Source organism: Dendrobates tinctorius, unplaced genomic scaffold, assembly GCF_039654945.1.
Source record: "Dendrobates tinctorius isolate UK_male_01 unplaced genomic scaffold, ASM3965494v1 ptg000031l, whole genome shotgun sequence".
Classification (NCBI taxonomy): Eukaryota; Metazoa; Chordata; class Amphibia; order Anura; family Dendrobatidae; genus Dendrobates; species Dendrobates tinctorius.
In genome coordinates this window covers 9674931-10251646 of record NW_027361699.1, presented here as the reverse complement: position 1 = coordinate 10251646, position 576716 = coordinate 9674931, and the positions used below count along the sequence as shown (strand labels likewise).

General features: G+C 44.1%; 1 protein-coding gene, 1 long non-coding RNA gene and 1 pseudogene across 10 annotated transcripts; 2 read left to right on the top strand and 1 right to left on the bottom strand.

Moving 5' to 3' along the window:
- The first annotated feature begins 19403 nt into the window (after positions 1-19403).
- On the top strand, positions 19404-145447 carry LOC141086307 (zinc finger protein 592-like; annotated as a pseudogene).
- A 34741-nt stretch (positions 145448-180188) lies between these two features.
- MPDZ (multiple PDZ domain crumbs cell polarity complex component) lies at positions 180189-430071 on the bottom strand. Of its 9 annotated transcripts, XM_073572172.1 has the most exons (51): positions 429835-430071; positions 416088-416121; positions 396309-396475; positions 390285-390503; positions 385945-386084; positions 385532-385745; positions 373633-373761; positions 372446-372655; positions 368579-368693; positions 368343-368431; positions 366387-366576; positions 361462-361548; positions 357106-357191; positions 352163-352309; positions 332875-333045; positions 327089-327175; positions 325124-325312; positions 322241-322450; positions 320907-321023; positions 313898-314053; positions 313198-313524; positions 310422-310542; positions 283154-283352; positions 280411-280452; positions 269657-269761; positions 267097-267189; positions 266779-266956; positions 264749-264859; positions 263658-263738; positions 262958-263053; positions 260584-260655; positions 258067-258223; positions 256135-256331; positions 254757-254848; positions 249853-249943; positions 246222-246302; positions 243607-243699; positions 243427-243501; positions 242914-243094; positions 238731-238876; positions 233309-233392; positions 230773-230966; positions 229708-229855; positions 225527-225613; positions 221689-221785; positions 220940-220980; positions 216322-216444; positions 206521-206625; positions 204377-204489; positions 186116-186239; positions 180189-180892 (listed from the first exon to the last, which is right to left on the bottom strand). In XM_073572172.1, exons 2-51 carry the CDS (start codon positions 416101-416103, stop codon positions 180746-180748), a joined length of 6540 nt encoding a protein of 2179 aa, XP_073428273.1. In that variant the 5' UTR covers positions 416104-416121; positions 429835-430071; the 3' UTR covers positions 180189-180745. The 9 variants fall into 9 exon arrangements, with proteins under 9 accessions (XP_073428273.1, XP_073428275.1, XP_073428274.1 ...); XM_073572174.1 differs by lacking the exon at positions 260584-260655; XM_073572173.1 differs by lacking the exon at positions 280411-280452.
- Positions 340787-341821, top strand: LOC141086280 (uncharacterized). The gene is made up of 2 exons (XR_012231569.1): positions 340787-340887; positions 340960-341821. It is a non-coding gene; the product is annotated as an uncharacterized lncRNA (long non-coding RNA).
- Positions 430072-576716: the final 146645 nt, after the last annotated feature.

Here is a 576716-nt window from a genome sequence, read left to right as displayed (position 1 = left end):
CTGGCTGGGGCAGGATGTTAGTTGTCATGTACAGCCTTCAGTCACCTGATAGAGTTTCTCTTACTCCCAATCACCATTGTAACATGGCGATAAGATCATAAGGTCCCTTAATGGCCGCCGTTTTAACGCGCATCAGAATGTGCACACTGTAGATTCAGTTTGAAGGCAGCAAAACCATGAAGGAATACAATTGGAAACAAGGTGTGAAGAAACACATGTAAAATAAACCAGAATATGAGATAAACCATAGATTCTGTAAAGTACCCCCATTTTATTCTGATGACAGCATTAAACATCCTTGGCCTTCTTTCAAGACGCTTCAACAGATAGTCACCTGGAATGGCTTCCAATCAACAGATATGCCTCATCAAGAGTTCATTTGGGAAAGCAGCCAAGTTGTCAGCACCTCTGGGAACTCTTTCAAGACTGTTGGAAACATGACTTGATGAACCTGCTTGAGAGATTCATCAGTGTAAAAAGGGTGTCATCTAAAGTTTTACCCATATTATGGTTTATTTCCCACAAATTTCGTTTCTACTTGTTTCCATGTTTGTTCATTCATGGTGTTGCAGCCTTCAATCTGAATCTACAGTAGAAAAGAAAACCAATATTGTAAGAATCACCAGTCAATTCATGTGAACATATAATCCCTTTAAAAAGCTATTTTATTCAATGATATTAAAAAACACCATTTTCCCCGTGAAAAAAAGCGGCAAAATGCCACAAATTAGAACAAAAGACCTAATCTGAGATGCTGCACGGCCCTGAATTAGGCCCATCTGATACCTGTCTGTGGAGGTTGGCACCCTAAAATAACGATTTTTTGGCGCACCCACTCAGCGAGGACTGTCCCTCGCTCCCCTACCAGTCCCTGATATCACAGGTGGGAAAACAATATCTGAAATGAATCATCAGAATGCCCTGGGTATAATGCAAACAATCTCAGAAAAATATATAAACACCAATAAAAACAGATTACCACCTCATGATAATCAAAGGTCCACCATGTATCTGCATTAAGTTAAACATGCCCTAATAATGGAGCAGAGATAGACAACAACGATTAAGAAAGTGGCCACTTATCATGTATGATGTCACCCCAATGCGTTTCCCCGTGACAGTGGTTCATCAGGAGGTATAGAAGATAGAAATGATGTCCGTCATGCCAGATACCATGATGCTGAGTGATGGCACCGGCGGTCAAAAGAGGCCAGACTTATAAAGCCCCCAGATGCTTATTACAATGAGCCCCGCCTACCTTATCGCAGGCGGTTTGATCACAGAGAAAAATATGGCAAGTTCCACACATGCCAGAATGATGTCTCCAAATTGCGATCACTCACGTGGGTGCACCCGGATGTTCCATATCGTCAGGACCCGGCGTGCGCTCCACTGAGCAACGTAAAGAAAGATGACCGCGGAACTTCCGGTCTAGGGTACACGTCACCTCCAGATCGCGCATGCCCAATATGAATCTACAATGTGCATATTCCAATAAGAACAAAGAAAATCATTACATGATCTTTTGACTGGTACTAGATGCTCAGAGAGTAGTTACAGAGACTATCTAATACTGATGATGTATAATTTTGATAATCAGGATCATTATATCTTTTTAATAAATTCTAATTTATCCTTCAGGTTACTGCTTACAATAAAGGAGAACCTTATACAGAAGAGTAGACATATTGTTGGAAAGATTCCATCTTGTTATGGGTCAGCACGTAGCTTTCTCACAAAAAACTTTGGATAGAGAATACACAAATCCATCAAAATGAGGATATCTGATGCTGAAACTTTTAATCCATTGCTAAGATAAAAGAAAGCATTTCACTGTTTTTTTGTGTTGCTTATTGGATGGAATATAGTTTCTAGATTCTCTGGGGAAAAAACTTACAAATATTGGCCCACAACAAGGTCAAAAGAATACAGTACAGAGAAATATTGAGTTACTGCCTTATGTCTTGAATGTCCTACATTATACGGAAGAAATACGGTAGCTAGCTGTGAGAAAACTTGTATGGATGATGTAGAAGGGAGGAACAGAGTGAAAGAGAGAGGCATAAAGGTACACATAGAGAGTGCTGTTGCTTCCTAATAAGTTACTGCAGATAATATATACACTGGCGCTCCTAAAAAAGAAAGAATATGTCCAAAGAGCTGCTGATATCGAGACAGAGTCTGTACCAGCTCTGTCTATACTGGGGTATGAAGATGAGTAAAAACAAGAAGACACCTGCGCTTGGACTGAAGTCAGCTCGTAAAAAAAAGGGTTATACGGGTAGGTATATTTATGTACTGGATGAGCATTGGCAACAAGCCCGATTTAGTAGGAAGAGATCCCTGGAACCTGTCCCACATGCAGTTAATAGAGTAATATAATAAACAATGGATTTTTGTTTTTGCTCTGAATTCCATTCTTGTGTTCTGCATTAGGTACAGATGAACTTAAGCTCCATAGTCTTAAAATGGGTTCTGTCAGGTTTTCATCATGGTGTCCATCATTTTAACAAAAAAGTAGCACACCATGATACACTTTTTGTTCAGATGCTGATATCTGCGACAGTGCCTGCTAACAGAGCCTTAGGGCAGATATAAATCATCAAGCCAAACTTTTTATAGGATCCAGTCCATCGGCCATGTCAGGAATCTGTGGTCACTGGACAGGTGGCTTTCGAACCGCCTCCTACCTCCCAGAATCTGTGGTTCAGTTGATTAGCCAGACTGGCAAAATGCAATCAATATGGCATGTGACATTGAGCCAGGCCGGCTATTCAAAAGAAGAGCCACGGATGCGTGGAAGTAGGAGGCAGTTCTTGGGGCTCCTGTCCAGAGACCACATATTAGTGATGTGGCCAATGGACTAGGTCCTGTGAATCGATTCACAAAAGATCTACGACATCTATGAGTAAGTCAGAATTTATGTAACAGTATAATCTAATTAATATGAAACCATTATTTAGTGGACTTTTAAAAGTGTGAAAAAAATGTTTTTAAAGAAATCAGAAAATATTGGTGTGGGACAGAAAGATCTGTTTCCCTATAACTGATATTGTGCACAGTCAACAAAAAAGAATGATGGTGTGGGGAATCAAGGTTTATGGCAGCTGGGATCACACCAGCTGCCTGACTACACCAGCTGTCTGAATTATATGGGTGTATCTCCAAATCCAAACAGGAGGAAGCATACATCATTCTGGAGTAAGTAAAGTTAGGCCACAAGCTGGGGTTATACAGGAGAAGCTACCTCTATTCACCAATCCTCTCTACTCACAAATAATTATGTATTCAGCAATAAGTGAGGCTTATTAAGCTAAAATATATCTTTTAATATACTATTAATAAAATGAAACAATTATAAAACATTACCTAATAAGGTAATAGGACATCACAAAAACACACAACCACTTGGACAAGTGTAGTCAAATTCTTGACCGTGGTCATTTCTTAAACCGGAGTGTTGTAGACCACGCTTATATTTACCGCAGTCCCACCTGGAATGCTTTAGAACAACGAGATGCTGACTATAGTTCAGCTTAGCCTATATATGGTGTGCATCCGACTCGCGGTAATCAGATTCAAGACATATAGTTCTGGTCCAAATGACCATGATCAAAAATTCACATACCCTGGTGATTTTGGCCTGATAACATGAATAGAAGTTGACACAAATGGGTTTGAATGGCTACTAAAGGTAACATCTTCACCTGTGACCTGTTTGTATGTAATTAGTGTGTGCATAAAAGCTGAGTGAGTTTCTGGGATAAAGACAGACTCTTGAATCTTTCATCCAGTCACTGACATTTCTGGATTGTGAGTCATGGGGAAAGCAAAAGAATTGTCAACGGATCTAGGGGAAAAGGTAGTTGAACTGTATAAAACAGGAAAGGGATACAAAAAGATATCCAAGGAATTGATAATGCCAGTCAGCATGTTCAAACTGTGATTAACAAATGGAAAATCAGTCGCTCTATAAAAACAAAACCACAGTCAGGTAGACCAACAATTGCCAGGAAAATTGTTCTGGATGCAAAGATAAACCCACAAATAACAACAGCTGAAAAATTGGAATCTCTGAAAACTAGCGGTGTGACTGTTTCAAGATGCACAATAAAGAGGTATTTGAAGAAAAATGGGCTACTTGGTTGAGTCGCCAGAAGAAAGCCATTACTCCGCAAATGCCACAAAGTATCTCACCTACAATACACAAAACAGCACAGAAACAAGCTTCAAAACTTCTGTAACAAGGTAATTTGGAGTGTTGAGACCAAGATTGAACTTTTTGGCCACAACCATAAATGATATGGAGCGCCCTCACTCACCAGGGCCGTGGGGTACATTTGGAGAGAGGTCAACAAGGCCTATGATGAAAGGAACACCATTTGTTCTGTAAAGCACAGAGGTGGATCGCTAATGTTTTGAGGATGTTTGAGCTACAAAGGCACAGGATACTTAGTCAAAGTTGAAGAAAAGAAGATGAATGCAGCACGTTATCAGCAAATACTGGAGGCAAATTTGCAGTCATCAGCCTGGAAGCTGCGCATGGGACGTACTTGGACGTTCCAACATGACAACAATCCAAAACACAAGGCCATGTTGACCTGTGATTGGCTACAGCAGAACAAAGTGAAGGTTCTGGAGTGGCCATCTCAATCTCCTGACCTCAATGTCATTGAGCCACTCTGAGGAGATCTCAAGCGCGCTGTTCATGCTAGACAGACCAGGTATTTACAGGAACTGGAGACTTTTTGCCAAGAAGAGTGGGCAGCTTTACCATCTGAGAAAATAAAGAACCTCATCCACAACTACCACAAAAGACTTTAAGCTATCATTGATGTTAGAGGGGGCAATAAGCGGTATTAAGAAATAGGGTATGTGAACTTTTGATCAGGGTCATTTGGAGGTTTCATTGTCATTATGATTTAATAAGAGATAACACAGTAGTTTGTGAATAAATGGCTTCAGCCAACCACCCAACCACTAAACATGAGTGGAGAAAAAGTTTTGGTGTTATAGAATCAGAGAATCGTAGAGTTGGAAGTGACCCCCTGGGCCATCTGGTCCAACCCCCTGCTCAAAGCAGGATTCGCTAAATCATCCCAGACAGATGTCTGTCCAGCCTCTGTTTGAAGACTTCCATTGAAGGAGAACTCACCACTTCTTTTGGCAGCCTGTTCCACTCATTGATCACTCTAACTGTCAAAAAGTTTTTTCTAATATCTAATCTGTCTCTCCTCCCATTCAGTTTCATCCCATTGCTTCTAGTCTTTCATTGTGCAAATGAGAATAAAGATGATCCTTCTACAATGTGACAGCCCTTGAGATATTTGTAGACCGCTATTAAGTCTCCTCTCAGTCTTCTCTTCTGCAAGCTAAACATTTCCAAAGCTTGCAACCTTTCCTCATAAGACAGGGTTTGCAGACCGGTCACCATTCTGGTCGCTCTTTTCTGAACTTGCTCCAGTTTGTTGATGTCTTTTTTAAAATGTGGCGCCCAAAACTGGACACAGTATTCCAGATGAGGTCTGACCAAAGAGGAGTAGAGGGCAATAATGACTTCACGTGATCTAGACTGTATGCTTCTGTTAATACATCCTAGAATTGCATTTGCCTTTTTTGCTGCTGCATCACACTGTTGACTCATATTCAGTCTGTGATCTATTAGTATACCCAAGTCTTTTTCACATGTGCTGTTGCTTAGCCCTATTCCGCCCATTCTGTATATTCTCCTAAAAAAGGCCAAAAAAAACAAAAATTCTGCCAGTGTATGTAATCTTTTGAGCACAACTGTATATAGTGATGCTGCTATTTTTTCAGCATACACCAATAATATGTAGATTAAGGTAAGGCTCTATAGTTAATATACACTGTACGGCTCATCTATAAAGTAATCTGGAGTATGTCTTGTAGTAACCTATGAAAATCACTGGTTCTATTGCCACTGTAATTAGTATACTAAAGACATATAATCATGCATCACCGCATTCACTCAGTCATGGATTGCACAAAGCTCATGCGTATCACACTGAATAATTGCGCTTTTCTCATGTCTATTTTCACATGTATGTGGGGTGCCCTTTATAGTCTGCAGTATACCTACAGTCGTAAACCTTAGTGTATTTAGTTAACTTACAGTGAGATTGTTAGAAATTAGCTTACTTGCTCATGTATTATTAGTTTACTTGCTCATGTATTATTGATACTAGTTCAGCTCACATACATACATACAGCCTAGATATAACTGTCCAGTGAATATTTCATTAGCCATAACAAAAAATTAAGAATGGTCCCACCCATACGTTGATCCCTAGGGAATATTCCTGACACCAAAAAATTCGTCTTGTACGTTACTTAATCAGGTAGAGCTTATGTAGAAACTGGTGTGTAAGCATCTCCCCTGAAGAACCCAAAAGGGAGAAACGTTTCGGGAGGTCAGTTTATGCTGTATAAAAAATGCACAGAGGGCTGTCATGTCGGACGCTATTCACACCACAGCGTCCGGCAGGCAGCGGTAGTTCCATCTCCGTCCACTATAGCCTCAGTGGCGCCGGCTTGATTTTACTCAGGTTATTGGGGGTTAATCTAGCTGGAAATCAGGTGGGATTTTTGGTCATGCCCACGGTCTTTAAATAGTCGTGCTGGCCTATGGGCGTCGCCGATTATAGCTTGTGTTCTATGCCAAGTGGTTCCGGTCTGGAGAGGAGGTGTTGGAAAGAGAAATTCGTAGCTGGTGGCGTATGATCCGTTGTTACCTTTTCGCCTTCCTATATTTGTGTTTTGTTTTGCCCTGTTCACATTAGGGCTGAGCAGGAGATAAGGAAAGGTTGGAGGCTCAGGCATTTGCACCATTAGCAAAAACCCTGAGTTGAGGGTCAGACAGGGTTTTCCCTAGTTGGAGGGACTCCGCAGGGGCCCCGGGTATTTCAGCCTTCTTTGACCTAAGCCCCGCGTAACATTATAATCGGCCTACAATATTTTGGTAGTCCATGGATTCCATGACTTCCATAAACCACCAGTTGGCGGCGCTGTCCTTACAGGTCACCGAGTTGAAGGGGGCAGTTCAGCAGCAGGGCCTGGTTGTAGCTAATGTGCAAGCGGCTTCTGCAGGTGCAGGTGCAGAGCCGAAGATTCCGCTGCCTGAACGATTTGCTGGGGAACGCAGCAAATTTGTCATCTTTCGGGAGGCCTGCAAGTTATACTTTCACATGCGCCCTGTCTCCTCAGGTAATGAGGCTCAGCGGGTGGGTCTGGTGTTATCCTTACTGAGTGGGGACCCCCAAGCATGGGCGTTTTCCTTACCAGCTGACTCTGCTTCGTTTCATTCGGTTAAGAATGTTTTTTCAGCACTCGGGCTCATTTCAATCAATCAATCAAATTTATTATCGCCAAGTACATATTACATATATACAAGGAATTCTTTGTGGCAAAGAGGCAACATAATATATAACAACAGATACAACAAGTAACATCTAACAAGACAGATACAGTATATAGTCTACACATGATGATTTAATTGTTGAACAGAGAGTGGATAGAAGCTGTTCATATGGCGGTTAGTGCTGCATTTGTCCTTTGTAAGCGGAGTTTGTCATGCGCAGTGGCTCCCCCATACCAGACTATCAGAGAGGAACAAATCACAGATCTGATGACAGCATTAAAGAATAAGATCAGCAGATTCTTAGACAAACCATATCTTTTCAGCTGACGCAGGAAGAACATCCTCTGGTGTGCTTTTCTTATATACAGTTTTTCCCCCATTTAAGATCATGAGAGATGATAACACCAAGGAATTTGGTCTCTGTGACCCTAAGAACCACTTCGTCATGGATGTAGATTGGAAGTATCTCATGTTGATCTTTCCTAAAATCCACAACCATCTCAGCAGTTTTTTTAGTGTTGAGTACAAGATTATTGGCTTTACACCAGTCACATATTCTTTCCACCTCACTCCGATACAAGTCTTCCTTTTGAATAAATTATTTAGGCTTACTTGTGCGCTGCTGAGACCAGGATAAAGTCACCACATGAGAAACGTTTTAACTCTTTATTACCAACGCGTTTCGAAGTGGAAAATCACTTCTTCATCAGGGGATGACATAGAGTCTCTATGACTCTATGTCATCCCCTGATGAAGAAGTGATTTTCCACTTCGAAACGCGTTGGGAATAAAGAGTTAAAAAGTTTCTCATGTGGTGACTTTATCCTGGTCTCAGCAGCGCACAAGTAAGCCTAAATAATTTATCCAAAAGGATTTCTTTCTGTGGTCACGGACGTGAACCTCGGGCGTGCAGCAGGCTGACTTTGACCTACATGCTTTTATCCTTCTTGGAAAAGGTGAGTAGATTCCTTTGAATTTATTTCATCTGTTACCCAGATAAGACCCTATTGCGCTCTTTCTTTCCCCAGTTTTATCTCGATACAAGTCTTCAGCATTTACCCTGATGAGACCAATCAGTGTCATATCATCGGCAAATTTCAAGATTTTTACTGAGTCTGCTGAAGAGATGCAATCATTCGTATAGAGACAAAACACACCCCTGAGGTGCCCCGATGTTTGTGACCAAGGTGTCCGAAGTGAATGGTCCAACTTTTACACTCTGTATCCTGGCTGTCAGGAAGTTATAAATCCACAAGCATAAGTTGAGAGGGACTCCAAGAGCTACCATTTTCTTGTGAAGTAAATTCGGATCAATGGTATTGAACGCTGAGCTAAAGTCCATGAAAAGAATCCGGACATATGAGTGCAGTTCATCTGTATGATCCAAAATGTACTTCAGTGCCAGATTGACAGTGTTGTTTGCCGAACGATTCTCCTTATAGGCAAACTGAAGCGGGTCCCATAGCTTCTGCGTGAATTTTATCAGGTGGGACATCATAATTTTTTCGAAGACTTTCATAGCTACAGATGTGAGTGCTACTGGTCTATAGTCGTTCAACTCAGAGGATCCCACTTTCTTGGGGACAGGGATAATTGTGGAATTTTTCAAACACTGAGGTACAACGCACTCTTTCAGTGACACATTGTATATATTTGTCAGTATAGGGGCAAGCTGGGTAGCACATACTTTCAGACACATTGGAGATACACCATCAGGGCCAGGTGCCTTTTTGACCTTAAGTCCCTTCAGGATGCGTATCACCTCTGCCTCGGAGATCACTACTTGGGTGTTGCACAATGAATGATCTTTATATGAACAGACTTAGGAGCTTAGAGATGAATAGCCACTGTGTGTAAAGCTTGCCTCAAATCTGCAGTAGAATTCATTAAACTCTGCTGCCAGACTTCTGCTGGGGTTCACTATAGTGGGGTGGCTTTTATAATTGGTGACCTCTCTTAATCCTCTCCATGCAGATCTAGTATCTTTTGATGTTAACCTTTCCTCCAGAATCTTTATGATGATCCCGACAGATTGGCTCTAGCGGAATCTAAAATCCGCGCCCTCCGTCAGGGGGAACGTATGGCGGAAGACTATTGTTCAGAATTTCGCCGTTGGGCAGTAGACACACAATGGAACGACCCAGCGCTGCGGAGTCAGTTTATTCATGGGGTTTCAGGAAGAGTTAAACAGGCCCTCCTGATGTATGAGACTCCTGCATCGTTAGAGTCTGCCATGAGTTTGGTTATTCGTATTGATCGCCGTTTGTGTCAGGGGACGCAGGAGACGCTACCCCTGGGGGAAAGCAGAGGTGCAACTGTGGTTGCTGCAGGTGGGCCCACGGAACCTATGCAAATCGCTGGGGTATCACATGTTAAGCGTCTCGTTCCTGGGTTCAGGAAGCAAGGAGCATGTTTTTACTGTGGTAAAAGAGATCATTATGTAAATGCTTGTCCTGTGCTACCTAAGAAAGTCACACCGGCGGAAAACTGGTAAGCTCAGAGGGTATGGAGGAGGCCCAACTGAGAGTATGCATATCCTCCATGATGGTATCTCAATGTATGCTCCCTGCCTGGGTTATTATTGCGGGCAGAGAGCTACCAATATCAGTGTTTGTGGATAGCGGTTCCACCACCAATCTCATGGATGAGGAGTTTGCACGCACGGCCGGTTTTAAGATCGAAAAACTCCCTCATCCTATTCGGTGGTTACCATTAATGCCACTCCCCTCCCACAGGGGGAGATTACTGAGTTTGTAGCTGAGGTTAAACTCCACATTGGGGTCCTACATTCTGAGTGGGTTACATGTAGGGTATTCAATAATCTCCCAGCACAAATGGTCCTGGGTTTCCCATGGTTGTCCAAGCACAACCCAGTGATTGACTGGAGAACCCAGGACATAGTCCAGTGGAGTGGTTTCTGCCAGGAAAATTGCTTGGCCACATGTGTGTCCGCCGTGAAGTCCAGCCTTCCGGAGGCATCGCTGGATTTTGCGGACGTATTCTCTGAGAGGGTTTGCTCAGAACTACCTCCACATCGAACCTATGACTGTGTGATTAGGTTAAAACCCGGGGCCAAATTGCCAAAGGCTAGGATGTTTAGTATTTCTGGTCCGGAGAGACAAGCTCTTAAAGACTACATCGCGGAGAGTCTAAGTAAAGGGCACATCCGGCCTTCATCCTCGCCTGTAGCAGCGGGGTTTTTCTTCATTAAGAAGAAAGATAGGGGGTTATGCCCGCGTCTGGATTTCCGGGAGTTAAACCAGATTACGGTCCGTGATCCCTTCCCGATGCCTCTGATCCCTGATTTGTTCAACTAGGTGGCTGGTGCGAAGTGGTTTTCCAAACTTGACCTCAGGGGGGCGTACAACCTCATAAGGGTCCGTCAGGGGGATGAGTGGAAGACGGCGTTTAATACCCCTGAGGGTCTTTTTGAAAGCCTAGTTATGCCATTTGGGTTGACAACCGCGCCTGCTGTTTTCCAACATTTCATAAATGATGTATTCGCTCATGTGCTGGGGAAATTTGTGATTGTGTACCTGAATGATATCCTCATTTATTCGAGCGACCGGGACACTAATTTAGAGCATGTCAGGCAGGTGTTACAGTTGCTCCATGAGAATAAGCTCTATGCTAAGCTTGAAAAATGCGTATTTTTTGTTCAGGAGTTGCCTTTTTTGGGATATATTGTGTCCGCCGCAGGGTTTAAAATGGACGCCGCGAAGGTGCAAGCGGTGCTGCGATGGGAACGGCCTGATAATCTAAAAGCGCTCCAGCGGTTCTTTGGGTTTGCCAACTATTATAGGAAGTTTATTAAGAATTTTTCTACTATAGCCAAACCGCTCACGGACATGACGAGAAAAGGTACCAATCTCGCTATCTGGTCTGAGGTGGTGGTGCGTGCATTTGAGCTTCTGAAAAACCGTTTTGCTTCAGCCCCCATTCTGGTGCAACCGGATGTATCTAAACCTTTTACTGTGGAGGTCGAAGCGTCTGAGGTGGGAGTGGGGACAGTACTGTCACAGGGCTCGTCCTTGAGCAATATGCGTCCATGCACCTACCTCTCCAAGAAGCTGTCGCCTGCCGAATGGAATTACGATATCGGCAACAGGGAGTTGTTGGTCATCAAATTGGCTTTTGAGGAATGGCGACACTTCTTGGATGGGGCGGTCCACCAGGTCACAGTCATCACCGACCATAAAAACCTGCTCTATCTGGAGTCGGCCAAGCGTCTGTCTCCCAGGCAGGCTCGCTGGGCATTGTTTTTTACTCGATTTAACTTTCCGGTGACTTACCGTCCTGGGGCTAAAAACACCAAGGCGGATGCCTTGTCCAGGTGTTTTCTGGGGGGAGAACCTCGGGAAGATCCGGTACCCATCCTCCAGGAAGGTGTAGTGGTTTCGGCTCTCACGACTGAGATAGAGGCGGAGATTGCCGAGGCCCAGGAGGAGGTACCGCCAGGACTTCCTGCTAACAAGTCTTTCGTACCCCTTCATCTTCGTCTTAAGGTGTTGGGGGAACACCACGACTCTGTCCTGGCCGGTCATCCAGGGGTTAGGGGCACCTTGGAGCTGGTATCGCGCCGCTTCTGGTGGCCAAAGATCCGGCAGGACGTGGTCTCGTACGTGGCAGCTTGCATCATGTGCGCCAGGGCCAAGTCGCCCAGATCCCATCCTGCTGGCACTCTACAGCCTCTGGAGGTACCTAGTAGGCCATGGACAGAAATCTCCATGGACTTTATCACAGACTTGCCTGCCTCGGCGGGGAACACGGTCATCCTGGTGGTGGTTGATCGATTTTCGAAGATGGCGCATTTTGTGTCGTTGCCTTCCTTGCCCAACGCGAAGACGTTGGCTCAGGTTTTTGTGCAGGAGGTGGTCAGACTACACGGAGTTCCGTCGGACATAGTGTCTGATAGGGGTACCCAGTTTGTGGCGAAGTTTTGGAAAGCTTTTTGCTCACGATTGGGGATCAAGTTGTCTCATTCGTCGGTGTTTCATCCGCAGTCAAATGGTCAAACTGAGCGCATGAACCAAAATCTGGAGCAGTATTTGCGATGTTTTGTGTCTGACAACCAAGAGGAGTGGTCGACATTCCTTCCCTTGGCAGAGTTCGCGTTAAATAATCACCGCCAAGAATCATCGGGAGAATCTCCGTTCTTTTGTGTTTATGGGCACCATCCTCAATTTTGTACCTTGCGTCAGGGTGGCTCTGGGGGCGTCCCGGAGGAGGACCAGCTAGGAGTTCAACTATCATCGGTCTGGAGGAGTGTGAAACAACGTTTGCTGAGCATGAGTGCAAGGTACAAACGAGTGGCTGGCGCTAGACGCGTGCCAGGTCCGGACATGTGTGTGGGTGATTGGGTGTGGTTAGCTACTAAAAACATAAAACTCAAAATTCCATCATTGAAATTGGGTCCAAGGTTTATTGGCCCTTTTAAGATTGCTGCCATCATTAACTCGGTTGCTTATCGGTTGGAACTTCCTGCGGTATACAAGATACACAACGTGTTTCACAGGGCTTTATTGAAAAAGGTGGTAGGCTCTGTGGACACGACGCCGATGCCACCTCCAGTCATGGTGGATGGCGATTTAGAGTTTGAAGTCTCCAAGGTGGTGGACTCTCGAGTACTGCACCGTACTCTTCAGTATTTGGTACACTGGCGGGGGTATGGTCCGGAGGAGAGGTCTTGGGTACCAGCCACGGACATACATGCGGATCGGCTGTCAGTTCGTTTCACCGCCGTCATCCGGACAAGCCGGGTCCTATGAGTCTTGAGGGCCCTGGGGTCCCTCGTAGAAGACGGGGTACTGTCATGTCGGACGCTATTCACACCACAGCGTCCGGCAGGCAGCGGTAGTTCCATCTCCGTCCACTATAGCCTCAGTGGCGCCGGCTTGATTTTACTCAGGTTATTGGGGGTTAATCTAGCTGGAAATTAGGTGGGATTTTTGGTCACGCCCACGGTCTTTAATTAGTCGTGCTGGCCTATGGGCATCGCCGATTATAGCTTGTGTTCTATGCCAAGTGGTTCCGGTCTGGAGAGGAGGTGTTGGAGAGAGAAATTCGTAGCTGGTGGCGTATGATCCGTTGTTACCTTTTCGCCTTCCTATATTTGTGTTTTGTTTTGCCCTGTTCACATTACGGTATTGTCCTGTGTGTATGCGGTGCAGTGCAGTTTAAGTTCTCCCTGTCTGTCATTACTGTGTGGGCTTTGGTGGTTTGACGACTCACTGGGTGGAGGGTGGAGGGTTCAGCTTAGGGCTGAGCAGGAGATAAGGAAAGGTTGGAGGCTCAGGCATTTGCACCATTAGCAAAAACCCTGAGTTGAGGGTCAGACAGGGTTTTCCCTATTTGGAGGGACTCTGCAGGGGCCCCGGGTATTTCAGCCTTCTTTGACCTAAGCCCCGCGTAACAAGGGCATGAGATTCTATAAATCCCATCTACTTTACAAGAACTGTAAGACGTTGCATTTTTGGTGCAACCAAAATAAGCAAAATGAAAAAAGATCATTGTAGGAACTTAACCTTATTTAGTTTAATTAAGTTGAATAGTAATTTATAAGTCAAAATTAACTTTTCTATCTACTTCTAGAACACTACAATGAGTTAGGTTGGTAGTTTCCATCTTGCAGCCAGGCAGTCCTAATATTTTCTTGTAGTCATCTATAATTAACTGTCTCAAATGATTAATTTAGCGTAGCTACTAAGATCTGGTTTCCTTTGAATAGACAATTCACAATGATGTGTAGAAAAGTCATTTAATGGATTGGTTTAGTGTATATAGAATTTCAGTTAAGTATTTAATCCCTCTATTTAAAGATTAAAAAAGACAATTATAGCAATCTCTACTGACACAAGAAAATGTATCACATAATTCTTGTTTGGAACATCAGAATTTTTTTTCCCAGATTTAAAATAAATGTTATATTTAGGAATTATAGGGAATGTGTCAGTAGGGTCATCCCTCCGAAGCCATCTATATGGGCACGAAAAGTCATAGGAATCTGAATAAAGTGATACTTTGATATATGCAATCTGATGTCTTATTCCAAAGAAAACGTCTTTCTTATACATGTAGATGAGCTGTTAAGATCTATTGGTGGACACTGATCTGCATTAGAGATGAGAGAATATTTCAATGTTCGGTTCGGATTATGATCTCTGAATTTGCAATATTCGCCGATTAATTCGTTGAATATTCGCCGAACATAGCCGAATGGCCATTCAGCTCAATGGGAGGCAAAAATAAACGCATGCACAACACCTTATAATGGCCCCAAATGCTGCCAAAACACATCAGATGAGGGACAGACACCAGGAAAGTGGCCTCAATTTACCCACAGTACAAATTTTAGCATGGAACTGCAGCAATCAGTCAGGCATGAGGTATCGGGTTCTGGGACAGCATTTACAGCTTTCAATTTAATGTCACAGTAAGACAAGGTGGGTGAGGGATCATTGTAAGCCCCCTTTACTGGGAGCCCTGATACCACATGCAACACCTCTACCTGCTTTCATGCTGAGCCACACTCAGGTGGCTCAGATATCAGTTTTGTAGACTACCATTGTCAGAAAATTTTAAGGATAGTAACATGGGTAGTTGAGTCCAAGGAAGTGGAGGCCTGACGGTGTCGGAGGCCTACTGCTACAGGCAACACGCAAGAAGGAGACCCAACCAGGAGTGTTCACATTTCCAAAAATTATTGGCAGACACCAACAAAAGTGGCAACAATTTCACCACAGTAGAAATAGTATAATAGGGACCAACAGGTCTGCCACTACACCCAATCGAGCAGATGTACACCCAGCCAGGAGTGTTCACATTTAAACAATTGAGGGCCTTACACCTCAGAAGTGGCATCAATTTCACCACAGTAGAAATAGTATAATAGGGGTCTTTCACTACACCCAATCCAGCAGATGGACAATCAACCAGGTGTGTTTGTGGCGCCCCTGAGGGTTCAGTCGCCACAGAGGTACTGCACCTCCTCCTGAGGTGTGGTACCCCACCATCCAGGTAAGGTGGAGACACCTGACCACACTCCAACACCTGCATCCCACACAATACAGTAGTGTAGCAAAGCACCCTTTGGTGGCTCCCTGCTTGGAACACGAAACGTGCTGGGAGGCGGGTGGAGTTTATTTGGCACCAAAAGAGCGGGAAGAGTTTAGGATTTAGTCAGTCTGACAGAGTCAGTGGAAGAGTGAAGATCCCCTGAGTGGGATGGATGAAGGAAGTGCTGCAGCCGACCTCAGTGACCTGGGTCCGCTGGCACAGGAAAGAGACATTGATGGAAATCCTGACTCTCTCCATAAGAAGGAAGGATTAGTATGGAACATAAGGAGAATAGGACTAAGGATTAGGGTTAGAGCAGAACCCTTCCCAAGTTCACAGCGCAAGGCCGGGGTCCGGTCCCCGAGGTTGTATGGATACTAATGGTCCTGCAGCAGACACCGGAGGAATAGAAGTTGTCACCACTTTATTCCCACACAAGACTTGGGGGCACAAAAGCAATGATAGTGAGCCGGGACTTGGTAGCAAGGAGTCCCCGAAGCCGACTACAGCTGTCTGCCGTGCAAGTAGAGTTCATAGGAACATCTGACAGGAGGAACTCCAGTGTAACTCAGTACTGAGAGTACTTCACTATAGGCGCAAAAGGGAGACGTTCAGAAAAGGCACATATATTGGCGGAGCGTTGGAAGGGAGTACTTCCTCTTGCCTGGAAATTGGCTGAGCCCCTGACCTGGAGGACACGGCACCGAGACGGGCAACAGTATGCTCAACAGACAGTGAGTAAAGCTTTGGAAGTACATGCCCTGGTGTCCTCCGCTTATTACTGCGCCAACCTACTCAGCACTGCTATATCTCGGTGCCGGACACTACACTCTCTCCCTTAACACCTATCTTCTTCATCTACTCTGCCCTGGGACTACAGCTCTACCTGTGGAGGGCTACACCATCATTGCTGCACCACACCATCTGTCCCAGAGGATCTGTCTGCAGCGTCGGCTTAACATCTTCATTGCCAAATACCACAGGTGGCGTCACGAATCATTCACTCATAAACTTTATTCCATCACCCTTAATCCCCCTTTTATAATGGATGCCCAGGGCCACGGACCAGGTCACAGCTACCATGACATCTCCCATTGAAATCCACCGGGCCCGGCTCCGAGTACCCCACGGCCCTGGCATGGGGCGATCCATGTTCACATTTAAACAATTGTGGGCCTTACACCACAGAAGTGACATCAATTTCACAAGAGTAATAATAGTATAATAGGGACCGATAGGTTTTCCACTCCACTCAATCCAGTAGATGGACACCCAACCAGGAGTGTTCACATTTCCAAAAATTATTGGCAGACAATACCAAAGTGGTATCAATTATTTCACAGTAGAAATAGTATAATAGGGACTGACAGGTCTTCCACTATGCCCAATCTAGCATATGAATACCCAACCTGGACTTTTCACATTTAAAAAAAATGAGGGCCTGACCCCACCAAAGTGGAATAAATGTTACGAGAATTGAAATAGAATAATTGGGACCGACACGTTTTCTGCTACAGTCAACCCAGCAGATATAGACCAACCATGACTGTTCACATTTCCACAAATTTGTGTTAACATCATCAGCAGCAACCACAGCAGGCACAGAAGCCACACTAAAGATATCACAGAGTGCAGGTACGTGACTTTAATGCATCGCACCAAAACATGCAATATCACCTAGTCTGTACATTCTCCGGTTGGGGTGCAAAATTCCTTGGAGATCCATCACTTGTTCATATTGATGACAGTTAGGTGTTCTACACTTTCAGGGGCCAGCCGGCTGCACTTATCCATCAGAATACCACCAGCAGCACTGAAGACATGTTCTGAGAGAACACTGGCTGCCGGGCACGGTAAAACCTGCATGGCTTCAGTTCTATATACTCTGCATCATCCTCTCCATTTGTTCACCCCGTGTAAGATTTGGACTCTATTGTGCTGGTACATGAACGGGTCTAAAAAAAAGTGTCAAAGGACTCTCAGAAATTGCTTCTTCCACTTAAACTACTCCTGCTGCTGCTGCTAATGTTTTGGCATTGGGGAACTTACGTGTCGGATATTGGACGTCTAGAGCTGAGATGCGAACTCTGTGCTTCACTGCTGTCTTGGGGAAAAGCTCTCTTAAGGTTGTGTAAAAGCGTGTTTTGATACTCAAACAACATGGGTCCCTTCCCAGGGCGGGAAGCATCTGGCAAAATTTTGTTTTATAACGTGGATCTAACAGAGTGGCAACCAAGTAGTCACCATTAGTCCTAGTCTTAACTTTTCAGGGATAATGTTGCAGATAGTGCAGCAAGAAGGTACTAATGTGTCGGACTCTACTATGAGGTCCAAGCCCAAGCTGTGTTGGTGGCTGGGTAACACTGATGCTTGTTTTCCCAATTCCTTCCCACCAACCATGAATGACAGAGAGGGGAAGATTATCATCTTCATCTGACAGTTGCTCGCACATCACCTCTTCCGCCTCCATGTGTTCCTCGGATCTTGCACCTTCAATAACAGTTTGTCTGTTATCACCAACCCCTCTTGATCACAGTAATCACCCTCTCTGGGCATCCACCTGTGTGATGACAGTCTGGAACTTAGGGACAATGCTATCCCTTCTGCATTCTCCTCTGCTTCCTCCTCTTCTTCTGGGACCACCATCTCCTCCCGCAGGCTATTCAAAGTCTGCTCCAGCATATAGATGCCCAGAATAGTGATGTTGAGGATGGCGTTGTGAGCACTAACCATCTTAGTAGCCATTTTGAAACTGTGCAGAAGGGTGCAGAGGTCCTTAATCTGTGCCCACTTCACAAACGTGATATGCACCATGTCCGTACTGCGTTGGCCCAGGCTATATGACATGACATACTGCTTCAGAGCTCGTTGCTGCTGCCACAGTTGGAATGATGGAATTCCACCATGTCGACACATCGCATATCAACCTGTTAAGTGGCATGGACAAAGACTTCTATATCGATGCAAGTCAACAACCTGAGGGGTGTGAACTTCAGAAATTAGCACACAGCTTCCGAGCTTTCTGGAGCATCACCCCCAAGCCAGGTTAGTGGGGGAGAAATAACCGTACCATAATGATGAGGATGCGACCCATGCAAGGCATGTGTGCGAGGTTTCCCTGGCATAGAGCCGACACCAGGTTTGCACCTTTATCACACACAGACTTCCTGGCTCAGTAGAGAGTAGAGAAAGTCAGTAGAGAAAGTCAATGCTCTAACTCGGCCTGGATAGCTCTCCACAACTCTTGAGTGTGTGAATGTGATCTCCAAGTCATATTAATTTGAACACGGCCTGATTACGTTGAACCATGGATGCGCAATATGTAGGTGGGGTTGCCAGGATTCGAACCCAGTGGCTCTTGTGCAACAGTTGGCAGTTCTTCCCTCTGAGCTATTAAGCTCTCTGGACATTTCCCTCCTAACCCATATCCAAGAACCTGTGTTGTTTCTGATTGTCTCCCCTGAGTTCCTGATTGGCTCCACACAGATTGCACACATAACTTAAATATGGCATTGTGCTTCCTTCGTTGCGAGATTATTGAGCTACCAGCCTTTAGTCAAGCTTCCTTTCTTATGCTGATCCTGCAAACTACATTGTTGCTCCTGTGTACTGACCCCTGGCTATTCCTGACTATGTTCCCTGCCCCTGGGCAGCACACACACATGCTCAGTAGCTCCCTGCTCCAGCTGTGATACAGCTGGTGTTCCCTCCTCCATTAGTAGGACTCGTCTAACCCCCTCCCTTCACTAGTTAGTCCCCTCCTCTTTCCCAGGCCCAGTCATTCTCGACCATGTTAGTTTCTCCAGTTCCCAGCCTACTGATCTGGTCAATATGATTGTGTGGCTGTGGACTTGGCTAGACCCAGGTGGCTGTAGCTGTGATCAGAATACACAGGGTGGGGTTTGAGTGCGGCATCTACACTAAGTGGAGCTGTGCATTAGCACTACCAGATACCGTCACCTTTTCAGTCATGGGGGACATGAAGACTCTAGACTTTGACGATCTTCTTGCTGCTTTTAATATCTCTGATGCTTCAAGTTTGGATGCCAAAAAGGCTATCCAAACAGTAAGTGATGAAGAGGAAAACCATCTCAAACCATCAGAAATGTGTTGGAGAATCTGTCTTTGGCCCAATCGGTTTCTGTCCCTGATGTTCCAGCAGATAGTGTTATTGTGAAAAACACCAGCCGACAGGAGTCATTTGAGGCATCTGAAAAGAACGAAAATCTTGATGGTCCAATTGTACTGCTGAATGGTTTTCATGGCCCTGAAGTGGTCCCTGATCCCCATGCTATTGGACCAGGCTATGGAAAATTTGAACCAGGATTCATCAACGGGGTCAACTCACTGAGCTACACAGAAAAAATAGAATCGCACAATGCAGAACTTTTGCCAGCTTTTACCCAGTTTAGCACTATTTCTAGCCCTGAGCCAGAAGAATCAAAAGATATTGTTCTTAACAAGCAGAAGATGGCAGAGTCTCCGTACTTTCCACAACCTTCCAAATACAATCCTGTAGAAGAATGCATGGTTGATTCTCTTAGAAAGCCCTCAGAACCAGAGCTGAGTATGCTTGATGAATACTGTAATTAAGTCTGGAGTCACACACAACGTATAAAAATACGGTCCGTATTTTACGGCCGTAATAAGCAGAAATGGTCTCTAAATAGTGATCCGTATGTCATCTGTTGTCAGGGTGTGGACGCGTATTTTGCACATGTAAGCATCCGTAAGTAATCCGTATGGCATCCGTATGCCGAGAATTTATCACCGGTTTGCAAAATGGACATATAATGGAGCCCTATGACAGGTTTTCAAACACAAACGAAAGAACAGATATATACACATAGAATGAATATACATATATATATATACATCTTACAGAGACACACTCATTATATATATATATATATAGTGGTGTAGTAACTAACCACTGTGTCTGCTAGGGGGCGCTGTGTGGATGTCGAAGGGGAAAGGATGAATGGCAGAATACTGAATGGCCATTATGTATCTCAAAGTGGGTGACTTTGAGATGGAGACTTATGTGTTCATCAGCAGTGATACTGCTGAGGTGCTGCTTTAATGTGACAGGGAGAAGTCTCCAGGTAACTAGGGAGATGGGCGGGCCAGTTACCTACAAACCCACCCAGGGGGTGTGTTTAAAGAACACTGTTGTAAAGAGTGTGAGTGGTTGAAGGACCTGTGATGAGGTCATAGTCATGTGACCCGGTGGGAGTGGCTATGGACCATATAATGTGGCCAGGGTAGGTCACATGAAGTGAATGCAAGGACCCGATTGGTCCATTTGGAAGGTCTCGTGTGGCTACCTTCCTGACAGGATGTGGACGCTGTGTTTAGTGCCTGAGAGTTCCCTGGAGGGAATGAATGTCTGCAGTATGGAGAAGCAGCCATGAGAGAACCCTGACAGGGTGAGATATAACTGTGAGGCTGAAAAGCCTGCATATTGGACATTGCTAACAGAGTGAAGCTCTGTCATGGATCCTATGCCATTTATATAATCTTTATGTTGCTGGTCATGGTTTATGATGCCTAATAAACTGCATGGACTGTTATGATTTGATGGAAAATCTGTGCCGGATCTGATTTTGTGGCTACTGAGCAAGTATCCCCTACTTGAATGACAGCGATACCTCACAATATATATATATATATATATATATATATATATATATATATATAAATATAGTTCTACATAGCAGAATAGCCGCTGACACATTTGCCGGCTTCATTAAAATCCTTCCAAAACCCGACATGAAATGACACATGGTTTACATACAGTAAACTATTTCATTTCATGTTTTTTTATATGTCTTTCACTAGTAATTAGATGAGGGTTTGTGTGTAAAATTGGGAGGTGTAGGTGTTAATTTAAGGGGTTAATTCGTTGCAAAAAAATTGTTTCGGCTCCCGCGGTAATTTGTCAACCAGAGAGGTAAAGAGGTAAAGTGAGTGAGGGCAGATTTTAATAGCCTTGAGAAGGACCATGGTTTTTGCCCCGCCCCGGGCTACAAAAATCTGCCCCTAGACACCCCAGAAAAGGCGCATATATAAGATGTGCCTTTCCCGGCACTTGTCCTCTCTATTCCCATTGCCCTGTAGCGTTGACTGATGGGTTAATAACAAAGGGTTAATGTTACCTTCCAATTGCAAGATGACATTAAGCCATTAATGTTAACCCATTAGCCACCGCTACAGGGCAATGGGAATAGAGAGGATAAGTGCCAGAAAAAGCGCATCTTATAGATGCCCCTTTTCTGGGTTGTCTGGGGGCAGATTTTTATAGCAAAAACAATGGTCTCTCTCAAGGCTATGAAAATCTGCCCTCACTAACCTGCTTTACCTCTCTTGTTGTGATTTTGCCGCGGGAGCCCACGCAATCTTTGCCAACGAATTAACCCCTTAATTTTACACCTAGCCATCTCAAATTTTACTCACAAACCCTAATTTAATTATTAGTCAAGGACATATAAAAAATACATGAAATAGTTTACTGTATGTAAACCATGTGTCATTTCATGTCGGGTTTGGGAATGATTTTACAGAAGCCAGCAATTGATTTTGCGTCTATTCTACTATGTAGAACTCTATGAAATATAAATATATATATATATATGTCTCAATGACATGTGTGTATATATATATATATATATATATATATATAATATAACGGGCTAAGCGTCACTCTGTCCGAAGCCTTTATAGACTGTGCAAGTGCGACACGCCTGCGCAGTCTGGCTCCAGACAGATTGAGGCATCCCGCGGTGAGGAGTGTGTATGGCGCCAGAGATGGCGGTACCGTACACACTGCATACCGCCATCTCTGATGCCATACTTACATACTTACCTGCCCGGGAGGAGCGTTGCCACTGCGCTTCTCTTCGGCCAGAGACTGGGGCAGGAGTGCGGCCGGAATCGCGTATTCGCATAGCGGGATCTGGCGCCATTTGCAGTGTGTCTTCAGCAATATGGCCCCGGACAGCGCTGTGAGCATGCGCGATTCCTGCCGCACTCCTGCCCCGGGCTCCAGCAGAACGACGGTGACAGCGCTGGAGCACAGGAAAGAAGGGTGTGCATAAATGTTTTTTTTTTGTGTGTGTAGTTTAATAGGGTTGAGGGGACCATGCATACCAGGAAAGGGGGTGAGAGGACTATGCATACCACAAAAAGGGGGGTGAGGGGACCATGCATACCATGAAAGGGGTGTGAGGGGGCCATGCATACCACGAAACAGGGGTGAGGGGACCATGCATACCACGAAAGGGGGGGTGAGGGGACCATGTATACTATGAAAGGGGGGTGAGGGGACCATGCATACCAGGATTGGGGGGTGAGGGGGCCATGCATACCACGAAAGAGGGGTGAAGGGACCATGCATACCATGAAAGGGGGGTGGGAGGACCATGCATGCCACAAAAAGGGTGGTGAGGGGACCATGCACACCAGGATATGGGGGTGAGAGGGCCATGCATACCAAGAAAGGAGGGTGAGGGGACCATGCATACCAGGATAGGGGGGTGAGAGGACCATGCATACCAGGATAGGGGGGTGAGGGGACCATACATACCAGGATTGGGGGGTGAGAGGACTATGCATACCAAGAAAGGAGGGTGAGGGGACCATGCATACCAGGATTCGAGGGTGAGGGGACCATGCATACCAGGATTGAGGGGACCATGCATACCAGGATTGGGGGGTGAGGGGACCATGCATACCAGGATTGGGGGTGAGGGGACCATGCATACCAGGATTGGGGGGTGAGGGGACCATGCATACCATGATAGGGGGGTGAAGGGACCATGCATACCAGGATAGGTGAGTGAGGGGACCATGCATTCCAGGAAAGGGGGGTGAGGAGACTATGCATACCAGGAAAGGGGGGTGAGGGGGACCATGTATACCAGGATTGGGGGTGAGGGGTAGCATGTATACCAGGATAGGGGGGTGAGAGCACCATGCATGCCAGGATAAAGGGGTGAGGGGACCATGCAAACCAGGAAAAGGGGGGTGAGAGGACCATGCATACCAGGAATGGGGGTGAGGGGACGGACCACACATACCAGGATAGGGGGGTGAGAGGACCATGCATACATACCAGGATAGGGGGGTGAGAGGACCATGCATACCAGGATAGGGGGGTGAGGGGTCCATGCATACCAGGATTGGGGGGGTGAGAGGACCATACATACCAAGATTGGGGGATGAGGGGGCCATGCATACTAGGATAGGGATGAGGGAGTACCATGCATACCAGGATTGGGGGTGAGGGGTACCATGCATACCAGGATAGGGGGTGAGGGGACCATGCATATCAGGATAGGGATGAGGGAGTACCATGCATACCAGGATTGGGGGGGTGAGGGGACCATGCATACCAGGATGAAGAATGGGGTGCCATGCATACCAGGATTGGGGGGATGAGGGGACCATGGATACCAGGATAGGAATGAGGGGTGCCATGCGTACCAGGATAGGAGGGTGGCAGCACATACCAGGATGGGAGACCATATACCAATAAAAATGCTCGCCACCCGGGCGTAGAACGGGTTCATAGCTAGTGTGTATATATATATATATATAGATATATGTATTCTATGTGTATATATCTATTCTTTCGTTTCTTTATTAAACCTGTCAGCGTGATTTTACTGTATCGTGCACTGAATTGCCGACTTTTGTTAAGGCCTCTTTCACACATCAGGTTTTCGCCGTCAGGCGCGATCCGGCGCTTTTGACAGAAACCGGATCCGGCGAAATGCAATGCCGGATCCGGTTTCTCCCCCATTGACTTGCATTTGCGCCGGATCGCGCCGGATGGCCATGCGTTTCATCCGGTTTTCGCCGGATCCGGCAATGTGTCGCGATCCGGCGTCTGGAAAAAACGGCTACTGTAACGTTTTTTGTCTCCGGCGAAAAAGCCGGACACGCCGGATCCGGCGCGTCCGGCTTTTTCACACAATGAAAGCCTATGAGCGCCGCAATGCGCCGGATCCGGCGAAAGCTGGATCCGGCGGCCGGATCCGGTTTTTTGGTCTGAGCATGCTCAGTAGCTCTGCCCACAAGACATATATAAAAGCAAGACAGTGGGACCCACAGCCACACCCAACATGCCACCCAAGAAAGCAACCAAGCAAAGCAGGAGAAGGCAGGAGACCACTGCAGCACCATCAGCACCACCACCACCCCAAATGGAGCAGCAAATGGAACATGCTGAGGAGAGGAGGCCAGCAGCAGATGAGAGACGGTAATTATCAAATCCCCCATTCCTCCAAACTAGGGCTATTGAATATCAAGATATTCATTGGCCCTTTGTTTCTCTTTATTCAACAGCCGCCCAATAGATGCAGCAGCAGCAGCAGCAATGGCAGCAGCTGGAACACCACCCACAGGCATGGAGTGTGGCCACCAGGAAGACAGCACATCATCTTCTGGGAGCCCTCCCTCGCATCGTCAGCGTTTGACGGTAAGTTTTTATTTCCAAAATCCATCTTCTCTGTAATATATGTCTATTCATTGCCTTTTATTTCAAAACAGGATTCACAAGATGAAGAGGAGCTCCCAGAAGAAGAAGGAAGGGGTGGACAGACGCTTGGAGTGGGCTCACAATTGGTAAGTTTTTTGCATCAAACGCAGAAACACAACATCACACTACACACAACACATAGAAAACAATGTTCTGCAGACCACACACAGCAAACAAATGCCTACATCCAAAGACATAACATTTTTTGTTTTCTTCTCTAGTCTTCCCAATCTGGTGCTCGGCCAAGAGGTCCTCGCAGTGCCTCCCAGGGTCGTCGGCGACAGCAACGCGGCGGTCACCAGCGTGTAAGTATAAATATTTTTGCTTTGTTTTTTTGCACTTTTTATTTCATTTCTTATGTGGAGGCTAATTATGTTATTTTTGTCTTTTTCTTTAACAGCCTTCACAGCGTGCTCCCGACTCTGACGGTGAGGATGGAGGACTCGATGTGGACCACCTCATCGATCTCGTCCGAGAAAGGGAGCCGCTCTGGAATATGGCTGACCGCCGCCACGCTGACCTTATCGTTACCCGACGACTCTGGGAGGAAATCTGTTCGCTCCTTGTGGGCCGCTGGGAGGACCTCGATGTTCGGGCCCAGATTACAGAGCGTAAGTATATACAGTACCGGTTGCTTGATGTAAACCAGTGTTTCCCGAACTCCAGTCCTCGTGGTCCCCACGGATCATGTGTTCAGGATTTCTATTTACTATGGAAATCCTGAAAACATGACCCCTGGGGACCATGAGGACTGGAGTTTGGGAAACACTGATGTTGTATACTAACCACTCCTTTCTCATTTCAGGGAACAGAATTGTGAATCGGTGGCGGTCTGTGAGGGATCGTTTCAAGAAGGAGTTCAATAAAGAGATGCGGGCCCCGAGTGGATCTGGAGGACGCAGGAGCAAGTACAAGTACGCAGAAGCCCTGTCGTTCCTCCGGGAAACAATGGTCACCAGAAGGTAAATATTACACACCACATGTGAAAACAAATGTTAGATGTAAATTTTTTTTTCAGCCAGGGCCATACCATGTCAGTATTTTAATTGTTTTTTTTTCTCTTTATTCCACAGCACGGTGAGCAGCACTCGGGAGCCTGCACGATTGGACCCTTCTGAGGCGATCAGTGAGGAGACCGGCACCGAGGGACACTTCGACCGCCCCGGTACATCTGCACCTTCCCAGCCTTCCCACACATTCGACCCATCTGTCCCATCCACCAGCACAGGAGCATCGTGGCCGCCTACATTACATGAAGCTGCTGGTGAGGAGATCGCTTTCCCTTTACCCCACCCTTCTGCCCCTGCCACCTCTAGTACACCTGCGGGTACTGGGCGGCAGTGGCAGAGGGGTCAGGAAAAGACTTATGCGCCAGAGTTCTTGCATCTGAATGCATCTTTCCAGAACTGTCTAAAAGTCTTGTCAGAGCAAATCTCCGCAGGCTATCAGCAGATCAACTCCAGCATTCTGGAGGTGAAGACACTTCTGCAAACCATGCATTCCGAAGCAAGATCTTCGCCAAACCACACCTTTTTCAGGTCTGTTGTGGAGCGCATGGAAACGCTCTCTCCTGCCCAGCAGATGCATGTAATGCATTCAGGCCACGCTGCTCTCCAGCAAGTTACCTCCCAACCTCCTCCTCCCACCACAGTAGTTCCTCCACCTGCACCCCCTCCAGCCACTTTCCATCCTCCCCCTCCTATTACATCTACACCCCCTCCAGCCACTTTCCATCCTCCCCCTCCTATTACATCTACACCCCCTCCAGCCACTTTCCATCCTCCCCCTCCTATTACATACCATCCACCTCCCCAGCACCATCCACCTCCCCAGCACCATCCACCTCCCCAGCACCATCAACCTCCCCAGCACCAGCAACCTCCCCAGCACCAGCAACCTCCCCAGTACCAGCAACCTCCCCAGTACCAGCAACCTCCCCAGTACCAGCAACCTCCCCAGTACCTGCAAACTCCCCAGTACCAGCAACCTCACCAGTACCAGACATCTCCCCACTTCCAGCAACTTGCCCCGTACCAGACATCTCCCCACTTCCAGCAACCTGCCCCGTACCAGACATCTCCCCACTTCCAGCAACCTGCCCCGTACCAGACATCTCCCCACTTCCAGCAACCTGCCCCGTACCAAACTCCTTCCCCATACAACTTGCCATCAACATCATCTGCTCCTACAGTCCCTACCCAACCCTCCAATCCACCACCCACCACCTCTTCTGCTTCCCACATGTCCACCCATTCTGTAGTTTTTTCCACACCTTCACCTCTAACTGTTCCTTTCCCACCACGATCCCAGTCCTCTCTCCACACTCCCAGTGTCGAAGTGTCCCGCAGCCCCTACAGCAGTATTTCCACCACACACTACACAGATTTATAATGTGTGTATTTAAATAAAAATGACCAGTTTTATGGTTTCAGTTTTATAGTTTCAAAGTTTTATTAAACAAGTTTATTAAAATTTTAAAAAAGTTTACTAAAAAAAACATTTTTCAATAAAAGTTAAATTATTTTACACTGGTTGTCTGTCATTTCTTTCTGCGGCGAAAAAGGTTAAATACAGGGTATTTAAAAGGTGAAATGGTATTCAAAACTAGGTATATAACTGTGGGTAAATTTTAGCTTTTTGCCACAGTTGTGTTCCTGGTTGTGTTTGAAGCAAAGTATTTCACCTAAAAAGTTGTGTTTATTGTTGGTGATTTCCTAACAATGTACACAACTTTTGTTAAAAGGTGAAATACTTTGCATAAAACACAACCAGGTACACACCTGTGGCCTAAAGCTAAAAATAGAGACCATGACAAGATAGCCAACTTTGGTTGGCAAAGGTATATACTGATGGTACAGAAGGTACACAAGTTTGGTTGGGCACAAATCTTTCACACTCTGTCATCCTGCCAGTGTACTCTGGACTGAGGTGACATAAAGTATAGTGCAAAATTGTCCCTCATTACTGAAACCGTCACAGAACTTCTAGTGGTAATGTCATGGTAATCTTGCAAGGTGGTTTCTTCAGAGGTGTCCTCAATGGAAATGGGTTCCTTGCAGATAACAAAATTGTGGAGTACCACGCACGCTTTGATCACCTCGTCCACAGTTTCTGTCTTGAGGTTGATCGCAGTCAATAGGACCCGCCATTTGGCTGTCAGAATACCAAAGGTACATTCAACCATTCTTCTTGCTCTTGTGAGGCGGTAATTAAAAATGCGTTTTGGTCTTGTCAATCCTCTGCTAGAGTACGGTTTCAAAAGGTGTTCTGACAGCTGGAAGGCTTCATCCCCTACACAGACAAATGGCATAGGTGGACCAGATGTTTGCGGCAGCGGTCTAGGTGGTGGGAACTGGAAGGTGTTTCCATACAGTTTACGCCCCATGGCAGACAGTTTGAAAACTTGAGAGTCATTGGAGCGGCCATAGGCCCCAATATCAACCGCAATAAATTTGTATTCCGCGTCAGCGATGGCCATGAGGACAATTGAAAAATATTTCTTGTAATTGAAATATTCCGATCCCGATCCAGCTGGCTTTACAATGCGGATATGTTTCCCGTCCACAGCGCCCAAGCAGTTTGGAAACTGACATATCTGTTGAAACTTGTCAGCAATTTCAATCCACCTCTCTGTTGTGGGCTCTGGTAAAAACTCTTCAGCTAAGGAGTCCCACAGTGCACGGCATGTGTACTTCACAATTCCAGATATGGTGGAAATCCCGAGTCTGTACTGGAAATGCAGTGACGAAAGGGATTCTCCAGTTGCAAGAAATCTGTGGGGAATTAAAAAACAATAAATTAGTTTTAAATCACAGCATTACATACCAAAACTGACCTATAACACTTGGAGATACAAACTACCACCAACAAGATTGCAGTGAAAGTGTGCTCTGATGCGAGCATATCCAATAAATGTGGCTTACCTTAAAGTCACCATCAGACGCTCTGCGGGTGAAACAGAGAAGCGGCAATAGGTGTCCGCTTTTCTTATGAGGTGTGCAATGCGCTCCACCAAGTAATCAAAATTCTCCATTTTCATCCTAACATATCCAAAAAATTTATCCGGGTTTCGTCGAAGGTCCATGCATAGTGTAGAATAGACCCCACGCGTCATTCTCTTGGCTGTGATGGGGTGGATCCACAAACGTCGTCTACGATGCCTGATGCGCTGCTGTCTCGCTCTCTCCTTCTCCAGAACAATCACCCTCCAACGATTTGCCTCCGCTATAAAATCCGCCAAATTCTTCAAAATATTTCCAATGACAACATCCATCTTCGCCAGTAACTTGCTCTTCTCTCCAACCTGCACTTTCTCCTCTACAACCTGTCAAAGAAGGGCTGTAGGAACATGCTATATATAGTTTTCCAGTAGCCAATCCCGTTCGGAAGGCCACAAGGGTCAATTTTAAAAACCGGATCCGGCGTAATCCGTCGAAAAACGGATAGAAAAACGGATGAACCGGATGAGACGGATCCGGTTTTGTCTGTCAAGAAAAAGACGGATCCGGCAGAAAACCGGATCCGTCACATCCGGTTTTACGAAACATTTGCCGGATCCAGCGTTCCGGCACGACGCCGGATCGCGCCTGACGCCGAAAACCTGATGTGTGAAAGTAGCCTTAAGGACAGCGGTGCGCATTTCTCGCAAGTCACACATGTGGTCCGTGTGTAATGCATTTCTTGGCGCACCCATAGACTTGCATTGGCCTACTACGGGCGTAGTACGCTGACAATCGCAGTATGCTGCGATTGGCACGGACCGTAAAATATACGCGAGAAATATACGGCTGATGGGAGCTACCTCATAGAGAATCATTGGTCCGTGTGCAATGTGTGTTTTTAACACCTCTCACTCGTCCATATTTCTCTCCAGTGTGACGCCGGCCTAAGAGAGTAATCTGATTGCATGGAAGCAGAAAAGGCTAGATCTGAGCAAACCCAAGGTATCGACAAAAACAGCAGCTTGCTTGGTTCATCTATGCCAATTAGGGATGCTCAAGAGAGCAGAAATTCTCAGGATAAAGTATTTTCCGGTACAGGGGACACTTTCAGTGATGTAGCAGGTACATCAACTCTGTCTTCATCTGTGCCACCTTGGCAGAGGATTAAACCTGTTCATTCTAAATTATCATCTTGTCTATCTGCTTTGGTGGCCTTGCAGACTAAAAAAGTTGCGGTGGTCCCTAAGGTGGAATCTTTAAAACCTTCTAAAAACTTTGATCTTTCTTTTAAGGAGGGGTTTGGGACACAGAACCACCAAATGTGTGTCCCAGAATCTACTCGACTTGAAGTCCTCAAACTTGTCCATTATTCTAAACTTGTAGGGCACACTGGAGTCATGCAAACACAAGAACTACTGTTTTGTTCTTTCTAATGGCCTAATTGTAGGGAGGATATGATAAAATATGTTTCCTCCTGTTTAACATGTGCACAGAGCAAGATGCCACAATCTTGTTCTCTAGCACTCCTTCAACCTCTTCCAGTTCCATCCAGGGTTTGAGGAACAATTTCAATTACTGATTGTTATCCTTATTGTGGTAGGCCATTTTATTCCAACTAAAGGGATAACTACCACTGAACAAGCCACAGAATAAAAAGTCAAACAGATATTTAGGCTGCATGGAATCCCTGACAATGTAATTTCTGATAGAGGTGTTCAGTTTACATCAATATTTTGGAAAAGCTTCTGTACAGCTTTAGGAGTTACTGTCAATTTGACTACTGCCTTCCACCCACAATCCAATGGCCAGACTGAAAGAACTAACCAAACTCTAGAACAATACCTGCACTGCTTTATTTCTTACCTTCAGGATGACTGGGTGGACTATTTTCCAACAGTAGAATTTACCAATAATTCAGTGGGTACGGAAAGTATTCAGACCCCTTTAAATTTTTCACTCTTTGTTTCATTGCAGTCATTTGGTAAATTCAAAAAATTTCATTTTTTTTTCTCATTAATGTACACTCTACACCCCATCTTGACAGAAAAATACAGAAATGTAGAAATTTTTGCAAATTTATTAAAAAGAAAAACTGAAATATCACATGGTCATAAGTATTCAGACCCTTTGCTCAGTATTAAGTAGAATCAGCCCTTTGAGCTAGTACAGCCATTAGTCTTCTTGGGAATGATGCAACAAGTTTTTCACACCTGGATTTGGGGATCCTCTGCCATTCTTCCTTGCAGATCCTCTCCAGTTACGTCAGGTTGGATGGTGAATGTTGGTGGACAGCCATTTTCAGGTCTCTCCAGAGATGCTCAATGGGGTTTAGGTCAGGGCTCTGGCTGGGCCAGTCTAGAATGGTTACAGAGTTGTTCTGAAGCCACGCCTTTGCTATTTTAGCAGTGTGCTTAGGGTCATTGTCTTGCTGGAAGGTGAACCTTCGGCCAAGTCTGAGGTCCAGAGCACTCTGTAAGAGGTTTTCATCCAGGATATCTCTGTATTTGGCCGCATTAATGTTTCCTTCAATTGCAACCAGTCGTCCTGTCCCTGCAGCTGAAAAAACAACCCCATAGCATGATGCTGCCACTACCATGTTTTACTGTTGGGATTGTATTGGGCAGGTGATGAGCAGTGCCTGGTTTTCTCCCAGAACAAGGAAAAAGAAGACCACTATGATGAATGCACACCACAATTGTAATTTGTGGATAGAAAAAGCTTTATTGACAACACCACATAAAAACGTCTAAAAACAGTGGTAAGGAACAAACCGCATGTGCCCTGCTCCTATATGCAATAGATAATATACAAAATATGCAGCAGCCCTGTATGGACCAGCAACCTGCAAGAAAACAACATGTGCTAGAAGTTCATATTATATACCCAGAATAGGAAGAGAGTCTAAACCAGAGAAACCATGTGATAACCTGGATATACAAAAAATTGTATATATAAGTACAATAGTCAAGCAAATTTAATTACATTGCAGTAGACCCAAGAATACAATATACTTCACATGCTGTCTGCAGTAATTGAGCGCTCCTGGAAGAACCAACACAGCCTCATAGTGTGGCAAGAAGTGCCATGTATACAGAAAATATGCGCACTAAATAGTGCCAATAATACCCATGTAATACCATGTCAAGAGTTTACTAACATGGTGACAACAACAGCACAAAGAAAAAAAAAGCAAAAAAAAAACTGCTGAACTTGTAAGACATGACACAACCCACATGCATAAAGGGTAATATGGTAGACAAAGATGGAAAGTAAAAGCACAGCAGTGCTTATGGAGATGATGCGAGGTAGTCTGTGGGGCTCATGAGGAATGCACCCTCACATGTAAAGGAGCGAGTCACCAAGGTTCCATGCTGGAGGGCCCAGATGAAGGAGACAGAGCACAAGGGTGGAAGGACCCAACGCGTGTCACCGTTACACGGACGGCTTCGTCAGGGGAAGTGTCTGGTTTTCTCCACACATACAGCTTTGAATTATCACCAAAAAAGTTCTATCTTCGTCTCATCAGACTGGAGAATCTTATTTCTCATAGTCGTGGAGTCCTTCATGTGTTTTTTAGCAAACTCTAAGCAGGCTTTAATATGTCTGGCACTGAGGATAGGCTTCCATTGGGCCACTCTGCCATAAAGGCCCGACTCGTGGAGGGCTGCAGTGAAAGTTGACTTTCTTCCATCTCCCTACTGCATCTGTGGAGCTCAGCCACAGTGATCTTGGGGTTCTTCTTTAACTCTCTCACCAAGGCTCTTCTTCCACAATTGCTCAGATTGGCTGGACGGCCAGGTCTAGGAAGACTTCTGGAGGTCCCAAACTTCTTCCATTTGAGGATTATGGAGGCCACTGTGCTCTTAGGAGCTTTGAGTACTGCAGAAATTCTTTTGTAACCTTGGGAAGATCTGTAACTTGCATCAATTATGTCTCTGTGCTCCTTGGCCTGTTCCTTTGACCTCATGATTCTCATTTAGTCTGACATGCACTGTGAGCTGTGAGGTCTTATATAGACAGATGTGTGTCTTTCCAAATCAAGTCCTATCAGTTTAATTTATCACAGCTGGACTTCAATGAAGGAGTAGAACCATCTCAAGGAGGATCACAAGGAAATGGACAGCATGCAACTTAAATATGAGTGTCTGAGCAAAGAGTCTGAATACTTATGACCATGTGATATTTTAGTTTTTTCCTTTTTAATACATTTGCAAAAATTTCTACATTTCTGTTTTTTTTCAGTCAAGATGGGGTGCAGAGTGTACATTAACGAGAAAAAAGAACCTTTTTGAATTTACCAAATGGCTGCAATGAAACAAAGAGTGAAAAATTTAAAGGGGTCTGAATACTTTCCGTACCCATTGTATGTGTACTTTTTATGCTTTGCTGCTTTTACACAATAAAATAAAAAAAAATAAACAATTGTTTTTGTCTCTCTACAATGGCTTGCAAAAGTATTCACCCCCTCACAACCTGGAATTTCAATTTTTTTTATGATTAGCATCAGTTCATGTAAAGAACATTCCTACAACTGTGAACATTTGGTTTTCTTTTTATTGTAAAGCAAGCAACAAATAGGCTAAAATAACTTAAAACTTCAGTGTGAATAACTATTCAACTCCCAAAAGTCAATACTTTGTAGAGCCCCCTTTCACAGCTGCAAGTCGCATTGGATAGTCTCTATGTGTTTTCCATATCTTGCCGCTGGGATTATTTCCCACTTCTCAAGGCATAACTGCTCCAACTCCTTCAAGTTAGATAGTTTCCTCAGGTGAACAGCAATCTTCAAGTCTGACCACAGATTCTCAATTTGATTAAGATCGTGGTCTTTGGCTAGGCCACTCCAAAACATTTCCAGGTTTTCCCTTAAATCAATTGAGCGTTGCTTCATCTTTATGCTCTGTCTCAGTCTCAAATCATTAACCCCTTCCTGACATCAGACGTACTATCCCGTCCACGGGACCCGGGACCCTATGCCCATGGACGGGATAGTACGTCTACCGCGATCAGCGGCGCCCACGTGGTGAGCGCCGCTGATCACGGCCGGGTGTCAGCTGATTATCACAGCTGACACCAGGCACAATGTGTCAGGGGCGGTCACGGACCGCCCCCGACACGTTAACCCCTTGCACACCGCGATCAAACATGATCGCGGTGTACCGGGGGTTAAAGGGAAGCATCGGCAGGGAGGGGGCTCCCTCTGTGCTTCCCTGAGCCCCCCCCCCCACAGCAGCGCAACGTGCAGCGCTGCTGCGGGGGGCTCCTTTCCTGCAAAGCGCAGGCATGAGGAAGCCTTCGGCACTGCCTGTGACAGATTGCTGATCTGTCACAGTGATCTGTCACAGGACAGTGATGTCCCACCTGGGACTATTTAATAAAGTTAAAAAAAAAATAAAAAAAAGTGTTAAAATAATTAAAAAAAAAATCGCCAAATAAATTAGAAAAAAAAAATTATTCCCCCAAATAAATACATTTTTTGGAAATAAAAAAAAAAAAAACAATAAAAGTACACATATTAGGTATTGCCACGTCCGTAACGACCCGCCCTATAAAACTGTCCCATGAGTTAACCCCTTTAGCGAACCCCTTAAAAAATAAAAATAAAAACGAAGCAAAAAATAATGATTTATTATCATACCGCCAAACAAAAAGTGTAATAACGCGCGATCAAAAAGACGCATAATAAATATCCATGGTACCGCTGAAAACGTCATCTTGTCCCGCAAAAAACGAGCCGCCATACAGCATCATCAGCGAAAAAATAAAAAAGTTATAGCTTGCAGAATAAAGCGATGCAAAAATAATTATTTTTATATAAAATAGTTTTCATTGCATAAAACCGACAAAACATAAAAAAACGACCTAAATGAGGTATCGCTGTAACCGTACTGACCCGAAGAATAAAACCGCTTTATCAATTTTACCGCACGCAGAACGGTGTAAACGCACTCCCCCAAAAGAAATTCATGAAACGCTGGTTTTTATTCATTCTGCGTCACAAAAATCGGAATAAAAAGCGATCAAAAAATGTCACGTGCCCGAAAATGGTACCAATAAAAACGTCAACTCGTCCCGCAAAAAATAAGACCTCACATGACTCGGTGGGTCAAAATACGGAAAAATTATAGCTCTCAATATGTGGTGATGCAAAAACTATTTTTACAATAAAAAGCGTCTTTTAGCGTGCGACAGCTGCCAAACATAAAAACCGCCATAAATAGTAAATCAAACCCCCCGTTATCACCCCCTTAGTTAGGGAAAAATAATAAAATAAAAAAATGTATTTATTTCCATTTTTCCATTAGGGTTAGGGCTAGGGTTAGGGCTAGGGTTAGGGTTAGGGCTAGGGTTAGGGTTAGGGTTGGGGCTAGGGTTAGGGTTAGGGTTAGGGTTAGGGCTGAGATTAGGGTTAGGGGTGTGTTGGGGTTCGGGTTGGAGTTAGAATTGGGGGTTTCCACTGTTTGGGCACAACAGGGGCTCTCCAAATGTAACATGGCGTCTGATCTCAATTCCAGCCAATTCTGAATTGAAAAAGTCAAATGGTGCTCCTTCCCTTCCAAGCTCTGTCATGCGCCCAAACAGTGTTTTACCCCCACATGTAGGGTATCAGCCTACTCAGGACAAATTGCAAAACAATTTTTTGGGTCCAATTTCTCCTGTTACCCTTAGGAAAATAAAAAATTGGGGGCAAAAATATAATTTTTGTGGAAAAAAATGATTTTTTTATTTTCAAGTCCGAGCGTTATAAACTTCTGTGAAGCACTTGGGGGTTCAAAGTGCTCACCACACATCTAGATAAGTTCCGTGGGGGGTCTAGTGTCCAAAATGGGGTCACTTGTGGGGAGTTTCAATAGTTTAGGTACATCAGGGGCTCTCCAAACGCACATGACACCCGCAGACCATTCCATCAAAGTCTGCATTCCAAAACGTCACTGCTTCCCTTCCGAGCCCCGACGTGTGTCCATACAGTAGTTTTCTCCCACATATGAGGTATCAGCGTACTCATGACAAATTGGACAACAACTTTTGGGGTTCAATTTCTCCTGTTACCCTTCGAAAAATAAAAAAATTGGGGACTAATTGATCATGTTTGTGGAAAAAATATGATTTTTTTATTTTCATGCCCTGGCATTATAAACTTCTGTGAAGCCCTTGGGGGTTCAAAGTGCTCACCACACATCTAGATAAGTTCCTTAGGGGGTCTCGTTTCCAAAATGGGGTCATTTGTGGGAGGTTTCCACTGTTTAGGTCCATTAGGGGCTCTCCAAAGGCAACATGACACCCGCAGACCATTCCATCAATGTCTGCATTCCAAAACGTCACTACTTCCCTTCCGAGCCCTGACGTGTGTCCATACAGTAGTTTTCTCCCACATATGGGGTGTCAGAGTACTCAGGACAAATTGGACAACAACTTTTGGGGTTCAATTTCTCCTGTTACCCTTCGAAAAATAAAAAAATTGGGGACTAATTGATCATGTTTGTGGAAAAAATATGATTTTTTTATTTTCATGCCCTGGCATTATAAACTTCTGTGAAGCCCTTGGGGGTTCAAAGTGCTCACCTCACATCTAGATAAGTTCCTTAGGGGGTCTAGTTTACAAAATGGTGTCATTTGTGGGGGGTTTCTACTGTTTAGGTACATTAGGGGTTTTCCAATCGCGACATGGTGTCCGATCTCAATTCCAGCCAAAAACGTCAAATAGTGCTGCTTCCTTTCCGAGCTCTGCCATGCGCCCAAATAGTGGTTTACTCCCACATGTGGGGTATCAGCGTACTCAGGACAAATTGCACAATTACTTTTAGGGTGCTGTTACCCTTGGAAAAATAAGAATTGAGGGTGAAAAGATCATTTTTGTGGAAAAAATATGATTTTTTAATTGTACGGCTTTATGTTATAAACTTCTGTGAAGCCCTTGGGGGTTCAAAATTCTCACCACACATCTAGATAAGTTCCTTAGGGGGTCTAGTTTCCAAAATGGTGTCATTTGTGGGGGGTTTCCACTGTTTTGGTACATCAGGGGTTTTCCAATCGCGACATAGTGTCTGATCTCAATTCCAGCCAAAAACGTCAAATGGCGCTGCTTCCCTTCCGAGCTCTGCCATGCGCCCAAATAGTGGTTTACTCCCACATGTGGGGTATCAGCATACTCAGGACAAATTTCACAATAACTTTTAGGGTCCTGTTACCCTTGGGAAAATAAAAATTGGGGTGAAAAGATCATTTTTGTGGAAAAAATATGATTTTTTAATTGTGCCGCTGTACGTTATAAACTTCTGTAAAGCCCTTGTGGGTTCAAAGTTCTCACCACATATCTAGATAAGTTCCTTGGGGGGTCTAGTTTCCAAAATGGGGTCACTTGTAGGGGGTTTCCACTGTTTAGGTACATCAGGGACTCTCCAAACGTGACATGGCGTCCGATCTGAATTCCAGCCAATTTTGCATTGAAAAAGTCAAACGGCGCTCCTTCCATTCTGAGCTCTGCCATGCGCCGAAACAGTCGTTCCCCCCCACAAATCAGGTATCAGCGTACTCAGGACAAATTGCACAATAACTTTTGCAGTCCAATTTCTCCTGTTACCCTTGGTAAAATAAAAAAAATTGAACCTGAAGTATTTTTTTTGTGAAAGTTAGATGTTCATTTTTTTTTAAATATTCAAAAAAATTCCTGTGACGCACCTAAAGGGTTAATAAACTTCTTGAATGTGGTTTTGAGCACCTTAAGGGGTGCAGTTTTTAGAATGGTGTCGCTTTTGGGTATTTTCTATTATATAGACCTCTCAAAGTGGCTTCAAATGTGATGTGGTCCTAAAAATAAAATGGTGTTGTAAAAATGAGAAATCGCTGGTCAACTTTTAACCCTTATAACTTCCTAACAAAAAAAAATTTTGGTTCCAAAATTGTGCTGATGTAAAGTAAACATGTGGGAAATGTTAGTTATCAAGTTTTTTGTGTGCCGTATCTCTGTGATTTAAGGGCATAAAAATTCAAAGTTGGAAAATTGCGAAATTTTCAAAATTTTTGCCAAATTTCCATTTTTCTCACAATTAAACGCAAGTTATTTGAATGAAATTTTACCACTATCATAAAGTACAATATGTCACGAGAAAACATTGTCAGAATCACCGGGATCCATGGAAGCGTTCCACAGTTATGACCTCATAAAGGTACAGTGGTCAGAATTGTAAAAATTGGCTTAGTCATGAACGTGCAAACCACCCTTGGGGGTGAAAGGGTTAAACGACTGAAAAAGGTTTTGCTCAATAATATCCCTGTATTTTGAATTATCCATCTTCCCTTCAACTCAGACTATTTTGCCTATCCCTGCTGCTGAAAAACATACCCACAGTATGATTCTTCCACCACCATGTTTCACTATGGGGATGGTGTTCTTGGGGGTGTGAGCTTTGTTTGCATGGCACCAGACAGCGTTTACCTTGGTGTCCAAAAAATTCAAATTTGGACTCATCACACATCTTCCTCCATACATTTGGGGAGTCTCTTACATATCTTTTGGCAAACTCAAAAAGAGCCTTACAGTTTTTGTGTGTAAGTAAAGGCGCTTTTTTTGCAACCCTTCCTTTAAGGCCACCTCTATGCAGTGTATGGCTTATTGTGGTCATATGGACAGATATTTCAGTCTATGCTTGTGAACTCCACAGCTCCTTCAGGGTTAACTTTGGTCTCTGTGCTGCCTCTCTGATTAATTCCCCCCATGCCCAGGTTGAGTATTGGTGGGCGGACCTCTCTTGGCAGGTTTGTTGTGGTACCATGTTCTTTGATGATAATGGATTTGATGGTGCTCTGGGGGATCATCAGAGATTAGGATATTTTTTATAACCCAACCCTGACTTGTACTACTCAACAACTTTGTTCCCAACTTGTTTGAAGATCTCCTTGGTCTTCATGGTGTTGTTTGGTTAGTGGTGCCTCTTACTGACAGACCATGTGATGCTTAGATTGCGCACAGGTGGACTTTCACTAAGCATTTGACTTATGAAGGTAATGTTTGTACCAGAACATTTTAAGGGGTTTCATATCGAAATGAGTGAAAACATATGCACATGGCAATTTTTAGTTACGGTATTTGATCCCAGAAATTTAATTTATGCATATATTTTTCTCACTTCACTTCACCAACTTACACTACTGGTTGCAGGTGCAGGTTGTAATGTAACAAAATGGGTAAAAAGCCAAAGTGGAGGGATACTTTTACAACCACTGTATATTCTGAGAGCTAACATTTTTTATTTCTCTGCTGAAAAAGCTGTATGGTTGCTTGTTTTTTGAAGGACAATATGACATTTTCAGCAATACCATTCAACTTTTTGATTGTGTTTTATTACACTTTTTGTTCAGCGGTAAGATGAAAAAGCATTGTTTAAACTACGTTTGTCTTTTTTACGGTGTTCACTAAAGGAGTTAACTAGTGTGACAGTTTTATAAATCTAGTTATCCTGGATACAGTGATACCAAGTATGTGTACTTTATTTTTTTACTTTAATATATACCTTATTTTATGGATCATAAGACTTTTTTTCCCCAAAATTTGGGGGGGAAATGGGGGTGCGTCTTATAATGCGTATACACCATACCGGGACCATTGCTGCAGGCCACAAGCTGTGATTAAGGGGTTGTCCGGCGGTGCTGCGGGTGCCAGGCAGTGCTGCGGGGGCGTCCGGTGCTGCCACGGGGGCTCTGCCTACATTTTGTGAAAGGCCTGGGCCCCCGCAGTTCCATGGTTTCCTGTGCAGTGGACTCCGGGAAAATGGCGGCCGGAGGGCGGCACATGCGTAGATGGAGATCTCGGCATCAAGATCTCGGGAGATGAGATTTCAGCGCTGAAAACCAGAAGCAGCACTTGACATCCGCAGCAACACTGGACATCCGCAGCAGCACCGGAGAATGCAGCGGTGGGCTACACATTGGAACACCCCCTCATTCCAGCTTGCGCCCCGCAGAATCATCTCACTCCTGCCTCCACATACAATAAGAAACAGCAAAACGGCACTAAGCAGGGTCTACTCACTGGTGGAGATTTCCAAACCAGTTGCTCTGGTGCTTGCATGAAACCACACGTAGTATCAAAACAAAAATCCAGAAGGAGAAAAAATGCAGCACTCTTTAACTCCATTAAAAAAACAAAGTCCTTTATTGGATCAGTTGGACAAGGTTAACATAGGGCTAGGTACGTTAACAAAATGCAGAGAAAGAACAAGACTACAGCTGTTTCGCGTTATACACTCTTCAACAGGTCCAGATCATCCCACTCCTGCCTCCGCCAGCAGCGATCCTGGCACCCCGCTTCACCGCATCCACAACCCCCGGTAAGTAATAAGACGAATGGATTATACAGTGCCTTGCGAAAGTATTCGGCCCCCTGGAACTTTTCAACCTTTTCCCACATATCATGCTTCAAACATAAAGATAACAAATGTAAATTTTTGGTGAAGAATCAACAACAAGTGGAACACAATTGTGAAGTTGAACGAAATTTATTGGTTATTTTAAATTTTTGTGGAAATTCAAAAACTGAAAAGTGGGGCGTGCAATATTATTCGGCCCCTTTAACTTAATACTTTGTTGCGCCACCTTTTGCTGCGATTACAGCTGCAAGTCGCTTGGGGTATGTCTCTATCAGTTTTGTACATCGAGAGACTGAAATTCTTGCCCATTCTTCCTTGGCAAACAACTCGAGCTCAGTGAGATTTGATGGAGATCGTTTGTGAACAGCAGTTTTCAGCTCTTTCCACAGATTCTCGATTGGATTCAGGTCTGGACTTTGACTTAGCCATTCTAACACCTGGATATGTTTATTTGTAAACCATTCCATTGTAGATTTTGATTTATGTTTGGGATCATTGTCTTGTTGGGAGACAAATCTCCGTCCCAGTCTCAGGATTTCTTCAAGAATGGCTCCATTTGGCTCCATTCATCTTCCCATCAATTTTAACCATCTTCCCTGAACCTGCTGAAGAAAAGCAGGCCCAAACCTTGATGCTGCCACCACCATGCTTGACAGTGGGGATGGTGTGTTCAGGGTGATGAGCTGTGTTGCCTTTACGCCAAACATATCGTTTAACATTGTGGCCAAAAAGTTCTATTTTGGTTTTATCTGACCAGAGCACCTTCTTCCACATGTTTGGTGTGTCTCCCAGGTGGCTTGTTGCAAACTTTAAACAACACTATTTATGGATATCTTTGAGAAATGGCTTTCTTCTTGCCACTCTTCCATAAAGGCCAGATTTGTGCAGTGTACAACTGATTGTTGTCCTATGGACAGACTGTCCCACCTCAGCTGTAGATCTCTGCAGTTCATCCAGAGTGATCATGGGCCTTTTGGCTGCATCTCTGATCAGTCTTCTCCTTGTTTAAGATGAAAGTTTAGAGGGACAGCCGGATCTTGGTAGATTTGCAGGTATGATACTCCTTCCATTTCAATATGATCGCTTGCACAGTGTTCCTTGGGATGTTTCAAGATTTGGAAATCATTTTGTATCCAAATCTGACTTTAAACTTCTCCACAACAGTATCACAGACCTGCCTGTTGTGTTCATTGGTCTTCATGATGCTCTCTGTGCATCAAACAGAACCCTGAGACTATCACAGAGCAGGTGCATTTATACGGAGACTTGATTACACACAGGTGGATTATATTTATCATCATTAGTCATTTGGGACAACATTGGGTCATTCAGATATCCACAATGAACTTATGGAGTGAGTTTGCTGCACTGAAAGTAAAGGGGCCAAATAATATTGCACGCTCCACTTTTCAGTTTTTGAATTTCCACAGAAAGTTAAAATAACCAATAAATTTCGTTCAACTTCACAATTGTGTCCCACTTGTTGTTGATTCTTCACCAAAAATTTACATTTGGTACCTTTATGTCTGAAGCATGATAAGTGGGAAAAGGTTGAAAAGTTCCATGGGGCCGAATACTTTCGCAAGGCACTGTAAGAAACAAAACCATTTTATAAAAAAAAAATTTTTCCTATTTTTCTCCTCAAAATCTGGGGTGCGATTTATAATCCAGAGCGTCTTATAATCTGAAAAATACGGTATATTTACTGGTATAATATTTTTTACATTTTTTTTTGTTCATTAGTTTGTGATTTTTTTAAAAAACTTTTTTTTACATTTTTTAAAAACTTTTTTTTATTTACTTTTTTAAATTGTCCCTCAAGGAAATGGTAGTAAATATTTTTAAAACTTTTTTTCTTTAATTTTTACTCCCCTTATTGGAATTTAGCCTGTGAAAATCTTGGTCCCAGCTGACAACTAGGCTTCACAGGAGGACTTCAGCAGTCTCAAGGCTGTGATAGTAATCCAATAGTCACCCGCAATAGCATCAAGTGTGCACGAGCATTGGCGCATATTCCATTTAAGTGCCGCTGCCAAAAATGTAAATGTTTAACATCCGCTGCTAGAATTTGGGGCCGTTAGAGACAGATGCCAGCTACATAATATTGCCGGTATCTGCAGCGTATGGAAGGAGCTCAGCTGCTGAGCCACCTTCGCAAGTGAGGACCTGCGGGTGTGAAGTCAACATCCTTTTGCAGGAAGGGATTGCAATAAGTAGGAACAGCTTTGCAGTCTTTCTCGAAAAGCTTCTTCAGGGCATTGTCAATAGACATAACTTCTTTGAATAGCTTAATCCTGATGAATCTAAAGTTAAGGGACATCCATATTCATTCCCAATGGTGCACTGCGATGCCATGTTCATGCAGTCCAGTATGTAGTCACAGAGTATCTAGCAGGGGTCTGAGTGGCTTATACACTGCACATTATATGTTTAGCCATTCAGCTGTGCACATATGTCTATTGATCAGGAGCGCAGAGTTGGTCTAGCTGAGATTTTGGCTTGTGTTGGATATTTCTCCTTCATAGTCATTGATCTGTTAGCTAGTTACTGAGAGGTCTCTTCACTGTTAAATACTGTCTGCCCTTTAAGGATTTGCCACCTGTTTTGGAGCATAATAACATTGTTTCATTGGTTGTTGTTTCCTTCTAAGTGAAGACAGTGCTTTCATTGTTGTCCTGCGCAGATTTTGCCACCTGTTTACCAGACCTCTGTGCTCTGCTGTGATGAAATGACAATATTTTATGTTGTTATCCTTATATCTTTGCCAAGCTTTTATAGCACAGCTGAAATGATAATAAGGGATCAGTATTAATGCATGGGTCTTTGACTCTAGACAGGATTAGCCTAAAATTGTTTTTTATTAGATTTGAGGAGGGACGGCATAAGGGTTATATTCTGTCATGCAAGACAATTTGTTCTTTGGCTTGACTGTCACTTAAATCTCTTAGGCCCTGGTGTAAATCTGTACCTAGGCCCCTCCATTTTTAATACACATGTATCTGGACTCTCTAAGGCTCCAGGTTTTGGTTACCAATGCGACCTCTTCATCCATAAAGCTTTGGCTCTCCAAGTTATATTGCAGTTGGCCCTGCAATATTATTTCCCACATTCTGAACTGGAACAAAAATGCAGCCCTGGCACACAACCCTCACAACCCTCACCAGTCCACCATTCTGTACATATTGTAATGTATTATGTTCTGCATACAAATGCATAGACAAGAGCAATCTGTTGCATCCTTCGGATTCAATAGTGGAGGGCACTATTAGTATAAAGTTCATAGAAATGGGTAAGTGTAGTTCTATTGCGGGCCACTAGATGGAGGTATATTAGTGGGCCTTGTTAGATATAGCTGATAGGAAGTTCACATAGGGTTAATTATAGGAGGAGCTGCTATGGGTTAAGAAAGTGTAAGCTGTAGGAACTAGTCAGAAGGGTAAGCACGCCCGATGAGTCCACAAGGGCTCTAAGCCCAAGATGCCATAGCAGTTACGCAATAAGAGAGGCACGGGTACAGTCAGATGGTTGCTGGATAGGACCAGAGCACCCGGGAAATTGCAGTTTATGACAGCAGCAGGAACGGAAAGGAATACGTGATCCAAAAGTCATGCAGGGTGCAGAATATTCACCATGTGGTAGATCTTAAATAGGGCTGAAGCTTGCAAATCCGGGGCAAAACGGATGAACGGGATCCCCTATGTCTTGAGGTCCTACAGGAGTGATGCTGGAGTACTGCCAAGGGTGCTACTACCCCGTAATGTGCGTGAGGATACAGAAAGCAAGAAAGGGAAAGTGCAGGAGGAATGCTGTGTGCACTGTAATGTAACTGATGTGTTCGGGACCATTGAAGAGAAAAGTAAAATCATTGAGTTGGCTTCAGAACTGGTATCTGTGTCTGCTATTTCAGCCCTAAACACTGGAACCAAATGTGCAGGAGCTGGGTCGCACTTCAGTGGAATCCCTGTCCATGGACCAGCAACCCAAACAGGTACGCAGGTAGAAGCTGATAGTTTTTCTGTAAGAGGAGACCAGGACACCAGATCCCCAGTGTCCTCAGCTACTACTACCATCCTGGCTCACTCTTACAAATGTCCACTAAAACCAGGCATAATGTTACTTTCATTAAACTGTCCCAACACTTAGTGTGCTGAAGGAAACTATTCTGGTTTTACATCACTGACACCAGAATGTGTTGTGGCACGTTTCTCCCCTCCATCACTTCACCAGTGAGTCTGTCACATATTCCCCTCCCTCTGCCCAAAGCCGGGGGTTTTGCCACCTTCAGTGGCTAAGCAAGGGACTCTGGACAGGGCATCAGTGTTCCCATGCAACCGCCCTGGCCTGTGCTTCACATGGAAAGTGAAATCCTGGAGCGCCAGAAACCACCTGGTTATCCATGCATTCTTCCCCTTCTTTTCCCTCATCCATCTCCGGGATGCATGATCAGATATTAGCCTGAACCTTCTGCCTAACAGGTAATATTTCTGGGTGTCGATCGCTCACTTGATGGCCAAGCACTCTTTCTCTATGATGGCATAGTTCTTCTTGCAAGAAGCGAGAGGTATAGATTGGGTGTTAGTCGCCATCTATTTCCTGGGACAGCACAACTCCTAAACTGACTTCAGAGGCATTTGTCTGGAGAATAAACTCCTTCGTGAAGTCTGGTGCGACCAAGACTGTGTCGGCACAGGACGAGCTTCAACCCCTGTAACGCCATCTCCTCTTCAGAGGACCATTTAACCATTGTCCACTTTGTGCCTGTGAGAAGATGAGTCAGGGGGGCAGCTATCATGGTGAAGTTCAGAATAAATCGCTGATAATATCCTACAATTCCCAGAAATGCCCTAACCTGCTTTTTATAGACTAGCTGTGGTCACTTTTGGATTGACTCCACTTTGTCCATTTGCTGCTATATTTCGCCCCTTCCAACGATGTAGCCCAAGTACTTCGCCTCCTCTTTCCTGAGAGTGCACTTCTTTGGGTTTATGGTAAATCCCACTTTCCTTAGTGCATCGAGTACCACCTGGACCTTCTGCAGGTGACTTCTCCAATCTGGGCTGAAGATCACGATGTCATCCAAGTAAGTGGTGGCATACTTCTTGTGTGGGACCAGTATCCTGTCCATAGCCCTTTGAAGGGTAGCTGGGGCTCCTTGTAGGCTGAGTGGCATCCGGGTATATTGAAAGCACCGTCAGGTATAGAGAAGGCCGTCTTCTCCTTGGCACTTGGAGACAGGAGAATTTGCCAGCAACCCTTTGTTAGGTCCAAGGTGGTGATGTTCCCAGCTGATCCTAGCCTCTCAATAAGCTCATCGACCCAGGGCATTGGATATGTGTCGAACTTGGACACCTCATTGAGCTTTCTGTATTCATCGCAGAAGTATCCCTCTCCTTTTGGCTTCAGCACCAGGACAACAGGACTGGACTAGCCGCTCTTTGACTCCTCAACTACACACAGGCTCAACATTCACTTCACCTCCCAGGAGATCACCTCGCAGAAAGCTTTAAGAATCCTATACGGCCTTTGGATCTCCCTCACACGTTGTTCAGTCAGGATTTCGTGCTCCACCACCTGAGTACATCCTGGTAACTCCAAAAACAGGTCTCAGTTCCGCTGAAGCAGCACACGGCACTGTTGTTTTAGGGCCAGCGACAGTGTCTCTGCCACTGTGACATCCTTGACCTTGGCTTCAGGATGGGCCAATAGGCATGTTGCTTCTAACGGATCCCTGTCTCCTCACGGTTTCAGCAGGTTTATGTGGTACACTTGGTGCGCCTTCCTTCTCCCTGGTTGGTGGACCTTGACATCACTCAACTTCTCGACCACCTCGTATGGCCCTTGCCACTTGGTCAGAAATTTGCTTTCCACGGAGGGGATCAACACGAGCACCCGGTCCCCAGGGCTAAACTATCTCTGCTTCGCGGCTCGGTTGTAGACCCTTGCCTGGGCTTCTTGTGCTTGAAGGAGACTCTCCTACACAATCGGCATCACCCTTGCGATTCGATCATGCATTTGGATGAAACGCTTGATGACACTTCGGTGTCTGCTTCCCAAGTCTCCTTTGCAACATCTAGAAGTCCCGGGGGTGTCGTCCATATAACAGTTTGAATGGTGAGAACCCCATAGAGGCCTGTGGGACTTCCCTGATGGAGAATAATAGGTATAGTAGGAGTCAATTCCAACCCCAGCTATCTTTCCCACGACCACCTTCAGCATAGACTTCAAAGTCTTATTGAACCTCTCCATTAGGCCGTCTGTCTGCGGATGGTACACTGACATCCTAAGTTGGGTAATCTGGAGGGCCTTGCATAACTCCCTCATTACCTTGGACATAAACTGTGTCTCCAGTGACTCTGTCACAGCAAAATCTTCCTACTCATCCCCCCGCATGGGGGTGGTCTTTTTTGTTCTTTTTCATTCTCTGTGTCAGAGACACCACACTACACTTGCTCATAGAGCCAGTGCACGTGTCCTGAGTACAGAAGCAGTGCTAAGAGTTACCTGGGGAGCAGGGCAGCAGAGGTGAAAAAGCGTGCTTCAACTAATAGTGTCAGAGAAGCCAGAGAACTCAGATTATGGCAAAGCAGAAGTCATGCACGGTACAGACCAGCGAGGTACAGGAGGGATAAACAGATGGGAGGTCAGACAAAGCAAAAGGTCATACACAGATATCAGTACAGTACCAGGGAGGAGACAGAGCGGATAATCAGGGCCAAGCAGAGATCAAAACCAAACAGACATAGGAGGTACCAGGCAGAATCCAAAGCGATATCCAGGGAACAGACCGAGTCATACACAGAGAATCAAGCAACCAGAACACAGCACTAACACACTCAGGGGTCACAACACAATGCCAAGGGCAAGAGTATAACTGACAGGGATGGGAGCGTCCTGAGGCTATAAGAAGCCTCCCCCAGAACCAGGGAGAGGCCACAATCATAGCCCCAGGTGTGCAGGTAAGCCTGCATCGGGATCACAACCTTTAACCCCAGAAATGCCAGTCATCAGCACTGGTTCCAAACATTAACCCCACGTGTGCGAGTCAAACCCGCACTGAGATCATGACAGTACCCCCCTCTCAACGGGGGGCCTCTGGACCCCCAGGCTTGCCCGGGTACTTAGCATGGAAAGCCCGTACCAGGCGATCAGCATGCATCAACCAGGCCGGTACCCAGGACCTGTCCTCCAGTCCATACCCCTTCCAATGAACCAGGTACTGTACCGACCGCCTTACCAACCTGGAATCTACGATATGACCAACCTCGTACTCCACCTGCCCCTCGACCAAAACAGGAGAAGCAGCAGACTCGGAGTCTCCCCGGACTGCTTCAAAAGGTTTCAGTAGAGATTTGTGGAAGACGTTAGGGATCTTGAAAGAGGGTGGAAGGCACAGCCTATACGTCACTGGATTGATTTTTTCCACAATCTTGTACGGGCCAATGAATTTGGGTCCTAACTTGGCTGACGGAATCTTTAACTTAATGTTTCGCGTGGAGAGCCAAACTTTCTCTCCCACCCGAAACATGGGACCAGGTGTTCGTTTCCTGTCCGCGAAAAACTTATACCTGCCTTGAGACCTGGATATACGCCACTGGACTTCTGCCCATGTATCTTTTAACCGCTGAACAGAGTCCTCAGCCCCCGGGCACCCCGAATCCAGACGAGAAAACTCACCAAAATGAGGACTGAACCCATAGTTAATCAAGAAAGGGGACCTACCAGTGGATTGACTCACCTGACTATTGAAGGCAAATTCAGCCAACGGCAGTGCATCGCACCAGTCACTCTGTCTAGCAGAGGTTAGACACCTGAGGATCTGTTCCAGGGACTGGTTAGTGCGCTCCATCTGCCCATTGCTCTCAGGATGGTATGCAGACGAAAAGGACAGAGACATACCTAATTTTTTGCAAAAAGCACGCCAAAACTTAGCCACAAACTGCACACCACGATCAGACACCACATTCAGGGGTACCCCATGCAACCGGATCACATGCTGCACAAACAGCCTGGACAACGTCTCAGCTGACGGTAGTGCGGACAGGGGTACGAAATGAGCCTGCTTAGAAAACCTGTCCACCACTACCCATACCACTGTATTACCCTTAGATGGAGGGAGATTGGTAACAAAATCCATGGATAAGTGAGTCCATGGCCTTTCGGGCACTGCCAAGGGTATCAGCTCCCCTGCCGGCCGGCTATGAGAGCTTTTAGAACGAGCGCAGACCCCACAACCAGCAATGAATTTTTTTATGTCCGAACCAAGGGTAGGCCACCAAAAGATCCTAGCCACCGCCAGACGTGTGGCTGAAATACCAGGGTGAGCACTCAGCTTGGATTTATGGAACTCCTGCAAGAGTTTCAGGCGAAGTTGCTCTGGGACAAACAACTTCCCCTCCGGCTTGGCCGCCGAGGCCTGCGACTGGGCCCCCTGAATCTCCCGTTCCAATTCAGATGAGACCTCTGCTATCACAACCCCAGGGTGAAGAATGGAGGACGGTGGCTCAGGGGGTGACACCGGCTGAAAACTGCGTGATAAGGCGTCAGCCTTGACATTCTTAGACCCTGGACGAAATGTAATTGTAAACTGAAAATGGGAAAAAAAAAGTGACCAACGGGCTTGTCTGGGCGTTAGTCTTTTAGCAGACTCAATGTACGACAAATTTTTGTGATCCGTGATCACCGTAACCGGGTGACTGGCCCCCTCCAAAAAGTGCCTCCATTCTTCAAACGCCAATTTGACCGCAAGAAGCTCTCTATTGCCTACATCGTAATTTCTTTCCGCAGCAGAGAACTTCTTGGAAAAGAAAGCACATGGCCTGAGGTTGGTTAGAGTGGCAGGCCCTTGGGACAACACCGCCCCCACCCCCACCTCAGAGGCGTCCACTTCCACGACGAATGGTTTGGACGGATCTGGCTGCACTAACACAGGAGCAGACATAAAACATTTTTTCAGCGTCGCAAAGGCCTCTTTTGCGAGCGAGGACCAATTTCTCACATCCGCACCTTTGCATGTTAGATCCGTGAGAGGTTTGACCACTTGTGAAAACCCCCGGATAAATTTGCGGTAATAATTGGCGAACCCCAAGAAGCGCTGAAGACCCTTAAGATCTCGGGGTTACACCCAATCCACAATGGCCTGCACCTTCTTGGGGTTCATGCGAAAACCCTCACCGGATACAATTAACCCCAAAAAGGACAACTCTTGTACACAGAATACACATTTTTCCAATTTAGCATACAAATGATTTTCTCTCAGCCTTTGGAGCACAGTTCGTACATGTTCCAAATGAGAATACTTGTCGGGGGAATATATCAAAATATCATCTAAGTAGATAACGACAAAACGACCAATGAGATCCGAGAATACCACGTTGATGAAATTCTGAAATATGGCAGGGGCGTTGGTAAGACCAAACGGCATGACTAAATTTTCAAATAGTCCCTCGGTCGTGAGGAACGCGGTTTTCCATTCATCCCCCTCTCAGACCCTTATCAAATTATATGCCCCCCGAAGGTCCAGTTTAGAAAACCACTTTGCCCCTGATAGTTGGTTACATAAATCGGGAATCAACGGAAGGGGGTACGTATTCCGTACAGTAATTTGATTAAGCTCCCGGAAGTCGAGACAGGGACGTAACCCGCCATCTTTTTTCTTTACAAAAAAGAAACCTGCCGCCACAGGTGAGACTGAAGGACGTATGTGTCCTTTGCGCAGACTTTCAGTAATGTACTCCTTCATAGCCAAGCGCTCAGGACCGGACAAATTAAACAGACGGGCTTTGGGTAATTTAGCCCCCGGGACCAGCTCAATAGCGCAGTCAAAGGGTCTATGTGGCGGTAACGTCTCGGCCTCGCTTTCGGAGAATACATCTTCGAAGTCCTTCAGGCATTCCGGAATACCTTCCAGCTCGACAGATGATACAGACACAGATTTAACAGGTTCAACCAGCAGTGCGGATTTATCATACAACTCAAAATCATTAAACCCCCATTGTACAATCTCCCCCGTTTTCCAGTTAATAACTGGGTTATGGTGTTGTAACCAGGGCATGCCCAACACCAACCCTGCAGGTAGATTGTCCAGCACAAAACAACTTATGTTTTTCACATGAGTAGCGCCCACTCTGAGCGAAAACACATCAGACATAAAGCGAATTCCCTCCTTAGTGAGGGGAGATGAGTCAATGGCCATCACCTTGATCGGAACCTTGAGCCTAACTGTCCCTATCTTGCAGTGTGTGACCAATTGGGAGTCAATAAGATTAATAGATGATCCGCAGTCCACGAAGGCTGTAGAGGAAAAAGAACTACCATCCACAAACAGTTCCACAGGCAGTACTACTTTAGAAAACGAGGAAAATGGTACCTGAGGGTCTGAGCAGCCTCCCCGTTGACTACCCAGACCTAGTCGTTTCCCGCCGACCGGGTTTGAAGACGGGCAATTCGGGCACTCCCTTTTCCAATGTCCCGTTTTACCGCAGTAAAAGCATAACTGCTTGTCCTTCCGGCGTTTCCTCTCCGTATCCTTCAGGGAGAGGGCGCCTACATCCATGGGCTCAGGGGCAGTCTCTTTTCCACTGGGGAATAATGGAGTATCCACCTGCATCACCCCTCTGGCCCGCAGCCTGCGGTCCATCCGGACGGCCTGGGTCATGGCGTCCTCGAGAGAGTTAGGTGGGGGATGTAACACCAAGGCATCCTGCAGCCGCTCGGACAAGCCTCTGCGAAAGAGTCCTCGGAGTGCAGCGTCGCTCCAAGAGACCTCTGCCACCCAGCGGCGGAACTCAGAACAAAACCACTCAGCTGAGTGTTTCCCCTGACAGACACTCATCACCATGTCCTCTGCCAATCGCACTCGGTCAGGTTCATCATAAATGTGCCCAAGGGCCTCAAAGAATGCGTTCACTGACATACGTTCAGGAGCAGAGGAAGACAGTGAGAAAGCCCATGCTTGCGGAGCCCCCCGAAGTAGGGAAATAATGACCCCCACCCTCTGGAACTCATCCCTGGAGGAGCGGGGCCTTAGAGAAAAAAAAAGCTTGCATCCTTCTCTGAAAGACCTGAACTCCTTTTTATCCCCGGAGAAAAGGTCTGGTAATTTGACCGGAGATTCAGGGGATGCTAATGACACATCCCTACCCCCAGAACCAGAAGCCCCTGCATCGACAGCCCCCTGCACAGTAACCACCAACTGTTGCTGGGTCTGGGCCATCGTGCGTTGTTCCACATTGAGCTTATGGAAGATTTGGGTCAGGTGCTTGACCTGATCAGCCAAGGCTTGTATGGGATCCATGAGGATAACACACACTTTTTTTTTTCTTCAGAAAAAAAAAAATAAAAACTGAATTGGTCAGTTATAATGTCAGAGACAGCGCACTGCACTTGCTCATAGAGCCAGTGCACGTGTCCTGAGTACAGAAGCAGTGCTAAGAGTTACCTGGGGAGCAGGGCAGCAGAGGTGACAAAGCGTGCTTCAACTAATAGTGTCAGAGAAGCCAGAGAACTCAGATTATGGCAAAGCAGAAGTCATGCACGGTACAGACCAGCGAGGTACAGGAGGGATAAACAGATGGGAGGTCAGACAAAGCAAAAGGTCATACACAGATATCAGTACAGTACCAGGGAGGAGACAGAGCGGATAATCAGGGCCAAGCAGAGATCAAAACCAAACAGACATAGGAGGTACCAGGCAGAATCCAAAGCGATATCCAGGGAACAGACCGAGTCATACACAGAGAATCAAGCAACCAGAACACAGCACTAACACACTCAGGGGTCACCACACAATGCCAAGGGCAAGAGTATAACTGACAGGGATGGGAGCGTCCTGAGGCTATAAGAAGCCTCCCCCAGAACCAGGGAGAGGCCACAATCATAGCCCCAGGTGTGCAGGTAAGCCTGCATCGGGATCACAACCTTTAACCCCAGAAATGCCAGTCATCAGCACTGGTTCCAAACATTAACCCCACGTGTGCGAGTCAAACCCGCACTGAGATCATGACACTCTGGTCCTCTACCAGAGGCTTGGGAGTTTGAGGGTTCTGCACAGGATTTTAGTTGTTCCCAGCATTGCACTTTTCTGGACAGAGAGTTCAGATGATGCTCCTCGGATCTGTTATAGCCATTTTCCTAACTTAGGGGTCACTACTCCAAGTGCTTCTATCACCACTGGAATCACTGTTGTCTTCACCTTCCATATCTTCTCTAGTTCTCCTTTGAGGTCCTGGTTTTTCTCCAGCTTCTCATATTCCCTCTTTCTGACGTTGCTGTCACTGGCACTCCCACATATATTATCATTGCTGTCTTCTTATCCTTGTCTACTATCACAATGTCTCATTGGTTAGCCAACACCTGCTTATCCATCATGATCTTGAAGTCCCTTTCATTCTCCACCACTTTTTCTGGGGTCTTCCACCTGGACTTAGGGGAACTTATCCCATATGCTGTGCAGATGTTCCTGTAAACAATTCCCGCTACTTGGTTGTGGCATTCGATATATGCTTTTCCTGCTTGCATTTTGCATCCTGTCACTGTGTATTGGACTGTTTCTGAGGTTTCTTTGCATAGTCTGTACCTTGGGTCTTATCTTGAGTGGTAGATTCCTGCTTCTATGGATCTGGTACTTAGTGCTTGCTCTTCTGCCGCTATGATTAGTGCCTCTGTGCTGTCTCGGAGTCCAGCTTTCTCCAGACATTGGTAGGATTTCTCCATGCCAACCAACTCCATTATCTGTCGATGGTGCATTCCATGCAGCGGCTTGTCTTGCCATCGCACTTCATGTTCCTGTTCTTCCTTCCAGATCAGTTGTTGCTGCCTTAGGCTTTCTCTCAGCATCTCATCCTTTGGTGCCATTTTTCTGATGTATTCCTGGATACTCCTTGTTTCATATGTGATGGTGGCTTGGATGTTTATCAAGCCTCTGTAACAAGGGCCACTGGGGTGGTAGTACAGACCGAGCTCACCCACTAATCACAGTCTGTAGACATGCAATCTGGGATGGATTCAGTCTTTCCCCCAAACAGAGTTACCTGTTCTCCTCGGGCAACTGCAGTCTGGGCAATTTGGAGTCCAGAGATGCAGCTGTATTCCAACAGGAAAAATGTAACTTTTATTGAACAGAGGATAAAGGATGGACATAAAAGGCAATTTCCAACTCTGGATTTCCTTCTCTCGCCCTGACATTTGCTGCAGTCTTACCCACAACGGCCACAGCAGCCAAGGATCACAGTCTTCCAACTGCTGGAATCTGGGCCCCTGAGACCCCTTCAGCATAGGCCCCTCCAGAGTCCAGAGGGCCTGTGTTGCAGTCCTTTTAATCCTTGGTGCTTAGCCCTCAGTCCTCTGTAGTATCTGGGACCACTCTTGAATCCTTTCAGGTTGCTCTGAGTCCTTAAAGTCTTTAGTTCCTAGTCATTAGCCCAGGGCAACAGACCTCTTTCATCTGGAGGGTCTGGCAGTGCCCCATCTGTAAATCTCATCTGCCCTGGTCAAAGACCCCAGTATTTCTGAGGTAGCTGCAGCTTCCTTTCTCCTTGTGGCTGCAAACTCAACCCACAACTGTTAACTATTGCTGTCCCTGAGCTAGCAACAGTACACAACAACATATATACATATACAAATGGCAGATTACAGCAGATTAAAGGAGAACACATAACAACATATATACAGTGGGGCAAAAAAGTATTTAGTCAGTCAGCAATAGTGCAAGTTCCACCACTTAAAAAGATGAGAGGCGTCTGTAATTTACATCATAGGTAGACCTCAACTATGGGAGACAAACTGAGAAAAAAAAAATCCAGAAAATCACATTGTCTGTTTTTTTTTCATTTTATTTGCATATTATGGTGGAAAATAAGTGTTTGGTCAGAAACAAAATTTAATCTCAATACTTTGTGATATATCCTTTGTTGGCAATGACAGAGGTCAAACGTTTTCTGTAAGTCTTCACAAGGTTGCCACACACAGTTGTTGGTATGTTGGCCCATTCCTCCATGCAGATCTCCTCTAGAGCAGTGATGTTTTTGGCTTTTCGCTTGGCAACACGGACTTTCAACTCCCTCCAAAGGTTTTCTATAGGGTTGAGATCTGGAGACTGGCTAGGCCACTCCAGGACCTTGAAATGCTTCTTACGAAGCCACTCCTTCATTGCCCTGGTGGTGTGCTTTGGATCATTGTCATGTTGAAAGACCCAGCCACGTTTCATCTTCAATGCCCTTGCTGATGGAAGGAGGTTTGCACTCAAAATCTCACGATACATGGCCCCATTCATTCTTTCATGTACCCGGATCAGTCGTCCTGGCCCCTTTGCAGAGAAACAGCCCCAAAGCATGATGTTTCCACCACCATGCTTTACAGTAGGTATGGTGTTTGATGGATGCAACTCAGTATTCTTTTTCCTCCAAACACGACAAGTTGTGTTTCTACCAAACAGTTCCAGTTTGGTTTCATCAGACCATAGGACATTCTCCCAAAACTCCTCTGGATCATCCAAATGCTCTCTAGCAAACTTCAGACGGGCCCGGACATGTACAGGCTTAAGCAGTGGGACACGTCTGGCACTGCAGGATCTGAGTCCATGGTGGCGTAGTGTGTTACTTATGGTAGGCCTTGTTACATTGGTCCCAGCTCTCTGCAGTTCATTCACTAGGTCCCCCCGCGTGGTTCTGGGATTTTTGCTCACCATTCTTGTGATCATTCTGACCCCACGGGGTGGGATTTTGCGTGGAGCACCAGATCGAGGGAGGTTATCAGTGGTCTTGTATGTCTTCCATTTCCTAATTATTGCTCCCACAGTTGATTTCTTCACTCCAAGCTGGTTGGCTATTGCAGATTCAGTCTTCCCAGCCTGGTGCAGGGCTACAATTTTGTTTCCTTTGACAGCTCTTTGGTCTTCACCATAGTGGAGTTTGGAGTCAGACTGTTTGAGGGTGTGCACAGGTGTCTTTTTATACTGATAACAAGTTTAAACAGGTGCCATTACTACAGGTAATGAGTGGAGGAAAGAGGAGACTCTTAAAGAAGAAGTTACAGGTCTGTGAGAGCCAGAAATCTTGATTGCTTGTTTCTGACCAAATACTTATTTTCCACCATAATATGCAAATAAAATGAAAAAAAAACAGACAATGTGATTTTCTGGATTTTTTTTTCTCAGTTTGTCTCCCATAGTTGAGGTCTACCTATGATGTAAATTACAGACGCCTCTCATCTTTTTAAGTGGTGGAACTTGCACTATTGCTGACTGACTAAATACTTTTTTGCCCCACTGTACATAGGTACAGAAACACCTTCATTACTTAAAGTGCACAGTGTTCATATGGCAGAAGGAGGGGGTCCAACTGAGGGGACCGGCCTTCCCCTGACACCTCGACCACCCTCATTTCTGTTGGTATACAATCATTGGGAGCTAGACTTAGGGTGGAGACCTCCATGCATTGTGAGGAGCTTTCGTGTCTTCACATCTGCAGCTTAAATCTCTTTTTTGGCCAGCACACTATGCAACAGGGTATCTGATAACTGGCAGGGCATATGTAATGATGGCACAGATTTTATTCTATTCATTGAACTGGCTCTTCAGGACTTGTCTTACCCTTTGATGGTATTTGGATGTTGCTGCCTTCCTTGCCTCCTCATCATGGTTACCATATCCCTGTCGGATGCCGAGGTACTTGTAGCATGTCTGTACATCTGCTATGTATCCTGCTGGTAATTCCACTCCATCAGTCTTGACTACCTTGCCTCTCTTTATTACCAATCGGCTGCACTTCTCCAGTCCAAAGGCCATCCCGTTGGTTTCGCTGTAGGTGGATCAATGAATCAATGTCGTTTGTTTTTCACACACAGCTTGATGTCATCCATGTAGAGGAGGTGGCTGATGGTGCTTCCACTCTTGAACTTGTATCCATAGCCAAACTCTGTAATTATCTGACTGAGGGGGTTCAAGCCTTTGAAGAACAGCAATGGGGACAGTGCATCACCTTGGTATATGCCGCCTTTGTTGGTCACTTGTGCTAGTTGTCTTGAGTTCACTTCCAAAGTTATTCTCCATAGCCCCATTGAATTTCTGCGGAAGGTACTTAATTTCCTGATGACATGTAGAGAGCCAAGCATTCACAGATCCATGTGTGTCATAGGCTTTCCTGTAGTCAATCCAGGCTGTGCTGAGATTGGTCTGTCTGGATCTTGAGTCTACTAGGAGCTGGTGCTTAGAGCATTTGTTGCTGGTCCCAATGCCTTTCTGAGCTGAATTTGTGTACTGGTTCATATGGTTCTGTAGCTTGGTGGCTAAAATACCTGACAGGAGTTTCCATGTTGTTGTAAGGCAGGTTTTTGGGCGGTAGTTGGATGGAACTGTTCCTTTGTGAGGATACTTCATGATCAGCACTGTTCTTCCTTGTGTTAGCCAAGCTGGGTGGTGGCCTGCTTCTAGCAGTTGGTTCATCTTCTTTGCCATGCGAACGCATGTACCGCTTTTAATTTCTTTAGCCAGTAGGTGTGGTTCATGTCTGGGCCAGGTGCTGTTCAGCTCTTCATGTTCTTGACACGCTGTTGGATGTCTCCTTCTGTAATGGTAACTTGTTCTTGCTCTAGGTGGTTGCTGTGTTTCATTCTCAGATCTTGCAGCCACATTGCACTGGTGTTGTGATATATATATATTGATCACATATAGAAGTCCTAAATATGAAATGCCCCTAATATTTTGAGGCATATCCCCACCCAAAGACAATATAATTCACAAACATGACCCCGAATAGGAGACAACAACAAGGGATATTGTAAAAATAGTGCTTTATTGAAAAATTCATAAAAAATTGGTAATAAAAGAGAATGACTCGAAATATACAAGACTCAGGGACATACTACCATAGAATACCAAAAAATGCAATGCTGCTATAAATATATGCACATGCCAATCAATAAATGTAATTGTCTCAAAGTTAATATATCACACATGTAAGATGTAAAAATCAGCACACAAAATTTGGGATATGTAACAAATGCCCACCATATAAAGTGCATAAGTGCTTATAATATAAATCGTGGTAACACCTAGACCTAACGCTAATGAACCTGTAATGGATACATAGTACTAAAGCTACAATGAGACCCAAATGACAACAAAGTTGCTGAGAGCAAAATACCAATACCTAAAATTAAAGTACAAACTGCACCAGTGCAGTCTCTAAACAAAAAATGGAATGGTGTAACAAATAACAAAGTGTGGCATACATATATAAACAAAAAACGGCATATACCTGCAATTGCACAATGGACTCCTGGCGCCCCTGCTGCCCCGACGGGCGTTTCGCAATCCTTCTTCTGGAGGCGTGTCAGAGCAGGGGGCACGTCAGGTTTAAATATACCACAAGCCCGTTCTAATTGGACACCGCACTCTGATGAACACATCACGTCTGCCGTCTGAAAATACATGGCCGCGTGAAGCAATCGTCCTCCGCAACCGGAAGGGGCCTATGGTACTACAGAGGATGTGACATAGAACACTATCTCACTCAGAGTGTATCGATACCAGGCTTCTTGCATAGCGGGGCAGACCGGATGTGACATAGAATGCAGTGGCCATAACATACTGTGGTGTCCTGCGACCGGATATGACATGCAGTACTCATTCAACTAGCTAAACGGCATTACCAATATCCTATCGAAACATGGCATAAATCATCCGATATGATATAAATAATCCAAAATAACGCAACACGCTATTTCAATATGTGCAATGTTATACAATACACAGAAGCAAATTCAATATATCATGTAATAACAGGGCGCGTGTGCGCCAACTAAACTATAATACTAAACCATTTCAATTTGCATAATATTATAATGCAAGTAGATTGAATACATAGAAGCTGATTTAAACTGCCATGTAGTGAAACGGCGCATGCTCCAGCTAAACAGAACCATATTGCTAAAGGAGAGTAAATATTGCGGTCACGTGAATAAGAATGGGACGGCATAAAATGATGTAACCATATATCACACTAAAGACAGCACATATCACTCCTAATGGTTCCAAAGCAGGCTAATGCGCACCACAAACAAAGGCCAAGAAAAACCAGCATAGAAAATAAATATGTTCATACTGAATAATAGTCATACCAAATATTATAAGACTATATACAATTCTTATATAATTTTTATCCCACATAACACTCAACCCAAAGACAGCATTATATATGATATGTTAACATGAAATATGGCTGGATTTTTCTTCGGTACAGGAATTTTTTGACATCGCATGAATATACTGAAGATGGATTTTCGAAAATTCAAGCTTCTATGTAAATCCAGACGAACACAGGAACCAAAATCCACAGCCGCAAAATGGTCATATTAAATACAAAGGAAGTTCCCAAACCTAATGTGAAAACTGAAAATAACAAACAAAGTTAAAAAATGTCCCAAACATAAAAATTTGTTAAAATCCTAAGCCCACAAACCCCCCACTCTAATTACTGGAATGCTCAATTTAACATCATTTTATAGGAGTTGTTACTAACATTAATATAGAAACTTTAAAAAGACACCTTAACAAATGACCAGTACAGACTATATTAAAGTGGGCACAGAAAGGCCCCAAACCTAAAGCTTTCATTTAATCCCTGAGGTGCAAGGGTACCCAATCTATAAATCCACTGACACTCCTTTTTGGCCAATCTCCTATTCATATCACCACCCCTGATCCCCAATTCCACTATATCAATTCCCCTAACAACAAGAAGATGTGGATTGCAATGGTGAAACATCCTAAAATGACGTGGCAACGTCTTTAAGGAAGTGATGTCCTATACAGTTCTGGCCTTCTCAATATCCAAACAATGCTCCCGAACCCTAATTTTGAGTTCTCTACTAGTTAATCCTATATAGATTTTCCTACAGAGGCATTCAGCAAAGTAGATTACTCCCTTACTAGAACAGGTAATGTGAGCTCTAATCTCGAAATTTCTAGAATTATCGAAATTATTAAAAGTATGACATTTTCTCATGTTGGCACAACCCTTGCATAAGCCACATGGGAAGAACCCCTTCTTACCATGAGTTCTTTGTTGATCTTTATTTCTTCTCGGTTCGTACGTACTATGTGTGAGAATATCACGAAGGTTGGGAGCCCGCCTTGCCACCATAGAGGGTTGAGATGGCAAGATCTTTCTCAAAGAATGATCCGTAAAGAATATCTGCCAATGTTTTTGAATGATGGCCTTAAGATAATACCAATTGTTAGAAAATTCCGTGATGAATCTTAACTGATTTTTCTCCAAGATACTTGGCTTAATTGATTCATTCTTATTCAAAAGTTGATCTCGGGATGTATACTTGGCTTGAATATATCCTTTATTGATACTCCTCCGGCTATAGCCTCTTTCTCTAAATCTCTCTTTTAACTCTTTGGACTGAATTTCAAAATGATGGTCATCAGAGAAGATCCTCTTGATTCACAGGAACTGGCCAATTGGTATGCCATTAATTGTAGACTTGAGATGGGAAGAAGACGCATGTAGCAATGAATTTGTCACAGTGGGTTTACGATAAACAGATGTACTTAAATGTCCAATAGGTGATACTGCAATTGATAAATCGAGAAATTCAATATTTCTACCTGACTTATATGACAAAACGATGTTTTGATTATTGTCATTAAGTCTTGTCATGAACTGCTCTAGATCTTCCACTGTTCCTTCCCAAATAAACATAATGTCATCTATAAATCTCATCCAATTGTGCAATACTCAATGCCTGGAATTTCTCTTTCCTGGAAAATGGCCCATTTCCAAGCCCCCATAAAAAGGTTGGCATATGAGGGCGCACGTACAGCCCCCATGGCCGTACCTTGTAGTTGAAGATAAACTTTCCCATTAAAGGTAAACGCATTATGGGTCAGGACGAATTCCAAAAGGGTGATGATGAATTCAAAGATATCTTTACTGAGATTACTAGATGATAAATACCGGGATACAGCCCTCAGACCATCCGTATGTCTGATAGATGAGTACAACAATGAAATAAGTCTCCTCACTAGGGACTCCCTGTACTAGTCTGGACTCCTCGTCGTCCCCATCTTCCATCTCACTGAACTTGGACTGTTTAGACAGAGGGCGTACAGACGTGATGTCATCGCACTCTCTAACCAGAATGTCACTGTCAGGAAACGCGGAAGACGTCACGGCGGTGGAGCAGGGAGAGGTATTTCAACTTTGCAAGTGCTGTGATCCTGAGCAAGCAGGGGGGACCCACTCGTTGGCGACGACACTGGCACAGGGCCCCTCATAGTACGCCGGTGTGTCTGACGGCGGGTGTGCACCCCCACCATCAGAGACACTTGATTGTACTATGAGGGACCCCGTGCCAGTGCCGTTGCCCAAGACTGGGCCCATCCACCTGTCCAGGGCAACGGCACTCGCACGGGTGCATGCGCCAGGTGGTGACCCTGGCCTTGTGGGGGGAGGCAGCCCAGTTAGGGAGGTGGAAAAAATGGCATATGTTGATGTTGGACATTCAGCAGCTGCAAATGGAGTTATTGGAGAAGTCCGCGGAAGAGAAGGACAAAAGCGAGCCATTTTTCTGGCAGCCTACGTGTCAGTGGGGGAGGGTGGGACAAAATCCTTTGAAACCCATGCATGGTTCATTTTAATGAAGGTTAGATCATCAACATTTTGGGTCGACGGACAGGTCCTTTTTTCGGTCAGGATTTATCCAGCAGCACTGAAGACTTTTTCAGATAACACACTAGCAGCAGGGCAAGCGAGCTCCTGTAAGGCATATTGTGCCAATTCAGGCCAGGTGTCAAGTTTACTGGCCCAATAGTCAAAGGGGAATGACCGGTGAGGGAGAACATCGATATGGGAGGAGTAGTTTGTTACCATAGTTGACAACTGCTGTCTCCTGTCACTTTCAATCGATGAAGTATTACTAGAGTTGAGTGAAACGGGTCGAAAAAATTCAAAAGTCGCCGACTTTCGCCAAAGTCGGGTTTCATGAAACGAAACCCGACCTTAGCGTGAGGTCGGCCACGCGGTCGGCGACTTTAGCGCCAAAGTCGCGTTTCAAAAGATGCTTTAGCGTCCTTTTTCAGCCAATCAGGAAGAACGGACACTGTGGGCAACGTGATGACATAGGCAGCGGTCACCACCATCTTGGAGAAGGGCATGCAAGTGATTGGCTTGCTTTGTGTCGCGTCACAGGGGGTATAAAAGGGCGGGGACGCCGACCGCCATGTTACTCATGCTGATCTTAGAATAGGGAGAGCTGCTGCAGCTGCTGATTCTGTAGGGAGAGCGTTAGGAAGGCAAAAAGAAAAAAAAAGCTTCTGCTGCTAGCGCTTTTCACTGTAGTTACTGTGCAGTGAAAGGTGAAGATTTTTGCTTTTGTGCAGCAGCGCTGGTGGTGATTAGCCTGCCTTTTAAGGCTAGCTGCATTGCTGTGTGCACACTGGTGTTCAAACTGCTTTTTTAAAAGCAATCCAAATTGTATTGTTTTGTCCTGGTGAGGTAGTGAGCGTTCATTTATACACACCGTACAGTGGTGTACGCTCCTCACACAGTACCGTGTAACGGCTGTTATCACGGCCAAATTGAAGCTATCTACGTGTGTGACTCTGTAAGGAAAAGTCGAGGAGTTTGTCCGTTCTTACAGACCTATACCTTATAGTTTTGTCCATTTTTCAAACAGTTTAGTATATTTGCTGTTTGATTACATTCAAAACTATAGAGAGATACAGCGTGTGTCAGTCCATGTAGAAAAACACGGAGCTTGACAATTTTACATACACCGTACAGTGGTGTATGTGCACGCTCCTCTCTCAGTACCGTGTAACGGCTGTTATCATGGCCAAATTGAAGCTATCTACGTGTGTGAGTCTGTAAGGAAAAGTCGAGGAGTTTGTCAGTTCTTACAGACCTACACCTTATAATTTTGTCCGTTTTTCAAACAGTTTAGTATATTTGCTGTTTAATTACATTCAAAACTAGAGAGAGACAGCGTGTGTGAGTCCGTATACAAAAACACAGAGCTTGACAATTTTACATACACCATACAGCGGTGTACGTGCATGCTCCTCTCTCAGTACCGTGTAACGGCTGTTATCACGGCCAAATTGAAGCTATCTAAGTGTGTGACTCTGTAAGGAAAAGCCGAGGAGTTTGTCCGTTCTTACAGACCTACACTCTAGGGAGATTCCAATTCTGCCCAATTCTATATACACCTTGTAGTTTGTCATACACTAGGCAATTTCTGCCTGTCACATTGCGGTGTAATATAAACAGGGCCTGACAGAATCCAACTGTGTCCTGAAGTCTAGAGAGATTCCAATTCTCCACAGTCCTCTATACACCTTTCTTACACCATCCAGAATCTGCCTGTCACATTGCGATGTAATATAAACAGGGCCTGACAGAATCCAACTGTGTCCTGAAGTCTAGAGAGATTCAAATTCTCCTCACTACTATATACACCTTGTACCTTGTTTTACAGTACCATATAGTTGGTGGTTTTTTGGGTACATTTTCCCCAAAAATGAGGAAGTGTGGTGGAAGAGTCCGTGGAAGTGGGCGGGGTTTGGCAGCTGGTAATGATGCTGTTGGTGTTGGTGGTGGATCTGCTGGTAGTGCCAAAAGCAAAATAGCACCTAATGCAGGAGGTGTTGAGCCTGCGTCATTGTCTGGCTCCACAAGGCCTCGAAGGCTCCCTTTTGTGGGAGTAGGTAAACCGCTTTTAAAGCCGGAGCTTCAAGAGCAAGTTTTGGCTTACATTGCTGACTCAGCTTCCAGCTCTATCGCCTCCTCTTCTGAAGTTTTAAAAAATAAAAGCACTGAGTCGTCATTGGAGGCTCATGGTCATGGACCACACTTTTCCTTGTGTCCTTCACCCCAACCAAAATTGAAGGATGCGGCAGGCCACACTACAGATTACTCCATGGAGCTGTTTTCACATACCATGCCTGGGTTATCAAGTCAAATCGTGAATTAACCAGGCCAAGATGAATCTGACATGGAGTGCACTGATGCACAGCCACTGATAGATGATTCTGCTGGTACATTCACTCAGAGCACTACATTGTCCTCGCAGTGTATTGAGGCAGAATCTGACCCTGAAGAAACTCAGGTGCCTCTTCCCGCATACTATACCACCATACACGGTGACACAGAGGAAGGTGCACATGACATTGAAGAGGAGGTGATGGATGACCCTTGTTGTTGACCCAGATTGTCATCCATTGGGGGAAGAGGGTACCGCTGCCAATAGCTCAGAAGAGGAGGAGGAGCATCCGCAGCGGGCATCGACAACACAACAGCTGTTATCTGGCAGGCCCGGTGCAGTCCAAAAACAGGTTACAAAAACCAAAAGAGTTGTAGGACAGCTTGGCCAGATGGTCAAAATAGCACAGCGTGCAAGGCCTCAAAATGTCTTCCATAGTAGGAAGAGTGCAGTGTGGCACTTTTTTGAACAAAATCCTAATGATCAGACAAAGGTTATATGTAAGAAGACCTTTAGCCGAGGGAAAAATCTGAGAAATTTGAATACCAGTTGAATGCTTAGACATTTAACCACCATGCACTTGCAAGCGTGGACGGACTACCAAAACTCATGTACCACATGTGAAACTGCTCCCAAAGAAGGTAGTCAGCAACACTACATTGTTTCCCCCACTGTAAGCCCACCGGTTAGCACACCACCAACAGCAAATGTTGAGTTGTCGTCGCAAGGGCAAATCAGTCATGGAATCACACTGTTATTGCAACGAAAGACTGAATCTAGGCCATCAGAAAGAACACCAACTCCATCACCATCATCAACCCTCTCTCAGTCTGCCATGTCCACCGCTAGTTCCACCATATGCAGCTCTCAAGTCCAGCTCACCCTACCAGAGACTATGAGTAGGACAAGAAAGTACTCATCCTCTCATCTGCGTACACTGGGTTTGAACGCCCACATTGCCAAACTAATCTCGTTAGAGATGATGCCCTATCGGTTGGTTGAAAGCGCAGCTTTCGGCGAACTCATGGCCTACGCAGTACCACGCTATGACCTACCCAGTCGCCACTTCTTTTCTCGCAAAGCCATCCCAGCCCTCCACCTTCATGTGAAAGACCGCATTGTACATGCACACAAGCAATCAGTGAGTGGAAAGGTGCACCTCACAACAGATGCATGGTCCAGTAGGCATGGCCAGGGCCGTTACGTGTCCATCACTGCGCACTGGGTTAATGTGGTGGATGCAGGGTTCACAGGGGACAGCGGTGGTGGGACAGTGCTACCTAGCCCACGGTATAGGAAACAGATGGCTGTAGGCGTTCGACCCTCCTCCTCCAGAAGCGAAAGCTCGCCCACAGAACTCAGTCGCACGAGCACTCCATCCGCAGCTGCCAGTGTTGCACATCAATCAGCTAGTGGAAAGCGTCAGCAGGCTGTGTTGAAGATGATGTGTTTGGGCGCCAGACACACGGCGGAGGTACTGGCCGACTACTTTCAGTGAAAAACTGAGTCATGGCTGGGCAGTCTACATCTTGAGGCAGGCAAGGTAGTTAGTGATAACGGCCGGAATTTTGTGGCAGCCATAGCCCTTTCAAAACTCAGACACATACCTTGCTTGGCTCACACCTTGAACCTGGTGGTGCAGTGATTCCTCAATAATTATCTGGAGTTAACAGGCCTGCTCCAGAAGGTCCGAAGACTGTGCTCGCACATCCGCCGGTCGCCGGTACACTCCAGTCGTATGCAGAAGCTGCAGCGATTGCTCCACCTTCCCAAGCACCGCCTAATTATCGACGTTGCAACAAGGTGGAACTCCACCCTGTACATGGTTGAGCGGCTGTGCGAACAGAGGCAGGCCGTAATGCATTTGCGGGAGGATACACGGGCAGGCACTTAGAGGGCAGACATGGAGTTGACAAGTGTGCAGTGGTCGAAGCTGAAAGACCTCTGTAAAGTCCTTCAGTGTTCTGAGGAATGCACACGGCTGGTAAGCGCAGACGACGCCATCATAAGCATGAGCATCCCACTTATGCATCTGCTCATGCAAACTTTGACGCACCTTAAGGAGCAGGCGTCTGCAGCCGAGGATGATGAGGAAGAGGAGGAGGGAAGCCTTGATGACAGTCAGCCATTGTCTGCTCCAGGAACTTTCCTGGACGAGGTAGAGGAAGAAGAGGAAGAGGAGGAGGAGGATGATGATGGGGATGATTATTTAGGGGAGGAGGATGCTTCTCGTGGGGCAAGAGAAAATGTTGGCGTGGCAAGGTCTGGTACAGGGTTTGTGCGTGACTGGAGGGATGTGGATTTGCCAGAAAGTGCTCCTCCACCCAGCACGCGCAGTGCATCATTGACCCCGAGAACATTGGCCCACATGTCAGATTATGCCTTGCAGATCCTAAAAAGGGACCCCTGCACTGCCAAAATGATGAACGATGACGGCTACTGGTTGTCCAGCATCCTGGATCCACGCTATAAAGGCAAATTCCAAAACATCATGCCACAGGAGAACATTGACCTAATATTGGCTAACAAACCAGCACCTCTAGTAAACCGGTTGGTTGAGGCATTCCCAGCACACAGCAGCGGTGATGGTTCTCACACGAGCCCTAGGAGCCGGGGCAGCTTGGAAGAGGTGTTGGTGGTGCACACATCAGAAGTGGCGTTGGAGACAGGGGTTTCATGACCATGTTGTGGACTGATTTTTCAAGTCCTGCTCACACGACAGGTAATACTGCATCGATTGAAAGTGACAGGAGACAGCACTTGTCAACTATGGTTACAAACTACTTCTCGTCTCATATCGATGTTCTCCCTCACAGGTCATTCCCATTTGACTATTGGGCCGCTAAACTGGACACCTGGCCTGAATTGGCACAATATGTCTTACAGGAGCTTGCTTGCCTAGCTGCAAGTGTGCTATCGGAAAGAGTCTTCAGTGCTGCTGGATCAATCCTGACAGAAAAAAGGACCTGTCTCTCGACCCAAGATGTGGATGATCTATCCTTCATTAAAATGAACCATGCATGGGTTTCCAAGGATTTTGTCACACCTTACCCTGATGACACATAGGTTGCCAGAAAAATGGCTTTCTTTGGTCCTCCTCTTCCTGGGACTTGACCAATTTCACCTTTAGCAGCAGGTGAATGTCCCACATCAACATATGCCATTTTGTAAACCTCCCTAACTGGGATGCCTCCTCCCCCCATGGCCGGGGTCACCACCAAGCACTCGCAACCGTGTGAGTGCCGTTGCCCTGGACAGGTGGGTGGGCCGACTCTTGGGCGCGGGCACTGGCACAGGGTCCCTCATAGTGCAATCAAGTGTCTCTGATGGAGGGGGAGCACACCCGCCATCAGACACACCGCCATACTATGAGGGGCCCTGCGCCAGTGCCGTCGCCAACGAGTGGGCCCCCCCTGCTTGCTCAGGATCACAGCACTTGCAAAGTTGAAATACTTACCTCTCCCTGCTCCACTGCCATGACGTCTTCCGCGTTTCCTGACAGTGATATTCTGATCAGAGAGCGCAATGACATCACGTCTGTACGTCCAGACTAGTACAGGGATTCCCTAGCGAGGAGACTTATTTGAGGAGACTTATTTAATTGTTTTCAATGTTGGGACAGCAATTTTTGGAGAGCACTATACTCTCGAGAATGATATATGGGGCCCACCATACACTGGAGCATTCCAAAGGTGGACATCAGACACTGGAGCAGCATTTACAGGGCGCATTATACACTAGAGCATTAGAAATGGGGCCCATTATATATGGAGCATTATTTGGGCCCATAAGACAGTGCAGCTTCATCCATGGGGACCAACATATACTGTATCATTATGTAGAGCTCATCATATACTGTTTCAAACATTATATGGGACCAATGATTCTTTATGAAGAAATATATGGGCCTCATTACTCTGTATAGTGCACTATGCGGTGCCTATAATACTGTATGGAGTAATATACTGTCCGTTTTTGGAGCTATTGGAGAATTTAAAATGGATATCAGTCATGAGAAGTAAAAAGTGAAGTATTTTTCATTGTACTATACCGCTATTTCTCTGCCGTATCGGAGCACCATGAGTTGTGCTATGTGTTAAAGGGGCGCTCTTTGGCCCAGGGCACATGAAAACCTGGAGCCAGCCCTACCCCCACAAATTTAGCCAAATAACCCCCATTTTTCAGTGCGTAACTAGTATTATGAAGTAAATTAAGGTTGAAATGCTTCAGTAATATGTCTTTGGCATTCAAAGGGGCACTGCAGGTGTGTTTCCTGTCCTCCACTCCCTGCTGACTTTGCTTCCCCATTGACTTGCATTGGGTTTCGTGTTTCAGTCGGCCTTCGACTTTTCACGATAATCGGCCGATTTCGTTCGACCCGACTTTTGCGAAAGTCGGGTTTCACGAAACCCGACTCGACCCGAAAAAAGGCAAAGTCGCTCATCTCTAAGTATTACCAGTCGTGTGAGCGGTACTTGAAAAATCAGTCCACAACATGGTCATGAAACCCCTGTGTCCAACGCCACTTCGGCTGTGTGCACCACGAGCACCTCTTCCATGTTGCCCCCTACAGCTCGTGGGAGAAACATCACCGCTGCTGTGTGCTGGGAATGCCTCAACCAACCGGTTTACCAGAGTTGCTTGTTTGTTAGCCAATATTATCTCTAGGTTCTCCTGTGGCCTGTTTTGGAATTTGCCTTTATAGCGTGGATCCAGGATGCTGGCCAACCAGTAGTCGTCATCGTTCATCATTTTGGCAATGCGGAGGTCCCTTTTTAGGATCTGCAAGGCATAATCACACATGTGGGCCAATGTTCTAGGTATCAATGATGCACTGCGAGTGCTGGGTGGAGGAGCACTTTCTGGCAAATCAACATCCGTCCAGTCATGCACAAACCCTGTACCTGACCTTGCCGAGCTAACATTTTGTCTTGCCCCCTGAGAAGCATCCTCCTCCCCTAAATAATCATCCCCAACATCCTTCTCCTCCTCCTCTGCTTCCTCTTCTTCCTCCACCTCGTTCACGAGACCTCCCTGAGCAGACAATGGCTGACTGTCATCAAGTCTTCCCTCCTCCTCTTCCTCCTCGGCTGCAGACGCCTGCTCCTTAATGTGCATCAAAGTTTGCATGAGCAGACGCTTAAGTGGGATGCTCATGCTTATAATGGCTTTGTCTGCGCTTACCAGCCGTGTGCATTCCTCAAAACACTGAAGGACTTTACAGAGGTCTTTCAGCTTCGACCACTGCACACCAGACAACTCCATGTCTGCCCGCAAACCGCCTGACCGTGTATCCTCCCACAAATAAATTACAGCCTGCCTCTGTTCACACAGCCTCTGAACCATTTGCAGAGTGGAGTTCCACCTTGTTGCAATGTCGATAATTAGGCCGTGCTTGGGAAAGTGGAGCAATCGCTGCAGCTTCTGCATACGACTGGAGTGTACGGGCGACCGGCAGATGTGCGAGCACAGTCTTCGCACCTTATGGAGCAGGGCTGTTAACTCCAGATAATTATTGAGGAAGCACTGCACCACCAGGTTCAAGGTGTGAGCCAGGCAAGGTATGTGTCTGAGTTTTGAAAGGGCTATGGCTGCCACAAAATTCCGGCCATTATCACTAACTACCTTGCCTGCCTCAAGATGTAGACTGCCCAGCCATGACTCAGTTTGTCGCTGCAAGTAGTCGGCCAGTACCTCCGCGGTGTGTCTGTTGTCGCCCAAACACATCATCTTCAACACAGCCTGCTGATGCTTACCACTAACTGTTCGATAGTGGGACACCTCGTGTGCAACACTGGCAGCTGCGGATGGAGTGCTCATACGACTGTGCTCTGTGGACAAGCTTTTGCTTCTGGAGGAGGAGGAGGAGGGTCGAATGCCTACAGCCAACTGTTTCCTATACCATGGGCTAGGCAGCACTGTCCCACCGCCGCTGTCCCCTGTGGACCCTGCATCCACCACATTAACCCAGTGCGCAGTGATGGACACGTAACGGCCCTGGCCATGCCTACTGGACCATGCATCTGTTGTGAGGTGCAGCTTTCCACTCACTGATTGCTTGAGTGCATGGACAATGCGGTCTTTCACATGCACGTTGAGGGCTGGGATGGCTTTTCGTGAAAAGAAGTGGCGACTGGGTAGGTCATAGCGTGGTACTGCGTAGGCCATGAGCTCGCGGAAAGCTTTGCTTTCAACCAACCGGTAGGGCATCATCTCTAATGAGATTAGTTTGGCAATATGGGCGTTCAAAGACAGTGTACGCGGATGAGAGGATGAGTACTTTCTTGTCCTACTCATAGTCTCTGGTAGGGTGAGCTGGACTTGAGAGCTGCATATGGTGGAACTAGCGGTGGACATGGCGGACTGAGAGAGGGTTGGTGATGGTGATGGTGATGGTGTTGCTGATGGCCTAGATTCAGTCTTTCATAGCAATAACATTGTGATTCCATGACTGATTTGCCCTTGCGACGAAACCTCAACATTTGCTGCTGGTGGCGTGCTAACCGGTGGGCTTACAGTGGGGGAAGCGATGTAGCGTTGCTGACTACCTTCATTCGAAGCAGGTGCACATGTGGTACGTGAGGTTTGGTAGTCCGTCCACGCTTGCAAGTGCATGGTGGTTAAATGTCTAAGCATGCAACTGGTATTCAAATTTCTCAGATTTTTCCCTCGGCTAAAGGTCTTTGCGCACTTCTTACAGATAACTTTTGCCTGATCATTAGGATTTTGTTCAAAAAAGTGCCACACTGCACTCTTCCTACTATGGAAGACATTTTGAGGCCTTGCACGCTGTGCTAATTTGACCGTCTGGCCAAGCTGTCCTGCAACTCTTTTGGTTTTTGTAACCCATTTTTGGACTGCTACGGTCCTGCCAGATAACAGCTGTTGTGATGTCGTTGTCTGCTGATCCTCCTCCTCCTCTTCTGAGCTATCGGCAGCGGCACCCTCTTCCCCCAATGGATGCCAATATGGGTCAACAACTGGGTCATCCATCACCTCCTTTTCAATTTCATGTGCACCATCCTCTGTGTCACCGTGTAAGGTGGTATAGTATGCGGGAAGGGGCACCTGAGTTTCATCAGTGTCTGATTCTGCCTCAGTACACTGCGAGGACAATGTAGTGCTTTGAGTGAATGTACCAGCAGAAAACTCTAGCAGTGGCTGTGCATTAGTGCACTCCATGTCAGATTCATCTTGGACTGGGGAATTCATGATTTGACTTAACCCCTTCGCACCCGAGCCTGTTTTTGCCTTCGTGACCGGGCCAATTTTTTCAATTCTGACCAGTGTCACTTTATGAGGTCATAACTCTAGAACGCTTCAACGGATCCTACTGATTCTGACATTGTTTTCTCATGACATATTGTACTTCATGATGGTGGTAAAAATTTTTAGATATGATCTGCACTTATTTGTTAAAAAAATCAAAATTTGGCAAAAATTTAGAAAATTTTGCAATTTTCAAACTTTTAATTTTTATGCCCTTAAATCAGAGAGTGATATCGCACAAAATAGTTAATAAATAACATTTCCCACATGTCTACTTTACATCTGCACAATTTTGGAAACATAATTTTTTTTTTTTAGGAAGTTATAAGGGTTAAAAGTTGACCAGCGATTTCTCATTTTTACAACAAAATTTGCAACACCATTTTTTTAGGGACCACCTCACATTTGAAGTGAGTTTGGGGGGTCAATATGACAGAAAATACCCAAAATTGACACCATTCTAAAAACTGCACCTCTCAATGTACTCAAAACCACATTCAAGAAGTTTATTAACCCTTCAGGTGCTTCACATGAATGAATGGAATATGGAAGGAAAAAATAAACATTTAACTTTTTTCACAAACATTTTACTTCAAAACCATTTTTTTTTTATTTTCACAAGTGTAAAAAGAGAAAATGAACCACTAAATTTTTTGTGCAATTTCTCCCGAATACGCCAATACCCCGTATGTGGGGCTAAACCACTGTTTGAGCACACGGCAGAGCTCAGAACAGAAGGAGTGCCGTTTGACTTTTTCAATGCAGAATTGGCTGGAATTGAGATCGGATGCCATGTCGCATTTGGAGAGCCCCTGATGTACCTAAACAGTGGAAACCCCCCACAAGTGACCCCATTTTGGAAATTAGACCCCCCCAGGGACTTATCTAGATGTGTGGTGAGCACTTTGAACCCCCAAGTGTTTCACTAAAGTTTATAATGTAGAGCCGTGAAAATAAAAAAAATCATTTTTTTTCCACAAAAATGATCTTTTAGCCCCCAATTTTTATTTTCACAAGGGTAACAGGAGAAATTGGACCCTAAGAGTTGTTGTCCAATTTGTCCTGAGTACGCTGGTACGCCATATGTGGGAGAAAACTACTGTTTGGGCACACGGTGGGGCTCGGAAGGGAAGTAGTGACGTTCTGAAATGCAGACTTTGATGGAATGGTCTGTGGGTGTCATGTCGCGTTTGCAGAGCCCCTGATGTACCTAAACAGTGGAAACCCCCCACAAGTGACCCCATTTTGGAAACTAGACCCCCCAAGGAACTTATCTAGATGTGTGGTGAGCACTTTGAACCCCCAAGTGTTTCAGTAAAGTTTATAATGTAGAGGCGTGAAAATAAAAAAATCATTTTTTTTTCCACAAAAATGATCTTTTAGCCCCCAATTTTTATTTTCACAAGGGTAACGGGAGAAATTGGACCCTAAGAGTTGTTGTCCAATTTGTCCTGAGTCCTGAGTACACTGGTACCCCATAAGTGGGAGAAAACTACTGTTTGGGCACACGGTGGGGCTCGGAAGGGAAGTAGTGACGTTCTGAAATGCAGACTTTGATGGAATGGTCTGCGGGCGTCATATTGCATTTACAGAGCCCCTGATGTACCTAAACAGTGGAAACCCCCAATTCTAATTCTAACCCTAACCCCAACACACCCCTAACCCTAATCTCAGCCCTAACCATAACCCTAACCACAAACCTAACACGAACACACCCATAACCTTAATCCCAGCCCTAGCCCTAGCCCTAGCCCTAACCCTAGCCCTAGCCCTAACCCTAGCCCTAGCCCTAACCCTAACCCTAACCCTAGCCCTAGCCCTAGCCCTAGCCCTAGCCCTAACCCTATCCCTAGCCCTAGCCCCTGCATTTTTTTTTTTTTACTTTTTTTTTTACTTTTTTTTTATTTTTATCACAAGATCGCTGCCCTGCGATCTGACTCATAGTAACGCCACTTCACCTCTGATCATCTGTCAGTGTGAGATCAGAGGAGAAGCAGCGTTACTATGTGACAAGATCGCTGCCTGGCACATAATAACGCGACTTCTCCTCTGATCTCACAATGACAGATGATCAGAGGTGAAGCAGCGTTACTGTGTGACAAGATCGCTGCCTGGCACAGCTGTGCCAGGCAGCGATCAGCTGTGCCAGGCAGCGATCTAGTCACACAATAACGCTGCTTCACCTCTGATCAGCTGTCAGTGTTAGATCAGAGGGAGAAGCCGCGTTACAATGAGGGAGATCGCCGGGAAACAAGCAGCTTTCCCAGCGATCGCTCCCATTGGCTGCTGTGACGCTGACGTCATCGGGACCTGAACCAATCAGGTCTCGATGACGTCGGGGGTCCCAGCATGCATTGCGCACCGGGATCCCCGCGTTGGAAGGTATGTGGGGGTCCCGGGGGGCACAAAACCGCCGACAGTAGATAAACGTCGGGGCTGCACAAAGCCCAGCAAGCGCCAACGTTTATCTACTGTGGGCGGTCGTGAAGAGGTTAATAACCCAGGCATAGTATGTGAAAAGAGCTTCATGGAGTAATCTGTAGTGTGGCCTGCCGCATCCTTCACTTTTGGTAGGGGTGAAGGACACAAGGAAAGGTGTTGCTCCTGTCCAGGAGCCTCCATTGACGACTCAGTGCTTTTATTTTTTGAAACTTCAGAAGAGGAGGCAAGAGAGCTGGAGGCTGTGTCAGCAATGTAAGCCAAAACTTGTTCCTGAAGCTCCGGCTTTAAAAGCAGTTTACCTACTCCCAGAAAAGGGAGCCTTCGAGGCCTTGTGGAGCCAGATGATGATGCAGGCTCAACACCTCCTGCCTTTTAGGTGCTATTGTGCTTTTGCCACTACCAACAGATGCACCACCAACACCACCATCAGGACCAGCTTGCAACACCCGCCCACTTCCATGGCCTCTTCCACCATACTTCCTCAATTTTGTGAAAATGTACCCAAAATACCACCAGCTGTATGGTACTGTAAAACAAGGTAGAAGGTGTATATAGTATTGGTGAGAATTTGAATCTCACTAGAGATTTGAGGATGCTGAACTATTGTCTCAGGCCCAGTAGAGATTACACCTCAATGTAACAGGCTGAAATTGGATGGTGTATGACAAGGTGGAGGGTGTATGTAGTATTGGTGAGAATTTGAATCTCACTAGAGATTTGAGGACGCTGAACTATTGTCTCAGGCCCAGTAGAGATTACACCTCAATGAAACAGGCTGAAATTGGATGGTGTATGACAAGGTGGAGGGTGTATGTAGTATTGGTGAGAATTTGAATCTCACTAGAGATTTGAGGACGCTGAACTTTTGTCTCAGGCCCAGTAGAGATTACACCTCAATGTAACAGGCTGAAATTGGATGGTGTATGACAAGGTGGAGGGTGTATATAGTATTGGTGAGAATTTGGATCTCACTAGAGATTTTAAGAGGCTGACAATGATGCTCTCAGTCCAAGTATGGACGCAGGCAGCCTAATAAGCAGGACTGCTGCACACAAAAGGGTGGAAAAATGAACGCTTGGTAACTGTGCAGAAAAGAGGAAGAAAAGTATTTTTGCTTTTAAAAAAGCAGTTTGCACAGCAGTGTGCAAACAGCAGTGCAGCTATCAGGGAGCCTTATAAGGCAGCCTAATAACCAACAGAGCTGATGCACAAAAATAGAGCCTCCCCTGTCACTGCACGCAAACTGTTGTGTTGTTAGTGGAAATCGCTAACAGCAGAAGCAGTTTTTTGGTTCTTATTCCCTGCCTAATGCTCTCCCTTATTCAGAATCAGCAGCTGCAACCTCTCCCTAATGCTAAGATCGGCAGAAGTAAGATGGCGGTCGGTGTACACGCCCTTTTATAGCCCCTGTGACGCCACACATGCCCTTGCATGCCCTTCTCAAAGATGGTGGTGACCGATGCCTATGTCATCGCGTTGCCCACAGTGTGCGTCCTCCATCATTGGCTGAAAAAGGGCGCTGGAAGCATCATTTGAAACGCGACTCGGGTCGCCGACCTCATGGCCGACCTCACACTATGGTCGGGTTTCGTTTTATGAAACCCGACTTTAGCGAAAGTCGCCGACTTTTGAATTTGACCGACCCGTTTCGCTCAACTCTAGTAGCATCTATTCTTTCAATAAAGAGCAGTAAATTTGTGAATTCATCTAGCATCAATAAAATGTAGCTCTCAACACCAGTAGCACTCAAGCAGATGCACATAAGGTCACTGCCACAACCTTGTTTTGAAAAAATAAATTTGGAAAAATGCATGGTGCTTTCAGTGAAACATGGTGATCGCAGTGTCCTTATGTTTGGCTGCAGGATGTTGCTAGTGTAAGGGAGCTACATTTCATTGATGGTGCCATCTCTGCAACCAGGGCCAGTTTTAGACAAAGTGGGGCCCTAAGCAAAAGTTTAAAATGAGTCTCTAAAAGCTCACGTATTGCACATTACATTCAAACATTTCGGTTGCATTTACATGCACTGAGTTGAGGCCGCTCAATGAGTGCGATCGACAATATTGAAGTTGTTTGGCACTTTTTTTCTGGCCCCTTTACATTAGCTGAGGAAGAATGATTGGGACAGAACAATCACTAATAGATCATTCTATACATACTGTATCTTGTTATTAGCAGCAGGGCTGTGCAGTTGTGGAGTCAGAGTCCATTTTGATGGAGTCGATATAAAATGGACAGACATCAAATCCATAAATGCAGTCTATAATATATTGGGTACAAGGATGTGCTGTAATTTTTTTCATAAGAATTTGGAAAAGTTATGAAATGTCCAACAAATGTCTGTTCTGTTCCTGATCTAAGGATTTCGGCTTTTAGCGGAGATGCATCTGTGCTGCACTTTATGTACATGCTCAGTAGGGGACAGTGCTGTGGAGTCGGAGTCAGGGAAATTGAGGAGTTGCAGTCGGTGGTTTGGCTTACCGACTCCACATCCCTGATCAGCAGCATTGGGCAATGTGCTGCCGAGAACAATGATTCTTGTTCTGCCATAAACAATCCATTCACCCAATGAATGAGCAGCATTTTGCTCGTTCGATGGACGATTGTATTAAGGGTCTGGTCAGGTGAGAAAAGTCTCCAGGTGTGGACCCTCTGGATCGTGGCACCGAGGACCCGCCAGGTGGAGCCGACCCCTATACAGGGATCGTTAGGAGCAGGCCCAGGGGTTCGGGTATCACTATAGCCGGTACCGAGAGGGGCGGCTCAGAATGGACTGGAGTAAGACCACGGGAGTACAGAAGGATAGGAGGACTAGACCACGGGCAGCAGGACGAAGCACAAACATGGAAGACAGGACCGCAGTAGGACTGTGGGTCTGAACCACGGACAGCAGGGCACATCAAGGACACGAAAGACAGGACCAGAGTAGGACTGCAGGACTGGACCACAGACAGCAGGACGGAGCAGGGACACAGAAGACAAGACCAGAGTAGGACTGCAGGACTGGACCATGGACAGCAGGATGGAACAGGGACACAGAGGACAGGACCGGAGTAGGACTGTGGGAGACAAGTGTAGCAAGGTAAGAAGCAGTGGTAGCGGGAGATGGGCCTAGTGTGCTATATGACATGACGATCAGGCGCCTCCATTACGGGAGGGCGGCCTGATATGTCCCGGCCTAGTCTCCCATTGGTTCGGTGCTGCTTCCGGGTCAGGGCACCGCCGGAGCACAAGAGACGAGGAGGAGGCGTGGCCTACAGCGCATGTGCATAGCATGCCGAGACACCATCGGCCGCAGACCCGGAGAGACCGCCGCGGCTGCCGGGCGGCGAGAGGCTCCTATGCGGGAGCGGCGGCAGGGCGAGTATACGGCGGCGTGACAGTACCCCTTCCCTTAAGCCGCCCTCCCCTGAGACTTGCAAAAAATCTCCTGAGAATGCGGGGGGCATTGATGTTCTCCCAAGGTTCCCAGGACCTCTCCTCAGGACCAAAGCCCCCCAATCAATATGAAAAAGGGTCCTACCTCTAACTTTTTTCATGGCAAGGATATCCTCCACCTCAAAGATTTGCAAATGTGCATGACACACACACACACACACACACACTGTGTGTGTTCCATACTGCCACTGTTTGTCCATACTCGGCCATCTACATATACTATTAACACACTTACACATACATAGCACACACTTATACATGCATGTACATGGCACACACACATAAACACACATGTACATGGTACACACCTATACGTACACACACATGTACACAGCACACACATGCTGCATAATAAATGCTCAGTCGATAAACACATTACACACAGACAGCATACACTACACACATCTCAAATACCTGTGGGGAGGTTGAGCTGGTGGACAGCTCTGTCTGTAGTAAGAGACAGAGAGATAGGAAAAGAGGGTGTCATTGGCAGTCTGTCCATTAGAGGTCAGTGGAGAGCACCGACGATAGTGGTTATGTAACTGTCAAGAGAGTGTTACATAACTGCCAGAGGTCAAGGTGACTCTGATTGGGCAAAGGTGACTGTCAGGTGACAGTGGGCAGGGCTATCCAGGCTGACAGTACAAATACTGAGGTAAGCTTCTAGAAGCGTCAGTCAGCCTGGGGAGCTCACAAGGAAGGAGGGTCTGTTGTACTGGGGAGAGCCGGCCTGTGAGTGCCTAGTGTTTGGTGAACTTTGTCGGGTGAAACGCTGTGATGGATTGGCCTAGGGCAGCCATGGTGGGAAGAGCCACGAAGTACACCACGACGGTGACAATCAATAAGTGAAGGTACTCGGGCCTGTGTACGAGAGAGAACAGTGTGATACTCCTGTCCTGCATTGTGCTGGTCGTCACAAGGGCGGCTAATAAAAGCAGAACCTGTTGAATACTACTCTTGTCTCTGTCTCGTGCCTGCCGACGTCAAGAAGGGTCACCCCCCATTCCTTTGAGTACAGCACACCTTTGCCGCCTATCTGCGGCACCACCAAATCATCGCCTCAGCCCAGCCCGGCCCTCGACCCTACATACCCACACTGCATACACCTTAGATACACACACCTCCGATACACACACTGCACACACTACACACACCTCATATACACACACTGCACACACCTCAGATACACATGCTGCACACACCTCCGATACACACACTGCACACACCTCCGATACACACACTGCACACACCTCCGATACACACACTGCACACACTACACACACCTCCGATACACACACTGCACACACCTCCGATACACACACTGCACACACTACACACACCTCATATACATACACTGCACACACCTCAGATACATATGCTGCACACACCTCCGATACACACACTGCACACACTACACACACCTCAGATACACACACTGCACACACCTCAGATACACACACTGCACAAACTACACACACCTCATATACACACACTGCACACACCTCAGATACACACAGTGCACACACCTCCGATACACACACTGCACACACCTCCGATACACACACTGCACAAACCTCCGATACACACACTGCACACACTACACACACCTCATATACACACACTGCACACACCTCAGATACACACGGTGCACACACCTCCGATACACACACCTCCGATACACACACTACACACACCTCATATACACACACTGCACACACCTCAGATACACATGCTGCACACACCTCCAATACACACACTGCACACACTACACACACCTCAGATACACACACTGCACACACCTCCGATACACACACTGCACACACTACACACACCTGCACACACTGCACGCACTGCATACACCTCCGATACACACACTACACACACCTCCGATACACACACTGCACACACTACACACACCTCATATACACACACTGCACACACCTCAGATACACATGCTGCACACACCTCCGATATACACACTGCACACACTGCACACACCTCTGATACACACACTGCACACACTACACACACCTTATATACACACACTGCACACACCTCAGATACACACACTGCACACACCTCAGATACACATGCTGCACACACCTCCAATACACACACTGCACACACTACATACACCTCAGATACACACACTGCACACACCTCCGATACACACACTGCACACACTACACACACCTCATATACACACACTGCACACACCTCAGATACACATGCTGCACACACCTCCTATACACACACTGCACACAATGCACACACCTCCGATACACACACTGCATACACTGCACACACCTCCGATACACACTGCACGCGCTGCATACACCTCCGATACACACACTACACACACCTCATATACACACACTGCACACACCTCAGATACACATGCAGCACACACCTCCGATACACACACTGCACACACTACACACACCTCCGATACACGCACTGCACACACCTCCGATACACATGCTGCACACACCTCCGATACACACACTGCACACACTACACACACCTCATATACACACACTGCACACACCTCAGATACACATGCTGCACACACCTCCGATACACACACTGCACACACCTCCGATACACACACTACACACACCTCATATACACACACTGCACACACCTCAGATACACACACTACACACACCTCATATACACACACTGCACAAACCTCCGATACACACACTGCACACACTGCACACACCTCAGCTACACATGCTGCACACAGCTTAGATACACACACTGCACACACCTCCGATACACACACTACACACACCTCATATACACACACTGCACACACCTCAGATACACACACTACACACACCTCATATACACACACTGCACAAACCTCCGATACACACACTGCACACACTGCACACACCTCAGCTACACATGCTGCACACAGCTTAGATACACACACTGCACACACCTCCGATACACACACTACACACACCTCATATACACACACTGCACACACCTCAGATACACACACTACACACACCTCATATACACACACTGCACACACCTCAGATACACATGCTGCACACACCTCCGATACACACACTGCACACACTACACACACCTCAGATACACACACTGCACACACCTCAGATACACATGCTGCACACACCTCCAATACACACACTGCACACACTACACACACCTCAGATACACACACTGCACACACCTCCGATACACACACTGCACACACTACACACACCTGCACACACTGCACGCACTGCATACACCTCCGATACACACACTACACACACCTCCGATACACACACTGCACACACTACACACACCTCATATACACACACTGCACACACCTCAGATACACATGCTGCACACACCTCCGATATACACACTGCACACACTGCACACACCTCTGATACACACACTGCACACACTACACACACCTTATATACACACACTGCACACACCTCAGATACACACACTGCACACACCTCAGATACACATGCTGCACACACCTCCAATACACACACTGCACACACTACATACACCTCAGATACACACACTGCACACACCTCCGATACACACACTGCACACACTACACACACCTCATATACACACACTGCACACACCTCAGATACACATGCTGCACACACCTCCTATACACACACTGCACACAATGCACACACCTCCGATACACACACTGCATACACTGCACACACCTCCGATACACACACTGCACGCGCTGCATACACCTCCGATACACACACTACACACACCTCATATACACACACTGCACACACCTCAGATACACATGCAGCACACACCTCCGATACACACACTGCACACACTACACACACCTCCGATACACGCACTGCACACACCTCCGATACACATGCTGCACACACCTCCGATACACACACTGCACACACTACACACACCTCATATACACACACTGCACACACCTCAGATACACATGCTGCACACACCTCCGATACACACACTGCACACACCTCCGATACACACACTACACACACCTCATATACACACACTGCACACACCTCAGATACACACACTACACACACCTCATATACACACACTGCACAAACCTCCGATACACACACTGCACACACTGCACACACCTCAGCTACACATGCTGCACACAGCTTAGATACACACACTGCACACACCTCCGATACACACACTACACACACCTCATATACACACACTGCACACACCTCAGATACACACACTACACACACCTCATATACACACACTGCACAAACCTCCGATACACACACTGCACACACTGCACACACCTCAGCTACACATGCTGCACACAGCTTAGATACACACACTGCACACACCTCCGATACACACACTACACACACCTCATATACACACACTGCACACACCTCAGATACACACACTACACACACCTCATATACACACACTGCACACACCTCAGATACACATGCTGCACACACCTCCGATACACACACTGCACACACTACACACACCTCAGATACACACACTGCACACACCTCAGATACACATGCTGCACACACCTCCAATACACACACTGCACACACTACACACACCTCAGATACACACACTGCACACACCTCCGATACACACACTGCACACACTACACACACCTGCACACACTACACACTGCACGCACTGCATACACCTCCGATACACACACTACACACACCTCCGATACACACACTGCACACACTACACACACCTCATATACACACACTGCACACACCTCAGATACACATGCTGCACACACCTCCTATACACACACTGCACACAATGCACACACCTCCGATACACACACTGCATACACTGCACACACCTCCGATACACACACTGCACGCGCTGCATACACCTCCGATACACACACTACACACACCTCATATACACACACTGCACACACCTCAGATACACATGCAGCACACACCTCCGATACACACACTGCACACACTACACACACCTCCGATATACACACTGCACACACTGCACACACCTCTGATACACACACTGCACACACTACACACACCTTATATACACACACTGCACACACCTCAGATACACACACTGCACACACCTCAGATACACATGCTGCACACACCTCCAATACACACACTGCACACACTACATACACCTCAGATACACACACTGCACACACCTCCGATACACACACTGCACACACTACACACACCTCATATACACACACTGCACACACCTCAGATACACATGCTGCACACACCTCCTATACACACACTGCACACAATGCACACACCTCCGATACACACACTGCATACACTGCACACACCTCCGATACACACACTGCACGCGCTGCATACACCTCCGATACACACACTACACACACCTCATATACACACACTGCACACACCTCAGATACACATGCAGCACACACCTCCGATACACACACTGCACACACTACACACACCTCCGATACACGCACTGCACACACCTCCGATACACATGCTGCACACACCTCCGATACACACACTGCACACACTACACACACCTCATATACACACACTGCACACACCTCAGATACACATGCTGCACACACCTCCGATACACACACTGCACACACCTCCGATACACACACTACACACACCTCATATACACACACTGCACACACCTCAGATACACACACTACACACACCTCATATACACACACTGCACAAACCTCCGATACACACACTGCACACACCTCAGCTACACATGCTGCACACAGCTTAGATACACACACTGCACACACCTCCGATACACACACTACACACACCTCATATACACACACTGCACACACCTCAGATACACACACTACACACACCTCATATACACACACTGCACAAACCTCCGATACACACACTGCACACACTGCACACACCTCAGCTACACATGCTGCACACAGCTTAGATACACACACTGCACACACCTCCGATACACACACTACACACACCTCATATACACACACTGCACACACCTCAGATACACACACTACACACACCTCATATACACACACTGCACACACCTCAGATACACATGCTGCACACACCTCCGATACACACACTGCACACACTACACACACCTCAGATACACACACTGCACACACCTCAGCTACACATGCTGCACACAGCTTAGATACACACACTGCACACACCTTAGATACACATATTGAACACACCTCAGATACACACTGCACACACCTCAAATACATACACTGCACACATTACACACACCTCAGATACAAACACCTCAGATCAGGTATGGACTGGGGCTGAAATTCAGCCCTGGCATTTGAAATCACACAAGCCCATGCTGTCCCCGCACCTGAGCACCAGATGGGATATATTACTAATATTACCCTGCATAGAGGAAAGCAAGATTTACTACAAGACCAATATTTCTAATGATACCCGTGGCATACTGGGGTAAGTGACAAAGTCAGCGACTTTGTGCTCTGTCACAACTCTTAATAGTGTTGGTGTCTTGAGAACACTAATTCTGTTAACAATGTAGCAGACAAGGCAGCCCTGACCAGACAGGCCCTTCTGGCATTTACCAAAATTGCCAGATGGCCAGTCCGGCCCTGCATCAGATACATACACTACACACACCTCAGATACACACACCTCAGATACATTCACTACACATACCTCAGATACACACATTGCACACACCTTAGATACACACCTTGCACACATCTTAAATGCATACACACCTCACATACACACCTCAGATACACACATTGCACACACCTCACATACACAGAGTACCCACACACCTTACATACACACACTGCTTTATGCTGGAGGGAATGAGATGAACTGCAGCTTCTCCTGCTCACAGCAGCACTGTCTCAGCAGACACCTCCCTGACCAATCCTCTGCTGGGACTGCTGACAAGAGCAGGAGGAAGCTGATAGGATAGGGGCCGCTTCTACCAACACCAGGAGGTCAACATACACAAGTGAATACAGGACAACTTATCTCACAGCTCAGGTTGGTAGGTGGCGGGTCTGTGGCTCTCCCTCCCCCTCAGAGATGCTGTGCAGGAGGACAGGAACACTGGCCAATGAGTGCTTCTATCACTCTGATGGGGGAGTTTCAGTGGCTGGTGCTCTTGTCCTTCATTCCTTTTTCAATGCCAGGCCCTTACAAAAAGTACTGATGTTCCCAGAGTGAAAGGCCTGTGCTGACAACATGGTCACATAACAGGTCACATGATAGGGATGTCACTACAGATCCTTAACCAGTCTCTACATCAGAAGCTTCACTGATAATACTATTACCTGTAAAGCCTCTGCTGTAGATGCTGGGGGCCCCCATGAGAGTGAGGGCCCTAGGCAGCTGCCTAGTCTGTCCTGTCCTAATGCTGGCCCTGTCTGCAGCCTGTGGACAATCACTGGAAGCCAATGCTGAAGCAAGGTAAGATTTTGTTAATCTTACACAGGTCAAGGTAAGGGTAGTGTAAAAATTTGATTTTAAAAATCATTATTAATGTTTATTTATATGAACGAGAGATATCACGGTGCTTTGAACCTCTGTAATAGTTCATTGAGGATGTACAGTTCCACAAAGTATGGAATTACACAATGTTCATATGCTGCTACATAGACTCCGTCTTGTTCCATGTGTTCCTATTATGGGGGCTTAGTATGAAACATGTAGTCAGCATAACACATATTGCCATCTTGTAGTATTTATAAGCTTCATCATTTCAGCTCACATCCCCCAAGCCTGTAATTCTCAGCTGTACCATGGCATAAACGAATATTAGTATAATATATACAACATTTAGTCTGTCAGTAAACCATGGAAGCTAATTTGCATTTTTTGATTCTGAACTTTTCTTCAACTGCATACCATATGATGTTAAACTGTCTCATAAACTCTGAATGTTTTGAATTCTCTGAGTTCTTGTAAAGTAAACTAGCTAAAGAGCCCGGCGTTGCCTGGGCATAGTAACCAACTGTGGTTAGTTATAACAAATTATAATGATTATATTGCACATAAAAACCGTGCATCTCATCCTATTCTGTGTGATACTTACTGCTGAGCCGTGTATCTAATCCTATTCTGTGTGATACTGTCTGCTGAGCCGTGTATCATCCTATCCTGTGTGATACTGTCTGCTGAGCTGTGTATCTAATCCTATCCTGTGTGATACTGACTGCTGAGCTGTGTATCTAATCCTATCCTGTGTGATACTGTCTGCTGAGCCATGTATCTAATCCTATCCTGTGTGATACTGATGGCTCAGCTGTGTATCTAATCCTATCCTGTGTGATACTGACTGCTGAGCCATGTATCTAATCCTATCCTGTGTGATACTGACTGCTGAGCTGTGTAGCTACTACGGTGCAGATGCCAATACATACATACACTTTTTCCCCATTATGTAGATAGGGGTAAAATTGTTTGGTGAATTGGAATGCACGGGGTTAAAATTTAGCCTCACAACATAGCCTATGACGCTCTTGGGGTCCAGACGTGTGACTGTGCCAAATTTTGTGGCTGTAGCTGCGACGGTGCGGATGCCAATCCCGGACATACACACACACATACATACACACATACATACACACATACATACATACATACACACCCACATTGAGCTTTATATATTAGATACACCATTTGGACAAAAGTATTGGGACTCAAGTCTTATTCATTGTAGGCAGGTTTTTTCACTAAGTCCCATTGTCACATGAGTATGAAACCCAGCCACTTGCCATACAGTCTGCTTTTATGAACATTTGTGAAAAAATAGGTCATTTTAAGGGGCCCACTGAATTGAAACATGGTACTATTGGGTCGCCCTCCCAGGGCTGTGGGGTACTCGGTACCGGGCCGGTGTCAGGGGAATGTGTCACAGCAGCGGTGACCCGGTCCGTGGCCCTGGGCGCCCAATATCAATGGCGGTGGTGTTTGTTTGTAATGTAAAGTTCGTGACGCCACCCGTGGTATTTGGCAAGTGAGATGTTAGCCAACGCTGCGTGCAGATCCTCTGGGGCTGATGGTGTGTTGCAGCTTAGATGGTGTAGCTCCCCAAAGGTGAAGCTGTAACCCCAGGGCAGTGTATAAGTGATGGGCACGGTGATGTAGCAGTGCCGACAGGTTAGGAAGCAGACACAACACAGCGGGGTGCAATTTCAGTACCTTTACTTGGTAACTGCAGTCCAGGGTTCTGATTACAAATGGTGTTGGAGCAGGCTAGCCTGGAAGCAACTCAGGATTTCTCTCTCACAGATGGGCTGTGCAGTCTCCTTAATAGCGCTGTGTGTGAAGTACTCCAGTCCTTAGTTACTCTGAAGTTCCTCCTATCAGATGTTCCTAGAACTCTCCTTGCATGGCAGACAGCTGTAGCCTCTCTCTCTGGGACTCCTCTCACTCTCTGAATCCCTGGCTCTCTATCCGTTTCGCTGTTATGCCTCAAGTCTTTGGTGGTAGCAGGGCATCTACAGCCTCCTACTCCACTCCTCGGGTATCTGTGGCAGGGCCGTTAGTACCCATACCACCGTGGAGACCCGACTCCAGTTCTGTGCGCTCTCAAGTTGAGGGAGCTCGCCTGGTGCAGCTCAACCTCCAGCTTCGTATTCTCCCGTCTGCACACTTCACCCTCCGCAGACTAACTAACTCTACTTCCTCCTGGCTCTCAGGAATCACCCTTCCCCTCAAACCTGGGTCAGAGCTTCCCCTGCTGGTCAGGAGTGAAACTGTGTTGGATGCATGGATTGACTGTGAGAGAGTCCCATCATTGCCTCCAAGCCTGGCATTACCCTCCCCTGGAGGAAGGCAAAGCCAGTGTGGCGACCGTACTCCTGGGGGCGCCACACTATAATAGGAAACCACCATTGCAATAAGTCTGAAATTTCTTCTCTCCTAAGTAACCAATCATCAAATATGAGTGGTATTATTGAAAAGTGGAAATGATTAGGAACTACAGCAACTAAGCCACAAAGTGGTAGACCGCGATAAGCAACATAGCAGGGTCCCAGTGTGCTAAAGCGCACCGTGCATAAAAGTCACCAAACCTCTGCTAGCTCTATAACTACAGAGCCCAAATCTCCCTTGGTAATACCATCAGCATAAAAACTGTGCCTTTCAAGACATAGGTTTCCATGGAATTAGATTCTGGAGAGATGTAAAAAATGTCGCCACTGGACCCTAAAGCAGTGGAAACATGCTGTGTTTAGTAATGAATAACATTTCTTTATCGGTCAGTCTGATATCAGACAAGTCTAGCTTTGGTGAATGTCAGAAGAACGTTACCTGCCTGACTGCATTGTGCCAACTGTAAAGTTGGTGTATAATTGACAATGTTATGGGTTTTCTTTTTAGAGTTTGGCCTCAGCCTCTTAGCTCTAGGAATGGAAAATCTAAATGCTTCATATTACCTAGACATTAGGGACAATTGTATTCTTCTACGTTTATGAGAACAGGTTGGGGAAGCTCCAGGATGAGTGTGGCATTTGCACAAAGCAAGTCCATAACAGGATGATCGGGTGAGTTTGGTGTGGATGAACTCGACAGGCTCTGCACAGAGCCCTGATCTCAACTTCGTCAATGGGATGAACTAGAATGGAGATTGTAAGCCAGGCCCTATGATCATTAACACATTGATAATCCTTCATTTGGATTATTTATAATGAATTATAAATAACTTTTATGAATTATTTATTATTATCCATCTTCTTGATTATGGTTTTCACACCTTCATTATTTTCACATTATATTTTTCTCATCATTTCTTCACATGCATTCACATCACACTTCACGTATTATTATATTGACATACTTTTCGTTATACGTGTCAATAGATACTCCAGGTGCAGTGCAGCCGATGCAGCTACACCGGGGCTAGAGGGCACAATGAAATCACTACAGCATGCCCTCTGTCCTGAGCACTGCATAGAGACAGAAGTCGCTGAGGAGACCGGACCTGCGGTGGGAAGAGGGAGAGGTAAGTATTTGATTCTTTTATGCATCGAGCATTATATAGGTCTCATTCTGTATTGAGCATTCTATGGGGTCCATTCTGTATGGAGCGTTATATGGGGCCCATTCTGTATGGAGCATTATATGGGGCCCATTCTGTCTGCAGCATTATATGGGGTCATTATTCTATATGAAGCATTATATGGGTCCATTATTCTATATGGAGCATTATATGAGGCCCATTCTGTATGGAACATTAGATGGAGCCCATTCGGTATGGAGGATTATATGGGGTCATTATTCTATATGGAGCATTATTTAGGTCCATTATTCTGAATGGAGCACAATATGGGGCCAGTATACTGTATGGAGCTCATTCTGTATGGAAAATTATATGGGGCCCATTCTGTATGAAGTACTAAAACCCTGAAATCTGTGGCTCCTCAATCACCTAAAACCTCTCTGCTGTATGGTATTTTAGAATTTACTATAGATATCACTCATGTAACGTAAGACGTACCGTAAGTGAAATCTTTGGCATTGTACTTTACCTATATTTCTTATCTGTGCATCATGAATTGTGGTATGTATAAAAGCAGCCCACTAAGACTCTTTCTCCCAAGGCCCACAAAAACCTTGAATCGGTCCTGTGTGTCTGTCTGTGCATGTATGTATGTGTGTGTTTGTGCTTATGTATGTGTGTGTATGTATCTGTTTATGCATGTGTATGTCTATGTGTGTAAGTATGTATGTGTTTATGCATGTGTGTGTTTATGCATGTGTGTATGCGTTTATGCATGTGTGTGTATGTGTGCATCTGTGTGTATGAATGTGTGTGTGCCGCACCATTGTCTTTTGGCCCTATTAACAAGGTAACATTTGGTCGTTTCCTATTATGGAGTCCCCACTTCAACTACAACAGTGCAATTGCACATAGCACCTTTTACCTTATATTAAGGTCATTATTTTTCTAGCAGCACATCATTTTGCTTTCTTGCAAGTTTATAGAGTATTTGGTGCTTTTCTTAATATTAACTAGGAGTCCATTGCACATAGCTCTTTGTATTTTGTACTAAGGGCACCTTTCTACTATAGCAGTGCAATATTACTTTCTTTATTATCTCACTTGTTTAAATATATAAGAATGTGGTATTTTGTAGATTGTTATTTGTGAGCTTTTTGGCACTACGCACTTAATATTTTGCCCTATTAATATCACAATTTCTTTTGTGCATACTATATGCACTTTTGTGTATTGGCACTAATTATTATCTGTCACTGATTTTGTATGATTCTTGTTACACTTTCTGCTTGGGACTCATTTAATTTAGTTCTGTACATTGAAAAATATTGATATTGTGGATTGTATATTGATTGGGTACACAGGAAATATGTATTTTAAATCCTTGTTATCTTTGGGTCAATTTTAATATATTTGGACATAGGTATAGTATTATTTTATTTTGATGCGGTCACTTGTGCATGCGGTGTAATTTTCTACCCATTTATTAATAAAGGTATTTTAACCTTACAATTATTCTGGTTGTCCCAGGGGCGTACACAGACTGTAGAGGCCCCCTGTGCAAGAAATCTTCCCGGGCCCCCCCCAATACTGCAACAAATATGAGTAAACATATAGGTTGTATGAGCACGGGACTATGGGATGGAGGGTAATCATTATAATTTGTTATAACTAACCACAGTTAGTTACTATCCCCGGGCAGCGCCGGGCTCTTCAGTTAGTATATTTATAAACAGCATAGAATGAATTGAATTACAATGCAAAGAAGCAGTGTTATCAATCACCAGCAAATGTTGGCTGTAATCCTGCTGTATGGAGGCAGAATGGGGTATATATATATATATATATATATATATACATATATATAGTAAGTAAGAGTCTTCACCATAGCGTATAGCATCAAGAACACAATCTGTCAAAGGACACGTTCGGACATCTGTACAAATCGATCCAAGATCAGATGGCAATGCATGGACTGGCCAAGGTTCTCGTGATCTGAGCATAAGGCCGGCGTCACACTAGCGATGAATACAGACGAGTGCTATGTGATAAAACATCGCATAGCACTCGGACCAGTATTCATCTATGGGGCAGCTCACATCACCGTTTTTTTCCTCGGCCATATTGTACATGCAAGTGAAATTGGAGCACGCTGCGATTGTCACCGACACTCGGCCGAAACTCGGCGAACTCGCATCCATATATGTCTATAAGTGATGCACACATCACTCTGATATCATCCAAGTGCTGGGCAATATACGCCAACGCTGGCAATGGAGGAGATGGAGAAATTAGCTTCTCTGCTTCCTCTGCAGCTGTGCTCCAATCCGCTCAAACACAAGGATGTCATCGCCATCACATGCACATACAAGAACAACACAGAAGTATCCAGGACAAGGGTCATTAATGGCAATGGTAGGCCTGGCACAGGGCCGGACTGGGACAAAAATGCAGCCCTGCCACACAAATCCCACCAGCCCACAAACTATAACACTCATCAGCCACGATCAGTGAATTTTTTTTATACTTTTTCATCCCCTCATCACTCTCTTATAGGAGTTATTTGAAGAGCCACATGTGAATGGCACCACAGTGCGTATGATCGACCACAGCTCCATTTACATGGGCCCCTTCTCTTCAAAGCTACGTTTCCCAGGATCATGGGGGTCCCAGCGGTCAGATCCACAACAAACAGAAAGTCATCCCCTATCCCCACATAATGCGCCATACAGTATTATGGGCCCCATATATTACTGCATACAGTATTATGGGCCCCATATAATGCTCCATACAGTATAATGGGCTCCATATATTACTTCATACAGTATAATGGGCCCCATAAATTACTTCATACAGTATATTGGGCCCCATATATTACTTCATACAGCATAATGGGCCCCATATATTACTTCATACAGTATAATGGGCCCCATATATTACTTCATACAGTATAATGGACCCCATATATTACTTCATACAGTATAATGGGCACCATATATTACTTCATACAGTATAATGGGCCCCATATATTACTTCATACAGTATAATGGGGCCATGGGCGGACATACCGCCGGTTCAGCCGGTGCAATGCACTGGGGCCCAGAGGTGGAAGGGGGCCCCTGAGTGTACTGCCCATAGCGGCAGAGTATGCAGCCGCTATGGGGCCAGAGTTCAGACTGTGGGTGGCGGGAGTGTAAGGGGCCCAGTATTTTGCAGTATCGGCCCCTCTCACTTCTTGCTGTAATCACCTGAACACCAGAGCAGGGGAGAGAGCGGCCCGGGAGAGCAGGAGTTCAAAAAGGGGGTGTGTCATGCATGGGGGGACGCTGGCCAATGAATGCTTTCCTCACCAGACTGAGGAGAGCACTCACTGGCTCTTGTGTCATCTGTCCTCCTGCATGGCATGTCCCAATGGTGAGTACTCACTGGTTGTCAGGGGATCGGGCTGCACAGCACACAGAGACTGCAGTGGCGGAAGAGCAGGACTTACAGTGTGTACTGTATTCTGCTTCCTCCACTGTGCCATTTCAGGCAGGTTGCAGCATCTAGGAGCACAGGTGAAGAGGCTCACTGCATGGGGCATCTCACAGAGGAGGTCGGGGGAGGGAAAGAGGCTCGGGGCACCTCACAGAGGAGGTCGGGGAGGGGAAGAGGCTCACTGCACCTGGAACCTCACAGAGGAGGTCTGGGGAGGGGAAGAGGCTCACTATACCGAGTCCAAGGCGATCCTGCTGTCCGCGTTGTTGGAGGAGGACACGTTGATGGATCTGAAGCATTCCCTGAAGTGCCTCCATGGTTCCGTTACAATCTCCTACCGAAATTACCTCATTCTCCATCAGCTTCTAGCATGTCACTTCCGGTGGAACGTCACGTGCGAATTTTAAAGTGCTCCTCAGGGCTCCACCGTGTACTCATGTGTCCGTGGGAAAAGTAAGCTCCCAGCCGGGGCAGCAGGGTAAACTCTCTCTCATAATCAGGACTGTCCCGCTGGGAGGTATGAATGCTCCCCACCATATACCTTGTACACGTATGGCTCCACACACCACATACACACATGGTTCCGCTTTTAATGCCTCCAACACACATGACTCCGCTCTGTACACCTCGCACACACACGGCTCCACTCAGTACACACATGGCTCCACTCCGTAAACCTCGTGTACATGCAGCTCTGCTCCACACACCTTGTACACACGTGGCCACACTCCGTAAACCTTGTACACACATGGCTCCACTCCACAAACCTTGTACACTTGCGGCTTTGCTCCATACACCTTGTACACACACGGTTCCGCTCCGTACACCTTGCACACAGACGGCTCCACTCCGTACACACACGGCTCCGCTCTGTACACCTCGTACACACACACAGCTCCACTCCGTACACATCTCCGCTCCGTACACCTCGTGCACGTGCAGCTCTGCTCCGTACACCTCATACATGTGCGGATCTGCTCCGTACACCTCGTACACGTGCGGCTCTGCTCCGTACACCTCGTACACATGTGACTCTGCTCCATACACCTCGTACATGTGCAGCTCTGCTCTGCTCCGTACACACACACTGCTCCGCTCCGTACTCATCTCTGCTTCGTACACAGCGTACACGTGCGGCTCCGCTCTGTACACCTCGTACATGCGCTGCTCTGCTCTGTACACCTCGCACACGTTCGGCTCTGCTCCATACACACACGGCTCCGCTTCACACACATCTCTGCTCCGCACAAGTCATACACATGCGGCTCCGCTCTGTGCACCTTGTACACGCACACTCCGCTCTGTACACCTTGCACACGCGCGGCTCCGCTCAGTACACCTCGCACACGTGCAGCTCCGCTCCGTACACCTCGTACACATATGCAGCTCTGCTCCTTACACCTCGTACACAAACACGGCTCCGCTCCGTACACCTCACACACACACACGGCTCTGCTCCATACACCTTGCACACACACACAGCTGTGCTACATCCACCCTGTAAACTTCCTTCATACAGCACAATGACAACCAGCACAGAGTCCTGCATAAAACAAGGGCTAGGGCTGTGCACGCAGGACATGTGATGAGGTCACAGGAGGAGAGGAGTCAGGGGTCACATGATCAGGGGGCCCTGACTCCTTTCCTCCTGAGACTTCATCAATTACAAGCCTCTTGCAGGACCACAGCACCAGCATGCAGAAGAGGCTAAATTGTAGGTGCTGCAGGTAGAGGAGCGCATAATGCCGCCCCCTGCTGCCTGCCGCTTGACAAGCTGGCTCAACTTGCCTCATTATAGCTGCACCCCTGCATGTGGTGCTCGAGGCTGGAGCGGCCCCCTCTCCCCACGGGACCCCGATCAATGAACGGGCTGCACGGGCGGTATATCCGCCCCTGGGTTGTCCTACTTTATATATTTTATATATCTCTTTTTTTGATCATTGATCCAGTACTTTTTCTTACATGTATGTGTATATGTATATCTGTGTGTGTCTATCAATGTGTTTGTATGTGTATCTATGTTCTTATGAGTGTATGTATGTTTATATGTTCATATACATGTGTGTGTATGTACTGTATTTTTTGGATTATAAGACGCAACCCAAATTTTGAGGAGAAAAATAGGAAAAAAATTTATTTTTGAATAAAATGGTGGTGCATCTTATAATCCATGTGTCTTATTGCTTAACGGGGTGGTGGCCGTGATGAAGGGGGGTCCCAGGGTCTCTGCTGCAGGAGGCAAGAGTGGAGTGTTGCTGCAGACTGGGATGAGGGGGTGTTCCGATGTGCGGCGCACCGCTGCGGGTGTCCAGTGCTGCTGCTGCGCTTTGTCCGGTGCTGCTGCTGCACTGTGTCCGGTGCTGATGCTGCTGCGCTGTGTGTGGTGATGCTGCTGCTGTGCTGTGTCTGATGCTACTGCGTTGTGTTCGGCGGTGCTGCGTGGGGCTCTGCCGACATTTTGTGAAAGGCTAGAGCCCCCCGTAGTTCCGTGGTTTTCTGGACTCTGGAAAAATGGCTGCCGGGGGGGCGGCACATGTGTAAGCAGGTTATGGGTTGCAGTTGTAAGAGGAGGCAGAGTCAGCGGTGTCCGGTGCCCTGTAAGGCTGGAACTATCGGGACTGTTACCACTGTTGTGTAGGGATGATTCTTCTGGGAGGGAAGGACCTTCATGCTGGACAGCAGGGGGCGTGGGGATTATAAAGAGGACTGAGCGTGGGAAAATGAGAGACTTGGCGGGAAAGCAACAGGAGAAGGTTGACTCCCTCTCTGCTGCTCCAGCAGACAACTCCACGCCACATTACCCACAGAGTGCTGACCCCACAGTTGACTTTGACACTATTGAGTTACCGTCTGACCCCGTTCCTGTGGACAGTCCCCTCCAGCGTGTAGTGGTTGATAAGTTGACTTGTTGCATTCCTAGAGACTATCACAGAGGACTGCCCACTACCGAGGTCTGTGAGCAGACACACAGCTTGTGTTCAGTGCCATCACTGAGGGATCCACACAAAGGACTGTTTCTACAACCCAGCGTACTCAAGCCAGCCAGGACTGGATCCATCAGCATCGTTGGAAGACAGTGCTTCTCGTTCCTCCATAATAGAGACAGAGACTTTATTCACGATTTGCGATGCCATCGGGAGATTTTCCAGCCTTTCCCCTGCTAGGACTGCAAGCGATACTTTACTCCGTTTTTGCATATCTTTCTATTGCGCATGGTGGTTGTGCTTAATAACCGTAGTTGATTTTTGACTAATCTTGTCTCCCTACGTAGAGTGGTTCCCTGAAAAATGCCCACAGGAAAATTGCCCACAGGAAAATTGCCCACAGGAAAATTGCCCACACAGAAAATTGCCCACAGGAAAATTGCCCACGCAGAAAATTGCCCACACGGAAAATTGCCCACATGGAAAAAAATTGCCCACAGGAAAATTGCCCACATGGAAAAAAATTGCCCACAGGAAAATTGCCCACGCGGAAAATTGCCCACACGGAAAATTGCCCACACGGAAAATTGCCCACACGGAAAATTGCCCACACGGAAAATTGCCCACATGGAAAATTGCCCACACGGAAAATTGCCCACATAGAAAATTGCCCACAAGGAAAATTGCCCACACGGAAAATTGCCCACATGGAAAACTGCCCACACGGAAAATTGCCCACATGGAAAACTGCCCACACGGAAAATTGCCCACATGGAAAATTGCCCACACAGAAAATTGCCAATTGCATCATCACAAAGTTTCAGATCTATGATATTTGAGGTGCAAGGTGAGGATGTTCACATGATATGTGAAAAATGCCCACAGAAAATTGCCCACAGACATGAATACCCAGAGGAAAACAGTAGCGAGTTATAGGTGAGAAGCTCCGCAGGACAGGGGGATAGTATGCAAGTATACGTGAGATGCTCTGCAGGGCAGAAGAATAATCTAGAATTATAGGTGAGATGCTCTGCAGGACAGAGAATAGTATAGAATTATAGGTTAAATGCTCTGCAGGACAGGGGGATAGTACACAGGTATAGGTGAGATGCTCTGCAGGGCAGGAGAATAATATAGAATTCTAGGTGAGATGCTCTGCAGCACAGAAGCACAAGTGCTTCTGCTTTTTGAGGGCAGGAGTCATGATAATGTTCTGTTGGTTCTTGAACTATGTTGTCATCTTTTGTTTTGAGAATTGAATGGCACTTTGAAGAGCGATGCAGTCGGCATTTCCAAGTAACCACTGCGTTGATAGTATGAAGTGCAAAATATTCAAACCCCAAGTAAATCATAACTTTGTTGTTCCTCTGGCTAGAATACTTTAGATGAACTCAAAATACACTTTTATTAAAAAGAAATTAAAAAATATGGGGATAGAGCTACATGATTCAGAAAAATAAATCAGATTTCCCATTTATTTCTCTCTCCTCTGATATGATCTGGCACATCAGAGGAGAGAGAAATGGGGTCCTCCGAGCCCCACTGGTATCTCTGGTGTCCCCCGGTCTCTCTGGCTCTGTCCCCTGGCCCTCAGCGTCTTCTTCCGTTAGGAAAATGGTGGGCGCATGCGCAGTGCACCCGCCGAGATATACCGGTCAGCACCCGACAACAATAGGAGATTTTTCCTATTGGTTCATTTTGATTACTGTGATAGACCCTATCACAGTGATCAAAATAAAAAAAATAGTAACTCAAATCCCCTTTATCACCCCCTTAGTTAGGTAAAAATAATAAAATACAAAAAATGTATTTATTTCCATTTTTCCATTAAGGTTAGTGTTGGGGTTAGAGCTAGGGTTAGGGCTGGGCCTAGGGTTAGGGTTGGGGAAGAGCTAGAGTTAGGGTTGGCTAGGGTTAGGGTTGGGGTTAGGGCTAGGGTTAGGGTTGGGGCTAAGGTTAGGCTTGGGGCTAGGGTTAGAGTTGTGTTTTGGTTACGGTTGTGGTGTTGGGGTTACAGTTGTGGTGTGGGGATTATGGTTGTGATGTTGGGGTTAGGGTTGTGTTGGGGTGTTGGGTTTACGGTTGGGGTGTTCGGGTTAGGGTCGTGTTGGAGTTGGGGTTAGGGTTGTGGTTGGGATTAGGGTTAGGGTTGGGCTTAGGATCAGGGGTAGGGCTGTGTTAGGGTTGGAGTTAGAATTGGGAAGTCTCTACTGTTTAGGTACACCAGGGGGTCTCCAAACACGACATGGCGCCCTCAATTGATTCCAACCAATTTTGGGTTCAAAATGTCAAACAGTGCTCCCTCTTTTCTGAGCCCTGCCATGTGCCCAAACAGTGGCTTTGCCCAACATGCGGGATATCATTTTACTCAGGAGAAATTGCACAACAAATTTTGTGGTACGTTTTCTCTTGTTACCCTTGTGAAAATAAAATGGGTCTAAAGTAAATTTTTTGTGAAAAAAGTAAAAAGTTCATTTTTTCCTTCCACATTGCTTTAATCCTCGTGAAGCAACTGAAGAGTTAATAAACTTAATGGATGTTGTTTTGAACACCTTAAGGCGTGCAGTTTTTAGAATCGTGTCACTTTTGGGCATTTTCTGCCATGTAGACCCTCCAAACTCACTTCAAATGTGAGGTGGTCCTTAAAAAAATGGTTTTGTACATTTTATCGGAAATATTAGAAATTTTTTAACCCTTATAACTTCCTAACAATGAAAAATTATTATTTATTAACTATTTTGTGCGATATGACTCTCTGATTTAAGGGCACAAAAATTAAAAGTTTGGAAATTGCCAAAGTTTCAGAATTTTTGCCAAATTTTCATTTTTCATAAATAAACGCAAATCCTATCGAAGAAATTTTACCACTGTCATGAAGTACAATATGTCACCAAAAAAAATCTCAGAATCAGTGGGATATGTTGAAGCGTTCCACAGCTATATCTTCATAAAGTGACAGTGGTCAGAACTGTAAATATTGGCTTGGTCATTAAGTACACAATTGGCTCGGTCACTAAGGGGTTAATCACTGTATACCTATCTAATGTTTGGTAATTATTAGATATTTATGAAATACATAGACATGTCAAGCTTTATATATAATGTACATTATTACATAACTATATGTGTTATCACTAGCTGAAGTTATTCTCGATTCTCCATTCATAATGCTTTGTGACATTATTCACATTTTAAATGTTTTGATCTGTAATATCGTGATACTCTCTGGTCAGTGATGTGCATGTGTGCTCTCCTCCCCCTCCACTTGCATCCTCGGTTGTGTCTCTCTCCATGGGGATGCTGTGCTGGCTTGATCTGACGCCTGCTCACATCATCATGTGGGCGTGGCTCCGGGTCACGTGATTACATTGTCCCAGTGATTCTTCTGATTATGCAATCGGTGGGCTGGTGTGGACAGTCACGTGCTCCAAGTGAACCAATTTTTGGCTAGTTTGGTATGTATATTTCTTTATGATTCATTTAATAAAATTTATTTTTATTCTAAAGATGATGTGGTTACCTACACATTCCTTTCTATATGATCTCACACATAAAGTTGTTGGATGTCATTGGGCTCTTTAATAAATTAAAAGAGTGCTTTATGTCCGCTCCAGTTTTGATTCCACCCGATCTTCAGAAACCATTCATCGTAGAGGTGGATGCCTTAGAGCAGTGGTCCCCAACCTTTTTTGCACCAGGGACCGGTTTCAAGCAAGACCATTCTTCCATGGCCCGGCAGGGCGGGGATGGAGGTGTGGCAGGGGCGGGGCTTTGGCCATAAGGGGGCGGGGCTATGGACACGGTTGTAGTGTAGCAGTGCATACTTATAATTAAATAACATTTATAATGTGACTCAACTCACCATAGGTTTTGAATGAGTGCTCCATCACCCCCTTCTCCCCATCATTGCCTTCACCCCATCACTCCCCTCTCCCCATCATTGCCTTCACCCCATCACTCCCCTCTCCCCATCATTGCCTTCACCCCATCACCCCCTTCTCCCCATCATTGCCTTCACCCCATCACTCCCTTCTCCCCATCATTGCCTTCACCCCATCACTCCCTTCTCCCCATCATTGCCTTCACCCCATCACTCCCTTCTCCCCATCATTGCCTTCACCCCATCACTCCCCTCTCCCCATCACTGCCTTCACCCCATCACTGCTGTCTCCCCATCATTGCCTTCACCCCATCACTCCCCTCTCCCCATCACTGCCTTCACCCCATCACTGCTGTCTCCCCATCATTGCCTTCACCCCATCACTCCCTTCTCCCCATCACTCCCCTCTCCCCATCATTACCTTCACCCCATCACTCCCTTCTCCCCATCATTGCCTTCACCCTATCACTCCCTTCTCCCCATCATTGTCTTCAGCCCATCACTCCCTTCTCCCCATCACTGCCTTCACCCCATCACTGCCGTCTCCCCATCACTGCCTTCACCCCATCACTGCTGTCTCCCCATCACTGCCTTCACCCCATCACCCCCTTCTCCCCATCACTCCCTTCTCCCCATCACTCCCCTCTCCCCATCATTACCTTCACCCCATCACTCCCTTCTCTCCATCATTGTCTTCACCCCATCACTCCCTTCACCCCATCACTCCCCTCTCCCCATCACTGCCTTCACCCCATCACTGCTGTCTCCCCATCATTGCCTTCACCCCATCACTCCCTTCACCCCATCACTCCCTTCTCCCCATCACTCCTCTCTCCCCATCATTACCTTCACCCCATCACTCCCTTCTCCCCATCATTACCTTCACCCCATCACTCCCTTCTCCCCATCATTGTCTTCAGCCCATCACTCCCCTCTCCCCATCATTGCCTTCACCCCATCACTCCCCTCTCCCCATCATTGCCTTCACCCCATCACTGCTGTCTCTCCATCACTCCCTCATGGCCTTCTCCTCATGTCCCCATCTCCTCCAGGGCCAGGCTACACAAACACAGACCAACACACACACACATACACACACACATACATATACATACACACACACACACACACATACATATTATACGTACACACACACAGACACCACCTCTCTCCTCTCACCTGCCCGCCGCCCGCGCTTCCTTGCTCTGACACAGCAGCGGCCGCGCTCTCCTCTCTGTGTCAGTCAGAGACAGGAAGCGCGGGCGGCGGGCAGGAAGCTGGACGCAGTGGACGGGTTCTTGCTGCTCCGCTCCTGCTATTCCCTCTTGCAGGCAGCGGAGCTGCTTGGATCGCTCCCTGCCGCCGCGACACACGCCGCCCCAGCCCCCGCTACGCCACTGACTGCCCCTGGCTCCCCTTGTGTCCGCGGACCGGCAAGGGCACTGCAGCGGCCCGGTGCTGGGCCGCGGACCGGCGGTTGGGGACCCCTGCCTTAGAGGTTGGGATAGGGGCTGTTTTGTCTCAAGGTCCCAAAACTCTAACTAACATATGGCCATGTGTATTTTTTTCTAGGAAACTTTCGTCTGCTGAGAGAAATTATGATGCTGGAAATCATGAACTGATCACTGTCAAGGTAGCTTTTGAAGAATGGAGGCAATTTTTTGAGGGAGCTAATAATCACATCAAGCTTGGGGCGAGAGGACATCCAGCCTGCAGTGCAACACGAGGGGAACACCAGGGAAGATGAACAAGGAAGACACTGGCGATAGGTCACCTAATAACATAAACCTGAGTCTGATCCCTGCACTTCCTATCACCCCTAGATGGATCCTTCCCCCAGTGTGTGATCACATTCATAGGCCCTCGCTAGCCCTGAACTTACCCTGTCTAGTGAGTAGGCCAGCGAAACACTAGTCCCACTACTTAAAAAGACAAGGAAGGTAAGACAAACAATGGGAAAAGACGCAACAAATAGCACTCCTCTACTTCACCAAAAAGAAACTTCACTGCTGCAACAGGAATAAACACCACGGTTTCTCCAGAGACAGGCTTCATCAAATAAGTCAGCATAGATGAACTATAATCGGCAAGGAATGAAGCTAGCAGTAGGTTTATATAGTGGTAGGGAGTGGTCACAAGGTTCTGCAGCTGAGAACTCAAGCTCCAAGTTCACAGCCAGAAAAGAAAGGGTCTTTAACCCTTTCAGCATCTAATTCAAGGTAAATAATTGATGGATCCTAAAGAGGACCTGCGATCTATTAAATGTTGAGACCTTCTGATCCCAGATCCTCAAAGAGTCACATCAGTACGTGACACAATCATGTGATGAGATTGCATGGTATTTCATTTCTTTGAACACTGTATCTGATAGGGGGGTGCAATTTGTTCCAAAATTATGGAGAGTGTTTTGTGAGAAATTAAGCATTGACATGTCGTTTTCCTCTGCTTACCACCCTGAAACCAACAGACAGACAGGACAAATCAATCATTGGAACAAATTCTAAGATGTTTTGTTGCCGCTCAGCAGGAGGACTGGTCTTCATTCTTACTTCTTGCTGGGTTGGCTTTTAACAGTCGGGTTAACCAGTCTACTGGAACCTTGTCATTTTTTGTATTTATGGTTTTCATCCCCATTTCCCCATTTCATCCCCAAGGATGAGTTCTGGTAGTCCTGGTGTAGAGGTTACATACAAAAACTTTGGGGTGTCTGGAGGGAGGTTCAGAAGAATATTGGGGTAGCTCAGCGTCTCCAGAAATGTAAGGTCAATAGGAAACATCCAATATTCAAAGTTGGTGATAAGGTCTCGGTATCTTCCAAAAATATTAGATTGTAAGTGTCATCAGCGAAGTTGGGTCCTAAGTTTATTGGTACTTATGAGATTTTGGAGGTAGTTAACCCTGTGGATTTCAGATTAAAACTCCCTCCATCTTTTAGCATTCCAAATATATTCCATAAATCACAGCTAAAAGAGTTTGTCTTCTTTGGTTTTGTCTCCTTTATCTCCACCCCAGCCAGTTTCTGTCAATAAGAGTATTGAGTTTGAAGTGCAAAATATTGTTGATTACCAGAAAATCCATAATTGCCTCCAGTACCTCATTCATTGGAGAGGTTACGGACCGGAAGAGAGATCCTGAGTCCCTGATGGAGCCATAAATGCCAATTGTCTGGTCAGGGCCTTCCATTGCATAAATCTTGAGAAACCTGGGGGTCCCGTGCTCACAAAGAAGAGGTGTTACTGTCATGATTCCTCTGCTCAGTGAGTGACTGTTTTGCTGCTCTATGGAATTTGGGTCACACTGAGTTGTTGGTGTTTTCATTGACAGCTCAGCCATCCAGTCTTGTGATGGACATGCTGAGCTGTCAGTTTGACGTTCTCCAGGTGTTATCTGTTCTGGAGATTGTCCAGCTACTTAACTGAGGTGTCTGCCTCTGATCCCTGCCAGACGTAGTTTGTGCTTCCTTGTGAGTAGTTGCCTGATTCTGTTGTGTTGAGCTCTGACTATCCCTTCACCTTATCCTTTTGCTTTGATCTGCTATCTCCTGGTATTTTGACCCTGGACAGTGACCTGACTGAAGACTTTGTCTTTTCCCTTGGTTTTTTACGTGCTTTCTTGGTACTGACCACGGAAAGTCTAACTTCTCTGCCTCATTCTCTGTCCATGAGCCATGACTAGCGTCACAAGTAGTTTATTTTCTCTATTAACAAAATGGAATCTTAATGAACAAGAGAGAAATCTAAATCAAATCAATATTTTGTGCGGCCACCCTGTGCCTTCAAAACAACTGAAATTCTTCTAGGCATATGGTTACAAAGTCAGGTGTATAAGTACGGTAGCAAATTATATCAAACAGGTAATAATGATCATCTCTTTCAGATATAGGTTGAAACAGACACATTGGTGTATGTGGGTTAAACTGTTTGGAGAACAGGCAAACTCTCCTACAAAAGTGAGGTTATGGAAGATAGTTTCATATTGCAGGTCATACAGAAAGTTAAGACTGAGCACAGCAACAGGACATAATGTAGTTATACTGCATCAGCAAGGACACAAAGTTTCAAAACATACTGTGGTTTTAGAATGTGCTATTCAAGTTCTTTAGAAGAATCACAAAGGAATTGTAGATACAGTGGTAGATCAAGTAAACTTGCAAAACTTGAAAGACATATCATGCTTACTTCACTTCAAAATCAGATGTATATCAGTGCCATCAGCTCAGCCTGGGGGACCCAGCTACACCAATTTGGGTTCCCCTGGTTATAAATCTGCACATTTGCCACCTCCAACAGTCATTTTCCTAAAGCCCGCTGGGAGAGCAATGTATAAAGTGGGGACTCAGCACCAGAACACCCCATGCTCCCAGCTCAGGGCCCTCAGCATCACCCCACTCCTGCCATCGCTGACCTCCTGTGACCCCACTCCACCATAAGCCAAATTTGAATTATAAGATGTTCTCCCATTTGCCACATTAACATTTTTTTCCCTATTTTCCTCCTCAAACTTTGTGGTGCATCTTATGGTCCGCAAAATACAGTATATACAGTACATTTATATTGATGGATGGGAACAATCAATGGTGTCAACTGGAATTGAGAATATTCACCCAGTATTATGTCTAAATAAGTTCTCTAAATAAGATAACAAAAATTCTGGGACACAGCTGCATTGTTCCTAAGCCAATGGTTCCATGTTCCATGTTTAAAAACTTGTCTCACATATGCCAGGAGACATTGTAGTTTATGTAAATGTAGATTGTTGGTAAGCTAAATCTATGGAGTTTAACATAGGACCTTTGGAAGTAGGGGCTTACTGCTCAATAGTAGCTTATTTTGAATAAACTAATAACAAATGTTGTTTTATTAGGGGCCTTTTACTAAACCATAGATATTTCTATATTTCTGAGCAATCAAAGTTTGGACTTAGAGAATAATCCCCCAGTCTCTTAAAAACTTACAGCTCTCCTTTCACCTGACTGTCTATTAAGGGTTTCCATAAATGTGGGTGCAATAGATGCAGTGTCTGCAAATATGCTCTGAATAGAACAAAATTTTTCTCTAATTCATCCAAAAATAATCACACTATTATGTATTTTATTAATTGTGACACTAATCATGTAGTATACTATATTAGATGTCTGCACTGCCAAGTTAATTCTATTGGATGTACAACCTGCAAGCTCAAAAAAGGAATTGTGAAGCATATGTCCAATTTAACATGCAATAATTGGTCCTATTCTGGAGCAACCAAACATTTTGTTTGCAACCACAATGCGACCTTTCACATTTTGCAATTTTCGGAGTGGTAAAGGTTGACTCTCTGGTCAGAGGAGGGGATTAGAAATGGACTTTACTGATGAGGGAAGCATACTGCATTCTGCATTTCAACACCAAGTTCCCCAATGGAAGGAATTTCAAGAACAATTTGTTCTATATACGGTATACTAATAGCTTGTTACTCCTGTGGTTTCTTCTCACCTGCTTTTCTCACCTTATGTATTTGATATGTAATCAGTGTTTGTACTGTGATTGGATATTCCGTTCTATAAAAGCCTTTTTGTATTTCTCTTCTGATATACTATGACAAAGGGTGCACACTGCAACGCGTCAGGTTGTTTATGGGTTTTTTTTTCTTCTTTCCTTTTTATTATCGACTAAATAAATTTATGTGAATTTTACCTGGATGTGGTGCTCTCTACTATCTTTTTTCTACTGCAGTGCTATAGACAATGAATGGAGAGTTGGTTGAATATACATACCTCTGCTACATTGAAAATGTGGCTCTGCAGTGTTAGTTTAAAATGTCTCCTACTCGGACTTACATCAGTGATCAGTAAGTTATACCCTATCAAAGGGATAAAGGATAACTTACAGTTTTCAATATTATACTTTAAAGGCTTTAAAGGGGTTGTGTAACGTAGCCTATCTGATCCCTACCTTGGTAAAGCATGTAGTGCAATGAAATGAGTCATGTTGCTGAATCGGTCCTCCACCTCCAATATTACAGTGTTACCAGCTGAAATGGGAAGATCAGTGATAAAATCTACAGATAAATGAGTCCATGGTCTGCAAGGAATCGCCAAAAGTTGAAGAGCCCCGGATGGACATGTACAGTGGGTACGGAAAGTATTCAGACCCCTTTAAATTTTTCACTCTATGTTTCATTGTAGTCATTTGGTAAATTCAAAAAAGTTCATTTTTTTCTCATTAGTTTACACTCTGCACCCCATCTTGACTGAAAAAAACAAAATCTAGAAACTTTTGCAAATTTATTAAAAAAGAAAAACTGAAATATCACATGGTCATAAGTATTCAGACCCTTTGCTCAGACACTCATAATTAAGTCACAAGCTGTCCATTTCCTTGTGATCCTCATTGAGATTGTTTTACTCCTTCATTGGAGTCCAGCTGTGGACTTGATTTGTAAAGGCACACACCTGTCTATATAAAACCTCACAGCTCACAGTGCATGTCAGATCAAATGAGAATCGTGAGGCCAAAGGAACTGGCCAAGGAGCTCAGAGACAGAATATGGCAAGGCACAGATCTGGCCAAGGATACAAAAGAATTTCTGCAGTACTCAAGGTTCCTAAGAGCACAGTAGCCTCCATAATCCTTAAATTTAAGATGTTTGGGGCCACCAGAAGTCTTCCTAGACCTGTCCAGCCAAACTGAGCAATTGTGGGAGAAGAGCCTTGGTGAGAGAGGCAAAGAAGAACCCCAAGATCACAGTGGCTGAACTCCACAGATACAGTAGGGAGATGGGAGAAAGTTCCACAAAGTCAACTATCACTGCAGCCCTCCCCTAGTTGGGCCTTTATGGCAGAGTGGCCCAACGGAAGCATGTCCTCAATGCCAGACATATGAAAGCCCGCATAGAGTTTGCTAAAAAACATGAAAGACTCCCAGACTATGAGAAATAAGATTCTCTGGTCTGATAGGATGAAGATAGAACTTTTAGGGGATAATTCTAAGTGGAATGTGTGAAGAAAACCAGGCACTGCTCATCACCTGTCCAATACAATCCCAACAGTGAAATATGGTGGTGGCAGCATCATGCTGTGGGGGTGCTGTTCAGCTGCAGGGACAGGACGACTGGTTGCCATTGAAGGAAACATGAATGTGGCCAAGTACAGAGATATTCAGGATGAAAACCTCTTCCAGAGTGCTCTTGACCTCAGACTTGGCAGAAGGTTCACTTTCAACAAGACAATGACCCTAAGCACACAGCTAAAATAACAAAGGAGTGGCTTCAGAACAACTCTATGACCATTCATGACTGGCCCAGCCAGAGCCCTGACCTAAACCCAAATAAGCATCTCTGGAGAGACCTGAAAATGGCTGTCCACCAACGTTCACCATCCAACCTGACGGAACTGGAGAGTATCTGCAAGGAAGAATGGCAGAGGATCCCCAAATCCATGTGTGAAAAACTTGCTGAATCATTCCCAAGAAGACTCATGGCTGTACTAGCTCAAAAGGGTGCTTCTACTCAATACTGAGCAAAGAGTCTGAATACTTATGACCATGTGATAGTTCAGTTTTTCTTTTTTTAACAAATTTGCAAAAATTCCTACATTTCTGTTTTTTTCTGTCAAGTTGGGGTGCAGAGTGTACATTAACGAGAAAAAAATGAACTTTTTTGAATTTACCAAATGGCTGCAATGAAACAAAGAGTGGAAAAATTTAAAGGGTCTGAATACTTTCCGTACCCACTGTACGTGCGGTCTTGGAACGTGCATAAGTTCTGCAGGCAACTATGTACTCAGGAACAACGTGGTGCACCCCAGACCACCAAAAACTACTCAAAATTTGAAGAAAGAGGAACACAAGAACAAACAGTTTACCTGAAGGATAGGCAGCAGGAGCGTTCTCCTGAGCCTCTACGACCTCCTTCTCCACATATAGGAACCGGCTCACAATTATCTCCTCCCAGTGATGGATTGGGACAAAAAGCAGCCCTGTCACACAAATTCCACCAGCCCACAAACTATAACACTCCTCACCTGGATCAGTGAATTTCGCTTTACTTTGTCATGCCCCTCACTCTCCAAAAAGGAGATATTTGAAGAGCCACATGTGAATGCCGCCACAGTGTGTATGATCGACCACAGCTGGATTTACATGGTGCTCTACAGAGCTCAGATTTTCAGGATCATAGGGGTTCCAGCAGTTGGACCTCCAGCAATTGGTAGGTTATCCACTTGGGATAATTCATTTAAACAGCTTTTCCAATATTTTATTTTTATTTGGCAATAGTATCATTGAAAATACTAAACCAATATTGACCCTCTCAAAGTCCAATGTCTCCTCTTCGAAAACAGGACAGGAGAAGTGGTACTGTGCTAGTCATACAGGGCCTCCTTCAGGTTCATAATGTGCAGACACAGCAGAAAAATATAAGTATACAATGCCAAAGATTTCACTTCAAACATTACATGAGTGATAACTATCGTACATTCTACAATAGGTCATAAATCAGACAGTATAGTCCTCCATTCAGTATTATGAGCACCATATAGCACTCCATGCAGTATTCTGAGCACAACAAAGTGCTCCATACAGAATAGTATGCCCCATATATTGCTCCATACAGTATAATGAGCCCCATATATTTCTCCATATGGTATAATGAGCCCCATATATTGCTCCACACAGAATTATGGGTACCACATAGGGCTCCATACAGTATAATGAGCCCCATGTATTGTTCCAAACTGAATAATGAGCCCCATATAATACTCCATACAGTATAATGGGCCCCATGTATTGCTCCAAACTGAATAATGAGCCCCATATAATACTCCATACTGTATAATGAGCCCCATACCTTGGTTCATACAGAATGGGCCCCATATAATGCTCCATCCAGATTATGATGGGGCCCATATAATGCTCCAAACTCCAAACAGAATGGACCCCATAAAGTGCTCCATATATAATGGTCCCCATATAGTGCTCCATATATAATGAGCCCCATATGAGGCTCCATATATAATGGGCACCATATGATACTCCATATATAATGGGCCCCATATGATGCTCCAGATATAATGGGCCACATATGATGCTCCATATATAATGGACCCCATATAATGCTCCAGTGTATGATAGGCCCCATATGATGCTCCAGTGTAAGATGAGCCCCAAATATTGCTCAAAACATTAAAAAAAATGAAATCCTCACCTCTCCTCGCTGGCCGCTGCTCTGCTCCGGACTCCTCAACGTCAGCGTCTTCCAGCTCTTTGCACTGTGACTGTTCAGGCAGAGGGTGCACAGACTTGACGTCACTGCACCCTCTGACTTGAAATGTCACAGTCAGAAGACGTCGCAGCAGAGGAGCGGGAAGAGATAAGTATCCCAAGTGTCCGGGCCCTGAGCAAGTGGGGAGGGCTGGACTCTTTATTAGCCCATGTGGCAAAAGTTCAGCTCCACAGCAGGGAAAAGTTATGTTATGGATGTGAAACTTTGCCACATGGAACAATAAAAAGTCCGCCACTTTTTTCACAACTTATCGGAGTGATATATATATATATATATATATATATATATATAATGTGGTGTAGTGACCACTGTGTCCGCTAGGGGGCGCTGTGTGGGTATCCCAGGACAGGTGTATAAGCATTTCCAGCGTCCTGATAGGAGTAGGATGCTGAATGATCGTAATGTATCTCAAGGTGGGTGGCCTTGAGATGAAGGCTTGCTCATGTGCTGATCAGCAGAGCTGATCTTTCGTTCCAGTGTGTCAGGGGTGTGTTTAAGAATGCCATAGTAAAGTGTATATGAGTGTGTGAACGACCTGTGATGAGGTCATAGCCCGGTGGTCGTGGCTACGGACCATATAAGGTGGCCAGGGTAGGTCACATGGGAGTGAATGCTTGGACCCGGTTGGTCCGTTTTGGAAGGTCCCGCTGGGAGATGGAGCTTCCTGCCTGACAGCATGTGAATGCTGTGAGTAAAGGCTGCAAGCATCTGACAGTTCCCAAGGAGAGGGATTGAACGTCTGCAGTGAGCTGAAGCAGCCATGAGGTAACCCTGACGGGGTGAGATATCTGTGAGGCTGAAGAGCCTGAGTACTGGACATTGCATAACCTGTGTGACCACAGGCTTAACAGAGCGAAGCTCTGTCAGGAACGTTATGCTATGGATATGAACTTTATGTTGCTGCTGTGGGTTTATGATGTCTGAATAAACCGCACGGATTGTTATTGTTTTATGGAAAACCCGTGCCAGACGTGATTATTTGACTGCCAAGCAAGTGTCCCCAACCTTGAATGACAGCGCTACCTTACAATATAACACACACGCACACATAATAAGCATACATGGCTCCACATTATATACTGTGGTAAGTAGTGTTGAGCATTCCGATACCGCAAGTATCGGGTATCGGCCGATACTTGCTGTATCGGAATTCCGATACCGACTTCCGATATTTTTTCAATATCGGAAGTCGGCATCGGAATCGGAAGTTCAAAGTTGATTGACAGCCTGACGTCATCATGATGCGCGGTGTGTGCGCATCATGATGCGCCGTCATTTCGGGCCTTCCGGGGGTCTCTGCCGGCCTGCCGGGGGGCTGTGTGGACTGCCCGGGGTCTGTACCGGCCTGCCGGTGGTCTGTGCACCCTGTGGGGGTCTGTACCGGCCTGCCGGGGGGCTGTGCCGGCCTGCCGGTGGTCTGTGCACCCTGTGGGGGTCTGTACCGGCCTGCCGGGGGGCTGTGCCGGCCTGCCGGGGGGCTGTGCTGATGTCCGGGGGTCTGTGCAAGCATCGTCCGATGGGACTACAAGTCCCATCTGGCGATGCCTGCTACCATGACAGTGATTGACACATTAGCCAATGATGGGACAGTAGTAGTCCCATCATCCGGCTAATGTGTTAAATGTTAAAAAAAAAAAAAAAAATACTACATACATACTACATGCATGCTACATACATACTACATGCTACATACATACTACATACATACTACATACATACTACATGCATGCTACATACATACTACATGCTACATACATACTACATATATACTACATACATACTACATACATACTACATACATACCACATACATACCACATATATACATACATACTACATACATAACACATATATACTACATGCATGCTACATACATACTACATGCTACATATATACTACATACATACTACATACATACATACTACATATATACTACATGCATGCTACATACATACTACATGCTACATACATACCACATACATACTACATACATACTACATACATGCTACATACATACTACATGCTACATGCATACTACATATATACTACATGCATTCTACATACATACTACATGCTACATACATACTACATACATACTACATGCATGCTACATACATACTACATGCTACATACATACTACATATATACTACATGCATGCTACATACATACTGCATGCTACATACATACTACATACATACTACATGCTACATACATACAGTCATGGCCAAAAGTATTGACACCCCTGCAATTCTGTCAGATAATTCTCAGTTTCTTCCTGAAAATGATTGCAAACACAAATTCTTTGGTATTATTATCTTCATTTAATTTGTCTTAAATGAAAAAACACAAAAAGAATTGTCCTAAAGCCAAATTGGATATAATTCCACACCAAACATAACAAAGAGGGTGGACAAAAGTATTGGCACTGTTCGAAAAATCATGTGATGCTTCTCTAATTTGTGTAATTAACAGCACCTGTAACTTACCTGTGGCACCTAACAGGTGTTGGCAATAACTAAATCACACTTGCAGCCAGTTGACATGGATTAAAGTTGACTCAACCTCTGTCCTGTGCCCTTGTGTGTACCACATTGAGCATGGAGAAAAGAAAGAAGACCAAAGAACTGTCTGAGGACTTGAGAAACCAAATTGTGAGGAAGCATGAGCAATCTCAAGGCTACAAGTCCATCTCCAAAGACCTGAATGTTCCTGTGTCTACCGTGCGCAGTGTCATCAAGAAGTTTAAAGCCCATGGCACTGTGGCTAACCTCCCTAGATGTGGACGGAAAAGAAAAATTGATAAGATATTTCAACGCAAGATTGTGCGGATGTTGGATAAAGAACCTCCACTAACATCCAAACAAGTTCAAGCTGCCCTGCAGTCCGAGGGTCCAACAGTGTCAACCCGTACTATCCGTCGGCATCTGAATGAAAAGGGATTGTATGGTAGGAGACCCAGGAAGACCCCACTTCTTACCCTGAGACATAAAAAAGCCAGGCTGGAGTTTGCAAAAACTTACCTGAAAAAGCCTAAAACATTTTGGAAGAATGTTCTCTGGTCAGATGAGACAAAAGCATCAACATAGAGTTTACAGGAGAAAAAAGAGGTATTCAAAGAAAAGTACACGGTCCCTACAGTCAAACATGGTGGAGGTTCCCTGATGTTTTGGGGTTGCTTTGCTGCTTCTGGCACTGGACTGCTTGACCGTGTGCATGGCATATGAAGTCAGAAGACTACCAACAAATTTTGCAGCTTAATTTAGGGCTCAGTGTGAGAAAGCTGGGTCTACCTCAGAGGTCATGGGTCTTCCAGCAGGACAATAACCCAAAACACACTTCAAAAAGCACTAGAAAATGGTTTGAGAGAAAGCACTGGAGACTTCTAAGGTGGCCAGCAATGAGTCCAGACCGGAATCCCATAGAACACCTGTGGAGAGATCTAAAAATGGCAGTTTGGAGAAGGCACCCTTCAAATATCAGGGACCTGGAGTAGTTTGCCAAAGAAGAATGGTCTAAAATTCCAGCAGAGCATTGTAAGAAACTCATTGATGGTTACCGGAAGCGGTTGGTCGCAGTTATTTTGGCTAAAGGTTGTGCAACCAAGTATTAGGCTGAGGGTGCCAATACTTTTGTCCGGCCCATTTTTGGAGTTTTGTGTGAAATGATCAATGTTTTGCTTTTTGCTTCATTCTCTTTTGTGTTTTTTCATTTAAGACAAATTAAATGAAGATAATAATACCAAAGAATTTGTGTTTGCAATTATTTTCAGGAAGAAACTGAATATTATCTGACAGAATTGCAGGGGTGTCAATACTTTTGGCCATGACTGTACCACATATATACTACATACATACTACATACAATACATTCATACAATACATACATAGACATACAGTACATATAACATAGAGTAACATACTTACCAATACTTGTCACATTGTTCCCCGAAGCCATTGTCTTTTACGGAATAAATATTAACATAACAAACCACAAAAATACTCACCCACGATCCGAAGCAGTCCACGAGTGTGTCCCACGACGATCTTGGGTAGAGAACTGCAGCATCAGCTGTTGCTGCCGTTCTCTACGGGCTGCAGGAATCCAATGACGGAAGGTAGGTATCCTTCCGCACTGTATTCCTCCGCCACTTAAAAAAAAAAAAGTCCCTAGTCTCACTTTATGCCATTGCTGCGTGGGAAATTCCACGTAGAGAACGGCAGCAACAGCTGATGCTGCAGTTCTCTACCCAAGATCGTCGTGGGACACACTCGTGGACTGCTTCGGATCGTGGGTGAGTATTTTTGTGGTTTGTTATGTTAATATTTATTCCGTAAAAGACAATGGCTTCGGGGAACAATGTGACAAGTATTGGTAAGTATGTTACTCTATGTTATATGTACTGTATGTCTATGTATGTATTGTATGAATGTATTGTATGTAGTATGTATGTAGTATATATGTGGTATGTATGTAGCATGTAGTATGTATGTAGTATGTATGTAGCATGCATGTAGCATGCAGTATGTATGTAGCATGCATGTAGTATATATGTAGTATGTATGTAGCATGTAGTATGTATGTAGCATGCATGTAGTATGTATGTAGTATATATGTAGTATGTATGTAGCATGTAGTATGTATGTAGTATGTATGTAGCATATATGTAGTATGTATGTAGCATGTAGTATATATGTAGTATATATGTAGCATGTAGTATGTATGTAGTATGTATGTGGTATGTATGTAGCATGTAGTATGTATGTAGCATGCAGTATGTATGTAGTATATATGTAGTATGTATGTAGCATGTAGTATATATGTAGTATGCATGTTGCATGCATGTAGTATATATGTAGTATGTATGTTGCATGTAGTATATATGTAGTATGTATGTTGCATGTAGTATATATGTAGTATGCATGTTGCATGCATGTAGTATATATGTAGTATGTATGTTGCATGTAGTATATATGTAGTATGAATGTAGCATGTATGTAGTATGTAGTATGAATGTAGTATATATGTAGTATGCATGTTGTATGTATGTAGCATGTATGTAGCATGTAATTTTTTTTTTTTTTTTTACATTCAACACATTAGCCGGATGATGGGACTACTACTGTCCCATCATTGGCTAATGTGTCAATCACTGTCATGGTAGCAGGCATCGCCCGATGGGACTTGTAGTCCCATCGGACGATGCCTGCACAGACCCCCGAAGCCTGCACAGCCCCCCGGCAGGCCGGCACAGCCCCCCGGAGCCTGCACAGCCCCCCGGCAGGCCGGCACAGCCCCCCGGCAGGCCGGCACAGCCCACCGGAGCCTGCACAGCCCCCCGGCAGGCCGGCACAGCCCCCCGGCAGGCCGGCACAGCCCACCGGCAGGCCGGCACAGCCCCCCGGCAGGCCGGCACAGCCCACTGGAGCCTGCACAGCCCCCCGGCAGGCCGGCACAGACCACCGGAGCCTGCACAGACCCCCTGGCAGGCCGGCACAGCCCCCCGAAAGGCCCGTACAGACCCCAGAGAGGCTGTACAAGGGAAAAACAGGATTTTTCTTATTCCGATACCGGAAGTCCCATAGACTTGAATGGGACTTCCGGTATCGGAATCGGCGATACCGATACTTTTTTTTAAGATCGGCCGATCCATTCCGATCCGATACTTTGAAGTATCGGACGGTATCGCTCAACTCTAGTGGTAAGGAATGTAGAATGGAGCTGTGTATATAGTATATAGTATAGAGATGGATTCCACACTATACTACTATATACACAGCAACATATTATATAAACATCTGTACATTTTTTATATATGGTGTATGTGTATATACAGTATATATATATATATATATATATGCACAACTCTACATTATACACTATATTTAGACAGCATTATACTATATTACGTTACATACATCATGTAGGTGACTGCTGTATATACATTACATAGATGATACTGTGACTGTTGTGTATAGTTGCAGTATCACCTATGTAACATACAGTATATACAGCAGTATCACCCATATATTGTATTTATAAGGCCAGTTTCACACAAGCATGTGTGATGTGAGAAACTCGCACAAATCTCTTGCATCAATACTCGGCACTGCAGCCGGCACTCGGAACGTAGGGTGTGGCTGCATGTATTTCTATGTATTTCTATGCAGCCGCACGCTCTGGTCCAAGTGCCGACGGCAGCACTGGGTGTTGATGCGAGAGACTCGTGAGAGTTTCTCGCATCACACACGCTGCAGCCAGAGACCGGCCGGGGGACCTGGAGGTTCCTCACCCCTGTTTTAAAGAGCCGGCAGTGGTGGCCCACTTTGTATCACAGAGCCACCAGCCCACCGGGCATCTGCCCGGCTGGGCAGATTAGCAATCCGGGCCTGCCTCCTTCCCTGGGAAAACAACGATATAAAGCATATGCCTTATTGTTCTTATTACCCACTCTACAAGTCACAAAAAATTTGAATCTGATAAAGAATAATGATCATCTTGCCTGTCTAAGTGTCAGACTTTTGCAGATTCCAAACACAAAACATTTTTATGATCGGTGATTACCATGGCCGGATGAACTGCCACCTTCAAAAAATGACACCACTGCTCCCCTATTACCAATGACATAGTTTGTCTTGGTGGACAACAGTTTTTTGGAAAAATATGAACACGTATTCCATTTACTTGGAGATGAACCTTGCGACAATACAGCCCCAAGCCCCATCTCTGACTGGTCAACATTTACAATAAATGGCTGAGGGATACCAGGCTGTAAAAAAAAAATCAACACAGAAGAAAAACATCTCTTTAAAGTAGCAAATGCCTCAAAGACTGAACTGGACCATTGAGAAAAGTCCATTCCTTTCCTGGTCATAAACGACAATGGTTTGGCCAATACCAAAAAGTACTTGATGAACTTACAGTAGTAATTGGCAAACCCTAAAAACCTTTGTAGAGCCTTTCTTTTAAGTCTTCAGGACGATCCAAATCCAGTACCGCCTTGACTCTTGCCGGATCCATGCAAAAATGGGTGGACAATAAAAAGTCACTTATAAAACAGGCATCTTCTGAACCGAAGACATACATTTCTCTGGTTTGATAATTTATTGTCCCTGAGTATTTGTAAGACCTGTCTGACATGCACTTATTCTAGCGAATAAATCAATATGTCATCCAGATAGACTACTATAAATCTACCTGCTAGATGACAAAAAATTTTTCCCCGATGATTTGTTTAAAAAGGTTCAGGATGAGAGGGAAAGGATATGGATCCCAAACCATGATCCGATTTAGCTCATGGAAATCTACACAAGGGCATAACCACAAAGAAAAACCCTAGTCCTTCATGTCCTGCCTCTCAGGACCTGAAACATCCTGCTCTTAGGCAATTTGGCCCCAGCAATTAAATTAATGACATGATGAGGAGGAAGTTCTTAACACCCCTGTTCCGAGAACACATCCTTAAAATCAGACAGGTATTCCGGCAGTTACTGGGTATCAACCCTGGCTACACGGGTGCCCAAGCAGTCTGTTTGACAGTACTCTCTCCACCTTACTACCTCCCAAGTCTGCGAGTCCACCACGGGATTGTGAAATGAAGGCCATAGTAGTCCCAGAACCACAGAAGAGGGCAAGCCCTATAGCACATAACAATCGATTGATTCCAAGTGCATGGTCCCTACCTGCTGATGTACAGTTAAAAACAAAAGGGTAACAATGTTTTGAACTTTTGACTTTCAGGCTCCATATATCACCATCCACTTACTGCTATTGATGAGCTGCATGATACTGTTCGTACTAATCCGTACCTCCCACTCCTGACTCCAATACTTTTCCCGCACAACGCCAATCCTCTAGAAAGCTCTACCCCGAGAAATTAGGACTATCCACAATTTGGATAGTTTTAGGCGCACCCTCAATGCACATTTCTTCAGAGCGGCCATTCACGTTCACTAATCAAAGTCATTTTATGTGAAAGTGTCCGTGTGTAGCCCATTCACTATCCCCATCTATCCCCCACTCCCTCAAGATGTCTGGACCATCATTGTAAATACACACCTGTACTTTGTATCTCCCCCACCTCATTGTAGATTGTAAGCTCTCACAAGCAGAGTTGTCTAATTTTGCTTTAATTATTGTATTGTTAATGTTGTTACTTATGACTTATGTTTTGAAACTGTTAAACTGTAAAGTGCTGCGGAATATGTTGACGCTATATGAATAAAGATTATTATTATTATTATTATTATTATTACTGTTTCTCTTTGTTTCTTGGGAAATTGTCTTCATGGCTGCTCCTCGATTTGAACTAATGACCTTTCACTTGGGAATCAACCTAATAATACACTGAGGTATTAGGGAATGTGAGAACAGGTTGTATTTTGTAGTATTCAGGAAGAAAATATTTTTCCACCACCAGGAGGAAAACAGTAACAATGCAGTGACATATCAAGAATCTGCATAACTAATCATATGCTAAATACTTCCAAGTCAAATTTATGTATGAGATAGCCAAGTTGATTGTCTATAAAATGACGGCAGTCTCAAGATCAAAGCTGTAGTGGATGGTGAGATATGGAGCCTGAAAGTCAAAAGTTCAAAACATTGTCACCCTTTTACTCTTCACTTTACAACTGCATTGTATGAACCGACAATCCCTCCTTAACAATGGTAAGGACATATTGGGAGTGATTAATGCCAGCCATCTTCAGACTACAGACCATACGGGAAACACAGTACTGATGCAGGCAGTATCACAAATAAACTTTTACATCCAGGTACCTTATTAGTGACATCTTCTCTGATTGGTGTTGTTATCTTTCTTTTCTTCTTCATCTTGTTCTGGCACTGTCAGGGATAGGGATTGTATGACCTTTGGCCGCACACGGCTATCACATGTGCAGAGGGGCTTATCTAAGTTATCCCACCGCTGCCAACAATGTGATGAAAACAGCAAGCTAGTCTTGCCCTAACAATTTATCGCAGGGGCTTATTGTAGGTATACCACTGCTGCCACAATATGTCACAAACTGCAGGGATTTATGTATATCCCACTTTCGGTTCTGCTTTGGAACTTGCAGCTCTCTGGTGCCCCCTTTACCCTCAGGTCAGTCAGGGAACTGCACCTAGGATAGTTAGTTGCCGGACGGGTCACTTGTTGAGCACTGGCTATTAGGCACGCTTCAGCGAGGGAATTATAAAGGCTCTGGCCGCAGCCAGACAATCAGCTTATAGAACCCGCTCTGTCACTGCCAGCGCTACCCACCAAGCCAAAACACACTTCGCTGCCACCAGCTTCCGATTTCTATATTAATATTTTAAAATAATACAGGGGTTCCGAAGCCAACCCAAATTAGTAGCGTAATCAACTTCAGGCATGTGTAAATTCGTCATAGAACATAGAGAACGACTAGTAATAATTTTATATTTTACTTCAAAAGGTAAGGCAGTGTTTACAAAAGGTATAAAAAGATTTTACAATATGAGACAATTAAAATATGTACACAGCAATTACAAATAAAAAAAAAGAGAGGATTAAGACAGAAACATTCACATGTTAGTTCATCTCAGGCAAAACCATGCTGGGAGGAGCCAGACGTCCCAATGCATTGAGGGGTCTTGGAGCAACAGCGTCCAGACAGCAACTACAAGGGGGGGCTTAGTTGCTGACTTATACCCCTGGGCTTGAGACATTACTAAAGAGGCTGGCTTGTGGCAGTCCTCCCCCTGCTTTCAGAGTTACAATCTGGCTAAGAAAACTATAATGATCATATCTCGCAGAGGGTATCTCGTATAGAAACGCACATAGTATCATCTTATTCAGCTTGTCGCTGGCATTCATTCAAAACCAAACATGAAGCATCGGGCTGCCCCAGCTGTGCAGGAATTGACTTCTTGGATTCTGTTGAAGTTAGAACTGGGAAAAACACAGGCTAAATAGTCCTATCGAAGAACATTGCAAATATGTAATTTCATATTTCTGTCACTGATTGGGTCCGAGTTATGGCCTCTTTAAAACTTCCTGCACATATATCCAAGCACATGGGCTTAGACAAAGAACATTCCTGGCTAATTAGCATTCCTTTGGGAGGGGAGGGAAGAAGAGCAGGAAGGAGTAACAGGGAGAGAGAGCTGAAGGGTCGTGTTACAGAGCTAAGGAGAAATAGGTCCGCAGCTGTGACAGGCAAAGGGCAAAGAACAGGGGGGTCAAACCCTCACCACTGGCATCGCAGAGTTCAGCATGTGAATAGAAGATTCTGGAAATAGGGAAAATACATGATACTTTACATTATCGTTACAGGCACCATGATGACATTCATATCCACAGCTTGCATCTGCAGACGTAAATCTTCTCTGGTGTTCTGCAGCACACCCCAACACAGATCTCTTAAAAATAACAGTGTAAACATAATGCTCCTGAATGAAAATTTCTGCCCTACTCTGTACCCCTGAATAATTGCCCATCACTGTGCTCCCTAAGCAAAACATGACTCACACAATGTCCGTTGTTAATGTACATGGCCTACACACTGTCATCTCCTCTCCATACTGAGACTACCAAACTACCCAGTCTCTATATTGTGTCCCATCACGATCAGGGATGTGACCTTTGGCCGTACACGGCTATCACATGTGCAGGGGGGCTTATCTTAGCTATCCCACCGCTGCCAACAATGTGATGAAAACAGCAAGCTAGTCTTGCCCTAACAATTTACCGCAGGGGGGCTTATTTTGGTCATCCCATCGCTGCGACACTGTATCACAAGCTGCTGAGATTTATGTATATCTCACTTTCAGTTCCACTTTGGAACTCGCAGCTCACTGGCGCCCCCTTGCCCTCAGGTCAGTCAGAGAACTGCACCTAGGATAATTAGTCGCCGGATGAGCTACTTGTTGTGCAATGGCTATTAGGCCCGCTTTCAGTGCGGGAGTTATGAATGCTTTGGCTGCAGCCACACAATCAGCTTATAAAACCCGCTCATTCACTGCCAGCGCTACCCACCTAGCCAGAACACACTTCGCTGCCACCAGCTTCAGATTTCTCTTATTAATATTAATATTTAAAATTAATAGAGGGATTCAAAGCAAACCCAAATTAGTGGCATAATTAGCTTATAGGTACGTGAATTCATCACAAAGCAAGGAGACGGAACTAATAAATTTTATATTTACTCCAAAAGGTAGGCAGTGTTTACAGAAGATAGAAAAGGTTTACAATGTGAGACACTAGCAGTATGTATGAAGCAAAAACAAATAAAAGGGATTTAAAAAGCAGAAATAAAACTTACATGTTGCTTAGATCATTTCAGGCAGAACCATGCTGGGGGAGGATCCAGACGTCACTATGCATTTGAGATCCTATTGCCACGGCACCCCAAGCTAGAATGAATGTGGGGTAGGGGGAAAACACCTTATACCTTTGGGCTTGTGACATCACTAAAGGGGCTGAGATACTACTGTTGTGAATTCGCTTTCCAGCCTACCTCTGGTTACTAGTGAAGGTAGTGGAGCTGGTTATGTTGACAGAGGGGTCGCGAGTTCTCTTTCCGGGCTCCCTCTGGTGGTTACTGGAGGTAATGGAGCTGATTTATTTAACAGAGGCGTGCCACCTGATAATGAGGAGGATGACTGGAGATCTGGAGTTTCTGACTGGATTTAAGACAGCCGTCTATTCCAGTTTTGTTTGTATAGGCAGCTCCTGCTGGGGCTGTGCTGAATTTCCATCCTTATGTTACTGCTTGTGCCAGTTTGTTTATGCCCTTTATTAGATTGGCCTCTTTTTGCTCTGCTTTCAGAATATACCAGAGTGCTGATATAGTGGGTGAAGTCTAGTGACTTCAGTATTTTTCTATCAGACGTGTTGGGCATTTTTTGCAGGGTTTTTTGCATGATTGCAGACAGAGTCTTTCCTTTCCTGTCCTGTCTAGTTAGTGTGGGCCCCATCGTTTGCTCAGTCTATTTTCCTACCTGCGTTTGTGTTTTCATCTTGTCTCACCGACAATATGTGTTTGGGGGCTATCTATTCCTTTGGGGTCTGCTGTGGGGCAGTTTAGATTTCCCCTTTCTTGCTTTAGGCTTATTTAGTTCTCCGGCTGTGTCGAGGCATCTAGGATCATTGTAGGTACGCTCCACGGCTACTGCTAGTTGTGTGGATAGGATCAGGGATCTGCAATCCACTTAGTTACCAACCTCTCTTGTTTTCTTCTGGCTTAGCTTGGTCTTGCTTTCCTCCTCGGTGACCCAATCACAACATACTACCACCCTCCCCTTTCTCAAAGTAAAGATTTGGGTTCTGAAAACTTATAACCATCATATCTGGGCTTGAGAACCTAGCAGAATATCGGCAGAACCATCATTCATCTTATATTGAAATTAGCTTTCTGATGACATCAAACACTAGCTGTTTATTCCGCTCTGTTCAGGAGAAATCCATTTCTCTGGTTCTGTTGGTGCTATAAATTAGCAAGAACCACTGTAGTGAAGCCTGATCAGAGCACGTCCCAATATGTCATTTTCATATTTCAATCATAATCTGGCAGCATTCTATAACCAAGTGTTTAGATTCTCATTTTTGTCTATGAGAGTAGCTGCACATTTTGGAGACAAATAGACCCCCTGCTGTGAGGTGGGAAGCCAGTCACTGGTAATTCAGATTAGACTGAATGTGTGTGTGCAGGCTGAGGGGGGAGGGGGGAAGGAGCTCACACTGGGGTTTCACATTACAGTCAGGCAGAGGGAGAAAAAGTTGCAGCTGTGACAGGCTAAGGAAAGGAAGGGGGGGTCAAGCCCTCACCACTGGCATAGCAAAGTTCAGTATGTGAATAGAAGATTCTGCAATGTGATAATCAGGGGAACCTTACGTCATATTTTACATTGTTACATGCCCTTTCACAGTTTTCTCCCCCTCTGACCCCTCAGACATACTGTCTCCTCAGACATTGCCCTTCCCCTTCCCATACTGTTTGGAAGACCTTAGTAAGAAACATCTACAGGGAACAAGATAGCACATCCATCCAGGGTAAACCATGTCACTAGTGCCTAGAGTTGCAGCACAATACCTGGGCCCACTGGCGTAACTACCGGGGTAGCAGCCGAAGCGGTTGCTTTGGGGCCCGGCCTATATAGGGGCCCGGGTCCCCGGCTCCGATCGGCGCTACCCGGGTAGTGCAATTAAGTGCATATTCACCTCTCCTGCATGTCTCTTGCAGCCCCCCTGCTTATTCCATCTTCTCAGCACTGTTCGTCCTGCTTTCAGCGGCCGCTCATTACATATGCACATATGTAATGAGTGGCTCATTACATATGCGCATATGTAATGAGCGGCACCACGTGGACACTGAAAGCAGGAAGAACAGCGCTGAGATGGAATAAGCACAGGGGGAGGTTGCAAGAGACATGCAGGAGAGGTGAGTATAACGAAGGGAGCCATATTCACCTGTCCCCCGTTCCACCGCTGCGCATCGCTCTGCTGTCTTGCTTCCTCTGGCAGTGACGTTCAGGTCAGAGGGCGCCATGATGTTGTTAGCAGGCGCCCTCTGCCTGAACAGTCACTGTGCAGGGCCAGCAACGCTGAGGAGCAGCAGCTGCTGCAGCAAAGACGAGGTTAGTATATAGGTTTTTCTTTCTTTAATTGAGACAGCGGCAGCAGCATTGTAAGGGGCCACTAATGACCGTGCAGCATTACAAGGGGCCAGTAATCACTGTGCAGCATTACAAGGGGCCACTAATCACTGTGCAGCATTACAAGGGGCCACTAATCACTGTGCAGCATTACAAGGGGCCACTAATCACTGCAGCATTACAAGGGGCCACCAATCACTGTGCAGCATTACAAGGGGCCACTAATCACTGCAGCATTACAAGGGGCCAATAATCACTGTGCAGCATTACAAGGGGCCACTAATCACTGCAGCATTGTAAGGGGCCACTAATCACTGCAGCATTACAAGGGGCCAGTAATCACTGTGCAGCATTACAAGGGGCCACTAATCACTGCAGCATTACAAGGGGCCACCAATCACTGTGCAGCATTACAAGGGGCGAATAATCACTGTGCAGCATTACAAGGGGCCACCAATCACTGCAGCATTACAAGGGGCCACTAATCACTGTGCAGCATTACAAGGGGCCAATAATCACTGTGCAGCATTACAAGGGGCCACCAATCACTGTGCAGCTTTAAAAGGGGCCACCAATCACTGCAGCATTATATGGGGCATATGTTATTATGGAGCATGTTATAGGGCCACCATTATTCACTGTGCAGCATTATTAGGCATATTTTTGTATGGAGCATCTTATGAAACCCATCATGAACTTTATGGAGCATCTTATGGGACCCATTTTATTTTTGAAATTTACCAGTAGCTTCGGCATTTTCCACCCTAGGCTTATACCGAGTCAGTAAGTTTTCCCAGTTTTTTGTGACAAAATTAGGGGGGTCGGCTTATACAAGGGTCGGCTTATACATGAGTATATACGGTATATTACTGTGGCGCTCCGGCGGGTGCTGTGGCCAACGCTGTCTTGGGGGCGCGCCGGCCCGGTGTGTGTAGTGTAGGGGATCCGGGGCCCCGGTGGAAAAAAATGTACACTATGATTTCGCAGCCTACGCTGCATTTCTGTGCCTGCTGTGCGGAGCGAAGCACATATTGGGTCCGCCTCCTTGCCTGCAGCCAGTCTATTGCTTCAGACTAGTTCAGTCCCGCCCCTTCCCTGAGCCCTCGCTGTCTATTAGCTCTTTGCAGAGCTGCCTGCCGCATGGACCTCTGGTTTGCGCGGAGGAAGGCAGGCAGCCCTCACTGTCTCAGCTTAATTAATGACAGGCTAGCCACTCAGCCAACTCTAGTATGCATTATCGGTAAGAGGGTGCATCTAGAAGGGGGTGCGTCTAGAAGGGGGGTGTCTTGAAGGGGGTGTGTCTTTGAGGGGGTGTGTCTTTGAGGGGGCCCCGTATAAAAGTTTGCTATGGGGCCCAATTAGTTCTAGTTACGCCCCTGCCTGGGCCCTTTGATCCTTACATGCTGAAATTTGTGTTTAATAATATGATATTTGTATCTGTGCATCCCAAGAACTCGCACATGAGTGTATGATGCACAATTTCTGAGTTGTTTGCAAATGTAATGCAGAACATATTGAAACCTATAAGCCCATACTACAGCACCAGATAACACTACTTTCTTACAAACGTATACAGAAGTTTCTTTTTTCACAAATCCTATAGGATTGTGCCTTTGTTCTATTGGATACTATATTATGTAGGTATTCTCCCCTTGAAGCAAATCCTCTGTAGACATAACATAAATGACCATCTTGTCACATAGGAAGACACTGATATGACAGGTGAGCGGCTTTTTCAGAGATTCTACATTGGTACCCCAGAATATCAAGTTACATCTATACTTAGAACTGGAGATTTTTACTTTTATTTCTTCAATGAATGACTTGTAAGTGCTACTGAACTGTGACTCCATCATTATTGCAACTGTGATCATCTCTGTATGAAAACGGCCCATTAAATGTAGAATTTTCCCATTTTTATCGAGCAGTATATGAATATATGTAGTTTAATAATAATTTAACAGCCTACAAGCAATTTTCTCTCTCCAGTATATTTATGAATTCCAAGCTGTTATCAGCTGGAGGATAGCTATTAATGGGTAATACTTGTTTATTGCTTTTCATTCTCATAGGCTTTTCTTTTATTATTGACACAGCTGGAGTAAGGCCAGTCTAATAAAATGAGCTCCGCTCATATACACAACTGCCTGCAATGTGGCCCTTCTTTTCGTTGGTTCAGCTGTGGTAAACAATTACAGGATTAGTTTTACTTTAATCTATGATGATTGACAGATATTGTTGATAAACTGTGATATTATATCTGCTTATTGAGATTCGACAAGTTCTCATCCTTTACTGTTCTATTATTACTTCTCTTCTTCTATATAAGTCTGACATGGAAAAAGAGGTATGGGCATAATACAGTCGTTAAAATGGAAAGCACATCACTATGGTACTGCTTCACTTTTGGTTGGGATCTGACCACTAGAATCTTTGCCAATCCCAGTAACAAACTGAACGTATGGACATGGCCTTAAGATGCTAATCAATTTTTTTTTTTTTTTATAAAGTGTCCCTTTTAAAAGAAAAAAAAAACAGTATTATAATAAACTTTAAGTTTTCACTTAAAATTTTCTAAAACTAGGGTTAGGACTGAGACTAGGGTAAGGACCAAGATTAGGGCCAGGACTAGGATTAGGGTTAGGATTACTGCTATGGACAGAGAGTGGGGCTGGTGCAATTAAATAAAAAAGGGAAAATATATAACAATGTATAACTTTGTTTTAAAATTTGTGTCAAATGTCTGCAAAAGCAAATTGATGCTCAAAGGGATAGCTGTAATTACATCAGTATGTTCTTAAAATATAACATGTGTTTGGAAGACAAATGGTTCAATACTAGACTGAGGGAAGGGACTCAGAGCGTGCTAATGGTTCAGGTAATAGACAAATGCAACATGTCCCTTGCTCTAGGAGCTGTCAACTCACTCTATGCCACTGATTCCTGGTCCTCAATCAATGTGCAGGGAATTACCTATAACACTACTTCATTAAAGTGAATAGGATTGTGCTGCTTTCATTTCATGCTGTTTGGACAGGAGTGCTCATCTAATTCAGTTCTGCACCTTTTATGAAGACATACCCTAACTTGCTTGCACTAACTACTCCACTTAAAAGGGTAGTCCTGAACTCTAAGGCTGAGTTCACACGTAGCGTTTTTTTCGCGTTTCCGCGGCGGTTTTAACCGCGCGATTTTGCCGCGAAAACGCGAAAAATAAGCTTCCCATGCATTCCTATGGGATTCCGCAAAGCTGTGCTAATGCTGCGGTTTTTACCGTGGCGGAATCGCTTCGCGGTAAAAAAACGCAGCATGCTCATTAATTTGCGGAATCGCGGCGATCCCCCACCCATAGGAATGCATTGTTCCGCTTACTTCCCGCATGTGGCTGTGCACACCATGCGGAAAGTAAGCAGAACAATTGCGGATGGTACCCACGGTCCGGAGGAGAGGAGACTGTCCTCCGGGCTTTGGGTACCATATCCCTGTAAAAAATAGAATTTAAAATAAAAAATATTGTTATTCTTACCTTCCGGCGTCCCGTGGCAGCATTCCCACCTCTCTCCACGCATCCGTTCCCAGTAATCCTTTGCGAAAATGCCCGCGATGACGTCCATTCTCGCGGGATCGCGAATTACTGCGAGACATCGCGATCCCGCGAGAACGGACACCATCGCGGGCATTTTCGCAAAGGATTACTGGGAACGGATGCGCAGGACGTCGGAAGGTGAGAATAATACTATTTTTTATTTTTTTTTACATTCTATCTTTTACTACTGATGCTGCATAGGCGGCCTCAGTAGTAAAAAGTTGGTCACACTCGTCAAACACTATGTTTGACGAGTGTGACCAACCTGTCAATCAGTTCTCCAAGCGATGCTACAGATCGCTTGGAAAACGCTAGCATTCTGAAAGCTAATTACGCTTGCAAAATGCTAGTTTTTCCGCGGGAAAATCGCGGGAATTTAAAATGCGATTTTCCCGAGGAATGGAATTCCGGAACTCTCGCGGTAATTTCCGCGAGAGTTCCGGTACGTGTGCACTTAGCCTTAACAATCACTTGCATTCTTTGCAGTTTGGTGGGGAGTCCACGTTCTGAGAACCCCACCATTCAAGCAGTAGACCATCATGTTAAGGCTGTGCTTTCGACTATGTGTGTGCATGCTCCTGTCTCCTGAGCTGCACATTTCTCTAGGGTCTATTGCACCATTGGTAAAAGTCTTAGGCAATTTAATTGGCTGCTAAATATGAAAAACGAAGATGAAAATATAGTTATTCTTTAAGCTATGCCATCGATGTTTGATCTGTGGGAATTTAACAACCAAAACACAATCAGTGTTCTGGTGAGTCCTTTTATCCAAACTTACTTTTATTGTGGCTTGCAACCACAGTTATATCTGTGACTGCAATGCACTTCAGCAGCCTTAATACACCTCTATACACATGCTGGGGGATACATACCATCCCTCACATATGACACTCCTCACTACCTCACATACCCCCCTGTTCAAACTTATGGGGTTGAACATTTGTCACCATACAGGGGGCCCGTGACAGGGCATCAACATTTCCCTGCGACTTCCCCGCCCAATGTTCCACGGTGAAATTAAAATTCTGCAGAGAGAGAAACCATCTGGTGACCCGAGCATTCCTCTCCTTGGCATTTTTCATCCATACCAAGGGTGAATGATCCTTCTCCACTACGCTATAATTTTTCTCAGCCGGGGTGAGTTTCCTACTTAGGTAGGCGACTAGATATTCCCCTACGTTCACCTGCTGTGACAAGACTGTTCCCAGGCCCATGTTAGAGGCATCCATCTGCATGATGAAGCATTTCTGGAAGTTGGGGCTAATTAGAATGGGCTGTCCGCACAGCACCACCTTCATGGATTGGTACCCTTATTCCACCTCGGGGTTCCACCGAACCATGACCGACTTCTTTCGCTTGAGGAGATCGGTTAGGGGTGAAACCTCCGGTAATACCCGATGATTCTGAGAAACACTCTCACCTGTTTGGTGGTAACAGGTTGGGGCCAGTTCTGAATGGCCTCGATATTATTTATTTGGGGTTTGATAACCCCACGGCCGATCACGTATCTTCATTACTGGGCTTCCCCGAGCCCTATCGCACGCTTCTTGGGATTCACCATCAAGCCCATGGCTCTGAGTGAAACTGCTACCGCTTGTGCCCGGGACAATGGGGTATGCCACTCAGTACTAAAGATGATGATGTAATCCAAGTACGCTGACGCATACAGTACTTCCGATGGGATTCTAGCACTATGTCCATCAACCTCTGGAACGTGCCTGGGGCCCCATGTAGTCCAAAGGGCAAGACGACATAGTGGTATAGACCCTTCGGTGGTATGAAGGTCGTCTTTTCCTTTGCCGACTCCGTAAGAGGTACCTGCCAATAACTCTTGGTCAGATTGAGTGAGGTATAGTACTGGGCCTGACCCAGTTGTTCGATCAGCTTGTCTACCCGGGACATTGGCTAAAGGTCAAACTACGACACCGCATTAAGTTTTCGGAAGTCATTACAGAACTGTAATGATATGCACGGCTTTGGGATTAGCACAAATGGGCTAGCATAGTCACTCCAGGATTCATCAATTACTCCAAGCAGGAGCATTTGTCTTACCTCACTCACGATGGTTTGTCTCTGGACCTCAGGTACCTGGTATGGTTTCATTCGCACCCTTACGTGAGGCTCAGTGACAATGTAATGCTGGATGACAGAGGTAGGAACGGGTAGAATACAACTGCATTCTCTTGGACTAATTTCAGAACCTCTCGATGCTGCTGTTACGAGAGCGTGTCTCCTATTTTTACCTATCTCCCAGCCTCACCCTTGGCTGGTGACAGAGGGTTCCCTGTTAGTATGACCAGGGTCACCTCTGTGACCAAACATTCCCGATCCTTCCAGGCTTTTGGTAGGTTCACATGATATAATTGTTTCCTTCTCCCGGGCTGGTAAACTTGGTAGTTCACTTCCCCCACTTTTTCCCAAACCTCATATGGACCTTGCCACTTGGCCATAAATTTACTCTCCACGGTGTGCACTAGCACTAACATCCGATCCTTCTCTTTAAAGGATCTGACCGTGGCTCTTTTATTATATGTGTGGCTCTGTGCATCTATCAGATGCTCCTTTACTATGGGCCTGACTGACGCAATCCGGTCCTGCATATTTGCCACGTGCTCGATTACACTCCTATGCATTGTCGGCTCCTGTTCCCACGTCTCCTTAGCTACATTCAGCAACACCCTCGGATACCTGCCATACAACAGATCAAAAGAAGAGAAACCCATGGAAGCCTGTGGTAACTCGTGGATAGCAAACATCAGATAGGGCAGTAACATGACCGAATCTCTCCCGTCGTTGGAGACCACCTTTTTTTGAATGGACTTGAGGGTTTTATTGAAGCATTCAACTAATCCTTCGGTCTGGGGGTGATACACTCTGACGTGCGCAACTGCTTTATCTTGAGGAGCTTGCACAGTTTATTCATCACCTTAGACATAAAAGGAGTCCCCTGATGAGTAAGGATCTCCTTTGGTAGCCCAAGGCGACAGAACATTTTAAACAAATCCCGGGCTATAAACTTAGTGCAGAAGCTGTATGGCCTCTGGGTACCGGATGGCGTAGTCTATGACCACTAGTATCGTGGGTGGATTTTTCTACTGGCCCTACCAGATCCATCACAATCCGCTCAAAAGGTACCTCTATAATGGGCAGAGGTACTAATGGACTCCAGTAGTTTGCGATGGCTGAGGTTAGCTGGCACTCCGGACATGTTTCACATTACCTCTAGACTTCAGCATAAACCTCAGTCCAAAAAAAAATGCTGCAGTATGCGCTCCTGTGTCTTTTTGGCCCCCATGTGCCCTTCCAGCATGTGGGTGTGAGCCATTTTGAGCACTGGGGCACTACCAGTTGTCCTACCAGCTCATCCCAGATTTTATCCACCTTGTATAACAAATCCTGGTGGATAGCCATTCGGGGAAAAACTGCCCCAACACCCCATTGTTAAGCCACTCGTGCCCGGGCCAGAGTGGGATCCTTGAGCTGAGCTGTCCCTAATGTACCAGGGCATACCGTAAGCTCGGGGATCGGTCCTACCAATACCTCTAGGGGAAATTTATTGGAGTTACACTCTGTCCCTAGGTTGGCGACCCCTACAGCAGGTATCCCTGACTCAGGATCTTTGGATTCCACGCCCGGAATGACCTTTACCCTGGGAGAGTTAACCCTGGTCTCCCACAGGGTCCAGAACAGGGGCAAGACTCTTCTCAACACAGTCCCATATGGAAGGGTCTTCACCATTCCCACTACATGTTTTATTTCTCCACATGGTGTGGAAAAAGTAACCTCTGCGGTCGGGTACTCTCGGAGTTCCCCTTGTATACATATCACCACCACTTTCTGACCATTGGTGTTGTCCCCGGCAACCAGTGACCCATGGACCAGAATCACTAAGCTCCCCGATTCCAAGAGAACCTCCGTTTGGTACCCGTTAACGAGTACCTGGCACAGTTGATGTTCGCTGCCTGCAGTGCCAGTAGTTGCGGTGCAGACTGGCTGGGCATACATAGAGACTCTGCGCATAAACCCGCAGTCCATAGGTTCATCCAACAGGGGGCAGTTGGCAGCCACATGTACAGGCCCTTGGCACCGCCAACACCTAATAGTACAACCAGATCTTGGGACCAATTTAGGGGAAATGGGACTTTTGTCACTCTCACTTAGGCCTGTTTCACACTTCCGTTTTTTCAAATCCGTCAAAATCCGTTGTTTTCCGTAAAAAAACGGATCCGCCATTTTTTGCAGGATCCGTTTTTTTTGTCCCATAGACTTCCATTACGGTTACCGCGGATCCGTCAAAAAAACGGATCCGTTTTTAAAAAAACGGATCCGTTTGCATCAGTTTCCGTCAAAAAAACGGAAACGGATCCGTTTGGCGGACACAAAAACGGAAGTGTGAAACAGGCCTTAAGGGCTCAGTTCTGATTGGTCCCAACAGAGGGTCGCAGACTTTTCCCAGGCTACAGGGCTGGTGGTGCCCGACATGACAGCCGAAGTGAAGCAGTGTCCCGTATAAAGTTCTGAGTGGCCATATTCCTCTCATCCAGTCCACCTACCTGGTCCAGAGTCCCTGGGTCCCCTTGCCCCACCAAATGCTGTATGGCTGTGAGCAGAGCCCTCACCAACTGGTAGACCACCACCCTCTCTACCATCTGGAATGGGGTTAAGGTCTCTGGCTGGAGCCATTTTTTTACCAGCCACAGTAAGTCATATGCCTGAGACCTGGCAGGGTGAAACTCCGCAAAGGATCACTGGTATACTAGCTGAGCCAGCACATATGGATTAACCCCTAGTTGGGCAAGGATCTCACTTCTCAGCTTCTCATAGTCCAGTGCATCATCCTGACTGAGGTCCAGGTAGTCCTTCTGGGCATCTTCCGTCAGCCCAATGAGACATCAGCAAGCTCTCCCGCTCTGCTGTGTGCTCAAACATGGTGAGGAAAACCTCCAAATCTTCCTCAGGACTCATCTTCCTCAGCGTTGACCACACTTTTTACCGAGCCTCAGAATGGATCAGGATCACTGGTGAGAGCAGCAATCTGTTGCAGGGCTCATTAGTGTTCTGCTGCAGATACAGCAGCAGCTGCTGGTGATTGTGCTGCTGTAATTGGTGCTGCTCCTGCTGCCGTTGCTGCTGCAGGCTTGAGCTGTAGCTTTGCAGGCTTAATTACTTATATGCAGGCTTTGTGTATGCCTCCTTTTACACTGCCCATATTCTCCAACCATATGTAGTGCAGCGGGGTTGGTGCAGTGCAACAGATTGGCAGGGACCACATAAAAGTTCAAAGCAAACGTCTTTAATGTCCAAAGAAACCCACAAATAGAAAATAAATGGTATCCTCCAAATCGGAGCCGGGGCGTCAAGACAGTCCGTTTTCGAGACCGGTTGCCGTGGGCGACAGCATCTCCGTGTAATGCTGAGAGGGTGCCAGGTGTTCGCTTATTTTGGCTCTGTGTTACTGCACACCTAAGCCAGATGTTGTAGAGCCACTTGCTCTGCAGTTTGTAAACCAAAACTGACACACCCAACCCTTTGCTGCAGGGTTTTTAAATGGAACCTGTGGCCATGGGCCAGTTGTGAGACCCAGCCTGGATGGAGAAAACCTCCCCACTACCATCCTGTAGTTTGCTCCAAAAGTAAAAGCCCATGCAGAGTTTTTTAAAATCTGCCTTGGGCAAATAGCTTGTCCAAGACCAAACTTACTTTTATTCTGCATTGCAACCACAGATATATCTATGCCTTCAATGCACTCCAGCGGACTTAATACGCCTCCATACTAGTGTTGAGCGATACCATCCGATATTGAGAAATATCGGATCGGATTGGATCGGCCGATACCCAAAAAGTATCGGGTATCGCCGATTCCGATACTGGAAGTCCCATTCAAGTCAATGGGACAGAAATATCGGAATTAAAAAAACCCTTTCTTTACTTGTACATCCAGTTTGGAAGGGGGGAAGAGTGTGGGTGGTGCGTGGGCGGACACTGTGCGTGTCTGTGTGTGTGGGCGGGGTCTGTACGGGCCTCTCGGGGGTCTGTGCGGGCCTGCCGGGGGTCTGTGTGGGCCTGCCGGGGGTCTGTGCGGGCTGCCGGGGGTCTGTGCGGGCTGTCGGGGGCCTGTGTGGGCCTGCCGGGGGTCTGTGCGGGCTGCCGGGGGTCTGTGCGGGCTGTCGGGGGTCTGTGCGGGCTGTCGGGGGTCTGTGCGGGCTGTCGGGGGTCTGTACGGGCCTGCCGGGGGTCTGTGCGGACTGCTGGGGGTCTGTGCGGGCCTGCCGGGGGTCTGTACGGGCCTGCCGGGGGTCTGTGCAGGCTGCCGGAGGTCTGTGCGGGCCTGCCGGGGGTCTGTGCAGGCTGCCGGAGGTCTGTGCGGGCCTGCCGGGGGTTGTGTGTGTGCCTGCTACAATGACAGTGATTGACACATTAGCCATTGATGGGACAGTAGTAGTCCCATCATCCGGCTAATGTGTTGAATGTAAAAAAAAAAAAAAAACATACTACATACATACTACATATATACTACATTCATACAACATACATACATACTACATACATACTACATATATACTACATTCATACAACATACATACATACTACATACATACTTCATATATACTACATTCATACAACATACATACATACAGTACTACATACATACTTCATATATACTACATTCATACAACATACATACATACTACATACATACTTCATATATACTACATTCATACAACATACATACATACTACATACTACATACATACTTCATATATACTACATTCATACAACATACATACATACTACATACATACTTCATATATACTTCATTCATACAACATACATACATACTACATACATACTTCATATATACTACATTCATACAACATACATACTACGTACATACTACATATATACTACATTCATACAACATACATACATACTACATACATACTTCATATATACTACATTCATACAACATACATACTACATACATACTACATATATACTACATTCATACAACATACATACATACTACATATATACTACATTCATACAACATACATACTACATATATACTACATTCATACAACATACATGCATAGTACATACTACATACATACTATATACATACAACATACATAAAACATGCTACAGACATACAACATACATACTACATACATACTACATACAATACATTCATACATTCATACAATACATACATATAGACATACAGTACATATAACATAGAGTACATACTCACCATCACCTGTCACTTTGATCCCTGAAGCTAGTGTCATCTTTAAAAAATATTAAAATAACAAACAACCGATATACTCCCTGATCCGCAGAAATCCACGAGTGTCCCACGACGATCTCCCTGTGGAGAACAGCAGCATGAGCTGATGCCACCGCTCTCTAGGGGCTCCAGGAATGCAATGACGGGAGGTAGGTATCCTTCCGCACTGTATTCCTCCGCCACTGTAAAAAAATAGTCCCTAGTCTCACTTTTTGCATTGCTGTGTGAGAAAGTTCCCACGCAGCTTTTGCAATAAAGTGAGACCAGTGAACTATAGTAACCTCTCAGTGATGCAGTGCAGGAGATCGTCGTGGGACACTCGTGGATTTCTGTGGATCAGGGAGTATATCGCTTGTTTGTTATTTTAATATTTTTTAAAGATGACACTGGCTTCGGGGATCAAAGTGACAAGTGATGGTGAGTATGTACTCTATTTTATATGTACTGTATGTCTATATATATGTATTGTATGAATGTAGGAATGCATTGTATGTAGTAGGTATGTAGTATGTATGTAGTATGTATGCTGTATGAATGTAGTATGTTGTATGAATGTAGTATACTGTATATGTAGTATGTATGAATGTAGTATATATGTAGTATGTATGTATGCATGTATGTTGTATGAATGTAGTATATATGTAGTATGTATGTATGTTGCATGAATGTAGTATATATGTAGTATGTATGTATGTTATATGAACGTAGTATATATGTATTATGTATGTATGTTGTATGAATGTAGTATGTAGTATGTATGTATGTATGTTGTATGAATGTAGTATATATGTAGTATGTAGTAGGTATGTATGTTGTATGAATGTAGTATATATGTAGTATGTATGTATGTATGAATGTAGTATATATGTAGTATGTGTGTATGTATGTTGTATGAATGTAGTATATATGTAGTATGTAGTATGTATGTATGTTATATGAATGTAGCATATACAGTATGTAGTATGTATGTATGTATGTATGTATGTATGTATGAATGTAGTATATATGTAGTATGTATGTTGTATGAATGTTGTATATATGTAGCATGTATGCAGTATGTACTGTATGTAGTATGTATGGGTTTTTTTTTTTTTTTACATTCAACACATTAGCCGGATGATGGGACTACTACTGTCCCATCATTGGCTAATGTGTCAATCACTGTCATTGTAGCAGGCATAGCCCGATGGGACTTGTAGTCCCATCGGACTATGCCTGCACACACACGCAACCCCCGGCAGGCCCGCACAGACCCCCGGCAGTCTGCACAGACCCCCGGCAGGCCCGTACAGACCCCCGGCAGGCCCGTACAGACCACCTGCAGGCCCGCACTGACCCCTGGCAGCCCGCACAGACCCCCGGCAGCCCGCACAGACCCCCAGCAGCCCGCACAGACCCCCGGCAGGCCCGCACAGACCCCTGGCAGGCCCGCACAGACCGCGCATCATGATGCGCACAGACCGCGCATCATGATGACATCATTTCAGCAGCCAATCACAGCCACAACACTGGCTCTTTGCATTATGGGAACTTCTGATTCCGGTATCCGATATTATAAAAATATCGGTACTCGTTATCGGAATTCCGATACAGCGAATATCGGCCGATACCCGATATTTGCAGTATCGGAATGCTCAACACTACTCCATACGCATCCTGGGGGATACATACCATCCCTCACATATTATACCCATCACTGCCTCACGGGTGGGAGGTGGGGGTATATAAACCATATGGTTCAGAGATATTGGCCTTTTTATTTAATGTTAATTTCTATGGTCTTTACCATTTGGGCAGGGCTAACAGTATTCTTTGGGGGGTGTCTTTAGGTGGTTCTGTATTATTACCTTGTGATCCAGATCCTCTTGGTAAAAATCATAACAATTTGTACTAAGTAAAAAGGCGAATAGCTCTGTAACCATATGACAGATTTAAAGGAAACAAAAACTGAAATACTTTAAAAAAAAAACCCGTGGGAATAAAATAAGCACTAAATCTGGTCATATTTGACCTCCTGGCTTATCTTTAAACAAATTTTGAGAGACTTCACTGTGCCTTAAGCCCCCGTTACACACTGCGATATCGCTAGCAATATTGCTGTAAAGTCACCGATTTTGTGACGTTGCAGCGATATTGCTGGCGATATCGCTGCATGTGATACTTACCTCCGACCGACTCCCCCACTGGTAATCGCTGATCGCGCGAGAAGCTCCTGGACCATTCCTCGTCGGCCACTTCCTGCTGGGCTTCCTGTGGCGCCGACGAGCGCCGCGTGGACGCGGGCGGGAGGACGTCAGGATCGCCGCGTCTGACTGGTAAGTAGCGACCCCCGTCCCCAGCTATGTTGCTGGTGAGATCTGCCTGTGTGGCAGTTCACTAGCGACCACCTAGCGATGCACCAGCGATCCTGACCGCGTCATATCGCTGGTCGGGATCGCTGGTGCATCGCTAGGTGTAACGGTACCCTTATGCTTCAATTTCTTATCTTCGATCTATGCTTGCTGCTACAGAATGAAATCACTATCATTTATGTCTAGAGTCTGAAAACCTGTTAGTTCTTGTCAATTTGTGCTTTCTCTTATTTTTCAGAATCTTTCACTTACTGCCAGTCTATAATGTTTAGCAAGTTTGTCATATGTCCCAAGACCATCAATTGGTGTTAAAATTACTGAAGCAAAAAGATTTGGGTGCCACGGAGCTTTTGGCTCTGTCATATTATTTTTCACTTATTGGTTGTTTTTTGGTAATTTAATGAACATCATTCTTCATTGCACATTTGTCTCATCAATAAATTTATGACAACTTCATTGTAGTAATGATAGTTGAAGAAAATGTCCACCTATACTCAGTCTGTATGCATACAGCTAATTCGTGCTTGAGCCCAAAAAATGCATTATATAACCGTGGTTATGAACATTTTTGGAGCCAGAGATCCATTGATCACAGATGAGTAATTTTTTTTTTTTATAAACATTTAGCTGTAACAGGAGAACTATTTTTCAGACAATGACATTTGGTAAGTTTTAAATATCATAAAATCAAATAAAAAACGTACATCTAGTGAAAAAATCTCCCGTTTCACAAGCAGACTGGGCTGACATAATGACATTGGCACACACATGGCACACAAATGAAATTGTAGCAGAACGGTGATGAAATGGAATAAAGTCATAAAATGATAGGAAATGGAAAGAATTAACTAATATAAGGAATCAATTTTCTACTGAATTTGAAAATTTGGCACATATTTCCTTACACTTTCCAAAATGTATAGCAAACTTTTGGCAGAGCATTTAATTATGCACATTTTCCTACTTCACAACTATGTAAAAGCTGCTATTTTTAAGATAAAAAAAAAAACATATAAAAATACATTGAGAAGTGTGGCTTGCATCACATGATCATTTAGTTGTATTTGCAGGATGCTTTATAGATGTGTTACAACTTTGCATGGTACATATACTTTATTACTGTTTGATATGTACTGAATATGCCATAGAAGCTATAGTACAGAGAAAAACTATACTGTCCAGATGTCCCAAGTTATAGCATGTTTTTCACATTATCATCATCCTTGGTGGCAGTTAACATTTTATCTGACGCACTTTGTCAAAATTTAGCAGAGTACCATAACCACGTATACAATAAAGCGCAATGTGTGGTTTTACTCCTGTTATGCCGTGTGTATAAGTTACCAGGACATAGTGAAAAAGTTTTTAGTTTTAAAATTTGCCTATTTTAACATTATAGTTTTAATATTAAATAATAAACTGACTCCAATTATTGGGATCTTATAACCAGAAAAAACATTTTTGGATGTGCCAGGTTCCAACAGGTCCAAGAAGTTGCAACCTGTTTCTTGGAAATATTTAGTCATTTCATAGGTGTCAAATGAGAGGATAATCCAGCTCCATGATAAAGTGAAAATCCAATTCTTTATTCACTCAAAAAATTTGCAAAATAGAGGATAAAAATATCAGCACAGGTAGCACCAAGTAATGCGTTATCAACGCGTTTCAGGTGTCACAGCACTCTTAGTCATGACTTAGGGTGTTGTGACACTGACGTTGATAACGCATTACTTGGTGCTACCTGTGCTGATATTTTTATCCTCTATTTTGCAAATTTATTGAGTGAATAAAGAATTGGATTTTCACTTTATCGTGGAGCTGGATTATCCTCTTATTTGAAACTTTTTATGCCATGACTGTGCTCCGATCTCTATGATGTCTTAACCGGTGAGCTGGACTTTATTTAATTTTATTTCATAGGTGTGCAAATATTTTTGCATTCCTAATGACAACTTTAGTTCAGACACATTTTGACTAGACTTGTTTAAAATCATCCCATGGTTTTGTTTCTACAGCACCCATATAGAAGTAATAGTCTCCGTGGTGAAAGTGGTGTCAGTTAACAAACATTTTTCATCATGTTAATTTGCAAATTTGTTCTATTTTTCATTTTCGAAGGGTTTTCCACTTTTAGAAAATTGATTCCTATAATGTGAAATAACATAATCATATAGTACTCACCCTCCCCGGGTCCAATGTCTGCTTTCTGTCGCTAGTTCAGTCTTATTGTTTTAGTTGCACCACCCAAGATGCTGAGAATAATGATTGTCTGCAGCATTGATGTGAACTGTCAATAGGACATCACCACTGAAGTCAAAACAATGAACATTACCGGACAGCAGGTGCTGGAGAGAGGTAGAGTGATTTTAGATTACATTTAGGGTTCACTTTTAAAAAAGTGGAAAACACCTTTAAAAATTAAGGTGAAAGTGGCCATAGCTATAAATGCTTGAACTGTTCTTGGTTCAGGTAATTGACTAGTAAGTGTTTTTCCTTGGCCATTGTCAGCATCTTCCCAGAAAAAAATGATCTGGATTCTGTAGTGGCCAGAATTGAGCATTCTTACCAACAAGCATTCAATGCAATAGATGAAGAAATGGTGATATTTGAGAATAGAATTACTGCATCTGAACTGAGACTTGAGATCTTTGCAAAAAGAGTTTTTACCCTTGAAAAAGACTTTGAGAAGTCTCGCACACAGCTGCAAGCTTTCTTTACTTCTTGATGACCAAGAACATAGAGGCCGCAATAATCATGTGGAGACTGAAAGGCATTCTTGAAACCTGGCCTCAAGTGTCATTGCATGAAAAGGTGCTGGCCATTTTCAACACAGTGACTGGCAAACCTTTAGAGGCAACATATGTGATCCACAAAGTCCACAGGGTAACCAGTCCAACTTAGGGTGAGGTTGCTGCAGCAGAGAAGAGCCAGAAGACCCAACGTCTGATTTCTCTTACTCCTGCACTGACTAGAAGCACTTCACCTTCATATTAAACAGTGCAGGTTTCTTCTAGCAGTGCATTAGTTAATCTACTCAGCTGAGAGTTCCTGGAAGCTTACCAGCTGGTCACTGTTTGCCACTCCCCTCTTCAATATAAACTGGACTCTGGCAACTAAGCATTGACAGTGTTAGCTTCATACAGCATGGTTCAAGAGTTGGTGGTGTGTTATTTGAGAAGGCATTTGATAGGTTCTGGTTGTTTGCAAATCCTCTCCTCCTACTTTGATTTTTCCCATCCTTCACTACCCTGTCTCCCTCTGTTGTTTGTGAGTGCATGTTGTGAGTGCATGTTGTGTATGATTGATATTTTCCTTTATCCCTGTTTGTATTACCTTGTTAGTCTGGTTTGTGTATAGCCATACACTACTACTTTGCACTGGGTCATATATACAACGACCCCGAGCGCGTCTCACTGGCTGAGTCCACGCTTTGTCAGCTGCAGCAGGAAGACCAACTAGCAGAGGAGACTTGCTCTAAGTTTCAGAGGTGGTCCACTGATACTAATTGGAATGACCCCACAGTCCATAGCCAGTTCCGTCAAGGGCTATCTGCAGCAGGAAGACCAACTAGCAGAGGAGACTTGCTCTAAGTTTCAGAGGTGGTCCACTGATACTAATTGGAATGACCCCACAGTCCATAGCCAGTTCTGTCAAGGGCTATCTGTAAGGGTGAAGGATGCTTTTGTCTTGTATGAGACTTTGTTTTCTCTTGAAGCGGCCATGTCTCTGACTATCCAGGTGGAATGCTGTCTTCGCCAGAGACATAAAGAGACACTCCAATTTGCAGTGGTTCTGGAGTCAAGGGAGCTTGGGTCTGAGTCGTCTGACGAACCTATGCAGTTGGGTGGGGCGACTTGTTTAGTTGATCAAACTGTAGTTTGGTGTAAAAGGGGAGTATGTTTTTACTGTGGTGTGAAGGGTCATTTCATGGATGCTTGCCCTTCCCTACCTCACCGTAAACAGCCTCTGGAAAATGAAGGAGCCTGGGGAGGCGGAGGCAGAAACGTTAGCAATTTTTCCTACCAGCTGAGATTCTTCTAACAAAAAAATAAGGTGTATATTTGTGCCTTTCTGGATAGTGGAGCAGGGTTTAATATGATCGACACTAGATTTATCCAGGTCCAGGGCCTCAAACCCCATACACTGTCTAGACATATACCCATAGTTGCAATTGATGCCGCAACTTTGAGCCAGGTGTATTTTACTCAAGTCGTCCGAGGGATACGTTTCAAGGTAGGGGCCATGCACTCAGAATGTATAGACTGCTGTGGTTCTTGGACTACCTTGGCTCATGCTGCACAACCCTGTGGTTAATTAGCAAAGTCGGAAGGTGAAATTGTGGAACGAACTTTGTCTAGGACACTGTTTAGGATCCCGGCTAGCCAGGGTGGATACCCACTCTGTACCTAAATACCTAAATGACTATGTAAATGTGTTTTTGGAGCAGGGGTGCCAAGACCTTCCTCCCCACCGTCCTTATAACTGCACCATTAATCTCATTCCTGGGGCCAAGTTTCCAAAGAGCAGACTATATAGTATTTCTGGACCAGAGAGGCAGGAAGGGTCATATCATACCATCCTCATCCCTCATTGCTGCGAGGTTTTTCTTCATGAAGAAAAAAGATGGGATGTTACTCCCTTTCTAGATTTTCACAAACTCAGTCAGATCACGGTTTGAGATCTGTATCTTCTCACTCTCATCCATGACTTCTTTAACCAGATTGTAGGTGAAAAATGGTTTTCTACACTGGATCTCAGAGCGGTGTATAATCTTATTCATATTAACGAGGGGTATGAGTGGAAGACAGCCTTCAATATGCCTGAGGGACACAATGAGAACCTTGTGATGCCATTTAGAATGACTAATGCTCCTGCCGTCTTTCAGCACTTTGTAAATTACATTTTTAGTCACCTGGCAGGTATATTTGATGTGAGCATTCTTGATGACATAATACTTTATTCCCCGGACCTTGTGTCACATCAGATATGAGGGGCGTTCATTAAAGATTTCCCCTGACCCACTTCCTGTGGACTGCGAGCAATGAAACTTGTCACAGTTATTATTCCTTCTCTACATAGGAACCACCTAGGAATACACACTTCTCTCATCTCTTTAAGCAACTGTAAACACCTCGCTTGCAAAAGTCGACAGGTTGTTCCAAAAGCCACGTTGTGACTTTCGAAATCAGAGTCTCATCATCTGGAAAATGCTAGCCCTTCAAAAATAACTTAATTGTTGGAAAGAGGTAGAAGTCTGATGATGTGAGGTAGGGTGAATAATGGGGATGCAGTAGAATTTCAAAGCTACAGGAGCATGCTTCCATTTGGGCAACATGTGAGTTGTGAACTGGTGCATTGTCTTGCAGAAAGCGGACACCTTTGGTAAACATGCCATGGCTCTTGGTTTTGATGGCCTTCCGCAATTTCCGCAGCAGTGAAGAATAGTATGTCCCAGGGATCATGGTACCCTTTGCTAGTAAATCTATCAATACTACTCCGTGCTGGTCCCAAAATACTGTGAGCATGACCTTGCCTGCCAAGGGTTGGGCACGTGCCTTCCTTGGAGGCCGTGAGTCATGATATTTTCATTGCATCGACTGGACTTTAGTCATAGGATCATAGTGATGGACCCAGCTTTCATCCTGTGTGATCAGTCTGCCAAATAAGTCCTCCTGGTTTCCATGGCACATCGTGAATAGAGCCTGAGAGCATTCAACTGTTTCCTGCTTCTGGAAAGGTGTGAGTAGCCGGGGAACCTAGCGAGTGGATACTTTATGCTTGTGAAGATGGTTTTGGATAATTTTTTTCCATGGACCCCCCACACTGATCTTGACATTTTGGGCTAGTTGGCTAATGGATTCATGGCAATTTTCCAAAATGGCGACCTCCACTTACTGGATGTTGTGTTCATCAATAGCAGAGGTCGCACTGGAATTGGAGCTTTTTGCACTGAAGTCTGACCACATATGAATTGATGTTGCCAGTTCTTGACTACATCATATGATGGGGAATGATGGAGAATCCTCACCATAAACCTCTTTCATCTCATCAAACATTATCAGTTCTGAGTTGCGAATTGGCACGCAATCTGTAGAGACTTATATCATTACACATGTGCAGTTTCAGCATCATGTGATAAATAAAAGTGGGTCAGGGGAAATCTTTAATGAACATGGAATATCAGACAGGTCTTACAGATACTCAGAGATAAAAAATTATTTGTCAAACCAGAGAAATGAATGTTCTCGATTGAGGAGATCCCTTTTCTGGATTATGTTTTATCATCCATCGATTTTTGCATGGATCCGGCAAAAGTTCGAGCAGTACTGGATTGGATCATCCTGAGGACTTACAGGCATTACAAAGGTTTTTGAGGTTCACCAACTACTAGCGTAAGTTCATCAAAAACTTTTCAGTAGTGGCCAAACCACTGACAGATATGACCAGGAAAGGGACAGACTTTTCCAAACGGTCCAGTCCGGCCAGGGAGGCAATTGCATCTCTGCCGATTCTCATACAGCCTGACGTCACTCAGCCATTTATTGTAGAAATTGACACGTCTGAAGTGAGGGTTTGGTCCACTGGAGCTGATGGTGATGCAGCAAAGATTTTACTTGAAAGTATATGCAATCTGGGGTACCAATTACAAGTGACGGATTGGGTCCGGCGTGCTTGGAGACATTCAGGAGATCCACCCTGCCAGGTGGTGCTGGGGTCCTTCCTTCTGCGCTCTCTTTTTGGATCCCTGCTGCTTGTAGCTAAGCTGCGGCCCTCTCCTGCATGATGGTTTCTAACCTGTATGGCAGACAGTGTGAGCCTATATCACGGGCCCTGTCCTTTTCACTGTCAGCCCCGGGCTCTTGGGTCCGGCGTGCCTTCAGGTGTTCGGTGTGGCCTGGGAGCTTGCAGTCCCCTGCCCTCCAGATTCGGCTGTCAGGGCGTACAGCAGCCGCCCAGCCAAGGACTCTGGCATCCCTTTTTGTCAGTGTTCCGCTCTGGGATCAGCTATACGCAATTTTAATTCCCCAGAGCCCTTGTCTCTGCTCCTGTCCCTTCCCTCTCCACAGACCAACTGTCATTTCCATGACAACTCTCCTGTTTACTCTCTCAGCTGACTTCTTTCTGACTTACTAACCCTACCTGCTGGCCAGAATATATAAGGAATCTCCCCTTTCTGGCCTGGAGCAGGAATTGACATGTACACTGTGTTACCTGGCATGGGGAACCCCCCTGCCTCCAGGCATGACATCACCCCTTAGAGGGAGGCAATGTCACCGTGGCAACTGGACTCTGGGGTGCCACAGATACACGGAGCAGCAGCTGCAGCTTGGAGCCTGCACCAGCTGCACGCAGGCGGGGTGGTAGAAGGTTGCTGGCAGGCGGCCAGGAGCTCTGAGGTGCACTGAAGACAGCATAACAAGACCTCTGAGGAGGAAGTGGTGACTACCGAGGCCAAGAAGAGCAGCAAGTGCATTCTGCAGCAACCTGACCTGATCTGCACTGGGGATCCCACTACAGCCCCTCTCCCTGCCTGACACTTGGTTCTGCCTGTTACCACTCTGCTCTTCTCTATCTCTGCTCTTCCATCCTCTCCAAATTCTCTACTTTGCGTTCTGCTATCTCTGTTCTTTCTTGATTCTGCAATTTACCACTGTCTCTCCTCTGCCTGCAGTCTGGTGCCTGTACTTTATTTCTGCTTTATATCTGCAGTCTGTTACCCCTGCTCCTGTCTATTGCTGTACTTTGTTGCCCCTGCCTCCCATCTGTTGCTTCTGCCAGCTCTAATACCCCTATGGCTCTCTGTTGCCCCTGTTGGTTCTCTGTTGCCCCTGCCTCCTCTCTTTTGCCTCATCCTGTTCTCTGATATCCCTGCCTGCTCTCTGTTCCCTCTGCCTGCTTTGATACCCCTGCCTGCTCTCTGATACCCCTGCCTGTTCTCTGATACCCCTGCCTGCTCTGTGTTGTCCCTGACTGCTCAGATACCCCTGCCTCTTCTCTGATATCCCTGCCTGATCTCTGTTGCCTCTGCCTGCTCTCTGTTGCCCCAACTGTTCTTTATTGCCACTATCTGGTCTCTGTTGCCCCTGCCTCCTCTGAGATACTCGTGCTTGCTCTCTGTTGCCCCTGCCTGCTCTTTTTCCCCTACATGCTCTATGTTGCCCTTGCCTGTTCTCTGTTGCCCCCGTTTGTTCTCTGATGACTCCGTCTGCTCTCTGATGCCCCTGTCTGCTCTGTTGCCTTTGCCTGCTCTGATATGCCTGCTTGCTCTCATTTGCTCCTGCCTGATCTGTTTCCCCTGCCTGCTCTGTGTTGCCCCTGCCTGCTCTCTTACAGGCCTGCTTACACTCTGTTACTTGCTCTATCTTCCCCTGCCTGCTCTCTGATATGCCTGCTTACTCTCTGTTACCTGCCCTCTCTTACACCTGCCTGCTCTGTTGCCCCTGCCTGCTCTCTGATATGCCTGCTTACTCTCTGTAACCTGCTCTCTCTTACCCCTCCCTGCTCTCTGGGTGAGCTGTTTTTTTCTACAGTAAAACTTCAGTATTTGGGTTAAACTGCTGTGTTGGCACTTTGCAATAAGTGGGTTTTCGGGTTGCATTTTGGGCACTTGGTCGCTAAAAAGTTTGCCATCACTGATCTAGAGTCTGCGAACAGTCTAATGCCTAGACAGACAAGATGAGCCTTATTCTACACCAAATTTTACTTTTTTGTTACATATAGGCAGGGGAACATTAAGGTGGATCCCTTATCTCAGGGTTTACTGGGGGTGGTTATTGCGTCTAAGTGCTCTGATCTTGAGAAGGTTGTAGAGGCTCAGGGTGATGCCCCTGCTGCCTCTCGATTAGGTAAACTGTTTGTACTTGTGAATCTCCGCCTTAGAGTTCATAGTGAATATCATGATTCGGTCTTGGCCAAACATCCTGGTAGTAAAGCTACCACAGATCTTCTTACTCTGCGTTTTTGGGGGTCAGGGTTGCATCAGGATGTTTAGGAGTATGTAGCTGCCTCCAGTGTATGTGCACGTTCTAAGACCTCTCATACTCGTCCTTCTGGGTCTCTCCAACCATTTGCGATTCCCAGTTGACCTTGGACTTATTTATTGGTAGATATCACCTCAGCCCAAATTTTCATCAGAGAGATTGTAAAATTACATGGGATTCCTACCGATATATTTTCTAATCGAGAGGTGCCATCTATTTTCAAATTTTGGAAGGCGTTTTGCGCTCATTTGGGGATCCATCTGTCGTTTTCTTCAGCGTTTCATCCACAGTCTAATGAGCAAACTGAACCCAGACTCTTCAGACCTATCTTAGATGTTTTGTGTCTGTCTTAGAATCAGGAGCATTGGGTTACTTACCTCTAGAGGAATTCGGGGTGAATAACTGTTGTCATGAGTCTACTGGTAAGTCCCCGTTCTTCAGGGCATTCAGGTTTCATCCTCAGTTCAGCTAATTTAATAGGAATCGTTCTTCTGAAATACCTGAAGAAGAACAATTTTCATCATCAATTATGTCTTATGGGTTCTTGATTATTTGAGGAAGATGGGGTCCAAATATAAGAGTGTGGCTGATCGGAGACATTTGGTGGGTCCGGACCTATGTGTTGGTGATTTGGTTTGGTTGTCATCAGGGAACATGAAGTTGAAAGTTCCCTTTTGGAAACTGGGTCCCAGGTTCATCAGTCCTTATAACATTGTGGCCATCATCTATCCTGCAGTATTCCGCTTTGCTTTGCCGTCCACCTTTTAAGATTCACCGATCTCTACTCAAAAAATGTGTTGCATACTCTTGTTGATGGAAATTTGGAAGTTAGCTAGCTAAGATCGTTGATTCTTGCTTGGTTCATTGGTCGCTTCAGTATCTGGCACACTGGAAGGGTTACGGTCCTGAGGAGAGGATGTGGGTACCAGCATCTGACGTTCACGCGGTCAGATTGATCCGGACTTTTCACGCAGCACACTCTGATAAACCTGGCCCTGAGGTTCCGGAGGTCCCTCAGAGGGGGGGTACTGTCACGGGGTTGCCACAACAGAGTGGAGCCAGAAGACCTGTCTGATTTCTCTTACTCCTGCACTGACTAGAAGCACTTCACCTTCATATTAAACAGTGCAGGTTTCTAGCAGTGCATTGGTAATTTTACTCAGTTGAGAGCTCCTGTAAGCTTACCTGCCTTAAAGCTCTCAGCTGTTTACTGTTTGCCACTCCCCTGTCTCCTATATAAACTGGACTCAGGAAGCTAAGCTTTGCAAGAGTTAAGGCCTCGTCTCACATAGCAAGATCGCTGAAACATCACAGATTTTGTGACGCAACAGCGACCTCGCCAGCGATCTCGCTTCGTGTGACACACAGCGGCGACCGGCCCACCCCGCTGCGATCTCGCTGATCATGCTCGAATGTCCTAGGCCATTTTTTCATCGTTGGTGTCCCGCTGCCCGGCATGCATCGCTGTGTTTGATGCCAAAGAGCAACTTCGTTGGCGACTTAGAACTCATGGATGCAGGTGTGAGTTGTCAGAATAGCTGCTGTGTGACAAGGTGCCAACGACCGCCGAGGTCTTTATATGGATCGCTGCTGCGTCGTTGAGTAGATCGACCTGTTTGACATCTTACTAGCGATCATGTAGCGACGTACCAGCGATCCTTACCAGGTCGCATCGTTGTTGGGATCGCTGGAGCGTTGCCATGTGTAACGGTACCCTTAGCTTCATGTTGCATTGTTCAGGAGTTGGTGATGTATTGTATGAGAATGCGTTTGGTGGATTAGTCTAAGACTGTTACTAGGTTCTGGTTCTGTGCAAATCCTTTCCTTCTCCTACTTTGGTTTTTCAAAACCTTCTCTCCCTGGTGTCTCCGTTTTTTGCAATTTTTGTATGATTGATATTTTCCTTTATCATTGTTTGCATTAACTTGTTAGTATGGTTGGTGTATAGCCATACACTTCTACTCCGCTCTTCCCTGTCTGGGGGAAGGGAACAAACTGAGGGTGGATTCAAGAGCTCAGCAAGATATGTGGCTCTGGCATCTTCACTATTAGCAGGAATCCAGGGATCAGGTATAGCTAGGGTGCCCCATACATTAGGGAAAAAGAAGGCGTCCCTGGCCCGAGGATACCCTACAACAGTCGTGACACCTCCAGTCCAAGAGATGTTTTGTGCCACCTGCAACAGTATGCTGATAAGGAGCAAAAGGCCTTTGTCGTATGGGCCTATAAGCCTAGATGGAGCTGAAATAAAACTGTTCCTCAATATCTCCAGTCATACCCTGTTTGTGTGACAACAGCCTATTACTGCAAAAATGAAAGAGACTCATGCCTCGTACAGAGGGGGACATCTCTTCCATGTTATTGTACACAAAGTGACTCCATCTTCCTCCTGAAAAAGCATGAAGATCTTTCTGGACTGTTCGACATCTTGGGTCCTGACCATTTTTTTGTTCCAGATTGTCTCTTTCTAGATACCTCGGATGCCCTTCCTCAGAAGATAAACGCAGATGTACCACCTTCACAATGCCAAAACAAGTCTTCCTCCATTGCTCAATTTGCCTGCAGGTTCATTGGACTTCCTGATGGAGACTTGACTATTTTATATGGCCCCATGAGAGATCTGGGTTGTCTACTTGGGGTTGATGTTCCAGAGGGTCTCCCCTAGCTCACGGATTTCCTCCATATCATTATTTGAGGTTTATCTGGGTTGTTTACTTTTTAGGGATGAGCGTACCATGCTTGGTGTTACTCAGATATCACTCGACTATTTGGGTGCTTGAATGTGCTCGGTCCTCAACGAGCATTGACTGGTGCTTGGATTTGAAGCTCAAATCCCCGCCACTCATGTTTGGTGCCTGTTACACGTCCAATAAATGTGCGGGGATTGCCTGCAAGGCACTGTAATGCCGTAACTATCTTGGTAGCGGCATTCCTGTGATTGGTTGGCCACATTACCTCATCAGAGGTTATAAAAAGAAAGACTAGCCATGCTCGACCCACTAACACCATTGCACAGTTTAGGGACAGTTGTGACTGTAGGGAGAGAGCAGTTATCCAGGCCTGTCTGTGCACAGTTTAGCTAATCAGAGTACTCTAGTGTCAGTATGATGATTCAGGAATAGTATTAACAGTCCTTTTAAGGGCTAATTGTGCAGCATGCCACTTACCATAGCAGAAGCCTAATAAACTCCCTTAGGGTTCACTCACACTCCCGTATATTCTCTCATGCGAGATAATTGGGACGATTTATCCTAATGACACTCAGCTCAAACTATGTCAGAGTTTGAGTCGTGTCATCTGAGTGTGAATCACAGCATAGGTACGGAGAAGATGGAGAACTTAATTTCTCCATCTTCTCCATTGTCTCTGTATGCATACATCAGACTGTACATCCGAATGCAGTCCGATGTGTCACATGCACCCATAGACTTACTGCTGAATCGGCATGAGAAAAAAAATTGCAGATCTGCACTGCCCCATAGTATAACATTGCGCTGAGTGCTATCCAATAAAACATCAGATAGCACTCGACCGTGTTGAACGCCAGTGTGTGTGAGCCCTAATAGTCACTCTGGTCTATTGGCCACCACTGCGTTTCACCATGTGATGTGACAAATCTGCCACACCTACTGTATGCCACAATATGACAATGGAAGTAAATATTGCAGGTGTGAACCTTGTGTAACCCTAATACGTATTAGATAGGTGAAGTACTCTGGTGAATGACTAATCACATACTGTAAGTCATCAGCTTCTGTAAGGCAAATTTAAAACAGATGACAATGTGGAAAACTCTACCATATATTAAAGAATTACTTTTGTCAAATAGCAATTGAGATTCCAGATTGTAGTTTTTACTTCTGCTCCAACAGAAGTTGATCTCTTTCCAGAAATATTTCAGAGCTATTATTTGAAGTTTATTTTTTTTCACTGGGCTTCAAAAACGCTGGCAAATACGCCTGAAATGTTTTCTAATCTTCGGAATGAATCAGCCGAGTTCATGGACTATTCTTTATTAATTGATGATTAGACGGGCATAATAATGTAGGAATTCTAAAAGGACACAGTGATCTCATAACAAATTACTGTAGATAGAAGCAAAATCTGTTTCCATTTAAGAGAACACTTTTGCTCAAAAATTAACCCTTAGCTGTTCTTATATTTCTTCCATCATTGCATGGTTTACTTATTTTTTTGGCATCTAGTTATGCTCCCGAGCTCTTCTTCATCCTTTTGTCGCTGAGTACAATATGTTAACTGTGGACACCATTTTATCAGTTATTGAGTCGTTTTGTTATCAGAGGGTTGGGGTAGTCATAGAAATACTGTATATAATAATAATAATAATCTCTTTATTTATATAGCGCCAACATATTCCACAGCACTTTACAGTTTTGCACAAATTATCATCACTGTCCCCGATGGCGGTCACAATCTAAATTTGCCCTTGATATTTCTTTTATTCCGCCTCTTAGGCTCATACTTTTACATTAAAGTCTGTACAGTGACTTCAATATGGAGCCATGGGAGTAAGAAAAACAGACAAAGAAAATCAGTTAAAATATTACTTTTTACAACAAACCATGTTTTTTTTATTAGTACTTTTATTAATATTTTATTATTTAAAATGGGGAACTCCACAACATGAAAACCTTTTCTAACCACTGTATTCGTTTATTACGGGGGATAAAATCTCTTCATGGCCAAGCAGGACCATTTGAGGGAGCAATTTCAAAGGAATCAAACCTCTGCCATTTATTAGAAGGTGACAGTGTACCGTAATCTGGTAAAGGAACACAGATATTTTAGACTTTTTTTTTAATTATTACTGTAGTTTTGTTTTTATATATCTGGAGTAACAGATTGATCAAAGTAATATGAACACAACCTCAATCAATTAGTTTTTCTGTATTTGTGTTCCCAAAACAGTACCGTAATATAGCAGTTACAAACGCGTATTGATGTCCTCTGATAGTCTTGGATTGCCTCTCAGAATGCCAAAATAATGTGGCATTTTGCCAGTGGTCGCACATGCTCAGAATCAATGCCTAGATTCTCTTCTAATAAGGCAGCAGAGTAATTCCTGAGAGTCTGCAGGCCAGCGAATAAGTATCTGTGAAATAGGAGAGGTTTCATTTCAACAGAATCGTTTCTAAGAACCAAAGAACCCAGGTGTAGTAGCAATATGAAGACGCATAAGGATTGTTTTTTTCATTCAAATAGGATTTATTTTATTTTTTTGGGTGAGAACTTACATCGTAATGGACATCTTCCTTAAGAATATAGATGGATAAGGACTAAGAAACCCGACAAGTTTGTTAGAAATCAGTTTATTAAAGGGAATCTATCACCCCTTTTTTGAGATATCATATAATGATATCATTCAATTGTGTGTCACATAAGGATTCTCTTAGTACTTTTGCTTCCCGCTGACCCCGCACCTTTCATGCATAAATACCTTTTTTATATCGGTTCAGATGTATGTAAACTGCCGCTGTCCGGTCCGATGGGCGGGGCTTATTCACCTGCTACCCCCCATCCCTGTTTTGCTCTACACAAGAAGAAATGCGTAGAGCAAGACAGGGAGGGGGGAGCAGGTGAATAAGCCCCGCCCAGCGGACCGGACAGCGGCAGTTTACATACATCTGAACCGATATAAAAAAGGTATTTATGCATGAAAGGTGCGGGGTCAGGGGGAAGCAAAAGTACTAAGAGAATCCTTATGTGACACACAATTGAATGATATCATTATATGATATCTCAAAAAAGGGGTGATAGATTCCCTTTAAAAGAAAAAAAAAAAGACATAACTTTAATGAAAACTTCAGCATATTTTTTTTGCATTGTATTACGTTGGCTGTGTGTAGATCAGAGGGTGATAATCTCATACAGGGAGGGGACAAGCTTGTTGGCATTTGTGGAGACTGGAGAACTGGAACACCATTTTTTTAACAACTTCCCTGACCAGATACATCGCTTCGAAGGCAGAAGTGAGTGCCACAACTGAAGGCAGATTATTTTTATCAAAAACCAAAGAAGAAAATCCGGCACCGTTACTGGAAAGAAATCACACGCATAATATCTGAATTACCGCAATTGATGTAACATCTAAAACCCACACTGAACGGGTGCTCAATCCCATGTAGAAAAAACATGACATATCATTATGGAAAAAGAAGAAAGTAGGATGGCACTCACCATTCTCATAAAGCAGTTCACTTTATTTCATTTAAACAAGGCATAGGCATGTATATTGGCACGGGAGAAATGTTTTATTTAATACACTTCTTTCATGTGAAATACATTGTTCTTTCTCAAGAGCATGAGTCAAAGGAGAAAAGGAAATCGAGGAGCTTTAAAAGGAGTCTGCTGGCCCAAAATGATTGTTCAAACCAAGCACATGAGTGTACCTTTTAGGTGGATGCCAAGTTCAATGCACCTTCCTCCCACCTTATACTACCTGGATCCTATAAAGTCAGGGCTATCAATCAAGAATGAGGGGAGTAGAGTTAAATGGAAACTAGTAGGTGGAACTATCTAGCCATGCGATGGGTGTGCCAAGTGCCTTTGCTTGATTTGAAAAGTTATTTTGTGCTGACATACTACAAGAAAACCACCTCAAGACTTCATAGCTATTCTAAGTCTACAGCAGGCGTCCCAGTGTTTTATTTTACTGTATAATGTCTGCAATTCCCAGCCTGACTGGGTCTTGTTACCTGAATTAACAGCATTTAGGCATATAGTTTGCTGTTATGTCCTGGTCAGAAAAAACGCAGTTGCGACGGGCATTGCGGTTGTATTAGATGCGAGAAAATGAGTGCACAGTGTGACCTCTGAACCTTCTCTAAATGATGTTAAAAAACATAAGTTTGATCCCTAAAAGAGATACCAGCTATAATAGTTCTGCAGAATTCATGCAATGAATATTAGTTTTTACAAACGGGCTTGTGCTTTATTATCCCAGGCATGGATTAACCCTGAGAATATGAGATGCTCAGTGGATCTATATGGTTAGTCATGAATAAAATTCTTTCTGTGATGCAATGCTCCTCTTTTTAGAAAATTTTCAGATGACTGGTATGGAAAAAATCTGGGGTCACTTTCCCCTGCCTCTGTCACTGTGATTGATTCTGGATGTCAATAGGGGACAGTGGTGAAAGACTGAGTTAGTTACTTGGTAACTGGATTCTCCAGCTCCAATTAAAGCACCACATGAGAGGGGATCTGCCCCACAAGGACAGAAAACCTACTGAATAAAAGGACGACAACTCCCCTGCATCAGTTGGGTTACAGCGCATGAGACAACCTCCAAAGAGTTATATGTACATGCCGTCACCAATCAATAACCAAAACACCTTCTGGACTGCACACACAAACTTAATTAGTGCACATAAACACAGTGATGGGGGGATATTAAGGTGCTGTAATGGGCTCTGGAAAATTCCCTTACCGGTAAGTAACTCAGTCTTTTTCTTTTCCCCATGACAGCACCACATGAATGATTTACAGAGAAACCAAATCCACCTTAGAGAGGGACCACCACCTGTAGAACCCTCCTCCCAAAGACTAGATCAGCATAGGAAGGCAGATCAAGTCTATAGTGTTTGTAGAAGGTCGAAGGAGAGGACAATGTTGCTGCCTTACAAATCTGGTTGATGGATACCTCAGTCTTCTCTGCTCAAAATGTTGCGACAGCCCTAGTAGAATGAGCTTTTATATTTTCTGAGACTGACACTAGAAGAATAGGCTAATCAAATGCTTCCTTAATCCACCTAGCTAGGGTATCCTTTCACACTTTGAGGCCTTTCCTAAAACCTTGGAAAGAAATAAACAAGGTCTAACTCATCCTCTACTGTTTTGTCACTGACATGTACTTAACTAAAGTCCTTATACCATCTGACAAGGCCTGTATATCACTAACTCTACGAGCGGAAGTCAAAGCTACTAGAATTATCCTCTTGAAAGTGAGATTTTTGATGGACAATGCTTCCAATAGTTCAAAGGGGAAACAAATTTTTTTTGCTAGGAAGTTATAAGGGTTAAAAGTTGACCAGCGATTTCTCATTTTTACAAATAATTTACAAAACCATTTTTTTAGGGATCACCTCACATTTGAAGTCACTTTGAGGGGTCTATATGGCAGAAAATACCCAAAAGTGACACCATTCTAAAAACTGTACCCCTCAAGCTACTCAAAACTACATTCAAGAAGATTATTAACCTTTCACGTGCTTCACAGGAACAAAAGCAATGTGGAAGGAAAAAATGGACATTTTAATTTTTCCAACAAAAATTTTATTTTAGCATCAATTTTTTCATTTTCACATGGGTAACAGGATAAAATGGATACTAAAATTTGTTGGGCAATTTCTCCTGAGTACATCGATACCTCATATGTGGTCATAAACCACTATTTGGATGCACGGCAGGGCCCGGAAGGGAAGGAGCGCCATTTGAGTTTTTGAATGAAAAATTAGCTCCAATCATTAGCAGACACCATTTCGCGTTTGGAGAGCCCCTGTGTGCCTTTACATTGGAGCTCCCCCACAAGTGACCCCATTTTGGAAACTAGACCCCCGAAGGAACTTATCTAGATGTGTGGTGAGCACTTTGAACCCCCAAGTGCTTCACAGACGTTTATAATGCAGAGCAGTGAAAATAAAAAATCATTTTTTTCCTCAAAATGATTTTTTAGCCTGCTATTTTTTATTTTCACAAGGCTAACAGGAGAAATTGGACCACAAAAGTTGTTGTGCAATTTGTCATGCAGCTGCATCGACAGAAACTAAATCTCCAAGCACGCTAAAATACTCGGAGGCCACTCGAGAATGCTCGGGAAAACCCGAGCAACGAGTATCTCATCACTAGTTATGACCATCCAGATTAGGGTCACCGTGACATGGTGGGATGGCTTTTGCATTTTTTTTTTTCAAAATTTTGTTAACTAAGTACCCTATATTATTTTCATGCACCATTGCTATTTGTTCATTTACTGCAGAATATTATGTTTCTATTTTGGGTTATGTCTTTTGCTATAAGTGGAATGCAATTGGGCCCACAGGACTGCTGGGATACATGAAGACAGGGTCCCTAACAATGACATTGCCTTCCTGAGTGAGGTAGTTTTGGTAACTGTCAATGATACTAAGGTCATAGCTTTATGCATTTTCTCTTCCAGTAGGAGACAGGTCTGATTTACTGACTCTAAAATGAGTCCTAAAAAGGACTGAACTCTAGCTGGCGTTAGCTTTGACATCCTTAGGTTTAGTAGCCAACCTAATTCCTCAGTTGTCTCTGACCCTTGCAAGCTGACAGTTGCAGTGTTCTACTGATCTGCCTACCACCAGGAAATCATCCAAGTAGGGAATTATTAATGTATTCTGTTCCCAAACACTGCTATTTCCACTATGATCTTTGTAAATACTCTCTAAGTCATAGACAGACCAAAGGGCAGGGTTCTGAACTAAAAATGTCTGATTCTATTATTTATGAATAAGGACACTCTCGGGCATTTTTGATTTTCTGCATGGATTGGAACATGGTAATATGCATCTTTCATCCAGCATACTCATGTAGTAACCTGGAAACAGAAGTTTTATAACAGATTTTATTGACTCCATCTTGAAGAGTTGATATACCAAAAATCTGTTCCGATCTCTCAAATTTACTATAGTTCTGAAGGTGCCATCCAGCATCTTTAGCAAGAAAAAGGGGCAGGAATAGAATAACTTTCTTGTTCTTCTATTGGTATCTCCATGAGGACTTTTTTCTTAATTAAATCTCAAACCTCTGCCTCAAGGGCTAACAGTTCCACGGAAGACTTTCAGAGAGATGTCACCGCGAAGGTTTGTGGGGGATAGTCTGGAATTCCAATCTCAGGCCTGCTTCCACTATCCCTAGAATCCAGGAACTGGATTTCCCATGCAGGGAAGAAGAGGGAAAGTCTACCTCCTAACTGGGGAATGGTGTCACTGTGAAGACTTCTTTTCCCATGAGGAGGGACCCCAAACATGAAACTTTTATTTTTTGGTCTTTTGTCTTCTCATTTTTTTCTGATGCCTAGGAGGTCTTTTCCGGCCATATCTTCTCTTCTGAAAGGACCTCATGTATTCTGGGGAATCCTTCCTTTTTATCTCCAGCTTTGTCCAAGATGTCATCCAGAACATGACCTAAAAGAAACACCACATCATACGGGATTGAAAACTGTTTGGTCTTAGACTGGACATCCCTGGCCAGAGTTTTAGCCATAGCGCCCAATAAGCAGTATTAGAGAGGCCTGCAGACCTGGCTGCCAGCCTCCCTGAGTCTGATGAGGCATCTGCAAGAAAATCTGCTGCTCCATGCAGCAATGGGAGATTAGCTAGGGGGATCTTTTCTCTTGGGATATTATCCTTCAGTAGATCTTCTAGTTTTTACAACCAGATCATCATAGATCTGGCTGTACAGGTAGAGACTGCTGGCATTAGGGCATCCTTTGGGGACTCCCAGGTGTGTCTTAAGTAACAGTCTGCCTTTCTATCCAGAGGGTCTTTCAGATTACCCATATCCTAAAAAGCCAAGGTAGATTTTCTGGACAACTTGGCCACTGCTATGTCTATCTTTGGAATTTTATCTTAGCAGATGATGGTAATGAACCCTTTTTCTCCGCTTTTTTACATTTCCTCTTAATGACAGCTTGAATCTTCTCATTAATTAGAAATGTGTGCCTCTTTTTTCCCTCTAATCCACCAAACATACATTGTATTGATTTGTGGATCTTAGCATCCAAGATGCCCATGGTAGCTCTCACAGTATTAACCAACCTATCTGTGTCTTCCTTAGAAAAGCTTGACCTACCCCCTGTATAGCCACCAGAGGATGAAGAGGAAGAATAATCCGATCCACATTCACCTTCCAACTTCATAGATTCATCTGAATCAGTTAATCTCTTGAACCTTTTCCTTCTCTTTCGATCACATTTTAAGGGAATCCTTAACTTCTCCCCTAATCATGGATTTTTTTTGTATACAATCTGAACAGTTTTTTTCTGCCATGAGACAGGTAACATATCTGTGCAAAGCGCACACTCATTATCAGACTTTGTGCTACATTTCTTAGGCCTTTCCTAGTAATTAAAGAAAGAAAAAAAGGACCTATTTACCATGATGAACTTTCAGGAAGATCACTCACCATCCTGATGTTTAATAAGGTTACTGGATTTGAAGACTGGATCAAATCACATGATTGTTCTCCTCTGGAGGTGGTTGATTCACAACTCACTCTGCTTTTCTGACTGGTCTTGGTGTCGCTTCTCTCACTGCTGTGTCAACTCTAACTCTGGCGCTGCCATAGCTTCTGTTCCTCCATATCACCAGGGGAGGGTGAGCCAGAGGCAACTCGAACTTTTGAGGGTCAGATGTAATTTTAAATGAGTGATGCCACAGCAACTAATCCCCAGTGCATCCCTCCTATGGACCCACCGTAAGTGCAATTCAAAACTTCTGTGACAGAAGTCTCCGGTGCACTTACCAGAGTGTGCCAATTCTAGCGGGCCCTGCACAGACCCAGTACATTGTGGCGGCTGGCAGACATTCAAAAGGTCTCTGCTGCTCGTGTCAGCATGAACCCCCACTAGATCAGCAGGGGTGCTTCCAGGACCAGACACTGGAGCTACAGGCAAAGAGCCGTTCTTCCACACAACCGGGCTGGGAAAGTTTCTTCTTTGACTTTCAGCTCTTTATAATCAGCTTCTGGTTTCCTCAAGGACAGGAAACCAACTAATGCGGGGGAGAGGTTCTGCCCTTTTTTTCACGTTTTCTGGCCTTGTGGGGCAGATTCCCTCTCTCGTTCATGTAAAAAACATGCCTACAACTGTGAACATTTGTTTTTCTTTTTATTGTGAAGCAAACAAATAGGACAAAAAAAATGAAAACTTCAGTGTGCATAACTATTCAACCCCTTAAAGTCAGTACTTTGTAAAGCCTCCTTTTGTGGCAATTACAGTCGCTTTGGATAAGTCTCCATGAGCTTTACACATGTTGCCACAGGGATTTTTGCTTATTCCTCAAGGTACAACTGCTCCAGTTCCTTCAAGTTAGATGGCTTCTTCTGGTCAACAGCAATCTTCATGTCTGACCACAGATTCTCAAATGGATGAAGGTCTGGTCTTTACTGTAACTAGGTTACTCCACAACATTTACACATTTACCCTTAAACCACAAGTTTTGCTTTGGGTCATTATCTTGCTGGAAGTACCAGTCTCAAATGACTGAAAAACAAGTTCTGCTCAAGAATATTCCTGTATCTCACACCATCCATCTTTACCTGGTCACAGATCATTTTCCCAGTCCTTGCTGGCAAAAAACATCCCCACAGCATGATGCTGCCACCATTATGTTTTACTATGGAGATGGTGTTCTTGAGGTGATGAGCTGTTGGTTTGGTGCCAGACATAGCGTTTACCTTGGTGGCCAAAAAATTGAATTTTGGCATCATCGGACCACAGCACCTTCTTCCATACAGTTGGGGAGTCTCCAACATGGCTTTTGGCAAACTCAAAACAAGCCTTACAATTTTTTATATGTAAAGGCTTTTTTCTGCCCACTCTTCCATAAAGGCCACCTGAATGCAGTGTACGGCTTATTTGGTGATATAGACAGATCCTCCAGTCTCTGCTTGGGAACTCTGCAGCTCCAATCGTTACCTTTGGTCTCTGTGCTGCCTGTCAGGTTACTGCCCTCCTTGCCCAGACTGAGTGTTTTGGTGGGTGGCCATTTTATGGCAGGTTTGTTGTGGTACCATGTTCTTTCCATTTAATAATTAGAGATGGGCAAACCTGCACAGTAATGTTCGGCATCCGTACTGAACACCTACACCAAACATGGACTTCACCAGGATGTCTGTGTTACTATTTGTGTTCAGCCCCCCTGAACAATGGGTGTTTGTCGCACTTTCATATGCATGACAGCACAGCAAACACTTCTGATCAGCGGTAAAATCATTACCCCAGGCAGAGAGCTGCGGTTCCCATGCTGTCAAATGACAGCATGAGCTCGCAGCTCTGATCAGAGGTATAAAGCTTACCTCCTGTCATTGGTGTCAGCTGATGGGACTACTGCTCCCATCAGTCAATGCCTGCTGTCACTAATAACAGTGAGAGCCTGAGCGGTCTATGGGAGTATTCATCAGCTGGTGTCTGCTCTGTAAAGAAATAATAAAAAAAACAGCGTTGGTTCCCCTGTATTTTTGATAACCAGCCAGTTAAAACTCACACCTGGGGGCTGTAAACCTCAGCTGTCCGCTTTAGCAAGCTTGGATATTGAGAATAGAGGGGTCCCCACTCTGATTTTTTAAATTATTTAAATAAATAATTTTAAAAAACCGCCGTGGGGTCCTCCCCATTTTTGCCAACCAGCCAAGCTAAAGCAGAGAGACAGCTGGGGGCTGGTAAGGAGCCATGGATATTGGCCCCCCAGCCTAAAAATAGCAGCCCACAGCCACCCACAAAAGCGCATCTGGATGCAACAATACTGGCGCTTTTCCTGGCTCTTCCCATTTGCCCTGTAGCATTGGCAATACACCTGACAATACAAAGGTGACATCAACTCCACAAATATGAACCCCACTTGCCATCGCTACAGTACAAGTGGGAAGAGTCTGGCAAAGTGCCAAAATTGGCACATCTAATAGATGTTCCTTTTTGGGACGACTGCAGGATGCTATTTTTAGGCTGGGGGGCAATATCCATGGCCCTGTCATGATCCAGGTTGGATTATGACAGATTTTGCACAAGTAACCTTTTTTTCCTTTAAGCTGTTTGCTTAAAGTTAGTTTTGCCCCCGGTGGCCATTAGGGTCATTACACTGTGGCTGTTTCAGTTCTAGTTTTGCCCCCGGTGGCCGGTAGGGTCATTACACTCTGGTTGCTTTAGTTGCCCCCGGTGGCTGCTAGTGTTTTTGCACGTGATTATGAAGCAGGTGTGATTCCCTGGCTCCTACCTATAAAGGAGTTGCAGGTGGTCTCACTCACATTTGGTGATATTGCTCATTTCCAACCAAGTCTGGTGAAGGAAGGAACTACAGAGAGGAGTTTCTGGCAGCTCAGGGGAGCGCTGGTGTAATAGCTTCAGGCGGAAGCTGAATTCAGGTGTCGAGCTTCAGGGGTGAAGCTGAAGTTTGGTGTTGTACTCTGTTGCTGGGAGCAATAGCAACAGAGCAAAGCTAAGTGGTGTTATTCCCTGTTTGTTACTTTCCTTGTGTGTGTATTAGTGCAGTGGTGGGATTAGTTTCTGTACCATCCAATTCACTAGAAAGGGATAGGTGCAGGGCGAGCTAGGGATTTGAGGTATCCAGCTCGTCACCAGGTGCGGAACCTGCCTGGGGATCATCAGGAGTGTAGGGACACTGACTCAGGGGAGTGCAATAGTTCTCCACGTCCCCGTTCCTTATTGCAGGGCCCTCCATTGTAACAGTTTCCCCGGTGTTTCCCTTAACTCTGTTTAAATTCGCCCTGCTGGAGGCGGTATATCCAGGTTCACGGGTGTTATAGAAATTCGCCCTGCTGGAGGCAGTGTATCCAGTCACACGTGACATTACGTTATCACCAACCTTAACATTTTTCTCTGGTGAGCCATGGGCCAAGTTCAGACCGGTGAGCAGTTGCTGCTGGTCCTCACTGAGATGAGGAGCTGAATGTGTTTAAGCAGCACCTGCAGCGGAATTATGGGTCTGGGGCCTACCCTCTGGCTCCACTAGAGGGTCCATTTGCGGCTTTGGCGAAGATGCACCTTGGAGTCCCTGCTGTGGAGCAGGACTTGCTTATATATGCGGATGTACCCAGGCAGGTGGGAGGAGTTGGAGTCCCCATGGTGCTGCCTGGTGTTCCCCAAGGTGAAGGGGTACGTCCCTGTAGTGAGCAGACTAATGATTTAGTCCTTGGTGCTCACGCCGAAACTTCTGTACTGTCAGAGAAGCCGTGTCCCCCTGGTCATGTGGAGGAAGACGACCTGGGAGTGTATATTTCCTCCTCGCCCTCAGAAGGTACTATGTCAGCAGAGGTGATGGTTGGCGAGGTACCTGAGGGCATTTTAGTGCTTGTTAACAGTGGAGCAGAAGTCAGTCCGGTGGATGCTCAGTTTGTCCAGACTCATGGTCTGAAGTGTGAGGCGCCGGACAAACCCATTAGCGTCCAGGCCATTGACTCGGTCCCACTGAGCTAGGGGGGGTTAAACCAAGTCGTAGAAAACATTGAGCTGCACAGTGGACATCATGATGAGTCCCAGTCATACTACGTCTTGGAGGGAAAGCCAGCACCTATCGTTGTGGTCCCCCCTTGGTCTAAAAAACACAACCTGGTCTGGGATTGGCAGACTAGGGAAGTAGTCAGCAGGGAGCAGTCGTGTGAGGGCTGCTGCCTAGGGGCTACTGTCTCTGCCATCTCTCTACAAGCGTCCCCTTTCTCTCCAGTGGGAGCAGCTGAGGTGCTGCAGGAGAGTAGGGGCAAGGCTCAACACTTGCCATTAGCCAACCCTGAGAGGCGCAGACCTCGTAGTAGGAGGGGTTGGAGGGTGGTGTTTCCCTTGGTGAATTGTGGGGGTGTGAGTGTGGTGACACAGGGGGACGCCTCTGTTGTCAGTTCCAGAAAGAGTTCATCATATTGTGACAAACGAATGTGTGGCAATAAACGTTCAGGTCCGGACCTGTGTGAACGAGCATGTATGGGTGGACAACAAAAACATCCAGTGGAAGTGTGTTGTGGGGGTCTGGAATTCTCAGGTGATTGGGCCGTATTTGGTGTCGGCCATCATCGGCCCGGAGACTTACCAGCTGGAGATACCCACAAACTTGCCCATACACCACTCGTTCCCCAGATTGGCGCTTTGGAGATGGGTGGTGCCTCCGGAACATACATTGCCAATACCAGCGGTGCTCGTTTGTCATAAACCTGAAGTTCAGGTAGTTGTTGGGGTGAACTCTGGATCTGGGCGTCCCCACTGTAGGTGTTTGTTTTTGGTGAAGAGCGGTCTTGAGGGTCCAGAGGCCCTTCATCGAGGGAGGGTACTGTCATGATCCAGGTTAGATTATGACAGATTTTGCACAAGTAACCTTTTTTTTTCCTTTAAGCTGTTTGCTTAAAGTTAGTTTTGCCCCCGGTGGCCATTAGGGTCATTACACTGTGGTTGCTTCAGTTCTAGTTTTGGCCTCTGTGGCCGTTAGGGTCATTACACTCTGGTTAATTTAGTTTAGTTGCCCCCGGTGGCCAATAGTGTTATTGCACGTGATTATGAAGCAGGTGTGGTTCCCTGGCTCCTACCTATAAAGAAGTTGCAGGTGGTCTCACTCATGTTTGGTGATATTACTCATTTCCAACCAAGTCTGGTGAAGGAAGGAACTACAGAGAGGAGTTCCTGTTAGGAGTGGCGGAAGGCACTAAATAAAAAATAAATAAAGTGCCTTCGCCACTCGGGGTCCACCGTGCGGTGGATGGAAAAACCGCTGCTAAAGAGGCAGAGCACTGTGGCGGTAATGTGCACAGGGTTTAACTGCATCCAGTGCACTAAAGCAAGCTCTGTTAAAGTCACAGAACTGTAAGCCTAAAGCATACATAACTGCTGAGTCTGTTCTAGGTCACAGACTCCAGCGGAGCAGACACGGTATTAAAAGTCACAGGAGTAGCCTTAGACGTCAGGACTACTCCGTCTAGACCTACCGTGAAGTAAGTTGCGTGGCGTCGCAACTGCGAATGCCCGGAAGGACTGCTACCGCAGTGCAGCGTGAACTAAGCTGCAAGGAAAGCACCGCTAACGCGCAAACGCGATGCAGGACGCTAGCTGCTGGAACAGATGGAGCTAGAGCGCGCTGGCGCTAGCGCTGCTACTGACTAAATCCCACACACTCACACAGACGTATTATCAGAGGGAAGGGGTTTCTTAATAAGTCAGTCACCAGTCCAAGCATCCATCACCATACACACAGCAGCAGTATGAAAATACTAGCGCATGGCGGAACGGCCATGCGCACTTTTTATAGCGTACGGGACCTGCTGGAAATCTCCAGGTCTCCAAAAGGAGCCAATAGAATCCGGAGCGGGACCTGAGCACCTGACTCCCGAACTCCAATGGGTGCTCGTCCCGTGAGCATGCTCAGATGACGGAACAAAGGACTTAGCCTCTGGAGATAAATGTGAGAATCTGGATTCCTGCCTAGGCATGGTAGAAACCAGATTCCTAACAGTTCCTGGCAGCTCAGGGGAGCTCTGATGTAATAGCTTCAGGCAGAATCTGAATTCAGGTGTCGAGCTTCAGGGGTGAAGCTGAAGTTTGGTGTTGTACTCTGTTGCTGGGAGCAATAGCAACAGAGGAAAGCTAAGTGGTGTTTTTCCCTGTGTGTTACTTTCCTTGTGTGTGTATTAGTGCAGTGGCAGGATTAGTTTCTGCACCGTCCAATTCACTAGAAAGGGATAGGTGCAGGGCGAACTAGGGATTTGAGGTATCCAGCTCGTCGCCAGGTGCGGAACCTGCCTAGGGATCATCAGGAGTGTAGGGACACTGACTCAGGGGAGTGCAGGAGGTCTCAACATCTCCATTCCCTATTGCAGGGCCCTCCATTGTAACGGTTTCCCCAGTGTTTCCCTTAACTCTGTTTAAATTCGCCCTGCTGGAGGCGGTATATCCAGGTTCACGGGTGTTATGTAGAAATTCGCCTTGCTAGAGGCGGTGTATCCAGTCACACGTGACATTACAGGCCCCTTACCAGACTGAGAATACCAGCCCAAAGCCGTCTGCTTTAGCTTGGCTAGTTGTCAAAAATGGGTGGGGGACCGCATGCCGTTTTTTTAAAATCAATTACTTAAATAATTAAAAAAATCAGAGTGGGGACTCCTTTATTCTTGATAACCAGCTTTTCTGATGCTGAGAGTTGCATCCCCCAGTTGTGAGATTTGCCTGGCTAGTTATCATAAATATAGGGTAACCAACACCATTTTTTTAAAATTATTTATTTACAGTGCCGGCGCCTGCTGATGAATACTCCCATCAGCTGCTCCTGCTCTCACTGTTATTAGCGGCAGCAGGTGTCGGCAGATGGGAGCAGTAGTCCCATCAGCTGATACCAGTGACCAGAGGTAAACTTTATACCTCCGATCACAGCTGCGCCCTCACGTTGTCTTTGGGAACAGCAGCTGTCTGACCAAAGGTGATGATTTTACCGCTGATCAGAAGCGGTGTTTGCTGCACTGTCATGCGCATGACAGCGAGGCACACACTGGATGGTTGGCCCCCCATTCAAGTGAACAGGGTCCAGGTTCGGGTACTGTTCTGTACCCGAACTTTTTGAGCTGGGCCTGAACATCCAGGTTTCGCTAATAATAATGGATTTGCCGGCGCTCCAGGGGATGATCAGAGAGTGGGATATTTTTTTTCTTAACCTAACCCTGACTTGTACTTCTCAACAACTTTGTCCTTGGCTTGTTTGGAGAGCTCCTTGTGCTGTTTGGTTTGTGGGGTCTCTTGCTTGGTGTTGCAGCCTCTGTGGCTTTTCAGAAAAGATGTATATATAATAACAGACCTTGTGAAACTTACATTACATACAGACGGACTACCTTTCACTATCCATGTGATTTATGAAAGTAACTGCTTGCACCAGAAATTCTTACAGATTTCATAGCGAAAGGGGTGAATACATCTGCACATGACAATTTTTAGTTATTTGATCCCATAAATTTATATTTTCTCACTTCACCAACTTAGACTATATATTTATATAACCACAGGTTGTAATGTAGCCATATAGGTAGAAAGCCAAGGGGCTGAATACTTTTGCAAACAACTCTAAGTGACCACAGCAAAGCCTCCTGATAATGTCCTGCTCGGAGGGTGGGGGTAGGGGAATGAGTGTAATCGAAACTAGAGAGAAGTGATCACAGGGCTATCATCCTGAAGATGTCCGGTTCCAGGGGTAGGGATCAAAGTTGCAGAGAAATGACTGCAGGGCTATCCTCCTGAAGACTCCCTGTTTGTGAATCTCAACAAGTTAAAAAAATAAATAAAAATGTAGGCAATAGTTGTATACAGTAATTGATAGGGAATTTTAAAAATAAAGGATCCGCCGGACGAGACACAAAGGGTTGGAGGGAGGCGGGCATGACTGTTATGAATGGGTCACTGAGGAGGATGGCAGGAACAGGCTAAGCCACCAGAAGACCAGAGAGGTTGGTAACTAAGCAGATTGCACACCCCTGATCCTATCCGCACAACTAGCAGTAGCCGTGGAGCGTTCCTATGATGCCCTAGACGCTTCGTCACAGCTGGAGGACTAATTAAGCCTAAAGACTGAAAGATGAAATCTAAACTGCCCCGGAGCAGATCCCCAAAGGAACAGACAGCCCCCAAACATATACTGTCGGTGAGACAAGATGAGACACAAACACAGGCAGAGAACAGACTGAGCAAACGGTGGGGCCCAAGCTGTCTAGACAGGACTGGACAGAAAAAGATACTGTCTGCAATCACGCACAAAACCCTGAAAAAGTTCAACACTTCTGATATACAAAAAACCTGAGATCACACGATCTCACCCCCGCTAGATCAGCAGGGACGTAGCATCAGTCATTCCCCCCAGGACAGCCGGGGACAGAGAGGCGACAGCAGGTTGCTTCCTTAGGAATCACAGACCACTAAGCGACGGTAGCACAGAAGATGCACACCATTGGCAGGAACCAGCAGCGCCCCTAACCAGGCTGAGGATGATGACGATGTGGAGGATTCCAGAACAACAGCAGCAGGGGGGAGGATGACTCCCAGGTGGCCTGGTAATGATGACTCCATGTTTTGTCTGTCCTTTTATGCAATCACAGTACAAAAGGAAGGGGGGAATCAGGGAACAGCGGGGGATAGCTTAGTTCCCAACAGTGTCTTCAGAGTCCAACACCAGCAAAATTAAGGCATTGTTAACCAGCTTGAAAAGGAGAATGAACCGGTTAGAAGGGCACGGGCCAGCACACCTATCTGCCTGGACGAGTCTATATGCTCACTCAGGAGGCGCGAGTGGTAGGGAAGAAACCATAGGCGGGTCAGAAACAATGTCAACGGGGGAAGGAGATAATTTTCAGTTAGATGACAGGGCGCGGGGGGAGGTGTATATTTCTCGGGCCCACTAGGGGCCCATCTTAAAAAAAAAAGAAGAGGTCAGGGAAAAAATCTCAAAAGATGAGTATGTGGATATTTTTTCACTGCTGCCAATGGATAGGTTGAACTCTGAGAAGGCAGGAAAGGAAGGGGGAAAAAAGTATGAAGATGAAAGGCGACGGAGTCAAATGATACCACAAACCTTCTCAAATTGGTTCCAAGCCTTTGCGATCTTAGCTAGTGTCTTAGGGGAGAAAGCTCCAGAAAACTGCTCACAACTGTTTTGTTACATGGACTCCATTGGCGAGGCTTACAGAGCGTATGGGCCACAAGCGTGGTTGCGACATGATGAGCAATTTTGTCAGTGGAAGGCCGTTCGCCCACGCATTAGATGGGACCAGAAAAATATTGGCCTATGGCTTAAGAGTATGGCCCCCAACAACAGATGTGGGAATCCCTTTAAAGAGTGGGCCGGTAATTACGGCCAAACAGGGTACAGAGCAGGAGGTCAGGCGTCGGGAACACTTCTAGGCCGGGGCAACATGCAGAAACACAGCCTGTGTTGGCTATTTAATGAGGGCCAATGTAGATTTGGCACAGGTTGTAAATTCAGACACCTGTGTTCCACCTGCAATGGAACGTCACATGGGGCCAATAGATGTCCCAGAAAGTACGGTGGTAGAGTGGGTGGAGCTGGTTATGGTCAAGAGCCAAACACCAGTCAGGCTACATGCGATGCTCCCCTACCTAAATAGATATGGAGAAACAAGAGACCCAGCCGGGGCTTATTGTCGATGTATCATGGGAAATCAATGTATCATGGGGAATCGACCACAGACGATTCCCCATGATACATTGATAAGTCCCAGCTGGGTCTCTTGTTTCTCTTATATACCCTAATCCACTTATGACACTCCTAAGTGAGGCTTGATAAAGACCTTGATCTAGGTCAAAATCTTACCTCGGTATCTCCCATTTTTCTCCTTTCATCCATGTGGTGTTTCCAAATATGTACTAAATTTTTTTTGCACAATATACTTTGTCCTTTTTGAGTGCGGCTGTTTCTCCATATCTATTATCTCGGACTTTATCCTTGTCCAGATTGCACCTAGCTATTTTCCCCTTTAAATTATTCCCCTACCTAAATAGGTACCCGGATAGGAAAAAAGAGGACTTATTATCTAGAGGCTTCAGAGACGGTTTCATTATCCCCTCCCTGACGTTCCAAACACCACGAAATTAAAAAATCTAAGTTCGGCCTATCAGCACCCGGAGTGGTAGAAGAAAAACTAAGAAAGGAAGTGCTGATGGGCCAAATGGCAGGTCCATTTAAATTCCCACCCGTCCCAGACTTGGTGGTTTCTCCTTTGGGCATCGTTCCAAAGAAGGAACCAAACAAGTACCGAATGATCCATCACCTGTCCTACCCACGGGGTAAGTCTGTCAATGACGGCATTGATCCTGACTTATGTTCGGTCCTATACGCATCATCTGAGGAGGCAGTGGAGTGGGTGAGAAAATGTGGGAAGTTTGCACTGATGGCAAAAGCCGACGTGGAGTCCATGTTTTGGTTACTGCCCGTACATCCTAATAGTAAGCGGTTGTTGGTTGCTACTGGGAGGAGGAATTGTGAATTCGCTTTCTGGCCTACCTCTGGTTACTACTGAAGGTAGTGGAGCTGGTCAAATTGACAGAGGGGTTGCAAGTTCTCTTTCTGGGCTCCCTCTTGTGGTTACTGGAGGTAATGGAGCTGATCTGATTAACAGAGGCTTGCCACCTGATAATGAGGACAACGATTAGAGATCTGGGGTTTCTGACTGGGATTTAAGACAGCCGACTCCCTCTATCCCTGCTGATTTTCTTCCTGCCTCCTGAGGTCTTGGATTCCAGCTCAGTCCCTGCATGTTCAGCTAAATGTTCATTTGCTATTCTGTTTACATTTGATCTGGCTTTGTCTATTTCAGTTTTGTGTGGGTCAGCGAGATCCGGCTGGGGTTGTGCTGAATCGCCATCCATATGTTACTGCTTGTGCCAGTTTGTTTTTGTCCCTTATTAGATTGGCCTCTTTTTGCTCTCCTTTCAGAATATACCAGCGTGCTGATATAGTGGGCGACTTCAGTATTTTTTGCATCAGATGTGTTGGACTTTTTTGCAGGGTTTTTTGCGTGATTGCAGACAGTGTCTTTCCTTTCCTGTCCTGTCAAGTCAGTGTGGGGCCCATCGTTTGCTCAGTCTATTTAACTATCTGCGTTTGTGTTTTCATCTTGTCTCACCGACAATATATGTTTGGGGGCTATCTATTCCTTTGGGGTCTGCTGTGGGGCAGTTTAGATTTCCCCTTTCTTGCTTTAGGCTTAGTTAGCTCTCCAGCTGTGCCGAGGCATCTAGGATCATCGTAGGCACGCTCCATGGCTACTGCTAGTTGTGTGGATAGCATCAGGGGTCCGCAATCTGCTTAGTTACCAACCTCTCTGGTTTTCTGTGGCTTAGTTGGGCTTGCTCTCCTCCTCGGTTACCCAATCATAACAGAATCACCAGCCTAACCGCAGACTCTAGGGTACTCAAAAAAAGTGTCAGAATTTTGTATATATTTTTTTTCCTCTTTTTCTCTTAAGCAATTGCCCGATCGGGTTGAGCAGCTCGCTGCTGAAGTGCGGGGAATTTCTGCCTTTCTCGCTCAATCATCTGCTGTTGAACCAAAAATTTCTACTCCTGATGTGTTTTCTGGGGATCGGTCTAAATTTTTGAATTTTAAGAATAATTGTAAACGATTTCTTGCCTTGAAGTCTAACTAATCGGGGAGCTCTGTGCAGCAGGTTAAAATTGTCATCTCCCTGCTGCGCGACGGTCCCCACGATTGGGCTTTTTCTCTGACAACTGGACTAATGTGGACGCATTTTTTCAAGCTTTGGGGCTGTTGAATGATGAACCTAATGCTATTGATCAAGCTGAGAAAACCCTATTGGCATTGAACCAGGGTCAGGATTCTGCAGAGTTATATTGTCAAAAATTCAGAAAGTGGGCGGTCCTTACTAAATGGAATGGCGATGCCTTATCAGCTCTCTTTCGGAAGGGTTTGGCAGAAACCGTTGTTGACTCGGATGAACTTATCCTCCGCAGCAGAGGTGACTCTTGGTCTTCCTTTCCTGGGGCGGTCCTCATGCGAGCCAGTTTCTTTGTAGCGCTTGAGGGTTTTTGCCACTGCACTTGGGGACACTTTCAAAGTTTTCCCAATTTTTTGGACTGACTGACCTTCATTTCTTAAAGTAATGATGGCCACTCGGTTTTCTTTACTTAGAATTTGTATTATGGCAAGAAAAAAGCAGCTAACAGTCTATTCAGTAGGACTCTCAGCTGTGTATCCAACAGACTGCTGCACAACACAACTGATGCTCCCAACCTCATTTAGAAGGCAAGAAAATTCACTTATTAAACCTGACAGGGCACACCTGTGAAGTGAAAACCATTTCCGGTGACTACCTCTTGAAGCTCATCAAGAGAATGCCAAGAGTGTGCAAAGCAGTAATCAAAGCAAAAGGTGGCTACTTTGAAGAACCTAGAATATAAGACATATTTATAGTGGTTTCACACTTTTTTTGTTAATTATATAATTCCACATGTATTAATTCATAGTTTTGATGCCTTCAGAGTGAATCTACAATTTTCATAGTCCTGAAAATAAAGAAAACTCTTTAAATGAGAAGGTGTGTCCAAACTTTTGGTCTGTACTGTATTTAGTGAGAGTAAGTCTGCGTCTTTGCCTCCTCATAGGAGTTATGACTGTGCAATTGAGTTAATGCCCAGGTGTAAATTTCCCAAGGGTCGGCTTTTCAACTTAACGGTACCCAAACATGATGCTATTCGATCTTATATCAAGGAGTCGTTGGAGAAGGGTCATATTAGACCATCCTCTTCACCTTTAGGTGCTGGGTTTTTTATGTGGCCAAGAAAGATGGTTCATTAAGGCCTTGTATTGACTATCGTTCCCTTAACAAAATCACTGTTAAATATCAGTACCCGTTACCCCTGATTTCTGATTTATTTTCCAGAGTTAAAAGTGCCTGTTTGTTTACCAAGCTTGACCTCATGGGGCGTATAATCTTATTCGCATCAAGCACGGGGATGAATGGAAGACGGCGTTTAATACTCCGGAGGGACATTTTGAGTACCTGGTGATGCCTTTTGGGCTCACTAATGCCCCTTCTGTCTTCCAGTCTTTTATGAACGATATTTTCCGGGACTTTGTGGATAAGTTTTTGATTATTTATCTGGATATTTTGATTTTTTCCAGTGATTGGGATTCTCATGTGGAACATGTCCGGACTGTGTTCCGGATTTTGAGGGAAAATTCCCTATATGTTAAGGGATCGAAGTGCCTCTTTGGTGCACAGAGGATTTCATTTTTGAGATTCATTTTGTCCCCGTCGGCTATTGAAATGGACCCGGCCAAGGTACAGGCCATTTATGATTGGGTTCAGCCCACTTCTTTGAAGGCTCTCCAGAATTTTTTGGGTTTTGTTTATTTCTACCATAAATTTATAAGTAATTTTTCTGGTATTGTCAAACCACTGACTGATCTGACCAAAAAGGGTGCTGATGTGGTGAATTGGTCTCCAGAGGCAGTCTCGGCATTTCAGGAGCTTAAGCGGAGATTCACTTCTGCTCCGGTTCTACGGCAACCTGATGTCGCACTCCCATTTCAGGTGGAGGTAGATGCTTCTGAGATTGGTGCAGGAGCCGTTTTGTCCCAAAAAGATCCGGTAACTTCTAAAATAAATCCCTGTGCCTTTTCTCGAAAAATCTCCCCATCTGAACGTAACTATGACGTGGGGAATCGGGAATTGTTGGCCATGAAATGGGCATTTGAAGAGTGGAGACATTGGTTGGCGGGAGCTAGACATCAAGTTGTGGTCCTCACCGACCACAAGAATTTGATTTATCTTGAATCAGCCAAACGCTTGAATCCTACACAGGCTAAGTGGGCCTTGTTTTTCATGTGTTTTAATTTTGTGGTTTCTTTTCTTCCGGGCACTAAGAATGTTAAGGCGGACACCCTTTCTAGGAGTTTCTTTGTGGATTCTCTTATTGTGACAGAGCCTACTACCATTCTAAATGAGGGTGTAGTTCTTTATTGATAGGTGTTTTCCTATGGGATGCTCTTTGTCATGTTCATTGTTTGAGGCCTTTAGCACCTTCCTGTAGTGGATAGTATAAGATATCAAGGGGCTGGGCTCGTTGGTCCACTACTTAAGCTGGAGTCACACATAGCGACTTACCAGCGATCCCGACAACGATATCAACGTGTCAGGATCGCAGGTAAGTCGCTATGTGATCGCTGGTGAGCTGTCAGACAGTTTCTTTCACCAGCGATTAGCACATCGACGCCGCGTGCGCGGTATCGCTGTGTTCATGTCAAAAATAGAAATAAAATAAAAATTATTGTTATTCTCACCTTCCGACATCCCGCACAGCATTACCCTCTCTCCACACTCCGTTCCCAGTAATCCTTTGCGAGAATTACCACGATGACGTTCCTTCTCGCGGGATCGCGAAGTCTCGAGGTCAATCTTGCAAAGGATTACTGGGACCGGGAGCGTGGAGAGGTGGGAATGCTGCGCGGGATGTCGGAAGGTGAGAATAACAATATTTTTCATTTTTTTTATTATTTTACAGCTGATCGCTGGTCTTCCGCCTGTCACACGCAGCGATGCGAGCTGGCCAGCGGGAGATCAGCGACGAAAAAAATGTCCAGAGGTTTCTTGCAGCGATCAGCGATACCGGCAGGGAGGCCGGTCGCTGATCGCTGTCACACACAGCGATCTCGCTGGTGAGATCGCTGTTGTGTCACAAAAGTTGTGACTCAGCAGCGATCTCGCTAGCGAGATTGCTATGTGTGACTCCAGCTTTAGATGATTTTTGGTGTGTAGGCCAAACACAATCGCAGGTGTGTGATTCCATTCTAAGGAGCCTGGAGTGGGTCGCTAAGGAGTTTGGGGTCCCGTTAGCTCCCGAAAAAGGTCGGGCCAACGACGTGTATTTCCTTTCTGGGTATTGTGATCGATACAATTCGATGGGAATGTCGTCTTCCGGAAGATAATTTGTCATCCCTAAAAGCAGAAATTGGCAGGGCATTGAGACTTAAAAACTGATGCTGCGAGAGGTGCAGTCTTTGCTTGGCAGTTTAAATTTTGCATGCCGGGTCATGCCTGTAGGCAGGGTTTTCTCAAGGAGACTAGCAAGTGCAACAGCGGGTATAAAGTCACCCCATCATTATGTGTGATTATCGGCAGATAATTAAGCGGACCTGGCAGTTTGGGAAACATTCTTGGATAAGTATAATGGGCGATCCTTGATGATGTAAGGAGTATGTCGTAATTCGGACATTGACTTATACACGGATACAGCTGGTAGTTCTGGTTTTGGAGCTTATTTTCAAGGACAAGAATAATGGTTGTGGCTTGTCCTTTATTCGGGAGAGAGAACGCCGGGTAGAGGTGATGGGTGTGGGGTGGAGAAGTCACGGGAAGTCAACCTTTCCAGAGTCAAGGATCCGCCGGATGAGACACAAAGGGTAGGAGGGAGGCGGGCATGACACTGGCAGGGAGGGAGTGACTAAATGGGGAAATGGGAAATAAAAATAAGGGGGAGGACAAGGGGGGGTTGGGTAGGAAGTGACATAGGCAGGGGTGGGGGTTTGAGGACAAAAGGATGCAGCAAGGGCGATTGCCCTCTTTGACTGAAGGACGTCCGGACAGCAAGGAAGTCGGGGTCACACTAGTATGAGATGCGGGGGCACCCGACGATGAAAGTCGGCTGTACGGTAACGGTGTTTGGTTCGATTCACGGTGCTTCCGAGACCGGTACCATGGTAGCTTCGAGGGCCCCACGGAGTGTCTAAAATTAGTAATAAAATTGGCTGCTATGGCCATTCTTATCCAAAGAATAATGGTTGTGGCTTGTCCTTTATTCGGGAGAGAGGGGGACAGAACGTTGGGTAGAGGTGATGGCTGTGGGGTGGAGAAGTCACGGGAAGTCGACCTTTCCAGAGTCAAGTAAATTCTAAAAAGTGGTTAGGGGATAACAGACATTTATACGTGCAGGGCATTTTATGTATCAGATAATCCCATTAAGAACATTTTGCACGGCTGATGATCATTTAAAACAATGATCATTCCAGATTATGGCACATAGACAGAAGACAATCAAGCAAATAATTTCTTGCTAACTGATGACATCTTTTATATAGCCGTTCGTCCGTGGAAATAGGGATCTGCTCTCGACAATAATGCACATGCTGTGAGAATGATGCAAATATGAACAATCGTTCAGACAACCATTTGCCCCATTCAGTTTGCACTTTCACAATCATTGCTGCATGTGAAATGAGTATTGGTCAATTTCCCATATCGATCAATTCCCCCTTTGTGGTGAGCCTTTACTTTTGATACACTTGTAAGAAATCTCTAAAATGTGGTCATGTACCATTATAAACAGAAAACAATAGTTTTTTTTGTCAATGTAATACCATCATCCTTTTCTACGCACTAAAAGCATTCTATAAAGCAAAGTCCCACATTTCTTCCAGAGCCCTGAAATGAACTGATTTTTTTTTCGCTTGAACAGAACATAATAGACCAAGCTTTTATCAGAAATCACAGAAACTTCATGTCTAAGTGTATCTTTATTGTTATGTATATAAAGCAGTGGTCTGAACATGTGTTTAACTTGATAGTAGTAAGAAAATATCTTTACGATCATTTTTCATTTCTACAAATACTTAAAGTGACAACTAAAGAATGTGTGTGACGTTATACAGAATAAACAAGACAGATAAATGTGAGCTATTAAAATAACTTTCTGCAGGGAAAAAACATGACACGGGTATTACAACGTCAAATGGAAAATCTCCACATTCACTAGGGAGACAAAGTCCTTGCTGGTTTCCCCAATGGCCCCTCTGGAAAAAAGATTCATTTTTGAGCTGCCATCCTTCTGTCCCTGGCTGGCAGTGTGTATAAATACGTTTCTCAGATTCTTTGTAACATGCCAATGCTGTATCTCCCAAGTCGGGAGATCTGGCGTTGTCTACCACTGGCCAAGTATGCGGTTATTGAGCAAGGTATAAATAAAAAGTAATATTCATCTGGGAGGCGGAAAGGAAGGATTTAAAGGGAAAAATACTATAAGCTCAACCTTCTTTTAAATTTCAGATGCATAATGGAAGAATTATTAAAACTGTGGGATTGTTTGGAACCCACATAAAATTTTGGACCTAAAATTACATAATCAAAAATTAACACTCATACAGTATTTTTACTCTAAATCCATCTTAATAACCTAACAGACTTTCTAAAAACACTTGGTATTGTAGGGCAGAACATTTGTATCGTAGATCTCTCTCTCCATATTATATATATATATATATATATATATATATATACACATATACACACGATTAAAGACCAACATAGAATCCAATTTAAACACTGACCAGACTTGTAAGATATGGCTTAGGCAGTTAATAGTGGTATGTATAGAACATTTTTTTAGGCAAATGGAGGCGCACCGACTGCGCTGCAGGCTCACAGTATGGATACACTCCATGTGCCAAAGAATGGAGCATGAGGCCCTTCAAGATGATTATGTGGATTTAATGTTGGAAATATCTGTGTGTACATATTTCCCAGAGCTGCTTTATGGTAAAAGCAAGAGAAAAACAGTTGAAATTGGCCTCAAATACTAAGTTTAAAGGAAGATATGTAGCTAAATTCTAAATTTTGAGGGCTACATGTGCTTATTAGGCTGAAAGAGTTTTTTGAGCCTTTATTATTTATGATATAATAGGTCATTAATGTCAAATCAGTGGGGTATGACCCCCATCACCCCTATGATTTGTTGATTGAAGGAGCTAAGCTCCTTACATTATATACAGTTAGGTCCATATATATTTGGACAGAGACAACATTTTTCTAATTTTGGTTCTAGACATTACCACAATGAATTTTAAACAAAACAATTCAGATGCAGTTGAAGTTCAGACTTTCAGCTTTCATTTGAGGGTATCCACATTAAAATTGGACAAAGGGTTTAGGAGTTTCAGCTCCTTAACATGTGCCACCCTGTTTTTAAAGGGACCAAAAGTAATTGGACAGATTAAATAATTGTAAATAAAATGTTCATTCCTAGTACTTGGTTGAAAACCCTTTGTTGGCAATGACTGCTTGAAGTCTTTAACTCATGGACATCACCAGACGCTGTGTTTCCTCCTTTTTGATGCTCTGCCAGGCCTTCACTGTGGTGGTTTTCAGTTGCTGTTTGTTTGTGGGCCTTTCTGACTGAAGTTTAGTCTTTAACAAGTGAAATGCATGCTCAATTGGGTTGAAATCAGGTGACTGACTGGGCCATTCAAGAATATTCCACTTATTTGCTTTAATAAACTCCTGGGTTGCTTTGGCTTTATGTTTTGGGTCATTGTCCATCTGCAGTATGAAACAACGACCAATCAGTTTGGCTGCATTTGGCTGGATCTGAGCACACAGTATGGCTCTGAATACCTCAGAATTCATTTGGCTGCTTCTGTCCTGTGTCACATCATCAATAAACACTAGTGACCCAGTGCCAGTGGTATGCTTTGGATCATGAGCTGTACCACACCTTCACCATACTTTTCTCTTTCCATCATTCTGGTAGAGATTGATCTTGGTTTCATCTGTCCAAAGAATGTTCTTCCAGAACTGTGCTGGCTTTTTTTAGATGTTTTTTAGCAAAGTCCAGTCTAGCCTTTTGATTCTGATGCTTATGAGTGGCTTGCACCGTGCAGTGAACCCTCTGTATTTACTTTCATGCAGTCTTCTCTTTATGGTAGATTTGGATATTGATACGCCTACCTCCTGGAGAGTGTTGTTCACTTGGTTGGCTGTTGGGAAGGGGTTTCTCTTCACCATGGAAACTATTCTGCGATCATCCACCACTGCTGTCTTCCATGGGCGCCCAGGTCTTTTTGCATTGATGAGTTCACAAGTGCTTTCGTTCTTTCTCAGGATGTACCAAACTGTAGATTTTGCCACTCCTAATGTTGTAGCAATTTCTCGGATGAGGTTTTTCTGTTTTTGCAGCTTAAGGATGGCTTGCTTCACCTGCATGGAGAGCTCCTTTGACCACTTATTTCCTTCACAGCAAAACCTTCCAAATGCAAGCACCACACCTCAAATCAACTCCAGGCCTTTTATCTGCTTAAGGCCTCTTTCACACTTCCGTTTTTTACAATCAGTCACAATCCGCCAGGTTTTGAAAAAAAACGGATCCTCAATTTTTTTTGAGCATCCGTTTTTTTCCCCATTGACTTGCATTAATGGCGGATTGTGACGGATTGCTGTCCGTTGCATCCGTTTTTTTTGAGGATCCGCCAAAAGTTGCTGTCCGTCACCATCCTCAAAGATTTCAAAACGGAGCTTGTAACGTTTTTTTCTGTGGCGGATCCTCCAGACACTGATTTAACCCGAAATTCTTTCTGGGTGCCGGACAAAAAAAAAAAATTCTCTCTCTCTCTCTCTCCTTCCTAGCCAGCGATTCCTTTAAATTTCGTCATTTTCAGGATCCGTCTCAAAACGGATCCTGTGCCATCCGTTCACATCAGTTGACAACGGATCCGCTTGTCCGCCTTTTTGGCGGATTATAACTGATGCAAAAAACTGAAGTGTGAAAGAGGCCTAATTGAGAATGACATAACGAAGGGATTGCCGTCCCCCCTTGTCCATGAAATCGCCTTGGAGTCAATTGTCCAATTACTTTTGGTCCCTTTAAAAACAGGGTGGCACATGTTATTTTAATGTGGATACCCTCAAATGAAAACTGAAAGTCTGAACTTCAACTGCATCTGAATTGTTTTGTTTAAAATTCATTGTGGTAATGTCTAGAACCAAAATTAGAAAAATGTTGTCTCTGTCCAAATATATACGGACCTAACTGTAGTAGCTGTGAAGGCTTCTTCAAGCTCAACCCCCAAACATGTGAATGGCAGATTGCTCGCCGTACCATCGATGGCAACTACATAATGCATAGCACTGTGCCATCCAGGGTTGAGGACTCAGAGTCGGTGTCCATTTCAGTAAAAAATGGCCTGACTCCAACAGTATATAATAAATTGGGTACAGTAGTTCAATGCAGGATGTGCTGTAAATGTTTTCATAAGAATTATGAAATGTCCTACAAATGTCTGCTCTGTTCCTGATCTAAGGATCTCGTCTTTTAGTGGAGATGAATCTATGCTGCACTTTCTGTATGTGCTCAGTAGTAGGCAGTGCTGTGGAGTCTGAGTCTGGGAAATTCTGGGAAATTGCTGCCATCAATGGTAAACCATGGTCCCACTCAATTAGCTGATCAGTCGATAGGTTCTTAAATCCCAGAAACCCATTTAATATAGTAAATACTAAAAAAGAAAAATCTACATACCGTATGTACTTATGATTTCACATTCAACATTTCAACAATCACTTAGAATAATCCTTAGATTTTCTAGAAAATTCTAGTTATATTTCTTTAGCTTTTCCATATTCGATAATACTTGACAGGTTTCAGTTACAGTTATATAGCAGAAATCAACATACACTAAATGAAGTACGGTATGTAAATATTGCACTGAAAGCGACAAGAAGCCTCTAGTTCTTTGTGACTAGTTCTAAGCAAAGTAAATACAGTTTTCCGACTATTAAGGAGCCAGGCTAATCCATCAGTAATCAGTCTATAACCCTAACAATTAGGTTAATATTACTTTCAGTGTGGATTGGCCCGATACTAAAGTTTAGCTTAATCCTCAATGTCTATCTATTTAATGGAATAATTCAATCATTTTTCTAATATACTTTACTTAAATAGTCTCTACTGTTCCCTCCCTACACTATTCAACTGCTTTATTTTTTACTTCCGTTTTGATGACACTTCATTTGACTAGCTCCCGTACATAATGGAATACTTAAACACGATGTCATCAGGGGGGTCTGGACTGCAGTCACTGCCGCAGCGGCTTTCCTTGCCATGAACTGAAGAGTCATCAGTGACATCCTTTTTAGGGGCTGTACTTGTCCCCGTTCTATTGAGTATGTGTCAGTTGTCAATTTCAACACAGGCTCAGTATCTTTTCTTGGGCTATATGCCTTTCCAATGGGCAGCCACAGTGCTCTCCCTCGCCGGCTCTAATGGGAAGTGACGAGCTAGCAAAAGACAGTGACATGTTTTGAGGACTGTGCTGGTCTCTACTCACCACATTCTCTCCTTTTCAGTGTGTACTGATGGTGCACTTACTTGCCAGTTTGTCATTTCTCTGGCAAGGGAGCGCACTGTCACTGCGCACTGAAAAAGAATATCACACAGTGAGCTCATACTGAACATGTATTGTAGTTGACAACACACACATATGTTCAATAGAGCAACGGACAACACCAATGAAGTTCATTTTATGGTCTGGTAAAGCAGCTGTGGCAGCCCTCTGATGACATCCCATTTGAGTATTCCAGCATGCACTGGGGATTCTCAACCAAAAAACATCTTCAAAATGGAACTAAGAAAAAAAAAGCAGGAATGGCGTGGACTTTTTAATGAAATATTAGAAAAGCAATTAGAGCATTATATTAAGACATTTAGGATTAAAATCAACTTTAATTTTGGATCACCCTTTTAAAATACAGTCATGGTTGAAAGTGTTAGCACCCTCAAAATTGTTCCAATTATACGTTTTTATTTCAATAGATTTTTTATTTATTTTAATGACACGTTTTGTTATACACGTTTTTCTTTTGTGTACTGGAACACACAAAAAGAAAAAGCACAGGAAATAATTCATTTTCTGGAACAATTTCAAGAGTGCCAACACTTTCAGCCAAGATTGTATATATATGTAACAATAAATCTAACCTAATGTTTCACTTGAAAACAATCTTCTGCCCGTAGTATACAATGCAGCCCATTCACCATATGTGATCAGCTCAAGGACAGCTGACCAAAAACTGAAAATGACCATGCTTTCTGCAACTGTAAAAATCTCAAGACATAACTTATTCTGCATGATGGAGGTTATGATATCAAGGAGTCTCACAACCACGTAATTTAGACCTGTGATATCGATAAGTACTGTATGTGTCAAATGGATTGTTTACGTTAGCTACGTCCGTCTATACGGACGAAAACTGTGGTAAATATATGAAATGTCCGAGAGATAAAACTGTACCTACATATTGAGGCAGAGAGGATATTGCACTAGTTCTCTAATCAGGATGTATCCTGGGCTGATCAAATGGGAGCTCTTTAAATGGACAAGAGGCACATCATCAGAAACAGCCAACTTTACTCTACCTGTGTATATCAGTTTCCTTTATGCCATAAGATTCTTTAAGGGGGCTGTACACATAGCGATATCGCTAGCAATATCGCTAAAGCATCACCGATTTTGTGACGCAGCAGCGATATTGCTAGCGATATCGCTACATGTGACACTTACCTCCGACCGGCTCCCCCGCTGGCTATCGCTGATCGCGCGAGAACGTCCTGGGCCGTTTCTCGTTGGCGGCTTCCTGCTGGCGCCGACGAGCGACGCGTGGACGCGGGCGGAGGACGTCATCAACACCGCGTCTGACAGGTAAGTAATGACCGCTGCTGCGTCGCTAGTGAGATCTGCCTGTGTGGCAGCTCACTAGCGACCATTTAGCGATGCACCAGCGATCCTGACCAGGTCATATCGTTGTCACAATCGCTGGTGCATCGCTAAATGTAACGGGGCCCTTAGAATGAATGTCCAACTTCAAACTCAATCATTTATTGTTAAATTTAAATAGATCCAAAATGGTGTCCAATTTTTTTGCTTATCATCTGCATAGATATATAGCAATAATCCTAAAGTTTGGACTACCTAGATCCAACACTAGGTATACATATATTTCATATATAAAACTATATGCAGGGTAATTGAAGCTCTGGGAAAAGGAGCTCTAACCTCTCTGAAGATAAATTCAGAAAATGATTGTCAGGAAACCTTAGCTCTAAAGAAGGTTAAATGCTAAAAGGTAAAGAATGAATGGAAAAGGATTCCAGTGTGCTAAAATTTGTGACTTATTTAATACAGTGCTGTATATTTTGGGAGGGGGTAATATCTTACTTTTTTATGATTGCTTTACACGCTTATAATAAAAACTATAAGGTACACAAAGGCATATTTATAATGTGTATATATTTAGACTATGTTTCAGGATAGTGTGGGTTATATTATAAAGCTAAAGAAAAAGAGAACATATTGCTGAGATCCCGCAGGCTGAGATATTCGGGGAATGAAGATTAGTGTTAGGCGTTTCCGATTAGATATGTATAAATCCTTGACATTCCCTAACGTACAGTACAAACAAAGACGGCAATTGTTCCCCAGAGAAATCAGACTCCGTTAACAAATGACACTGGTGATCTGACATTGCCAGGCAGACCGGCTCGAAATGTTGTCTACCGCATAACTACATTGTGTGTAGGTGCTGACATTCTTCTGTCGTCTTAAACTGACTTTCATTATTAATACTGAAAAGCTTTTTGTTTTGTTTTTTGGCTCTAAACACGTTCTCAACCACATTTTTAACAATGGAACATTTCCTTCACATAGGCACATTATGACCGGAGTGGCAAATATTGTCAAACTCATTTATATATATTTTCCTTTGTATAACATTCTACCAGTGTGGCTTTTTGTTTTGCAGTGACAAACAAAATTGACTGCAGGTTATTTTTCATGAAATAATTGTTGAATTTTTTACATACAAGCCTGTTTGACAAATTTGACCAGATTTTGTTTCACTTTTTTTTTTTTTTTTTATTTCTGGTGCATCTGCCCCATTTTTCTGTATGTCTGATTAAAAAAATATCATATTATAGACCACGGTTTCCCAAACCAGCTTAGGCTAGGTTCACATTAGCGTAACGAGGCTCTGCAGAGGGCTGCGTATTTCCTCCCTGAAGCTCCGCCCACTTCCGCACTTCTTCCGTTTAGGTCTGCCTACTTCAGCATACGTCCTGCGTACCTATCTTTAACATTGAGTACGCAGGACATGCGGATGCGTTGTTTTGACGTGCCGGCCGACTGCACTGGAACTCATGTTGTGTTTTGCGCAGACGGGGGGCGCGTCAAAACGACGCTTCTGCATACATCCGCATGTCCTGCGTACCCAATGTTAAAGATAGGTACGCAGGACGCATGGAGAAGTAGGCGGATCTAAACGGAAGAAGTGCAAACGTGGGCGGAGCCTCAGGGAGGAAGTACGCAGCCCTCCGCAGAGCCCCGATACGCTAATGTGAAACCAGCCTTACCTAGGAACCAAGTTAAGTGTTTCACAGAACATAGCAAAGATGAGAGCTATTGTACAAGCAATGGCAAATGGATCTTAGCCTGTTCAAAGAAACTTGTGGCATGGGGGACAAAAGATGCAGACATGAAATATCATCTAGTATACAGTATGCCTACACCACCACTAGACTAAGCTTTATGAGGTTAGAATAGTATTAAGAGGCTCCATATGAGTTTTAGGGTCTAAGGGGCAAGGTTTCTCCTTATGGAGACTGACATGCCAGTGTAAGGAGACTTATAGGCCATCAAGATAAGAAAGGGGATTATGTTAGCTCACCCATAGCAGAGTCCGGAGCAAGGAAAATCCAGCAGTGCAGCAGGAAGATCAATCTATAGCCGAAAAAGGTAAATCCAGCTTCAGGAATCCAATGTATTTAAAAGTAACAAATTTATTAGGTAAATTAAAAATAAAACAACAGCATGGTAGTCACAGCCCCGGCTTGGGGAGATGATGGGCAGACGCGGTTCAGACCCTCAGGTCATTAATCATTGCAATTCCTGAAGCTGGATTTACCTTTTTTGGCTATTGACTTATAGGCCATGCAACGTTCCTCTGGGAAAGTAAATAACCTGGCATGTCACTCTCAACAAGGAGAATCCCCCAGTCAGAGGCTTTTCATACTGTCAATCTCATGATTTGCACTGAGGAGGGGCAACACCCAGAAACACGTGTCTACAAATTGAGATTCTAATAATAAAATCAATATAGAACCAACGGCACTAAGCGTGGTACACAAAATACAACAGCAGCAAGTTTTAAGGGCAAAACCACTTACTTTGTCCAATAAAAATTAAAATATATAACAAAACTGTAAAAATTCGCGCTAAAGTAAGTACCTAGACAATAACAATTAATAACATATAGCAGGATAGATTATTGTGTGTCTCTATGCAGAACTGAGCCAAGGGTAAGTTGCCTCTCTGTGGTGAATAGTGACATATGAAGGAATCCGAGATTCCGAAACGCGTAGGAAAATCTTCTTGGTCCCCTGAGCGCTCCATAGCGCTCCTTAGCCTGTCACGTGATCGATCACGTGACTGTGACGTCACGCAAGGTCCTGCAGCGTCTCTGCACCTTGCAGGCTTTCTCCCTAGCGCGGGGTCTGTACCTTATACAGGCGGCCGTCACAGAGCCACAGACAGGCGTTAGTCACCGGCTGGGACTACGTCTTCCATTAGAATCCTGGTCATTTTGATCCACGATATCAGGTACCGCTCTACATGGACTATTCATGTGAAGGACCTTAAAGTTACCTGCCTGCAAAGTAATATCCCTGCGATTCCAGCGCTCATATGTCACTATTCACCACAGAGAGGCAACTTACCCTTGGCTCAGTTCTGCATAGAGGCACACACTTATCATTCCTGCTATATATTATTAATTGTTATTGTCTAGGTACTTACTTTAGCGCGAGTTTTCACAGTTTTGTTATAAATTGAGATTCTAGTTTGGCTTCTTATCCTAAGTAATGTGGCAAGGCTTGATAAAGGGTCGATTTTGAATTTTAGGATTGCTACTTTCAATAGGTGGCACTAGAATTTGAGTCCTCCTCATGGAAGAGGCAATTTGCAAATATGCATTTTAGAGTTTCCAAATAGCAAATACGTTCAGAAATCACTATTGTAGATAATTAAATGACCAAAATATAATAAATTAAAAATGATAATGCACAACTTCCTTCTGAGGAATCTTACCACGACGACCAGCTAGGATTGAGTGAGGCCACTGGATTCTGTTTGCCTTACATTACCGACATGAGCACCATAGACTGCTAGTGCAGGAGAAATATTAGAGATTTATCTGTGTTGGAGAAGATATAACCATTACATCCTAAAGAAAAATATAAACTATAGAAAATATATGTACCTACCATAGTCTTCAAATAAAATACAATTTTTTTAACCAAAATAATACAAAGTTGAGCAAAAACATTTGCTTTTAACTACGTAAAAACGTGTTTCATAAGTATGCTAAAATAAATCTTAATTTGTCCAGTGTACTTGTAAAGACAGACACAATAGCAGAACATTCATTTGTTCATAGGCTAAGTAGCAGCAAAGCAGTCATACAAAAGACATGGAAGCATAGTAAAAATACAGCAACAATAAAAATAGAAGTGGCCTACAAAATGTTTGTTTTTCAAGACAAAGACATTATCTCGTGTTGCCAAGATCCCTGCTCTTCACACATTTGTGCTAAGTATAGTAGATCTACACCATTAAAATACTCCCATTGTGGCTAAAGAAAGAGCTATTGGAACCTGGCCTCCAGGAACCATGCACACAAGTCATCTGAATAAGCTGTAACATATTCCGCTGTCCTTACAATGTACATCCGCGGGTGTTAAATGACAGCGGCTAGGTAAACATTCTCCCAGACACACAGCTGACCTATAGTAAGAGCTGGACTGATTTATGTACTTTCACAGGGGAAAGTGCTGGTGCACCTCAAATGGACCCTGGAAGCTGGTGGTGAAGATGTCATGAGGTCAGGACAGCACTGTAAGCGTAACAGTTCCCTTTGTCCGCTTCAGAATCGCGACTGCTTCCTCGTGAGTCACACCTTCCAAACTCTGTCCATTCACAGCAATGATCTGGTCCCCTCTGTTTAAGCGACCATCTTCAGATGCTGCCCCCTGCAACAAAAAGTGGCAAAAAAATGGATATCGTTATAAAAAAAAAAAAACAGGGGTCAAGCTCCACAACTTGTCAATCAAAAGCTAAAATGTTCCATCACAGATACCCTGAAATTGTTATTATAATGCGGCTACTTGTCGCTACTTCATCTTTCACCCAACTTCCATAATATTTTCTTGTTTTATTTAAGAATACACAGTATTTCAGTGATTAAATCATTTGGTCTGACATGCACTGTGAGGTCTTATACAGACAGGTGTATAAAAATCAAGTACTATCAGTTTAATTAAACACAGCTGGACTCCAATGAATGAGTAGAACCATCTCAAGGAGGATCACAAGGAAATGGACAGCATGGGACCTAAATATGAGTGAGTTTCTGAGCAAAGGGGCTGAATACTTATGACCATGTAATATTTCAGTTTTTCTTTTTTAATAAATTTGCAAAAATGTCTACATTTCTGCTTCTTTTCAGTCAAGATGGGGTGCAGAGTGTACGTTAATGAGGAAAAAAAAGGAGTCTGAATACTTTCCGTACCCACTGAATATAGGGTATTACCGTACTCAGCAGAAATTGGGTGAAAAATTCTGTACTGATATTTTACTATTTGCTGCCGGGGAGACTAGTGTTGAACCGCCCCATATACATTAGATTTTGCACAAGAGATCATAATTCTTGACTCATGCTGCAAAGAATAATGGCAGCCCATGAACAGTTAACTATTTCAGATCGTTTAGGAGCAATTTGCTTGTGTAAACAGGCTACTAAATGACAGACAATAGGTAAAAATTTATTGAGCAGCGGTCATTTAATGCCGTCAGTCAGTTTGTGCAGACGAACCTTATAATTGTGGGATGCTGGGTTTTAAATACCCTTATCAAAAGGCATGATAATATATACTTTCTGTATACGTGAGTGAATCGAATGGTGACTGCATGTTGTAGATATAAATAGTAGCTCTGGGATTCAAATATAAAATTGTGACCTTATTATAGAACTTAGATCCAAATCCAAATTTAACTAAAAGCTTATTCCCAAAATCTCAATGTACTGATATTTTGATTAATTTGTGCCAATATAACATAGGTTTAAATCTGTCCCATTTTGCACATATCCCCTCCACCCAAAAAAATATGCTCCTTTTAGCTCAAATTACGCTCTCTGTCGTGCTGTAGTTCCAGCGCTTCTAGTGATCATGCACATTGCAGTCTCTGTCAGCTGGCTGCCTGCCAGCATAGCTCTGCTCTGGATCATGGCTACAATGGAGCTGCTACTGTACAATAAGATGTCAAGGGAGGGGGCAAAGTCTTCTTCATTAAAGTCCAAAAAGCTGCAATGTACATGTGTGCTGGCAACAAAGAGGAGGGATGTACTACAGGATGGGGAGGTATATAAAAAGGAGTGATATACTGCAAAATATGGCTGTGTACAGAGGGGGCTGAGGAGTAATATACTGCAGAATACCGCTCTGAATAGAGGGGCTGAAAGGAGTGACAGTATAGTATGGAGCTATGTACAGACTGGGCTGAGAGGTGTGATATATTGCAGGATGGTGCTGTGTACAGTGAGGGCTGAGAGGAGTGATATACTGAAGGATAGGGCATTGAATAGATTGAAGGATAGGGCTTTGAATAGATTGAAGGATAGGGCTTTGAATAGATTGAAGGATAGGGCTCAGAACAGAGGGGCTGAGAAGAGTGACAGTGTAGTATGGAGCGATGTACAGACGGGGCTCAGAGGTGTGATATAATGCAGGATGGTGCTGTGTACAGTGAGGGCCAAGAGAAATTATATTCCACAAATAATATTATACAAGCTCCTTCATCCCTACATGATGCAACACTAGGGTTATATAGGGATGGACAGACTGAGTTGGTCTTAGAAACCTCTAACAGAATGTAATCCGCTACTAGGATCTTACCAACAGCCATAGCCATTATTGCTTCTGATAACTCACCCTGGGTTAACTATTTATCCAGGCTTTTTGAACCTTAAAAGAGAGCTAAGGGAAATCAATACAAAAGCTCCTCATCCAATCAGTGCAAATGGGTTTTACACATGCCTGCACAGTTTTCTTAACTATATCAGTTGAAACCAAAAAACAATCCCATATGCTGAATTAAAACCAAGAATACCTGGAGAGGCCTGTTCCTGTTTAATTATGTGGTTAAGGGACTTGGTAATTTGGTTTCCTAGCTCAAACTGTATAGGTTTTGTGAAGAATAGACGTCTCTTGGCTTTTTCTTCTATTTTTTGCCAACTCACAAAGAAGCTTGCTATAATGTGTCTTTAGGGCTTGTAAGGTAGCGCTCACTGAGTGTATTGGGGGACACTCGCTTGGCAGCCGATTAACCAGTTCCGGCAGGGGTTTTTCACATACTGTAAATCAGTCTATGTGGTTTATTAATCAGCATAAACCATATACGGCAACAGTCTTATATCCAACAACAGAAAGTTCATGACAGAGCTCCGCTCTCTCAGCTCTGTGGTCACACAGGCTGTACTTTCTCCAGCAACCAGGCTCTATAGCCTCACAGTTATTTCCCCCTGTCCGGGGTTACCTCTTAGTTGCTTCTCACTCCGGACGTCCATTCCCTCCTGGGAACTGTCACACACACACACAGGCCATTATACACAGGTCTCCCAGGTCAGCGGCCTCAGCACGTGCTCTTCAGGAAGGCAGCACCCCTTCCAGCACATCGGCCTTCCGGGACCTTCCATACGGACCAATCAGATCCAGGCACTCACTCATGTGACCTACCCTGGTCACCTTATATGGTCCATAGTCACGCCCACCGGATCACATGGCTGTGACCTCATCGCAGGTGCTATTTCAGACACCCAGCCATACACACACATATACAGGATTACTATGGGCGTTTAGACACACGCCCCTGGGTGGGTTTGTAGGTGACTGGTTCCACCCATCTCATCAAGCCACCTGGAAGCTTTCCCTGGTACACTGTACCAAAAACCTCAGCAGTACCTCTGCTGATTAACACACGTTCAAGCTTCCATCCCAGGGCCACCCACCCTGGGATACATAACGGTCATTTACCATCCTGCCGTTCATCCTATCTCCATTACCACAATGGATATGCCTGTGTGCATGACCCATACAGCGCCCCCTAGCTGTCACAGCAGTCACTGCACCACAGGCTCCAAACAAACTTTCACGAGACTGTTACAAAAGAAAGATACCGTAAGTCTAGTCTAGTGTTGAAAAGAAGAGAAAAGATAGAGTAGATTTAAAACATCCCCTTAAAAACACCTTAAGCGCAATTCTAGTTTACCGCCCAAAGCATCATGATCTTCTAAGAAGGATTCCAATTGGTCATGGATGTGATCTTGTTTCCTTAGTAAAAACAGCTAAAAGCGATGAATATACATATTTGTAACTGGAAAGGGCTTTGCATGTATTATTTCAATGATTAATGCTGAGTCATCCGAAATACCCCTTTGGCCATAATGTAAATCATCCAATATGGAGGAGTTCCCAAAAGCATACCAGACATGCATCTCCTTGTAGATGGAAAACATGAGCACTCCTTAATAATCTGATGACGTTGGTACCACGTATCTAGTCACCCTAATTCTGGGGTAAAATTTCTGAAATAAGTTGTGCCAAGAGAGTTTCCCAACTCACAAGCTGAGGCCTGAAGTCAATCTAATAAATTTCAAAGATCATTCTGAAGTCTCCAGTGCATACTAATTTAGCATTAGGGTACTGTGCCATAAAAAATATAACCTGATGAAGAACATGAAAAGAAGCTGAGAGTGAGGGGAAATGTATACCAAGAATTAAATATAAAATTTAATCAATGAAGGAGTGAACAAAGACATAATGTCCTTCTGGGCCACACAATACTTGAGTAGCAGCGCATCTAACTGACCCGTGCACCAAAAGTGATACACCTATAGAATATGAGGTGTGCCTAGCATGTTTATCCCACTGTACCGTGGATAACAGACCATTTAAATTGAATCAGATATTAAATGTGTCTCCAGAAGACAAATTATGCAGACTTACAGGCACACTGATAAGAAATACCACACTAGGTTTCCTCGAACTATAGAGTCCTCTGGTGTTCCAAGAGATTATCTTAAAATCAGCCATTTTTATATTGGATAATTATCACTTCTAGGCTAGTTTGTGCACAAGCTGGTTTTCCCATATCTCAGCAAATTATGACTAAAGTACAACTGTGTACTTAACCTGTGCATTAACCTTCAATGGATATCGGCCCTTCAGTAAAGACGGTGAACTTAAAGGGAATCTAAACAGCTGATACATACTGCTCGATCCACAGGCAACATGTATCAGGCACTTGCTTCACAATTTCAGCCTTATATGTTCAACTCTGAAGCGCTGCGGCTTTCCAGAGCAAACATAGTTTACAGTAGTAACTTCTGGGGAACAAGCAGCAGGGGAGACTAGTCAAACAGGCGGATCACTGGCAACTTCTCCTTGCCCGCTAGCCTGAAGGGACAGGTCTCTCGCCACACACATGGAGGGAAAGACCTGTTAGGGTTCTTTTACACTTTCCGTGTTTTTGCAGGCCGTTTTTGCGGCCCCAATAGATTTCTATGGGGCCACAAAAACGGTTCACAAAAATTCATCAGAGTGCCGTATGGCCGTATATACGACCGTGAAAAAATATCGAGGTTGCTCGATATTTTTCAAGGCTTACGGACAGGGCCGCAATAGATTTCAATGGTGCCGCAAAGACAACGGTAGCTTGTTTTTGCGCTACACTGTATTTGCGTAACACCGTATTTTTCCCCCCAATTGTGAAAACAGGGAAAAACAGCGATCCGAGGTTTTTTGAGGCAATACGTCCCGCAAAAAAAATGGGAAGTGTAAAAGAACCCTTAGTCAAAGGGAGCAGGTTGGAAGCAGCCAGCATGGACCCACCTATTCAACTAGTCTCCCTTGTGGCTCAGACATCAGCGGCTTTAAACTGTTTTCTCTGAAATGTGCAGATCATACAGCTGGCATCTGACACATGCTGCCTGTGGATGGGGCAGCACGTATCAACTGTCAAGTTCCCTTTAACCACCGTGTAGCCCAATATCCATATTTGATATTCAGGTTATTTAAATGATTATTATTCACTTATACAGTCTCTAGTAGTTTTCTCTCAGGTTACAGATTTGTTAACAAATCAGACATGAAAACCAAGGATCTATTCACATTAGCACCAATCAGTTTTCTGTTTACCTTGCTAAAAACAGTCTTCACATAGATGGGGAGATCACCATGTGGACTCCCACAACCTCCAACAATACTAAAGCCAAGGCCATCTGGTCCTCTGTCAAGAATAATTGTTTTGTATTGAGGCGGTCTAAAATAAATATACAAACCAGAATTAGAACATTTAGGGTCAACACATATCCTATTCATGTACAGGATGTACAGATAACATTTACATAGCAAGATTCCTTTTTCAAATTCGTAATGAAGAAGTAGAAAGGAATCAGTCATGTTGCATATACAGTCCAATCTGTTGACAGCATGGTATAGAGAAGAAGATGAACAGAAGGACATATAAGTTTGTTGAAAAATCCTTTTTTTAATTTATTGAAATACCTGCTGTTTGTAAGCATATGAGTCCAGTTGGTGGTCCTACTCATTGATTGACAATCATCTCTGCAAGCAGTCAAAGAGGAAATACTGCCAACCACTGAGTAGGACCAACCACTAGACTCAAACACTGGGAATTTCAATGAATAACAAGTTATACTGAAAGTTTTCCTACAAAAAAAATGTATGGGCATGTTTCCACGGTTAGGAAACATTCAGGAATTGCTGTGGATTGAACGCTGCGGATTGAACGCCGTGTCCTGCCGCAGAGTTTAATCCGCAGTGGCCAGATGTTCCTGCATAGTGGAGGGGATTTTATGAAATCCTGTCTCCACTATGCGTCCGATTACGCGGGTGACACATCCGCTAAACCGGACATGGTGCCAATCAGTTGCCAAGATAGCTTGGGTTCTGCTGAAGAGCCCTGTGCTTGTCATGACAGTATTCCTGTGACATAGACAGTAAGGTATGCAAGGAAGTCACCTCGGATTCAAGTATAACTAAGCCATCTAAACAGAATGTCATGTTAAAGGAGCTGTCCAGTCAAAACCGATAAGTCTGAAGTCACTCTGTGTGACTGCAGATTTGTGAATCCTCCTGAAACCGGGATTTGCTGGTTTCAGACCTGGGAACGGAAGGTATGTATGAGTTATATATACACCGTAGGCTGTGAGCCCGTCTAGTGATGCAGCCGGTCAGTGAGCATGTCCGACTAGACGGTGCGGTCTCACGCCATACAAGGGTGTGGAGAGAGGCCACATCCACTGGCAGGGAGTATGTATAACTCATGCATACCCTCCGTTCCTGGGGATGAAACCAGTGAATCCTGGTTTCAGGAGGATTCACAAGTCTGCAGTCACACAGAGTGACTTCAGACTTAGGCCTTTTTCACATTTCCATTTTTTGATGTGAGTCAAAATCTGCTAGTTTGTGAAAAAAATGCATCCGCCCCTTTTTTGGCGGATCCGCTTTTTCCCCCCATAGACTTGCATTAGTGGTGGATTTTGACTGATGGCCGTGCGTTGGATCCGTTTTTTTTTTTTTCTCTCTCTCTCTCTCTCTCCATCTTCCACGGATCCGTCGTAAAAAAATTGTCCGCTGACATCCGTATATCACTAAACGGAGAGGCGGATCCGTTGTTTGTTTTTTTTGGCGGATTTAAGCTGTCCGCCGACAACGCAAATGTGAAACAGGCCTTATCGGTTTTGACTGGACAGCCCCTTTAACATTACATTCTGTTTATGGTTCCGGTGTGAGTACCTGTTCAAAGCAGATAAAACTGGTTTTAATCACTGACTGGTAACCAACTTACGATTTTACTTAAAAAAATGCTTTGTCCCAATTAATTTGCACAGCACTGTATATATATACACACACACACACTGCACATATATATATATAATATATATATAATATATAAAGCTATGTGGGTGTGTATGTATGTATGTATGTCCAGGATTGGCATCCGCACCGTCGCAGCTACAGCCACAAAATTTGGCAAAGTCACACGTCTGGACCCCGAGAGCGTCATAGGCTATGTTGTGAGGCGAAATTTTAACCCTGCGCGTTCCAATTCACCAAACAATTTTGCCCCTATCTACATAATGGGGAAAAGTGAAAGGAAAAGTGTTGGAGGCAAATTGACTGCTGCCAGATGTGAACAAGGGGGACTTAAAGAATGAGAGCGATGGCGCCAAAGAGTATACACCGTACAGTTGCTAAGGTGGGGCCCTGACATGGGATACTCACCACACACGGGGATATGAACACACACACAAAATGTGCCACACACTACCACGTGCTTCAACACATATACCACCCTCAGCACACATTTCACCACACATACACCAACCTCGCCACATAAAAGTCGAAACACAAAAGTCGCCACTCAAAACTCACCACGCTGTCCCAGAGCTGTTTAAAAGATGAAAAATGAGCTGTGATTGGTTGCTATCAGCAACAGTTTTCTTTGTAGACAGTTGTGGTAACTGAGGCCTATTATTCTTATCATTTCTATGGTGTTATCGTCCTTCTGTAAAGCTGGAAATAACACAATTTATTACCATGCCAACACAGACCACCCTCTGACACAGACTGCATCCTTTGGTCGAAGTTGCTGGAACACCTCCGGAGTATTACAGCTCAGCAGTCAGTATCACACAGGAGAGGATTAAGGTACCGTCACATTTAGCGATGCACCAGCGATCCCGACAATGATACAACCCGGTCAGGATCGCTGGTGCATCGCTAAATGGTCACTAGTGAGCTGCCAAACAGGCAGATCTCACCAGCGACATAGCAGCGGTCGTTACTTACCTGTCAGACGCGGCGATGAAGACGTCCTCCCGCCCGCGTCCACGCGTCGCTCGTCGGCGCCAGCAGGAAGCCCAGCAGGAAGTGGCTGACGAGAAACGGCCCAGGACATTCTCGAGCGATCAGAGATAACCAGCGGGGGAGCCGGTCGGAAGTAAATATCACACATAGCGATATCGCTAGCAATATCGCTGCTGCGTCACAAAATCGGTAACGCTTTAGCGATATCGCTAGCGATTTCGCTTAGTGTGACGGGCCCTTTAGACGCATGGCTCAGCAGGCAGTATCACACATGATAGGATTAGATACACAGCTCAGCAGTCAGTATCACACAGGATAGGATTAGATACACAGCTCAGCAGTCAGTATCACACAGGATAGGAATAGATACACGGCTCAGCACACATTATTATACAAAATAGTATTAGATACACGGCTCAGCAGACAGTATCACACAGAATGGGATTAGATACACGGCTCAGCAGTCAGTATCACATAGTATAGGATTAGATGCACGGTTTTTATGTGCAATATAATCATTATAATTTGTTATAACTAACCACAGTTGGTTACTATGCCCAGGCAACGCCAGGCTCTTCAGCTAGTATATATATATATATATATACACACACACATACACACTGCACATACACATGTATATACACACACACACTGCACATACAGATGTATATAATAATACATTTTATTTCTATAGCGCCAACAGTCTAGCCTTTTTATTCTTGATGCTTATGAGTGGCTTGCACCGTGCAGTGAACCCTCTGTATTTACTTTCATGCAGTCTTCTCTTTATGGTAGATTTGGATATTAAGGCTATGTGCACACGTAGTTTTTAGTCTCTGCGGATTTTGTAGAGAAAACCGCAGGAAATCCGCAGGACAAAGTGCTGCGGTTTTTCTGCGGATTATCTGCGTTTTTTCCGCGGTTTTGCCCTGCGGTTTTACACCTCATAATGGATGAGGTGTAAAACCGCAGCGTTTTTGCATCAAACAATTGACATGCTGCGGATTGTAAACCGCAGCAAAACCGCGCGGAAAAATCCGCAGCATGTGCACAGCTTTTTTTTATTTCCATAGGAAATAAAGGTACTGTACAACGCAGCAGAATCCGCAGCGTTTCTGCAGAGCCAAAAACGCTGCGGAAACGCAGCAGAATCCGCAGCGTGTGCACATACCCTTAGGCTATGTGCACACGTAGCGTTTTAAAACGCTTACTAAAAACCGGACTCCTTCCCAGAAATCGAGTGGTTTTTTCCGCGCGATTTCACCGCGATTATGATCGCGATTTTGCCGCGATTTTCGCGTGCGATATTCAAGCACTTTCCAAGCGATTTGAAGCATCGCTTGGAAAGTGATTGACAGGTTGGTCACACTTGTCAAACACAGTGTTTGACAAGTGTGAGCAGGTTTTTACTATTGAGGCCGCCTATGCGGCATCAATAGTAAAAGATAGAATGTTAAAATGCTAAAAAAAAATAAAAAAAATCGGGGTATATTTACCTTCCGGCGTCCCGCGATGCATTCCCGGGCCTCAGCGTTCCCAGTAATGCCTTGCGAGACCTGTGATGAGGTAGTCTCGCGTTGCTATAGCGATCTCGCGAGACCGCTAGAGTCACGCGAGACTACGTCATCACAGGACCTTGCCGCAAGGCATTACTGGGAACGCTTAGGCCGGGAATGCATCGCGGGACGCCGGAAGGTAAATATACCCCGATTTTTTATTTTTTATTCTTTTTTTACAGGGGTATGATACCCAGGGCCTGGAGGACAGTCTCCTCTCCTCCACACCGTGGGTACCAACCGCACATGAGACGCTTAACTTCCCGCATGGTGGGCATAGCCACATGCGGGAAGTAAGCGATCCTCATGCATTCCTATGGGTGCGGAATCGCGGCAATTCTTTGCGATTCCGCACAAAGAATGAGCATGCTGCGATTTTTTCCGCGATGCGATTCCGCCGCGGAAAAAAGCGCAGCATTAGCACAGCATGTGCGGAATGCCATAGGAATGCATGGGGGGCGTTCTGTACACGATTTTTAAGCGTTTTCGCGCCGAAAATCGCGGCAAAAACGCTTAAAAATCGCTACATGTGCACACAGCCTAATACGTCTACCTCCTGCAGAGTGTTGTTCACTTGGTTGGCTGTTGTGAAGGGGTTTCTCTTCACCATGGAGATTATTCTGTGATCATCCACCACTGTTGTCTTGCGTGGGCGCCCAGGTCTTTTTGCATTGATGAGTTCACCAGTGCTTTCTTTCTCAGGATGTACCAAACTGTAGATTTTGCCACTCCTAATGTTGTAGCAATTTCTCAGATGGTTTTTTTCTGTTTTTGCAGCTTAAGGATGGCTTGTTTCACCTGCATGGAGAGCTCCTCTGACCGCATATTTCCTTCACAGCAAAACCTTCCAAATGCAAGCACCACACCTCAAATCAACTCCAGGCCTTTTATCTGCTTAATTGAGAATGACATAACGAAGGGATTGCCCACACCTGTCCATGAAATAGCCTTGGAGTCAATTGTCCAATTACTTTTGGTCCCTTTAAAAACAGGGTGGCACATGTTAAGGAGCTGAAACTCCTAAACCCTTCATCCAATTTTAATGTGGATACCCTCAAATGAAAGCTGAAAGTCAGAACTTCAACTGCATCTGAATTGTTTTGTTTAAAATTCATTGTGGTAATGTCTAGAATCAAAATTAGAAAAATGTTGTCTCTGTCCAAATATATATTGACCTAACTGTATACATACACTGCACATACACATGTATACACACTGCACATACACATGTGTATGTGCAGTGTGTGCGTATATAAATGTGTTTGTGCAGTGTGTGTGTGTGTATATATACATGTGTATGTACAGTGTGTGTGTATATACATGTCTATGTGCAGTGTGTGTGTATACAGGTATATATACACACACTGAACATACACATGTATATATACACACACACTGCACATACACATGTATATATACACACACGCACATACAGTGCCTACAAGTAGTATTCAACCCCCTGCAGATTTAGCAGGTTTACACATTCGGAATTAACTTGGCATTGTGACATTTGGACTGTAGATCAGCCTGGAAGTGTGAAATGCACTGCAGCAAAAAATAATGTTATTTCTTTGTTTAATTTTTTTTTTAAATTGTGAAAAGTTTATTCAGAGGGTCATTTATTATTCAACCCCTCAAACCACCAGAATTCTGTTTGGATCCCCTAAAGTATTAAGAAGTATTTCAGGCACAAAGAACAATGAGCTTCACATGTTTGGATTAATTATCTCTTTTTCCAGCCTTTTCTGACTATTTAAGACCCTCCCCAAACTTGTGAACAGCACTCATACATGGTCAACATGGGAAAGACAAAGGAGCATTCCAAGGCCATCAGAGACAAGATCGTGGAGGGTCACAAGGCTGGCAAGGGGTACAAAACCCTTTCCAAGGAGTTGGGCCTACCTGTCTCCACTGTTGGGAGCATCATCCGGAAGTGGAAGGCTTATGGAACTACTGTTAGCCTTCCACGGCCTGGACAGCCTTTGAAAGTTTCCCCCCGTGCCGAGGCCAGGCTTGTCCGAAGAGTCAAGGCTAACCCAAGGACAACAAGGAAGGAGCTCCGGGAAGATCTCATGGCAGTGGGGACATTGGTTTCAGTCAATACCATAAGTAACGTACTCCACCGCAATGGTCTCCGTTCCAGACGAGCCCGTAAGGTACCTTTACTTTCAAAGCGTCATGTCAAGGCTCGTCTACAGTTTGCTCATGATCACTTGGAGGACTCTGAGACTGACTGGTTCAAGGTTCTCTGGTCTGATGAGACCAAGATCGAGATCTTTGGTGCCAACCACACACGTGACGTTTGGAGACTGGATGGCACTGCATACGACCCCAAGAATACCATCCCTACAGTCAAGCATGGTGGTGGCAGCATCATGCTGTGGGGCTGTTTCTCAGCCAAGGGGCCTGGCCATCTGGTCCGCATCCATGGGAAGATGGATAGCACGGCCTACCTGGAGATTTTGGCCAAGAACCTCCGCTCCTCCATCAAGGATCTTAAGATGGGTCGTCATTTCATCTTCCAACAAGACAACGACCCAAAGCACACAGCCAAGAAAACCAAGGCCTGGTTCAAGAGGCAAAAAATCAAGGTGTTGGAGTGGCCTAGTCAGTCTCCTGACCTTAACCCAATTGAAAACTTGTGGAAGGAGCTCAAGATTAAAGTCCACATGAGACACTCAAAGAACCTAGATAACTTGGAGAAGATCTGCATGGAGGAGTGGGCCAAGATAACTCCAGAGACCTGTGCCGGCCTGATCAGGTCTTATAAAAGACGATTATTAGCTGTAATTGCAAACAAGGGTTATTCCACAAAATATTAAACCTAGGGGTTGAATAATAATTGACCCACACTTTTATGTTTAAAATTTATTAAAATTTAACTGAGCAACATAACTTTTTGGTTTGTAAGATTTATGCATCTGTTAATAAATCCTGCTCTTGTGTGAAGTTTGAAGGCTCTAACTTATTTGCATCTTATCAAACTTGCTAAATCTGCAGGGGGTTGAATACTACTTGTAGGCACTGTACATATGTATATATACACACACACTGCACATACACATGTATATACACACACTGCACACACACATGTACATATACACACACTGCATATACACATGCACATAAACACACACTGCACACACATGTACATATACACACACTGCACATACACATACACACACTGCACATACACATATATATATATACACACACACGCATACACATTGTGGTGTAGTGACCACTGTGTCCGCTAGGGGGCGCTGTGTGGATGTCCCAGGAGAGAGGATGAGTGGCAGAATACTGAATGACCGTTATGTATCTCAAGGTGGATGGCCTTGGGATGGAGACTTGTGTGTGTGTTGATCAGCAGTGATACTGCTGAAGTGCTGTTTCAATGTGTTTGGGAAGTCTCCAGGTAACTGGTGAGACGGGCTGGACCAGTTACCTACAAACCTACCCAGGGGGTGTGTTTAAGAACGCTATTGTAAAATGTGTATGAGTGGTTGAAGGACCTGTGATGAGGTCATAGCCATGTGACCCGGTGGGCATGGCTACGGACCATATAAGGTGGCCAGGGTAGGTCACATGAAGTGAATGCAGGAACCCGGTTGGTTCGTTTTGGAAGGTCCCGTCTGAGAGAAATGGGGCTGTCTTCCTGACAGCAAGTGAACGCTGTGATTAATGGCAGCAGGTGCCTGATAGTTCCCTGGAGGGAATGGACGTCTGCAGCGTGATGAAGCAGCCATGAGGCAAACCCAGAGAGGGGATATAACTGTAAGGCTAAGAGAGCCTGTGTGCTGGACATGGCACAACCTGTGTGACCACAGGATAAGCAGAGTGAAGCTCTGTCATGGACGCTATGCTGTTTATATGAACTTTCTGTTGCTGTTCCTGGTTTATGATGCCTAATAAACCGCATGGACTGTGATTGTTTTATGGGAAACCTGTGCCGGATCTGGTTATTTGGCTGCCAAGTGAGTGTCCCCAACCTTGAATGACAGCGCTACCTTAAAATTGGTGGAGAATGCTAAGGGCAGTGTTGTAGCCTTGTTGCTAGGAGCAACGGAAGAGGACTGCAAAATTCGGTTGCTAAGGGCAACGGTTTCCAAAAGCACATGGTGTAGTGCTGGCAACGCTGAGCCAGGAGGGCTGACGGTTGTGAAAGCCATGTGACATACAGACAGCAGGTGAGTGGAAGAGAATTATAGGACACCTCTGCGGTAGAGGGGTCAGAGAACCTGCGCGGCCAGCAGGTGACGGTTGTGAAAGCCGTGTTGTACTGACCGGGGTCAGAGAAAGAGACTGGTGATTGCTAGGGTGCCTCTGTGGATATGAGGTACCCGAGTACCTGTGTGGCCGACACAGGAAACGGACAGGTGTTCGTGTTGTACTGACCTGGGTCAGTGGGAAAGACTGTACCTGGAGGGTTCAGTGAGAGAGGTCCTGGAGGGTCAGTGTTAGGAGGTTCTGGGAGATGAATCGGATCCCTGGAGCACGTCATATGACCTTGGACCTGGTGAGGCGTGAGTGTTGGGCAGTCTCAGGAGGAGATGGATGTCCTGAAGAGCACCCGCTGAGCCCCTGGACCTGGTGAGGCCGGTGTGTTGGGAAACCCTGGGAGGAGGGTCGGCTCCCTGAATAGCACCCGGTGCGCCCTGTGTATTGGACGGTCTCAGGCGGAGACGGACCGTCCTGAATAGCACACAGACATGACACGTGAGTTTTGTGTGGTGTGTTTTTTTTCTCTTTTCTCAACTCAGCCTGCGGTGGCTCAGTGGGTGTCAAGAAGGTGACAAGCGGCTTCCTGTAACTCGGCGGGGTTACGAAGGGGACAAGCGGCTTCTGGTAACTCGGCGGGGTTACGAAGACGACAAGCGGCTTCCTGTAACTCGGCGGGGTTACGAAGAGGACACCAGTTGCTGTGTGTGAACAGCAACCGGTGGTGCCGGTGATTTGTGACAGCAGGAGCTGTGGCAGCGCCAGAAGGAACAGGTGTGGTGCCGTGCTAAAAGGGCCAGTACCAGCCCAAAAAGACATAAACTGTACTGTGTGAACTGTGGCATAAGAAGTTCTGCAGAACGGACATGGGGAAATCCCGAAAGGGGGCGGTGGCCCAAATCGGGGTGGTGGCCCAGAAAGAGGTGGAGTCCCAGAAGGGGGAGGTGACCCAAGTCGGGTGGTAGCCCAAAAGGGGGTGGAGTCCCAGAAGGGGGCGGTGACCCAAATTGGGGTGGTAACCCAAAAGGGGGTGGTGACCCAAATTGGGGTGGTAGCCCAAAAGGGGGCGGTGACCCAAAGTGGGGTGGTAACCCAAAAAGGGGTGGAGTGCCAGGAGGGGCGGCGACCTAAATTGGGGTGGTTCAGGAAATGGCAGCACTGTTTGCCTCAGTGGGTATGTCTGGGGAACCGCAGTGTGTGTGTATGAGTTTTGAGGACTGCGGCATGTATTTTCCTGATAACGACGGGCCACAGGTGTGTACCATGATGCTGCACCGGGAAGGAGTCCTTGGTAGGCTGGACTCAAAGAGTCAGGTGACTCTGACAGGAACTCCTCTCATTTTATCTCTGACCGAGAAAAACGTCAGGGTTCGCTGTGACCATGGGGTCATTGTGAATTATACGGTGGACAGAGTTATGATTGAGATGACAAAGGGGAAGTGTCAAGGTGGTATTATGCCACCAAACTTAGTGCATACCTTTGAGAGGGGTCGAGACTTTGTCGTGTTTGATGACGTATGGTCGGACGGTGAAGACGTTTCGACTGTGGGGCCAGCGGACACTGAGACGGTGACGCCTCCTGACATGGACAGGTCAGAGGTAGAACTGACCGGAAGAAAAGGTACATCTGCCCAACTTACGGACCTGTCGTCTTGTGACATGACGGATGGTGGGCTGGGAGATGAGACTGATGGGACTGACCCAGTGGTACCCTTTGAAGATATAATTAAAGAGGTAGTGGTGAGACACATGCTGGCCAAAAGAGAACAGGATCGTGAGATACAGCTGTTAAAGGAGACAGTGGAAGGACATCTCGAACGGGAAAGAGTCCTAAGGCAAGCAGCTGAGCACAGAGTAGATGAGCTGGAGAAGGAAGTCTCTGAGTTCAGAGGTCACCTCTCAGTGTGTCAAACTATGAACAAAGCTATAGTGAAGGATATGGAGGTGCTCAGAGTGGCCCAAGAGAAGCATCAACAGGAGATTCTCCGGAGAGAGGATGAGCGTCGCTGCCTGGCAGAGGAGTGGGATAAAGTTCTCCAAGAACTCAGAGGAGTAGTAAAAGGTCTTCTGCGGGAGAAGAGCTGGGACGAAGAAGTACAGCGGCCGGGCACAAGTGATAATAAGGCAGAACTGCCAAAGCCCATCTTGGAAAAGGGACCTGAAGACTGTAATCTCATGAAGATGGTGAGCCAAGAGCTGCAAAAGACAGTCACCCAGTCGTGGCAGATATCTTGAGGGAAGTGTCTGGAGCTTGCGAGGGAGGCTCAAAGTCGAATGGGCTTTGTGGAAGGCATAATTCCGGTACCCAGAAATCTGGTGGGGAAAGTCGTTGGCAGACTTGGAAAGGTGATGCAGGAGATGGTAAATCGATCCAGTATGAAGAGAGTGAGGATCCCACCTGCTGGGGAAATCAAAGTTGTTGTTGAAGATGACATGGCTCCAGTCATTGTGGTTGGCTCGGTGGAAAGCATTGGGAAACTTCGCATGCTCCTGTAATATCGGGTAGTGTACCTGAAGGAGATAGAGCAGCTAAGACCGGACTGACTGCAAATGAATAAGCAGATACAGAATGTCAGGTGGCATCCACCTCCAACCCAAGGTGTAAGGGCCCGAAGGGATCCTCCAAATAATGAAAGGACAGGTAGTCTAAGACAAGAACGTCGAGAGTCCGCAAGTGGCAGTTCTAATCTTAGTAGCATAGGCAGGAGACCCGGTGGTGGACTTAGCAACAAAGGGTCAGACTCAGACCAGCCAGTTGGCTCGACTGGACGTGGGACTCATGACCGTACAAACCGGGAGAGCCGGCCAGTGAGAGAAAGGTCGGGTGACGGAGCGCATCGCAGACAGGTGGAGACTCATGAATGTCTGGTCACGCTGACGGACGTTGACGGAAAGGCCAAAGCCCAAGGACGAGATACTGACCGCTGGGGGCGGCCTAACGTAAATATGATGCAGTATGACTGTCGAAACAGATGGAGATGGTCCTCTCGTCTAGTAAGGCAAGGTGACATGGGTGCCCAGTCTCGAGATCCCTGGGTGATGTCATGTGTTCAACCCCACAAGTTTGAACAGAGGGGGGAGGTATGTGGTGCAGTGACCACTATGTCCGCTAGGAGGCGCTATGTGGGTGTCCCAGGACGGGCCTACAGTCATATCCATTGTGGTAATGGGTACAGGAGGCTGAAGGATCGTTATGTATCTCAAGCTAGGTGGCCTTGAGATGAAGGCTTGCTTATGTGCTGATCAGCAGAGGCACTGCTGAGCTGTTGCTACACTGTGTCAGCGAGAGCTATCTACAAATCCACCCAGGGGTGTGTTTAATAGTGTCATAATAAAGTATATGTGTATGAATGCTTGAAGGACCTGTGATGAGGTCATAGCCATGTGACCCGCTGGGTGTGGCTACAGACCATATAAGGTAACCAGAGTAGGTCACACGAGAGAGAGAGCGCATGGATCTGATTGAGCCATGTGGAAGGTCCCGATAGGCCTAGGTGGAAGAAGGTGTGCTACCTTCCTGAAGACCACGTGCTGAGGCTGCTGACCCGGGGAGGACTATGTATATTGGCTGTATGTGAGGAAGGATAAGCCTCCTGTGTTTGCTGAGGCTCCAGGACTGAGCCTGAAATCATGGACACTTATACTTGCTTTCGCCTGAGCTAAAGGCTATTCCTTATGTTATGTGCTGGTTTATGGGTTATGAAGCAAAAAACCCTGTGAACTTTTAAAAGCAACGTGCCTCCTGGTTGTCTCCCGTCGCACCGAAGCGAGTTGAATCCCTACAATACACACACACTGCACACACACGTATATATACACACACAATGCATATACACAAGTATATACACACACTGCACACATGTACATATACACACACTGCACATACACATGTACATATACACACACGCACATACACATGTACATATACATACACACTGCACATACACATTTATATATATATATGTATACACACACATATACACACACACATACACATGTATATATACACACACACACACACACTGTATATACACATGTATATACACACACATTGTACATACACATGTAAATATATACACTCTATACATACGGTACATACCAGCCAGTCTGCTCTTCAGTTCCTCTAGAGTCCTGCAGTTAACCCCTTAGTGACAGAGCCATTTTGCAGCTTAATGACCAGGCCAATTTTTGATACAGGAAAGATGTATATCTTTGTACCGTGTTAGCCAGTGGATAGAAAAATATTCAGGATTGAGAGTCCTCAGTGGTTGATACCTTTTAATGGCTAACTGAAAAGATGGTAATACATTGCAAGCTTTCGAGACTACTCAGGTCTCTTCATCAGGCTAGACTAATACAAAATCTGAAGTCACATATTTATGCACAATACAGCCTAGAAAAAATGCAATAGATAAGACAAGTGACGTGAAGCAGAACTATCAATATGGGAGAGGGAGAAACATAAATATAAACATTGGACCAGTTCATAGATAAGGAGTCCGGATGTTTTATGGTCACAGAACTGGACCCCAATCAGAGGACCTTAAAACATCCAGACTCCTTATCTATGAACTGGTCCAATGTTTATATTTATGTTTCTCCCTCTCCCATATTGATAGTTCTGCTTCACGTCACTTGTCTTATCTATTGCATTTTTTCTAGGCTGTATTGTGCATAAATATGTGACTTCAGATTTTGTATTAGTCTAGCCTGATGAAGAGACCTGAGTAGTCTCGAAAGCTTGCAATGTATTACCATCTTTTCAGTTAGCCATTAAAAGGTATCAACCACTGAGGACTCTCAATCCTGAATATTTGTCAGGCCAATTTTTACAATTCTGACCACTGTTACTTTATGTGGTTATAACTCTGGAACACTTTAAAGGATCCCGCTGATTCTGAGAATGTTTTTTCTTGATATATTGTACTTCATGTTGGTGGTAAAAAATTCTTCTATAAGACTTGTGTTTATTTATGAAAAAAACAGAAATATGGCAAAAATTTTGCAATTTTCAAACTTTAAATTTTTATGCCGTTAAATCAGAGAGATATGCCACACAAATTTCTTAATAACTAACATTTCCCACATGTCTACTTTACATCAGCACAATTTTGGAAACAATTTTTTTTTGCTAGGAAGATATAAGGGTTAAAAGTTAACCAGCGATTTCTCATTTTTACAACAAAATTTACAAAACCATTTTTTTAGGGACCACATCATATTTAAAGTCATTTTGAGGGGTGTAGATGACAGAAAATACCCAAAAGTGACACCTTTCTAAAAACTGCACCCCTCAAGGTGCTCAAAACCACAGTCAAGAAGTTTATTAACCCTTTCTGTGCTTCACAGGAACTGAAGCAATGTTGAAGGAAAAAAATTAACATTTAACTTTTTTTTTTGCACAAAATTTATTTCAGAACCAATTTTTTTTATTTTCACAAGTGTTGAAAGAGAAAAAGAACCACAAAATTTGTTGTGCAAATTCTCATGAATAAGCCGATACCCCATATGTGGGGGTCAACCACTTTTTGGGCGCACGGCAGAGCTCGCAAGGGAAGGAGCGCCGTTTGACTTTTTCAACGCAGAATTGGCTGGAATTGAGATCGGATGCCATGTTGCGTTTGGAGAGCCCCTGATGTGCCTAAACAGTGGAAACCCCCAACAAATGACACCATTTTGGAAACTAGACCCCATAAGGAACTTATCTAGATGTGTGGTGAGCACTTTGAACCCCCAAGTGCTTCACAGAAGTTTATAACGCAGAGCAGTGAAAATAAAAAATCATTTGTTTTTCCTTAAAAATTATTTTTAGCCCACTATTTTTATTTTCCCAAGGGTAATAGGAGAAATTGGACCACAAAAGTTGTTGTGCAATTCGTCCTGAGTACGCTGATACCCCATATGTGGGGGGGGAACCACTGTTTGGGCAGATGGGAGAGCTCGGAAGGGAAGGCGCGCCATTTTGGAATGCAGACTTTGATGGAATGTTCTGCGGGCATCATGTTGCGTTTGCAGAGCCCCTGATGTGCCTAAAAAGTAGAAACCACCACAAGTGACCCCATTTTGAAAACTAGACCCCCCCCCAGGAGCTTATCTAGATGTGTGGTGATCAATTTGAACCCCCAAGTGCTTCACAGAAGTTTATAATGCAGAGCCGTGAAAATAAAAAATCTTTTTTCCACAAAAATGATTTTTTAGCCCCCAATTTTTTTTATTTTCCCAAGCGTAATGGGAGAAATTAGAACCCCAAAGTTGGTACATAGTGGAATCCCTCAATTCTAGCTCCAACCCTAACCCCAACACACCCCTAACCCTAATCCCAACCCTAACCCTAATTCTAATCCCTAACTCTAATCTTAACCCTAATCCCAACCCTAACCCTAATTTCAACCCTAACCCTAATTCTAACCCTAACCGAAAAATGAAAACAAATATATTTTCTTTATTTCATTACATTTCACTAAGGGGGTGATAAAGGGTGGGTTTATTTACTATTTTTTTTGTTTTCATCACTGTGATATAGTTTATCACAGTGATCAAAATAAATGAATGAATGGAATCTGCCGGCCGGCTAATTCGGTGGGCGCAGTGCGCATGCGCCCGCCATTTGCTGCTGGGACCAAGATGACGGCGCCCACCGGATGAGGCAGGAGGGCCCGGGGACTACGAAGACCACAGGGAGGTATCAGGGACCTTATTTCTCTCTCCTCTGATGTGCGATCACAATGCAAAATTGCAGCTTTTTTTGCGGTCGCCGTTATACGGTTAATAACGGCGGTCGCAAAAGCGGGGTCGATAAAAACCGACCCGAATCATGTTCTCTGGAGTTTCGGCTACCCCCGGAAGCCAAGACCCCAGAGAAAATCCGACTCTGGGGAGCGCTATTTACTTTATTCACAGCGCCGTTAATTAACAGCACTGTGGTGTAAGTACCCTTAACTACCGCCGTTGAAAGGTGTATCGGCAGTCATTAAAGGGTTAAAGGACCTTTGGTGATGTCATGGTCACATGACTGATGTCACCAAAAGTTCTTAAAGGGAAGGTGCCATCCAAAAATTTTTTTTCAGCAATTGAAAAAATGTGAAGAATCAATGTTTACATTTTCTTAAAAAATATTATCATTTCGTTTTAATTTTGTAAAATATGAAAAATAATTTTAAAAAGTTTGGCATTTCCACTTTTTAACACTAGGGGGAGCAGCTACTGAAATTTGGCACAAAAACCTAGTGTACAACTTGCTCACATTACTGCCCTGCAGTAATTATGGGCGGAATCTGCTGACATGGGTGTGAAGTCACTCCTCTCCTCCCCTTCTGGGTGTTTGCTAAGGGAAAAGAGAGGATGACATTTAGGTACACAGTGAGCAGCCATTTTGATGGGGCCTGCAAAGTTACTGACTGTCTTTGCATGCAAAGTCTGGATCAGAACAGGCCATCAATCAGCACAAATGTTTCTGTGGAGCAGACAAGCAGACGGTCCATCCATGTGTATATAACACAGCACTTTATGTACAATCCCTGGCACTGAACAGGGTGCCCCCCATAGACCAGCACACTGCTCTCCTGAAATACTCTGTGCTGCTGTCACTCTGCTCTTTCCACCATATATCAGTCCCCTGTCGCCTCACTTTCACACATCGCCAGGACAGGATCTGAAGTGAGGAATGGGGTCTTCAGTCACCGAGGATGGCAGGCAGCAAGGATTCTGGGAGCAGGTTGACAGCAGCACAGAGTATTTAGGAGAGCAGTGTGCTGGTCTATGGGGGGCACAGAGGGAGATATATGGTGGAGGAGCAGGGTGACAGCAGCACAGAGTATTTCAAGAGAGCAGTGTACTGGTCTATGGGGGGGCACAGAGGGAGATATATGGTGGAGGAGCAGGGTGACAGCAGCACAGAGTATTTCAGGAGAGCAGTGTGCTGGTCTATGGGGGGCACAGAGGGAGATATATGGTGGAGGAGCAGGGTGACAGCAGCACAGAGTATTTCAAGAGAGGAGTGTACTGGTCTATGGGGGGCACAGAGGGAGATATATGGTGGAGGAGCAGGGTGACAGCAGCACAGAGTATTTCAGGAGAGCAGTGTACTGGTCTATGGGGGGCACAGAGGGAGATATATGGTGGAGGAGCAGGGTGACAGCAGCACAGAGTATTTCAGGAGAGCAGTGTACTGGTCTATGGGGGGCACAGAGGGAGATATATGGTGGAGAAGCAGGGTTACAGCAGCACAGAGTATTTCAGGAGAGCAGTGTACTGGTCTATGGGGGGCACAGAAGGAGATATATGGTGGAGGAGCAGGGTGACAGCAGCACAGAGTATTTCAGGAGAGCAGTATCACACGGTATTGGATTAGATACACGGCTCAGCAGTCAGCATCACACGGGATAGGATTAGATACACGGCTCAGCAGTCAGTATCACACAGGATAGGATTAGATACACGGCTCAGCAGTCAGTATCACACAGGATAGGATTAGATACACGGCTCAGCAGTATCGCACGGGATAGGATTGGATACACGGCTCAGCACACAGTATCACACTGGAGAGGATTAGATACACGGCTCAGCAGTCAGTATCACACAGGAGAGGATTAGATGTCCAGCAGATTGCCAAGTGTTTTGAAAGAGCAAGGAGCAGCTCCTCCTATGTTTTGCAAGAGCAGGGGCAGCAGATGGTCGGGTGTTTTGGAAAGAGCAGCTCGGTCTCCAGGAGCTCGTCCTGTATCCTCTCTTGCAGCCCTGTTATGGTGGAACAGCACAGCATCAGTGATAACAGGGCTTGCAATAGAGTGTAAATGAAGCTAAAAGGAAAGCACTGGGCTCTAATAAGATGGAGCCTGGCCACACCTACAGCTGTGAAATGAGCTGCCCACAGAGGTGCCCCCAGTTCACTCCTGATGCAGCTGCAATGAAAGAGATAGGGTCGGGAGCCGACTATTGTCTCTTATGCCCAGGGACTGCCGTAAATGAGCATGGAAAGTGTCGTTCAGCAGCCAGAAAGGTAAGATGGCAGCCCCCCAGTGGCTGCATTAATACAGTAAAAAAAAAAAAAAACATACTCACCACTGAGTCAAGCTTAGGGGACAATATCTTTTTATACTATTTTCTTTTTTACATTAAATTATGAAAAAACACGGCACCTTCCCTTTATGTCAACCTTAAAATAGAAATACTAGAGGATCCTAAGAGAGGTGGTCCCTGAGAAATTGCTCAGATTGCTCCCTTGGCCCTGCATAGCAGCCTGTCTCCTATTTAGTTCCTATACGCTCCTGCAGTTACAGGACTCTGTGATATCATGGTAACACCACCGTGATGTCACCAAAGGTCCTTAAGCAGTTTTAATCTCGGAAAATGCTGGGGGCCCCTGAGAGAGGGTAGCCCTGGACAATTGATCAGTCGCCCCTGTCCTGAACTATAACTAGGCCTTATTTTTGTAGTAGGGCTTATATTTCAAAGATATTCCAAAAATCTTGTAAAATCATGCTAGGGATTACTTTCAGGGTAGGTCTTATTTTCGGGGAAACGCGGTAGCTTTCAAGAAGTATCTATAGATTCTAAACAGTTGCTAGAAAAGTCTAAAATGTTCAACATGTAAGGTCACTATGCTGCAGCTTTAGAAACATTTTATTTTATTTTTTTTACATAAATGATAGGTTCTTTTGCTGTGATTTGGCTATAAACTAGTATTTGTAAATACATCCTAAAAAGCCTATTGGATGAGATGATAAGATTTTACAAAGGTTACATTATAGTAGCAGAATATGTGCATGATTTGTGAAATAATACCTACCCTAAATCATCCTGTAATATACTGCTTGAAGCAAGGCCAGAAAAGCTCACTGCAGTGCCAACATGTTCCTGTTGTTGACCGGTGACCACGCTCACATCGCCCCCAGCCACTACCTGTAATGTAAAATTTGAACATTACTGTATTTTCTGTGGTTTACACCTTTTTCCTTTAATAGCTTTAATTCAGACTGTTCTGAGTTTTGATAAAAATTGTAATAAAATAACAAAAAGTGTTACTAAGCCATTTAATCTCCAGTATTTCAGTGCCTAGTCTTGGCCTTTACATCATACTTGGGCACACTCGTGAATTGCGGATGTGAAAAATAATTTTAATACATACAGTAGCCACTAGATGCAAATGTTTCGGTCATTATAGACCTTCGTCAGTGTACTAGGGTAAGTGTAAGAGAATATGTGTGAATCTCACAAAGGTATTGCCAGTGGATAAATATTATTAAATAAGCTGTGAAAGGCTTGCTATACATATATACTTAAGGTTTGGGAACCAACTGCATGGCACCTCTTCCACCGGCTGTGCTAACTAGCCATACGTTGGCTTTTGCATCAGTCTCCATTTACCTGGCTGCAGTGATGATGTTGTATGTACACCATGTGACCACTGCAGCCAATCAAGTGCCTCAACAAAATGCAAAATAAGACTACTGAGGCCAGTAAATACAGACAAGTATTGAGTTTGCAGAGTTCCTTTCTCTGGCTTCTCCCTGTCTTGGTCGGCTTGACTGACCAGTTTCTCTAAATACACAAATATGACACATGTTACAAAACCTTTCAGGATTTCATGCTGGCACTTATTTGGAAAGCAGGAAGGTTCCTATTAAACAGGATGTGTCAGTTGCTGAAACTATCGAGTTAAATACACTGCGCTTCTCGATTCTGCCACTTTTTCTTTAGGTTCTGCATCACTGAATTGCACAGATATTCACATTTCTTTCTTTTGGAGTGCACTATGTGAAATCTCTTCTTAAAGTACAACTGGGTGTTTCTGCAGAATCTTCTCTTGGCGGTCTGCGCTTTCACGCCTCTCTCCCAGACCCTGCCAATCACAGACTGCTAGATGAGCTGCAGAGCAATCAGTCTAGGATGCTGCTGAGCTGTAAATAGCTGCATCTGGGAGGGAGGTGAAAAAGCGCATACCCCAAGAGAAGACTCTAAAGAAACGACCAGTTGGACTACAAACAGAAATTTCCCACACTGTGCTCTAAAAGAAACAAACAGGAGCTCTAAAAGAAACAAACAGGAATATCTCTGCAATGTAGTAACATGGCACTAATCAGAAAAGTGTGACAGAAATAGGGGAGCTCATATATTTTTACAAGGTATTTAACTCAATTTTTTTTAGCAAGTGACATGTCCTCCTTAGGAAGGTTCACCTTGTCCTTAACTACCAAAAGTGTACTGTCATAGGCGGCAGGGAAAAGATCACTACCTATCATCTTCTAATGGTGCCGAATCTTGGGGAACATAACCTGGCAAAGGCATCTAAGTGTCATACTGTCAAAGCCAATGTGCTCAAGGGGCTTCTGAAGCTGTAACCTCGTCCCTCTTACCTACCTAAGGCTGTGTGCACACGCTGCGGATTCCGCTGCGTTTCCGCAGCGGTTTTGGCCGCTGCGGACACGCAGCAGTTTTAGCTGCGGTGTACAGTACCATTCATTTGAATGGAAAAACAAAAAACTCTGTGCCGACGCTGCGGAAAAAAACGCGCGGATTTGCTGCGGTTTTGAATCCGCAGAAAGAATTGCATGTCAATTCTTTCTGCGGAAACCGTTGCGGGTTCCTATCTCCACCATTGTGGAGATAGTGAATCCGCAGGACCAAACCGCAGGCAAAACCGCAGATAATCCGCAGGTCTTTGGACCTGCGGATTATCTGCGGTTTTTGCAAAATCCGTGCGGATTAATCCGCAGCGGAATCCGCAGCGTGTGCACACAGCCTTATAGGCACTTTTTTTTTAACCTTACAACTGTAAAGTAAGTTACTGATATCTGCTTAGTCTTTCTCAATATGTAAAAAGGTGAAGGTTTATGTAGCTCCATTGTTAATCCAGGGGGAAGCAGAGCTTATTTTGACAGTGGATTAACAGGAGCTGCATGAATGGCGCTGAACAATGCCAAGCAGTGTTACCTGCAGCTCCATTGTGCCTGTGGCATTCTTCAAGAGGCTGACAGCCTTTGAGTGAGTCATTCCATCAGTCGGTGTCCCACAAATACTAACAATCCTGTCGCCAACCTTTGTGTATGAAGAGAAAGAAAAAATGAAGGTTACAAAGAAAGACAAAGAGTCACGGACTCGGATCACAGTAGGAACAAAATATACTTTATTATTATGAGAGCACTTGACTAATATACTGAAATGAACATAAGGAATCACCTCTTTTCCCAACTGTAATTTTTCCTATAGCTGTACATCAACAAGGTTTCCTGGGAATAACTTTTCTCTGCCCATCGGCTTCTGCTAGGTTAAAATAATAAACTCACATGCTACTAAAATGGAGTCCAGTGTTGCATCTCTGCCTAAATCGGCAGAGAAGATGAGCTCAATGATGGGGTGCAGCGGTCACATGTGAAAAATTCCTGAAGTCACTGCTGATGCCTGTCAACAAGACCAGCTTGAAAGTGCTTCACTGGACATGGTGAGGGTGAGAGAACCACCTAAGATTATTGATGTAACCTAGCGGAAGTTATTCTTGGGACACCCTTTAACTTACAAAGGAATACTGAAACCTAGATTAACTAAAGCACATTTTAAAGGAGTGTTCAGGCCAAATACATTTCTCCTATGCACTGAATAGTTGGCAAAATTAAGATTAGCAGGAGCTGATAATGAGGCTAAAAGAAGGGAACACCACATAGTCCTTAGCTGCATGATCATGGCAAGAAGTAAAGAGAATGAAGCGGCAGCCAACAAAGTACATTGCTGGTCCATTCAGTCTACTAATGTGATGGAAATAGCTGGTGATGGAGGTTCTCAATAGGGAGACCCTTTTAAGTAGTCACTATGACTTTAAATGTGGACTCAGTATATGTAAGAAGGCAACTTCATGGCATAGCTGGCATCATGGCAATTTAAGAAATCACTCACGTCTGTAGCAGAAGGTCTACTACTGTCTACTGAATTTGGTTCTAAAAATGACATTTATATGTAAGGCACTATACATAATTGCAAATTATAAGTATGGAATCCTTAAAATAAAACTGCAACAAATCTTAACATGACCTAAATAATAACTAAAGGCATCTAGGAGATGGGTCCACCCAAATGCACTGTCCAGCAGCTAAGGAATACCTCAACTAGCTCCAAGTGGACAATTCAAATTATAGGATAACCTTCTACCCTTTCCTACGACTGCACTGTTAGCCCATATTCAAAATATAGCAAATTCACGGTATATTTGCAATGTGGTTTTAGCAGAGAAAAAAATCTGTGAAAATTTCAGTTAATGTTGTGGATTTTCACAAATTGCAGCAAGCTTATTATCTTGTAGATTTGCCATAGATTTTCAAAGTTGATTTCACCCCGATCTCAACTTTAAGTGTTCTCTGATCAGAAACCCCTTTAATGGGTTATTCTAGTGTTAATTAGGCTGGGATCACACATGCGAGAAAATCGGACGAGTCTCGCACGTCAATACCCGGAACTGCCGGCGACACTCGGGAGCGGAGCGTGCAGCTTGTGGTGCAGTAACTTCTGTTAATGCTAGGGGGCGCTGTGTATGCTACTCAGAATATGCATGCGGGCGTATGTCTGAATGCCCATGATAAAGCCTGTATGTGTCTGGCTGTATGTAATAAGACCTATAGTGAGGTCACGACCATGTGATCCATACCTCACTTGTGGGTGTGGTCATGTACCATTTAGTGTGACTGAGGTTGGTCACAGGGGTTATGTGTTTGATCCTGAGTGGTCAGAGTGCAAGGTCCTGGAAGGCCTGTGTGTGTTGGAAGTGTCTGGGACTGAACTTCCTGGAAGAGCACATGGAAAGGCCTGATAGAGTCTGTGACGGCTCTGCATAGGGAAGCTACTGCCCGGCTGCGGGTCTGAAACTGTAGACGGCCTAGTGAGCAAGGTTTTGTCGGAAACGGTGATCCCAGTGCAGCTGCTTCCCTGATATCCCGTGAGGGATGAACTGTGAGTTACGCTGACCGGGGTCAGAAAGAGACTTTGTATGCTTTATGTGGTAACGCTGCATGTTTAACGGACGTTGTACAGGAAGCTGCACGCTGTTATGTTCATGAAGAGCGTTTTATGCTGACGTCTAATAAACCGAATGAACTGGTTAATCCGGAGTGTCCCCACGTATGCCTCCAAGACCGGCCAAGCGAGTAAATCCCCGTCCACTCATTTGGTGGATCTCTACAAGCTGTATAGAAATACATGGAGTCGCACGCTCCACTCCCGAGTGCTGGCGGCAGTGCCGGGTATTGATGTGCGAGACTCGTCCGATTTTCTCGCATGTGTGATCCCAGCCTAATTAACACTAGAATAACCTATTAAAGGGGTTTCTGATCAGAGAACACTTAAAGTTGAGATGCGAGACTCGTTCGAGTTTCTCACATGTGTGATCCCGGTGGCCTTAATGGAAAAATTGTGAGGTGCTTGTATAAATTTACTTATTATAAATCCTCTCCCTTTTCAAGAATAGAAGGATTTTTCATTTTGTTTCCTGCTTGCTGCCTTGGAACCAGCTACTATTGCAGGCTAGCAGTAGTGGACGATCATGGGTAATGCCTACAAACACCTTCTAAGCATCTCAGCTTGTGAGCGCTGCTCTGAAGCTGCTGGGGATCGTTGGAGAACAGGTTATCACCTAATCCCAGGCAGCTTCATGATGCTGCAGAAGCATAGTTGCCTCTGCAGCATTATAGAGCACACAGTTTAGGCCATCTGCGTGACAATGCTGCTGGTCCAAACAGTCAATCAAGCAGCAATCAGGAAGCATGGGGAGTGGTGCACTCCTGCAGAACATGAGATAACCCTTTTAAGTTTCCTAGTTACCCTGATTAAGCACTGAAGAAAGGCAAAGAAGAAAATGCTTGAGGTTGATCAGCAGTATGCATTGCACTTTTGCAATATAGATGTTAATCAGAAACTTGGGGAAACAAAAGCATGTACATGAAATACCAAGGTTACTTACGGGTAGCTGTTTTCTCCAGAACCCATGACCGCATACCTGAGAGAGTGATCCACCCGCCGGGAAAGCTACTGAAATAATAGGGTGGCACCTCTCCCCAGCATCAGTTAAGTTACACAGCATGAGAGGACCTCCAAAAAAAAAATTCTATACATAACTGACACCAACATTATTTCACCCAAATCTAAAGTAAACACCAACACAATGAGAAAGGGCAGGGAGAATATACGGGTACCGTCATATGTTCTGGAAAAAACGGCTATCGGTAAGTAACCTTGGTGTTTTCCCTTCACCCATGACAGCATACCTGAGAGATTTACCAAAGGTTAAGATTCTTGGAGCCACAGACACACTAAATGGAAGTGTTCTGAATTGAGAAAGCCTTATTTCTCTTTGCATGTATAAGGCGACTCGCAAGAACTTTTGATGGTCTAGACCAGTGGTTCCCAAAATCCAGTCCTCGCGGACCCCAACAGGTCATGTTTTCAGGATTTCCTTAGTATTTCACAGGTGATGGAAGTATCATCAAGGCATCAGGAATTCTCTCACATGTGTAACACTATGGAATTCCGAAAACATGACCTGTTGGGGTCCGCGAGGACTTGAGTTTGGGAACCACTAGTCTAAATGAATCAGGATGTGATAATAAGCATCCTTTAACTCTATGACCGCTGTGAAACAGTTGTGAAACAGTAGCTTTTTAGCCACCTTGAAGGTCTGATATTTTATCCATCAATTTAGGTTCTTCAAGTTGTTTTTTTTTTTTTCATATAAAAACGGGGGAATAAAATCCCCTTCCTTTTCCTTCTTCAGGAACCGCGCACAAGACCTGTTTCCCCATTACGCCCAAGACCTCCGTCTCTAGGGCTAAATGATCTTCTGATGACCACCTGGGGGGTGTCACTATCTCCTCACTAATTGTCTTCTGAATACAGGCTGAACAGAGACTATTCTGCCAGTCACCTGTTAGCGAGATTTTACATAGCGTACATTTCCTGTTGTTCTTAACTATATCTTTTTTTGGTCTTTCCTAGTGATTGAAACAAAAACAAGGAGGCCTTTTAACCCCTTAACGACCGCTGATACGCCTTTTAACGGCAGTAGTTAAGGGTATTTATTCCACAGCGCCGTTTAACAGCGCTGAGAAATAAGGATATAGTGACCCCCAGCGTTGGAAATTTTCCGGGGTCTCAGCTAGCGGGGGTAGCTGAGACCCCGAAGAACATGATTCGGAATAATGGTGACCGCAAAAAAAAAAAGTCTGATTTCCCATTTAATTTCTCTCTCCTTTGATATGATCTAGCACATCAGAGGAGAGAGAAATGGGGTCCCCCCGGTACCTCCGGTGTCAATAGACCCTAATGCATCCCCTGGTGATGTCCTCTGGTCGTTGGCGTCTTCTTCCAGGAAGAAAATGGCGGACGCGTATGCAGTGATCCCGCCGAGATCTGCCGGCCGGCACCTGGCAACAATAGGAAATTTTTCCTATTGGTTAATTTTGATCACTGTGATAGACCCTATCACAGTTATCAAAATAAAAAAAATTAGTAAATCACCCCTTATTACTCAATAAGGAAAAAAATAAAATAAAAAAAAAATGTATTTATTTCCATTTTCCCATTAGGGTTGGGGCTATTGTTAAGGTTAGGGTTAGGTTGGGGTTATAGTTTGGGTTAGGGTTGGGGCTAGGGTTAGTGTTATAGCTAGGGTTAGGGTTGGGCTAATGTTAGGGCTAGGGTTAGGGTTGGGCTACGGTTAGGGTTGGGATAAGGTCAGGGTTGGGATATGGTCAGGGTTGGGGCTAGGGTTGTGGTTAGAGTTATGGTTAGGATTAGGCGTGTGTTGGGGATAGGGCTGTGTTAGGGTTGGAGTTAAAATTGGGGGGTTTCTACTGTTTAAGTACTTCAGGGGGTCTCCAGACGCGACATGGCGCCCGCCATTGATTCCAGCCAATTTTGGGTTCAAAAAGTAAAATGCTGCTCCCTCTCTTCTGAGCCCTGCCATGAGTCCAAACAGTGGCTTTCCCCCAAATACGGTGTATCAGTGTACTCAGGAGAAATTGCACAACAAATTTTGTGGTCCATTTTCTCCTGATAACCTTGTAAAAATAAAAAAGTTTGGTTCCAAAGTAATTTTTTGGTGAAAAAAATAAAATGTTCATTTTATCCTTCCACATTGCTTTAGTTCTCAAGAAGCACCTGAAGGGTTCCAGTGCTATAACCTCATATAATGACAGTAGTCAGAATTGTAAAAATTGGCTTGGCCATTAAGTACCAAATTGGCTCTGTCACCAAGGGGTTAAAAGGACAGGAAGGCAACTGAGAAGGAGGGAGAGGTGTCACCCTTTTATTTCAGTATATTTCCTGTGCTTGGTGGTTGGATCCCTCTTTCAGGTAGTTCTGTCATGGGAGAAGGGAAAAATATAGAAATATGTACCCTAAAGAATAGCTAATTTTACATAAATGGAGAACTCGACATGTGACAATTAACGAAAAGCATACGCCTAAGGCCGGGGTCACACTTGCGAGTGCAATGCGAGAAACTCGCGCGAGTCTCTCTCCTCAATAGCCAGACCAGAGCGTTCAGCTGCATAGAAAGAGACACTCCGGTCCCGAGTGCCGGTGGCAGTGCCGGGTATTGAGAGAGACTCGCGCGAGTTTCTCGCGTCACACTCACAAGTGTGACCCCGGCCTAACCATAAGAATACAGTCTGTGTCATCCACTTGCTTTTTAGCTTTCTACATACCATTTTTTAGACATGTTAAGTATGAACGTAAGTTCTCTGAGAACTACTCTCAAAACTCTTACAAAAAGGTGTCATAATTCTGAAACAAAATATACAAAGAACCCAAAATATAAAATTTAGTGATGCCATAGCTGAAGGATCCTCCCCAAGCTAATAAAAGTCAAAACCAAACAAACCAGGAAACAATTCATCAGTGTATATGTATAAAGCCATTGTAAAAGCTGGAAACGGAAAGAAGCCAAGAACATACTGGTGAAATCTGGGTATATGCTGCCATCTTGTGTTCAAGCCACAGTTTCCTAAAAAGATTTCCCTAAAATGATATTTCTATGTTTCTTTCCTGACAATGGAGAAAAGATTATTTAAAAAATACATGGTTTATTAGTAATTCTTAACTAAATGCCTGCACATCTATGAACACAAGCTACTTCGCCAAATAATTTACTAAGAAACAAAGCCTTTTTCTTGCATTCAATACTGAATACTTGGAATAACCAATGTCCTAATAATGCAATGATTTTCTACCTAGAACTGCATGTCATATTACTGGGCTACTAAAAAATATCACCCTGTGATGTAATGCATTACCATAGTCGACAGAATTTTAGATATGCTGGGATCTGTGGTACGATGACTCCAATTCAAAGTTCCTTGGCCATCTCATATATGATTATTTGGGACCATTCATAGTGATTGCTACATATTTCTATAACAGTTGTTTGACTCACATCTTACTGAAATTGATGGCTACTGTATGTTCCCTGTTTGGTTGTTAATATCCATTGCATTTATCAGATTTTTAAGAAAGGCTGAGAAAAGTTGTTTTCCATTTGCCAATGGATTAGTAATATGTTTGGATATGGAGCAAAGAATGCACTTTATTGTTACAGTTGATGAACTAAAATATTTAACCTCTCTCTCTCCTCTGGTATCTTTCCCTCCTTATTTAAGCATGCCATCATACATCCACTACTTAAAAAACCATCCCTCGACCAAAACTGTGCCGCTAACTACAGACCTGTCTCTAATCTTCCCTTCATCTCTAAACTCCTGGAACGCCTGGTCCACTCCCGTCTGATCCGCTATCTCTCTGATAACTCTCTTCTCGACCCTCTCCAATCCGGTTTCCGCTCTCTACACTCTACTGAAACTGCCCTCACTAAAGTCTCTAATGATCTACTAACAGGTAAATCAAATGGTCATTACTCCATGCTAATTCTCTTGGATCTCTCTGCAGCATTCGACACGGTGGATCATCAGCTCCTCCTCACTATGCTCCGTTCCATTGGCCTCAAGGACACCGTTCTCTCCTGGTTCTCCTCCTATCTCTGTGACCGCTCCTTTACTGTATCTTTTCCTCCTCCTCTCACCTTCCCCTAACTGTTGGGGTTCCTCAAGGATCGGTTCTAGGCCCCCTCCTCTTCTCCTTGTACACTGCCCCTATTGGTAAAACAATCAGTAGATTTAGTTTCCAGTACCATCTCTATGCTGATGACACCCAATTATACGCTGCTTCTCCTGACATCACGCCAGCCTTTCTAGAAAACATCGGCGATTGTCTAAACGCTGTGTCTAACATCATGTCCTCACTATATCTGAAACTGAACCTGTCAAAGACTGAACTCCTTGTGTTTCCTCCCTCAACTAATGCACCTATACCCGACACTGCCATTTCCGTGTGTGGTTCCACTATTACTCCCCAGCAACATGCCCACTGTCTTGGGGTCATACTTGCCTCCGAGCTTTCATTCACCCCCCACATCCAATCACTGGCTCGCTCTTGTTATCTGCATCTCAAAAACATTTCTAGAATTGTTTCTATCTACTGTTTCTCTCATTCATTCTCGTCTGGACTACTGTAACTCTCTTCTAATCGGTCTCCCTCTTACCAAACTTTCCCCCCTCCAATCTGTCTTGAATGCTGCAGCCAGGATCATATTCCTCGCCAATCATTACACTGATGCCTCTACCTTGGGCCAGTCCTTACACTGGCTACCCATCCACTCCAGAATCCAGTACAAACTTATTGCCATCACCCACAAAGCACTCCATGGCTCAGCACCACCCTACATCTCCTCCCTTGTTTCAGTCTACCACCCTACCCATGCCCTCCGTTCTGCTGATGACCTGAGGTTAGCATCCTCGATAATCAGAACCTCCTACTCCCGTCTCCAAGACTATACACATGCTGCGCCAATTCTTTGGAATGCATTTCCCAGGTCAATACGAGTAGTCCCCAATCCCTACAATTTTAAGTGTGTCCTGAAAACTCATTTATTCAGACTGGCCCACCGCCTCAACACATTAACCTAACTATCCCTGTGTGGCATAGTCAAAAGTTTTACCATAACCAGGTTCCCCGTATCATGTTCCCACCTGCTTTATGCATCTATTAGCCCTCTATGTCCGTACACACTTAACATTATGGCTGGTCCAAACAATCAGGGCAATTGTTACCACCCACCTTTCGTGTCTCCCCTTTTCCCCTCATAGATTGTAAGCTTGCGAGCAGGGCCCTCATTCCTCTTGGTATCTGTTATGATCTATGTGATTATTGTTATGCTGAAATGTCTATCGTCTGTACAAGTCCCCTCTGAAATGTAAAGTGCTGCGGAATATGTCGGCGCTATAGAAATAAAATTTATTATTATTAGTAGGTAATTTAATCTTTGAAATAAAATATGACTATTTTTATATAATTAGCCTATGTCTTTATATTCAGTTTTCTATTTATATTTCATTTTATTTATTTATTTTTGTTCTTTTGCCATGGTTTATATGTGCCAGAAAAGACCCTGAGGATTTACTAAATTAATTTATATACCAGTAGTTATTAGTGATGAGCGACCGTGCTCGGATAAGGTGTCATCAGAGCATGCTCAGGTGTTATAAGAGTATCTCGGGTGTGCTCGGATAATATGTTCAAGTCCCTGCGGCTGCATGTCTCGAGTCTGTTAGACAACCGCACTCAACTTAAAGATGTATTTTTTTGTCTTTTAATGTAGTCAAGGCAAAACGTTTCGGCCACATTTGGCCTTTATCAATTACGTGCACACATCCAGGTCCCCTGCGTTATTTACCATTGGGGATTTTCCTCTTTTAACGCCCCATACTCCCCACGAATCCCTGACACGCCTGTATAGTTTGTAATTGATAAAGGCCAAATGCGGCCAAAACTTTTTGCCTTGACTACATTAAAAGACAACAAAATACATCTTTAAGTTGAGTGCCTAGTTTAATTTTATTACTTTACGGTGTGGGATCCTACTACGGCACCTTCCTTAGTAGTGCACACTGTTCTCTACTATTAGACAACCGCAACACATGCAGGGATTGTCTAACAAACAAGGAATCCCTGCATGTGTGGTGGCTGTCTAACAGCCACGAGACATGCAGCAACGGAGACTCGAACATAGTACTCAAGCACACTCAAGATACTTGGATAACACCCGAGTATGCTCGTGTGCTGAGTATCTTTGGTATACTCTGATAATGCTTGAGTCCTGGCGGCTGCATGTCTCATGGCTGTTACGACAGCCGCAACACATGCAGGGATTCCCTGTTTGTTAGACAATCCCTGCGTGTGTTGCAGCTGTCTAACAGCCATGAGACATGCAGCTGCGGGGACTCGAACATAGTACTCAAGCACACCCGAGATACTTGGATAACACCAGAGTATGCTCATGTGCTAATAAAGTGTCTTTGGCATACTCTGATAATATGTTTGAGTCCTGGCGGCTGCATGTCTCGCGGCTATTAGACAGCGGCCACATATGCGGGGATTCCCTCTTTGTTGGACAATCCCTGCATGTGTTGCAGCTGTCTAACAGACGCGAGACATGCAGCCGGGGGGGGGGAATTAAACATATTATTTGGGCACACCGAAGACGCTCAGCACACGAGCATGTACCCAAGTACATTTACTAGACTACCGTAATTATCTTTTGTGTGGCACACTCTTTGCATAGTGAGGAGTTATAAAATAAATCAGTGTATACAAGATCTAACCATCCACTAAATGACAAATCAGTCATGATACTATCCTTACCCTTAGCTTCTGTGTTTGGGCCACAACTCCATTTGCATGCATCATGGCTATAAAGATTGGTACATCCCCAAGGGGGCTGCCAACTCCGCCAGCAATGCTGATACCGAGCGAGTCTGAAGGGCCCTGTAAAAAGTGAATATGAATAACAATGTTAAGTTTAAGAATTAGCGATCAGAGACTTTTCTGTGCTCAATGTAAGAGCAAAATAAGATTTCCTTAACTTAGGTACACGTAACATACCCTTTACACCACTAGTGAACGTACTCTTTAAAAGCAAATGTGTACTCCACTTACAACGTGCCAATACTGTTCTCTGTGGTAGACGCACCTTCAGACCAGGATTACACAACCTACAGCTCAGGGGCCACAAACGGCTCGCGGTGGCATTCTGTACGGCCAATAGTCATATGGACAGACCAGCTTAAGTATAAGTGGGCAGCCACACAAAGAAGTGTAGTGGCCGGCAGCTAGGCAGCAAGGACTGACACATACTAATGGTAGACATCTCTGGATGCCTCATACATCAGGAGAATGCGGTCTCATAACCCGTTGGCACTCCAGAAGGTAGTTTGTGAATTAGAGAGGAAGCCTTCCACATTCGCGGCTTTTTCCACTGTAGGTTAAGGTAGCTCTGAAACATTGGGCAGTAAGAAAACTTATAGAGAGCCATGTGCATGTATAACCTCTTCCTCTATAAGCCCTATTCACACAGTTTTTCTACAAGGATTTAGAAATAGATTGTACAGAAAATCCACAGGAAAATAATGCTTTAAATACTCTTTGAATAAGCTTCTTATTAGTCTTCCTGAGAAATGTTCAAACTAACATGATAAAAACAGTACTGTGCACGCTAAAGGAGATTTTCTCATTAGTAGAAAACTTATTCAAAGAGTATTTGATGCGGTTTTTGATGTGGATTTAGGAGCAGATTCTATTTGGAGGTAAGAGCCCTGTAAGTGGAATTTATGGTATATACGTGCAATATTCACAAATGTCACAGGAAGGATTACTCCTTAATTTTTAGTGTGGTTCCTGGATTGGTTCAGAATGACAATTTGGCCCTTGGACCAAAAAAGGTTGTGCACCTCTGCTTTAGATCCTCTTAAGCACAATGGCCACCTCTGCATATACCAAGTGTCGGACTGGGGTGCCAAGTAACCAACTCCAGGGAACCACTTTTCAATTACATGCAAATGTGACATCATCCTTAATCAGAAATGTATATAACAATGAACTGGGTAGATTGTTAAATGAATAAGATGCTGCCTTTGTCTGTACGTAGTGATTCAAGTACAGTATATTGTGCCAAGTACTGCTCATATAACAGGGTTTTACCTCCCTCCTGCAGGGGCCCACCGGAGAATTCTCTTGCTCTCCTGTGGGCCAGTCCAAGCCTGCATATACCCCTATAAACACAAGCTCCTGCTGCTCACGTTTTGGGGAATATGCCTAAATAGTAGTTCTCAAGAATAGGACACATTAGACACAGATTGGAAATAGCCCCACTTTAACCACTTGGAGATGCAGACATTTTTTCGCTTTTTCTTCCTTAGCCATAACAGATTCATAACTTTGTCTTTCCATCAATATAGCTATAGGAGAGCTTGTTTTTTATGGGGTACAGTGGGTACGAAAAGTATTCAGACCCCATTAAATTTTTCACTCTTTATTTCACTGCAGCCATTTGGTAAATTCAAAAAAGCTCATTTTATTCTCATTAATGTACACTCTGCACCCCATCTTGACTGAAAAAAACAGAAATGTAGACATTTTTGCAACTTTATTGAAAAAGAAAAACTGAAATATCACATGGTCATAAGTATTCAGACCCTTTGCTCAGGCACTCATATTTAAGTCACATACTGTCCATTTCCTTGTGATCCTCTTTGAGATGGTTCTACTCCTTCATTGGAATCCAGCTGTGTTTAATTAAACTGATGGGACTTGATTTGTAAAGGCACACACCTGTCTATATAAGACTTCACAGCTCACAGGGCGTGTCAGACCAAATGAGAATCATGAGGTCAAAGGAACTGGCCAAGGAGCTCAGAGACAGAATTGTGGCAAGGCACAAATCTGGCCAAGGTTACAAAAGAATTTCTGCAGTACTCAAGGTTCCTAAGAGCTCAGTGGCCTCAGTTTGGGACCACCAGAAGTCTTCCTAGACCTGGCCGTCCAGCCAAACTGAACAATCGTGGGAGAATAACCTTGGTGAAAGAGGTAAAGAAGAACCCCAAGATCACGGTGGCTGAGCTCCACAGATGCAGTAAGGAGATGGGAAAAAGTTCCACAAAGTCCACTATCACTGCAGCCCTCCACCAGTTGGGCCTTTATGGCAGAGTGGCCCAACGGAAGATTCTCCTCAGTGCAAGACATATGAAACCCCAGAGTTTACTAAAAAAATACATGAGGGACTCCCAGACTATGAGAAATAAGATTTTCTTGTCTGATGAAGCAAAGATAGACCTTTTTGGTGATAATTCTAAGCGGTATGTGTGGAGAAAACCAGGCTCTGCTCATCACCTGCTCAATACAATCCCATCAGTGAAACATGGTGGTGGCAGCATCATGCAGTGGGTGTGTTTTTCAGCTGCAGAGACAGAACGACTGGTTGAAATTGAAGAAAACATGAATGCGGCCAAGTACAGAGATATCCTGATTGAAAACCTCTTCCAGAGTGCTCAGGACTTCAGACTTGGCCGAAGGTCCACCTTCCAACAAGACAATAGACCCAAAGCACACAGTTAAAATAACAAAGGAGTGGCTTCCTCTGGATCAACATGTTAGGGCAGGTTAGGATAGGATATGGGTTGAACTAGATGGACTTAAAGTCTTACTTCAACCTTAATAACTATGTTACTAACTCTGTGACCATTCTTGACTGGTGCAGCCAGAGCCCTGACCGCAACCCAATTGAGCATCTCTGGAGAGACCTGAAAATGGCTGTCCACCAACGTTCACCATCCCGCAGAGGATCCCCTAATCCAGGTGTGAAAAACTTGTTGCATCATTCCCAAGATGACTCACTAGCTCAAAAGGGTGCTTCTACTCAATACTTAGCAAAGGGTCTGAATACTTATGACCAAGTGATATTTCATTTTTTCTTTTTTAATAAATTTGCAAAGATTTTTACATTTCTGTTTTTTTCAGTCTAGATGGGGTGCAGAGTTTACATTAATGAGAAAAAAATGAACTTTTTTGAATTTACCAAATGGCTGCAATGAAACAAAGAGTGAAAATTTTAAAGAGATCTTTCTGTACCCACTGTAAGTTGTAGTTTTGAACCATTCATTTTACTGTATAATGTACCGAAAAATGGGAACAAAAATGTGAATTGGGGCAAGACAAAAAAAAAAAAGGTGAAATGTCGACATTTTATGGGTTTGGTTTTTAGAATGATCACTTTGGTGGTAAAAAATTGGTTTTGTACCAGCTTGTCTTAATGAATGAGCATGATAGAGCAAGAGTCGCCTGATTCCTTAGGAGGCACACGCCACTTAATAAATTGGGCGTATCTTATAAGTAGTGCGTGCCTTGCCACATATTGTACACAATAGCAATGAATGCTCACTGTTCTCCATACCCATAGTCCCGGCATGGAGAGCAGTGAGTATTCCGGCAGCTGTCCTCTGTTTGTAAGCAGCACATGTAATCCCTGCCATGTGCTGCTTAATTACAAGCATAAATCAGCTGCTGGCACCAGAACAAGACACTGCAAGGGGGGGCAGTGACGGTAAGAAGGATAGTTTATTTTTTTTATGTTTTTTGATGGGGGCCATACATACCAGGATAGGGATGAAGAGCCATGCAAACAAGGATAGGGATGAGGGGACCATGCATACAAGGATAGGTATGAGGAGCCATGAGGACCAGGATAGGGATGAGGAGCCTTGCAAACCAGGATGGGGATGAGGAGCCATGCAGACCAGGATAGGGATGAAGAGAGCCATGCATACCAGGATAGGGATGAAGAGCAATGCATACCAGGAAGTGGATGAAGAGAGCCATGCATACCAGGATGGGGATGAGGAGCCATGCAGACCAGGATAGGGATGAGGGGGCCATACAAACCAGGATAGGGATGAAGAGCAATGCATACGAGGATGGGGATGAAGAGCCATGCATACCAGGATGGGGATGAAGAGAGCCATGCATACCAGGATAGGGATGAAGAGCAATGCATACCAGGAAGTGGATGAAGAGAGCCATGCATACCAGGATGGGGATGAAGAGAGCCATACATACCAGGATGTGGATGAAGAGAGCTATGCATACCAAGATAGGGATGAAGAGCCATGCATACCAGGATAAAGATGAGAGGACCATGCATACCAGGATGGGGATAATGAGCCATGAATAGCAGGATGGGGATGAGGATTCCATGCATACAAGGATGGAGATGAGGAGGCTGTGCATACCAGGATAGGGATGAGGGAGCCATTCATACCATGATAGGGATGAGGGGACAAAGCATACCCGGTTTATAATTGAGTCAATCAATTTTCCCAGTTTTTCGTGGCAAAATTAGGTGCCCCGGCTTATACTCTGGTCGGCTTATACTCGAGTATACATGGTATTTTATTTTTTTTAGACACTGTGCTTTACATATGGAGAATACCTTTATTATTTCAACTGTCCTTAGTCCTTGAATATCAGGAGCTGTGGATGAAAAGGAAAAAAAAAACCTTTAATTTGATGTTACGTGCACAAAACATGGATTGCACATGGATCAGAGCCAGGCTGCTAAATGTTGGGAGGACAATGTAAGAAGAATAGCACAACCAGTAATGCCAGGCACCAGTGCTGGGAGAGACTGTCAGCTCATTTTTTAGTTTTTGTGTTTAATACAACAAGTACTTAACACATTCTTGTTTGGGACAATGCCATAATAAAGTCACATTAACCTGAAGAAGTAAAAAAACAACATATAGCTGTGAATAACAAAAAGGGGTGTATATCACCATAGCACAACTACTGTTAATAAATGGTACAATCATGGGAACCAATTCCATTTTCTATCAGCCAAAATAAGGCCCTCAGTTATTTCAGTTAAAAAAAAAGATAAGTAAAATGTTTACGCTGATGTAAGGCATATAATGGTCACTGCTGATAGGAGACAGTGCGGTGCTACACAGAGGCACCACTAGGTGGCACACAGTAGTACGAGCATATACATGCATATGGGAGTGTTGTGTACATGAAGTCTAAGTGAAGCATGCAAACAACCAATGCCACTGTGTCTCTCAGATTTATCAGAATAAAATGTCACACAATGAGAAAAAGCCTTAAAATGAATAACAGAAGTTCAATGAAAGTGGCTGAAATGCTGCTCTGTAAAATGGAGCAGCATTGACTTGCAAGGCTTACCTTCATTCTTTTTGGAGGCACTCTCAAGTGACTCTGCTGCGAAAGAACCAGAAGGTGGAAAATTGAATGACGTAAGACTATTACTACCGTCACTCACCTGCAACACAAGAAATAAAGGTGCTTTGGTGATATTTCATTCATTCACATTGTCAGCAACTAATAAGAGAACATCTTCCAGGGCTGGGATAATGTATATTATCTTTTTATTTAATTAGTAATCACAAATACAAATGTCTATAGAGGGTCTCATAATAATAATAATAATAATTTTATTTCTATAGCGCTGACATATTCCGCAGCACTTTACATTTCAGAGGGGACTTGTACAGACAATAGACATTACAGCGTAATAATAACACATAGATCAAAACAGATACCAAGAGGAACGAAGGCCCTGCTCGCAAACTTACAATCTATGAGGAAAAGTCGAGACACGGAAGGTCACAATTGCTTTCGTTGTTCGGACCAGCCAAAGTGTAAGAATCGGATGTTCATGTAATGCTGCATTAACCGGTTATCGGCTCAACTATGTAACAGTATAGACACAGAGGGCTATTATATGCATAAAGCATGTGAGGACATGATGCAAGGAACCTGGTAACCATGGTAAAAGTTTTGAATGGACAACACAGGGATAGTTAGGGTAATGCGTTGAGACGGTAGGCATAGGCCAGTCTGAACAAATACGTTTTTAGGGCACGCTTAAAACTGTGGCGATTGGGGATTAATCGTAACAACCTGGGTAGTGCATTCCAAAGAATTGGCGCAGCACGTGAAAAGTCTAGGAGACGGGAGTGCGAGGTTCTGATTATTGAGGATATCAACCTCAGGTCATTTGCAGAACGGAAGGCACGGGTAGGGTGGTAGGCTGAGACGAAGGAGGAGATGTAGGGTGGTGCTGAGCCATGGAGTGCTTTGTGGGTAAGGGTAATAAGTTTGCACTTGATTCTGGAGTGGATGGGTAACCAGTGTGAGGACTGGCACAAGGTAGAGGCATCGGTATAATGATTGGTGAGGAATATGATTCTAGCTGCAGCATTCAGGACAGATTGGAGAGGGGAGAGTTTGGTAAGAGGGAGACATGTTGTGAATTCGCTTTCTGGCCTACCTCTGGTTACTAGTGAGGGTAATGGAGCTGATCTGATTAACAGAGGCTTGACACCTGATAATGAGGAGGACGATTGGAGATCTGGAGTATCTGACTGGATTTAAGACAGCCGACTCCCTTAATCCTGTTTCTTTTCGATTGGCTCTTCCAGTTACGTTTAAGATCCATAACGTGTTTCATAAATCTCTGTTGAAGAGGTTTGTGGAGCCAGTAGTTCCTATGGCGGCGCCTCCTGACCCTGTATTGGTTAAAGGCAATGTGGAATATGAGGTAGAGAAAATATTGGATTCTCGTTTGGCTAGACGAAGACTCCAGTACTTGGTCAAATGGAAGGGTTATGGCCAGGAGGATAATTCTTGGGTCTCTGCTTCTGACATTCATGAAGATAGATTGGTTCGTGCTTCTCACCGGGCCCATCCTGATCGGCCTGGTGGCGTGGATGAGGGTTCGGTGACCCCTCCTCAAGGGGGGGGTACTGTGGTGAATTCACTTTCTGGCCTACCTCTGGTTACTAGTGAGGGTAATGGAGCTGATCTGATTAACAAAGGCTTGCCACCTGATAATGAGGAGGATTGGAGATCTGGAGTTTCTGACTGGATTTACGACAGCCGACTCCCTCTATCCCTGCTGGTGATTTTTTTCCTGCCTCCTGAGGTCTTAGTTTCCAGCTCAGTCCCTGCATACTCAGAGAAGTGTTCTTTTGCTATTGTTCACATTTGATCTGGTTTTGTCTATTTCAGTTTTGTGTTGTCAGCCAGCTCCGGCTGGGGCTGTGCTAAATCTCCATCCATATGTTACTGCTTGTGCCAGTTTGTTTTTGTCCCTTAGTAGATTGGCCTCTTTTTGCTCTGCTTTCAGAATATACCAGAGTGCTGATATAGTGGGCAAAGTCGTGCGACTTCAGTATTTTTCTGTCAGACGTGTTGGACATTTTTTGCACGTTTTTTTTTTGTGTGATTGCAAACAGTGTCTTTCCTTTCCTGTCCTGTCTAGTTAGTGTGGGCCCCATCATTTGCTCACTCTATTTTCCTACCTGCGTTTGTGTTTTCATCTTGTCTCACCGACAATATATTTTTTGGGGGGCTATCTATTCCTTTGGGGTCTGCTCTGGGGCAGTTTAGATTTCCCCTTTCTTGCTTTAGGTTTATTTAGCTCTCCGGCTGTGTCGAGGTGTCTAGGATCATCGTAGGTACGCTCCACGGCTACTGCAAGTTGTGTGGATAGGATCAGGGGTCTGCAATCCTCTTAGTTACCAACCTCTCTGGTTCTCTGTGGCTTAGCTTGGTCTTGCTTTCCTCCTTGGTGACCCAATCATAACAGAGACCGATTAGTAGACAGTTACAATAGTCCAGATGAGAATTAATAAGAGAAACAGTGAGAGTTTTTGCAGAGTCGAAAGTGAGAAAGGGTGAACTCTAGAAATGTTTTTGAGGTGCAGGTAATAAGAGCGATCGGCTGTGGGGGGTGAATGAAAGCTTGGAATCAAGTATGACCCCAAGACAGCGGGCATGTTGCTGGGGAGTAATGGTGGAACCACACACAGAAATGACAATGTCGGGCATAGGTAAGTAAGTAGAGGGAGGAAACACAAGGAGTTCAGTTTTTGACATGTTCAGTTTCAGATAGAGGGAGGAAATGATATTAGAGACAGCTGTAAGACAATCACTGGTGTTTTCTAAAAAGGCAGGTGTGATATGAGGAGAAGTGTACAATTGGGTGTCATCAGCATAGAGATGGTGCTGGAAACCAAATCTACTGATTGTTTGACCAATAGGGGCAGTATACAAAGAGAAGAGGAGGGGGCCTAGAACCAATCCTTGAGGAACCCCAACAATAAGTGGAAGATGAGATAAGGAGGAGCCAGCAAAAGATACAGTGAAGGAGCGGTCAGAGAAATAGGAGGAGAACCAGGAGAGAATGGTGTCCTTGAGGCCGATGGAGCGGAGCAAAGTGAGGAGGAGCTGATGATCCACAGTGTCGAATGCTGCAGAGAGTTCCAAGAGAATTAGCAGGGAGTAGTGACCATTAGATTTAGCTGATAGAAGATCATTAGAGACTTTTGTGAGGGCAGTTTCAGTAGAGTGTAAAGAGCGGAAATCAGATTGTAGAGGGCCGAGAAGAGAGTTATCAGAGAGATAGCGGATAAGACGGGAGTGGACCAGGCGTTCCAGGAGTTTAGAGATGAAGGGAAGATTAGAGACAGGTCTATAGTTAGCAGCACAGTTTTGGTCGAGGGATGGTTTTTTAAAGTAATGGATGTATGATGGCATGCTTAAATGAGGAGGGAAAGATACCAGAGGAGAGAGAGAGGTTGAATATTTTTGTTAGGTGAGTGATGACAGCAGGGGAAAGGGAATGGAGGAGATGTGACAGAATGGCGTCACTGGTGCAAGTAGTCGGGCGAGAAGATGCAAGGAGCCTGATTACTTCTTCTTCTGTGACTGGTTCAAAATCAAAGAGTGAGCTAGATGCAGTGGGGGAGGGAGGACAGTGCATGGTATGAGGGGATTGGGAGATAATTTCCTGTCGGATATGGTCAATTTTGTTTTTGAAGTAATTTGAAGTCTCATCAGTGGTGATCAAGAGAGCAGACATTTTACTGGACTTATGCCATTAAAGATGATTATAGTCCCACTCCTCAGCCTAAATGGCTGATAATAGAGAACACTAGACTGCATTCAGCTACACAGCATAGAATATGGAGACATCACGGTTTTTACTAACGCTCACTTGACTGCTTTGGGAAGTCCTTCTTTCTGAATGGAATGGTCCAGCTTTAATTCTTCCGACCTCCAGCTTCACCGTACCTAAGGAGCACTTAGACATATACATATTAATGTAACAAATGTCCAGACTGATATCTTACAATTAACTGATACACAATGTATGTCTGACACTGCACTCCCCCCATTTTTGAGTAGTAACCATTTACAAATTATGAGGTGGGTCAAAGCTTGTCGATACATGTACAATTCCTACGTCATCAATATACCAGCACTCACCTATGTATACAAAGAAATATAAAAGAGCATAACTATGAAGCTACATGACTATATGATCGCCTAGAATACAATATTTAAGAAGGTACAAAAATAAAATATAACAAGCAGCAAAGCCAAAAACACAAAAAATAACTTGGCTCTTGTTTTCCCTAATGATCCAGTGCAGATACTCAAGAGGTGTTCCTGGTCCAAACAGCCAGCACAAGACCACCTAAGCACCCAATGACCTCCGCATTTAGGCGTCATACATCTCTGCTATGTCAGTAAAGGTTGTCACTTGACTTCCACAGTCACTGATTGGCTGCAGTCGTCATATGCACACTGCAAGTAAAAACTGTGAGGAACTGTGAGGACTACCATAGCACCAGTGCTGGCTCAGAAAGATTAAAAGACAACTATGGTTTCATTTTTTTTTTGTTTTACATCATTTACTGCTGTTCTGATATTTTTTAATAAACCCCTTTAAAGGTTCTGCATAGCCTTAGATTTAAAACATGCTGGCTATTACAGTCACCGCTAGAGGAACCCCAGGAGACAAATACCTACTGTCATACACGAAATTCCATATACAGCAAGGGTGAGGGACCCTAGGCCGTTTACAACCTTTGATGGCCATCTGGTCTCCGAGCAGATGTCCGGTGATCTCAGTGCTTGGGCCTGTAGCTGGATTTTTATGGCTGCCGGCCCATTAATTACTTCTTGCTCTGTGAGCTCACACATCACATACAGTGCACACTACTGAACGCTGAAAGCACGTGCAACCAAAGATTGCGTCCAGAGACCAGTGCCAGCATCAGGACGTACTTTGTGGGCGCAGATAGTGCGCAATTTGTATGGTCCCCGAAGGATGGGATAAATATCCAAATGGCCCTTGGCAGAAAAAAAATTCCCCACCTCTTGTGTACAGTAAGATTTTACGCTCCCAATAGGTGGCTCCAGGCAGACATCATGTCATGCTTTAAAACTATGTCTGTGCAGGAGGAAAACGAACAAGCCTTCATATATCTATTAGGCCGGAAAAAAAATAATAAAAGAGTTACGGCTGAGGGCAAAACGGAAATGCAAAAATGGAAATTGGCTCCATCGTGAAGGGCTTAAAAAAATTATTCAGCACAGATTTTGTATTAATATCATCGTAGATGATAAAAGCCGGATATTCACGATCCGAAAGTAAAGAGTTTAAGATCCCTTAGGCTGAATGTCTCCCCCAATACAGCAGACATATTTATGGAGCCTCTATGTACATCTATCTATCTGTCCTATGTCATTGCAGCCAGAATAATAACTCTGACAATGGCAATTCCAAAAATGAATTCCAAAACGTGAAGATCTTGCATTATTAAAACTTTTTGCATAAAATTCGACTGTCTCACAATGATAGTTTCCCCTTGGGCCTTTTGGCTCGCGCTGTAGTCCGGGTGCAGCAAGAAGCAATGACTTCATTGCTACATGTGCGCTGTGCTGTTATACTCCCTGTCTAGGGTGGGCGGATATGTGCAGAAATGGGAAACAAGAAGATACAATATCGTCCTCAGCTGGGTGCAGTCCATGATCACAGAATAGAGCTTCTTTCATCTAATGTTAAATTGCAAAAAATACCAAGATCAAGTTGTGGTTCAGCCGTGGCTGCAGTCTCCTGCAATAATCACGGGGGGAATCAATAGGATTATTAAACAGGGCCTTTGGAGATTATAGTTATTGCTGCTCTTTATTTTATGTTCTGCCATCTGGAGTCATCAGATGTAACTCGCTATTATTATCCAGTTATGGATCTCCTGAGTCATTGAGTATATGATTACAGCCATTCTATTGGAGTCATTTTGGCTTTAATAAGCCTCCTCCCTTAGTTTCATGATTTAACAATGGGGCCTAATGGACAGAAATTGCAGCTGATGGCACACTTAGGGGGGTAAAGACAAAAGGTGCCAAACATTTAAGTGCAAACAGAACAGTAACCAATAGCCAGCTTTCATCTTGGTTATTGTTTACTGGGATTACAAACCTCTCTGTTCCCATAAGAAGCTTTTCGCTCTTATATGCCAGCACCATTGTAGAGTCTTACGGAAACATTCTCAAGCTGAATGCCAATCTACTGGCCCATTATTGGGGCAAAACATATTTGTAAACCTCTGGTGCTGATCACTGTAGGATATTTAAACCAATATCATCATGTCATAAGTAGTGCCACATTACTGGTGGTGCCAGTCATCCTCTGCTAATGGTACAGCTTCCCACACTCACACTGGGGTGTATGCAATTAATGAAATTCCCTCCTATAACATAAAAGAAATCTATACACTGCCACATAACACAGGCTCATCAATCTAATGTCCACAAGGAGCTGTACATTACAATATTCATGTTGGGAAGAAGCTATAGAATACAGTGCAGAGAGGCATGGAGTGTGTGCTCTATGCAAAGTACATGACACGACCTTAAAGGATTTGTCCACTACTTGACAGCCCCTTCTTAAAGTGATATTCCCATCTTTTTACATTGTTGAATAGTTCTTGTTAATATAAGCAATTTTGCTATTTACATATTATTAAAATTTCTAGCTGTTCTTGAGCTATTAACACTTTTCTTTACAGTTCATTGCCTAGGAGACCGACTATCGCTGCTAGGCAGAAGAACATGCACAGTGCTTACATGCTCTTTTTTTTTCTATCAAGTAGGTGAGAACTGTTTTGAGGCTGGCCAGGATCACTGGAGTGTGCTGCTACCTCCTAACCCAGGCCAGCTTCAGCGTAGTGCTTACAAGCTACAGAGCAGCAATGGTCGGTCTCCTAGGCAAAGAGCTGTAACGAAAAGTGTTAAATATTTCAATAACGGCTGCAAATTTTAATAAGCCATCAATAGCAAAGGTGCTTGTTTTTACAAGCACTATCTGACAGGATGTATCTAAGTAAATGGGAGTAACCTGATAATCGCACCAACCTGCAGAATAAAATATAAAAAAAAGCATTCTGTCACAACAGGGAGGCTTCAGGAGTAGAGCCCCTCCAGGAAATAATTTTGCATTTTTTAATTTTGATTTGCAGGTGGTGCTATTGGGAATGCGTTGTTAGGTAGTGGGTGGCCCCTTTAAATCTTTTATTGAATCACTTAATGGGAATCTGTCAGCAGAATTTTATCCCCAAAACTATTTACATGTGCATGTAGCCCTTTCAAAGATAAATCCAGCAATATATTTACGTGCCTAGTCCATTTCTCCATTCCTGAGAAATCAGTGCTTAAATTCATATGCAAATAACTGTGATAGATCTGAAGCCTCTGTCACTCCAGCTCTATTCCCCGCCCAGCACTGCTTCTTCCTGCTTGACTGACAGCCTCTATGCTGTGCGAATTCAGGAAAAGGAACCGTCAGTTAAATAAGATGAAATGATGGGGATTAACGCTGAAGTAACAGAGGCTTCAGATCGACCTATAGTTCTTCAGCCTCATTTGCTTATCAATTCATAGACTGATTTCTCAGTAACGGAAGATCGGACTGGCCATGTATAGGTATTGCTGGACTTGTCTTTGAAAAAGCTATATGCACATAGAAAAAGTTTGGGGTATGAAATCCTGCTGACAGATTCCATTTAAGGGCATTTTATAAACCTATTATTCCTAATATGCTTGAGTGTAAACATACAATGTTAAATGTCTCAAAATCATATCCGAGCCTAACCTATTTGTTCTCTCAGGAGATTAGTAGCCTTCACAGATGTCTTGAAGGACCTTGTCCTTTTCCCACTCTAAATTCATGTACGTTTTGCCAAACTGAGTGTGCATGTGCATGGACAGGTTGAAAAGAATAGATGAGCGGACAGTTATTGAAGGTGTACGTACCTTAAGTGACAAGATGTATCTTTAAGTGACGAAGAAGAATATTTTACTATGTATATACCAATATGGAACAGTTACCTTTAAGAGCGCTGCCACAGCTTCCTGGGTGGCATTCCTCACATCCTCTCCGTTTACTGTTAAAATCTGATCGCCCTGCATCAGCCTTCCATCTGACTCAGCTATACCGCCTTTCACAATATCGGAGACAAATACTCCAGTATCATTTCTGGGGAGCAAAAAAGTGCAATGGTAAAATGCTACACCTATAACAGAATATAATGTGCAAGATCAAAATTACTATTACATTTTTTCTTAATTTTACACGTATTTTGCATTCCCATCCAAAAAATATCTGCACAAGGGTGGAGTTTATAAAATAAACTAAATCTAAAAAACGGATTATGATTCAGAAAACACATGTCAAAAAGGGTTTAGAGTAAAACTGAATTTCGGACCCGTGCCACAGAGTTTTTCTTTTACAGGACTAAACAGACTATTCTGTAGTAAACCTGCATCCAGATTTACGTCTTCCCAAAAAAGAACCTTCTGTCGCATGGTCGGTCACTATGGATGAAATGACTATGGCCTTTGGCTATTGGATGTTGTGTGCCACGTGATGTTACATCACGTTAGGTGCAGCCTTACTGAGACCTGGCATTTTCACAGGCCTCAGGGAAGCAGCATTGAAGGACTAAGCAAATTCTCAAAGGTAATTAAAGAATTTTTTTCCATAGGTTTAATCTAATTTACAGTTTCATTGCAATAAGGAGTTTCTGATATTCAAAACAGAATCTCTTAAAGGTGTCATCCCTTACTCTAAACTCATCAATCGATGGTATAAGTGAGACGTGTCTAATCAGTGGGGGTCTGACTGCTGGTATCTCACTGACCACGAGAAAGATAGACCCTATGGGAATGCAGCAGTAGAGTGACCAAGGCTCCATTCACAACTCATGGGACTGCATCTATACTCTGCTATTTTCGGCAGTACCATAATAGTGTGGCAGAAAAGGTACACAGATGTTTGTGATTGGTCAGGGACCAGGCGTTGGGACGTTTATTAAGGGGACTCTGTCACCAGGTTTTTGCTGCCTAATCTGAGAGCAGCATGATGTACAGACACAAGTAGAGAACATACTTCACCTCTTCCCAACGATGCTTAACCCAAGACCTTTCCCTGGTTTCTTTTGGAGCTCCACAATCATGATATCATACATATCTTCTTCCTTGTACTGTGCCTCATCTCGGTATACAGTCAGACGGACTTTTTGTGGCGTTTGTCTCAGCACATTTATGGCTTCATCATGTGTGGCATTTCTTAGATCAAGACAATTGACCTAAAATTCAGCATCAAATGTCAATAGGTAAAAAGTCAAAACAAAACAAGGATATTATGGTCCCGAGTAATCACAGCCAGCAATTTCTACGCCGATCTTGATGAGGTGGAGTGTGCTGAAGTTAGATGCTCCCGATTCATAAAGAGGAGCCGTGTGCGCCTCACCCAAAATCTTACTCAAGTCATCAATTGATGGGTACGGGGTTGCCACGTCCCAGTTCTGCCCCAGCTCCACCCAATTTAGTCATAGCTGAGCAAAATTGGAATGAGACCACCAAACAGGGGTGTGGAGTCCGTGTCCATTTTGGTGGAATCGGTATGAAGTGAACTGACTCTGACCCCTAAATTACCTAATAAATTGGGTACAGTAGTACAATGTAGTATGTGGCGTAAATTTTTTCAGAAGGAATCTGGGAAAGTTATGAAATGTCCTACAAATGTCTGTTCAGATCCAGATCTAAAGATCTAGGCTTTTAATAGAAGTGAGTTTGTGCTGCACTTTATGTACATGCTCAGTATTGAGGCAATGCTATGGAGTCGTGAGTCAAGGAAATTGAGTAGTTGGAGTCGGAGATTTTGGATTACTGACAAACCTGCCACCAATGTCCCAATATTTTTGCAATTTTTCAATATACAGTACAGACCAAAAGTTTGGACACACCTTCTCATTCAAAAAGTCTTCTTTATTTTCATGACTATGAAAATTGTAGATTTACTCTGAAGGCATCAAAACTATGAAATAACACATGTGGAATTATATAATTAACAAAAAAGTGTGAAACAACTGAAAATACTGTATGTCTTACATTCTAGGTTCTTCAAAGTAGCCACCTTTTGCTTTGATTACTGCTTTGCACACTCTTGGCAATCTCTTGATGAGCTTCAAGAGGTAGTCACTGGAAATAGTTTTCACTTCACAGGTGTGCCCTGTCAGGTGTAATAAGTGCTATTTCTTGCCTTATAAATGGGGTTGGGACCATCAGTTATGTTGTGCAGGAGTCTGGTGGATACACAGCTGATAGTCCTACTGAATAGACTGTTAGAATTTGTATTATGGCAAGTAAAAAGCAGCTAAGTAAAGAAAAATGAGTGACCATCATTACTTTAATAAATGAAGGTCAGTCAGTCCGAAAAATTGGGAAAACTTTGAAAGTGTCCCCAAGTGCATTGGCAAAAACCATAAAGCGCTACAAAGAAACTGGCTCACATGAGGAGCGCCCCAGGAAAGGAAGACCAAGAGTCACCTCTGCTGTGGAGGATAAGTTCATCCGAGTCACCAGCCTCATAAATCGCAGGTTAACAGCAGCTCAGATTAGAGACCAGGTCAATGCCACACAGAGTTCTAGCAGCAGACACATCTCTACAACAACTGTTAAGAGGAGACTTTGTGAAGCAGGCCTTCATGGTAAAATAGCTGCTAGGAAACCACTGCTAAGGACAGGCAACAAGCAGAAGAGACTTGTTTGGACTATAGAACACAAGGAATGGACATTAGACCAGTGGAAATCTGTGCTTTGGTCTGATGAGTCCAAATTTGAGATCTTTGGTTCCAACCACCGTGTCTTTGTGCGACGCTGAAAAGGTGAACACATGGACTCTACATGCCTGGTTCCCACCGTGAAGCATGGAGGAGGAGGTGTGATAGTGTGGGGGTGCTTTGCTGGTGACACTGTTGGGGATTTATTCAAAATTGAAGGCATACTGAACCAGCATGGCTACCACAGCATCTTGCAGCGGCATGCTATTCCATCCGGTTTGCGTTTAGTTGGACCATCATTTATTTTTCAACAGGACAATGACCTCAAACACACCTCCAGGCTGTGTAAGGGCTATTTGACCAAGAAGGAGAGTGATGGGGTGCTACACCAGATGACCTGGCCTCCAAAGTCACCAGACCTTACCCCAATCGAGATGGTTTGGGGTGAGCTGAACCGCAGAGCGAAGACAAAAGGGCCAATAAGTGCTAAACATCTCTGGGAACTCCTTCAAGGCTGTTGGAAGACCATTTCCGGTGACTACCTCTTGAATCTCATCAAGGGAATGCCAAGAGTGTGCAAAGCAGAAATCAAAGCAAAAGGTGGCTACTTTGAAGAACCTAGAATATAAGACATATTTTCAGTTGTTTCACACTTTTTTGTTAATTATATAATTCCACATGTGTTAATTCATAGTTTTGATGCCTTCAGAGTGAATCTACAATTTTCATAGTCATAAAAACAAAGAAAACTCTTTGAATGAGGTTGTGTCCAAACTTTTGGTCTGTAATGTATTTTACAGCAGCATTCTGGTGTAAAAGCTTTGATGAATTGGGGCCAATGTGTTTATAATTCTTTCTTCACTTACCTCTAAAATTTGGTCACCAGCCCATAATCTGCCATCTTTGGAAGCTGCGCCTTCTTCATAAACTTCATGAATAATAATGGCACCCTGAAAAAAAAACAAAAAAAAAAAACAATTAATTTTACAAAACAACAGCGGAGAGTAAAAATTGCTACACAAATAACAGGACAATAGACAAATATTGGCATACTTCACGTCTCTAAATAGAATATGGCAGCAAGATTTCATAGACCAATCAAGCAATGTCGTTACATGGGCAGTCCATTCTTCCATTACGGAAATAAATCAGCATTTGAATCGACATGCAAATGAGGCTCTGTCACTCCAGCTCTAATCTTTCTTTAAAGTTAAAGATGAAAAATTGCCCTGAAAGTCCTACTTTCACCAAGTTTTTTCCATTGTCACTCCTTGTAATCTAAGCACACAATCTCCTAAAATATTCTGTATCCCAGGCTGATATATCTTACCTACAACAGTCAGGTTACCAATATCAGGACTAAAATAGGATAGGTTTTCACCTATAAAGGTATGTACTATACTTATTCCAAAGGGTGCCAACGAAATATTAAGTTGAGGGTGCCAACAATTTTATACGGACCATTATTGGGGCTATGTGTGAAATTATGACCAATTTGCCTTTTTTTGCGTTTTTTTTGTGTTCCAAGACTCACAAAAGAAATAAACTTATTGTATAACAAAACATATTTAATTGCAATAATTTTCTTGAACAATTTTGAGAGTGCCAACACTTTTGGCCATGACTGTACTTTAAAGTGGTGGTCTGAAATTAAAGTTAATTTCAATCCTATATGTCTAATGTAATACTCTAATTGCTTTTCTACTTTGATTAAAAAGTCCCTACCATGCCAATTATGTGCTTTTTTTAGCTCCATTTCGAAGATGTTTTGTTTGAAAATCCCCAGTGTATGCTGGATACATGCTCAGTATGAGTTCACTGTGGAATATTCCTTTTCAGTGCACAGTGACAGTGCACTCTTTTGCCGGGTCTAATGAGAAGTAACAAGCAGGAAAGAAAGTGCACTGTGGGTGTGCACTGAAAAGGAGAGAATGTGGTGAACACGTGGTGAGTAGGTAATAACCACCTACATACATTAATGGGGTAGTAGTATGTGCTTAGCAATTCTGAAACACATGTACACTACTGTTTAAACTCTTACACAGGTGTGGAAAAAAATTCCTACATTAACCAATTAGAAGCAATCAATTAACTTGTTAAAATTTCACATCAGCATCTACTACACATCACTGTATACTAAACAACACAGATCAAAAGATATACAGTACAGTGTAAAAGGAAGGTGTGGAAAAATGTTGCAAAGTACTAATATTTTAAAAAATAGAACTAGTAATGATTATTAATATGCAAAGTGAATGAACAAAAGCAAAATCTAAGTGAAATCCCTATTTGATGTGACCATCCTTTGCCAACCTTGACCATATTACAAAGAGAAAAACGACCAGAAAGTCCCAGAAGGATAATATATTTTATTAAGTCATTATAAAAAATAGTTAAAAAACATTGCATAAAAATAAGTAATACATATACTGAACAAAAAAGGGGGGATTTTGCTACCCAGATATAAAGCATAAAATTGTAAAAAAATGTGTAAACAAATGGTGAATAAGCAAAATAAATATTAATATATATAGAATAATAAACAATATAAAGTGCACAAACACCAAAAAGTATATTATAAACCATAAACATAAGTGTAAAACACTACCACAGTAAACCTATAAATCTCAATATATCGAAATAGTGCATCTATGTGGTAAGGCTAAAAATAAGGACACTGTATGTGTCACCGTGAATTAAGGTGTCTACCGACCAGGAAAGGAAAAATAGTGCAAAAATAAAAATAAGTGAAAATACATACAACCTCTCTCTCATCAGGGGCTGATGAAGGCTTAGCGCCGAAACGCGCGTCGGGACCGGGTTGCTTCCCCAGGAGACCAGGAGAGGTTGTATGTATTTTCACTTATTTTTATTTTTGCACTATTTTTCCTTTCCTGGTCGGTAGACACCTTAATTCACGGTGACACATACAGTGTCCTTATTTTTAGCCTTACCACATAGATGCACTATTTCGATATATTGAGATTTATAGGTTTACTGTGGTAGTGTTTTACACTTATGTTTATGGTTTATAATATACTTTTTGGTGTTTGTGCACTTTATATTGTTTATTATTCTATATATATTAATATTTATTTTGCTTATTCACCATTTGTTTACACATTTTTTTACAATTTTATGCTTTATATCTGGGTAGCAAAATCCCCCCTTTTTTGTTCAGTATATGTATTACTTATTTTTATGCAATGTTTTTTAACTATTTTTTATAATGACTTAATAAAATATATTATCCTTCTGGGACTTTCTGGTCGTTTTTCTCTTTGTAATTTGGTGTTTTCAACACGACTGTCCTTTAAACAGTCCAACACTCTCCAGCGATATATCATTTTTTATTCTTAGTATTATCTTAATATAATATAAATCTCGCTGTTTCTCCTTATTTTTGTTTTTTTCTCAACCTTGACCATCCAGTTTTTGAAGGAACATGTTCCAAAAAACTTGGATAAATCACCACAGATCTCTTGTAGGCTTCTGCAAATCATTCAGTATTTTTATGAATTCCCAGACAACCTTAATTATAATAATAATAATCTTTATTTTTATATAGCGCTAACATATTCCGCAGCGCTTTACAGTTTTGCACATATTTTCATCACTGTCCCTGATGGGGCTCACAATCTAAATTCCCTATCAGTATGTCTTTGGAGTGTGGGAGGAAACCGGAATACCCGGAGGAAACCCACGCAATCACGGGGAGAACATACAAACTCCTTGCAGATGTTGTCCTTGGTGGGATTCGAACCCAGGACAGCGCTAACCACTAAGCCAACGTGCTGCCCAATTATGTTGAAATCAGGGATTTGTGGGGTTCATATCATCACTTCCAGGTTATTCTATACACTAAAGAGAATTTATAAATTACATTGGCTGTTTGTTTGGGGTAGTTGTCCTATTGTAGAATAAATTTGGGGCCGATCAGACTCCTCACTGATGGTACAGCATAATAGATAAACATTTGCTTGTATTTCTTTGCATTGATTAATACTGACCAAATATCCATTTGCTGAAATGCCGCTCAAAACTTGTAGGGCACATCCAACATGCTTCACTGTTGCCAACAGACTCATTATTGTACCACTCTCCAGCCCTTTGGTAAACAAATCACCTTCTGTTACAGCCAAATATTTCTCATTTTGAGTTATGTGTCCAGAGCACCTGCAGCCATTTTCTGCACCTCAGTTCCTGTTTTCACGTCTAGATGAGTCGCTTCATATTGTTTACATGTCAAACATGTGGTTTCTTTGTATCTGTAATTCTTCCATGAAGACCACCTTGAGCAATATTTCTTCAAACACTAGTTGGGTGTAGCTGGGTCTCACTAGTGCCAGCTTTGAGCTAGTTTCACTGCTAGACATCCTCCAGTTTTGAACAGAAATATGATGTCTCATTCATCTGCTACACTAAGTTTATCTGTCTGCTTCTATGGTCCTCAACATTACCCATTTTTTATAGTCCCAAGTGCAGGCACATACTTCTTCATCATGCAATACCATCAAAGAGGAGTCTAGCGGACTATAAACTTATTCTGCAGAAGGAAAATTACCCATACATACAATTAATGTCATTAAGAACTATCTAAAGCATAACGAAGGTCAAAGAGTCCTTGAAATGATGATATGGCCTGATCTCAACATCATCGAGTTTGTCTGGGATTACATGAAGAATCTAAAGATCTTTAGTTAGTTCTCCAAAATGTTTGGAACAACCTCCCTGTTGAGTTTCTTCAAAACCTATGTGAATGTGTACTGTACCTTGAAGAACTGATGCTGTTTTGAAGGCAAAGGGTGGTCACACCAAATATTAACTAGATTGCTCTTTTGTTCACTCACTTTGCATTTTGTTAATTGATTAAAATAAACTACTGTATATACTCGCGTATAAGTCAACCCGAGTAAAAGTCAAGGTACCTAATTTTGCCAAGGAAAACTGGGGAAAAAGTATTGACTCGAGTATAAGCCGGGTATGCATTGTCCGCTAATCCCTATTCTGGTATGCATGGTTCCTCATCCCTATCCTTGTCTGCATGGCTCCTTATTCCCATCCTTGTCTGCATGGCTCCTTATCCTCATCCTTGTCTGTATGGCTCCTTATCCCCATACTTGTATGCATGGCTCCTTATCCCCTTCCTTGTCTGCATGGCTCCTCATCCCAGTCCTGGTATGCTTGGCTCCTTGTCCCCATCCTTGTATGCATGGCTCCTTATCCCCATCCTTGCATGCATGGCTCCTCATGCCTGTCCTGGTAAGCATTGGTATGCATGGCTCCTCATTCCTATCTTTGTATGCATGGTGCCTCATCCCTATCCTTGTATGAATGGCACCCCATGAGAAAAGACTAAAAAAAAAACCCTCCTACTTACCTTCCCTGCGTGCCATCAAAGCATCTTGTTGCTCTGGCTTCCAGCAGCTCCTGCGATCATGTGTCCCTGCTCATTAAGGTAATGAATATTCACCTCTTTCCACTCAGCGGGGACACGTGATCGCCCGACCGCAGGAGCTGCTGGCACCGGAACAAGATGCTGCGAGGGGGCGCTGGGAAGGTAAGTAGAAGTTTTTTTCAGATAGGTAAGTTGTTTACAGCTGCTGGAAGCCGGTGGCTGTGGCTGTAACTGTGCGTGCACTATAAGAGAAATGAATTTTCATTGCTAGTACAGTGAATATTCATTTCTCTTTAGCAGCGGGCACAGTTACAGCTGCAGCCGCCGGCTCCTGCCTCCTGTGTCCCGCTGCTCAGCCGCTCCCCCTCCCTCACTAGCATCTGGGACAATGACTTGTGTATAAGCCGAAGGGGGTGTTTTCAGCACAAAAAAATGTGATGAAAAACTTGGCTTATATACGAGTATATACAGTATTAACCAACTTTTCTATTTTTTAAAGCATTTTTACTTTGCAGCATTTTTCACATTACTGTATATTAGAAGCAAATACTAATACCCAAATAATAATAATAAAAAAACAGTTGGTAATATATAGACATGCAAAATGTGTGGAACGTGGTTACTTTAGATTGAAGGTATAGAAGAAGTGGTTAGTCCAGCAGTCCCCAAAAAATCTACAAAACCAAAGACTTTTATTCCAGCAAAAGTTAAAACCACCCATCAGTATAAGATGCAAATATGCTAGTACAAAAACACAGGAATGAGCTGAATCAAAAACCATCTTTTTTGACAGTATCATTAGAGGTATGCTTTATGTATACAGGATACATCACAATAAAAAGTATGACTAAGCCTTAAGTTTGAAATTCAATAATCAAAGTTGTACTTACCAGTAAAGTGTCTGCGCCCCCGACAATGCTAAGTCCCAGACCTGTTCTCCCTTTAGATATTTCAATTGTTGTTTCACATCCCGGTATAATTGGACAAGTGGTTGGATCGGATGGAAATGTAGCTGGAGTGGAAGATCGACTGGCATCTGTAAAGATCACAAAGAAAATATTCACTTGTTTTGAACATGTTCTGGAACTACCATGGTTGTCCCACAAGAACTACGAGTGCACATTTATATTGTCACTTTTTGGTGCAAGGACACTAATCTACAGGGTGGGCCATTTATATGGATACACCTAAATAAAATGGGAATGGTTGGTAATATCAACTTCTTATTTGTGGCACAATAGTATATGGGAGGGGAGAAACTTGTCAAGATGGGTGGTTACCATGGTTACAATGGCGGCCATTTTTAAGTCGGCCATTTTGGATCCAATTTCACAAGAAAAACAACGGGGTGCTTGGTTTAACGTAACTTTATTCTTTCATGAGTTATTTAAAAGTTTCTCTTTATTTACAGCCATTAACATGTCTCAGAGGTTAACACATGAGGAGCGGATAGAAATTGTGTTGATGTCTGGTGAACGCAGTACCCGGGTCATTGCAGCAGATTTCAATGCAAGACACCCTACGCAAGAAAACTGTTGCCATTTCCATTTCATTTATGTGTATCCATATAAATGGCCCACCCAAAAAAGTTTGCCTCATCACTGAACATAATGTTCTGTGTAAACTGAGGGTCCTGTTCCAATTTTTGTTTTGCCCATTTTGCAAATTCAGCGTGCCAATCTGGGTCATCAACCATTCCCATTTTATTTAGGTGTATCCATATAAATGGCCCACCCTGTATATAACTTTACAGACATTAGAGAATATACATACAGTTAGGTCCATATATATTTGGACAGAGACAACATTTTTCTAATTTTGGTTCTAGACATTACCACAATGAATTTTATACAAAACAATTCAGATGCAGTTGAAGTTCAGACTTTCAGCTTTCATTTGAGGGTATCCACATTAAAATTGCATGTAGGGTTTAGGAGTTTCAGCTCCTTAACATGTGCCACCCTGTTTTTAAAGGGACCAAAAGTAATTGGACAATTGACTCCAAGGCTATTTCATGGACAGGTGTGGGCAATCCCTTCGTTATGTCATTCTCAATTAAGCAGATAAAAGGCCTGGAGTTGATTTGAGGTGTGGTGCTTGCATTTGGAAGGTTTTGCTGTGAAGGAAACAATCGGTTAAAGGAGCTCTCCATGCAGGTGAAACAAGCCATCCTTAAGCTGCAAAAACAGAAAAAACCCATCCGAGAAATTGCTACAACATTAGGAGTGGCAAAATCTACAGTTTGGTACATCCTGAGAAAGAAAGAAAGCACTGGTGAACTCATCAATGCAAAAAGACCTGGGTGCCCACGGAAGACAATAGTGGTGGATGATCACAGAATAATCTCCATGGTGAAGAGAAACCCCTTCTCAACAGCCAACCAAGTGAACAACACTCTCCAGGAGGTAGGCATATCAATATCCAAATCTACCATAAAGAGAAGACTGCATGAAAGTAAATACAGAGGGTTCACTGCACGGTGCAAGCCACTCATAAGCATCAAGAATCAAAAGGCTAGACTGGACTTTGCTAAAAAAAACATCTAAAAAAGCCAGCACAGTTCTGTAAAAACATTCTTTGGACAGATGAAACCAAAATAAACCTCTACCAGAATGATGGAAAGAGAAAAGTATGGCTAAGGCGTGGTACAGCTCATGATCCAAAGCATACCACATCATCTGTAAAACACGGCGGAGGCAGTGTGATGGCTTGGGCATGCATGGCTGCCAGTGGCACTGGGTCACTAGTGTTTATTGATGATGTGACACAGGACAGAAGCAGCCGAATGAATTCTGAGGTATTCAGAGCCATACTGTGTGCTCAGATCCAGCCAAATGCAGCCAAACTGATTGGTCGTCGTTTCATACTACAGATGGACAATGACCCAAAACATAAAGTCAAAGCAACCCAGGAGTTTATTAAAACAAAGAAGTGGAATATTCTTGAATGGCCAAGTCAGTCACCTGATCTCAACCCAATTGAGCATGCATTTCACTTGTTAAAGACTAAACTTCAGACAGAAAGGCCCACAACCAAACAGCAACTGAAAACCACCGCAGTGAAGGCCTGGCAGAGCATCAAAAAGGAGGAAACACAGCGTCTGGTGATGTCCATAAGTTCAAGACTTCAGGCAGTCATTGCCAACAAAGGGTTTTCAACCAAGTACTAGAAATGAACATTTTATTTACAATTATTTAATCTGTCCAATTACTTTTGGTCCCTTTAAAAACAGGGTGGCACATGTTAAGGAGCTGAAACTCCTAAACTCTTCATCCAATTTTAATGTGGATACCCTCAGATGAAAGCTGAAAGTCTGCACTTCAACTGCATCTGAATTGTTTTGTTTAAAATTCATTGTGGTAATGTCTAGAACCAAAATTAGAAAAATGTTGTCTCTGTCCAAATATATGTGGACCTAACTGTACATATAACAAGTACGGTAATATACTGAGTTCTTTTGAAAATTGCATCCGATATTCCAGCAACCTTTAGAATTCAAAAAAGTTTGCTTTTTTTTTTTCTTTGCTACAAGGAGATTTTCTACCTCCAAGTGAATGAAATGTATTTGTTATGGTTTGAAAATGTTTAATATCTAATAATTGGACATATTTCAAGCTTCATTGATGACAAATTAATTTTACTGTACTAACAAAACAAGCAGATACAGAAAAGAAATAGGCTACTAAATAAGGAAATTCCATTACTAATGGACATTGAATAAAAACACAATACATTGTAAAGGGCTGTTTAATAGGGGCAAAGTTCCCAGAGAGTCAGCCAAAGCAGATCACTAATACAAATTATGTTAGTGCTTTGAAATGCATTACTTGCAAAGACTGCTCTCCCCTGCGCAAAAAGCAACACTAAAGAGGTTGTCCACTACTAGGACAACCCCTTCTCATTCCCCATGTTTGGCCCTGATAAAATAAAAACACTTATACTCACCTCCCGCTGGCGTCACTATCTCCTCCTTAGGACATACAAGTAATCAAGAGCAGTGGGTACAGCGGCTGACCACGCACTTTCTCTATTACATATACGTCTGAAGGCAGGGAGAGTTACACCAGCGATGATGGGCGCAGGGCTCACCTGTCATAATCGGATGTGAACGCCGGGACCGCGTGTGCACACACCGCTGAAACAGTACTGGCATGGGAGAGGAGTAGGAGTGTTTTTATTTTATTGGACCAAACATGGGGAATGAGAAAGGGTTGTCCAAGTAGTGGCGAATGAGAGGGGCTTGTCCATGTAATGGGGAATGAAAAGGGGTTGTCCAAGGAGTGGGGAATGAAAAGGGCTTGTCAAAGTAGTGGGAAATGAAAAGGGGTTGTCCAAGTAGTGAGGCATGAAAAGGGGTCGTCCAAGTAGTGGGAAATGAGAAGGGCTTGTCCAAGTAGTGGAGAATGAAAAGGGCTTGTCCAAGTAGTGGAGAATGAAAAGGGCTTGCCCAAGTAGTGGGGAATGAGAAGGGCTTGGTCAAGTGGTGGGAAATGAAAAGGGGAACGAGTTTTAGATCAAAATAGTGTTAAGGGGTTTTCCCAAGAACAAAGTTAATCTTAAAGTTGATTTTAATCAACACATAAAATTATAATAATTTCCACAATTGGATGTTTAAAAAAAAATGTTCCTGTGCTGAGATAATCTTATGAATGTGCTGAAAGTTCTGAAATTGTTCTATTCAAAAGAATTGAACCCATTTTCAATCACAAAAATTTCTAATTCACCCCTTATCAATGTAGTATCAGTGCTTTACCCAGACCAAGCACGGCTTTATTGATCCAAACTATTGGTTCAGGACATTTATCCTGTGGTCAGGCTGGGACACTTGGTTGTAATACAGATATAAAAATGTGGTCATAAAGAGAAACACAGTAGTTTGACAATAAATGGCTTCACCCAACCACTAATCATGAGTGGAGAAAAAGTTTTGGTGTTATCATTTACATTCTCTGAAAAAAGGCAAAGAAAGCAAAAATTCTGCCGGGGTATGTAAACTTTTGAGCACAACTGTACATATATACAGTATATATATACACACACCCACACACACAATAATAAGACTGTGACCCTTACTATGGACAGGTTCGGGCTCGGGAAGGCTGACATGCTGGAGACACTGTTGGCTGCTTCTATTGTCAGCAGCACTGGGAGTAAATGTAGACATCGGTACTACATGGTTTTGTTGGATGTCTTTTTCCTCACAACTTACTGTCAACTTCACAGTTGCTTTTGATTTTTTAAGGAGATTGACAACCTACAGGAAATAAATGAATTAAGTCATTCAAATACAATACACTGATTCAAGGAATACACAGTGGGAGTGATTTATGTTCAGAAATGTTAGCTTTTCCCCCAAAATTACTGAAATGCAGGAGTCAATATAACTTCTATAGGCAGCTATATAGGATAGATATTAAGTGATATAACACTCAAAAATGAGTCCTAGGACGTATTTATGTGCAGTTTTCTGGATCTTGGCACTTTTATCTTTAATATACTATTCAATGCTATATCTGCACATTATATATACGTTATATACTATCTTAAATATTATATACAATGGTAACAGTAAATTATAACACCTACCTTCTCAATAGGGTCACCCACCACTGGTTCATCATCTACTGCTAAGATACAGTCACCCACATTTATTCGCCCATCCTATAAGTGAGGGACAGGTGTCAAAACCATTTCTTTACTGCAGCACTAGAACCCAGAACACACACATATATATATATATATGTATCTCTCTCCGTTCCTACTCACCTTTGCCACTGCACCATAATCTGTTATACTTTTAATAACTACTCCATTAACAGTATCCTCTTCACTGATGGCAATCCCCAAGCCTCCTTGGTCCTATAAGAGCATATTCAGGGTTAAAGAACTGGGGGATTTGTAAGACGTGAGTGGTCTTGGGAGAGGACATTTTTTCTGGACTTCATCCTAGTAATTCACTGAAGAGCAAGACCACATACTAGCCTCTTCCCACCCAAAGATGGCCGCTTGTGTGTTCATTTACAGATAATATGCCATGTCCCAAACTTTATCAAAATGGTTACTATAATGATGTAGTGTGCAGAAGGCAAGAGTAGTCATACTGCAATATTTTACATGTTAATAAAAATGCCTTTTCTAAAAGAGAAGTTTGACATACTACTGTATATTTAGAATAAGGCCGTTTTTGTTTAGTAAGAAAAATTCTTGGTAAAAAATGTTGCCAAGTGTCTGGTAAGTCTGATGGCCCTAGCACCTCCTGACAGTCAGAGCGGGCACTCACCGCCTTACTATGTGGAGATCAGTGGAGTGTGCATAGTTTGTGTGGTCAGTGCCAGGCAGAAACGGATGAGGGCTGCCATGTGTTCAGCCTCTCAGTGTCACACAGACCACGGTGCTACTGTTCATAGCTACATAGCCCTTTCTCTTCCTAGTGGGTACAATCAGTGACATAAAGAGACTGGACACATCACAGGAGTCTATGGAAAACCATGAGGTATTATCAAGTACAATGTATAACTATCCTTTACAACCCAGTGCACCAAAGGAAGGAGCATTACCCAAGACCACCAGGAAATATCATTGGAACCGATTCTTCCACTCTAAAAATTCAAGAAAGTAGGGGGGGGGGGGGGGGGGGTCTATCCTAATCCATCTAAAGACCCAAATTAGTCTGATAGACAAATATTGGCCAGAGAGAGAGCAGGAGAGCCACAAAGAGTGAGAGAGAGCACAAGTGGAAGAGCTACTGAGAAATAGTGCAGGAGAGCCAGAGAGAGCAGGAGAGCAACAGGGAAAAAGAGTCAAAAAAATAGAAAGGAACAATGCAGGAGAGCCACAGAAAGGTAGAAAAAGTGAGAAAGCAGGAGAGCCAGAAAGAGAGAGAGCCACAGAGAGAGGGAGAAAGCAAGCTGCAAAGAGAGAAAATACGAGCCGGAGAGAGAGAGAAAGCGAGCTGCAAAGAGAGAGAAAGTGAGCTGCAATCAGAGAGAGAAAGCGAGCCGGAGAGACATAGTGGGTCGCAAAAAAGCCACAGAGAGACAGTCACAAAGAGAGAGAGCCGAGCCGCAAAGAGAGAGCCAGTCACAAAGAGAGCCGAGCCACAAAGAGAGAGTTAGAGAGCCAGTCACAAAAAGATAGAGCTGAGACACAAAGAGAGCCAGTCACAAAGAGAGAGAGCCAGTCACAAAGAGAGAGAGCCGAGCCACAAAGAGAGAGCCAGTCACAAAGAGAGCCGAGCCACAAAGAGAGAGTTAGAGAGCCAGTCACAAAAAGATAGAGCTGAGCCACAAAGAGAGCCAGTCACAAAGAGAGAGAGCCAAGCCACAAAGAGAGAGCCAGTCACAAAGAGAGAGAGCCGAGCCACAAAGACAGAGCCAGTCACAAAGAGAGCCGAGCCACAAAGAGAGAGTTAGAGAGCCAGTCACAAAAAGATAGAGCTGAGTCACAAAGAGAGAGAGCCAAGCCACAAAGAGAGATCAAGTCACAAAGAGAGAGAGCCGAGCCACAAAGAGAGATCCAGTCACAAAGAGAGAGAGCCGAGCCACAAAGAGAGAGCCAGTCACAAAGAGAGAGAGCTGAGCCACAAAGACAGAGCCAGTCACAAAGAGAGCCGAGCCACAAAGAGAGAGTTAGAGAGCCAGTCACAAAAAGATAGAGCTGAGTCACAAAGAGAGAGAGCCAAGCCACAAAGAGAGATCCAGTCACAAAGAGAGAGAGCCGAGCCACAAAGAGAGATCCAGTCACAAAGAGAGAGAGCCGAGCCACAAAGAGAGAGTTAGAGAGCCAGTCACAAAAAGATAGAGCTGAGTCACAAAGAGAGAGAGCCAAGCCACAAAGAGAGATCCAGTCACAAAGAGAGAGAGCCGAGCCACAAAGAGAGAGCCAGTCACAAAGAGAGAGAGAGCCAGCACAGCAAGGCGGATGTGAATAAAACTCTTTTCACGATTATACCGGAGAATGTTCGGTGAATTTTGATCCCAATGATCTCAGTAAGAAATCTAGACTTTGGGCACTTCTGACTCCACAATGCATAAGAGTGCTCTATGGTATCAAACGCTGCTCTGCTGTTAGTATTTCTGTATCCTCTCCAATCCAAACCTTGTTTCTCATGTTTTCAGTAATAAAAATGTTTTGAAACTACTTCTACACATCTCACATTTCTACAAATATGTTCACTCTTCTAGGCATTTACGCGACAGCTTTCCTACTGTAAAGCCTTTCCATCCCATAGGAGGAATGTGCTATGTAAGTGTGAGGGTAATTATTCCCAGCGCATATTTGCTAGTGCTGGGAAGATAAAAAGAATGATATCCTACAGCTCATATTTACACAGTGTAGATGAGCATTACTGTTATTGTAACCTGCAGCAGAAAGGTTATTACCTTTGGTAAATTCACATGGATGACATTGTTAAAGGAGCTGAATTTCACTGGAGGCTCCACACTGGGATTGTTCTCATCACTCTGAACGGGAAAATAAATACACTGAATATAGATATCTATGGCGAACAACAAGCAAATGGTCACAAAAGTGTATACAATGGAGCAATTACTTGTGCATGATGGCTCTTCCCAGTGGTATATGCCACTTGCTACAAATGGAAAACATTGGCAATATTTATTTTTCAGATTACAAACCGACATTATCCCATAGACTTCAACAGTTTAAGCTAAGGGTGCACTACTAACTTCATTAAAGATGGCACCTTTAAATGTTATCTGTAGCTAAACTTTTCTGTCTTTTAGTTTAAAAAAGACTAAAAGCACTCCTGGTTTATATATATATATATATATATATATAAATGATGGAGGCACCAACCAGTCTCACCCCGCAAGATAATGTAGTAGACATTTTTCATTGTACAGTCAATTGCAGATCAGTGCTAATTTTTCAGTAGAATTTTAACTTGGGGAACATAACCTATGGCTTAAATTTACATCTAATAATGCTAACATTTAAAGGTTGCCATACATAAATGATGAATGGGAGCTGTGGGATACTGGCAGAACCTGACGAACATCTAATGTATACGAGCATATCCAGACTCTCTACATACATCACATATTGGGAACGAGAAGGCGGAATTTGTGGGTCTTTAACTAACCCTATCCTTGTTCTTAGAGGTGTCTGACGGGCTGACTCTCCTCTCTCCAGGGAGAAAACATCGGCAATCATATGAGCTGGGGTGGTAGTAGTTAAAAGTATAGCTGTCCACTTATATGGTCATTTTAAAGCAACCCTCTGGGAGAAACTGGAATTTTACTATAAATGGCATTTGACTGGAGGAACGTTTAAAGAGGACCTTTTGTTTGCTAAACTGGCCACGTCATAATGGAATGGCTGAAGATCTGAATAATACATTATTTTATTTCTCATCTCTGTTGCAGAGATTTAAGGTTGTAAACTTTACTTGCTAATTTCCACTAAAGCTAAGGGGGCGGCGCTAGAGATTCTTTACTTTTACCATGTGTGACGATGTCCAATCATAAGAAGAAATAGTCATGTAGGGGAAAAAAGACACTCCAGATAACATCAGAATTGGCTTTCTCTTTTGTCTAGCCAGGTCCTATAGATATAACGGCAGGAAATTACTCTGTAGGAGGAGTAGAGCATAACAATGTGTCATTACAATCACGATCTGCAGCTGGGCCAGGCATCGGGGATTAATGCGCTGGTACCTGGAATTTATAGAGAGCTGTAAAAGACAGGCGCTGATTGCACACTTCAATTCTCATCTCACAAATCTATAGTGCTATAAGTTGAGAGCTGAAGTGTGTGAGCATTGCTTGTCACATAAAGTCCTCTATATCAATTATAGTTATGGGGAAATAATGCCCCAGTTACTGGGATAGATGCAGAGTGGTGTTTGGGACAAGCATTGCTCACACACTATAGCTCTCATCCACAGCATGACAGTGTTGTGAAATAGGAGCTGTAGTGTGTGATCATTATCAATCTCAGCTACCAGTTCATTATTCCACAATTCCTGGGACAGATGCAGAGCAGTGTTTGGGACAAGCATTGTTCACACACTACAGCTCTCATCCACAGCATAACAGTTCAGTAAAATGGAAACTGTAGTGTGCGATCAGCATCAATCCCAGCTACCGGGTCATTATTCCACAATTCCTGGGATAGATGCAGAGTGGTGTTTGGGACAAGCATTGCTCACACACTACTGTACAGCTCTCATCCACAGCATAACGGTGTTGTGAAATAGGAGCTGTAGTGTGTGATCAGCATCAATCCCAGCTACCAGTTCATTATTCCACAATTCCTGGGACAGATGCAGAGTGGTGTTTGGGACAAGCATTGCTCACACACTACAGCTCTCATCCACAGCATGACAGTGTTGTGAAATAGGAGCTGTAGTGTGTGATCATTATCAATCTCAGCTACCAGTTCATTATTCCACAATTCCTGGGACAGATGCAGAGCAGTGTTTGGGACAAGCATTGCTCACACACTACAGCTCTCATCCACAGCATAACAGTGCAGTAAAATGGAAACTGTAGTGTGCGATCAGCATCAATCCCAGCTACCGGGTCATTATTCCACAATTCCTGGGATAGATGCAGAGTGGTGTTTGGGACAAGCATTGCTCACACACTACTGTACAGCTCTCATCCACAGCATAACAGTGTTGTGAAATAGGAGCTGTAGTGTGTAATCAGCATCAATCCCAGCTACCAGTTCATTATTGCACAATTCCTGGGACAGATGCAGAGCAGTGTTTGGGACAAGCATTGCTCACACACTACAGCTCTCATCCACAGCATGACAGTGTTGTGAAATAGGAGCTGTAGTGTGTGATCAGCATCAATCCCAGCTACCAGTTCATTATTGCACAATTCCTGGGACAGATGCAGAGCAGTGTTTGGGACAAGTATTGCTCACACACTACAGCTCTCATCCACAGCATGACAGTGTTGTGAAATAGGAGCTGTAGTGTGTGATCAGCATCAATCCCAGCTACCAGTTCATTATTCCACAATTCCTGGGACAGATGCAGAGCCGTGTTTGGGACAAGAATTGCTCACACACTACAGCTCTCATCCACAGCATGACAGTGTTGTGAAATGGGAGCTGTAGTGTGTGATCAGCATAAATCCCAGCTACCAGTTCATTATTCCACAATTCCTGGGACAGATGCAGAGCAGTGTTTGGGACAAGAATTGCTCACACACTACAGCTCTCATCCACAGCATGACAGTGTTGTGAAATGGGAGCTGTAGTGTGTGATCAGCATCAATCCCAGCTACCAGTTCATTATTCCACAATTCCTGGGATAGATGCAGAGTGGTGTTTGTAATGACAAGCAGCTCTGCTCTCCTCCCACTGTCTAGTTATCATCATCAATTAGATCTGTGTGACCTGGATAGATATCTTAAAGGTTTTAGTAAAAAACAAAACAGCTAGTTGTGACATTCTCTGGGGCATCTTCTGTATTTCCCCTGCATGTTGCCTCCTGCTTATGATTGGTCAACTTCATGCAGGGAAAAGTATATGGCCCCAGTGAAGAATCTCTGCTAACACCTTCCTGGTTTAAGTGGAAATTAGCATATAAAGTTTAGAAGTTAATATCTCCGCAACAGAAATGAGAGATAAAAAAAAATATGTTTTATTCAGCTCTTTAGTTACTTCATCATGATGTGACCAGTTAAGTAAAGAAAATGTGGAGAAAGTCCTCTTTAAGAAGGGTGCTGGAGATTTGTTTTTCTTAAAAAGCAGTAGTGTCGGGGTGCAAACACTGTCAGACTTGGATGACAGCCCGAAGACTGAATATACTGCTCTATGTGAGATATAGTTCTGTTGTATAGAGCCTTTTTGTTTATAGTATAGGCAATTCTGTTACCAGAGTGAGGCGCTCCGCATGGGTCCCGCTGCACTACTACACCACACATTGTGCAAGTCACCAGCCTGCTGTGTTGGCCAACGTTAAATGTTGTGTCCACAAGTCTCCCAGCTAGAGAAACAGACACTATTATGGAAATGTGTCAGTGTGATGTCTACCTCTTGACTTGATAAAGCAGAAGAGTTGGAAGGGCACAGCTCGGTCGTTTTCACAGGGCACACCGCCATTTGGCTTACGGCGTCTTTATTCCTTTTTATAAAATACAAGAAGTAAAAAAATCAGCAGTGCTTTTCCCAAGCAGCCTGTAAAAACATTGACATATATGTAAATGTTACCATCATTTATATGCTCGCATGGGCACCTTTCCTAAAAATGGGAAAACAGTTTTGTAGTCTTCATTTTTCTGGAAAGCAACCCAGCACGCATCGGCAAGAGCAGAGACGGCACTAAACCCTGCGGCATTATTGCCGAGGCATGTGTGTGTCACAGGGACGCTTTACACAAACATCAGCTAATCAACACGCCTACAGGAATAGCGCTGTACCAAATGGCTGAGCAGATGACAGGCATGTCACACAAAGCAGCATTTCATCCCGGAGAAAAACATATCGCTACCAGCCATATTACAGTGACAAGGATTTATAGTTTAGACATGCAGCACTTCAATACTAAGGGTACAGCAAGTAGAAAGATATTGCAATCAATGATTTAAGAAATGCTTAGGTCATAATTCGATGGTCCCATGCAAAAGAAAACCCTCAGGACTCACTATTGGGTTCTGTGCCAAAATGTAATGTCAAAATGTGATCAGGAAGGGAGTGTGAGATAACACAGCTCATCAGGGTGGATAGAATGGCACATCTATAGAGAGTGGGATGCTATCCCCCACCCCACCAAAAGCAGGTACGGATACATGTATTATGGTATTTGAGTTCCCCATCTTCTATATGTTTCTGGAAGACCTCCATAAAAGGGATCTTGTTACATAGCATTGGCTGTCATGGACTAGCAGCATTGCTCCAGAACGAAGGGGTATGGCACTGCAGACTATTCTCCCTCCGAGTTCTGAGATGTTAGAAAACTTTGTACTAAGGTATAACTATGCAATACAATTCGCATTTTAAAGAACTGTTCATTAAAAACCCCTTTCAGTTTACTATTTAACTAGCTAACATTCACGGGTGGATCGCGATTCCACCCGCGGCTGTTAGGGGCACGTGCCAGCTGATATGTGCAAGAAAAGATGAGGGCTCAGCACCGGAGCCCATATCAAAGGGGAGACCCGACATGCTCTGTACACATATGGTGCATGTTGTAAAGGGGATAAAGAAGCAGTGTAATGTTTTACTTCACAGAACAGTATCTGTGATCCCATGCTGTCTGTATACTCTCTTTGCTTCCTCCCCTGCCCAGGAGCTGTGGTATGATCAGACCATGTCCCTGCACGGTCACACACAGCCATTACACAGTACACAGCAGCAGCACATTTATAAGATTCTCAGCACAGGAACATTTTACTAGAACACATCCAATTGTGGAACTTAAGAGTATTTCAAAATCTGTTGATTAAAATTTACTTTATTTGTGGGAAAACCCCTTTAAGGTTCTAACTCTTGCTTTGATATATAGTAACCTAAAAACGCGATGTTCCAGACTGTGTTACTATGGTAGTTTTAGAATTGTGTATTAAGACACAGTTCATACCAAGGTGCACATTACTGCTCTATTTAGCTTGGGAGTGGCAAATCATTGTTTCCTATGCACATGTCTCAGTAGAAGGTTTTAGTAGATGTTAGTGATGTAGGTTATAGCAATGATCCAGCCTCGAGCTGGCGATACATATGTGACAGCTGTTGGCCGTGCTAGCTTTGTTCCCTACACACATTTGGCTTCGCTGAGCGTTCAAGCATTTTCAAGGTGGACAGCGGGTAACGTCATCTCTACCAGTGGCTTATCTCCCGAAACACATAGGGTGGGCAAATAAGTTACCCCACACGTTGTTCTGTCAGAGGAGAGTTAGTAGGCGTCCAGATGATCACCTGTTATGTATGCAGTATGCACGCAGGCCTTTAAATTTGCTCATATATAGGAAGGTAGCTCATATTTTTTTCAGCCATAAAGCTCGTTCACAAAACCATGTTTGATGTGAGTGCTAGCCAATAAAAAAAACGGACAGCACACTGACAGCACTAGGACCACGGTTATTCAATGGGGCAGTGCACTAGTTTATCCCATGTATCAGATGAGACTCGCTCATTCAAATTCACGGTTGCGCAAAAAAAAAAAAAATCAGATGCCATACAGAGCCACAGTTTAGCATACAATTTTTGTGGATACATTGCACGCCTGTAACATAGGAAACTGTAAATGATTTTGTAAATGATAAATAGCTGCTGCTGTAAAAAAAAACACAAAAAAACAGATTGCACATGGATGATAAGTGAGGAAAAATAATCATCAGTTTTCTGGATCGGTCATGTGAACGAACTAGGCCATATAGTGAAGAATTCCATTTTAAGGGCAGGTGAAATTTGGAGTTACCTAAAATCCCTGACATATTGTACCATGATGATGCTTTTCTACGTTTTTTATGCAAGAAACAAACAAAAAAAAGAGGTCTATGTAGAAGAGAAAACTTCTCTGTATGCAAAGTGTAAACAGGGCCTTTGAGTGATATGTGAGCAAATAATGGAAACAATACACCTTTAATTAGCGTTAGATTGATTCCTAAGATATGTGTATCTATCAGCAGAGCCATGCCAGTCCAAATTTAATTCTCTTAACTCCTCTTTACAATAATTAAGATCAACCTTGCCTGCAGTCAGACATATTGTAATTACCAGTAAAAGATTGATCTGATAGAAAGGATAGGTACTATACCATTTCATCATGATTTTTAACAAAATGATACGTAATAACTATTATCAAATCAACAGTATATTGTAATGTAATCAAGCTGTAACTGCAAGATGCCAATTCCTTCCTGGCAAATATTACATGCTACATTTGACAAAAAGCAGCTTGTAACCTTAAAGAAAATTAAATATTTCTAGCTAAAAATGAGTATCAAATGAGATTTACAATATAAACAAAGCTACATAAAAAGACATACAGCGCTGGAAAAAATTAAGAGACCACCACATCAAATCCCTGTCATGGGCAGCTCATTCTCCAGACCTGAATCCCATTGAAAACCTCTGTAATGTAATGAAGAGGATGATAGATAGTCACAAGCCATCAAACAAGGAAGAACTGCTTATATTTTTGTGCCAGAAAGACTGATGGCAAGCATGCCAAGACGCAAGAAAGCTGTGAATAAAAATCATGGTTATTCCACAAAATATTGATTTCTGAACTCTTCCTGAGTTAAAACATTGGTATTGTTGTTTCTAAATGATTATGAACTTGTTTTCTTTGCATTATTTGTGGTCTGAAAGCACTGTTTTCTTTTTTTTTTTTTTTTAATTTTGACCATTTTTCTTTGTCAGAAAAAAATACAAAATTTATTGCTTTAGAAATTCGAAGACATGTCTATAAAGAGAAAAATCAGACAAACTGAACATTTGAAAGTGGTCTCTTAATTTTTGCCAGAGCTGTACACAGTGAGTGCGGAAAGTATTTAGACCCCTTTAAATTTTTCACTCTTTGTTTCATTGCAGCCATTTGGTAAATTTAAAAAAGTTCATTTTTTTCTCATTAATGTACACTCTGCACCCAATCTTGACTGAAAAAAACCCAGAAATGTAGACATTTTTGAAAATTTATTAAAAAAGTAAAACTGAAATATCACATGGTCATAAGTATTCAGACCCTTTGCTCAGACACTCATATTTAAGACACATGCTGTCCACTTCCTTGTGATCCTCCTTGAGATGGTTCTACTCCTTTATTGGAGTCCAGCTGTGTTTAATTAAACTGACAGGACTTGATTTGTAAAGGCACACATCTGTCTATATAAGACCTTACAGCTCACTGTGCATGTCAGACCAAATGAGAATCATGAGGTCAAAGGAACTGGCCAAGGAGCTCAAAGACAGAATTGTGGCAAGGCACAGATCTGGCCAAGGTTACAAAATAATTTCTGCTGTACTCAAGGTTCCTAAGCGCACAGTGGCTTCAATAATCCTTAAATGGAAGAAGGTTGAGACCACCAGAAGTCTTCCTAGACCTGGCCGTCCAGCCAAACTGAACAATCGTGGGAGAAGAGCCTTGGTGAAAGAGGTAAAGAAGAACCCCAAGTTCACTGTGGCTGAGCTCCACAGATGCAGTAGGGAGATGAGAGAAAGCTCCCCAAAGTCAACTATCACTGCAGCCCTCCACCAGTCGGGCCTTTGTGGCGAATGGCCCAACAGAAGCCTCTCCTCAGTGCAAGACATTTGAAAGCCCGCATAGAGTTTGCTAGAATACACACGAAGGACTCCCAGACTATGAGAAATAAGATTTTCTGGTCTGATGAGATGAATATAGAACTTTTTGGTGATAATTCTAAGAGGTATGTGTGGAGAAAACCAGGCACTGCTCATCACCTGCCCAACACAATCCCAACAGTGAAACATGGAGGTGTCAGCATTATGCTATGGGGGTGTTTTTCAGTTGCAGGGACAGGACGACTGGTTGCAATTGAAGGAAACATGAATGCGGCCAAGTACAGAGATATCCTGGATGAAAACCTCTTCCAGAGTGCTCTGGACCTCAGATTTGGCTGAAGGTTCACCCTCCAAGACAATGACCCTAAGCACACAGCTAAATTAACAAAAGAGTGGCTTCACAACAACTCTGTAAGCAAAAAAATTAACAAAAAACAAAGAGTGAAAAACTTAATGAATACTTTCAGTACACACTGTATACATGTATATACATTCACGCACACATGTATAAACACGTGTTTGTGTGTGTATATATATATATATATATATATATATATATATATACACACACATACATAATACACACATATGCACACACACACATATTCATATAAATACGCATGAATGCATACATACACACATTAACACACACGTACATACACACCTGTACATATTTCAGCATGAATATTTTTTACCTGATAAAAATTATTTTGACTTTAGATGGTGCACATTTGATGATTGATGAGGCATTCTGATGACTTCTTCCATACAATATTTGTCCATTAATCTATGAAATAAAAGAATGTACATGAAATAAGAAACTAGAAACTATTTAAAACAACTCAGGAATATAACTGAACTTCAGGTTAAGTTCACACCTGAATTGGAAAAGGCTCTGTGAGAGATATCATCATGATGCATTATTTTTTCTAGAAAAAAACAAGAAAGTCATTTAAAAGAATCCACTGCAGGCCATCAGCACTTGTGGAACAATGATGGCATCCATCATGTGAAGGATCGCTACCTGCTATGAATTCCGTTATTCTGCTCCTAACCCAGTAAAGAATACTGGAATTGAAAATCTGATGGAAACCCAAGCCTTACTTTTCATGCTGATCGATCCACTTGCATACATGTACCAAACGGCAAGACCGAGATGAAGATATTAAGAAAAAAACAGACAAATTGCGGGCGTTATGGGTCCTGTGTTCGGCTCATTGTGTTTGTCCACATCGCACATGACGTCCAGGAGGGGCCTTCTTTTGGATGTACTATTGGATGAATAGTGCAAGATGCGATTTCTTCCCAGGCGGACCATCGATCGATCCATGTTGAAAATTACTCATGTGCACTAGAACATTGGTTCTAATAGGTCCGTATGGCATCCATCGAAATTATGCTGGTTTGAACAAACTCTAAAAATGAGACTCTTGAGCTGCCCATTTCTTGGGTGGTAAAACCATGCTGGGTGTGCATGCCCTTACTGGATGAATGTAAGGTCTTAGGTTAGTATCTAAACATTATCATAAGGCCTGATACACATATACTCTGCAATGATCTGTGCATGAAATCAGAGGTATAGGAAGGCACGGTATATACCCATGCACTGCTATACGCTATTCTACGGCTTTTCACAAAGCCTTAGTGTACTGCCATACTATTCTTCCCTGGAAGTATGAAAAGAAAAGAACAGATGGAGCATTCCTCAAAAAGAAAAAAAAATAATAAAAAAGGCATATGGTACAGTAAGACCCCACGAGCCTTCCACTGGGTCTCTATTTCAGCCAAACACAAACCAGAACCGAAATACAAAGAGGTCTCTGCTATTTATTCTTTACACATTTGTATTATTTGGTATTCCTGTGGAACTATGATACAAAAATTTTACTTTGGGTTTAATGCGACATTAATAATGAAAGATTCTGGAAGATACCTTGGCTTCCACTTAGTGAGCTATAAGAACTCCTCACTGAAAGGGAATCTTTATCTCCATCGGCTGCTAAATAGAATGCCGAATCTCCATTTACAACTACAATGGATGTATTCACTGGCGGCTTATTGACATATACTTGCCTCTAATAACTCATCGGCAATCTGCAACCGGCCATCTTTGCCAGCTGCTCCATTTGGATCAATCCCCACGATGAAGACGCTCATTCGCGATCGGTCTTTGTTTCCAGCAAGGCTCAGGCCCAATCCAGTCTTCCCTTTCTCCAACTCTATCATATGCAACTCTCCTGGCAGGTTTCCATACCGCTGTGATATCTTGCCTAAATGGGAGGAAGAAGCACTAATTAACAAGTCCATCATACTAAGAACAGACATGAGTAATTAGCTCTTTGCAGCAAAATGGGGAGAAAAACGTGCAGAGGTCCCCTAGCAACAGCAACACATTATTACCACAATTTTACCATAGAGAGTGGCTCAAAGTGTCATCTTTATATAATCCAGTTATATCTGTGATTCGCCCAGTTAGGAAGCTAGAAAGCAACATTCAAGCAAAACCTCAGTGTTCGTGGAGGGAAAATGTGACTTGCTTCAGTAAAAATCAGAAGAAAAAGAAAACAAAAAAGGTTATCAATATTCCTTACTGGAATATTCATACTGTACTTACCATCAATTCTTAACCTCCATGATAAAAAGTTATCCTAATGAAAAAATACAGAGTGATGGAGAATGGTAACTTGCATAGCTGGCATAAAGGGGTTTACTTCAAGGAAATCTATCACCAGGCTTTTTTCAGCTAATCTGAGAGTAGCATAATTTAGAGACAGAGACCCTGATTCCAGCGATGTATCACTTACTAGACTGCTTGCTGTAGTTTTGATAAAATCACTGTTTTATCAAGAGATAAAGAGATTATCACTATAGGACTAGTAAATGTGCCATGTAGTCCTCCATATTCATGAGCTCTGTATAACTCCGCCCTCACCACTGGTTGGCAGCCTTCTGACTATGCTCAGTGTACACAGAAAGTCACCAATCAGTAATGTGGGCAGGATTATACAGAGCTCAGCATTCAGAGAACTAGTAGATCTGCAGCAGATGAAACAGGGATTATATCAAAATCACAGCAAGCAGCCTAGTAAGTGACACATTGCTGGAATCAGGGACTCTATCGTTACATCATGCTGCTCTCAAATGGTGTAGTGAAAACCTGGTGATAGACACCTTTCAAGAGTACATGCAAACGTTGTTTTTAGGATGCCTATCGGAATCGCTGAGGCAGGTAAAGAACTGGCTCATAAATGGAGAAAGAAGCAGATTTTACTCATAAGTTTCTTATAGTCGCCTGCACTATGGATGTATGCAAATGCTTTGAAACAATAGACTGTTTAAAAGGGTTTTCCTTGATTTTATATAGTCTAACCCAGAGTAAGGAAGTTTTGGTCCTGCACTAATGATGTCCTGTCATCAGACAGGTGACTAACAGGCAGGACTTCATCAGTACAGGATCAGAGGGGATCACTGGAGAGATGGTCTTGGGGCAGCGGGAGATTCAACAGGTAAAATAAAAAATGTAATATTTCTTTATTTAATAACTCCCCTTACTCTTCATTAACTCCCAGAAATCTCCTGTAAGATACAAATCTCTACATCATCATCTGAAGTTTGTATCTTTTAAAGTGTCACATTAAATTAGCTTTAGGCTACGTACCCACATATGCAGAAAAAAACGGACTCCTTCCCAGGAAAAACGCGCGTTTTTTGTACGATTTTTGTGCGTTTTTTTATGCGTTTTTTACAGGAGCATCCTCCTGCTAATAGAATATAGCTAGAAATGTGGATTTTTCTGCGAAATTAATGAGCATGCTGCGTTTTTACCGCGATGTGCTTATTTTGCGGAAAAAAACGCATCAATATGCACAAAAAGTGAGGAATTCATTAAAATGAATGGGATGCTTCTTGCAAGCGTTTAAGCGTTTTTGACGGTAAAAACGATTAAAAAACGCTTACGTGGGTACACAGCCTCAAGCACCATTTTAGTTAAAACAGGCAACTTACGCCAACTGTAGCCAAACTCGTCCTCTTTTTCGGGATCGCCGCTAAATATGGCAGTGCCTTGATGCTGAGCACTGTCTGAACTCATTGAAGTCACCGGTGCAGTAATAAGATTGGATAAAGTATTTTTTTCTGAGTCTGAGTCCGAATTACTAGAAGCCTTTTAAAAAAAAAAAAAAAAAAAAACAACAAAAAACAATCATTAGGTAATGTTGCTAAAAATAATATACATATAGCTATAAAAATGCAATTCCTTTAACCTGGCATTAAATAATCTGAAAGCCTACTTATCTCAGACAAATGCATGGCATTGTGGGAATTTCATAAAACATGAAATACATGATTACCAAGTGAATGTTATGTACCTTTCCAAGGTTACATGAAAATTTGACATTTTCCAGGTCCCAATAATAATGGATACTGGATTAAAGGAACATTTCTGTGTATGTATTAGACAGTAGGCCACCAAGGCATTCTTCAGAAACTCCTTTTTAAAATTCCTGAAAGTTGGGGTTTCCACAACGAAAAGCATGATATTACACACTAAAGGGCTCACTAAGAAGTGTCCTAGCATACACCGCCTCCAAAAGAGTAAGGCGCTACATGAGCTCTTGCCTTGATGTTCAATGTGCCTGGAACCTTTTCAGCTGTACTATTAAATTGGTGAAGTTTAATATCCAAACGGATGGATACCTTTGTGCACCCTCTGCAAAACCAAAAGAAGTGAACTCGAGTATAAGTTGGTAGACACGAAATGTGTAAGAGCATGTTCACACTGGCTAGAAACAAAATCAACACATACCTGTTATAAGCCAGTAAAAATCAATAGTGCATATAAATAACATAGGGTACCTAGTAATCACTTTCGATAAAAAAAGGCTAAAAGCCATCCCACGAGAGCCAGCGGGTACTTAGTACACACTTTTGGTTTTGCTTTTGTCTTTTGAACTCAGTGCAAGCAAGGAGCGTGAGTGACCTTCCTTTCTTTGAGTTTACATAGCTTCCCATGGCTGGGTGTCCAAAGTCTGCCCCAATCCTGCTCGGCCCTCATTCACACTGACGTTACTATGACACCAGGTTTTAATACTAGCGGCTAGGACTGTCCCGACTGGGTACATCTTGGCGCTGGTGGGATGGCTTCTAAATTTCTGACCTGATCTAAAACAATAGTTACTAAGTACCCTCTGTTATCTATATGCACTATTGCTTTTCACTTACTTATACTAGTGTATATTTTCATTTTGTCTCTATCATACAACCTCTCTAAAAGGTGGAGGCCCCGTAAAAGTCAGAGACAAATGGTTACCGTACACTAGGTCTTATGGTAACCGGTCTGTGTTTTGCAGTTCGCTCTTTCATCCCCCGAAGATCAAAATACCAGACCTAACAGGAAGGACCTTGGTGCATGGGTGAAGGACCTGATAGCCCAACAATATCCCCCCAGGACCACAATGAGGAATACTCATAAGGGCATTAAACCAAGAAAAATCCAAGTGACTGAACAAAAAGGTGAAGAGAACACACACTGTACACACTATAGAAAAAAACGTGCCATGCTTAGCCAGCTAAGCTAAAACAAATGTCAGATAAACATTCTAATATCAAAGCTTAGCTAGAAAGGTATGCTAAAATACACGCGAGTGAGCCTGAAAGATGTTTTTTTTTTTTTTACACAAATCAGCTGGTTCAACATTTTTGCAATCCTGGGGCACTTTGCACATTATACGTTCCAGGTACATGAGCTTTTGGCATCAGTCATTAGGACCTGGGATCTCTAATAAATAGCAATATGACGAGTCTTTACACCCAGGTCTTAACAGCATATCGGTTCCATCTCAACGGCCATGTTAAGAACAGGTACAACTTAATCCTATCCAAAAGGCAGGAATCATAGAAGTCATATTGTTCAATACAAGGATATTAGCATGAAAACAAAAACATACATGCACTACATTTTGATAGTAAAGATTGCATCAAAGGTGGCCAAACACTTTCAAAACCTGTTGGTCGAACACTCGTTCAGCCAACAGCTGGACCTCCCTACAAAAATGCACGTTCAGTTCTGCAAAGTGTTCATATGTTCATAATGGAAAGAAGAGAATAAGTGGCATTCAGACACCTTTATCGGCAGCTTACCTTCCTTGAGAATAAGGGTTAGGCATATTGAAATTCAACATGCCTAATAGCTCTTCTCAATGTCATCTGTAGAAAGCTATTAGATAGTTGGTCCCAAAGAAAATCAAAGGGTTCGGCCAAATTTAGTCTAATGTGTATGACCACCTTTAGATATTCATGCAAAAATGCATCGATATACAAAACAATCACGACTTGATGGTCATGCACCATGGATATACATAAAACAATGAAGGACACAGTAAGTATCTCATACTTTCCATTGGACAGTCAACAAGAGCTTCACAAACTAAAAATGGCACATCACGTCATATATGGACCACAAACAAGTGCACACTAACAATGGAAAAGTATGGCCAGTTACTAAATGTCAGCACTAAGACAAACCTTAAATGGCGTGGGAGCAAAGGGGTTAGTTGGGGAACAACGGAAAGCAATTCTAACCGGATTCATTGTAGCCTACAGTGACAAGAGAATAGAGTCTTAAATGATAACAAGTGCAGCCTTAGAAAATACACAGATAATACAAAATTGTGTACTTGGTGTCACCGTTTAACGGTTAATCTCATACTACGTATACTTAGTATTTAGAGGGGTGTGAGACACTTAAAATGGGGGGGCAAGACATTTAATTTATACGGAGATGACAAGAGGAAAAGCAGCTAGGATTAATGAAAATAAAATTTAGAGGATTTTCTGGTTTCTAAACACAGAGGTAGGGGTGAAAAATAAAAAATAAATAACCTTTCAGATATACTGATTACAGGGTCTCCTTCACATGCTTACACATCGGTTCACTGGGTCTCCAGTAATTGCTCAGTATGTAAACACGTGGTCAAAATTGTTGGAACCCCTTGTTTAATGACAGAAAAACCCACAATGGTGACAGAAATAACTTGAATCTGACAAAAGAAATAATAAATGAAAAATGTATGAAAATGAACAAATGAAAGTCAGAAACCATGCTTCCACAGAATTTAAAAAAAAAAAATAAAACTCATGAAATAGGCCTGGACAGAAATGATGGTACCCTTAACTTAATATTTTGTTGCATAACCTTTAGAGGCAATTACTGCAATCAAACGATTCCTGTAACTGTCAATGAGACTTATTCACCTCTCGACAGGTATTTTGGCCCACTCCTCGAGAGTAAACTGCTCCAGTTGTCTCGTGTTTGAAGGTTGCCTTTTCCAGATGGCATGTTTCAGCTCTTTCCAAAGATGCTCAACAGGATTTAGGTCAAAGCACATAGAAGGCCACTTCAGAATGGTCCACTGCTTTCCTCTTAGCCATTCTTTGGTGTTTTTAGCTGTGTGTTTTGGGTCATTATCCTGTTGCAAGACCCATGACCTGCGACTGAGACCAAGCTTTCTGACACTGGGCAGCACATTTCTCTCTAGAATCCCTTGATAGTCTTGAGATTTCATTGTACCCTGAACAGTTTCTAGACACCCTGTGCCAGATGCAGCAAAGCAGCCCCAGAACATAAGAGCCTCCTCCATGATTCACAGTAGGGACAGTGTTCTTTCCTTGATATGCTTCATTTTTCCGTCTGTGAACACAGAGCTGACATGCCTTGCCAAACGTTCCATTTTTGTCTCATCTGTCCATAGGATATTCTTCCAGAAGCTTTGTGGCTTGTCAACATGTAGTTTGGCAAATACCAGTCTGGCTTTTTTATGATTTTTTTTTCAACAATGATGTCCTCCTTGGTCGTCTCCCATGAAGTCAATTTTGGCTCATACAACGACGGATGGTGCGATCTGACACTGATGTTCCTTGAGCTTGAAGTTCACCTTTAATCTGTTTAGAAGTTTTTCTGGGCTCGTTTGTTACCATTCGTATTATCCGTCTCTTTGATTTGTCCTCAATTTTCTTTAATCTCCTGAGATAACTCTTTCCTTCACTTCCTCTGGTCCATGTTGAGTGTGATACACACCATGTCACCAAACAGCACAGTGAGTATCTGTAGCCCTCTATACAGGCCCACTCACTAATTCCAAGATTGTAGACACCTGTGATGCTAATTAGTGGACACACCTTGATTTAAGGTGTCCCTTTTGTCACATTATTTTCAGAGGTATTATTATTTCTGCCCAGGCCTATTTCATGAGTTTTATTTTTTTTTAAATTCTGTGGAAGCATGGTTGAAAAACAATTTCTGACTTTCATTGGTCATTTTCATAGGTTTTTTATTTATTATTACTTTCGTCATATTCAAGTTATTTCTGTGACCATTGTGGGTTTTTCTGTCATTAAACAAGGGGTGCCAACAATTTTGACCATATGTGTAATAATTCAATAGAATATGTCCCTTAAGATCATGGATTACCACATGGCAATGGCAGTTAACTACTTGGCACAGTGGTGATACAGCTTTCATAGTACCAATACTGACGTGCCAAAGTGACCATGTAAGAGACCCAGTGAGCCACTGATCTGGAGGGATTGGTTGTGGTAAATAGTTTTTTATACATTTTTATTTAATATGGACTGGAAAACCTATTATAAGATATCAACTAAAATATTTTTTTCTATGTTAACCATGTAAATTCAGTCCTTGATAATTACACAGAGTTTGGCCCAAATGCTTTTGGACACAGACTGAATTTGTATAATTTAGTTAAGTTCTGTATGGTTCTCCAGCCCACTGTTCATATATATGCATCCAAATATCGCACCATTTATTGAACACTAATAAGTAAGCTAGGCAGGAAGCGCAAATCTGGGGAACAGGCAAACTAGTAAAAAAAGATCCAACCTTGTTAGTGGTGAACTGGGAGGAATCAGCAAATGGGTTAGTGCATCTGAAGAGAGGTTTAGTACCAAAGGTGCTCTGTAAAGGCAAGGTTTGCTTCTAAAAAAAAAATAAAACACAACATCATTACTATTAAAGCAAAAAAAATAACTAGGAGCTAAGAAATGGGCTATCTCCTTAAAGACAATGTTGATCGGAGAGGGAACATACAGTAAGTTGGAAGCCAACATTATGGTAACTGAGGCAACCACTTTAATCAATTGTCCTACTAAATTCTATTTTTCACAGATAAAATCACACATATTACCATCAGAGTGTTGGACCCAAATTATTCATGAGGTGATATATCTGTAAAATAGTACTAGCAATTCTACAAATGAGGCCTAAGCATCTAGGAGGCTTTTATTGGTAGAGTGGTCACATTGACCCGTGACTAGCAATACCCCAAATTATAAGAATATAATGATTAAAGAAATACAACATCCAGGCAATAGTTAGGTCTATATAGGAATCTCATAGGGGAGCCCAAAATGTAAGTAGACTGAGTAAATCCAGATGCTGGGGAAAGGTGTGTGTGTTTAATGGTGGTGGGGTAGGAGGTATTTGAATGCATCTGGTCTCAAATCTCCCTCAATGAGTCTACCCTCCAAAAGAATATTTAGACTAGCAAGCGAAGCAAATGGCAAGCAAGCAGAATATTTACCTTTGGCGAGGTGTGAGAGAAGGGGTTAGTATGTGACTGACCCCTGAAAGCAGAGGCAGATGAGCAATACAAAGATTCAGGCTAGAGGAGAAAATTAGGGAAACATAAACAATTACTGGAGGGCTGGTTACAGTTATTGGAGGTTCAAGTTACAATAAGAAAGTTATCAAAAGTGTTTGCTTATATTGGTTAGTGATCATGATATATTTTATTGGAAATTCTATTTATTTCAATTTCAATGCTATAGTAAAATAGGACTACAGCAAAGAGCTGATCAGAAACGTACACTGTAGACATCGCAGTAGTTTCTATTTATGTGGTTCCCTACGGTCATGAAAAAGGGCTAAAAATCTGAAAAGTTGGAATGAACTCCATGTCACAGAGTGGAGGAGCAATTTATGTTTGCAAGTCCTTATATCGGTATATATGGACTCAGGCATACTGATAAAGCTTCAGAATACGGCTATAAAGAACTATCCGTAGAGAAAGGCAAGACCGATGCAGATTTTGTTGCAGATTTCATGGTGGAAATGCTGTTGATTCTTTGCACTACATAGCGTGGTAATCTGTATAAAAGTGTAAATCCGCAGCATAATTTGAAAGGCAGTAGTTGTCAATTCTGCACATCCGGTCATTTTCTACTGCCAACTGCTTTACTGGCATGTGGCTAGAATACGAACCCAATATAATCTATCGGGCTGTTCACATGGCTGTTTTATTTTTTTTTTTGCAGCTCGAGTGGTCTTCAAAAAATAATGGAGACATGCCCAGTTTTTACCCCCACAACAGTCTATGAGTCCGTAAAAATCACGGACAGCTCATGTTTGGCATCGGAGTGATCCGTGATTAATATTACAATGTATAGGAGAAGCTTTGTAATGTATTTTTATTTCATCAGTGAAAATCACTGATGAAACTGATAGTAAAACTGACATACTGACCAAATACTGATTAAAATTTGAGGCAAAACACTGATGATCAAGGGTCCGTGTTTTTACGTGCCAGAAAAATATTGAGATGTCTGAATGAGGTCTTCTACATAACAAAAACTGCTCGGCCACCACCTATTAGCAAGCTTTTCATGTACTCACCCGGGATCTGTTGACGATACTCTGAACCAGAAAGACAACAGGATTTCCAGCTCTTCTTATGGCTTCCACTGCCTGCTCATGACTGGCATCTCTGAGATCAATACCATCCACCTAAAACACAATTTTTTTAACAGGGAAAGAAGACAGAAAACAAGTTGGGTAAATTAAAGAGTTTAGGAGATCTCCTGCGTTACCCTTGGGATTTGTGCTAAAAGATAATGCTAAAAGCAGTAAAAAGAGATGGAAAAAAAAGGAAAAAAGTCTCCTCCTATGGCTACTGCGCTGATGCATGTAAGCATTAGAGAAGTGTTATAAATAGATGTCAGTAATAAGCTTTATTGTGCAAAAAGCCTTGGTACGACAGCTTTATGTTGTAAGTGATGTTCTAAATGGCTTTACCGCAAGGATCACAAGCGAGGACTGGGGTCTCCAAAGTTAATCTGAGGCTTAAGGATGACAGTCGACTCATTAAAGCAAATAGTGAGAGACAGTTAAGATTGAAGATAGTAGTCGTCTAGTTGAGGGAAAATCCACAACCCTGTGACAAGTCCTACTCACTGAGCCCAAAAGACTTACAGATTAATCAGATTAGTCAGATTTTGTAAAACTGCTTCAAATTGAGCGAAATTCGAGGCAACTTATAGCTCAGCAAAAATGTAGCTTCTTTTGGCGTTTTTATGCCAGTCCCGACCACTTTTTAAAACTGGGTGGAGCTTAGCCAAGAGTGGGAGTGGTTCATTAACAGAAAAGTATTCCAGTCGGTGACATTCCTTGCGGTGCGCGTGGCAGCCAAAAAATGTACCAAATTCATTCATTCTTAACTTTCTCCAGCACACTGTTGTCTCAAGCTTCACTGGGACAATACCTAGCACTTAATAATTTTGTAAGTAAAACAATCCAAGTTAATATCTTAAAATGCCTTCAAGAGAAGTCACTGGAGACCAGAAGAGTGTGTTTAACACTTACATATTTATAGTGAGCATAAAGGGTCATTAAATATGCAAATTTCCTGTTCAAGAGGAAGAGGACTAGAACTCAACAGCACCACCTGTTGAGAGCAGTGATCCTACAAGACACTTTGATTTCCCAGAGGAGCATTGCATGCTGTGCAAGCCTCCTTACAATTGCATGCCAGGGCAGGTATTTCACTCTCCACAAGGAGAAATGTTACCCCTTAGACCTCAGTCCAGAGCCTCTCACCTAGCCAAATCTGATCTCATACTTTGCCCAGTCGAGACCACGAAACACCCTGTCTGCAAATTAAGGTTCTGATTTGGCTTTTATCGTAAGTCATATTGCAAGGCTGGTTAAAGTGTTGAGAGTGACATGTAGGATCGCTGCTTTCAAAAGGTGGCGCTATAAAGTTATAGACCTCTTCCTCTTTGAAGAGGCAATTTGCATATTTAATTTCCCAGAGGAGCATTGCTTGGTGAATAAGCCTCCTTACAATGGCATGCCAGGGCAGGTATGTCACTTTCCACAAGGAGAATCGTTACCCCTTAAAGATAATCGTGAAAAAATGTTGTTAAAAATGCCGTCACACGATTCTTTTGCCATGTAAATAGACTTCCAAACATCTGCTAAACAAAATGTTTAGCCATTGAATGAAAGGATTTTTTATGCAGAATAAAAGATCATCATTCTAGGTGAAGTATCATCCTGTGTAAACAGGAATCATGCTGGCAAGAACAAAGGCAGACTATGTGCACTGAAGAATCGAACAATTGAGTATAGATCACTCAGTACGCATCATTTACTTTGGCCTGTGGAAACAGGCGGTCAAATGACCGCCAATAACATTTACAGATCAGTGGCTGTATCGTGCCACCAGTCGGTCGGTGTAATCACAACGTAATTCTATATATCCAGCACTTTCCAAATTCAGCACCCTGAGACAAGAAGTGCAACTGCATTACAGGTAAACTCTACAAGGAGAAAAGTGTAGAATTCAACTCAACAGTCAAAAGTAAAATTTCTGCTGGCAGGACAACAATGGCCAAAGCTGTCGTCAAAGAGTTGATCATTTGTACCTCCACAATCCTATCTCCAGTTTTCAGTGTTCCATTCTTCCCTGCCGGACTGTCCTCTAGAATATGTTTAATGAAGATTCCTCTCATTACTTCCCCGTTGCTTAAACGGCTCCCCATGCCTCTGCCACCAACAATGCTGATCCCCAGTGATTTCCCAGGCTCTCTCCAAAGCTCTACCCTGGAGGATACAGATAAAGGACAGAAATTAGCTCATGAATATAACACAGACATATAGTCGTACTGTGAATTTCTTGGGCCAAGATGTTCCAGGCATTCATTCCGTTTCTGTGGTATAGAGTAAAACACATTTGGGCAAACCTTCTTGGATTGTTCCAGTTGTTAAATGCAGCGTGTTCCAGTTCACTTTCCTCTCCTTCTCCTTCTTCACGCTCAGGCAGCTCTGGACCATCACTAAAAAAATTAAAAAAATAAAGAAATAATGGTCTAAGGGTCAGTGGTGTTCTCAGTACACGGAGTCCATACACATCTCTGCAGAGGAAAACAGCTAAAGTGGTACAGCTCACTATGACATTTCAGATGTTGCATTAAATTCCATATTTTCACAACCTATTATTTATATAGCACAAGTATATCTGGGAACTCTGTACACAACGCTCTCTGTGCCCATGAGGCTCACAATAGGTTCCCTATATAATAAGCATACATACAGGCACACTGGGGAGGAGAGATGGCATTCATAAACTCTCTCTGCCGGTTTTCTGGATTCAAAAAGTTGCAATATTTGGATCAAAGGGCATCTGTGCAAAAATACTGTCTTTTAGCATATACTGAAGGTGAAAGCGATGCCAAGTTCTAGTATGCATAGTTTCCATAATCTAGTTGGACAGGCAAAAGATTTGCCAAATTTATTTACTCAAACAAACAGGTAAAGAGAACATACACGCTCCATGAAGATACTTAGGATAAGTCATGTGGCAAGGCCCGTGAAAGGCCCGTTAAAGGGTCGATATTAACTTTTAGGATTGCTACTTCCAAGAGGTGACACTGGGATTTCTAGTCCTCTTCCTCTCTGAAGAGGCAATTTTCACATTTCATTTCCCAGAGGAGCATTGCAAGACTTAAAAGCCTCCTCACACTGGCATGCCAGGCCTGGCATGTCACACTCCACAAGGTGAAACATTACCCCTTGGATCCTGGTTAGATTCAAACCCGCGCCACCGGTACGGTAACCAAGACTTTCAACAATTATGCCAAATAAAGTTAATTCAAATACATTTTAACCCCTTCCCTGATATGTGTCATACATGTACGTAACACATGTGTTTGGGATGAGCTCAGGAACTGACCCTGCTCAATATCAGTATTAGGCAGGGATCACACTACCGTGTGTGATGTGAGAAACTCTTTTTCAGCTGGAGGTTCACATGGCTGCCATGTTGGTACTCCTGTGAAGCCCAGACACAGGCTGGGCATCATATGAGACCGTGATTTTAGCTATATACTACAATAAAGAACAAGCAATCAGATGATTACATGTTCAAGTCCCCAGAGGGGACTTTAGAATAAATAAAAAAATTATATAGAAATACATAACATTTTATAAACAGAAACATTTGAATAATACCCACTTTTTAATTATGAAAAAAAAAATAATAAAAGAATAATGTTACGAATTGCCTCTTCCATAAAAGTCAGATTAATCCAAATTTTAAATCTAAAAAATGAATAATGTCAATCCAAACTACAACTTGTTCAACGAAAAACAAATGTTAAAGTAAAAATAAAAAAAAAGTTAAGACTCTTGGAAGAAAGGGATGAAATAAAAGTGCAAAAAACAAAAAAACAGGCAATGGCATCACTATTACTGAAGATATAGGGCATGGGCCATGGACTTCTTCCCCGATGCCTCAGATCCCAAGCACCACTTTGAACTTTATTGTAGAGCACAGGCTGCTATGAACAATTCTATGTTTTAAAGTATTTATATGGGAGACAAGTCCAGAGACGTTGCAGATCATGGTAGCAGGCAATAGCAAAGGTTGAAAGGTGGCATTCACCATCCCGTAAAAAACAGTTTTATTCAAGCCAAGTTAAAAACATGGGTGCAGGATGATAAGAGCCACATGAAGGACTGCATGCTTCTCATATCCTCCTGCACCCATGTTTTTAACTTGGTTTGAATAAAACTGCTTTTTTACAGGATAGTGAGTGCCACCTTTCAATCTCTGCTATTGCTGAAGCACACATGGTCCCGGGTGTCAGATGGCTCAAGGAAGCAGTCCAGGAGGTAAGACAAGCATTATAATGCTGGATTGCCTTTTTTTGCGTTTTTTTTCCCAAGACCATGGTAGCACATTTAGGCCATACATGCTACTCACAGCAGCACGAGCAACATGGCACTGTAGTGTTGAAAAAATGCTCTTTGAATACTATGGAAAAATGGCCATATCACTGGCTCCACCACAAAACCAATGAAAAGCCGAGATGTTAGTGTTGCTGGAATCAAGACCAGAGATCCAGCTACCATACATTATGCCACTGCACACCATAGTACTGGTATTTGGGCCTCTGACGGGTAATATGAGAAAGAGGCCTTCATGGGGGACAGTGAAGGAGTCCCAGAGTCTATTTTTAACATGAAAACACCAGGTCACATGTTGCTGTGATCATGTTGCGTAGTCAAAATGTTCTATCATGGCTTGCAGCATCTCCGGACTTATTTCCCATAAAGCACATTTTAGATATCAATTGTTAGCGATTACAAAGGGAGCTGCCAGCAGCAGATCTTGACGATTCGTGTGCCAAAGTGCTTTCAGCGTGCCAGTAAATTACTTTCTTTGTGATGGTGCAATTTCAATGTTGAGGAGTGTATACATTACACAGACACATATACACAATATGTACACATAGTGCTTACCTATTACTCTGTACAGGAAATAGATCTACTGGCACAGATGCTTCACTCAGCTGCCCCATACTTGCCCGAAAGTCTTCCAAATTCTCACTTGGAATATATGTAATGCTATAAGACAAATGTCCAGCAATGAACATTAATGCTACCAGGTTATTAGGTATATTATAAGTAGTGGATTAACACAATGTTGGTTGACTTACAAGAACATGGGCAGTATAGGAGTAGAAATAAATGGATCACCACCACTGACATAGGCTTTAATCATACAAGCATTTTAGTTCCTGAATTTGTATTTGTTATTCAGGTTAAATTACAATTAAATATACGGTACTTACTACACTCTTTGGACAAAAAAAGAAAGCCTAAAAAATTGTAGCAACAAGACTGTGACAAAAAAAGCACATGCATGTGAAAACAGAGCACGACTGAGTGGTCATTAGCACAGGGTTATTATATATAACATTATATTAGGCCAGTTTCATGAGTCAGGGATAGACGGCTCAAGTATGGGCTGGAATATCCAGACAAGTCTCGGGTCTCCGGACCTGAGCTCAGCTGCCTCGTGAATGCCAATGAGGTTCTTTCGTTTGGCTCAAGAGACATGCAGCCGGTTCGGACATTGCAGTCCATACTTGTAATAATTTAGTCACTCCTGTCTTAAAGTTCCAAAAACAAAACACTACCTAGAAGATACAGGAAAGATGTATATCTTTGTACCGTGTTAGCCAGTAGATAGAAAAATATTCAGGATTGAGAGTCCTCAGTAGTTGATACCTTTTAATGGCTAACTGATAAGATGGTAACACATTGCAAGCTTTCGGGACTACTCAGGTCTCTTCATCAGGCTAGACTAATACAAAATCTGAAGAGTCACATATTTATGCACAATACAGCCTAGAAAAAATGCAATAGATAAGACAAGTGACGTGAAGCAGAACTATCATTATGGGAGAGGGAGAAACATAAATATTGGACCAGTACATAGATAAGGAGTCCGGATGTTTTATGGTCCTCTGATTAGGGTATCCTAATGTGTTGTGATGCCCCCACCAGGTCTTGAAAGCAAATTCCTTAATTGATGTAAATTAATAATTAATATTTATTAATTTATTAATAATTTATTAAAAATAAAAGTTCCGCCTATTTTAAAGCCTATTTTCTACTTGTTCGCCTGTTTGGATAAAATATGGAAAGTTAATGAACCGAGGGCACCATTTTTTAAAAAAAAATTGAGAAAAAAAACCCAGCAAAATGACGAATGGGAGCCACATGTACAAAATACTGCCAACAGCAATCTTTGTATCGCATAAAATGGGACAAGAAAATATCTAGATAATGGGAACGCAGCCAAATGTGACAAGTCATTGGCGGTTGTGCTGTGGTACAAAACATGCATATGGGTTTACTGCAAATTGTAGCGGTTTCACAGCTTTAAAGCCGTGTACTTGCTGTCTGACTATGCCTTATGAGTGGTTATATGTGAGAAAAATAACTTGTCGCTGTACAAATACATTCTGATATTTTTAGATAGCGAACATATGAAATGAAATCTTGAAATGGTAATCGTGTATTCACCATCTCTGCTATGTAACAGATAGGGGAGAAATGTGGCTTTAATTGCCATCAGGTTTTTGAATGTTATCTGAGAGCAGTATAATAGAGACGCAGATCCCGTTTTCAGTGATGTGTAGATTGTCATCACTAGAGGACTAGTAAAACTGCTGCCATGTAGTCCCCATATTCATCAGTTAAAACCCCGCCTCCACTACTGATTGGCAGTATAGTGTACACAGAAAACGGTCAATCAGTCATGTGGGCGGGGTTATACAGAGTTCAGCATTCAGAGAACTGCTAGATCTGCAGCATATATAGCAAAACAGCACCAAGTATGTCCAAACTGCGACACGAGCTTTAAAGGGGTATTCCCATTCCCAAGATCCTATCTCCAATATGTTGTAGGTGTGATAACAATAATATTAGAAAATATCTCCCATTAGAAATGTAGTATAGTTTTTCTGATTTGCTATGTCTCTTTCCTCATGTGCAGGCAATGCAGGACCTTAGGTATCCATGATTACGACTACTAGAAACTAGCTAACTGTCACTATATCAGTCGTCATAACCACGGATACCCTAAGGTCCTACAATACCTACACATGAGAAAAGAGACATAGCGAACCAGAAGAACTATACTACATTTTATAACTGGAGGAATTTGCTAATATTATTATTATTACACCTACTATATATTGGGATAGGATCTTGGAGATGGGAATACCTTTTTAAAGCTTGTGTCGCAGTTTGGACGTTATTCACAGTGGGGATTATTATAACTTCTTAGAAGTATTCAAATTTTGAATGTTTGGAAATGGAAATCAAAATAAGATGGAGAAAGAAAGTTATTGAATATTAAGATATGTGCCACATATTCTCTATATTATGGATTAGAGCAGTTTTGGAAACAACTGCATTCACCGTGTTTGAAGATGTGAGACAGCATAAAGCACTTTTTCAGGTCAATGTAATTTTTTATTACAGATCTGCGAACAGGAATTTGTAATACGACGCTTATCGTTACTTACATGCCATACTCTTCCTGGCACGTAGAGAGGTTATTTCTAATTTGGAATCTCTATGAAAATAAAAGTAGCGACATGACCTATTGGGTGCTGTATATCAGTGGTATTCTCTATTAAAAGCAATGTCTGATGGGAGACGAGAGTGTTACAGACAGGATCTTAGGCTTTATAATCAGGGACTTTTGTGGCACTCTGGGCTTCATGCTCTTGCTGTCTAAGACGTCTATGAAACCTTACATGTATATTTAATACTGGACACTTTGAGGGAGGTCCACACGTTGTTTGCGCTGCAAAGTTTTTGCGGAAAGTTCTGAAACTGTTCTATTCAAAAAAATGGAACCCATTTTCAATCAATCAAATTTCTAATTCACCCTTTATCAATGTAGTGTCAGTGCTTTGCACAGACCAAGTGTCATGATCCATGCTGGATTATGACAGATAAAAGCACTAGTAACCTTTTTTTTTCCTTAAGCTGGTGGTTTCAGCTCTAGTTTTGCCCCGGTGACCGTTAGGGTCATTGCACTTGATGTTTTCTTTTCTTTGCCTTTTGCGCCCGGTGGTCACTGGGATTATAGCAGCTTTTGGCCCCTGACCATTTAACCATTCCCTTTTCCTATATAGGGTCACCTGGTCTATGAGCAGTTGTTGGTGATATTGGTCATTTCAACCATCCTTGGTGGAGGAAGGAGCTAGAGAGAGTTCCTTACAGCACGGTCAGAGTCCTGGTGTGGAAGGACACACAGTGAGGAGTTCCTTGCAGCTCTGACAACGCTTGGTGACGTAGCAGCTATTCAGGAGGAAAGCTGCATTCTGGTGCTGGACTCTGTTGCTGTGAGCAAGAGCAACAGAGCAGAGCTAAGTGCTGTTATCCCTGTTTGTATTTTTCCCTGGTGTGTATTAGTACAGCGGTGGGGCCAGTGCCTGCACCACCCAGCTCCCTAGCAAGGGATAGGTGTAGGGTGTGCTAGGGTGACAGGTTCCGGCTCGGCGACAGGTGAGGAGGTCTCCACGTCCCCGTTCCCTATCGCAGTGCCCACCGTTGTAACTGTTTCCCCTTCCCCCGTGTCTTGTTGTTTTAGTTACCGGCCGGCGGGTCGTGTCACACAGGACAGTTACAAGCGCCGTGTCTTGTTGTTTTAGTTACCGACCTGCGGGTTGTGTCACTTAGGACGAGTCCACGTGACACCAAGCACGGCTTTATTGACCCAAACTATTGGTTTATAATATTCACCCCATGGTCAGGCTGGGACACTTGGTTGTAACATAGATATAAAAATGTGCCCATAATTTGATGGTGCCAACCTGGCCATTAGGAAAGATTTTTCTGATTTAACAAGATGGATCCCAATTGGGTGCATGACTCTAAATACACAGTTCATACACATAGCTGTAATGCTTGTGTACATAAGTCCTTAAAGGGGTTGTCTCACAAACAAAGTACATTTTAATCAATAGATGTTTGAATATTAATAATTTACACAATTGGATGTGTTTAAATAAAATGTTCCTGTGCTGAGATAATCTTATAAATGTGCCACTGCTGTGTACTGTGTAATGGCTGTGTCTGACTGTACAGGGATATATTACAACCGAAGGGTCTAAATTTGGACTATAATTTACAAATATGTGTTCCCTAATTCCTCGTCTCATAACATTATCCTGGCTATGGAGTTTATGTGGTTTTTAATGGTGTATTTTAATTTTTAATTTTTGTGTTTTGCTCTTTTTTTATAGATTTCCTTTGGCGGTCGGAGGACACGGGGACTGAACAGTCCCGAATCATGAAGACTTTGCGACAGGTATTTTGTTGTCTGTTATTCCCCGTGCCCTCTTCCTGCTATATATATTTTGGTTTCGTTTGTAATTTGTATTTGTTGCCAACACTAAATGTTTTTCTGTCATATATAATGATTCGATTATGGTGGTCTATTCTTTGGATTAGGAAGTTACCATGGATGTGGTTGCTGAATATATTCGATCTATGAATGGCTCCTTTTTTTAGGAGTCTTTTTTATTTTCGCATATAATATTCCTTTTCTAAAGAAATATAAGACCCCCCTTATTTGGGTGAGCTCATGCCCTGTTTTACTATAAATGTAGGGGCTGTCTGCACAGGCGCTATGATCGCGACCGGCGCTGTGGATGATTTTGTCCCTCTGACGGTGCTGTGCGTGCGTGGTGTTTCTGACTAGCGCATCATGTGATTGTGCCCTCTGGGTGACACTGCGCAAGCGCGGTGTTAGGCGGCGGGCGCGTCATGTGATCGCGCGTTGTCGGGGACACGGCGCATGTGGGGTGGCCACGTTGGGCGCGTCATTGCGCGGCATGCGACCTGGCATGCGACCTGGCGTCAGCGTGTGACGTCACTTTGTTAACGTTTGCAGGGGGAGGAGAGGGAAGTCTCCGGCTCTTGTGCAGGATAAGTAAATAAAAACAATTGGCAACTGGGCGCCTAAAGGAATGAGGGTGTTGATTGGCAGTTATGATCATGTGGAGTCATATTTGTACCGCTGTTTCTGATTGGCACTCTATTGCTATGGTTATTTTGATGCATGACATCGATTGGTGGGCTTTCTTTGGGACTTTGTATTTACATTTGGATTAATTTTACTACATTTATATTAACGATACAATGTTGAGTAAAATTTACATGATATTATGTTGATTTACATGTACAAGACTCTGATGGATGTAATTCTATGTATTTATTGTAATTATATGTAATGGGTGTTACCGAAGTGGTAATTGGCTGCGCCACACCATGAAAGGTCATCATTTGAACTACATGCTGTACTTGAAAAAGGCCACAATATGGCCGAAACGTTGTATTTTTTCACTGGCAGAATAAATCTTTGACACGATTTTTCACCTGGGTGGGATGCTGCTCTCTTTCTTTTTATTGGACATTTGTGTTCACTTGGGCTTGTGAACTTGGAGCTTGCATCCACAAAACTCCTGCTGTGCTGTCGGCTGTCTTTTGCTGCACAGGGATATGGTCTGGTCATACCACAGCTCCTGGGGAGGAAGCAAGAGAATATACAGAGTTTACAGCATGGGATCACAGCGGATTGTTTCTGTGAGGTAAATCATTGCTTAAACACAAGCAGTGAAATGTTTTACCTCACAAAAAGAATCCGCTGTGATCCTGTGCTGTGATGTCTGTTTATTCTCTTTTGCGTCCTCCCCTGCCCAGGAGATGTGGTATGATCAGAGCATGTCCCTGCGCGGTCAGACACAGCCATTACACAGTAATCAACAGGGGCACATGTATAAGATTATCTCAGCACAGGGACATTATTTTAGCACATCCAATTATGGAGATTATTATTATTCCAAGTTCTATCAATTAAAATGTACTTTGTTCATGGGAAAACCCCTTCAAGTGTTGTCTTCGTCATCAAACTCTAGTTAAAGGGAACCTGTCACACGATTCATGCTGCCTAAAGAAGGAGCAACATCAATCAGAGTCTGGTTGCACAATTACAGCTAAATATGTTTTCCTCTGAAACGCTCCGGCATTTCATGAAAAAAACATTTTGAAAAGCCCTGCTCCGCTGCGGGTGATTGATAGGTCTCTCCTCCATGTGTGGATATAGGAAGGAACGTTTCAATCACCTGGGACACGGCGGTGAAAAGCTGGCCAGGGACGTAGCAGAAGAGAAAAAACATGGTTTGTGCAGCACGTCGAATGGCAGGTTCCCTTTAAATCTTTGCTTTAGCCAAAACCAGAGACAAGTCACCTGAAGCCGACCATTGCCTGGTAGGAATGAGATTATCGAAAGCTCTAAATCCATTATTGAGAGGCTTACGGTGCTATCTGCATCATGAGGCTCAGCATCAGACGCAAATGATCCATGTCCTAGAAAACACGTATAGGTCGGGGTAATGGGTTTGAATTTCTAGATTATGCTGTTGAGTACATTTGGATGACTGCAGTCTTAATGAATTATTCTATTTCTCGGGTAAAAGCGTGTTTTATGCGATTTGCATGGCAAGGAATGAGTTACAAATTGTCAATAATACACTCACCCTAATAAAGACCTGAAGAGCGTTGCTCTGACAGAAGAATATACGTAATTTTCATTTGATTTCACATTATGCGGTAAATTGAATCAAGGGAGATAAAAATACCATGAAGCCCACCAGCACCTTAATCAAGCATCACAGCTGGTGGCTACCAACACAAGTGCTTTGGGAATTAGCCAATAAACATGACGATATCACAGCTAAAATGAATTTGATCCACTGCCTGGCACCTGGGTTTTTTGACTGACATCCAATGAGTAGGAGTCAGATAAACAACTCATGAATGCATGATCAAGATTTTGCTTTCAACACAAAATGTGTTGTCTATAGGAGGAGGGGAGGAAATTCTCTTTTTTCTCCAGAATTTTGCTTAATAATAATCAATTCTGGCGGAATCCGTAAAAAGTAATGATCTGCCATTTACTCGCTTATTTTAATCCTATTATAAATAGTTTTATGGTAAAACATGTTTTTATTAATCACATTTTCCTATTAAATACAATTGACTGGCTTCTTGGCTATTGTATCTGGTCCAGTGGCCTTCCACTTATGTCATGGTGGTCAATTTGGAGCTAAATACATTTTGTATTCTCCAGCACATGTAGTATGGAATTGTTAAGGAAGGCTAATCAGAATAATGCAGCCTTACAAATGTTTCCATTGTCAAATTCTTGGACAAAGGATACATGGTGAGTTACCATAGTCACTTCAGAGAAAGTCCAACATTCATCCAGTTGACAATCACAATTGTGGGCATTTCGGGGTTGCTCACACGTTGCATCAAATGCAAAAGTTTTGACCAAATTTTGTGTAAATCCCAAAAATGTGATTTGTGAATAGACCCTTAATTGCATCTTATGATATCACAACTCCAACCTATCGAGGGAATAGGGAATGAGCTGAAGCAACAAATAGGCCCTACTTCTAAGATAGTTGATAACAATTTAGGGTCTCAAACAATTCCTGTAACGTCTTAATATTAATTTTTGTAATCTATATTTTTGCACTTCAAAACTATGCAGCATCTAAATGGAGTAAAAACAGAGCATGAAGATGGAAGGAAGATGGACATAATTAGAAATCAAGTCAAAATCAAATTTCACAAATGCTCAGAAAAATCCTTTTTTAAAATCTGTTTCTTAAAGGGAATCTATCAGCAGGTTTTTACACATAATCTGAAGACAACATGAGCTAGGGGTTAAAACACAGATTTCAGCAATGCGTTTCTTATCATCCTCCATGGTTTTGTTTGATTACTTGCAGTGATTGTTTTAGCACCAGGAGCTTACCATTGCTGTGACACAGGAGCATGTGCATGCTAGTTCAACACACCCCCTCCTGTGATAAGTAGCTCACTGTCTATGAATATTGTATATACAGAGCCTGGTGTGGGTGGGTTTAGCTTTCTCAGCTCTGCTGTATTGCTAAATCATAAAACTTTGATTGTGTCAGAATGGCTGCACCCAAGATACATTGTTGGATTCAGCTTCTCTTTGCCTACATCAGGCTGCTTGCAGATGAGGTAGCAAAAACTCAAAAACTTGCTGGCAGATTCCATTTAAGGGCCCCATACACAACAGATAGCCGTCAGCTGAGTAAAAGTTTGGCTGGAAGTTGTCTTTCGAATCCTCCATACACAGGAACTCTCCTTGAAAAAAATGGTGCCAGAATCCATTGGCAGCAGCTTATCTCCCCGAGAACAATGGGAATGGCAGTCAGAAATTGAACATGCAGGAGAGTTGGGAGGCCCTTAATACAAATTAGCCCATCGGGGGTATTTAAATAAAATGAATAAAGAGCACAAACTTATCAGACTCAAATTATATCACAGAAAGAGGCCAAACACACCAATACAAGGAGAGGCTACCTGGTATTTAGCCAGTCCTTAAAAAAGTATAGTCTTTTTCTGTGACATCAAAATGCAAACTTGTGTCAGATCTGACAATGTTTTTTGCTTGATTTTAAGAAAAAAAAAAAAAGCAAAAAGTAAAATGTAGAAATATACGATCAGGTCAACCATGCTGAAAGTGATCAGGTGAACCATGCTGAAAGTCAAAATTATTTACTACTATGCCTAATGCTAAACAACAAACTGTACTGTTACTATGCAAAGTAACATGTTTATGCTCATCTGACTGCATGAACTGCTATCATTTAAGGCCTGTTTCACACTTCAGTTTTCTGGTGTCAGTCAAAATCCGTTGTTAGCAAAAAAAAACTGGATCCGACGGATTTGCCTGGCGGATCCATCTTTTTCCCCATAGACTTGTATTAGTGACGGATTGTGACGGATGGCGTTCCGTTTCGTCCATCTTGCGACGGATCTGTCGGAAAATCGGTGTCCTTCGGCCGAGAAAAACGTCCAAAGGAACTTTTTTTTGTCTCAGTCGAAAAGGCGAACAGTGACGGATAATTGCCTGCTAGAATGGACACCTATAGGCGGCAGATCCGTCGCCGTCTGTCATATGACGGAATCCGTTTTTTCTACTGAGCATGCCTGGAAGATTTTCCATTCCGTTAATTTAACAAAAGTTGTTCTGGCACTGAAAAATCTCTCTCTCTTTCTCTCTTGAATCCTGTTGCTTTAAATTCCAAAACCTGCAGCTTCGACTGATCCGTCAAAAAAACGGATCCGGTGCATTAGTTTTTGGACATTCTTCACCGGATCCGTTTCTTCACACTTTGACGGATTTTGACTGACGCCAAAAGACTGAAGTGTGAAACAGGCCTAAGTTTGATTTTTTTATTTCAGTTATGGATTAATGGAACAAATGTGCATGTACCTGAATGAGACAAACAATGTATGTTCTACACTTAAAAAGCACATCTCTTTGGCAGAAAATAAAAAAGAGATGTGCATTGTTTTGCAAATATTTTCCTAATAAGTTTATTTTTAATAGATCTGTTACTTTTTTGGTTAATAAATGCAGCTGAACCAAAAGGCCAAACTTCGCAAAAAAAAAAGAACTTTGCATTTTCATAGGATAAATTTACGTATTGTCTTATATATATGAAGGGGCTTTCTAAATTTCATGTAAACATATGCACCTATATTTAAATGTGTGGAATGGATTTTCTTTATAAAATTTGCCACATGTAAACGTGCCTAAGGCTAGTTTCACATTTGCGTTAAAACAACGCTGCGCCCTGCGTCGTTAAGCCCCGCCCCGAGCCGGCTCCCTGCCCGCCCCATCCGGGATCACCGCCTACTTTCGCATTTGCACGCATGCGATCGGCGCACCCTATCTTTAGCATAGGGTGCGCAGATCATGCGCTGCCAGTGTGAAAGTAGCGTGCTGCGCACTTTTGACGGTGCGCCGTGCGCGCCGAAATGCAACATGCTGCATTTCGGCGCGCACGGCGCACCGTCAAAAGTGCGCAGCATGCTACTTTCACACTGGCAGCGCATGATCTGCGCACCCTATGCTAAAGATAGGGTGCGCCGATCGCATGCGTGCAAATGCGAAAGTAGGCGGTGATCCCGGATGGGGCGGGCAGGGAGCCGGCTCAGGGCGGGGCTTAATGACGCAGGGCGCAGCGTTGTTTTAACGCAAATGTGAAACCAGCCTTACAGAAATAAAAACTGTTAAATACATTTTAGTTTACAGTAATCAAACAATAAAAAAATAAAATGAATTAAAAATTATAGAACAAATTTCAAAATGAAAACAAAAAAACCAATCAAAAAACACAAAATAACACAATGAGGCTGCAAAAGAGCACACGTGTTCTGACCTTTTCCCTGAAATTAACCTCAACTTTCCTACACTCCTCCTCCACGTTTAGCTCTTTCCAGCTGCAACTACTCGACAAGGAATGCAGTCACTGCTTTCTTCAAGGAAAACAGTTCATTGCGGGAAGAAAAGGGTTAGGAGAGAGAAATACGGCAATAGTAGGTGTCGAAAACGGGAGAATTTCATATGACCAAGAAGATTGTGCATGCAATAAAAAAACAAACAAAAACGAACTCTGAAATGGTTAATGTCAGATTACACAAGGAATTCTTTTTTTTCACATGTGTAATTAAAAAAAGTGATACTAAGAGTTAAAAGAGAGAGGACGAACACATGAAAAGATACAAAGTAATTCATGTCAGAAAAGGTGAGGTGAAGAGACAAAGCCATGCCAAGCTTTCGGATCACCGATACTCACACATAAAATGGGGCCTGATCATCAGCGGGTGCGGGAGAAGATCTAGAATGGGAAGCATATAATGCAGCATCTTTTTACAATGGTGTTAACAAAAGCCAAAGCCCCACGCTGCACGCGCGAAGCACACATATGTAGTTAAAAGTATGTGCAATTTTTGATTTTGTCTATTTTTTTTTCCTACATCAATCCCATCTCCCTTTTATCAACACCTCCCCCAGAAAGCATCTGCTCATTCTGTGTGTCTATAGCCGTGATTATTAACAAGGATGAGGAAATGTTCGCGCCATCCGTCTCTCTCCCTTGATCAGGAATTTATTCTTTAGGTGAGGGCAGGTGAATTCCATTTCAGACTGGTAATTATCTGGCAGATGTTGGAAGCAGCTGCTGCGGTATGCAAAGCCGGGGCTCTTAGAACAGCGCAGATAGCAGAAGCTTCTGGCAAGGTGGGTTGTGAAGTGGGACGACATGCATTCTGCGAGTGGCCGCACAGCTGCTTCTCTGTGCAAAACAACGCAAACCTGCAACCCCAACCAGCTGTTTTAAAGCTTGTCAAGCTGAAATCATTCCATCCTTTTCCCGAAAAAAAAACCTTAAAAAAAATACACAATATGTTCATCTTGGATATTTCCCCATTCTTACTCTGCTCCCCAGCAAGGTTGCTGTACCATTCAAAGCTAGATTTGCAAGGCTAAGTTCCTTTTCTAAATAGCTTGAAATATCTAAGAACTAAATTCTGACAATTTAGAAGAATATAACGAACTAATCCACGCACTTTGTAAAATGTTTAAGGCTCTGTTCACATCACGCTTATAGCCTGTATGTATGTACTAAACGGTTGCCTCTAATAGATAGAGTAGCACGTTACCTATACAGTCCGAAAAAATGTATACTCTGGGCACAGACGCTTGTTCTGCTGAATAAAGTTGAATGAAAGAGCATGCCATGCTTTTGGTAGGGTCTAATGCTGCGTACTGGCCAAACGAAAGCCAAGAAGCGAATCATTCGGCCTCCGCTAGACAATGCATCATTGAACACATTTAGAAAGTGCATCAAGAGCTTTCCGCTATTATGTGCTTAAAGTACATCACAAACGTGATGTGAACTCAGCCTAACACATGCTGTACAGATGTAGCAGAGCTGAATGCTATTTAACCTTTTCAGACCATACTATAAGTGATATTAACCAGGGTCCAGTGCAAAATTATTGCTAAAGGGTAACCATACTTTTGAGTAACTTTTCAGAATAATCTATCAGGTGTAACTACATCTATTTCCAGCCATTATATCAGTTGTATACTTCACTGTCATCACTCAATCCCTTTAGGGCTTCTATCTCTTTTTTACAATCTACTCTGAGCTGGTGGGTGAAGACTAAATGCTATGATGTCTCCTATACACATCCCAGCACACAGAGAGGGATTCCTGCTCTACATTCTTGTTTAGCACACAGAGACAAGCAGCAGCACAAAGGCAAATACACAGCAAAAGTAAGTGATCCTCAACTCCATCCCCAAGGCCCAGCAACTGATGAATTTTTGTAGGATTTTCTAAATATTGCAGTTGATGTGAATTATATTTAGACCATAGGCGTAATAAAAAATAACATTGGAAATAGGTTGGACCAAGTATAAAAGTTATTCCCTGTTAATGGGGTAAGGAATAACTTATTGATCATTAGCGGTTTGTCCGGTTGGACCCCCATCAATCCTGAGAACTGGGCTATTCAGACCCAACTCAGTGGAGCTGAGGTCGAACATGATCACCTCAACTCCATTCATTCTCTGTGACACTTTGCCACTGTAATTTCCAACAGCTTTCTTCCACCGGTCAAACCCCAATTGATCAATGAGTTATTATACCTTCCCTATTTATTTGGGATAACATACATTCTTGATTCATCACCTTTGAAACAGTTATTATTGATCAATAACATAACTTGAAATGAGTGGATTGCTTCATGCAACCCCAGTCCACACAGCTCATGTCACTGCACTCTGGCCAAGTGCAGAAGCTGCACGAACTTCCTGATCCTCCAGGATCCCAAGGTAGTCTTAAGTTCAGTCTTACATTTTGTTCTGCTGACACTTTATCACCTGTGCGTTGCACAGATGACGTCACACCACTGAGGAACCTAAGTCAGAAAATTTGCACAGCTCCTGTCCACTGACCTGAACCATGGACTGGTGTTGCGCTACCATGGACTGCGGTTGCGCTAAGTGATCCACTCATCTCAAATTACTGCAGTTTTCAGCATCTATTGTGTAATGCTGCAGACAGTGCTAAGATTTGCGATAGCATGTGAGATCTCGGGTTCTGACTGCAACTGTTGTCATGAAGGGTTGTGGAAAGCTGCCATACAGCATGCCATGATCCCAGAATTTTCGAACTGTCTCCTGCAGAAGATTCGGATCCTTTACAGGCTACTAAATGGTACTTTCATTTTTTAGGATTTTTTATTTTTTATATTATATTTCAATCTGCTCAGCTCCTCTTGCTCCATAAGATGTTGCTTGTATGACCGTATTTTCAGGGTCACTGTTCCTTCTCACAGTGTCGCAAAGAGTTGGACCAAATAATCCCAACCCTGCTACATCTGACAAATTAAGCTCTGCTACATCTATATGCAATAAATAATCAGCAACTACTACTGACATATAAATAAGATGCAGACGTGACAAAATCACCCAAGATTAACAGAACTATGCAGTATATTGAAAAGTTATAGAAAATTGTGGCCCCTTACCTTAGGTCAGGTCCCAGTAAAGAATGTCTTCGCAGCATAGCCCGTGCTTGGGTATTGGTTAGGTTTGCAGTAGATTCATTATTGATGGCCAATATGCAGTCTCCAACATGAATTCTACCATCACGACTTATTGAGCCTCCATTTATTACACTGCGGACAATCATACCAGAGCCATCTTTATCAGCACTTACTGTCATACCTATACAACAGAAATGCAAACAGAATTTTATTAATTTATTCATTTATTTTATCAATATATTCTGGAAACGAATTCAACAATCAATGAATGTGAAAAACTTTAGATATATTCCCTACAGCCAAGATTCAATATATATTATATATATGTTCAATATACAAGTACATCTCTGTAACGACACACCATTGTAAAGAGCAACAGAAGAGTTAGGGTTCGCTCAAATTAATGTATAAATTGGTATGCAAATTGCCTCTTCAGAGAGGAAGAGGACTTGAACTCTATAGCGCCATCTGTTGGTAGCAGTATAAATTGGACGAGAATACCGCGAGAAAAAAATCTCATTGGACTCTGACTAATGTTATTCAATGAGGCAGTGCTCATCTGCGAATTATTCCTCAGCTCTAATCGGGCTGAGGGGAAAAAAATTGCAGCAAGCTGCATGTGGTCGTTGTGACAAAGTCATTGGTAAGGTAATAGAGGGGAGATATGTGACACTGCGCTTAATGGCGTCAGTAATATGAAACCAGAGTATTTGCCTCCTGACAAAGAAGGAAAACGCGCGTTGGGGCAACGGGGAAGCCAGCGCCATATACTTTAATCTTTTAAGTGCCCTTTTGGGGAATGTCTTTTTAGTCACACACCACTTTTTGGGATTATGAGGTATTTACTAATAGTGTAGTGATACAATTTGGGCACTCAAGCTCTATATAAAATAGTAGATAGGCCATGCCTGTTTCCATTATGGAAAGCTCCTATAGTCCTGATAAGTTTATATGGATCTAATCCCAATGTGTTTATTGACATTTCAGTATAGCATATATATGTTGTCTCTCTATGATATACTATTTAGTATTTCTTATAGTACTTTGTGAATGTATGCTAATTTGGGCAATTGTGCAATATAGACTCCCTGTTTTGGATAGCAGTGTCCTTGTCATTTCTTGTTTCATTAAATACTATATGGTATGCTATTGCATTTAATAAAATTTGTAATTTTTGGCAATTTATACTTTTTTCTTGTGGTTTATGTATTTTCCTCCAACACACTACATGTTGTGAGGGTTAAGTTAAAGTTGCATAAAGGGCTGGTTTCATGTGGACTTTCATAGAGCGGGTGGGAGAAGGTCCACTGTTATGATTGAGTAACCGTAGGAGGCAAAAACAGAAATGCTAGCTAAGTCCAGAAAAACAGAGAAGTTGGCAGCTATCGGATTGCAGACCCCTGAACCTATCAACACAACTAGCAGTAGCCGTGGGGGGTTCCTACGATGCCCTAGACCCCTCGATCACAGCCAGAGAATTAAATAGGCCTACAGAAAGAAAGGGGAAATCTAAACTGCCCCAGAGCAGACCCCAAAGCAATAGGCAGCCCCCAACATATAATGACGGTGAAGCAAGATGAAAACACTAACACAGACAGAAAGATAGACTGAGCAAAGACGGGGCCCAAGCTAACTAGATAGAAAAGGAAAGGAAGGCTGCTGTCTGCAATCCGTGAAAAACCCTATGAAAATAAGAGCCAACAGATTGACAGTGAAAAAGGCCCTGAAGACGCTAGGCTTCAAAAAGCTATGTCAGTACTCAGGAATATTCTGAAGACAGAGCTACAGGCAAAAGGAGATTCAGCTCACCCCAGCAGGGAATGGCAGAATACAGAAAAGCAAGGAAAACAAAAAGCAAAACAAAATTGGCAAAACAGAAAACTTAGCTTTAGAGGAGCAGGAATCAGACTGGTGTCCTAGAAGTCCACAGAGAAATCACCCGCAGGGCAGAAGGGCGTCGGCAGCCTTATATCCAGTCCGTGACTCCACTCAGCCAGTCATCCTCATTAGGCTCAGGTGCCTGATAATCAGGCTCATTACCTTTCTTTACCAGAATAGGGAGTTCACCAGACCTCAGTGACGAAGGGGAAAATGAACTCACAACAGTACCTCCCCCTTGAGGAGGGGTCACCGAACCCTCAACCACGCCACCAGGGCGATCAGGGTGAGCCCGATGAAAAGCATGCACCAATCTTTTGGCATGAATATCAGAGGCAGAGACCCAGGAATTATCCTCCTGACCATAACCCTTCCACTTAACCAAATACTGGAGTCTCCGTCTAACCAAACGGGAATCCAGTATTTTCTCTACCTCATATTCCATGTTACCTTCAACCAATACAGGGTCTGGAGGTGCCACCCCAGGAACAACTGGTTCAACAAACCTCTTCAACAAGGACTTATGGAACACATTATGGATCTTAAATGTGACAGGAAGAGCCAAACGAAAAGAGACCGGATTAATAATCTCCAAAATCTTGTAAGGTCCAATAAATCTAGGCTTAAACTTAGGAGAAGCCACCTTCATAGCAATATTTTTTGATGATACCCACACCATATCACCAATCTTAAACTGGGGACCAATGGTCCTATGTCGATTGGAAAACCGCTGGGCCTTTTCCTGGGAGAGAGATAACTTATCCACCACTTGGTCCCAGATCTGGTGCATTCTCTCCACCACAGTGTCAACACCTGGGCAGGCAGAAGGCTCCACCTACCCTGAAGAAAATCGAGGATGAAACCCAAAGTTACAAAAAAAAGGTGACATCAAAGTGGCAGAACTAGCTCTATTATTTAAAGCAAATTCGGCCAAGGGCAAAAATGAAACCCAATCATCCTGATCAGCGGAAATAAAACATCTCAAATACAACTCCAAGGTCTGGTTTGTTCTCTCTGTCTGCCCATTGGTCTGAGGGTGAAAAGCAGAGGAGAAGGACAACTGAATTCCCAGCTTGGAACAGAAAGTCCTCCAAAATCTAGACACAAACTGAACTCCTCTGTCAGATACAATGTTCTCAGGAATCCCGTATAAGCGAACCACCTGTTGCAAAAACAGGGGCACCAACTCAGAGGAAGATGGCAACTTAGGGAGTGGTACAAGATGAACCATCTTAGAGAACCTATCACAAATCACCCAAATAACAGTCATTCTTTGAGAGACCGGCACATCAGAGATGAAATCCATTGAAATATGGGTCCATGGCCTCCTGGGGACCGGCAAAGGCATCAACAACCCACTAGAGCGATAACAAGATTTAGACCGGGAGCAAGTCCCACAGGACTGCACAAAATTCCTGACATCATGAGACAAGGTGGGCCACCAAAAAGAGCGACTCACCAGATCTCTAGTACCAAAAATACCTGGATGACCAGCCAATGCAGAGCAATGAACTTCAGACATCACTCTCTTCTTCCACTGGTCAGGAACATACAACTTTCCACTGGGACAACGCTCAGGTTTGTCCTCCTGGAACTCTTCCAGAGCAAGTCTCAAATCGGGCGAGATGGCAGAAAGAACTACCCCTTCGCCTAAGATGGTAGCAGGCTTGGTCACCACAGGAGAATCAGCAAAGAAACTCCTAGAGAGGGCGTCTGCCTTGACATTCTTAGTTCCAGGAAGAAAAGAGACCACAAAATCAAACCGTGTAAAAAACAAGGCCCACCTAGCCTGTCTAGGGTTCAAGCGTTTAGCCGACGCTAGGTAAATCAAATTCTTGTGGTCAGTGAGGACCACAACTTGATGTTTAGCTCCCTCCAACCAATGTCTCCACTCCTCAAATGCCCATTTCATGGCCAACAGTTCCCGATTCCCCACATCATAGCTACGTTCAGATGGAGAGAACTTTCGGGAAAAGAAAGCACAGGGATTCATTTTAGATGTTACAGGATCCTTTTGGGACAAAACAGCTCCTGCACCAATCTCAGAAGCATCCACCTTTACCTGGAACGGGAGTGAGACATCAGGTTGCCGCAAAACCGGGGCGGAGGTAAATCTTCGCTTCAGCTCTTGAAAGGAAGCAACAGCCTCAGGAGACCAATTCAACACATCAGCACTCTTCTTAGTCAGATCAGTCAATGGCTGGGCAATACTAGAAAATTTTGCTATAAATTTCCGATAAAAATTAGCAAAACCCAAACACTTCTGGAGGGCCTTCAAAGAAGTGGGCTGAACCCAATCGTAAATGGCCTGTACCTTGGCCGGGTCCATTTCAATAGTTGACGGAGACAAAATAAATCCCAAAAATGAAATCCTCTGTACTCCAAAAAGGCATTTCGATCCTTTGACATACAGGGAATTCTCCCTCAAGATCCGGAACACAGTCCGAATATGTTCCACATGAGAATCCCAATCCTTGGAGAAGATCAAAATATCATCCAGATAGATAATCAAAAATTTAATCGACAAAGTCTCGGAAAATATCGTTCATGAAGCACTGGAAGACAGAAGGGGCATTAGTGAGCCCAAAAGGCATCACCAGGTACTCAAAATGTCCCTCCGGAGTATTAAACGCCATCTTCCATTCATCCCCTGCTTAATGCGGATAAGATTATACGCCCCCCTGAGGTCAAGCTTGGTAAACCAGCAAGCACCTCTAACTCTAGAGAATAGATCCGAAATCAGGGGTAACGGATACTGATATTTAATAGTAATTTTATTGAGGGCACGATAATCAATACAAGGCCTTAAAGAACCATCCTTTTTGGCCACAAAAAAAAAACGGCACTTAAGGGTGAAGAGGATGGTCTAATATGACCCTTTTCCAACGCCTCCTTAATATAGGACCGCATAGCCTCGTGCTCGGGTACAGATAAATTGAAGAGCCGACCCTTGGGAAATTTACACCCCGGGCTTAGTTCATAACTCCTATGAGGAGGCAAGGACGCACACTCATTCTCACTAAATATACAGTATGTTAAAAGTCCGCCAAATAGTCAGGAACATCATGCGACTGAGGAGAGGTGGAAAAAAACGGAGCCTCACTAAAGGCACACCGACAACCCCAACTCACCACAGACACAGATTTCCAATCCAAAACTGGATTATGAATTTGCAACCAGGGAAACCCCAGAACAACAGCATCATGCAGACCATGCAATACCAAAAATCTGCAATTTTCTTGATGGTCTGGGGCGACCCGCATGACCACCTGGGTCCAAAACTGAGGTTTATTTTTAGCCAAAGGAGTAGCATCAATCCCCCTCAAAGGGATAGGCGTCTGCAGAGGTGTCATCGGAAATCCACAACGTTTAGCAAAATCCAAGTCCATTAGGTTTAGCGCTGCTCCCGAATCCACAAAAGCCTTGGCGGAAAATGTGGACAGGGAGCAGATCAGAGTAATTGCCAGAAGAAACTTAGGTTGAACACCACCAACAGAAAACGTGTGTGCAAAGCGTTTCTCTCGTTTAGGACAAACAGAAATAATATGCGAGGCATCTCCACAGAAAAAACACAGCTTATTACGCCTTCTGAACTCCTGACGTTGCACCTTAGACAAAACTCTATCACATTGCATAGGTTCAGACGTCTGTTCAACCGGTGGCAACACCTCTCGTGCAATCCTGCGTTCATGTAAACGCCGATCAACCTGAATGGCTAATGACATAGAATCGTCCAGACCAGAGGGAACAGGAAATCCCACCATAGTATCTTTTACGGCTTCTGACAAACCCTTCCGAAAGAGAGCAGCCAAGGCATTATCATTCCAGATAGTAAGGACCGCCCACTTTCAGAACTTTTGACAGTACAACTCTGCAGAATCTCGACCCTGGTTCAATGCCAACAGGGTCTTTTCAGCCTGATCAATAGCATTAGGTTCGTCATACAACAACCCCAAAGCTTGAAAGAATGCATTCACATTAGTCAGAATAGGATCATCTGGTTTCAAAGAAAACGCCCAATCCTGGGGATCGCCACGCAGCAAAGAGATGACAATTTTAACCTGCTGCGCGGAGCTCCCTGACGAGTTAGGCTTCAAGGCAAAAAATAATTTACAATTATTTTTGAAACTCAAAAATTTAGATCGATCCCCAAAAAATACATCAGGTGTAGGGATCTTTGGTTCAACAGCATGCGAACGAGCAAGGTAGGCGGAAATTCCCCGCACTTCCGCAGCGAGCTGCTCCACACGATCAGACAATTGCTTTATCTCCACTGAGAGAAAAAAAAAAATTCCCCCTACGGCCTCAGAGATATAGAGGAAAGAATATACACACACTTTTTTTTTTTTTTTAAACACAATTCTTTCCTGCTATTGAGTACCCTAGGATCTTCGGTATGGCGGGTGATTCTGTTATGAAAGAGTAACCGTAGGAGGCAAAAACAGAAATGCTAGCTAAGTCCAGAAAACCAGAGAAGTTGGCAGCTATCGGATTGCAGACCCCTGAACCTATCAACACAACTAGCAGTAGCCGTCGGGGGTTCCTATGATGCCCTAGACCCCTCGATCACAGCCAGAGAATTAAATAGGCCTACAGAAAGAAAGGGGAAATCTAAACTGCCCCAGAGCAGACTCCAAAGCAATAGGCAGCCCCCAACATATAATGACGGTGAAGCAAGATGAAAAAACTAACACAGAGAGAAAGATAGACTGAGCAAAGACAGGGCCCAAGCTAACTAGATAGAAAAGGACAGGAAGGCTGCTGTCTGCAATCCGTGAAAAACCCTATGAAAATAAGAGCCAACAGACTGACAATGAAAAAGGCCCTGAAGACGCTAGGCTTCAAAAAGCTATGTCAGTACTCAGGAATATTCTGAAGACAGAGCTACAGGCAGCTCACCCCAGCAGGGAATGGCAGAATACAGAAAAGCAAGGAAAACAAAAAGCAAAACAAAAATGCTAACAGGCAAAACAGAAAACTTAGCTTTAGAGGAGCAGGAATCAGACTGGTGTCCTAGGAGTCCACAGAGAAATCACCCGCAGGGCAGAAGGGCGTCGGCAGCCTTATATCCAGTCCGTGACTCCACTCAGCCAGTCATCCTCATTAGGCTCAGGTGCCTGATAATCAGGCTCATTACCTTTCTTTACCAGAATAGGGAGTTCACCAGACCTCAGTGATGAAGGGGAAAATGAACTCACAACAGTCCACTTTATCTCCATCTGCAGAGCTGCCAGGACCTGTGTGATGTCATGATCATGTGATCGGTCACATGAAAGAAAAAGTCACATGGTCTTGGGTTTAAATAACCGAGCTCTTCAGGCAGTCTAGGATCAGCTAATCTGGAGAGAAGTCTCCATTGGCTTTGTGGCTTGTTGAGCACAGACTGAACCTGTGTTGCTCCAGAGCGGGGTGCCACCCGCAATGTATGGACTGTGTTGCAGCGTTTCGTTTTCTTTGTTGTTTTTCCTGTTTTAGGCTGAGTTTGTTTTCCCAACGTGTTGGTTTATGCTGCATTAAAATAAACCAACGAGGATTTAAGTTAATCAAGAAAAACACATCCAGCCCATAAACGGCAGCGCTTCCCAGGACTCACATCCAAAGATGATATTGCATATTTTTTTTATTTTATAGGCTAAAAAAGAGATACAACGCGTTTCGGATACAGTGTATATCCTTCATCAGGTATCATAAAAACACAGTACAAATATTAATAGTATAAAATTCAGTTACACTTATACACTCACTGGCCACTTTATTAGGTACACCATGCTAGTAACGGGTTGGACCCCCTTTTGCCTTCAGAACTGCCTCAATTCTTCGTGGCAGAGATTCAACAAGGTGCTGGAAGCATTCCTCAGAGATTTTGGACCATATTGACATGATGGCATCACACAGTTGGCGCAGATTTGTCGGCTGCACATCCCTGATGCGAATCTCCCGTTCCACCACATCCCAAAGATGCTCTATTGGATTGAGATCTGGTGACTGAGGAGGCCATTTGAGTACAGTGAACTCATTGTCATGTTCAAGAAGCCAATCTGAGATGATTCGAGCTTTATGACATGGCGCATTATCCTGCTGAAAGTAGCCATCAGATGCCTGTTCTTAGCTGAGAGGAGTGGTACCCAGTGTGGTCTTCTGCTGCTGTAGCCCATCTGCCTCAAAGTTCGACGCACTGTGCGTTCAGAGATGCTCTTCTGCCTACCTTGGTTGTAACGGGTGGCAATTTGAGTCACTGTTGCCTTTCTATCAGCTCGAACCAGTCTGCCCATTCTCCTCTGACCTCTGGCATCAACAAGGCATTTCCGGCCACAGAACTGCCGCTCACTGGATTTTTTTTCTTTTTCGGACCATTCTCTGTAAACCCTAGAGATGGTTGTGCGTGAAAATCCCAGTAGATCAGCAGTTTCTGAAATACTCAGACCAGCCCTTCTGGCACCAACAATCATGCCACGTTCAAAGGCACTCAAATCACCTTTCTTCCCCATACTGATGCTCGGTTTGAACTGCAGGAGATTGTCTTGACCATGTCTACATGCCTAAATGCACTGAGTTGCCGCCATGTGATTGGCTGATTAGAAATTAAGTCTTAACACACAGTTGGACAGGTGTACCTAATAAAGTGGCCAGTGAGTGTATATAGTAGCGACCTTTTATCCCAATCTCAGAAACTTGATTTAGGGTGTGGACCAAGTTCAGGAACACAGTTCAGGAACACACCCACTGATTGATCCAACCTTGACAACATGGATGCAAGACGGAAAAGAAAAAAAAAAAAAAACCCAAAAGGAAAAAAAAAAACCCAGAGAAAAAAAAAAAAAAAAGCAACGTTCAAACTCTCTCTGTGGTATCATTCAATCCATTTGGATATAATGTTCCCTGACGATATATCCAAAACGTTTCTTTCCGGTTTAAAAGAGCATTCCTATTTGCAACACCAGAGGGTATCTGCTCCACCGGAGTTACCTTTATGTTTTTATGATTTAAGTTGACAGTGTTCCCATTTTCTACCTCGGTATACCGCCACGTGAGTTGAACTACCACAAGTGGTGTTTTGAATGTGGGCAACATTCTGGGAACGCTAGTAGCAGTCGTGGTCAAACCACATGGACTGGGTAAAGGAGGCCACAAGCCAGAGGACGACGTCAGGCAAAATGGAGGACCTGCTCAAGCATCTGGTGAGCGCACAGCAGCAACAGCTGGCACATCAGGAGACGAGTAAGTTGCTTACCCAGCAACTGCAACAGCATCAAGACCAGTTCAGACTATAATGGCAGCAGATCGAGTTGCTTGCCGAGGCAGTTTGTCGGAGACTGGAAGCCCAGCCCAGAAGTCCAGGTGACGACACGCACGGAAGGCGGGTGATGAGGCATTTCTAACTGTTTTTTAGCGGGTATTGGTGCGAGAGAGACTGCCGCCAGACCAGTGAGGTGCTGGCCCCCTATCTAACTGGCAAGCCCCAGAGGGCTTATTATGACCTGGCCTTACAAGATGCCCAGGAATATGCCAAACTGAAAACTGAGATGCTGGCACGCTCAGGGGTGACTATGTCTGTCCGAGCACAAAAGGGTTAATCACTGGACGTATTACGGTGATAAACCTCCTCGCTCCCAAATGTTCGACTTGCTGCATCTGATTCAGAAATGGTTGCAGCCGGAGACCTCCACCCCAGCCCACATGGTGGAGTGGGTTGTAATAGACAGGTTTATCCATTCCCTTCCAAGGCCGGTACAGACATGGGTTGCCCAGGGGGATCCCCGAAATGTGGATGACCTGGTCAGCCTAGTAGAAAGGTACTAAGTGGTCGAGAGGTACTAATAGTGATGAGCGAGTATGCTCGGTACTCAAGATTTCCGAGCATGCTTGGGTGTTCTCCGAGTGTTTCGGGCATGCTTGGAGATTTAGTATGTGTTGCTGCAGCTGCATGATTTGCGACTGCTAGACAGCCTGAATACATGTGGGGATTGCCTGTTTGTTAGGAAATCCCCACATGTATTCAGGTTGTGTAGCAGCTGCAAATCATGCAGCTGCGGAGACACAAACATAATCTACGCCCAAAATACTCAGAGAACACCCGAGCATGCTCGAAAATCTCAGGTAACGAGCATACTCGGTCATCACTAGTCCCTAAGGAAGCCAGGTGGTGCATCTCCATACTGGGGTACTCAGCGGGAGCCCGAGTCCCAAAAGAGGGGTAGAAGAGCCACCACTGGGGGAAGCCCGAGGTCTCAAGGAGCCATTGAAGGGTTGTAAAAGACTGCTGGTAAAAACTTGATCTGTTGGCGGTGTTACGGTCATGGACACATCGCTGCCCATTGTCCTTTGTCTTCTGAGCATATGGGTTGCAGCCTAGGCAGGCGCTGCTCGTATTTTGCTTATACTGCTTGCAGTGTGGACCTATAGCCCGGAGATGGGCCTCAGTCATGTCCCGTGACCATAAATGGGGTGTTGGTGTCAGGACTATTGGACTCGGGGAGTTTGGTGACCCTGATATGGGCCACAATCCCCCACCAGTTGATCCCAGGGAAACACGTGGGCGTCCGCTGTATTCACAGCGATGCCAAGGATTAAACAGTTGCCAGAGTGTATATAAAAACCAACTGGGGTTGTGAGAGACTTGCTTCACCCCGTGATAATCATGAGGGACTTCATCCTATTTTGGGACTTGTGGGGAAAGGCTGGGATGATAAGTGACTTAGACAGAAGCTAACTCAATTCTGCTCAGCCTCTGTCACAGCCAGAGGTGGAGTTTCCCTTGTGTCTCCTGGTGGGTAACGAGGATGAGACGGTCGTCAGTGAGGCCGAGGTTCCTGATCTGAGGGTTTCTGGGGAAAATTTTAGCTCTGCTCAGATGCAAGATCTTACCCTAAAAAGTGCACTTGAAAATGTGTCTGTGATAGATGGGGTGTTGCTCAAGAGCTGGGGACTGACACCAGGTTCCCACACTTCGCCGTGAATGGTGAGTTACTGTATCAGGTGACCACACTGAGGTGAGGGAGATAGTGGAGCAGCTCTTGGTTCCAGGTCCCTACCGGCAGAGCGTTTTAGGCATGGCCCATTAACATGTTTTTGGGGGTTGAGAAAACAGTGGAAAGAATAATGCAGAGGTTATATGGGCCGGGGTGTTACCGGGAGATCCTAAATTATTGTAGGTCCTGCCCCACCTGCCAGATAACCGCTCACTCTACTCACTTCCGAAGTCCCCTAGTTCCGTTAACAGTGATAGAGGGCCCATTTGAAAGGATTGCCATGGATCTAGTGAGTCCTCTAATTAAACCTGTACGAGGGCACCAATATATCTTAGTGGTCATGGACTATGCGACCCGGTATCGGGAAGCAGTAGTACCCCTAAGAAACTCGTCGACCAAGAGTATCGCCGGGGAACGTGTTCATATTTTTGCATGGCCGAAGGAGATTTTGACAGACCAAGGAACCCCTTTCATGAGTAAGGTAATGAGGGTGTTGTGTAAAGTCCTTCAGATTGCCCAGCTGTGAACCTCAATCTACCATCCACAGACAGATGGCCTAGGAGAGCGCTTCAATAAGACCTTGAAGGCGATGCTCAAGAAGGCCATTGAGAAGGATGGTCGAGACTGGGACTATCTGCTTCCGTTCCTGCTCTTCTCAGAGATGTTACACAAGCTTCTACTAGCTTCTCACCGTTCAAGCTCCTGTATAGTCGACATCCCCGAGGGGTACTGGACATTGCCAAGGAAACCTGGGAAGCTGAGGTCACTCCACACGAGAGAATCATACAGTATGTCGCCCAGTTACAGGAAAGGATGGCCAAAGTGATGCCAATCGTGAAGGAGCATCTTCTGTAGGCACAGGAGGCACATGCAAGGGTGTATAACAGTTCAGTGAGAGTGAGGCAATTCCAGACGGGGGATCGCGGGCTAGTGCTTATCCCCACGGGAAAGAGCAAGTTCCTAGCCAAGTGAAAAGGCCCATACGAGGTGGTGGAGAAACTGAGTGAGGTGAATTACAAGGTGCACCAGCAAGGCCGAAGGAAGCCACACCAAATATACCATGTGAACTTGCTCAAGCCATGGTGATATAGAGAATTGCTGGAAACCCCTTGCCTGGGAGCCAATTGCAAAGCCACAGTTGACGATGTCACCGCTGCAGAGACTCTCACACCGTGCCAAAACCCTCGGCTTTGGGCAGAGAGTGGGGGATATGTGACAAAGTCACTGGTAAGGTAATAGAGGAGCGATATGTGTCACTGCGCTTAATGGTGACAGTAATATGAAACCAGAGTATTTTCCTCCAGCACACTATGTGTTGTGAGGGTTAAGTTAAAATTGTATAAAGGGCTGGTTTCATGTGGACCTTCATAGAGCAGGTCTTTATCTCCACAGGCAGGGCTGCAAGGACCTGTGTGATGTCATGACCATGTGATCAGTCACGTGATGGAAAAAGTCACATGGTCTTGGGATTTAAATAGCAGAGCTCTTCAGGCAGTCTGGGATCAGCTAGCCAGGAGAGAGCTCTCCAGTGGCTTTGTGGCTTGTCGACCACAGACTGAACCTGTCTTGCTCCAGAGCGGGGTGCCACCTGCAACGTATGGAATGTGTGGCAGCGATTTGCTTTCTTTGTTGTTTTTCCTGTTTTTGCCAGAAAGGCTGAGTTTATTTTCCCCACGTGTTGGTTTATGCTGCCTTAAAATAAACCAATGAGGATTTAAAGAGACAGTGTTCCCATTTTCTACCTCCGTGTACTGCCAGGTGAGTTGAACTTCCACACCACGTAAAACGTCCGAGACCCGCTATCCGTATGCTGTCCAATTTTTATGCATAAATCTCAAAGAAAACAAAGTGTAATAAAAAGCTATAGATACACATGTGGTCAAAATTGTTGATAGCCCTCGTTTAATGACAGAAAAACTCACAATGGTCACAGACATAACTTGAATCTGACAAAAGTAATAAATAAAAAATCTACGAAAATGAACAAATGAAAGTCAGACGTTGCTTTCCAACCATGCTTCCACAGAATTTAAAAAAAATAAAACTCATGACATAGGCCTGGACAGAAATGATGGTACCCCTGAAAATAATGTGCCTAAAGGGACATGTTAAATCAAGGTGTGTCCTCTAATTAGCATCACAGGTGTCTACAATCTTGGAGTCAGTGAGTGGGCCTGTATAAAGGGCTACAAATACTCACTGTGCTGTTTGGTGATATGGTATTTGTCACACTCAACATGGACCAGAGGAAGCGAAGGAAAGAGTTGTCTCCGGAGATTAGAAAACAGGATTTTTGGTTGCTTACCGTAAAATCTGTTTCTCGGAGCCTTCATTGTGGGACTCAGGAACCATGGGTGTATGCTGCTGCCACTAGGAGGCTGACACTATGCACAAAAAATGTTAGCTCCTCCTCTGCAGTGTACACTCCACTGACAGGCACTAGGCTACTCGGTTAGTGAGAAAGCAGTAGGAGAAAACAAGATAAGAAACAAACAGACAACTCAAACCGGAACAATAGAACACAAAAGAAAGAACAAGAGATAGAGCGTGCTGTGTCTTCCATTGAAGGCTCAGAGAAACAGATTTTAAGGTAAGCAACCAAATATCCTATTTTCTCTATCACCTCATTAGCGGGCACAGGAACCATGGGATGTCCCAAAGCAGTCCCTGGGAAGGGAATATGAAGCTTCATTCAGGTCAGAGAACTCACCACTGCCGCCTGCAAGATCCTTCTGCCTAGGCTGGCGTCCGCTGAAGTGTAGGTATGGACCTTATAAAATTTGGCGAACGTGTGGATGAAAGACTAAGTTGCCGCTTTGCAAAGCTGTAGGGTGGAAGCCCTATGGTGCACCGCCCAGGAGGCGCCCACTGCCCGGGTAGAGTGAGCCCTGATCCCAGAGAAAGGCACTCTGTTCTTGACCCGGTAAGCCTCCAAAATTGCCGTCCTGATCCAGCGAGCAATCGTGGCTTTAGAGGCCGGAAGACCTTTTCGAGCACCATCAGGAATGATGAAAAGAGAGTCCGTCTTCCTAAAGGGAGCAGTTCTGGCCAGATAGACCCTCACAAGATCTATCTGGCAGCTACGAGGATTATACCCAGTAGGACCAAGTGGGCAAAAAACGCGGGGTCTTCTGAGGCGAACGCCATCCCGGGTGCACCAGTAGGAAGATGGTGTCTCTTAGGAAGATGCAGGGGACTCAGCCGGGAAAAAACGTGTGCGGAATAGAAGAATCCCACCCTCAGAGCCGGAAGAGGGGTGGGACTAGTCGCAGAGTCCGAGGGAGCAAGATGGCGGCGACCCAGCAGTCTGAAGAGGCTGGGAGTAGTAGGCGGAGCCATCCGGCGCGCAAAGGAAGAGGAGAAGGGCGTGAGAAAAACCCGCCCGGAAGGTGAGATAGCGAGGGGCGGAGCCAGCGTTGTAATTAGACCCAAGAAAAGCCGGGACCTAGATTACAGCCGGTGGCCACCGGAGCATGGGGGGTGGCACGGAGGTCCCCCCGCGGCGCAAAAAACAAGTGCCAGGCCCAGATTGCAAAGCGGCATATAGCACAGGAAGCCCCGGTGTCTCAAACCACTCTCTCTTCCCCAAAGGACCTGTGAAGCAGTGCTGAGACACCCAAATAAAAGCCGCAAAGCAAGGTATGATCCGCACTCAGCATAAACGGGGACATGCCCCCAAATGGCCGCATTGAATAAAGGAAAAAGGGGTTCTTTTTTTTTTTTTTCTTCTCCTCTTTCTTCTTTCCTATGGTGCCTTCAGCACCTGGGGAGGAAAGAGGGAAAGTACCTCCCCATTCATGAAGATCGGACGTCCTGAATCTATGTTGCAGGACGTCCGCGTCTCCTCAACCGATAGGCTCTGATGGGCAAGTGGGTAGGGAGATGGAGGAAGGACCGCATCCGGATCACCTAAACACGCTTCTGTGTTAGGGGTTTAGGGTCCTGCCGAACAGACATATGAGGATACGGGGTGGCAGCACACGCCGTACTCATAGGCTCTGCATGGGAGTACAGTAGTGACTGTTCACACTGTATCCCTCCAGGTACCTGAAAAGAAACAACACACATTAGGTAGATATGGCTCTCAAGAGAGATCTGTGTCCACCTCCTACTGACACTAAGCTAAAACTGAGTAGCCTAGTGCCAGTTGGTGAGGTGTACACTACAGAGAAGGAGCTAACTTTTTTTGTTCATAGTGTCAGCCTCCTAGTGGCAGTAGCATACACCCATGGTTCCTGTGTCTCCCAATTTTGGTGATAAAGAAAATGATAAACAAACATGTTAAAGGTAAAAGTTTTAAGACCATCTCCAAGCAGCTTGATGTTTCTGTGACTACAGTTGTACATATTATTCAGAAATTTAAGCTCCATGAGACTGTAGCCAACCTCCCTGGATGTGGCCACAGGCAGAAAATTGATGACAAAATCAAAGAGAGGAATAATACAAATGGTAACAAAAGAGCCCAGAAAAATTTCTAAACAGATGAAAGGTGAACTTCAAGCTAAGGAAAATCAGTGTCATATCGCATTATCCATCGTTGTATGAGCCAAAGTGGACTTCATGGGAGAAGACCAAGGAGGACACCACTGTTGAAAAAAAATAAAAGAAGTCAGACTGGAATTTGCCAAACTACATGTTGACAAGCCACAAAGCTTCTGGCAGAATGTCCTATGGACAGATGAGAAAAAAATTGAACTTTTTGGCAAGGCACATCAGCTCTATGTTCACAGACATAAAAATGAAGCATATCAAGAAAAGAACACTGAACCTACTGTGAAACATGGAGGAGGCTCTGTTATCTTCTGGGGCTGCTTTGCTGCATCTGGCACAGGGAGTCTAGAATCTGTGCAGGATACAATGAAATATGAAGACTATGAAGGGATTCTAGAGAGAAATGTGCTGTCCAGTGTCAGAAAGCTTGGTCTAGGGTCGCAGGTCATGGGTCTTGCAGCAGGATAATGACCCAAAATACACAGCTAAAAACACCTAAATCTAATTTAGCATCTTTGGAAAGAGCTGAAACATGCCGTCTGGAAAAGGCAGCTTTCAAACAAGAGACAACTGGAGCACTTTGCTCTTGAGGAGTGGGCCAAATACCTGTCAAGAGGTGCAGGAGGCTCATTGACAGTTACAGGAATCTCTTGATTGCAGTGATTGCCTCAAAAGGTTGTGCAACAAAATATTAAGTTAAGGGTACCATCATTTCTGTCCAGGCCTATTTCATGATTTTTATTTTTTTTTTTTAAATTCTGTGAAAGCATGGTTGAATAGCAATGTCTGACGTTCATTTGTTCATTTTCATAGATTTTTGATTTATTATTAGTTTTGTCAGATTCAAATTATTTCTGTCACCATTATGAGTTTTTCTGTTATTAAACGAGGGGTACCAACAATTTTGACCACGTGTGTAGATGCCAGAAAGATTTAGAAAAATAAAATACATAGATGTCTTGCAGATAGATAATGTCACAAGCCCCCAACATATTATAAACTTGCACCCTATAGTGGCTTTCATGTGGCACCAAAGGATGTTTAGCCTTGTTTACCCTAATAAATAATTTTAAACAATGATGCAGGGTCCCCCCTATTTTTGATAACCAGCAAACGTAAAACAGACAGCAGGGGGCTGATATTAACCTACTGGGAAGATTCATGGTGTTTGAGCCTCCCCAGAATAGTGGCACATCACATTAGAAGCACCAATTCTGGCACTAATGGTAGTTGGGGTTGATGTCAGCTGTGAATTGCCCAAAAACACAGTTGACGTCAAGCAGTGGTTTTAGCAATGGAGAGGTGTCTATCAGATCCCCCATTAACCTAGTAATCAAAAGGAAAAAAAAACACAAAAATATTTTATTTTTAAATACACTCCTTAACTTTCCCTGATTCACCAATTTCTAAAGAAAAAAAAAGCCATGAAAGTACTATTACCCCGACTGCAATGCACCAGGGCAATCGGCATGAGGTGAGGCAAAACACCTGAATTGGAGCATGTAATGTGATGCAATCTATCTGGGGTGGCTGTGGGCTGATATTTATAGACTGGGAAGGGCCTAATAACCAGAGACCTTTCTAGCCTGGTAATACAAGACCACAGCTGTCTGTTTTACCTTGACTGGTTATCAAAAATAAGCGGGACCCCACAATGTGTTTTTGTAATTATTTATTTATTAAGTTTAATAAGGCCAAACACCATTTAAACACCATTTATTATATGTATAAATTAAAATTATATGTCTGCAGGATAGCTAACTATCTTTCTTTCCATATAATATCTATTTATTATATATCTAATATCTTTCATCTATCTATATTGTGGCAGTTCAACTCACTCAGCGGTACACGGAGGTAGAAAACACGAACACTGTCTCTTTAAATCTTTTGTTGGTTTATTATATAGATGGCATAAGCCAACATGAAGGGAAAAGTAAACACATCCCTTCGGGCAAAACACACAAAAAAAAAATGCTGTAACACAGTCCATCCTTTTACAGGGAGCTGCCCGCTCTGGAGCAACACAGGTTCAGTCTTTCCTCCTCAGGACACAAACAACTGGAGATCCTCTCTCCAGCCCTACGGAACAAAGACTGCCTTTGAAGTCTCGCTATTTAAGCCCCAAACCGCTCCCTGGGGTGGAGATAAGTTGGACATCCTCCCGCCCACTTTATGGTTGTCCACAAAAACCCAGCCCATTATGTAAATTAGACGGTAACCCCTCGCAGCACCTAGTGTAATGAAGAAAAATCTCTGGGCTTCACATCACTTCACCAATGACATTGTCACAATATGTTTAGATAAGATTGCATTATTATTTATGACAAGTAGATTTAACTTACATAGAGTATTATAGCATGTAAAGGATGATGTTAAAAGTGCTTTGCATATGGATGGCATACGCATTACGCATGACACTCATCTGGCTGAGAATCTGAGCGATTTTGTACACACAAATGAGAGCGAACCCTTAGATGGATTCACATTACAAAACATTTACTTATAGTTCATAAATGTGCTACGATAGGCTTAATCTGTAACTTAAAGAGGTTGTCCAGCTAAAACAAGTCATTACTTGTCCGTGGAATAGATGATAACTTGCTTATGGGTGACCCGTGGCCAGTCCGTAAGTCACATGGATGTGTGAATGCGGCTTACACTGAGGAAAGAGATGGGAAGAGCAGAGAGCTATCAGTCTGGGGGAAAAGCTCTGACTGATTTTGCAGATCAGCAAGCAAGATTGAAGGACTCTCTCTGCAGCAACAAATCGGGAAATACTTTGGCAAAACTATTTAGAAAGTTGCTTATTTTGCATTTATAAAGCAAATTGACAATAAAAATATCAGTGAAAAGCTGTACACTGCCGTGAATACATTATAAATATCTAAATATTAGGTAAGGAAATTGGAAAACTATTTGGGAACGTAACTACATTGGACTAACAAAAGTCCTAATTTTTGGAAAGGATAAAAGTAAAGTAGACCGGTCATATGGAGCGCAAGTGACGCAGTTCAGCTGGTATTAAAAGTCTTCATTTATTAGGTTCCACAACGCGTTTCAACGGAATGGCTCCGTCTTCCTCAGGCGGCAGTTATACATAGAGTGGGATGGGGAAGGTATATAAAGGTGAAGCAGCAAATGAAAATTAAGAAGCAATTAATCAGAACGCCCACATGATTAAAAATGCAAATTAAGACTGCACTAAAAGAGAAAAAAAACGATGCAATATAAGACACATATAGACTAAAACCAATCTAAAAGCGAATAAAATACAAATAAAAACAATGTACATAAAAAATTATCACAACGTAAATATATTACGTGACTTTCTCAGTGGTGAGGTTTAACCCCTCAGGGGCCAGTGTGCCTAGTTTAAAAATCGAGAAACTCTCCCTTCTTATTAGACTATTGTGCCGGTCAGGCAAATCATCTGGAATCTGGTCAATGACAATAAGTTTTAATGAATTCCAATTCTTTTGGTGCACTAGAGAAAAATGTTTAGAAAGACTATGTAACATGAACCCATTTCGGATATTTTGACGGTGCTTATTGAGCCTTAATTTTGTATGTACTTTGTTTTTGTTTTTTATTCGCTTTTAGATTGGTTTTAGTCTATATGTGTTTTATATTGCATCCGTTATTTATCTTTTAGTGCAGTTTTAATTTGCATTTTTAATCATGTGGGCGTTCTGATTAATTGCTTCTTAATTTTCATTTGCTGCTTCACCTTTATATACCTTCCCCATCCCACTCTATTTATAACTGCCACCTGAAGAAGACGGAGCCATTCCGTTGAAACGCGTTGTGGAAACTAATAAATGAAGACTTTTAATACCATCTGAACTGCGTCCCTTGCGCTCCATATGACTGGTCTAGTTTACTTTTATCCTGTCTGACCTCCTCTTGAGGTACCCGGCCGGAGCTGCAGCGGACCATCCTCATTGTATTTATTCCCACCGCCAGCCTGGCGCTTTCTTTGAAGCCGCCTACCTGACTGTCTAATTTTTGGAAAAACTTCATTAGTTATGTGAAAATGAGGAAAAGCTCATCAAAATGCGCAAGAAAGTATAAATATCATTTCAACTTTGTGCTAAGTTCAGGACTGTTCCATTAGAGTGTACATCTGGGGAAAGAGATTAAAGGGAATCTGTCACCAGGTTTTTGCTCCCCTGTCAATGTGTCACTTACTGGGCTGCTTGCTGTGTTTTTGATACAATCACTGTTTTATCTACTAAAGACATAGCAGTTCTCTGAATGCTGAGCTTTTAGTAACCATGCCCACACCACTGAATGGCAGCTTTTTGTCCTTGGACTGTGTACAATCAGTGTGTGGGCGGCGTTATAAAGAGCTCAGCATTCAGAGAACTGCTAGCTCTGCAGCAGATAAAACAGTGATTGTATCAAAATCACAGCAAGCAGTCCAGTAAGTGACACATCGATGGAATCAGGGTCTCTACCACTATATCATGCTGCTCTCATAGTAAGGCCGGAGTCACACTGGCGAGGAATACGGGCGAGTGAGAGGCGCTAAAAGCACGCATTAGACACGAACAAATGATTCTCTATGTGGATACTCGCACAAGGCGTATATTTCTCATCCGTATCCTACGCTCCGTGCCAATTGCAGCATGCTGCGATTGTCAGCGTACTACGCCCGTAGTACGCCAATGCAAGTCTATGGGTGCGCAAAAAATACGGATTACTCACGCAACACACGTGTGACCTGCGAGCAATACGCAGGTCTTTTGGCTGGTGACAGGAAATGGGCCAATCCATCATCAGGAAGCCTAGACATGCAAATGAGCTCAAAAAGCGCTCCAGACATCCCGGAAGTACGCCTCCACGGAGTACAGCAGCAGCATGGCGTCCACGTACATAAATGTGGAGAAATTATGTATAACATAAATTATGCTAACCGGACAAGAAAGGAGGCGTCATGGAGGCGCATCTGTCGCCAGATGTACCATGACTTTGGTGACAGACCACGTGATGAGCAGCATAAAATTCGTAAGTGCAACCATAAAAATATCATTAACCTTAGCGCACGCTATAAAATGAATCTACAATCAGCACCCCCCCTTCCTGTGCATGTACTTTTATTAGCCTCATGAGGCCGTTACATTTGGATGTGACACGTGGCTTCACACAGCCATAATTTGGGGTTAGGCCACAAGCTCCTCATCCTCCTAGCCAAAAAAATTAGTTTAAGTGTAGCTAATGTGACCCTGTGTATCTGCCCAATTACATATGCCACCATGGGTAGAACGCACACCCCAGAAGGCCCCATGCCTAGACTACTGTTAGAAAATGTGACCTCAAATATGTGAATTTTACAATATTTCCTGTCACATTGCAGTGGAAGATGTGATGAAACGCTGGCGAAGCATCCGGGACCAGTTCCGCCGGGAACGCCAGCAGAGGTCCAGGAGTGGGGATGCTGGATATGTCAAAAGAAAGTACATATACTATGACCGGCTGAACTTCCTCGCCCCAATTCTGGATCTGAGACCGTAAGTACATACCTCACACCACATTACACAAATACATTACACAAATACTTTACAGGGACAAAAATATTGATGTATTTTTGCCTCTGTTCTATTTCATAACAGAACTCAATCCAACCTTACGGATTGAGGAACGGCCTCAGAGGCAGAGCCCATTATAGATCCTGTAGGGGATGAGGTGGCTGGCCCATCTTCTCCCCCTACAAGAAGGATGGCTGAAGATGAGGCATCACAAGACCACACAATGGCTGCCCTACACACCACACCACCAGGACGGTCTGCTGCTGCCACCTCACCCATCCTGGAAGAGCCGGGCAACTTGAGCAGCAGCCCAACTGCCCAGATCAGGTCCTCCCAACAGGCTGCTCTAACATCACGGCGAACAAGAAGGCGCCAGGTCACTATTCAAGAGAGCAGGAATAATGTGGACACAGGGGTGCTCAATTATTTGTCTAGAGTAACTACAGATGATGGGGAGGAGGCCTATGCACGTAGCCTCACCCTTTATCTCCGTGCCCTTACCCGTGAGGTCCGGCTCCGTATTAGGGGATGTATTCAGATCCTGCTTGATGCAAGCACCCCCCCCCCCCCAATAACCCATATGAGGTTTTTGAATTTCTGGAGAGGTGGCAGCTCTCACCACGAAATTTAATGCGCATGAGACCATCCACACAGATGCTTGCTCAAGCAGGGTCCGAACAGCCCCTAATACGTGGGCCAACACCTCAACCCCTTCCTCCCCCTACCCAACCTTCTATTCTCCGCAGCCCCAAATGTCATCCTCAAGCCGACCCCACCAATATGGCCACTTGTACCCACCCAGTGTTGGAGGCTGGTCCCAACCTGGTTGGGGAGGGGACGATCTGGCTATCTTGGTGGGTATGAGCCACGTGCCTACCAGAGCCAACAAGAAGCCCCTCACCATCATCATTACTCTGGCCAGTAACCCCAACAGTCCCAGGAGGCAGGACAATTCCAGCATCATGGGCAACAGTATGGCCCCACACAGGGCGATGTTGGCCACAGTGTCCAGCAGCACCCACAGGCTGTTCTTCCACGTTCCCCTTCCCCAACCTATGAGGGTTTATGATTCTGATGGGGGGAGATGTCCAGTGAGTTTTAACTGGTGCTCCTAATAGAAAGGAAAAAACAGGTGTTCTCCATCACCAACATTTAGAACATAATTTAACATTCACATTTTTAAACAATGTTTTCCAAACATATGAAACAATCCATCATGACAGGCAACGCTACCTCACGCCTTTCAGACAGATATTACATGTGTGTACAAAAGAGAATATTTAAACGCGCTATACTGTAAAATGAGGGGATGAAAATACACTACTCACTTGCTAACGCCTAGGAAAGGCGTGCTGGCCTTAGTGAAGTAGTCACCTTTTTTGCTAGCAATCTCTCGTAAAAAAATTCCAGGCGACCAGCATTCAGAATATCACGCTCTCTCTATGTCTTAACAAGTGAGTTTTGTATTTTCATCCTTTCCAGTATAGCATGCTTAAATATTATCTGTTCTACAGACAGGTAATATCTGTGTGAAAGCTGTGAGGTAGCCTTGCCTGTCATGGTGGAATCTTTCTATGATTGGAAAACATTATGAGGAAATGTGAGTGTTCTCTTGTAGCCTTTATTTTGGTGATGGAGCTCACCTTTTGTTGGCAAATCTAGTTTAATTTAGTCATGCAGCAATGTTGTTATTGTATAATCTTTGTTGGTGTTTTGTTATGTTATGTTAATATGACAAAAAGTTAAAGAAGGCACAAAGGGTCATTTTGCCTATTGCCAAAATTTTCTTGTGGCAATATTATGTTTGCCTTTAAGCAAAGAAAAAAAAAAAAAAAAAAAAAAGGCAAAACTAAAAATTTGTCTACTCTAGTTAACGTCTCTGTGTGATTTTTCACAATCCCTCACAACATACTAACAAACACCAACCAATGCAATGAAACACTCATAGAATCATAAGGGCTTGAGTAACATATATTTAGACACAATTAAAAAAACAAATTATAACATAGACACAGCATGCTCTTGCCAAGAAGTTGCCCCCTCAGGTGAGATAAAGTAATTAGTGAAAATATCACGCACTTTTAGGCCAGAGAGCGGTCTACGTTGAGGGTTCATAGGTGGTCTCAGCCTGCGCACATTGTCCGGCCTACGCACAACACCATCAGAGGAGGAACAATCATGTATCCTGGTGAAGTTATGCAGAACAACACAGGCTCTCACAACTTCATTCACATTTTGCTCACTAAACTGAATGGCAGACTGGAGTACCCGCCATTTGGCACAAAGAATCCCAAAGGAACACTCCACCAGTCGCCTAGCACGTGATAGGCGCAAGTTAAAAATTCTGCGCCTGTGGTCAAGGTTGCGCCGGGGATATGGCCTCATGACATTGCGCAATAACGGAAAGGCCTCATCTGCCACAAGGACATAAGGGACTGATTGTTCGGGGGAGCCTGGTAGCTGGCGTGGTGGTGGTAGATCCAACTGGTTGGTGCGTAGCCGCCGACCATTATGGAAGTATTGAAGACTCTAGAGTCTCCCGTTCTTCCATAGGCCCCAATGTCAACAATTATAAACTTGTATTGAGGGTCTACCAGAGCCAACAATACAACAGAAAAGTATTGTTTATAATTGAAGAATTGGGAGCTAGAGTTCGGCGGCTTACGCACCCTGATATGTTTGCCATCCAGGGCCCCAATACAATTTGGAAACTGGCATTCCTCCTCAAAGTCCCTTGATATCCTTAACCAGTCTTCCATCCTGGGCTCGGGCATGACCACTTGATGGAGTCTTGTCCAGATTTCTGTACATGTAGACCTCACTATGGCTGAAATGGTTGACTTTCCAATGAGAAACTCATAGTGGAGGGCGGCATAAGACAGGCCAGTGGACAGGAAGCTGTAGAACAACAGAAATAGTTAAGTTTAGAATGGGTAAAGTAAAAAAAAATCAGTTACATGCCGACCAAACTTGGTAGGAATTGAGAGAGAATAACACACGCATATTTGGCGGCACAATGACTAAGTGATATGCAGGACATATTAGATGTAACATTCTGGTGTGTCAGGTGAAACATATTTGGAGTAAGATGAGGGCATTAAACTTTGTCTAAGAAGGCCAAAAAACATAATTTAGCACACACATTATGAACATAGAGAATGTGGTTGTGTAGTACATACCGTATTGTGAGTAGAAGTCGCTCATCTGCAGATATCGCTTTGCGTATCCTTGTGTCCTGAAAGCCTATCCCAGGGCGCACTGTCTCCAAGAGTCGATCAAATGTGGAAATGCTCATGCGACAGTACTGGTAAAATTTCTCCGGATGCTCCCGCAGAGAAGAATAGAGGTGGTGAAAATGACCTCTTGTGAGTCGTTGCCTCAAAAGTGGATGTACCCACATGCGTCTCCTCCTCCGCGGATCCACTATCACAGGATATGGTTGCCCAAAGCGCCGTGACAAAAGCCAGGTAAAGAGAACCTGCTCAGTTGTATTGAATCTCAGACCCTCTGCCATGCTGCACAAAGAACACCAACACACCTCGTGAAAGCAAGGTGACAAATGGACAGAATGTAGGCATCCACCTGTTTCTGAGTGTCTAAATAGGGTACAGGCTAATGATTTAAATTGTTTGCAGGCCTCAAAACTGTTAAATGACCATTTTGCAAGGCTGCGAGAAAATCTCGCCATACGGATTGCATACGGATGCCACATGGATTACATACGGATGCAGACATGCGCAAAATACGCGACCTCACCTTGCTTACGGATTGCCTACGGAGCACTATTTAGGGGTCATTCATCCGTATTACGCATGTAAACTACGGACCATATTTTGCGCAGGTTAGTGTGACTCCAGCCTAAGGCACAAATACCTGGTGACAGGTTGCCTTTAAGAAGTAAAATGCACTCACTATTGCATTATTGGCAGCTAATGCTGTCAGATGTCAGGTAGCAGAGCTAGAAACGTTACATCTTCATTATGGATCCACACTGAGCCATTCATTTAACATTTAACATAGTAAAACATGGAGAGCAGACTATTTTAACCATTTATTATTAACACACTTAAAGCTGTCGATACAACACAACATCTGCTGGTGCCTTTCATCTACCGTGTGCACTGGATAATTAGACACTGTTCATCAGAAATCACACCATGTACATAGCCATAGATCTACCATGCTTCATTGCAGGGACTTTATTCCAGGACTGCTTAGATACTTGATTTGCCTTTGTTTCAGTGAATTGAATTATCTTTATGCTTTTATACTGCAGGTCACCGCTGCGGGTCACAGTAAGTTGCAGAATCACGCTGACATCTGCAAGCATGATCCCGCAGCGCTGTGACCGACAGTACCGGCGGTAGCATTACTGCGGGTGACAGTCACAGCTGCGGGGTAACGCTGACATCTGCCACCATGATCTCGCAGTGCTGTGACCAACAGCATCGGCGGTAATGTTACCGCGGGTGACAGTCAAAGATGCGGGGACACCGCTGACACGTGACAGAATGACCACTAACTGGCAGCTCCTGTCATCGCACGCACTGAGCAGTGTTTGCAATGACAGGGGAAAATAAAGCCCACAGCATACGCTGCGGGCTACAACAAAATGACCACGATCTCCCCCCACAGCTGTGACCTGGACAGCCCAGGAGGGTGTGACCAGGTCACAGCTAAGAGGCAGGAGGAGCGGCCTCAATGTAAGAGATACAGTCTGAGTCCGACCGTGGGCTCTTATGCCCATGGCTGCTGCAAGTGAGGTGTGCAAGTGTCGTGCCCAGACACTTACACCCACCACTAGTGAAAATGGCAGCCCCCAGTGGCAAACATAAAAGTCAATAAATAAAAAACTATTAAAGTAGTTAATTTAATTTTGTATTAAAAATAATTGATTGTATAACCAATAATTATGAATACAAAAATTAAAATCACGGCACCTTCCCTTTAAGGATGAGGCCCTGCATACCAGGATAGGGATGAGGGCGATCATTCCTGCCAGGATAGGGATATGAGGAGGACCTTTCCTACCAGGATAGGGATGAGGGGGACCGTTCCTACAAGGATAAGGATGAGGGGTGACCATTCCTACCAGGATAGGAATAAGGAGGGCATGCATACCAGGATGAAGATGAGGGCCATGCATACCAGAGTAGGGATGAGGGGGGCCAAGCATACCAGGGTAGGGATGAGGGAGCCATGCATACCAGGTTAGGGATGATGGGGCCATGCGCACCAGAATAGGGATGAGGAGACCATGCACACCAGGGTAGTGATGAGGGGGGCCATGCATACCAGGGTAGGGATGAGGGGGCTTTGCATACCAGAGTAGGAATGAAGGAGCCATGCACATCAGAATAGGGATGAGGAAACCATGTACACCAGGGTAGGGATGAGGGGGGCCATGCATACCAGGGTAGGGATGAGGGGGGACATGCATACCAGGGTAAGGATGAGGAGGCCATGCATACCAGGGTCCATGCATACCAGGGTAAGGATGAGGAAGGCCATGCATGCCAGGGTAGGGATAAGGGGGGCCATGCATACCAGGATGGGGATGAGGGGACCATATATACCCGGATAGGGGATATTAAGAACAGAATTGACCACATTTTTTGTATCAATTTTTTTCCCTAATTTCCTCCTCTAAAACCTAGGTGAGTCTTTTGGTCCGGTGCGTCTTATAGTCCGAAAAATACGGTACGTTGTTATGGTTGCTGCTACACCACAAAAAATGCTGTAATAAGTGATCGATATGTCATGTCAATGTTGTCTTGCTCCGCAAATAATAAGAGAACAAATTGATCCAGTAACCAAAATATGAAACGGGAGTAAACACAACTTACATTTTTTTTTTTTTTTTAAAACTTCTGATTTTTTTTTTCACCACTAAAATAAAAAAATGGAAATGTTTTGTATCGCCATGATCATACTGATGAGCAGAATCATATTGTGACTTCATGTTTACCACACAATTTAAGCTATAAAGACCAAAACAATTCCAGAAAAAATGTCAGAATTGCATTTTTTACACAATTTCACCACACCTGGATTTTTTTTCCCACTTTCCAGTACATTTTGTGGTAAACTGAATGATGTCACTCAAAAGTACAACTCATCCCTCAAAAAACAAGCTTTCATACATCTACGTGTACAGAAAAATAAGAGTTACGGCACCGGGAAGAAGGGGAGGAAAAAACGGAAATTGGCCGTGTTGGGAAGGGGTTAAAAAATAAATACTTAATTTAAGTAAAAAGAAGGCTATTATGATCATGGACTGGAAAGCTGACATCAATCAAATTCACCCTCAGATATGATCATGAAGGAATAAAGCAGAAATAAAAAAACATTAACAAAACAATTTTTTTTACGTAAACTCACCAAGGCTGCAGTTTCCTCTGGTTACAGTAATTGTTTTTTCAAATGTGTTTTTAATTAAAGTCTCAGTGCTACAATCCTCGCTTGCTTCAATGCATTGTCTTCTTGATGAATATCCTTCGGCCTATTGTGGAAAGACACTACTTTGTGTTATACAGGACAATAAATTACTTAAAGTCAAAATAAATTATTTTCCAATATGAAAATCTACAAGGTAACGTCTAGGGCCATAAAGAGAGAAGAGTTTATCATGAGTGAAACACTGTCATATTGCTATTTTTATTACTTAAAATAAAGATCTTTGCTACTCATTGTAAGGTCTCTTTCTCGTAGCCTTCATTGGTAGACAATGGAGCCATGGGTTAATAGGCTCCCATCTGGAGGCTAACATTAAGGCCCGGGTCACACTTCCGAGAGTGATGTGAGAAACTTGCGCAAGTCTCTCGTATCAATACCCGACACTGCCGCCAGCACTCGGGACCGGAGTGCTCGGCTGCATAGAAATACATGCAGCCGCACACTTCGGTACTTATGCGAGAGACTCACGCGAGTTTCTCGCATCACACTTGCAAGTGTGACCCCGACCTAAGAATACAACTTAGAAAAAAGACGACTCCTTCCCACCAGGCTAAACCCGGGCAGCTGACACTCAGTTACTCAGTAAGTGCAAAAGCAGTAGGAGGAGCAAAACAACACCCCCCAAAAAAGAAGGGAAGGTACTGTATCTCTCAATGAAGGTTATTGGAAAGAGATTTTACAGTGAGTACCAAAAATCTTTATTTCTAGGTCGCGTTATTGGGGGACACAGGAACCATGGGATGATCTAGAGCTGTTTCTGGGGTGGGAAAATTAATACTAGTACTCCAGAAGGAAGAACAGCAATCTACCATGGTACTACATGAGCCACTGCTGCTTGTAGTACTCTTCTGCTAAGAGTTCCTTAGACGCAAAGGTAAGAGAGCCACAATGTTGTGGACAGAAAACTAAGGGGCGGCCCTAAAGAACAGAAGAACATATGCTTGGCGACCTAAGATCCGGGAAGCTTCTAATCTGCGGGGGAAAATCTGTACCCTGGCAGGTGCACCCTAGTTTAGCTCCACCCTCCACATTGGCAGATCGAACCCAGAAAACAAAGGTAGCTCTAAAGGCGGTCTGAAATCTGCCAGAGCATAGAGATGACACATAAGGCAACTGAATTTGTCATAAGGAAATGTTTCAAAGATCCGTATTCACAGGTGATTGAATAAAGAGGAGGTTTATTTAGAGTAAAAGTTACAGAAAAGGTTGGTTCCTATTCTGCCTAATCAAGGCTACGACAGGTCCGCCACTCAGACCCATGTCTGCCTAACTATAACACTGAGCTAAACTGAATAACTTTATCTGCTGCCCAGGTGTGGTCTGGTGGGTAGGAGTCAGCCATGTTTCCAAGACGCATTCTTAGTCTCCAGGTGGCAGTATAACGACTCACGGCTCCTGTGTTCCCCAATGAAGTGACCGAGAAGTAATTTCTACCCATGGATACAAGTGCTATCAGGGAATACTTTAGTTTCACATTAGTGAAGAGAAGTGTAGGTCCATTTGAAAATCATAAACATAGCTAAAATGCAAGAGTATTTACCAGCCATGGTCACAAAGGAAAATGCATAAAGAGGATGGAGCAGGCCATTTGAAAATCAATCAGGACACTGCTAAAGATTATCCTTCAGAAAATTTTTTCCATGTAATCTGAGAGTAGCATGACGTAGGGGCCAAGAGCCAAATTACAGTGATGTGTCACTTACTGGGCTGCGGGTTGCTGGTTCAATAAAATCAATGTTTTATCAGCAGGAAATTATCACTACAGGACTAAATGCCTCGTGGCTCCAAGTCAACCCTGCTCCCACCACTGATGAGCAGCTTCTTGTCAATGCACAGCGCAGATAGAAAGCTGACATTCAGCGGTGTGGGCGGGGTTATACAGGTCTCAGCTTTCAGAGCACTGCAGATGGGCAGCGATGTGCAGCAAGCAAAACAGAGATTATATCAAAATGACCGAATGCAAACCAGTAGGTGACATAGCTGGAATAGGGGGTCTTTGTTCCTATATCATGCTGCTCTCGGGTTACATAGCAAAAACTCGGTGACAAATTTCCTTTAAGGCTCCCAATATACATTAGACTAATGTGAACTGATACCGATATTATCGAGTACATCTGACATTCTAGTGTGTATAGGGGTTCTGGCCAACTAATTGTCGGAGATGGGACTGCCACTCACTTCGGTCTCTCAGTGATAAGCTGCTGGCAGAGATATCTGTTGGAGCCTTTCTCATAGAGAATGCAGAAAGGTGATGGTTAGGTAATAAATGGCAATAGATGGTTTGTAACAAGATCACAAGTTAAGTACCAGGGATGTTTTTATTAAAGTTATTTGTTAAAGCTGATACTCATATATTTACATGGCCCTAGATAACCAAGCAGTAATCTTTAAACTGGCTGATTTCATATTGAATGGGTCAGATGCGTCTCTCTTGTTCATGGGTTGTGCCTCGCCGTGCAGACTTTTTTCCAAACTCAGACAAACTAATTTAATTATATCCTTTTCCAAAACTCACGTATTGAGAACAAGTGTTCTAATTATGGATATGTTATATATCGTAAATCCACAGACTTTGGCCTTCTAAGTATCAGTGCATATTTTGTACTTTTTGGAGCAATTCCAAAAAAGCCTCTATATCACTCTTACTGAAAAAAAAGTTTAGCCCTAAACCTCCCTACTCTCCCTCCCATTTAAGTATTACCTTTAAAGGAGGGTCAGAAAGGCCAGCAGTGTTTGTGTTTCCATGGATCTTCGATGGCACCCATGAGCCAGATGATGGGCATTCAAAGTCAGCTAAATGCTCCTTAACCTCAGAAGATGAAGAACCTTCACTACTCATTCCAATTTCCTTAGTCTCTTCCGTTGAACTAAGATTGAGGTTATATAAATCCTTGGCAGGCAGTCTAAAATCCAGAACTGATGTTGACATAGTCCAAAGTTCAGATGATGGGATGGACTTAGGAAAAATTGTGTTTTCAGTTTGGACTTCAGATGCTGAATGGAAGGTGTCATCCTCCTTGGAGACATCCTATTTTGAGACATAGTAATGAAAAATGAAAGATACATAAACTTCCTTACAAACGTGCATGTGGAGACAACTTTCTTCTTTGTTTAGTCATACATTTAAAAACATTATATATGGTATACAGTATATGTTACATCGCTAGGATGCACATCACTAGCCAAAATGGTGGTCAACCATGAGAATGAAGGGTGTAGATAAAGGGTGCCACATAGTCTCATTTGACCAGATGCCAAGCTGTTAGGAATCCAAAAGGGATATTCATCCTATTTATCAATTCACTTTCTCTTGTGGCTCTGGAAGGTTTTCTTTTCTATTTTTTATTCAAATAGTACTTCAGTAAACTATAAAAAAAAAAATTTGTCCGAAGTCCACTTACCTGCATGGAACGATCAGTGAAGTCACCGAGAAGGTCATCATTACAGGCACTGCCATGTAGAGCTAACATGGAAGCCTGAAGCGAGACATCATTATCAGGAGGAAAGTGAGAATCCACACTACATTCTCCTGTCAGGTCTGCATCATTGGTCTCCACCTGCAGGGTCAGAAGCTCCAAATTACTTAAAAAGAATAAAGAGTAACTCATAAAAAAAAATACATGTTCATTTTCGGTTTTTCTACATCTAATGAAAAAGCGTAAAACTGTTTAACGTATGAAATTCACAAGGTACTTAAATCCCCAATTACAGAAACACAGGGACAAAAACTGCACAGACTAATGAAAACTCATCATGGCTGTGGCTGCATTTCTTATATGACAGCATCATGATTATTAAAGAGAAGCAGGAGATACACGTTCTGATAGACCACGCTGCTGTGAAAAAGGAGTACTTCCACGAGTGGCAATACTTCAAGTAGCTTTAATTAACACGTTTCAGGTTTGTACCGAATCCCTACCCAAAACTGAACTACATATGAAGATCAACACAATAAGAGGGGGATTAAATCCACAAAATGAGGAGTCAATAACGCCCACCTGGGCATGAGTAAGGTGTATAAAAAAAGCTGGAAGCAACAAAAAACAAAATGACAGCATAGACTAGAAAAATGAAATTATACCGATTTTTATTTGCTTGTTTGGAACTTGGCTCAGTGGTTAGCACTACTGCCTTGTAGCGCTGGGGTCCTGGGTTCTAATCCCACCAAGGACAACATCTGCAAGGCGTTTGTATGCTCTCCCTGTGTTTGTGTGGGTTTCCTCCCACATTCTAAAAGACATACTGATAAGGATTCTAGATTGTGAGCCCCATCAGGGACAGTGCTGAAAATGTCTGTAAAGCGCTGTGGAATTCCTGGCGCTATATAAATGAGTAAAATAAATAAATAAACTTAAAAGTAGTAGCTGTAGGATGATAAAAATTAATAATATTAAAAAATAATTTAAAAAAAATTACATGTATTTGTTGGATTGACCTGAAGTCCACATGTATAGTCAAACCCCACAAAAAACATATTTTTTGTTTATTATATTTTTTTATCATCCTACAACCGATGATTGTAGATCTGTGGACTCACAGCCTGGCTCAGTAGGCTGATGCATTGTTTTTAGACTTAGCACCGCTAGGCACTAGGTTCTAATACCAATTCCTTATTCCATAGTATTGCACTCCCATCAAAGTTTCTATCCTCTTAATATAATGTAATCATTATATTATATAGCACTGTGTAATTACAATTGCTCATATTTAGTGATGGGTGAAACCCTGGATGTTCGAACAGTCGAACAGTTAAAAAAAAAAGTTTGGTGCGGGGACCAGAACAATACCAGAACTGAATGGGGAGCCCAAATATTTGTTGTTTACCACTCTGTCATCTGCAAGGCAGCGCTGCAACCACTGCCTCTGATCGATGGTAAGCTCATTACCGCGGATCAGAGCGCTGCAGTTCCCACCCTGTCATATGACAGCGTGAGCCAGCAGCTGTGACCGGCGGTAAAAAGTTGTGAATACTACTTCCATCAACGTATGCCTGCTGCCGCTAATAACAGCAAGGGCAGGAGCGGCTGACGGGAGAATTCATGAGCCGGTGCCAGCGCTATAAATAAATAATAATTTACACTCAGCTGTCAGATTTATCATGGCTGGTTATCAAAAACAGAAAGGTGCCCATGCAGTTTTTTTTAAATTACCGTACTTAAATAAATACCGTATTTTTTGGACTATTAGACGCTCCAAGGTTTTAGAGGTGGAAAATAAGGTAAAATATATTTGGAGCAATAAATGTGGTAAAAAATTTAATAACATAAATAACATACTATTATATGTGGCATTATTATATATAAAAGCATGTTATTATGTTGGAAGCTACGGGTAGAAGATGGTGCTGCGGGACCGGTGTGGTGTCTGTAAAGTACTGTATGAAGACGCTGGAGGGTGAATATAAGAATGGGGGCACATGGCTTATATTTAAAGCACCACTCCAGCACTGAAAAATAACACTGGAGTGCTGCTTTAACCCCTTCACTACCAAGGGTGGTTTGCAAGTTAACTCCCGGGCCAATTTTTACAATTCTGACCACTGTCCCTTTATGAGGTAATAACTCTGAAACGCTTCCATGGATCCCGGTGATTCTGACATTGTTTTCTCGTGACATATTGTACTTCATGTTAGTGGTAAACTTTCATTCAAATAAATTGCGTTTATTTGTGAAAAAAACAGAAATTTGGCGAAAATTATTAAAATTTCGCAATTTTCCAACTTTGAATTTTTATGCCCTTAAATCACAGAAACACGGCACACAAAAAACTTAATAAGTAACATTTCCCACATGTTTACTTTACATCAGCACAATTTTGGAACCAAAATTTTTTTTTGTTAGGAAGTTTATAAAGGTTAAAAGTTGACCAGCGATTTCTCATTTTTGCAACACCATTTTATTTTTACGGACCACATCACATTTGAAGCCACTTTGAGGGGTCTATATGATAGAAAATACCCAAAAGTGACTCCATTCTAAAAACTGTACCCCTTAAGGTGCTCAAAACCACATTCAAGAAGTTTATTAACCCTTCAGGTGCGTCACAGGAATTTTTTGAATGTTTAAAAAAAAACTTTTTTCACAAAAAAAAATACTTCAGATTCAATTTTTTTTATTTTACCAAGGGTAACAGGAGAAATTGGACTGCAAAAGTTATTGTGCAGTTTGTCCTGAGTACGCTGATACCTGATATGTGGGGGGGAACCACTGTTTCGGCGCATGGCAGAGCTCAGAAGGGAAGGAGCGCCATTTGACTTTTTCAATGCAAAATTGGCTGGAATTCAGATCGGACGCCATGTCACGTTTGGAGAGCCCCTGATGTACCCAAACAGTGGAAACCCCCCACAAGTGACCCCATTTTGGAAACCAGACCCCCCAAGGAACTTGTCTAGATATGTGGTGACAACTTTGAACCAACAAGGGCTTCACAGAAGTTTATAACGTACAGCGGTACAATTAGAAAATTTTTTCCACAAAAATGATATTTTTGCCCCCAATTTTTTATTTTCCTAAGGGTAACAGGAGAAATTGGACCCCAAAAGCTGTTTTGCAATTTGTCCTGAGTAGGCTGATACCCCATATGTGAGGGTAAACCACTGTTTGGGCGCATGGCAGAGCTTGGAAGGGAAGGAGCACCATTTGACTTTTTCAACGCAGAATTGGCTGGAATTGAGATCAGACGCCATGTTGCATTTGGAGAGCACCTGATGTGCCCAAACAGTGGAAACCCCCCAATTATAACTCCAACCCTAACCCTAATCTCAGCCCTAATCTCAGCCCTAACTCTAGCCCTAACCCTAGCCATAACCCTAATGGGAAAATGGAAATAAATACATTTTCTTTTAGTTTTATTATTTTTCCCTAACTAAGGGGGTGATAACGGGGGTTTTGATTTACTATTTATGGCAGTTTTTATGTTTGGCAGCTGTCACACGCTGAAAGACGCTTTTTATTGTAAAAATAGTTTTTGCATCACCACATATTGAGAGCTATAATTTTTCCGTATTCTGACCCACCGAGTCATGTGAGGTCGTATTTTTTGCGGGGCGAGTTGACGTTTTTGCTAGTAACATTTTCGGGCACGTGACATCTTTTGATCGCTTTTTATTCCGATTTTTGGGACGCAGAATGAACAAAAACCAGCGTTTCATGAATTTCTTTTGGGGGGTACGTTTACACCGTTCCGCCTGCGATAAAATTGATAAAGCGCTTTTATTCTTCGGGTCAGTACGGTTACAGCGATATCTCGTTTAGGTCTTTTTTTATGTTTTGGTGCTTTAATGCAATGAAAACAATTTTATATAAAAAATTATTTTTGCATCGCTTTATTCTGTGAGCTATAACGTTTTTATTTTTTTGCTGATGATGCTGTATGGCAGCTCGTTTTTTGCAGGACAATATGACATTTTCAGTGGTACCATGAATATTTATATGCGTCTTTTTGATCGTGCGTTATTGCACTTTTGGTTCGGCGGTATGATAATAAATCATTATTTTTTGCTTCGTTTTTTATTTTTATTTTTTAAGGGGTTCGCTAAAGGGGTTAACTAATGGGACAGTTTCATAGGGCGGGTCGTTACGGACGAGGCGATACCAAATATGTGTACTTTTATTGTTTGGGTTTTTTTTTATTTCCAAAAAATGAATTTATTTGGGAATTTTTTTTTTTTTATTTATTTAGTGATTTTTTTAAAATTATCTTCACACTTTTTTTTTTTTTTTTTTAACTTTATGACATTATCCCAGGGGGGACATAACTGTCATGTGACAGATCACTGATCTGTCACATCACAGATCACTGTGACAGATCAGCGATCTGTCACAGGCACTGCATAAGGCTTCCTCGTGCCTGCGCTTTGCAGGCACTGAGGAAGCCAGCTCCCTGCAGGCCCCCGAAGGTCCCCATCGCCATCTTAGATCTGGGGACCTGCAGGGATGGAGCCCCCCGCAGCATCGCTGCACATTGCGCTGCCATGGGGGGCTCAGGGAAGCCCCCTCCCTGCCGATGCTTCCCTTTAACCCCCGGTACACCGCGATCGTGTTTGATCGCAGTGTGCAAGGGGTTAACGTGTTGGGGGCGGTCACGGACCGCCCCTGACACATTGTGCCTGGTGTCAGCTGTGATAATCAGCTGACACCCGGCCGCGATCGGCGGCGCTCATCACGTGGGCGCCGCTGATCGCTATGACGTAATATTCCGTCCATGGGAATTAGGTCCAGGGTCACATGGACGGAATATTACGTCCACTGTAGGAAAGGGGTTAAGATCCCATGGGAGAACTATAACTCTCAGCATGTCCTGCAGATCCTATGGCATGCTGGGAGTTATAGTTCACCACAGGATGGCAGAGTGATTTTTATGTGCTGTAATTCTTAACCGTTTAATTAATTCTTTCTTGTACAGGCTGCTGCTCACTGTGCTCACTGCAGGTCCAGCAGCCAGCCAGCCACGCTGTGGTGAGGTAATGCAGCATCACATGGCCGCACAGTGCCCTCCCTCTTATGACCTCACCACAGATCATGTAAGAGGAGGCTGCACTGTTTGTAGTGTGGTGTCTGCAGGACCTGTGATGACATCATGAAGAGGGAGGGCTCTGTGCGGTCATGTGATGCTACAGCCCGTCCTCTTCATGACCTAACCACAGGTCCTCCACAGGAGCATTCCGCATCGCATCAGCACAGCCCGGGCTGTGCTGCCTGTCAGGTATGCGATTCTTCCTGCTGAACTCTGCTCCTGCCCCCTCCTCCACCAGACACAGATCTCCCCAGCTGCTGCAGGAATCGGCGCTGGGGAAAGCATGTGGGTCTGTTATTTGATGCTCCATGCTCAGCTGACAGGAGGGCGGGGAAGCGGCTCATGAATATTCACTTCAAGTATCGGGACCAGTGGTTTCCCCAGCACTGGATTCCTGTAGCAGATAACATTTTCCTGCCTCCTGTAATCCCAGTGCGATCCCATTCCGCCGCTGCCCCCTCCCCACATGCTACATTCCGACCATACGACGAACTCACACTTTCCTCCCAAATTTGGAGGAAAAAAGTGTGTCTTATGGCCCGAAAAATACAGTAATAAAAAAAAAAACGCGTAGGGTGCCCATGATTTATGTCAACTAACCAAGCTAAGGCAGACAGCTGGTGGCTGGTATTCTTAGGCTGGTAAGGGGCCACCATGGATATTGGCCCCTCCAACCTAAAAATAGCAGCCCACAGCCATCCCAGAAAAGGCGCATCTATTACATATGCCAATTCTGGCACTTTACCTGGCTCTTACCACTTACCCTGTAGTGGAGGAAAGTCAGGTTCATATTTGTGGGGTTGTTGTCACCTTTGTATTTTCAGGCGACATCAAACCCAGTAGTTAGTAATGGAGCGGGATCCTTTTTCATAGCAGTGCGGTCTACCAGAATGTCTATTTCCTACTTCTCCTCAATCTACATGCAGAAAAAGATCCTCTTATCTGCAGATGTGACTACAGCAGCTGAATAATCTATTGGCATTTATTAGAGTTGTGACAGACATAACCCAATCAGGTGAGCAACCCCATCACCGCCGACTTCACTTTTAAATTACATTCTCACTCATTGTGTGCTTGTCTCCCTTTTTCTTTTTTACAAGTATCATCGCTACATAGGGGTTTTTTAAGTCATCAAGCAGTCCATAATATCTTTCCTCCAAACTATAGAGCTGTTAACACTTTGTAAATTTTTCTTTTGTGAGTAGCTCCTTAGAATCTTTTAAACCTGCTAATATTCTGGATGACCAAATATGAAAACAGATACCATAAGTTTATACACAGCCCATAACCTTAAAAAGGACCTGTCACCAGGTCACAAATGGCCATTTATTGTGCTTATTTTATTCCCGCTATTTCCCTTAGTATTCCAGGTTTCGCCTTTAAAATCTGCCAAACAGTTCCAGAGATACGGGACTTGTTATTTTGTTTTATTTATATACAGAAGGGTGTGACACACAGGATCCTCTGGGGCGTGTATTTGGGCTGCTCCGCAAAAATATTATGAGCCATACCCCATTGTAAAGACCATAAAATTAGCACTAAATAAAAAGGCCCATATCTCTGGAACTGTATGGCAAATACAAAAAAGGTATACTCAGGGGAAGAGAGGGAGTAAGATAAGAGCAGAAACTGGCCACTTTTGATCTGGTGAAGGTCCTTTTTAATTGTCATGTATTAAATCTAGTATAGTAAAAAGATGAACAATAACATTTCTACTTAAAAGCAAAAAGTTTTAGTTTATGTTCAAGCAGTGCCTAGAATTTAGCGTTATGTATTAGCGTAAGTGCAAGCAGGGGGGCTTCTTTGGTGAAGCAACAATATAAACATCATGAAAACATTTCATCTTTCCAATCTAATCTTACTAAAATATATTAAAGTCAAGTTTCTGGCACTAACCAGAGCTAGTTCGGCATGAAAAATGGGCGCATCATTGGACCCTTCCTCATCAAACAAGTGTGCAGTGTAGAAAGCAGAGTCATCCTTAGCAGAGATATAGCCTTCTTCTGGGGAGAGCTGCAGAAACACCATGAAAGGAAAGGACAGCAAGTGGAAAGTTGAGCAAGTTATTAAACAGGTTTTTCAGTTTCGGAGTCCAGACTGAAAAGGAATCTGTCACTCCATTTGTAATGCTGTAGATAAGCCCCCGATGTAACCTGAAAGATAAGAAAAATTAGTTAGATTATACTCACCGAGGGGCGGTCCGGTCTTGGTCCGATGGGTGTTGCGGTCCGGCGCCTCCCATCTTCTAACGGTGACATCCTCTTCTTTGCTGCCTGTCGTGGCTCCTGCGCAGGCACACTGCTCTGACCTGTTGAGGGCAGAGCAGAATACCGCAGTGCGCAGGCTCCCGACCTCTCCCGGCACCTGCGCACTGCAGTATTCTGCTCTGCCCTCAACAGGGCAGAGCAGTGCGCCTGCGCAGGAGCTACGACGGGAAGCAAAGAAGAGGACGTCACCGTTAGATGGGAGGCGCTGCACCGGATCGCAACACACATTGGACCACTACCGGACCCGGACCGCCCCTAAGTGAGTATAATCTCACTCATTTTTCTTCTCTTTCAGGTTAAATCGGGGGCTTATCTACAGCATTACAAAATGCTGTAGATAAGCCCTTGAGGGCAGTGCCGGCAGCTGATACTCGAAAAATGGGGTGACAGATTCCCTTTAAGAAAACAAACAAACTGTGCTTTTCTCACCCTCCTAGGATGTAGCACTAAGTCTATACAGCAACTCCCAGTGTCTGTCGTCAGCAGGGCTGCACACAATCACTGAATTCCGCGTTTCTGGGTGGTTTGTTCCGAGACGCTGATCCCAGTGATTAACTGCAGTGCTCTCAACGTGACGACAGCACTACAGAAAATAGCAGACACTGTGTGCAGCAGCAAGGATTCAGCACTAGACCAGGGACTGTGAGAAAAGTTTGTTGAGGGATGATGGGTGAGGGATCTTCCGAAACTGGAAAAGCCCTTTAAGTTGTAAGTATGTGGCTCTTTAAAAGAAAAAAAACACAACATCTTAAAGGGATATTGCTATCTCAGCAGTGAATATTCCCAAGTGGTCATTTCTGCGGAGACCACCGGGCGGGCTTGTTATTGACACTCCAATAGAAGTGAATGGACATTTGAGACACATCATAGTGCAGCCCGCTCAGTTGTTTCCACAGTCCTGGCCACTAAGAATATATATTTTATATACTGGGCAGGTATAAGAGAACACAATAATATTCTTACTGGCAGAGGCTTGGCAACTCCAATATTAACAGCTCCAACAGGTGCACCCTTGAGTGCCTGAACAGCCTCCTCTAAGTTGGCATGTTCCAAGTTGATGTCATTGACAAACATCAGGCGATCACCCGGCAAAAGGCGGCCATCTTGTTCTGCAACCCCTCCAGGCACTAAAGATCGGATTACTATCACTGTGCTTGCTGGGTCAATGGGATCCTAAATGAAGAATGAAGTTCCAAACATTACTTACTACATTTTCATGCACGCTACATCGTTATGTGCTGGAAAGAAATGCATAAATTAAGGGTGAAAGATACAATCAGAGGGTTTGTGCTTTACTTTTATGAACAAAGGGTTGAAGTGAACAAAGTCCAATTGTACCCAAGGGGAGAATGGGAAAGCAGTCATCAAAACAGTGTTTATTAGGAACGGTCCACAGGGAGCGTGAAATCTCCAGATAACAAGATATTAATTGTTGAAAGAAAATACTTATCTCTTTATAAAATGCAAGATGTCAACGTGCAAAAACATGTTCCTTGTTTCTGGATCTTTATTAAATGAAGACGGAAGCACAACGCCTCAATGTCCAGGCGAGAAAGGTGCTTAACCGATGGAACATGGAACTCTGTATTTTAGCGGCCATAACTTTATTTATGGTCATTGTCGTAAAAAGCCGTGTTATATCAGGGAGGAATTGTATTATTGTACTGTTTAATGGCATTTAGAAATTAAAGGGAACCTGACATGCTGAAAACAGTATCTGATCTTCAGGAATGTGCAGATCAACAGGCGCTGATCAGACTGAAATAATTGTGGGGGGAAAAAGTTTTGGTAAGCCTTACATTTTAGTAGTGGACAATCCCTGATGATTGCAGGAGTCCAGTGGGCGGTCCTACTCAGTGACTGGAGTCTTCCCTGTATGACAGTGCATTCAGAGGTTGGTGTCAGTCACTGAGCAGGACCACCCACTGGACTCATACAATCATCAGGGATTGTCCACTAGTAAAATACAAGTTAGGCTGGTTTAACATTCGCGTTTTTTAGCGCAGCGCATCGTGCGCTATTGGTCGCATGCGCCCCTATGTTTAACATGGGGGGCACACGGTCTTGCGTTTGCACGCGTTCGTATGCGTTTTCGTACGCATGTGTTTTTTTAAGGTGTGCGCCTAGGCGTGTCAGACGCAACCTGCTGCATTTTTGGGTTCGTCCAATGGCTTAAAAAAAAACGCATGCGCACACTTGCGCACGGAATGCGACAAAATATCACATTACAGTCTATGGGAACGCAGACGTGCGCATAGACATGCACACGCATGCGTTTTAAGAGTTAACATGGCTTGAAACTGGTTAAGACGGTTGCGCCTAAAAAACGCAAACGCATGCAAAACGCATGATGCAGGGTTTTTTTGCATGTGTTTCTATTGCGCACGAAGCACTGTGCTAAAAAACGCTAATGTGAAACTAGCCTAATACTGAAACTAACTTTCTTTTTTTTTTTTTACAAATTTTGAGCTGTCCCCAGACCGGACTGAATGTGTAACATGAAGGGTTAACTTTTCAGCTGATTTTGGGCATTATTAATTTATTTTTAAGGTGTTTTCAGGTACTTTACGCCTATGGCCTTGTATATTAAAAATATTCATTTCAGCTACTGAGCACCCTCCCCTACTTCAACAAAGTCTTTCCACCGCAGCCACAGTCTTTACTGACAGGCCACAGTGGTGATGTCACCACTACAATGCATGTGACCACTGCAGACAGTCACTGGGCTCACCACTGATGCCAACTTATGTAGTGAATATTAGCAAAGAAAATTCCATCAAAATGTCATTGTGAATGCTTGCATTTGCTACATATCACTGAATGAGCACTATGTAGGCTACAAGAATAGAAGATAAGAGGCGGTTATAAACCTCCTCTGGATGGGCAGTCGCTAAAGGGTTAAAAGGGATTTTCTGAAATTATAACACTAAAGGTCATCAATACGTGATCACTGGGGGATCAACCTTTGGGACCCTAGTTACATATCACGTTTCCTGCATCATTTGCATGGCACAGCAGCTGGTTTAGAACAGTGGCCATATGTTTTGTTGCGTGCAAACAGCAATAACTGCAACACACTGTGCGTTTCGGATTACTCATGCACCATGATGGAAGTAGTCCGAAACGCGTAGTGTTACAAGTGTGACACGTGGGGAAGATATCTCTATGTTTTAACCATATGAAATAAAAAAAATAAATGCTTTTAATGGATTTCTGTTGCTGGTTACCTGTTTTCTGATGGGAAAACAGGGATTTTAGAAAAAGAATAGCATCCTGATCTGCAAGTGATACAACGCTGGAAACAGGGTTTCTATCCCTATGTAACAGTGATCTTAAATTACATAACAAAAACCTGATAACAGATTCCCTTTAATAAAATTGTCACATCTATGAGCTACTAGTGTGCCACAAACAACTCTATGCTAGCTATGAGTCAGAGTATATGTCTACTGAGGTTTATGCCTATTTCTGTCATACATTATAATAGCAAAACTGTCAGGCTATAGTTACCCACATCCCCACCCAGTGAAGACCACGCTGCTTCTTAGAAAAGGGGTCAGATAAAAAAAGATGCAAAAATCAGCCAACAAATGGGTGTATTTTATATGCACTAGGCTGCAGCTCTCCCTGCGGTAGTTTGTGCAATGACAGGACAGAATAGATTGGGGACCTCCCTATACCAGTCAGGGCAGGTCACTGACATTATGGACTCTTGCTTTGCAGTGTTGAGAGCCCTAATTCCAATCACCACCATTACCTAACCACTACCTGCGAACAGATACACAGTTTAATATAGAAAATTCAAGGTCCAAGCAAATTAAAAAGAAAAAAAAACAGAAAACACACCTGATAATCTAATATACTGAAACCAAGTCCTAGGCTTCCTTTTTCCAGTTCAATGTGCTGAATGTCAAGCTCCCACATTGCCAAGGGGGATCCTTGTGCATCTTCAACACTTGGACTTTCATCATCTTCTGCCATAATCAAGTCATCCGTTTCGGAGGATCCAACCGCAGCACCAAAGTCAAGATGAAGCTAAAATCACAAGAGGCTTTTTGAAGATTCACATTGAAGCAATGCGGCATTAGTTTGTATTGTCGGGCATAATAATGGAGTGTATAACGAACTTCCAGCTAAGGCCTGTTTCACACTTCCGCTTTTTGACGTCAGTCAAAATCCGCCAATTTTTTAAAAAAACGGATCCGTCAAAAAAGGGGCGGATCCGTTTTTTCCCCCATAGACTTACATTAGTGGCGGATCCTGACTAACGTTCGTCCGTCCCTCCCGCTTTTTGACGGATCCACCAAGATTTCAGCGTCTCCCGGGCGGATGGGACGGACACTGCAACGTTTTTTTTCTTTGACGGTCCGCTATTTTGCCGGGTGCATTTTCTCTCTCTCTCTCCCCTTTTTCCCCATGCTGCGTTTCCTTTAAAATGCAGACTTCGGCGGATCCGTCAAAACAACGTTAGTATCTCTTTCTCCGCCTTTTTCACGGATTGCAACTGACAGAAAAACCATAAGTGTGAAACGGGCCTTAATAGCTGATACAAATACTCTTTTTTTTTTCACTTTTATTTACCCAATGCTCTTTTTTCAAGAAAGTGAGTGATGATTGCTCAATAATCTTTGTATATCTGCTACATATATAACAGTCTAATATGAGCCCTCACAGCACATTTTTTCATTAAATACATGGTCATATATTTGAACAGACGTATAAGATCCCTACTTAATAACATTAGACTAAATATCTGTAGGCAATGTTATTATCACAATACAATACTACAGGGTAGTGAACACAAGTGACATCACCTAATAGTCAATATAAGCTCAAAATATAAAAGCAGGTGATAAGTCTGGAGCTTATACCTCAATGTAGTAGAACAGCTACGTAATTGCAACAGAAGTCCATATACTAGTAAGTTGCACAGCAACAACCTCCTTTAGTAAATGCATCAGGATGATGCCCAATGTGTTTCACCTGTATGCTTTTTCAAAGACACTCTGGCTTTAGACTTTACTTACCGTATATACTTGTGTAAAAGCCGATGTGAGTATAAGCCGAGGCACCTAATTTTGCCACAAAATACTGGGAAAACTTACTGACTCAAGTATAAACCGGGTATGCATTGTCCCCTCATCCCTATCCTGGTATGCATGACTCCTTATTCCCAGCCTTGTCTGCATGGCTCCTTATCTCCATCTTTGTATGCATGGCTCCTCATCCCTATCCTTGTATGCATGGCTCCTCATCCCTATCCTTGTATGCATGGCTCCTCATCCCTATCCTTGTATGCTTGGCCCCTCATCCCTATCCTTGTATGCGTAGCCCCCATGAGAAATGCATAAAGAAAAACATTCTACTTACCTTCCCTGCGCACCCTTGCAGCATCTTGTTCCACTGCCAGCAGCTTCTGTGGCCGGGAGATTACGTGGCCCCGCTCATTAAGGAATGAATATTCACCTCTCTCCACACCTATGGGAGTGGAGAGAGGTGAATATTCATTATCTTAATGAGCGGGCACAGGTGATAGCCCAGCAGCTGCGGCTGTAACTGTGCTCGCTATAAGTGAAATGAGCATTCATTGACAGTGAAGTGAATATTCATTTCTCTTTAGCAGCGGCAGAGGAGTTAGCCACAGCCGCCAGCTCCTGCCCCCTGAGACACGCTGCTCCGCCACTCCCCCTGCCATCTTCTGTCACAATGACTCGTGTATAAGCCGAGGGGGGGCGTTTTCAGCACACAAAAAATGTGCTGAAAAACTCGGCTTATACACGAGTATATACGGTACTTTAAAATTATAATTACCTTGGACTCTTTACTACATATTAGACCAGGAATTAAAGGATCATCATCTTGTTCTTTCCACAGCTGAGTATTGGAAAACTCGTCATCCTATGACGCACAAAAGAGGAAAAAAGTAAAGTGTACATTTGCTGCCACATTTCCTGCAGCCTGCTGTTCATTCTCACATTTTCTAGATTAGGCCTCTTTTAGACATCCGGTGTCAGGGGTCCGGCGGCCTGCGGCGAATAGCCGGGCCGCCGGATCCGGCCTGCAGCGGTGACACCGGATGTACATGCGGCCCCTGATGCGGCTTGGAGGACATTTAAAGGAGCCGCAGCACCGGGGGTCGAGAGAGCCAGCCGGAGAGAGATCGGGAGGCGAGAGAGCAGCCAGAGAGACAGCGGGGGACAAGAGAGCAGCCAAAGAGACAGCGGGGGACGAGAGAGCAGCCGAAGAGAGAGCGGGGGACGAGAGAGCAGCCGAAGAGAGAGCGGGGGACGAGAGAGCAGCCAGAGAGACAGCGGGGGACGAGAGAGCAGCCAGAGAGACAGAGGGGGATGAGAGAGCAGCCAGAGAGACAGAGGGGGACGAGAGAGCAGCCAGAGAGACAGAGGGGGACGAGAGAGCCAGCCAAAGAAAGGTATGGAGCGTATGGAGAGAGAGAGAGAGAGAGAGAGAGAGGGGGAGGGGGAGAGAGAGAGAGAGAGATGCGCGCCGGGCACTTGTGGGGTTAAAACTCATAGTGCCCGGGCATGCGCAGTTGAAAAAGCCGGTCCGGCGCTGCAAAAAAACGTTGCAGCCAACGTTTTTTGAAGACGCCGGACGGCGCATGTTTGCCGTATCCGGCAAAACCCGGAGGCGCCGCATGTCCATCCGGCATGATGCGGCGATCATTATATTCTATGTGAAAAAACCGGATCCAATTCCGGATCCGGTTTACACAAATTTCGCCGCATCATGCCGGATTTAAAAAAACGGATGTGTGAAAGTAGCCTAACATGTGTTTAAGCTTTATTCCTGAAGAGAAATCTTTTCTTGTACAATGTTACATAATCTTATATAACTCTTATAACAGGAAAGGTAATAAACATGATGTTTCCAGCATTTCTGCGCCAACTAAAGGGAATCTGTCAATATGTTTTTAGCTACTTAATCTGAGAGCAACACAACGTAGAGACAGAGACCCTGATTTCAAATATGTGTAACTCATTGGTCTGCTAGCTGTACTTTTGACAAATGCACTGCTTTATCAGCAGGAGATCATCACTAGAGGTCTATTAAACTTGTTGCCAAGTAGTCCTTAACATTCATGAGTTCTGTATAACCCCGCCCCACCACTGGCTGGCAGCTTTCTACCTATTAAAATGGGGGACCCCCCCAAAAAATGTACTTAATAACCAGCAAAGGTTAGGCAGGCAGCTGCGGACTAATATTAATAGACTATAAAGGGGCTATGGATCTTGGTCCCCTCCCAGATTAAAAAATATCAGCTTTCAGCCGCCCCAGAGATGGCACATCCATAAGATGTGCCAAATGTAGTACATAGCCTCCGCTCTTCCCACTTGCCCTGTGGTGTGGCAAGTAGGGTGATAGGATTGGGGTTGAAGTCAACTTTGTATTGTCAGGTGACATTAAGCCCAAAGGTTGGTAATGGAGAGAATAAAACCCAGAATAAAGTCATTTATTTGAAATAATGGCACAGACTCCTTTATTGAATTAAAATTAACCAAACACTGATACTCCCCTTTACGCCCAATCTATGGAAGCCCATGTCCCCTGTAAAGAAATAAAATAATAAAGCAACATAATTCTCACCTGTTCTAAACGTCAGCTGCCAATACAAAGCTGACATTCAACTATCACTGTTATGAATGAGTCACCGTAGGAGGCAAAAGCAGAAATACAAGCTAAGTCCAGAAAACCAGAGAAGTTGGCAACTATCAGATTGCAGACCCCTGAACCTATCAAGACAACTAGCAGTAGCCATGGGGGGTTCCTACGATGCCCTAGACCCCTCGATCACGGCCGGAGAATTAAATAGGCCTAAAGAAAGAAAGGGGAAATCTAAACTGCCCCAGAGCAGACCCCAAAGCAATAGGCAGCCCCCAACATATAATGACGGTGAAGCAAGATGAAAACACTAACACAGACAGAAAGACAGACTGAGCAAAGACGGGGGCCCAAAACTACCTAGATAGGAAAGGACAGGAAGGCTGCTGTCTGCAATCTGCCAAAACCCTATCAAAGACATAAGCCAACAAGCTGATATGAAAAAGGCCCTGAAACAGCTAGGCTTCAAAAACTAAATCAGCACTCAGGTATTTTCAGAAGACAGAGCTAAAGGAATTCAGCACACCCAGCAGGGAATGGCAGAAATCCAGAAAAACAAAGCAAAACAAAGTCAAGCACCAATGCAAAAGGCCGAGCAGCAAACTTAGCTTTAGAGGAGCAGGAATTCAGACTGGTCTCCAAGGATCCCACAGAGAAATCACCCGCAGGGCAGAAGGGCGTCGGCAGCCTTATATCCAGTCAGTAACTCCACTCAGCCAGTCATCATCATCAGCCTCAGGTGTTTGATAATCAGGCTCACTACCTTTCTTTACCAGAAGAGGGAGTTCCTCGGGCCTCAGTAATGAAGGGGAAAATGAACTCACAACATATCACCCCACTTGCCACTTCCACAAGACAAGTGGGAAGAGCGGAGGCTAAGTGCCAGATTTGGCGCATGTTATGGATGCACCATTTCAGGGGCGGCTGAGACCTGATATTTTTCGTCTGGGAGGCGGCCAATATCCATGGCCTCTTCCTGGTCCACAGATGTCTGCCTAGCCTTTGCTGGTTATTAATTATTGACATCAATCTCTCCTTCACCTTCCATATACAATCACTTGCCCCTTACACCTAAAGAACATCTCCAGAATCCGCCCTTTTCTCACTATGGAAACAACAAAAACCCTCACTGTCGCATTGGACTACTGCAACGCTCTATTAATTGGCCACCCCGTTACTCGACTTTCCCCTCTCCAGTCCACAGTGCAGTGGCCAGGGTTATCCATCTGGTTAATCGGTACTCGGACGCGTCCACTCTTCGCCAATCGTTACACTGGCTGCCCATTCATTACAGGATCTAATTTAAAGTACTTGTTCTCACCCACGAAGCTCTCCACAGTGCGGCACCCCCCCTACATCTCCTCCCTCATTTCTGTCTCGGCCTAACCGACCACTGCGCTGTGCAAACGTCTTTCGACTAACCTCTGCACTAATCCGCACCTCCCACTCCCGACTCCAAGATTTCTCCATGTTGCGCCAATCCTCTGGAATGCTCTAACCCAATAAATTAGGACTATCCACAATCTCCACAGCTTTAGGCGCTCCCTCAAAACGCATTTGTTCAGAGTGGCCTATTACGTTCACTAATCAAAGTCATTTTATGTGTAAGTGTGCGTGTGTAGCCCATTCACTATCTCCATCTATCGGCCACTCCCTCAAGATGGCTGGACCATCATTGTAAATACACCATTGTAAATACACACCTGTACTTTGTATCTCCCCCACCTCATTGTAGATTGTAAGCTCTCACGAGCAGGGTCGTCTTATTTTACTTTAATTATTGTATTGTTAATGTTGTTACTTATGACTTGTGTTTTGAAACTGTTAAACTGCAAAGCGCTGCGGAATATGTTGGCGCTATATAAATAAAGATTATTATTACAGTATATAGAAGGACCCTAACGAGTGAGAGAGCAAGAAAATAGTATTTCCAAAGAAAACTATGTTTAAATTACATAAAGAATTACTCTGTATAAAAGTTCAGGTTAAAATCGCATTGCATACGGATTGCATTCTTATGTGATTCGGATGTCACGCAGCTGCTAGGTTATAAAAATCGGATTGTACTTGCATGAAAATCGTAATCTACTTGCATGACACTCGTTCGACTTTTCAGAAACAAAATCAGACCATTTTTTTTACAGTGATGGGTATGAGCCCTTACACTGAGAAGTGTTCTGTTGCAGAATAAATTTGGATCCATTCAGAAGCCTCCGTTATTGTACTGCATGATGGATAAATATCTGCCTGTATTTCGACCAAAGGAAACTGCAGCAGATGAAGGACACATCACATTTACTTTTCCTTGAAATCAGATGTCAAAGTGTCAACAGATCAAAACTGGTAACAACCAGTGGGGCCCAGCTACACCCATCTGGTATTTGGAGAAGTCTGGCCAGAAGTGGTCTTCATAGAAGAACTGTGGTCAAAAACCAAACCTTTGACATGGAAACAAGAACAAGTGACTCAACTATGCAAACAGATACTGAAGTATAGAAAAATGGCAGCAGATTTTCTGGACTGATGAAATAAAATGGGAAATATTTGGCTGTAACAGAAGGCAACTTGAAGATGGGCTGGAGAACAATACTTTAATGAAAGTCTACAAAAGTCTACAAGCTACAGTGAAGCATAGTGAAGGTACCTCGCATGTTTGTGGGTGCATTTTATTAAATGGAGTTGGAAGATTGGTCAGAATTAAGGGGGCGTCACACATAGCGATATCGCTAGCAATATCGCTAAAGCGTCACAGATTTTGTGACGCAGCAGCGATATTGCTAGCGATATCGCTATGTGTGACACTTACCTCCCACCGGCTCCCCCGCTGGCTATCGCTGATCGCGCGAGAACGTCCTGGGCCGTTTCTCGATGGCGGCTTCCTGCTGGGCTTCCTGCTGGTGCCGACGAGCGACGCGTGGACGCGGGCGGAGGACTTCATCATCGCTGCATGTGACAGGTAAGTAACGACCGCTGCTGCGTCGCTGCATCACTGGTGAGATCTGCCTGTTTGACAGCTCACTAGCGACCATTTAGCAATGCACCAGCGATCCTGATCGAGTCGTATCGTTATCGGGATCGCTGGTGCATCGCTAAATGTAACGGGACCCTTAATGGTGTCTTCAAAGATGAGAAATCAATCAGATACTTATCCATTGTACAATACCATCAGGGAGACACCTATTGGGCTCCAAATTTATCTTACAGCAGGACAACGACATCAAACATACAGCCAATGTCATTAAGAACTATCTTCAGAATAAAGAAGAACAGGAAGTCCTGTATGGCCCCCACAGAGCCCTGATCTCAAGATCTTTCAGTTTGTATGGGGCTCCATGACAGAGAGAAGGTTATGCGCAGGTCTACACAGAAGATCTGTGGTTAGTTCTCCAAGATGTTTGGAACAATCTTCCTTGCAAGTTCCTTCAAAAACTATGTGCAAGTGTAACGAAAAGAATTGATGCTGTTTTAAAGGCTAAGGGTGGTCACATCAAATATTGATTTGATTTAGAGATCTCTTTTGCTCATTCACTTTACATTTTCTCCATTGATAAAAAAAAATATTAAAACATCTAATGCTGAAAGCATTCTTACTTCAGAGCAAGTTTTTCACACGTGACTAAAACTTTCAACAGTGCTCTATATGAAAATATAACCACTTCATGTGCTAATAATTTCTAATCCTATTATTCTTCTCATCAGAATTTATCTGTTTCAAATTTATGACGGATGACATGCCATATAATATAATAAAAAATAATGTAATCCTTCATTGTTTTCTACGGCATTGCTTTAGTTTCATATTTAGCAAACAGAGTGAATATAAGATTGCAAAGTTCCGATTTAATTAAGATTGCTAAGGTACTGCATGTCATATAAATCACTGCCATTAGCAATGACAAATATTTGGCACAGATATACAACTGCCAAGGTCGACAGCGAGTTTTGCATTCTTCCTGAATAATTTTTTTAACACATACCTTATCTATGAGATGAACGTCTTGTTCAGAAATGCATTGTTCTTCAGCATTAAATGGGCTGGCATCTTGTTGCACTGGGCGACAGCATACCATAGTCACGCAGATTGGCAGTTCTTTCAAGATGTTTACCACATCTTTATGATTTTCGCCCAGGAGAGCTATTTCATTTACCTTTAAACAAAAGCAAAATTCTACTGTGATTATACACACGTATTGTGCTTTACAACTTCAAATATATTTCCACATAGAATGAATTAAAGGTAGAATGTTACCATCGTCTATTCTTTACAGTATGGAAATAATGGACCATAAATGAACAGACCATGAATTTACATTATTAATTAGATTCCTACACCCATGAATGCAAAATACCTCATTGGAAGAGTACCCATGGTATTCAATTGTCTCTTTGGAAATTAAAGAGTTAAAATACAATTTCAATGGGGTCCTTAAGCTTCATAGCAGCTGTCTGTGTGGGGTGAAGAATTTGGAAAGCTAATGGCTGCCAGAAGTTGCTTTAAAAAATAGGTACACCAACACGAATAATTTTTTTTGACTTCCTAAATGAAGTGGGTGCCATTGTATTCGGCAGCACAGGTCCTGTTTACACAAGAACAATGATCTGTGGAGAACAATGATCTTTTGTGTAGTGAAACGCTTGTTTTTCGGGCAATACACCATAATCGTGCAGTATAAATGGACCTTAACCACGTCACTCCCCAAACCTGTTTTCACCATAACAACCAGGCAAACTTTACAATTCTGACCACTGTCACTTTATGTGGTACTAACTCTGAAACGCTTCAACGGATCCCAAAGACATTGAGTTTGTTTTTTCATGACATATTGTATTTCATGATAATGGTAAAATTTGCTGATATGACTTGCGTTTATTTGTGAAAAATCGGAAATTTTCTGAAAATGTTGCAATTTTCAGACTTTCAATTTTTATGCTCTTAATCCAGATATGTCACACAAAATAGTAAATAAGTAACATTTCCCACATGTCTACTTTACATCAGCACAATTTTTTAACTTTTTTTTTTTGCTAGGAAGCTAGAACGGTTAAAAGTTGACCAGCGACTTCTCATTTTTCCAACAAAATTCACAAAACCATTTTTTAGGGACCACATCACATTTGAAGAGACTTTGAGGTGTCTATATGACAAAAAAAACCCCAAAAGTAACACCATTTTAATAAATGGACCCCTAAAAGTCCTCAAAACCACATTCAAAATGTTTATTAACCCATCAAGTGCCTTACAGGAATTAATGGAATGTGGAAAGAAAAAATGAACATTTAACTTGTATTTTTTCTTATTTTCACAAGGGTAACAGTAGAAAATGGACCCCAAAATTTGTTATATAATTTATCCTGAGCACGTCAATACCCCATATGTGGGGGAAAAGGAGATTTTTGTGTACTCACCGTAAAATCTCTCTCTTAGCCTCTTATTGGGGGACACAGAACCATGGGTGTTATGCTGCTGTCCACTAGGAGGCGACACTATGCATAATCTGAAAAAGATTAACTTTGGCTCCTCCTCTGCAGTATACACCCATGGACGGCGTCAGCTTTCTCCAGTTTTGTGCAAAAGCATTAGGAGGAACATAACAGAAAAAAACAACATAACCATGCCTGTAAGAAGGCTACTATGTACGAGCTCAAAGAACAATATAAAAACTCAACCATAACAACGGCCCGTAAGGGCAACAGGGTGGGAGCTGTGTCCCCCAATAAGAGGCTAAGAGAAAGAGATTTTACGGTGAGTACACAAAAATCTCCTTTACTCTGTCGCCTCATTGGGGGACACAGAACCATGGGACGTCCCAAAGCTGTCCCTGGGTGGGAAGCAATGGACGAATATTGTGCTAGCAGGTCCCTAAATTTGGGACACTGCCGCCTGCAGAACCCGTCTACCCAGGCTCGCGTCCGCTGAGGACTGGGTATGAACACTGTAGCGTTTTGTAAACGTGTGTAGGCTAGTCCAAGTGGCCGCCTTGCACACTTGTGCCGAAGCCTGGTGCCGAATGGCCCAGGAAGCCCCTACCGCCCGCGTAGAGTGTGCCATGATACCGGCCGGAAGAAGAGAATTGTTAAGGCGGTAGGCATCCTGTATGGTGGACCTGATCCACCTGGCAAGAGTAGCTTTGGAAGCCGGCAGACCCTTGCGAACGCCTTCCGGAAGAATGAAAAGAGAATCAGACTTCCGGAAGGGTGCAGTCCTAGACACGTAAACATGCAATGCCCTGACGAGGTCAAGCGTATGCAAAGCCTTCTCTACTCTATGAACCGGAACCGGGCAAAGGGATGGCAGTGAGATTTCCTCATTGAGGTGAAAGGTGGTACTGTACGGAGAACCACCTTGTCCTGGTGAAAAGCTAGGAAACGCCGTCTGCAGGAAAGTGCTGACAATTCAGACACCCTGCGTAGCGAGGTGATTGCCACTAGAAAAAACACTTTCTGTGACAGAATGCGGAGTGGGACTTCTTTAAGGGGTTCGAAAGTTAAGGTCCCACGTCTCCAGTGGACGTCTGTAAGGGGGAACCAATCGGGAAACCCCCTGAAGAAAAGTCCTCACTTGCGGCTTGTTAGCAATACGCTTTTGAAAAAGAACTGAAAGCGCTGACACTTGGCTCTTAAGCGAGCTGAGGGATAGACTGGCATCTAGACCCGACTGAAGGAAGTCTAGTACATTTGGGAGGGAATAAGGGAGTGGGACCTGTCCGCGAGATTCGCACCAGGAAAAGAAAGCTCTCCAGGTACGATAATAAATCTTGGCGGAGGCTGGCTTCCTTGCCCTGATCATGGTCGTAATAACTTCCGGTGAGAACCCTGCCTGGGTTAGTACCCAAGTTTCAAGGGCCATGCCGTCAAATTTAGAGCCCCTAAATTCTGATGGTAGAACGGACCTTGTGACAGAAGGTCATGACGGTCGGGGAGACGCCAGGTTGCGTCTACCGTAAGATGTACGATGTCTGCGTACCATGTATGTCTGGGCCAGTCCGGCGGGATTAGGATGGTTGGAACTGCCTCTTGTTTGATCTTCCTCACGACTCTGGAGATCAGGGGGAGGGGTGGAAAAATGTACAGGAGCTGGAACTGGGTCCAGTCCTGAACCAGGGCATCCGCTCCGAGCGACCGCGGGTCGTGTGTCCTGGCCATGAAATTGGAGACCTTGGCGTTGAGATGGGATGCCATTAGGTCGACATCCGGGGTCCCCAGCGCTGGCAGATCTGGTGAAAAATCTCGGGGTGGAGAGACCACTCCCCCGAATCCATTCCTTGCCTGCTGAGGAAGTCGGCTTCCCAGTTTTCCACACCCGGAATGTGGACCGCAGAGAGTACCGACCTCGTGTCTTCCGCCCAGTGGAGGATATGTGCCACTTCTCTCATCGTCTGGGCACTGCGGGTCCCGCCTTGGTGATTCACATATGCCACCGCCGTGGCATTGTCCGACTGTATCCGTATGTGAGAGGCTGCCAGCAAGTGATGAAAGGCTCTCAGTGCCAGGGAGATGGCTCGGATTTCCAGAATATTGATGGGCAAGGACGCTTCCATTGATGACCACTTGCCTTGTGCCCTGTGATGTAGGTGCACCGCACCCCAACCTGTCAAGCTTGCATCGGTGGTCAGAACCTTCCATTGACCTGAGAGAAAAGGTTTTCCTCTTGCAAGCAAAGTTGGCTTGAGCCATCAATGTAGGGACCTCCTGGTTGACGATGTCAACCGGAACTCCCTGTCGAGGGAGAAGGGATTCCTGTCCCAAGACTTGAGGATGGCTAGTTGAAGAGGCCTGAGGTGAAACTGGGCAAATGGTACCGCCTCCATTGCTGCTGCCATCCTGCCGAGGACTCTCATGGCAAACCGGAGAGATCGGGGAGGATTGCGGGGGAGTATGCGAACTCCCAGGCGGAGAGCCAGTGTCTTGTCCCTGGGGAGGAGCACCAGACCCCTGGAGGTGTCGAATAGCATTCCCAGGAAGGTCAGAGACTGACGGGGTAGTTCATGACTTTTGTAGGTTGACTAACCAGCCTAGGCGACTCAGGGTGTCGATTGTGATTGAGACACTGACCTCGCAATCCTTGAAGGTGGGAGCTTTGATGAGAAGGTCGTCCAGGTACGGAACGACTAGAATGCCTCTGGAGTGCAGCACGTCCATGGTGGCGGCCTTGACCTTGGTAAATGTTCTTGGAGCCGTGGCAAGTCCGAACGGTAGAGCAACGAACTGGTAGTGGTTCTGGTTGATAGCGAACCGAAGAAACCTTTGATGGGCGGGAGCAATTGGTATGTGAAGATATGCGTCCTGTACATCTTTGGAGGCGAGATATTCTCCCTGTTCCATGGACGCTATGATGGACCGGAGGGACTCCATGCGAAAATGACGGACCCGTACTTATTTGTTGAGCTGCTTTAGGTCTAGTATTGGCTGGACGCTGCCTCCTTTCTTGGGAACTACAAACAGATTGGAGTAGAACCCTCGGAATCTTTCGTTCACGGGAACTGGTACTACGACTCCTGCTTGAAGGAGAGAGGAGACCGCTTGGTGGAAGGCACTAGCCTTGTCTGGTGGTGTTGGTGGAACAGAGAGGAAGAACCGGTTCGGTGGAGTGGAAGTGAACTCTATCTTGTATCCGGAAGACACTATTTCCCTGACCCACCTGTCTACTGTAATAGGCAGCCAGACTTGCTGAAAGAGTAGAAGTCGCCCGCCTACTGGTGGGATGTCTTCCGGAGTTCGTGAGTCATGATGAAGCGAAGTTCTGAGGTTTTCCTCCCTTGGGTTTCGCTTGGCCTGCTTTCGACTGCCAAGTCCTGTCTGGCCTCTGCGCCGTCCGTGGGTTGTCCCTGCGTGGGGAGCGGTTGCGATTTTGTGCTGGGTGCAAGACGGACCAGCCCGAAGAATTCCGAAAGGATCGGAATCGTGTTTGGTTAAACGTGCGTTTAGGTTTCAGTTGAGGGAGAGAAGTACTCTTACCTCCAGTGGCATTGGATTTCATTGTGTCCAACTTTTCGCCGAAAAGCCTTCCACTAAGGTACGGAAGATGCGTGAGAGACTTCTTTGAGGCCGCGTCCGCTTTCCATTCCCGCAGCCAGAGGCTACGTCGAATCGTAATGGCATTTTCCGCTATCCCCGCTAGACCTCTTGCTGAGTCTAGGGCTGCATGAAGCATGTAGTCTGCTACCACTGCTATTTGAACCGCTTGATCCGAAAGCCCGGGATTTGAAGCTTGAAGACCATCTTGCAGTTCTTTGGCCCAAGCCAGGATGGCCTTGACCGCCCAAACTGAAGCGAACGCAGGGGACAGGGAGGCCCCTGCTGCTTCGAAAACTGAGCGAGCCATGCGTTCTACTTGCCAGTCTGCTGCGTCCCTGAGGGTTGAGCTATCTGACAGTGAGAGTAGGGTCTGTGCTGCTAGTCTAGATACTGGGGCGTCCACTTCGGGTGGATCTGTCAACCCTTTGGTGTCCTTCTGTGGGAAGGGGTACCTCGCTTCCAAATATTTGCGATTGGCAAATTTTTTTCTCAGGCTGTGAAAACTGCTTAGTAAGTATTGTTTGAAACTCTGGGTGATTAAGAAAGACCTTAGGCGGTTTCAGAACACTTTCAAAGCAAATCTTGTGTTCTGGGGCTTCCGGGGCTGTGTCTGAAATTTCCAGCACTCGAAGGATGGCAGAGATTATGTCCTCAACTAGCGCTGTATTGCTAGGGGGACAAGGTACCAAAGACCTCTCCGTTTCGTTGTCTGAGTCGGAGTCACAGATGGCTTCCGAATCCTGCGTATCGCTAAGGCGTTCCCTGGTGGGCGACCTGGGGCGGGGGTCTTCTGTGGTCGTGGATCGCTATGGTGAACTGCATTGTCTGTCTCTGATAGGGGACTGTCTAGGTGAACTGGAATGACGGTGTCTCTTCCTGGAGGGGGAAGACCGTGTGCTATAGGACGACGCAGGTGACCGCGACCTGTGGGTCCGCTTACGTCTGTGAGTGTCGGAAACAGCATGTTCCTGAGACAAGCTGTCCTTTTGCTGGGTAACGTTCATAGCCGAGACATGACCCTGCAGAGCTTGCAGCAATGTAGCGGTTAGGTTATCTATGGCCTGTGTCATAGACTGCGACATCTGAGTAGCCCATTCCGGCGTGGTATCTGACACTGAAGAGTTGGTAGGGATTCCCTGGGGTTCTAACCCAGAGTTCTGGATGCAATCCCGGCAGTATGTGCAGAATGCATAAAAACAGTCCTGCCTGGTTCTCTTTCTTGAGCCCGGCATAGTGCACAGAGGCTGGCTATCAGGGACCCTAAAGGGGTGGCTATGCAGAGGAAACCCACAGAGAGCCTTATAGGTAATATAGATTCACAGCTTGAGTAAAGAGAACCCAGCTGTGATCTTACCCCACCAGTGTGCCCCTAGGTCCAATGCTGACAAATCACAGTTCTGTGCCCCCCGGAGACTGCTGTGGCTCTCTTCCCTGCTGAAGGCGTCCGTTGTCAGGTATGGCCTGCAGCCAGAAAAATGGCCACCGGGACGCTGAGGAGAAGAAGAAGGGGGCGGAGAGCTGAAAAAGGGCGTGCAGGGCTACGTAAAAAACGCGCCCTTTCTGTCTCGATCCGCCCCTTCTATGACACTATAAAGTGTCATATTAGTCATCCGGGGTGCGGGGAAAAAGACGGCGGCTTCAGCTAGGCCGAAGCCGCGGTCTCAATTAGAGATCTGTTGCCCAGGAGGGCTCCAGGGTGGCACAGTAGTCCGGGAGGGGGTCGGATCTGCACCAGACCCCCCCGGAATGGGCGACTGGCTAGCGGTGCCTGTATGGGGGGTGCCCCTGAAGCGCTATGGAGCCGCTGCTGCTGCAGAGACGGGCGCAGAAAGCCCTGTCTCTGATGTGCCATGTCTGCCTGCACCTTCCCCCGGCCCCAGCGGGATCCCACAGCTGGTCTGGGGTCCCTGGATGCTGCAGAATGCTGCCTGTTCTCCGACCCTACCTGATGCCTGAGGGGGATTAGGGAGGGTGCGTCTGTTACTGTCAGGGGGTCTTCATCCTCACCTCGACCTCAACCCAGACCCCAAAGGGGTTGGGGAAGGAGGGGGGGTCTCAACTTTGGACCAGTACCCGAGGGACTGGGGAAGGAGTGACATGGGGAACCGCCATCTCAACTTCAACAGGGCACCCCTAAAAAAAAGGGGGCCAAGAAGGAGCCATGCCGGGAGTCTCGCTGGAGACCCACTTTTTTTCATCTGTATTCCGGAAGAAAAAAAAATCCTTAGGTGTGCCTCCTTGCGACACTAAGCAAAAACTGGAGAAGGCTGACGCCGTCCAAGTATGTGTATACTGCAGAGGAGGAGCCAAAGTTAATCTTTTTCAGATTATGCATAGTGTCGCCTCCTAGTGGACAGCAGCATAACACCCATGGTTCTGTGTCCCCCAATGAGGCTGGTTTCACATTAGCGCTTTTGTGCGCAGCGCATCGGGCGCACCAGTGCGCATGCGCACTGCGCACCTATATTTTACATGATGTGCGCATGGTCTTGCGCATATTTGCGCTTTCGTGCGCATGCGTTTTTTTGTCTTTTGCGCCAGGCGCGTCAGACGCAACATGTTGCATTTTTGGTTCCGCCCTGTCTCGTTAAAACAACGCATGCGCACGGCATGCGCACGGAATGCGCAAAAACACCACATTGGAGCCTATGGGAGCGCAATACTTGCGCATGGTCTTGCGTTTTTATGCGCATGCGTTTTTTACATAAACATGACTGAAATTTGGTCTAGACAGTAAAAAAAAAAAATTGAACCAAGGTGATAAAATGGTGTGGGCACTGGGATTCCACAATACTTTAAGGATTGCTCACTAGTGGACACACAGCACAAGCTGCACCAATGTAAGTATGAAAAACCTAATGTCTGGCTGAAATTTCAATACATTTCTATGTACTTATGTCTCTTTTTTTTTTTATTGCAGCATGTCTTCATCTGGTGAAGAATATGTCCCCGGGACAGGGCAAGAGGCAGAAGAAGTGAGTACTATGCTACCGTATGGATTTGAAAAAATAAACACATGTGATTAATTTTTTTGGTTTAATTTTCAGAGCTCATCCTCCATCACGCCACCACCACCGGAGGAACGGCAGGAGCAGCAAGGCCAAGTGCGGGCGGGTAGACGTGATGTAAGTACAGACGGACTGTTTTTTTTTTTTTTTTTACTTATTTTCTAGTCTGGTTTTTTTTTTTTTTTTTTGGTATTTTTTAGTTTTTTTTTTTTAAATTTTCATGGTTGTTTTTTTCGATGTTTGTTGTTTTTTTTCCATTTATTTCCATTTAAAACAAATAATTTTTTCATGGATTGTTTATCAATATCTAGGGCTCAAAGTGTGTATGTGTGTGTGTGTGTGTTTGTGTGTGTGTGTGTGTGTATGTTTGTTTGTTTGGGTATATGGGCACGGGACTATGGGATGGAGGATATATATGATGGGTATATGGGCACGGGATAGAGGATATGTATGATGGTATATGGGCACGGGACTATGGGATGGCGAACATGTATCATGTGTATATGGGCACAGGCATATGAGATGGTGAATATGTATGATGGGTATATGGGCACAGGACTATGGGATGGAGGATATGTATGATGGAATATGGGCACAGGACTATGGGATGGAGGATATATATGATGGGTATATGGGCATGGGATGGAGGATATGTATGATGGTATATGGGCACGGGACTATGGGATGGCGAACATGTATCATGTGTATATGGGCACAGGCATATGAGATGGCGAATATGTATGATGGGTATATGGGCACAGGACTATGGGAAGGAGGATATGTATGATGGAATATGGGCACGGGACTATGGGATGGAGGATATATATGATGGGTATATGGGCATGGGATGGAGGATATGTATGATGGTATATGGGCACGGGACTATGGGATGGCGAATATGTATGATGGGTATATGGGCACAGGCATATGGGATGGCGAATATGTATGATGGGTATATGGGCACAGGACTATGGGATGGAGGATATGTATGATGGAATATGGGCACGGGACTATGGGATGGAGGATAATTTTAAATTTATATAACTAACCACAGTTAGTTACTATGCCCGGGCAGCGCCGGGCTCTTCAGCTAGTTATCGATATTTTTTTTTTTAAAACCTTTCAAAGATTAATGTTTGTCTTTCTTTTCTAGGCTCCACAGCGGGAGGAGGACCTCGCCCTGGACAACGACGAGCTCATCCGTCTAGTCCAGGAGCGAGTCCCGTTGTGGGACACCCGTCACCAACTGCACTCGGACAACGTGGTGATCCGGCGGCTCTGGAACGAGGTGGCCGCATCGCTGATGGATGGCTGGGACAACGCCTCTCCCCGGGTCCGCAAGGATTTTCGTAAGTATTTAAATGCAGTGTGATGCAGCAGTGATCTTGGCCGGGATCACCCAACTGTGTGTGATGCTATTAACTCCATGGAGTTTCTATCATCACACACAGTTGGATGATCACAGCCTCCAGTGCATAGTCTTACTTTTTTTCTTTTTTTTTTTTTTTCCATCACAGTGAACAAAGTCAGAACCCGTTGGCGCTCGATGAAGGACCGCTTCAACAGGGATATCCGTCAGGAGAATAAGGTTCGCAGTGGTGCTGCGGCAAGGACCGGCACGAAGTACCGATACCATCGTGCCTTGGCATTTTTAAGACCGGTCCTTGCCTCCCGAACGTAAGTATTTTCTAGTTGTATTGTGTTTTATTCTGTGCTTTTCTATTCCACAGGAGTTGGCGATTGTTAATTTATGGTAGTAATTTCTTTCTTTTCTTTTCACAGCACCTGGAGCAACACCCTGCAACCTGGTCCCGAAGCGGTCCTTCATCAAGCTGCCCCGGACCCCTCCCAGCCATCCATCAGCGAGGAAGCACCTTGCAGGTCTGCACCACAGTCATCTGGAGACCAGGAAGCTGGTCGCTCAGGTGTTCCCCTGTCCCAGGTCTCTGCCACTGGTTTTGCGGGCACTTCCCGCCAGCAGCGGCAGAGGACCTTGGACAGGCCTCTCATGCCCGAGTTCGTTGAATTGAGCTCGGTGTTTCAGAGTAGCCTCAAGGCACTCTCCGATAGACTTGAGAGTGGTTTCCTCCTTTTGGACCAACGCTACAAGTCTATCGAGGGTCGCCTTGAGCGCCTGGAAGTCGACCTCGCCAGACCAGCGCATCATTTTTATACCCAAATAGCTCGGGACACGGCGGAACACCTTACCCCTGACCTCCAGTTGACTGTCATGCAGGCCTGCAACAATGCTTTTATGCAGGCTATGCAGCAGAGTAGGATTATGCAGCAGTCAGTGGTGGCATTTCCACCGGTGCCACCACTGACTCGTTTTACAGCATTACCTACTTCTGCTGCATATCACTGCACAGCCACCACACTTCCAAGCCTCGCCAAACACCAATATACCGCCCCAAGTCCGAGTGCAGCTGGACACTTACCCGCCAACACCATGCCAAGCGCTGCTCCTGCCTGGCCCACCACTGCTGCCGCCACCACCACTGGATGGCCCGTCGTCACCACCCCTGCCTTGAGCGCCGCAACCACCACCACCAGCGGGAGGACCACCCCGGTATGGACCGCCACAGCCACCACGCCTGCATGGACCGCCACCACCACCACCACCACCACCACCTCGGAGCAGCATCAGCTGGGGGACCCGCATTCAATATTTACGGCCCCTGCCAGGACATCCACCACCTCCAGCATGCCACAGCTGGAACAAGATCCTGGCAGGCGGTCAACAAGTGCCAGGCGGTCCCCCAGCTCCAGCCAGTCCCCAGCCTCCAGGCGTTCCAGAGGCTCAAGGCAGTCCAGAGGCTCAAGGCGGTCCAGAGGCTCAAGGCGGTCCCCGGGGTCTAGCCAGTCCTCAGGCTCAAGCGAGGACAGCAGGAAGACGACGGGCCACCGTCCTAAAAAAACAAAGAGGAGGACTCTTACCCTCCCTCCTCCCTCACCTCCCACTTCACAACTTTCCTTGCCTCAGCTCCCTTCCCCCACTTCTTTGGTTCCTCCTTCCCCTAGAACCCCTTACTCCACCCAAAGCCGTTCCTCATCCCTCCACACACCCCAGTTTCCAGCAAATAAAAAATAATTTAAATAAATGTTATATTTTTTTTTCAAAATAATGTTTGGTTATTGTGTCTTTCGCCGCCTGCACACACTGCGCCCTACACTATGGTTTGTTTTTCTTTACTTTCTACCGGATGGTCAGCCATCCAACTCTGAAAGGGATACTATATTTCTTTTTTTTTATATATATATATATATATATATATATATATAAATAAAACAAAAATGAAATATAGTATCCCTTTCAGAGTTGGATGGCTGACCATCCGGTAGAAAGTAAAGAAAGGGAAACCACCAAAAAAAAAAAAATATATATATATATATATATATATTTTTATATAATTTTATAAATATATATATATTATTTATATTATTTATTATATATATATTTATTTATATATATATAAATATATAAATATATATATATAAATATATAAATATAAATATATAAATATATAATATATATTTATATAAATATATATTTATATTTATATATATATATTTATATAGATATATATTTATATAAATATATTTATATATATATATAAATATATTTATATAAATATATTTATATATATATATTTAAATATATATATATATATATATATATATATATATATATATATAAATATATATATATATATATATATTTATATATATATATATATATATATAAATATATATATAAATAAATATATATATATATATATATATATAAATAAATAAATAATAATATATATAAATGTTTGTTAAAAATAAAATACATGGTTTTTTATACCTGTACCCAGTGTACTGTGTCTTAATAAACTCCACTACTCATCTGCCCAGGTTAAATTGAAGAAAGGGAAACCACCATAAAAAAAAAAAAAAATATATATATATATATATATATAAATATATATATAAATATATATATATATATATATATATATATATATATATTTATATATATATATATATAAATATATATATATATATATAAATATATATATATATATATATAAATATATATATATATATAAATATATATATATATATATATAAATATATATATATATATATATAAATATATATATATATATATAAATATATATATATATATATATATATATATATATATTTATATATATATATATATTTATATATATATATATATATATATATATATAAATATATATATATATATATATTTATATATATATATATATTTATATATATATATATATATATATATATATATATATATATATATATATATATATATATATATATATATATATTTTTTTTTTTTTTTTTTATGGTGGTTTCCCTTTCTTCAATTTAACCTGGGCAGATGAGTAGTGGAGTTTATTAAGACACAGTACACTGGGTACAGGTATAAAAAACCATGTATTTTATTTTTAACAAACAACAAAACTATTAAACCATTTGATCCTGCCATGCTACACGACCAACATCGGATAAAAAGTAGTCCGCAAATTGGTCCCTCATTTGGGCAACTTCGACTGAGGACCGAAGAGGGTGCTGAGTAAAATCTGGCAAAGGGTTGGCAGCAGGCTCATCCATGTCAAAGTTCGGCCGCTCCTTTGCCATAACAAAATTGTGGAGAACCACGCATGCCTTCACGACCTCATCAACTGTTTCCATTTTGAGATTGATGGCGGTGCTGAGAATTCGCCATCTGGACACTAGAATGCCAAAGGCGCACTCTACAGTCCTGCGAGCCCTCGTAAGCCTGTAGTTGAAAATTTTCTTGCGGTGGTCCAAGTCACGGCTGGAGTACGGCTTCAGCAGGTTTGGGCACATCTGAAATGCCTCATCCCCAACCACTACAAATGGCAGTGGTGGAGTTTGGGTTTGGGGAAGAGGCCGTGCCAGTGGAAAATTGAAATGGTTGCCGTACAACCTCCAGCCCATATCAGAGTTCTTAAAAGTCTGTGAATCGTTGCCCCGTCCGAATGCCCCTATGTCCACCGCCACAAACCGGCAGTCTGCATCCGCAATGGCCATTAGGACTGTGGAAAAGTACTTCTTGTAGTTGTAGTACTCGGAGCCACTTCTTGCGGGTTTTGTGATGCGGATGTGCTTCCCGTCCACCGCTCCTAGGCAGTTCGGGAAATTGCAGACTGCCCAGAATTTCTCCGATATTTGAAGCCACTTTTCGGCAGTGGGCAATGGCAGAAACTCCGGACACAGAACATCCCACAGAGCCCTGCAGGTGTCGGCAACAATCCCAGATAAAGTTGAGATTCCCAGCCGGTACTGGAAATGCAGGGATGAAAGACTCTCTCCAGTTGCCAGGAACCTGCCAAACATAAAAAGAAAAAATAATTATATTTCTGTCTTGGGTATTACTAAAAACACTGAAAATAAAAAAGTACATGGCCTAACTATTTTGCATGTTTTTTTAATACAACATAGCAAAAAAACATTTTATAAAGGCTTGGGATTAGTACATGCCAGAAGAAAAACCATTATGCAAAAAAGCAATTTCACAAAAATAATGTTAAAAATCAATAGCCAAAAAAAACCTAATTTTTTGGACCAAAAAAAAAAAAAAAATAAAAAGCCAAAAAAATTATGCAAACATAACAACATACATACCGTAAGGTGACAAGGAGCCTTTCTTCGGGAGGAATGGCACGCCGGAGCTGAGTGTCCCTTCTCCGGATGTTTCCTTCAACCATACCCAGCAAGTCAAGGAAGCTTTCCTGGGACATCCGTGTATAGTCAGCAAATTTCTCCGGGTTTTCCTGTAGCTCGCTGTACAGCGTGTGATATGCTCCACGGCTTGGCCGGAGTTCGATGATTGGATGCCTCCAAAACCTACGCCGCTGCCGTCTCTGCTGTCTCTCCCTCTCCCTTTCTTGCTGGCAACAAAAGACATACGCCTGAGACAGCGCAATGTCAAGATCCAGCTTGAAGCGGAAATTATCCAGACGCAAGTCCATCTTGACACCGGAAACAGCAGCAAAATCTGATGAATTCAGCAGTACAGGGTCTATAAAACATTCCAATGAAACACGCCCACTGGTGACCCATTGGTGGTCAAAGATTTTGCTATTGTGAAATGTCACACCTAAAAACGCATGCGCATAAAAAACGCAACCGCATGCAAAAACGCATGTAAAACGCAAGTAACACTGCGTTATTTTGACGCATCAGCGTGCGCATGAAGAAAAAAAACGCACATTTGTTTTGCGTTTTTCTTTGCGTTTTTTATGCGCACGATGCGCTGCGCAAAAAAACGCTAATGTGAAACTAGCCTGAGGCGACAGAGTAAACTACTGTGTGGGCGCACGACAGGGCTCGGAAGGGAAGGAGCACCGCTTGACCATTTAAATGCAAAATTGGCTGGAATCAAGATTGGACGCCATGTCACATTTGGAGAGCCACTGATGTGCCTAAACAGTGTAAAACTCTTCATAAGTGACTCCATTTTGGAAACTAGACCCCTCAAGGAATGCATCTAGATGTGTGGTGAGCACCCTGATCCCCCAGGTGCGTCACAGAAATTTACAACGTTGAGCCGTGAATATAAAAAAAATAACTTTTCCCACAAAAAATGTCCTTTTAATCCCAATTTTTTAGTTTCACAAGGGTAACAGGAGAAAATGACCATACAATTTGTTGGACAATTTCTCCTGAGTACACAGATACCTCACATGTTGTTGAAATCTATTTTTAAGGCATGGTGCAAAGCTCAGAAGGGAAGAAGCGCCATAGTGGAGTTCAGATTTTGCTGGAATGGTTTGAGGGTGTCATGTCGCAGAGCCTCTGAGGTGCCAGAATAGCAACCCCCCCAACAAATGATGTAATTTTAAAAATTACAACTCTCAATGAATTTATCTAGGGGTGCAGTGAGCATGTTGACACCATATGTGCCTCGCAGAAATGTATACCATTGGGCGATGAAGAAAAAATAATTACATTTTCACCGTTAAAATATTGCTTTAGTCCCAAAGGGATAATAGGAAACTATGGACCTCTCAGTTCATTGTGCAATTTCTCCTGAGTTCGCCAGTACCCTAAATGTAATGGGGAAATACTTTTGAGGCACAGTGCAAAACTCAGAAGGGAGGGAGCACCATAATTTAGTGCAGATTTTACCATTATTGTTGGCGGGTGCCATGACCCACTGGGAGAACCCGAGGTGCCAGAACAGCAGAATCCCCCCATAAGAGACCCCATTTTACAAACTACACCTCTAAATGAATTAATCTAAGGTTGAAGTGATCATATTGACACCACAGATGTGTCACAGAATTTCATACCATTGAGCAGTGAAGAAAAAGTAATCACATTTTTACCACAAAAATTTTGTTTTAGGCTATCTTCACACTAGCGTTTTGGGCCGCAGTGCACGGCCGCCGCTAAGCCCCACCACCCTGCATGCCCCCTCCGGTCATCTACGCCTAGTATCGCCCACGGCTGCATGCGATCTGCACACCCTATCGTTAACATAGGGTGCGCAGACCGTGCGCTGACCATGCACTAGTAAAATTTTGCGTGCGCTGCGCCCTTTCGACGGTGAGCCGGTGTGCGCCGAACGCACCATGATGCATTTTGGTGCGCTCGGAGCACCGTGAACAGGGTGCAGCGCACGCAAAATTCTACTAGTGCACAGTCAGCGCACGGTCTGCACACCCTATGCTAAAGATAGGGTGTGCAGATTGCATGCAGCTGTGTGTGATACTAGGCGGAGATGACCGGAGGGGGTGGGGCATAGTGGTGGCCGTGCGCTGCGGCCTAAAACGCTAGTGTGAAACTAGCCTTAGCCCAAGATTTCACACTTTCACAAGGTATAGGGGTAAAAATGGCTGCAAATACAATTTCTGCTCAACGTGGAAATACCCCATATGTTTCTGTACAGTACTACTTAGTCATACGGTGAGACTCAGGAGGGACGGAGCGCTATTTCCTTCCTGGAGTTTTATTTGTCTCTTGGAGCACAGATTTTCCTACAATAGTTTGCGGACTCTTTATGCAGAGCCCCTAAGTGTTAGAAAAGCAGAATTCCTTCTCAATTACTCCATTATGGAAACTATACCCCTTTGGGAATTTATCTACAAGTGTATTGATGATTTTGACTCCATGGGTATTTTCCAGAATTAAGCAGCACTGGATATTGGAGAGTGAAAATTGCAAATCTGCTATTGTAGTGCCCATACATTATAGTGCCCACCAGTAAGTTATGCCCACCTTGTGCTTCTGTAGACATGCACCTGTAAATTAGGTGGGCTCTCATCACTACAGAAATGACAAACATGTGGACGCTAAATATGGTTTAGGCACATTATGGGGGTTCAGAAGGGAGGGGGGCATTTGGATTTGGGAATGCAGAATTAGCTGGATTTCCAGAGCAATGACAGATGACGGACCTGAGTGGAGACTTGCAACTTTTGTGGATGGAGTTCAAGCTTATTGGGAACATTTTAAATAACGTTAGGGATAACATTTATCCGGCGCTCTTCGCTGAGCACTGATTTTGGGGTTTCCATCTAAATCTTTGAATGACGTGATTTAGATGAAACCACCAAGGGAACCATTCACTATAATGAGGCAGCAGAATTACTATGGACTCCCTCTAGCCTCTGTTCAGTGGTGTTCTTTTCATAGGTGCAGAAAACATGCTTTACCATGCTTTTATATACGCATAAAAAGACGAACACTGCCGGATAACAGGTCAGACGGCGTTCACAGTGCCTACATCTGCCTCATTACAGGGAATTTTCCTCCCAGGATTCTGTCTGAATCACGTATTTCAGAGATTTACATGGAAACCCCAGTGTCAATGCTCAGAGTAGAGCACAGGATAAATGTGAGCTCAGCTTTACTGCGATCTTTTGGAGACAAAATTCTTTGTGTCAGTACGATTACAGCGATACCACATTTATAATTTTTTTATGTTTTTGGTGCTTTTATGAGACTCCATGCAAAGAGAAAAGGTCGCACTCATCGAGATGGAAATTTCACTGATTTATTGACATATCATGAACATGTCAAGTCGGGGGAGTGACATAAGGAGTGCAAAGAAGGCTGACAACGGCCGTTACGCGCTGCTCGAGCTGCTATGAGACTATTTTATAGAAAAAATAGTTATTTTTGAATCGCTTTATTCTCAGATTTATAATTTTTTTATTTTTCCGCTGGTGGAGCAATATGGCGGCTTGTTTTTTGCGCGACAAGATGAAGTTTTCAGCAATACCATTTTTGTTTACATTTTTTATTGTGTTTTATTCCACTTTTTGTTCGGCAGTATGATGAAAAAGCATAGTTTTTGTCTCGTTACTTTTTCTTTCTCACAGGGGGTTCACTGAAGTGGTTAACTAGTAGGTGACGACATTGAGTCACCATGACAGCCCCTCACAATAATGTAGTGGGTGTGGCGATCGGAGGGCAGATGGAATCCCTTCCTTCGGCCTGCATTCTAAATGCTACGATCAATATCCATCGCAGCATTTAGAGGGTTAAACTGCCGAGATCAGTGAGGGAACCGGTCCTGGCAGTGAGTGCCTGGTTTCAGCTGTCATATAAGTTGAACAAATGGTGACGATTGCGGACTCGCACAGCTCCTGTGCACGCAAAATCACCTGGACGTATCCATATGTCCAAGGTTGGTAAGTACTAACCTGGACGTATAGATACGTCCTAGGTAGTAAAGAGGCCAAAACTGTTGTTTTAATTTTTACTTCATAAATCAATAGTACACATGAAAATAAGCAACCAGGTGATATATTTTATCAGAGAAATTTGCTTCTTTCTCCTCTTGGACTAATCATTCATTCTCAATTCAGAGGAATAATCTGTATTCAGTGAAGACAGATTTCTATATTACTGAGATAGGAGATGGCAGTTGCTACTGATGAGATTATATGTGGTTTGGAGGGTGAAGAGCTCTGCTTCTCGCTCCTCCCTTCTCCTCACCTCCTTTCATCTACACAGACTCGTGTCACTGGTAACTGCCATGTCCTATCTTCGTAATATAACAATTTGTCTACACTGCATACAGATTTGTACCCGTAAATTGAGAATTTTGAGAATGAATTAGTCTAGGATGAGAAAGAAGCAGATTTCTCTCTGCACAATTGATTTTTGAAATAAAATTTAAAACCTGTCAGCAGAATTTTGCTCAGTAAACTGCAAACACTGTCAGGTTTGCACCATTACACTGATTAAAATGATATCTTGGTTGATGAAATCGACCTTGTGGTTATTGTTTTGTCTTTATTTGTAGTTTTCAGTTAATGAGATTCTCGTTCTCCGAGGTGGCCTGTGGAGGAGGTGGCGGCCTTCATGTGGGGCTCTGCTTACATATTCATCTGTATGGGCTTATGATAGGTCACTGACTCTTCAATTACCTGCCTCCTATTTTAAATACTGCACAGTTCATATTGTGGTCTTTGGGGGAAAAAAATTATTTCAGAAAAATGGCGCTGCCGGCGGCGCATGTGCAGTAGCATCTATAGCTTGCATGTAATAGTGTTGGCTTTGAAAAATTTTTTTAACTTCAACAAAATGGCGCCGGCGCAATAGAATCTATCGCTTGCTGAGAGATGCTACTGTGCAAGCGCCACCGACGCCATTTTGCTGCAGCCAAATTTTTTTTTCATTATTAGACCTGTGTTGATATATGAGTTAATGAAGTCAACAGTATCCTGGATAAATACAGGACTCACATCCAGCATATATTATTGGGAGAAAGACTGTCATAAAAAAAACCCTGAAGCTTGGTTCAGGCAATGAACGATCTACAAATGAAAAAAGGAAAGAAGCTTTGTGCTATTTTATTAACTAAAACTAAAAACATTTTAACATATGTAAAAATTATTTCCTCATGCGATAGATAGGAGCCCATAGTATTTAACCCATCATCTTTTTAATCCGTATAACAAAAATTAACATATAGGATGGTATCCCACTAGTGTTTTTCAGAAAAACGATGCCTTTTCAGTCAAGTTTAGCCTGATGGTCAGTGTGGAAGCAGATGATTAGTTATGGCGTGTTTTTATGAATGTTCCAAGCGGTTTTGCTATAAGGAAAAAGGACACAAAACACTTAAACATAAATTCTTGTAAAAAAACAAGCTAAAAAACTGCAAATAAAAAGCAAACAAAGTCATTTGAAATAAAATGAAAGGGCGTCCTCTAAAATTGCTGCAACTATATCTTACTTCCAGTAATTCATCCCCGCTGTACAGTTTTCCACTGCGACCAACAGCCCCTTCTGGTAATATAGACCTTAAGAAATGATGACCAGCAGAAGCTTCAAGGCTTATGCCCAATCCACTGCTCTCACTGAACTTGTTAACCTGGGCAACCTGGAAAATATATATAAAAAATGCACAAAACTGTAAGTGTGTATCTTTGAGCAAATACCCATCCAAGCTGAATTCATTTGGGAAATGCATGTAATTGCTCAAGTTTCCATAGTAACTATATAGGATTTTGCTGTATTTTGGATGAAAAAAAAAATCCTAAAACACATTCCAACTGTCAGCTCTGGAACGAAAAGATAAAGAAGGAAACATAAACTGGCAGAATGCTGTGCTGGTCGTGTAAAAATAAGAATGCAAAAAGACAATTGCATATCATATTCTGCATTTCTCAAGTTAAAATTGTAAAACTGAAGTATTTAACAGATTCTAGACAGATCGCAGATCTTCATGCTTAAATGGGTTGCTCTTTCTGAACCATTCTTATCCATATGTGCTTTACAAATTGAGGTTCTGCACTCAGAACGCCAAAATATAAACCAGAATGGAACTCATTCTTTCAAAACCAGACGTGAGTATCTTTAAAAGGTAAGGCTTAGCTTGAAACCCTATCTAACATATTGCGGAAACATAGTCACAATCAAGAGAAATTCAGATTACATACTGCCAAGATCCAGAGATCTGTGAGTTAAGAGATGAAAAGGCAAAGTACTCTCAGACGCATTGTGGCTCCCTTCTTCTAATGATCAGTGGTTGTGCTAGGGTTCAGAACCCTACCATTGGCATTTTCTGATATGACAAATAATGATTCAAAGTGAACCTTCCTTTTAAATATCAACTATATTTTCAAGTATTAAAGTGAGAGGGTTATTCTTCTAACTGTACAATCTGGTACTAGTATTAAATGAATATCGCAAACTCAATGTAGGGACAGAAAATTTGATTAGTAAAATATTTCTTTACTGACACTCCAATATAAAACTTGCATATATGACAAGTACTTCTAGAGCAAACTATTATATATTTACAGTGCTCAGCATAAATGAGTGCACCGCAACAGATTTGTTAAAAATCCTTTAGTTTCCTTTCAGAGTACACATTTTCAACCATATGTACGTCTAAGGCTGGTTTCACATTAGCGGTTTTTAGCGCAGCGCATCGTGCGCGTCCATGCGCACCTATGTTTAACATGGCGTGCGCATGGTCTAGCGTTTGCACGCGTTCAAATGAGTTTTCGTGCGCGTGCGTTTGTTCATCGTGTGCGCCTAGGCGCGCTTGACGCAACCTGTTGCATTTTTGGGTCCGTCCAACGGCGTAAAAAAAATGCACGCGCACGCTTGCACATGGAATGCGACAAAATAATGCATTACAATCTATGGGAACGCAGGTGTGCGCATGGAAATGCGCAAACGCAGGCGTTTTAAGAGTTAACATGGCTAGAAACTGGTTAAAACGCATGCGCCTAAAAAACGCAAACTCATGCAAAACGCATGATGCGTTTTTTGCATGCGTTTCTATTGCGCTAAAAAACGCTAATGTGAAAGTAGCCTAATTATTCATTAAACGGGTGTCTAGCAGTCATCTGACTATGAAAGGGAATTATTTTTACAAAGACGCCCTCTTTCCATATCACGATGTCAGCAGCAATAGAAATGTCACAAGACCTGAGAAACAAAATAATTTATTTATACAATAAAGGTGAAGGCTACAAGGATATCAGTAAAGCTTTTCCTTTCAGTCAGAATACTGTGCAAAAGTGATACAAAAAATTAACAAAGAAGGAATTGAGAACATGTTGCAGAGATGTCCAGGCCGACCACGAACGATAACATGCAAATAGGAGAGTCTTCTGATGAGAACAGTTGAAGAAAATTAATGCAAGTTCACTGCAGTTAGCGAAAGATGAAGAGAGCCAAACCAGTGTGAGTGTTTCCCGAGACACCTCTTGGCGTACACTGCATAAGAATGGCATGTATGGGTGTCAAACATAAAAGAAGCACCTCCTTAAAGCCTAAGCACTAAAAATAGCCTGCTTACAATTAAATGCTGAAGTGATGAGATCAAGACACATGTTTTTGGAACTGATGGTTTCAAAACTGTACGGCTTTGCAGAGATGAAGAGTACAAAGAAAAATGCATGGTGCCTACGGGAAACATGGAGGTGGCAGTTTTCTTATGTGTGGCTACGTGAGTGCTGCTGGTGTCAGGGAGCTATATTTAATTGATGGTATCATGAATTCACAGCAGCAAATCAGCAACAGAGAAAAATCATAAAACATAACCTTTAATGGATATAATAAAAGCTACCAAAGATTAAAGTGCAGATAAAAACACACTGAATCAAATACCACAGACCATAAGGCTGTGTGCACACGCTGCGGATTTTGCTGCGGTTCCGCAGCGGTTTTGGCCGCTGCGGACCCGCAGCAGTTTCTGCTGCGGTGTACAGTACCATGATTACCTATGGGAATCAAAAACCGCAGTGCAGACGGTGCGGAATTTTCCGCGCGGATTATCTGCGGTTTTCAATCCGCAGAAAGAATTGACATGTCAATTCTTTCTGCGGATTCTCCTGCGGTTTGCCATCTCCTCCATTGAGGAGATGAAAAACCGCAGGGCAAAACCGCAGAGCAATCCGCAGGTAAAACCGCAGGTCTTTTGACCTGCGGTTTCACCTGCGGATTTTACAAAATCCGCGCGGATGAATCCGCACATAATCCGCAGCGTGTGCACACAGCCTAATGGAAAGTGTCTGTATAAATCTCTACAACAGATCACCCCCAGTATATACATGTGGCTATTCCAAGTCCAAAAATTTGAAAAGATTGGACTAAAGAAAACCTGGTTTAAACCAATATGAGTAAAGACCAGGTACAACCAATGAACAGTTTCCTTATCAGAGGAATATATAAGAAAAACCTCTACCCTGTACAAGTTATCAAGGAATATGCCTATTCATGCATATAGAGAAGACATCAAAATAACAAATCCATAAACATTATGTGAAAAGGAAAGGTCTCACCACATGCAAATGGAGGATGTCCAAAGTCAGATGTCCCATCTGAGTCATGTCAGGTCAGGAAAAAAAAAGGCATTCGCCCTATTCAAGCCCTAAAGGAGCTAACAATTCTAACACCCATGACTCCCACCCACCCTGACAAGGGCAGTCCACATCTAACCCTCACAATAATGGCCCTACAAAGTCCCTGTGCATTCCGACGCGTTTCGTCACTTGTTGACTCTTCAGGGGACCTACTAGCACATATTGGGCATCATAACAGAGTATACCGGCTGCCTCCTAAGATGCCATTGTCATCTTTGGCCTGTTTCACACTTCCGTTTTTGACCATCAGTCAAAATCCGCCGATTTTGCAAAAAAAGGATCCGCCATTTTTTTTGGTGGATCTGTTTTTTTCCCCATTCACTTGCATTACCGGCGGATCTTGACGGATCCATTGGATCCGTTTTTTTGCGTCCGCCGAGATGCCTGGACGGACCATGTAACGTTTTTTGTAGTGCAGGATCCGCATATTGATACAGCGCATGCCCGGAGGAATGAAGTCAGGAGGAAATTTAACCCTGAAAACATTTCTGGCGGACAGAGAAAAAATTCTCTCTCTCTCCCTCTCTCTCTCCCCTTCCCGGGCAGCGGTTCCTTTAAAATTCTTCATTCGGCGGATCCGTCAAAAAAACTGATCCGGTGGCACCCGTTCACATCAGTTAGCAACGGATCCGCTTTCCGCCTTTTTGGCGGATTTTAACTGACATAAAAAACTGAAGTGTGGAACAGGCCTTTCCTTTTCACATAATGTTTATGGATTTATTATTTTGATGTCTTCTCTATATGCATGAATAGGCATATTCCTTGATAACCTGTACAGGGTAAAGGTTTTTCTTATATATTCCTCTGATAAGGAAACTGTTCATTGGTTGTACCTGGTCTTTACTCATATTGGTTTAAACCAGGTTTTCTTTAGTCCAATCTTTTCAAATTTTTGGACTTGGAATAGCCACATGTATATACTGGGGGTGATCTGTTGTAGAGATTTATACAGACACTTTCCATTATGGTCTGTGGTATTTGATTCAGTGTGTTTTTATCTGCACTTTAATCTTTGGTAGCTTTTATTATATCCATTAAAGGTTATGTTTTATGATTTTTCTCTATTGCTGATTTGCTACTCTGTATCGCGAGAATTTGTGGGTATTTAATCCACTTAGTGCTGTATCTCTATCATGCATTCACAGATGTACTGCTCTATTTGAAAGAGAAGATTCTGCCATCACTTCGTGCCCTTAGTAGGCCTGCACTTTCCAATATGACAATGAGCCAAAAACACATCTAAGGCCACTTTTGAAATTTTGAAGAACACAATGAAAGTGATTCATTGGCTAAGTATGCCTCCTGATCTGCGCCCAATTGAACACCTATGGGAATTCTGAAGAGATAACTTGAGCATTACTCTCCATCCAGCATTCAGGTTCTAAAAGATGTCGTTCTTGAAAAATGGAAAAAGATAGATGTTGCAATATGTGGCCAACGTGTTCATTCCAAAAATCATGGAGGTCACACAAAGTACTAGATACGGTTGTTTTTGATGTGGAGTGTACTCATTTTTACATAATCTGAACTCAGTAAGACTGAAAATATTGTACTTCAAAAATTTTGGAAATTGTTCTTGTGTTCAGTGCGATATTAAAATCTTACTTTTCAAAAGGGGTGTACTCATTTATGCTGAGCATGGTATATGGCATCCAGACACAATATAAAGAAATCAATATGAGAATTAATAGTGCTGTGACTTTTCACAGCTCTTGTTGCCAAATTATTACCATAAGTCTTCTGCTACTTTTATTTGAATAAAATGAATAGATTAACCTACACAAATGATTAAACATACCACAATGTCATAATTATCACCCATGATTCTCTGCCACTTGTTTCTGAGAGCATCTTCCTGAATTATGGTCAGATTACATTCATCTTCTGGAAAAGAAACAAAAATAATGTGAAAATAGATTCAACTTCATGATACGTTACTTGTAAAAGTAAAAATGTTGTGGCATAATATACCGTAAGTTTTTGCCACTTATTTGGCTACTTATCCCAATATGTAGTAGGTGTAATAATAATAATATTAGCAAATACCTCTAATTAGAAATGTAGTATAGTTCTTCTGATTAGCTATGTTGCTTACCCAATGTGCAGAGCATTGCAGTAGCTTAGGTATCCATGGTTACAACCACTCATATAGCGACATTTAGTTGTTAGTGGTCGTAACCATGGATACCCAAGCTACTGTAATGCCCTGCACACTGGGTAAGCAACATAGCAAATCAGAATAACTATACTACATTTCTAATTGGAGATATTTGCTAATATTATTAGGATAGGATCTTGGGGTGGGAATACCCTTTTAATCTCTACAAGCTAATATCTCTACAATAAAGATAAGAAAATAAAAAAATAACACAAAGTTGTATTTAGCTCTGAAACCACTATTTATGTTACTGGAGAAGTTTTAAATGTTAGCAAAAAATGTAGTTTTGGATGTGGCAAATGGAAAGTGTCCGAGCTATTTCTTTAAAAGGGACATTTGGACATAAAAAGGCAGGATTACATTATTTTATCTTTTTGGGGGAAAAAAAACGATATTATTCAGAGTTGTCATTTGGTTTAGGAACCAGATTTCTGTCTGGAAGGCTTAAACTATTTTTTTGTGAAAAGGAACACAATGTAACCTGTAATTTACTGCCTGAATGATAGAATATTACCGTAAATAGCTATGCCTAATAAGCATTTTGACACCTAGGATATGCTTGCATTGCAATCTCTTACCGTATAGCAAAATGCCAGTAATTGCAAAAATAAGAAAAGAAGACTTGATGTCAAGTGATATTTTCACTGATGTGCAATTTTACATATTCTGGATCAGGCCACATGCACACGTTCAGTATTTGTTCAGTATTTGGTCAGTATTTTACCTCAGTATCTGTAAGCCAAAACCAGCAGAGGAACAATCAGAGGAAAAGTATAATACTAACACGTCATCACTTCTGTATTTATCACCCACTCCTGGTTTTGGCTTACAGATACTGATGGAAAATAGTGACCAAATACTGAAGGTGGGAATGTGGCCTTAGATGTATATTCATCTTATCAAAAAAATAGACACTTAGCGTTTTGCTTAAAGGGGCAGTCCCATAAACAACTTTTATTACCTACGCCCAGGTTAATGGACAAATGTATGATCACGTGTAGTCTCAAAGTTTCCCCTTCAAATGCAGACTTTATATGCATGCTCAAGACTTGCTCAATTCATTTCCATGGGATAGCTGGAGAAAGACTGTCAGGTGCACAGAAGTGCATAGAGATACAGTCATAAATGTACAACCATTGCTCCTTTCCATTTTCGGGCCATTATTCTCCAAATCAGGTGTGAGACGTCGAACCACAAACAATCATACATTTATCATATAGGTGATAAATAGTGATAAGCGAGTATGCTCGTTACTCGAGATTTCCCGAGCATGCTCGGGTGTTCTCCGAGTATTTTGTAGTGCTCAGAGATTTAGTTTCTGTCGCTGTAGCTGCATGATTTGCGGCTGCTAGACAGCCTGAATACATGTGGGAATTTCCTAACAAACAGGCAATCCCCACATGTATTCAGGCTGTATAGCAGCCGCAAATCATGCAGCTACCGCAACACAAACTACAGTTGTGGCCAAAAGTATTGACACCCCTGCAATTCTGTCAGATAATACTCAGCTTCTTCCTGAAAATGATTGCAAACACAAATTCTTTGGTATTATTATCTTCATTTAATTTGTCTTAAATGAAAAAACACAAAAAGAATTGTCCTAAAGCCAAATTGGATATAATTCCACACCAAACATAAAAAAGAGGGTGGACAAAAGTATTGGCACTGTTCGAAAAATCATGTGATGCTTCTCTAATTTGTGTAATTAACAGCACCTGTAACTTACCTGTGGCACCTAACAGGTGTTGGCAATAACTAAATCACACTTGCAGCCAGTTGACATGGATTAAAGTTGACTCAACCTCTGTCCTGTGTCCTTGTGTGTACCACATTGAGCATGGAGAAAAGAAAGAAGACCAAAGAACTGTCTGAGGACTTGAGAAACCAAATTGTGAGGAAGCATGAGCAATCTCAAGGCTACAAGTACATCTCCAAAGACCTGAATGTTCCTGTGTCTACCGTGCGCAGTGTCATCAAGAAGTTTAAAGCCCATGGCACTGTGGCTAACCTCCCTAGATGTGGACGGAAAAGAAAAATTGACAAGAGATTTCAATGCAAGATTGTGCGGATGTTGGATAAAGAACCTCGACTAACATCCAAACAATTCAAGCTGCCCTGCAGTCCGAGGGTGCAACAGTGTCAACCCGTACTATCCGTCGGCGTCTGAATGAAAAGGGACTGTATGGTAGGAGACCCAGGAAGACCCCACTTCTTACCCTGAGACATAAAAATGCCAGGCTGGAGTTTGCCAAAACTTACCTGAAAAAGCCTAAAACGTTTTGGAAGAATGTTCTCTGGTCAGATGAGACAAAAGTAGAGATTTTTGGGCAAAGGCATCAACATAGAGTTTACAGGAGAAAAAAAGAGGCATTAAAAGAAAATAACACGGTCCCTACAGTCAAACATGGCGGAGGTTCCCTGATGTTTTGGGGTTGCTTTGCTGCCTCTGGCACTGGACTGCTTGACCGTGTGCAAGGCATTATGAAGTCTGAAGACTACCAACAAATTTTGCAGCATAATGTAGGGCCCAGTGTGAGAAAGCTGGGTCTCCCTCAGAGGTCATGGGTCTTCCAGCAGGACAATGACCCAAAACACACTTCAAAAAGCACTAGAAAATGGTTTGAGAGAAAGCACCGGAGACTTCTAAGGTGGCCAGCAATGAGTCCAGACCTGAATCCCATAGAACACCTGTGGAGAGATCTAAAAATGGCAGTTTGGAGAAGGCACCCTTCAAATATCAGGGACCTGGAGCAGTTTGCCAAAGAAGAATGGTCTAAAATTCCAGCAGAGCATTGTAAGAAACTCATTGATGGTTACCGGAAGCGGTTGGTCGCATTATTTTGGCTAAAGGTTGTGCAACCAAATATTAGGCTGAGGATGCCAATACTTTTGTCTGGCCCATTTTCGGAGTTTGTTTGAAATGATCAATGTTTTGCTTTTTGCTTCATTCTATTTTGTGTTTTTTCATTTAAGACAAATTAAATGAAGATAATAATACCAAAGAATTTGTGTTTGCAATCATTTTCGGGAAGAAACTGAGTATTATCTGACAGAACTGCAGGGGTGCCAATACTTTTGGCCACAACTGTATATCTCCAAGCACATTCAAATACTCGGAGGACACCCGAGCATGCTTGGGAAATCTCAAGTAATGAGAATACTCGCTCATCACTAGTGATAAATGTTGTTTATTGGGCAAACACATTAAAGAAGTAAAAGGCTTGTGTGAATTTGTGAAATGCTGCATTCCATAAGGTTGAAAATATAAAACGTATTTATTTGCTTAAGTTATTTTGTTTAGATTTTATTTTCTGAAGGAGATAAAAGACATTTAAGGCCCTAATACATATAAGTTGAACCCTCCGATATTCACAGGTTCAGCCACCAGTCTAGTTTAATGTGAATCGGGGCAACCGGAACGCCGGCAGGTCACTTGTGGCCAGAAACCGACGGGAGCGACGCTGGAAAAGAATGAAGGCAGATGACAGGTACTTAAAAAGATTTTTAAAAAATCATAGATGTTAGTGTCATTTTATTAATAAACAAATAACACATTTTAAACATATGTATTCAACGCAGGAAAGAGTGGAGTCGAATCTTCCGCGAATAACCCAAGACCTGATAGTTTGTCTCATAAAAAGACAATACATTGCAAATGTAACCGTATCCAATGAATGAAAATCAAAGCAATTATTGCCTGAAGTTCTTCTGAAACCTATACTTTACTCAAACATGACACAATGTGATAATACCCATATTGTCATTCTTTACCTTACATCACAAAGAAATAATACCAGCATATGCAAGTTTTTGAAATGGCTCCAACTAAAGATGCAGGTCAATTGAACTTTTTTAAATATATTCTTGAAATAAGCTAGAACTGTCAGATACAACAGTGTAGCGAGAAGAAAGATCTAAGGGACAGCTGGCCAACTCCACCACTGACAGATTGTTGCAGAATGCTTTTCCCATGCAGCACACTATGGAAACCTGTACCTGTTTGTATGCTTTTTCCTTTTGATGCAGACTGTTTGACAGTTGTACTCATCACTGAGGATAGCAGTTGAGTTTTCTTAGCACTTTCTGTAAAATAAAGTAAATGGCACACATGAAAGTAATTCACAACAAATAACCGGCAATCACAATAGTCCAAGAAGTCTGAAATACTCCCCCTGCAGAGGACTGAACCCTTCAAGAGCAGGGGGAGATTCCCAAACTAACGATAAACAGTGCACAATCTAGAGCGAGATACCCCATTTGCAGTGGCATAATGCCAATAGCAGCAGAGTTGGGGGTGCAGTATGTGCACACTGCATACAGATACAGGTCAAAGCATCGATGGAACAAGAAGCCGATAGCTCTTTGTTCCATTAGTCACTAAATCTGCTCTCTGAGTATCAGTGCATCTGATGCAATGACGTCACTACATCACGCCCGCTTTGCGCAGCTTAAGACCACACTGCAGAGACCGGAACAGCAGGAAAACAAGGAGAGCAGAGTAGTTTTCTTTTTAATTTTATTTTATCAATCACTTGTGTGGGGATTTACTCTGTGCAGGAGATATACTTTGGGGCCATCATACAATGTGGGGAGCTTTTGCAGCTATCAACTGTATGTGTAAAGATGTGGGAAGAATCGGTGGGGCCATTATACTGTGCACAGGGCTGCATGGGGGCCAATTTACTGTGTGGGGACCATTATACTGGGTGACTGTGAAGATTATACTGTGTGGAGAGCTGTGGGAAACCATCATACTGTGTTTTGGGGCTATGAAGGAGCATTATACTACGTTTTGAACTGTGGGGGTCATCATACTATTTTGTCGACCTTTGGAAGTATCATAGTAAGAACTCTATGATGCTTCAACAGGAAAAAAATTACTTTGCAAGTAGTGCGATATATATCCCTCTCTCTGTCTTTAAAAGATAAGAGATATGCCTTCTGCTTTGGGGCTGCATGACATATAAGTATTTCCCTGCACCTTGACAGACCCACTTAAGAGCAGACCTTCCTGTCCTTCCTCTCAGCCAATCACTTCAGAGAGGTCTACAATCTAATATATGAAGCTCACTTATGAGTGGAGTCCAATGCTCTTTATTAGACAGTGACAAATTAGTTATAACTGCTTCATTCCAGTGAGACAGTGAGTTTTCATTTTCCAGCCTTCTTTTTATCAGGATTCCTCTGCTCAGAGTGTCTGGGACTCAGTGATGGACAGCTCTGTCATCCTATCCTGTGCTGGGGCGTGCTGAGCTGTCAATGCTTTGATTGGCAGCTCGGTTGACCTATCTGACTGGAAGGTGCAGAGATTTTTACACGGTGCTCCATGTTCTTGGTAATTGCCCTGCTACTTAGGTGAACTGTCTGGCCCAGATCACTGCCAGTCAAAATCTTGTTCTATGTTTGTGCTCTCTGAAGTGTTCATCTGATCCCTGTGCTGTAAGTTCTGATCTTCTGCTGCTGACCTTTGGACCGTGCTCTGACTACCCGTTTGTTATTGCCCCTTTGCATCAGATATTCTGCTGCTGACCTTTGGACTTTGTTCAGACTACCCATTTGTTATTGCCCCTTTGCATCTGATATTCTGCTGCTGACCTTTGGATCGTTTTCTGACTACCCGTTTGTTATTGCACTTGCATCTGATATTCTGCTGCTGACCTTTGGATCGTGTTCTGACTACCCGTTTGTTATTGCCCCTTGCATCTGATATTCTGCTGCTGACCTTTGGATCGTGTTCTGACTACCCGTTTGTTATTGCCCTTTTGCATCTGATATTCTGATGCTGACCTTTGAACCGTGTTCTGACTAGTACTACCTGTTTGTTATTGCCCCTTTGCATCAGATATTCTGCTACTGACCTTTGGACTGTGTTCAGACTACCCTTTTGTTATTGCCCCTTTGCATCTGATATTCTGCTGCTGACCTTTGGACCGTGTTCTGACTACCCGTTTGTTATTGCCCTTTTGCATCTGATATTCTGCTGCTGACCTTTGGACCGTGTTCTCACTACCTGTTTGTTATTGCCCCTTTGCATCTGTTATTCTGCTGCTGACCTTCGGTTAGGCTGGGTTCACACGTAGCGGAACTCTCGCGGAAATTACAGTGAGAATTCCGGAATTCCATTCAGCGGGAAAATCGCATTTTAAATTCCCGCGATTTTCCCGCGGAAAAACTAGCATTTTGCAAGCATAATTAGCTTGCAGAATTGCTAGCGTTTTCCATGCCATCTGGAGCATCGCTTGGAGAACTGATTGACAGGTTGGTCACACTCGTCAAACATAGTGTTTGACGAGTGTGACCAACTTTTTACTATTGAGGCCGCCTATGCGGCACCAATAGTAAAAGACAGAATGTAAAAAATAATAATAAAAAAAATATATTGTTATTCTCACCTTCCGACGTCCCACGCAGCCTTCCCGCCTCTCTCCACGCTCCCGGTCCCAGTAATCCTTTGCGACAATTACCGCGATGATGTCTGTTCTCGCGATCCCGCGAGAACGGACGTCATCGCTCGCAAAGGCTTACTGGGACCGGGAGCGTGGAGAGAGGCGGGAAGGCTGCGCGGGACGTCGGAAGGTGAGAATAACAATATTTTTTATTTTAAATTCTATTTTTTACAGGAATATGGTACCCAAAGCCCGGAGGACAGTCTCCTCTCCTCCGGACCGTGGGTACCATCCGCAAATGTTCTGCTTACTTTTCACATGGTGTGCACAGCCACATGCGGAAAGTAAGCAGAACAATGCATTCCTATGGGTGCGGGATCGCCGCGATTCCGCAAAATTAATGAGCATGCTGCGTTTTTTACCGCGAAGCGATTCCGCCGCAGTAAAAACCGCAGCATTAGCACAGCATTGCGGAATCCCATAGGAATGCATGGGATGCTTATTTTTCACATTTTCGCAGCAAAATCGCGCGGTTAAAACCGCCGCGGAAACGCGAAAAAAACGCCACGTGTGAACTCAGCCTAAGTGTTCTGACTACCCGCTTGTTATTGCCACTTTGCTTATCCGCTATTTCTCTGGTATTCTGATCCCGGCATGTGACCTGACTTACGACTTCATTTTTTCCCTTGGTTTACACTACGTGCTCTTTTGGTATTGACCCCGGAAAATCTTACTTCGCTGACTCACGGCCTGGCCATGGGTTGTGACTAGCGTCACACTTTTTTCCTCCTTTCCTTCCAAGAGCCATAACTTCTTTATTTTTCTATCAACATATCTGTATGACGGTTTGTTTTCTGTAGGCCAAGTTGAGGTTTTGAAGGACACCATTCACTTTATCATACAATGTATTGGAAAATGGGAAAAAAAAATTCTAAGTGCCGTGGCAGGGAAAAAAGTAAATTCTACCACTGTTTTTGTTTTTTTTGCATTTACAGCATTCGGTATGCAGTAAATATGACCTAGCAATATCATTCCTCAGGTCAGTACGATATACAAATTTTCTATTTCCATTTTACCAAATCATAACTTTGTAAAAAAATGTTATTTGCTATTTTCTGACATCCATATTTTTTTTTTATTTATCCGTTGATGGAGCACGTGTGAGGGCTTGCATATTTTGAGAATTGATTTGAATTTTCAATCGATACCATTTTGGAATACATAAGATATTTAAATTGGATAACTGGGGGGAGTTTACGGCAACAGAAAAACACCAATTCTAGCGTTGCCATTTACTTTTCTCTTTTGACGTTCACCGCATGGGATTATTTTTAGATTTTATTAGTTCAAGCAATTACGCACATGGCATTACCAAATATGCTAATTTTGTATGTCTTTTTAACAATTCATTGTTTATATTTGAGGAAAAGTGGGCAATTTCATTTTATATCATGGGTAGCTTTTCATTTAATTTAAAATTTATTTTTAAGTTTTTTACATTTTTAAATTAGTCTCATTAGGAGATTTCAACCAGCAATCGCTTAATCGTCTATGTCTCAACTGCACTGTATTGTGAAATTTAAGATCTATGTAGTCCAGCCACTGACTGAACTTAATAAATGTCACATGGATACAATGGGGCCAGAGAGGCCATGCTGGCCTATCAGCACCTCAGATTTGTGACACACGGGGTGGCAATCAGAAGCAAATGTTGAAAGCATGTTAACTGCCACAGCTATATTTGACATTGACATTTAAACTGTGATCAGAGCTACTTCCAATTATATAGGTTATTGTTGGGTGCTGGCTTTATAACTTTGTCAACTCCCGCGCAGCATAGTGCTGAGTCTCTCTCTCTCTCTCTCATCGGTAATCTGTGGTTGCTGGACTGGAGTCCTGAGAAACGCCCACCTCTTCTTTTGATTAGCTAGCTTGGCGCAAGATCATTATTATGGCATGAAGCACATGTGGCGGTTTAATTAAAAGAAGAGCCATCCATGGATGCCATCAAGTAAGAGGGGGTTCTAAGGACTCCCAACTAGCAACCATATGTTCCCAATGTGTGGGCTATTGACAAGGTCTTGCAAATCGATTCACACCAGCTCTAATACTCACCCTTTTTTGGAAAAGCCTATCTAAGAGCCTATCTCAGAAACTGCCAATATAGTCTCTTCTGATCATTTACATTAGGTATGACTGGCAACGTGGACAAGCTTGGGCATAATGCATACTTATGTTATTATTCAGAATTAACAATTTTTATGAAAGTAATATAAGAAAGCACAATATGCCTAGCTGACAGACACTATCTCTATCATTATAATAAATGCTACATGATGACTGTTCTTGGAAAACCAAGGGTGATCACATGAGTTGTTGCTTAGATTTCTCAGAAAGATGAATAACAATACAACAGCTAAAAAAGTAATTTAAAAAACTTCACGTACAAGCACAACTCAACGACTTATCTAAATGTTACCGACCATTAAGATATCATCCAGACATCTTCAGAAATCCTTTATCTATAGACTTTACCTGGGTCATCCTCTACATTTTCTCGAGCCGCAGTTTGCTCGGCTGATCTGCCACATTCTGTAGATTGTGCTGGGACAACATCTTGCCTGTGTCCTCTCCTAACCAGAGTTAGATGGACCGTCTGCCCTGTGTGACGCAGAACTTCCACAGCTTGCTGGTTGGTGTAGCCCTGCAGATTGGTTCCATCAACCTGGACATATTGGCAAACCTGTTTTAGTAGCAGTTATTTCAACATAGATGGACGTATAAAACAGATTGATGTCCAGATTATCATCTGTTTTTAAATAATCTTTGTTCTTTTATATAACAAACAACACATCCTCTTAAGAATATATTACACCATCTGCTTTACTCTGCATCGCACATAGTGAGGAGTCACTCTAATAGATCACAGATAAAATAACAAACTACCTTTACACAGTGTTGTTTAGTAAAAGAAATATTACTTTAAGGTAAAGCATTTTTATATAACTATTCTAATATAGTCAAATATTTGAAAAATGTTTGTTGATTTTCTTTTATTTTCCATATCACTATACGTAATTAAAAAAAAAAAAAAAAAGCGGGTGAAATAAGTATTGAACAGATCTTCAATTTTCTAAATAAATATATTTCTAAAGGTGCTATTGACCTGAAATTCTCACCAGATGTCAGTGATAACCCATCCAATCCACACAGGCGAAGAAATCAAACCATAGATGTCCATAAATTAAGTTATGTGTAATAATGAGAAATGACACATGGAAAAAGTATTGAACGCATGAAGAGGAGAGAGGTGCAAAAAGCCATGGAGCATCATGACACCAGCTAAAATCTATCAGTAATTAGAAAGCAATCCTGCCACTCAGTGGAAAATAATATCAGCTGGTTCAACTGATGGCCTATGAAAAGGTGTCTCATTACCAAGGTGCCACACTAGAAACATGTCATGATGGGTAAAACCAGTGAGCCGTCTCAAGACTTTCCCAACCTTATTGTTGCAAAACATTTTGATGGCATTTGTTACAGAAGAATATCTAAACTATTGAAGATTCCAGCACTGTGGGGGCCATAATCCAGACGTGGCAAGAACCAAGAACATAATTTCACCATAAGCCAGCCACAATCAGGTGCATAGAAGTATGGGAAAGCTAAAGTAAAGACACCACAATTTACTGCACAGTTCTGGACCAGTACTTAGTGGATCAACAAGGTGCAAACAGATATGCAGCATAGATGATACATTGATTACCTTTACATATAAGAAATAAAAAAGAGCTGTACAAATAAGAGGACAAATAAAATTACTTTTATGAAAGTGAATCCCCCATAAGCTGACAGATACATTTAATTTTATGTATACATTCATGCAGATTTTTTTAAAATATTCATTTGCCTCCTAAATGCATAACTAAGCAACTTTTTAATATCTTCATAAAAAATCTACAATTTTGCAGCTGCAGACTTTCTTATCTAGCTGAATGTCTTACTGAATTGTTATAAATACTCTGTGATCCTCAATTACCTCAATGTTAAAGCTAGCAGCAAGAAAGGGAAGGGGGTCTACACAGAATTCCACAATGTGGAGGGAGGGAAAAGTATATACACTTTCTTGTAGAGAAAATAGACTGTAAAAAAAGAAAATCACGTGAAAAGGAAATCAGTGCAGGATAGAAGCTGTGCTGCTATGTGAGCTGATGAAGCAAGTTGCAGCCTGGATACACACAAACCTCACATCCATCCCACATTACTGAATATATAAATGAACGAAACAAAAGGTCAGCTGGAAACTTGGCGCAATGTTAAAAACTAAAAGTAACCACTAACATTTGTAAATTCCTTATGTCAAATGAGATAGTTTGGAGGATGGATGAAGTTTTTGAGAACTACTCTCTATCGGAGAAATGTATCTGTATAAAAAGTCTTCATGCAAGCACACACTACTGAAGAAAAATTCTATATGTAATTGACACTTACAGCAATGATCTGATCACCAACATGAATCCTTCCATCCTGCTCAACAGCACTGCCTTTCGTAATGCTTTTCACAAAAATACCAGAAGGTTCTGCGAATACAAAAACACCCAAATAATGATTGGTGCTTTGTACTCTTTGCTGCTTGTCCTATCAGCACACCCATACTCTATTTCCTAAGCAAGCATACATCATAGAGGGGTCCCAAGTAGGGCCAGTAATGTACAGAATGGACTTGCCTGCATTCTTATCACCAACATAACCAGCAATAGTGATTCCTAAGCCCTGAGCATTCTTGGACAGTTTGACGTCAAAGCTATCACCAATTGTTTCTCTTTTCACTTCACCGTTACCCTTAAGAATAAAGGAACACAAATTAAATAGATGAAAAAAAAATAAGACAGGTGGTATATAAAATAGTGAATAACTCTCATTTACATAGTAAAATTTGACACGCCTCCCGAAGGATTGCGAAACGCGCGTCGGGGCAGCAGTGGTGCCAAGGCTTCCACATGCACTACTAGGTATGATTAATTTCATCAGCTGTTTAACTCTTTACCACACTGTTTTTCACATTGGGGACATATAGGACATACAGTCCTTAATAATAGCACGGCACTTTCATTGGGACAGGTCTCAATATTAATTTTGCACATATTGTTTAGATAGAGCATATAGCACTTTATATATATTTTGGTATGTTTTCATTTAGCCTTTTATTTTTTGAAGTGCAGATTCTCTTGCTCACCCCATTTTTCCCTTTTGGATATAAAATATTGTGTTGCGGCTATATCATCCATTGTTATGGTGGTTTCACAGTTTGTGCATTGTGGATTTTCTATGGCACTAGGTCCCTGATTATGTATTTTCAGGAATCCTTTTTAATTGTGTTTTTTAATGATTTTTTCAATAAAAATATAATTTTACTCAGGTGGTCTCTTGTTACCAAATTATTCCATTGGATAACGTTTTTTTGTGATGAATAGTGACATCAATAAGTGAGACTTTTTACCCCAAAAAGAATTAGGGGTTTGTTTGGATTAATTGGACTTTTTCTTGTGTGATTATAGTAAAATTTGAAACAGGCCCAGGAGGTAATTCTAGACTATGTGTAAAAGATTTTGCAAACTTGAGACCTGTGTGTCCCAAACCAGTATCCACATTTATTTCCAAATCCTAATTGCCACTACTCAAGTTCATTTTACAAGTGCAGCGATATGAAATGCACACAATGTACCAATGACAAGGGATAAATGACTACTAGTGATGAGCGAGTATACTCGTTACTCGAGATTTCCCAAACATGCTCGGGTGATCTCCGAGTATTTGGAAGTGCTCGGAGATATATTTTCTGTCGCCGTAGCTGCATGATTTGGGGTTGTTAGACAGAATGAATACATGTGGGGATTGCCTGCGTTTGTTAGGAAATCCCCACATGTATTCAGGCTGTCTAGCAGCCCCAAATCATGCAGCTACGTCGACAGAAGATAAATCTCCAAGCACATACAAATACTCGAAGACCACTGGAGCATGCTCGGGAAATCTCGAGTAACGAGTATACTCACTCATTACTATTGACTACTATGTGGATCGCATTACATTATTACACACAAGAAGGGAGCTACATGAACATAACTTAAAGAAACTGGCCAATACTTTTTTTTTTATTGATAGTCTATCCTTAGATATATCTGCTCGGTAGGGGTGTGACACCGGGCACTCCGGACGATCAGCTGTTACCGGCGCTGGCCTGAAGTTCTCGCATGCTGCCGGAACACAGCAGCGCCATCATTTCTATAGTGGCCAAGTACCTCAGATCCACCCCTTTTGTAAAGAATAAGGGGTGGTTCTGCAGTACCCAGCAACATCCGAGAACTTCCAGCCAGCGCCGGTAACAGCTGATCGGTGGGCGTCCCCGGGGTCACACCCCTACTGAGCAAATAATGATGGCCTATTCTAAAGGCCCCGTCACACATAGCGAGATCGCTGTGTGTGACGGGGCCTTTAGAATAGGCCATCCAAGTCTGGGAGACCCCACATTAGTTGTTATTGTAGCAGGAGCAACACTGAAAATGATGCAAGTACATGCTTTTTAACAATCATTAGATTGAATTAAGAGGGTGTACCAAATAAACATAATGAACTGCACCTGGAAGCTTTTAGAGCTTCAAGACTATGACCACAGCGCTTTACGGCATTCTTAACTCAATACGCTCAGGCGTAGATTTTAAACTGATGCTTCAGATGGATCCTACACACAGTGCATGTATGTAAAAAGATAAAGATATTTCACCTACAAAAAATGCTTTCTACAAGTGTTATTCCAAAATGGTAATACAGTGATTCAAAGGCTAGCCATCAAAGAAATGCAAAGGATAAGGCAAACAAATTAGATACCGTAAATGATATTTTATTCCCCCGTTATTCTCCCCCCACCCCCTAAAACAAAAAGAACAACCAATACAAGTCATCCAAAATAATATTTTAAGAATTCCATCTGCCACAAATGACCAAGATAGGTACCCCAAAAAGATTCAGATAAACTATTGAATCACAATAAGTGTGTGCACTGTATGATATATAGCAGAAAAGTAAATATAGTATGCTGCAAAAAATGATAATACAGAGGTCACATGCTGGGAACCATAAGAATGAATACAATAATAATAGAAAATGTCATTAACCAGCATTAATATGTCACAAGGTACTGAAAGCACTTGCAGGGATTTTTAATTCACCAATATAGTTGATTTTTTCTAACATTATTATTGTAGAAATTCTTTGGGTTGTCTGTTTGTGAGCGTCGCATTTTATTTTTTGTGGCAAAGTATGTTTACATTCTGTTCTATACTATATAGTGCCACCTTAGTGTGCTCTGGTAGTTTATCTGGTTTTTGTACCTACACAACCTTTAGGGGTACTTATGGTTATTTGTGGCAGATGTTATTTTTGATGACTAGTATGGATTCTTCTTCTTTGGGGTGGGGGAGGGTTGCCTCTCTAGCAGGAGAACATTTGGTGGGAGATGACCACATGACTTCAGTCCTTCCCCTATTTATGGTATGTTTTTCTACATCTCGCATCGTCACACAATATATTTATTCTTCTTTCCCCTTGTGTAGTATGGACAATAATAATACTGATATAAAAAAAAACATTTTTTGCAGTCATATTGCTTATCTTATTTTTGGATATTCTGCCATTTTATGACTTGTAATATTAAGGTATTAAGCTTTTGGCTAGAATCGTAATATATATATACTGTGTGTGTGTATATATATATATAATTTTTATTTATTTTCTTTTACAGGATACCACTGTAAAACAAAGTAGACTGCTACGGTATTCGAAATAGCAGCATTCAGAAGAAAAAATGTACACAGATTTTAACGATTACTTCCTAGATGACAAAGGCTACTTTGTGGCATCTAACTGAAGCATCTGAATAATATAGTCATCCATAATCATAATGCCTAGTATTTTCTGGAAGGATGATCGATCAATCTACTGCAAACATCCGTTACAAACGCTGTAGATCACTATGGGGAAAATTCTATTAGCAGAAGCGAAATCATACCAAGTGCATGCCTGCAAAAGGTTTGAGATGGCTCTGTAGAAGAACTGTCAACGTCTTGTTTTAAAGGGAACCTGCTATACGGAAAATGGTATGTGATCTGCAGACATATAGACATTGTAGAGCAGGAGGAGCTGATCAGACTGATGGACATTTTTGTGGGGAAAACTTTCAGTAAAACTTGCATTTTATTAAATGAAATCACTTGTGTCGGAATGTATGAGTCCAGTGGGCGGTCCTATTCAGTGACTAACAGTATTTCATGTATGACTGCATGCAGACATTGCTGTCAATCACTAGAAGGACCGCCCACTGGACTCATACACCAGAGATTTCAATAAATAAATACGAGTTATACTGTATCTTTTCAAACAAAGCTACAGACCCTTCTGCTCAGCTCCTTCGTGTATACCATGCTGTCCACAGGTCAGACTGACAGGTTCCCTTTCATTAGTCATAAACAACCAATATATATTCATATGGGGAAAAGTAGATCTGGAATACATCATGCCGAGAGTGCGCTTATTCTAACCTGCAGTTCAGGTGCAGGAGGTATCAATGGAGGCATCTGAATGGGTGTAGAGACCACCGCGGTCGAATCCCCCACGGGCCCTCTGGCGACAACCAGCTTTACTCGGTTTCCACACTGCCTCAAAACTTGGGCAACTTGTTCACTGCCCATTCCAGCAAGATCTGTGTCACCTATTTTTAATATGTGGTCTCCACTGCGCAACCTGCCGTGCTGAGGAATAAAACATATCAGTATCAGTGTAACACACATTTATGTATCGAATACAAACTTTGGATAATGAATGGCTTTGCGTGAAATCAGACATCTCTGTAGACCACTTTTTCAGTAAAATTAGGGCCACGTACCTATGGTTTTTGCACTGATTTGATCACAGGGCAATTCTGCAACTAACATTCTTACATGGTCAGATAACAGGGCGCTAGTGAGTAATAGTACTACGGGACAACTGCACTAGACGTTGTTAAAGACCTGGAATACATGGCATTTTATGTCAGCTAACTGTGACGTAGACAGCCCCCCAAGCCTGGACTTTTGCAATGGCATGTCCCCAAACATTCATACAAAAAAATTGCACGTATCACGGGTTCCAGGCTTTGTGAACAGCACCAATAGCTATAAAGAGTTGGCTGTGATGCTCTATGGAGCACAAACTATAGACATAATAAGCATTTCAATCTATGACGTACCTATACCTTACCAAACACAGAAAAACACAGTAAAACAAACGTATAAAAATACTCTGCTGTAAAAAAGTAACAGTAAACAGCAAGTGCTAGTAAAAAGATAACAAAACAGGGGATTTGGTTGATACGTTTTTTGCAAAAATGTATACTAAGCTGCTCTACCAAATGCCAAAAGTAACCCCATATTACCGTTACGTTTGGTAGAGCAGCTTAGTATACATTTTTTGCAAAAAACGTATCAACCAAATCCCCTGTTTTGTTATCATCTTTTTACTAGCACTTGCTGTTTACTGTTACTTTTTTACAGCAGAGTATTTTTATACGTTTGTTTTACTGTGTTTTCTGTGTTTCAGTCTTCTGGTGGTGTGAACACTGTCTTGTTCACTGTGTGCATGGCCCATGTGTTTGTATTCTATACCTTACCAATAAGAAGTTGGACAGGAGTCGAAGAGCAGAGAAGGTGACAAGAGCCATAAAAGCAGGCTGTATAATGAGTACACATACCTGATCAGCTATTCCCCCAGGTAGAATGGTTTTCACTATAACTCCAGTTGACTTTCCTCCAACAATTCCAAAGCCCAAACCTGAGCCGTCATTTACCAGTTCAATAGTCTCCACATGCTGCCAGTGGATCTAATAAAGAGATGGATGTGTTACTGTCTAAGAGGCAGAAACTGTAGATGCCGTGGTCTTTACCTGAGCATGTTTTTTTTCCCCCAGAATTATGGCATTAAATACCTACTAAAGTCATAAAATTATTGCGCAACTTGAAGTAGTGAAAAATGTTTGCAACTTTTGTTTTGTTTTGTTTTTACGCAAGTCCCGTCCAGCTTCACCAAAAAGGGCACAGTTATGGCAGGACAGGGTGTGGTGAAGACATTTCTTCAACATCTATGCCGTGCCAGAAATGCATTCCAGTCTCTGACTGGAGTAATATTCTTTGCAGAGTTGTAAGATGAGCCTAATTCATTAGGAATCATGCATCTCTAAATAAATTAGGCACATCTTACTCCAGCGCCGCCTTCATTAAGAATGGCACTTAACTCACCAATCTTAATGAATCAGGCCTATGGTTTTTTTCTATTCTAACTCAGATACGTTGTACCTCTATTGCGGGTTGTTGTTTTCTTCTTTGTTTTTCCTTTTTGTTTTAAAAATTTCAATAAAAATTACTTTAATTAAAAAAAAACTCAGATACTTTCTGCTACTGATTAAAGCATGTTGTCTGTGTAGCCTTAGATAATAATATATGTATTTTTCACAGAAATTGCTAAACTGATGATCTTAAGATGTAAAAAGAATCTGTCAGCACATTTACCTTCCAATAACCATTTATATGCTCTTGTAGGTATCGGAAAGATTAATGCATTGATTATCTTTACAATTGCTTCCCGTAATGTTATTCTGTAGAAATCCAAGATTTTGTCACTATGCAAATGAAGCATAAGATGTTTCACTCTAGCTAATTTACATACTTAGCGCTTGCCTCTCTGTTTTAACAGGTGGCTGTCTCGTTGACGTCAGGCGCTGGGCTAGAAGTCTTGCATATGCTCATATTGGCACAGTCCTCATGCCTGCACTGTAAGGTGCCCTTATTATTATTATTATTATTATTATTTATTGTTATAGCGCCATTTATTCCATGGCGCTTTACATGTGAGGAGGGGTATACATAAAAACAAGTACAATAATCTTAAACAATACAAGTCATAACTGGTACAGGAGGAGAGAGGACCCTGCCCGCGAGGGCTCACAATCTTCAAGGGATGGGTGATAATACAGTAGGCGAGGGTAGAGCTGGTCGTGCAGCGGTTTGGTCGATCGGTGGTTACTGCAGGTTATAGGCTTGTCGGAAGAGGTGGGTCTTCAGGCTCTTTTTGAAGGTTTCGATGGTAGGTGAGAGTCTGATATGTTGTGGTAGAGAGTTCCAGAGTAGGGGTGATGCGCGAGAGAAATCTTGTATGCGATTGTGGGAAGAGGAGATAAGAGGGGAGTAAAGAAGGAGATCTTGTGAGGATCGGAGGTTGCGTGCAGGAAAGTACCGGGAGACGAGGTCACAGATGTATGGAGGAGACAGGTTGTGGATTGCTTTGTATGTCATGGTTAGGGTTTTGTAATGGAGTCTCTGGGCAATTGGGAGCCAGTGAAGGGATTGACAGAGGGGAGAAGCTGGGGAATAGCGGGGGGACAGGTGGATTAGTCGGGCAGCAGAGTTTAGAATAGATTGGAGGGGTGCGAGAGTGTTTGAGGGGAGGCCACAGAGCATGAGGTTGCAGTAGTCAAGGCGAGAGATGATGAGGGCATGGACTAGGGTTTTTGCAGATTCTTGGGTGAGGAATGAACAGATGCGTGAAATATTTTTGAGTTGAAGTCGGCAGGAAGTGGAAAGGGTTTGGATATGTGGTTTGAAGGAGAGATCAGCGTCAAGGATTACTCCGAGGCAGCGAGCTTGTGGGACTGGGGAGAGTGGGCAGTCATTTACTGTAATTGATAGGTTCGTAGGGGGGGTCACGTGAGATGGGGGAAAGATGATGAGTTCTGTTTTTTCCATGTTGAGTTTCAGATATCTAGTGGAGAAGAAGGATGAAATAGTGGACAGACATTGAGGGATTCTGGTTAGTAGGGAGGTGATATCTGGTCCAGAGATGTAGATCTGTGTGTCATCAGCATAAAGATGATACTGAAAGCCATGAGATTCTATGAGCTGTCCCAGGCCAAAGGTGTAAATAGAGAATAGCAGGGGCCCAAGGACTGAACCTTGTGGGACTCCGACAGATAGGGGGCGAGGTGAGGAGGTGGTGTGTGAGTGGGAGACGCTGAATGTCCGGTCTGTTAGGTATGATGAGATCCAGGAGAGGGCCAAGTCTTATGAGGACATTCGCTTCAGCGTGATGCTACACATACGCCATCCATAGACGGAGTACACCCAAACACATCTGGTTATACATTGTTGAGAGGCAGCACATACTGTGGGAACTTCCATGAGGAGATCACACAGCACATATGCCGCACACTGTGCAATCTTGTATTTGTGAGATTTGCCCATGCGACATGTGGTGACTTCTATATAGCAAAATTCAAACCAAATAACGGGTCGAATAGAGACGAGATCCATGATAAAAGTATATTTTTAATTAAACAGTTAAAATCCAATTTTAAAATAAGCAGAGATGTCCCAATAGAGGACACACAGAGGTGGAACTCAGAGGATTTGCATGATTTAACAAATATAGAGTTGAATTAAATTCCAAAGCTGGAAGAAGCTGGCGGCAAAACGCGCGTCGGGGTGAGGGCATGTCGAAGAGACCTCCATCAGCAGAGACAGCATTGCCTCTCTACATTCAGGTAATGAAACGGCATAAAGTACTTTACCACTGCTGATACTACCCTGTCTCTTCCATGGTAGAATACTGTCACACATAAACTTTATAAGTCTGCGTGATTAGCATATGGATCAGGTGTTCACTTTGCACTGTTGCAACTACATATTTTAAATGATAGCACCCACCCTAATAATTATGCTACAGCACCATTTTGAGACCTTAATTGCCTACGTTACTATAAATATGAAGAAATAACACTCTAGTGTCTTCTGTTATGATGAGTCACCGAAGGAGGAAAAAACAAAATACCAGCTAAGTCCAGAAAAACCAGAGAGGTTGGCAGCTATCGGATTGCAGACCCCTGAACCTATCCACAACAACTAGCAGTAGCCGTGGGGGGTTCCTACGGTGCCCTAGACCCCTCGATCACAGCCGGAGAACTATATAGCCTAAAGACAGAAAGGGGAAAAACTAAACTGCCCCAGAGCAGACCCCAAAGCAATAGGCAGCCCCCAACATATAATGACGGTGAAGACAGAGCAAAATATCAACAGATCAGAGACAAAAATGGAATTCAGCTCACCCCCGGCCGGGGATGGCAGAACTCCCAAAAAACAAGGCAAAACAAAAACAAAACAGAAGAGTACAAAGCAGAGCAGAAAAACTTAGCTTTGAGATGCAGGAATCGGACTGGTCTCCAAGAATCCAGCAGGAAAATCACCAGCCAGGAAGAAGGGCGTCGGCAGCTTTATATCCAGTCCTCAATTCCAGCCACCCAGTCATCATCTAGCTGCCCAGGTGTTTGGTAATCAGTCTCACTACCTTCCTTCACTAGAGGAGGGAGTTCATCAGACCTCAATGGTGAAGGGAAAAATGAACTCACAACAGTACCTCCCCCTTGAGGAGGGGTCACCGAACCCTCATCCATGCCACCAGGGCGATCCGGGTGAGCCCGATGAAAGGCACGCACCAATCTTTCGGCATGAATATCAGAGGCAGAGACCCAGGAATTATCCTCCTGACCATAACCCTTCCACTTAACCAAATACTGGAGTCTCCGTCTAGCCAGACAGGAATCCAGTATCTTCTCTACCTCATATTCCATGTTACCTTCAACCAATATAGGGTCAGGAGGTGCCACCACAGGAACTACTGGTTCAACAAACCTCTTCAACAAGGACTTATGAAACACATTATGAATTTTAAATGTGACAGGAAGAGCCAACCGAAAAGAGACCGGATTAATAATCTCCAAAATCTTGTAAGGTCCAATAAATCTAGGCTTAAACTTAGGAGAAGCCACCTTCATAGCGATATTTTTTGATGACAACCAAACCATATCACCCACCTTAAACTGGGGACCAACGGTCCTACGCCGGTTGGAAAACCGCTGGGCCTTTTCCTGGGAGAGAGACAACTTATCCACTACTTGGTCCCAGATCTGGCGCATTCTCTCCACCACAGTGTCAACACCTGGGCAGGCAGAAGGCTCCACCTGCCCTGAAGAAAATCGAGGGTGAATACCAAAGTTACAAAAAAAAGGTGACATCAAAGTGGCAGAACTAGCTCTATTATTTAAAGCAAATTCGGCCAAGGGCAAAAATGAAACCCAATCATCCTGATCGGCAGAAATAAAACATCTCAAATACGACTCCAAAGTCTGGTTTGTTCTCTCCGTCTGCCCATTGGTCTGAGGGTGAAACGCAGAGGAGAAGGACAACTGAATTCCCAGCTTGGAACAGAAAGTCCTCCAAAATCTAGACACAAACTGAACTCCTCTGTCAGATACAATGTTCTCAGGAATCCCGTGCAAGCGAACCACCTGTTGCAAAAACAAGGGCACCAACTCAGAGGAAGGTGGCAACTTAGGGAGTGGTACAAGATGGACCATCTTAGAGAATCTATCACAAATCACCCAAATAACAGTCATTCTCTGAGAGACAGGCATATCAGAGATAAAATCCATTGAAATATGGGTCCATGGCCTCCTGGGCACCGGCAAAGGCATCAACAAGCCACTAGAGCTAGAACAAGGTTTAGACCGGGAGCAAGTCCCACAGGACTGCACAAAGTTCCTGACATCACGAGACAAGGCGGGCCACCAAAAAGATCGACTCACCAGATCTCTAGTACCAAAAATACCTGGATGACCAGCCAATGCAGAGCAATGAACTTCAGACATCACTCTCTTCCTCCACTGGTCAGGAACATACAACTTTCCACTGGGACAACGCTCAGGTTTGTCCTCCTGAAACTCTTCCAGGGCACATCTCAAATCGGGCGAGATGGCAGAAAGAACTAACCCCTCGCCTAAGATGGTAGCAGGCTTAGTCACAACAGGAGAATCAGCAAGGAAACTCCTAGAGAGGGCATCTGCCTTGACATTCTTAGTGCCTGGAAGAAAAGAGACCACAAAATCAAAACGTGTGAAAAACAAGGCCCACCTAGCCTGTCTAGGATTCAAGCGCTTGGCCGACTCCAGGTAAATCAAATTCTTGTGGTCAGTAAGGACCACGACTTGGTGTTTGGCTCCCTCCAACCAATGTCTGCACTCCTCAAATGCCCATTTCATGGCCAACAGTTCCCGATTCCCCACATCATAGTTACGTTCGGATGGGGAGAACTTTCGGGAAAAGAAAGCACAAGGATTCATTTTAGATGTCACAGGATCTTTTTGGGACAACACCGCTCCTGCACCAATCTCAGAAGCGTCCACCTCCACCTGAAACAGGAGTGAGACATCAGGTTGCCGCAAAACCGGAGCAGAAGTGAATCTTCGCTTCAGCTCCTGAAAGGAAGAAACAGCCTCCGGAGACCAACTCAGCACATCAGCACCCTTCCTAGTCAAATCCGTCAATGGCTTGGCAATACCAGAAAAATTAGCTATAAATTTCCGATAAAAATTAGCAAAACCCAAAACCTTCTGGAGGGCCTTCAAAGAAGTGGGCTGAACCCAATCATAAATGGCCTGTACCTTGGCCGGGTCCATTTCAATAGTTGACGGAGACAAAATAAATCCCAAAAATGAAATCCTCTGTACCCCAAAAAGGCATTTCGATCCCTTGACATACAGGGAATTCTCCCTCAAAATCCGGAACACAGTCCGAACATGTTCCACATGAGAGTCCCAATTCTTGGAGAAGATCAAAATATCATCCAGATAGATAATCAAAAATTTATCCACAAAGTCTCGGAATATATCGTTAATTAAGCACTGGAAGACAGAAGGGGCATTAGTGAGACCAAAAGGCATCACCAGATACTCAAAATGTCCCTCCGGAGTATTAAACGCCGTCTTCCATTCATCCCCATGCTTAATGCGAATAAGATTATACGCCCCCCTGAGGTCAAGCTTGGAAACCACCAAGCACCTTTAACTCTGGAGAATAGATCAGAAATCAGGGGTAACGGATACTGATATTTAACAGTAATTTTGTTGAGGGCACGATAGTCAATACAAGGCCTTAATGAACCATCCTTTTTAGCCACGAAAAAAAAAAACAGCACCTAAGGGTGAAGTGGATGGTCTAATATGACCCTTCTCCAATGCCTCCTTAATATAGGATCGCATAGCCTCGTGCTCGGGTACAGATAAATTGAAAAGCCAACCCTTGGGGAATTTACACCCCGGGTTCAGCTCAATAGCACAGTCATAACATCTACCGTATGAGAAGGCAAAGACGCAGACTCATTCTCACTAAATACATCATAAAAGTCAGCCAAATAGTCAGGAACATCATGCGACTGGGGAGAGATGGAGAAAACAGGAGCATCACTAAGGGCACACCGACAACCCCAACTCACCACAGACAAAGATTTCCAATCCAGAACTGGATTATGAATTTGCAACCAGGGAAACCCCAGAACAATGGTATCATGCAAATTATGCAACACCAAAAATCTGCAATTTTCTTGATGGTCTGGGGCGACCCGCATTACCACCTGGGTCCAAAACTGAGGTTTATTCTTCGCCAAAGGAGTAGCATCAATACCCCTCAAAGGGATAGGCGTCCGCAGAGGTGTCATAGGAAATCCACAACGTTTAGCAAAATCCAAGTCCATCAGGTTAAGAGCTGCTCCTGAATCCACAAAAGCCTTGGCGGAAAATGTGGACAGGGAGCAGATCAGAGTAATTGCCAGAAGAAACTTGGGTTGAACACCACCCACAGAAACCGTGTGTGCACAACGTTTCTCTCGTTTAGGGCAGACAGAAATAATATGCGAGGCATCTCCACAAAAAAAACACAGCTTATTACGCCTTCTGAACTCCTGACATTGCGCCCTAGACAAAACTCTATCACATTGCATAGGTTCAGACATTTGTTCAACAGGTGGTAACATCTCTCGTGTAGTTTTGCGTTCACGTAAACGCCGATCCACCTGAATGGCTAATGACATAGAATCGTCAAGACCAGAGGGAACAGGAAATCCCACCATAGTATCTTTTACAGTTTCTGACAAACCCTTCCGAAAGAGAGCTGCCAAGGCACCATCATTCCAGGTAGTAAGGACCGCCCACTTTCGGAATTTTTGACAGTACAACTCTGCCGAATCCCGACCCTGGCTTAATGCCAACAGGGTCTTTTCAGCCTGATCAATAGCATTAGGTTCATCATACAACAACCCCAAGGCTTGAAAAAATGCGTTCACATTATTCAGAATAGGATCATCAGGTTTCAAAGAAAACGCCCAATCCTGGGGATCGCCGCGCAGCAAAGAGATGACAATTTTAACCTGCTGCGTGGAGTTCCCCGACGATTTAGGCTTCAAGGCAAAAAATAATTTACAATTATTCTTGAAATTCAAGAATTTAGACCGATCCCCCAAAAATACATCAGGAGTAGGAATCCTTGGTTCAGCAGCATGTGAATGAGCAAGATAGGCGGAAATTCCCGGCACTTCAGCAGCGAGCAGCTCCACACGATAAGACAATTGCTTCATCTCCATTGAGAGAAAAATTTCCCCTACGGCCTCAGAGATATAGAGAAAAAAATATGCACACAAAAAAAAAAAAATTCTGACACTTTTTTTTTTTTTTTTTTACAATTCTCTCCTGCTATTGAGTACCCTAGGATCTGCGGTATGGCTGGTGATTCTGTTATGATGAGTCACCGAAGGAGGAAAAAACAAAATACCAGCTAAGTCCAGAAAAACCAGAGAGGTTGGCAGCTATCGGATTGCAGACCCCTGAACCTATCCACAACAACTAGCAGTAGCCGTGGGGGGTTCCTACGGTGCCCTAGACCCCTCGATCACAGCCGGAGAACTATGTAAAATGGAATTCAGCTCACCCCCCGGCCGGGGATGGCAGAACTCCCAAAAAACAAGGCAAAACAAAAACAAAACAGAAGAGTACAAAGCAGAGCAGAAAAACTTAGCTTTGAGATGCAGGAATCAGACTGGTCTCCAAGAATCCAGCAGGAAAATCACCAGCCAGGAAGAAGGGCGTCGGCAGCTTTATATCCAGTCCTCAATTCCAGCCACCCAGTCATCATCTAGCTGCCCAGGTGTTTGGTAATCAGTCTCACTACCTTACTTCACTAGAGGAGGAGGGAGTTCATCAGACCTCAATGGTGAAGGGAAAAATGAACTCACAACAGTCTACCTTCTGTACATTATCTTTATCATTTAAGTAATCTGCTGCTCCTTAAGGAATTGGAATTTAATACAAGTCTATTTTTGTTAAATCATGCATATTCCTGAGTGTCCCCTATTGGGACATCTCTGCTTATTTTAAAATTGGATTTTAACTGTTTAAATAAAAACATATTTTTATCATGGATCTTTTTTCTATTTGACCTGTTATTTGGTTTGAATTTTGATCTATTAAACCTATAAATTACAAGAAGTATATGCCAAATAAATTTAAAATTCAATCTTTATTAACATTATTGACAAACAATTGCTAAAAATTAATTATATTAATTTAGTGGGTAGACACACAAAAGGACCTGAAAACATAGGATCAGTAATACACAATTAATGAGCTAATGATCAAAGTAAATAAAAATAGAGAAAAAACATGAAAAAATAAATACTAATACAAAAAAGTACTATCTGGTACAATTGGTGCTTATATGGTTCAATGGATATGAAAACAATTATTTTCTAATCAATGTGTGAATAATGGATTCAAATTGAACTAGAAAGCATCTATAAAATGTCAGGACATTATATCCATAATATATGAGCACTAATGCTAAATTACACTATAGATACTTAAATGAACCATAAGGATGATAAATTTATTTTCTCAAGAAAGCTATAATTTTTGTTATACAGAGCTCATAACAGAGTAGAAAATAGAATAATGTATTTATATATACTACTCCTCAAATAAGTTACAGAAAAAATAACAGATAAACAAATTAATAAAATGCAATAGTGCTCAAAATGTCTTAGTGTATTCCTGACGCAAACAAAATATATATATATATGTATATGCATCTGCTTAAAAGATAATGCTATGATAAAACCATAGTATACATGACCTGGTTGCAGGAGGGCTCCCTGGACGCACGTTTCGCGTTAGCTTCTTCTTACAGGGGGTAGGTAAGAGCACTATTGCATTTTATTAATTTGTTTATCTGTTATTTTTTCTGTAATTCAGCATTAGTGCTCGTATATTATGGATACAATGTCCTGACATTTTATAGATGCTTTCTAGTTCAGTTTGAACGTTAGGATTAATCCATTATTCACACATAGATTGGAAAATAATTGTTTTCATATCCATTGAACCATATAAGCACCAATTGTACCAGATAGTACTTTTTTGCATTAGTATTTATTTTTTCATGTTGTTTCTCTTTTTTTATTTACTTTGATCATTAGCTCATTAATTGGGTAATACTGATCCTGTGTTTTCAGGTCCATTTGTGTGTCTACCCACTAAGTTAATAGAATTAATTTTTACCAATTGTTTGTCAATAATGTTAATAAAGATTGAATTTTAAATTTATTTGGCATATACTTTTTGTAATGTATAGGTTTAATGGTATTTTGGAAGTGCCTTATGAAATTAGGTCACCCCTTTATGGTTTTTGTATGAATTTTGATCTAGTTGATGAAGTGCTTACAATAATATTGATGGACTTTTTTGTATAATTATGCAGTGACTTCAGCGGCAAAGAGGGTTGGAAACAAAACGTATGGCTGTGAATCTTCCAGACTCATGACCAGGGCTGTTGAGTCGGAGTCGGAGCTCATTTTGGTGGAGTCGGAGTCGGAATAAAATGGACCGACTCCGACTTCTAAAATATATAATAAATTGGGTACAGTAGTTCAATGCAGAAAGTGCTAAATATTTTTTCATAGGAATTTGGGAAATGTCCTATAAATGACTGTTCTATTCCTGATCTAAGGCTACATTCACACACAGCGTTTTTGCTGTGTTTTTTGAGGATACGTTTTTCAGTTGCAAAACCAGATCAGCTTTTTAAAAAACGGCATCACCTGAAAGGTTTTTGAGCTCATAGCTAATGCTTTCAATAGCAAAAGCAGATTAGAAATCTGCTCTATCTATCCATTTATCCATATCTATCCATATCATATCTGTACCAAAAACAATGAAAGCCGGGTACCACACAGACTAACACTCCTTTTTTTTAGCACCAGTCAGGTACACCTCATAGCTGCCCAAAAGGACGCCCAGGACAGGCATTGCTTGTCTTCAGTAACATCAACATCAACTGATAGTTGGAATAAATAGACTGCATTCATCACCACATCTTCTTAAGGTGCAGGCTTTATTTTCAAGTGTAGGGGTGTGCAGTATGAGGTTCTGCAGCAGCTGAGGTGTGCAGTATGAAATTCTGCATAACAGTATGAGGTTCTGCACCCCCCCAGGTTTGATCCTGGCTACGCCCATAGTGTGACTGTAGCCTGAGGATCTAGGCTTTATCTTAGCCGAGATAGTCATAGTGTGTGTGTGTGTGTGTGTGTGTGTGTGTGTGTGTGTGTGTGTATATATATATATATATATATATATATATATATACACACACACACACACACAGTATATATATATACTGTATATATATATATATATACAGTACAGACCAAAAGTTTGGACACACCTTCTCATTCAAAGACTTTTCTTTATTTTCATGACTATTGAAAATATTATTTTTCTTTACTCAGTTGCTTTTTTCTTGCCATAATACAAATTCTAACAGTCTATTCAGTAGGACTATCACCTGTGTATCCACCAGACTTCTGCGCAACACAACTGATGGTCCCAACCTCATTTATAAGGCAAGAAATCCCACTTATTAAACCTGACAGGGCACCCCTGTGAAGTGAAAACCATTTCCGGTGACTACCTCTTGAAGCTCATCAAGAGAATGCCAAGAGTGTGCAAAGCAGTAATCAAAGCAAAAGGTGGCTACTTTGAAGAACCTAGAATATAAGACATATTTTCAGTTGTTTCACACTTTTTTAATTATATAATTCCACGTGTGTTAATTCATTGTTTTGATGCCTTCAGAGTGAATCTACAATTTTCATAGTCATGAAAATAAAGAAAACTCTTTGAATGAGAAAGTGTGTCCAAACTTTGGTCTGTACCGTATGTATGTAATCGATATTATACAGTGTATTACATATTTACAATTTATTACAGTTTTTTGTGTTCTAAAGTTGTATTCCTATAAATAGATATTATGTTCTATCTAGATATCTTGATTACTGGATGATAGAAATGATTAAATGTCTGATCACATTGTACTACAATAAATTTTTCACTTAAATATAAGCAATATATGTGGGAGTCGGAGTCGGAGTCGTGGAGTCGGTGTAAGGGAAAGTGAGGAGTTGGAGTCGGAGTCGGAGGTTTGGCTTACCGACTCCACAGCCCTGCTCATGACCACATGGAGAACAAGGTGGCACACAAATTATCATGCGCAGACTAGTTACTCCTGTGAAGAGTGCTAGCTTCTGATGCTCATAGTGAGAAACAATGAGTAAAATAATAAAAATTACAAGTTCAGAAAAGGCTGCCCAGGAATACTTTAGTGACACCACTGAAAATGACCCTTTAAAACAGTGATAGCCTTTCCTTAGATCATTGTTATACTCACAGGGCTTGAAAGTGCAGATACAGTGCTGGCATCAGAGGGTGTACGAGATACCGCAGGACTGGCCAGCTGGGGTAGTGGTCCTCTGGCAATCACCAGCTGTACATAATCCTTTGCCCTCTGCAATAAATTAATGGCTTGGTGATGTGTAATTGTCTGATCCAGGGGCTGACCGTTAATGGAGAGAATCTGATCCACCTCCTTCAACCTTCCATCCCTGAATACAAACGTCAAATATAAGTCATACACACCTTACGGTACTAATACAGTACTATACAGTTTTCTATGTACTTACAGATGTATCAGTTGTAACTTATACCAGATTTCTGTACCGTCACCGGTATACTATACTGACGAGGGCTTGGAAGACAAGTCTATCACAATACTATCAACCTAAAATCAGAGAGAAATCTCACCTTTGAGCAACACTTCCGTCTTGTATTTCCTGAACAAATATCCCAAGTTCTCCACGGTTCTCACTTTTTAGGCCAACGACACTAAAACCAAGACTACCGCTTGCAGGTTTAACCATGTCCATGGCTTCAATTTGACGACCCTATAAGACAGAAAGAACTTTTATCGAGATTATAAAATACTAGCTGAAGAGCCCGGCGCTGCCCGGGCATAGTAACTAACTACGGTTAGTGATAACAAATTATAATGATTATATCTATATATATAAAGCTGAGTGTAGAGCCCCACCCACTCTGAATAGCCACATTCACTATAATATCCCACATCATATCGTCAGCCAGAGCTACCGGACTACTACCCCTAATATCCCACATCGTCCCCTTCAGCCAGTGCCACCGGACTACTACCCCTAATATCCCACATCATCCTGTCAAAGCCACCGGACTACTACCCCTAATATCCCACATCATCCCGTCAGCCAAAGCCACCGGAAAATTACCACTAATATCCCACATCATCCCGTCACAGCCGCCGGACAACTACTCCTATATATCCCGCATCATCCCGTCAGCCAGAGCCACCGGACAATTATCACTAATATCCCACATCATTGCGTCACAGCCGCCGGACTACTACCCCTAATATCCCGCATCATCCCGTCAGCCAGAGCCACCGGACAATTACCACTAATATCCCACATCATCCCGTCACAGCCGCTGGACTACTGCCCCTAATATCCTGCATCATCCCGTCAGCCGGAGCCACTGGACAATTACCACTAATATCCCACATCATCCCTGTCACGATGACCCGTCCTGTGTGATGCGACCCGCAGGCCGGTAACTAAAACAACAAGACGCGGCACGTGATACTGTCCTGTGTGACACGGCCCGCAGGCCGGTAACTAAAACAACAAGACACTGGGAAAGGGGAAACAGTTACAACGGTGGGCCCTGCGATAGGGAAAGGGGACGTGGAGACCTTCTGCACTCCCCTGAGTCAGTGTCCCTAACGTTCCCTATGCCGGTTCCGCACCGGGCGCCGATCAGGAACCTGTCGCCCTAGCACACCCTACACCTATCCCTTGCTAGGGAGCTGGGTGGCGCAGGCACTGGCCCCATCGCTGTACTAATACACACTAAGGGAAAACACAAACAGAGAAACACCACTTAGCTTTACTCTGTTGCACTTGCTCCTGGCAACAGAGTCCACCACCAGAATGCAGCTCTCCTCCTGAATTGCTGCCACCAAGCTCTGTCAGAGCTACATGGAAATCCACTATGACTCCTTCCACACCAGGGCTAAGACAGTGCTGCAAGGAACGCTCTCCAGCTCCTTCCTACACCAAGGATGGTTGAAATGAACACTATCACCAACACTGATTGCAACACCTGTGACTCTTTTATAGCAGAGCCAGAGCAATCACACCTGCATTATAATCATGTGCACTTAACTAAAGAAACCAGAGTGCAATGACGCTCACCACCACCGGGGCAAACTTAGAACAAACGACACCACAGTGCAATAATCCTAGTGGCCATCGGGGGGAAAAAACCAAACTTAAGCACAGCTTAAGAAAAAAAAAGGTTACCTGTGCTTTTTATCAGTCCTGATCCAGCATGGATCATGACAATCGCATCACAGCCACCGGACTACTACCCATAATATTCCACATCATCCCATCCGCCAGAACCACCGGACTACTACCACTAATATCCCACATCATCTCATCAGCCAGAACCACCGGACTCCATCAGCCAGAACCACCGGACTACTACCCCTAATATCCCACATCATTCCGTCAGCTAGAGCCATCGGACTATTATCCCTAATATCCCACATCATCCCGTCAGCCAGAGCCACCGGACTACTCCCCCTAATATCCCACATCATCTCATCAGTCAGAGCCACCGGACTACTACCCCTAATATCCCACATCATCCCGTCAGTCTGGGGTCAGAACCAGAGCGCTGAGTGGAACGGTCCTAACTTCTATACCGGGGATCCCTTTAAGAGAGGCCTGGGGTCAGTACCAAAGCGCAGAGTGGATTTGCCCTCACTTCCATACCGGGGATCCCTTTAAGAGAGACCTGGGGTCAGTACCAAAGCGCAGAGTGGATTTGCCCTCACTTCCATACCGGGGTTCCCTTTAAGTGGGGCCTTGGGTCAGAACCAGAGCGCTGATTGGATTTGCTCCAACTTCCATTCCCGGGGATCCCATTAAGAGAGCCAGGGATCAGAACCAAAGCGCTGAGTGGATTTGCCCTGACTTGCATACCAATGATCCCTTTAATAGAACTCTGGGGTCAGAATCAGAGCGCTGAGGGATTTGCCCTATCTTCCATACAGGAGATCCCTTTAAGAGAGGCTGGGGTCAGTACCAGAGCATTTGAAGGCAATTGCCCTGACTTCCATACCGGGGATCCCTTTAAGAGAGGCCTGGGGTCAGAACCAAAGCGCTGGATGGAATTGCCCTGACTTTCATACCGGAGATCCCTTTAAGAAAGGCCTGGGGTCAGTACCAAAGCGCAGAGTGGATTTGCCCTAACTTCCAATACCAATGATCCCTTTAAGAGACCCTGGAGTCCCTCTCTCTCCCCTTTTCCAGAGTTCTGTTCCATTAAATTTTATACACTGGCTGCTGCCACGGATCCGCCCAAAAACCGGATCCTGTGCATCAGTTTTTTCACACTTTGGTATGGAGGATGTGTGATAGGTATATAGGCATGGGAGGGGGAGATTAATTTCTGTCATGTGCTCGCTGCTCCTTTCTGGGGGGCAGACAATGGCTGGGAGCTTATATTCCCAGGGATGCTAGATTTCTCCCACCATGTCAGTGTCTGCTGAGGTGTTGTCAAGTGGGAAAACTTGCTCATAGCAACCAGTCACAGCTCAGCTTCTTTTAACCAGCTCTGGTGAAATGAGAGATGCTTAGTGATTGGTAGCAAGGAAAACTGTTGCTCATAGCAACCAATCACAGCTCAGCTTCTTTTGAACAGCTTGTCACGTACCCCGTCCTGTGTGACCCGGCCAGCAGGCCGGTAACTAATACAACAGGACGCGGCACGTGTAATTGTCCAGTGTGACGTGGCCCGCAGGCCGGTAACTAATACAACAAGACAAAGGGGATAGGGAAACATTTACAACGGAGGGCCCTGCAATAGGGAACGGGGAAACGTGGAGACCTCCTGCACTCCCCTGAGTCAGTGTCCCTAACGCTCCTAACGTTCCCTATGCCGGTTCCGCACCGGGCGCCGCTCAGGAACCTGTAGCCCTTGCACACCCTACATCTATCCCTTGCTAGGGAGCTGGGTGGCGCAGGCACTGGCCCCACCGCTGCACTAACACCAACATGAGGAAAAGTGACAAACAGGGAAACACTTAGCTTTGCTCTGATGCACTTGCTCCTGGCAACAGAGACCAACACCTGAGTGCATCTTTCTCCACCGTGTCCAACACCTGGGTGCAGCTTTACAGCAACAGCGTCCAGCACTGAGTGCCGCCTTGGAGCAACAGAGTCCAGCAAACTGAGTGCAGCTCTACACCATAGCTGCCACTCCACCAAGCTTTGCAGGAATTCTTCACTGACACCATAGCTGCCACTCCACCATGCTTTACACGAACTCCTCGCTGACACCATCTCTGCCACTCCAGGACTCTGAATGAGCCGCCCTGGACTCTCCTCCAGCTCCCCATCCAGCTCCTTCCTTCACCCAGGATGGTTGGAAAGCCCAACAATAATAATATCACCAACGTGAGTGAGCACTACTGACACACCTTTATAGAGCAAACACACCTGTTAGTGATTCCCGTGCAATTACTCTAACCACCACAGGGCAAACTATCTCTAAAAACACCAGTGCAATGACCATACTGGCCACCGGGGCAAAACTATCTCTAAGTACAAGTGCAATGACCATACTGGCCACTGGGGACAAAACCAACCCTGAGCAAAACAGCTCACAGGAAAAAAAAAGGTTACTTGTGCATTTAATCTGTCAGATCCACCCTGGATCATGACACAGCTCTGGTGAAATGAAAGATGCTTCATGATTGGTTGGTGATACACACACAGTACATACATTCAGTTTTATATATATAGATATAGGATAGCCTCTTATTTGCACTTTTGGACATATTCACTAAGCAGAGTAAAATTAGAACTAACCAAGCAGAAGTGCATATAAAAGTAACCCTGCCCCCGAGGGGTATATTTTAATAACTGTGAGGAGGAGCCATACCAGGGGATGAATATAGTCATAACGCACAATCATGATTTTCTATTGATTTTCAGATAGTGAGGAAAATACCCCAAAAAATCAGTGCCCCCATAATAACATACTTGAGCCATCCGTTTGATGATCTGGTCAAAATCTTCATTTGCTGGTTTGCCATTGATCTGAGAAAGTGAGGATGAAAGAAAAGTTTCCTCGGAGTTAAATTGGCTACCATTCTGTTGGCCCAATGGGCAGGGCTCAGTCTGCGTAGAAAGAGAACTGGATCCAAATGGAGAAATCTGGGCAAATTCTGTTACTAATGATCCAGTAGGTGTCGCAGTCACCTGAAATTAAAAATTAAAATCAAGCTGAACACTCAACACTTTGTACTTTCTATCATCCGATTCTTGGATTTTGCTCCCAGATCTGAATACGGCTACTGCTAATAACCTAGCACAAAGATACAGCAATAAAGCATAAAAAAACAACATTTATAGCCACAGTCTGGATGGATGCTGTCTATCAAGAAGAACCCATTGCATATGTAGTCTACTGCACTTTCCCATACTTAAGACGTTTTGTCTGTCTTGTAAATTGGGGCCTATGGGAACTTAAAGGTAGACACTACGTACTTTTCTTCGGATACACTTTCAGCTAAATGGACAAAGGTACTGTTGTGCTTTATATACATGCCATTTTATGGGAAGTATACATTAAAATGTATATTCTATCATTTGTTAGTTTAGGAAACAGTTACATACTGTATATACACATGTGGTCAAAATAGTTGGTAATGACAAAAAAACCCACAATGGTCACAGAAATAACTTGACTCTGACAAAAGTAATAATAACGAAAAAATCTATGAAAATTAACAAATGAAAGTCAGACATTGCTGCTCAACCATGCTTCGACAGAGTTTAAAAAAAAATAAAACTCATGAAATATGCCTGGACCGAAATGATGGTACCTATGAAAATAATGTGACAAAAGGGACATGACAAATCGCGGTGTGTCCACTAATTATCATCACAGGTGACAACAATCTTGGAATCAGTGAGTCGGTCTGTATAGAGGGCTACAGATACTCACTGTACTGTTTGGTGACATGGTGTGTATCACACTCAATATGGACCAGCGGAAGCGAAGGAAAGAGTTGTCTCAGGAGAGTAAAGAAAATTATAGACAAAAATGTTAAAGGTAAAAGTTTGGAAAGGCACATCAGCTCTATGTTCACAGACGAAAAAATGAAGCAATCAAGAAATCAAGAAAAGAACACTGTCCCTACTGTAAAACATGGAGGAGGCTCTGTTATGTTCTGGGGCTGCTTTGCTGCATTTGGCACAGAGAGTCTAGAATCTGTGCAGGGTACAAAGAAATCTCAAGACTATCAAGGGATTCTAGAGGGAAATGTGCTACCCAGTTTCAGAAAGCTTGGTCTAAGTCGCAGCTAAAAACACCCAAGAATGGCTAAGAAGAAAACATTGGACTATTCTGAAGTGGCCTTCTATGATCCCTGACCTAAATCCTATTGAGCATCTTTGGAAGGAGCTGAAATGCTGTTTGGAAAAGGCAACCTTCAAACACAAGACAACTGGAGCAGTTTGCTCTTGAGGGGTGGGCCAAAATACCTGTCGAGAGGTGCAGAAGTCTCATTGACAGCAAGGCTGGGTTCACACGTAGCGGAATTCCCGCAGAAGTTACCGCGAGAATTCCGGAATTCCATTCCACGTGAAAATCGCATTTTAAATTCCCGCGATTTTCCCGAGGAAAAACTAGCGATTTGCAAGCGTAATTAGCTTGCAAAAAGCTAGCGTTTTCCAAGCGATCTGTAGCATCGCTTGGAGAACTGATTGACAGGTTGGTCACACTCGTCAAACATAGTGTTTGACTAGTGTGACCAACTTTTTACTATTGAGGCTTCCTATGCAGTGTCAGTAGTAAAAAGATCTAATGTTAAAAATAATAAAAAAATCGTGTTATATTCACCTTCCGACGTCCCGTGCAGCGTCCCCAGGCCTCCGCGATGCTCTGGCAGCTCCCGTTCCCAGTGATGCATTGCGGCAATGACCTTTGATGACATCACGGTCTCACGAGACCGCTAAAGCATTGCGAGACGCGACGTCAGCAAAGGTCATTCCAATGCATTACTTGGAACGGGAGCTGCCGCGTGTATCGCTGAAGCCTGGGGACACTGCGTGGGACGTCGTAAGGTGAATATAACCCGATTTTTTTATTTTAATTCTATTTTTTACAGGGATATGGTACCCACAGCCCGGAGGACAGTCTCCTCTCCTCCGGACCGTGGGTACCATCCGCAAATGTTCTGCTTACTTTTCGCATGGTGGGCGGAATTGCCGCGATTCCGCAAATTAATGAGCATGCTGCGGGAAAATCCGCAGCATTAGCACAGCATTGCGGAATCCCATAGGATTGCATGGGATGCTGTTTTTTTTGCATTTTCGCGGCAAAAACCGCCGCAAAAACGCGAAAAAACCTGAACGTGTGAACCCAGCCTTAAAGGAATCGTTTGATTGCAGTGTGATCGCCTCAAAAAGTTGTGCAACAAAATATTAAGTTATTTTTGCCCAGGCCTATTTCATGAGCTTTATTTAAAAAAAAAAAAAAAAAAAATCTGTGGAAGCATGGTTGAAAAGCAAGTTATTTCTGTGACCATTGTGGGTTTTTCTGTCATTAAATGAGGGGTACCAACAATTATGACCATATGTGTATTTATTCATTTCTTTTATACTACACTCTGGTTATAAAATAATACTATAAATTTATTGAACAGCTTTTTATGGTCATGAAGACATCAAACAGGGGCACTGTATATTATTTTATGTCACAGGGCTTACATTTAAAATTTGGGGTATAGATGATCGATCACATCACAGAGACAGCTTGAGACAAAGACACAGGAGAGTTCATCCATCTGTCTCTCCTTCTGTGCCTACAGGATCAAAAAAATCAGGCATGTTTCAATCCAACATTCCTGATCCTTCTTTCACCCAACACTGGAAATGGAAGAAGCTCACTAGTACATTAAAAAGGGGGTTCCAGTTTTGTCCCCCAGTTGAAGTATTAAAAAGAAAAAAAAACTTTACTTACCCTCCGTGGGTCCAGTGCTGAAATTCTGCCACTGCTCCTGGTGTCTGGCAACAGCATTGCAGCCAATCAGTGAGCTCAGTGGCTTTGAGCGGCTTGTGCCATCTACTCAGTTATTGGCTGCATCGCTGTTGACATGATGTCGCCAATGCAGACAATAAGGCCGGAATCACACATGCGAGAAACTCTGACAAGTCTTAATACCCGGCACTGCCGCCAGCACTCGGGAGCAGAGAGTGCGGCCTTATAGAAATACATGCAGCTGCACGCTCCGCTCCCGAGTGCCGGCGGCAGTGCCTGCTCTAAGGTAATAGAAAGCTACATCATACATAAGGCAATGTGGCACGTTCACATAGATCACACTACTCATGTCAATCCTAATTCATATTGTGCTTTAGGGTGTGTGCACACGTTGCGGTTTTTGCTGCGGGTCCACAGCGGATTTGGTCCTGCGGATACGCAGCAGTTTTCCATGCGGTGTACATGCGGTTTTCCATGCGGTGGAGAACAGGAGAAGTCCCAGAAGACTGGAGAAGAGCAAATGTTGTTCCTATCTTCAAAAAGGGGAAGAAGGTGGACCCAGGCAACTAAAGGCCGGTGAGTCTGACTTCTATACCAGGAAAGATCTTTGAACAAATTATTAAACAACATGTATGTCAGTACCTGGATAGGAATGAAGTGATTAAACAGAGTCAGCATGGGTTTGTAACTAATAAGTCATGTCAGACTAACTTAATTTCCTTCTATGACGGAATCACTGATTGGGTGGATCAAGGAAATGCTGTAGATATAGTATATCTTGACTTCAGCATAGCATTTGACAAAGTATCTCATACAATCCTTATAGAAAAAATGACTAAGTATGGAATGGACAAGGCAACTGTTAGGTGGATTCATAACTGGCTTAGTGATCGGACCCAAAGAGTGGTCGTAAATGGCTGCACATCCAGTTGGAAGAATGTCTCAAGTGGGGTACCACAGGGCTCTGTCCTGGGCCCTGTATTGTTCAACATCTTTATCAACGATTTAGATGAAGGAATTGAGGGTAAACTGATTAAATTTGCTGATGACACAAAGCTAGGAGGGATAGCTAATACTAGAGAAGAGAGAGAGAGGATTCAAAAAGATATAAATAAACTGGAGAAGTGGGCAGCAACTAACAGAATGGTTTTTAATAGGGAAAAATGCAAAGTACTACATCTGGGCAATAAAAATGAAAAAAGCATATACAAAATGGGAGGAATAGGGCTAAGCAACAGCACATGTGAAAAAGACTTGGGTATACTAATAGATCACAGACTGAATATGAGTCAACAGTGTGATGCAGCAGCAAAAAAGGCAAATGCAATTCTAGGATGTATTAACAGAAGCATACAGTCTAGATCACGTGAAGTCATTATTTCCCTCTACTCCTCTTTGGTCAGACCTCATCTGGAATATTGTGTCCAGTTTTGGGCACCACATTTTAAAAAAGACATCAACAAACTGGAGCAAGTTCAGAAAAGAGCGACCAGAATGGTGACTGGTCTGCAAACCCTGTCTTATGAGGAAAGGTTGCAGGATTTGGGAATGTTTAGTTTGCAAAAGAGAAGACTGAGAGGAGACTTAATAGCTGTCTACAAATATCTAAAGGGCTGTCATATTGTAGAAGGATCAACTTTATTCTCATTTCCACAAGGAAAGACTAGAAGCAATGGGATGAAACTGAATGGGAGGAAACACAGATTAGATATTAGAAAAAACTTTTTGACAGTTAGAGTGATCAATGAGTGGAACAAGCTGCCACGAGAAGTGGTGAGTTCTCCTTCAATGGAAGTCTTCAAACAGAGGCTTACAGACATCTGACTGGGATGATTTAGCAAATCCTGCTTTGAGCAGGGGGTTGGACCAGATGGCCCAGGAGGTCCCTTCCAACTCTACGATTCTATGATTCTAGTACCATGAAAACGTATGGAAAACCAAAACCGCTGTGCACATGGTGCGGAAAATTCCACGCAGATTTTCTGCGGGTTATTTTCCGCAGCATGTCACTTCATTTTTGCGGAATCGCAGCTGTAGTTTTGTTTCCGGGACGAACGAACATACAAAAAGGACGGGGACTTCAAAGCCAACTGAGTCCTAGTATTTGCTTTTTTAGTTTCATACTAGTTATTATAAAACAACTAATGTTGTAAAATTATTGCCAAGGCCGAAATTGTCTCAGATGAAGGAATGTTAGAGATAAGCAACGCCTAGTGTGGTATTCGAGAACATGTCTGCAAATGTGAAGAACATAGGATAAGAGGGCTTACAACCTGGAATCTGATGCAGTTCATGACACTACTGACCAGAAGAACAAGAAGTTTGTCCATATATTAGATAATCGACCATATAATGATGCATCATAACATAAAGGAGAACAATCGGATAAGTCATTTTTATTCTGTATTTTGTTGACCAATTTACAGGGAAGCGGCAAAAGAATGAATTCCCAGCAAGCTGGCTATTAGAGGGTTACACTTATAAAAGTAGAAATTAAATGCTAAAAATATACCAGGGGATTACTAATAATGCATTATTTAATACATATTAAAGAGAATGTCGAGTAATATTTCTGATTGACACATCATAGAAAAGTTCTTGACGGATGGCCATCTGTTGGATCCGTTTTTTGGCGGATCCGCCTCTCTCTCTCTCTCCCAGGCAGCGGTTCCTTTAAAATTCTTCCTTTGACGGATCCGTTAAAATAACGGTCCGGTGCCAAACGTTGTGATCAGTACAGGAACTGATCCGTTATCTGCCATTTTTGCGGGTTTTGACTGACCAAAAGAACTGATGTGTGAAACAGGCCTAAGAAAACAATCAGAGTCACTCTCAGATGAAACAGGAATTACGGAATCTTCTCTGAAGTGACTGTGTATACCCAGACACTGGGAATAGGAACGCCCTTTTCATAGATAAATAAAGCCAAATCCTTGTGACAATCTCCAATGACAATGAATTAACAATAAAATGCAAAAAAAAAAAAAAAAAAAAAAAATACAAAAAAAAGTCATCTCTACCTGTTCTCTGATATGGTGGATTGAAGACTGTAGACTTAAAATTTGGTTGAAGAGCGGACTTTGTAGAACAGATTTTAACAAACATAACTTTTCCTCATTTGCTAGATCCCCGCGATCTCGTACTTTTGTCTGCAGACGGTCTACCGCCTGCAAGGCACGATGAGTATCTGCAACAGAAAAAAAATATATATATCAATATACGAAGAAAAAAAATCATTCCCAGTTGGCCATAAAAAAAACACCATTTGCCACAAAACTTATTTTTCTATACAAATTACCTATACAGAAAATCATATTTGTCATTTCTGGCAAGTTTTCAGAATAAGCTGTGGTGTGTACATAAAGAATAAGATGATTTCTAGCCACTATATGACTTGTATCAGGCGTTTATCATCAGTTTTCCGTTCTGCATTTTCTGTAGTGAGTGGAGATGGACTGTTACGATGTCTCCAATCCACTGCACATACAGAGACACAATGGATTCCTGCTCTTCTTTCTCGATTTAGCACATAGGCAAAAGTAGCAATATGGAAGACTTTATACAGCTATACTGAGATGTGTGGCTGTGAGCCCAGCATTGGGTTGGGATAAATCACCAAGAAGCTGCACCACAGGTCGATTAGTCTGCATGTGTCAGTGTCTCCCCCTACTCCTCTTGCCCTCTCCTATAGCGTCTTATAGATTCTGTAACCTGATAACTCACTGTGCGGGCAGTCCATCTTGCTTTGACCACCATGGATTTGAGCTTTCATAGTGAATGATAAGTTCACGAGACGGTGGATTATAAGAAGTGGCTCATAAATGCAGAATAAAGCATATTTATTTCAGAACATATGCAAAGTTTCTATATTCAATTGTTCTATGGGTTTGTGCAAAGTTTGTTGAAATGGCAATGACCATTTAAAGACCTGCTCTAGGGAATATTTTCTAAATGTCTAACAATACTTAAAAAAGACAGACAAAAAAAAAATCACACTTTCAAACCATTTTTTTCAAGGATGGAAAGAGGAAGCAGAGACCAGCAGGGACCATATCAATGCCATATAAGAGGCTATAGGTGAGCTGTAGGATGGGAAGTTGAACGATGTCTTATTGTTTGACATCAGTCTGAAGCATTTAAAGGGAATTTGTCACCACATTTGACCTATCTAAACTATTAATGTGGGCACACAGGCTAAAGAATGATGAAAACAGTCCTCCCTGTATGTCTCATGTCACATGCCTTGTTGCTGAAAAATCACCTTTTATCACTTTATGTAAATTACGTCTTCCAGGCTCCGGGGCGGATGGTGCCTGGAGATAACTCTGCCTCCACAGCTTATTTTAAATATAAGGGAGAGTTACCTAAATATAAGGGAGAGTTACCAGTGTGATGTGACATGGTTACCAGTGTGATGTGTAATGGTTAGCAGTGTGAAGTGAAATGGCCGCTCTCTGCTCTCCTGATCTCACTGCAGGGCTGTGTGTCATTATACCTAACACAGGTTCCTCTCAGCTTCAGCCTCCAGCTCACAGGCAGACACGGCTACAATATTTTTGCAATAAAGAAGAGCTGAGGGAGAAGCATAAAATGTGTTTGCAAGAAGACAGATTTAATTTCTCCTGTTCTCTGTTAGTTACATGTCTCACACTGGTAACTCCCCTTCATGTAAAATAATCTCTGGAGGCAGAGATATCTCCAGGCACCATCCTTCCAAGATCCTAGAAGATGTCATTTACATAAAGTAATAAAAGATGATTTCAGAATTCTATAACTTGTTTGCCCATATTAATAGTTTACATAGGTCAAATGTGGTAGAATCATAGAATCGTAGAGTTGGAAGGGACCTCCTGGGCCATCTGGTCCAACCCCCTGCTCAAAGCAGGATTCGCTAAATCATCCCAGTCAGATGTCTGTCCAGCCTCTGTTTGAAGACTTCCATTGAAGGAGAACTCACCACTTCTCGTGGCAGCCTGTTCCACTCATTGATCACTCTAACTGTCAAAAAGTTTTTTCTAATATCTAATCTGTGTCTCCTCCCATTCAGTTTCATCCCATTGCTTCTAGTCTTTCCTTGTGGAAATGAGAATAAAGTTGATCCTTCTACAATGTGACAGCCCTTTAGATATTTGTAGACAGCTATTAAGTCTCCTCTCAGTCTTCTCTTTTGCAAACTAAACATTCCCAAATCCTGCAACCTTTCCTCATAAGTCAGGGTTTGCAGACCGGTCACCATTCTGGTCGCTCTTTTCTGAACTTGCTCCAGTTTGTTGATGTCTTTTTTAAAATGTGGTGCCCAAAACTGGACACAATATTCCAGATGAGGTCTGATCAAAGAGGAGTAGAGGGAAATAATGACTTCACGTGATCTAGACTGTATGCTTCTGTTAATACATCCTAGAATTGCATTTGCCTTTTTTGCTGCTGCATCACACTGTTGACTCATATTCAGTCTGTGATCTATTAGTATACCCAAGTCTTTTTCACATGTGCTGTCACTTAGCCCTATTCCTCCCATTCTATATATGCTTTTTTCATTTTTATTGCCCAGATGTAGTACTTTGCATTTCTCCCTGTTAAAAACCATTCTGTTAGTTGCTGCCCACTTCTCCAGTTTATTTAAATCTTTTTGAATCCTCTCTCTCTCTTCTCTAGTATTAGCTATCCCTCCTAGCTTTGTGTCATCAGCAAATTTAATCAGTTTACCCTCATTTCCTTCATCTAAATCGTTGATAAAGATGTTGAACAATACAGGGCCCAGGACAGAGCCCTGTGGTACCCCACTTGAGACATTCTTCCAACTGGATGTGCAGCCATTTACAACCACTCTTTGGGTCCGATCACTAAGCCAGTTATGAATCCACCTAACAGTTGCCATGTCCATTCCATACTTAGTCATTTTTTCAATAAGGATTGTATGAGAGACTTTGTCAAATGCTTTGCTGAAGTCAAGATATACTATATCTACAGCATTTCCTTGATCCACCCAATCAGTGATACCGTCATAGAAGGAAATTAAGTTAGTCTGACATGACTTATTAGTTACAAACCCATGCTGACTCTGTTTAATCACTTCATTCTTATCCAGGTATTGACATACATGTTGTTTAATAATTTGTTCAAAGATCTTTCCTGGTATTGAAGTCAGACTCACCGGCCTATAGTTGCCTGGGTCCACCTTCTTCCCCTTTTTGAAGATAGGAACAACATTTGCTCTTCTCCAGTCTTCTGGCACTTCTCCTGTTCTCCAAGAATTTTCAAAGATTATGGAGAGGTGTTCAAAAATTTCTTCTGCTATCTCCTTCAGTACTCTGGGGTTGTAATTCATCTGGACCTGGAGACTTGAATTCATTTAGGTTGGCTAAGTGTTTCCTCACTATCTTTCTGTTTATAGATATCCTGGATTCTTCTATTCCCTTAATAGGACAGTGAATAACAGTTGATGTTACATTTCCTTTTTGAGAGAAAACAGATGCAAAATAGGAATTTAAAAGTTCAGCCTTCTCAACATCCTGTCTTACCATTTCATCATTTTCATCCTCTAAAAATCCTATAGCATCTTTGACTTTTCTTTTACTTTTGACATATCCCCAAAATCCTTTATTATTGCTTTTGACATCTCTTGCAAGCCTCAATTCATTTTCAGCTTTAGCTAGTCTGAATATTGCCCTGCAGGTTCTGCAGACAGCATTATATTCTTCTTTAGATATGCCTCCCTCTTTCCATTTTATAAACATTTTTTTCTTCCTTTTTAGCATGTGTTTAAGTTCTGTGTTCATCCATCCTGGTTTCCTTAAATGCTTCCTATTATTCCCTCTTTTCGGAATTGTTAACAACTGTGCTTTGAGAATTTCATTTTTCAAGATTTCCCATCCTTCCTGGACATTTTTGTCTTTAAGGATATCCAGCCATTGGATCCCTCCAATTCTCTTTCTGAATCCCTTAAAATCTGCCTTTCTGAAATCTAACCTTGACGTCTGAGTCTTCACACGTCTTCCGCCTCTAGTTATCCAAAATTCTAAAATAGCATGGTCGCTACCTCCTAGGGTCCCAGCCACTTTTACCTCCTCAACCATTTCCTCCCTGTTTATAAGGATTAGATCCAAGGTAGCAGTTCTCCTTGTTTTCTCCCTTACCTTTTGGAAGATAAAGTTGTCAGCAAGAGAGGATAAGAATTTCCTTGACCTGTTAGTTTTGCCTGAGAGAGATTCCCAACAAATGTCTGGATAGTTGAAATCTCCCATGACAACTATGTCATATTTTTTGGAGAACTTGGCCATTTGATGCATAAAGAGTTCATCCATATCTTCAGCTTGCACAGGCGGCCTGTAGTAAATGCCTACAATGGTGTCCTTTCCATTGTTCTGTCCTTGTATTCTTACCCAAACAGTTTCCACAGAACTCCCAGTCTCTGAAGCTTCAATATCTGTGCAGATATACTTGTTTATAACATACAATGCGACACCCCCTCCTCGTTTATCAAGTCTGTTTCTTGCAAATAAGTTGTATCCTTCTAGTCTTGTATTCCAATCATGTGTATTGTCCCACCAAGTTTCAGTGATTCCAATGACATCATATTTCTTTTCCTGTGTTAGTAGTTCCAATTCTCCTTGTTTGTTGCCCATGCTTTGTGCATTAGTATAGAAACATTTTAGTTTGTGATTGGTTTCTCTTTTTCCAATATTTTTATTAATTAGATTATTTTGTCTTTGTTCTTCCTTTCCACTTCTAATAGCAGAGTTCTCAATAGCATTTGTCAGGTGTATGGCTTTTTCTTGTCTTTTGCTTCCCTTCCCATGTTGTTCTAGTTTAAAGCTCTCCTTACAAGTGTAGCAAGGCGACTTCCAAATACATGCTTTCCAGTCTTCGTAAGGTGCACCCCATCTCTAGCAAGTAGTCCATCGTATAAGTAGTTCACTCCATGATCCAGAAATCCAAATAGTTGCTGACGGCACCATCGACGTAGCCAGTTGTTCACCTGCAGAATCTTATTCCACCTCCTTGTTCCATGGCCATCCACTGGGAGGATGGAAGAGAAGACCACCTGCGCTCCCAGTTCTTTCACTTTCTTGCCTAAGGCTGTGTGCACACGCTGCGGATTTTGCTGCGGTTCCGCAGCGGTTTTGGCCGCTGCGGACCCGCAGCAGTTTTTGCTGCGGTGTACAGTACAATGATTCCCTATGGGAATCAAAAACCGCAGTGCAGACGGTGCGGAATTTTCCGCGCGGATTATCTGCGGTTTTCAATCCGCAGAAAGAATTGACATGTCAATTCTTTCTGTAAGTCTTCAAAGTCTCTGCAGATGGTTTCCAGGTCGTTTCTTGCGGTGTCATTTGTCCCCACATGTAGTAGCAGGAATGGGTAGTCATCTGTAGGTCTGAAGAGTCCTGATATCCTGTCAGACACATCTTTAATTTTTGCACCTGTAAGACAGCACATTTCTCTTGAAGTTATATCCGGTCTGCAGATAGCGGCCTCTGTTCCTCTCAACAGGGAATCCCCCATGACCACCACTCTCCGTTTCTTCTTCACAACATTTTTCTTTCTCCATCCAGGAGGACTCTGAAGGCGTACAAGGTTGCTGTTTGTTGGCAAAGTCTTATCCTGATGTATTTCTTCATCGTTTTCCTGCGGGAGAGCCTGGTACTGGTTTCTGAGCAGTATGGGTGCTGACTGCCTCCTGATCCTCCTGCTTCTCTGGGTCACATGTCTCCATTCCTCTGTTTCTTCAGGTGCACTTCGAATTTCTTCTCTTTCTGTAACATGAAGAGATAATTCTGCTCTGTCCAAGAACTCTTCACCTTCCTTAATGATCTTCAACGTAGCTAACCTCTCTTCGAGATTTTGCAACTTTTCCTCCAACAGGGACACAAGCTTGCATTTGTGGCATGTGAAGTTTGGCTTTTCCACTGGTAAATCTGTGAACATGTAGCAAGAAATGCAGCTCACCAAATGGCTCGTGGCCTCTTCCATCTTGAGATTTCTTAAAAACGATGAAAGATGAGCCAAAAAAAGTCTCGCGGAGACTCTTCACTTATCCCAGAAGGCACTGGGAATATGCAAATGATCACCTCAAGACTCTTCCCCTGGTTTTCCGATTTCCTCTTTTCAGCTGCAACGGCCAAAACCCAGTGATCGTTGAGCTCGCGGAGACTCTTCACTTATCCCAGAAGGCACTGGGAATATGCAAATGATCACCTCAAGACTCTTCCCCTGGTTTTGCGATTTCCTCTTTTCAGCTGCAACGGCCAAAACCCAGTGATCGTTGAGCTCGCGGAGACTCTTCACTTATCCCAGAAGGCACTGGGAATATGCAAATGATCACCTCAAGACTCTTCCCCTGGTTTTCCGATTTCCTCTTTTCAGCTGCAACGGCCAAAACCCAGTGATCGTTGAGCTCGCGGAGACTCTTCACTTATCCCAGGAGGCACTGGGAATATGCAAATGATCACCTCAAGACTCTTCCCCTGGTTTTCCGATTTCCTCTTTTCAGCTGCAACGGCCAAAACCCAGTGATCGTTGAGCTCGCGGAGACTCTTCACTTATCCCAGAAGGCACTGGGAATATGCAAATGATCACCTCAAGACTCTTCCCCTGGTTGGTGACAGATTCCCTTTAAAAATGTGTCATTTAATCAGCATTACTTGTAGAGTAAACTCGGTACTTAAGAAATGGCTTAGGTGGAAATTTAATGTAATCCACGTGTTGTGGTAAAAGATATACATACAAATGTTTCGGTATCAGACCTTTTTCAGTGTACTACAAAAAATAAGTAGAAAAAATGATAAAAAATAAAATATATGCAAAATATGAATTATCTGGGTCAATACATATGAAAATCTGTAAGAGAATATATCCACATCATGGTCCAAAACAAGAATAATACACAAAGTGTGAATCACATGGCAGTGCACTAATTCAAGTACAAAAAATTCACAGGGTGTGATAAATGGAGTGGAGGAGTAGGGATGGGTAAGATGGAAGGAAAGAAACAACCTACCCGACTTCAAAGTTGAATATTGGTACTGTGTATGTGATAGCTAATGATGTCCACTAGTGCAGTCGGGTAGGTTGTTTCTTTCCTTCCATCTTACCCATCCCTCCTCCTCCACTCCATTTATCACACCCTGTGAATTTTTTGTACTTGAATTACTAAATGATTGTTGCTGTTGTAACTAAAAATGTAATTTATAAACATTTCAAAACACGCAAAAATCACATAAACAGAATAGTATACAATCACAGAATAAATCATTTATCTGGCACCACAAGACCTAGTAAATGCTAGATTGCAGGAAGATAAATACAAAGAAAACAAACCCTACACAAAGACATAAGCACTAGGGCTCAAGCAGAAATACAGTGGGTACGGAAAGTATTCAGACCCCTTTAAATTTTTCACTCTTTGTTTCATTGCAGCCATTTGGTAAATTTAAAAAAGTTCATTTTTTCTTATTAATGTACACTCTAAACCCCATCTTGACTAAAAAAAAAAAAACAAATGTAGAAATGTTTGCAAAGTTTTATAAAAAAAAGAAAAAACTAAATATCACATGGTCATAAGTATTCAGACCCTTTGCTCAGGCACTCATATTTAAGTCACATGCTGTCCATTTCCTTGTGATCCTCCTTGAGATGGTTCTACTCCTTCATTGGAGTCCAGCTGTGTTTAATTAACCCCTTAACGACCAAGCCATTGTGTAGGTTAAAAACCAGGCCTTAATTTTTAAATCGAACCACTGTCACTTTATGTGGTTATAACTCTGGAACGCTTCAACGGATCCCGCTGATTCTAAGAATGATTTTTCGTGATATATTGTACTTCATGTTAGTGGTAAAATTTCTTCGATATGACTTGCGTTTATTTATGAAAAAAATGGAAATATGGCGAAAATGTTTAAAATTTTGCAATTTTCCAAATTTTCATTTTTATGCCCTTAAATCAGAGAGATATGTCACAAAAAATAGTTAATAAATAACATTTTCCACATGTCTACTCTACATCAGCACAATTTTGGAACCCAAATTTTTTTTTCTTAGGAAGTTATATAGGTTAGAAGTTGACCAGCGATTTCTCATTTTTCCAACAAAATTTACAAAACCATTTTTTTAGGGACCACCTCGCATTTGAAGTGAGTTTGGGGGGTCAATATAACAGAAAATACCCAAAAGTGACACCATTCTAAAAACTGCACCCCTCAAGGTGTTCAAAACCACTTTCAAGAAGTTTATTAACCGTTTAGGTACTTCAAAAGAATTGAAGCAATGTGGAAGGAAAAAATGAACATTTAACTTTTTTTCCCAAAAATTTTTATTTGGACACAATTTTTTTTATTTTGTCAAGGGTATCAGGAGAAAATGAACCACAATATTTGTTGTGCAATTTATCCTGAGTACACCGATACCCCAGGTGTGAAGGAAGACCAATCTTTAGGCGCACGGCAGTGCTCAGAAGGGAAGGAGCATCATTTGAGATTTTGAATGTCAAATTGGCTGGAATCAAGAGTGGACGTCATGTCGCGTTTGAAGAGCCCCTGATGTATCTAAACAGTGGAAATCCCACATAAGTGACCCCATTTTGGAAACTAGACCCCCCAAGGAACTTATCTAAATGTGTGTTGAGCACTTTGAACCCCCAAGGGCTACACAGAAGGTTATAACGTAGAGCTGTAAAATTAAAAAATCATATTTTTTCCACAAAAATGATCTTCAATGAGCTATAATTTTTCCATATTTCGGCCGACAGAGTCATGTGCGGGCTTGATTTTTGCGAGAAGAGCTGACATTTTTATTGGTACCATTTTCGGGCACATAACGTTTTTTGATCGCTTTCTATTCTGATTTTTCTGTTCATTTTTTGAATGAACAAAAACCAGCAATTTAGGAATGCTTTTTTTTTTCCCCCTCGGTTCCGCATGTGGTAAAATTAGCATGGCAGCTTTATTCTTCGGGTCACTACGATCACAGCGATACCTCACTTATATAGCTTTTTTATGTTTTGGTGTTTTTTACACAATAAAAACTTTTGTAGAAAAAATATTTTTGCATCACTTTATTCTGCGAGCTATAACTTTTTTATTTTTTTGCTGATGATGCTGTATGGCAGCTCGTTTTTTGCAGGACAAGATGACGTTTGCAGCGGTACTATGTTTATATATATTTTTCTTTTTGGTCGCGTGTTATTGCACTTTTTCCAAGAGGTATGATGATACTGCTTGGAAAAAGTATAATTTGCTACTTTTTTGTGTTTTTTTTACGGCGCTCACTGAACGGGTTAACTAGGGTGACACTTTTATAGATGGGATTTTTATGGACGTGGCGATACCAAACGTGTATTTTTTTGTTTATTTTATTTTTTTTACATAAAAATGTGTAATTTTAGGGGATTTTTTAGGGAATTTTTTATATTATTCTTTAATAATTCTTTTTTACATATTTTTTTTGAAAAATGTTTTTTTTTTTTTTTACTTTGTCCCTTTATGGGACTTTCGCTTTCACTTTAGGTATAATACATTACAATGCTCCAGCATTGTAATGCATTATACCAATGCTGAGAGCTGCTGACACCATGCTGTGAGCATGATCTCACCAGCTCTCCGTAGGTAAATGACCCGGAGGTTGTCATGACACCTCCGGGTCATCATGGCACAGGTCGGGCCCCGCGATTACATCGCAGGGACGCCGACCTGAGGCAGAGGGAGCCCCCTACCCTCTGCCTCCCCCTCTGAATGCTGCGATCACGCTCGATCGCAGCAGTGAGGGGGTTAACAGCCAGGGGCGGTGGGGGCTCCGCTCCTAGCTGTCAGTGCAGGACGCTCAGCCACTGCAGCGCTGGGCTCCTACACAGATCGGGCAAGGAGAAGCTCAAATTTCAGCTTCTCCTGCTGATCACTGCTGTATTTGGTCTGTCAGATTGACCGACCAATCACAGCGCTGTGGGTGCAGGGACGGAGTGCAAGGGTCCCTGCCCCCCTTCCTGTGCCTCTCAGCTGTCACGCAGTGACAGTTCAAAGGCAGGACGTGCAGAGTCCGTCATGGTGCTGAAAGTTACCTCCTGCCATGACGGACTGTGCACGTCCATAGACATTAAGGGGTTAAACTGATAGGACTTGATTTGTAAAGGCACACACCTGTCTATATAAGACCTCACAGTTCACAGTGCATGTCAGACCAAATGAGAATCATGAGGTCAAAGGAACTGGCCAAGGAGCTCAGAGACGACATTGTGGAAAGCACAGATCTGGCTAAGGTAAGTTACAAAAGAATTTCTGCAGTACTCAAGGTTCCTAAGAGCACAGTGGCCTTCATAATCCTTAAATGGAAGAAGTTTGGAACCACCAGAAGTCTTTCTAGACCTGGTCGTCCAGCCAAAATGAGCAATCGTGGGAGAAGAGCCTTGGTGAGAGAGGTAAAGAAGAACCCCAAGATCATAGTGGCTGAGCTCCACAGATGCTGTAGGGATATGGGAGAAAGTTCCACAAAGTCAACTAACACTGCAGCCCTGCACCAGTTGGGCCTTTATGGCACAGTGGCCCGACGGAAGCCTCTCCTCAGTACAAGACATATAAAAGACCGCATAGAGTTTGTTAAAAAACACATGAAGGACTCCCAGAATATGAGAAATAAGATTCTATGGCCTGTGGTGATAATTCTAAGCGGTATGTGTGGAGAAAACCAGACACTACTCATCACCTGCCCAATACAATCCCAAGAGTGAAACATGGTGGTGGCAGCATCATGCTATGGGGGTGTTTTTCAGCTGCAGAGACAGGACGACTAGTTGCCAATGCCATTCAAGGAAACATGAATGTGGCCAAGTACAGAGATATCCTGTATGAAAACCTCTTCCAGTGCTCTGGACCTCAGACTTGGCTGAAGGTTCACCTTCCACCACGACAATAACCCTAAGCACACAGCTAAAATAACAAAGGAGTGGCTTCAGAACAACTCTGTGTCCAGTCATGACTGGCCCAGCCAGAGCCCTGGCCTAAACCCAATTGAGCATCTCTGGAGAGACCTGAAAATGGCTGTCCACCAACGTTCACCATCCAACCTGACGGAACTGGAGAGGATCTAAAAGGAAGAATGGAAGAGGATCCCCAAATCCAGGTGTGAAAAACATGTTGCATCATTCCCAAGAAGATTCATGGCTGTACCAACTCAAAAGGTTTCTTCTACTCAATACTGATATTTCAGTTTTTCTTTTTTAATAAATTTGCAAAAATTTCTACATTTCTGTTTTTTTTCAGTCAAGATGGTGTGCAGAGTGTACATTAATGAGAAAAAATGAACTTTTTTGAATTTACCAAATGGCTGCAATGAAACAAAGAGTGAAAAATTTTTAAGGGGTGTGAATACTTTCCGTACCCACTGTATATGAAGCTCGGGCCGAGCATGGACCGAAAGTCTCCCGATTTAAATTAGACGGCCTAATGTATGTTGGACCGTGATGCACAGACTTATAGCTATGTATGAGGTTCTTGAGTACGAGTCAGAACACAGGAGAACAGTCTGTGCATTGCAGTTCGGCATGTGAATGTGAAGTTCGGGTCAAGAGACCCACAGAGAGTCTGTGCATTGCAGTCCATGCTCAGACTGAGTTTCACAGACGTCAGCATAAGCCCTGACTGTGCAGCCGAAAATTAAAAACGAAACATGCTTTATGTTAGTAATCTTCTGTTTCCAATCTTATTTCCATTTATGGTGTTGTATGATTGCCAACAACCATGAAATATCTATACCCCAGCATAATCCAAACCTGTCCAGTGCCCAATTACCAAATACTATAAATCATCAGATATCCATGGACAAGAATATGCAATAAAACTTCCAAAATGTTTCCTTCAAAAGGGTCAGAATAGGCCTTTGAGCAACGTAATGCTTTCTGTAATATTTAATGGCACCCCCACTTATTGCAGAAAACAAGTACATAATTAACAACTGTTACTACTAAGACAGTACATGCGAACTACAGTATGTCCTGAAAATCACTGGAGAAAATGGAGACAAAAGGAGATGCTGACTCCATTTTCCATATAATGCTTATATGAACATGGTATGTGCAATGGGGAATTCTGTCCCCCAACAGCACGCCCGACTATCAACCACATTCGGATCCTTCAGACAGAACCTGAAAACCTATCTCTTCAGGAAAGTCTATAGCCTGCAATTACTCCGCTGCCTCCTCACCACTACTGGAGATACCGCCACACCATCCCTGGAGCTGCTGGAACCCCCCAACCTACTGTCTCCTTCCCCACCATCCTGTAGAATGTACACATGCGGATGCGTCAGCATACATCCGCATGGCCTGCGTACCCAATGTTAAAGATAGGTACGCAGGACGCATGCAGACGTAGGGGGCGCTGAAGGAAGAGGTGCGGCAGTAGGCGGGCCTAATGGAGGAAGGAAGTAGGCTGCCATCCGCAGCACTACAAAACGCTAGTGTGAAGCCAGCCTAACAGAGCCAATTTACTACTTAATGACCAGGCCAATTTTTACAATTCTGACCACTGTCACTTTATGAGATAATACCTCTGGAATGCTTCAACATATCCCACTGATTTTAAGACAATTTTTTCATGACATATTGATCTTCATCTTAGTGATAAAATTTCTTCGATATACCCGTATATACTCATGTATAAGCCGAGCTCCCTAATTTTGCCACAAAAAACTGGGAAAACTTATTGACTCACGTATAAGCCTAGGGTTAATGATGGTCCAAGAAGATGCTCCATAGATAAAACCCCCCCATATGCTGCTGCACAAGGGTTAATGCTGGCCCAAGAAGATGCTCCATAAATACACCCCATATGCTGCTGCACAAGGGTTAATGCTGCCCCATAAGATGCTCCATAAATACCACCCATATGCTACTGCACAAGGGTTAATGCTGCCCCATAAGATGCTCCACAAATACCCCCCATATGCTGTTGCACAAGGGTTAATGATGCCCCGTAAGATGCTCCATAAATACCCCCCATATGCTGTTGCACAAGGGTTAATGCTGCCCCATAAGATGCTCCCTAAATACCCCCATATGCTGCTTCTCAAGGGTTAATGCTGCCCCATAAGATGCTCCATAAATATCCCCCATATATTGCTGCTGCACAAGGGTTAATGCTGCCCCATAAGATGCTCCATAAATACCCCCCATATATTGCTGCTGCACAAGGGCTAATGCTGCCCCTTAAGATGCTCCATAAATACCCCCCATAATATGCTACACGAGGGTTAATGCTGCCCCATAAGATGCTCCATAAATATCCCCACAATATGCTGCTGCACAAGGGTTAATGCTGCCCCATAAGGTGCTCCATAAATACCCCCCATAATATGCTGCTGAACAAGGGTTAATGCTGCCCCCATAAGATGCTTCATAAATACCCCGTATTTGCTGCTGCTGCTGCAATTAAAAAGCAAATGACATACTCATCTCTCCGTCACTGGGGGCCAGGTGCCGGTGTCCTGAGCCCCCGGCACTGGCGATATTTACCGATCCATCGCCGTCCACCGTTCTGTCTCCCGTTTCTCTGCAGTGACGTTTAGCAGAGGGCGCGCACTGACTACGTCATCGCGCCCTCTGACCTGAATGTCACAGCAGGAGGACCCGGAGACACAGCGGTGCACGGCGATGGAACGGGCACAGGTGAATATTGCTTTGCCCCCGTCATACTCACCCCCTCCTGGCGCACGGTCTTCTCTGCAGCCCCTGCTTCTCCATCGGTCGTCTGCTTCCTGCATTCAGCGGTCACGTGGTACCGCTCATTAAACTCATAAATATACGCATATTCATGAGTTTAATGAGCGGTACCACATGCCCGCTGACCGAGGGAGAAGCAGGGGTTGCAGAGACGTGCCAGGAGGGGGTGAGTATGGTCTGACACCCCCGCTCCCCGCCCATCCCCCGGTATAGGACTCGCGTATAAGCGGAGAGGGGGACTTTCAGCCCAAAAAATAGGCTGAAAATCTCGGCTTATACGCGAGTATATATGGTAACTTGCATTTATTTATGAAAAAAAGGAAATTTTGCAGTTTTCAAACTTAATTTTTGTACACTTAAATCAGAGAGTGCTGTAACACAAAATAGTTAATAAATAACATTTCCCACATGACTACTTTACATCAGCACAATTTTGGAAACATAATTTTCTTTTGTTAGGACGTTATAAGGGTTAAAAGTTGACCAGCGATTTCTCAATTTTCCAATAAAATTTACAAAACCATTTTTTTAGGGACCTCACATTTGAACTGAGTTTGGGAGGTCAATATAACAGAAAATACCCAAATTGACACCATTCTAAAAACTGCACCCCTCACGGTAATCAAAACCACATTCAAGAAGTTTATTAACCCTTCAGGTGCTTCACGAGAACTAAAGCAATGTGGAAGGAAAAAGGGAACATTTTACTTTTTTCACAAAAAATTTACTTTGAAACCATTTTTTTTATTTTCACAAGGGTATCAGGAGAAAATGGACCACAAAATTTGTTGTGCAATTTCTCTCGACTACACCGATACTCCATATGTGGGGAAAAGCCACTGTTTGGGTGCATGGGAGGGCTCAGAAGGGAGGGACCACCTTTTGACTTTTTGAACGCAAAATTGGCTGGAATCAATTGGTGGCGCCATGTCATGTTTGGAGACCCCCTGATGTACCTAAACATTGGAAACCCCCCGAATTCTAACTCCAACCCTAACCCCAACACACCCTTCGCTCTATTCCCAACCATAACCCTAACCACAACCCTAACACACTCCTTTCCCTAATCCCAACCCTAACCGTAATCCCAACCCTAGCCCTAACCCTAACTTTAGCCTCAACCCTAACCCTAACTTTAGCCCCAACTCTAACCCTAACTTTAACCCAACTCACTTTAGCCCAACTCACATTAGCCCAACTCTAACCCTATGCGCCCTCCATTTTCTCCCAGAAGACGACGCGGGCAGCCTGGGGGACTTCACAGCGGGTTACAGGGACATCGGAGGTACCTGGGGGGGTGATCGCGGGATCGGGGGACCCTATTTCTCTCTCGTCTGATGTGTGATCACATCAGAGGAGAGAGGAGTTAAATGGAAAATCTGACTTTTTTTTTGCGTTCACCGTTATAACCATTAATAACGGTGATCACAAACGGGGTTGGTAAAAACTGACCCGAATCATGTTCTCTGGGGTCTCAGCTACCCCCGATAGCCAAGATCCCAGAGAAATTCCAGCTCTGGGGGGGGGCTATACCCTTATTCCTCAGCGCTGTTAATTAACAGCGCTGTGGTTTAAGAAACTTTAACAGCCGCCGTTAAAAGGCGTATCGGGGGCCGTTAATGGGTTAAGGCTCAGAAACATAACCATCGATTGCCTGAGAGACACCACTGATGGATGCTTATGTATACAGATTTTAATTCTTATCTGTGAACTCACTTTCACTCCCCCATAGTAAGTCACCAAACATTGCATGCTTGGGATTTGGTATTGTAATGCATCTTAAGACCCCTAAATTCTGACAAAAAGAACAATATGACCCCTAGATACCTCATTAGAAAAAAAGGGCAAAAGCTATTTGCTGGCTTACTGCAGGGGAGTGAAAGGGAGCTTGGAGATAAGAATTTCTGTATATCTTTGGAATCTGTGTATCTTCAGCTAGAAAAATATTTAGAATTGAGAGTCCTCAGTGGTTGATACCTTTTAATGGCTAACTGATAAGATGATAACAAATTGCAACCTTTTGAGACTACTCGGGTCTCTTCATCAGGCACTGACTAATACAAAATCTGAAGAATGTTTATACACAACACAGCACAGAAAGAAATAATGCATTTGACTGCATTTTCTGAACATACAGTACATTTCAGTAGGCCAACATCTCAGATTTTATAATTATTAAGACATGCAGGGCCTCTTCTAGCCAACACATGTGTTTGCTGGGAACGCTGCTCGCACTTTTAACACCACCTGTGGTAGATCGGCTCACTCAGCGGTACACAGAGGTAGACACGTGAACACTGTCTCTTTTATCCCTTCATGACCGAAACTTTCAGCCATACACTAGTGTATGTTATATACTAGTGGTCTATATACTGTAGAGAGTGTGTGTGTGTTGTATAGTGGTGTGTGTGTTATATACGGATGTGTTTGAGTTATATACTGATATACATTGGGTACGGAAAGTGTTCAGACCCCTTTTAATTTTTCACTCTTTGTTCAATTGCAGCCATTTGGTAAATTCAAAAAAGTTCATTTTTTTCTCATTAGGGCATGTGCATACGTTGCGGATTCTGCTGCGGAATTTTCCGCACGGATTTGTCTAAATCCGCAGGTAAAAATGACCTGTGGTTTATCTACAGATTTTCTGTGGTTTAGCCTGCGGTTTTCCCCTGCAGTTTGACACCTGCCATGGAGCAGGTGCCAAACCGCTGCGGAATCCGCACAAAGAAGTGACATGCTGCAGATTTAAAACCACAGCAAATCCGAGCTGAAAATTCTGCACCGTGTGCACTGCGTTTTTCATTTTGCATTGCCTTACATAGTACTGTACACCGCAACAGAAACTGCTGCGGATCCGCAGGGCCAAATCCGCTGCGGATCCGCAGCAGAATCTGCAACAGAATCCACAACGTGTGCACACACCCTAAATGTACACTTTGCACCCCATCTTCACTGAAAAAAAAAACAGAAATGTAGAAATGTTTGCAAATTTATTAAAAAATAAAAAACTGAAATATCACATGGTCATACTGTAAGTATTCAGACCCCTTGCTCAGACACTCATATTTAAGCCACATGCTGTCCATTTCCTTGTGATCCTCCTTGAGATAGTTCTACTCCTTCATGTGAGTCCAGCTGTGTTTAATTAAAGGGAATCTATCACCCCTTCTTTGGCATATCATGTAAAAATATCATTCAATTTAGTGCCAGCTCTGCATTATGCAAGTACTTTTTATACCCCTTGACTCCCCACCAATGATACATAAATACCGCTTTTATTCCTCTCGCGGAGTATGTAAATATGCTCGGTCCAGTCCGATGGGCTGGGCTTATTGTCCGTCTCCACCCCCCTCCTTGTCTTGCTGTATGTATTCGTTTCTGTGAATATCACAGATAGCATGCAGTTACCGCGCGTGTGCATTCAACTGGTCCCTCGCGCGTGCGCAGTATGCTTTGCCTAACTGTGGGAAAAGTCGATAAACAGTATTGAGCATGCGCCGGCGCATACTTCCGGGCCATAGAAAGCCATGGCTTATGCCGGCGCATGCGCAAAACTGTTTTCTGGCTTTGCCCACAGTTGGGCAAAGCACTGCCCACGCATGAGGGCCCATTTGAATGCGCACGCGCGGTAACTCTATGGGAACGCAGGAATTACCAGAAAGGAATGCATGGAGCAAGCCAGGAGGAGGGGAGAGACAGACAATAAGCCCCGCCCATTGGACCGGACCAAGCATATTTACATACACTGCGGGAGGAATAAAAACGGTATTTATGTATCATTGGTGGGGCGTCAAGGGGTATAAAAAGTACTTGTATAATACAGAGCTGACATTAAGGGTGTGTGCACATGCTGCAGATTCTGCTGCGGATTGATCCGCACGGATTTTGCAAAATCCGCAGGTCAAAAGGTTTATCACCTCTACAATGGAGGAGATGGTAAACCGCAGCGGAATCCGCAGAAAGAATTGACATGTCAATTCTTTCTGCGGATTAGAAACCGCAGCAAATCCGCGCGGAAAAATCCGCACCGTCTGCACGGCGGTTTCCATTTCCCATAGGATATTATGGTATTATACACCGCAGCAGAAACTGCTGCGGATCTGCAGGGTCAAAATCACTGCGGTTCCGCAGCAGAATCCGCAGCGTGTGCACACACCCTAAATTGAATGATATTTTTACATGATATGTCAAAAAAGTGGTGACAGATTCCCTTTAAACTGATAGGAATTGATTTGTAAAGGCACACACCTAGACCTGGCCATCCAGCCAAACTGAGCAATCGTGGGAGAAGAGCCTTAGTGAGAGAGGTAAAGAAGAACCCCAAGATCATTGTGGCTGAGCTCCACAGATGCAGTAGGGAGATGGGAGAAAGTTCCGCAAAATTAACTATCACTGCAGCCTTCCACCAGTCGGGCATTTATGACAGAGTGGCCAACAGAAGCCTCTCCACAGTGTAAGAGATATGAAAGCCTGCATAGAGTTTGCTAAAACACATCAAGGACTCCCAGACTATGAGAAATAAGATTCTCTGGTCTCATGAGATGAAGGTAGAACTTTTTGGTAATAATTCTAAGAGGTATGTGTGGAGAAAACCAGGCACTGCTCATTTCCTGCCCAATACAATCCCAACAGTGAAACATGGTGGTGGCAGCATCATGCTATGGGGGTGTTTTTCATCTGCAGGGACAGGACGACTGGTTGCAATTGAAGAAAACATGAATGCGGCCAAGTACAGAGATATCCTGGATGAAAACCTCTTCCAGAGTGCCCTGGACCTCAGACTTGGCTGAAGGTTCACCTTCCAACTAGACAATGCTAAAATAACAAAGGAGTGGCTTCAGAACAACTCTGTGATCATTCTTGACTGGCCCAGCCAGAGCTCTGACCTAAACCCAATTGAGCATCTCTGGAGAGACCTAAAAATGGCTGTCCACCAACGTTCACCATCCAACCTGACAGAACTGGAGAGGATTTGCAAGGAAGAATGGCAGAGAATCCCCAAATCCAGGTATGAAAAACTTGTTGCATCATTCCCAAGAAGACTCATGGCTGTACTAGGGTGCTTCTACTCAATACTGAGCAAAGGGTCTGAATACTTATGACCATGTGATATTTCAGTTAATGAGAAAAAAATGAACTTTTTTGAATTTATAAAATGGCTGCAATGAAGCAAAGAGTGAAACATTTAAAGGGGTCTGAATACTTTCTGTACCCAGTGTATGTGTTATTTTATGGTGTGTGTTGTACACTGATTTGTGTATTTGTGTAACGTGCATTGTGTTTGTCTGATATCAAGTGTGGGCAGCACGGTGGCTCAGTGGGGTCCTGGGTCCTGGGTTCAAATCCCACCAAGGACAAATATAAAAATAAAGATTATTATGATGCTCGTTAATTAGGTTATAAGATTCTCCATGCCAGAACAAAAATCATTATTCTTGCCAGCACATCACCCATACAAACAGGCAATAACAAGATATAGCACAGGTGTACTGCCATATTTCTTTGTCAGCCTGTGTAAAGAGATGGGTAAACATGCACCCCAAATGTTTCGCTGTGATAGTACAATATGTTAGCATTTGGGGCCCTAATTTTAAATTATTTCCCAGGGCCACACTTGGTCTATAACTGGCCCTGAACTCATTTCTTTGTGTGTGACTAAAGCAGGCAGAAACAATACTGTACAAGTCTTATATTCATCTACCGGTGTTCTAGTAGGCAATAATTTACATGGCTCATTCACCCTTATCAAATCCTCTCTGTGTCTCCGAGACCATTACGGAACTGCCCCCATACTCAGGAATGCAGCCTAGGCATCCAGCGCATTATTACACATAGCTTCAAGCAGAAAACACATCCACTTTGTAACAACTTAATGTCATGTCTTCTTGTTGACACTTCTATATTGCTTCTTTCCAATATACTGTATGTGTTCCGCAAGAATGTACAAGGCTGGAACGCTGCAGAACACATTGCTATTGTACAAAAAACATATACGTACAGCTGCTAATCTATCTGCTCATAAGACAAAGGCTTACTGTTCAGAAATTATTTTATCAGTTTAATACATATGGAAAATAATAAATAATGAACGTACCAATGGTTTCCAACATGATTTCCAGAAGTGCCTCCTAAAAAATAGAAAAAAGTGGAAACTTGTTACTAATTCTGGAAATACTTGCTATTTTTTCAATCACAAACATTAAAATTACAAAAATGCACTTGTAAAAGAATTTTTAGCAACTATTTAAAGGACAAAACCTTCTCAATCCTTGTGGCCAATTAGCGCTGACTTTACTGCTTCATTCTCCCCTCCTTCGGACAAATCAGACATCTGGAGGAAGGTAGAGCTGCGGCTACTCTCTCACTTCTTCCCCCCAGATGTCAATTACAATGGGATCGCGTAACTTTACAATGTCACACGAGCCGCGGGAGAACCAGTGCCGATAGCGTCGGAATGGTGCCAGCACCAGGGGGAGTACAAGGCCGGGACCACACATGCGAGAAACTCGGACGAGTCTAGCATGTTAATACCCGCACTGCCACCGGCACTCGGGAGCGGAGCGTGCGGCTTCATGTGTTTCTATGCAGCCGCACGCTCCGATCCGACTGCCGACGGCAGTGCCGGGTATTAAGATGCTAGACTCGTCCGAGTATCTCTCATGTGTGGTCCCGGCCTACGTGTCATTATTTTACTGGAGGAAAAACATAGAGGTTGTCTGAGTAGTGGACAATTCCTTTAACAATACTACTACTGACTTTAAGACAGGGACTAAATAACAGAAGACCTATCCATAAGACAGGTAACCAATATGAAAGGATATAAGTTATCAATTGTTTAGCCCTGGGCAACCCCTTTAAAGCACCACTCCAGCATTCTTTTTTATTTTAGAGCTGGAGTGGTGCCACTAATGTAAGTTCCCTGGCCATAGCGATACACTTACCAGCTGCTGTCTTCAGCTCTTCCCGGCGTCTTTCCAGTCCAGATCCACCATCTTGTGACTGCAACTTCTGACTCACTAGAAGTCAGACATAATGGTCACAACGCAATGTATGTCTCTGGGAGCATCATTCTGGCTTCGTTCCGGCTCTCACAGACTTACATTGAATTGTGACCTCCAGCTCGCCCAGCAAACATTGGAGCGATCTGCAGGTCACAATCTTCTGGAGACCGACGAGAGCAGCACTGAGAACAGAAGATGGCGGCTGGTAAGTATATTACTAGGGGCAGGGAACTTACATGAGTGGCACCACTGCAGCGTTAAAATAAATAAAATGCTTAAGTGGGGCTTTAAACTTGATGAAGAGTCAAGTGTAATATGTCTTTAGCAGAAAAGACACGGATGGATTAAAAGATGACATGGTGTCGAACTACTGTAGACAAAACAGAGATGAAGGATTTAATTCAGAGCAGGTCAATAGTAATAACAATTCATGATGGGAAACTAGGGGAAAAGGAAGTTTTGGCACCAATAGTGGAATGTTCTAATGGTAGAATGCAGAGTAACCTCCAACTAAATTTCAGTAAATGGCAAGTGATACAAATATGGCATATCTTAGTAAATTCTATGATCGGCAAAGGAGAATCAAACCTCTACACCTCCTGCCACCAACATTTCAATGTAATGTCCAGACAACACACTGTGCAAGGGTACTACAGCACCACTTTATTTAAGTGAATAGGAACATTCCACAATTGTGGCCAAAAGGTGGTCACACATTTTGTTTTCACAGACTTTGTAATCATGAATACCTAGGCTACTACAATGCCCTGGACACTGAGTTAATGACAGGTTATCAGGAAAACTATACATTTCTAATTGGAACTATATGTTAATATTTTTAGTACACCTACTACATAATGGGATAGGATCTTGGAGATGGGAATAGCCCTTTAAATCAAAAGGGATTTACAGGCAAGGACATTGCTGCATTTAAGATTGCCCCTATATCAACCATTTATTGAAACATCAATAACTTCAAAGAGAGAGTTTCTACTGTGGTAAAGAAGGCTTCAGGGAAATCAGGAAAGTCCAGGAAGTGTAAAGACAGTCTCCTAAAGAGAACTTTGCTACAGGATGAGTTCATCACCAGTGCAGAGCTTTCTCCAGAATGGTAGCAGGCATGTTTCAATGCACCTGCAAGCAAAGTGAAGCAGAGGCTTTTGGAAGGTGGGCTGGTGTCAAGAGAGACAGCAAAAAAGCCACATCACTCCACAAAAATGTCAACAGTGTATATATTGAGTCTTTACATAAACTTAGTATATTTGTTAATAAAAATAAAATAAAAACTTGTGAAATGCTTAGAACTGTACTTCAGTAACCATGGAATCATTAGACTAAAGATGTAAATGCACTGAAGCAGGAAGCTTTGCGAAAACCAACATTTTTGTAAGTCTCAAAACTTTTCCCTACATCTGCTATGCATGGAAAACTGGTGAAGGGGCAAAGCACTGAAGCAGCACTGCATCAACTTCCGTTACAAGATCGCTGGCTGTTCTAGCAGTCAGAAAACCATCAAGCATAGAGTCATGGCACATACTAATGAAATATCATAACTTTATGAAATTGGAGTAAGCCTGTTAAAATTCTTCTGTGAAGAACGTCTAAATAGTCTTCAGAATGCAGTCATACGTCTGTGCAAATTGGTCCGAGATCTGATCGCAATGCAAGGACTGGCCATGAGTCTCCTGAACCAAGTGTGACAGCTTCAAAGAAATATATGAACCTTTCATGTTTGGGTCAGGAGAGCAAGCAGCCATTGCAGCCTGATTTCGGACCGATTTGCACGGACGTCTGAACCCGCCCTTATGCAGTATCTGCCATTCTCAACAATAGAATTATAGAACTATTTCTCTTTAAAAGTCTGGCTGTCTAGAGACTGACAAAGCCGGTCTATATATTATTCAGTTTGGTCATATACATTATTTATTGGCTATGTATGTGTATGGTTGGCAAGGTGAACCATGTAGTGAAGCTCTGTAGGTTTCATAGCATACTGGGCCCTCAGTTGGCGGATAACAAGAATTGAGTTGGCTCTTAATTTGAGAAACTGAAATGTAGAAGATCCTACCAATAGTGTTTGGCAGAGACGTATAATTCTCTTTTTTGTGGGCATAAGACCTTCTGGTCAAGTCATATATGAATTCAGAGTTGAGCAAAAAGGTTCACAAATCCCTGGTCCAGCTGTCACATTGGTAGTCACAGATGACTAGAACTGCACCATAAAAGTCTAGAATCACTGGGGGAGATTTACGGAGCTAAGTGTGCTACAATTCTGGAGCAATTTGCACCACAATCTGTGATCCGTAACTTGCACCACATTTAAGTGTTCTAGACAGAAAAGGGGCGCGACCCAACACGAAACACTATGCTCCATTAAAAAACACCAACATTTTGGGGCACATGTCCAAAGCCAAGTAAGAAACGAATACATTGTGTAAACGCTGACAAGACAGACTAAAGGAGCGCCAGGTTTCTCAATCAGAATGAACCCCTTTGAAAAAAAAAAAAAGAAATGCGCATTTTTAGAATGTCCAGTATCAGTTTGCAGTGTGGAAGAATTAGACTGTGATGATATATCTGCCCCAAATGTTTTCTAATACGACTCTCTGTAGTAATATAGGATAGTACTGAAAAATGCAAAAATACCCTAGGTTCTAGCTTAATAAAAGGGAACGTGTCAGCAGGATTGTACACAGTAAACTACAGGCACTGTCAGGTCGGCGCCGTTATACTGAGTAAAATGATACCTGGGTGATGAAATCCATATTTGTGTTTAATCTTTATTTGCAGCTTTCGGTTAATGATATGCTTGTGCTCCGGGGCAGGGCTGTGGGAAGGTTTTCATGTGGTGCTCCGAAAGATGCTACTTCTCAGCACCATTTTGCTAGAGGAAAAAAATAACATTGTCTCCACCAAGATGCCTGCGCAGTAGCATCTATCAGCGATTCATTTAAATATATATGACTAAATAAAACAATTTAATGCATATCATAGATGCGATCATGCTGCAGCACAGGTAAAGCCTGCTGAATGTGATTTTTTTTTCAATACATATGATAATCAGTATGTAAAATAGGGGGCAGGTCAGTGAAGGATCAGTGACCAGTCATAAGCCATACAGATGAATATGTAATCAGAGCAGCACATGAAGACCCCATCACAGCCCCGCCCCGGAGCACGAGCATATCATTAACAGAAAACTAAAAAGATTAAACAACAACCACAAGACGGATTTCATCACCCAGGTATCATATTAATCAGTATAACGGCGCCGACCTGACACTGCCTGTAGGTTACTGTGCACAATCCTGCTGACAGGTTCCCTATAAAAAGGAATGCATGTGTAAATTCAGCGGGCTTATTTTTTTACCTCTCATTAGGCCTCCTATGATAAGATTACATATCATCTGCAGTTATTCAATCACACACTTTTACAAACCTTCTGTGGTTGGGAATGAATGCTTGGCATTTGACTGCAATAATAGTTGGACCAACAACTAAAATACAGCTTTTAGTGTAGTATGTTTAGCAATATCTTTACATGGCCAGTCTGATCCTCTATTACAGAGAAATCATCTATTGAACTGATATGCAAATCTGTAGCCTCTGTCACTCCAGCTCTATTTCCCAACCAGCACCACCACCTCCCATGAGGCATGTCCCCTTCGGCTTCTTCCCGCCCTATACGCACAGAGGGTCCGTATAACACATGGCCCCTCTCTTGCTCAGTAGGACGGCACCTACGTTACACAGAAACTACACTCATCTGAATTGACTTTCTGTAATGATAATTAGAATAGAAGCATATTAATAAGTCATGTTCTACTTTAGGAGCCTACATGAGTTGTTTTGTCGTTGCCGGACATTTCCTTTAACCTTACGCTGAGCAAAGGTAAAGCTATACTTTAGAATAGCAATGAAAGAAATGTGACCCCGAGGCACACATAGCTGTTCAGAGTAATTGCAAGTTATGTGGTTCTCGTGACACTGGTGCAGCCAACCTGCTAACACTGCTGACGAACGTATCAAACAACACATGATGCCTTTACATTTCATGCCAGAAACAATGAGATCAATGTTCCATCATTTAGTACATTTAACAGAACTCACAGGGAATCTGTCAGCAGCTTTTTGCTACACCACATAGGAGCAGCATAACATAGAAACAGAGACCCTGATTCCAGTGATGTGTCACTTACTCCGCAGGCCATTCTGATCAAATCACTTTTTAGTATTGTAATTAGTAGAAAAATTTTGCAATTTTTTTTTGTGTACAAGAAAATCAAGTAGGAAACACTGACCAAATACTGACGAAACTCGCATCCAAAATACTGATGAGCACAGATGCATTCTTGCCATGTGAGAAAAATCCCTGACGTCTGAATGAGGTCTTACAGAGGACACGACATCCATAGCATTTTAGGTTTTGTTAAGATTTCAGGGAGAAAATGTCTTCATGTCTAACCAATAAAAGTGTCCATCTGCAAATAGAGAATCCTCCGTGTAAGTTCCGGGGAAGACGCCGGCACAGACACAACCTTCTAAACATAGCACACTTGATTCGGTAATAGGCTTTAATGCCATATGTCTTTACCTCACACTAGGATGACACTTGGCAAATGGGATATGAAGGTGGCTTTATGAACAGCAGCCTGTTAACCATTTAGAGGTTTGCCCCCTATATTAGACCATTAAAGAGTTAAAGTGAAGGTCCAGAGAAACATTTCTGGTGTCACAAAGTTAATTAGGTGCTTAATCTGTTCTATGTGATAATAATATAGAGATAACACCGTCTCCAGGGGGTCCTGCAGGAGCTGTGCCCTCCACCTTATGTTTGACTAATGATCACTCAGTAATTACTGTCAGCTCTACAATCTCTTGTCTGTGTGTGCCAACATCCTTATCACTAGTATACACTTCTGGAACTATTTCCAGGCGCTGCTAACTGAGCAAACAACCAACTTCATGAAATAATTATTAAAGTCTTGGAAAACGGGGAAGGACGGTTGTATTGGTTCAGGATACTTCACTAGGTCGTGTGCACACAGGGCATCTCATGTCAGGAAATCGCACTAGGTCGTGTGCACACAGGGCATCTCATGTCAGGAAATCTCACTAGGTCGTGTGCACACAGGGACTCTCATGTCAGGAAATCTCACTAGGTCGTGTGCACACAGGGACTCTCATGTCAGGATATCTCACTAGGTCGTGTGCACACAGGGCATCTCATGTCAGGATATCTCACTAGGTCGTGTGCACACAGGGCATCTCATGTCAGGATATCTCACTAGGTCGTGTGCACACAGGGACTCTCATGTCAGGATATCTCACTAGGCCGTGTGCACACGGCATCTCATGTCAGGATACCTCACTAGGTCGTGTGCACACAGGGCATCTCATGTCAGGATATCTCACTAGGTCGTGTGCACACAGGGCATCTCATGTCAGGATATCTCACTAGGTCGTGTGCACACAGGGACTCTCATGTCAGGATATCTCACTAGGTCGTGTGCACACAGGGACTCTCATGTCAGGATATCTCACTAGGTCGTGTGCACACAGGGCATCTCATGTCAGGATATCTCACTAGGTCGTGTGCACACAGGGCATCTCATGTCAGGATATCTCACTAGGTCGTGTGCACACAGGGAATCTCATGTCAGGAAACCTCACTAGGTCGTGTGCACACAGGGAATCTCATGTCAGGATATCTCACTAGGTCGTGTGCACACAGGGCATCTCATGTCAGGATATCTCACTAGGTCGTGTGCACACAGGGCATCTCATGTCAGGAAATCTCACTAGGTCGTGTGCACACAGGGACTCTCATGTCAGGAAATCTCACTAGGTCGTGTGCACACAGGGACTCTCATGTCAGGATATCTCACTAGGTCGTGTGCACACAGGGCATCTCATGTCAGGATATCTCACTAGGTCGTGTGCACACAGGGAATCTCATGTCAGGATATCTCACTAGGTCGTGTGCACACAGGGAATCTCATGTCAGGATATCTCACTAGGTCGTGTGCACACAGGGCATCTCATGTCAGGATATCTCACTAGGTCGTGTGCACACAGGGCATCTCATGTCAGGATATCTCACTAGGTCGTGTGCACACAGGGCATCTCATGTCAGGATATCTCACTAGGTCGTGTGCACACAGGGCATCTCATGTCAGGATATCTCACTAGGTCGTGTGCACACAGGGACTCTCATGTCAGGATATCTCACTAGGTCGTGTGCACACAGGGACTCTCATGTCAGGATATCTCACTAGGTCGTGTGCACACAGGGACTCTCATGTCAGGATATCTCACTAGGTCGTGTGCACACAGGGCATCTCATGTCAGGATATCTCACTAGGCCGTGTGCACACAGGGCATCTCATGTCAGGAAATCTCACTAGGTCGTGTGCACACAGGGAATCTCATGTCAGGATATCTCACTAGGTCGTGTGCACACAGGGCATCTCATGTCAGGATATCTCACGTCAGGATATCTCACTAGGTCGTGTGCACACAGGGCATCTCATGTCAGGATACCTCACTAGGTCGTGTGCACACAGGGCATCTCATGTCAGGATATCTCACTAGGTCGTGTGCACACAGGGAATCTCATGTCAGGATATCTCACTAGGTCGTGTGCACACAGGGCATCTCATGTCAGGATATCTCACTAGGTCGTGTGCACACAGGGCATCTCATGTCAGGATATCTCACTAGGTCGTGTGCACACAGGGCATCTCATGTCAGGATACCTCACTAGGTCGTGTGCACACAGGGCATCTCATGTCAGGATATCTCACTAGGTTCTGTGCACACAGGGCATCTCATGTCAGGATATCTCACTAGGTTCTGTGCACACAGGGCATCTCATGTCAGGATACCTCACAAGGTGTGCACACAGGGCATCTCATGTCAGGATATCTCACTAGATTCTGTGCACACAGGGCATCTCATGTCAGGATATCTCGCTAGGCAGTGTGCGCACAGGGCATCTCATGTCAGGATATCTCACTAAGCCATGTGCACACAGAGCATCTCATGTCAGGATACCTCACTAGGTCGTGTGCACACAGGGCATTTCATGTCAGGATACCTCACTAGGTCGTGTGCACACAGGGCATCTCATGTCAGGATATCTCACTAGGTTCTGTGCACACAGGGCATCTCATGTCAGGATACCTCACAAGGTGTGCACAAAGGGCATCTCATGTCAGGATATCTCACTAGGTTCTGTGCACACAGGGCATCTCATGTCAGGATATCTCGCTAGGCCGTGTGCGCACAGGGCATCTCATGTCAGGATATCTCACTAAGGCTGGAGTCACACTAACCTGCGCAAAATACAGTCAGTATTTTACTTGCGTAATACGGATGACAGACCCCTAAACAGTGCTCCGTATGTCATCCGTAATCAAGGTGTGGTCGCGTATTTTGCGCATGTCAGCATCCGTATGTAATCCGTATGGCATCCGTATGGCGAGATTTTCTCGCAGGCTTGCAAAATGGACATATAATGGAGCCCTATGACAGTTTTAATAAAGAAATGAAAGAATAGATATAGACACATAGAATGCTTATATATATATATATATATATATATATATATATATATATATATGTATTCTATGTGTCTATATCTATTCTTTCATTTCTTTATTAAAACTGTCAGTGTGAGTTTACTGTATAGCGCACTGAATTGCCGGCTTTGCTAAAAGACACCTGGTGCGTATTTCTCGCAGGTCACACGTGTGGTCCGTGTGTAATCCGTATTTTTTGCGCACCCATAGACTTGCATTGGCGTATTACGGCCGTAGTACGCTGACAATCGCAGCAAGCTGCGAGTGGCACGGAGTGTAGAATACGGATGAGAAATATACGGCTGGTGCGAGTGACCCCATAGAGAATCATTGGTCCGTGTCTAATGCGTGCTTTTAGCGCCTCTCACTCTCCCGTATTCCTCACCAGTGTGACCCCGGCCTAAGCCATGTGCACACAGAGCATCTCATGTCAGGATACCTCACTAGGTCGTGTGCACACAGGGCATCTCATGTCAGGATATCTCACTAGGTCGTGTGCACACAGGGCATCTCATGTCAGGATATCTCACTAGGTCATGTGCACACAGGGCATCTCATGTCAGGATATCTCACTAGGTCGTGTGCACACAGGGCATCTCACGTCAGGATATCTCACTAGGTCGTGTGCACACAGGGCATCTCATGTCAGGATACCTCACTAGGTCGTGTGCACACAGGGAATCTCATGTCAGGATACTTCACTAGGTCGTGTGCACACAGGGAATCTCATGTCAGGATACTTCACTAGGTCGTGTGCACACAGGGAATCTCATGTCAGGATACTTCACTAGGTCTGTGCACACAGGGCATCTCATGTCAGGATACCTCACTAGGTCGTGTGCACAAAGGGCATCTCATGTCAGAATATCTCACTAGGCCGTGTGCACACAGGGAATCTCATGTCAGGATACTTCACTAGGTCGTGTGCACACAGGGCATCTCATGTCATGATATCTCACTAGGCCGTGTGCACACAGGGAATCTCATGTCAGGATACCTCACTAGGTCGTGTGCACACAGGGCATCTCATGTCAGGATATCTCACTAGGTCGTGTGCACACAGGGCATCTCATGTCAGGATATCTCACTAGGCCGTGTGCACACGGCATCTCATGTCAGGATACCTCACTAGGTCGTGTGCACACAGGGCATCTCATGTCAGGATATCTCACTAGGCCGTGTGCACACAGGGAATCTCATGTCAGGATACTTCACTAGGTCGTGTGCACACAGGGCATCTCATGTCATGATATCTCACTAGGCCGTGTGCACACAGGGAATCTCATGTCAGGATACCTCACTAGGTCGTGTGTACACAGGGCATCTCATGTCAGGATATCTCACTAGGTCGTGTGCACACAGGGCATCTCATGTCAGGATATCTCACTAGGTCGCTGGAGAATCCTCACAGCACACAGTGCACACGATGTGAGGATTCACTAGTCTGCAGTCACATAGAGTGACTGCAGACTTGTAGCTTCAGACCGGACAATCCCTTTAATGGGCCCAATAAATACCAAAGGTGAGTTTCTTTCTAAATGTCTATCTATTTAATAATGTCACCCCTTTTCTAATGTACTTCAACTAAAAATGTCCCTTCTGCGCCTACTCTACTTACTGTCTTTTTTTTTTTTTTACTTCCAATGATGTTTTGTGTATTTGAGAAAGCAATGGGCATTCTCAAACAAGATGTCATCAGGGGGCCGAGGCTACAGTAGTTGCCCCCACCCTGAAAAGATGAATCATCATCGATGTCCGTTTCAGGGGCTGGGCTCGTCACTGCTCTACTGAGCATGTGCGGGCTGTCAAGTCCGACACATGCTCAGTATGTGCTCACTGCGCTATAGTCCTTAGAATGCTCACCGACACTGCAATCCGTCTACAGTTAAGTGACGAGCAGGCGAGAGAATGCATTGTCAGTTCACACTGGGAACAGGGCATACAGGGAGAACAGACACCAGACCAGCCTCCGAAATGGACGTCACTGCCCTGAAACAGGATGACATCAGTAACTGCCGTTTCATGTGCTGGGTTCTGTTCTCCCTGCTTGAGACGGAATAGTAGATACCACCCAAGCATGTTTTTCCAGCATTGGAGTGGTGCTACTCATCTAAGGTCCCTGACCCTAGTCTCATACTTACCTGCTGCCATCTTCACCTTTTATCAGTGTCGTAACTTCTGACTGACCGGAAGTCAGAAGTAACAGTCACAAGCGCTCAATAGACCTCTACGAGAGCCAGAACGAGGCTTTCATTGAAAAGTGACCTCAATCGGGAAGGTCACAACCTGCCGAAGACTGGCTAGAGAGGCGGTGGTAGAAGGTGAAGACAGCGGCAGGTAAGTATAGGACCATGGTCAGAGACCTTAGATCAGTGGTACCACTCCAGGGCTGCAAGAAAAATAAAAATGCTGGAGTGGTGCTTTAATGAACATTAGAAAAGTGATTGAATCATTCCAGAAATAGACAGGTGTTCAGTATAAGGATCACCTTTGGTTTTGACAACCAATAGACAAGAAGTGAGCTGATCATTCTTCAGGAGTTTGCTGAACTGCCTTACAGTATATTTTATAATGGAAGTCAATGGGAAGGTTACTTCATTGTTGCATGGAGTAAGTTAAACAAAAAAGACCATAAAATGCCAGTAAAAAAAAAATAAATAAAGATGCCACTAAAATGCTGGAATAAAGCTATAAAAAAATTTGAAAAAGTGCTCAATAAACGACAACAAAAGTGCTAAAGACGCTCCAGAACTAATAAGAACTGCATAGTATAACAGGTAGGAAGATAGTGCTGGTGGGGAGAGGCAAGCAGTCCACACAGAGGATGCCTTGAGAACCGGCTAGTCAGGAATGTAGCCATATGGTGCTGAAATGAACCAGAATGGAGAGAAGATGGCGATCGTGAAGCATCTTGATAATCTCACTGTGTACCCCTACGAGTTAGGGGCCGGTAAGACACAGGGACCTGCCATGTTCACCCCACAGGGATTCGGGGATTAGAAGCGGCCAAGAGTTGAGACTGACACATTTTCATTGTTAGGGCCTGCGGAACGTACCAAATAAAAGGAGATATGAGGTGCTATCGCAGCCCGGGGTCCACCGTGCAGAGATGGAACCTGCTGCTGAGTAATGGCGGAACTAGATGGTGGGTGAACGCTTGCTGACACGTAAGTTAACTTCACCCAGTGTGAATGGAAGCGAACTCTGTTGCTCCACAGAGCCGCTAAAACAGACGCCAGAGCCTGTTCAACTCACAGAGCTCGGCTGAGTGAGTGCTAATTAGAGGTCACAGAGCTCTGTCCCAGTGGCACAGGACTAGAGTTCATCTAGACCATCATCGCTCGGCGCCGCGGCTGCAGTGCAAGCAAAAGGATGGAATATATACAATCGCGCCAAGTGCGCACAGTACCGCTTCGGCGGACGCCACTAACCACCCAGGGTGGGAAGGAAAGCGCTAGAGTTGTGCACGGCGTTGCACTGGCGGTTACTGCTACTTGGCGCGGTACGACAGTGCCCTGAACAGGGAGGCACAATCGGACGCTAAAAAGTCCAGAAGACTGGGATTCACTGTGGCGTATAGCTAGCCACTGACAGGCGCTGACTCTAACCTCTAAGCCCTAACAAGACACAACCAAGGGTAGGGGTTTCATAATGAGTCATTCGCAGTAACAAACATCCGTCATCATACACACCATGAGCCACAAGAGTCTATACTAGCGCATGGCCGAGCGGCCATGCGACTCTTTTATAGCGGCGTCCTTCCGGGACCTTCCCAGTGGACCAATCAGAGCAGGAACGGGACCTGCGCATGTGACATCCGACCTCCAATGAGAGGTCGTCCCACGGGCTTGCTAAGTAGGCAAAATACAGGACTTAGTCCCTGGAGCGTCTGCTTGCTGCTGACTCAGACATGGTGTTACAGTGTTACAGCACAGCCTGAGAGAGCAACCAGACGCCTAGCATCAGCCTGGGCAAGACGCCTGGCCCGACATCTCTGCTGAGCAGGAATCTCTGTGGCTGCTGAGGAATGGGGAAGAAATATGGGAAAGTTATGAAATGTCTGTTCTGTTCCTGATCTAAGGATCTCGTCTTTTAGTGGAGATGACTCTGTGCTGCACTTTCTGTACATGATCAGTAGTGAGGCAGCGCTGTGCAGTCTGAGTCAGTGGCTTACCGACTCCACAGACCTGGTTGATACCCTACTGTCCACATCAGGGCACATAGCACAAGTATTGGAAAAAAAGGGACGACACTGTAAATATTGAGCCTTTGAGTAAACTTGGTGTATTTGTCAATACAAGTGGTGAATCTTATGAAATGCTTAGAATTGTACCTCAGAAACATATGACGAAAAGATCTAAAGTATCAAACTGTATGGGTATGTGTAATTGCTGCGGGTTTTCCAGATGTTACAGCATAGTGGATGGGATTTCTAGAACTCCCACGTCCACTATGCGTACAAATCGTGGGAATGTACCGTACTTTGAGAATACCAAACCTTGTGGCCACGCCTGCAGGTGTAAGACTGTGTGCACACGGCGCTGTAGTCTATGGTCAGTAGCACAGGATTTGGGGGTATGTGCACATTGGCGGTAATGGTCAGATGGGGTCTCTGGGTGCCCTCTCGGACACTATACCCATAGACTCATATTTGTGGGGGCTCAACGACAATGGTGTTTTGAAGGCCACTTCACATAGGCAGATACAGCCGAAAACTACGTGTGATAAAGCACACAGCGACCCCACCGGCATCACCGCAGCCAACAGCCCCCAGCACTCCTGTTCTCCCGGGCTGCGGCCAAAACCCCCCAACCGTAAACCGCAGAGTGAACACAGGCTTAGGAGAGAAGAGGATGTGTTCTTGTAGAAGTACATAGCGCAAGAATCCAAAGCACAGCAATACAGACCCCACACACAGAGCGACAGGCTGCAGACAGTGACGGGCTGCAGTGCCGCCGTGTAGGGGAAATGCGCTGTCCTACCATGGCCACACCGGCACAGGGGACCACTGCACAGCCAAGGTGGGCGTCTATCCCTGGGGCACCCACAGCCGGACCCCTGGTTATGTCAGTGAGTGGGCTGGTGGGGGGCACCCTCTGTGGGCACAAATGCCTGGCACCATAGCCCCTTTCACCCCACACATACACTACTGGGATCATCACCACACAAGTAACAGGCAGCACCTCCCCAGTATCAGCCGGCCTCTCCCACCACATTCATCCTCAGCACATAACTGTACACAGCCCAGCACGGCCACCTGTAGATGTCAGCGCTCCGGTCCTGCCGCCGCCGTCACAACATAGCACCGGAGCCGGGAGATCTCGGACAGGGGCCGCTTGCGGTCCACGCTCCGTGACGTCACCTCGCTGGCAGCGCTCTGACGTCATGGGCAGTGGGGGCCTGCCGGCTGGAGCGGGGGGAGCCGGAGATACGGTGGGCTGCGGCGGGGAACAATGGCTGGAAGGGGAGGAGAAGCCGTCTGCTTGGGAGGCGGGGGCTGCTGCGGGTTATGGTCGGCTGGGGGAAGCTCGGCCACGGCCCCTAGTAGAGATCGGGCAAGGCATCCTGTGGACAACAGGGGTCCTCCATGGTGTAAGCCCTAATCACACTGTGTATAGGGGTCCTCCATGGTGTAATCACTAATCACTCTGTGTATAGGGGTCCTCCATGGTGTAAGCCCTAATCACACTGTGTATAGGGGTCCTCCATGGTGTAAGCCCTAATCACACTGTGTATAGGGGTCCTCCATGGTGTAAGCCCTAATCACACTGTGTATAGGGGTCCTCCATGGTGTAAGCCCTAATCACACTGAGTATAGGGGTCCTCCATGGTGTAATCACTAATCACACTGTGTATAGGGGTCCTCCATGGTGTAATCACTAATCACACTGTGTATAGGGGTCCTCCATGGTGTAATCACTAATCACACTGTGTATAGGGGTCCTCCATGGTGTAATCACTAATCACACTGTGTATAGGGGTCCTCCATGGTGTAAGCCCTAATCACACTGAGTATAGGGGTCCTCCATGGTGTAAGCCCTAATCACACTGTGTATAGGGGTCCTCCATGGTGTAATCACTAATCACACTGTGTATAGGGGTCCTCCATGGTGTAATCACTAATCACACTGTGTATAGGGGTCCTCCATGGTGTAATCACTAATCACACTGTGTATAGGGGTCCTCCATGGTGTAAGCCCTAATCACACTGTGTATAGGGGTCCTCCATGGTGTAAGCCCTAATCACTCTGTGTATAGGGGTCCTCCATGGTGTAAGCCCTAATCACACTGAGTATAGGGGTCCTCCATGGTGTAAGCCCTAATCACACTGTGTATAGGGGTCCTCCATGGTGTAATCACTAATCACTCTGTGTACAGGGGTCCTCCATGGTGTAAGCCCTAATCACTCTGTGTATAGGGGTCCTCCATGGTGTAAGCCCTAATCACACTGAGTATAGGGGTCCTCCATGGTGTAAGCCCTAATCACACTGTGTATAGGGGTCCTCCATGGTGTAATCACTAATCACACTGTGTATAGGGGTCCTCCATGGTGTAAGCCCTAATCACTCTGTGTATAGGGGTCCTCCATGGTGTAATCACTAATCACTCTGTGTATAGGGGTCCTCCATGGTGTAAGCCCTAATCACACTGTGTATAGGGGTCCTCCATGGTGTAATCACTAATCACTCTGTGTATAGGGGTCCTCCATGGTGTAATCACTAATCACTCTGTGTATAGCGGTCCTCCATGGTGTAAGCCCTAATCACTCTGTGTATAGGGGTCCTCCATGGTGTAAGCCCTAATCACTCTGTGTATAGGGGTCCTCCATGGTGTAATCACTAATCACACTGTGTATAGGGGTCCAACATGGTGTAAGCCCTAATCACACAGTGTATAGGGGTCCTCCATGGTGTAAGCCCTAATCACACTGTGTATAGGGGTCCTCCATGGTGTAATCACTAATCACACTGTGTATAGGGGTCCTCCATGGTGTAATCACTAATCACACTGTGTATAGGGGTCCTCCATGGTGTAATCACTAATCACACTGTGTATAGGGGTCCTCCATGGTGTAAGCCCTAATCACACTGTGTATAGGGGTCCTCCATGGTGTAAGCCCTAATCACACTGTGTATAGGGGTCCTCCATGGTGTAATCACTAATCACACTGTGTATAGGGGTCCTCCATGGTGTAATCACTAATCACACTGTGTATAGGGGTCCTCCATGGTGTAATCACTAATCACACTGTGTATAGGGGTCCTCCATGGTGTAAGCCCTAATCACACTGTGTATAGGGGTCCTCCATGGTGTAAGCCCTAATCACTCTGTGTATAGGGGTCCTCCATGGTGTAAGCCCTAATCACACTGAGTATAGGGGTCCTCCATGGTGTAAGCCCTAATCACACTGTGTATAGGGGTCCTCCATGGTGTAATCACTAATCACTCTGTGTACAGGGGTCCTCCATGGTGTAAGCCCTAATCACTCTGTGTATAGGGGTCCTCCATGGTGTAAGCCCTAATCACACTGAGTATAGGGGTCCTCCATGGTGTAAGCCCTAATCACACTGTGTATAGGGGTCCTCCATGGTGTAATCACTAATCACATTGTGTATAGGGGTCCTCCATGGTGTAAGCCCTAATCACTCTGTGTATAGGGGTCCTCCATGGTGTAATCACTAATCACTCTGTGTATAGGGGTCCTCCATGGTGTAAGCCCTAATCACACTGTGTATAGGGGTCCTCCATGGTGTAATCACTAATCACTCTGTGTATAGGGGTCCTCCATGGTGTAATCACTAATCACTCTGTGTATAGCGGTCCTCCATGGTGTAAGCCCTAATCACTCTGTGTATAGGGGTCCTCCATGGTGTAAGCCCTAATCACTCTGTGTATAGGGGTCCTCCATGGTGTAATCACTAATCACACTGTGTATAGGGGTCCAACATGGTGTAAGCCCTAATCACACAGTGTATAGGGGTCCTCCATGGTGTAAGCCCTAATCACTCTGTGTATAGGGGTCCTCCATGGTGTAATCACTAATCACTCTGTGTATAGGGGTCCTCCATGGTGTAAGCCCTAATCACACTGAGTATAGGGGTCCTCCATGGTGTAAGCCCTAATCACACTGTGTATAGGGGTCCTCCATGGTGTAATCACTAATCACACTGTGTATAGGGGTCCTCCATGGTGTAAGCCCTAATCACTCTGTGTATAGGGGTCCTCCATGGTGTAATCACTAATCACTCTGTGTATAGGGGTCCTCCATGGTGTAAGCCCTAATCACACTGTGTATAGGGGTCCTCCATGGTGTAAGCCCTAATCACACTGTGTATAGGGGTCCTCCATGGTGTAAGCCCTAATCACACTGTGTATAGGGGTCCTCCATGGTGGAATCACTAATCACACTGTGTATAGGGGTCCTCCATGGTGTAATCACTAATCACACTGTGTATAGGGGTCCTCCATGGTGTAAGCCCTAATCACACTGTGTATACGGGTCCTACATGGTGTAAGCCCAATCACACTGTGTATAGGGGTCCTCCATGGTGTAAGCCCTAATCACACTGTGTATAGGGGTCCTCCATGGTGTAAGCCCTAATCACACTGTGTATAGGGGTCCTCCATGGTGTAAGCCCTAATCACACTGTGTATAGGGGTCCTCCATGGTGTAAGCCCTAATCACACTGTGTATAGGGGTCCTCTCTGGTGTAATCACTAATCACACTGAGTATAGGGGTCCTCCATGGTGTAAGCCCTAATCACACTGTATATAGGGGTCCTCCATGGTGTAAGCCCTAATCACACTGTGTATAGGGGTCCTCCATGGTGTAAGCCCTAATCACACTGTGTATAGGGGTCCTCCATGGTGTAAGCCCTAATCACACTGTGTATAGGGGTCCTCCATGGTGTAAGCCCTAATCACACTGAGTATAGGGGTCCTCCATGGTGTAAGCCCTAATCACACTGTGTATAGGGGTCCTCCATGGTGTAATCACTAATCACACTGTGTATAGGGGTCCTCCATGGTGTAATCACTAATCACACTGTGTATAGGGGTCCTCCATGGTGTAATCACTAATCACACTGTGTATAGGGGTCCTCCATGGTGTAATCACTAATCACACTGTGTATAGGGGTCCTCCATGGTGTAAGCCCTAATCACACTGAGTATAGGGGTCCTCCATGGTGTAAGCCCTAATCACACTGTGTATAGGGGTCCTCCATGGTGTAATCACTAATCACACTGTGTATAGGGGTCCTCCATGGTGTAATCACTAATCACACTGTGTATAGGGGTCCTCCATGGTGTAATCACTAATCACACTGTGTATAGGGGTCCTCCATGGTGTAAGCCCTAATCACACTGTGTATAGGGGTCCTCCATGGTGTAAGCCCTAATCACTCTGTGTATAGGGGTCCTCCATGGTGTAAGCCCTAATCACACTGAGTATAGGGGTCCTCCATGGTGTAAGCCCTAATCACACTGTGTATAGGGGTCCTCCATGGTGTAATCACTAATCACTCTGTGTACAGGGGTCCTCCATGGTGTAAGCCCTAATCACTCTGTGTATAGGGGTCCTCCATGGTGTAAGCCCTAATCACACTGAGTATAGGGGTCCTCCATGGTGTAAGCCCTAATCACACTGTGTATAGGGGTCCTCCATGGTGTAATCACTAATCACACTGTGTATAGGGGTCCTCCATGGTGTAAGCCCTAATCACTCTGTGTATAGGGGTCCTCCATGGTGTAATCACTAATCACTCTGTGTATAGGGGTCCTCCATGGTGTAAGCCCTAATCACACTGTGTATAGGGGTCCTCCATGGTGTAATCACTAATCACTCTGTGTATAGGGGTCCTCCATGGTGTAATCACTAATCACTCTGTGTATAGCGGTCCTCCATGGTGTAAGCCCTAATCACTCTGTGTATAGGGGTCCTCCATGGTGTAAGCCCTAATCACTCTGTGTATAGGGGTCCTCCATGGTGTAATCACTAATCACACTGTGTATAGGGGTCCAACATGGTGTAAGCCCTAATCACACAGTGTATAGGGGTCCTCCATGGTGTAAGCCCTAATCACACTGTGTATAGGGGTCCTCCATGGTGTAATCACTAATCACACTGTGTATAGGGGTCCTCCATGGTGTAATCACTAATCACACTGTGTATAGGGGTCCTCCATGGTGTAATCACTAATCACACTGTGTATAGGGGTCCTCCATGGTGTAAGCCCTAATCACACTGTGTATAGGGGTCCTCCATGGTGTAAGCCCTAATCACACTGTGTATAGGGGTCCTCCATGGTGTAATCACTAATCACACTGTGTATAGGGGTCCTCCATGGTGTAATCACTAATCACACTGTGTATAGGGGTCCTCCATGGTGTAATCACTAATCACACTGTGTATAGGGGTCCTCCATGGTGTAAGCCCTAATCACACTGTGTATAGGGGTCCTCCATGGTGTAAGCCCTAATCACTCTGTGTATAGGGGTCCTCCATGGTGTAAGCCCTAATCACACTGAGTATAGGGGTCCTCCATGGTGTAAGCCCTAATCACACTGTGTATAGGGGTCCTCCATGGTGTAATCACTAATCACTCTGTGTACAGGGGTCCTCCATGGTGTAAGCCCTAATCACTCTGTGTATAGGGGTCCTCCATGGTGTAAGCCCTAATCACACTGAGTATAGGGGTCCTCCATGGTGTAAGCCCTAATCACACTGTGTATAGGGGTCCTCCATGGTGTAATCACTAATCACATTGTGTATAGGGGTCCTCCATGGTGTAAGCCCTAATCACTCTGTGTATAGGGGTCCTCCATGGTGTAATCACTAATCACTCTGTGTATAGGGGTCCTCCATGGTGTAAGCCCTAATCACACTGTGTATAGGGGTCCTCCATGGTGTAATCACTAATCACTCTGTGTATAGGGGTCCTCCATGGTGTAATCACTAATCACTCTGTGTATAGCGGTCCTCCATGGTGTAAGCCCTAATCACTCTGTGTATAGGGGTCCTCCATGGTGTAAGCCCTAATCACTCTGTGTATAGGGGTCCTCCATGGTGTAATCACTAATCACACTGTGTATAGGGGTCCAACATGGTGTAAGCCCTAATCACACAGTGTATAGGGGTCCTCCATGGTGTAAGCCCTAATCACTCTGTGTATAGGGGTCCTCCATGGTGTAATCACTAATCACTCTGTGTATAGGGGTCCTCCATGGTGTAAGCCCTAATCACACTGAGTATAGGGGTCCTCCATGGTGTAAGCCCTAATCACACTGTGTATAGGGGTCCTCCATGGTGTAATCACTAATCACACTGTGTATAGGGGTCCTCCATGGTGTAAGCCCTAATCACTCTGTGTATAGGGGTCCTCCATGGTGTAATCACTAATCACTCTGTGTATAGGGGTCCTCCATGGTGTAAGCCCTAATCACACTGTGTATAGGGGTCCTCCATGGTGTAAGCCCTAATCACACTGTGTATAGGGGTCCTCCATGGTGTAAGCCCTAATCACACTGTGTATAGGGGTCCTCCATGGTGGAATCACTAATCACACTGTGTATAGGGGTCCTCCATGGTGTAATCACTAATCACACTGTGTATAGGGGTCCTCCATGGTGTAAGCCCTAATCACACTGTGTATACGGGTCCTACATGGTGTAAGCCCAATCACACTGTGTATAGGGGTCCTCCATGGTGTAAGCCCTAATCACACTGTGTATAGGGGTCCTCCATGGTGTAAGCCCTAATCACACTGTGTATAGGGGTCCTCCATGGTGTAAGCCCTAATCACACTGTGTATAGGGGTCCTCCATGGTGTAAGCCCTAATCACACTGTGTATAGGGGTCCTCTCTGGTGTAATCACTAATCACACTGAGTATAGGGGTCCTCCATGGTGTAAGCCCTAATCACACTGTATATAGGGGTCCTCCATGGTGTAAGCCCTAATCACACTGTGTATAGGGGTCCTCCATGGTGTAAGCCCTAATCACACTGTGTATAGGGGTCCTCCATGGTGTAAGCCCTAATCACACTGTGTATAGGGGTCCTCCATGGTGTAATCACTAATCACACTGTGTATAGGGGTCCTCCATGGTGTAAGCCCTAATCACACTGTGTATAGGGGTCCTCCATGGTATAAGCCCTAATCACACTGTGTATAGGGGTCCTCCATGGTGTAATCACTAATCACACTGTGTATAGGGGTCCTCCATGGTGTAAGCCCTAATCACACTGTGTATAGGGGTCCTCCATGGTGTAAGCCCTAGTCACTCTGTGTATAGGGGTCCTCCATGGTGTAAGCCCTAATCACACTGTGTATAGGGGTCCTCCATGGTGTAAGCCCAATCACACTGTGTATAGGGGTCCTCCATGGTGTAAGCCCAATCACACTGTGTATAGGGGTCCTCCATGGTGTAAGCCCTAATCACACTGTATAGGGGTCCTCCATGGTATAAGCCCTAATCACTCTGTGTATAGGGGTCCTCCATGGTGTAATCACTAATCACACTGTGTATAGGGGTCCTCCATGGTGTAAGCCCTAATCACACTGTGTATAGGGGTCCTCCATGGTGTAAGCCCTAATCACACTGAATATAGGGGTCCTCCATGGTGTAAGCCCTAATCACACTGTGTATAGGGGTCCTCCATGGTGTAAGCCCTAATCACACTGTGTATAGGGGTCCTCCATGGTGTAAGCCCTAATCACACTGTGTATAGGGGTCCTCCATGGTGTAAGCCCTAATCACACTGTGTATAGGGGTCCTCCATGGTGTAAGCCCAATCACACTGTGTATAGGGGTCCTCCATGGTGTAAGCCCTAATCACACTGAGTATAGGGGTCCTCCATGGTGTAAGCCCAATCACACTGTGTATAGGGGTCCTCCATGGTGTAAGCCCTAATCAGACTGTTTATAGGGGTCCTCCATGGTGTAAGCCCTAATCACACTGAGTATAGGGGTCCTCCATGGTGTAAGCCCTAATCACACTGTGTATAGGGGTCCTCCATGGTGTAAGCCCTAATCACACTGTGTATAGGGGTCCTCCATGGTTTAATCACTAATCACACTGTGTATAGGGGTCCTCCATGGTGTAAGCCCTAATCACACTGAGTATAGGGGTCTTCCATGGTGTAAGCCCTAATAACACTCAGTATAGGGGTCTTCCATGGTGTAAGCCCTAATAACACTCAGTATAGGGGTCCTCCATGGTGTAAGCCCTAATCACACTGTGTATAGGGGTCCTCCATGGTGTAAGCCCTAATCACACTGAGTATAGGGGTCCTCCATGGTGTAAGCCCAATCACACTGTGTATAGGGGTCCTCCATGGTGTAAGCCCAATCACACTGTGTATAGGGGTCCTCCATGGTGTAAGCCCAATCACACTGTGTATAGGGGTCCTCCATGGTGTAAGCCCTAATTACACTGTGTATAGGGGTCCTCCATGGTGTAAGCCCTAATCACACTGTGTATAGGGGTCCTCCATGGTGTAAGCCCTAATCACACTGTGTATAGGGGTCCTCCATGGTGTAATCACTAATCACACTGTGTATAGGGGTCCTCCATGGTGTAATCACTAATCACACTGTGTATAGGGGTCCTCCATGGTGTAAGCCCTAATCACACTGAGTATAGGGGTCCTCCATCGTGTAAGCCCAATCACACTGTGTATAGGGATCCTCCATGGTGTAAGCCCAATCACACTATGTATAGGGGTCCTCCATGGTGTAAGCCCAATCACACTGTGTATAGGGGTCCTCCATGGTGTAAGCCCTAATTACACTGTGTATAGGGGTCCTCCATGGTGTAAGCCATAATCACACTGTGTATAGGGGTCCTCCATGGTGTAAGCCCTAATCACACTGTGTATAGGGGTCCTCCATGGTGTAAGCCCTAATTACACTGTGTATAGGGGTCTTCCATGGTGTAAGCCCTAATCACACTGTGTATAGGGGTCCTCCATGGTGTAAGCCCTAATCACACTGTGTATAGGGGTCCTCCATGGTGTAAGCCCTAATCACACTGTGTATAGGGGTCCTCCATGGTGTAAGCCCTAATCACACTGTGTATAGGGGTCCTCCATGATGTAATCACTAATCACACTGTGTATAGGGGTCCTCCATGGTGTAAGCCCTAATCACACTGAGTAAAGGGGTCTTCCATGGTGTAAGCCCTAATCACACTGTGTATAGGGGTCCTCCATGGTGTAAGCCCTAATCAAACTGTGTACAGGGGTCCTCCATGGTGTAAGCGCTAATCACACTGTGTATAGGGGTCCTCCATGGTGTAAGCCCTAATCACACTGTATAGGGGTCCTCCATGGTGTAATCACTAATCACTCTGTGTACAGGGGTCCTCCATGGTGTAAGCCCTAATCACTCTGTGTATAGGGGTCCTCCATGGTGTAAGCCCTAATCACACTGAGTATAGGGGTCCTCCATGGTGTAAGCCCTAATCACACTGTGTATAGGGGTCCTCCATGGTGTAATCACTAATCACACTGTGTATAGGGGTCCTCCATGGTGTAAGCCCTAATCACTCTGTGTATAGGGGTCCTCCATGGTGTAATCACTAATCACTCTGTGTATAGGGGTCCTCCATGGTGTAAGCCCTAATCACACTGTGTATAGGGGTCCTCCATGGTGTAATCACTAATCACTCTGTGTATAGGGGTCCTCCATGGTGTAATCACTAATCACTCTGTGTATAGCGGTCCTCCATGGTGTAAGCCCTAATCACTCTGTGTATAGGGGTCCTCCATGGTGTAAGCCCTAATCACTCTGTGTATAGGGGTCCTCCATGGTGTAATCACTAATCACACTGTGTATAGGGGTCCAACATGGTGTAAGCCCTAATCACACAGTGTATAGGGGTCCTCCATGGTGTAAGCCCTAATCACTCTGTGTATAGGGGTCCTCCATGGTGTAATCACTAATCACTCTGTGTATAGGGGTCCTCCATGGTGTAAGCCCTAATCACACTGAGTATAGGGGTCCTCCATGGTGTAAGCCCTAATCACACTGTGTATAGGGGTCCTCCATGGTGTAATCACTAATCACACTGTGTATAGGGGTCCTCCATGGTGTAAGCCCTAATCACTCTGTGTATAGGGGTCCTCCATGGTGTAATCACTAATCATTCTGTGTATAGGGGTCCTCCATGGTGTAAGCCCTAATCACACTGTGTATAGGGGTCCTCCATGGTGTAAGCCCTAATCACACTGTGTATAGGGGTCCTCCATGGTGTAAGCCCTAATCACACTGTGTATAGGGGTCCTCCATGGTGGAATCACTAATCACACTGTGTATAGGGGTCCTCCATGGTGTAATCACTAATCACACTGTGTATAGGGGTCCTCCATGGTGTAAGCCCTAATCACACTGTGTATACGGGTCCTACATGGTGTAAGCCCAATCACACTGTGTATAGGGGTCCTCCATGGTGTAAGCCCTAATCACACTGTGTATAGGGGTCCTCCATGGTGTAAGCCCTAATCACACTGTGTATAGGGGTCCTCCATGGTGTAAGCCCTAATCACACTGTGTATAGGGGTCCTCCATGGTGTAAGCCCTAATCACACTGTGTATAGGGGTCCTCTCTGGTGTAATCACTAATCACACTGTGTATAGGGGTCCTCCATGGTGTAAGCCCTAATCACACTGTATATAGGGGTCCTCCATGGTGTAAGCCCTAATCACACTGTGTATAGGGGTCCTCCATGGTGTAAGCCCTAATCACACTGTGTATAGGGGTCCTCCATGGTGTAAGCCCTAATCACACTGTGTATAGGGGTCCTCCATGGTGTAATCACTAATCACACTGTGTATAGGGGTCCTCCATGGTGTAAGCCCTAATCACACTGTGTATAGGGGTCCTCCATGGTATAAGCCCTAATCACACTGTGTATAGGGGTCCTCCATGGTGTAATCACTAATCACACTGTGTATAGGGGTCCTCCATGGTGTAAGCCCTAATCACACTGTGTATAGGGGTCCTCCATGGTGTAAGCCCTAGTCACTCTGTGTATAGGGGTCCTCCATGGTGTAAGCCCTAATCACACTGTGTATAGGGGTCCTCCATGGTGTAAGCCCAATCACACTGTGTATAGGGGTCCTCCATGGTGTAAGCCCAATCACACTGTGTATAGGGGTCCTCCATGGTGTAAGCCCTAATCACACTGTATAGGGGTCCTCCATGGTATAAGCCCTAATCACTCTGTGTATAGGGGTCCTCCATGGTGTAATCACTAATCACACTGTGTATAGGGGTCCTCCATGGTGTAAGCCCTAATCACACTGTGTATAGGGGTCCTCCATGGTGTAAGCCCTAATCACACTGAATATAGGGGTCCTCCATGGTGTAAGCCCTAATCACACTGTGTATAGGGGTCCTCCATGGTGTAAGCCCTAATCACACTGTGTATAGGGGTCCTCCATGGTGTAAGCCCTAATCACACTGTGTATAGGGGTCCTCCATGGTGTAAGCCCTAATCACACTGTGTATAGGGGTCCTCCATGGTGTAAGCCCAATCACACTGTGTATAGGGGTCCTCCATGGTGTAAGCCCTAATCACACTGAGTATAGGGGTCCTCCATGGTGTAAGCCCTAATCAGACTGTGTATAGGGGTCCTCCATGGTGTAAGCCCTAATCACACTGAGTATAGGGGTCCTCCATGGTGTAAGCCCTAATCACACTGTGTATAGGGGTCCTCCATGGTGTAAGCCCTAATCACACTGTGTATAGGGGTCCTCCATGGTTTAATCACTAATCACACTGTGTATAGGGGTCCTCCATGGTGTAAGCCCTAATCACACTGAGTATAGGGGTCTTCCATGGTGTAAGCCCTAATAACACTCAGTATAGGGGTCTTCCATGGTGTAAGCCCTAATAACACTCAGTATAGGGGTCCTCCATGGTGTAAGCCCTAATCACACTGTGTATAGGGGTCCTCCATGGTGTAAGCCCTAATCACACTGAGTATAGGGGTCCTCCATGGTGTAAGCCCAATCACACTGTGTATAGGGGTCCTCCATGGTGTAAGCCCAATCACACTGTGTATAGGGGTCCTCCATGGTGTAAGCCCAATCACACTGTGTATAGGGGTCCTCCATGGTGTAAGCCCTAATTACACTGTGTATAGGGGTCCTCCATGGTGTAAGCCCTAATCACACTGTGTATAGGGGTCCTCCATGGTGTAAGCCCTAATCACACTGTGTATAGGGGTCCTCCATGGTGTAATCACTAATCACACTGTGTATAGGGGTCCTCCATGGTGTAATCACTAATCACACTGTGTATAGGGGTCCTCCATGGTGTAAGCCCTAATCACACTGAGTATAGGGGTCCTCCATCGTGTAAGCCCAATCACACTGTGTATAGGGATCCTCCATGGTGTAAGCCCAATCACACTGTGTATAGGGGTCCTCCATGGTGTAAGCCCAATCACACTGTGTATAGGGGTCCTCCATGGTGTAAGCCCTAATTACACTGTGTATAGGGGTCCTCCATGGTGTAAGCCATAATCACACTGTGTATAGGGGTCCTCCATGGTGTAAGCCCTAATCACACTGTGTATAGGGGTCCTCCATGGTGTAAGCCCTAATTACACTGTGTATAGGGGTCTTCCATGGTGTAAGCCCTAATCACACTGTGTATAGGGGTCCTCCATGGTGTAAGCCCTAATCACACTGTGTATAGGGGTCCTCCATGGTGTAAGCCCTAATCACACTGTGTATAGGGGTCCTCCATGGTGTAAGCCCTAATCACACTGTGTATAGGGGTCCTCCATGATGTAATCACTAATCACACTGTGTATAGGGGTCCTCCATGGTGTAAGCCCTAATCACACTGAGTAAAGGGGTCTTCCATGGTGTAAGCCCTAATCACACTGTGTATAGGGGTCCTCCATGGTGTAAGCCCTAATCAAACTGTGTACAGGGGTCCTCCATGGTGTAAGCGCTAATCACACTGTGTATAGGGGTCCTCCATGGTGTAAGCCCTAATCACACTGTATAGGGGTCCTCCATGGTGTAATCACTAATCACACTGTGTATAGGGGTCCTCCATGGCGTAAGCCCTAATCACACTGTGTATAGGGGTCCTCCATGGTGTGAGCCCTAATCACACTGTGTATAGGGGTCCTCCATGGTGTAAGCCCTAATCACACTGTGTATAGGGGTCCTCCATGGTGTAATCACTAATCACACTGTGTATAGGGGTCCTCCATGGTGTAATCACTAATCACACTGTGTATAGGGGTCCTCCATGGTGTAAGCCCTAATCACACTGTGTATAGGGGTCCTCCATGGTGTAAGCCCAATCACACTGTGTATAGGGGTCCTCCATGGTGTAATCACTAATCACACTGTGTATAGGGGTCCTCCATGGTGTAATCACTAATCACACTGTGTATAGGGGTCCTCCATGGTGTAATCACTAATCACACTGTGTATAGGGGTCCTCCATGGTGTAATCACTAATCACACTGTGTATAGGGGTCCTCCATGGTGTAAGCCCTAATCACACTGAGTATAGGGGTCCTCCATGGTGTAAGCCCTAATCACACTGTGTATAGGGGTCCTCCATGGTGTAATCACTAATCACACTGTGTATAGGGGTCCTCCATGGTGTAATCACTAATCACACTGTGTATAGGGGTCCTCCATGGTGTAATCACTAATCACACTGTGTATAGGGGTCCTCCATGGTGTAAGCCCTAATCACACTGTGTATAGGGGTCCTCCATGGTGTAAGCCCTAATCACTCTGTGTATAGGGGTCCTCCATGGTGTAAGCCCTAATCACACTGAGTATAGGGGTCCTCCATGGTGTAAGCCCTAATCACACTGTGTATAGGGGTCCTCCATGGTGTAATCACTAATCACTCTGTGTACAGGGGTCCTCCATGGTGTAAGCCCTAATCACTCTGTGTATAGGGGTCCTCCATGGTGTAAGCCCTAATCACACTGAGTATAGGGGTCCTCCATGGTGTAAGCCCTAATCACACTGTGTATAGGGGTCCTCCATGGTGTAATCACTAATCACACTGTGTATAGGGGTCCTCCATGGTGTAAGCCCTAATCACTCTGTGTATAGGGGTCCTCCATGGTGTAATCACTAATCACTCTGTGTATAGGGGTCCTCCATGGTGTAAGCCCTAATCACACTGTGTATAGGGGTCCTCCATGGTGTAATCACTAATCACTCTGTGTATAGGGGTCCTCCATGGTGTAATCACTAATCACTCTGTGTATAGCGGTCCTCCATGGTGTAAGCCCTAATCACTCTGTGTATAGGGGTCCTCCATGGTGTAAGCCCTAATCACTCTGTGTATAGGGGTCCTCCATGGTGTAATCACTAATCACACTGTGTATAGGGGTCCAACATGGTGTAAGCCCTAATCACACAGTGTATAGGGGTCCTCCATGGTGTAAGCCCTAATCACTCTGTGTATAGGGGTCCTCCATGGTGTAATCACTAATCACTCTGTGTATAGGGGTCCTCCATGGTGTAAGCCCTAATCACACTGTGTATAGGGGTCCTCCATGGTGTAAGCCCTAATCACACTGTGTATAGGGGTCCTCCATGGTGTAAGCCCTAATCACACTGTGTATAGGGGTCCTCCATGGTGGAATCACTAATCACACTGTGTATAGGGGTCCTCCATGGTGTAATCACTAATCACACTGTGTATAGGGGTCCTCCATGGTGTAAGCCCTAATCACACTGTGTATACGGGTCCTCCATGGTGTAAGCCCAATCACACTGTGTATAGGGGTCCTCCATGGTGTAAGCCCTAATCACACTGTGTATAGGGGTCCTCCATGGTGTAAGCCCTAATCACACTGTGTATAGGGGTCCTCCATGGTGTAAGCCCTAATCACACTGTGTATAGGGGTCCTCCATGGTGTAAGCCCTAATCACACTGTGTATAGGGGTCCTCTCTGGTGTAATCACTAATCACACTGTGTATAGGGGTCCTCCATGGTGTAAGCCCTAATCACACTGTATATAGGGGTCCTCCATGGTGTAAGCCCTAATCACACTGTGTATAGGGGTCCTCCATGGTGTAAGCCCTAATCACACTGTGTATAGGGGTCCTCCATGGTGTAAGCCCTAATCACACTGTGTATAGGGGTCCTCCATGGTGTAATCACTAATCACACTGTGTATAGGGGTCCTCCATGGTGTAAGCCCTAATCACACTGTGTATAGGGGTCCTCCATGGTATAAGCCCTAATCACACTGTGTATAGGGGTCCTCCATGGTGTAATCACTAATCACACTGTGTATAGGGGTCCTCCATGGTGTAAGCCCTAATCACACTGTGTATAGGGGTCCTCCATGGTGTAAGCCCTAGTCACTCTGTGTATAGGGGTCCTCCATGGTGTAAGCCCTAATCACACTGTGTATAGGGGTCCTCCATGGTGTAAGCCCAATCACACTGTGTATAGGGGTCCTCCATGGTGTAAGCCCAATCACACTGTGTATAGGGGTCCTCCATGGTGTAAGCCCTAATCACACTGTATAGGGGTCCTCCATGGTATAAGCCCTAATCACTCTGTGTATAGCGGTCCTCCATGGTGTAATCACTAATCACACTGTGTATAGGGGTCCTCCATGGTGTAAGCCCTAATCACACTGTGTATAGGGGTCCTCCATGGTGTAAGCCCTAATCACACTGAATATAGGGGTCCTCCATGGTGTAAGCCCTAATCACACTGTGTATAGGGGTCCTCCATGGTGTAAGCCCTAATCACACTGTGTATAGGGGTCCTCCATGGTGTAAGCCCTAATCACACTGTGTATAGGGGTCCTCCATGGTGTAAGCCCTAATCACACTGTGTATAGGGGTCCTCCATGGTGTAAGCCCAATCACACTGTGTATAGGGGTCCTCCATGGTGTAAGCCCTAATCACACTGAGTATAGGGGTCCTCCATGGTGTAAGCCCAATCACACTGTGTATAGGGGTCCTCCATGGTGTAAGCCCTAATCAGACTGTGTATAGGGGTCCTCCATGGTGTAAGCCCTAATCACACTGAGTATAGGGGTCCTCCATGGTGTAAGCCCTAATCACACTGTGTATAGGGGTCCTCCATGGTGTAAGCCCTAATCACACTGTGTATAGGGGTCCTCCATGGTTTAATCACTAATCACACTGTGTATAGGGGTCCTCCATGGTGTAAGCCCTAATCACACTGAGTATAGGGGTCTTCCATGGTGTAAGCCCTAATAACACTCAGTATAGGGGTCTTCCATGGTGTAAGCCCTAATAACACTCAGTATAGGGGTCCTCCATGGTGTAAGCCCTAATCACACTGTGTATAGGGGTCCTCCATGGTGTAAGCCCTAATCACACTGAGTATAGGGGTCCTCCATGGTGTAAGCCCAATCACACTGTGTATAGGGGTCCTCCATGGTGTAAGCCCAATCACACTGTGTATAGGGGTCCTCCATGGTGTAAGCCCAATCACACTGTGTATAGGGGTCCTCCATGGTGTAAGCCCTAATTACACTGTGTATAGGGGTCCTCCATGGTGTAAGCCCTAATCACACTGTGTATAGGGGTCCTCCATGGTGTAAGCCCTAATCACACTGTGTATAGGGGTCCTCCATGGTGTAATCACTAATCACACTGTGTATAGGGGTCCTCCATGGTGTAATCACTAATCACACTGTGTATAGGGGTCCTCCATGGTGTAAGCCCTAATCACACTGAGTATAGGGGTCCTCCATCGTGTAAGCCCAATCACACTGTGTATAGGGATCCTCCATGGTGTAAGCCCAATCACACTGTGTATAGGGGTCCTCCATGGTGTAAGCCCAATCACACTGTGTATAGGGGTCCTCCATGGTGTAAGCCCTAATTACACTGTGTATAGGGGTCCTCCATGGTGTAAGCCATAATCACACTGTGTATAGGGGTCCTCCATGGTGTAAGCCCTAATCACACTGTGTATAGGGGTCCTCCATGGTGTAAGCCTTAATTACACTGTGTATAGGGGTCTTCCATGGTGTAAGCCCTAATCACACTGTGTATAGGGGTCCTCCATGGTGTAAGCCCTAATCACACTGTGTATAGGGGTCCTCCATGGTGTAAGCCCTAATCACACTGTGTATAGGGGTCCTCCATGGTGTAAGCCCTAATCACACTGTGTATAGGGGTCCTCCATGATGTAATCACTAATCACACTGTGTATAGGGGTCCTCCATGGTGTAAGCCCTAATCACACTGAGTAAAGGGGTCTTCCATGGTGTAAGCCCTAATCACACTGTGTATAGGGGTCCTCCATGGTGTAAGCCCTAATCAAACTGTGTACAGGGGTCCTCCATGGTGTAAGCGCTAATCACACTGTGTATAGGGGTCCTCCATGGTGTAAGCCCTAATCACACTGTATAGGGGTCCTCCATGTTGTAATCACTAATCACACTGAGTATAGGGGTCCTCCATGGCGTAAGCCCTAATCACACTGTGTATAGGGGTCCTCCATGGTGTAAGCCCTAATCACACTGTGTATAGGGGTCCTCCATGGTGTAAGCCCTAATCACACTGTGTATAGGGGTCCTCCATGGTGTAATCACTAATCACACTGTGTATAGGGGTCCTCCATGGTGTAATCACTAATCACACTGTGTATAGGGGTCCTCCATGGTGTAAGCCCTAATCACACTGTGTATAGGGGTCCTCCATGGTGTAAGCCCAATCACACTGTGTATAGGGGTCCTCCATGGTGTAAACCCTAATCACACTGTGTATAGGGGTCCTCCATGGTGTAAGCCCTAATCACACTGTGTATAGGGGTCCTCCATGGTGTAAGCCCTAATCACACTGTATAGGGGTCCTCCATGGTGTAAGCCCTAATCATACTGTGTATAGGGTTCCTCCATGGTATAATCACTAATCACACTGTGTATAGGGGTCCTCCATGGTGTAAGCCCTAATCACACTGTGTATAGGGGTCCTCCATGGTGTAATCACTAATCACACTGTGTATAGGGGTCCTCCATGGTGTAAGCCCAATCACACTGTGTATAGGGGTCCTACATGGTGTAAGCCCTAATCACACTGAGTATAGGGGTCTTCCATGGTGTAAGCCCTAATCACACTGTGTATAGGGGTCCTCCATGGTGTAAGCCCTAATCACACTGTGTATAGGGGTCCTCCATGGTGTAAGCCCTAATCACACTGTGTATATAGGGGTCCTCCATGGTGTAAGCCCTAATCACACTGTATAGGGGTCCTCCATGGTGTAATCACTAATCACACTGTGTATAGGGGTCCTCCTTGGTGTAAGCCCTAATCACACTGTGTATAGGGGTCCTCCATGGTGTAAGCCCTAATCACTCTGTGTATAGGGGTCCTCCATGGTGTAAGCCCTAATCACACTGAATATAGGGGTCCTCCATGGTGTAAGCCCTAATCACACTGTGTATAGGGGTCCTCCATGGTGTAAGCCCTAATCACACTGTGTATAGGGGTCCTCCATGGTGTAAGCCCTAATCGCACTGTGTATAGGGGTCCTCCATGGTGTAAGCCCTAATCACACTGTGTATAGGGGTCCTCCATGGTGTAATCCCAATCACACTGTGTATAGGGGTCCTCCATGGTGTAAGCCCTAATCACACTGAGTATAGGGGTCCTCCATGGTGTAAGCCCAATCACACTGTGTATAGGGGTCCTCCATGGTGTAAGCCCTAATCACACTGTATAGGGGTCCTCCATGGTGTAAGCCCTAATCTCACTGAGTATAGGGGTCCTCCATGGTGTAAGCCCTAATCACACTGTGTATAGGGGTCCTCCATGGTGTAAGCCCTAATCACACTGTGTATAGGGGTCCTCCATGGTTTAATCACTAATCACACTGTGTATAGGGGTCCTCCATGGTGTAAGCCCTAATCACACTGAGTATAGGGGTCCTCCATGGTGTAAGCCCAATCACACTGTGTATAGGGGTCCTCCATGGTGTAAGCCCTAATCACACTGTATAGGGGTCCTCCATGGTGTAAGCCCTAATCTCACTGAGTATAGGGGTCCTCCATGGTGTAAGCCCTAATCACACTGTGTATAGGGGTCCTCCATGGTGTAAGCCCTAATCACACTGTGTATAGGGGTCCTCCATGGTTTAATCACTAATCACACTGTGTATAGGGGTCCTCCATGGTGTAAGCCCTAATCACACTGAGTATAGGGGTCCTCCATGGTGTAAGCCCAATCACACTGTGTATAGGGGTCCTCCATGGTGTAAGCCCTAATCACACTGTGTATAGGGGTCCTCCATGGTGTAAGCCCTAATAACACTCAGTATAGGGGTCTTCCATGGTGTAAGCCCTCATAACACTCAGTATAGGGGTCCTCCATGGTGTAAGCCCAATCACACTGTGTATAGGGGTCCTCCATGGTGTAAGCCCTAATCACACTGTGTATAGGGGTCCTCCATGGTGTAAGCCCTAATAACACTCAGTATAGGGGTCCTCCATGGTGTAAGCCCTAATCACACTGTGTATAGGGGTCCTCCATGGTGTAAGCCCTAATCACACTGTGTATAGGGGTCCTCCATGGTTTAATCACTAATCACACTGTGTATAGGGGTCCTCCATGGTGTAAGCCCTAATCACACTGAGTATAGGGGTCTTCCATGGTGTAAGCCCTAATAACACTCAGTATAGGGGTCTTCCATGGTGTAAGCCCTAATAACACTCAGTATAGGGGTCCTCCATGGTGTAAGCCCTAATCACACTGTGTATAGGGGTCCTCCATGGTGTAAGCCCTAATCACACTGAGTATAGGGGTCCTCCATGGTGTAAGCCCTAATCACACTGTGTATAGGGGTCCTCCATGGTTTAATCACTAATCACACTGTGTATAGGGGTCCTCCATGGTGTAAGCCCTAATCACACTGAGTATAGGGGTCTTCCATGGTGTAAGCCCTAATAACACTCAGTATAGGGGTCTTCCATGGTGTAAGCCCTAATAACACTCAGTATAGGGGTCCTCCATGGTGTAAGCCCAATCACACTGTGTATAGGGGTCCTCCATGGTGTAAGCCCTAATCACACTGTGTATAGGGGTCCTCCATGGTGTAAGCCCTAATAACACTCAGTATAGGGGTCTTCCATGGTGTAAGCCCTAATAACACTCAGTATAGGGGTCCTCCATGGTGTAAGCACTAATCACACTGTGTATAGGGGTCCTCCATGGTGTAAGCCCTAATCACACTGAGTATAGGGGTCCTCCATGGTGTAAGCCCTAATCACACTGTGTATAGGGGTCCTCCATGGTGTAAGCCCTAATCACACTGTGTATAGGGGTCCTCCATGGTTTAATCACTAATCACACTGTGTATAGGGGTCCTCCATGGTGTAAGCCCTAATCACACTGAGTATAGGGGTCTTCCATGGTGTAAGCCCTAATAACACTCAGTATAGGTGTCTTCCATGGTGTAAGCCCTAATAACACTGAGTATAGGGGTCCTCCATGGTGTAAGCCCTAATCACACTGTGTATAGGGGTCCTCCATGGTGTAAGCCCTAATCACACTGAGTATAGGGGTCCTCCATGGTGTAAGCCCAATCACACTGTGTATAGGGGTCCTCCATGGTGTAAGCCCAATCACACTGTGTATAGGGGTCCTCCATGGTGTAAGCCCTAATCACACTGTGTATAGGGGTCCTCCATGGTGTAAGCCCTAATCGCACTGTGTATAGGGGTCCTCCATGGTGTAAGCCCTAATCACACTGTGTATAGGGGTCCTCCATGGTGTAATCCCAATCACACTGTGTATAGGGGTCCTCCATGGTGTAAGCCCTAATCACACTGAGTATAGGGGTCCTCCATGGTGTAAGCCCAATCACACTGTGTATAGGGGTCCTCCATGGTGTAAGCCCTAATCACACTGTATAGGGGTCCTCCATGGTGTAAGCCCTAATCTCACTGAGTATAGGGGTCCTCCATGGTGTAAGCCCTAATCACACTGTGTATAGGGGTCCTCCATGGTGTAAGCCCTAATCACACTGTGTATAGGGGTCCTCCATGGTTTAATCACTAATCACACTGTGTATAGGGGTCCTCCATGGTGTAAGCCCTAATCACACTGAGTATAGGGGTCTTCCATGGTGTAAGCCCTAATAACACTCAGTATAGGGGTCTTCCATGGTGTAAGCCCTCATAACACTCAGTATAGGGGTCCTCCATGGTGTAAGCCCAATCACACTGTGTATAGGGGTCCTCCATGGTGTAAGCCCTAATCACACTGTGTATAGGGGTCCTCCATGGTGTAAGCCCTAATAACACTCAGTATAGGGGTCCTCCATGGTGTAAGCCCTAATCACACTGTGTATAGGGGTCCTCCATGGTGTAAGCCCTAATCACACTGTGTATAGGGGTCCTCCATGGTTTAATCACTAATCACACTGTGTATAGGGGTCCTCCATGGTGTAAGCCCTAATCACACTGAGTATAGGGGTCTTCCATGGTGTAAGCCCTAATAACACTCAGTATAGGGGTCTTCCATGGTGTAAGCCCTAATAACACTCAGTATAGGGGTCCTCCATGGTGTAAGCCCTAATCACACTGTGTATAGGGGTCCTCCATGGTGTAAGCCCTAATCACACTGAGTATAGGGGTCCTCCATGGTGTAAGCCCTAATCACACTGTGTATAGGGGTCCTCCATGGTTTAATCACTAATCACACTGTGTATAGGGGTCCTCCATGGTGTAAGCCCTAATCACACTGAGTATAGGGGTCTTCCATGGTGTAAGCCCTAATAACACTCAGTATAGGGGTCTTCCATGGTGTAAGCCCTAATAACACTCAGTATAGGGGTCCTCCATGGTGTAAGCCCAATCACACTGTGTATAGGGGTCCTCCATGGTGTAAGCCCTAATCACACTGTGTATAGGGGTCCTCCATGGTGTAAGCCCTAATAACACTCAGTATAGGGGTCTTCCATGGTGTAAGCCCTAATAACACTCAGTATAGGGGTCCTCCATGGTGTAAGCACTAATCACACTGTGTATAGGGGTCCTCCATGGTGTAAGCCCTAATCACACTGAGTATAGGGGTCCTCCATGGTGTAAGCCCTAATCACACTGTGTATAGGGGTCCTCCATGGTGTAAGCCCTAATCACACTGTGTATAGGGGTCCTCCATGGTTTAATCACTAATCACACTGTGTATAGGGGTCCTCCATGGTGTAAGCCCTAATCACACTGAGTATAGGGGTCTTCCATGGTGTAAGCCCTAATAACACTCAGTATAGGTGTCTTCCATGGTGTAAGCCCTAATAACACTCAGTATAGGGGTCCTCCATGGTGTAAGCCCTAATCACACTGTGTATAGGGGTCCTCCATGGTGTAAGCCCTAATCACACTGAGTATAGGGGTCCTCCATGGTGTAAGCCCAATCACACTGTGTATAGGGGTCCTCCATGGTGTAAGCCCAATCACACTGTGTATAGGGATCCTCCATGGTGTAAGCCCAATCACACTGTGTATAGGGGTCCTCCATGGTGTAAGCCCTAATTAAACTGTGTATAGGGGTCCTCCATGGTGTAAGCCCTAATCACACTGTGTATAGGGGTCCTCCATGGTGTAAGCCCTAATCACACTGTGTATAGGGGTCCTCCATGGTGTAATCACTAATCACACTGTGTATAGGGGTCCTCCATGGTGTAATCACTAATCACACTGTGTATAGGGGTCCTCCATGGTGTAAGCCCTAATCACACTGAGTATAGGGGTCCTCCATGGTGTAAGCCCAATCACACTGTGTATAGGGATCCTCCATGGTGTAAGCCCAATCACACTGTGTATAGGGGTCCTCCATGGTGTAAGCCCAATCACACTGTGTATAGTGGTCCTCCATGGTGTAAGCCCTAATTACACTGTGTACAGGGGTCCTCCATGGTGTGAGCCATAATCACACTGTGTATAGGGGTCCTCCATGGTGTAGGCCCTAATCACACTGTGTATAGGGGTCCTCCATGGTGTAAGCCCTAATTACACTGTGTATAGGGGTCTTCCATGGTGTAAGCCCTAATCACACTGTGTATAGGGGTCCTCCATGGTGTAAGCCCTAATCACACTGTGTATAGGGGTCCTCCATGGTGTAAGCCCTAATCACACTGTGTATAGGGGTCCTCCATGGTGTAAGCCCTAATCACACTGTGTATAGGGGTCCTCCATGGTGTAATCACTAATCACACTGTGTATAGGGGTCCTCCATGGTGTAATCACTAATCACACTGTGTATAGGGGTCATCCATGGTGTAAGCCCTAATCACACTGTGTATAGGGGTCCTCCATGGTGTAAGCCCTAATCACACTGTGTATAGGGGTCCTCCATGGTGTAAGCCCTAATTACACTGTGTATAGGGGTCCTCCATGGTGTAAGCCCTAATTACACTGTGTATAGGGGTCCTCCATGGTGTAAGCCCTAATCACACTGTGTATAGGGGTCATCCATGGCGTAAGCCCTAATCACACTTTGTATAGGGGTCCTCCATGGTGTAAGCCCTAATCACACTGTGTATAGGGGTCCTCCATGGTGTAATCACTAATCACACTGTGTATAGGGGTCCTCCATGGTGTAAGCTCTAATCACACTGTGTATAGGGGTCCTCCATGGTGTAAGCCCAATCACACTGTGTATAGGGGTCCTCCATGGTGTAAGCCCTAATCACTCTGTGTATAGGGGTCCTCCATGGTGTAATCCCTAATCACACTGTATAGGGGTCCTCCATGGTGTAAGCCCTAATCACACTGTGTATAGGGTTCCTCCATGGTGTAAGCCCAATCACACTGTGTATAGGGCTCCTCCATGGTGTAAGCCCTAATCACACTGTGTATAGGGGTCCTCCATGGTGTAAGCCCTAATCACACTGTGTATAGGGGTCCTCCATGGTGTAAGCCCTAATCGCACTGAGTATAGGGGTCCTCCATGGTGTAAGCCCAATCACACTGTGTATAGGGGTCCTCCATGGTGTAAGCCCTAATCACACTGAGTATAGGGGTCTTCCATGGTGTAAGCCCTAATCACACTGTGTATAGGGGTCCTCCATGGTGTAAGCCCTAATCACACTGTGTATAGGGGTCCTCCATGGTGTAAGCCCTAATCACACTGTGTATAGGGTTCCTCCATGGTGTAATCACTAATCACACTGTGTATAGGGGTCCTCCATGGTGTAAGCCCAATCACACTGTGTATAGGGGTCCTCCATGGTGTAATCACTAATCACACTGTGTATAGGGGTCCTCCATGGTGTAAGCCCTAATCACTCTGTGTATAGGGGTCCTCCATGGTGTAAGCCCTAATCACACTGTGTATAGGGGTCCTCCATGGTGTAAGCCCTAATCACACTGTATAGGGGTCCTCCATGGTGTAATCACTAATCACACTGTGTATAGCGGTCCTCCATGGTGTAAGCCCTAATCACACTGTGTATAGGGGTCCTGCATGGTGTAAGCCCTAATCACTCTGTGTATAGGGGTCCTCCATGGTGTAAGCCCTAGTCACACTGTGTATAGGGGTCCTCCATGGTGTAAGCCCAATCACACTGTGTATAGGGGTCATCGATGGTGTAAGCCCAATCACACTGTGTATAGGGGTCCTCCATGGTGTAAGCCCTAATCACACTGTATAGGGGTCCTCCATGGTGTAAGCCCTAATAACACTCAGTATAGGGGTCCTCCATGGTGTAAGCCCTAATCACACTGTGTATAGGGGTCCTCCATGGTGTAAGCCCTAATCACTCTGTGTATAGGGGTCCTCCATGGTGTAAGCCCTAATCACTCTGTGTATAGGGGTCCTCCATGGTGTAAGCCCTAATCACACTGTGTATAGGGGTCCTCCATGGTGTAAGCCCTAATCACACTGTGTATAGGGGTCCTCCATGGTGTAAGCCCTAATCACACTGTGTATAGGGGTCCTCCATGGTGTAAGCCCTAATCACACTGAGTATAGGGGTCCTCCATGGTGTAAGCCCTAATCACACTGTGTATAGGGGTCTTCCATGGTGTAAGCCCTAATCACACTGTGTATAGGGGTCCTCCATGGTGTAAGCCCTAATCACTCTGTTTATAGGGGTCCTCCATGGTGTAAGCCCTAATCACACTATGTATAGGGGTCCTCCATGGTGTAAGCCCTAATTACACTGTGTATAGGGGTCCTTCATGGTGTAAGCCCTAATAACACTCAGTATAGGGGTCCTCCATAGTGTAAGCCCTAATCACACTGTGTATAGGGGTCCTCCATGGTGTAAGCCCTAATCACACTGTGTATAGGGGTCCTCCATGGTGTAAGCCCTAATCACTCTGTGTATAGGGGTCCTCCATGGTGTAAGCCCTAATCACTCTGTGTATAGGGGTCCTCCATGGTGTAAGCCCTAATCACACTGTGTATAGGGGTCCTCCATGGTGTAAGCCCTAATCACTCTGTGTATAGGGGTCCTCCATGGTGTAAGCCCTAATCACTCTCTGTATAGGGGTCCTCCATGGTGTAAGCCCAATCACACTGTGTATAGGGGTCCTCCATGGTGTAAGCCCTAATCACACTGTGTATAGGGGTCCTCCATGGTGTAAGCCCAATCACACTGTGTATAGTGGTCCTCCATGGTGTAAGCCCTAATCACACTGTGTATAGGGGTCCTCCATGGTGTAAGCCCTAATCACACTGTGTATAGGGGTCCTCCATGGTGTTAGCCCTAATCACTCTGTGTATAGGGGTCCTCCATGGTGTAAGCCCTAATCACACTGTGTATAGGGGTCCTCCATGGTGTAAGCCCTAATCACACTGTGTATAGGGGTCCTCCATGGTGTAAGCCCTAATCACTCTGTGTATAGGGGTCCTCCATGGTGTAAGCCCTAATCACACTATGTATAGGGGTCCTCCATGGTGTAAGCCCTAATTACACTGTGTATAGGGGTCCTTCATGGTGTAAGCCCTAATAACACTCAGTATAGGGGTCCTCCATGGTGTAAGCCCTAATAACACTGTGTATAGGGGTCCTCCATGGTGTAAGCCCTAATCACACTGTGTATAGGGGTCCTCCATGATGTAATCACTAATCACACTGTGTATAGGGGTCCTCCATGGTGTAAGCCCTAATCACACTGAGTATAGGGGTCTTCCATGGTGTAAGCCCTAATCACACTGTGTATAGGGGTCCTCCATGGTGTAAGCCCTAATCAAACTGTGTACAGGGGTCCTCCATGGTGTAAGCGCTAATCACACTGTGTATAGGGGTCCTCCATGGTGTAAGCCCTAATCACACTGTATAGGGGTCCTCCATGGTGTAATCACTAATCACACTGTGTATAGGGGTCCTCCATGGCGTAAGCCCTAATCACACTGTGTATAGGGGTCCTCCATGGTGTAAGCCCTAATCACACTGTGTATAGGGGTCCTCCATGGTGTAAGCCCTAATCACACTGTATAGGGGTCCTCCATGGTGTAATCACTAATCACACTGTGTATAGGGGTCCTCCATGGTGTAATCACTAATCACACTGTGTATAGGGGTCCTCCATGGTGTAAGCCCTAATCACACTGTGTATAGGTGTCCTCCATGGTGTAAGCCCAATCACACTGTGTATAGGGGTCCTCCATGGTGTAAACCCTAATCACACTGTGTATAGGGGTCCTCCATGGTGTAAGCCCTAATCACACTGTGTATAGGGGTCCTCCATGGTGTAAGCCCTAATCACACTGTATAGGGGTCCTCCATGGTGTAAGCCCTAATCACAATGTGTATAGGGGTCCTCCATGGTGTAATCACTAATCACACTGTGTATAGGGGTCCTCCATGGTGTAAGCCCTAATCACACTGTGTATAGGGGTCCTCCATGGTGTAATCACTAATCACACTGTGTATTGGGGTCCTCCATGGTGTAAGCCCAATCACACTGTGTATAGGGGTCCTACATGGTGTAAGCCCTAATCACACTGAGTATAGGGGTCCTCCATGGTGTAAGCCCTAATCACACTGTGTATAGGGGTCCTCCATGGTGTAAGCCCTAATCACACTGTGTATAGGGGTCCTCCATGGTGTAAGCCCTAATCACACTGTGTATATAGGGGTCCTCCATGGTGTAAGCCCTAATCACACTGTATAGGGGTCCTCCATGGTGTAATCACTAATCACACTGTGTATAGGGGTCCTCCTTGGTGTAAGCCCTAATCACACTGTGTATAGGGGTCCTCCATGGTGTAAGCCCTAATCACTCTGTGTATAGGGGTCCTCCATTGTGTAAGCCCTAATCACACTGTGTATAGGGGTCCTCCATGGTGTAAGCCCAATCACACTGTGTATAGGGGTCCTCCATGGTGTAAGCCCAATCACACTGTGTATAGGGGTCCTCCATGGTGTAAGCCCTAATCACACTGTATAGGGGTCCTCCATGGTGTAAGCCCTAATCACTCTGTGTATAGGGGTCCTCCATGGTGTAATAACTAATCACACTGTGTTTAGGGGTCCTCCATGGTGTAAGCCCTAATCACACTGTGTATAGGGGTCCTCCATGGTGTAAGCCCTAATCACACTGAATATAGGGGTCCTCCATGGTGTAAGCCCTAATCACACTGTGTATAGGGGTCCTCCATGGTGTAAGCCCTAATCACACTGTGTATAGGGGTCCTCCATGGTGTAAGCCCTAATCACACTGTGTATAGGGGTCCTCCATGGTGTAAGCCCTAATCACACTGTGTATAGGGGTCCTCCATGGTGTAATCCCAATCACACTGTGTATAGGGGTCATCCATGGTGTAAGCCCTAATCACACTGAGTATAGGGGTCCTCCATGGTGTATGCCCAATCACACTGTGTATAGGGGTCCTCCATGGTGTAAGCCCTAATCACACTGTATAGGGGTCCTCCATGGTGTAAGCCCTAATCTCACTGAGTATAGGGGTCCTCCATGGTGTAAGCCCTAATCACACTGTGTATAGGGGTCCTCCATGGTGTAAGCCCTAATCACACTGTGTATAGGGGTCCTCCATGGTTTAATCACTAATCACACTGTGTATAGGGGTCCTCCATGGTGTAAGCCCTAATCACACTGAGTATAGGGGTCTTCCATGGTGTAAGCCCTAATAACACTCAGTATAGGGGTCTTCCATGGTGTAAGCCCTCATAACACTCAGTATAGGGGTCCTCCATGGTGTAAGCCCAATCCCACTGTGTATAGGGGTCCTCCATGGTGTAAGCCCTAATCACACTGTGTATAGGGGTCCTCCATGGTGTAAGCCCTAATCACACTGAGTATAGGGGTCCTCCATGGTGTAAGCCCTAATCACACTGAGTTTAGGGGTCTTCCATGGTGTAAGCCCTAATAACACTCAGTATAGGGGTCTTCCATGGTGTAAGCCCTAATAACACTCAGTATAGGGGTCCTCCATGGTGTAAGCCCTAATCACACTGTGTATAGGGGTCCTCCATGGTGTAAGCCCTAATCACACTGAGTATAGGGGTCCTCCATGGTGTAAGCCCTAATCACACTGTGTATAGGGGTCCTCCATGGTTTAATCACTAATCACACTGTGTATAGGGGTCCTCCATGGTGTAAGCCCTAATCACACTGAGTATAGGGGTCCTCCATGGTGTAAGCCCTAATCACACTGTGTATAGGGGTCTTCCATGGTGTAAGCCCTAATCACACTGTGTATAGGGGTCCTCCATGGTGTAAGCCCTAATCACTCTGTTTATAGGGGTCCTCCATGGTGTAAGCCCTAATCACACTATGTATAGGGGTCCTCCATGGTGTAAGCCCTAATTACACTGTGTATAGGGGTCCTTCATGGTGTAAGCCCTAATAACACTCAGTATAGGGGTCCTCCATAGTGTAAGCCCTAATTACACTGTGTATAGGGGTCCTCCATGGTGTAAGCCCTAATCACACTGTGTATAGGGGTCCTCCATGGTGTAAGCCCTAATCACTCTGTGTATAGGGGTCCTCCATGGTGTAAGCCCTAATCACACTGTGTATAGGGGTCCTCCATGGTGTAAGCCCTAATCACTCTGTGTATAGGGGTCCTCCATGGTGTAAGCCCTAATCACTCTGTGTATAGGGGTCCTCCATGGTGTAAGCCCTAATCACACTGTGTATAGGGGTCCTCCATGGTGTAAGCCCTAATCACACTGTGTATAGGGGTCCTCCATGGTATAAGCCCAATCACACTGTGTATAGTGGTCCTCCATGGTGTAAGCCCTAATCACACTGTGTATAGGGGTCCTCCATGGTGTAAGCCCTAATCACACTGTGTATAGGGGTCCTCCATGGTATTAGCCGTAATCACTCTGTGTATAGGGGTCCTCCATGGTGTAAGCCCTAATCACACTGTGTATAGGGGTCCTCCATGGTGTAAGCCCTAATCACACTGTGTATAGGGGTCCTCCATGGTGTAAGCCCTAATCACTCTGTGTATAGGGGTCCTCCATGGTGTAAGCCCTAATCACACTATGTATAGGGGTCCTCCATGGTGTAAGCCCTAATTACACTGTGTATAGGGGTCCTTCATGGTGTAAGCCCTAATAACACTCAGTATAGGGGTCCTCCATGGTGTAAGCCCTAATCACACTGTGTATAGGGGTCCTCCATGGTGTAAGCCCTAATCACACTGTGTATAGGGGTCCTCCATGATGTAATCACTAATCACACTGTGTATTGGGGTCCTTCATGGTGTAAGCCCTAATCACACTGAGTATAGGGGTCTTCCATGGTGTAAGCCCTAATCACACTGTGTATAGGGGTCCTCCATGGTGTAAGCCCTAATCAAACTGTGTACAGGGGTCCTCCATGGTGTAAGCGCTAATCACACTGTGTATAGGGGTCCTCCATGGTGTAAGCCCTAATCACACTGTATAGGGGTCCTCCATGGTGTAATCACTAATTACACTGTGTATAGGGGTCCTCCATGGCGTAAGCCCTAATCACACTGTGTATAGGGGTCCTCCATGGTGTAAGCCCTAATCACACTGTGTATAGGGGTCCTCCATGGTGTAAGCCCTAATCACACTGTGTATAGGGGTCCTCCATGGTGTAATCACTAATCACACTGTGTATAGGGGTCCTCCATGGTGTAATCACTAATCACACTGTGTATAGGGGTCCTCCATGGTGTAAGCCCTAATCACACTGTGTATAGGGGTCCTCCATGGTGTAAGCCCAATCACACTGTGTATAGGGGTCCTCCATGGTGTAAACCCTAATCACACTGTGTATAGGGGTCCTCCATGGTGTAAGCCCTAATCACACTGTGTATAGGGGTCCTCCATGGTGTAAGCCCTAATCACACTGTATAGGGGTCCTCCATGGTGTAAGCCCTACTCACAATGTGTATAGGGGTCCTCCATGGTGTAATCACTAATCACACTGTGTATAGGGGTCCTCCATGGTGTAAGCCCTAATCACACTGTGTATAGGGGTCCTCCATGGTGTAATCACTAATCACACTGTGTATAGGGGTCCTCCATGGTATAAGCCCAATCACACTGTGTATAGGGGTCCTACATGGTGTAAGCCCTAATCACACTGAGTATAGGGGTCTTCCATGGTGTAAGCCCTAATCACACTGTGTATAGGGTCCTCCATGGTGTAAGCCCTAATCACACTGTGTATAGGGGTCCTCCATGGTGTAAGCCCTAATCACACTGTGTATATAGGGGTCCTCCATGGTGTAAGCCCTAATCACACTGTATAGGGGTCCTCCATGGTGTAATCACTAATCACACTGTGTATAGGGGTCCTCCTTGGTGTAAGCCCTAATCACACTGTGTATAGGGGTCCTCCATGGTGTAAGCCCTAATCACTCTGTGTATAGGGGTCCTCCATTGTGTAAGCCCTAATCACACTGTGTATAGGGGTCCTCCATGGTGTAAGCCCAATCACACTGTGTATAGGGGTCCTCCATGGTGTAAGCCCAATCACACTGTGTATAGGGGTCCTCCATGGTGTAAGCCCTAATCACACTGTATAGGGGTCCTCCATGGTGTAAGCCCTAATCACTCTGTATATAGGGTTCCTCCATGGTGTAATAACTAATCACACTGTGTTTAGGGGTCCTCCATGGTGTAAGCCCTAATCACACTGTGTATAGGGGTCCTCCATGGTGTAAGCCCTAATCACACTGAATATAGGGGTCCTCCATGGTGTAAGCCCTAATCACACTGTGTATAGGGGTCCTCCATGGTGTAAGCCCTAATCACACTGTGTATAGGGGTCCTCCATGGTGTAAGCCCTAATCACACTGTGTATAGGGGTCCTCCATGGTGTAATCCCAATCATACTGTGTATAGGGGTCCTCCATGGTGTAAGCCCTAATCACACTGAGTATAGGGGTCCTCCATGGTGTAAGCCCAATCACACTGTGTATAGGGGTCCTCCATGGTGTAAGCCCTAATCACACTGAGTATAGGGGTCTTCCATGGTGTAAGCCCTAATAACACTCAGTATAGGGGTCTTCCATGGTGTAAGCCCTAATAACACTCAGTATAGGGGTCCTCCATGGTGTAAGCCCTAATCACACTGTGTATAGGGGTCCTCCATGGTGTAAGCCCTAATCACACTGAGTATAGGGGTCCTCCATGGTGTAAGCCCTAATCACACTGTGTATAGGGGTCCTCCATGGTTTAATCACTAATCACACTCTGTATAGGGGTCCTCCATGGTGTAAGCCCTAATCACACTGAGTATAGGGGTCTTCCATGGTGTAAGCCCTAATAACACTCAGTATAGGGGTCTTCCATGGTGTAAGCCCTAATAACACTCAGTATAGGGGTCCTCCATGGTGTAAGCCCAATCACACTGTGTATAGGGGTCCTCCATGGTGTAAGCCCTAATCACACTGTGTATAGGGGTCCTCCATGGTGTAAGCCCTAATAACACTCAGTATAGGGGTCTTCCATGGTGTAAGCCCTAATAACACTCAGTATAGGGGTCCTCCATGGTGTAAGCACTAATCACACTGTGTATAGGGGTCCTCCATGGTGTAAGCCCTAATCACACTGAGTATAGGGGTCCTCCATGGTGTAAGCCCTAATCACACTGTGTATAGGGGTCCTCCATGGTGTAAGCTCTAATCACACTGTGTATAGGGGTCCTCCATTGTTTAATCACTAATCACACTGTGTATAGGGGTCCTCCATGGTGTAAGCCCTAATCACACTGAGTATAGGGGTCTTCCATGGTGTAAGCCCTAATAACACTCAGTATAGGTGTCTTCCATGGTGTTAGCCCTAATAACACTCAGTATAGGGGTCCTCCATGGTGTAAGCCCTAATCACACTGTGTATAGGGGTCCTCCATGGTGTAAGCCCTAATCACACTGAGTATAGGGGTCCTCCATGGTGTAAGCCCAATCACACTGTGTATAGGGGTCCTCCATGGTGTAAGCCCAATCACACTGTGTATAGGGATCCTCCATGGTGTAAGCCCAATCACACTGTGTATAGGGGTCCTCCATGGTGTAAGCCCTAATTACACTGTGTATAGGGGTCCTCCATGGTGTAAGCCCTAATCACACTGTGTATAGGGGTCCTCCATGGTGTAAGCCCTAATCACACTGTGTATAGGGGTCCTCCATGGTGTAATCACTAATCACACTGTGTATAGGGGTCCTCCATGGTGTAATCACTAATCACACTGTGTATAGGGGTCCTCCATGGTGTAAGCCCTAATCACACTGAGTATAGGGGTCCTCCATGGTGTAAGCCCAATCACACTGTGTATAGGGATCCTCCATGGTGTAAGCCCAATCACACTGTGTATAGGGGTCCTCCATGGTGTAAGCCCAATCACACTGTGTATAGTGGTCCTCCATGGTGTAAGCCCTAATTACACTGTGTATAGGGGTCCTCCATGGTGTAAGCCATAATCACACTGTGTATAGGGGTCCTCCATGGTGTAAGCCCTAATCACACTGTGTATAGGGGTCCTCCATGGTGTAAGCCCTAATTACACTGTGTATAGGGGTCTTCCATGGTGTAAGCCCTAATCACACTGTGTATTGGGGTCCTCCATGGTGTAAGCCCTAATCACACTGTGTATAGGGGTCCTCCATGGTGTAAGCCCTAATCACACTGTGTATAGGGGTCCTCCATGGTGTAAGCCCTAATCACACTGTGTATAGGGGTCCTCCATGGTGTAAGCCCTAATCACACTGTGTATAGGGGTCCTCCATGGTGTAAGCCCTAATCACACTGTGTATAGGGGTCCTCCATGGTGTAAGCCCTAATCACACTGTGTATAGGGGTCCTCCATGGTGTAAGCACTAATCACACTGTGTATAGGGGTCCTCCATGGTGTAAGCCCTAATTACACTGTGTATAGGGGTCCTCCATGGTGTAAGCCCTAATCACACTGTGTATAGGGGTCCTCCATGGCGTAAGCCCTAATCACACTTTGTATAGGGGTCCTCCATGGTGTAAGCCCTAATCACACTGTGTATAGGGGTCCTCCATGGTGTAATCACTAATCACACTGTGTATAGGGGTCCTCCATGGTGTAAGCCCTAATCTCACTGTGTATAGGGGTCCTCCATGGTGTAAGCCCAATCACACTGTGTATAGGGGTCCTCCATGGTGTAAGCCCTAATCACACTGTGTATAGGGGTCCTCCATGGTGTAAGCCCTAATCACACTGTGTATAGGGGTACTCCATGGTGTAATCACTAATCACACTGTGTATAGGGGTCCTCCATGGTGTAATCACTAATCACACTGTGTATAGGGGTCCTCCATGGTGTAAGCCCTAATCACACTGTGTATAGGGGTCCTCCATGGTGTAAGCCCTAATCACACTGTGTATAGGGGTCCTCCATGGTGTAAGCCCTAATTACACTGTGTATAGGGGTCCTCCATGGTGTAAGCCCTAATTACACTGTGTATAGGGGTCCTCCATGGTGTAAGCCCTAATCACACTGTGTATAGGGGTCATCCATGGCATAAGCCCTAATCACACTTTGTATAGGGGTCCTCCATGGTGTAAGCCCTAATCACACTGTGTATAGGGGTCCTCCATGGTGTAATCACTAATCACACTGTGTATAGGGGTCCTCCATGGTGTAAGCTCTAATCACACTGTGTATAGGGGTCCTCCATGGTGTAAGCCCAATCACACTGTGTATAGGGGTCCTCCATGGTGTAAGCCCTAATCACTCTGTGTATAGGGGTCCTCCATGGTGTAATCCCTAATCACACTGTATAGGGGTCCTCCATGGTGTAAGCCCTAATCACACTGTGTATAGGGTTCCTCCATGGTGTAAGCCCAATCACACTGTGTATAGGGGTCCTCCATGGTGTAAGCCCAATCACACTGTGTATAGGGGTCCTCCATGGTGTAAGCCCTAATCACACTGTGTATAGGAGTCCTCCATGGTGTAAGCCCTAATCACACTGTGTATAGGGGTCCTCCATGGTGTAAGCCCTAATCGCACTGAGTATAGGGGTCCTCCATGGTGTAATCCCAATCACACTGTGTATAGGGGTCCTCCATGGTGTAAGCCCTAATCACACTGAGTATAGGGGTCTTCCATGGTGTAAGCCCTAATCACACTGTGTATAGTGGTCCTCCATGGTGTAAGCCCTAATCACACTGTGTATAGGGGTCCTCCATGGTGTAAGCTCTAATCACACTGTGTATAGTGGTCCTCCATGGTGTAATCACTAATCACACTGTGTATAGGGGTCCTCCATGGTGTAAGCCCAATCACACTGTGTATAGGGGTCCTCCATGGTGTAATCACTAATCACACTGTGTATAGGGGTCCTCCATGGTGTAAGCCCTAATCACTCTGTGTATAGGGGTCCTCCATGGTGTAAGCCCTAATCACACTGTGTATAGGGGTCCTCCATGGTGTAAGCCCTAATCACACTGTATAGGGGTCCTCCATGGTGTAATCACTAATCACACTGTGTATAGCGGTCCTCCATGGTGTAAGCCCTAATCACACTGTGTATAGGGGTCCTCCATGGTGTAAGCCCTAATCACTCTGTGTATAGGGGTCCTCCATGGTGTAAGCCCTAGTCACACTGTGTATAGGGGTCCTCCATGGTGTAAGCCCAATCACACTGTGTATAGGGGTCCTCGATGGTGTAAGCCCAATCACACTGTGTATAGGAGTCCTCCATGGTGTAAGCCCTAATCACACTGTATAGGGGTCCTCCATGGTGTAAGCCCTAATAACACTCAGTATAGGGGTCCTCCATGGTGTAAGCCCTAATCACACTGTGTATAGGGGTCCTCCATGGTGTAAGCCCTAATCACTCTGTGTATAGGGGTCCTCCATGGTGTAAGCCCTAATCACTCTGTGTATAGGGGTCCTCCATGGTGTAAGCCCTAATCACACTGTGTATAGGGGTCCTCCATGGTGTAAGCCCTAATCACACTGTGTATAGGGGTCCTCCATGGTGTAAGCCCTAATCACACTGTGTATAGGGGTCCTCCATGGTGTAAGCCCTAATCACACTGAGTATAGGGGTCCTCCATGGTGTAAGCCCTAATCACACTGTGTATAGGGGTCTTCCATGGTGTAAGCCCTAATCACACTGTGTATAGGGGTCCTCCATGGTGTAAGCCCTAATCACTCTGTTTATAGGGGTCCTCCATGGTGTAAGCCCTAATCACACTATGTATAGGGGTCCTCCATGGTGTAAGCCCTAATTACACTGTGTATAGGGGTCCTTCATGGTGTAAGCCCTAATAACACTCAGTATAGGGGTCCTCCATAGTGTAAGCCCTAATCACACTGTGTATAGGGGTCCTCCATGATGTAAGCCCTAATCACACTGTGTATAGGGGTCCTCCATGGTGTAAGCCCTAATCACTCTGTGTATAGGGGTCCTCCATGGTGTAAGCCCTAATCACTCTGTGTATAGGGGTCCTCCATGGTGTAAGCCCTAATCACACTGTGTATAGGGGTCCTCCATGGTGTAAGCCCTAATCACTCTGTGTATAGGGGTCCTCCATGGTGTAAGCCCTAATCACTCTGTGTATAGGGGTCCTCCATGGTGTAAGCCCTAATCACACTGTGTATAGGGGTCCTCCATGGTGTAAGCCCTAATCACACTGTGTATAGGGGTCCTCCATGGTGTAAGCCCAATCACACTGTGTATAGTGGTCCTCCATGGTGTAAGCCCTAATCACACTGTGTATAGGGGTCCTCCATGGTGTAAGCCCTAATCACACTGTGTATAGGGGTCCTCCATGGTGTTAGCCCTAATCACTCTGTGTATAGGGGTCCTCCATGGTATAAGCCCTAATCACACTGTGTATAAGGGTCCTCCATGGTGTAAGCCCTAATCACACTGTGTATAGGGGTCCTCCATGGTGTAAGCCCTAATCACTCTGTGTATAGGGGTCCTCCATGGTGTAAGCCCTAATCACACTATGTATAGGGGTCCTCCATGGTGTAAGCCCTAATTACACTGTGTATAGGGGTCCTTCATGGTGTAAGCCCTAATAACACTCAGTATAGGGGTCCTCCATGGTGTAAGCCCTAATCACACTGTGTATAGGGGTCCTCCATGGTGTAAGCCCTAATCACACTGTGTATAGGGGTCCTCCATGGTGTAAGCCCTAATCACTCTGTGTATAGGGGTCCTCCATGGTGTAAGCCCTAATCAATCTGTGTATAGGGGTCCTCCATGGTGTAAGCCCTAATCACACTGTGTATAGGGGTCCTCCATGGTGTAAGCCCTAATCACACTGTGTATAGGGGTCCTCCATGGTGTAAGCCCAATCACACTGTGTATAGGGGTCCTCCATGGTGTAAGCCCAATCACACTGTGTATAGGGGTCCTCCATGGTGTAAGCCCTAATCACACTGTGTATAGGGGTCGTCCATGGTGTAAGCCCTAATCACACTGTGCATAGGGGTCCTCCATGGTGTAAGCCCCAATCACACTGAGTATAGGGGTCCTCCATGGTGTAAGCCCTAATCACACTGAGTATAGGGGTCCTCTATGGTGTAAGCCCTAATCACTCTGTGTATAGGGGTCCTCCATGGTGTAAGCCCTAATCACACTGTGTATAGGAGTCCTCCATGGTGTAAGCCATAATCACACTGAGTATAGGGGTCCTCCATGGTGTAATCACTAATCACATCTGAGTATAGGGGTCCTCCATGGTGTAAGCCCTAATTACACTGTGTATAGGGGTCCTCCATGGTGTAAGCCCTAATCACACTGTGTATAGGGGTCCTCCATGGTGTAAGCCCTAATAACACTCAGTATAGGGGTCCTCCATGGTGTAAACCCTAATAACACTCAGTATAGGGGTCCTCCATGGTGTAAGCCCTAATCACTCTGTGTATAGGGGTCCTCCATGGTGTAATCACTAATCACATCTGAGTATAGGGGTCCTCCATGGTGTAAGCCCTAATCACACTGAGTATAGGGGTCTTCCATGGTGTAAGCCCTAATCACTCTGTGTATAGGGGTCCTCCATGGTGTAATCACTAATCACATCTGAATATAGGGGTCCTCCATGGTGTAAGCCCTAATCACACTGTGTATAGGGGTCTTCCATGGTGTAAGCCCTAATCACACTGTGTATAGGGGTCCTCCATGGTGTAAGCCCTAATCACACTGTGTATAGGGGTCCTCCATGGTGTAAGCCCTAATCACACTGAGTATAGGGGTCCTCCATGGTGTAAGCCCTAATCACTGTGTGTATAGGAGTCCTCCATGGTGTAATCACTAATCACATCTGAGTATAGGGGTCCTCCATGGTGTAAGCCCTAATCACACTGTGTATAGGGGTCCTCCATGGTGTAAGCCCTAATCACACTGTGTATAGGGGTCCTCCATGGTGTAAGCCCTAATCACACTGTGTATAGGGGTCCTCCATGGTGTAAGCCCTAATCACACTGTATAGGGGTCCTCCATGGTGTAATCACTAATCACACTGTGTATAGCGGTCCTCCATGGTGTAAGCCCTAATCACACTGTGTATAGGGGTCCTCCATGGTGTAAGCCCAATCACACTGTGTATAGGGGTCCTCGATGGTGTAAGCCCAATCACACTGTGTATAGGGGTTCTCCATGGTGTAAGCCCTAATCACACTGTATAGGGGTCCTCCATGGTGTAAGCCCTAATAACACTCAGTATAGGGGTCCTCCATGGTGTAAGCCCTAATCACACTGTGTATAGGGGTCCTCCATGGTGTAAGCCCTAATCACTCTGTGTATAGGGGTCCTCCATGGTGTAAGCCCTAATCACTCTGTGTATAGGGGTCCTCCATGGTGTAAGCCCTAATCACACAGTGTATAGGGGTCCTCCATGGTGTAAGCCCTAATCACACTGTGTATAGGGGTCCTCCATGGTGTAAGCCCTAATCACACTGTGTATAGGGGTCCTCCATGGTGTAAGCCCTAATCACACTGAGTATAGGGGTCCTCCATGGTGTAAGCCCTAATCACACTGAGTATAGGGGTCTTCTATGGTGTAAGCCCTAATTACACTGTTTATAGGGGTCCTCCATGGTGTAAGCCCTAATCACACTATGTATAGGGGTCCTCCATGGTGTAAGCCCTAATTACACTGTGTATAGGGGTCCTTCATGGTGTAAGCCCTAATAACACTCAGTATAGGGGTCCTCCATGGTGTAAGCCCTAATCACACTGTGTATAGGGGTCCTCCATGGTGTAAGCCCTAATCACACTGTGTATAGGGGTCCTCCATGGTGTAAGCCCTAATTACTCTGTGTATAGGGGTCCTCCATGGTGTAAGCCCTAATCACTCTGTGTATAGGGGTCCTCCATGGTGTAAGCCCTAATCACACTGTGTATAGGGGTCCTCCATGGTGTAAGCCCTAATCACTCTGTGTATAGGGGTCCTCCATGGTGTAAGCCCTAATCACTCTGTGTATAGGGGTCCTCCATGGTGTAAGCCCTAATCACAATGTGTATAGGGGTCCTCCATGGTGTAAGCCCTAATCACACTGTGTATAGGGGTCCTCCATGGTGTAAGCCCAATCACACTGTGTATAGTGGTCCTCTATGGTGTAAGCCCTAATCACACTGTGTATAGGGGTCCTCCATGGTGTAAGCCCTAATCACACTGTGTATAGGGGTCCTCCATGGTGTTAGCCCTAATCACTCTGTGTATAGGGGTCCTCCATGGTGTAAGCCCTAATCACACTGTGTATAGGGGTCCTCCATGGTGTAAGCCCTAATCACTCTGTGTATAGGGGTCCTCCATGGTGTAAGCCCTAATCACACTATGTATAGGGGTCCTCCATGGTGTAAGCCCTAATTACACTGTGTATAGGGGTCCTTCATGGTGTAAGCCCTAATAACACTCAGTATAGGGTTCCTCCATGGTGTAAGCCCTAATCACACTGTGTATAGGGGTCCTCCAGGGTGTAAGCCCTAATCACACTGTGTATAGGGGTCCTCCATGGTGTAAGCCCAATCACACTGTGTATAGGGGTCCTCCATGGTGTAAGCCCAATCACACTGTGTATAGGGGTCCTCCATGGTGTAAGCCCTAATCACACTGTGTATAGGGGTCGTCCATGGTGTAAGCCCTAATCACACTGTGTATAGGGGTCCTCCATGGTGTAAGCCCCAATCACACTGAGTATAGGGGTCCTCCATGGTGTAAGCCCTAATCACACTGAGTATAGGGGTCCTCCATGGTGTAAGCCCTAATCACTCTGTGTATAGGGGTCCTCCATGGTGTAAGCCCTAATCACACTGTGTATAGGGGTCCTCCATGGTGTAATCACTAATCACATCTGAGTATAGGGGTCCTCCATGGTGTAAGCCCTAATCACACTTAGTATAGGGGTCTTCCATGGTGTAAGCCCTAATCACACTGAGTATAGGGGTCCTCCATGGTGTAAGCCCTAATCACTCTGTGTATAGGGGTCCTCCATGGTGTAATCACTAATCACATCTGAGTATAGGGGTCCTCCATGGTGTAAGCCCTAATCACACTGTGTATAGGGGTCTTCCATGGTGTAAGCCCTAATCACACTGTGTATAGGGGTCCTCCATGGTGTAACCCCTAATCACACTGTGTATAGGGGTCCTCCATGGTGTAAGCCCTAATCACACTGTGTATAGGGGTCCTCCATGGTGTAATCACTAATCACATCTGAGTATAGGGGTCCTCCATGGTATAAGCCCTAATCACACTGTGTATAGGGGTCTTCCATGGTGTAAGCCCTAATCACACTGAGTATAGGGGTCCTCCATGGTGTAAGCCCTAATCACTCTGTGTATAGGGGTCCTCCATGGTGTAATCACTAATCACATCTGAGTATAGGGGTCCTCCATGGTGTAAGCCCTAATCACACTGTGTATAGGGGTCCTCCATGGTGTAAGCCCTAATAACACTCAGTATAGGGGTCCTCCATGGTGTAAGCCCTAATTACACTGTGTATAGGGGTCCTTCATGGTGTAAGCCCTAATAACACTCAGTATAGGGTTCCTCCATGGTGTAAGCCCTAATCACACTGTGTATAGGGGTCCTCCAGGGTGTAAGCCCTAATCACACTGTGTATAGGGGTCCTCCATGGTGTAAGCCCAATCACACTGTGTATAGGGGTCCTCCATGGTGTAAGCCCAATCACACTGTGTATAGGGGTCCTCCATGGTGTAAGCCCTAATCACACTGTGTATAGGGGTCGTCCATGGTGTAAGCCCTAATCACACTGTGTATAGGGGTCCTCCATGGTGTAAGCCCCAATCACACTGAGTATAGGGGTCCTCCATGGTGTAAGCCCTAATCACACTGAGTATAGGGGTCCTCCATGGTGTAAGCCCTAATCACTCTGTGTATAGGGGTCCTCCATGGTGTAAGCCCTAATCACACTGTGTATAGGGGTCCTCCATGGTGTAATCACTAATCACATCTGAGTATAGGGGTCCTCCATGGTGTAAGCCCTAATCACACTTAGTATAGGGGTCTTCCATGGTGTAAGCCCTAATCACACTGAGTATAGGGGTCCTCCATGGTGTAAGCCCTAATCACTCTGTGTATAGGGGTCCTCCATGGTGTAATCACTAATCACATCTGAGTATAGGGGTCCTCCATGGTGTAAGCCCTAATCACACTGTGTATAGGGGTCTTCCATGGTGTAAGCCCTAATCACACTGTGTATAGGGGTCCTCCATGGTGTAACCCCTAATCACACTGTGTATAGGGGTCCTCCATGGTGTAAGCCCTAATCACACTGTGTATAGGGGTCCTCCATGGTGTAATCACTAATCACATCTGAGTATAGGGGTCCTCCATGGTATAAGCCCTAATCACACTGTGTATAGGGGTCTTCCATGGTGTAAGCCCTAATCACACTGAGTATAGGGGTCCTCCATGGTGTAAGCCCTAATCACTCTGTGTATAGGGGTCCTCCATGGTGTAATCACTAATCACATCTGAGTATAGGGGTCCTCCATGGTGTAAGCCCTAATCACACTGTGTATAGGGGTCCTCCATGGTGTAAGCCCTAATAACACTCAGTATAGGGGTCCTCCATGGTGTAAGCCCTAATCACTCTGTGTATAGGGGTCCTCCATGGTGTAATCACTAATCACATCTGAGTATAGGGGTCCTCCATGGTGTAAGCCCTAATCACAATGGGTATAGGGGTCTTCCATGGTGTAAGCCCTAATCACACTGAGTATAGGGGTCCTCCATGGTGTAAGCCCTAATCACTCTATGTATAGGGGTCTTCCATGGTGTAATCACATCTGAGTATAGGGGTCCTCCGTGGTGTAAGCCCTAATCACACTGTGTATAGGGGTCTTCCATGGTGTAAGCCCTAATCACACTGTGTATAGGGGTCCTCCATGGTTTAAGCCCTAATCACACTGCGTATAGGGGTCCTTCATGGTGTAAGCCCTAATCACACTGTGTATAGGGGTCCTCCTTGGTGTAGTCACTAATCACATCTGAGTATAGGGGTCCTCCATGGTATAAGCCCTAATCACACTGTGTATAGGGGTCTTCCATGGTGTAAGCCCTAATCACACTGAGTATAGGGGTCCTCCATGGTGTAAGCCCTAATCACTCTGTGTATAGGGGTCCTCCATGGTGTAATCACTAATCACATCTGAGTATAGGGGTCCTCCATGGTGTAAGCCCTAATCACACTGTGTATAGGGGTCTTCCATGGTGTAAGCCCTAATCACACTGTGTATAGGGGTCCTCCATGGTGTAAGCCCTAATCACACTGTGTATAGGGGTCCTCCATGGTGTAAGCCCTAATCACACTGTGTATAGGGGTCCTCCATGGTGTAAGCCCTAATCACACTGTGTATAGGGGTCCTCCATGGTGTAATCACATCTGAGTATAGGGGTCCTCCATGGTGTAATCACTAATCACATCTGAGTATAGGGGTCCTCCATGGTGTAAGCCCTAATCACACTGTGTATAGGGGTCCTCCATGGTGTAAGCCCTAATCACTCTGTGTATAGGGGTCCTCCATGGTGTAAGCACTAATCACACTGTGTATAGGGGTCCTCCATGGTGTAAGCCCTAATCACACTGTGTATAGGGGTCTTCCATGGTGTAAGCCCTAATCACACTGTGTATAGGGGTCCTCCATGGTGTAAGCCCTAATCACACTGTGTATAGGGGTCCTCCATGGTGTAAGCCCTAATCACACTGTGTATAGGGGTCCTCCATGGTGTAAGCCCTAATCACACTGTGTATAGGGGTCCTCCATGGTGTAATCACATCTGAGTATAGGGGTCCTCCATGGTGTAATCACTAATCACATCTGAGTATAGGGGTCCTCCATGGTGTAAGCCCTAATCACACTGTGTATAGGGGTCCTCCATGGTGTAAGCCCTAATCACTCTGTGTATAGGGGTCCTCCATGGTGTAAGCACTAATCACACTGTGTATAGGGGTCCTCCATGGTGTAAGCCCTAATCACACTGTTCACACTGTGTATAGGGGTCCTCCATGGTGTAAGCCCTAATCACTGTGTATAGGGGTCCTCCATGGTGTAAGCCCTAATCACTCTGTGTATAGGGGTCCTCCATGGTGTAAGCCCTAATCACACTGTTCACACTGTGTATAGGGGTCCTCCATGGTGTAAGCCCTAATCACTCTGTGTATAGGGGTCCTCCATGGTGTAATCACTAATCACCTCTGAGTATAGGGGTCCTCCATGATGTAAGCCCTAATCACACTGAGTATAGGGGTCTTCCATGGTGTAAGCCCTAATCACACTGAGTATAGGGGTCTTCCATGATGTAAGCCCTAATCACACTGAGTATAGGGGTCTTCCATGGTGTAAGCCCTAATCACTCTGGGTATAGGGGTCCTCCATGGTGTAATCACATCTGAGTATAGGGGTCCTCCATGGTGTAAGCCCTAATCACACTGTGTATAGGGGTCTTCCATGGTGTAAGCCCTAATCACACTGTGTATAGGGGTCCTCCATGGTGTAAGCCCTAATCACACTGTGTTTAGGGGTCCTCCATGGTGTAAGCCCTAATCACACTGTGTATAGGGGTCCTCCATGGTGTAAGCCCTAATCACACTGTGTATAGGGGTCCTCCATGGTGTAAGCCCTAATCACACTGTGTATAGGGGTCCTCCATGGTGTAATCACTAATCACATCTGAGTATAGGGGTCCTCCATGGTGTAATCACTAATCACATCTGAGTATAGGGGTCCTCCATGGTGTAAGCCCTAATCACACTGTGTATAGGGGTCCTCCATGGTGTAAGCCCTAATCACTCTGTGTATAGGTGTCCTCCATGGTGTAAGCCCTAATCACACTGTGTATAGGGGTCCTCCATCGTGTAAGCCCTAATTACACTGTGTATAGGGGTCCTCCATGGTGTAAGCCCTAATCACACTGTGTATAGGGGTCCTCCGTGGTGTAAGCCCTAATCACACTGTGTATAGGGGTCCTCCATGGTGTAAGCCCTAATAACACTCAGTATAGGGGTCCTCCATGGTGTAAGCCCTAATCACACTGTGTATAGGGGTCCTCCATGGTGTAAGCCCTAATCACATCTAAGTATAGGGGTCTTCCATGGTGTAAGCACTAATCACACTGAGTATACGGGTTCTCCATGGTGTAAGCACTAATCACATCTGAGTATAGGAGTCCTCCATGGTGTAATCACTAATCACATCTGAGTATAGGGGTCCTCCATTGTGTAAGCACTAATAACATCTGAGTATAGGAGTCCTCCATAGTGTAATCCCATCTGAGTATAGGAGCCTTCCATGGTGTACGCACTAATCACACTGAGTATAGGGGTCCTCCATGGTGTAATCACTAATCACATCTGAGTATAGGGGTCCTCCATGGTGTAAGCACTAATCACATCTGAGTATAGGGGTCCTCCATGGTGTAAGCCCTAATCACATCTGAGTATAGGAGTCCTCCATGGTGTAATCACTAATCACATCTGAGTATAGGGGTCCTCCATGGTGTAAGCCCTAATCACATCTGAGTGTAGGGGTCCTCCATGGTGTAAGTCCTAATCACATCTGAGTATAGGGGTCCTCCATGGTGTAAGCCCTAATCACATCTGAGTATAGGGGTCCTCCATGGTGTAAGCCCTAATCACACTGAGTATAGGGGTCCTCCATGGTGTAAGCACTAATCACATCTGAGTATAGGGGTCCTCCATGGTGTAAGCACTAATCACATCTGAGTATAGGGGTCCTCCATGGTGTAAGCACTAATCACATCTGAGTATAGGGGTCCTCCATGGTGTAAGCACTAATCACATCTGAGTATAGGGGTCCTCCATGGTGTAAGCACTAATCACATCTGAGTATAGGGGTCCTCCATGGTGTAAGCACTAATCACATCTAAGTATAGGGGTCTTCCATGGTGTAAGCACTAATCACACTGAGTATACGGGTCCTCCATGGTGTAAGCACTAATCACATCTGAGTATAGGAGTCCTCCATGGTGTAATCACTAATCACATCTGAGTATAGGGGTCCTCCATTGTGTAAGCACTAATAACATCTGAGTATAGGAGTCCTCCATAGTGTAATCCCATCTGAGTATAGGAGCCTTCCATGGTGTACGCACTAATCACACTGAGTATAGGGGTCCTCCATGGTGTAATCACTAATCACATCTGAGTATAGGGGTCCTCCATGGTGTAAGCACTAATCACATCTGAGTATAGGGGTCCTCCATGGTGTAAGCCCTAATCACATCTGAGTATAGGAGTCCTCCATGGTGTAATCACTAATCACATCTGAGTATAGGGGTCCTCCATGGTGTAAGCCCTAATCACATCTGAGTGTAGGGGTCCTCCATGGTGTAAGCACTAATCACATCTGAGTATAGGGGTCCTCCATGGTGTAAGCACTGATCACATCTGAGTATAGGGGTCCTCCATGGTGTAAGCCCAATCACGTCTCACTATAGGGGTTCCTCCATGGTGTAAGCACTAATCACACTGAGTATAGGGGTCCTCCATGGTGTAAGCCCTAATCACACAGTATAGGGGTCCTCCATGGTGTAAGTCCTAATCACATCTGAGTATAGGGGTCCTCCATGGTGTAAGCCCTAATCACATCTGAGTATAGGGGTCCTCCATGGTGTAAGCCCTAATCACACTGAGTATAGGGGTCCTCCATGGTGTAAGCACTAATCACATCTGAGTATAGGGGTCCTCCATGGTGTAAGCACTAATCACATCTGAGTATAGGGGTCCTCCATGGTGTAAGCACTAATCACATCTGAGTATAGGGGTCCTCCATGGTGTAAGCACTAATCACATCTGAGTATAGGGGTCCTCCATGGTGTAAGCACTAATCACATCTGAGTATAGGGGTCCTCCATGGTGTAAGCACTAATCACATCTAAGTATACGGGTCCTCCATGGTGTAAGCAGTAATCACACTGAGTATAGGGGTCCTCCATGGTGTAATCACATCTGAGTATAGGGGTCCTCCATGGTGTAAGCCCTAATCACATCTGAGTATAGGAGTCCTCCATGGTGTAATCACTAATCACATCTGAGTATAGAGGTCCTCCATGGTGTAAGCCCTAATCACATCTGAGTATATGGATCCTCCATGGTGTAAGCACTAATCACATCTGAGTATAGGGGTCCTCCATGTTGTAAGCCCTATCACATCTGAGTATAGAGGCAGGGGCGGACTTGTCAGCTTGTCAAGCGGCAGGCAGCAGGGGGCGGCATTATGCGATCCTTTACCCACAGCACCTACAATTTAGCCTCTTCTGCACGCTGGTGCTGCGGTCCTGCAAGAGGCTTGTAATTGATGAAGTCACAGGAGGGAAGGAGTCAGGGCCCCCTGATCATGTGACCCCTGACTCCTCCCCTCCTGTGACCTCATCACAGGTCCTGTGGGCACAGCCCTAGCCCTTGTTTTATGCAGGACTCTGCTGTACGGGTTGTCATTGTGCTGGATGAAGGAAGTTTACAGGGTGGATGTAGCAGAGCTGTGTGTGTGTGTGTACGAGGTGTACAAGAGCAGAGCCATGTGTGTACAAGATGTATGGAGCGGAGCCGTGTGTGTGAGGTGTACGGAGTGGAGCCGTGTGTGTACGAGGTGTACGGAGTGGAGCCGTGTGTGTGTGAGGTGTACGGAGTGGAGCCGTGTGTGTGTGAGGTGTACGAAGCGGAGCCGTGTGTGTGAGGTGTATGGAGCGGAGCCGTGTGTGTGAGGTGTACGGAGCGGAGCCGTGTGTGCGAGGTGTATGGAGCGGAGCCGCACGTGTGCGCGAGGTGTACGGAGCAGAGCCACACGTGTGTGCGAGGTGTACGGAGCGGAGCCGCACGTGTGTGCGAGGTATACGGAGCGGAGCCGCACGTGTGTGTGAGGTGTACGGAGCGGAGCCGTGTGTGTATGTGGTGTGTGGAGCCATACGTGTACAAGGTGAATGGTAGGGAGCATTCATACCTCCCAGCGGGACAGTCCCGATTTTGAGAGAGAGTTTGCCCCACTGCCCCGGCTGGGAGCTTACTTTTCCCACAGACACAGGAGTACACGGCGGAGCCCCGAGGAGCACTTTAAAATTTGCAAGTGACGTTCCACTGGAAGTGACGTGCTAGAAGCTGACCGGAAATTAGGTAATTTCGGGAGGAGATTGTGACTGAACCATGGAGGCACTTCAGGGAATGCTTCACATACATCATCGTGTCCTCCTCCAACAGCACGGACAGCAGGATCGCCTTGGACTCAGGGATGCCGGTCATGTGAGTGGATCATGATATGTCCTGCATCGGGAGACTCAGGTGGGCACTACAGTGGGAGCCGGGCTGCTATAGTATCTTTATAGAATCTTTCTTTCTCTCTCTGTTTCTTTATCTCTCTCTCTTTCTTTTTTTTCTTTCTCTCGCTCTGTTCTTTCATTCTCTCTCTGTGTCTTTCGTTCTTTCTTCTTTCTTTCTCTGTTCTCTCTCTTTTAGCCTGGCCCTACTCTAACCTATTAAACATTTGTTAAAATATCCAATACAATTTTAGTACATTTTTATTTATTTTTCAATTTTTAAAATGACCAATAATATCACATCCAAAGGACAAATACCACCGCACCATGACCAGACACCATATTACAACCACAGTGACAAAATAATATCACATGCAAGGGGCAAATACCACTGCACCATGTCCAGACACAATATTACCACCACAGTGACTGCATAATATCACATACAAAGGACAAATACCACCACACCATGACCAGACACCATATTACCACCACATATTGACCTATAATACCACATACAAGGGACAGATCTTCGCCACCATGTCCAGACCACATATTACCACCACAGTGACCAGATAATAGGGACCTCTGGACCCTCAAGACCGCTCCTCATCAGGGTACACCTACAGAGGGGACGCCCAGATCCAGAGTTCCTCTGCAACTACCTGAATTTCAGGTTAAAGACAAATGGGCACCGCTGGTATTGGCAATGTATGTTCTGGCAGTGTTGCACATCGCCAGAGCACCTTCCTGGGGAGGGAATTGTGTATGAGCAAGTTTGGAGGTAAAACAAGCTGACAAGACTTCGCACACACTTCCACTGGATGTTATTTGGTGGACACCAATGCACGCTCGTTCACACACTGGTCCGGACCAGAACGTTTATTGCCACTCATTACTTTGTCAAATAATGTGAACTTTTACTGGAACTGACAACAGAGGCGTCCCCCTGTGTCACCACACTCACACCCCCGCTATACACCAAGGGAAACACCACCCTCCAACCCCTCCTACTACGAGGCCTGCGCCTCTCTGGGTTGGCTAATGGCGAGGGTTGAGACTTGCCCCTACTCCCTTGCAGCACCCCTGCAGCTACAACCGGAGGAGAAGGGGATGGGGATATGGAGGAAATATACACTCCCTGGTTGCCTTCCTCCACACGACCAGGAGGGGGCGGCTTCTTTGGTGGTATGGAAGGTTTGGCGTGAGCTCCGTGGACTATAACACAAATCCAACCACCACAAGTACCCCTTCACCTCGGGGAATACCAGGCAGCACCATGGGGACACCCACTCCTCCCACCTGCCTGCGTGTGTCCGCCTGCATGTGCAAGTCCCGCTCACCAGCAGGGACTCTGAGGGATTCTTTGTCAGAGCCGCAATTTGATTTTCTGGTTGAGCCAGAGGGAAGGCCCCAGACCCTGATAACTGCTGCTGGAACTGCTTCAACACATCATGCAGCTCCTCACTCACCTCAGTGAGGCCCAGCAGCAATTACTCACAGGCCTGAACTTGGCCAAAGGCCTACCAGAAAAAAAATGTAGAGTTGGTGATAATGTCATGGTCACGTGTGACTGGACACATCGCCTCCAGCAGGGTGAATTTATATGATAAGCGTGACCCTGGATACACCGCCTCCAGCAGGTGAATTTCAGTAGTACATGTACAGTATGTCTGGATACACCGCCTCCAGCAGTGCGAATTTCAGAATAAAGGGGAAAACCAGGAAAACAATTACAATGGTGGCCCTGCAATAGGGAACGGGGACGTGGAGACCTCCTGCACTCCCCTGAGTCAGTGTTTCTACACTCCTAATGATCCCTAGGCCGGTTCCGCACCGGGCGCCGATCAGGATACCTGAAATCCCTAGCTCGCCCTGAATCAATCCCTTACTAGTGAAGAAACTAATCCCACCGCTGCACTAAAACACATTGAGGAAAGTGACAAACAGGGAAACAGCACTTAGCTTTGAGCTGCCACTCCTCCAAGCTTTGCCAAAACTCCTCGCTGACACCATAGCTGCCACTCTAGTCTAGGATTCTGACTGAGCTGCCAGGAAATCTCTAGAGCTCCTTCCTTCACCAAGGATGGTTGGTAAACACCAATATCACCAACAGTGAGTGAGAACACCTGACACACCTTTATAGTTAGGAGCCAGAGTCTCACACCTGTTAGAGATTCCCATGCAATTACGCTCACCACCACCGGGGGCAAACTAGAACAAAAGACACCACTGTGTAATAACCCTAATGGCCACCGGGGGCAAAACCAACTCTAAGCAACCAGCTCAAAGGAAAAAAAAGGTTACTTATTCAAAACCTGTCATATCCAACCTGGATTATGACAGTAATACAGTGATCAAAAGTGACATTATACACACGAGCACTGTATATATTGTACAGGTTATACAGTGATCAATGACATTATACACAGCAGCTGTATATAGTGTCAGTGTAAAGGTAATACAGTGATCACTGGTGACATTGTACATAGGACCGCTGTATATAGTATACAGTGTATAGTGTCAGTGTACAGGTAACACACAGACTCACCTGTGATATCTCTAGGTGAAGTCCTTCATCTTTGCTTTTCATCTTCATCTAGCACAGACCGCCATCACTTCTTCCAGCCAGGGCTCGTCTCTGCAGGAAATAACACAGTTATTTAGAACACCACTTGCAGAAAACATTACTTAATTTTTTCCCAACTTCTACACTACACCAGATGAAGAAAAAACAGGCGACATAGTGTCGCTCTGCACAGTAACTGAACCGCCCCTCCCATTTAAAACAGTATCCTCAAAAAATTAAAATAAATACTTGACTGCAGTAATAATATCCCTTAATTAGCCCCTATAGTAATAATATCCACCATCTTGGCCCCCGTTTCTCATTCCTGGCCCCAACCATATGTTCTCTCATCCTGCCCTCATGAGTATCCATTCTGCCCCCATGTGATGTCCCGTGATCCTGCCCCATATGCCCCATGATCCTGCCCCATCTGTCCTGTGATCCTGCCCCATCTGTCCCGTGATCCTGCCCCATCTGTCCCGTGATCCTGCCCCATCTGTCCCGTGATCCTGCCTCATCTGTCCTGTGATCCTGCCCCATCTGTCTCCATTGTATCCATCCTGCACCATGTGTCTCCATACTGCCCCATGATCCTACCCCATCTTTCTCCATCCTGCTCCATGATCCTGCCCCATCTGTCTCCATTCTTGCCCCCTGTGTCTCCATTCTTGCCCCCTGTGTCTCCATTCTTGCTCCCTGTGTCTCCATTCTTGCCCTGTCTCTCCATTCTTGCCCCCTGCATCTCCCATCCTGCCCCCGTATCTCCCATCCTGCTCCCGTGCCGCTTTAATTAAAAAAAATAATAATTCTTACCTTGCCACACTCCTGCGGCGATGCTCCTTCCATGCAGTTCAAGTGCGCACTCGCCATTGAATAACAATTACATCATATGCCGGCAATGTCCATGCTGACGTCAGCTGCCAGCCTCCGATCGGCTGTCTGCTTTTAACTATTGTGTGCCCGGCACCGCACGGAAATAGAGTTTAACTGAACCTACGTCTCGGACGCAGGTTCAGTTTCTGCAGCGGCAGGATCCTGCCGCTGGGGCCCGATGACCAGAAAAGATGGAGAGATGGGGCCTGATGCGGGCCCCCCTGCTGATCGTGCCCCATACACCATTCAGCGCAGTAATTCCCTGATGGCCCTGTTCCATACACTGACATGGCTCCTGCATATGGCATCATATTACATAGCTCTTCTCCCCTACAAGCTATTCTTAGGTTCTGTTCGCATCTGTGCTTTGGATTCAGTTTTTCTGTTCCATAATAGGTTTACAGAAACAAAATGCAGCAATGTTTAATGCAGGGGTGGGGAACCTTTTTTCTGCCAAGGGCCATTTGGAATTTTATAAAAGCGTTCGAGGGCCGTATAAAATTATTAACTTAAACATTAGCTAACTATATTTATTCAAACATTTAAGTATAAATCAGCTCAACCAACACACAGTATAGTGCAGCTCCCCCACACACACAGTATAGTGCAGCTCCTCCCACACACAGTATGGTGCAGCGCCCCCCACACACAGTATAGTGCAGCTCCTCCAACACACAGTATAATGCAGCTCCCCCAACACACACAGTATAGTGCAGGCTGTTATGATTGGGTCACCGAGGAGGAGAACAAGACCAAGCAAAGCCACAGAAAGCCAGAGAGGTTGGTAACTAAGCGGATTGCAGACCCCTGATCCTATCCACACAACTAGCAGTAGCCGTGGAGCGTACCTACGATGATCCTAGATGCCTCGACACAGCCAGAGAGCTAAATAAGCCTAAAGCAAGAAAGGGGAAATCTAAACTGCCCAGAATCAGACCCCAAAGGAATAGATAGCCCCCAAACATATATTGCCGGTGAGACAAGATGAAAACACAAACACAGGTAGGAAAATAGACTGAGCAAACGATGGGGCCCACACTAACTAGACAGGACAGGAAAGGAAAGACACTGTCTGCAATCACGCAAAAAACCCTGCAAAAAATGTCCAACACGTCTGATAGAAAAATACTGAAGTCGCACCACTTCGCCCACTATATCAGCACTTTGGTATATTCTGAAAGCAGAGCAAAAAGAGGCCAATCTAATAAGGGACAAAAACAAACTGGCACAAGCAGTAACATATGGATGGAGATTCAGCACAGCCCCAGCCGGAGCTGGCTGACAACACAAAACTGAAATAGACAAAACCAGATCGAATGTGGACAATAGCAAAAGAACACTTAGCTGAGAATGCAGGGACTGAGCTGGAAACTAAGACCTCAGGAGGCAGGAAAAAATCACCAGCAGGGACAGAGGGAGTCGGCAGTCTTAAATCCAGTCAGAAACTCCAGATCTCCAATTGTCCTCCTCATTATCAGGTGGCAAGCCTTTGTTAATCAGATTACCTACAATAACCACCAGAGGGAGCCCAGAAAGAGAACTCACGACCCCTCTGTCAATATAACCAGCTCCACTATCTTCACTAGTAACCAGAGGTAGGCCAGAAAGCGAATTCACAACAGTACCCCCCCTTGAGGAGGGGTCACCGAACCCTCATCCACGCCAACAGGCCGATCAGGATGGGCCCGGTGAAAAGCATGAACCAATCTATCGGCATGAATGTCAGAAGCAGAGACCCAAGAATTATCCTCCTGGCCATAACCCTTCCATTTGACCAAGTACTGGAGTCTCCGTCTAGCCAAACAAGAATCCAATATTTTCTCTACCTCATATTCCAATTTTTTGATGTACAAAAATATATCCGTAAATTGACCCTGATCCGACACTATGAGATTCAAAAACTATCTTCCTCCTCTAATACCAGTGTTAATAGTAAGACTAATGTTTCAACTGATGATACTAATCCCTCTCTACACCTGGATGTGAGGGCTAAGTCCCATTACTATCCTGTTGAAAGTAGAGGTCACTACCTAGAAACTTTTTCTGACCTCCTTCTAGATCAGCTCCATAATCTTCAACTGAATCCTTCTATATCTGACAAACCTAATTTAACCAAAAAAGAGGTTCTAGCCCTCAAAGAGTTGCAGAAAAATACTGATATAATTATAAAGCCTGCTGATAAGGGGGGAGCAATTGTGGTACAAGATAAATTTGATTACATTAAAGAGGCCAATAGAATCCTCTCAGATATTAATTTTTATAAACCTGTTAAAAATGATTTCTTCATATAATCATTTAATAACTGAAGCCTTCTCTAACAATGCCATAAATGAACAAGAAAATAAGTTTCTTACCATAAAAAAACCCTCCACACCTTTTCTTTATCACCTTCCAAAAATACACAAAAATACTTCTAGCCCACCAGGACGACCTATTATTTCTGGCATAGGGTCACTCACTAGCAGTCTAGCCTTCTATATTGACAGGATTATGCAGCACCATGTTATGAGTCTAAATAGTCATCTAAAAGATTCCACTCAATTGATTAACCTTACTAAGAACATTAAGTGGGATGACTACTACTGTTTCATCTCCTTTGATGTATCTGCCCTGTACACAATTATAGACCACCAATTAGGATTAAAGTGTTTTGAGAAATTTGTTAATTCCGATGCTAGACTGTCTGAGACTGAAAAAATGTTTTTATTAAGAGGCATGGATTTTATTTTACATAACAATTTTTTTTACTTTTTTAGGGGTTTTCTATCATCAGACACGTGGGACAGCCATGGGGTCACGGGTCGCACCTACTTATGCAAATCTTTTTATGGGTGTTTTTGAGGAGATTTTTATTATTACAGTTGAATTTGCAAAATCATTTATAAAAGATATATAGATGACCTCTTTTTAATATGGGACACTCGTTTTATAAGTGCTGATCAGTTCATTTCCACCATACAGAATAATAACTGGGGACTGGAATTCACTGCAGGGTGCAGCCAGCCCATATAGCAAGATGTCAGCAACACAGGTGCAAAATACCAGATTAACAGCCACTCTCCACATACCCATTCCTGGAGGGGGTGACTGCCCAGTATACAATTGCACAATGAGGGTCCGCATAGGGTACCGTTCACACAAGGGAACTGCATGGTGTCTGGTTCACAGCCTATTAGTAACGCCCCTACTATTCGATTAGGCGGGCTGGCCAGCACCCTCTCAATGCATCCCAGTGTGAACACCCCTCATACGAGACCAAACGTGTCTGGGCTCGGCTGCACCCCGAATAATGTAGTGCAAAAATTTTTTTTACCAATTAGTGAGGTATTAGCTGATATTTTGGCCAAAATACTTGAGCCTGTAAACTGCGCCAAAGTTCCTCACGCTTACGGGTCCCTACACTAAACTAAACTAAATAACAAAGCCATTGAGGAAGACTCAGGTCTTTAAAAATTAATTTATAACAACAAGCAAAAAGGCAGCAACACTTACCTGCCCAGGTCTAGAACAAATGCACTGCAGGGTGCAGCCAGCCCATATAGCAAGATGTCAGCAACACAGGTGCAAAATACCAGATTAACAGCCACTCTCCACATACCCATTCCTGGAGGGGGTGACTGCCCAGTATACAATTGCACAATGAGGGTCCGCATAGGGTACCGTTCACACAAGGGAACTGCATGGTGTCTGGTTCACAGCCTATTAGTAACGCCCCTACTATTCGATTAGGCGGGCTGGCCAGCACCCTCTCAATGCATCCCAGTGTGAACACCCCTCATACGAGACCAAACGTGTCTGGGCTCGGCTGCACCCCGAATAATGTAGTGCAAAAAATTTTTTTACCAATTAGTGAGGTATTAGCTGATATTTTGGCCAAAATACTTGAGCCCGTAAACTGCGCCAAAGTTCCTCACGCTTATGGGTCCCTACACTAAACTAAACTAAATAACAAAGCCATTGAGGAAGACTCAGGTCTTCAAAAATTCATTTATAACAACAAGCAAAAAGGCAGCAACACTTACCTGCCCAGGTCTAGAACAAATGCACTGCAGGGTGCAGCCAGCCCATATAGCAAGATGTCAGCAACACAGGTGCAAAATACCAGATTAACAGCCACTCTCCACATACCCATTCCTGGAGGGGGTGACTGCCCAGTATACAATTTCACAATGAGGGTCCGCATAGGGTACCGTTCACACAAGGGAACTGCATGGTGTCTGGTTCACAGCCTATTAGTAACGCCCCTACTATTCGATTAGGCGGGCTGGCCAGCACCCTCTCAATGCATCCCAGTGTGAACACCCCTCATACGAGACCAAACGTGTCTGGGCTCGGCTGCACCCCGAATAATGTAGTGCAAAAAATTTTTTTACCAATTAGTGAGGTATTAGCTGATATTTTGGCCAAAATACTTGAGCCCGTAAACTGCGCCAAAGTTCCTCACGCTTACGGGTCCCTACACTAAACTAAACTAAATAACAAAGCCATTGAGGAAGACTCAGGTCTTCAAAAATTCATTTATAACAACAAGCAAAAAGGCAGCAACACTTACCTGCCCAGGTCTAGAACAAATGCACTGCAGGGTGCAGCCAGCCCATATAGCAAGATGTCAGCAACACAGGTGCAAAATACCAGATTAACAGCCACTCTCCACATACCCATTCCTGGAGGGGGTGACTGCCCAGTATACAATTTCACAATGAGGGTCCGCATAGGGTACTGTTCACACAAGGGAACTGCATGGTGTCTGGTTCACAGCCTATTAGTAACGCCCCTACTATTCGATTAGGCGGGCTGGCCAGCACCCTCTCAATGCATCCCAGTGTGAACACCCCTCATACGAGACCAAACGTGTCTGGGCTCGGCTGCACCCCGAATAATGTGCAAAAAAATTTTTTACCAATTAGTGAGGTATTAGCTGATATTTTGGCCAAAATACTTGAGCCCGTAAACTGCGCCAAAGTTCCTCACGCTTACGGGTCCCTACACTAAACTAAACTAAATAACAAAGCCATTGAGGAAGACTCAGGTCTTCATTGTGCAATTGTATACTGGACAGTCACCCCCTCCAGGAATGGGTATGTGGAGAGTGGCTGTTAATCTGGTATTTTGCACCTGTGTTGCTGACATCTTGCTATATGGGCTGGCTGCACCCTGCAGTGCATTTGTTCTAGACCTGGGCAGGTAAGTGTTGCTGCCTTTTTGCTTGTTGTTATAAATGAATTTTTGAAGACCTGAGTCTTCCTCAATGGCTTTGTTATTTAGTTTGGACTGGAATTCACCCCTCATATCAGTAACCAAACCATGAACTTTCTAGACATTACTTTTTATGTCAAGAATAGTAAGATTTGCACCAAGACTTATTTTAAACAGATAGATACAAATAGCTATGTCCATTTTAGTAGTAGCCACTACCAGAAATGGCTTTTTAACCCCTTCACTACCAAGGGTGGTTTGCACGTTAACTACCAGGCCAATTTTTACAATTCTGACCACTGTACCTTTATGAGGTCATAACTCTGGAACGCTTTCATGGATCCCGGTGATTCTGACATTGTTTTCTCGTGACATATTGTACTTCATGTTAGTGGTAAAATTGCATTCAAATAACTTGCATTTATTTGTGAAAAAAACGGAAATTTGGCGAAAATTTTGAAAATTTCGCAATTTTCCAACTTTGAATTTTTATGCCCTTAAATCACAGCGATACGGCACACAAAAAACTTAATACATAACATTTCCCACATGTTTACTTTACATCAGCACAGTTTTGGAACCAAAATTTTTTTTTGTTAGGAAGTTATAAGGGTTAAAAATTGACCAGCGATTTCTCATTTTTGCAACACCATTTTATTTTTAGGGGCCACTTCACATTTGAAGCCACTTTGAGGGGTCTATATGATAGAAAATACCCAAAAGTGACACCATTCTAAAAACTGCACCCCTTAAGGAGCTTAAAACCACATTCAAGAAGTTTATTAACCCTTTAGGTGCGTCACAGGAATTTTTTGAATATTAAAAAAAAAATGAACAGCTAACTTTTTTTCACAAAAAAAATACTTCAGGTTCAATTTTCTTTATTTTACCAAGGGTAACAGGAGAAATTGGACTGCAAGACTTATTGTGCAATTTGTCCTGAGTACGCTGATACCTGATATGTGGGGGGGAACCACTGCTTCGGCGCATGGCAGAGCTCAGAATGGAAGGAGCGCCGTTTGACTTTTTCAATGCAAAATTGGCTGGAATTCAGATCGGACGCCATGTCACGTTTGGCGAGCCCCTGATGTACCTAAACAGTGGAAACCCCCCCAAGTGACCCCATTTTGGAAACTAGACCCCCCAAGGAACTTATCTAGATATGTGGTGAGAACTTTGAACCCACAAGGGCTTCACAGAAGTTTATAACGTACAGCAGTACAATTAAAAAATCATATTTTTTCCACAAAAATGATCTTTTCACCCTCAATTCTTATTTTTCCAAAAGTAACAGGACCCTAAAAGATATTGTGCAATTTATCCTGAGTACGCTGATACCCCACATGTGGGGGTAAACCACTATTTGGGCGTATGGCAGAGCTCGGAAGGGAAGCAGCGCCATTTGACGTTTTTGGCTGGAATTGAGATCGGACACCATGTCGCGTTAGGAAAGCCCCTGATGTACCAAAATAGTAGAAACCCCCCACAAATGACACCATTTTGGAAACTAGACCCCCCAAGGAACTTATCTAGATGTGTGGTGAGCACTTTGAACCCCCCAGTGCTTCACTGAAGTTTATAACGTCCGGGCGTGAAAATAGAAAAATCGTATTTTTTCCACAAACATGATCTTTTAGTCCCCATTTTTTTATTTTCCCAAGGGTAACAGGAGAAATTGGACCCCAAAAGTTGTTGTCCAATTTGTCCTGAGTACGCTGATACCTCATATGTGGGAGAAAACTACTGTATGGGCACACGTCGGGGCTCGGAAGGGAAGTAGTGACGTTTTGGAATGCAGACTTTGATGGAATGGTCTGCGGGTGTCATGTTGCGTTTGGAGAGCCCCTGATGTACCTAAACAGTGGAAACCCCCCACAAGTGACCCCATTTTGGAAACTAGACCCCCTAATGAACTTATCTAGATGTGTGGTGAGCACTTTGAACCCCCCAGTGCTTCACAGAAGTTTATAACGACCGGGCGTGAAAATAAAAATATCGTATTTTTTCAACAAACATCATCTTTTAGTCACCATTTTTTTATTTTCCCAAGGGTAACAGGAGAAATTGGACCCCAAAAGTTGTTGTCCAATTTGTCCTGAGTACGCTGATACCTCATATGTGGGAGAAAACTACTGTATGGGCACACGTCGGGGCTCGGAAGGGAAGTAGTGACGTTTTGGAATGCAGACTTTGATGGATTGGTATGCGGGTGTCATATGCGTTTGGAGAGCCCCTGATGTACCTAAACTATTGAAACTCCCCACAAGTGACCCCATTTTGGAAACTAGACCCCCCACGGAGCTTATCTAGATGTGTGGAGAGCACTTTGAACCCCCAAGTGCTTCACAGAAGTTTATAACGCCTGGGCGTGAAAATAAAGAAAACATTTTTTTCTGCAAAATTATATTTTTGCCCCCAATTTTTTATTTTCCTAAGGGTAACAGGAGAAATTGGACCCCAAAAGTTGTTTTGTAATTTGTCCTGAGTAGGCTGATACCCTACATGTGGGGGTAAAACACTGTTTGGGCACATGGCAGAGCTTGGAAGGGAAGGAGCACCATTTGACTTTTTCAACGCAGAATTGGCTGGAATTGAGATCAGACGCCATGTTGCCTTTGGAGAGCACCTGATGTGCCCAAACAGTGGAAACCCCCAATTATAACTCCAACCCGAACCTCAACACACCCCTAACCCTAATCTGAGCCCTAGCCCTAACCCTAGCCCTAACCCTAGCCCTAACCCTAGCCCTAACCCTACCCTAACCCTAGCGGGAAAATGGAAATAAATACATTTTCTTTTAGTTTTATTATTTTTCCCTAACTAAGGGGGTGATAACGGGGGGTTTGATTTACGATTTATGGCGGTTTTTATGTTTGGCGGCTGTCGCACGCTAAAAGACGCTTTTTATTGTAAAAATAGTTTTTGCATCACCACATATTGTGAGCTATAATTTTTCCGAATTTTGACCCACCGAGTCATGTGAGGTCTTATTTTTTGCGGGACGAGTTGACGTTTTTATTGGTACCATTTTCGGGCACGTGACATTTTTTAATCGCTTTTTATTCCGATTTTTGGGACGCAGAATGAACAAAAACCAGCGTTTCATGAATTTCTTTTGGGGGGTGCGTTTACACCGTTCCGCGTGCGGTAAAATTGATAACGCGTTTTTATTCTTCGGGTCAGTACGGTTACAGCGATACCTCATTTAGGTCTTTTTTATGTTTTGTCGGTTTTTTGCAATGAAAACTATTTTATATAAAAAATAATTATTTTTGTATCGCTTTATTCTGCGAGCTATAACTTTTTTATTTTTTTGCGGATGATGCTGTATGGTGGATCGTTTTTTGCGGGACAAGATGATGTTTTCAGCGGTACCATGCATATTTATATGCGTCTTTTTGATCGTGCGTTATTGCACTTTTTGTTCGGTGGTATGATAATAAATCATTATTTTTTGCTTCGTTTTTTATTTTTATTTTTTAAGGGGTTCGCTAAAGGGGTTAACTAATGGGACAGTTTTATAGGGCAGGTCATTACGGACGCGGCGATACCAAATATGTGTACTTTTATTGTTTTTGTTTTTTTTTATTTTGAAAAAATGGATTTATTGGGGAATATTTTTTTTTTTTTTACTGATTTATTTAGCGATTTTTTTTTTAATTATTTTTAACACTTTTTTTTTTTTTTTTTACTTTATTACCTTGTCCCAGGTGGGACATCACTGTCCTGTGACAGATCGCTGATCTGTCACATCACAGATCACTGTGACAGATCAGCGATCTGTCACAGGCACTGCTGCAGACTTCCTCATGCCTGCGCTTTGCAGGCAGTGAGGAAGTCAGCTCCCTGCAGGCCCCCGTCGCCATCTTGGATCCGGGGGCCTGTAGGGAAAGAGCCCCCCGCAGCAGCGCTGCACATTGCGCTGCCGTGGGGGGCTCAGGGAAGCACGGAGGGAGCCCCCTCCCTGCCGATGCTTCCCTTTAACCCCCGGTACACCGCGATCGCGTTTGATCGCGGTGTGCAAGGGGTTAACGTGTCGGGGGCGGTCCATGACCGCCCCTGACACATTGTGCCGGGTGTCAGCTATGATAATTAGCTGACACTCGGCCGCGATCAGCGGCGCTCACCACGTGGGCGCCGCTGATCGCGATGACGTAATATTCCGTCCATGGTAATTAGGTCCATGGTCACATGGACGGAATATTACGTCAATTGTAGGTAAGGGGTTAATATCCCTCACAACCAGTTCCAAAGGATCCGCAAGAACTGTACTAGTGATGATGATTTTACTAGCCAGGCTAACATTTTAAAGGATAGGTTTTTAAGTCAGGAATATCCTAGAAAATTAGTTTCTTCTACATGTGAGAATGTTTTTAAAAATTCTAATCAAGATCTTTTACTGTCCAGAAAACCTACTCCCAAACCCCCAGGTGATAAATTCTGTACCAACTTTATCACCACCTACAGTTCACAACACAAATCCATCAGGAACATCATAGCGGGTCTGTGGCAAATTGTCAAAAGAGACCCCATTCTAAATAAAAACATTCCAGAGAAACCTGCTATAACCTTCAGGAAGGCTAAATCCTTAAAAAACACACTGGCTCCCAGCAGGCTCACTTTTCCATCTCACGGGCAGAACAATTTCTTATCTCCTGGCATCTATAAATGTCATCACTCCAAATGTAGTTGCTGTCATAATATTGCACATCAGACTATCACTTTTTCACATCCCATCACTCAAGAAAAATTCCCCATCAAATATCACCTTACTTGTCTGTCCTCACACATTATTTATATCATTACATGCACTTGTCCCAAAATTTATGTTGGACGTACCATCCAGGCACTTCATTGTCGGCTAAATTCCCACCGACATAATATTAAAATTGGCTTTCAGAAGCATGGTCTGTCACATCACTTTGACCTTATACATGGTCGTGACATCAAGAAACTGACTATTTACCCCATTGAACAGATACCAGACAATACACCAAACCAAATCCAGACACTTCATAGGAAAGAGGTGTACTGGATTTACAAATTAAAATCTCTGGAACGCTTTGGACTAAATATTGTTTCTGATGTCTTTTATTAAAAGGCCATTTTGTTTTTGGTGTTTTTTGTCCCTGCTTCCCATGCATATTGAACCCTCCATTGGGATATTTTTAGCCTGACCATCTTGTTTTATCCTTCCATTCCACACATTGGTTTCACACAAGAAGCTTTCTCTTTTAACTATAGCATGCTTTTCAAGCTTCTGACACTTTCTTGAAGCTCGTGTTAGTGCCATTTTAGTGTCTCTTTAAAATACTACAACCTCCCCCTTTTTTTTTATATTGTTATCATGTTTTTATGATTTAATATATTTAATATTAAAACACTACTGCATTTTATTCTATAATTCAGGGTACATCTATTTGGATTTACTCTTTATTCTGGAAGAGAATAGATTGATCTCAACATTGATATGAAAAATCATACCCTATTCCTCACTAGTCACCATAGTCATGTGGATTAAAACATCATACACTCTTAACTTTGGAACTGGGTTCTAGACTCCTTGAGGATGATTCTAACTACCTTCTTATTTGACCCCGTGATCCCTCGTGTCTATTTCAAAAGAAATATATATTTTTATTTTTTGTTGTTGTTCTTGAGTATATATTCTTATTATATGTGGTTTTAATATATTCTATTAAAATACAATTATTTTAATATGTTTTATACTATTGCCTTGCTGATGTGGCAGTTACTTGTCCTGCCCCTTTTTTTTTTTTCCACTTTGGATTGTAGATAAACTCCTGCATTACATGCTTGTATCATGCCCTGATGAAGTGAGCTGGGACAGCTCAGGAAACGCATAAGCACCAATAAAGCTCCTTGAATTAAACCTACAGCAGCGCAGTGTATCATTGCACCTTATAGTCATCCTCAATAACCACCAGAGTGAGCCCAGAAAGAGAAGTCACGACCCGTCTGTCAATATAACCAGCTCCACTAGTAACCAGAGGTAGGCCAGAAAGCGAATTCACAACAGTACCCCCCCTTGAGGAGGGGTCACCGAACCCTCATCCACGCCACCAGGCCGATCAGGATGGGCCCGGTGAGAAGCACGAACCAATCTATCGGCATGAATGTCAGAAGCAGAGACCCAAGAATTATCCTCCTGGCCATAACCCTTCCATTTGACCAAGTACTGGAGTCTCCGTCTAGCCAAACAAGAATCCAATATTTTCTCTACCTCATATTCCACATTGCCTTTAACCAATACATGGTCAGGAGGCACCGCCATAGGAACTACTGGCTCCACAAACCTCTTCCACAGAGATTTATGAAACACGTTATGGATCTTAAACGTAACTGGAAGAGCCAATCGAAAAGAAACAGGATTAAGAATCTCCAAAATCTTATAAGGTCCAATGAATCTTAGCTTGAACTTTGGAGACGCAACCTTCATAGGAATATTCTTTGATGACAATCAAACCATATCACCCACTTTAAACCGGGGACCAATGGTCATATGCCGGTTGGAAAACCGTTGGGCTTTTTCCTGAGAGAGGGACAACTTATCCACCACTTGGTCCAAAATCTGCTGCATTCTCTCTACCACAGTGTCCACACTTGGGCAGGTCAAAGATTCCACTTGCCCTGAAGAAAATCGAGGATGAAACCCAAAGTTACAGAAAAAGGGCGACATCAAAGTGGCAGAACTAGCTCTGTTGTTTAGCGCACATTCGGCCAAGGGCAAAAATGAGACCCAGTCATCCTGATCAGCAGATATAAAACATCTCAAATAGGACTCCAAAGTCTGGTTTGTTCTCTCAGTCTGCCCATTGGTCTGAGGATGAAATGCAGTGGAGAAAGATAACTGAATTCCCAGTTTGGAACAAAAAGCTCTCCAAAATCTGGAAACAAACTGGACTCCTCTGTCGGACACAATGTTCTCAGGAATCCCGTGCAACCGAACCACCTGTTCTAAAAACAAGGGCACCTAATCTGAAGAAGATGGCAACTTTGGGAGTGGTACAAGATGGATCATCTTAGAAAATCTATCACAAATCACCCAGATAACAGTCATTCTCTGAGAGACAGGAAGATCGGAAATAAAATCCATTGAAATATGGGTCCATGGCCTCTTGGGCACCGGCAGGGGCATCAACAACCCACTAGAAAGAGAGCAGGGTTTGGACCGAGAACAAGTGCCACAGGACTGCACAAAATTCCTGACATCACGAGATAAGGCAGGCCACCAAAACGACCGACTCACCAAATCTCGTACCAAAAATACCTGGATGACCAGCCAACGCGGAGCAATGAATTTTAGACATTACTCTCCTCCTCCACTGGTCAGGGACATACAACTTTCCCATAGTGCAACGTTCAGGTTTGTCCTCCTGAATTTCCTCCAGGGCACAGCTCAAATCGGGTGAGATGGCGGAAAGAACTACCCCCTCATTTAGAATGGTAGTAGGCTCGGTCACAATAAGAGAATCCTCAAAGAAACTCCTAGAGAGGGCGTCCCCCTTAACATTCTTAGTGCCCGGAAGAAAAGAGACCACAAAATTAAAACGCATGAAAAACAAGGCCCACCTAGCCTGTCTTGGTTTCAAGCGTTTGGCTGATTCAAGATAAATCAAATTCTTATGGTCGGTGAGGACCACAACTTGATGTCTAGCTCCCTCCAACCAATGTCTCCACTCTTCAAATGCCCATTTCATGGCCAACAATTCCCGATTCCCCACGTCATAGTTACGTTCAGATGCGGAGAATTTTCGATAAAAGAAGGCACAGGGATTCATTTTAGAAGTCACCGGATCTTTTTGGGACAAAACAGCTCCTGCACCAATCTCAGAAGCATCTACCTCCACCTGAAATGGGAGTGAGACATCAGGTTGCCGTAGAACCGGAGCAGAAGTGAATCTCTGCTTAAGCTCCTGAAATGCTGAGACTGCCTGTGGAGACCAATTCACCACATAAGCGCCCTTTTTGATCAGATCAGTCAGTGGTTTGACAATACCAGAAAAATTACTTATAAATTTACGATAGAAATTAGCAAAACCCAAAAACTTCTGGAGAGCCTTCAAAGAAGTGGGCTGAACCCAATCATAAATGGCCTGTACCTTGGCCAGGTCCATTTCAATAGCCGACGGGGATAAAATGAATCCCAAAAATGAAATCCTCTGTACACCAAAGAGGCACTTCGATCCCTTAACATACAGGGAATTTTCCCTCAGAAGCCGTAACACAGTCCGGACATATTCCACATGAGAATCCCAATCACTGGAAAAGATCACACTATCATCCAGATAAATGATCAAAAACTTATCCACAAAGTCCCGGAAAATATAGTTCATAAAAGATTGGAAGACAGAAGGGGCATTAGTGAGCCCAAAAGGCATCACCAGGTACTCAAAATGTCCCTCTGGAGTGTTAAACGCCGTCTTCCATTCATCCCCGTGCTTGATGCGAATAAGATTATACGCCCCCCTGAGGTCAAGCTTGGTAAACCAGCAGGCACTTTTAACTCTGGAAAATAAATCAGAAATCAGGGGTAACGGGTACTGATATTTAACAGTGATTTTGTTAAGGGAACGATAGTCAATACAAGGCCATAATGAACCATCTTTCTTGGACACAAAAAACCCCCCAGCACCTAAAGGTGAAGAGGATGGTCTAATATGACCCTTCTCCAACGACTCCTTGATGTAAGATCGCATAGCATCATGTTCGGGTACCGACAAGTTGAAAAGCCGACCCTTGGGAAATTTACACCCGGGCATTAACTCAATTGCATAACTCCTATGAGGAGGCAAAGACGCAGACTTACTCTCACTAAATAAATCAGAAAAATCAGCCAAATAATCAGGAATATCATGAGACTGGGGAGAGGTGGAGAAATTAGGAGTGTCACGAAGAACACAATGACAACCCCAACTCACCGCAGACACAGATTTGCAATCCAAAACAGATTATGAGTTTGCAACCAGGAAAAACCCAGAACAATAGTATCATGCAAATTGTGCAACACCAAAAATTTACAATTTTCTTGGTGGTCCGGGGCTACCCGCATTATCACCTGGGTCCAAAACTGGGGTTTATTCTCCGCCAAAGGAGTAGCATCAATACCCCTCAAAGGAATAGGAGTCCGCAGGGGTATCATGGGAAAACCACAACGTTTAGCAAAGCCTAAATCCATCAAATTCAAAGCTGCTCCTGAATCTACAAAAGCCTTAGCGGAAAATGTAAACAAGGAGCAGATCAGGGTAACTGCCAAAAAGAACTTAAGCTGTAGTCTGCCCACGGCAAATGTGTGCGCAAAACGTTTTTCTCGTTTAGGGCAGACAGAAATAGTATGAAAGGCATCTCCACAGAAAAAACACAGCTTATTACGCCTTCTAAACTCCTGATGTTGCGCCCTAGACAAAATCCTATCACATTGCATGGATTCAGACATTCGTTCAAAAGGCAGCATCGCCTCTTGTGTAGTTTTACGTTCACGTAAACGTCGATCAACTTGAATGGCTAATGACATAGAATCGTCAAGCCCAGAGGGAACAGGAAATCCCACCATAACATCTTTTACGGTTTCTGATAAACCCTTCCGAAAGAGAGCTGCTAGGGCATCGCCACTCCATTTAGTAAGGACCGCCCTCTTTCGGAATTTTTGACAGTATATCCGCAGAATCCTGACCCTGGTTCAATACCAATAAGGTTTTCTTAGCTTGATCAATAGCTTTAGGTTCATCATACAACCACCCCAAGGCTTGAAAAAATGCGTCCACATTAGTCAGAATAGGCTCTCCAGGTGTCAGAGAAGAAGCCAAATCCTGGGGATCGCCGCACAGCAAGGAGATGACAATTTTAACCTGCTGCACAGAGCTCCCGATAAGTTAGGCTTCAAGGCAAGAAATAGTTTGCAATTATTCTTAAAATTCAAAAATCTAGAGCGATCCCCAGAAAACACATCAGGAGAAGGGATTTTTGATTCAACAGCAGATGATTGAGCGAGATAGGCGGAAATTCCCCTCACTTCAGCAGCGAGATTCTCAACACGATCAGACAATTGCTTAATCTCCATTAAAGAAAATAATAATCCTCCTACAGCCCCAGAGAAAAAGAGGAAAAAATATATATATATAAAAAAAAAAAATTCTGACACTTTTTTTTTTTTTTTACAATTCTTTCCTGCTTTTGAGTACCCTAGAATCTGCGGTTTCGGCTGGTGATTCTGTTACGATTGGGTCACCGAGGAGGAGAGCAAGACCAAGCTAAGCCACAGAAAACCAGAGAGGTTGGTAACTAAGCGGATTGCAGACCCCTGATCCTATCTATACAACTAGCAGTAGCCGTGGAGAGTACCTACGATGATTCTAGACGCCTCGACACAGCCGGAGAGCTAAATAGGCCTAAAGCAAGAAAGGGGAAATCTAAACTGCCCCAGAGCAGACCCCAAAGGAATAGATAGCCCCAAACATATATTGTCGGTGAGACAAGATGAAAACACAAACACAGGTAGGAAAATAGACTGAGCAAACAATGGGGCCCACACTAACTAGACAGGACAGGAAAGGAAAGACACTGTCTGGAATCACGCAAAAAACCCTGCAAAAAATGTCCACCACGTCTGATAGAAAAATACTGAAGTCGCACGACTTCGCCCACTATATCAGCACTCTGGTATATTCTGAAAGCAGAGCAAAAAGAGGCCAATCTAATAAGGGACAAAAACAAACTGGCACAAGCAGTAACATATGGATGGAGATTCAGCACAGCCCCAGCCAGAGCTGGCTGACAACACAAAACTGAAACAGACAAAACCAGATCAAATGTGAACAATAGCAAAGGAACACTTAGCTGAGAATGCAGGGACTGAGCTGGAAACTAAGACCTCAGGAGGCAGGAAAAAATCACCAGCAGGGATAGAGGGAGTCGGCTGTCTTAAATCCAGTCAGAAACTCCAGATCTCCAATCGTCCTCATTACCAGGTGGCAAGCCTTTGTTAATCAGATCAGCTCCATTACCTCCAATAACCACCAGAGGAAGCCCAGAAAGAGAACTCGCGACCCCTCTGTCAATATAACCAGCTCCACTACCTTCACTAGTAACCAGAGGTAGGCCAGAAAGCAAATTCACAACAGCAGGCGGCATAGTGCAGGCACAGCTACCCCATTACACAGTATAGTGCAGCTCCCCCAACACACTGTATAATGCAGCTCCCCAAACACAGCATAGTGCAGCTCCAACTAACACAAAGTATAGTGCAGCTCCCCAACACACAGCATAGTGCAGCTCCCCCCAATACACAGTACGGTGCAGCTCTCCCCAAGGCACAGTTCAGTGCAACTCCCCACCAACACAGTATAGTGCAGGCGCAGCTCCCCTATACACAGTATAGTGCAGACACACACAGTGTACTGCAGCCCCTGCACTCAAACACACACAATAATGAATACACATACACTCACACAATACTCACCCCTCCTCCTTGTTCTCTGCGCTCCTCCAGGCTCTGGTACAGCGTGGCGCATGATGAAGTGACATCATCGCGCGCTCGCTGAGGCACAATCGGAGGGGGTGATGGGAGAGAGAGCGTCTGACACTCCTTCACTACTTTCAACTGTATTGGCGTTTATGATGCGAAGGGGGCTGTGCCGGTTTACATAGCGGCTGCGTGCACTGCCGCTAGTAGAATTAAAGGGCCTGCGGCCAAAAAATGGGCAAAGCGGCTGCGGGCTGCACCTGAGCTGTCATATGATGGATGCCAACAGCCATCATATGTGACGTACAGTAACTATACACAGCCGCTGATCAGTGACTGGTTCCTACTCAGTCATCATTTTGCTTCAAAAAATTTTTCGTTGCTTAATTTTTTTGTTGCTTAATATGATGATACTAATTATATTTATTTTCAACTTTTGTCTAAATGATTATAGACTACCTTTATAAAGGCAGTGTTGCCGAAACGTCGGAAGATGTCTGTATACCTTATTTCGACTGTTCAATAAACTGGGATTTATTGGAAACTTTACCCTCTTGTGACTAATTGAGTGCTGAAGGTTATCATTCCACGTAGCTTGAAGCTTGTGAGTACTAATGCCACACAGATCCCCTGGCGTAACTACCGGGGTAGCAGCCGAAGCGGTTGCTTTGCGGCCCGGCCCATATAGGGGCCCGGGTCCCTGGCTCCGATCGGCGCTACCCCAGGGGTGGACCTACCGCCCGTGCAGCCTGTGCATTGCACGGGGGCCCCAGGTGAGAGGGGGCCCCTCCAGCACCGCATGGCTAATTATTCAAATTAGCCATGTGGAGCGCCAGGTGCAAGGAGGAGAGGAGCCAGCCCTGAGGTGAGATGATAGCATCAGTCACGCTGTGCTGCGCTGCTGCTGTGGGGGAGGAGAGGAGGAGACAGACTGTCTCACTGTGCCTGTGGCGCCGGCCGGTCGGTGGTTGCAGCCACAGGTCAGTCAGTCACTTGTATGTGTGTATGTATGTGTGTGTGTGTGTGTCTGTGTGTATGTCTGTATGTGTGTGTGTATGTATGTGTGTATGTCTGTGTGTGTATGTGTGTATGTTTGTGTATGTTTGTATGTGTGTATGTCTGTGTGTATATGTGTATGTATGTGTGTATGTATGTGTGTATGTCTGTGTGTGTATGTATGTGTAAGTCTGTGTGTATGTCTGTGTCTGTATGTATGTGTGTATGTCTGTGTGTGTATGTGTGTATGTATGTCTGTGTGTATGTGCGTGTCTGTGTGTATGTATGTGTGTATGTTTGTCTGTGTATGTTTGTGTATGTATGTGTGTGTATGTATGTATGTGTGTATGTCTGTGTGTGTGTGTGTATGTATGTGTGTATGTCTGTGTGTATGTGTGTGTATGCATGTGTGTATGTATGTCTGTGTGTATGTATGTGTGTATGTCTGTGTGTGTGTATGTATGTATGTGTGTATGTGTCTGTGTGTATGTGTGTGTGTATGTATGTATGTATGTGTGTGTCTGTGTGTGTACAGTATGTATGTCTGTGTGTGTATGTACATGTGTATGTCTGTCTGTCTGTGTGTATGTCTGTGTGTGTATGTATGTCTGTATGTGTGTGTGTGTCTGTGTGTGTGTGTAGGTTAGCCTGGCCCTGGAGGAGATGTGGACATGAGAAGACTGTGATGAGGAGAGAAGGCCATGAAGCCCGGGGTGATGGGAGAAGGCCATGAGGGGTAATGGGAGAAGGCCATGGGGGGTGATGGAAAGAAGGAATTGATGGGGAGAAGGGAATGATGGAAGTGATGGAGAGAAGGGAGTGATGGTTAGAACGCAATGATGGGAGTGATGGAGAGAAGGGAGTGATGGGGAGAAGGCAATGATGGGAGTGATGGGGTGATGGAGCAGGCAATGATGGGGAGAAGGCAATGATGGGAGTGATGGGGGGATGGAGCAGGCAATGATGGGGGTGATGGAGCAGGCACTTATGGAAGTGATGGGGAGAAGGCAATGATAGGGGTGATGGGGTGATGGAGCAGGCAATGATGGGAGTAGGCAATGATGGGAGTGATGGAGAGAAGGCAGTGATGGGGTGATGGAGAAGGCAATGATGGGAGTGATGGGGGGAAGGCAATGATGGGGTGATGGAGCAGGCAATGATGGGAGTGATGGGGAGAAGGCAATGATGGGAGTGATGGGGAGAAGGCAGTGATGGGATGATGGAGAAGGCAATGATTGGAGTGATGGGAAGAAGGCAATGATGGGGGTGATGGAGAGAAGGCAATGATGGGGGTGATGGAGAGGGCAATGATGGGGTGGTGGGGGGAAAAGAAATGATGATGGGGTGGTGGGGGAGAATGCACTGGTGGTGGTGGAAAGGGCAATGATAGGGGTGGTGGAGGAGGAGGAAATGATGGAGGTGGTGGAATGGGCAATGATGGGAGTGGTGGGGGAGAAAGCAAAGATAGTGGTGGGGAGAAGAAAATAATGGAGGTGGTGAAGAGGGCAATGATGGGGTGGGGGAGATGACAATAATGGGATGCGAGGGGAGGAGGACAATGAGGGGTGTGGGGGATTGGGATGTTAGGAAGGGGGACTGTGGGTGGCCAACGCTGTCTGGGGGCCCAGTGCTTGTAGTGTAGGGGATCCGGGGCCCCGGCGGAAAAAAATGTACACAATGATTTCACAGCCTACGCTGCATTTCTGTCCCTGCTGTGCAGAGCGAAGCATATATTGGGCCCGCCTCCCTGCCTGCAGCCAGTCACAGAGTGTATTGCTTCAGACTAGTTCAGTCCCGCCCCTTCCCTGAGCCCTCGCTGTCTATTAGCTGTCTGAAAAGCTGCCTGCCGCATGGACCTCTGGGAATGTCTTGAAGGGGGTGTGTCTTTGAGGGTGTGTGTCTTTGAGGGGGCCCATTTAAAAGTTTGCTATGGGGCCCAATCAGTTCTAGTTACGCCCCTGCACAGGTCTTTAATAGTAATAGTTGATTTAAATCTGCAGCATGTTGATTGTTGCAGCAGGTTTCTTTCACACTAAAATGTAAAAAATTCTCTAAAAATGAGCATATCTTAGGCATGTTTTTTCCTGCCAAAACATCAAGATTTGCAGCAAAATTTTCTGCTGTAAATCCTGAACTTGTGTACATACCCTAAGGCTGGAGTCAGACTATCGTGTAAAAATTCAGTCCGATGTTGATCCAGAGAAGGACGAGTGTCATGTGAGTACAATGCGATTTTTAGCAAGAAGCATCCATCTGACATCCTTATCACACGCGTATGTAATGCATTTTTTAACATCAGCTTTTACATACTGAAATTCTCTGCCATTTCGAGCTAGTTTTCTAGCTAATAAAATAATGTTATATACAGATAGAAAGATGTCATTGACATATACAGTATAATCAGTGCTTTAAGTGTGTAGTTTTCTGCACTTGTATTTATTTCAAAATGAAATAAAAGAAAAAAATGCCGTGAGGTTCCCCTAATTTTTATTAACCAGCTGAAGTAAAGCAGACAGCTGAGAGCTGGTCTCAATTGCCTGGGAAGTGGATAATAAACATGGAGTTTTCCAGACTATTAATATAATCTCAAAGCTGTATGCATAGCCTTCTGGTTATTTCAAGGTGAGAACCCCCCAAAATGATGTAGGCTCCCCTTATATTTAATAACCAGCAATGGCTAAAAAGACAGCTGCATGCTGATATTAACAGCCTGGGAAGGAGCCATGGATATTGGCCCTCTACCAGGCTAAGAACATCATTTCTCAGCTGCCCCAGAATTGGCGCATTCATTAGATGCATCAATTCTGTCGCTTAGCTTCCAATCATCCCACCTGCCCTGATACGGTGGTAAGTGTGGTAATATTTATGGGGTTGATGTCAGCCTTGTAATGTCAGCTGACTTCAAGCCCAGGGGTTAGTAATTGAGAGGTATCTATAATACACCCCAATTACTAACCCCATAGTCAAATCTGATAAAGACAAACACAGAGCAAAGTGACATAGTACCATAGTTAGCAAGGCTGAAAAAAGACATTTGTCCATCCAGTTCAGCCTATATTCCATCAGTATAAATCCCCAGATCTACGTTCTTCTAAAGAATCTAATAACTATAAGATACAATATTGTTACGCTCCAGGAAGAAATCCAAGCCTCTCTTAAACCCCTTGACTGTGTTCGCCATCACCACCTCCTCAGGAAAGGAATTCCAGATTCTTACTGCCCTAACAGTAAAGAATCCTCTTCTATGTTGGTGGAAAAACCTTCTCTCCTCCAGAAAATGCCCGCTTGTGACTGTCACCTTCCTTGGTATAAACAGATCCTAGGGGAGATATTTGTATTGTCCCCTTATAAACTTATCCATGGTTATTAGATCACCCGTCAGTCATCTTTTTTCTAGACTAAATAATCCTAATTTTGCAAATCTCTCTGGGTATTGTAGTTCCCCTATCCCCTTTATTAAATTTGTTGCCCTCCTTTTTACTCACTCTAGTTCCATTATATCCTTCCTGAGCACCAGTGCCCAAAACTGTACATAGTACTCCATGTGCGATCTAACCAGGGATTTGTACAGAGGCAGTATAATGTTCTCATCATGTATATCCAGACATCTTTTAATGCACCCCATGATCCTGTTTGCCTTGGCAGCCGCTGCCTGGTACTGGCTGCTCCAGGTAAGTTTATAATTAGCTAGGATACCCAAGTCCTTCTCCATGTCAGATTTACCCAGTGGTTTCTCATTCAGTGTGTAATGGTGATATTGATTCCTTCTTCCCATGTGTATAACCTTACATTTATCATTGTTAAACTGCATGTGCCACCTTTTGGCCCAAGATTCCAACTTATCCAAATCCATCTGTAGCAGAATATTATCTTCTCTTGTACTGACTGATTTACATAGTGTTTACATGAATTCCGGTGCCCTTACGTCAGCGCTAGACAATGCAGGAGCACTTTTACACTGCTGTCTCAGTATGTTCTGGCTGGCTTGCTGAGCAGTCACATCATGCCACCGCTCAACAAACCATCCGGATGTAGCAGAGCTAGAGTTCTTCGTGGGACAGTATCACAGTGTCTTAAAGACGCCTCTCAATTACTAACTCCTGGGCTTGATGTCAGATGACATTACAAAGCTGACATCAACTCCACAACTATTACCCCACTTGCCACCGCACCAGGGCAAGTGAGATGAGCGGAGACTAAGTGCCAGAACTAGCTGGAAGAGCGGAGACTAAAGGGGTCTTTACACATAGCGATATTGCTAGGGATATCGCTATGTGTTATACTTACCTCCGACCGGCTCCCCCGCTGGCTATCGCTGATCGCGCGAGATCATCCACGTCCATTTCTCGTCGGCCGCTTCCCGCTGGCACTGACGAGCGACGTGTGGACGCAGGCGGGAGGACATCATCATCGCCGCGTCTGAAAGGTAAGTAACGACCGTTGCTGCGTCGCTACGTTGCTGTGAGATCTGCCTGTTTGGCAGCTCACTAGCGACCATTTAGCGATGCACCAGCGATCCTGACCGGGTCATATCGTGGTCGGGATCGCTGGTGCATCGCTAAATGTAAAGGGGACTTAAGTGCCAGACCTAGCGCATCTAATGGATGCGCATTTCTGAGGCAGCTGAGTGCTTACATTCTTAGTCTGGGAAGGGGCCTCTTCCTAGGTTATTAATATCAGCCCGCAGCTGTCTGCCTAGCCTTTGATGGTTACTAATAATAGGGGGACATGTCGATTTTTTTTGTGGGGGTGGTCACCATTTATTAATAACTAGTAAAGGCCAAGTAGACAGCTGATATTATTTAAAATATAGGGGACCCCACGACCAATTTTTTTATCATTTATTCTATCTATATATCTATTCTATTCTGATGTTTCAGGCTGTGAATTCACAGTGTACATTGCAATTTTTTTCGCACGCCTATTGACTTGCATTGGCGATTGTGAACCAAAATGTGTATCCACGCGCAGAATGCTGCAATTTTTTTTGCTCAGCTACTCATATTTAAGTCATATGCTGTCCATTTCCTTGTGATCCTCCTTGATTTAGTTCTCCTTCATTGGAGTCGAGCTGTGTTTAAATAAACTGATAGGACTTGATTTGGAATGGCACCCACCTGTCCATATAAGACCTCACAGCTCACAGTGCTTGTCAGACCAAATGAGAATCATGAGGTCAAAGGAACTGGCCAAGGAGCTCAGAGACAGAATTGTGGCAAGGCACAGATCTGTCCAAGGTTACAAAAGAATTTCTGCAGTACTCAAGGTTCCTAAGAGCACAGTGGCCTCCATATTCTTAAATAGAAGAAGTTTGGGACCACCAGAAGTCTTCCTAGACCTGGCTGTCCAGCCAAACTGAGCAATCATGGGGAAAAAAGCCTTGGTGAGAAAGGTAAAAAAGAACCCCCAAATAAACGTAAAAAATTACTAGAGGCCACATTAGGAAAAATTGACTCCGGCCTATAAAAATTTCAAATAATCTAATACCCCCATAAATAAACATAAATTTGTAGAGGCTAAAGAGGCTTCTGAAAACATTGAGCATAAAAGAGCGTTATATAGTCTGGACTATCAAAAACACAAATGGGGGAACAGGCCAGGGAAACTACTTGCCTCTCTTACTAAACCTTTTAGACAAGCAACTAGAATTAACAGGATCTGTAATCAAGATGGAATAGTTACAATGGATAATGAACAAATAATAGAGGAATTTAGACTTTTTTGGATCCTTGTATGCAAATGGGGGAGAGGAGATTACAGAGGCATCGTGTTTCTTTCAGGATGGGGTGGCTCCTAGTATTACGGAAGACCAGAGAAACTTGCTTAATTCACCCATTATCATTACGGAAGCCATCTCTACTCTTAAGATTTCTAAGGAACCGGGTCCAGATGGGTTTGGTGAAAAGCATTATAAAATCTTAGGTCCATTGGTAGGTCCACATTTATGTGAGTTATTTAATGGAATTATGGAGAAAAGCTATATTCCTGTAGACTCAATGAGGCTTGTATTATTATGCTTCCTAAGTCTGGGAAGGATCCATTGCAGGTGGAAGGATATCGGTCAATCTCACTGCTTAATGCAGATTTTAAACTTTTTACAAAAATATTGGTGACTAGGGTCCAACTTATTATTCCTGAATTAATTTCATCACATCAGACGGGGTTTGGACATGGGAAATCTATAACCTGTAATATAAGAACGGCGATACGTACTATATCTAGTTGTAGAGTCAATAACGGTAAAAGGAATATAGTGGTGGGTCTTGAGGCAGATAAGGCCTTTGACAGGGTCTCCTGGAATTTCTTTATATAAGCTGTTAGAGATCAGAGGGTTTGGGTCCTGGTTCTGCAATGCTATCAAATTGATGTATAGGGATCCTACATCTAGACTTTTTTATAAACAACATCCTGTCGGTGCCCTTTGCCATCCAGAGGGGTATAAGGCAGAGATGCCCATTGTCTCCATTATTATTTAATTTAGCACTAGACCCTTTACTGAGAAATCTTCAAAATCTGCCAGATTTTCATGGGATTCCTACTGGGAACACGGAAACAAAATTACTGGCTTTTGCCAATGATATTTTATTATTTATTGCCAACCCAACACAAGCTATACCACTCATAATTTTGACAATCGAAGATTTCGGACACATTACTGGCTTTAAAATGAATGATAACTAGCTGAAGAGCCCGGCGCTGCCCGGGCATAGTAACTAACTGTGGTTAGTTATAGAAAATTATAATAATCCTCCATCCCATAGTCCTGTGCCCATATACCCATCATACATGTCCTCCATCCCATAGTCGAGTGCCCATATACCCATCACACATCCTCCATCCCATAGTCCCATGCCCATATACCCATCATGCATATTCTCAATCCCATAGTCCCAAGCCCTTATACCCATCATACATATTCTCCATCCCATAGTCCCATGCCCATATACCCATCATACATATTCGCCATCCCATAGTCGAGTGCCCATACACTCATCACACATCCTTCATCTCATAGTCCCATGCCCATATACCCATCATACATATCCTCCATCCCATAGTCCCGTGCCCATATACCGATCATACATAGCCTCCATCTCATAGTCCCGTGCCCATATACCCATCATACATATCCTCCATCCTATAGTCCAGTGCCCATATACCCATCACACATCCTCCATCCCATAGTCCCGTGCTTATATACATATCCGCCATCCCATAGTCCCGTGCCCATATACCCATCAAACATATCCTCCATCCCATAGTCCAGTGCCCATATACCCATCACACATCCTCCATCCCATAGTCCCGTGCCCATATACATATCCGCCATCCCATAGTCCCGTGCCCATATACCCATCATACATATCCTCCATCCCATAGTCCAGTGCCCATATACCCATCACACATCCTCCATCCCATAGTCCCGTTCCCATATACCCATCATACATATCCTCCATCCCATAGTCCGGTCCCCATATACTCATCACACATCCTCCATTCCATAGTCACCCATTATGACATCATAATGAGCGGCGGCAGGGCTTGCAACCTTTGATGACATCAGCGTCGCCATGGCAACCATTGTGACACCATAATGAGGGGCGGGGTTTGATACGCCCACACTGCTTCCCCAGTATGCAAATAGGGGCATTATGACATCACAATGAGGGGTGGGGCTTGACACGCACACACTTTTTCCCCCAGTATGTAGATAGGGGCAAAATTGTTTGGTGAATTGGAAAGCGCAGAGTTAAAATTTTGCCTCACAACATAGCTTAGGACGCTCTCGGGGTCCAGACGTGTGACTGTGCCAAATTTTGTGGCTGTAGCTGCGACGGTGCGGATGCCTATCCCGGACATACACACACACACACACACACACACATACATACACACTTTGAGCTTTATATATTAGATAAGTCAGAAGCATTGGTGATATTTAGGGTGGGTAGAATATCTGAAAGCCTGGTTTCCCTTTCAATGGAGGAGCGAGTCTATTGGATACCTGGGTATCAGACTGCCAGCAGATCCACAAAAATTATATTGTCTTAACTACAGACCCATTATTCTTAAGGTGACTAGTCTCCTCAATTCATGGAAACACTTTATTCTCTCCTTTACAGGGAAATGTCACTTAATTAAAATGATATTTTTTCCCAAATTACTATATCTATTTGAAACTTTACCACTTTTATTGTCCAAAACAGACACCAATTTATTGACTAAGACATTTCGACAGTTTATATGGGGAGTGGGGCGCCGTTCACGTATTGGGTTATGTAAGCTACAACTTCCAAAATCTGAGGGGGGTATTAACTTCCCTGATATTGCCAGATATTACATAGCAGCTAACTTACGATATGTAATACACTAGATGCGGGGAACATCCCATTTTGCAAATGCTCACTTAGAGGGGCAGATTTATCCACACATACAGTATCTTTAATGGCTTTGTTACATCTCGCGAGATTTCGCCGACGCCATTTTGGATTTCGACGTCCTCCACGCCGGCGACATGTTCTTGCGGCGACGCCATCTTGAGTATCGCGGGATTTCGCGATACTCAAGATGGCGTCGCCGCAAGAACATGTCGCTGGCGTGGAGGACGTCTGGATCCAGGATGGCGCCGTTGGAAGAAGATGTTGGGGATCGTGGATCAGCGGCGATGACGGCGTGAGTATGAGAGACGGAGTGAGAGAAAGGGTCGTATGTGGAGTGAAAGAGTGAGTGGACGTGAGTGGAGATGGTGAAAGGTGAGAGGAGTGTGTGTGTTGAGGAGGAGTGGTGTGCTGAGGGTTAACATGGAAAGAGGTGTGCGGTGACGTCACCGGTTACAACTGGACGGAAGTTGTTACAACCGGAAGCTGCTTAGGGCATTTATTATTATAGATTTGGGGATGCCAATTCTTGTTTCTACAGGCACGCAGTTTAGTTCTTAGATTTGTCGCTAGTAGGCAGAGAGGTGGTATGGGTGATAAATTAGACATTCTTCTCAGAACGGGCAGATCCCAATTGATGTCAACTAGTACCATATATACCACTCTGCAAAAAGAATGGTCTTGGGAGGCTAAATCCTCGGGTCCGGCGAGATGGATAAAAGACATGGAGGGTCTAGAGGTGGGAGATATATTAGAAGCTATTACGGCACAAAGGAAAGTTATTCCATATAACAGTTATACTGATATGGCTATATTATTATTACATAGGGCTTATATTACCCCATATGTCCAATCCAGAATGTCTCCCATATATTCTCATCAATGTGTAAAGTGCGGTTTGCATGACACTGACATTTTCCACCATATGTGGGGGTGTCCTAAAATTCAAAAGTTGTGGCATGGTATCCACACTGAGCTACAACAATTGAGTGGATTTGAGTTCTCTCTTACCCCACAATGGGCAATTTTTAATATTCTAGAGTAGGCTCAAAGGGCATTACCTAAACATATCAAGCTATGTTAGTGATTTGGGCCCCAGAAGTTAGAAAAAGTATACTACATCAATGGTTGAACTCAAATGCGCCTTCAAAATCATTGATATTGACAAAAAATCATTTTTCTTTAAAATGGACTGGCTGGAAACTTTGACCAACAAAGAGAAGTTGACGGAGAAATTTTTCACTAGGTGGTCGTTTCTCATTCCTTCTTTGGATACGGAGTCTAGTAATAGACTTAAGAAGCAGATCGAAAGCACCAATTGGTACTTACTACAAAGCATTGGAGGACATGCACCAATTTAAAGAATCTCTTCAATTAATGACATTCGCAGGAAAGGGAGAGGAGGGATAAGGGAAAAGGTGGGATTATGGTTCAATGTTATGAATATATTGTAACTGTTTGAACCTTTCTCCCTAGTTGTCAAAACTTATTAAAAACTGTTTTGTTTTGTTTTTTAAAAAAGAACCCCAAGATCACTGTGGCTGTCCACAGATGCAGTAGGGAGATGGAAGAAAGTTCCAAAAAGTCAACTATCACTGCACCCCTCCACCAGTTGGGCCTTTATGGCAGAGTGGCCTGACGGAAACCTCTCCTCAGTGCAAGACATATGAAAGCCTGCATAGAGTTTGCGAAAAAACACATAAAGAACTCCCAGACTATGAGAAATAAGATTATCTGGTCTGATAAGATGAAGATAGAACCTTTTGGTGATAATTCTAAGTGGTATGTGTGGAGAAAACCAGACACTGCTCATCATCTGCCCAATACAATCCCAACAGTGAAACATCGTGATGGCAGCATCATGCTATGGGGGTGTTTTTCAGCTGCAGGGACAGGACGACTGGTTGCAATTTAAGGAAAAATGAATGTGGTGAAGTACAGGGATATCCTGGATGAAAACCTCTTCCAGAGTGCTCTAGACTAGAGTTGAGCGAAACGGGTCGAAAAAATTCAAAAGTCGCCGACTTTTGGCAAAGTCGGGTATCATGAAACGAAACCCGACCCTAGGATGAGGTCGGCCACGAGGTCGGCGACTTACGCACCAAAGTCGCGTTTCAAAAGTTTGTTTTGCGCTCTTTTTCAGCCAATCAGGATCCACGGACACTGTGGGCAACGTGATGACATAGGCACGGGTCACCACCATCTTTCAGAAGGGCATGCAAGTGATTGGCTTGCTTTGGGGGGTGTCACAGGGGGCATAAAAGGGCGTGCACGCCGACCGCCATGTTACTCATGCTGATCTCAGAATAGGGAGAGCTGCTGCTGCTGATGATTTTGTAGGGAGAGCGTTAGGCAGGGAAGAAGACACCAAAAACTGCTTCTGCTGCTAGCGATTTGGCCTGCACAACACACCAGTCACTGTGCAGTGCAAGGGGAGGCTATATAGTGGTGTATCAGTGGTGTTGGTTGTTGGGCTGCCTTCTAAGGCTTCCTGACATTCCTGCATTGCTGTTTACCCACTGCTCCGCAAACTGCTTTTTTAAAAGCAATCCCAATTTTTTTTTTGTCCTGCTGAGGTACTGAGCGTGCATTTTTTCACACCATACAGCGGTGTACGCTCCTCACACAGTACCGTGTAACGGCTGTTATCACAGCCACAGTGAAGCTATCAGTGAGTCACTCTGTGAGAATAAGTCGAGGACATGTTCCGTTCTTACAGACCTGCACTCTAGGGAGATTCCAATTCTGCCCAATTCTACATACACCTTGTAGTTTGTGATACACAAGCCAATTTCTGCCTGTGACATAGCGCTCAGATATTCAGTGGGCCTCACACAATCCATAAGTGTCCAGTGTCCACAAGTGTGTGCAGAAATTCAAAATCTCCCTTATCCTCTAGTCACTTTGGTCACAGCTCTGCCATCAAGCCTGTGACAGAGTGCTCAGATACTAGTCAGTGGGCCTCACACAATCCATAAGTGTCCACAAGTGTGTGCAGAAATTCAAAATCTCCCTTATCCTCTAGTCACTTTGGTCACAGCTCTGCCATCGAGCCTGTGACAGAGCGCTCAGATACTAGTCAGTGGGCCTCACACAATCCATAAGTGTCCACAAGTGTGTGCAGAAATTCAAAATCTCCCTTATCCTCTAGTCACTTTGGTCACAGCTCTGCCATCGAGCCTGTGACAGAGCGCTCAGATACTAGTCAGTGGGCCTCACACAATCCATAAGTGTCCACAAGTGTGTGCAGAAATTCAAAATCTCCCTTATCCTCTAGTCACTTTGGTCACAGCTCTGCCATCGAGCCTGTGACAGAGCGCTCAGATACTAGTCAGTGGGCCTCACACAATCCATAAGTGTCCACAAGTGTGTGCAGAAATTCAAAATCTCCCTTATCCTCCAGTCACTTTGGTCACAGCTCTGCCATCGAGCCTGTGACAGAGCGCTCAGATACTAGTCAGTGGGCCTCACACAATCCATAAGTGTCCACAAGTGTGTGCAGAAATTCAAAATCTCCCTTATCCTCTAGTCACTTTGGTCACAGCTCTGCCATCGAGCCTGTGACAGAGCGCTCAGATACTAGTCAGTGGGCCTCACACAATCCATAAGTGTCCACAAGTGTGTGCAGAAATTCAAAATCTCCCTTATCCTCTAGTCACTTTGGTCACAGCTCTGCCATCGAGCCTGTGACAGAGCGCTCAGATACTAGTCAGTGGGCCTCACACAATCCATAAGTGTCCACAAGTGTGTGCAGAAATTCAAAATCTCCCTTATCCTCTAGTCACTTTGGTCACAGCTCTGCCATTGAGCCTGTGACAGAGCGCTCAGATACTAGTCAGTGGGCCTCACACAATCCATAAGTGTCCACAAGTGTGTGCAGAAATTCAAAATCTCCCTTATCCTCTAGTCACTTTGGTCACAGCTCTGCCATCGAGCCTGTGACAGAGCGCTCAGATACTAGTCAGTGGGCCTCACACAATCCATAAGTGTCCACAAGTGTGTGCAGAAATTCAAAATCTCCCTTATCCTCTAGTCACTTTGGTCACAGCTCTGCCATCGAGCCTGTGACAGAGCGCTCAGATACTAGTCAGTGGGCCTCACACAATCCATAAGTGTCCACAAGTGTGTGCAGAAATTCAAAATCTCCCTAATCCTCTAGTCACTTTGGTCACAGCTCTGCCATCGAGCCTGTGACAGAGCGCTCAGATACTAGTCAGTGGGCCTCACACAATCCATAAGTGTCCACAAGTGTGTGCAGAAATTCAAAATCTCCCTTATCCTCTAGTCACTTTGGTCGCAGCTCTGCCATCGAGCCTGTGACAGAGCGCTCAGATACTAGTCAGTGGGCCTCACACAATCCATAAGTGTCCAGTGTCCACAAGTGTCTGCAGAAATTCAAAATCTCCCCTGTCCTATAGACACCTTGTACCTTGTTTTACATTACTATATAGTTTGTTGGATTTTGTCTACATTTCTACCAAAAATGAGGAAGGCTGGTGGAAGAGGCCGTGGAATTGGGCGGGGGTTGGCAGCTGGTAATGATGGTGTTGGTGGTGGATCTGATGGTAGTGGCAAGAGCAAAATAGGACCGAATGCAGGAGGTGTTGAGCCTGCGTCATCGTCTGGCTACATAAGGCCTCGAACGCTTAGTTTTCTAGGAGTTGGCAAACCGCTTTTAAAGCCAGAGCATCAGGAAAAAGTTTTGTCTTACATTGCTGACTCAGCCTCCAGCTCTATCGCCTCCTCTTCTTCAGTTGTAAAAAGTAAAAGCACTGAGTCGTCATTGGAGGCTCATGTTCATGAACCACACCTTTCCTTGTGTCCTTCACCCCAACCAAGATTGAAGGATGACGCAGGCCATACTACTGATTACTCCATGGAGCTGTTTTCACATACCATGCCTGGATTATCAAGTGAAATGGTGAATTACCCAGGCCAAGATGAATCTGACATGGAGTGCACTGATGCACAGCCGCTGATGGCAGCGTCGGACTGGAACACCTTGGGCCCACCAGAGAAAATCATTCTTGGGGCCCACTATGTAGCTGCATAGAGTTAAATACCAGACCACCAATTGTGCGGTAAAACACGCTAATATCCGGGTATAATATAAGGTTGTACATGTCTTAATTATGTAGCAGGAGTTGGGGTAGCACCCTCATAGAATATAAAGCAGCCCCCTCATAGAATATAATGTAGACCCCTCATAGAATATAATGCAGCCATCTCATAGAATATAATACAGCCATCTCATAGAATATAATACTGCCCCCCTCATAGGGTATAATGCACCCCCTCATAGGGTATAATGCACCCCCTCATAGGGTATAATACTGCCCCCCTCATAGGGTATAATACTGCCCCCCTCATAGAGAATAATGCACCCCCTCATAGGGTTTAATGCACCCCCTCATAGGGTATAATGCACCCCCTCATAGGGTATAATACTGCCCCCCTCATAGGGAATAATGCACCCCGTCATAGGGAATAATGCACCCCCTCATAGGGTATAATGCTGCCCCCCTCATAGGGTATAATACTGCCCCCCTCATAGGGAATAATGCACCCCGTCATAGGGAATAATGCTGCCTCCTCATAGGGTATAATACTGCCCCCCTCATAGGGAATAATGCTGCCTCCTCATAGGGTATATAGCTGCCCCCTCATAGGGTATAATACTGCCCCCCTCATAGGGAATAATGCACCCCCTCATAGGGTATAATGCTGCCTCCTCATAGGGTATAATACTGCCCCCCTCATAGGGAATAATGCTGCCCTCCTCATAAGGTATAATGCTGCCTCCTCATAGGGTATAATACTGCCCCCCTCATAGGGAATAATGCTGCCTCCTCATAGGGTATAATGCTGCCTCCTCATAGGGTATAATGCTGCCTCCTCATAGGGTATAATGCTGCCTCCTCATAGGGTATAATGCTGCCCCCCTCATAGGGAATAATGCACCCCCTCATAGGGTATAATGCTATATAGATATATAGATATAGAGTTAGATAGATATAGATAGAAAGATAGATGTAGAAATAGATAGATATAGAGATAGATAGTAGATAATGGATAGAAAGTAGATAATGGATAGATATAGATAGAAAGATTCATAGAGATAGATAGAGATAGATAGAGATAGATATAAAGATAGATATAGAAAGAAATATAGATAGATAGATCGATAGGTAGATAGATATAGAGATAGATAGAAAATAGATAATGGATAGATAGATAGATATAGAGATACATAGCTATAGATAGAAAGATATAGAGAGATAGATATATAGATAGAGATAGATAATAGATAGAGATATACAGATATAATAATAATAATAATAATAATAGACATATATAGATAGATATAGAGATAAATATATATAGATAGATGGCTATAAATAAAAATAGATATAGAGATATATATAGAGATAGATAGATATAGAGATAATAGATAGAGATAGATAGATATAGAGATAGATATAGAGACAGATAGATATAGAAAGATAGATATAGAGATAGATATAGAGATAATAGCTAGATATAGAGATATGTATAGAGATAGACAGATATAGAGTTAGAAAGATAGATAGTTCGATATAGAGAGAGATAGATAGAGATAGCTAGATAGATAGATGGATAGATAAATATAGATAATAGAGATAATAGATAGATGTAATAGATAGATATAGAGATAGATATAGAGATAGATGGATAGATCAATAGATAGATAGATAAAGAGAGAGATAGAGATAGATAGATAATGAGATATAGATATAGATATAGAGATATAGTGTTAGATAGAGAGATAGATAGATAGATAGATAGATATAGAGATAGATATGGATATAGAGATAACAGATAGATATAGAGATAGATAGATATAGAGATAGATATAGAGACAGATAGATATAGAAAGATAGATATAGATATAGAGATAATAGCTAGATATAGAGATGTGTATAGAGATAGACAGATATAGAGTAAGAAAGATAGATAGATATAGAGAGAGATATAGAGATAGATAGAGATAGCTAGATAGATAGATGGATAGATAGATATAGATAATAGAGATAATAGATAGATGTAATAGATAGATATAGAGATAGATGGATAGATCAATAGATAGATAGATAAAGAGAGAGAGATAGAGATAGATAGATAATGAGATATAGAGATAGATATAGAGATATAGTGTTAGATAGAAAGATAGATATAGAGATAGATGGATATAGAGATAGATAGATATGGATATAGAGATAACAGATAGATATAGAGATAGATAGATATAGAGATAATATATAGATAGATAGATAGATATAGAGATAATATATAGATAGCTATAGAGAGAGAGATATAGAGAGAAACAGGTATAGATATAGAGATAGATAGATATAGATATAAAGATAAATAGAGATAGAGAGAGCGGTAGATAGAGAGAGAGATAGATATAGAGATAGATAGATACAGAGATCGATAAATAGATAGAGAGATAGATATAGATATAGATAATAGATAGAGATAGATAGATAGATAAAGATAGATAATAAATATAGAGATAACAGATAGATATAAAGATAGAGTAAGATAGAAAGATACAGAGATAGGTAGATATAGATAATAGAGATAGCTAGATAGATAGACATAATAGATAGATATAGATAGATATAGAGATAGATAGATAGATAGAAAGATAGATATAGAGATAGATGTAGAGATAGAAAGATAGATATAGAGATAGAGCGATAGATAGATAGAGATAGATATAGATAATAGATAGAGATAAATAGATAGATAGATAGAGAAAGATAGATAGATATAGAGATAGAAAGATAGATAGATATACAGAGAGATAGATATAGAGATAGAGATAAATAGATAGATAGATATAGAGAGAGATATAGAGAGAAATAGATATAGATATAGAGATAATAGATATATATAGATATAGAGAGAGATAGATACAGAGAAAAGATATAGAGATAAATAGATAGAGAAATATATATAGATATAGAGATAGAAAGATAGATATAGAGAGAGCGATAGATAGATATACAGAGAGATAGATATAGAGATAGATAGAGATATATAGATAGATAGCTATACAGAGAGATATAGAGATAGATATAGACAGAAATAGATATAGATATAGAGATAGATATAGAGATAGATAGAGATAGATATATAGATATAGATATAAAGATAGATATAGAGATAGATATAGAGATAGAGCGATAGATAGCGAGAGATATAGAGATAGATAGATACAGAGAAAAGATAGAGATAGATAACGGATAGATAAATAGATAGATAGGTATAGAGATAGATAGATAGATATAGATATTAGATAGAGATATATATATAGATAAAGATAGATAGATATAGATGGTAGCTAGATAGATAATAAATATAGAGATAATAGATATAGAGATAGATAGAGTAAGATAGATAGACAGAGATAGATAGACATAATAGATAGATATAGAGATATATATATAGAAAGATATAGAGATAGATATAGAGATAGATGTAGAGATAGAAAGATAGATATAAAGATAGAGCGATAGATAGATATAGAAATAGATAGATATAGATAATAGATAGAGATAGAGATAATAGATAGAGATAGAAAGATAGATAGATATAAGAGAGATAGAGAGAGAGATATATAGAGATAGATAGAGAGAGACAGATAGAGAGAGCGAGAGAGATATAAAAAACAAAACAAAACACAATACTCACCTCTCTTCCTCGCTCCCACGCTGATTCCGGCAGCCGGCTTCAGTGTCAGGAGCTGCCCCCTCTGCCAGACACACAGCGGGTGGGTGATGTAGTGACGTCATCGCGCACTGGCTGTGAGCCAGGAGCAGAGAGGACTGAGGGCGGCGCCGGCCCTGATTTACAGCTGTAGTCTGCAGAGCGGCTTACTGGGCTGGGGGCGGGGCCTATGGGGGTGGAGACCTGAAATGATATTCACTGCTTCGCAGTGAATATTCATTTCTCTTTAGCAGCGGGGACAGGGGCTCCTGCCTCCTGACACCCGCTGCTACTCCGCTGGCAGGGGCCCCCATAGCAGCTGCATGGTGTGCGACACACCACTGGCTGGGGGCCCCTGGAGCAGCGGGGGCCCTAGGCAACTGCTGGCCCTGTATGCCAGCAGGTGCCAGGGCCCACCAGATGCTAGGGCCCACCGGAGAATCCACCGGTTCTCCGGTGGGCCAGTCCGACGCTGGCTGATGGATGATTCTGCTGGTACATTCACTCAGAGCACTACATTGTCCTCGCAGTGTACAGAGCCAGATTCTGACTCTGATGAGACTCAGGTGCCCCTTCCCGCACACTATACCACCATACACGGTGACACAGAGGAAGGTGCACATGACATAGAAGAGGAGGTGATGGATGACCCAGTTGTTGACCCAGATTGGCATCCATTGGGGGAAGAGGGTGCTGCTTCCAATAGCTCAGATGAGGAGCATCCACAACAGACATCGACATCGCAACAGCTGTTATCTGGCAGGCCCGGAGCACTCCAAAGACAGGTTCCAAACATCAAGAAGTGCGCAAAGACCTTTAGCCGAGGGAAAAATCTGAAAAATTTGAATACCAGTTGCATGCTTAGACATTTAACCAGCATGCACTTGCAAGCGTGGACACAACACCAAACCTCAAGTGCCACATGTGCAACTGATCACAACGAAGGTAGTCAGCAACGATACATTGTTTCCCCCACTGTAAGCCCACCGGTTAGCACAGCAGCAAATGTTGAGGTGTCGGTGCAATGCCACAGCAGTCAGGGAATCCCACTGTTATATCAACGAAAGACTGATTCTAGGCCATCAGAAAGAACAACTACTCCATCACCATCATCAACCTTCTCTCAGTCCGCCCTGTCCACCGCTACTTCCACCATATGCAGCTCTCAAGTCCAGCTCACCCTCCCAGACACTATGAGTAGGTCAAGAAAGTACTCAGTCTCTCATCCGCGTACACTGGGTTTGAAAGCCCACATTGCCAAACTAATCTCGTTTGAGATGATGCCCTTTCGGTTGGTGGAAAGCGCAGCTTTCCGCGAACTCATGGCCTATGCAGTACCACGCTATGACCTACCCAGTCGCCACTTCTTCTCTCGCAAAGCCATCCCAGCCCTCCACCATCATGTGAAAGACCGCATTGTCCATGCACTCAAGCAGTCAGTGAGCGGAAAGGTGCACCTCACAACTGATGCATGGTCCAGTCGGCATGGCCAGGGCCGTTACGTGTCCATCACTGCGCACTGGGTTAATGTGGTGGATGCAGGGTCCACAGGGGACAGCGGTGGTGGGACAGTGCTGCCTAGCCCACGGTATAGGAAACAGTTGGCTGTAGGCGTTCGACCCTCCTCCTCCTCCTCCAGAAGCGAAAGCTCGTCCACAGAGCGCAGTTGAACGAGCACTCCATCTGCAGCTGCCACTGTTGCACACAATGTGTCCCCCTATCGAGCAGCTAGTGGAAAGCGTCAGCAGGCTGTGTTGCAGATGCTGTGTTTGGGCGACAGACACACCGCCGAGGTACTGGCCGAGTACTTGAAGCGACAAACTGAGTCATGGCTGGGCAGTGTACATCTTGAGGCAGGCAAGGTAGTTAGTGATAACGGCCGTAATTTTGTGGCAGCCATAGCCTTTTCAAAACTCAGCCACATACCTTGCTTGGCTCACACCTTGAACCTGGTGGTGCAGTGCTTCCTCAAAAATTATCCGGAGTTAACAGCCCTGCTCCAGAAGGTGCGAAGACTGTGCGCGCACATCCGCCGGTCGCCTGTACACTCCGTTCGTATGCAGAAGCTGCAGCGATTGCTCCACCTTCCCAACCACCGCCTCATTATCGACATTGCAACAAGGTGGAACTCCACCCTGCACATGGTGGAGCGGCTGTGCGAGCAGAGGCAGGCCATAATGTATTTGTGGGAGGATACACGGCCAGGCACTTTGAGAGCAGACTTGGAGTTGACAGGTGTGCAGTGGTCGAAGCTGAAAGACCTCTGTAAAGTCCTTCAGTGTTTCGAGGAATGCACATGGCTGGTAAGCGCAGACGACGCCATCCTAAGCATGAGCATCCCACTTATGCGTCTGCTCATGCAAACTTTGACGCACCTTAAGGAGCAGGCTTCTGCAGCCAATGTTGATGAGGAGGAAGAGCAGGAGGGAATCCTTGATGACATTCAGCCATTGTCTGCTCAGGGACCTCTCCTGGACGAGGTGGAGGAGGAGGATGATGGAGATGATTACTTAGGGGAGGAGGATGCATCTCGTGGGGCAAGTGAAAATGTTGGCGTGGCAAGGTCTGGTACAGGGTTTGTGCGTGACTGGAGGGATGTGGATTTGCCAGAAAGTGCTCCTCCAACCAGCACTCGCAGTGCATCATTGACACCGGGAACATTGGCCCACATGTCAGATTATGCCTTGCGGATCCTAAAAAGGGACCCCCGCATTGCCAAAATGATGAACGATGACGACTACTGGTTGGCCAGCATCCTGGATCCACGCTATAAAGGCAAATTACAAAACATCATGCCACAGGAGAACCTTGACCTAATGTTGGCTAATAAACAAGCAACTCTGGTAAATCGGTTGCTTGAGGCATTCCCAGCACACAGCAGCGGTGATGGTTCTCACACGAGCCGTACGGGCCGGGGGCAGCTTGGCAGAGGTGTTCGTGGTGCACACAGCAGAAGTGGCGTTGGAGACAGGGGTTTCATGACAATGTTGTGGACTGACTTTTCAAATACCGCTCACACAACTGGTAATACTGCATCGATGGAAAGTGACAGGAGACAGCAGTTGTCAACTATGGTTACAAACTACTTTTCCTCCCATATCGATGTTCTCCCACACAGGTCATTCCCCTTTGACTATTGGGCCGCTAAACTGGACACCTGGCCTGAATTGGCCCAATATGCCTTACAGGAGCTCGCTTGCCCAGCTGCAAGTGTGCTATCGGAAAGAGTCTTCAGTGCAGCTGGATCAATCCTGACAGAAAAAAGGACCCGTCTGTCAACCCAAAATGTGGATGATCTAACCTTCATTAAAATGAGCCATGCATGGGTTTCCAAGGATTTTGTCCCACCTTCCCCTGATGACACATAGGGTGACAGAAAAATGGCTTGCTTTGGTCCACCTCTTCCTGGGACTTCACCTATTTCGCCTTTTGCATCAGCTGAATGTCCAACATCAACATATGCCACTTTCTAAAACTCCCTAACTGTGCTGCCTCCCCCCCCATGGCCGGGGTCACCACCTAGCGCACGACACCGTGCGAGTGCCGTTGCCCTGGACAGGTGGGCAGGCCGACTCTTGGGCGCGGGCACTGGCACAGGGTCCCTCATAGTGCAATCAAGTGTCTCTGACGGTGGTGGTGCACACCCGCCGTCAGACACACCGCTGTACTATGAGGGGCCCAGTGCCAGTACCGACGCCCACGAGTGGGCCCCCCTTACTTGGGCAGGGCCCCAGCATTTGCAATCTTTACCTCTCCCTGCTCCTCCGCTGTGTAATCTGGGCCGTCAAATCCATACTGTGCCTGACACCGTCTGAGCCTGCCTCCTAATGTATAGACATATATTTTGAATGTGTACGCTATCCATACATGTTATCTGGGGATACGGTACCCTTTCTAACCTTTGTGCAATCACGTGCAATCCATACTGGGCCTAACACCGTCTGAGCCTGCCTCCTGATGTATAGACATATATTTTGAATGTGTACGCTATCCATACATGTTATCTGGGGATACGGTACCCTTTCTCACCTTTGTGCAATCACGTGTAATCCATACTGGGCGTGAGAACGGCTGGCGAGCTGTTAAGCAAGCTACAGCACCTGTGGTTTGCACACGTAAGTTTTTAATTTTTTCAGGAATGACGGTTAGGACTAATTCTGGAACTGCGGTTGACCTGCACTTACTGGGAAATCATCGTTCGCGGGTAATAATTGTAATCAGTGATCCCCATCACTAACGTTGTTCAGCGGGTTATCTGCACCTGTAAGCGACAAACGCTGGCCTTTTCAGTGTAGCGCACATGCAGCCACGGACATGTAAGGGCATGACACACCAGTTATTGGCCAATCTCATGTGCCAGAGCCTCACGTGTCCCTCTAGTAAGCCGGACTCGGACCGCGGGGCATGATGGAGTCTCGTTCGTTAACGGAATTAAGCTTGCAATGTGTGCATCTGTTCTGTAGCTGGCATGGTTGAGGTTTACCAGGTGGAGTCGAATTTAACCGTAGGCTCCACTCCTGGTGGTGTCCTTCTGGACATTCCTTTAAGGTTCAGCTTTGCAACCATACTGCCCACGTAAAACAAACACTTTGCCTTCATGAACGCTGTTTGGAGGGTCATGACTCGTGGGAATAACGCCGCCCAATCAGTTAACCTGCTAGAGAGATCCTTCGTTGCTCCCAAGCATGACATCACACTCCCTAGGAGGAAGGTAATGCTACTGTGGCGACCGTACTCCTGGGGGCGACACAAGTGCACTGATGCCCAGCCACTGCTCGATGAATCTGCTGGTACATTGACCCAGACCACTACATTCCCCTCGCACGCTACACGGCCTGAATCTGACCCTGATGAAACTCAGGTTACCCTTCCCATATACAGTTCCATCTTACACGGTGACAAAGAGGAAGCTGCAGATGAAAGTGCAGGTTCGGCCCACCCGCCATCAGACACACCACCGTACTATCAGGGGCCCTGTGCCAGTGCCGTCGCCAACGAGTGGGCCCCCCCTGCTTGCTCAGGATCACAGCACTTGCAAGGTTGAAATACTGTGCAGTGAGATGGAAGATGGGGATGACGAGGAGTCCAGACTAGTCCAGGGATTCCCTAGCGAGGAGACTTATTTGATTGTTTTCAATGTTGGGACAGCAATTTTTGGGGAGCACTATACTCTGGAGAATGATAGATGGGGCCCACCATACACTGGAACATTCCAAAGGTGGACATCAGACACTGGAGCAGCATTTACAGGGCCCATTATACACTAGAGCATTAGAAATGGGGCCCATTATGTTTGGAGCATTATTTGGGCCCATAAGACAGTGGAGCTTCATCCATGGGGACCAACATATACTGTAGCATTATGTGGAGCTCATCATAATACTGTTTCAAACATTATATGGGACCAATGATTCTGTATGGAGAAATAGATGGGCCTCGTCATGAGATGTAAAAAGTGAAGTATTTTTCATTGTACTATACCGCTATTTCTCTGCCGTATCGGAGCATGATGAGTTTTGGTATGTGTTAAAGGGGCGCTCTTTCGCCCAGGGCACATGAAAACCTGGAGCCAGGCCCCCCCCCACAACTTTAGCCAAATAACCCCCATTTTTCAGTGCGTAACTTGTATTATGAAGTTAATTAAGGTTGACAAGCTTAAGTAAGAAGAATTGATGCTTTTGGCATTCAAATGGGCACTGTAGGTGTATTTCCTGTCCTCCTCTCACTGCCGACTTTTATTCCCCATTGACTTACATTGGGTTTCGTGTTTCGGGACGACCCCGACTTTTCCCTATAATCGGACGATCTTGCTCGACCCGACTTTTGGAAAAGTCGGGTTTCACGAAACGAAACTCGACCCTAAAAAACCAAAAGTCGCTCAACTCTACTCTAGACCTCAGACTTTGCCGAAGGTTCACGTTCCAACAAGACAATGACCCTAAGCACACAGCTAAAATAACAAAGGAGTGGTTTCGAAACAACTCTGTGACCATTGTTGACTTGCCCAGCCAGAGCCCTGATCTAAACCCAATTGAGCATCTCTGGAGAGACCTGAAAATGGCTGTCCACCAATTTTCCCCTTCCAACCTGATGGAACTGGAGAGGATCTGCAAGGAAGAATGGCAGAGGATCCCCAAATCCAGGTGTGAAAAACTTGTTGCATCATTCCGAAGAATACTCATGGCTGTACTAGCTCAAAAGGGTGCTTTTACTCAGTACTGAGAAAAAGGTCTGAATACTTATGACCATGTGATATTTCAGTTTTTCTTTTTTTAATAAATTTGCAAAAATTTCTACATTTCTGTTTTTTCAGTCAAGATGGGTGCGGAGTGTACTGTATTGATACCCACTCCCCTTAATTCCTGAGTTGCTGGTGAGACTGTGTTCTACCAAGATTTTTACTAAGCTTAATCTAAGAGGTGCTTATAATCTCATACAAATTCACCCGGGAGATGAATGGAAAACTGCTTTCAGCACTTCTTTAATGATGTTTTTGATACTTCCTGGATCGATTTGTTGTTGTTTATCTCGATAACATTCTTATGTCTTCAGATTCCTTGGAGGAGCATCGCAGGCATGTCCAGTTAGTCCTGGAATGTCTATAGGAGAACCATCTCTACATCAAACTCTAAAAATGTGAATTTGAACAAACCAGGACTCAATTTCTGGGATATATCATTTCCACAGAAGCTCTAAGCATGGATCCTAGTAATCTAAAGACTCTTTCTACTTCCACACCATTAATAGTCCATCCAAATCCTGAACTGCCGTTTGTTGCCGAAGTAGACTCCTCAGACTCTGTGGTGGGAGCCGTTTTGTCACAGCGAGTTCGAGACAAAACGCAGCTTCAGTTATATGTATTTCTTTCATGCCATGTCAACTGCAGAAAATAACTATGACAATGGAAATAAAGTACTTTTAACTATTAAAGTTGCCTTCTCCGAATGGGACATCTTTTTGAAAAGGCCAATCATCTGGTAACTGTTCTTCCTGACCACTAAAATGTAGAATTTATTCGTACAGCTAAGAGGTTGTCTGGAAGACAAGCACATTGTGTCTTATTTTTCTCCAGGTTTAATTGTATCATTTCTTATCGGTCTGGTTCAAGAAACGGCAAGGCTCATGCTCTTTCCAGGATATTTCCTGAACCTGGACCTCATGAGAGGTCTAACACTGACTGTACCGTTCTACGTCCAAACATTTTTTGCGGAATACTGGACACCAAAGAATTTTTATCGAAGATTAAAGATGGATATCAAACTGACTTTTTTCTTAAACATCCTTCTAAAGATGTTGATCTTTCTTTTAAGGAGTGGTTTTGGATGCAGAACCACCACATATATGCCCCCAAATCTTCTCGACTTGAAGTCCTCAAACTTTTCCATAATTCTAAACTTGTAGGACACCCTGGAGTCATGGAAATGCAAGAACTACTGCTTCGTTCTTTTTGCTGGCCTAATTATAGGAAGGTGGTGAGAAAATATGTTCCTTCCTGTTTAACATCCACAATCCAATGGCCAGACTGAAAAAACTAACCAAACCCTCAAACAATATCTGCGCTGTTTTATTTCTTACCTACAAGATGACTGGGTGGACTATTTACCAACAGCAGAATTTGCCTATAATAACTCTGAACAGAGAAATACATCCTAAAATCTATTTTTTGCTAACTTTGGCTTGCATCCAGTATTTATTTCTAATCTTCCATTTAATGCTTCGGTTCCTGCTATTACTGACAGACTTACAGAGTTGCAGAAAGCTCAGAAAGAACTAATTGAGATGTTACAAAAGGCCCAAGAATATTACAAAGATACAGTGGATAAAAATCACAAAACCACTCCTACCCTTCAGGTCGGTGACAAGGTTTGGCTTTCTAGAAAAAATTTGAAAACTAACATACTGTCTTATAATTTGGGTCAAAAATTCATCAGACTTTTTCAAATTTTTGCACAAATTAACCCAGTTTCTTTTCATTTAAAACTTCCAGTCTGAAAATTCTCCCTGTGTTCCATGTATCCTTGCCCAAACCTTTCAGGAAGAACCCGTTTCTAAGAAGAACTCAGCCACCTCCTCCGCCAGAAAAAGCCCATGATGAAATAGAGTACATTGTGGACAAAATTCTGGATTCTAGAAGATTACAGTATTTGGTGCACTGGAGGGGTTACCAACCAGAAGATAATTGCTCTGATTGCTGATCGGATTGTTGTTCACACATGAGCAGGTGATGCTGCTTTATGTGCTGATGAAGAGCTGTATTAGCTAGTGTATATGAACTGAGATGTCCACAGCTTAATTTCCTTTTGCAGAGCCTGTGGACTGCCAAAGAATTGTCTGGTAGAAATGCACAAAAGAACTCCCACATATGAGAAGCCTGCACATATAACTTGCCACCATCGCAACCAGAGCTTTTAGGTGATGTTGAGCCTCCTTCACCAAGAGCATGTGTAGCATCACCTACTCCAGATTTGTATGCAGAACAAGCACTTTTTGTCCACAAGTATATTTCAAGTGCACGTCACCTGTGCTGTGTATTGCTGAAGCCAACATTTTTCTCCACTGATAACATCACCTCTAAAAATATAAATTCTGTGTTTTTTTTTTTTTTTTTTTACTGCTTTGCTAAAACTTGAATGTATAATGAAAGCTGTAAGTAATGTTGGTACGTTCTTACCTTGCCATTTGTAAAATGCTGTACAATAAATTGAAGTTTGGAGTACAGTTGAAATCGAAGTTTACATACACTATATAAAAACACACATATGCATGTGTTTCTCAAAATCTAACATGAAATCAAAATAAACCTTTCCCGTTTTAGGTCAATTAGGATTACCATAATTATTAATATTTGCCAAATGCCAGAATAATGAGAGCGCGAGAGAATATTTTAAGCCATTTATATTACAATAGTCTCCACTGCATTACTGAACAGTAACTCTGCCCAAAACACAAATTTAAGGCATTTTTATTACTTACTGCAAAGTCAAAAGTTTACATACAGTACACGAAGATTACTATGCCTTTAAACAATTCTGGACTGCCCATATGATAATATCATGTGTTTGGTAGCTTCTGATAGTTTTTTTTTTTTTTGTAAAATCTTAGTTAAAGGGAATCTATCACCCCATTTTTGGCCTATAAGATGCGGCCATCGCCATCAGGGGCTTATCTACAGCATTCTGTAATGCTGTAGATAAGCCCCCGATGTAACCTGAAAGATAAGAAAAATGAGTTATACTCACCCATGGGCGGTTCCGGGTCCGATCCAGTCCGATGGGTGTTGCCGTCCGGTCCGGCGCCTCCCATCTTCTAGAGATGACGTCCTCTTCTTTGCTTCCCGCCGCAGCTCTGGCGCAGGTGCACTGCTCTGCCTTGTTGAGGGCAGAGCAGAGTACTGCACTGCGCAGGCATCGGACCTCTCTGACCTTTTCCGGCGCCTGCGCACTGCAGTACTTTACTCTGCCCTTAACAGGCCAGAGAAAGTACGCCTGCGCAGGAGCCGCGGCAGAGGTAAGAAGGAGGATTTCATCTCTAGAAGATGGGAGGCACCGGACAGTGACACCCACCGCACCGCCCCCGCTCCCCGGTGAGTATAATCTAACTTGTTTTTCTTATCTTTCAGGTTACATCGGGTGCTTATCTACAGCATTACAGAATGCTGTAGATAAGCCCCTGATGGCGGTGGCCGCAGCTTAGAGGCCAAAAAAGGGGTGACAGATTCCCTTTAATTAGAGACACACCTGTGGATGTATTTTAATGCACACCTGAAACACACTGCTTCTTTGTGTAGCATCATGGGAATGTCCAAAGAAATCAGCCAAGAGAATTTTGGACTTGCATAAGTCTGGTTCATCCTTGGGTACAATTTAAAGATACCTGAAGGTGCCTCATTCATCTGTACAAACAATTATACAAACAAAATGTGAACGTCCAGCCATCATACCAATCAGGAAGGAGACAGGTTCTGTGTCCCAGAGATGAACGTGCTTTGGTCCGACATGTGCATATCAATCCAAGGACAAAAGCAAAAGACCTTGTGAAGATGATGGTAAGATTTGTCAATATCCACAGTGAAATGAGTACTGCATCAACATCAACAAAGGCCACTCTGCCAGGATGAAGCCATTACTCTAAAAGAAACATAAAAAAAACAGATTAATGTTTGCAAATGCACACAGGAACAAAGACCTTGATTTTTGCAAACATGTCTTGTTTTCTGATGAAACTAAAATTTAACTTTTTGGGCATAATGACCAAAAAGGGAGAAGCTTGGAAGCCTAAGAACACCTCCCAACTGTGAAACATGGGGGTCGCTGTATCATGTTGTGGAGTTGTTTTGCTGCAGTAGCGACTGGTGCACTTCACAAAATAGATGGCATCATGAGAAAAGAAGATTATGTGGCCATACTGAAGCAACATGTCAATACATCAGCCAGGAAGTTAAAGCTTGGGCGGAAATGTGTCTTCCAAATGGACAATGACCCAAAGCATACTGCCAAAATGGTAACAAAGTGGCTTAAGGATAACAAAGTCAATGTTTTTGAGTGGCCATCACAAAGCCCTGATCTCAATCCTATTGAAAATTTCTTGGCAATGTTGAAAAGGTAGGTGCCTGCAAGGTGCCCAGGGCTTCCACTAGGAATTTTGTGGCCCCATACTGGCAAAATTTTTGGGGCCCCCTTGAGACTCCACCCAGACTCCACCTCAGCTCCGCCTCCACCCCTTGAACTGTCCAGAGTCCCACTGCTCTCTCTTGGAAGAACTCCACTTCTCACCAATCACAGATTAACAGTTCCATTCACCAGATCACACATATTTGTTTTGGCCAAAAGATTTTTTAAGCCGCTACCACGACAAGGTAGACTCTTTTGGCCGACCTCTACTCTACTCTAACCTATTAAACATTTTTTAAAATATTCAATACAATTTAGGTATATTTTTATTTATTTTTCAATTTTTGAAGTGACCGATAATATCACCTACAGGGGACAAATACCACCGCACTATGACCAGACACCATATTACCACCACATAGTGACCTATAATACCACATACAAGGAATAAATACCACCACACCATGTCCAGATCACATATTACCACCACAGTGACCAAATAATATCACACACAAGGGACAAATAGCACCGCACCATGTCCAGACCACATATTACCACCACATGGTGACCAATAATACCACATACAAGGAACAAATACCATCACACCATGACCAGAACACATAATACCACCACATACTGACTGAATACTATAGTACTGATCAGCAATAAAAAAACCAGAACACTAACATCACCATTAGTGCCATTATACACAGGAGATCTGTACTTTGTATGCAGTGTCTGTGTCCAGGTAATGCAGTGATCACTGGTGACATTGTACACAGGACCACTGTACATAGTATACATTGTTTAGTGTCAGTGTATAGGTAACACACTGACTCACCAGTGCTGTCTCTAGGTGAAGTCTTTCATCTTCATCCAGCACAGACGGCCATCACTTCATCCAGCCAGGGCTCGTCTCTGCAGGAAATAACACAGTTATATAGAGCACTGCTTGCAGAACACATTACTTATTTTTTTTCCCAACTTCTACACTACACCACATGAAGAAAAAAAGGTGACATTGTGTCACTCTGCACGGTAACAGGACTGCCTCCACTATTTAAAACAGTATCCTCAAAAAATAAAATAAATACATCAATGCAGTAATAATATCCCTTAATTAGCCCCTATGGTAATAATATGCCCCATCCTGGCCCCCGTGTGTCTCATTCCTGACTTCAACCATATGTTCTCCCATCCTGCCCTCATGAATATCCATTCTGCCCCATATGATCTCCCAATTCTGCCCCATCTGTCTCCATCGTATCCATCCTGCCCCATGATCCTGCACGATTTGTCTCCATCCTGGCCCATGATCCTGCCCCATCTGTCTCCACCCTGCCCCATCTGTCTCCATCCTGCCCCATGATCCTGCCCCCTGTGTCTCCAGGAATGCTGCCCCCCCCGGGCCCTGTTGGAGTGAGGGTCCCCTGCCTGGGCCCTGTTGGAATGCGGGCACCCTGTCCTGGCCGTGGGCCCTGTTGGATGGTCGCCCCTGCCCCCCAGTCACCACTGAGTCAATCCTCTTCTCACCGGACTGGAGAGAGACTCACCCTGCTCACCTGCCTCCTTCACCTACTCGTCCGGTCTGCGGTCTGCCCGTCACCTCGTCCGGTCCACCCGCTGCCTCGTCTGGTCTGCCTGGCCATCCGCTCCCACATGGCACACCACACGCTGCTTTGCTCCGGAATGAGGAAGTGGAGCAGCGACGTCATGTCAGGACGGACCATGATGCACCGGGCCGCAGCTTAAAGCTACAGTGCCCATTTCCGTTTGCCGGCTGCATTTACAACACTGTAGGTGGCTCTTTAAAACACCACAGTGTTGTTATGCGTTGAAGTTCGGAATCAGAAGCCTGAACAAAATGTCGGGGGGGGGCAAGCGCGGATCGGGCTGCCAGCATGTTTGCTTGGGCCCCCCTTTTTGCTCCTAATCACCAGACCCCATACAGTAGTAAGGGCAGTAATGCCCTTATGGCGGCCCTGAAGGTGATGTACAAACCTGGATCAGTTACACCATTTTTGTCAGGAGAAATGGGCCAAAATTCCGACCAACTATTGTGAGAAGTTTGTAGAATGATATCCCAAACATTTGAACCAAGTCATTCAGTTTAAGGGCAATGGTACCAAATACTAATCAAATTTATGTAAACATTTGACTTTGCAGTAAATAATAAAAATGCCTTAAACATTCTCTCTCTCTCATTATTCTGGCATTTGTCAAATATTAATAATTATGGTAATCCTAATTGAGGTTTACTCTAATTTCATGTCAGATATTGAGAGAAACATGCAGATGTGTCTTTTTATATAGTGTATGTAAACTTCTAGTTTCAACTGAATATATACAGCGTCGGACTGGCCCACCGGAGAACCGGTGGATTCTCCGGTGGGCCCTGGCATCTGGTGGGCCCTGGCACCTGCAGGCATACAGGGCCAGCAGTTGCCTAGGGCCCCCGCTGCTCCAGGGGCCCCCAGCCAGTGGTGTGTCACACACCATGCAGCTGCTATGGGGGCCCCTGCCAGCGGAGCAGCAGCGGGTGTCAGGAGGCAGGAGCCCCTGTCCCCACTGCTAAAGAGAAATGAATATTCACTGCGAATCAGTGAATATCATTTCAGGTCTCCACCCCCAGAGGCCCCGCCCCCAGCCCAGTAAGCCGCTCTGCAGACTACAGCTGTAAATCAGGGCCGGCGCCGCCCTCAGTCCTCTCTGCTCCTGGCTCACAGCCAGTGCACGATGACGTCACTACATCACCCACCCGCTGTGTGTCTGGCAGAGGGGGCAGCTCCTGACACTGAAGCCGGCTGCCGGAATCAGCGTGGGAGCGAGGAGGAGAGGTGAGTATTGTGTTTTGTTTTGTTTTTTATATCTCTCTCGCTCTCTCTATCTGTCTCTCTCTCTCTATCTATCTCTATATCTCTCTCTCTATCTCTCTTATATCTATCTATCTTTCTATCTCTATCTATTATCTCTATCTCTATCTATTATCTATATCTATCTATTTCTATATCTATCTCTATCTATCGCTCTATCTTTATATCTATCTTTCTATCTCTACATCTATCTCTATATCTATCTATCTCTATATCTTTCTATATATATATATCTCTATATCTATCTATTATGTCTATCTATCTCTGTCTATCTATCTTACTCTATCTATCTCTATATCTATTATCTCTATATTTATTATCTATCTAGCTACCATCTATATCTATCTATCTTTATCTATATATATATATCTCTATCTAATATCTATATCTATCTATCTCTATACCTATCTATCTATTTATCTATCCGTTATCTATCTCTATATCTTTTCTCTGTATCTATCTATCTCTATATCTCTCGCTATCTATCGCTCTATCTCTATATCTATCTCTATATCTATCTTTATATCTATATCTATATATCTATCTCTATCTATCTCTATATCTATCTCTATATCTATATCTATTTCTCTCTATATCTATCTCTATATCTCTCTCTATAGCTATCTATCTATATATCTCTATCTATCTCTATATCTATCTCTCTGTATATCTATCTATCGCTCTCTCTATATCTATCTTTCTATCTCTATATCTATATATATTTCTCTATCTATTTATCTCTATATCTTTTCTCTGTATCTATCTCTCTCTATATCTATATCTATCTATTATCTCTATATCTATATCTATTTCTCTCTATATCTCTCTCTATATCTATCTATCTATTTATCTCTATCTCTATATCTATCTCTCTGTATATCTATCTATCTTTCTATCTCTATATCTAGCTATCTTTCTCTATCTATCTATCTATTTATCTCTATCTATTATCTATATCTATCTCTATCTATCGCTCTATCTCTATATCTATCTTTCTATCTCTACATCTATCTCTATATCTATCTTTCTATCTATCTATCTCTATATCTATCTATATCTATCTATTATGTCTATCTAGCTATCTCTATTATCTATATCTACCTATCTCTGTATCTTTCTATCTTACTCTATCTTTATATCTATCTGTTATCTCTATATTTATTATCTATCTTTATCTATCTATCTATCTCTATCTATTATCTATATCTATATCGATCTCTCTATTTATCGATCTCTGTATCTATCTCTCTCTATATCTATCTCTCTCTCTATCTACCGCTCTCTCTATCTCTATCTATCTTTATATCTATATCTATCTATCTCTATATCTATCTATTATCTCTATATCTATCTCTATATCTATATCTGTTTCTCTCTATATCTATCTCTATATCTCTCTCTCTATAGCTATCTATATATTATCTCTATATCTATCTATCTATATATTATCTCTATATCTATCTATCTATCTATCTCTATATCTATCTGTTATCTCTATATCCATATCTATCTCTATATCTATCTATCTCTATATCTATCTATCTATCTCTATATCTATCTTTCTATCTAACACTATATCTCTATATCTATCTCTATATCTCATTATCTATCTATCTATCTCTATATCTCTCTCTTTATCTATCTATCTATTGATCTATCCATCTATCTCTATATCTATCTATTACATCTATCTATTATCTCTATTATCTATATCTATCTATCCATCTATCTATCTAGCTATCTCTATCTATCTCTATATCTCTCTATATATCTATCTATCTTTCTAACTCTATATCTGTCTATCTCTATACATATCTCTATATCTAGCTATTATCTCTATATCTATCTTTCTATATCTATCTGTCTCTATATCTATCTCTATATCTATCTATCTATCTATCTATCTATCTATCTATCTCTATATCTATCTGTTATCTCTATATCCATATCTATCTCTATATCTATCTATCTATCTCTATATCTATCTTTCTAACACTATATCTCTATATCTATCTCTATATCTCATTATCTATCTATCTCTATCTCTCTCTCTTTATCTATCTATCTATTGATCTATCCATCTATCTCTATATCTATCTCTATATCTATCTATTACATCTATCTATTATCTCTATTATCTATATCTATCTATCCATCTATCTATCTAGCTATCTCTATCTATCTCTCTCTATATCTATATATCTATCTTTCTAACTCTATATCTGTCTATCTCTATACATATCTCTATATCTAGCTATTATCTCTATATCTATCTCTATATCTATCTTTCTATATCTATCTGTCTCTATATCTATCTCTATATCTATCTATCTCTATCTATTATCTCTATATCTATCTATCTATCTCTATATATATCTCTATATCTATTTTTATTTATAGCCATCTATCTATATATATTTATCTCTATATCTATCTATATATGTCTATTATTATTATTATTATTATATCTGTATATCTCTATCTATTATCTATCTCTATCTATATATCTATCTCTCTATATCTTTCTATCTATAGCTATGTATCTCTATATCTATCTATCTATCTATCTATCCATTAACTATTTTCTATCTATCTCTATATCTATCTACCTATCGATCTATCTATATTTCTTTCTATATCTATCTTTATATCTATCTCTATCTATCTCTATCTATCTCTATGAATCTTTCTAGCTATATCTATCCATTATCTACTTTCTATCCATTATCTACTATCTATCTCTATATCTATCTATTTCTACATCTATCTTTCTATCTATATCTATCTAACTCTATATCTATATATCTATATAGCATTATACCCTATGAGGGGGTGCATTATTCCCTATGAGGGGGGCAGCATTATACCCTATGAGGAGGCAGCATTATACCCTATGAGGAGGCAGCATTATACCCTATGAGGAGGCAGCATTATACCCTATGAGGAGGGCAGCATTATTCCCTATGAGGGGGGCAGTATTATACCCTATGAGGAGGCAGCTTTATACCTTATGAGGAGGGCAGCATTATACCCTATGAGGGGGGCAGTATTATACCCTATGAGGAGGCAGCATTATACCCTATGAGGAGGTGCATTATTCCCTATGAGGGGGGCAGTATTATACCCTATGAGGAGGCAGCATTATACCTTATGAGGAGGGCAGCATTATTCCCTATGAGGGGGGCAGTATTATACCCTATGAGGAGGCAGCATTATACCCTATGAGGAGGTGCATTATTCCCTATGAGGGGGGCAGTATTATACCCTATGAGGAGGCAGCATTATACCCTATGAGGGGGTGCATTATTCCCTATGAGGGGGGCAGTATTATACCCTATGAGGAGGCAGCATTATACCCTATGAGGGGGGCAGTATTATACCCTATGAGGGGGTGCATTATTCCCTATGAGGGGGTGCATTATTCCCTATGAGGGGGGCAGTATTATACCCTATGAGGAGGCAGCATTATACCCTATGAGGAGGCAGCATTATTCCCTATGAGGGGGGCAGTATTATACCCTATGAGGAGGCAGCATTATACCCTACGAGGAGGGCAGCATTATTCCCTATGACGGGGTGCATTATTCCCTATGAGGGGGGCAGTATTATACCCTATGAGGGGGGCAGTAATATACCCTATGAGGGGGCAGCATTATACCCTATGAGGGGGTGCATTATTCCCTATGACGGGGTGCATTATTCCCTATGAGGGGGGCAGTATTATACCCTATGAGGGGGTGCATTATACCCTATGAGGGGGTGCATTAAACCCTATGAGGGGGTGCATTATTCCCTATGAGGGGGGCAGTATTATACCCTATGAGGGGGGCAGTATTATACCCTATGAGGGGGTGCATTATACCCTATGAGGGGGTGCATTATACCCTATGAGGGGGGCAGTATTATATTCTATGAGATGGCTGTATTATATTCTATGAGATGGCTGCATTATATTCTATGAGGGGTCTACATTATATTCTATGAGGGGGCTACCCCAACTCCTGCTACATAATTAAGACATGTACAACCTTATATTATACCCGGATATTAGCGTGTTTTACCGCACAATTGGTGGTCTGGTATTTAACTCTATGCAGCTACATAGTGGGCCCCAAGAATGATTTTCTCTGGTGGGCCCAAGGTGTTCCAGTCCGACGCTGAATATATATACATTAGACGTTTCAGAGCGTCTTACTGCGATACCAGTAGGTGTCAGCACTGCCACTTATAAGACCTTTCTGTGCACTTAAAAACTTTCTGGAGAACTTGACCCCTGTTAACATTTTGTACTTGTTTATAATAATTTCTTCTGAACAGGAATGAAACATCATGGTATCAAAATTATAGAGTAAGTACATTGCAGTTTTTTATAAGTAGTAATCAATGTAATAATTTAATGCAAATCATTGCTGAACAAAATGTTTAAGTCATTCTTTAAGTCAATAAAACTGGACAGAATTTGAAATGCCTCTATATGAATGTGATTATTATCCTTACGCATCTATGTACTGTTATTCCAATAAAGCCTTGGACATGCTCTCAACCCGCTCTATACATATGTATATATTGTAAATATTGAATGTACATATCTCCATTTTTTATCTCATTGTATATATTTCTATTTTTTCTAGCGACTATGTGATCAAGACTATTAACGTCATTTGCCTGTCGCTTCAGCAATCACTATAAATAAATCCTCACTTGAAGCATATCTTTCAACTTGTACGTGTGCAGTGATTTTTTTTGAACTACTGTTTACAGGACCACTGGCTCCTTTCACCAGCACCGTTATACTCATTTTAAGTCGAGTTCTAGCCATCGAATCCTTTGGTTTGTGGATGGTACACCAACATATGTAGCTGTTTAATTTAGAGCTCAAAAGGTACCTCTATAATGAGCAGAGGCACCAATGGACTCCGGTAGTTCGTGGTGGGTGAGGTCAGTTGGCACTTAGGACACATCACACAATACCTTTGGACCTCAGCGTAGACACCTGGCCAGAAGAACCGCTGCAGTATGCACTCCTGCCTCTTTTTGGCTCCTAAATACCCTCCCAGCATGTGAGTGTGAGCCATGTCGAGCACCACCCGACGGTAGTACTGGGGCACTACCAGTTGTTCTACCACCTCACCCCAGATTTTATCAACCCTGTACAGTAATTCCTGGTTGATCACCATCCGTGGGAACTCCATCTCCGCACCCAGTTGCTTAGCAACCCCATTTATCTCGATTACTCTTTCCCGCGCCCGTGTCAAAGTGGGATACTGGAGCTGAGCTGTCCCGAACTTACCAACGGACAACTCCAGCTCAGGGATCGGTGGGGACTCGTCGACCTCTCCTGCCAATACCTCTAAGGGAAACCTATCAGGGTTACATTCTGTCCCTAGGTTGGCGGCCCCTATAGCAGGTATCCCTTACTCGGGATCTTTGGGTTCGGTGCCCAGAACACCATTGTCTCTGAGAGGGTTAATCCTGGTCTCCCACAGGGACGAGAACAGGGGTAAGTCTCTTCCCAATACAGCCCCATACAGAAGAGTCTTTACCACCCCCACCGAATGTTTTATTTCCCCACACAGGGTGGAGAACGTGACCTCCGTGGTCGGGTTCTCTCGGAGGTCCACATGTATGCACACCACCCCCACCTTCCATCCATTAGGACTGTCCCCAGCAACCAGGGACCCATGTACCAGAGTCACCAAGCTCCCCGAGTCCAAGAGAGCGTCTGTCTGGTACCCATTAATGAGAAGCTTGCAGAGCTGACAGCAGGGTCTGTAGTGGCAGTGCAGACTGGCTGGGCATACATAGCTACCCGGCGGGCATAACTGCAGTCCATGGGTTCTGTTATTAGGGGGCAGTTGGCAACCACATGTCTGGGCCCTTGGCATCGCCAACACTTAACAACTGTGGTACGAGGAAACCTTGGGGACAATTTAGTGGACACGGGTTTATTATCACTCTCCTTCCGAGATATCCCCTCAGTATGGGCTCGGTCCAGTTTTGTCCCACTGGAGGGTCGTGGACTTTTCTCAGGCTTCTGAGCAGGCGGAGCCTTACGTGACAGCTGAAGCGGAGCAGTGTCCCGTGTAAAGTCGTGAGTGGCCATATACCGCTCTCAGTCCTACCCACTGGTCCAGGGTGCCCGAGTCCCCTTGTCCCACCCAACATTGTATGGCTGCTGGCAGAGCCCTCACCAGCCGGTTGACCACCACCCTCTCCACTATCTGAAGTGAGGTTAAAGTCTCAGGTTGGAGCCACTGTTTCACAAGCTGCAGCAAGTCCTAAACCTGAGACCGGGCAGGCTGGGCTGCCACAAAAGTCCATGAAAACACCCGTTGGCCTCTCATTGCCCATTGCCCATTCGGGCAAGGATCTCACCTTTTAGCTTGGCATAATCCTGGGCGTCCTCCCGACTGAGGTCCAAGTAGGCCTTTAGCGCGTCACCCCTCAGGAATGGAGCCACCACTTCAGCCCACTGTAATGTTGGCAGGTTCTCCCACTCTGCTGTGCACTCATAGACGGTGAGGAAAGCTTCCACATCATCTTTCAGACTCAGTTTCCTCAAAGCGGAGTGGACCTTGTGTCATGCTCTCACTAAATGAATGGGATTCAAATAGCTTAGCAAGCAGCTAAACCGCTATACTGGGTCCAAAAAGGGTGACTGTAGTTGAATCTGTTTTTTATTGAACGTAGGTATATAGATGAGGTGAAACTATAAACAGAAATACATGGAGACAATCAGTGCCGGATACATGGAAAATACATATACACATACAGTCATGGCCAAAAGTATTGACACCCCTGCAATTCTGTCAGATAATACTCAGTTTCTTCCTGAAAATGATTGCAAACACAAATTCTTTGCTATTATTATCTTCATTTAATTTGTCTTAAATGAAAAAACACAAAAAGAATTGTCCTAAAGCCAAATTGGATATTATTCCACACCAAACATAAAAAAGAGGGTGGACAAAAGTATTGGCACTGTTCGAAAAATCATGTGATGCTTCTCTAATTTGTGTAATTAACAGCACCTATAACTTACCTGTGGCACCTAACAGGTGTTGGCAATAACTAAATCACACTTGCAGCCAGTTGACATGGATTAAAGTTGACTCAACCTCTGTCCTGTGTCCTTGTGTGTACCACATTGAGCATGGAGAAAAGAAAGAAGACCAAAGAACTGTCTGAGGATTTGAGAAACCAAATTGTGAGGAAGCATGAGCAATCTCAAGCCTACAAGTCCATCTCCAAAGACCTGAATGTTCCTGTGTCTACCGTGCACAGTGTCATCAAGAAGTTTAAAGCCCATGGCACTGTGGCTAACCTCCCTAGATGTGGCCGGAAAAGAAAAATTGACAAGAGATTTCAACGCAAGATTGTGCAGATGTTGGATAAAGAACCTCCACTAACATCCAAACAAGTTCAAGCTGCCCTGCAGTCCGAGGGTACAATGGTGTCAACCCGTACTATCCGTCGGCATCTGAATTAAAAGGGACTGTATGGTAGGAGACCCAGGAAGACTCCACTTCTTACCCCGAGACATAAAAAAGCCAAGCTGGAGTTTGCCAAAACTTACCTGAAAAAGCCTAAAACATTTTGGAAGAATGTTCTCTGGTCAGATGAGACAAAAGTAGAGCTTTTAGGGCAAAAGCATCAACATAGAGTTTACAGGAGAAAAAAGAGGCATTCAAAGAAAAGTACACGGTCCCTACAGTCAAACATGGCGGAGGTTCCCTGATGTTTTGGGGTTGCTTTGCTGCCTCTGGCACTGGACTGCTTGACCGTGTGCATGGCATTATGAAGACAGGAGACTACCAACAAATTTTGCAGCATAATTTAGGGCTCAGTGTGAGAAAGCTGGGTCTACCTCAGAGGTCATGGGTGTTCCAGCAGGACAATAACCCAAAACACACTTCAAAAAGCACTAGAAAATGGTTTGAGAGAAAGCACTGGAGACTTCTAAGGTGGCCAGCAATGAGTCCAGACCTGAATCCCATAGAACACCTGTGGAGAGATCTAAAAATGGCAGTTTGGAGAAGGCACCCTTCAAATATCAGGGACCTGGAGTAGTTTGCCAAAGAAGAATGGTCTAAAATTCCAGCAGAGCATTGTAAGAAACTCATTGATGGTTACCGGAAGCGGTTGGTCGCAGTTATTTTGGCTAAAGGTTGTGCAACCAAGTATTAGGCTGAGGGTGCCAATACTTTTGTCCGGCCCATTTTTGGAGTTTTGTGTGAAATGATCAATGTTTTGCTTTTTGCTTCATTCTCTTTTGTGTTTTTTCATTTAAGACAAATTAAATGAAGATAATAATACCAAAGAATTTGTGTTTGCAATCATTTTCAGGAAGAAACTGAATATTATCTGACAGAATTGCAGGGGTGTCAATACTTTTGGCCATGACTGTAACGTACATGACTGCACTAATAGCTGAACAAGGGAACTATCTAAGCTGGCTAATATGGGAGATAATGATATATAAAGGGAGCATGTCACTTACCAGCGATGCTAACACTGGGGGAAAGATGCATGAGGTGTTTCCAGTATGCAAGCAGATTGAAAATGGAGGACTGGACAGGGAAATGGGGCTGGACTAGACCATAATCCCTTGCAAATCTACCATTAATACAGTGGGAGTTGGAGGGAAAATGAAACGAAAGCAGGAAGAGAATAACACTGTAGTTATTATTTTTGGCCACTAGATGGAGCTGGAAAAAATGCTCATCAAACTGTATGGCAAACTGAGCATTATCACTGAATTTATGCTATAAAATAAACATTTAAGAGTCATTATTTATGTCGGAGACAGAACACTCCCTGTCTGGCATTGAACAGATGCCACCATTCCTATTCTCCGAAGACAACAAAGGACCAGTCCAGTAACTGGTCTGGAGAATGTCTTAGGTCCATCTCCTTTGGCCATCCTAGGATTAGGCCTGGTAAATTGCCACTTCCTCCGTGGCTGCAGGGTAGACAAGCGTTGTTTGTGCCATCTGTCCCAGAATGCATTAGCAAGACTTTGTACCTGCCTCCATTGGCACTTGCAGAGGTCTTTAGTGTTGAATCCTCCTGGAGGAGCACTGTATAGTCCTGTTTTCTGGGTTAGAAGAGTAGCTGGAGTCTTTGTATGAAGTATAGACATCTGAGGGTGGATTTCAGCACCTGAGTCCTTTCTCACAAGTTCAAAGGTGTCTGGACAACGCTCCTCAGTGTACAATAGTTTTGGTCCTGAGAGCCATGTTGTGCTCTCTAGTCGACTTGCGTCAACTGCTCTAGTTGCATGATCTGCAGGGTCTTGGTCCATGGGGACATAATGCCACTGTTTTGGATGAAATTATCTTCTAATTCGTAGCACTCTGTTGTTGACATAAACGTAGAATCGCCTGGTTTCATTGTGGATGTATCCCAGGACTACTTTGCTGTCTGAGTAGAACTTGGCTTGTGTCAGGTCGATATCCATCTCGGATGTGATGAACTGTGCTAACTCGACGGCTAAGACTGCAGCACAAAATTCTAACCTTGGTATGGTATGCTCTGGTTGTGGAGAAAGTTTGGCTTTCCCCATGACGAATCCAATGTGGCTTTGACATTCGGAGTCCACAGTTTTGAGATAAGCAACAGCAGCAATTGCTTTGACGGAAGCATGTGCAAATACATAAAGTCTTTGGCTCTGTATCTCTGTAGACGGCACAGGGGTGTATGGCCTTGGCACATTCAGGTTGGAGAGAGCTGCTAAAGAGTTCTTCCATGCTTCCCACTGGGTTCTTTATCACTTGGCAGAGGTGCATCCCAGTCTGAGGTCTCCTTGGTTAAGTCTCTTAGTATGGCTTTGCCTTGTATAGCAACAGGAGCTGCAAAACCTAAGGGATTGTACAGACTGTTGATGGTAGACAGGACACCTCTGCGTGTGAAGGGCTTTTCTTCTTGGCTGTCCTGAAAGGTAAAAGTGTCTGACTGTAGGCTCCATGGAAGCCCGAGGCTGCGTTGCATTGGTGTGGGGTCTGACCCCAGGTCCAGGTCTCTGAGACTGTTACACAAGTCTTGTGAAGGGAATGCTTCCATGAGTTCTTGGCTGTTTGAGGCAATTTTGTGAAGCCTGAGGTTAGAGCAAGCAAGCATCTATTGGGCTCTCTTGAGAAGACTGATGGCAGTCTCATTTGAAGGCATGGCTTTCAGACAGTCATCAACGTAAAAGTCTTTCTCTATGAATTGTCTGACATCTGACCCGTATTCTGTTTCTCCTTCTAGAGCTGACCTTTTGAGTCCATAGATGGTGACTGCAGGAGAAGGGCTATTGTCAAAGATGTGCACTCTCATGCGGTACTCTGTGACTTCTTTAGTAGGATCATTGACTCTGTACCAGAAGAATCTTAGGAAGTTCCTGTCTCTCTCTCTCACAAGGAAACAATGGAACATTTGCTGGATGTCAGCGATAAAGGCAATGGAATCCTTACGGAAGAACATAAGTACTCCCAGTAGTTTGATATTGAGATCTGGTCCTGTCAGCAGAACATCATTCAGGGAGACATCATCAAACATAGCACTGGAGTCGAACACCACTCTAATCTGGCCTGATTTCTTAGGGTGGTATATGCCAAACATGGGTAGGAACCAGCATTCTTCAGAGTCTTTGAGAGTGGGAGCTAGTTCAGCATGGCAGTTCTCAAATATCTTTGACATGAAGGAGAAAAAGTGATCTGTCATCTCTGGCTTCTTTTGCAGATTATGTTTGAGAGAGGAGAAACGTTTGAATGCCTGATCTCTGTTGTTTGGTAGACGTGGTCTGTGGGTTCTGAAGGGAAGAGGTGCAACCCAGCTGTTGGTCTCATCTTTTTCGAGTCCCTTGTCCAATACTTCCGGGAACAGCTTATCCTCTACTGACATTGCTACCTGGTTGTCTTGCTTAGTTCTCTGGAAGACTGTGCACCCCAGCTTATCCTCATAGCTTCCTGACATCATACTGCTGCCATGAGTAAAGTCTATTAAAGGATTGGATAGTTGGATGCTGTGTGATAATTCCTTAACATGGAACTCTTTGTTGCAAGGTTGAAACAGAGATGGGCGTCCTTTCTCCAGTGTATTTGTTAGCATTCTTGTCACAGAAGATGGGGCGTGCATGTGTCCCAAACATACGTTTCCTATTATGACCCATCCTAGGTCTAGCTTTTGGGCATAGGGAGCATTGTTGAGTCCATTGATATGACTTCTCAGTTTATGAACCTGCAGGATATCTCTTCCCAATAGCAGTATTATCTGTGCCTGAGGGTCGAGTTCTGGTATGAGGTTTGCTATGCGTTTTAAGTGAACATGATGGATTGCCACATCTGGTGTAGGATTTCAGACCTGTTGTCTGGGATCTGATTACACTCGATGATTGTAGGTAGTGGCAGGCAGAATTGTCCATCTAAGGACTCAATTTGGTAGTCAGTGCCTTTCCTGCCTGCTGTTGTCACAGTACCTGCACATGTCTTTAATGAGTAAGGAGTGTTTGGTCCTTTAATGTTGAATAGGTCAAAGAATGTTGATCTAGCCAGGGATCGATTATTTTGATCATCCAAGATAGTATACAGTCTTACAGCTTTGTCTCTTTGGCCCTTTGGGTACACTCTGACGAGGCATATTTTTGAACAAGACCTACTGTCTATTGTCACTTTACAGACTTCAGTACATTGTGAAATGATCTCTGGCGTAGCTGCATCGGTGCTCTTTCCCTCCCCGCCATGCTCACTGTCAGCTGGCGTGTTTTGTGCACTCCATGGAGCTGGACCAGGGTGTAGGGCAGTGTTATGATCTTTGGTGCCACATTCTGTGCATTTTACACTGACCTTACAATCCTTGGCGAGATGAGTGGTAGATGAGCAGCACTTGTAGCAGATTCCGTTCTCTTTTAGGAAGCTTCTGCGATCCGGCATAGATTTTCCTCTGAAGGCTCTGCATTTCAGGAGAGGATGAGGCATCTGATGAAGCGGGCACTGCTTGTCAGGTTCTCGTACCTTTGTCTCTGATTGAGAGCAGCCAGCAGACCTGTAATTGGAACTTGGAGAAGAAATATTAGTCTTGTGCACTGCCACAGATGTTCTGCGTGGGTTTGCAGCTGGTGGTGGTGCGGCATATGACATTGCAATGTTAAAGCTGAGATCATTTCTGATTGCCGCTTGTTCGTGTATAAAGTCTACCAAAATGCAGAAGGGAGGGAATGAAACACTATGTTTGTATTTGTACGTGGAACCACGTGTGAGCCACCTCTCCTGTAGATTGTAGGGCAACTTTTGGACTATAGGGTTAACACCTTTGGCTATGTCGAGGTATGCAAGTCCTGGTAGGTCACCTTCACATTTGGCAACTAGGACCTCTTGTAGCAGGTCACCTAGCTCTCTATGTTTTGGAAGACCTTTGTTAGATATTTTAGGAAAGTCATCGATTCTTTTGAACAAGGCTCTCTCTATTACCTCTGCAGAGCCGTAACACTCATCTAGCCTCTTCCAGATTTCTTTAAGGCCTATCTGAGGGTGGTTTATGTTAATGTCTCTGATCCTTACTGCATGTTTGACTGACTCTTCTCCCAGGTATTTGACTAAGAGGTCTTTCCTTCCATGTTTTTTAGCCCCAAGTCTCTGGTAACATTTTGGAAGGAAGCTTTCCAAGCTCAGTAACCTTCAGCATGGTCAGTGAATTTCATGAGTCCCTTGGCAACTAGATCACATCGTGTGCAGATCCTAGCAAGTTCTGATGTGAACCGGTTGTCAGCAGAGTATAATGGTGATGGGTCACCCTGATAGTGATGTGAGGTGCATTCATACCTGTTAGTATCCTCAGGGTGGCGTCAGCTGGTATCATATTGCTTCGGTCTGACATGCAGTGTGTCAGCAAGGTGATTCACGTTGGTTACCTGGTGAGGGGCAAGGAAGACAGGAGAGTTGCTTTGCTTCACGTGATCCTGGAGCTGAGCCTCATGATGACTCTCACTTGTTTCACTGGATGTGTCGTGATCTTGGTTATAGTTTGGATCAGGAAGTTCATTAACATATTGAGATGTGCGTTGTGGTGAATCTTGCAGCGGCAACTTCAGACTTGATGTACTGCTGCAAATATGCAGCTCAGGGTTGTGTGCGGCTTCCAGTGCTTCTGCCTCGACCATAGCTGCAGCAGTCTCTCTTTTTACTGCTAGGCTTTCTAAGGCAGCATCCACACGTGCCATCTCTAACTGCCTCTTTCTCGCTTGCTCATCTCTTTCTATGCGTGACTTTCTCTCTTGATCTTCTAAGCGTGCTTTCTCTAATTTAATTTCCATCTCTTCTGCAACAAAGCTTGCTCGCATTTTGGCGGCTTCAATGTTTGCGCGGGCAATGGCGACCGCGCTGCTGATAGATACAGTCTTTGAGGAGACGGATGTAGCAGATTTTGTCCTGTGTGATTTGTGGGACATGGTGTCTTAGACGGATGCTTGGCTGTGCAGAGATTGCTGTAGCTGTGTTAGTCTCTGTGTAGCCGGTAACTTGAATCTCACTAGATGGATCTCTGCAGCATCACTAGTTCCTGCAAGCTGGATGAAGGGGTGTCTTTTCTCTGTATTGCACTAGCTGGATAGCGCTCTTTAACTGGCCTCTGCAGAATGGAAGATTCTTCTCTCTATTTCCCACTAGCTGGAGAGCCGGTGTTTTACTAGGGTCCTGCAAGATGGAAAGATCCTCTCTGTATTCCCACTAGCTGGAAAGCCGCTGTTTCACTGTCATGCTCTCACTAAATGAACGGGATTCAAATAGCTTAGCAAGCAGCTAAACCGCTATTCCGGATCCAATAAGGGAGACTGTAGTTGAATCTGTGTTTTATTGAACATAGGTATATAGATGAGGTGAAACTATAAACAGAAATACATGGAGACAATCAGTGCCGGGTACATAGAAAATACATATACACATAACGTACATGACTGCACTAATAGCTGAACAAGGGAACTATCTAAGCTGGCCAATATGGGAGATAATGATATATAAAGAGAGCGTTTCACTTATCAGCGATGCTAACACTGGGGGAAAGATGGATGAGATGTTTCCAGTATGCAAGCAGATTGAAAATGGAGGACTGGACAGGGAAATGGGGCTGGACTAGACCATAATCCCTTGCAAATCTACCCATAATACAGTGGGAGTTGGAGGGAAAATGAAAAGAAAGCAGGAAGAGAATAACACTGTAGTTATTATTTTTGGCCACTAGATGGAGCTGGAAACAATGCACATCAAACTGTATGGCAAACTGAGCATTATCACTGAATTTATGCTATAAAATAAACATTTAAGAGTCATTATTTATGTCGGAGACAGAACACCTTGTCTCGGGCGTCGTGACGTTCCAGGGTCGGTGCTGGAGGTGCCTGATGCAGGGTTGCAATTTTTTTCAGCAACAGGTTATTAGTTTCTTTCTGTTGTTGCTGTGTGATGACCAGCTGCCTCAGGATCTCCTCCATTTTGTCCGCAGACCTGGGTTGCAATGTGGCAGGCCGAATGACAGACATGCAGCTGGTGTTGGGGTATGCCTCAATTCACACTGCCCGCATTCTCCACCATATGTAGTGCAGCGGTGGTCACGCTGTGCAGTGATGATGCAGTGTCCCAAGCAAGTTCAAAACAAAACGTGTTTAATGTCCACAACTCATACAGTGCTCAGCACGCTGTATCCTCCGTATCGCAGCCGAGAAAAACACAAAACAATCGGAGACCCGTTGCCATGAGCGACCGCACTGCCGTGTATGCAGGGGTGCCAGACCTTTTGGCTTCGCTTGGCCCTGTGTTGCCCCACACAGGGAGTGCTCTGCATACCAACTGCTCTGTCTCCTTGCCAGAGCAAAACTGACACACTCAAAACTCTTCCTGCAGGGATTTTTTTTCCTTCCTCCAATCTGTGGCTATAGGTCACTTATAGATCTGGGCTGCAGGAAATGGACCAGACCCCACTACCTTCCTGCAGTCCATATAAAAAATAAAAGCCCATGCCGGGTTTTCCTGAACAAGCTCCTTGGTCAAAATAACTTGACCAGGTGCGAACTTACTTTTATTCTGCCTTTTGAGTCACAGGCATGCTGCTGTGACCACAAGGCACTCCAGCAGATCTAATACGCTTCGAGTGCATCCTGGGGGACACATAGTGACCCTCACATATGACACTGGTCACTGCCTCACACCTGTTAAATGCCGCTGTCCTTATCAGCATGCTGACATGGGGGCACGTCATTCTATGCAGCCATTGGCGCACCTGTGACGTGATCATGGGCATCGCCGATGGGTTGCTATGACTGCAGGGGTTCTGTTAAAGACCTCCATGCCTGTCATTATGGAGATCCTTTGAAACCCAGTCTGTGACCAGTCTTCAAAGGAGACTGTGATTTTTAATATTCAGCAATACTGTGTTATTGCTGTATGAAGTACATGTGGTCAGAAGATCACAAGTTCAAGTCACCTAATTGGACTAAGGCCTCCTTCACACGTCCTGGTGATTTCTGTACTGGAAAAACTAGTACTGGTGAGATCCATGATCTGTGTGCCATCCATATGTACATATGTGAAATCCATGTATACATGTGCTGGCTGTGTCCGTGTGTCTGTATGTCACATCCCTGTGCCATCTGTCTGCCTGTGTGACAGTTACCGGCACTTGGAAAAAGCAGTGCAGTTAGCTGTCCCCAGGCGCTGAGTGCTGAAGGCAGCTCTCATCATTGTCGCCTGGTCTACCTGAGATCAGCGAGACCTGGCGACAATGAAGGGAGTTGTATTCAGAACCCAATGTGTACATCATGTTTGAAATAGTTATATATTTTTAAAAATTGTGTTGTCTCCCGCGTAACTGTATGAACCAGCAGAGGGAAAGTCAACCATTGGGGCTGATGTTAATATTGTGGGAAAAGGGCCAATAGCCTTAAATGCTCCCAGGCTATTAATATCAGCTCACAGCTGTTTGTTTAGCCTTCGCTAGTTATTATACGGGAGACCCCCCAAAAAATTGATGTAAGGTTCCCCCTATAATCAAAAACCAGCAAAGGCTAAACAGACAGCTACAGGATGATAATAATAGCCTGGAAAGAGGCAATGGATATTGGCCCCCTCCCAGACTAAAAACATCAACTCTCAGACACCCCCAGAAGTGGCGCATTCATAAGATGCGCCAATTCTGGAACTTACATCCAGGAAACTCTGAGCTGAAAGTCAGAGCGCAGCTTCAGTGACCTGCAGTGATGTCATTGGGTTACTGCCAGTCACTGAAGCTGTGGTTCCCATGGGGAGCTCACTATGAGCAGTCTGATGAACTGCGGTGACCTCAATGAGATCACAGCTAACACCATGAAAAATTTCTCACGGTACTAGCGGTAATGTCATGAAGGTTACCGCAGCTCATCGGCCGGCTCACACTGAACTGAGCATGGGAACAGCTGGCAGTGATCAACAGTAACCTCTATGACGTTACTGCTCATCACTGAAGCTGCGTCCCAAGCTCAGCTCAGTGTCTCTTGAATTCATGACTGAGCGGTCGCATCATGACACTGCTCAGCCATGTAATCCTGATGTACCAGAGTGGATTATGGTGTGGGACAAATAGATGATTGTCGGAAAGGTGAGGAATATATTTTTTTATTTTCATTTTTGCAGTAATAAATGATAAAATTAGTGTGGGGTGTGTTTATGTCTATTAAATTATTTTAACTGGCTGTTTATTTATTTAATATGACTATGAGGTTAGTAATGGAGGCGTCTTATAGATACCTCTCCATTACTAACCCCTGGACTTGATGTCAGCTGACAATATAAAGCTGACATCAACCCCAACCCTATTATCCCACTTGCCACCGCTCCAGGGCAAGTGGGAAGAGCAAGGCTAAGCTCCATATTTGGAGCATCTTATTGATGTGGCTGAGGGCTGAAGTTGGTAGGCCTGGCAGGGGGGACAATGTCCCTGGCCCCTTCCCAGGTTATTAATATCACCACACAGCTGTCTGTTTAGCCTTTGCTGGTTAGAACTTACATGGGGACCCTACATCATTTTTTATTGGTCTCCCCATAAACTAACCAGTAAAGACTAAGCAAACGGATGTGAGCTGTTATTAATAACCTGGGAACCTTTGGAGATATTGTCTTCTTTCCCAGATTAGTAACATCAGCCCCAGCCATGGGCTTTCTCTCTGCTGGTTATCAAAATTACACAGGAGCACATACCATTTTTTAATTTAATTCTTAATTTTACACACAATGTACACAGATGGTGCTGAATATAGCTCCCATCATTGTCGCATGGCTGCGCTAATCTCAGGGAGACCAGACTACAACGATGAGAGCTGCCTTTTACACCTGGCACCTGGAGAAAGCGCAAAATGTACAGCTTTTCTTAGGCGCCGGTACGTGTTACACTGATGACAGATGGATGTCATCTCGGTGTCATCAGTGTGCACATGTGCCACATGCATTTTGTCCGTGCTGCAAGTTTTTCACACAGACACATGATCATTGTGAAAAACCTTACATGTCCACACCTCCATTGAATACAATTTGTGTGCATATGTCCATATTTGCGGTCCTTAAAAAATGACTGTATATGGACGTAAAAAATGGATGTGTGAAGGGGGCCTAACAAATACAGTGAAAAAGTGAGTAAAAAGGTTTTGAAAAATCTAAAAAAAAACCAGAAAAGTTCAAATCATCCCCATTTTCCCCTATAAAGGAAAATACAATAAAAAAGTGCATGTGTGCTATCGCCGAGTCCAGCAATGTTCAATCTATCAATATATAAAAGTAATTAACCCGATTAGTAAACACCATAAACAGTCAAAAACATGAAAATCGCCAAATTGTGTTTTTTTTGTCACCAGAATATTGCAAAAATGCTATAACAAGCAATCAAAATGTCATATTTGTCCAAAAATATACAAATAAAAACGTTGTCTAGTCCCACTAAAATTAAGCTCTCACAATATTGACCTAAAAATTAAAGCATTACGGATTTTGGAAAATGGTGACACAATAAAAAAGAAATTCAGATTTTTTTCACTACTAAAATAATAAAAAAAGGACAAACTTGCTATCGCCATAACTGTACTGTTGAGGAGAATCATATCGCCAGGTCATTTTTATCACACAGTCTATGCCATAAAAACAATTCCCCTCCAAAAATGTTGAATTGTGTCTTTTTTCGCCATTTCTCCACACTTAGATTTTTTTCTCAATTTCTAGTACATTATGTAATAAAATGAATGATGCCATTCAAAAGTACAACTCGTCCTGCCAAGAAAATGGCTTGGTGGATATAAAAATCAAAAAGTTATGTCTCTTGGGAGTCGGCGAGGAAAAAACGAAAGTGAAAAAATGGAAGGGGTTAATTGCAGTATTCTATGCTTTCTATACACTGGAAACGTGGAGGATTTTCCAGTTTTGCTTTCATGCTGCCTTTAGCAGCTGTGTTTCTGTTTCTGTTAAACACATGTCCTGAGTCATTATGCTAAAGAAACATTTTATTATGATGCCGTATTATAAAAGAATTATATTACACTAATACCATTTACATTCCAATCTGAATTATGCCATGTTTGGGTGCTGCTTCCATTTGACGTCTATTTTTGGATAAATATTTTAATAAGTAAATGTGGTACAGCATTACATAAAACTGCAAAACAGCTGCATAAGTAGACGAAGTTTTTACTGTATAAGCATACTGCATTGCTAAATTATAGGTTCTGAATTATGATTTCCAACGAGAGACAATTCTTAGCATACTATCAAAATGTAATAGAAAAAATGCTATAGCAATAGAAGAGTAAGGCCGGGATCACACACAGCGAGATACAGCCGAGTCTCGCAGGTTAAAACCAAGCTCTGGCGCCGGCACTCCGGAGCGGAGCGTGCAGCCGCACACCAATACATGGAGCTGCACGCGCCGCTTCGGAGTGCCGGTGCCAGAGCTTGGTTTTAACCTGCGAGACTCGGCTGTATCTCGCTGTAGTGTGACTCCGGCCTTACTCTCACCTCAATAACTAATAATCACAAAAACACAAAACCGTCTTGCATCTTGTCACTGCATCCTGCGTACCTGCTAGTACCACTCCGGCAGTAATGATCTTACTGCCAATCAGAGCCCATGTTTGCTGCACTATTATGCAGATGACAGTGCGGCAAACAACGGACGTTCATCCTCCCTTTAACCTGAATGAGGTTTGAGTACCGTTCAGGTACCTGAACCAAACTGTTTTTAGACGTTTGGTCGAACCCGCCGGACCCCAACATCCATGGGTTTGCCCACCATTAATTGACAATTAAAAAATTGGCAAAAATAAAAAACTGAACCATGACATCTAGGATATATGATAGAAAAAAAAAGGGAATCAATTTTGGAGGTATAGCATTAAAGTAACATGTCGGACAAATCCACTAGCTATCACTGCAAAAAACAGATACTTTCAATCCATCTGTCTGAATACATTAATATTCTGCGCCAAATACCTCCAGTTTTGGTCCTTGGAATGGCCTAAGCAAGGCAGCCCAGCTGCTTTATTCTGTGCTGTGAGTGGAGGTGGAAAGACCTCTTGTGTTGCTTTAGTCTGAAACCAGAGTCTAAAGAAGTGTGGACATCTATCTGTTTGGAGGAGTCAGCAGGGAAACATACAGTTGTGGCCAAAAGTATTGACACCCCTGCAATTCTGTTAGATAATACTCAGTTTCTTCCTGAAAATGATTGCAAACACAAATTCTTTGGTATTATTATCTTCATTTAATTTGTCTTAAATGAAAAAACACAAAACAGAATTAAGCAAATAGCAAAACATTGATTATTTCACACAAAACTCCAAAATGGGCCAGACAAAAGTATTGGCACCCTCAGCCTAATACTTGATTGCACAACCTTTAGCCAAAATAACTGCGACCAACCGCTTCCGGTGACCATCACTGAGTTTCTTACAATGCTCTGCTGGAATTTTAGACCATTCTTCTTTGGCAAACTGCTCCAGGTCCCTGATATTTGAAGGGTGCCTTCTCCAAACTGCCATTTTTAGATGTCTTCACAGGTGTTCTATGGGATTCAGGTCTGGACTCATTGCTGACCACCTTAGAAGTCTCCAGTGCTTTCTCTCAAACCATTTTCTAGTGCTTTTTGAAGTGTGTTTTGGGTCATTGTCCTGCTGAAAGACCCATGACCTCTGAAGGAGACCCAGCTTTCTCACACTGGGCCCTTCATTATGCTGCAAAATTTGTTGGTAGTCTTCAGACTTCATAATGCCATGCACACGGTCAAGCAGTCCAGTGCAAGAGGCAGCAAAGCAACCCCAAAACATCAGGGAACCTCCACCATGTTTGACTGTAGGGATCGTGTTTTTTACTTTGAATGCCTCTTTTTTTCTCCTGTAAACTCTATGTTGATGCCTTTGCCCAAAAAGCTCTACTTTTGTCTCATCTGACCAGAGAACATTCTTCCAAAACATTTTAGGCTTTTTCAGGTAAGTTTTGGCAAACTCCAGCCTGGCTTTTTTATGTCTCGGGGTAAGAAGTGGGGTCTTCCTGGGTCTCCTACCATACAGTCCCTTTTCATTCAGACACCGATGGATAGTACGGGTTGACACTGTTGTACCCTCAGACTGCAGGGTAGCTTGATCTTGTTTGGATGTTAGTTGAGGTTCTTTATCCAACATCCGCACAATCTTGCGTTGGAATCTCTTGTCAATTTTTCTTTTCTGTCCACATCTAGGGAGGTAGCCACAGTGCCATGGGCTTTAAACTTCTTGATGACACTGCGCACTGCGCACGATAGACACAGGAACATTCTGGTCTTTGGAGATGGACTTGTAGCCTTGAGATTGCTCATGCTTCCTCACAATTTGGTTTCTCCAGTTCTTTGGTCTTCTTTCTTCTCTCCATGCTCAATGTGGTACACACAAAGACACAGGACAGAGGTTGAGTCAACTTTAATCCATGTCAACTGGCTGCAAGTGTGATTTAGTTATTGCCAATACCTGTTAGGTGCCACAGGTAAGTTACATGAGCTGTTAATTACACAAATTAGAGAAGCATCACATGATTTTTCGAACAGTGCCAATACTTTTGTCCACCCTCTTTTTTATGTTTGGTGTGGAATTATATCCAATTTGGCTTTAGGACAATTCTTTTTGTGTTTTTTCATTTAAGACAAATTAAATGAAGATAATAATACCAAAGAATTTGTGTTTGCAATCATTTTTAGGAAGAAACTGAGTATTATCTGACAAATTTGCAGGGGTGTCAATACTTTTGGCCACAACTGTATAGACCTGCTGAACAAACTGTTTTGTATTCTGTTATACCTTTTTTTGTGCCCAAAAGAGGCTGTTTTGCTTGGGACTTTATCTAAAAGTTTACGAAAGACAACAAACTTCACATATTTGGACCAGATCACATCACCTGTGTGTACGCTACCGACTGCTGAAGAGCTTGAATCCCCAAAATATTCATATGATGAAATATTGTAGCTTTCTGAGAATTTATTTATTTTACTCACTTATATAGTGCAATTAGTTCCACAGACATAATCATCACTATCCCACTGGAGCTCATAATATAAATTCTCTATCAGTAAGTCTTTGGGATATGGAAGACCCCAGAGTATCCGAATGAAACTCATACAAACTCCTTGCAGATGTTGTCCTGGGTTTTATTTGAACTATGGAACCCAGTACTGCAAAGAAATTATGCCAGCCTCACAGCCATTGTGCTGCCCCTCAGATAGATTGATGTTTTTGCTTTGTAGAAATTACTTTTTGGTTATCTAATTATCACAATAAAAGGTGACACTATGATAAAGCTGATGTAAGAACATCCCATACCTTGCTTTGGGATCATTTATTCATATTTATCCAACGAATCAGTTGACACTTCAAGGAGCCGGACCAATAAAAACTAGAGTACATATTTCATTTTTCATTCTTCCCAGTGGGAAAAAGAAGATCATTTTGTAGTTTTGATACCTTTTACTGGCTAACAAAAACAAAATAAATGATGTTACAAAGAAAGCCTTCGGGACTTCTTAGGTCTCTGCCTCAGGCATGGTATAACAAAGTATCTGAAGAAACACAAATATATGCGCAAAAAAAACAAAACAGAGGCATGGCATTTTTTTTACATTTTTTTGTGTGCATATATATTTTCAGATACTTTGTTATACCATGCCCAAGGAAGAGACTTAATAAGTCTCTGAAGCTTGCTTTGTAATATCATTTGTTTTATTTTTGTTAGTCATTAAAAGGTATCATAACTACAAGATTATCTTGTTTTTTTCCCACTGAGAGCATTATTTTTGCAACTGGCTAACACGACACCAAATCCTATTTTTCAATCCAGCTCACAAACTTTGCAGTAGAAATTGGTGAACAAACCTTATCACATCTGATGCCATTTTGACATCAGTTGTGGCAGAAGAAAACTATATGAAGAAAAATGGTATATTTCTATTATGAACTCATTTAAAGATAATTCTTTAGATGTGTACAAACCCTTTAACAGGACTATATTGTTGGTTTTAGAGATGATCGGATAGAGGCAAAGGGAATCGAATTTAATTCAAATTTCCTTTGTTTAGTTTGTGATTCAATTTGTGTGGATTGGCGCCATTTTCACACACTGCTAAAGAGTCACAGAGCGGCTAATGATGACAGGTGCACTTTCCCATAATGCCCTGCAGCTATCACAATACATGGACTAACGCAACCAATCGGGGGAAGGGCAAAGCCGGTATAACAGATGGTGGCCAGCCAAGGAGTGCTATTTTATGTTTTTACAGTAAAAGGATATGTGGTCTGAGCCACAACTCATTACACACAGGGGCATAAAAAGGCACAATTGTTGAAAAACATTTATGGTATTTGCATCAATAGGGATAGAGAGATAAGGGCAGGTGGCAGCAGCAGTGTCAATGCAATATATTAAGAGCAATCTGTAGGAAAGACCCTCAAAAGCCGTCTATAGGGGCATGTAGGTCATAGCAAGCTGAATGAAATGATACCTTGATATCTGCCATCCAAGATTTTATATCAAAGAAACCCACATTTTTTCTAATATGTAAATGAGGTGTTAACTACAGATGAGTGAATGTCTTCGAAAAACATTCGTGAAACATACATTCGGCACAAATATTGTACATTCGGATTCGTGAACGATAACACAAGCATTTTTCTTAAAATTGGAAAAAGTCGGTAACATTCGGTAAAAGTACAGGAAAATAATTGCATTACCTCAAAAGTCTGTTAAAGTAGATGATAGATAGATAGATAGATAGATATAGATAATAGGATAATAGGATAAAAGCCGGCAATTCATGTGTCACGTACAGTAAAATCACAGCGTGACAGTTTAGAATAGAATACATAAAATATATACACATAGAATACATAGATATATAGATGTCAGTGACACGCATATACAGTTTATATATATATATATATTACATAGATAGCATAAAAGCCAGCAATTCAGCAGCCACGTAGTGTAAAGTCTCTGCAGGAGCTGACAGGATAGAATAGATGGATTACATATAGTAAATACACAAAGAATAGGTAGATATATAGATGTCAGTGACAAATACAATTAGTATAGTGTGTGTGCAGCTTACTGTAGATGTATTTCATTAAAATGGCGTAGGCTCCCAGGTAATTTTGGTAACCAGCAGAGGGAAAGCCGATGGCTGGGGGTAGATGTTTATAGCCTGGGAAGGGGGTAATACCCATGGAGCTTCCCAGGCTATTAATATCAGCTCACAACTGTATACTGAGCCTTTAGTGGCTATTAAAATGGGGTACCCTAAAAATTAATAATTAATTAATAACCAGCAAAAGCTATGCAGACAGCTGTGGGCTGATATTAATAGCCTAGGAAGGGGCCATGGATACTGCCCCACAAGCTAAAAACATCCGCTCTCAGCCACCCCAGAAAAGGCGTGATCACCAGAATTGGCGCATCTAATAGATATGCCCTTTCTAGGTGGCTGTGGGCTGCTATTTTTGGGCTGGAGGGGCCAATATCCATATCACCCCCTAGCTGTTAGCAAGGCTGGTTGTCAAAAATGGGGGGACCTCGTGCCTTTTTTTTATTATTTAACCCCTTTCTGACATTGGGCATAATAGTACACCCACATTGGGCACCCTCCCTTTGATGTTGCCTCCGGCGGTGAGCCCACATCTTTCCCGGGACATGTCAGATGTTTTGAACAGCTGACATGCGCCCGGAATAGCTGCGGGTGGAATCATGATTTACCTGCGGCTATTAACCAGTTAAATGCCGCTGTCAAACTCTGACAGCGGCATTTAACTCGTGCTTCCGGCCATTGGGCCGGAAATCCACCTACCGGTGACCCCCGTCACGTGATCGTGGGTCACCAATGGGTTGGTATGACAACCTGAGGTCTCCTGGAGACCTCTATGATTGTCACTGCTGGATTGCTGTGAGTGCCGCCCAGTGGTCGGCACTCATAGCAAGTGAGTAATTCTGCTACATAGAGGCGATCTGATCATCGCCTGTATGTAGCAGAGCCAATCGGGTTATGGCAGCTTCTAGTCTCCCATGGAGACTATTGAAGCATGCCAAAAGTAAAAAAAATGTTTTTAAAAATATTAAAGAAAAAATAAAAGTTCAAATCACCCCCCTTTCACCCATTCAAATTAAAACAATAAAAAAAATCAAACATACACATATTTTGTATCGCCGCGTTCAGAATTGCCTGATCTAACATTAAAAAAAAGGATTAACCTGACTGCTAAACGGTGTAGTGAGAAAAAAGTCAAAACGCCAGAGTTAAAGGCAATAAAGGGCGATCAAAAGATTGTATCTGCACCAAAATGATATAATTAAAAATGTCAGGTTGAAGCGCAAAAAATAAGCCCTCAACCAACCCAAGAATACGAAAAATGTAGACGCTACGGGTATCGGAAAATGGCACAATTTTTTTTTCTTTTTTTTAACAATGTTTGCAATTTTTTTTCACCACTTAGATAAAAAAGAACCTACCGTATATACTCGAATATAAGCCGAGATTTTCAGCCCAAAAAATTGGGCTGAAAGTCCCCCTCTCGCCTTATATTCGAGTCATATACAAAGGGGGTCGGAAGGGGAGAGGGGGCGGGGGTGTCAGGTCATACTTACCCGTCCTGACGCTGTGTCTTAAGCCCCCAGCTTCTCCCCATGCTCTCTCTTCCTGCTTACAGCGGTCACGTGGTGCCGCTCATTAAAACGCATAAATATGCGCATATTCATGAGTTTTAATGAGCGGTACCACATGACCGCTGAAGGCAGGAAGAGAGAGCGCGGAGAAGCTGGGGGCTCACGACACAGCATCAGGACGGGTAAGTATAGCAATACTCACCTGTCCTGCGTCCATGTCTGCTTGCTGCTGTCTGTCATCGGTCAGTGACTTCAGACAGCAGAGGGCGCGGTGACGTGGTTAGTGCGCGCTGCGCCCCCTGCAGTCTGAACGTCACTGACTTATGACGTGGCAGATAGCGGTGAGCAGCCATGGACGCAGGACACATTAGTATCTCAGGTGCCAGCAGTGACACCGGCACCTGACACCCAGCGACAGAGAGGTGAGTATGTCATTTTTTTTATTTTTACATGCAGCAGCAGCATGGGGGCAGCATATGGGGGAATAATCTGGAGCTTCTTCTGGGGTCAGCATATGAGGGAACAATCTATGGAGCTTCTTATGGGGGCAGCATATGGGGGAATAATCTGGAGCTTCTTCTGGGGTCAGCATATGAGGGAACAATCTATGGAGCTTCTTATGGGGTCAGCATATGGGGGAACAATCTATGGAGCTTCATATGGGGGAATAATCTATGGAGCTTCTTCTGGGGACACAATATGGGGGAATAATCTATGGAGCATTTCCCACCCTAGGCTTATACTCGAGTCAATAAGTTTTCCCAGTTTTTTGTGGCAAAATTAGGGGGGTCGGCTTATACTCGGGTCGCCTTATACTCGAGTATATACGGTATGTATGTTTGGCGTCTATGAACTCGTAATGACCTAGAGAATCATAATGGCAGGTCAGTTTTAGCATTTAGTGAAACAAGTAAAAAAGCAAAACAAAAAACAACTGTGGGATTGCACTTTTTTTTTGCAATTTCACCGCACTTGGAATTTTTTTGCCGTTTTTGAGTACTCGATGGTAAAACCAATGGTGTCGTTCAAAAGTACAACTCGTCCCTCAAAAAACAAGCCCTCACATATTGATGGAAAAATAAGAAAGTTATGCCTCTGAGAAGAAGGGGAGTAAAAAACCAAAACGCAAAACCAAAAATACCTTCGGTCATGAAGGGGTTAAATAATTAAAAAACACGGTGTGTGGACCCCTCTATTCTTGATAACCAGCCTTGCTGAAGCTGACAGCTGAGGGTTGCAGCCCCAGCTGTGAGTTTTGCCTGGCTGGTTATCAAAAATACAGGGGAACCCACGGAGGTTTTTTTAAAATTATTTATTTACAGCGCAGGAGCGGCTGATGAATACTCCCATCCACTGCTCCTGCTCTCACTGTTATTAGTGGCAGCAGTTGTCAGCTGATGGGAGATGTATGAGACAAAGTTCAGTTCTACTGTTCTGTGTTGATTACATGTCTCACAATGTAACAGCTCTTTTTATTTAAATTAAGATCTGGAGGCAGATTTTCATTCAGATCTATGCCCTTCCGTAGATCTTAACAGACCATTTACATATAAGAAAAACATGTAATTCTCTGGAAAAATAAATTGGATTGCTGATAACAGGGTATCATTTAATTTACCTTTCTTCGACCTACAGGCCCATAGATATAGCTGGCTTAGGAGGGATGTTCTAGCAGATTTCCTTTAATGTATTCTACTTACACATATATCTCATCTGTTTTGCACCTCTCTCTTCTCTTGTTCTCTCTCTTGCTCTTCTCTACTCTCGCTCTTCAATTTCAAAAGGTTTGATAATCTCTATTGGCCTTGTAATAATTGATATGTTTTGTAATGTATCTATTTTATTTGTATTATTAATTTTCTTCACTGTCCACTTTGATAAGTGGGCGCCATTAGCCAAGGTGGTATCTGCTTCAATCTTACAAGATCTTTCTTTTTCAAGTTTCAAGATAACAGTGACAGTGAAGAACATTTCTAAAGACTGGAACAAAGGAAAGGTGTTGTATTCAGAAGATTCTAGTCTTTCTTACATCATCTAAACAGTGCTGACGGAGCAGAATATGATTGCTATGGGAAACACTAGCTTTTCCCTACCCAGTAGTTTTCAGCAATTTCCTCAATGCAAGGACATGCAGAGTTGACACTTCAGCTAATGTCTATGCTTCTCTGTTTCTTTTTAAGCACTCTTCAGCAGTTGGGTTTCTTTTTTCCTTATTTTACCATTTATCTTTACATCCATTGTCTCATACATCTACATAACAGACTTGTATAATTCCAATTACCTATACTAATTCTTAGCAGCGTCTTGCATCGACATTTAGAAGATTCTTGCTGGATGTTATGAGTGAGATATGACACATATTATAGCTATGGAGCTTGAGAGAGGACAATCTTGTCATTACTTGTCATGTCATTACTGTCACCAGATCCTGTGAATCAAGATCCTTAGTTTTTGTTTAGAAATGTAAATCGCTCATTTCAATATTTAGCATGCAAATAAGTCTAAATGCCACATCCCTCGGGTGCTTTCAAGAAAAGAGAGCAATTTTTTTTTCTACAAACATTTGGCAGCGAAATGAGTTGATAGACTTTTCAAAGAAAAATATGTCTGGGAGTGAATATTTTACATTACATTATTGGAAATGTGTGTTTTATATGCCCCGAAGATGAAATATGACTGTATGAATAATATATGAATGTTATACCATACTTACTCTGCTAATTCCAGATTTGTTAGGCAATAGTGTACAGAGCAAGAAACTCAAACTGCTCTTTTCACAGTTTATATACTCTAAATCACTAGTACCTTAACCCAAGTGTGCAAAAGAATTTACACATGACTGATTTAACAAGGTTTTCACAACTTTCAAATCTAATGTCAGAAGATGCTCTTACTTAAAGGGAATCGGTCACCACATCTAGACTAATATGGGCATTCAGGTAATAGACTGATAAAATAAAGCCATCAATGAATATCACAGGCCTTGTTATTGACGAATCAACTTTTATCAGTTTATGCTAATGACCTCTTCCAGGCTATGGTGAGGATATTGACTGATAACTCTGTCTCCGCACTTCATCTCCATATGTCCCGCCTCCCATTAGCTTTACTCCATCTCTGTGCTCTCGGTTGCTTGGGAAGTAATATCACACATGCGCAAAACTAGGCAGGGAGGCCAACAAGCTGATTACATGTGACTGCTAAAAAACACTGGTAACGGAAACACAAGTTACTGGGCTGTACCTGCACAGAAGGCACTTGATACCTGTGGCCGTAGAAGAGCGGATGACTGCAGAAGAAGGAAGTGAACAGTAATGCGCACGTGTGAGATTTCCTCCCAAGCGGACGATGTCACAAGGACAGAGTGAGGCTGATGGGAAGCGAAATATATATGGAGATGAAGTGTGGAGGTAGTTATCTTCCAGGCAACGTCCTACCCACAGTCTGGAAGAGCTCATTTACATAAACTGATAAAATGGTTTCTCAATAACAAGGTATATGATATTAGACATACAGGCATTTCTTTTTTAGCAGTCTATAACCTCTATGCCCATATTAATACAGTACTTTACAGTGGGTGCGGAAAGTATTCAGACCCCTTTAAATTTTTCACTCTTTGTTTCATTGCAGCCTTTTGGTAAATTCAAAAAAGTTCATTTTTTGCCTCATTAATGTCACTCTGCACCCCATCTTGACTGAAAAAAACAGAAATGTAGAAATTTTTGCAAATTTATTAAAAAAGAAAAACATGTACGGCAGCATGATCACGCGGCCTCATGCGGAGCGCCGCGGCAATCAGGTGCAGATGTCAGCTCTGTGTGAGAGCTGACACCCCGTAAAAATGCCCACGATCGGTGCTAGCATTTAACCCCTCTGATGTCGTTGTCAGTACTGACAGCGACATAGAGGAGAATCGCGCAGGGAATGAGCTCCCTGCGCGCTTCCATCACGATAATATGATGCAATCACGTTGTCAGACCCCTGGCCACAAGATGGCTGGCCGCGGGGTCCTTCAGGGAAGATGACTTCCCTGTGCCTGCAGAGAGCATCACCTGAGACTCCTCCATCCCTGCCTGTCAGTCGCTGCTCTGAAAAAGTAAAACAAAAAAAATAAATAAAAATTAAAAAGTATAAAAATATTTTTTTTTAAATCCTCAAAGAAAAAAAAGAAACAAATATTTTTCCAATAAATACATTTATTTATGTAAATAAAAAAATAAACAATGCTTTATCATCATACTGCTCAACCAAAAGTGCAATAAAACGCAATAAAAAAGACGAATGTAAATAAACATGGTACCTCTGAAAACGTCATCTTATTCCGCAAAAAACAAGCTGTAATATAGCTACATCAGCAGGAAAATAAAAAAGTTATAGCTCTCAGAATAAAGCAATGCAAAAATAATTATTTTTCCTATAAAATAGTTTTTATTATGTAAAAGCGCCGAAACATAAAAAAAACTAAATTTGGTATCGCTGTAATCATACTGACCAAAAGAATAAAGCTGCCAATTTTACACGGAACGGTATTAAAAAAAAGGTAAAAAAGCAAAAAGCAATGACTGAATTGCTGGTTTTTGTTCATTCTGTTTCCCAAAAATCGGAATAGAAAGAGATCAAAAACTTTCATGTGTCCGAAAATTGTAACAGCTTGTCCTGCAAAAAAACAGCAATAACATGACTATGTCGGCCGAAATATGGAAAAATTTTAGTTCTCTAAATATAGGGATGCTTTTCGCAATTAAAAGCGTCTTTTAGTGTGTGACAGCAGCAAAACATAAAAACCCAATATAAATCTGGTATCACTTTAATCGCACCGACCCGAAGAATAAAGTCGCCATATCACTTATATCGCAAGAGGAACGCCATAAAAAAATAAATAAAGCCAATTCTTCACATTCTGTTGATTTTGCCATTCTGCCTCCCAAAGATCGCAGAAAGGCTCGGTACACATTTATCCTGCGCGCTGCGCTGATCGCTTACTCCGGACTTTACGTGTAAATCTCTGAAATACATGATTCAGACAAAACCCCGGAGGAAGATTGCCTATAATGAGGCAGATGGAGGCACTGTGGATGCTATAAGACCTGTGATCCGGCGATGTCTGTTTTTTTTAGGATTGCATAAAAGTGCCATCTGCCATAGTTTTGTGCACTTCTGAAAAGAATGACACCGCTGAACAGAGGCCAGATGTAACTCTGCTGCCTCATTATAGTGAATGGATCTATGGGGGTTTCATGTGTCACATCACTCGGCTATTTACATGGAAACACCGATGTAAGTGCTCAGCTTTGAGCACCGGATAAATGTGTTCATAAATATAATGTAAAATGTTTCCAATAAAAGCTTCAACTCAAGCAACAAAAAAGCAAGTACTCACTCAGGTCCATCATCTGTTTTCGGAAATATAGGGGCTTTCATGTTACTGGTAGTACAAAGTGTTAGGCGTCAGGATTCTGCGTCTGCTCTGCAGGAATCCAGAGCCTCACATTCTGCGGTCTCCTGCTGTCTTTCTACTGCAGAGGAGATTACTTTGCAGCAGACCGCTCCAGAGACTAAGTCCCTCTGTGCTCCTACTGGGCATGCTCATGAGACGATCTCCCATTGGAGATCGGGAGTCATGTGCCCAGGTCCTGTTCCAGATCTCATTGGTCCATCTCGGAGATCTGAAAGGTCCCGCACGGCTATAAAAAGCGCGCATGGCCGTTCCGCCATGCGCTAGTATAGACAATACTGCTATGTGTGAATGGTGATGGATGTATGATTCTGGTGACTGACTTATTATGAAACCCCTTCCCTCTGATATTACACATGTGGTTAGGGAATTAGTTGAGTAGTCTGCGCCAGTCTGTGGCGAGCCTTAGGCCACTGTGCACACCGCACCTCTGCGCTAGCGTCCAACATAGCGCCTGCTTTGTAGCTGTGTCGTCCAGCGCCGCGCTGCAGTTGCAGCCCTTCTTGGCCTTCGCAGTAGCGATGCCGCACACACAGTAGGTCTACATTAGACAGACCCAGCCCCTCTGTCTTAGTTCCTGCTCCTGTGACCTTATACCGTGTGTGCATTTACCTGAGGCCAGTGAATCTAACAGGCTCAGCCTTTTGTATGTTTCTGTTGCGGTGCCCCTGTGTGTGAACAGAGCCCGCTCTGCGCACTGCGGGTGAAGTTGAACCCGTGCGCATTATATCGCCATATTGCTCGTCTTCCATTACTCAGCAGCGGTTGTAAGTGCGGCGAGCGCACTTTATTATTATTTTTATTTAGTGCGCTCCGCCGTTCCTAACACAAAGGCTCTAGAAAAGCACTATAATTCCTCTCCGCCCAAAAGAAATTCAGCAAAATCTGCGCTCCCAAATCTAAATACCCCCTGTGTTAAGCGTTGGGTTCCTGCCACTGCACAGCAGGAATCCAGAGGCTTGCACCCAGCGGTCTCCCATTCTTCTTCAGCCGCAGTGGAGCCTGCTCAGTAGATTCGTCGGTCCCAGCGCTCTGCCCAGGTCAACTCCGTGGGTTTGCTTGCTGCTGCCACCTCTGGCACAGCTATGACAATGCAGGCTGCTCAGCAGGGAGATTCTCCAGGGACTAAGTCCTCATGTCGGGCCACTGAGCATGCCCGTGGAGTGATCTCCCATTGGAGATCGAGGGTCACGTGCTCAGGTCCTGTTCGTGTTCGGATTGGCTCATCCGAGAAGCCAGGAAGGTCTCAGACACCCGTGGCTATAAAAGGTTCGCATGGCCGCTCGCCCATGCGCTAGGATAGGTTGTATTTACAGACTATAAGGTGTGAGAGATGTATGCACGAATGAATGTATCTGGTGACTGACTCATTATGAAACCCCTACTCTTGGTACGCATGTGTTGTGCAGCCTAGCCTGCTAGCGCCCAGGCTTAGGTGTAGGTAGCTCAGGGTTTGAGTCAGACATTGGGCCTCACCAGTGATACAGCACGCCTCAGTGCATGTGCTCCACATGCTCAGCGGTAGTGCGGCTCTGTGAAGCAACAGAGTCCGCCCCTGTATACACCGGGTGACGATAACCCACGTGTGTTTCTTATAGTATACCGCCATATAGCATCCGCCATTACTGAGCAGCAGGTTACCACCCCTGCACGGTGGATCCCGGGCTGCGAACGCACCTTAATACCATCTTTATTATTTGGTGCGTTCCGCCAGCCTTAACATTATCCTAGTGCCAGGGTCTGGCTAGTAATGGTGGATGAACAGCGACTGCTGCAGTACATCCGGCAGCTGCAGGGCAGGTTGGCGGCTCTCAAGCGTTCAGCCTCAGCTGCAGATGTTACTGCGGTCGCTGTTCAGGCAGCCACAGAGGCTGTCTCCCATGTGACCACAGCCATCCCTGTCCTGACTTAGTCCTGCCTCCCGCCGTCTGAGAAGTTCTTGGGTGATAGTGCTTCTTGTAAGGGTTACGTAAGCCAGTGCTCTATACAGCTGGAGCTGCTGGCCGCACGATTCCCCTCTGAGCGGGCTAAAGTGGGATTTATTATTTCCCTCTTGTCGGGCAGGGCTCTGGAGTGGGCCACACCGCTGTGGGAGCGTGGTGATCATGTGGTGCAGTCTGTCTCGCGGTTCTTGTATACACTGAAGCAGGTCTTCCTGGGACCACGAGTCACCCATGACACCGAGCTCCGGCTGCTGGCATTGTCACAGGGCTCGTCCATGGTCAGCCACTTTGCCATCCAGTTCCGAACGCTGGCCTCAGAGTTAGAGTGGCCAGATAAGGTCCTCATTCCGGCAATCTGGAGAGGTTTGGCTGGCCATGTGAAGGACGCTCTTGCCACCAGGGAGATTCCCGCTACACTGGAGGAGCTTATCACTGTCTCCACCCGTATTGATCTTCGCTTCGCCGAGCGAGGGTTGGAGCGGGCCCAGTGTAGGCAGAAGTTTAGGTTGGCACCTGGTTTTGCTAAACCTCTGGAATCTTCTGATCGGGCGTCCAAGCCTCAGGGGGCTTCCCGTGAGGGATCCAGGCCCCGGTCTGCTCGAGCTCCTGTGAGCTGTCATGTTTGCCGGCTGTCCGGTCACCTGGCCGTAGGAGGCGGCGCACTAGAATCAGCGGTGTTTTCCTCCAAGCTGTCCTTTAAGGGGACACTTGAGTTTGATTCTTCCACTCTGGCGGTGGAGGTTTGCGTGGATTCCGGGGCAGAGGGCAATTTTATGTCATCAGCCTTCGCTCAGCGGCACGCTATACCCCTGGTTATGATGTCTACATCAGTCACCGTCAGAGTGGTGAACGGCGCCACTCTACCCTCACAGATAACCCACCAGACTGCCCCCTTGTTACTCTCTGTGGCTCCATCTCATCAGGAGACGATATCCCTCTTCGTCATGCCAGAGGGTATTGACCAGGTACTTCTAGGGGTCCCCTGGTTGCGGTACCACTCCCCCCATATAGAGTGGTCCTCAGGGAGGATTATTGGGTGGAGTAAATCATGTGAGGGTAGATGTCTTAGGGAGTGTGTTCAGGTTGCCTCCACCGAGGTTCCTGCAGATCTCTCCTCGCTCCCCAAACACTATCGACAGTATGCGGACGTGTTCTCCAAAAAGGCGGCGGAGACCCTTCCACCGCATCGCCCCTATGACTGTCCTATTGACCTCTTGCCTGGTGCTGAGCCTCCCCGGGGTCGAGTCTATCCCCTATCTCTCCCGGAGACAAAGGCCATGTCACAATACATCAGGGAGAATCTGGCAAGAGGATTCATTAGGAAGTCAGTGTCACCAGCGGGAGCGGGATTCTTCTTCGTCCAGAAGAAGAGTGGGGAACTACGTCATTGCATTGATTACAGGGGTCTTAACGCCATCACCGTTAAGAATAAGTATCCTCTGCCCCTGATATCAGAGCTGTTTGATAGGCTACGGGGAGCGAGGGTGTTTTCCAAACTTGATCTGCGGGGGGCTTACAACCTGATTCGCATCCGTGATCGGGACGAATGGAAAACGGCATTTAACACCAGGGATGGGCACTATGAATATCTGGTGATGCCCTGGCCTTCTTCCAAGACTTTGTGAATGATATCTTCCGGGATATGCTTACCACCTCGGTTGTAGTCTATCTGGATGATATTCTCATCTACTCTCCAGATATTGACTCCCACCGGAGAGATGTTTGCAAAGTTTTCGATCGCCTGCGGGCAAACTCCCTCTATGCCAAGTTGGAGAAGTGTGTGTTTGAGCAGGAGTCCTTGCCTTTCCTGGGCTATATCATCTCCGCCCGGGGATTGGCCATGGATCCTGCCAAGCTACAGGTGGTGATGGATTGGCAGGAACCTCATTCTCTCAAAGCGGTGCAGCGCTTTATGGGGTTCATAAATTACTATCGCCAATTCATCCCCCACTTCTCGACTTTGGTAGCACCCTTGGTAGCCCTCACCAAGAAGGGTGCATATCCCAAGTTATGGTCGGAACCGGTCTCCAAGGCCTTCTCCTCCATTAAGTCCCATTTCGCTAGCGCTGCCATTCTACATCTCCCCGATGTAGATAAGCCCTTCATTCTGGAAGTGGATGCCTCTTCCGTCGGTGCTGGAGTGGTCCTGTTTCAGAAGGACACGCAAGGTCGGAAGCACCCATGCTTCTTTTTCTCCAAGGCCTTCACACCGGCAGAGAGGAATTATGCCATCGGGGACAGGGAGTTGCTAACGATGAAGTTGGCCTTCTCGGAGTGGAGACACCTCCTGGAGGGGGCTCGCCACCTTTTCTGGGTGTTCACTGACCACAAAAACTTGGTGTATTTGCAAACAGCCCAGCGGCTAAATTCTCGCCAGGCCAGATGGTCTTTGTTCTTTTCCCGGTTCCACTTCACCCTCCATTTTCTCTCCGGGGAGAAGAATGTCCGGGCCGATGCTCTCTCCCGCTCCGTGGTGCCATTGGAGGAAGAGGAGGAGGAGCCTCGGCTGATCGTCCCATCCAAGAGCTTGAGGACTGTGGCTCCAGTTGCCTATGAGTCAGTACCTCCTGGCAAGACATTTGTCCCTGCCCGTCTGTGACTGGAGGTCCTCTCTTGGGCTCATTCATCCAGGGTGGGTGGACATTTCAGGACAAAACGGACCTTTGAGTTTCTGGCGAGGACGTACTGGTGGCCGCATATGGCCCGTGACGTCAGGGACTATATTCAGGCGTGCGTCTCTTGCGACCAGAATAGGTCCTCTCGGCAACGGCCCGCTGGGCTTCTTTATCCTCTGCTGGTAGCAGACAGGCCCTGGGAGATGGTCGGTATGGACTTTGTGGTGGGGCTACCCAAGTCCAGTGGCAGCACGGTCATTTGGGCTGTCACCGACCATTTCTCTAAGATGGTGCACCTGGTACCTCTCTCCCGGTTACCTTCTGCGCGGGGCCTGGCAGTGTTGTTCATTAAGCACGTTTTTCGCCTGCATGGCATTCCGGACAAGATTGTCAGTGACCGGAGTCCTCAGTTTGCATCCCGGTTTTGGAGAGAGCTTTGTTCCCTGCTCTGCATTGAGCTGAATCTCTCCTCGGCCTATCATCCCGAGATGAACGGGTTGGTAGAGAGAGCCAACCAGACCCTGATCACATATCTTCGACATTTTGTCTCGGCCAGGCAGGACGACTGGGCATCCTTGCTGCCTTGGGCAGAGTTCGCTTTGAACAATGCTGTGGCTGACTCCACCGGTCAGACCCCATTCCTCCTAAATTACGGCCAGCATACGTGCGTCCCTGTGCCCATGCTCGTGTCATCCACCGACTCCAGGGTGGCAGACTGGTCGGTGGAGGCACGCGACATTTGGGATCGCACCCAGGATGCTATCCGGGCTTCCAAGGAGAGAATGAGGACCTCCGCTGATGCACACCGGCGCCCTACTCCGCCTTTTGCCCCTGGCGACTTGGTGTGACTCTCCGCCCAAAACATCAGGCTGCAGGTAGAGTCTGCTAAGTTTGAACCACGCTACATTGGCCCCTTCAAGGTCCTCGAGCAGATCAGCTCTGTGGTCTACCGTCTGGCCCTTCCACCACACTTGGCTATCTCTGATACAATCCTCGTGTCCCTCCTTAAGCCTGTTCACTTGTCCCGGTTCTCCGAGTGATCTGCCGGGACATCAGACTTATCTTCGGACGAGTTTGAGGTCAATGCCATCATGCGATGCCAGGTGATGCAGGGCAGAAAGTTTTATTTGGTGGATTGGAAGGGTCATGGTCCAGAGGTTCGGACCTGGGAGCCAGTGGAGAACATCCACGCTCTGCTCCTCATTGCGGCGTTTGAGCGTAGCGAGGCTCAAAGGGGAGGGGGCGCTAGGGGGGGTAATGTTAGGTGTTGGGTTCCTGCCACTGCACAGCAGGAATCCAGAGCCTTGCACTCAGCGGTCTCCCATTCTTCTTCGGCCGCAATGGAGCCTGCTCAGCAGATTCGTCGGTACCGGCGCTTTGCCAAGGTCAACTCCGTGGGTTTGCTTGCTGCTGCCACCCCTGGCACAGCTATGACAATGCAGGCTGCTCAGCAGCGAGATTCTCCAGGGACTAAGTCCTCATGTCGGACCACTGAGCAAGCCCGTGGAGTGATCTCCCATTGGAGATCGAGGGTCACTTGCTCAAGTCCTGCTCGTGTTCGGATTGGCTCATCCGAGAAGCCAGGAAGGTCTCGGACACCCGTGGCTATAAAAGGTTTGCATGGCCGCTCGCCCATGTGCTAGGATAGACTGTATTTACAGACTATAAGGTGTGAGAGATGTATGCACGTATGAATGTATCTGGTGACTGACTCATTATGAAACCCCTACCCTTGGTGCGCATGTGTTGTGCAGCCTAGCCTGCTAGCGCCCAGGCTTAGGTGTAGGTAGCTCAGGGTTTGAGTCAGACATTGGTCCTCACCAGTGATCCAGCACGCCTCAGTGCACATGCTCCACACTCCACTGCCAGCGTCTTTAGCGGCGCTCGTGGCAGCGACGCCGCGCGCTCAGTGGGCCTAGAGGGACTCTAACCCCGTGTCCTTGGGGTTGCGTTCTGTGGCCGTACACTGTGCGCTCTTTTAGCCGAGCTCTGTGAGCACAAACAGGCTCCGGCGTTTATGTTCAGCGGTAGTGCGGCTCTGTGAAGCAAGAGTCCGCCCCTGTATACACCGGGTGACGATAACCTGCGTGTGTTTCTTATAGTATACCGCCATATAGCATCCGCCATTACTGAGCAGCAAGTTACCACCCCTGCACGGTGGATCCCGGGATGCGAACGCACCTTAATACCATCTTTATTATTTGGTGCGTTCCGCCAGCCTTAACATTCTGTGAGTCCCACAGTGTGCCAAACCACATTTGATGTCCACATGTTTGGCATTTCTCTGGAAAAGAGAAATGGCTCCTCGCCTTACAAAAGAAATTCAGCAAATTCTCCGCTCCCAAATCCACATGCCCCCCCTCCCTTCTGAGCCCCAGTGTGCCTAAACCACATTTGGCTCCCACGTGTTTGGCATTTCTGTAGTGATGATAGCCCGCCTAATTTACAGGTGCATGTCTCCAGAAGTATGAGCTGGGCATAATGTACTGTACTGTAATGGACTGTAACGTACTGGTCACTACAGCGTACTGGTCACTACAATGGCAGTTTGCTATTTTCATTTAGCACCTTTTTTCTGGAAAACACCCATGTAGTCCAAATCGTCACTACATCTGTAGATAAATTCCCTAAGGGTTATAATTTCCAAAATAGGGACTTGAGGGGGAATTCTGCTTTTCTTACACTTAGGGACTCTTTATATGGAATTCGCAAACTATTCTAAGAAAATCTGTATTCCAGGAGGCAAATAGTGCTCCATCCTTCCCATGTCTTTCCGTATGGCTAAGAAGTACTGTACAGCCACATATGAGGTATTGCCATGCTCAGTAGAAATTGTGGGACAAATTTTGGTGCCATTTTTACCCATTTCCTAGTATGAAAATGTAAAACTTGGGGCTAATACACAATCTTGGTGGTAAAAATGTAAATGATTTTATCTTCACTTTTCAATGGCATAAAAGTCTGTGACACACCTGTGGTGTCAATATATTCACTGCACTCATTGATGAATATATTAAGAGGTTTAGTTTGTAAAATAGGATCACTTGTGGGGGGGTTCTGCTGTGTTGGCACCTCAGGGGCTCTGACAATTTAACATGGCACCCTCAAACAAGTGCAGCAAAATCTGCACTGTAATATGGCGTTTCTTCCCTTCTGAGCTTTGCACTGTGGCTCAAAACTAGATTTTGACGGTATTGGTGAACTCAGGAAAAATTGCACAACAAATTTTGGGTCCATTTTCTCCTGTTACCCTTGTGAAAATACAAAATATTGAGCTAAAAAAGATTTTTGCATTAAAATGTGATTTTTTTATTTTCATGGCTTAACGTTATTAACTTCTGCGAAGTACCTAGGGGTTAAGGTGTTCAATACACTGCTGTATGAGTTCCCAAAGGGGTCTAGTTTCCAAAATGGTGTCACTTGTATGGAGTTTCCATTGTTTAGGCACATCAGGGGCTCTCCAAATGCAACATGGCGACCGCTAATTATTTTAGCAAATTTTACATTCAAAAAGTCATATGAAGCTTCTTCTCTTCCAAGCCCTGCTGTGAACCCAATGTGTTTTCCTCCACATTGTGGGTATCTGCGCACTCAGGAGAAATTGCTCAATAAATTGAATGGAGCAATTTCTCCTGTTATCCTTCCGAAAATGCAAAATTTGGAGTTAAAAAAGATTTATCTGGGAAAAATTTGACTTTTTTTTATTTTCACGACTTTACGTTATAAACTTCTGTGAAGCACCCGTGGGTTCAAGGTGCTCAATACACATCTAGATAAGTTCCCTGAAGGGGTTAATTTCCAAAATAGTGTTACTTGGGGGTTTCCACTGTTTAGGCACATCAGGTCTCTCCAAACATGACATAGCATCCACTAATTCTGCCAGCAAATCTTATGAAATGGCGCTCCTTCCCTTCCAAGCCCTGCCATGTACCTAAACAGTAGATTTCCCCCACATGTTTGGTATCGGCATGCTCAGGAGAACTTGCACAAAAAAATGGAAGGTCCTTTTTCTCCAGTTACCCTTGTGAAAGTAAAAAAACTAGGTTTTACTTGTTCCTTCTACATTACGAAAAGTCCGGTGAAGCACTTGAAGGTTTAATCATATTCTTGAATGTGGTTTTGAGTAGCTTGAGGTGTGCAGTTTTTAGAATGCGGTGACTTTTGGGTATGTTCTGTCATATAGGCCCTTCAAGTAACTTCAAATGTGAGGTGATCCCTAAAAAAATGGTTTTGCAAATTTTATTGTAAAAATGAGAAATCTCTGGTCAACTTTTAACCCTTATAACTTCCTAACAAAAAAATTATGTTTGAAAAATTGTGCTGATGTAAAGTACCATGTGGGAAATGTTATGTATTAACTATTTTGTGCGACATGACTCTCTGATTTTAGAGCAAAAAAACTAAAAGTTTGAATATTGCAAAATTTCCCAATTTTTTGACAAATTTCCATTTTTTTTTCACAAATAAACTCAAGTCATAGCTAAGAAATTTTACCACTATCATGAAGTACAGTATGTCACAATGAAACAGTCTCAGAATCAGTGAGATCCATTGAAGTGTTCCAGAGTTATGACCTGATAAAGTGACAGTGGTCAGAATTGTAAAAATTGGCCTGGTCAGGAAGGTGAAAACAGGCTTCGGAGCGAAAGGGTAAAAATGAAAACTTGGTTGAGATCAGTAAATTGTAGCTAAACAACAACTAACATCCTTGGTATGGTAAGGTTGGGATAAAGCTAGGAAAAGCTACTGATGGCAGCACAATGGGTTGATATGGACCTATTAAAAAAATTTTTTGTCTCATAAAGTCCAGAACAGCACTGTACTCTACTTAATAGGGAGAAGTCTTGAGAAAGGGATCCTTCTTGCTATAGGTCTTTTACTCTGTTAGAGGTACAGGTTCTTCCCACAAAATTAGAATATAATCAAAAAGTTAATTTATTTCAGTTCTTCAATACACAAAGTGAATCACATAAATTATATAGAGTCATTACAAACAGAGTGATCTATTTCAAGTGTTTATTTCTGTTAATGTTGATGATTATGGCTCAGAGCCAATGAAAACCCAAAAGTTATCTCAGTAAATTAGAACAATTAACAAAAAAAAACCTGCAAAGACTTCCTAAGGCTGGTTTCACATTTGTTTTTTTTTGCGCAAAAAAAACGCATGCGTTTTTTCCCCTATATTTTACATGGGTGTGCATAGATGCGCATACAAATGCATTTGTACGCATTTGTATGCGCATGCGTTTTTTTGTAGTGTGCGCTCGGGCGCACAAAATGCATCCTGTTGCATTTTTTGTGCGTCCGACTTGCCCCCAAAAATGCATGCGCACGCAATGCGTTTTTTTTACAGCCAAACATCCATTATAGTCTATGGGTTTTTTAAAAAAAATGCACCAAAACCCGCAAAAAAATGCACACAAACGCATGATGCGTTTTTTATGTGCGTTTGCACTGCGCACGGTGCGCAGCGCAAAAAATCGCAAGTGTGAAAGTAGCCTAAGCGTTTAAAAATGTCTCAGTCTGTTTCAGTAGGTTCCACAATCATGGAGAAGACTGCTGACTTGACAGATGTCCAGAAGGTAGTTATTGACACTCTCCACAAAGAGGGTAAGCCACAAAAGGTCACTGCTAAAGAAGCTGGCTGTTCACAGAGTGCTGTATCCAAGTATATTAGTGGAAAGTTGAGTGGAAGGAAAAAGTGTGGTAGAAAAAGGCGCACAAACAACCGGGATAACCGCAGCCTTGAAAGGATTGTTAAGAAAAGGCCATTCAAAAATTTGGGGGAGAATCACAAGGAGTGAACTGCTGCTGGAGTCATTGCTTCAAGAGGCACCACACACAGATGTATCCAGGACATGGGCTACAAGTGTCACGTTCCTTGTGTCAAGCCAATCATGACAAATAGGCAACGCCAGAAGTGTCTTATCTAGGCCAAGGAGAAAAAGAACTGGATTGTTACTCAGTGGTCCTGTCACGGTCACGCTTGTGTCTGGATGCAGCGACTACCGCAAGGCGAACCCATGACACGCGTGACCCTGGATACACTGACTCCAGTGGGACGAATTTAAATAATAAAACGTGCAGCTGGATACGCCGCCTCCAACTGACGAATTTAGGTAATACATGTTATATATACAGTAGTCTGGAAACCCCGCCTCCAGAAAGGCAAATTTAAATAATAAAGGGAAAATTGGGTAACATTAACAATGGGGGCACTGCAATAGGGAACGGGAAAGTGGAGATCTCCTGAACTCTCCTGAGCCAGAGTCCCTGCACTCCTAACGTTCCCTATGCCGATTCCACACCGGGTGACGCACAGGAACCTTAAAACCCTAGCTCGCCCTGCACTAAACCCTCACTAGGGAATTGGTCGGTGCAGAAACTAATCCCACCACTGCACTAAACACACATGAGGAAAAATGACAATACATGGGAAACACCACTTAGCTTTGCTCTGTTGCGTACGCTCCTAGCAACAGAGCCCACCACCTGCGTGCATCTTCTCCTCCACCTGGATCCATCACCATAACTGGATCCATCACCATAGTGCAGCCTTGGAGCAGAGTCCACCACCAGTTGTAGCTGCCCAGTAAACAGAGTCCCAAAGATGAGTCCAGCTTCTGCCAAAAAGTCAAGCATGCTGGAGTCCAACTTTTATGCCAAGAAGTCAAGCATGCTTGAGTCCAGCTCTCAGCAACCAAGTCCAGCATGGTGAGTGCAACTCTACACCATAGTCGCCACTCCACCAAACCATGCGAGCACTTCCTGCTGACACCAAAACTGCGACTCCACCATGCCATGCCAGCCCTTCTTGCAGACTCCAATGATGAACTCCACCAATCCATGCCAGCACTCCTTGCAGACTCCATAGCTGACTCAACCCCTCCGGCTGGGCTGCCCAGGACTCTCATTCAGCTCCTTCATCACCCAGGCTTGCTTACCAAATGACAAACTCACAATATCACCAACGGTGACCAAACACACCTGACACTCTTTTATAGAGCCTGACACCTGATTGGTAATTACGTGCACATTAAACCAAAGAACTAAAGTGAGATACCACTCACCACCACCGGGGCAACTTAGAACAAACGACACCACAGTGCAATAATTCTAATGGCCACCGGGGGCAATCACACCACTTTGGCTCACAGCCAAAGGGAAAAAAGTTCATTTTGTACGTTTAACCTGTCAGATCCAGGCTGCATCATGACAGTACCCCCTCCTTAATGAGGGGCCTCTGGACCCTCAAGACCACTCCTCATTAGGGAAACACCAACAGCGGGAATGCCCAGATCCTGAGTTCACCCCACCACTAACTGACACTTCAGGTTAACGACAAACGCACAGCTGGTAATGGCAATATATGTTCCGGAGGCACCACTCATCTCCACAGCGCCGACCTGGGGAATGAGTTTATATATGTGAATGTTTAGTATGCGCTGTTAATACTTCGCAACACACTTCCACAAGATGTTCTTTGGTGGCCACCCATACATGCTCGTTCACACACAGGTCCGGACCTGAATGTTTATTGCCACACATTCGTTTGTCATATTTAGTGAACTCATTCTGGACTCAACAACAGAGGCATCCCCCTGTGTCACCACACTCACACCCCCGCTATTCACCAAGGGACACCACCCTCCAACCCTTTCACCATGAGGTCTGCGCCTCCCAAGGGTTGGTTAATGGCGAGGGTTGAGATATGTCCCCACTCCCCCGCAGCGCACCTGCTGCTCACACCTGAGAGGAAGGGGCCTGGGATATGGAGGGAATATACACTCGCTGGTCGCCTTCCTCCACACGACCAGGAGGGGGCGGCTTCTTCGGTGGTATGGAAGATTTGGTGTAAACCCCGCGGACTATCACACCAGTCTGTTCACCACAGGGACGTACCCCTTCACCTTGGGGAATACCAGGCAGTTCTGTGGGGCACCAACTCCTCCCACCTGCCTGGGTACCTCTGCGTGCATGAGCAAGTCCCGCTCCCCAGCAGCGACTCTAGGGGGCTTCATTGCCAGAGCCGCAATTTTGATTTTCTGGTTGAGCCAGAGGGAAGGCCCCAGACCCTGATTACTGCTGCTGGAACTGCTTCAACACCATGCAGCTCCTCACTCACCTAGTGAGGCCCAGCATCAATTGCTCACAGGTCTCCACATGGCCAAGGTTCACCAGAAAAAAAAATGTATGGTTGGTGATAATGTCACGGTCACGCGTGTGTCTGGGCGCAGCGACTACCGCAAGGCGAACCCATGACACGCATGACCCTAGATACACCGCCTCCAGTGGGGCAAATTTAAATAATAAAATGTGCAGCTGGATACACCACCACCAACTGGCGAATTTAGGTAATACACGTTATATATACAGTAGTCTGGAAACCCCGCCTCCAGTAAGGCGAATTTAAATAATAAAGGGAAACCTGGGTAACATTAACAATGCGGGCCCTGCAATAGGGAACGGGAAAGTGAAGACCTCCTGAACTCCCCTGAACCAGAGTCCCTGCACTCCTAATGTTCCCTATGCCGGTTCCGCACCGGGTGACGCACAGGAATCTTAAAACCCTAGCTCGCCCTCCACCTAAACCCTCACTAGGGAATTGGTCGGTGCGGAAACTAATCCCACCACTGCACTAAACACACATGAGGAAAAATGACAATACATGGGAAACACCACTTAGCTTTGCTCTGTTGCGTACGCTCCTAGCAACAGAGCCCACCACCTGCGTGCATCTTCTCCTCCACCTGGATCCATCACCATAACTGGATCCATCACCATAGTGCAGCCTTGGAGCAGAGTCCTCCACCAGTTGTAGCTGCCCAGTAAACAGAGTCCCAAAGATGAGTCCAGCTTCTGCCAAAATGTCGAGCATGCTCGAGTCCAACTTTTCTGCCAAGAAGTCAAGCATGCTTGAGTCCAGCTCTCAGCAACCAAGTCCAGCATGGTGAGTGCAACTCTACACCAGAGTCGCCACTCCACCAAACCATGCAAGCACTTCCTGCCGACACAAAAACTGCGACTCCACCATGCCATGCCAGCCCTTCTTGCAGACTCCAATGATGAACTCCACCAATCCATGCCAGCACTCCTTGCAGACTCCATAGCTGACTCAACCCCTCCGGCTGGGCTGCCCAGGACTCTCATTCAGCTCCTTCATCACCCAGGCTTGCTTACCAAATGACGAACTCACAATATCACCAACGGTGACCAAACACACCTGACACTTTTATAGAGCCTCACACCTGATTGGTAATTACGTGCACATTAAACCAAAGAACTAAAGTGTGTTACCACTCAACACCACTGGGCAACTTAGAACAAACAACACCACAGTGCAATAATTCTAATGGCCACAGGGGGCAATCACACCACTTTGGCTCACAGCCAAAGGAAAAAAAGTTCATTTTGTACATTTAACCTGTCAGATTAAATGTCTGATCCAGGCTGGATCATGACAGTTCCAAGGTGTTTTCAGATGAAAGTAAATTTTGCATTTCATTTGGAAATCAAGAGTCTGGAGGAAGAGTGGAGAGGTACAGTCCAAGCTGCTTGAGGTCTAGTGTGAAGTTTCCACAATCAGAGATGGTTTTGGTAGCCATGTCATCAGCTGATGTAGGTCTACTGTCTTTTATCAAGACCAAAGTCAGTGCGGCCATCTACCAGGAAATTTTAGTGCACTTCATGTTTCCTTCTGCTGACAAGCTTTTTTGGAATTGGAAATTTCATTCTCCAGCAGGACTTGGCACCTGTCCACACTGCCAAAAGTACCAATACCTGGTTTAAAAACAACAGTATCACTTGGCTTGATTGGCCAGCAAACTGACCTGACCTTAACGCCATAGAGAATTTAAGGGGTATTGTCAAGAGTAAGATGAGAGACACCAGACTCAACAATGCAAATGAGCTGAAGTCTGCTATCAAAGCAACCTGGGCTTCCATAACACCTTAGCAGTGCTACAGGCTGATCGCCGCCATGCCATGCCACGCCCCATTGATGCAGTAACTGATCCAAAAGGAGCCCCGGCCAAGTATTGAGTGCATTAGCTGAACTTACACTTCAGTAGGCCAACATTTAAGATTTTAAAATAATTTTTCAAGCTGGTGTTATAAAGTGTTCTAATTTACTGAGAAAATGACTTTTGGGTTTTCATTGGCTGTAAGCCATAATCATCAACATTAACAGAAATAAACACTTGAAATAGATCACTATGTGTGTAATGACTATATAATATGAGTTTCAGTTTTTGTATTGAAGAACTGGTGTAAATTAACCTTTTGATGATATTCTAATTTTGTGAGAAGCACCTGTATATGGAAACGGGTTGCCCCAGTTGTTCAGAGAAGACTTCATGAATCAGGCCATTGTGGAAGACCTGCTGCGACAAAACTACTAAAAGGGAACAAAGAAGGAACTTGCATAGGACTATGACCACATGAACATCCTGAAATATGGATAAATGCAAATATAAAAAGTTTAGTTTCACAACTTTTATCTATTTGTAAAGCAAGGAAATCTTTGTTTGTATGCATAGTTCCACATGAATAAAAGGCAAGCAACAGGTACCTAGGATATATGGAAACTTTCTCAAGATTGTAAGAAAGCCATTTCAGAATTGGAAATAATGCCAATATTGGTCAAGTTTACCTTTTTTTCTTGGAAAATGGTGAATTACTTGTTTGTGATATGTAGCTATAACTTGGAAATAATTGTCGAAAAATATATTGTTCTTTTATTCTGTAGGAAATGTATAGACCTGGCATTATTATTGACTTCAGTACATAATATTTGTTTTAAATATCTTTACTTAGCAACATTAGGTAATAAATATGTCATTTGCATTATTCAACTCTCAAAGCCTTGAAACTTTATTGTTTCCGATGCTGTCTGTTCAGGAGCCTGGTTTTAATCTAGACTTTGTCCTGAGGATAAGTTCATGTTCCTTCCTTCGCTATCCGTAACTCATTTGCTGCAAAGATAAAGTTTGATGTTCTGCATGTGTTGGATCAGTCTCACACAGCTCCTGTTACCCCTATGTAGGGCCTCAAGGATTTTGTTACGTCTCCTTCCAGCTGGTTAGTATTTACAGTGCCTCAGCAATATTATTTTTTTAACATCGTTTTATGAGCTATATTTTTAAAAAACTAATGGCTTTATATAATAGAAATTGTAAAAGTTGTGGATATTGCAAATGATGCTATATTATGGATCAAACATTAGAACACTGAATATACTTTTTAAGCGTTAATCCAAGTTCAAATTCCTATGGTTAAGCATAAGGGACCAGAGGATCAGAAAATGTGTTACAAAAGATAGCACAATGTAATGGATGTGAGTAAGGCTAGTTTCACACTAGCGTATCTTCACGCAGCGCATGGCGCCACTAAGCCCTGCCCCCTGCCCGCCCCCTCCAGTCATCTCCTCCCTACTATCGCACAGCGCTGCATGCGATCTGCGCACCCTATCTTTAGCATAGGGTGCACAGACCGTGCACTGGCCGTGCGCTAGTAGGATTTTTGCATGCGCTGCGCACTTTTGAAGGTGCGCCGACTGCACCAAAATGCAACATGGTGCGTTCGGCGCACATCGGTGCACATCGGCGCACCTTCAAAAGTGCGCAGCGCATGCAAAAATCCTACTAGCGCATGGCCAGCGCACGGTCTGCGCACCCTATGCTAAAGATAGGGTGCGCAGATTGCATGCAGCGCTGTGCGATAGTAGGGAGGAGATGACCGGAGTGGGCGGGCAGGGGGCGGGGCTTAGCAGCGCCGTGCGCTGCTTGAAGATACGCTAGTGTGAAACTAGCCTTAAGCAGTTAAAGGGAGGCTGACAGTAAAGAAAGACTGTTCAAACCAAGTACAGGATCTCGGGGGATCATGGCGGGGTAAATCATTTAGTTGGTTCTATTGCACCAGAAACATATTGATACAATGTTTTTAATTTTATTTTCTCCTTGCACAATTTAATTGTACCTTGTACATGGCTATTTTTGTGTTTTCTTCCACTGAATAAACTATTTTGCACCATCGTGGAGCTGAACATTTTCTCCTTTTCCTCCCTGACTACGTCCTTGCACAGTTTTCTTGCTCTGACTGCTGCAATCATTTTTATATTTGCCAATCATTTAACCCCTTCCTCCCATGGCCATTTTCAGTTGTTTCTTTTTTTTTTTCCTCCCCTTTTTATCCAAGGGCCATAGCTTTTTTTAAAAATTTTTTCTATTAACATGGCCGTTTTTTGCAGGACGAGTTGTTCTTTTGAATGACACCATTGATTTTACCAAACAGTGTACTGGAAAACAGGAAAAAAAAAATTCCTAAAAAAAGTGCAATTCCGCAATTGTTTTCTGGGGTTTTTAATTATCATGTTCACTGTATGCTAAAACTGACCTGGCAATATGATTATCCACATCAATACGAGTACGCAGATACCAAACATGTACAGTTAGGTCCATATATATTTGGACAGAGACAACATTTTTCTAATTTTGGTTCTAGACATTACCATAATGAATTTTAAACAAAACAATTCAGATGCAGTTGAAGTTCAGACTTTCAGCTTTCATTTGAGGGTATCCATATTAAAATTGGATGAAGGGTTTAGGAGTTTCAGCTCCTTAACATGTGCCACCCTGTTTTAAAGGGACCAAAAGTAATTGGACAATTGACTCCAAGGCTATTTCATGGACAGGTGTGGGCAATCCCTTCGTTATGTCATTCTCAATTAAGCAGATAAAAGGCCTGGAGTTGATTTGAGGTGTGGTGCTTGCATTTGGAAGGTTTTGCTGTGAAGGAAACATGTGGTCAAAACTACTTCTCCTCCCATATCGATGTTCTCCCTCACTGGTCATTCCCCTTTGACTATTGGGCCAGTAAACTTGACACCTGACCTGAATTGGCACAATATGCCTTACAGGAGCTCGCTTGCCCTGCTGCTAGTGTGTTATCTGAATGAGTCTTCAGTGCTGCTGGATCAATCCTGACAGAAAAAAGGACCTGTCTGTCGACCCAAAATGTTGATGATCTAACCTTCATTAAAATGAACCGTGCATGGGTTT

Coding starts and splice junctions, on each gene's coding strand:
- MPDZ (XM_073572172.1), bottom strand. Junction 325,313..327,088: donor TATGTAGTAAAGAGTCCAAG/GTAATTATAATT, acceptor TTGTGATTTTAG/CTTCATCTTGACTTTGGTGC. Junction 267,190..269,656: donor TTTCCTGTACAGAGTAATAG/GTAAGCACTATG, acceptor TAATTTTTTTAG/TGATGGTCCAGAGCTGCCTG.